Source organism: Tetrao urogallus (assembly GCF_951394365.1).
Source record: "Tetrao urogallus genome assembly, chromosome: 1".
Taxonomy (NCBI): domain Eukaryota; kingdom Metazoa; phylum Chordata; class Aves; order Galliformes; family Phasianidae; genus Tetrao; species Tetrao urogallus.
In genome coordinates this window covers 62,514,365-63,013,324 of record NC_136813.1, presented here as the reverse complement: position 1 = coordinate 63,013,324, position 498,960 = coordinate 62,514,365, and the positions used below count along the sequence as shown (strand labels likewise).

Here is a 498,960-nt window from a genome sequence, read left to right as displayed (position 1 = left end):
TTGTTTGTTAGACTTTTATCTTGCCCTGGAAAAGGACATTTTCATCTTGTTAGAGTGAGGCTAGACTCGCATCACTGCATATGGCTGTGGCTTAGAACAGAACAAGTTCCGGTGTCTCAGAGAGGAGACTGCAATTAATTAGTTGTTACAATTTTCTTTTGCAAACTATGCAATCACAAATGCTACACTAATAAAAGATGTTAAGATCATGGATGTCAATTAATGTGGTCTTGATGTGTTCTTAATTTGTTTCTTCACATCCAGAAGGGGAAAGAGTTGCTATTTTTGCAGGATGCTGTTGCATTCATTAAATGGTGTAAGGGGAGCAGAAAACTTGAATAAAATACTTAGGGGTTTGAAGCAGGGCTCAGTAAGGGAGAATGAAAATATCAGTTAAAAGTAATCCTCTTCTTGAAGATGAAAGCTTCAAGTATATCTTGAGCAGCACTCAAAGGATCAGAGCTGTGTACCTGAAATGCAGCGAGCTAAATACTTGCTTGAACTGCAGCACATACATTCTTCTCTGTAACAGCAGAATAGAGAAATGGAATAGAAGTGCTTGTGATTACGTACATCCAGTTGGGTTTTGAGTACTCCTCTACTGCTCAGGACTCCAGGAGCCCTCTGAACAATCTCCAGGGTTTAGTTACAGGGCTGTGTGGGGAGGTGTTAAAAGGAATTTGTTGTACTTTGTCAATTAAGAGTGGAGAAGGGACTGTTTTCCTTACTCCTCTCGGTGTCTGTATACAGGGATGAGATTCCCCACCCTTATCAGAGCTTTCCAAGCCTTCCCTTGGATGAGATGCTTCATTCCCTTGATCACCTGGACTAGGTTCACAGTCTGTCCATGCCTGTTTGCCCTCCCTCAGCCTGCTGCTGCTGATTCTTCCTCATGCAGCCCAGGAAGCTGTGGACCACCCCTACTGCGAAAGAGCCCTGCTGGTTCCTGTCTAGCTTGAGCAATTGTATTCCATCTTTCAATTCTACAGTCAAATTCACATGGGTGATTTTGACCCACCCACCCCCAGATTTTTTCATTAAAAATTTGGGTTTTCTTCAAGTGCATTCGGGTTTTCTTTTCAGGCAGCTTCCTTCAAGATACTGAGCTAAATGTTACCACATGAGACTGATACACATCTAGAAAAGCAAACTTGTCCAAAACACCCACCAACAGAGTTGTAAGCATATAAACCCCTTATCTGGGACAAATTTTTGGGGTTATTTCACAGAATATCCCAAGTTGGAAGGGACCTGTAAAGACCATCAAGTCCAAGTCCTGGCTTTGTGCAGGACCACCCAAAAAAAAAATCAGACCAAGTGTCAGAGAGCAGTGCCCCAGCACTTGAACTCTGGCAGCTGGGGGCAGTGACCACAGCCCTGGGGTGCCTGTTCCAGACCCTGCCCACGCTCTGGTCAGAACCTTTTCCTGATCCCAGGTACAGACCCCTTCTTGACAGACTTCTGCTACTCACACACCCTGTGTTGTTGCACAGAGGAAGCGCACGTTAACTGGTGGGATGTGAAGAGTGGAACGTGGCTCTATTCCAAGTACAAGCAATTCAGAGGACTGATAAGAGACTTATTGCTCCACTCTGGCTTACTCTCTGGCATACAGGGCTTATTTTGAGTAACTTTAAGGGTCTCTATTTGTTCTCCTTCATAAGCACATAGCTCAAGGACAACTCTACACCTGAATATGCAGGCCTCAGAGAGCACATGTACCTCAGCTACCACCTGTGCTGGGAATGCCTGAGCAATGCTGGCTTCTTTTACTGAAGGATGAAGTAGAAATGACGTAATACTCTTTCTTCCCTCGGTCTGAAATCTGTGGAGTCAGAGTGCAGCAGATGGACATACAGCAACCTCCTGCGTATGCTGAGGCAGCACCAATGTGTAGGACTTCATGAAATGAATCAAAGCTGCAGTGTTAATCGAAAGGGTTAGCGATATTCAAACTGAAGCATGACAAAATAGAATCAGTACAAAAATATACATACAGTTCTTTATTAAACAACTGTAAACACTTCACTGTAAAAATCCATAAAACTTTATAAACAAACATTTTGTAAATAGATTCTATACTACAATAAAAGAATTTTAACACAATTATTTACATGCAATACTGACAAATTTGGCACTTTCTGAAAAGAAATGTACAAAACACTTTGTTGTTTAAAAAGAAATTTGAAATTATAAAAACTCAGGGCATTACTATCATGCACTTTGCAAATACCTCACAAGCACTTATGGCACAGCTAGCAGAGAGCTCCAGGCTCTCAAGTTCCTCACTACAAGTTCAGATAACTTTTAATGTGCTTCCGTAAGTTTGCTGTAAAACTACCTGAACATTGTCAAGAATGAAGTCAAATGCCATATTCCAAACTGATTCCACAGACGACTGCATTAACCTGAAAGGAAGACAGAAAAAAAAAAAAAAAAAAAAAAAAGGTGAAAATGACCATTACAGAACTAGCTTTTCTTACTTTTGGTCTTCAAACTGAAGAACAAGTTATCACAGAAATGATAAAAGGGAACTTCCAACAACTTTACACAAAAGAACCCAAAATGGCAAGTTTTACAGAATCACAGAAGTTTCTGCATCTCCATCTTTCCATTCTTAAATGAAGACACAGGCACTACACCTCTCTCTCAACAAATGCAGTGATAATTATGGCATTTTAGTCATAATTTGGGGGACTCTATACTGTCTGTGCACCTACAAGTGGAACAAATCATGAACACACAGATAAGTGCGAGTTAGCTCCATCGTTCAGTTTCTACTAAAAGAAAAGCAAAGTGAAGTAAAAAATACCCAAGGAAGACAGAGCCACTGTGTTCTCTCTCTCTCCCCTTATCAGTCACCTCCTGGATGACTGCTGCAGGAGAGCAGAGGGCTCCTACATGTACAGCTTTGGAGGATCTAATGTCAGTGCCACATGGACAGCTGCGTATCTTTCACTTCCATGTCCTTTGTCCTGTGCTTGCTGAGACACTGCCATCAGAGCACATCTCACATTGGGGACCAGCAATGATATCTGATGCTTTCTGATAAGTTTTATAAACAATTCACAGTATTCAACAAAACAGTTCACTGCAGATTTCTTGTTTTCTGAGGCCTAAAGACATCCCATAATACAAAAGTTGTAGTCTTTTGGACATGACTCGATCTGTGAAATAAATGTTTTCACGATCTACGGAACAGAAAGCTGAGCTACATGGTGAAGTGTCAGTTGGTAAGCAGGCCACAAATGGAAACCGGGCCTCCCGACTCACAGGGGGAGTAATAGCACAGCAACTAAGCAACAGGAACGGGTTTAATGGGGTTGGAGAGGTGAGACAGAATCCGGATACAGAACTGTAATCAGGTGAGATTTAAGGTAGGGTGATAAATGAATGAAAACAGAGTGAAGAAAAGGGATAGTGACACAAAACTCTCTGCAGCAAACACTTTCTAAATGCTATTATTAATTTTTCAGATCATCTGTTCTATCAGCCCAACTCTCTCCCTCTCCTCACTTTGTTAATGTTTAATAAAATTTAAGCTCAAAATATTTACTCATTAATTCAATGTCTCACAGGCTTGTGAACTCACAAGTACCTAATGCAAAAGTGCTAACAATTTAAATATCACAAATATTAGCAACTAAGCTACCTTTTCATGTACTTAACAACCAGATCCAATTTTTCCAAATCTTTTTCTTCTATTAGATCAGTACAATACTTCACAACCTGCAGAATGTCTTCTTCCATAGGATCTGTAAAAAAACAATGAAAAGAATGGAGAGAACTTTTCTCAAAGTACACTCTCAATATAACCAAAGAATTAGAACGCACTAGAAGAAAACAAGGCAGTGTTAGCACTTCAGGTGCCAATCTGACAACTGCTGTATTCCCATACCTCCCCCAGCATCAGAAGCTCTGTACATAAATGGATTGCAACACCCTGAAGCATCAATTCTTTTTTATCCTCTCCTCCTGTAAGGACAAACGGCAACCGAAGGGCGAAGGAAAAGAAAAAGGGACTTAGATTGGAATGATTCTTCCAGAACTCTTGAGGAAAATGGCGCTGTCTGGGATACGAGGGCTCCTGCAGGTCAGATTTCTCAAGATATGAAGGTATTGCTAATTGTGTGACACGATGATGAAATTCAAATCACAATTTAACAACATTGTCATACTTTCGCGTTTTATTCTACAATTCATTCTGGCAGTTTTTTTATGTGAAAAAATATGCATTCCTTTTCCTCTAAAACAGTAACTTTGTGAGTGGAATTTCCTTTTAAAAGCTTTTAAATCCATAGAGATATACCATACTGGACAAAGCAGGAAAAACCTTTCATACAAGTAACATCAAGGCATGACACAAGAACCTGACCCACGGGCTGAAGAGAAGAGCAGGCAGATTGTCATGATGCTAAACACAGAACAGGAGCTGGCAAAAACAAAGAACAACTGAGTAGGAAGAATCAAGTTACTGCAGGACTGCAAAGCATTAAGAAGTTAAGATCGCTGTGAAAAGTAACCATCAAAAGGAACACTGATGAAAGAAGGAAGAAAATACGAAGAGCTTGCTAAAAAAAATAGAAAGTTTTCCCTGTGATGCAAGTAACATCATCACTAGCATGGAATCCATTACCTGAAATAGTTGTTATCCATTCTTTCAGCAGCGTTTTTACATCATTGAATTCAACAGCTCCAGCCAGGTTGGGTGCCTGTGGCCTGAAGGAACCACACTGTTCAGTCTGCAGAGCTGATGGGTCTGAAGCATCTGAAGTTGATGGAACTGCTTCTAGCTGTTTGAAACATAAGTTGGTAATGCTCAGTCTGACAAGTATGGTAACACCAAAGACACACATGCATTGTAATGATCCAGTAAAGAATCCAGCAGAGAAAACAAGCTATATTTGTGAACACGGACCAAATCTAAAGCAATGGATGTGGCTTTACTGAAAGCTGTCGTTAGGGCTCCAATTACCTGAGCAGCTGCTCCTTCCTGTTTCAAGAAACCATCCATTAGCTTCTGTGGGCTTCCAGATGTAGCTGGCATGTTTTTCACAGGGCTACCCAGGAGTTTGTTTTTCAGAGGACTCTGAATCTTTTTTACAGGACTGGCTGGATTTTTTTTCCTGATTTTTTTCTTATTTTTTGTTGTTGCATGCTTCAGTTGTAGGCAAGGATTCTTTGATACTGAAAAACACATGAATAGTCAATGATTGATGCATTTAAAGTCAGATGCTTTTCCACTAAAAAGGACACTATCTTCTGTTAAAACTATGAATCAATTAGGTAAACATAGCCCAAATAAAGGGACTTAATGTGCACCTGTCACTGCAGATATTGGCAATATTTTAGGTATCTGAAAAGCACTTGCCTAAACATTTGTATACTCAGGATACTCAACCATCCATAAGCCTTTCAATATCCAGCATTTCAGTGCTTGAATATGCGCAGCTATTGAAATCTGAAGCCTACTGGACAAGGTGGCTCATCCTAGAGCCCTCTCCAACCCAGACACCTGCTAAGACTTCTCTCCTGTGGGTACCAGCAGAACCAGCAGCAAAGAGGACCTCAAAGTGCTCTAATGTGCAGTGGCCTGCTACCCATGAAATCAAAGCTTCACTGTAGTAATGCAGCACTCAACAAACAATGAACTCGGTGGCGTTTCAAACCCATTTAATAATAAGCAAATTCACAGGGAATTAATCTTCTACCTTTCTACTGATTACATAAAGGAGACCCAGATGACCAGGCAGGAGTAAAATCATCTCTCAGATATGGTGACATGTATCAATTATTACCCTGAAGCACATACTATTGCTATATAAACCAAGAGGATGCTAGTCCAAAGGTACTTGTTCAGCTACCTAAGTATTGAAGATGCAGTGCTTTAAATCAGAAGACATACCAAGTTGACATTCCATTCTGCAAACATATGGACACGGGTGGGTTTAGTGCCACAGTCCCAGTGAATTGAATTAATTACCCGTTTAAGTAAAGCCAGGCATCTGTTTGCAAAATGAGGCCACAGCTGGTTGTAACTCACTATCAAAAATAGAGAAATTTGATTTAACACATCTTCCCAGAAGCTTTATTTACATTTACATAGCATTGAGGGTTGCAGAAATCTCTTCAGGTATTAAACAACTCCTACACAAAAGCACTGTACAACTATATATACTCACCAAAAGCGTTAGCAGGTTGCTGCTCTGGTTGCTTTTGCCTTTGATCATATGCATCTTTCAGCTCTGCTTGCAACTCAGCAGGCAGTGCAGCAAAAACCTCAGGGTCCACCTGAACAGTGACAGAAGGAAGATTCATTTGATTATTTTGCCAGTCATCAGCAATGTCTGCTTTCCTCTACACTACCCACATGAGAAAGGTATTTACATTTTATGCCAAGCAAAAACGGATGAGACACACTGTAAAACCAAAACACTGTAAAATACACTGCATGTATAAGAAGTGTAAAATACACTTTTTGTACTTTAGCTTGTAGAATGACAATATTTTCCTTTTAACATTACATTTATTATTTTGCAAAGTTACTATTTATAGATGTGTAACACACTAACCATCAGAAATGATCAGAGATGCTAATAACTCCTTTCCCCAAGATGCTCCACCGTTATTCAGCCGCTATTAACAGCACAGCTAAGCCTAACTCAGAGAACAATGCCTTCTAACTGACAAACTGAAACCTCTGCAAGCAAACATTTGTTCCTCTCTTTGTTTTGATACTGCTACACAAACCTCAGGTAAAACATCCTTGGGAACGGTCTCACTTCTTTAAGTGAAGCAAAAGTCCAACTACTTTATATCTTGAACTAACACAAAAGGTTTACAGAAGTCCATCCCTTCATTTACTGATAAGAACACAGCCCCTTGCCAATTAACTCCTAAGGTCTCAGTTCGTTTTTAAATATAAATTTTATTCAATAAAACTATATTAGAAAGGTTAACGTTCACTGGTTAAACATGCAAGAGTCAGGAAAATGGGAGGCCCAGTATCCAGTACTTCTTTTTTTTGGTGCAATACATTGCAACTGTTCCATTCCAAGATTTAACAATAATAATACAATACAGGGAGATGAACAGAGTTTTGTTCTTCCCCCCCATCCCTGCCTTCTGAAAGTACAGCAGTTGCTGTACCAATGTTGCTCTAACCCATCATTCATGCAGCTGTATCACACTTGCACGTTACAGAAAGCGTCACTTCTTAATCATTTCAGCAGATACCAGCACTTTTCATGTGCTGTACAAGTTCTAAACAGAACCTGTACCACATTAAGGCAATGTAAGGAGGAGATGCAGAGCTGCCACCAGCAGTTCGCCCTGCTTCTACAAATGTCATTCACTTTTAAGTGTAGGCTTTGCTTTCTTGGAAGAGGCTGAACATCTGTCTGCTAACACGAAGTCGTGGATTAACTTCTTGTTCTCACAGAATGGCCTGGGTTGAAAAGGACCACAATGATCATCTGGTTTCAACCCCCTGCTATGTGCAGGGTCGCCAACCACCAGACCAGACTGCCCAGAGCCACATCCAGCCTGGCCTTGAATGCCTCCAGGGATGGGGCATCCACAGCCTCCTTGGGCAACCTTGTTTTGCTTTGCTCATGTGTATAGCTTTTGTTTTACCTACTAAGCTGCCTTCATCTCAGCCCACAAGTTTTCTCCCTTGAGCAGGCAGGCAGCTGTGTGATGCTGACCTGCCCACACGATATATCCCATAAATTCATTTTACACAGCACAGCATAATTCAGCCCTCAAGTCCAAGATGTGTTCATTAACAGGTGAGAATTTAATTACGTAATTTAAGAAAGCTGAGGGATGGAGAAATCACTTCCTATTCTCACAGTATCCCCATATAGAAAAGCCAAATTTGCCATTTAGGGATAAAAAAAAAAAAAAAAAAAAAAAAAACGATCCAGCTGTTTTTAAACCAATCAACTTGAATTAAAGAAATTTTAGTAGCAGAATGGTCTGTGCATTAAAAAAATATATATATATTTTAACTATCGTTTCCTGAAAGCAGATGAGGAATTCCATGTAATTTTCTATACATTCTTTGACAGCATCAGTACGCCTCAGAAACAGCAACAAATATCCCTTTACAAATCTGATTTGTTGCCAGCACATTGAGGACAACAATGTAGCAACAGCAAATAGAAAAATAAAATTGAGCAGCATCACCAATAATTTTGAATTATGCATACGCAAGATAGTGTGTATCTGTGTATTCCAATCTGTGATTATTTTTTTTTGCCCTATATTTGTTCAACATCATTCCAGATTGAAAGGTGGAGCATCACCAGAAGCATCGCTATTGCTGCCTCCTCCCCCCTCCAGGCCACTATTCTGAGGAACCTCACACTTCCCTTGCCCTGGACCAGCTATATAGGAGCCTTTTTAGGCATTAGGGAGAAATGCACAATCTTCACCCAGGCCTGCCTTTCTCAGAGGAATGTGATATTGAAAAAAATCACATCTACAGAAGCTAAAGGATTGGCTTTACACCATCAGAGCATCCACACTTAAACACAGTGAGTCTCCTGTGAAAAGCTAAGCTGATTTTAGGATGGCTTTAGACTGACGGTGCAGTGTAGCTCAGCCGCAATGCAGAAAAACAATTATTTACACACTAGATCACAAAGCAAAGTGTAAACAAGGTTTTGCATTAAGAGGACAAACAGGCATATTGACGACTATAAATCTTTAATAAATAAATGCTATCATTATACTCTGTGATAGAGCAAGTTATGTTTAAAAGCACAGAGATCTTAAAGGACCGTCATTCATTTTGAGTCAGTAACAGATTCTAGCAATTCTGTCTCAAGAAAAAGCTGCTAGCTCTTCTTGTAGGTGGAAAGTTGATGTTTATTGATGTCTTGCAAACATCCTACCTGTGAGAAAGCTGGCAAGGCTATTACATTGATTCCCATATTGGCATTTGGTTCTTGGAGCTCTGGTACTTGTAAAAGCACTGTTCCAACTGGCTGTGAGAGAAGTGCAGTGTTACATCCATTTATTGGCTCTCTTTTGCTGTCTCCATAGGTCTCTCCTTGCTGTATGGTGTAGATTTGCTCTATTTGCTCCCGGAGATCGGGTGGCAGAGCTTCTAACACAGACTTATCTAGCTACAAATACAAAAAAAAAAAAAAAGAAAGCTTTAAGATGTCCCTGAGGAACAGATCACAAAGTCAATTTCAGTAAAAGAAGACAGAAAAGAAAATAGTTTTATAGCCTTTGAGTTTGAGGGGGAAAAAAATTCATCTTAATCTGTGGATGTGCAAACATTAGAGGACCTGGCAGTTACGCTCTGCAGCAACAAAATGTAAAAAGCATAAAACAGAAATAATCATTTAACACTAAGTAGGCAGCAAATACGACTGCTCACTTTTCTCTTTTTACAGTATCTAGTGTTCTCATCTCAGATCGTATGCAAGCTTTCCTCAAAGTCCTTTCATTCCAAGTTTGCTATGTGTAACATCACTATACAGATCCTCTGGAAATCCTGGGTTTAAAATATCATGCTGTTCCTTTCCTAGCACACAGTATATATAACTAGCAGTATAGAACTGTCACCACTCCTTCCTCATAACAAATTCCATATTATGATGCAGTTATGAAACAAAAGGGAAGAGGAGCACACTGTGCCATAAGGCCACCAAGGTTTTAAGAACTACACTGCACAGTTAGTGCATGTTTCTCCTGTTCTTACATTTTGCTTCTATAACAGAGCAAGCGGTGGAACTCGCTACTTTTCAGCCAGGTTGCTTTTAAATCATGAGCTGACTTCAGCATTATGTTACAGAAAAATAAGCAGAAAAATAAGTTTTCTGCCAAAAGTATACTCGGCTTCTACAAACGTATAACTAGGGAAAGCTGCTAACAATATGTCAGCAATTGCTTTTGCAGCTTTAAATTACAGAAATAAAAATCAGAAATTTTTACAGTAAAGCATGTAAGTCTGCTTACACCTAAGGTATTGACAGGATTCAACTTGCTCATAACTGACCTTTAAAGCAGATACCAGCTCAGAAAGATAATGTGGGGGCAAGAAATAAGGAGGTTCTTCCTGCGTTAGAGAATCAACAGCTAGAGAATCAACAGCCAATCAACCAACCAACAAACCCCAGACTGTCCTCCTCTCATCTAAAAGGTGACATTCCTCACTTCAGTGTCAATTGAAAAAAGTATCAGAAAAAAAACCCAATGTTAAAAACTACATTTAAAAAATTAATTAGTAATAAACTTAACAGATGCAACTCTAAGAGCTAACGTAAGAATAAGGAATTCACAAATCATATCAAAAGCACTCTAAACATTGATTACAGAATGTGCCTCATTTCTCTGATGGAAACTTTTCTGAAGTTTATTCATGTTTTTCACAGCTAGAATTCATAACTTTTGTTGAAATGAGAAAAAAGTGTCAGCAGAGTTGCCACACTGGATTTGAAGAGATTAAATTTTAAGCTACCAGGGGAGCAAGTTAGCAGTTCCACTGGGAATCAAGGGGTCCAAGAAAGCTGGTCACATTTTAAGAACCACTTGCACAGGAACAAGCAGTCCCATTGTGCCGTAAGTTTAATAAGCAGGGCAGAAAATGGGCTCAGTTAAATATGAAACTCTTCTTGGAACTTGAGCAGGAAAAGATAATACGCAATCTCCAGAAATTCTGCAGGTTGATTACAGAGTTGCAGTTTGCATTTGGAGGAAGAAAACAAGAAACACTAAAGCTTAAGTTGACACTGGCCACTGTGGATAAGATAACAAGAAAGGCCCTTTTTAAGTATGTCAACAGCAAGCTGAGGTCTAAAGAAAACAATGGAAAGACATTTGATGCAGATGGCCATCTAACTATTGAGAATTGAGGAGATGGCAGAGACATTTAGTGCCTTTTCTGCCTCTGTTTTTAACATTAACAACAGATCTTGGGCTGCCAAGTCCTCGGAGTTGAAGGACCATGAAGCAGCAATGTTACATTTGTGGTCACCAAAACCATAAGGGACTATTTGGATCAACTCAAATCTTCCTAAGTCCACGCAGCCTGGATTCACCCCTGAGTGCAGGAGTTAATAGATTCATGGCTGAACAATCTCAACAATTTACCAAAGCTTCTGGGTTCCGTGGAGGCACTTGATGACTGGAACCTAGATAACACTATTTCAATTGACATGAAGGCTACGAGAGAAGACTTGGGGAACTACAATCTGTTGCTCTAACCCCAATAACTGGAAAAGTTATAGAGAAGATTACCCTGGGTGCTATCAGAAGATATTTGAAGAATAAAGCTATCGTCAGACAGCTAACATGCTTATCAGGAAGAAGTCCTCTTCTATGATAAGGTCACCTGCTTAGCAGGTGAAGGGAAGGTGGTAGAAGTACTCTCTCTGGATTTTAGTCAGGCATTTGATACTGTCCCTCCAAGTATTCTTCTGGACAAGCTGTTCAGCTGAGAGATGGTACATACTATGTTAGGTGATGAATTGCTGAACAGTAGAGCTGAAAAGTTTGTAGACATTAGGGCTATACCTGACTGGCAGCCAATCATTATCAGTGTTCCCCCTGATTCTTGGGCCAGTCCTGTTCAACATTTCTATCACTGGTCCAGAGGTGGGAGTTCAATGTACTCTTATAAAGTTCACTGATGATACTCAGCTGAGAGGTACTGTTGACTCTCTGGAGGGATGAGAGGCCTGGCAAAGAGATCTAGATAGACTGGAGTATTGGGCAATCATCACCAGCATCAAGGTCAACAAAGGAAAATGCCAGGTGCTGTATCTGGACACTGGTACAGATGGGAGACAAGTGGCTGGAAAGCAGCTCAGCAGGAAGGAACACCTGGGTGTGCTGGTGACAGCAGCTCAGCATGTGCCAACAGGGTGTTCTAGTAGCCAGGGGGCAAACCACATCTTGGGGTACATTAAAGACAACATGGCTGCCAGCTAAAAAAAAAGTTGATTCTTTCACAATATTTAGCATAGTGCGGCCTCTGTATGGAGTTCTGTGCTCAACAGTATAAAAAGGATGTTGTAAGCTACTGCTCCCTGCAGTGCCCTTAGGACAGGAAACAGGGAGGTGCTGGGTTCTGCTCCTGACAACTGATGGCAGGATGGGAATGGCACAGAGCTGCAACAGAGGAGAGTCAGGCTGGGCAGTAGGAACAATTTCTTTACTAGGAGAATTGTAACTGTAACAGGCTTCCTAGAGAGGGAGTTGATGCCCCACACCTACATACGAGAGGTATTTTGAGAATACTATCAATAAAATGCTTCAACTTTTAGTTATTTCTGAAGTGGCGAGGCAGTTGGAATTGGTGGCCTAAGTATTTTAATTCCAGTTCTAAATCCACGACAAAGCATGCTCAAGCTTTAGGCCACGGTAATAGAGACAGACCTTTATAATTAGGCTTTAGGCTCCTTTAAAGAGCTGTGGCTGTGTAAAGTGAAAGGTAATGCTTTTTAATTTTTCAGGCTTGGCATCTTCCTCATTCCTGTTCCATTTCAATCCTTTGGTAAATGATGACGGGAAGCAAAACAGACAGGAACACTAAGCTTCTATCCTTTGAATAAAAATAACTTTTATTTTTTGAGTCAGTCTATAAGACTGCTTTTTAAAAATCAGTTTACTAAGGCAAAATAGTTTTGCATTAATAACCACCTCTTTCTGTGCATTCTATCCAACTGCAGTTTTAAAAAAAAGAACTGATGCAACATTTTTTTGTTTATTTGTTCTGCCCACATAAGACCAGCAATTCCAAATTACTATAATATATTGCAGATATTTAGTATTACTGGGTTTTACCTGGGAAGCAGATGGAACCTCAATACTCAAATTAAGCCTGGATTTTACGCTGATAGGAGAATGCAAGCCATTCAATTTGACAGCAGAATCAGCCTTGCTAACATTAGAATTGAGACCAGCTGTGAGATGGGTGCCGCGAGATGGAAGAACAGTGCAAGTTCTTGAATCAGAAGATATTTCAAGGTCCATAGCAGCAACAAATACTAAACACATTAAGAAAAGACACACATGAAAACAAAACAGATCTAACAGTTAAAAACTCTGAAGTGCCAACATACAGCAGAGCTAATTTTTCTAAGGTAAGTTTTCATTACTCAGCAGTTTACACAACATATGTCACAATAATAAAACTTTATATTATGAAGTATCCTCTGTTAATACCTTTTTTAAAGATTAGAATAATGCTAAAAAAATTATGCAGTATTTTCATTTGTAGCAGCAAAACATGCTCTCAAAAACTTTATGTTACACTTGTGTAAAATTAAGTATTCAAAAAGATAAATGAAGTTCCAGTCCATAAGAACTAATCATTATGATACACGTGAAGTACAAAACTTACTGACCTTCTTTATGTTCTTCTTCTGAGCACTTTTTTGCTTTCTGAACATGAAGAAGATCAATAACTGAATGTGATCCACCAGGTAAGCGTCCCGACTGCACTGCTGATTGAGCTGAAGTGGTTTTACTGATGGGGACTAGCTGCTGTACCTGAATTCCAACCTAAATCCAAAACATTAAGACACTCATTTAATAAAGTTTTCAATAATAACAATAAAAACATTAATCTACAATTCAGTCATAATAGCATTCCCTTCTCCTTCTCAAACTGGCTTCCTGTTGGGCATGGCAAAGAGAATATAGCCACGTAAAAACATGCTATAAAAATCCCAGGATTATCCACCACAATCCAACAAGTAATGAATTACAACGATAATACCGGCTTAACTTCTCTGATAGAGAAAAGTGCTGTCAACAGGCCCATGAAACAACCTGTTCATTATGAAATTTCTTAGATATTGAAAAATACAGCAGCACTGACCAAGGAAAGTGGTTAGCATTAAATACGGCTACACGAACGAGAAGGGAATGGTCTTCCTCAATCTCACTAGGTCACCACTTTCAAGTCTAAAACCGAGGAAGAAAATATTGTTTCACTTCTAGAAATGGTTCTCACAAATTCTCGAAGGATGAAAGTATTTCTGTGAAAGCAGTCTTGATCAGATGAGGTGCTCCTCATTCTGAAAAAACACCTTCACTTTTTATTTAAATACCAAATCTACAGAGCTTCAAAAAATGTATCCGACTATGAATACACTGGTACATTGTGGGATTTTACTGTCAATGTTCTGTTCTTCTTAAGGAAAAAAAAAACACTAAAAGAAATTGCATATAGAGCTCAAAAAGCAGGAAGGAGCTCGTAAACACATTTTCATCAGGTAATTACATAGCAGGGATTCTAATTTAATAATATTAACTAGTTTGTTAGTTGTATTTAAAAGCCTACTAAAACACACTGGGACAAGCCAGCAGATTCATGAGCACAGATGTGGGCATTGACAGTTAAGGATGCAACTTTAGGACACTACAGGACAGACTGAAAAAGGGCACACATCTCACTTTATGCATAAGTTGTGAAGCTAAAGAGGACTAGGTCCAATATAGACACTGGGTACTTAAGTCAGTTGAGATGAATACCACTCAGTGAACTTTATCCTATCATCCAGGACTGAACATCCCCCTCCAGAAGTGAAAAAAGCCACCTGGTCAGAGAAGTACATTGTTTTGCAAAATAAAGCACACGATCCCCTCTAAGCTAGAAAAATAAGCTAGAAAAAAAGACAGGGAGAGGATGATCATTATTTGATGCACTCCAAGAAGAAAAACCAAGCTATGGGGCTGAATGCGCAACACAATACTGTGAATCAACAATCTGCTTTACATCTAGATGACTAATCAATGCACGTTTATTCTAGAAAGCCTCTGCTCTGCCACAGCCAATGCCAAAATAGTCTTTGAAACTACTGGTTTACACTGCTATGACATAATCATTGAAGTAATCAAGAACACTATGAAGTAAGTCATTACTCAAGACAGCCCTCGATTTCACCTTCAAACAAAGGCCAAACCACGACCTGGCAACTTTTCTGGATCTAAAACTTGCAATGTAGAGCAAAAACTCCAATCTCTGATTGCAGTTATAAACAGTATCCTTACTAGCTACTTAATGAGTGGATAGCTTACTTTACAAAAGCTTTGTATGATGTACGCTTGCTTTAGCTTGGTTGTTGCCACCACGGAGAACTGAAAATCTATGAAGGATGAGGAAGAAGTTGACAAGGATAACCAATTTCCATTAACTCACCCCTCGCATATCAGATATGTTCAGTTTCATTGTGTGGAACATGTTTAGAGTTTCTTTTCCAATTACTTTTGCACTGTCTGTTGCGTGGTCTAGAGTCACAGTCCTGAAAAGAATTTTTAAAGGTACTGTTAACAAGAAAATTGTTCCACAAATTCTAAAGACAACAGTTCTGCATTTGTTACAGAGAGGACCTTAAAGACAGACACATCATGACTTCTTGCATACAGAAACTGAATGCTAGTTTTAGTTTTTAGAAGCAACAGAACTAAGCATATTCTACAGAGAAAAAAAAAAAACAAAACAAAAACAAAACACACATTTACTAATCAGACATTTCCAGTTCAAAAATTAATTTACAATTTGTGAGATATATTCATGTGTTACCTTTTGAAGCTAGACAAATATATTCCACGTTGCTGTACTCACAGAAGCACACCTATGAACTACCCTTTGTTCAGTCTTAATTCATGAAGAGTTTACCCAGTATGATTTCAGTTGTCAAATGTCTAAAGCAAGTGATTCAGGGGAACACTGAAGGAGAAGCAGATGCACAAACGTGCTTGTGGACTACAGATAATGATGAGCTCTGATTGCTGCTAAGTAACTTAAAGCAAACTTTTGGCAAGAACTCCCACACAAAATTACCTGGTTGTGAATTTTCAAAATTGCCATCTAGGAGCTTTGTAGGGCACTACTAGCACCTTGTAGTTCTAGATTCCCAAATGGCATAGCATTTGAGACAAATACGAACAGAATTTCAGGGGGCTAATCAAACAAATGAGAGGAATGTAGGTTTTTTTTCACAGAGGTAATCTATGCAGTTTTAATTTGGATGGAGCAAGCAATTTTAAAGATGCTACGTGTGTCCTCATAAAAAAAAGCAGGACAGGACCATCTCTTTACTAAGGAATAAATGCTTTGATACAGAAGTGTCTGCCTGAAGAATAAAGGTGTATTTGGAAGGTTCTGAGACAATCCTGTATGAAATGAAATGCTCTCACAAGATGCCATTTGTCTGCATTTCATTCTTGTGTTTTGATGTGTTTGCAAGCATATAAATAAGAGGTAAAAAAAAAATAAAAATAATTAGTCAAAATCATCCAGTTAAACAATATAAAACAATCCCACAAATCAGAAAAAAATAATTGTTAAGTGTAATAGGGCTGCTTGTGGAAACTGAAGGTCCTCTTCCTCTGTTGACAGCAACCTATCAACTAACTTACTGGGGTACACTTTTGCACCAGGGATGAGCAGCTACCACAGGCAGCATCTCAATGAGATCAAAACCGCTGCAATGAGACCAAGCAAAAGCTGCTTTAGTATATTGGCAATGATCAAATAAAAAAACTAAGGCACTTCTTAACTATATGTAAAAGCTTAACTGTAAATGCCGAGAGAATGGGACTAGTTGCCTTCTTGAATAGCTGAAATACAGGCACAGAATGTTGACAGTAACATCTGATGTTAATGCAGCCTTGCTACATAGACAAATAGGTATTGAGCACTTCAAAATTTTTGTCCCATCTTACTCAGATTCAGTGCTCAGCATTCTGCAGAAGTGTGCTCAGGCCTACTACTGACCACTCTTTTTTCCATGCATAGTTACCTGGCAATGTTATCGCAGATTCCATGACCTCCGTACTTCGCAGGCTCCACTGGTGCCCCAGCCTTTCTGACCATTATCTTGAGGGTCAATCGTTTACCCTTCATACCAGCAGCTTCAAGTCTACGTTGGATTTCTTCTGAAAGACTCAGAAGGAAGGCTTCTGCTTCCTTAGGCTAAATGAGAAAAGACAATATTGAGACAATCTGTTCAGACTATTACTGGTTTTCAAATGTGTAAGGTAAATCATTAAGCTTCATTATAGCCCACTTCACAACACGCTCAAGTGTGCGCTGTAAAGAATAAAAAATAAGAAAGATTTTGCAAACTTAAAGACCAAGTTGACTCACTGGCAACTATCTTAATTAGCTCTGAGTATTCTGTTTATACTGTAGGCTGCTGAAGTTAGGCAGACATAGTAGACTCCTACTGATGAAATATGTAGTCCTTTTGGAAGTAAATCTTTTTAAAAAACATTTAAGAAAAAAAATTATGTCTTAAGAATTTTAAGTCTAATTTTAAACACAAGTGTAGAATATGAAGCATATACAGCTTGTAAGAAAGAAAAATAAGTGTTTTCAACATGAGAACAGTTGAACAGTAGAAGAGGTCAGTGAGAGAATCTGTGCAGTGTTTGTTCTTGGAGGTTTCCAATACCAGACTGGAAAAAGCCCTAAGCAAACGTTCTGATCCATCTCCCCCTCCTTTCTTTGAGCGAAAGTCTGAACTACAAAACATTTCTCTGAAGCTCATTTTTTTCTATAATTTCTATAAATGCTTAAATTTCCAACAACAACAAAAGTTATTTTCTAATATGTTTTCGTTTCAATGACAAGGAAAAACTCAAAACATTTGTAAAACATCTAGTAAAAAATGAACTGGAGCAATCTGTTCATTGTTTCAGACACTGGCATATCTGAACAATCAGCACTTAAATGAATGAGAATGCTAGGTGCTAACAAATCTACTGCAGTTCTCTTTTTCTGTACCAGACTTGTGTAACAAATGCAGAATAGCCAACTAATTTTGTGCAGGCTTCTTTTCAGTCCAATAATTTTCCAGTCTCTCCTCCCACTTTATCATTTGGTCTCCCACTTCTTCATTTTCCTCACTTCTAGTTGATGGCTAAGATGCTGCTCTGACAGATTGAAGTGTAAGTGAGAATAATCAGAATATGAGAAATTCTTCCTACAGTTGAAAGAAATGGCTGCAAAAAAGAAAGTTTGGATTTACCTGTGTAAACCTTATTCCATAGTTGATTTCTGCTGAAACAGACTTTCTTTCTTTTTCTGTGCGGACAGGTCGATCATCTAAACCACGACAAAACCTGTAGAGCATTTGTCCTGTTTTTGGACCAAATTCTTTTTGTAGCTTTGACATCGAAGCACACTGCAGATCTCCACAAGTTCTAATTCCCAAAGAAGCCAGCTTAGATTCCATCGACCTGCCAACTCCTAACAACAAAGCAATTAGTTCTGTTAACACTACACGACTCAGCCAGACATGTTTTTAACAAATAAAATTTGTCCTTTTAAACTTAGGCTATATATATATCAATATAATATATTGATATATATATAATATATATATATCAAATAAACAAAGACAAGAAATTCCACTCAATGAAACATGATTTCAGTGGAAACTTCTGCTGTCTGCATCTCAATTTTTTTAGTTTGTATTACATATAGGATGCAGCACGTTTTTACATTTCTGTAAAGAGTGAATGATTCCTGCTTGTAAATCTTCCTGACAGGGTACTGCCTGTTGCAGTGGATATAGCTCTGAATATCACAGTGCACCATCCAAAAAGAGTGTAAAACATGTAATGTGTTTATATACAACTGATTTAGTATAGAAAAAAAAAAAAAAGAAAAATAACAAATATTTTGACTACTGTCCCACTGCTTCCCAGGCAAAAAAAAAAAACAAAACACAACTATTTCAAGCAGAAGTGACAGCACATACGTATCACTTGTGCCTCGAATTACCAGGCACTAGTAACTGTAGGTATCCATGGCAACTGCACATACGCAAGTGTGATAAACTTCAGTATATTTCTGGGATTGGGAGAATGGGCTGTTACTTCAGAAAAATATTGATCTTGTGAGTTTACATTACTAGACTCAGCAAAAGTTATAAATCAGCTTTTATCTTTCATAACCGCTTTCTTTACCTAATGATATTATTGACACAAATACTAACGAGTTTTTACTATGAATGTGTGAGTTCATTGAAAGCATGTCAAAAATAAATGGGACTGGGCTGCCATGTTTGTCCAGGAAATGGAGTATAAAAAGAATTTCCAGTAAACCTGCATCTGTGTACACATACTATTCCTACTCTCCGTTTCAGTGACAGTCAGTGTGTGTATATACATATATGCGTGTCATTATTACGTATAATTCTCCCTTCACAGTAAGTACAGATCCCTGCCATCATTCTGTTGACTTCCATTATGCCTTGAAGAGCCTCCCTAATTCATTCCTTCCTTCCTCACAGCATTTTCTTTTGGTCTCAGCTATGTCTGTCGTTCCAGTCCTACTCAATCGTTCCAGTTCTCTTCCTGAAATATTCTTCTCTTTCCTCACAATCAGGGAATGCAGGACAAAAGTCATGCACTCTGGCTAAACACAGAACAACTAAGCAACTACTATCAACATGTATAACAATTGAATTTTACTGTCTCTCAAAGGATCTTTAAGGTCTTTTCCAATGTGAGCAATTCTATCCTATTCTATATACTAATACGGATCATTTTCCTCTGTCAAGCTGTCATTTTCATAACATTTGTGTGAAACTGTGTCTGCAAAACTTGTATCTCTCAGAAAGACTTGGCTGAAACTACCAAACAGTTCACAGATCAGTACTGTCACATACACATGCACATTTATAAAACATAATCATCACATAATCATCATCACAATTGTTCCCTCAGACATCTAGGCAAAAACCTCTTGGAATTCAACAAAATTTTGCTCTTTCTAAAAAGAAGCAACACATTCTGTCACAATTTACAGTATACAGTATTTAACTTAAGATCCTTGCAAAAAAAAAAAAAAATTCCTCACATAACATATGCCTAATTTGTATTCTAAATCTACTAGAATAAAAAAAACTATCTGTAAGTAGACAAAACCCAACAGAAGATGTACTCTCACAACAGCCTTATTTTTCATGGTCATCTGCGTCTCTGAGAGTTTCTTAAAAGCAGCAGATTAAACTCTTCTCCCTTTTTTTTTTTTTTTTTTGTCATACTTCTGTCTTATTATGATATCTGTGCTACCTTTTCTAACTCTTGACCTCATACACTTCTCCAGAAAGAGCATTCTCTTGGGTTGGTTCTAATTTCTAAGCATATCATGTTTCTCTCGGTAATAAAATGAATAACATCAGGTACTTATTATGTTCATTATAATGTAGCAAGCTAGGACTCATTTAGGTGATTAATCTGAATAGTTTTGTCAAAGAAAATAAGAATCAGAATGGCCAGGGTTGGAAGGGACCTCAAGGATCACGAATCTCCAACCCCCTGCCACATGCAGGGTCACCAACCTCCCCATTTAGTGCTACACCAGGCTGCCCAGGGCCCCATCCAACCTTGCCTTGAACACCTCCAGGGATGGGGCATCCACAACCTCTCCGGGCAGCCTGTTCCAGCACCTCACCACTCTCTCTGTAAAGAACTTCCCCCTGACATCCAAACTAAATCTTCCCTCCCTCAACTTAAAACCATTTCCCTTTGTCCTGCAGTTTTCTACCCTTTCAAAGAGTTGATTCTCCTCCTGTTTGTAGGCTCCCTTTAGGTACTGAAAGGCTGCAATGAGGTCACCCCACAGCCTTCTTTTCTCCAGGCTGAACAAGCCCAGCTCCCTCAGCCTGTCTTTGTAGGGGAGGTGCTCCAGCCCTCTGATCATCTTTGTGGTTCTCCTCTGGACCCTCTCCACCATTTCTCTCTCATACTGGCGGCTCCAGACCTGGATGCAGTACTCCAGGTGGGGCCTCACAAGAGCAGAGTAGAGGGGGACAATCACCTCCCTGTCCCTGCTGGTCACCCCTCTTCTGATGGAGCCCAGGATACCATTTGCTTTCCAAGCTGCAAGGGCACACTGCTAGCTCACGTTAAGTTTTTCATCTATCAGGATCCCCAGGTCCTTCTCTGCAGGGCTGATTAAGGTTGCATAACATATTAAACTTTAAGCTTCTTGCACAGATATATGTGGCTGCATGGCTCTGTCTCTAAGATTCCTTTCAGGAATATGATTTTTGAAAATTTTGGATATCTTCTTTTTTTTGGATCATAACCAAGGAACAACATCTAATCCTGCTTGATTCGTAACTGGAACAACACAAATTTGTAGCTTTTTAAAAACTTTTAAAATCAGGTGGCAAAATGTCTTGTAAAATAGAACTGAGTACCTGGAAGATTTGTAACAAGCTGACCCCTGATAAAATCATCTACTTCTTCAGGTTTTAGGTGATACTGTCCGTCAGGTTTTGCTTTACGAGTTGCCATTCTGGCCAGCAGAATATTGGAACCTGTAAAAACGACAAATTAAATTGTGTCTGTGGTAACTTCTGTCTTCTCACGTAGAATTCTGCAGCTCAACAGTCAAGGGAAAAGAAGTGCAGAAATCACAGTCAAATCTTTATCTTTTAACAAAAAAAAGACAAACAAAAAAAACCCAAATCAAAGCAACCAACAAGTACGTGCAGGTTACTTCACGAAGAACACTCAATCTATTTTGTCTTGATGGTGTTCTACATATGCAGAGGTATAGGTAAACAGTTAACTAACTGAGAACAGCTAAATGCATAGAAGAATAATACTTCAACACTGTATAACATCTAAACGCCCATTATATTCAGGGCAAATAATACTTAAGATGACAATTCTGCCAGGCATATTGTATATGAAATACTAGAATTAATCTATTGTTTAGGTTCTGGATAATCACTAAAAAAATCCAGTGACTTCATTAAATTATTATGTGTGCTCATTAAGTGCGAACAAAGCTTATTTCAGCATTTCTTCTTCCCCATTTATAGGTTTACTCATGCCCAGGCCAACACAACATCTCTGAAATGATACCAGAATAGCTTCATTATTGCCAAATGTCCCATTCTAAGATTAAAAAAAAACCTCACAAAATGTCAGAAGAATCCAGTACTCTCAGCACTATGTGTTACTACTGCTATTTTCCTCCCATCTGTGTTCATATTCTTTTAATCTATTTGAAATTTTAGCGAGTAAGAACCAACTTCTGCGTCCACTGTTTCACTTGAAAAGTTTAAATGAACGAAACAAATATTGACAGAGTCTTCATTCAATTTTCTGTTTAACTTTAGAGATCCACATTTTGTCTACAGAGTAATGCATATCAAACATATCAAAACAGCCACCGATACCATGAGGTAACAGTTACCTTCTGTAACACATCATTCTCAAAACACTAAAATAAAGCAGAAAAAACCTAATAGCTCACTTAACAAATGAAAAATCAGGATAATGGATGTTTACAGAGTAAGGTTTTATCTTTCACTAGCATTGCTTAAATCAGTTCAGTTAGCCACTACAATCTCTAGGGCAGAAATTAAATTTATTCAACTGGTGTATCTTCTTTAATTTATCGCTTAGCAGAAATAATAGTCTTGAGAGATCCTTACAGTATAATAATATATACTTAAATTGACATTGTTTTATATTGGTAACTCTTTCCCATTGGATAACATACAAATCACTTACACAAGATTTCTGTTTCTGGTAGGCCAAGTATTTGACATCAGGTATCTACATTAATGTAACAGTGCAAATGAAATTGTTTCCTCTGATTCATATACTTCATAATAAATTATGAGTGAAAAGACAGTCTTTTTAGTTTACCTACGGTACGAAGGGACACCAAAAATATTTTTCAAACATTTCATACAAAAGATCAGAAAAAAAAAAAAAATATTTCCTCATTGGTATTTGTCTCTTCCAAAACAGAACTGAAAGGCCGGGCTGGATGTGGCTCTGGGCAGCCTGGTCTGGTGGTTGGCAACCCTGCCCATAGCAGGGGGGTTGAAACCAAATGATAATTGTGGTCCTTTTCAACCCAGGACATTTGGTGATTCTATGAACTATTACATCTGATTAGAAAATCATGCTTTAGAAAGTAACAGAAAAAGGAAACACACTAAATATGCATATGAAAGAAATTGCAAGTGTGTTCCAACTCAAAACAAGACACAAATATGAATCCAAGGAATTAGAGTCTCTGTACTACTATCCTGTCAAGTGATAAAGAAGAATTCTGCCTATATCACAAGTGGATTTTTTTGACTTATATAAGCTTAGCACATATATTTACAGATATTTAAGTCTAATGTTACTAGGAACAAAAACAAAGGAGAAAGGAAGGAGCCAAGTGAAAAGGAAATCAAGTCTTTTCAGAGGTATAATTTTATATATGAAACCCACTACAAATCACCCAAATCTTTGCTTTCAATGACTCAATTATATTAGATCATCAAACTCCTACTGCCTTCTATACTAAATGCAATCTGTGATCAGCTTTCTATTTACTACAAAAATACAGTAGCATTTCATTAAAATGAACAGAAGAATATTACACAGATGGAGTTTTAGCCTACTGTTGAGATAGCAGAGGAGGGCTGATAGCAACTGTATACATTTTTGCTTAAATCTTTCCACTTAGGAAAATTTTCTTGTATTTTATTTTATACTAATATAATGTAAATGGCAATATATTCTCTATTTCAGAAACACTTCAGAGTTATGGCAATATAGCATAGTTCTGATACACCGAAAGAAAGCAGGAAGTGGTGACAGAAATGAAGTAAGGCTCTTACCCATCCCAACAGAAGCAGTGCATTTAGTCTGGGCTTTGATTTCATCACGGATAGCATTTGCAAGTTCATCAGGAGTCAGTCTGGTCTCTGTAAGGATTTCAGTGATATCTACTAGCGCTTCATCACAACTGACAGCTTCGATGTTATGAGTATAGCTATCAACACAAAGTAAAGGAGGTGAAACAGCAGCAACAGCTCACCATCTGTTAAAACAAATATGTAGCAAATAAAGTCTTCCTTTTGAGGTAGCATTTCCCTGCTTATTTTGCATCACACAACTTACATGTAAAAAAAAAGGCACAACAGCACATTTCGGTAACATTGCTAACATAGGATGAGTTTCAACATGCATCATGCTTTAAAAGGAACAGGAAAAAGATTTGAACACTTTTTTTCCAGTCATTCTAACAAATATCCAGTTTTGCTCAAGTGCATCTTAAATCAGAAAGTAGTTCCTACTATTAGTTTACTGCTCCAATCATGCATTCTTAAGGTACTCACAACAACAAAAAAAAGCAAACAACCACAACATGAAGAAAAGGAACCAAACAAAAGCAACACCTTGGAAGAACCTCACTACTACAGAGAATCCACTTCTCCTCATAAAGGTAAGCAATAAAAAATTTAACAATGAGTCCTTTGGAAGTTAGATAATGACTGGCTTCAAGATAGAAGGGTGCTCAAAGGAAAGTAAGTAAAATAGTACAAAAGGAAGATCTGAACAAATGTTTTGAAGAAGTTGAAGACTAATATGAAATGAGAATACTAGATCAAGAAATGCCATTAAGCAGTGGCATATTAAAATAAGCTTGATAATCTTACCATGGAAGATCATGTAAACACACAGCACATCTTACCTTGCCAGTATTTCATATACTGTCTGCGCAACTTCTTTATATGCATTAAAATCATACGAAACTGCTTGAAGGTTTGGACACAACTTTTTTGCTTGTCCAAAAAACATTCCATTCTTTATGCCAGCTTGTCTAAAATTAAAGAATAATTTAAAAAAAAACAACAATTAAATACAGTATCAACTTTCCCTGTCATGGGCTTTTCCAAATGAATTATTAGAGTTTTCTAACAAAAATAACTTACAAATTAAAAGTAATCCAACCGCTACCAAAATGAAAAATAGAAAAAATAACTGCAAACAGAACACTTGAATTAGCTGTGTAACATTCAGGCATACAGCCTGTCCTCAGGAAGTTGCTTAGGACAAAAAGTCTCCAGAAAGCCCTATGTTACAGAATTGCAGTTGCCACCCTCTTTTTCAAATTAAACCCAAGCATGTACTACATTGACTAAGGTATCTGGTTTTCATTTTCCACTGTGCAAACTTACAAAAGTATGCTCACGTGATAAATAAACTTTTTGAAGCAGACACAGAACTGCTTACCCTAGAGTACTTGAAAAAGGTGCCAATGAATGTGCAATTTCTGGACTATTATCCTTATAAAAGAAAAAAATATTTTCAATACTGTGGTTATAAATATAAGTTATTTCATATTCTGAATGTTTATAAGCTGTTATCAGGGATGCTCAACATAATCTGGGCAAGGAGGAGTTTTAAGCTCAGTAATCAGACGTATCAGTGTCTCACTGAAGTGATCCTAATTCCATGAAGACAAAGAAATGAAGATAACATGAAATCAACAGTATCACTGCGAATTATGGAAGGTTTTCCTTAACAGAGTTTGTTTCAGATAACTCCTAGGTTAGGCTGAAAACCTTTGAAAAGCAGCAACATGTAGAGAGAAGATTTATGCTTAATTTTAGCAGCCTACACAACTACTGTTTTTAAAATATATTTTAAAAGTTTCTTATCTGGATAAACTTACAGAAATATGACCTAACAAATGCTATTTTTGGACACTTTATACAATCAGAGAATCACAGAATTGCTTGGTTTGGAAAGGACCCTAAAGACCTTAAAGTTCCAACTCCTCTGGCATTGAATATCTCCAAGGACAGGGCATCTACAGCTTCTGTGGGCAGACTGTGCAAGTGCCTCACCATCCTCTGAGTAAGGGTGAGATTCTCAAGTAATCTGGTAGGTTAAATTTCACCTACCTGGCTTCATAACTACAAGAAGCAATTTCAGCCATGGACAGAACAGTCAGATCACAGTCCACTCCATTCATGTGTGCAGAATCCGAATGCTCCCAGACCGAGGAGTCCAGCTTATCAGGTTTTCTAATTTCTGCTCGGAAAACAATATTTATATTTGTTTGTAAAGTGTTCTTCTTAAGAATTCAATAGAATCAATGTGAACGAAGTAAGCATAATAAATTATATCTGACACAATTTCTATGCTACTACTTGTTAATGGTGAGGTTTTTTTTTTTAGTACTATATTGATTTACATCATAGTCTATGGCAAAAAAAAAAAAACACAACAACCAATAACAAAAAACAGAACCCCCACATTGTAATCTCTCTCTACAGATAGTTCTGCACATATTACTGAGAAAAATACTGTGCTACAGAAAAATTTTGTTTTTATTTTCCCCCAAGATACTAGATAGCAACTTGCTGGTGACAACATACACCATCTGTAAAACAGGATTTATCTCAGTTAGCTTTAAGGACAATAAAAATGATCAAACACTTGAAACTGCTACAACCATATCAACCTTAAGACAGTCAAAAATTTACCATCTGCTTGCCAGAACAAAAAGATGCTTAGCTATATTTCTTGTTATAGGATGCACAACTACCACCAGAACAAAGAAGTTACATCCAAAATACAATTCCACCAGATACCACACTTATAACCTCTTATTTAAAACTACACTCCATTAATTATTTAATCTAGATAATGTGAAGTTATTTTTAAGGAGTGAAATGAAATGACCAAAAAGCTAATCATCTCAAATTATAAAAAACACTAGCTAAAAGTTTATATTTCCTTTAACGTTCTTTTAGGGAAATTAATTGACAAGACTTCTGTTGTTATTTCCTAGTATTTATTAGATTATGTCAAATATGTCAACTTCTGTCAAGCACCACCATCAATTTCTCTTGGATCAAGATGACAAAATTATAAATACTACAACATCAGACTTTCAAAACACAGACCTTCCCTATTTCTATAAATGTCCACCTTACGCTCTTAGGTAAGTTTTAAGGAGCCTTTCTGGCCCACTAGATACTAAACAGAATTTCATAACACAATACTGGAATCCAGTAAAGCATTCTCTGTTCCCTTCCATGCGGCTTTTCACAGAATGCATACCTTGAAAGATACCAGCCTGTACTCTCAGTAACTCACCAGCCTGAAAAATGGCCAGATGCAAAAAATGTTATGCCCTCCCAAAGTCCCCATCAGAATCAAAACAAGGTATCGCACAGACAAAAAGGGTCTATTCACTTAAAATATTGTATGTACGTTATAGCTCTTTTTCATTCTGCAGCCTATTTATTATAATAAACAGGCAGTTTTCTTCAGTGCCACAACACCTAATTGTATTTCATGATACTAACAACTTACACGCTGACAATTTGAAAGGAAATGTGGTGCTACGTGCACATATGAGACTAGAGAAAAGTGCTGTAATGAGTGGAGACAGCAGGGGCAGAACCTGACTCACGTGAAAAGTTGCTTTTATTCAGAATTTCTGCTAAGTTCATGTACCTTTTTATGTCTTAAATATTTTAATGTATGATGAGCTCAGTAAGTTACCTAAGGTGTCTGCAGCAGAAAATTAGAGCAAAATTATGCCCCAACTAAAGGTAAGGATGACAAGAAAAGTTTCTTTAGTCCATGCCTTCCTGTGCCCTGGCCTGAGATGATGCTGTCATCTTGTCTATCTTCACTGGACTCGTCGACTTTTTCCACATCGCAGCAGAGCGGATCCCCCCATGAGCTGATGGAGTCACTTCATGTGAAATTCAGGGCAATGCAGAACACATTGTCCTCAATGGAAGGCAAGGTAGAGAACCTCTCATCAAAAGCTGGGAAACTAGACAGGCACATGGTGAATGTGGAGCAACGGATGGAGAAATCAGAGGCCAGGACCCAAGTCTGTGAAAAAGAAATCGCTGAGAATAAATCTGTGACTAATATGATGGTTAAAAACTGCTGCTCTTTAGAATGAAAAACTGGAGACACTAGGGTTGGGGGAAAGGAAGCCTAAAAAACATTCACAGCTTGGGCATCCTGGCCATGGAAAAAAGACCCCAAACTATGAATTTTGATTAACGTATGTTAATCCTCTAACTTTTGGACACGAATGTTAAAGATGACACATACGTGGAAAAGTAATTTTGACTACCCAGAAAGTCCATCTCCAATTTGATGATTTAGAGAATGACAGCATTTTTTTTTTTTTTTTTTTTTTTCAAATTCAAAGTTATACATTTTTGGATGAATTCAAACAAGAAAAAGAAAGTATTCTGTAAAGACTCAAGATTCTATTGACACTAGATATTTGTCTAGCAAGGCAGATCAAAGGCAGGAACCAGTATCAGTAAAGAAGTCATCTGCAAAAAAAAGAAGTAGCTGAAGCTGCAGAATTCAATATTTGGTGAAAGGGAGCAACTCGTCAGGGTTTTTTGTTTGTTCTGCTTTTTTTTTATTTTTATTTTTTAATTTGAAACATTTTCTCTAGTGAGCAAGACCAGAAGGCAAAAATCAGACAACGGTCTGGAAAGCATGAAGCACCAAAAAATGAAGCGGGTTCCATGTTAAAGCACGGATATAAAAATCTGTTCATGTTCAAAGTTGGTCGCAACTACCTTTCTATTTCATTTATATAACAGTCCCCCAAACAGAATTACGTACATTTAACACATTACAACTTAGCATTTGCTATTTTTGATATTGCAGAAAAAGCACTTTTCCATTTAATATGTGCGTTTGCTGGACCATATTTACCTGTGGCAAGGCACAATTAAGCACACACTGCTAAAGTGTTTCACATACACTTTCTAAGATACTGTGAAGTTAGAAAAACCTAACCCACACACCTTTTCACCTAAGACTATTACTAATTTCTCCTCAAAAGTAAGAGAATTCATGTTCTCGTGAAAATGCAAGCAAAACAGCTAGCTGCATTTTTTGTTGATAAAAACAATGTATGTGGAGATAAAAACTAATAGAGAGACCAAAATACATTATGAACCTGCAGCTAATAAGATAGAGACTGTAAAAAGAGAGTTAAGAAAAAATAGTTTCACCAAAACAACTGGTTGTATAATCAGATTAGGTATCAAGAAAAGAGATAGCTGCCTGCCTGTGTGCAAGCCACTGAGACTGGATGGTGAAGTTAAGGAAATGAATGTGTGGATATTCAGAAAAAGCTGCTGCAGTAAGAGTTTAACTGAGTTTATTACACGAGGCTGAAACTTTCTTAAGTAAAAAATATAGCAGAAAAGATACCACTGAATTTGTGAATCACAACAAATGTGCTGGTTATCAGCTAAATGTCCTTAATTCTAACTGCCTCAATCTCCAAATATTGCTTGATTACATGAAGTCTCATCCTTATCCAGTGTAAGGACCTAGTAAAAGTTCCCACATCACTGTATAAAACAGCCACCAATAAATATTCATACACAAGCTGTTCTTACAGGAAATCCAACTCCATTCAAAACACAGCTATCTTTGTAACACACTTATATATGGCACTGCCAACACAGCAGAAGCTAAGACTAGAGCATACTGAGAAGTCTTTGAAAAGTTCAAGGCCAATACATTTCACAAACATATATTCTAACTCAGTTTTGAAGTACTGAACTACACAAAAAAGACAAATAAAATGGCATCACTCCCTATACTTTGGAAAGCTCTAATCATCTATAGCTTTTTTTTTTTAATTAAGAGTACTAAAACTTCACAAACAACCATGGAATAACAAACTGCCTTGTATCTTGTACCAATGAAAACTAACTGAAGCATAAACCTTAGATCAACAGTATTTCCTACTGCAAGTTAGGTAAAAAAAAAAAAAAAGTGCATCTACAAGGGACGAAGGAGAAATTTAACTTCCAAAGCTAAACTGAAATAGTGGCAGTAAGACACCTGGCTACTTCAACATCCACCTGATTATGCAGACTTGTCGGAGGAAAAAAAAAAACAAAACAAACCCAATCACTATTTATGGTTAGCAACCTACTTCCTCATTCTAAATGCAGTTCAGGCACTACAGTAACAACAACACTTTTTAAAAATAGTATGTTTACACTTGTATGCTACTACTCGAGGACACAAAGTAAGAGATCTCAAAGTTACTGCAGGCATGTAAGGAATTCTCATGCTGGAAGAGATGCTCTGGTTTTGCACAAATAAAATATTGCAAGACAGAACTCAGGAAGCTGCCACAGACCTTCATGGCACCCAAAAACGCTCTAAGGACCACCCAAATGGAACCACTGCATACAGATACTATAATCATTGTACACATATACAATTCAAAAGCCAACTTCAACCGATCAATTTCTCCCTGGCCACGTACTGACATTTCTACTTTAATAATTTAAAAAATAATTATTGTTCTTCTTTACAGAAGGCTTACTCAGAACCAAGTGATCCCATGTGGTCTCTATCTCTTACTTAAAAGAAGTACTTAATATACCTTACACTCAATGAAATCTAAAATTAGTCTAAAAGAATTCACCCACCCTGAACTGAAAAGAAAACTGAAAGAAAACTGACAAAAGAGTCACAGTGGCCTATCATTACTGAAGCCACAGCGCTTTAAGTTGTCCAAAGACATTTCTTTAACTGAAATTCCACATATGAAAACAGTTTATCCACTCTGCACTTGTTAATAACTTTAAGGAAAAAATCTTCAATTACAAAACAATTTAAACAAATAGACTTATCTGTACCTGCTTTGCCATTCAATAGCTTATTCTGGTAATATTGCCATTCAAGCTGGGGGTTTGCACCAGGGCGCAGCGGTGCCTTTCCTGCACCTCTGTTGCTAGTAACAGCTACTGGTTTTCCTGTGGAGAAAAAATGCATGTACTTAGAAGAGTTATAATACCTTATAATTTTAATAGTAGTGTACATAGGGTAAGATTATAAAGATGTCTGCTTTACATTTTGCAATTTCTTTCAAGATCATACACTCTTTCAGCATTAAGGGGGAAGCAGCTACGAAAGTGACTTTGCACTGTGACTCTGAACTTCTGTTGACTGCAATTAGACAGCAAAGAGAAGTTTTGAACAGGTGAATTGCAGTCATTCTTGTTTCTCTTTATGATTACTATAAACCACGTTGTGAAACTTCACCAATGCCCTATTAATTTGTTAGTTCAAAGCACAGCAAACAACATACCAGTTTTAAATATTTGTTTAAACATATTTATTAGCTTAAATAAAAGAGTGTACACATACCAACACACTTCATTTGCTAAATTACCTGCACAATATCAAATCTGTAGCTAAACTTTTGACTCTTCAGTAACATCAACACCTCATAATTTTTCTTAGCAAACTAATATATGCACTGAAAGTTCTGGCAGACTTCTGCGGAACAGGCAGAAAAATATCTGCAGGAAGTCCTAGGTTCTTTTTATTTGAGCATAGGAATTTTAAACTTGGCAGGATATTCAGTTTAAAAAAAAAAAAAAGTAGCAAAAAGCACACATACTAGTATTATCTTTAACATTATTGCTCTTGCTTTTGGAGGGAAAAGTTATCATAGAGCTTACTCTTCTTACCCAAGCTTTATAATGGATACTAGATGTCCACCACAGCACCAAGTCTTCAGATTTGTGCATCAATGATGTTCAGCAATTACACAGAACAGCCTGTATTTCCACTTCTCAATGTTATATTTGAAATAGAACAAAACAAACCCAAAACAAAACCCAACCCCTCCAAAATAAACAAACAAAAAAAGCCAACACAATCAAAACCCAAATTGCTAAGTCTTATGTGTGATCACACACTCCAACTTCTAAATGTTAAGCTGTTCATCCTCCAATAATAATTCAAGTATAAAACCTTAGATAGGAAAAGGAAGGAGCGGCGAATTCCTCATGAAAAAATCATTCAGGCAAAGAGACAATACTCAGTCTTGATGATTCCACCATTCTAATTAAACAAAGCTCCTTAGACAGCTTTAGGAAAAGCACCGAATAGTCCACTTTTTTTTTTTTCTTCCCCCCCCAGTTTCTGATATGGCAGATCTAATTGGATAGGTGCAAAAGTAATGGGAATAGTTACTCCAGATTTTATTTTTTTAGATACTGAAAGCAAACGGCCAAGGGAATTCCAGTTCTCTCTTCCACTTGCGTTTGTATTGTGAGGAAACACGAATATGAAAAGTTGCATGGTCTGAATATCAGACAAAGATGCCCCAAAACAGATTAACATGTAAAAGTCATATTTTAAGTGTACAACCCTTTTTGTTTGTTTAAGAAGTCTCAACTTAATAAGCTGTAATATTGAGAACGGAATACTGACCTTTGAGATCGGGTCTATTTCGGATCGCCACAGACACAAAGAAGCAATCCATATCCACGTGCATTATACAGCTCTGTGGCTTGGCTGAGCTCGCAACAGACACAATACCTAATATGAAGATACACCAATAGAAAACTTGAACCCTAATTGACATACTTTGGTACTAATTACAGCAGTCAGCAAGGACTAAGCAATTTTTTACTACCTCCAGTTATAAAGACTTGTTTCTTCTCACTAGAGCGCACATACATTTCCTAAACTGTCGAAGAAATGTAAAGATAAACAGCAGCCAAACAACCTAAGCAATGCATCAATTTGAGAGTTTCAATTTTATTTTCATCTAATTAAGATTTTTTACCTTGCTATAACAAGTTCCCTCAACACAAAGTTAGCGTATGTTGTGGAAACAAAGTCATAAACTGCAGTACGATAGTATTCAATCTGCAGCAGAGAACTTTACCCATTTTCCTTCATCAATCAGAAGACTGTTCTAAGGTTTAAAAAATTTCAGCTGCACTTAGAATTCCCTTTGACTCTTCTTGAAATACATCACAACGTGTTAAACCTTCCACGCAACTGGATTTTGTTGTTGCTGTACTGCACTCACACGCAAACACGTGAAGGTAAGCAAGACAGCAGTGTAAGTTTTTCAGTCAGTAGCTAACATACGAGTAATACTTGTGTCAGATAATCTAGATGTCCATGTCTGCATGTCCATGGTGATGACCAACTGGAGGAGACTAGAGCTAACAGAAAATCTTAATTTGAACAATGCATAACAGTGAAAAAACACTTCACATATAAACTGATTTGTTTTGCTTGACAACCGTGGTAACTGCTGAATAATAATTAAAAAAAAAAAAGTGCTTCCTCATTCTTAATAATTTACCATTTGGACTCCTTACTAAAAAAAACCCAAACAACTGTTTTATGAAAGACATATTTACAAACCAAGTGCTTAAATTAGCCCTTAAGATGCTGCTTTCTGTGAATTAGACGAACTCTCTAGGCCAAATCAAAGTAAATATATATTAGCTCATATCATACTTTGTCAGAAAATAGCATGCATTAAGGTATTCTTATAAAACAGCATGTTTTATAATTGGAGTGTGCTATGATAAACATATAATTAGTTAATTTACCTAACAAGAAATTTTTAGAATGTGAAAATTTATCATCTGAAGCAAATTTTCATGCGATTACAAATGAGTATTTTTTACAACATAGCAGAATCAGAATCTTGTCAATAGAACAGAACTAACCTTTTAATAGGATAAGACTATAAATTAGAGCTTCTCAAGATGCAAAATACTTAATCTCTATGTGCAACACTTTGCCTCATAAATTACACACATTTTAATTTTGGCTCTTGGTGTGCAATATAATGACAGAACATTTCTCTTCCACAAGCCAGGCCCAGAACTACCATATGACACAACTACTCTTCAAACAGACACAGAGGTACACAGAAAACTTACTACCAGAAAATTTAGATTTTAACTCATTTCCAAATGTTGCTGCTTATATGTAGTTCAGTGTGAAAAATTAAAAGAAGAGTAACGTTTTTGGTTGTTTTTTTTTCCTTTTTCTTTTTTTTTCTTTTTTTTTTTTTTAAAAGATTTTTCACATGGCAACTACAGACTTGTGCATTTAGATAGATGTATGCTTCCCCTCGATCAATCTATATGTCTTGGTATTATTTCTACAAGAAAGAAATGAACATAGATCAGTGCATCACAGTAGATTACAATTTAACAAATAAATACAGAAGTAGCAGAGCCTTTAGTTTTCACTGCATCAAAGTCACCACGCTTTTCCAGATAGCCTGACTGCAATGTGAATACTGAATATTACCCTGCTTAGTCTCTGGTAGACATTTAGTACGTGAACAAAGATAAGGCACCTTCTCAAAATAAACCTTCTTAAACAAGTATCTACCTGTGTCAGTTTTAAGTGCAGACCTGCCTGCTTTCCATTTTTTTAATTTTTCCCTTCCTGGAAAGACACCGCTGTTTTTTCTCTGTAGGCTGTTGACAAACTCAGTCAATTCACACTTCCATGTTGATATATGATGTAATCTTGAATGTGAATAAAAGTCAGAAATAAAACTACAATCTGAAGGTTTGGACACGGATAAGGAAGCTGTCTTGCTTGGAGCAGGTACAGAAGTGCTTTTTGTGCTTGAAGGCCCCTGAACAGTGGAGTGGTGAGCACCATTTATTTTAGTATTACTGTGCAAAGATGAAGATGAGGATGAATTACTCATAGTCCTATGTGGATTCCACGAAAAGTCTGTATTTTTGTTGCTTTGCTGCAACTGCTGCATTGTGCAGTCTCTAAAGTCAACGATGCCTTTTTCAGGTTTCTCCTCCTCCTGCACAGAGCCTGGAGAGAACCTACTTGCAACACTGTTGCTGGAGGGCACCAAGCAATCCTGTGTCTTTAAGGCACTGGTACAAATGTTAGGCGTGTGTCCATTAAAAATGGCAGTGCTGTCTTTGTGAGATTGAATCCCATTTTGTTTTCTTCCAGGAAGGATCTGGTCCAGCTCTGCAAATCCCAACCCATCACTGTCTTCTTCCAGTTCTTCATTCCAGCTACTTATTCCATTGGGTGTGACCTCACTTTCCATCTCACACTGTTTAATGTGATTTCTGAAACAGATAGGCAACAGATAATTTAATATCAATTCTTTTATTAAACAGGGGCATTTACAGGTCATTTCAAGTATTTATCTTACCAATTGTTATCAGTATATAACTGGTAAGTTTTTACAGTCAGTCTCGAGACAAGAATCTCAAATTCTGAGCTACGCCTTCTCAATATGACAAAATACCATGCAGCAGACTGAGCACATTCATTGTGTTATTGCTGCAGTGTTTCCAGAAGTTTACACAGCTTTTCTAATACGAGCGTGATTCTGGGCACTTCTATTTCCAAAGCATTAAGTTTGATTATCAGTTTCCAGTGTAACTACAATAATTATTTATTAACAGAACTGTTACGCTGCCATGGATAGCATAGTAGTGCAGAAATACACAACTATCAGGAGGAGTTATCTTTCTATAAAGAGATGCTATTTTTGTCATCTAGTTACCAAAAAAGTACACACAGAAAACTTCTGTTTTTAAAAAATGATTTAAATTAGTGCGTTGGATTCATTTTCTCTTTTCTCAAGAAAAAGATTGTTCAAGCTCTGTAAATCAAACATGCTCTTGGCTTTAGACAAAAACCCGAACAGATTATTTTTCATCATCTAAGTGTGTAAAACAAAACAGCCTCCCACAAGTGCACCAGCAATTTACATTCACTCAGATGATGTAAAAACTAAAACTTAAGAAATTAATGGTGTAACAATCTTACGTAGAATTAAAAACAGAGCCTTCAAAAGCTGTACATACTCTTAAGACTGCTAGAAAAAAAACAACCACCGCTCCCCATTCCCCAAGCTACCAATTTAAGTACAGTCACAAAAAAACACGGGTAATAATTAATTATCCAGGACACCAGTAAAATCAGAAACCCAATTAACTGTGATAATTTGGATAAGACTATCACAATTATAAATTACATTCAACATAACAGTTTTGAAGAGTTGCATGCTTGAAAGTGGCATACCCAGTGGTACAAACTACGTACCAGGCTTTTAAATACCCAACTTGAGTCTAAATTCATATTTTTGGAAGTATGAATATTCCCCTCATTTAAAAATCATTAACAATGCAATAGTAAGAGATGACGGTGATCTTATCACTCACTGTTTAAAATATTCATAATAAATACTGCTTAGGATATTCATTTTGTGGCACCAACTTAATTTACCCCTGAAACTATAAAATCTCTCTCATGGTAAGTCTCCTCAGCAATACAAACAGGTCACTGTTACAAATAAATAATATTATCTTGTTCAGTATCTTTGACCAATGGCAATGATCGATGACCTCCAGAGGTCCCTTTCAATCTCAACTATTCCACGATTCTTGTCTCTGAACAACAAATATGTAATATCTGTTTTTGAAAAAGATGCAACGATCAACTTAATTACAAAACACATCGTTCAAAGTAAAAGGCTTTTCACCTTCTGATTCTTCTACAAGAGTTTTGCTGAAGCCTTTGATTCTGTTCCCTTCTTGCAGTCTTTTAAGGTAATTCCTTCTGTTATAATTGGATTTTTTTTATCCATTTTCATACCAGCTTTTTGTTTTTGAAATAAAGACCTACTTTTCAGTGTTATCAGTCATAATCCTTTAAATTATGCCTGTTGCTTTCACACATACACACACTGTATCCTATTGAACTCTCAGGTCACACTAGTGAGGAAAGTATCACTCAAAGACTAGAGACAAGACTTGGAGTCAAGGTGATGGCAGTTCCATCCTCCACTCCTCATAGGATCATAGAATTATCAGATATCCCAAGTTGGAAGGGACTCACAAGAATGACTATGTCCAACTCCTGCCTCCATAGAAGAGCACCCAAAATTCCAACCCAATGTCTGAGAGCAGTGTCCAAATGCTTCTTACACTCCATCAACTTGAGGCCATGATCACTGCCCTGGGGAGCTTGCTCCAATGCCTGCTCTTTCCTTAACACTCCTGACCCTCCCCTGACACAGCTCCATGCCTTTCTTTCAGGTCCTGTCATCATCACCAGAGAGAAGAGATCAGTGTCTGCCCCTCCCTTGACTGCCTCATAAGAAAGCTCTAGATCTCCACAGTTTCATCTTATCCAAGCTGAAGAATACTACAACCATAGAGTTATACCTTACTTTTAAATTTCAGTATCTGAAAGTTTCCCTCCTACAGAGGGAAAACAAAAATAATGCTATCTTGTTATAAATGCAAGTCCATTATGAGTGAATGATTTGCATCAGCATATAAGGTTAGAAACACTTACACCCTGTTGAGATCTTTAGCTATATTGCTTGGACCTGGCACGGCATCTTCAGGTTTGCATATGCTATTAAAATTGAGACCTTTTTGAACACTTGACTGCTTGGTGTAAAGCTGATATGGAATGTGTGAGAGGAGACGCCCAGCTTTAATGCTGAAACAAAAGAAAAGGAATAGGTTACTACTAAAAATACTTAAAAGACAACGTACAGTAAGTGGTTACTTTCATCATAACCATTAATGTTCCAGTATGAATACTTACCGCCCCTTCCAAAACCTTCTTCCCTCTACAAACTGGATTGAAGAAAGAAGTTATTTGTAATGCAGTGATTGTTACTAAAAAAGACATTCACACAGTTGTACAGTCAGTTGCCTCCAACTACCTCTCTAGGTAATACACAGAAATCCCAAATATTTCATTTCAAGAACAACACTCAGTCAAAAATATAATCTCATGTATGGTCCAGGTTATTCCAAACGAACAACAGGGACTGAATTCTTTAACTTGGCACAACACAAGTAACACACATCCCCAGCAAATTTGGAAGAGGCCAGCTTCTACGTTTTCCATTCCAAATGATAAATTTCCCCTTCTTGTAAAAAAGTGCACTGACAAAAAGCTACAGACCTTCCACAAATACCTACCACACTCATTTCAGTTCTGTCCTATGTTCCACTCTCCCTTTTTTTTTTCCCCTTTGAAACAGCAATTATACTTCAGTAACTGCTAAATTGCTTATCAAAGTCATGGACTTTGAAGTGGAATCCTCTCAAAAATACATCATCTCGTGATTTCAGCTCTCCATACCAATGCCTGTTGCTAGTGGAGAAAGATAACACCCTTGCCAGCCTATACTCCACCTCTCCTTCATGTACAGCTTGTCATACTGCACACTGTCACAGACGCAAAAGCTTCTTACAAAGAGGAACCTCTTTTATATCAAAGAAGCTTAATATTAGTGTTCAGTTTTGATGATACAATTGGATTTAAATTTTTAAAGAGAATTTAGCTCAGTGACATATGAACTTCTTTGCTGCTCTTCAACACCTGAACATTTTCTTCCAGAGGTGTGCTTTTTAACTAGCTCAACTGTAACACTATTAAGGGAATTTGACAGTGGAATAGAATCCCTTATGTGGAGCTGTCTTGTGGCAATTAGAGAAGAATGTAATGGGAGACTGCATTACCTAATTAGATAAATTAAAGCTAGCTAGCATATACATAGAGACATGGTAAGGTTTCTACGGGATGGTAAAAACAGCCCTCAAATGTATCACTTCAGTATTGTTTGATATGGTAGGCATATTGCATTTAGAAAGGAACATGATTTACATTATGTATCGCCGGAGCTGAAACTAACATGGTAGAATTCCAAAGTTTTATGTACAGAAAAAGATGATACAGCAAATAAGCTAATACAAGTGCTTATAACATTCCTTGTAACACTCTGAATTTGCATAACCATCCACACAGTATCTCAAAGTCATTACAGTAATTTCAAGGTCATCAGAAAAATCAAAAAGCATTTAACATTTTTTTAATGCTAAGATATTAGCTACTGGAGTAACTCGTCCACTAGATCAATATACAGTCTGCTGTTTGTTTTTTTCTCTCTCCATGCTGTATTAAGATGCAGCAATCTTATTGTAGACTCATTGCTCAACACCCCTCCCCTTTCCACACTCCCTAGAACACAGACTCTAGAATCACTGAAAAAAATTAAGTTGGAAAGGATTCTTCAGGTCTCCAGTCCAAATCATACTAAAACCAAAGCTAACTCTTTGAGGCCACACAGGGTTGACACAGCTGCTCCTCAATGTAGACTCTTCTAGACCTTTCAGTCCTTTTACAAAGCTGCCTCCTAGCCAGCACCTCTAGCTGCACGGAGTAAATTCTGTTCCAGATGCACTGCATTTGATTTTGTTGAAATTAATGAACTTTCTTAAGAACCGCAAGATAACTTCAGTTATGCATTTCAGTGAGTGAAGGAACCAAAAGATGTGTTATTTGGATTAAAAACCTTGGGTTTAGTTTCATTTTTAGAAGTCAAATTATGATAGATCTTAAGGTAGAATAATTTCAATTTTATGAAAATGCTTAGATCTCAAGGTAGAATAATTTCAATTTTATGAAAATGCTTTTAAATTGACATTACTCTTTATTTACAGATCAGATGAAACTCATGTGAAACACAAGGCAAGAGGTTAATTAAGAAACATCGCCTAGTATTTATTTAAAATATTGAGCACTAATCCAGTCAGTGGATGTGAAATGGGAATGAACAGGATAACGTTCAGTTTTGTGCTAGGCCTGACATTTTCTGAATGTTCTCAGTAAAGTTTATTAAGGAGCAATCACTGAGATAGAAATCTTCAATACAACAGCTATAATTTTACTCAGCTGTTGCAAGCAATTTGCTAAAATCTTTTATAAAGCTATTTTTCCAGATTTCAAGTCTGCCCCAAAATCCTTTCCCTTCAAGGAATTCAAAAGCAACAGACCTAAACTTACCTTTCCATTATCCACTCTGGTCGAACTACTTTTTCTCCTTTCAGTTCTTTTATTTTGGCATTTGGCAGATTTGTGGCAATGATGTGCGTTGTTTTTGATCTGGAATAATACACATGGTATTGACCTCCATGCAACATCATAAGCCGTCTTAACTCATCAGCTGAGGGATCTATAAAATTTAAAAACAAATATTCCTGCTTTGTGTCAGCAAATACATTAAGAAAAATGGTAGCTGAGAAATACAATGCCATGATCAGAAGGAGTGCAAAGGGCTGTTTTTGCGCGTTCTTCAAAGAACGAACCAGAAATGCATCTCTGAAGAAAAGTAGAAGACTACATTTCTAAAAAGACTGATTCAAAATGCAAGCATTGTGCTTGTTATTGAGGATATTTCCACAGTATGTATGAAGGAAGCATGAAAAAAAACACTCGAGAATTTGATGCTTCACTACTTCCAAAAAAAACATTTCAATGCAAAAAAACACAAAGAACAAGTATTACATTAACTGGTATGTTGATCAAAGTTTGGAAGAGCAGTTTACATCCAGAAAAAAATAGAAAAGAATTAATATCAAAAAGGTTTAACAAAGCAAAGAACTCCTGCGCTACAATTACTGACTCACTGAAGTAGCTAACCCGCTTTTCTTTACCAGACTATTCCTTATTTCCTCTGGGGAACTGAGACTACCTTACAAACAAACATCTCTTCTTACTCCCTCTAACGTTTCTCATCCCCTCTGATTACTGCAGTAGCTATTCCTTCTTACATGATTGGGAAAAAAAAAAAAAAAAAAGAAGCAACTTAATGTGTGAATAATTATTTTGCAAGCAGCAGAGAAAAAAAGAAAAAAGCTTTTCAAAAACCTTTGCAGTGGTGTCACCTTGGCACTAAAAGTTTTGGGTGAGCTCTAACAAGTGCAGATGTTTTGAATGGTACATTAGGCACAAGATACCAAGAGTCCATCAACACAAGAAGGAAGAATAAATTTATTTTTGCAATAATTAAGCTACAATTCTCTCCAGAGGCTTACTCTCAACTCTCAAAACAGTTCAACCACCCAACTTAACTAAAGATATTGCACATGGTCTTCAAAGCATTGTCTCCTTCTCCAGTCTTGCGAACATCCATCTTGTGGATCCCTATTTGGAAACTACTGCCCTGAACACTAAAAGTACATGCTGGAGTTTCAACAAAGAAATTGTTTGTATTAAATATCTGATCCAGCTGTATTAATACTTTAATCTTTTCCAGATTGTGTGAATCACAGCTCTTCCCCATGCTCAAACTAGCTGTGCTCCATATCACAGATGCTGCACACATCAGTTATGTAACAGTAACAACATTCTTGGCACAGGTCCCTGAATAAGGCTTCTGGGAAGTTTCAAAAAGGTTATTAAGCTGCTTTAGGGAACCCAAGAGAAATATGAATATACGTATGGTAGATTAAAAGTCTTACTCCAGTTAGCATGCGTTGCACTTGTCAGTCCACCAGATACAGGAAAGCATATCTACGCCTTAGCTCTTTCAATATTGATGGGTTCACTGTCTCAAGTATTACACCACTCTGAGCAAGAAAATCCCTACACATCCATCCAAACATAAATTTAACGAATATGCTGTGTGTCCAATGCAACTGTTACCAGTTTGAAAGAGTAACATATGACTTCGTAGGAGTATAGTGGTACTTACAGGGATTTAAAAACATTAACTGCTGAACAAATGTATTGTCCACTCAGACTCCTAGAATTCACTTTCAGTAAGTGGAATAGTAAGTGAGGACTTGTAAAAGGCAGAAAAATTAGTTCCTATTTCTATCAGTGACCATTCATGTAAATGACCTAGTAAAGTAATATTTATATTCAGAAAGTAAATGCGATTTCATATGGAAAACCTTTATTGTGAAATACAAAGGAAAGTTAAACACAAAACTTCAGACACACAGTAACTGCTACACAGTTAGCTGCAAACAATCGTATTTCACATTTCTTTACTCCAGTTAGGATAGTGAGCAGACACTGCAGCGAGACAGAACAGATCCTGAAAAAACAAAAGCTTCACCTGTAAAGCCATTGACATAGATGGCGACGCCACTAAAGATACTTGATGAATTCCCATCCCTCTGGTGTTGTATGGCAGAATCTGACCGGAACTGATCCTCCAGTTTCTTGACCTTTGCTGACATGTACCCTCCCTAGTTTTTAAATTAAAAACAAGCAAACAAAGAAAACCAAATTCATTATGCCAGTCCTATTTTATGTTTACAGGCTAAAACAAGCAAGTTACAGAAAGCTGGAAAAGTATGCAACATTCCCTCAAATTGATTCTTGCTGACATACAAAAGACACATTCATCTTGCAAACAGAAAATGCCAAATCCTCAACTTAAAATTCTTATCTGCAAGATAAACTGCATCTTTCTGCCAGTATGCCAGGACTTATTTCATACTTCTTTATTCTTATTCTCTAAGAAAAAAAATTGTATCTCTAAAAATGTTCTTACAGAAGAAAGAAAACAGAAATCAGGGAGTGATACAAGTTTAGATGCTAAGCCAAAGCTCTCACAATGTTTGTTCAGCAATAAAGAATGTAGTGATAACAACTAAAAATATTCTTACAATTACTTGGTTTAGATTTTAAGTGGTGGTTAAAGCTACTTGAGGTTCTATATATCCCGATGAGTCACTTTAGCTGATGACTATAAATTAAGACTTCAACACATGACTGATGTTCAAAAGAAATTTTAAGAATTAAGTTTTACAAGTGAAGCAAAAGAGTTCAATTTACAGCGTACCTTCTGCATATTTAACAAAATTCTAAACCCTTCTCAGCCATAATGCCATTTGTTGTTTTTTTTTTTGTTTGTTTGTTTTGTTTTTTTTTTTAAAGCAAATAATACATAAAAATCACTTGGTTTTAAACATACCCATCCTCCCCAGCCATCGCCTTCACCAGCCCGTTTCCTCCATCCACCTCGCCTCATACTGAAGCTTCTGCATAAAAGAAAAATGCACAGTAAGATGCTCAGTAATATTGTCGGTGACATTTCAGCGATGCCTTCTGCAGAACATCACAAAGATTACGATGGCCAGGCATTGAAGTATATGAGTTGACTTCAATGCAAACTAAAAAATTGCACGCAATTCCAGTTAGTCAATTTTGTAGTAACTTATAGAAAAAAGTCCTTACAAAGTTCAGTACTTTGCTCATCAGACCTCTGCTATAAACAGTGAAAACCAGAAGGTTCTTAAATACCACTGCTACCATTCATGAAAAATGCTGCCCAAAACAAGAAGAGTCTCTTTCATTTTGAATATTACCTATGTGGTGGGATGCAAGCAGACATGTCCTGGCATGAAAGTGGATTATTTTACCAGTGAATTCAGATCTAATCATAACAGGTCCAAACATTTGTCGTTTCAGTGCAACAGAATTACATAAAAGAAAAAAAAAAGTTTTTTTTTTCCAATGAAAAGTCAGTTATTTAAATGATATAGTACAATCTACAGCTAGGTTTCTTTAAAAAATAAACCTAGCCAGCCAAATTACAGCTTTCAGTTATGTAATACGCTTATCCCCAGACCATGAGCTGTACACAGCAGTGTCCCCAGATGAGCCATTAGTGAGCTATAACAGTACTGGTGGAGAGAAAGAAATGTTTTGGACTGTGGCCAACTGCTCACTGTACCCAAGTGATCCACACTGACTGTAGCTGCTGTAACACCAATTTTAAAATACTGATCAACGGTGCAGTCTGATCAGGAGGTCACTGCTGCTACATTATCTCTCTCACTTTCTATTCTAACTAGCCCCCAAACTACAAACACTCTTTTGCCTTTTAGGGCTACAAGCTCTTAGCACGATGACAGGAATAGGACCTGGTATACTCTGAAACTAAGATCAGTCACTTTTATTTTATTAAATATTTCTTTATAGCCCATACAAATGCATGAAAATGCAGTTTATAATATAAAAGGAAGTCAACTGATTTTTCCTCTTCCTCCTCTGCTTTTGAGTCGATATCTTTGGACTACACACAGAATCACAAAGTAGTGGAACACAGAATCTTCCCTCGCTCTTCAGCCTACCAGAATGTATATGCAGGTGTACATGGAGATAATTACCCACTTTGGTCATTTACCTATCCAGACACCAGCATGCACTGTTCTGGAGACTGCCTGATTTACCACATTGAAATACTACTTTCTCTGCAAAACTTGGCTAAAAATCGAATTGCAGCCTTCTCTCAAGTCCCTTTTGTTCTCGAGTTACCAAGCAGGCATACTCTGAAATCCAGCTAAATCCCCCTGGACTGCAGGCATGTCTCACTGCAGAAAAAAAACAAAGAGTCAGCTGCAGGCAGGTTTTCAGAAATATGATCATTTTCATGTAATACTGTGAACGTGCCAAATTAGGTACCAACAGAATTGAAGCAAAGCAAGTATAACACACTTCAGCAGTTTCAGGATCTCTGCAAACACAGGAAGATCACGATGCACCTGGTTCTATTCTTCTCATGCTTGCTGTAATTTGATACATAACCTACACACATGTATATAATTATCAAGATTAATCATTTGTCAAGGAGATTAGCTCTACATCAACAACCAAAACAATGCCATCTCTCCCCATTATGTGACATTTTCTCTCGAGATACTCATGTTTCTTGTGGATTTTCCATCAACTCATGTAAACTGTAATTCAAATGTATCTGGATGAGAGTGTATAAGACCCACATAAGTCACCAGTAGTCTTACAGATCTGTTTTTTATTTCAATCACAAAGTTCTTGACCAGAACATTAGCTATTCCGAGCTCTGTATTTCAATAAGCAAGAGGTTGTCCGTAAGTCCTTCCACTATCAGTAAAATGAAAACAAAAATATCCAATGCCTGCTAAACCAAAGAACTTTTCCATGAGAGGAAACTTTCCTGAAACCTTGAAAAATGAAATTCCTATTTAGGACACAGGGAGGTGAGGAAGAAAGATCTCTAGTTCAAAAGCCAATAGAACAGATCATCACAACCAGTGGAGCAAACAAAAATCATAAACTAGGACATAGCTGTGATTAACTAAAAATTAGATAAACGCAACTCCTTCAGGTCAGCGTGTTAAAAAGCACAACGTATGAATTGCTCAGAAGTTGTCTTCCCACAGTCCTCAAAACTAGAGAAACCAGGCTGCAATGCCTACTTTCAGCATCTGATAATGATCTACAATTTCCTTGGCAGATGATGATTTTTGACCCAGCCCCTCCAATTCTAAATACAAGCTAAAAACACAGTATTCCAATGACTACTAGATGTCTCTCTCTGGGCTACTTCCTAAAGACTGGGGATTATTTACTTAATTTCTCCCTATGTAGTTTCACAAACTGAGTGATAAACCAAGTTTTCTGGAATACAGAGAATCTCCACTACTCTCTCTTCACAAGGAGCCACATGGAAAAGACAAGAGACCACAGGTACAAGCTGTTTCAGGACTGGCTTTGTCTTGATATACGACATTTTTTTTACAGGGGGAATAACTGGTCACTCGAACAGCCTCCCCAGTGATGTTGTGCAGTTCCCATCACTGGAGGTTCTCAGTATGTGACCATACAGAGTGCCAGACAATCTCAGCCAAGTTCCCTTTTCTCCTGAAAGGCTGCACCTGATTTTCTTTCAAGGTCTCTTCCAACCTGGGCTGTTCAACGATCCTGATAAAACCTTGAGCTTCCAGTGCAACTTTTCTTTGAAAATGAAGATAACCTCCAGAGCTGCTTTTCTGAAACCTAAGGAACAAATGAATGTAAAAAACATCTTGCACAAGACACATTAAATCAGAGAAAAAAGTTAAGCAAGACTTGAAGCACGTTCACTGCTTCACAAAACAAGAACTGAAAAGATGATACAAAACTCTCTCTACAGGAATCAGGACGAAGGGATGAGTAAGAGAAATGCTTTGTGAAGAGCCCTCAAAGTGGTGGTGTGGAGAATCAATAGAGGGTAATGCGAACCACCACGATACATCATTTTCAGGGCATCTCCAGAGCAAAGACAATCTACAAAACGACCCTTTGCACAAGAAAAAAGTTTTTAAATAAAACTGAAATGCCTATGCTGTGGACCTGGGAACATAAACAAATCCCCAACAAACTCTGTAACTGCACAGTAGTCTGTAATGATTGAAGCAGTATTCCTAAGAACAGAATCCAAGTTTTTCTGTGCAAGAGGAAGAAGTTTTCAAGGTAAAAAAAAAAAAAAAAAAAATATATATATATATATATATATTTTATATATATATATAGAATAGTCATATTAAGAATTCCTGTCCTCATAATTACTACAGTTTGGCCCTGTGACTTTCAGGAGTACACATAGTATAAATCTCAGTGGTTTGGTAAAGCAGGATTCTTTAACTAAAGTTCACATTTCTACTGGGAGATGTTTTCCAAAAACTGAAGCTAGAAGACCACCTAAGAGTTCTGATGTACTTTGTGATGTGCTTTGTGCATGACTAGTAGCTCAGATACAGTCAATATCACACACTTGGAAATGATACGTAATGTCCCACTGCACAATGGTTTATAGGCCTCACGTTATACTTCTCAATCCACAACCACTCAATTTTATTATTAAAGACTGTTAATCAAACTTCACAGATCATTTAACGGAGTAAAAGGTTGTATCTGTTTTATGAATTCTATAAACCCGTTCACGTATACATAAGATCTGCATGGCAACTGTGTTATTTTTTACTGTAAAACAAGGGATGTAGACGTGAATGCTGACATTAAATATCTGACTCAGGAAAGTTATTTCTTTGAAATACTTTAAAATCAGGATGATGTGGTTGTAAGAAGGCTTTCAGTTATTTGGGATAGTTCGGATGACAGGCAAACCCAGACCAAAACCACAGGTATTATGGGGAAAATGCATAAGAGCACAGAACATTGTCTTCAGTGGCTCTATAAGAAGTGAACATAGATTCCCATATGCTTTTTAATTCCAGGTCAGTACCAGTCCTGCCCAAATTTGAGTTGGCACTGCCATACTCTTCAGCATTCCCTTTTCCACTATGCAGAGACATTTCCACTGCCTCTTCAAGTCATCAACTCCAGTCTGGCAGAATTTACACTTTGCAGTATGTGAAAGCACAAACTATTAGTAAAGACAACCAGAGGCTGCACCATGACTCAACAGCCAGCCCTGCCAGACTGTGTCTAAATGCAAAGCACAGCTTCTAATGCAGGTAACCCCATCTCTAACCACTGAAAGTTGAATGGAAGTGTAACACAGTAACATACATTGTTTTTCTGAGCAGAATGAACACTATCAACACCCTTTAATGCAAAATAAACTGATTTAATTAATTTATTCAACCACAAGCAGTATTTTTAAAGGTGCAACTCTAGTGCTACCAGAAGTACAGCTATCTCAGGCCATTGCTAATGAATATCAGAATCTTCTGCCTGAATGATAGATTGAATCCCTCCCAGCTCAGCAGGACTTAAAAGTTGTTTCCATCAAACGGGTACTTTGTGGCCTGTTTGAGTTTCATGCCTTTAGGTTCCAGCTCCCACATCAAACTCACCACTCTGCTTGGCACTAGGCTGCAAGTTTGTTGAGGAAAGAACTGTCTTACATGTTTACACATTTCTCAGCACATGAGACCTATTCTTGGCTGAGACTTCTGGAAAAAAGCTGCTGCCACAGAGTCTTTATCTATTTTATTTTATTTTTTTTACTACATACTAAAAATCTCAGAATCCAATAAAGGAATTTCAAAATAAAGATAGTTCGAGTTGCCTTTTTTGTTTTGTTTCAAAGAGACCTATGATTTGAGGCACTTGAGTTAACAACACTGTTGTATGTTAAACTAAGTAGGAAGCTGCAAAGCGACTGAATTTTATTCTAGATTGGGAATAAACACTCAGGGTGAAGTTTCCCAAGATGGGTGAGTCAACTCAATGTCTGCAAGCCACTGAAAGGAATGAAGCTGCTCTTCAACCTCTGGTAGCCTAACAGGCTTTATCCCTTATTCCCAACTTCTACTCTAACTCTGCATTCATATGACCCTTATGACTGCTGCTATGTGCCAATATGGCTTGCTGAATCAGAAAAAAATCCTATGATTGTATAGGTTACTTTCTCACCTGTTCAGTGTTCTGAGCTGAGTCTCAATAGGATCGCACAAAGCCAAAGCAGAGGAGTCAGAAAAAGGAGTGACTAGGACTGGTCCATTCACTGCTGATACAACTTGAAGACTATTTCAGCCACTTCTGGAAAACAACTTTTAAGTCACTGCTATAATCAACCAATTGTGCCGTAAATGGGGACACAGATTTGCAGGGACCAAGTTACTATTTACTAACCAGCTCTGCTTACATCCTCCCCCAGTGAATGAGAGTAGACCATCCTGGTTTTTTTCCACAACAAAGTTTTCCACAAGAGTTACAATCAAACAGCACAAGAGCGAAGTCAGCTTCCCATCTTAATTCCCACGTGCCCATATTATAACCACTTCCAACTTAAGCACCTGTGTTACTGCGTTCACCAGCACGATCTTTTCTGCAATTCAACCTCTGATGGTATTTTAAAGCAACAGAAATGAAAACAAAAATCTATCTCCAAAACCACCCAGCAGTACTCCCTTCTGTAAGTAACCTGAGGAGCTCATGTTAGCAAAGAACAATCACGTTGAGTCAAGTAATGGACACAAAACTGCTAGTGGGAATGAGAAATGTAGAAATAGTATTTTTCAAAAAGATGAGTACCCACGGCATTGCCTAGAAAGGTGACACGGCATACAACTCACATAATGAATGGAAAATCAGTTCTTCAGAACCAACTCCTTAAGAAGTTGAAGATGACTATTCCAAAAGCGTGCTCCCTGCATTCTTTCATTTGAGCCTGGCAGCAAAAATATACAATCATAGAATCCCCAAGGTTGGAAAAGACCTACAACATCATCCAGTCCAAACACCCACCTATCACCAATAGCTCTCACTAAACCATGTCCTTCAGCACAAAATCCAAACGTTCCTTCAACACCTCCAGGGTCGGTGACTCCACCACCTCCCTGGGCAGCCCATTCCAGTGCCTGACCACTCTTTCAGAAAAGCAGTATTTCCTAACGTCCAGCCTGAATCTCCCCTGGTGCAGCTTGAAGCCATTTCCTCTACTCCTATCACCAGTTACACGAGAGCAGAGGCCGACCCCCAGCTCACTACAACCTCCCTTCAGGTAGTCATAAAAGCAATGAGGTCTCCCCTGAGCCTCCTCTTCTCCAGGCTGAACATTCCCAGCTCCCTCAGCCGCTCCCCATAAGCCCTGTGCTCCAGACCCCTCACCAGCTTTGTTGCCCTCCTTTGAACCCGCTCCAGGGCCTCAATGTCTTTCTTGCAGCGAGGGGCCCAAAACTGCGCACAGTACTCGAGGTGCGGCCTCACCAGAGCTGAGTACAGGGGGACAATCACTGCCCTGCTCCTAGAGCAAACAGTACTCTGACCTTCAGTGCTCTCCCAGAAAAAGACACAGGACCTCCTTGCTAAATAAATTAGTTCAGTTTCCAAAACGACAATTTCTGCAAAAATGATCTTTATTTCAGATCGGTTTACTTGCACGTCAACTACTAAATGCTTTCAATACAAGCACTAAGATGCACTTATTTTGTTAACTCATCATCACAACTGCCTAAAGCAGTTGTTCAGCACTTAACCATTTCCACAAAGAGCTGCACAGAACAAAAATGTTAACACCTTTTTCAAAACGACTTGGAGTCTGGGACAGATGACTATTTTTTTTTAAACTGTCACAGCTTAAGGAACCATGAACACAGGGTACAGAACGCAGCAGAGGACTTGCTGTCCTAGTGTAAGACAGTACATCACTGCACAGTCTGCACTAGCTTTGAGCAATCTGTTTTCAACAAGACAGTCTTTTTGCTTTTATACATGGCATTTGAGATGGTTAGTTCTCTGAAAAATAGCAAGCCAGATTCAATTTGAGACCAACTGTCAATGTTTCATCCCCCTCTAGGAATAACACTCAGTAGCAGCTACAGTCCATTTAGGGCTTGTCACAGTACAGGTTTAACTTGGTTGAATTTTTCTTCTGCTCGGAGAAGACTCCAGCCTCCGTTTCAATATTTCTGCATTATTTGGTAATATTTCCCCCATCCCACCCCTAGAGTTCCTCAGTAACAAGTGGCTCCTCCTCATAAATTGTCAATGATAAGTTCAGCCATGTAGTTCAAGTCGCTGCTTAGTTCAAATAGTCTTATTGCTGCAATACACTGGCAAATTTCAGATGTCAGCAACCAGCTTCATTATTTCTTTTAGTACTCATACTCTTTTGGGGCACAGGAGTGTCCCCAAGAGGACAGAGCACACTCACAATCTTTATGCTGGCTTCTAAGTGCCCAGATTCTAGAATAAAATCATTAAGTCAAATCAGGACAAGAAACCACTTGGAATTATAATTCTCAATAGCAATACACTGACCAGACTGTAAATCAAACCAAAAAGAAATTTTCTTGAACTTCAGTATCTGAAAGAATAAGTGAGATGAATATGTAAGTTGGGTATTCTTCCTCCAAGCCTATGTATGTCTAGCAGCTCATAGTATTTAAGAATAGAGAACTATACTCTTCTTTTCTTTGAAAAGAAAGGGTGAGCTGTTGGTTTTTGTTTGTTAAACTGAAAAAAAAAAATAATCAATAAAACTTGCTTAGGAAATGAAAATCTGGGCATACCTCAGCCTGACAACATCCAGTCTCATAACTTGTGTCTCACCCACGAAGCCTGCAATGAAATGCAGGTAAAGCAGCAAGCAGGCAGCACATGTAAACAAAGATCTCTTACTCCAAGTCATGAATTACTGCTACTGAATCATTTAAGGCTTCCTAAGCACAACTAGAAGGAGTGTCTAAAAAGCTGAAGAAAAATTTAACAAGGCAGGCAAAATGGGTAAGTGGAGGTAAAAGTGTTCTTGAATAGATCAAAAAACAGGTAGAAATTTTAAGAGGTGTCCAAAACGAGGAACCTGAGGATGCTCTGAAATTTTTAGCAGTGAATTCAGAGGAACTGTTCTGGAGAAAACTTCTGACATACACCATCTTCCATCTTTCCCAGGTCCCCTGGGCATGAAATAAGCATACTGGTGGAATCACATTGAAAGAGATAAGGGTATTGATTGATTTTATGTAGTTGCTTGGATATACATGCGTACATACAGATGTATTTTTCCATGCATGCAGGTGTGAGTGCACAGAGGCATGTTAAACTTTTTGCTGATCTCTTGATTTATCCAGCATCCCAATTAACCACTTCAGTAATAGCAGTAGCATAAAAACAAATCTGCACTCTGGACCAATGCTCTAACTAAGGTAATGAGAAGGCTCCATTTCTTCTCTGCAAATTATTTTCTTGTAGAAACACCCAAGGCAGTTGTGCTTTCTGCTGAACTCAGTGTTATCAGTGTACACTGAGCAGATGCTGAGCAGGCCAGGCTCTTCAGGGAAAGGGAGATAAGACATCCACTTTGTCAGGCTCAAGTGGCATGTGATGTCAAATACTAAGAAGGACCATCTCTCTACACCCATATGGGTGCCACTAAACATGTAAATCACAGAATCACAGAATGGCCTGGGTTGAAAAGGACTGAAATGATCATCTGGTTTCAACCTCCCTGCTATGCGCAGGGTCACCAACCACCAGACCAGGCTGCCCAGAGCCACATGCAGCCTGGCCTTGAATGCCTCCAGGGATGGGGCATCCACAGCCTCTGTGGTGACAGAACAAGGGAAAATGGCTTTAAGCTCAAAAAAGGTAGATTTACGTTAGATATAAAGAAAAAATCTTTTACAGTGAAGGTGGTGAAGCACTGGAACAGGTTGCCTAGGGATGTGATTGATGCCCTGTCCCTGGAGACCTTCATGACGAGGCTGGATCAGGCCATGGGCAACCCGATCTAGCTGTGGTGTCCCAGTTCATGGCAGGGGAGTTGGACTAGATGGCCCTTAAAGGCCTCTTCCAACACTAAGGATTTTAAGATTCTATGAATCTATATCATTCCTTTTTTTTTTTTTAAGGTAACAAATTACAGGAGCTCAGAGAACAAAGAGAAAGCATCTCAGTATGGTTGTCTCTTTACTCTTACCTTGGTATTCACTATTTGCAACTTCTAGAGACAGTATAGGTTAAGGCAAACTTTTCATACGACCCAACACATTTTCAAGTTTCTACTTAGATTCAGCTGAAAGAGATATTCAGTATTTTCTTGGAAAAACACAGATGCAAGTTCATTGGAGGAAACAAAAAAGCTCTAATTCATTAGATCCCTGCATAAAACTCAAATCTGAACTGCATTCTTGACCCAAAGTGGTTATAAATTGTATTTTCAGTACAGCTGACACTGAAACAACATTACCACCCTACTTAGTAAAAACATATCAATACAAGAAGGCCACAGAGCAAACATGGCCTTCCTCAGGCAAACGTGAGGTTTTGTAGAACTTAGCAGGTTAAAAATCAACATAGGATTTATTATGGAGAGGAAACACATTATTTTAAGATCCTTATCAACAAGAAATTAAAATGATAATTCTTTACCTCCTGATCCCTCTGACTGCTTAATCAAAGGATTGCTTTATCAGCTTACCAAAAAAACCAGCACTTTCAGAAATCTAGGAAATAGAGACTGAAAAGCCCTTTTCCCCTGTTCCCCAATGATCTCACGTTTCCTTAAAACAAAAGGCAGACTCAGAAACCAGCACAGTATCCTTTTACTGCAAGCCACTATCTATTTCTTTAGCAGAATTAAGAGTTGCATTGAAAAGAAAAAAAAAAACACAAAGCAGTAAAATACATTTACTCTGCTTGGTTAATTGCACTCATTGTTACACACAGGAGTGTGGGCTTTCCTACCTGTAAGAATCACTTATTTCATGACTTCCTTTAAGCTTAGGTTTCCAAATTGATCTCAGTGGAGAACAACCATTTGTCTGAGATGCTTACTCATCATGCCCTGGCCTAACAGCTGATCAGAATCGCCTCAGAGAGATGAAGTCACGAACACAGCAGACAGAACTTTATTTTACTTTGAAGATTCACTGACAACTGGCAGCTGACCAGAAATGTTTGTAACAAGTCCCAACTCTGCCAAAACCTACCGCATGTATTGCCCTGCCAGAAGATGGCCAGTCTCTAAGTAAAGAAAACTCTGAGCAGATCTCAGCCCTGCTCTGCACAGCATCAGCATTGACTTCAGGTTTCGTCAATCAAACCAGTCCACCTGCATTTATGGGAACAGCTCTGCAGGGTACCTGAGCCACACAATTTATCCTGAGCTAAATTATCTGTTTCTCAGGACTACTTTCTTTTATAAAATCAAGAAACTGAAAAGGTCTTTACAAGTTCAAGCAAACCAAATAAGGAAGTAACAAATGTTAATTTCCTTATGTTGGAATTTGGTAAAAATAGCAAGTTAAACAAATGCAGAAGAGTCACCCACAATATGTCTGAACTTTGTTTATGCCAGCAAATAAGTTTTAAACCATGAAGTTCGGCTCTATTAAATAGGAGGAATACCAACAAGTAACCCTACTTACAGAAGCTTTAAGATAGGAAATGAATTAGGAAAAAAAAAAGAAAAAAGTGATAGCATTTTATGTTTTCCAAAAGCTAATACTGAAATTCAAGAGGTAGGGTCTGCTTCAGCAGTTGCTACAAAGAATATGAAAGACAAAGCAGTCAATTCTATGAGTACTCCAAATTAAAAATCTCTCTTAGATGAACTTAATGGTCACAGATTCCTTAACTACAACAGTTTCAGTTAGTCTGGACAAGACACGCAAGAGGAAGTTACCATCACTGCTCTGATTTTAAAGCTGTTCTGCATACTCAGCTCCACTGAAGATGAAGAAGGGTTTCCTAATTCTCATGAGCACCAGTTACTCCACAAGAGACAGAGAGGCAGGGGGGCCACAGACACCAGAAGTCCTTCTCCCTAAAAACATGTCTCTCCAATTAAACAGTTGTCTGGTTTCCACAACAAAGCAGAAGGCTGCTATCGGGGAGAAGCATTACAAAAATTTGTCTCTTAAAAAAAAAAAAGAAAAAAAAGACATTTCCACATTTCATTGTACTACATGAACTACATTTGAGAATCCCTCGCCTGTTCCTCACGCTCTTCTGCATCCACTTAGATTTGCTTCTTACTTTCACCATTCTTTATAACTACATGGCCACTCTCATTTCTATTTGCTTCCAATTCTTCTTAATTTTGCTACGCTTAGGTAAACACATGCCACCATCATCAAATTAATCTACACTGTATTCCTGGAGGAGGGTTTCAACATTTGGTTATTTAGGTCCCTCGTTACAGCTACACCAGGCAAACAAACTGCTAAGAGCTGACAGAGATCTCAGAGATAATAATATACACCTTTAATTAAAACGGAGAATGTTTAATATAAAAATCATTCTTCATAAAATAAACAATAGCTAACAGATTAAATGGGGAAAGCACATGGGTAGGGTCAGATAAGTTATTCTTTCTCTACTTGTCCTAAACAACTGATTTATTAAAAAGTCTGTGTAATCATATTATTTTTCCTGCATACTCAAAGCCAGTCTTTGTATCTGACTCCACTGATTTCTTTTTTAATCTCTCCAATAGCTGCAAGGGATGGCAGCAAGGCCAAAAATTTTTCACGAGGCTTTTTTAGAGCAGACATCCCAGTCAAGGGATGAGAAAAGGCTCATCTGGCTCAGCAGCCAGCAACGAGACACTGCATCACACCAAGCTGTGACTCACTGAGAGTACACACATGCTCTCCAGAGGAATGGCCTGGAGACACCTCTGCAGTACCAATTAGTGTGAAGACACTTACACTGTCTGTACACAAATACGGAGTTTACTACAGATGCCTGAAATACAGTTTGGCGTTTCTTTGCTATTATCATTTTAGTTTTAAAATAACCTATCTTCAAGTAGTCAGACACTGGTAAGTCACAAGGCAGATGTCTGCACTGAGCCTCTTCTGTCCTACCAATGACCTCCAGTATGACAGTTTGGGATTATTTACTAACAGGGATTTGGTGCACTGTCCAGTGGGAAAACTGGATTGACTGAAAGACAATTAAGGTGGAAATGAGTAGCACACGCTTGAGGCAAGATGGCAAAGAACGAATCTGCCAGAGATTTGGATTCCTGTGTTAAATGTCACAAACCTTAATAATACCAAACTAGTGTAGAAATAAAATTTAAAGTGTAATCCCTTACACCTAATAGCAATTAGGCTTAAAGTATGCTATCAGAGCAACAACAGCACATAAATGAAATAAGAATTCAGCTCATGCAGTTACAATCCACCGGTTTTGCTCTTCGGTTTATGAGAGATTGGATCTGGACTTTAAATCACGATGCACAATCAAGATCAACTCTTCTTCTCATGAAGGAAATCTCCCATTACCGTAAGCGGCGTATTCACAGGCCTGACATTTTGAAGGCCGACATCGATTTGAAAGCACCAGAAATAATGGAATATCGCAGCAAGCAACGCAGATTTTCCACCCAAAACAATCACGTGCCGGCGATATTATCTGTCTGTTCCCTGGCTTTTCGTGCCGTTACGGTGCATCTCACACGGCGGAGAGGGATGGGGGGATGTGGTGGGGGGGGGGGGGGGGGGGGGAGGGCTGCCCGCTCATAGCCGCAGGTCAAGCCGACGCCAACCGGCCAGCAAAACACAGCAGCACGAGATGGGGAAGGAAGAAGCGGCGGCACGGCTCACGCTCGCCCTCGCGGTCGGCAGGCACGAGCCCGTGCCCAGCACTATTGCTCAGCAAATACAACTCACAGCCCACGCGGCGGATAACCGCAGGCAACGCTGCGTGAGGGATCACAGAGCTGCGACACGGCTCGGGCCAAGCCCCCCCCCTCCCCCCTAAACCCACCCCACCTCCTCCTCCTCCTCCCCGCCACCACCTATTTCCCTGCAATGACCCCTGCGCCGCTTCGGCGCCGGCGGCGTCCCCGCAGCCCCGTGTTGTGTCTGCGGCCGTACCCCATGTGACAGCCGGGCACGGGCACACAGGTGCGGCTCGGGCCGCGCCACAGGAGCGGGCGCAACCCGGCCCAACTTGCGACCCGCGCGCGCTCCCGGGGGGCTCCGTGCCCCCTCCCCCCGCACGACGCCCGCCTCCCCGCGCGCGCCGGGCCCCCGCCGGCGGTTACATAACCCCCCTCCTCTCCCTCTCCTCCTCCTCCTCCTCCTCCTCCTTTTCCCGCCGTTGAGGAGCGGGGTCGGGCCCAGGCCGCGGGCCCGGGGAGGGGCTGAAGCTGCGGGCCCCGCCGCGCCGGGCCGCCCGCACGCAGCACCGCGAGGGGAAAGGGAGGCGGCCGCCGCCGCTCGCTCACCTTCCGCCGCTGCGTCCCAGACGAGCATTCCCGTGCGCCGCCGCCTCCGCCTGCCCCGCCGGGGCTTCACATCGCGGCTCCCCCCCGGCACGGGCGCAAGCAACCGCCTCCTCCCCGCCTCACTCAGCCCGGCCGCGTTCTCCCTTCCTTCCTTCTTTCCCCCTCCTCCCCCTCTCGGTGTCCCCGGCAGCGGCCCCTCCTCCCCCCCGCCCTTCCTGCGAGCGCGTCACGAGAGAGTCTCGCGCCACCAACCGCCGCTCGGTCAACAAGCGGCGCGCGCCGGGCGGGCCGGCTCGCCCCCACCCCGCCCAGCCCGCGGACGAGGCGCCCCCTGCCGGCCGGCACCGGGCGCAGTGCCACCGCCGAGAAAGGCGCGGGAGCGCCGGCAGCCGAACACGTGACGGCGGGGCGGGGCGGGGCGGGGTGCGCCGCTCCCGCGCTTCTCCGCCTCCCTCCGCACGGATGGACTGCGGGAGCCGCGGGGTTGTGGCGTCCCCTCGCGGTGCTGTGCGGAGAGGACGGGAGGGCAGTCCGTGTGGCGGCCCCGCGCTGTGGCGCAGCGGGAGGGGCGTGGGTTGGGCCGAGCCGGCGGCGTTCCGCCAAACCGACCTCTGCCGGCGCTGGCGGGGATCCGGGCTCAGGCCTGTTTCTGCTGCGTCCTGGTGGCAGAAGTCCCAGAATCACTTAGGTCGGAGAGGCCCCAAGGTCATCGAGTTCGGCCGTTAATCCAGCACAGCCGAGTCTATCACTACACCATTTCCCTAAGCAGCACAGCTACACGTCTTTTAAATAGCTCCAGGGTCAGGATTCCACCACTTCCCTGGACATCCCATCCCAGTGCTTCACCACCTTCTCTGTAAATCAATTTTTCCTCATATCCAGCCTGTATCTCCCATGGCACAACTTGAGGCGATTCCCTCTCAACACCATTACTTAGGAGAAGAGGCCTACCCCCGCATTGCCACAGCCTCCTTTCAGGTCATTGTAGAGAGCAGTAGAGAGGTCTTCCCTGAGCCCCCCCCATACTAAATAACCCCCAAAACAAGGCGATTTCCTTGCTGGGCTTTCTATGACTAGCTGGCATATACTTGTGCCACTCCTGTCAAGCCATGTGGGCCCTTCTCCAAGCTCTCCCCATGTTACACCTCAGGAGAGAGTGCTGGAGATACTGTGATATATGCTGAAGAGAAGCTGGAAGGAAGGAAAGTTCAGTTCTGGGGGAAGACACAGGAAAGCAGGCATTACTGTGGTGCGGGAACATGGACTCAGCCTCAGGGATGAGGGCATACACAGAATCGTAGAATCATAGCCCTTAAGGAAAAGACCTTAAAGATCATCGAGTCCAACCATGACCTAACCGTACTACCCTGATTCTAACAACCCTCCACTAAATCATGTCCCTGAGCACCACATCCAAACGGATTTTAAACACATCCAGGGATGGTGACTCAACCACCTTCCTGGGGAGCCTATTCCAGTGCTTAACAACCCTTTCCATAAAGAAATGTTTCCTGATGTCTCTCTCTGTAACAGAAGTCCCTACGTGTAACCTTCCTTCTTCCATCTGCATTGTCTGACCAGAGAAACAGTTGTCCTGTGTTGTGGAAAAAAAAGTATTTTCATGCTCTGCTCTGTGTGAGGGAATGCAGACTTTCATGACTGCATTTTCTCCATAGCTGCTTCATACTGATCAGGGTACCCAGGTTGATGAAGAAAAGTCACATTCAGGTCTACTGAAGTCTGTTGACTATCAGGTATTTTAGCCAGGATGTGGATTCTTCATTTTACTTAGACTTTTTTTTTTTTTTTTTTTTTTTTTTTTTTTAATGAAAAAGAAAACCAAAACATTTGGGTTTTCAATGAAATTTCAGTGAATTTCAATGAAATTCATAGTCAAAATCTGCCAAGTAGAAGTGCTAACTAGACTTTTGACCAGCTTTAACCTCTCAAATTTTAGAGGCATTTTGGCTGGCTGTTTTCTTTACAGTTCTGATCAGAAGTTATATTATCTACCCAAAACAACATTTTTGAAAGATACTTTGCTCAGAAGGGATATATCATTTAAAGTGAATCCGTTTCACTGGGCCGGCATTTTCCATTTTTGCTGAGAAAACGCCTCTACCAACATCAGCCCGTGCCAGTCCAGAGCAAACTGTTACAAGTGCCGTGTGATTGGAGGCATGCATTACTTTTTCCTTCCAGAGCTGTTTCTCCAGGGGGCAGTTGAGGAGCAGAAAGGCAGAAAGACAAGTAGAACAGGGATTAATTTAGGTTATTAAGAACAGCTTTAAAATGGTTAGTCAATGATTATATTTTATTTTTAAATAGATGCTGGCATATAAGCAAATTGTAAGAGGAACCAACAATTATTTAGAGGGGCTTATGGGGACAACAATTTTGTTGAGTAAAGTAAAGCTACGATAGGAGTTAACAGTAAGAAAGACTGAAGGAACCATACAGTACTTTCAACAAAGATGCATACGATTAGTTAAAATAAGAAGAAAAAGGAATTAAGAAGATAAAAGTATGAAAGCTTAGGTAAAGGGATGAGTATCAGTGGTAGTGATTTTCTTCTGTGTCTGAGGAAGTTCTCGCTTTGCAGTGCATCTCCACCAGCAGGCTCCTAATCTGACATACAAACACATGAAGTTATGGTAGCCGGATTTGGAATGGGGTCATATGCTTATTCACTGTGTAAATATTTACAAGTGCAGACTGGCTCACAGTGTGCTCACTTCAGTAAAATAATTCTTGCCGTCTTCACCAAGTTTGGAATCAAATCTGGATTTGGGGAGAGAGGCAGTGTATGTGCAAGCCTCTGTTCAGTGAGACTGTGCTCCTAGTTGGAGCATCTCAATGAGGTAAGCATTACTGGTAAGCAGTTTTTACATATAAATCTTGCTTTCTGAGTCAAAATCTGCACTGTGGTACCAAGAAAAGTAATTCTGATGTAATTTCAGTCACCTCACCTTCACAAAGGGATTTCAGGTGAAATACAGGAGGCTCTACGTCATGCTACTTTGTGGCCTAACAAGGGAGGCATGACCAGCAATGACTGCAGGTGCTGCGGCCTCTGAAGGCTGTTGTCATAAATACAGAGAACTCTGGGCCTCCTCTTGTCAGGGAAGGCTGTAAAGCACCACCTGAAAGCTTGTCCTTGTCTTGATACTTCTGCGTGTTCCTTGTGCTCTCATGTATTTCCCAGAGTTACTTGACTGGTTTTGAGCACTCATCATACATATAAATAAAAGAGCCAACAGGAACTCCGTACCTTGCTGTGTCTCAGAAAGAGGAATGGGTAAAACACAACACTGGCCATTACATTGCTTGCTGTTGTGCTGCTCTGTAAGTTAAGTTTGAACAGGAAAGAACTTCCACTTCCTTGACTCTGCTAGAGCCATGTTGGTCACCCAGTAAAAAGGCAGCCTACCACCCTCACACCACCTGCAGAGACAGAGGCTAAGCAGCATGAAGCTGATAACCAGATGCTGCTCTCCGATTACTCATAGCAGGATGGCTGAAATAGAAGGGGAGGGACGCCTCAACTCAGGTTCAGCTTTCAGCAGCAAGTGAAGAGGTGAGAACGCGGAGGATGCTGAATTCACCACCTGGGCTGGGAAAGAGTTCCCTTTCAATGCCAACACGCAGAGCCACGCCATTCACAGCTCTGACGGACACAGCGCACTCCGCAGCCCGGCTTGCAGTAGCTCTGTCACACAGCTGCGCGCCCGCCAGCGGCACGCAGCCGGAGGGACGCAGCCGCCTTTCCCAGCCACAACACCCAGCGCCGTGCGAGGCGGCCTGACGCAGCAACACCTAACGGGGAGGCGGGGGCACTGCGGAGCGAGCGAGAACCGCCAGCAACCCTGCCACACCGCGGCCAGGCCGTACTGCACTGCGGGCCGCGCCCCGAGGCCGGGCACCGCGGGGCGGGCACAGCCCCGGCGACGGCACCGCCTCGGGACGAGGCCGCGGCTCCGCAAGGCCAGGCGAGGGGGGGCGGCTCGGCGGCGCGCTGCCCGCTGCTGACACCGTGTGGAGCCGCGCCGGGGCTGCAGCGCGCTGCGTCGTCCCGGGTTGTTCCGCGGGTGGTCCCGCTGGAAACGCTGCCGAAAGCCGAAAGCCCCCGGTCCCGCTCCGTGGGTGGTTAGTAGAAGAGCTGCCTACGTGCTCGGCGGCGGTTTCCTACCGTCGAGGTAATTATGAATGACGGAGACACGTTTCACAACGCCCGCAGTGCTGTAGTAACGCGCCCTGCAGTAGTGTTGCCCTAAATACTGACTTGTAAAAGCTGCAGGGTTATTGCAGCCGTTATCCCTTTTGTTTCACGGTAAGCAGTGCGAAGTGCTGTTGTAAAATCTGATCTGCAGCGTTTGGTTGCGGCATTAATATGTTACATAAGGCATACTGCTCCTAAAGCACAATGCAGTTGGATATTTTTAGCAGGAAGATATGTTTTGTAGCAATCGTAATTAATCAGCTCTGCTCAGCAGAGCTCCTCTTGCTCTTTCAAGAGTGAAAGAAGCTAGGAAAGGTTTCTAGCCAGGGATGGAGGTCCCTGTGTCTCCTGCATGGTTTTAAAACATCACAGAAAAAAAAAAAAAAAAAAAAAAACAAACCCAAACCTCTGCAGGATAACCTACAGTGGCAAACGATCTGTTTTTGTTATTGTTTTCAGAGCAAGTTTCTAAGATCAGTTCTGAAAGGCTAACATCCCATAAGATCAAAACTTCCGGAGATAGCAGCGGTCTGCACGTGGGCCTGAATTAGGGGAAATGGCTGTTGGGCTTGGGACAGAAGGCACTCATACAATAGTAACAAAGGTTTTGCTGAAAAGTGATGGGAAGCAAAACATGGAAAAACAAACCTGGAAAGGCTATTGGAAAGAACCAGACCAAAGATCTCTGGGGCTTAAGAGGGTGGTGGTTATGGCACTGAGCGTGCCAGAGTCCAAGAGGTGTCTGGACAGTGCTCTCAGATAGACAGTCTGATTTTTGGGTGGTGCTGTATGGAGCCAGGAGTTGGACACGACGATCCTTATGAGTCTATTCCAACTCAGGATATTCTATGATTCTATGATTTTGTTAATGGTGAGGAAACGTGGTTCTTAGGTTACTACTGCTGTCCACAGAACCAGTGGTTGAAGGGAAATATGTCACCGATGGGTATTTCTCCTATGTCCTCATCTTGCCCAACTAACAAGAACAAAAATGTTGGCACGTGAGCCTATTCTGGTGGTTTTATTTTTCCAATTTAGAATTACAGAATTGCATGGGTTGGAGGAGACCTCTGGAGATCATCAAATCCAAACCCCTGCTAAAGCAGGTACCCTACAGCAGATCACACAGGTAGGCATCCAGTCAGGTCTTGAATATCTCCAGAAGAGACTCCACAACCTCTCTGGGCAGCCTGTTCTAGTGCTCCATCACTCTCACAGTGAAGAGGTTCTTCCTCATGTTCATTTGGAAATTACTGCGTTCTAGTTTGTGCCTGTTACTCTGTTGTTCTGTTGCTGCACGCCATTGAAAAGAGCCTGACCCCATGGACTTGACTCCCACACTTCAGATATTTATGAACGGTGATGGGATTTCTTCTCAGCCTTCTCTTCTCCATGCTGAACAGCCTTCTCTCATAAAGGAGTACTCCAGGCCCCTCATCATCTCTGTAGCCTTCTGCTGGACTCTTTCTATAAGTGCCCTGTCTTTTTTGAACTGAGCAGCTCGGAACTGGACATAGTACTCTGGATGTGGCCTCACCAGAGCAGAGTTGAGGGGGAAGATCACCTCCCTTGACCTGCTGGCCACACTCTTTTCAATGCACTCTAGGATACCATTGGCCTACTTGGCCACCAGGGCACACTGCTGGCTCATGGACAACCTGTTGTCCACCAGGACTATTAAGTCCTCCTCAGAGCTCCTCTCCAGCAGGTCAGCCCCTAACCTATATTGATGCATGTGGTTATTCCTCCCAAGGTGCAGGGCACTACACCTGCACTTGTTGAACCTCAGCAGTCTGCTCAGGTCTTGTTGAATTGCAGCACAGCCTTCTGGTGTGTCAGCTATTCATCCCACCTTTGTATGATCAGCAAACTTGCTGAGGGTGGAATCTCCTCATCACTCCTCAGAGTGGTCCCTAGCAGTTATTCTAACGTGGTGCTAAAGTGGCCAGAGTGGACCAGTACATCAGATCCACAAAGTGTGGATTTATTCAGAAGTCTAAGGATCTCTCAATGCCCTCTTCCCCATTACCACTGGCTTGTGCAGTGCTGAACCGGTGCCAGTCATGTGGTTGCAGCTGAATGGTTGAGTCTTCCTCCACTCATACAGCAGGGATGCATCTGCTCTATAAACAGGGAAGACTACATCAAAATACTTTTTGGCTAATTTTGTTCTGAAGTACTCTAGGACACTGCAGTAGGAGAACTTATTTTAGATGAAAATTGCATATCTGCAAAGATTTCTGTATCATCCCAATAGTGTTCTGGCATCTCCATTTCAGCAGTTCCCTCAATGCAAAGTGGATTTCGTGAAAAAAATTGCCACCTGCAGCCTAGTTTTCCATGAATCTGAAACTGTGGCTCAGTACTCAAACATATTGTTAGATAATAATATACCACTTATATGTAGATATATATATGGATGCCTTTATGCTGTTGATGTTTTTTTCATGGCCTCTCCAGGTTAATATTCCCTTATCAGTTTCAAGTTCTGCATCTCTACTCCAGATAAGATGAGACGGAGTCCTTGATTTCAGTTGTTACATGCTTCTTCTCTTCATCCTTCCCAAATAAACCTGGAGCTTTGTTGGATACAAACCCTCTTCTGGAATTTTGCCAAAAGCAGGTGCTTGCTACGAGATGGCCTGTTGAAAATAACAAATTCTGTAAGGCAAAAATGGAGAGGAAAGAAAAACTGGGTGGGCATTTTGGACCACAGTAATATAAGGAAGCCTAAAGCTGTGTCTCTCGCCTAACTCCTTGGTGTCTCCGTATTCAGAGAGGTGGATGGATCTCTCCTTGCAGTGGCCAAGAAGGCAGACTCCCTGCTGCACTGGATTGTTCTCAGGTTAGGTATGAGGAGGGTGCTTACTCTCTGAAATGATGGTTCTCTTCTTTAAGCTCATCTGTGTTGAGGTAGGGAAAGAATGATTCTGTTACCAGGTCAATCACCCCCAATTCTCTTTTTGTTTCTTTTTCTACTTAGGCTCAATTTCTTCCTTCTCCTCAGAGTTGTTTGACATGTCAGTCATGAGGAAATCCGTAAACTTTACTTCCTTTTAGAGCTGCCAAGGTTTTGTATGGTTTGCTTTTTTCATGGTGATCAGGGTGCTGTTGAGAGCATTTGAACAGGCTTACATACTCTCTTTTCTCTGCACAGATACCAAGGCTTTATTCTGAAGCCTCTATAAAGCCACAGAAAAGCTCAGTTTTTCAGTGATGGAAATTAGTAAATATCTTTGTTCTCTCAGTGAGTGCCATATCCAAAAAATCAAGTTGCAGAGATTCTATTGCAAATTCTCATTAACAGTCAGGAAGAATTCTGAATTAGGTGGGAAACAGGAATATATTCTGGAGTATTTTTGCATGATATGCCCTGTGGTAGCTCAGGATTGTGCATTTTTCAAAGCCTTTGACACTGTCTCCCACAGCATTCTCCTGCAGAAGCTGGCAGTCAGAGGCTTGGATGGGTACACTCTTGGCTGGGTAAGGAGCTGGCTGGAGGGCCGGGCGCAGAGAGTGGTGGTGAATGGAGTCAAATCCAGCTGGCGACCGGTCGTGAGTGGTGTTCCGCAGGGGTCGGTGCTGGGGCCTGTCCTCTTCAATATCGTTATAGATGACCTCGATGAGGGCATCGAGTGCACCCTCAGTAAATTCGCAGATGACACCAAATTGGCTGGAAGCGTGGATCTGCCTGGGGGTAGCGACGCCCTACAGAGGGATCTGGACAGGCTGGAGAGCTGGGCTGGAGCCAATGGGATGAGTTTCAACAAGGCCAAATGCCGGGTCCTGCACTTCGGCCACAACAACCCCAGGCGACGCTACAGGCTTGGGGCGGTGTGGCTGGAGGACTGCGTAGAGGAAATGGACCTGGGGGTATTGATTGATGCTCGGCTGAACATGAGCCGACAGTGTGCCCAGGTGGCCAAGAAGGCCAATGGCATCCTGGCTTGCATCAGAAACAGTGTTGCAAGCAGGAGCAGAGAGGTGATTGTTCCCCTATATTCAGCACTCGTCAGGCCGCACCTCGAGTACTGTGTCCAGTTTTGGGCCCCTCACTGCAAGAAAGATATTGAGGCCCTGGAGCGTGTTCAAAGAAGGGCAACGAAGCTGGTGAGGGGTCTGGAGCACAGGCCATATGAGGAGAGGCTGAAGGAGCTGGGAATGTTCAGCCTGGAGAAGAGGAGGCTCAGGGGAGACCTTATTGCTCTCTATAACTTCCTGAAGGGAGGTTGTAGTGAGCTGGGGGTCGGCCTCTTCTCTCGTGTCATTAGTGATAGGACCAGGGGGAATGGTTTCAAGCTACGCCAGGGGAAATTCAGGCTGGACATGAGGAAGTATTACTTTTCAGAAAGGGTGGTCAGGCACTGGAATGGACTGCCCAGGGAGGTGGTGGAATCACCGACCCTGGGGGTGTTCAAGGAAAGACTGGATGTTGCGTTGAGGGACATGGTTTAGTAGGAGCTATTGGGAATAGGTGAACGGTTGGACTGGGTGATCTTCTAGGTCTTTTCCAACCTTAGTGATTCTATGATTCTATGATTCTATGATTTTGAAAAATGCCATTGACATCAGTGAAGAGGATGCAGTGAATTCAGTGAACGCTGACACAGACAATGCAACTGGAACCAGAAATAAAGGACTGAATTGATTTCTCCTAATTTAGATACCTTCAGCTGAGCCAGCCTTGAATGTACCCATCTCCACTGAGTATAAAGTCACCTAGGGTGACTTGCTTATATGTAAAAGTCTATACTCTGGAATGTTTAATATTAACAAAAATTAGTCTTACTCATAAAAGTCGGTTTCTTATTCAACTTTCTGCCATGTATCAGTTTTCTTACATGGGGTCATATTATGGACTGACTGCAGGATCAGAACCTGTCTGTCTTATTCGCAGAAGCTGTGGGAAAAGAAAGGAATAGGGAGAAAGAAAAGGAAGAAAACAACTGGATAAGGCAGATCTCTGCTCCTAATCTGAGTATCATATGTAATAGCTGCCTGGGAAATGTGTGGTAGGTGAAATTCATGATTCTGAAAAGAGAAAAACTTGGTAAGACAATGTCTTCAAACCCAACTCTGGATGCTCCTGTAAATCCTACAAATCCCAGAGCATCAAAGGTGCAGTAAAGGGGCCACTTTATCCTCGAGTTTGCTGGTCTACTGCGAAACACTGCTAGCTCGTGAGAAGGCAGCACCTTGGGTTGTTCTACCTTACTCTGGCTCTCAGCCCAGTGTGGAGGCCTAGGGAGACACAGAATTACCACAACGCTTCAGGAAAGGATAAACAAGTAGAAAGTGAATGTTAATGTTAACATGGGCAAAGAGAACAGTGTGTCAGCAGAATAAAATGGTGTGAAAAATGGACCTAGTGGTTACTCCTACGAGAAAAGAAAAATCTTGTGCAAAGGCACAATGTGGGAAATCCAGAGAATGCTTGTGAGCTGGAGGAAGAGATAGATCACTATCTTTTTTTCTTGTTTGTTTTGTTTTGCACGTAGGCAGAGGCCTCACAGTATCTTTTGGAGGGAATTTTACTTGCTTCAGATGATGAGATAAATAGGGAAGATGGTACTGCATTGGGGGAACACTGGAGTCCTTCCCTTTTTGTAAAATTTCTTACTTTCTCTGGATACAAATTTAGCAGAAGGGAAAGCAAAATAGAAGTGCCAGGCTGTGTCTAAATGTCATAATAGAGGAGGTTTTCAAAAGTTCCGGTGAATCAAATAAGATCACAGGTGCATGCTCAAATAGTGCTCATGAATTCCAGGCAGTTTAATGAGGCTGCATGCTGCACAAATCAACTGCTATGATGTATAAGAACAGGTCTAGACCAGATTGCTGAATTTTTATTGTTAAAAAAGGCTGAATTTTGGCTATCGCTTTTCTCTCTCACTCTTCAGACATGAAGCTAAATTTAATACATCTGGAAGCTTCATTCTCTTCTTGGAGACATGAGACCAAGGGAAGGATTATGAAAAGTCTTTCCACCCATACATGCGATGTACTCCTCTGACTTAGTATTAATAATATATCAGAATGCTACCATGAATTAGCAAAACTCTTCTTTCCTACCACTCTGCCCTAGCAGGAAAGAGTGTGTGAGTAGTGTGGAGTGAATGCTGATTTTCTTTGCTCAAATAAAGGTGAAAATTGTTCTTCAGAAATGTTGAGCATCTGGAATCCCAGCTGGTTTTAAGTGTGTGGAAAGCATGGTATAAAATGCAGTATCTCCAATCATTATTATAACCAAGGTCAAGCTGGTTAGGCTGGGTTTGCTGCTTTCCGGTCTAAGAAAGGCACAGCACAAGTTCTCTTATATGTTCTGATATTTGTAATTTATTAAAGATTTATTCATGTTTTGTGCTCCTAATTTAAATCAGTGGGTAAAGGTTGTCCAGTTCTTCTCTTACTTGAGTGAATCTTGGATAGGCAACTGATAAATGCCTCGAGTGCAGACATGCTTTTAGAGAAAGCCCAGAAAAGATCATCCAAAAGGTTGCTCAGTCTGGGCAATCTCAGGCAATTTTTTTCCTGAAACAACAAACAAAATGACGTGAAGGCAATAGACAAGCAAGCCAGGCTGGCTGTTACTAAGACAGAAAAGAGTTTCCAGCAGAATGCCATGTGGCACACACATCAGCTCAGCATAAGGCTTGCCCATAAAACCTGCTTTAAGATGCTTTAAGAGCATCCGCACTTATCCCACACTACTCAGCCGCAACTGGTGCTCAGAGCTGGGAAGGCAGTGTGTGTCCCCAGCTGACCCCTGCTTCTTCCATGCATGGAGCATTGCATAAAGGGATTCAGAACAATTTCTTAGTGCTGGAATATTAGAAATCAGCCTCTTGAGGTGAGAGGAATCGTATTGTTTTACCCATGGCTCCAGAGGCACTGATTTCCCAAGGTGAAGCCTTGTTTTGTCCCCGTTTCTTATTTCTTTCGTGCACGTGTGTGAACACACAAGGAAATAGCAGGAAGAAGACATAGCGTGTGCCTGTGCTTCCAATGTGGGTAGTGAGAGCAGTGAAGAAGGGAGCAGATCACAAGCATGCTGGTGTGGGCACACCAGTGGGGTTCTCAGAAAGAGGCAGCAGTCCATTTACAACCCTTGGGATCCGTGTTGTAAGACACTGCTTTGTGCCATCCCCCAGTGCAGCACCTGGGCTTAAAGCCACACTTTATCTCAAACCTCCCGCAGCATATGTGAGCCTGATTTTTGCCAAGGCCAACCCTTCCTTTCTGTCTGAATGCAGCAAGCGGCAAATCCAGGAGCGATGCTCTGCCCAAGGTGTGAGAAGATCCAGCAGATTTGCATGCCTCTGCTCCTGTGCCTCAGCTGCTGAACGCCGCAATCTCCGCTGGTTGGACAGTAAGACTGGAAGCACAGAGAAGCGATAAAGAACAATGCAAGCGGATTCAAAGGGGATTTGGATCATTTAGTTGATGAGCCAGCAGATGGCAAATGCTGCTTAGTATAGAAAATGAAAAGTAATTAGTCTGGGAACAAAGAGCAAATGTAAGGAATGGGTGTTATATTCAGCACGCTGATCAGAGAGAGAAAGGGGTTACCGTGGAAAAAAATCATAGAAACAGTCACTTCAGTGCACAGCTGCAATAAAAAAGGCAAACAAGACACTAAGCTGATGGAACAATGAGCTATAATGCACCAGGAAAGAGGCAATACAGTCCTCTGGAAGATGGTTATTAGGCCTCGCTAGAATACTGCAAGAAGCATGGGTCACTGTCTCAGGAAGGTTATGTTTGGAGAAAGGTGTATTATAAAGCAACTCAACTCTAATGGTTTCAGCAATCTCAGTTCTGAGGCAAAGTTAAGAGGCTCATTTGAAGGGGTCGAAGAGTCCTTAAAGGGATTTTAAAATTATAGTAACAATCAGTGCAGTTACCAGACAACATTTAGAGTGCTGTGAGATTATGAAAATTAAGGCAGTGATGCTGAACAAAGAGCAGAAACTTCACAAACTGCTGCAGAAAGAGACCATTTCCTTCTGATGGCACTGTTAGCTGAGTGTCTTTTCAGCTTTAGGAACACTTGGGCCAGTGAGTGGTGCACAATTACAGTATATGAAATTGTCATGCGGAACAAGCAGAAAGGCAGGAAAGGCCTGGAAAAATTTTCAGGGTTTGTTTTTATTTGGTTTCAGCATGTATATTTTCCTAAACTGTACCTGTCTACCAGTAAAACGTGCATCCTTTGCTCACAAGTCATAACAAATATGCACTGGGGCAAAGAAGAAGAAAGAACATGGAAAAGGTAAATGTTGCCCCTTACAAAGCTTGGGATCATACCATGTACAAATAAGCAAGTTTCAGGTTTAGTTGAGACAAAGAATTGTTGCTGGGTTGCTGCTTGAGAGAGCATAGAATCACAGAATGTTTTGGGTTGGAAGGGATCTCAATACCCACCCAGCCCCAACCCCTGCCATAGGCAGGGCTGCTCCTCACCAGCTCAGGCTACCCAGGGCCCCATCCAACCTGGCCTTGAGTGCCTCCAGGGATGGACCACAGGAGCATGAGAAGCTGAGCTGAAGGTATATCCACCTATATTAACAAAAAGTTAACTTTTAGGGATATATCATCAGGAAATAGAAGGCAAGCCTCCTAAAAGAGAGCTATTTTCTATGGCTCAAGCTTAGATCATGATTAGGCTTTGCCCTTGTTGATGCTGGCAGCTCTATGAAAGGGAAAGCAAGGCAGGAGCAGGCAAGATTGAGCTTGACTCTTTTGTGCAGTGAGGAAGGTATCAAATTCTCACACTCCACATCTGCATGGTTGTAGCTCCCCAGTCTTAACTCCACTCTATTTTTATAAAGAAATTGGTTTTGTGCTGAAAATGCCTTGTGTGGATTTACTACAGATGGTGCCGTATCGCTAGTGGAAAAACACAGGTCTGAATCTGCTGACTTTGTTGCATCTACGCAAAGCTTCCCAGTGCCTCTGAAGTTGATGTACAGGTGGGAAAATGTATAGGCTGATGATCTGTCCTTAAAAGGACCAGCATCAACTGCTTGTATTAACCTCAGAGACAGATGTGGGATAATCTACCCCTCTAGAAACCTGATTTTTATTCTCCCATAGTCAGATACTGACTTAAACTCTGAAACCCTGCCTTTATACTTCCAAAGTTTAGCATAATTGTTCTGACTGAATGTTCTTGTGATCCATATAGCCATCCAGTCTTTCTTTGAACCCTACAAAATTCTTGACCTCTCCTGTGGTGATATCTTCCATTGTCCAATTATACATTATGTGGAAGAGATTTCCTTTGATACCTTTGAATGCATCAAGTCTTCATTTCATTGAACATTTCTTTACTCTTGTGTTATATGGCAAGATAAAGTGAAGTGTCCGATACGTCTTCTCATGGTGTATTTGGTAATTTATTTTACCACGTCTCTTCTTATACATCTTCTTTCAGAGATAAACAAGCCTAAGTCTTTTCAGTGTTCTCCTGCCATGGTCCTGCCTCTGCCTCCACCCCTTGCCTTCTTACTCTCACTCTTACTCTCTGACCTCCGCTTGTTCCCGCAGGGTCTTTTAGAGCTTGGAAGGGATAAGAACAGATGAGAATTAAGCACTGATTGGTACAGAGGGAGAATACTGTCTGCTTTATTCACTGTCTCATTCATTGAGTAGCTGAACATTTTGCTAGCTGTTTGGATTGCAGCTGTACTCTGAGTAGATGTCTTCCCTGAGCTGTCTGTATTGTTGTTTAGACAGTTGGTGATGAGCTCTTCACTTCAGACATTAACTTCCGTAACCACCTCCTCTCTGGCATCTCTAACAGTCATGCTGTCTCACTTCATCTGGCAGATATTTTGCTACCCAGGCAGTCTGCATTATCCAGCAACGCGACCTTATCTCACCTTCCTTATTCCTTTTTTCTTATCACGTCAAGAAGAAAGGCCTTACCCTCATTTCAAAAAGGCCTTTTTAATGCTTCTTTTTGCTGTCTGCTTGCTTTTATGCCCTCCTTAAACTATTCATGACTTTCCTTTCATGTTTTTGTAGTTCTCATGTGCTTTTCTGACACTGCCCATGCAGACTTTATGACGGGAGCTTTTCTGTGCTGATCTGTAAGGTTACTTACTACTACTTTGTAGTCATTCAGACCATCCTTAAGTCTAGCTTTCTGGTAGTACCTCCAAGATACAGCAAAGAGCAACGATGCAGGGTAATCTGGAATTGCACGGTATGTCCATTAGAAGTGCCCAGACGTGAAGATGTGCAGAGGGTGGAGCTCCCACGATGTTTACCAGAAGCTGTGCTTCCCCACTCATGTAGAAAACTCCTTGGAGATTAAAAAATAATTCATGTGTGGTCAGACAGCGACCTCCAGAGCAGCTGGGAACCAGACACGCAAGTGCATCTCAGTCACATAGACGATCCCACTCCCCATCCCATTAGGACAGTGCAGGAAGCTTTCTCACAGTTTTAGAGCTGAAGATGTTTCTCACATGCTGTTGTTGTAGATTGTAGACTGTGCGTTTTTTTTATTTTATTTTTATTTTTATTTTATTTTGTTTTGTTTTGTTTTATTTTATTTTTCATACAGGAGCCTTGTTTGCAAAGTATTGCCTCCTTGAACTAAAGCTCAAAACATTCCTGAGGCTGAAAAAGGAATTTACTTCTGAGTGTTTCTTGTTTTTTTGAGCCTATGCCATACCACAGTGCTGTTCTGGATAAAACGGTTTCTTTCATATCAGTATATAGTATTGGAAATGAATAAATTATTGAAGGTAGGAAGATGGGAGTGAATTAGAAGTGGACCGAGTGAAGTTCAGGTGGTACCTGAAGAATTTCACCTCGGAAAGTACCACTGAGAGGAATTAGCACCGAGGTTGTAATGTGTTGGGCTGAAATCCACAAAGCATTTGTTTCTGCTGCCTTACTCAGAGAAGAGATGTTGGGAGGCACCTGGCCACTTAATTTTGCAGAGAGTGAAGGGGATGGTGAACAATTCCCAACGTTCTTTAAAATAGGGAAGATAGTGGTGTATGGAATCTCTTTTGTAGTTTAATAAAGGCAATATAATCTGAATTTCATCTTTTCATTATGTGATGGTTGTGACTGACACCTGATTTAAATTGGCACTTATAAGGCAAATGGAAAAGAGAAGAGAATGGCTGAACAGTAGAAGCAAAACCAGTTGGGTCACTTCTCTTTCTTTAGTGTAAAATTCTCAGAACATGCACACCGAGAAAAGGTATAATCAAAAGTGAATTTTGGGTTACTTTCAGGGTTTCAACTGCCTTCCATCTTCTCATGGCCCTTTCAGTGCTTTGATAGAGGCTTTGCAAGATGGTTATCATATCTCTTTCTTAGGTTTGGAAACTGACAGTACAGCTTCATCCTCTTCTTGTGGCTTTGTCTGGATGAGGATGGGGAATTCGATGAGACTGTGACCTAAAGCAGCAAGACAAGACAAAGTACAGTTTTTGTGTACACCTTGTTAAATTTAAGCTTAAATTCTCCACTCTTGCTGTGTTTTAACTCAATACACAGGGAAGTCTACTGTATTTCATTTTGATTAGAAAATAAAAGCTCAAGCTAGATAACAGGATCTTAGCCTCAGCCCTTAAATTCCATCCTAGTCAATAAATATGTTCTGATGAAGCAAGAACAAATTATTTCTGCTCCATCTGAACCTTTTTGAAGCTTTTACTCCATGCAACATCTTTGAAGTTTAGGTAACTTTTAAGGCCTAAACCCTTAACTGACCACAGCTGCAAAAGCTTGTTTTTGATACCTTTAGAAAAGCAGGGTAGCAATGAGAGATATGTCCCAAGGCAGTTTTTCAATGATATGCACCCTTTCCCCCGCTGCTTTTCCAGTAAGGTATAGTCTTTGTGCTTGGTGTTCTCTGCTTTACGTGGTGGGACTTGTAAATCATAAGCTGTATGCAGCATTGTGGGTCTAAGAAATACCTTTCTGAGTAGTTGTATGGGGAAGGGAAGGGAAGGGAAGGGAAGGGAAGGGAAGGGAAGGGAAGGGAAGGGAAGGGAAGGGAAGGGAAGGGAAGGGAAGGGAAGGGAAGGGAAGGGAAGGGAAGGGAAGGGAAGGGAAGGGAAGGGAAGGGAAGGGAAGGGAAGGGAAGGAGGAAAGGGGAGGGAAGGAGGAAAGGGGAGGGAAGAAGGAGATGGAAGGAGGTAGGAAAGGAGGGAGGGAAGGATGGAGGGAAGAATATCTGTGTCTGTAGGACTACACTGTCAACTGTTTTACACCACATGCATTGTCAAGTCAAAGTTCGTGACATATGCAACCTTAGCTTCTGATTTGTAATGCTGGTGTTTGAAAAACAACAACGTAAAATCAAATTAGTAGGAGCTCACACTGTCAGGAGGTGCATAAATGATCCTAGGAAGCACTGTAACAATACATTTTTGATAAAGCCTTATAGGACAGGAGATTTCAAACTAATAATTCACACAGTTGGGCAGCCTGGGTTTCATTTTAAGAAACATCCACACCTGTAGCTGGTTTCTGCTTGTTTATATTCTGACTTTAAAGAAGAGTCACATTGTTGTGAATGTGAGTTTGGCATAAATATGAAAAGACCACAACAGCGCCTGTGTTTCAGCAGCACTTGTTGCAATATTCCCATTTGTGTTTTGTCTGTGGGCTTGCCTAACAAACAAGACCACAGCCTATTCTGAGTAGCAAATGCTACTGCTATACACACTTTCCTCAAATTAAGTCCAGAAACCCCTAGAATACCAAGTTTCCCTTTCATTTGTTCTTTCTTTTTTTCTTTTTTCCCTTCCAATGCATGTATTCCATCCTCAGGTTTTGAGTTTTCCTTTTTTTTTTTTTTCTTTCTTTTTTTTTTTTAATGGTTTGGCTTTGCAATTAGCTTTAATAGCATTCAAGCGGAAGCCCTGGGGCAGTATTTTTAGCAAATAGCGGTCCAGGAGATGTGGAAAATTCTTCATTACTTTGCATCTTTAAATCAAGATAGGGTGCCTTAATAAAAGGTTAGGCTTCTCTTCATCAAGTTATTAGCCTTTGATTAAGGAATCCCTTGATGAAATGTTACGGCCCATGTTTTGCTGGGAAGTATGACTAGATCATCATAACGAGCCCTCCAGGTCTCCAGCTCACTGGTGCCTGACTTCTTTCCTGACCTTGAATTACACTGAGAAGAAGAGGTTTTTCTAGAACAAGTCAGAAGTAAAATCCTGCAGGAATGTTTTGCAGGATTGCCAGCAAACTGCTGAGGTGTGTAGAGGAAGAGGTAACACTGGACCTGCTGTCTGCTCTGGCAGGAGTGACTCCACAACCTCTCTAGGCAGCTTGTTCTATTGCACTGGGCGGCTTGTTCTGTGGCATTTCATAAGCCAGAGATTGTGTCTAAAACATGCTCCCTGTCCTCCCTAGCAAAGGCTCTCAGTTTGTGTCCTTTGGTGTGTGATAGTTAGAGGGCACTGGAAGCACACGTTGCTGGATGGTGGTGACTCACCAAAGCAGCAGGCCATTCTAGGGAAGATCATTCCTTCTGGCCTGCCCCTGAGGCATCCAGCCCACGCCTGCTCTGCTGTGGCTGTGATTTCTCCAGAAAGAAAAACATCCAGCTTCCTTCCCACCTCCCCCAGGAATCAACTAAGCGGGGAGAACTGCTGGGAGGTATCATTGTGCAAAATAGTTGTGTTAAAACTACAGCATTTTGGCTTTGTCCAAGCATGCTGGAATAAGTAATTCTGAGAGAGAAAGGTAATATATGGGACAAAGCTGTAGGCATTAGGAATCATCAATGAATATGTGAGTGGACAGGGGAAAGCAGGGTGGAGGGTGACTTGGCACTTGTATTTCTCGTGGTTATTATCATAATGTTGGCCAGAAAGAGGTCAACTGCTGCTCTGCAACTGTGTGGGTCATGGCTCTCCTAGCACTGCTCACAGCCATCAGTCATCTCAAGGTACAGGAGAATGTCTCCTAAATAGCAGTGAAAGGTTGGTTGGTTTGGGGTTGGTTATTTGCTCATCCCGTGCCTCACTAAAAAACAGCAGTGAGTCTCTTCTTTCCCCAGAGAGCCCTTCGTCTTTATGTATTTGGTTCTGTCTGACACCCCAGCTAAATCTGCTGCCTTGTTAATAAAGTCTATTGGATGTGCTTTTCCTTTTCCTCTGAAAACCATGTTTTCCAATGCCTTCTTCCATGAATGGAGTGGAGCTTGGGGCAGGAGCACAGGTAACTGCAACAGGACCCTAAAGCCACACCACAAAAACAAGCAAGTCTTTCAATCAGAAAAAGCTGTAAGAAAGAGACAGATGAGACATACTTGAGACAGAAGGATGTTGATTTCATGGTTTATTGTCACATTAAAAAAGTAATCTTACTGATGAATTAATATTTGCTTTTTAATATAAAAGTGCTTATTCTTACAAATCCTTAAGGCTCATTCTGATACATTACAGTAGGATTTTTCACCATCCCAGAAACTGTGCTACATGAGTTTTGTATGAACTGCGGACATAGCAAAATCTCCAAACAGTAAAACAAGTCATCAATAATTTCATTGCCTTTGTACGCCTGAACCTGTTTGGTGGTGTAACAAAATTTAACGTGAAGACAAGCAAAAGTAAAATTTTCTTGTATTTTCTAGTTTGGCTTGGAACTGATCCCCGTAAGATTTCCATTTTGCTTGAGTGAATGGAACAAATACATTGTTCTTGAATCTTAATTTTAACTTCTACAGCAGAACGGAAGGAGTGAGACAAGAGTGTTGCAGATGTAGTATTTATCCTATGTTTCTTGCTGAGGAAAGAGAAGGAAGGGCTACCGAGTACCAGTGCTGCTCACAGGTGATGTATTTGTTTTGTAATGTCCTTACGTTGTACTTTCACCTATGTAATGCTCCCACCAAAGCCGATGTGAATTTTGCCTGAGGGAGGAATAAGACTGGAGCTCTCATGGGGAACATTTTAGATTAAATGACTTATTGTGTTTTTGTCTCAGAATGGAAGAATGAAAGAGGTGAAAGTTACTAAAGCTCTTGTTTGTATTGATCGTAAGTGGGCTATGATTTGTGGCACGTAGTATAATACACAGTTAAGAATATATGATATTTATTTTTAATCATAATCAGAGCTATGTTAGTTGGATGGGCAGCGAATCTGCTATTTCTACTTAAATTTTAGGGACCTATTTACTGTAAATACTTTCTTTTTTCAATAATAGGGTCAAAAATGCAGTAACTGAAACATTACCGAATGCGAAAGATAAAAATAATTTAAAGTATTCTGGAGCAAAGGGGGAAATGCTAACTGATCTAATAAATAAGGCAGTTTAAAAGCATTTGTGACTGCTACAGTGATGTATATACATATCTTACAGCATAAATTACTGTACAGAATGCTCTGCTTATTAACCGGTGTAAACACTATTGCCTGCTATGTAGGGATGTTGCAGGATTTCCCTCATTGGAAATATAAACCGCTGTAGCTTTGGCTGGGTTGGTGAAGCCTCAGACAAAGCACCCTCGGAGAGAAATGTAAGCAATGTTTTTTTGAGGTGCAAATAAACCATGCTGACTGGAATGATTTTACAAAAAAAAACCTGCCAACGTTTGTGGCTATAAAGAAAATATGAAATATGATAAAATACAAACCCAATTCTGGTCATTGTCTCACTCTTGAGTACCTCAGCTGGACAGGTGCTCACAGTTGGCTGTGTGAAAAGGGGAAGTGGGAAAGGCTCCAGTATCCCCTGTATGCTGGGTGCACTTTCAGCACGCTGACCAAGAGGACAGTCAGCAGCTGGTCCTCACACTGGGACTGCTGTGTTGCCTTGTCAACCATTGGTGCTACACTCAGCATAGGAAATGGGAACCCTGATTACTGTGATTAAAGCTACTGATTGGGTAAGTAGTGACAAATTTAAACATCCTGTTATTTCAGAGGCCTGCACTCTTTTCCCCACCTATTTGTTTTTCCTTGCCCACTTGCAGTGTGGTTTGGTTTTGGCTTCTGCATGATAGCAGCTCTTTGGAAGAAGGTCTGTGGGTCACTCTGTGTAGAGTGCTTGCTGCAACAGGGCCTTGGTCAGCAAGCATTGCTACAGTGCAGGTTTTGGTTAATAATGCGCACAGGAAGGCAGGGAGCTGTTGTTAGCAAAGTGTCAAAGTTTGTGCAGCCACATTTTGTTGTACTTGTTTTTATCTTCATCCACCGAGGCCCTGCACAGGAAGATCTGGTTTTGTCAATACCAAGCGTTGGCCTTGGCCTCTCCATGGAGAAGGTTTTTGGCACCTCTCAACTCTCCTGCTTTGTCTCCAGCAGGAGCTGCTACAAGTCTGGCAGTGTGTGGACAGGCCACAAGCCTTAGGTGGCCTTGTGTTGCCTTCATGCTGTTTATTGTAGATAGAACTGCAATGCTGAGTTCTTTTGCAGAATTTGTTGAATTTCCATTAAACGAGTAACACTGGCATTTTGTGGGGTCACAGCTGGTCTGATCTTGTTGTCCATCTACAGAAACACCTTCTTCTGTTTAAAGAAAGACAACTACGCTCTCAGGCAACATACAAAAAAAAAGTATCTTTAAGTGTTTACTGAACTGTAAAATACATTTTCTAGGTACTTCAGCAGTCTTAATAAAAGAAAGATGCACATTCAGTTCTTGAGGAGCTACTTGCTTCTTTGGGTTTGGGCCTAATGAATGAGAGAATGGGCTAGGGATGGTCCAAGTCCAAAACATGCTTTAAACATTTCAGAGATAACTCTTTAGCTCCTACATGTTTTCTGCACCTCTGCTCCCTCCCAAAGCAATGTCAGCCATATCCTGCCTCAGTGCACCTCGTGGTATTTTAGCAATTTCAGGAGGCGCTCTCAGTAGCAACAAGTGCAATCATGAGCCTGGGGTGGGGTTTGTATTTTTGCTGTATGGGAACTCATCAGTGGAACCAGATGACAGAAACAAGTTATCTATGGTGTGATTCATCTTGCTTAGACTTTTCAGTATAGGGTGAGGGGAATCTCAACTTCTGTGTTAAAATCAGGCCTTTTTTACTCTTCTGTCCCACCTTCTCTTGGTACCTAACCCAATGAATCACTACAAAGCTCATTGTATGGCCTCAGTGATACAGTGAAACTCCTCACACAGGTGTGAGGCTGCCAGTTCCTCTTGGTTCTAGGGCAGGGCCACCAAGTGGCAATGCTAATTCAAGCAAATCAGTAACACTTGAACCAAAGGCTGCAGGCTGTGTTGGCACTGCTTTAACTCCCTCCAGCTGTGCTGCTCACTCGTCATCCGCAGTAAGGGCTTTGAGCTCCATGATTGGTGGTCTTTCTCATCCACCTTCACATCCAGAGAAGAAAAGCAGGTCAGAAGTTGTGCATGGAGTTACCATCTTTTCCTTAGGGGAAAACTGGTTTCTTCCTAGGGCTAACAGGGAAAAGGAGGTGGTGGGCACTAGTCCCACTGGAGGGGTAGCAACAGGAAAGCAGAAAGGTGCTGAGCTGCTTGGAGCAGCTCTGAGCTGTCCTCCATGTATTGTGTGAGATATTCCTGTAAGTAATGCTCAGTTAGGGGAAGAAAATAATAAGTTGGGAAAGCTGTAAGAAGAGCAGACTGTGACCAGGGAGGCTGAAAAAAAGGCATAAGATGATGGCTACTTTGCTATGTGTGGTTTCCTGAGGAAAAGATGGAAGCCCCTGTGCTCCCAGACAGCGTTTTCCATGAGCAAATGGAAGATGAACTTGTGCGTCACGGGTGAGGGCAGGGCACAAAGTATGAAGTGCAGATGAAAACATCCTTTTAGAATTCCAGTATTTTCAGACATAGAAAAAAGACTTAAGATGAGCCTCTACTTTGGTACTTATCTATGTTGAACATGTCCCCACAGTAAATGCATCTTTCTCTGTGGATAGAGTGAAGGTTTCTTCTATAAGAATGCTAAAGGGAGAACAAGAGCGTGAGTAGTGCTAAGTGAGGAAGGTTTTTTTGGCACTGCCAGAATAATGTGAAGAGCAACAGAAACAGTTTGTTCTGACTTGCATTCAGTCCTTGGTGAAGTGCTCTGCAGTTCTTCCAGAGGTAACGTTTCAGAAGAGAGCAGGGAATTTCACCCTGTGATGCCAGCTAATCATGGCATGATTTGGGAAAGTAGTTCCCTGAACACTATGCTCCTAATGTATCTGACTTCCCAGATCAGTAACTGGTATTGCAAATGGACACAGAGATTTTGTTGTTGTTAAGTTACTAGTCCTCTGCAGTGTGCTATTCTAAAAGAAGATATCCACCTGGATTCATTTGAAGATGGACTTGGAATAACAAATAAGTTGGACGTTTCTGAGGCTGTTAGGAGAAACACTTTTGGTGAGACTGGGGAGGCAATCTTCTTTCACAGAAAGACAAAGTGGCTTGCTAACATTAAAATAAAATAAAGTGTATATATATATGGAATTCTTAGGATGCCTCCCACCTCTTTGTTAGCCTTTGCAGTTTGTCCCAGAATCACTCCTGTGATTCTTGCTTGCTGCCAGACTCAAAGTTACAGATACCCCGGGAACAGCGATTTCACCTAGGCTCTGACTCCCCTTGGTGCTAAGCACAAGTTTTATGTACTTATGGCACTTACATTGAGAGCTTAAATGATGTTTAAGGTGTTTGAGGGTCTTGTGGCTCTGGGCTAGGGGGTGAAATTCATCCACTGTGCCTATCAGATCTTTTCCACAGCTACAACACCACTTTTCTGCTGAGAACGCATTGTGACTTGCACATGTGAATTAATTCTCATAAACTCCTTCTAGACAGATGAGTGTTAAAGTTTTCCTGTGTTAGTACACATAAGAAAGAGGAGACCTAACTGTCTTGTATGATCTATGCTGTTCTCTATATTCACTCCTCAAAAGTGCCTTGGGACAGAGGAAATCCCCATTCTTTTCTCTTTTTTGGCATTCCCTTGGACTCACTAGAGTTCTTTGTGGTTAGCTTGGATGAGGCTGGGATTCAAGCTACACAGATCAAAAAAGAGAGGAAGCCTTGCTGTATTACTGCTGGTTTTGTGGAGAAAAGCAAGCCCCTTTGTGCATCCCATGGGTTACTTGCTTCGTGCTCCAGCATCCAGGTGGAAAGGGAGCTTGGGCTGCCAAAGAAGACGACAACCCTGAAAGGGAATTCATACTTGAAGACTTCCAAAAGCCAAGGAGCCAGACAGCAAGCAGAGGCAAAGAATTACTTCAGAAACATCCAGCTACATCTCAGTGAGGAAGCCCATAGTCTTCTGAAACTGATAGAGCCTTGGATGGTCCACATCTCAGTGTTTTTTCCTCTCTGTGGCTTTAGTGAGCTGAGGGCAAACGGAGCCTGCAGTACAACTTGCCCAGTTTGTTGATTAACCTTAAGAACAATTTACAGCATGGCAACTGGTAGTGCTAGATATGGAATCTTGGCGTTATGGAGGGCAAATGGCAGTTTTATGGGAGACATTAAAGTAGGCAATTTTTCATGCAACAATATTGGGTGAGAAATATTGCTCTCTGTTTTTCTAGACAGAATAGACATAAGATCATCCAAATGCTTTTCTAAATGAGTTCTGGCAAATTTATCTACAGTAACATGCCTTCCCAGCCTTTGGTGCACAGCGCACAAGCTAATGTAACAATTACAATTATGATACCAATCAGACCTATCGGGCCTTTTTAAGACATGAAAATCAGACTGCTTCTCTAGTTTCAAACACAATGAGTTCAAATATGTGATGTAAATGCTAACAGAAAGATATCGAAATGAGAGGCATGTTAGGTCTGTGCCAGCCAAGCCTCTACATTTATCTTAACAAGTTCATATTCTTCAGGCATTGTTTATATTTCCATTGTGGCAAGAGATTTTATTCTTTAGTTTGAGGATTCTCCCTGGAGGGAGGAAGGGAAACACTGCTCTTGTTGTGAAAAAGAAACACTTCTTTTTGACATACTAAGCATTAAGCGGATTATGTAAAGGCAAAGCATATTGCAGAAGGAGATGTTCTTAATATAGTTTTGACCATGAACTCATGACCCTCCACAAAATTTAGGACAGTTAGGGGGGAAAAAAAAAACCAAACAAACCCACAACATATTGCTTTGACAATCCTTTCATTTGAAAAAAATCTTATAAAAATTCCCGGAATTCATCCACTGCAATTTACATAAAATTCAACCTTTCCTGCTTAAAATCATGAATCATTTAATGTCACATCTGCAGGGTATCCGAGACAGATGCCATTAATCCAAGTCATTTTGCAAATTCCAATTTCATTTGGATTAAAACCTACAACGAAGTCAGTGAATAGTATATACTATACATGCATTAAGGCTGGTGACTACTGAAGTCTCTTGGGTAGATAAACTAAGCACAGATTAGCCAGGTCTAAGTGCATGTCTTCATCTAGGGAAAAAAAGATATCCTGACATTTCAGTGATGTCGATTTGAATCAGTAGCCATGAAAAATGGTTGAACGTTTGTATTACAAAAGAGATACGATGACACAGTCCCAAAGGTGCATTGCTTATAAATTAATTAGCTGCACAAATTATTTTGATAACAGTTACTGCAGTTCTGAGGTGATATGGCTGCTCAGTGATGAGTAGTTGATGATCAATGGTAGGCACTAGTAATATCCTTCATGCTGAGTGACTTTAATTACTATTTAGATTTACAGTATATACATATGTGTTTGTATCTACACTTAGAGCTTGATCTTCTTAACCTTCTTTACCTAAGGTCTTCTCTTCACTGAAGCATCTTCTTTGCCCTGTGATATTTGGCTAAAAGAAATAGGCAAATGAGCTGGGGAATCCTGCCATGTGATGGCAGGGCTGTGCTTGGCTTTTAGCCACACCCGGACTTCTGCACGCGTCCTTCATTCATGTCACTATGGAATACTATAAACGATTAAGGTCAAGGATTTGTATTATCTTGCTGTCTTTCAGGATCCTGTATGGTGCTTTGCACTTCTTGTATCCACCTTCACTATGTGGGTCACTTAAATGTATTCCTGTTGCTTTATCAGCCTTTACTTATTCAGAAGCCTCGGTCTGTAAGCAAACCTCTCCCTCCATGTGTAATTCTTCTGGATTTGTACAGGCTGATGTCTTGCTTGCACCAAATGAAGCTGCACACTGCTGTAGTGCTAAGAAACCTGCATGTTAATGGGCTTTTATGGCTGTCTAAAGCGCGTAAGCATCTTTCACCGAACCCCAAAGGATGGTATCTACTGGTCTCATCTAGAACAAAGAAAGTACCTTTGAGTCATGGTGGAATATCTGCAACTGCTCTGGTTCTTAATGTGGAGCATATGCTTCATTGGACCAGACCTAAAGGCCACACGCACCTCTCTCCAGTTCAGGCCCTAAGAAGATGAAATGAAGTATTTGTTGTCACCACGTCACATTCAGCTCCAGCCATCTAAACTGCTGCAACTATTACGCAGCAAAAAGTCTGCACAGAGAGTATTGCAAATCTCTTCACCAAAAAAAGCTGTATAGCTGTGAGAAACCCCTCAGAAAAAGGCCAAAAACTCTAATCCATGTATATGACCAATTGGTTTAAATGGCTGCTATTTCTTCCCTTTTTGCCACCCGAGGTTAAGGCTCAGTGTGCCCATCAGGCCACACAGATGATGCCAGCACACAACCTAAAAACCAGTGTGTTTTTCCAAAGAAGCAATGGGTATTTTGGCTGGAATAATCAAATGTGAGAACAATGTACAAGAAATGACAGTCATCTGCAAGAAATCCTTAGTGCTTGGAAACGTTACAACAGGACAGCATAATTCTTGCATTTCTTTGAAGTTGCTTGACATATTACATCCATACAAAGAGTTCATTGTGATTAAGAAATATACCCCTAGTAAAATAAACATGCTTCAAAGTTCCATACTCGAAACTCAAATGCCACATGAGCAATAAAACTAAACTCCATTTAAGGCAAGTAATTTATGTCACGTCTAAAATTTCTCAACATTAAATAGCAATAAGGGCTCCCAAACCCCCAAATTATCTGAAGATAAACATCATAGGCACCATCAAAGAAAACAGAAGCAAATCTAATTGGAATTTCACTAATTGGAAATCCAATTAGTGAATCCAATCCTAATTGGAAATTCCACAGTACCTTCGTATGATGTTGAAGCAGCTGACAGAATCCACTGCTGCCGGTCTGGTACATCATAGTAGACGCCCACCGCTGGAAATCAGGCAAGTAATAAACAGAAAGGCACTAACCATGTTCTCCGTGATACTTGGGACCAAACAACTTGTGTTCCTGCTGAGGTGGGGAACAGCTGGAACTAAGAGTGACGAAGGACTTGGAGGATGTGCACTTTATCATTTAAAGGCAGGCCCACATTCACTCTTAAAGCCAGCCACGCTGTAATATTCAAATCCGTGTTAAGAGGTTACCACAGCCTGATTTTAGGAGTTCTCCTGGGGAGGAAGGATCCAAGCACCAATCGGCACATAAGATTGGCTTGGAGATGAGCAGTCCTTATGTAGTTACCCTGGTGAGCTGCATCAAAGAACAGGGTGATGCTCTGAGCAATAGCCAGCCCTATTGTAAGCAGCCTAGATAAAAAAAAAATATGCCGGTATTGGAGCTCTGCATGCTCTTCAGCCTGCTCTTGAACACAGGGTAATACAGCCTTTCCTTCCAGAGATGTTTTACTGAGAAAACATGCTACTTCGTTTGGTATCTTTTCCTTTTTTAAATGCATCTTTTCAAAATCAGAGAGGAAAAAAAAGGCAGTGAGAACCAATCAATCAACCCTCCATGTCAGTGGCTACTTCTACTTGCATCATCTACTGAAAGAGATTTTTGTACTCACATTTCCTTAACATACTTGTGAATTAAATTAGGAAACAACAATCAAAGGGTCAGTCAGTGACTTGGACAAGAACAGTCTATTGAAGTCACCAGAGCTGCTGACTTGAGTAAGGGCTACAAATCTAATTGCAAAGCAAGCAAAAAATTATATTTCCATTACAGAAGAAGAAAAATAAATGTGTCAAAACCATTGAAAATGAACACAAATGCGCTAAGGGCAAACACAGTTGGTATGAACTGGCCTTGACCTCAGCTGACCCAAATTAAACTCCAATCACTGTGGGATTAATTCTTCTGGCATGAAAAACACAGCCTGTCAACAGGAATGGAAAATATCCCACAAATCAAGAAACATTAAAGCCTAGCTGAGGATTATGCATGAAGAGTGAGAGGATTATGATAGGAAACAGTTCTTAGCCTGATGAGCAGAAAACTCTGCTTCCCAGAGAAAGGAAATTGCATGTAGTGTTCCAGTGCAGCCTAGAAGAATGTGCTGCAAGCTTCTGCTAGGTGAAAAAGATATGAAAATCAGAATCTATAAGATGAAGCCTTCCCATGCAAAGCCAACAATTGTTATGGATATCTGTCTGTCTGTATGTAGCTGAAATTAACACATTTTCTTTAGTGAGTGGATTGCAGTTTGCCTTTTTTTTTTTTCATTTATCTATTTACTGCTGGTAACAGAATGCAGTTTCCCACCATCTCCTTTAAAGTTCATGCAATCAGCATATCTGTTTTCAGGCTTTTTGCCTGTTATTGTTGGTTATATTGTTGGTGTGGAGCCGGACAAGAGGTCAAGTGATTTAAAAAGACAGGAGATAAAGAAATGCAAGCAATCTGTCAAAACTTATCTCACATTGAAGGAATGCTGTCTTTCTCCATCTTAATGCAGACTACGCATCTCCTCTGTGTGCCCCAGCAGGGCAGCTACAGGGAGATAGAATATAAATATTGGAACTTCTGTGAAGTGTCCACGCTTGCAGTAAGTTCTCTGTTGCTGAGACTTGCCCTCATTCATTCAGTTCAGGAAAACCCTTGTATATGTGCTTAAGCTCTACTGAAGTAAATGGGATTTCAGCACAAGCTTAAAAGGTAAGAGTCTATTGAGAGCTTTCCTGAATAGGGATTTGTGCTTATTGCACTTGGTTCAATCACCCCATGAGATTTTGGTTTCTGAATTTTTCAGCACACGAATGGAAAGGGTATGTTTTGTGCATTCAGATCAGTTCTTTCTAGTATTTCTAGTGTATGAAAATTTTCTGGAGAGTGGTACAGAACAATTTATTCTGAAGAGAAATCATTGTATATTGTACATATGCACAGATACATATCTACTCTCAGAAAACATCTTCTCAACATTGAAGAAATATTCACCTTTGTTTGGATCAATGCTGTGGTTGACTATTTCTGTAGCACAGTGTCCAGAATAACTGAATTATCCATGAAAGGTTATATAGTCCAAATGAATGGCACACAGTCATTATGACAAGTGAGTGCTATTCCGCACCCAGTGAAGTCCTTGTTGAGTGTACTGAACTAAATGCTCCATACTGCTGTGCAAGGTGATAGGTCCCATCAATGCATCCAAGTCGTTAAAAAATTCTACAGGGAGGGAAAAAAAAAAAAAAAAGATTTCAGCATCAGAAGAGTGAAGCTGTATTTGCTATTTGTCACCCTTTAATAGGTTTTATTCTTTTGCAAATTGAGTCAAGCTGAACATTTCATGGGAATGAAAGTTTAGTGTTAGTGAGATTAATTTTAAAGCCCCACGGTTCATGATGTTACAGGCTGATACATAACAATTTTCTTTTGAAAGAACAAAACAGTGAGTTCTTCAGCTTTGCCTTTCGTTAATTTCCATTGAGTCTTGATAAAACAAACAGATGCTGGGAAAGATTTATATTAAGGACAAGTGAATCTAAAAGCCTATGCATAAGTGTCTATCTCTACATATGCCAGATATCTAAACTACCTTGATAGACAAATAGAGGCATATATACGACGTGATCATCCCAATCTGAAGAGTGATCCGCCTAAATAGTCAATAGCTACTTAATTCAGTTACATCTTAGAGGCATATAATGTCCATTTGAGATGTCCTCAGGCAGTTGATACATACATAGCTGACCTAACACAGGACATACAGGAGACTTCTGGAGCAGCAGTACAGGAAAGGACACCTCAAAGGGCATTGGGTAGCTACAGTTAGGCAACTGAACTGGATCCCGGTGTCATCTTCAAGGTGAACTGAGCAGCCCTCTGAACTCTGCTGTTTGTTTTGAACAAAGTTCCATCCACTGCAATGAGAGATTAACCCAACAGCTCACATACAAACACCTACATTTAAGTGTCCTAATTTTGATTTGAATCCTGATCACATCCCTGCCTTAAATACAGTGAAACCGGTTTAACTGGGAAAATCTTACCCCGAATAGGGAGTGAGGGTGCCTTGTTCCTATCTGTCTCTCCTTGGGAGTGGAGGTTGGACGGGTTCTCATTTCTTTTGCAGAAATGAAGTGTACTCCTGATTTGTGACATGGTCTGGATGGAAGCATCCCATCCAGCTCCGTGACTCTGGGAGCAGAAGTCTGCCTTGCCCCTTCTCAAACCTCTCTCTCCAGAATGACACAAATGGCAGTGAATACTGCCCGCAGATACATCTGTGACCTGTGATCTGTCTGTCACCAGCAATGTACAGAAAAAATTAGTGATATAAAGATGCTTCCAAATGAGACAGCTGTCAAAAATTGTGTTTTTTGGGTAATTTTGGGACAGACTAGAAAAAGACTGAAGAAAAAAAGAACCTCTGCAGCCCTACTCTGCTGACAGGATTCCTGTCAAAGCATTTTTTTGCTGATCAAAACATGTGATGTTCTTACAGAGTGGCCCATATCCTTGAATCACCCACCTCTATTTTCCTTGGCCAGGTTGTCAGCCATCTCCCAGTAGTCATAGCTGTGCAGGATGCTGTTGGTGATGCTGACGTGGTTGGCGGCCATCTGATGGATGCGCTGGGGGATGCTGATTATAGGAGATGAGGAAGGGGGCCCTGTGCTCCCCTGGGATCCGACAGAACTGACTGGAGAAGGGCTAGGGGACATGGGCGATGGAGTTCCTGTGCTCCTGAAATCAGATGTTGACACCATGGCTTGAAAGAGTGTTTGGTTTAAAAACATGGAAGTATCAGAACATACAGCAGGTAAGAAAATGTAACACCTGACAGTCAATATGTTCTAAGTTTCTGTGCAACAGGTGAACTTACTTTCCACTGTTACCCCAAGAAGATGGGTTCTGGGCGGCTTTTGATGAATTCTGTAAAGGAAAAATAATTAACAATGCACATAATTAATGTAAAAATACGAAATGAGGAGCAGCAGACAATATAAAAGTAAAGGAATATAAAGAAAAAATTGTGCAGACAGAGGTATTCGAATCTCTTGATGCAATTAACCCAGAGAGCCTGGTTTGGAATTGTGATGAAGTGGTGCTGTAGCACAGACTCAAATCACATTCCATTACACATCCTGAGATGGGGGCTGGCTAGGAAAACACGCTCGCTGATGCTCAACCTTCTCACAAAAACCCTGGGCGTTCAGAAGGAAGTGCTAGGACTCTTTGTCAGGTTTAGGCTGGAATTTCTTGTGATAGAGAAAACCAGAACACAAGAAGGCCGTGAGCAATCCTACAGAACATTCAATCATGTAATGTCTGATTTCCACCAATCATGGAACTTCAACCTGAATTTTTTTTTCCTTTTAATAAAAGATAGCTAGGCATACAGAAGTCCTAAGTCACTATCATCCTTGCTCTCTTTTGTCCTACTCTACTGTTCAGCAGGCCTCTAAGTTAGGAAAATAGGTCCTATTTCAAGATTTCAAGACTCAACTTTCTTAACTTCAGTGTTTCAGAGTTTTGTTGGTCCTGTGCCAGCAAAACTGCACGTCATCTGGCATTATCAGTAATGTTTCCATACACAGTGTATCACACTAACTTAATGGTTTTCCATAAGATGGGCACACTGCTTGAGCCTCTCCTAAAAAAAAAAAACTTGTTTTCCCACCTTTGATGCATCCTCTGCGTTCCTTCAAGTGTTTCCACACTCCAGAACTGCATTTTGACACCTGGCCTTCTGTATTATTGCTATGAAAAAGTAGCTCAGGAGTGTCCCACACTGGGCTTTTCCTTCAGTGGGGCTTTTTTTTCTTTTTTTTTTTTTGGGTGTGTGTGTCTTCAGAACTACTGGCCTTCCTCTTTCTAGTGCAACAGAAACTGAGCACGTGTTATTTACTTACAGAGCTGGAGGCAGGAAATTGAGAAAACTGAAATGGAATCAAGGATACTTCCACTGTAAATTTAAGTAGCCTCTGCCTTACTGTACAGCTTCCCACACCTTTTTTCTCATGTTGGCTTTTTTTTTTTTAAATTCTCTGCTACATTACTTTTTTTTTTTTAATATAATGGAAATAAAATACTTAAAAGGAGATTTAATAAGTTTTCTTTTCTTGTTTAAAATAAAAGTACGTCCGATTTTCCCTGAAAATATGTGTGAAATAGTTTAAAGCCATTCTCTGATTGATAATATATGTGGAAGCTCTTAATGCACTCAGTATTTCATGTCACTTGGTTTTGAAAGCTTTTAGATACCAAATATGAAATGAGTGGAGAATTGGCTTGTTTTCCACTGAAAATCATGGCAGATGGATTTTTTTTCCTATTTTTACTTTCAAAGGTGAGAATACTTACTAATGTGAAACTACGCTATCATTCTATCAGCAGGAGCTTTGCAGAAAACAAGCTCATCTTGTCTGTAACAGTGTAAGTCCATTTTATGTTTGCTGTGAAACAGTTTCTGTCTGCGAGTAAGAGACATTTTACATGGTTGAGAGCCTGACCATGCTGTTCTTAATGCAGGCATTCTCTGAATTGGTGAAGAAAAAGAAAGTGTTATAATTGGCACATATTTCTTTACCCTGAAATCAAGTCATTGTTAGAGAAACATAAGATGTTGAATTATATATTGCTAAATTTTTAGAAGCAATTACAGTGACTTCAATTTCAGTTTGACAATAACAGATCTGTCAATTTCCTTCAATGTGTTCATGTGTTTAAAATCTGGTCATGAATGCTCGTGGTTGTATTTGAAATTTTTTATTAACAAAATGTCAAAGGATGGATGTTTTTCATTTCAAGGTACGTTCCTCTGTTAAAAAGAAGAAGAAAAAAAGAAAGAGAAAAAAAAAAAAGGAGCCTCATGTTTAAAGACAAATGGCTGTTCCAGTTCCCAAAACAGTTTGTCTTGGAACAGTTTGTGTTAAAGCATTTATATGTACATATTTATTTAATTAGAAAGATAGAGGCTATTTTTCTTTCCATGTAGATTAAATGCTGGATGGACTGACTGCTAGGAGGGCTCCACCATAAAGATTCTGTCCTTGAGATACTTTCAGAAAAAGGCTGCCTGTCAAATAAAATAGATTAAAATGCTTTGAATGACTTCCTGTTTTATTCAAAACAACCAGGCTGTAGACCAGGCAGGAACTGGAGATAGGAAACAGTAGCACACAAAGTAAAGCAGGAAGGGGAAGCCAGTGGTGCTCTGTCAACTACATGGCAGGTGGCTTGGTTGCCCTCTGGTGCTTTTGTACAACTCCCATTGAAGTCAGTGTGGGCTCTTTGCTAGTTCCTCGGGTGAGAACATGTCCCACTGCACTGCCTTACCTACCCATGCTTCTAAGGGGAAGTCCTGCAGCTGAGGACTGGTAGAGATCAAAGTCTTCAACTCACAGGAAATCTAGTGGGAAGTGGGAAGTGTGGGAGGTGATTCTTGGAGCAAAATCTCCAAAATCTACCTACAACAGAGCAGGTTAGCACTAGATAATTGATTAAGAGTAACCTGAAAATGCCTGTTAGTACAACAAATTTCTTAGCCTTCCTGAAGGGATATAACTTGTATATTGCAAAGAGGGTCCCTTATGAAGGCAAAATAAGTAACCAGTGATTAAGTGTTGCTATGGCAGTCTATAACAATGTTCCTACCGACTTAGTGGGACAAGAACTAACCCCAGCACAGCTATTGTTTTTATTAAAATGTATTTACTGTAACAACACACTGATTTTAGAACATGTGAAAAAAAGAGTACCTTGAAATACTCAATAAGCGCTTTAGAATACTTCACAGCATGGTCTCTCTTGAGTCGGAACATCCTCCAGTACAGAAGGGCCAGGCAGCGGTAACTGCAATAAAAGGGAGAGCAGAAGGTGAAGTGTGCCTCCAAACAGTATTCTCTATGAATTATCTTAAATTCTTCAACTAACGTGCAGTGGAAGACTGGCGGCACTTTGCTTACTACTAAGTTCACTTGTTCTGTTCATTTTACTTGTCACAGAATCTTATCATACAATGGCTGAGGTTGGAAGGGACCTTAAAGATCATCAAGCTCCAATCCCTGCCCTGAGGGGTATAGCTTCCCCTCACCAGCTCAGGCTGCCCAGAGCCCCATCCAACCTGGCCTTGAGCGCTTCCAGGGATGGGGCACCACAGGTTCTCTGGGCAGCTGTGCCACCGCCTCACCGCCCTCTGAGTGACGAATTTCATCCTGATATCTAATCTAAATCTTCCCTCTTTTGGTTTAAACCATTCCTCCTTGCTCAATCACTATTAGATCATGTAAAAAGTTGGTCTCCCTCCTGTTTGTAAGCTCCCTTCAAGGTTCCCCCAGAGCCTTCTCCTCTCCAGGCTGGACAAGCCCAGCTTGCTGAGCCTGTCTTCATAGGAGAAGTGCTCCAGCACTCTGATCATTTCTGTGGCCCTCCTCTGGACTCGCTCCAACAGCTCTGTATCCAAACATGGTTAGATGCCACAAAGTAGGTGACAGTGCCCTAACTGTATGCGTGCTGTACTGGGCCACTTCCATCCTTATGAAGAAGACTGCTAATGATCTTTCACACTTTGCAGTAGATTCATGAGCAAGGCTAGGCTAGGTGCTGTGGCCATGGCAGTCCGTGAAGAGAGCCACAGAGCAGACTGTGATCGGAAGGGTTTGTGCACCTTGGTTCCCAGGTTTTAGCCCTGAATTTGATGCACTCATGCTTCGACAAAGGAGAAGTCATTATTAGCCTGGAACCCCCAAAAGATTTAATCTTTAAATTCATTTCTCGTTGCAAATGCAACAGCAGCCTTTCGGGGTGCCTCATCCCGCTACTACACTCCAGCAACCTGCAGCCTATATAACAAACTAGCCATTCCGGCTCTATCTCCCGTGTGCCTTTCCGAGCAGACTTAGGCAGCCACGCGTAGCCTCCTGCCCGCCCAGGCCCCACGCAGCTCCCGAGGCTGCAAGCTGTCCGTGGGGAAGCGCTACGCCGGCCCCCTCAGCCCGCAGCCGGCGAGTTGCGGCCGCCCGCCGCTGGAGGACAGCCTCGGCTCGGCAGACGGGCAGCGGCTGGCAGGCAGCGGGCGGGAGGGAGCGGCCCGCCGCCCCTCACCGCTCCCCCCTCCTCACCCCCCCTCGTTTCTCTTTTAGCCGCTTTTCAGTAATTCCCCACCTAAGCATTTTTAAAGCAATTCCCGTGCCCCGTGCTCCTCCCGACCGCGCCAGCAGACTGGCGACAAAGGAAGGGCGTTTAAAAGGAGCGCGCACCTCTGAACACTTGGTTCTTTTTACACAAATGATTAATTAGGACTCTTTTATTTATGGAGGATGAAGATGCATTCAGTTTGGGTTTTTAACAGATGGTTAATAGATGTTAAAAACACACTTGCTGATTGTAAATGTCCACTTACTGAGAATCAGTAACCATGTAATAGGTATTTGATGTATTAACTACATAGATATTAAACTAAAATTTGATTTTAACAGCGTTTAAGCATTTTGCTAGCCATCAGCAGCCACCCTACAGAATGTAAGGTGCGTGTGTATATCCTGAAATCTCTGTTTGGGAGGGAATCCAAGAGGCTTAATTATCGCCATCACCGTATCTCTCTTCACGTAATGTAAATGTAATTTACGATTATAGAGCCTAAATGTCAGCCACAAAGAAATTGCCAAACTATTGGTACAAAAGTACATTGCTCATAAAAACAACAAACCATTGGGCATTTAAAAATTAATTATGCTGATGTACGATAGCTGACCTGTCACAGTCAATAAGTATGAATTGCTTATTTACAGAGACAGAACGCAGACCTGTTGCAGTGATATGAGGGCTGGACCTTCCCAGAGCTGAAAGTATGCTCTTTCTTTCAACAGACAACATAATCCTATCTGGCCGCGTCCAGTGTCTGATTTTCAAGAACTGTCTCCCTGCAGAAAAGGAGCCTTTTGAGGAAATGGTGATCTACTAACCATAGTGCTGCCAACTGCTTGTCTTCTGGCGTGGCATTGGGGCCTGAGTGGGTTTTTAGTCTCACTGCGTACCTTAAGCAAAAGGAAAGAAGCCCATGTGAGTAAACCGACACAGCTTTATTTTACTGATCAGCTCCTACAAGAGCTATGCTGACCAATGTAATTTGAGCTGGCCCGTTATACGCATTTGCTCAAGTTACCAAACATACATGTCCTTTTCTGGTTGTGTTTTGGAACTATTTTGCCATTAACGGTGCCTCCCTGCACTCCTTATACAGCAGTAACTCCCCCGACCATAGATCAGTGCAGAGGGAAGCCCAGCTGGCAAGGTGCTGCTTCCTGGCTTGCTGTGCTGCCCTACTGAAATAACCTCCGCCGTCGGGGAGGCCCAGTTACACAGAGTTCACGCAGGGAGGTTTTTGCAGTGCTTGAAGGCAGGTGACAGCCTGTCTTGAAGCTGGTGCTGCCCTCACCCTGCCAATTCCGAGCGTGTCTACCCGGATTTGTGCCTCCAAGCAGAGCACGGCACAGGGGGAACTTGTAGCTCAGAGCTATTTTTGCACATATGACATTACGCTCAAATCCTATAAATATTAAACATCCACAGTGGTAACACTGCTGTTTCAAGAGTGTATGTGCTGTGCAATCATAAATTAGTTTCTGGAAATCTCGGCTTCCAGCTGAATACCTGAACAATGGACAAGGTTAGGACAACACAGCACTTCTGGGCTCGCTTCCAGAAAAATACCTGCTCCCCATAATTAGCTGCCTGTGGTTTTTCTTATCTTTGTTTTCAAACTTTAATCCTGATACCTGTGCAAAGATTCAGTATGAACATTTTGTTTTAACAGGTGTACCTAGTAAACCTAGCATATTTTTCTAAGCTGCAGCAAGTGAGATCAACAGTAATTCACACTACTACACAACCACAGCTACATACATTATTGAAAGCTATGAATCTGCAAGCAAAATTCATTTCCAGAGTTAGGACCATATATTTGCTATCATGATAAAAGACAGGGCAAACAAAGGAAGAGCTCTCTGCCAGTGATGGTGCAAGTATTGAAAAAAAGAAGGAAGAGATGCAGAGATGCAGTATTCTACTCTCCTACTGAAAAAAAATATTTTACTTTGTTTAATAATCTTCCAGTTAGAAAGCTGGCCTCAATCCACTGAAATGCATGAGAAGACAGCCCTAAGTGGAATAAAATGCCAATGGAATTGTTAATGCTGGTGAGAAAATGATTGCATCAACACTCCAAAAAAGAGCTCCAAGAGAACACAATTGTTTGAGGAGCTTTGCTTCATTATGAATATGATTAAAAATGAAATGTTTTAATTACTATGACCTTAGTGCTGATGAGACCTGCATGGTTGACTGTCCTAAGGAATTATGCCATCGTCACTGACAGTGCAGCTTTCTCTGCTAGTTTGCTGGACTTTCTCTTGCAGAGAGTCACTCAGATGCTGGGATGAGTTTGACCTATTTTTCTCGTCCAGCACTCAATATTAACTATCAGTACAAATTACAATAGAGGAAAGGTCTTAGAAGAAAGAAACTCTCCTTGTAGGAATTGTGGGTAGGACTGTATCTGGATTATCTTGTTTGGATAGCCATGTAGCTGGGTAAATGTAGGGATCTGTTTAAGTGTGAGCTGGACTGTTTTCAGGAGTCCACTAGCGTCCGTAGGAGAACACACACTAATGGGCCTCAAATGCCCATTTTTCTATGGCTTTTCACATCTTTCAGGTAACAATTATACTGTAGACTTAAACATGTTACAGCATTTGCAAATGATCACTCCATGAGTGCGTTCTGGTATTAGGTAGCAGTTTTTTTCCCTTTTGAGGAGCACTTGACTTATACCTTGAACTCTTTAAGTAATTTGCAACTCTGGTAATACTAAAAGCTTTGTTTATTTTGCATTCTACACCATTTCCTAATTCAATTTCCACTGAAACCACAGATAATCCATTTGTGTTACATATGACTGACGAGGCACCTGGCAAGTCCTCACTTCTCTAGAAAATAATGCGATAAAGTAGATGAGCATATTTGCATGAACAGAGTAACCCCTGTGGTTATCTCCTCCCTTCCTACCTGATGAGTTCAACTGTTTCTGAATACATTGTATAGGGGGATTTAGATTCCATTGGGCCTTGTTCCATTGCATTTCCACACTCAATAAACGATAGTGCTGCTTCTGCATAATTCAGTGCCTTTCCAAACTTTTCCACCTAGAGGGAAAAAATAAGGACACATAGAAATAATGTAGTCATCAAGATATGGTTACATTTGATGGGATTTTCTCAATGTGAGATTTTCTCAGTGTGACTTATAAACTTGACGCAAGTCAGTATATCTTCAGATTCATAAATTTTCCTATGAGAAAGCTAAAGCTCATCAAACCTTGTGCATCAGTGAAAATCGTAAAACAGAAAGCAGAGCTGAAAAAGGCTAAGAGATGTTATTTGGTCCACGCTCTTGTGTCAAAAGAAGGATCAACTCTGCCTAACGTTCCTGACAGATGTCTGTCAAAGCTCTTCAGTGCTGGAAATCCCATGAACTCAACATCAGGCCTTTTGCCTCAGCTATCAAGTGTCCTTACCATTAAAAGTGGTTTCACACATTGCAGATGCAGTCTTTCACCAGTCAACAAAGGAAGGCAATGATTGTCTTGAACTAAGAGAATAGGAGTTAAATATTTTGACTACTCTTATTCAAAGGCTCATCTCCATTCTCACTTCTTTTTCATTCCTACCATTTTCAGCACTGCGTGGCCTCTTGTCAGGATTTTGCCTTCTATATCCTCCTCCTCCTTTACAGACTACTGTACTCTCCCAGCTTTTCATGCCATCCTTCTTCCTCACCCAGTTTGTTCTCTTACTTTCTGAACTTCTTTGACTCCACGTGTTTGTGTGCTTAAACATATACATATGCACATATATGTCCTCAGTGTATATGCACATGTGCACATTATGTTCATATGTGTACGCTTAGATACCACTTATCTGGTCTCAGAATTTCATTTTTGATGTGGGTAGAGATGAATCATACTATTATCTCTCCGTCCTGACTTGTCTTTCCTTCAATCAGAACTCCTGCGGTACATAAAGCCCATTAATGGACTGGATGCATTTGGTTGAAATCTGATGCACGCAGTGAAAGGTTAATGGACCTTATTCTTTTCTAAGGGATAAAGATTTTAAATAGTAACTTTGGAATGGCACACTGGCTTCAATCTATTTTAGGTTCTTATATGACTCCCATTGCGATCATACCGGAGAATTTCACAAACTTTTTATTATATTTCTCTCCCTGACGCTCTTCTGCAGGTGGAAGTGCTATTATCCCAATTTCACAGATGGGGAACTAAGGAGCAGAGAGACTTAGAAGTCATTTTCAGGCTGCTCACTCTAAGTGCTTATATTAGGTATTGCAGTGCCAAAATAGGAGGTATCGAGCCCAGCAAGGTGATGCAAAGTGCTCCCATTTCCCTCCAGGATCCCTACACACTCAAGGAAGGGGGAAGTACTTGTGATGAGTGATTCAGTATCAGTAAGGAGCTGGTCCACTGCGAAGGAAGACTGAATGTGAAGGATATTTCTATCACCTAGTGCTGATGGGAGGCTATTTAAGCCATGCCTAAGTGACTTTCGTGTAGGAAATTTGTGTCAGAGCGGAGTATAACACTTGCACCTCCTATTTCTGGGAGTCTACCATAAAAACATTTTTCCTCAGGCTAAGACAGAATTTCCTTTGCATATTAAGTGATTTTTTTTTTCATTTTGTTTAAAGCAACACACTAAAATGCACCATTTGTACTTTTCCACAATATTTTCTGATTTAAGACTCTCTTTAATATGGAACTGAATAAACCATGGAAATCTGTGCTAATAAACACAGCTGGAATGTAAAACTGTGTGTTAGTGTCCTAAATTAAGGGCCTGCTACGGCTTTCTTGGCCATTTTACACTCGGCACAGCTAAGAAAAAGAGGTCAAGAAAGAGAGACTGTGAGATACCTGTCTTCTTTTCTTCTTTCCTGCTCTTGTGACCACAATGTGTCTATCAAGCAGGGCAAGGCAGGGACTGCAGCTACTTCTACTTGCAAGACAGCCATGCTGAGTCCCACTCCATAGATTGCCCCTACCGTACCAGAGGCTGGCATTTTAAAGCTGTGCTGGCTTATTCACTGTGCTGGACTAAAACAGGCTAGGAGAAAGGTAAGAGATGGCTAAGTGGAGCTTTCCTGGAGCACCATGTGCTTCATTGCACCCTTCTGTTTGGGAAGATGGGGATCCCTTCAGCACTCCATAAGGCCCCAGGTTCCCCTTTCTCAAGAATTTCTTACTGGCTATTTTTCTAGGCACGTCAGAGCTGGAGACAAGAACGTGTTTGTTGCAACACCCCTCTGTGTGAAACATGTTCCTGCAGGGTTATGTGCTGCTGGTTGTCTTACAAAGGGATTGTCATGAAGGGAAGATTCTTTTGGTACTGGAGAGCCAAAATTTCTCAAAAAAAAGGTAGATTCCCTGAACACCAGACCAACCTGGACTATTATTACAGGGCCCAGCCAGCTTGTTAAACTGAGAAGAAAGATATGTGGATGCACATAGTATAGCATGTAACCACACAGTCTCTATTACTACAGTTGCTAATTAAAGCATAGGGATAAATGGAAATTTTTATTTATCCAGGCCTTTATCTCAGTAAGTCATTATTTGTTAAGTCATAGTTTATTGGGCTATGAACATTTGATTATATAAACATTTCTTAATTTAACAAGCCTAGCCATCCTTATAATAGATTTTATAATTACCCCAGCAATACCGCACTGATGAAGAAACTGCATTACAAAAATAATTTGGAGCAACATAACTGGAAAGAAAATATTCTCACCATCGCATCTGCTTTATGTTTCTTCCGTTTAGCTTCCTGCATAAAGTAATCTGCATTGCGTGGCCTACCAGGGGAAAATAAGAAGACACTTTATTATTTTCTGAAGCAGAATATTTTCAGGTTATTTTTCCCCTATTCTAAACCTGATTTGCAAACATTTTTTATGAAGAAAATACACTTATCATGTAACCATGCATCTTATATTTTCAAATTGCTGCCTGTGGAGACAATAGCATTTATGGCTGTTCTCATTCTTTAGAAGTCAGTGATTCAAAGCAAAAAAAGCTAATAAAATGCATTTTTATGGATTGTATAAACTGCTTCCCAAATTAGTGCAGTTTTGATCTACCAAATGGATGCAAGCATTAAGCGGAACAAGTTATTCCATTTTCTCCTCTCCCTTGTGTTTGCTTACCTCATTTTCTACTCCTCCCTGTTCACTGTCATTTGCCTTGGCTTCTCCTTCCTTACAAAACAAGTGTGTTTAATCTCTCCACTTCAAAAATGCACACTGAATCTGCTTGCCTCCACCTCATCCCCCTTCGCCTTATCTGTAAGCACACTGAGAGTGCTGTTTGCTTTTGCTGCCAGGAGTTCATTTGTGACACGGTGCTAGGCTGCCAGCTGCATGCCACTGGCATTACTTGTGTCAAATTCTCCATTGATTTCTCCTCAAATAGATCTCAGAGACTCCATTCCATCCTTAACCTACCTGACCTAATGACTGCAAGGCACAAATTCAGTTGCTGTCTCTGTGCTGAAATTCACAAGACCATTTCTGATCCACACTAATCCACTTCTATTCAAACTGAAAACATGAAGTGCTGTCCCCCTGGCAGTGCTTGGCGACCAGTTCACTGAGCCCTCATGGCTGAAACAGATTTCTTCATCTTCTCCCTACTGCACTTTTCTCAATGGAGAGAAGCCATCTGCCATGTCATTTTAGTGCGTAACACAGTATCTTCAATTCTCAAAAAAGTCTTCGTATGTCCTGACCATGGAGATTCCCCCAGTCTCATATGTGTGAGACATGGCCTTCCTCCTTCTACTCAGCTAAAACTGAGTCCCGGCTCATCTCAGCACATACTGAAGTTACCGCTGTATCCTTGTCACTCTCAGAAGTTTCTCCTTGAAAAATTGTTCTCTTAGAATTCCTTCAAGTCATCCTTTAGACGTTTTCTAATGAAAAAGGGATATTGCTGAGTATTCAGAAAATGAATAACAATATTCTTGCCATTCTTGATTTTAAATGCATGGCTTTGTGGAAAATAGGGTATTATGGTATTACTGCAGCCTAGCAATCCTAATATATAAATATATTTTAATTTGGATTTCTCAGAATGTTTGTTAAAAAAATGTATGAGTCAGAGAAGATATAGATCTAAAAACTGAAGTCAATGTATGAGACAAAAACTCTTGCTGACAGCGGTAAGAACACTTTCAGGTCCACAACAGATTAGTGGGAACAAGGTGGAGCCTCTTGATCAAGCCTCTTGATATGGACAACCATATCTACTTCCTTGAATCAGTAAGGCCGTTTGCCACCGCATCTGCGTAATCTGTTTCCTTCTTCTTTCATGCACACAGTTTCAAGGAAATTTAATTATATCACAGAAGGTTAGTCATAACTCTTATTTTGAAGGCTAAATATCATCAGAGAGAAATAAAATTTGCAGCCTGAGTAATTTTGAATGACATCTGTCCTAAAAAGTTTGATGATATGCTGAAAAATAGTTCATTTGTTCCATCTTTAAAATGTTCTTCTCCCTCAGAGTGGGATTTTTCCCCAACTCCCCAGAAGAAAGAGGACTAAAGACAGATTTATGTCCCAGCATCACATAATCTACTGCAGCTGCCAATACTTTCTGTAGCCAGCAAGATGCTAACATTTTCTTAACAACACAAACCATCTGGATTGGTTTTGGTCAGTTATAGAATTGTAGAATTGTAGAATCACAAGATTGGAAAGGAGCTACAAGATCATTTAGTCCAACCATCCTCCCATTACCACTGCTACCACAAGCTACTAAACCATATCTGGTAGCTCCTCATCCAGATGCCAGTTCAACACTGCCAGGGATGGTGACTCCACCACCTCTCTGCGCAGCCATTGCAGTGCCTGACCACTCTCTGAGAGAAAAAGTTTTTCCTCATGTCTAATCTAAATCTCCCCTGGCACAACTTGTGGCCAATTCCTTGGGTCCAGTTTGCTTCCTGGGAGAAGAGGCCAAACCCCTCCTCCTTCCAACCTCTCTTCAGGAGGATGAAGAGTGCAATGAGGTCTCCCCTGAGCCTCCTCTTCTCCAGACTGAACAATCCCAGCTCCCTCAGCAGCTCCTCATAAGACTTGTGCTCCAGACCCCTCACCAGTTTTGTTGCCCTTCTCTGGACACGTTCCAGGGCCTCAATGTGTTTCTTGCAGTGAGGGGCCCAAAACTAAACACAGTACTCAAGCACTTATGAAGTATTGGACACTGAGAGAGTGTTAGCTGGATGGGGAAAGCTATGTTTTCAGAACCATTGAAAGACCTTTTAAAATCTCTATGATCTGTCTATCTTATTCTTGTGCAATAACCTAGATAAGACTGTTTACTCTGAAGTGACAAAAAAACAAAACAAAGCAGAGCATATCAGCAATGCAGTGGTCTCAGCTCTCTGAAATGATCGAAGTGATGAACCTTTACATGATCCTTTCAAACTCTGGTCATTAAAATATGTTCTTTGCAATATACCCTTCCATGTGACACCCAAAACCATCTGTATAATTTGCTTGTTTGAAGCACGGAAAGAAGCTGTAAAAACCAAGCGAGATAACACAATGTAATTATGGTCTACTCATAAATAAGACAATTGTAGAATGTTTTTCAACTTGTAGCAAGATTTATTCTCCAGAGTTATGCTCAGCAGCTGAGAGCATCAGCGGGAGGCATGTTCATGACTGAACCAAGAGGGCCCTGCTATGGGGTAGCTAACCAGAATGCAGTGTGTGAAAATCAAAGTCATCAGTGTCTATTGAAGCCAGCTGTTTCGGAGGAAAAAGCCTAGTATAAAGATGAAACTATTAAAATATAATTGTTAAGCACAGTATATATAGCCACAATGTGGATGTCTAGGTACTTTCATAGGAAAAATACAAGATTGATATACAGATCTGAGGGTGCCTAACAGAAATCAAGACTTGTTAGGGAAAAAATACATTAATTGTGTTTTTTTCCAATATTTGTTCAAAAACAATACACATGCCACGTCAAATTCTGATCTGTTAATGCTATCTATGCAATACTGTTCTCCCATGGATCACTACATGTTAATAATCTTTCAATTCAGATTACAAATGTACATGCTAATGAAATTGAAAGTTGAGAAGTTCTATAGATCTAATGTATGTTTGTGTACGTGGTACAGATTGTTTACATCACTTTAGAAACAAAATAATGATGTACTTGAATTTATTTTTGGGGTTTTTTTTTGTTTTTTAATGAGAAAGAAAAGATGCAAATTCAGTTTTGTTTAGGTTTCCTAGATTCCACTGTTGTACATGGAAAGCTTTTAAATCCTTTTAAATCCAGTATACTAATTTAAATTATTATGCCATGAAGTGAAAAAACAGACAATGGGTTGGTGAAGAAGAAAAGAAGACAGTAGGCTACCTCAGCTCATGAACATATGAAGACACACGAGAAAGCTGAAGCATAAATTAATTACTCAGAACTGTGTATTTCACATCTACGACGTTCATAAAATATTCTATTAATCACAGTCTGATCTTACAGACCCGTAAGTTACAGTGACTGAGAACATGTATCTCTTACTAACTTCATGGTTCATCCAAATATCATCTGGAACTTGGCCCCTTTAATGAAACTGGTGAAAACCTCAGATTGGAGAATTTGCAGGTAATCTCACTGCATCGTAATTTCAAATACTGTATGTTCTTGTTGAGAGGTATCTCGAAGAGAAAAAAGTCTGTTTCCTCACATAAGAAATTCAGAAAGATCTGTAGATGAACTCCTTTTCAAGTCATAGGTGTAAGGTTTGTGATCCTTTTGCAGATTGCAGCCTTGCTACAGCCTGAAAAGCCTGGAAATAAGGAAAATCTCTACAAATCGGTACCAGGCTACTGGTGGAACTGGATAGGATGCAAGTGGTATAAGAAACAGCAGAGTCTCTTTGTTCGGCTACAAATGTCACGATCATGAGTGTAAACTGAAGTCGCATGGAAAGATATTCCCTGATTTCAAGTTTTCAGACAATTGAGTCAGATTCTCCTATGTCATTTGCAAGTGTCTGTATCGAGTGCCGTCAGCACTGTCACTCCAGATTTACAGACAGGATTCAGGACTCTTTTTTTTGTAAAAAAATATATAAAAAGAAGTTTGACTTCAAATTAACAGGTACAAACAAGTGTTTTATCTCTATTAATAATCTTGACTGCACAAGGAACTCTTTTGTTTCTGAATATCTGATTGTTGGTACTTGTAGAAATATGGTCCGCTTCAACAAAGCCAAAAAAGAGTTCTAATACACTGCTCTAATGCCTCTCATATATCTCTCTGAAAGGCAAGAGAAAGAGTGTAAAGCATCAGTGCCAACTAAGTCAGGCTGCCGGTGAATTCTCCCCGGGATCGAGTGTCATTATGTGAAACTGGCTGCTCTCGAGGAGAATTTACCCTACTCTGTTGATTGGGGAAGGCAATCAAGTACTGCTGGAACCAGTTCAACGCATTCTCAGTCAACACTAGGCAGTCACCTAGGCAGTGCAACAGAATCCAGCCTTTTACAGAATAAACCCCCATGGCTAGATCTGATAGTACAAACAAGGCCAGGCTTCCTTTTGAACAGTGGTATTCAAACCATTTATGACTTTGACAAGGGCAGCCTCAGTAGCATGTCTGTGGCTGAAGCCAGGACGAGATTTATCAAACAATCTGCTACTGTCCAGAATTCCTCTCACTGGCACTGCCACCACTTTCTCTGGGAGCTTGTCGAAAACCAGCAGGAAATACAGCATTTCCATAGCTAGTTGTGTTGCACAGGATCCCAGCGTGAGGTGAGATGGCTGCGGGCATGGTAATTACTCCCCTTCCAAAAGCAGCCTTTTAGAATTTCCAGGCTGTTGAGCTCCTAAGAGTGGTGTTTACCCAGGTAAAATGCTTGAGTGTGTTTCTCCCTCTGCATCCTATTTAGCTGTATTGCCATTACAGTGCATCTCTGCCACCTTTGTCTTTTGATACTTTCTCTGAATTCAATTTACTCCAGTTTAGCAGATAATTGCAAAAATGTAAAGTCATGCAGTAAAAAAAAAGGGAAGAGAATCAAACAAAGTGAATCAATAGAAGCCTTACTTCGTGCAGTAATTTATCAGCATCTTCTGCAACATAATCTCCTCGAAACTCAGTGCAACTGCTGGTATTTACAGAGTATAGCATAGCTTAGACTCCAGTATACAATTTTAATTATAACTGCATTCAAAAGCACATTTTTCATCTAATTTTTGTATTTTATATGAACTAAATACTAAACTACAGCATTTTCTGCTTCATTTACATAATCCTCCACTTGAACATTATTTCTTACTGTGGTATAGTGCTTTATGAGGATACATTAAAAAAAACTAATAAAAGTTCAATTAAACATCATAAATGCAGCCAAGTGCATATTTTAATACTCTTCTGAGATAATGCTGCTGAAGTGTTATAAAAAACCGAACTAGGGCTTCCTTAGTGTACAACAATTGCACATAATAAAAGCAGCTTAAATCATAATTCTAAATATAGTTTCACCACTTTAGTAATCCAGATCCTAAAAGGTGGGTGTGCTGGAAGGGAGCAGAAGAGCAGAATGAACCACTTCAGAATCTGATCAGAGCTAGAGGCAAACCAGAAGAAATGGGCATAGCCATGGTCAGCCCATGCCTAGTTTTGAACTTGTGCCAGTAGGCCACAATCCTTAAATACAAGAAGAGAAGGAAATCCTGTAAGGACAAGATAACAACATAAAGTAAAATGTCGGTGTATATAGTCCTGCCTACTTGTTGTTTCAGACAAAGATGCACTGGGAAATATACCAAGATCACTTCTGACATATTGTATCACAGATAAAGATGGTCATCCTGGTAAATTATGGGGCTGAAGCTGGGAAGCAGGTATTACTGTACAAGATAGTGTCCCACCCTGATGCTTTGTGGCCTCCTGGCCATTCCACAGCTCAAAATAAATTATGGTTAACTGCTGTGCCTGGAATGGCACATGGGGTGGAGGACAGCCTATGGCACTGTATGAGACAGGTATCTGGTTATGGGAGTCTCTTGCTCACTACGGCAGACCCAGCATGTTTGGAAAGTTCAGCAGAGGAGCGTAATTGTAGAGAAGGCAGGGAAGGTATTGGTGACCCATTTAAATGCCTGTGCTATAGGCATTTCAGAAGGACAAGAACAAAGGATCTGATTGGAGTCAGGCCAAATGTAAGAAAAATTTACTAAATCACACAGGTACACAACTGCTATCTTGATGGGCTTAGCATAACGACATCAATAGCTTAGATTAGATAAATAGATGAATAGCTCAGATACAGAGAGAGCGAGTTACTGCTGCAAAAAAAAAAAAAACCTGCCAAAATTAAAGAATGGCTCCTAATTTAAATGAAATGAAGAAACGTGCAATAAGTAAGGGTTTTTATTTTTGCAAAAATGCGAAATTACCCAGACTAATAATGTCAATGTAGTGAAATACTAGAGATGAAGAGAGTCAAAATCCACTACAAATTCCTGGGCACGACCTGGATTCATGACTTACAGATACTCATGTGAAATCAATACCTAGACTAAAACATACAAGGGCAAAGTGTGTATGCAAAGAGGGAGGAAGGAAAAAGGTATTAACAATAGGCACTTAAGCTCCTGTGTTAAAAACACAGGAAGAAATCTCTACAGCCTTGCAGTTATAAACTACAGCTGTACCTCTTTTCTTGTATGTTAGATAAATATTCTGAAATCAGCTAATTTCAGTAGAAGCTGAGGGAAACACAGTCAAACCCTGGGAGAGAGGGTAGGACCACAGCTACCCAGGCTTACTTTGTTTTAATATGCCAGGCTACACACCCTGAATTCCCAACAGGCAACTGCAAAGCAAAGGCAGAAAGATACTGCTGTGAGAGGAAGTACCTGGCAGCCAGCTCTGATGATCCCAGCACTGATGTGTGAGGTGTGGGTGAAATTGATGAGTGACAGTACGTGTGAAACCTTGGCTCCATCTGTGCTACTGAAATAAGCAGAGCAAGGATACCAGCTCTATCATTGGATCATTCATGCTGTTTGATGGCTAATACTCTCCTTGGCATAGTTTTGAGCTTTCTCCCAGACAATGCCTGGGCACAGCTGGAGGACAGCACATGCCAAGGGCAGTTCTCAGGAGGCAGCGAGTGTTCTTTGTTTTGGGGAGTGAAGACAGTTCAGTCATATAAACACAGTGCTGGACCACTTGCCTACAGGGGGAGGAGGGGCATGGATGTAGCCTGTAAGCTCAAGAGAAGTCTGCAGTCCTGGGTTTTCTTTGGGACCAGGGTTTAATGGCTATAAATCCTTTATCTCATGAGAATCACCTGCTGGAGTTGTTTAAACATCTACTTTCCACCAAAACAGGCTCTTAGAGAGTGTCTCTATAAAGAAAGGGGGGAAGGTGGTCGTACAGAGAATAGGAAACTCAATTATTTAATCACAGAAACAGTGTATGCAATGTAGGAGCTTAATGTTATTTTCTCATGGGCTGCATATGCTGAAAATAAAGTGCTACAAGTTAAAAGGGAAATAGGGATAAAATGGAACTGTCAGATGAAGTCTTGAAATTGCCCAAAGCCAAGAAATTGAGGACATTTCAAAGTAAGCATATGAATTTGTGACGAACTTGGTACAGCAGACATTGGTTTATCTGACAGGTCATAGTTTAGGTGGCTGATGAGAAGGAGGAGCGTATGTCTTTTCCTTAAACGTGCTCCTGAGGGGGTGCTCAGAACTCTAGAAGTCTTTCCAAATACTTCAGAAGAGCCAGAGTCTTTGAGGAACTTCGATCAAGGTGAAACAAGCTGGCTTCCACTGGTTTTATGAGTCACAACCCAAGAGCACCTTGTTCTTTCCACACTGAGAAAGGAGAACAGGGAAAAAGAGACTGAAAATGAGAGACTTCGGGTCCAAGCCAAAGCTAAGAAATATGGTAAGAAGTTATCACTTCCACTTTTTATGAGCTTTATGCATGACACCTTTACAGCCAGAATATTTTTGGACGTGTGATTTATCTATAGATGGGAATGCAGTCTCACTGTAGGATATGTTCCTAAAGCTGCGACAATATCAATCGATTGGGTGTATGTACCACCTGAATCCATGGAAAGAAAATTCAACAAAAGATAATAATAAAGAAAAAAATCTTGAAAAAGATGGAAGGTGTATTACTTTGATCTCAAAAGGCCAGAAAAAAAGAGAAGATAAAGAGAAGAGAAAAAACCAAACAAACCAGACACGAAGTTTGAAAGGGTGAGCTACAATGCAAGTAAGAAAATAATCCCAAGGAACAAATTCTGATGTAGCCATAAGGAGAATTGAGAAGCTGAGCATGCTCTGCTCTTTTTGTACCACGCATGCAGCGTTTGGAGGAGGTGTGAGACTGTGCCCTCGGGCAGCTACAGCATGTCAGTGCTTATCACTTCAAGGACAACAGACTTCGTTCCTAAATGCAGTTATTGGGAATTCTATCATTCAGCTAAATTACAGCAGGGCTGAATTTGGCTTGAAGCATTATGATGTAGCTTTTAAAATGTTCTCTTCATAGAGTCAGAAATGGCCAAAAATCCAGGAAATCTTGTTAAGAATTAATACTGGGAGTAACATGGATGTCGCATATACGTGTGCCATGCTGGATATGCTTGAAGCACATTCAGGGCTTTCACATTCAGGCAGTAAACAATGGCAGTTCAGGAAAAGCAATATTTTGGCTGCCTTTTGAAGACTCTTAGCTATATTTACTTTTATATTTTGATGCATGTGTGTACAGCACTCTGCCAAGCAAGATATACTTTTTATTGACCTACTTGTGTTCCAATTTATTGCTAGTGACAGCTGTTGTCAATGATCTGGAGAAAATAAATTGAGACTAAAGCAGAGATGCTGATTGGTCAAAAAAATTATTGTTTTAAATTGAATAAAAGAGATTTAGTCTCTTCAAACTACAGAGTCTGATTAAAATGAAGACTTTAAAGCCATGGCTAGATTACAGTAATTCCAAACTTCATGGATTATGAGATGAAATACTTCATAGGCATCATTTTGAACAAAATGCTGCCATTAGGATTACTACGTGACTTTAGATATACAGTACTGCATTTCTTCAAATCCTCTGCTATGGTACTATAAGGATTTGAAAGACATTGGCTGCCTTGTTTAGTTTGATCCTTCTAACATGAGTGAAATTTGTTGACACTTAACATTTGCAGCCAGTCCAATCTGCTACATTTCAGTGACTTCTTTTTGTGGTAAATTCAGGATCAAGAATATCCACAATAGCTGGCATTTGGTGGTGTTTCCTGGATACAGCTTGTGGATGACAGTTGTAGTACAAGAAAGTCTCCCTCCTCTAGTTAGCACAACAGGCATTTAGACATTTGCGTTTTTTAAGGGCAAATTAAGACATATTTAACTTCTGTGTTTTATCTTATTTGGCGTTTTAGATTTTTTTTTCATGGGTTGCAAATTGCTGGGGGACATTCTACATGTAAGGCACTACACAGCAACGGCTTTATTGTATCTCTCCCTGAAAAGGTGAAACAGTTGTACTGAAGATTCCTGCCAGAGAAATCACATGTATCACTAATGGAGAAAGCAAGTGATAAAAGCCTCCTAGATGATAGAGATGGTGAGAAAAAGCAGGTTTCTTATGACAAAATTGTGGAGGGAGAAAACACAAAATGGTCCCCCATTTTTTTTGTCAGCATCTTGATGGAGAATCAGATGAAGACACAATAGTTCTATTGTAGGTGTTTCTGACTGTATTTTCTCTAATCCAAACAGATGAGCACATCCTACATTTTGACTTTTATCAGGTATACTGATACATTTTTGCCATGTATGTACATGTTTAAGGTGCAGAAAAATTGAACAGTGGCAAGTAAATTATAGATGATTCAAGTATTTCAAGAGATGTGAAGACTTAGGTAGTGCTTCTAAGCAGATTCAAATTTCCTCAGTGGAAATCACTGAATAAATGTGTTGAAAAATTTGAAAAATAGCATGGAGGGAAGTGGAGAAGGAACAAAAATGAGGATACATACACAGGGGAGAGTTTTCTCCAAAAGGAGCAGAAAGAATGATTACGTTTATTGAATTTACATCTCCTCATGACTTCCAGAAATGTACCCAGAAATTAATCTCACCAGCCTTCTCTTCTTGACAGACAACAATATAGTTACATCATTTTAAAGTCTGTGGGAATTATTTATATGTTATAGTAGGAAACCTGGATTCTCCCGATGAGATATTGTCATCCCTCTGGCTGTCTCTGAGAATAGGTTTATGTAAATGACCATTACAATTACTACAATTATTATGAGTAATATTTATTAAAATCCCCATTCTGGTAGAAAACAGGGCTGTTTTCTTAGGGTTTCCCTAGGTAAAAAAAAAGTGCAAGTGATGTTACTGGTGAAATTCTGGGAATGCAAAAGGTGTGTCAAGGTTACACAGCTTATGAAGCTCTATATGCTCCAGGCAGTCTGAGGCATAGCTTGAACAGAATTTCTTCTGCACAGGCCAGAAAAGTCAGTATTTTAATTCCAGAATATTATTAGGCAAAAATAAAATAATAAAAAAAAATCTGAGTTTTCTTGATATTAAGGTTCCAATCTTCAGTTTTACCTTTAAGTGATACCATATCCTATACAATTGTGGGAAATGAACCAGCAGTTTTAATTTACCAAAAAGAAAATGAAGACAATTACAAGCTTAAATTATTTTCAGAAGAAGAAAGCAGGGATGTTTGAGAGATGCAATGGAAGCGGGGAGGGGCAGGTATCCCTTCAGATATTCATGCCAGCCACTGCTGCTTGCTTCTCCCTCTGCCTTTGTGACACCTTTTTCTGAGCAGCAGTAGCAACAAGTGAAGCAGCTGTCAAGGTCTGTGGATACAAGGCTCCCATCTGTCCTCTCCCCTTGTTCCAAAGGACATACAAGAAGGGAGTTCCTCTCACCCTGCCTCGATATGAATATGTATATGTCTGTAGTCAGAGGTGTGCAGAATTAATGCTGAAGCACTAACAGGGCCTCCTCTTTATGGTCCTGACGTGTCTCACACAGGTGTTCCTATTCAGCCCATGGGCCAAAAAAGCTCAGGTCTGAATCTTCACTCCCTATCCAAGCTTGCTGTAGGTGTGCCTGTGTCTTCAGCCCTGTCACAACACTAGGGCTTTCTTTCTGGTTTGACCTCAGATCCACCTCATCACTATGCACACCTGGCAGTCACTGGTCTATGTCTGACTCTGTTTATCCTCACCAGACCTGATCCTGATCTGACTTCCTGGCTTGACCTTGGACCTGCCTCATCACCTTGTTTACTGTCTCTGTGACTGGACCACCCCTGCTGGCATAGCCCCCACCCCACCAGCCATCTTCTGTACTTTTGCTCCTGGCTCACCATCCCTTAGGGAACAGCCGGTCCTCACTGCTTCCTGATGATCAGAGGCTTAATTTATGATGATAAATAGAATACTTTATAAACGATGTCTCAATCATTTTTCAGTGTACAGTATTACTATAATAATACTGGCCATATCTCAGCTCCTGATGAACAAATTGTCACTCCCTTTTGAAATGCAGAAAGCTACATTGTTTGCTATATTTTAAAGTTATCTGTACTTACATATCATCAAAGATAAGTTTTGTCCTTCTGCAGTCCCTGGGTGCGCTGGACAGAGGTGACCAAGGCTCTGTTTGGGTCTGTGGCTTATTGCAGAGAAGAACATTTTCTGAATTGGTGTGAACTGCTTTCTAGACAACAAACAGCATAGAAGACATTGAGCTTCTAACTTCAAAAAAGCAACTAATAAACCACAGATAGTCTTTGCATTGTGCTGTAAATTGTCAGTTAGTTTTTCTACTGTTTCAGCAGGCAAGATGTGTTAACTGTCCTGTGACTAACAGCCACAAATTAACAGATACTGCTCACAGCACTTTGTAAAGGGCCTGAGTTTTGATGTGATACACAGATGAAATGAAGCTGAACTATTAGTAATCATCGAAACACTCTGTAACAAAGTCAGTGAAATTATGGAAGAACAGATCAGTTTGGCTGTTGAGAAGATCAAGTTACATCTCCAGCCTTTAGCTTCCAAACCAACATTTTACTTTGCCCTGAGAGAGCAAGGTGAGCCCGTTTGCACTTCATTTATAACCACTGCCAGAAAACATTACCACTTCTTCTGGTAGAGGATGGAAATGTAATGGGGAAATGCACAAAAAAATTAAAATGGATAAAGACTACATCCCAGCTTAGGATCCCTGACAGAAATTCAAGAGACCACCTGGGCACACCACCTAGATACCTCATGAAGGGAAGAGATAAAAGGAAGCTATGTTTAACATTTATAGTTCACGAGCTTTCATATTCTGTATGGCACATCCGGATCGGTTCAGACAGCTAAAGTTTTCAGATGAATAATCAAATACATAAGAATTTTATTGCAAAGCTTTTTAAAATGTTGACCAAATGGTGCATTGCTAGGCTGTGCAGAAAATCTCAGTGAAATTCATTTGCTGAGGGTGTGGATCATAAAGCAATCACCTTCTACTTTTGATTTCCAGCACATGCGCCTGTGAAGAAATTTACATTGTTTTCAGGATATCCAGTGAAGACTCGTATCATTATGAGTCTGAATGGGCTATAAATCTCTAAACTTATGCTTTAAAAGTTAAAAAGTTAACTTTGAAACCTCTTATTTATCAAGTAACATACTGTTTAAAAACAAATACATGCTGGATAAAATCTTCTGTAGCAAAGAAAGGAGCATGGGCCTTTATAGCAACAGAAGAGTGCCTCAGCAACTCTACTAGATGCTACAGCAGTGAATATCAATATGACAGTGTCCAAGTTACTTCTTCTAGGCATTTCACACAAAGCTGCAAGGGGCAACGTTCTGTCCTTAGTCTTCTAACCACAGTGCCGTGCAGGCTGGATGACAGGATACTATTTGGAGAGGTGAGAGAAATATAAATCTCCTTAACCAGAAGCGCTAACAGACTTTTTATTCCAGTGTTCTAATCACAGAGCTCACGGATAAATGGAGGGGAACATCCATTTCCACTCTCACTGTACTCTGAAGACAGTGGCTAACCCCCAAGTTACTAGTAAGTCCTTACCAGGAAGGGTACTCTGGAAACCTTTAGTGTCATTAAGATTCTCTGACAGGATAAACATCTAAATGCTGGGGTGTGGTGGAGCTGAGTTGCAAGACTCATGCTAAGCTTTTCAGTGGTGTCAACAGCAAGCAGTAGTTATGAGAAAGCTGGTTGGAAGCCATGGAGAATTACTTATATCCAGGTACACTCACAGGTAGGCAGTGGCTGAGCAGAGGTCTTATACACTGCACCACACTTCCGGATGTGGGGGCCTTGCATTATGCCCTCCAAATACTCTGCAGACCTAAATCCATTAATTCCAGGCCACTAGCTTTTACCTTTTGCTTATGCAGCCTTTGTTATTTGTCCAATTTACAGCCTTCTTGCTGTTCTTCTGTGCCTTGCTAAACCCCAAAACAGAAAAACCAAACGTACAGTACCACATTCATTACTACAACTTTTTAGCATAAGATTCTGCAAAGTTATCTTAGATTCAATACAAAATGAAAAATATCAAGATAGGGTTTCATATTGTGAACAACAGTACAACTTACATTGAAGTCTCCGAGATGTGGCTGTGACTGGATTTCACCCTTATGCTTTTTGCTGGAGGAGATGGAAGGTAATAGACTGCTGCCATTAGGTCTGCTGGAGGAAGTTAAATCATCGTTGGAGTATTTGTGTTTTGATGCATCAGAGAGGGGAGAGACGGGTGACCGAAGCACTTTCTCATTTTTATTTATTGGTAGTGCCAAACTGGAAATGGAAATTACAGTAATGGAGTGTCACAAAGCTGGGTTTGAGAAAGGTAAATGTTTTATATATTACCAAAACTTTGAATTTAAAACCTGCTGGCAGTATAAAGTCTATTGGTATCTGGTAACAAGCTTACAGTATTGGGACCAAGAGTTCATTTACAAATTTGTATCATGTTTATCCTCTCTTCCTTCAAGGCAAATTGTAATTCTGGAGTTAATATCAAGTCTGTATCAGAGTGCTTGAAAAAAAACACAGAGATAAATGGCCACTTGCTCACCATCTCTTAAGGGATAGCCGGAGACGAAGATTAGACTCTGAAGTGTAAGTTTAGGTTATGGAGCCCTATTTCACTATTAGAGGTGACAATTTATAAGCCACAGCAATAAAGCCATTCGTGAACTAAAAGAGGAAATGTGTTTAAAGATGACTGGGTTGTCTTTGTGCTCAATGGGCAGCCCTTGGTAGCACTGTTTATTCTGATCTAATGCCGATTTTAAAGACAAAGAAAAATAGGCTGGTACTGCAGACAAAAGGAGACACAGAGAAATGCGAGCTGGCCTATACTGTAAAGAAGAAAGCCATGTAATATTTTCAATTTTCATTTATATTAGAGAAGCTTTGGGTGAGAAGTCTAGCAAGCTATAAAAATATCACCTAAATAAGTTCTAGACACACTAATTTAAAGAAAATACGTGTCTGGTAATTTTAAAGCCATACACACAAAATAAGCATTCTTAAGGAGATAGTTTGCATTTAAGACAAAAACTGTGATTAAGGTCAGACAGACTATTTTAAAGCAATACCTTCCCTTGTCATATTCCCCTTTATTCAGCCTATTACTTTTTATGTACACTTCTCACTTCTTTATAGTTACTGTATCAGACAGTGTACACTTAATGGAATCGCACAATGGAATACGGTACAAAATATACTTTATTTCTGCACATCATTTCAGGGAACAGAGCTAATTAAATGTGCTCTTATCATACATTTGTCCATTTATCCGGCACGTCTTTAAAAACTAGCTGTGAGAGAAGCCATGAATCATAATTCAGAACTCTTCCTGTTTCCTACAGTGTAGTACTTTTAAAATACAACACAAACTGTTTTGCTTTAATGACCAAGAGCTGTTCATGAATGAAGGAGCTGGGGTGTGTAAGTGGACAGCTGCGTTGCTCTGTTCCCTCCAAGAAAAATAAGAACTTCAGCACTATTTTGAATGTGCAGACTGATGCTGTTATTTCTTTTTCCTTTTTCAAACATAAAATCATGCCTTGGCTAGCCATGTTTATACATCACTGTCAAAGTGCAGGACTGCAGCATCCAAGAGAAGCCATGGCTCTTTGGAAGTGTACCCAAGCCTCAAAAGTTTGGATCAGAGCTTGAGGACTAGCTGCTATTTCTATTTGTGTGGCAGGTCTTTCGCATGGCCCCTGGCACTTGGACCCACCTACACGTACTGTGAGTGGTCAAACTACAGCATCCCAACCTTGTCATCCTGAGAAGCTGTGCGAAACAACACACAGCACATTCCAGCCTGCTGGCACTTCATAGATAGTGGACCTGATGTAGATGTAAAATATTTAGGGTTACTTTGCCTGCTGCGGTGGCCTCTTGTATCAAACAAGGCCTTGCTCATTCTGTACATAGGAGGAAAGGTTGTTGTATGTTGCTAACGGCTGTAAGTTGTGCCAGGAGAAGTTCAGGTTGGAGATTATGAAAAAAAAACTATTCTCAGAAAGAGTGATGAGGCATCGGCACTGGCTGCCCAGTTCATGAACTGCGTGGATGTGGCACTGAGGGATGTGGTTAGTGGGCATGTTGTGGGTGGGCTGGTGTTTGGACTACATGATCTCAGAGGTCTTTTCCAACCTTAATCATTCTATGATTCTACACCAGACTCTACAATATCAAATTCTCATGTCTGAAGGTGTTTTTGCTCCTCTTTTTGCTACCAGCTATCAGCTGTGCTGACATAACTGTGCATGACCTACTGTAGCATAAACCACACAAACTTCTGGGAAGCGGGGCAGATGAGGGAAGAATTAAGAAGCAAACATTCAAGACTTTCTTTTTTTTATATTTCTTTCTTTAATGCACAGTTACTACCAGAAGTACTGAACACAATGTTAAGCAAAATGCAAATTACTGCCCTGCTTCCAGGAAGCTCGGAATTAACCTTGTGACAGAGAGAGTGGTAACAGGAATGGTGTGTCTGTGTGCATTCATGCACAGTAAAATAAACTGTTCCATGATTTTTTTCAGTTTAAGAAATGTGACTTATTCTAGGTTAAAGAAATTGAATGCATACTTTTGAATAAGCAGCATATGTGTTTGTTTTCATCATGATTCTTTGCCAGTGCTAATGATAAGAATTGTTCAGACTCATCAGTGATCTGAACAATAGAAAGACTTACTGCAATAAATCAAAATATTCTTTAATTTTAGCAGTCTTGCCCTAATATATATCCTGACATTGACAGAAAACGATATGTATTCTGGAACTGAGTATTTCGGGCAATTTCAATCTAAGTACTGCTGACTACCTTAAACCCAGGCATAAAGTCAGACTTAAAGTCTGAAACTTATAATGCTGTAAGGAAACATAAGATGGCTGCCCAAGTGAACCAGTGCCTACAAGGCAACGTCTGAGAATACATCTCAGATGACTGCACTGCTCTAGCTATACTTACTCATTCCACGAACCTCACACTTGAACTAACAACTCTGCACAATACGACAAAAATGTGAGTATATAAATGTGTCAGGAGCTGCTAAGTTGTTCATTAAACCAGAAGAAAGCAGAATGCACTGGGCAATTTTTCAACATGAAATGTGATAATTAAAAAATAACTCGTATTACAGGCAAAAATAACACAGGACATTAAACTGCAACTAGTTGTATGACTCAGTGGTAAATAAGAAGGAAAATGCTTACCTATTTTCATTTACATTGCAGTGATTTGCTGTTGCGATGCTGTGGGCAGAGGCAGCTAATCGTGAAGAATTCTCTCGCTCTAAATGAGTCTTCTTGATGTCTCTGTACTCTTCCTCATTCTCACACTGAGTAAAGAGAAAAATTGTATCTTGTAGGTGTTGCGTTTACTGAACATCTCAAAGTACTTTGACAAATCAGATGATGGTTTTCTGACACTGATGCTTTCTTTAAGCATATACCTAACAAAGATGAGAGAAGACTGGTTCACGTCTTGAAAAACCATCATCTAAAGAGGCAGTGCAAGACAAAGGAGTACAATATAAAACTTGAATTGTTTCAACCACATTCCCACCTGCACCTTCAGATATTTTTTTCTTTATATTGCCCTCTTTGCCCATCTTCTGTGAGCTTTTCTCTTGCCTAGTGCTTAACCACATTCCTCTTGCCTCTCCCTCTCTTTCCTTTGCAGCAGTGACGTTCCCTGCATTACTAAATACAACAGATCATCAACTGGCCCATCAGCATCCAAGGCCAATTGGAAAGGAACAGCTTGCATACATGTGCTCAGCTTGCTTCTCCTTCAAACCATGATATGCCACATTCAGGCTGCGTTTTGGGAAGGGCCCTTAGGCGATGTGGTCCCTAAGTGGGGCCACAAAGTGTCTGGAAGAAGTTGGCCCACATCATTAGCAAGCATGTTAACAATCAAGCAAAGCGGATGACTGCGTGCCACTGCTTGATGCTACATCCTGGCCACATCTGGCCTACTCATATGAATGTAGCCCATGTTTCCTGCCACTATCTGACTTTGTCTTGCTTTCCTTACATCTAACTATTGGTGGCTCCGTTTTCCCATCTTCCTACAATATCCACATCCCTTACCATTTCTAACGCTTATCTCATTTCCAGTGATGACCAAGTTTTACTTGTGACCTCTTGATCATGCTGTATTCAGTGCTTTGCTGTGTGACAATAACATTTTCTGGTATTTCCTGCCACTGTGGCTGTTGCTGAGGGATTAACATAGTTCACTCTCCACAGGAATGAAGATCTTACACCTCAAGTGCTTAACTATCCTTTCCTTTCTTTGCTTTCCTCATCTTCTTTAGATCATAACAGAGATATAAATGATAAAGACCTCCCTCTAATTTTGCAATTATGCCTGATGATCTGTTCTTATCAGTCCTATTCCTTAAGTCTTCTGGGAAGGTAGATTAAGTACTGTGTATTTACATGGTAGTTATCACAGGGGCGGTCCTATTCCAAGCTGAGGGGCAATTTGGTACTCCAGCAATGCCTTGTATTTATTGTAACAATAAAACTTCCAACAACAGCAATGCTTTAAGACAGAAGACAAAAACATAATTTGTGCCAGAGAAAATCAAATTAAGCTTTTCTAGAATGACTACATTTATTCTGCTCTTCTATCATATCCTTGTTTCCTTCTGGGTGTATGGGCTGGCAATATGACAAAGAAATTTCCTATAGCACAGAATGTAAATCTTTTGTTTCTGCCCTGCTTTGACCCGGTCTCCATCACTTTGTATTCTGCAATTACTTCCATGCCACTTCCTGAAGAAAATGCAGATAAATGCATCTCAGAGCTTAGCAGTAGCTCCACCAGTGGTAGATAGTAAAAAAATACTTTCAAGTACTTAAAAAAAAAACCAACAACAAACACAAGAACAAAAAATGAAGAGAGAGAGAGAAAAAAAAGGAAGACTGCTTTAGATAAATGGTCCCAAGAAACGTGCAGATCAGTCTGCACGTGTAGGGTAGCGCACATAGTGATAGATGACTACACAGTAAAACTGTTCAGAAAGTGAGCAGATGGTGATTCCAGTTCAAAGTGACTTCTAGGGTCAGATTGTCATAAATGGAGTGGAAAGCATCCTCACTGGACAGCTGCAGCCTTTGGGTGAAGGGAGCTCCTTGTCAAGAGAAAGCAGGCTCACCGGGTGGCTCCTGAAATGTTCAGGAGAGGCATGGCAGAGGGGTGGATGTGACCAGGAGGCTGTGTCCACACAAGTGCTGCCTGGGAATGGGACAGCTCATTAAGTACCCTCATGGTTCTTACGCTGGTGTAGGAGCCCTGAGGTAAGAGCAGACCAAGCTGCAGAGCGAGGCAAGTCCCTGCTGAGCTCGGTTGCCTGCAGGGACTGAGGGACTCGCCCCTTGCTGTCAATATGAGGGGAAAAGGGTTGCTCCCTTTTTGCAAATATGCAGCGATATTGTGCAGACTGGGTCAAGACAGCCACTTACATTTGCTATGCCAAACTAAGCAGATCCTCTAAGAGCTTTTTTTTTTTTTTTTTTTTTTTTAATTTATTTATTTTTTTTTTTTTCAAGAAGCCTCAGGAGAGAAAGCTACCTGACTTCTCTGTGACAAAAAGCAACGTGCTGGTAGCCAACACCATCTCCAAGGCCCAGGGGTTTAATCGCCCCAGAGGCTTTGCCTGTTGCTCTGCGGTGAGCAGAGGCGAGGCCTGGCGAGGACTTGCTGCTGAGCAGCAACGCGGGCACGAGCGATGCTGGGGCTGTGCCCCAATTCCCTGCTCCGAGCGGCCACCCCCACTCCCCCAGAGCTCACCTTGCGTTTCCTTCTAGATTTCGGTAAGCCCTTCTCTGCAGGGAGCTCAGCACTACTACCCTGCGGGATGCTGGCTGCCTGGTTTGTTCCGGCGCTCATTGCCAGCGGCTCTTCAGGCAAACGCTCTGGAATCCTGGACAAAAGAGCCAAGTCAATGTTGACCCACAGCGACTTTACCTCATCACTGTCTTTCAGAGGAGACAGGAGCTCATTCCTACCGAAAGGAACCAGGGTGTAAAACTGTTCCTCCAGCTCCTTTGCTATTTCACTATTAGTCCTGGCATTAATGGAGCCAAAGGCACTGCAGCCGCCGTGGGCTTTGCTGGCGGCTCCCGTCCCCAAGTCCTTGGCATGCGGCTCGGCCCCGGCCGCCGCCTGCGCCTTGGGCAGCGGGCGCTCCTCCCGCTCCGACTCGGAGCCCGACTCGGAGGAGGACGACGAGGACGAGGACTCGGTCTCTATGAACTCCTTGGATTTGGGCGCCGTTTTGCTCGGCCCCCGGGCCCGCCGCTTCTCACCGACCGCGGCCGAGCGGGGCTCCCGGCGATGCCCCGCTCTGCAGCCCGCACCGCCGACGCTCGCACCGGGCCGGGCCCTGGGCGCCTCGCTGCCGGCGCTTTCCAGAAAGCCGTGGCTCCCGGCGGGCTCCTCTGCTCCACGGCAGTGGGAGCCGTCTCCGGCGGCGGTCCTCTCGGCTCGCCGCGGTGCCTTCTTCCCCGCTGCCCTCCTGGGCGGCCCGCCGTCAGCGGCGGGGGGTGACTTCTGGCGTCCTCCCTTGCTGCCCGGTGCTTTGTTGGCGGTCCTGGGCCGCGGCCCGTCCCCGACGGTGGCGGCGGTGGAGACGGCGGCGGTGCGGCTCTCCCCTCCGCGGTGCTCAGTTGGGCCTGGGGCTGGGGTCTTCTCGTCCTCCTGCCGCTCCGCCTTCACGTGGCCGTAGTAGGGGTGGGCTTCAAGGGCCGAACCGTCATGGGGGGTCAGGATGGGTGCTTTGTGTGGGGTGACTTTATTCAGCCACTTGTCCAGCTGCCACTTGTTAGATGAGGGTGGCTCAGGCTGAAAGGAAAGCAGATGGCAATACGCTTAGTGCCGAATCCTGCCGCCCTCACCTGCAGAGCCTCAGGAACACCAAAACACCCGTGCCACCAAACACCTGTAGTACAAGTTTTACCCTTAGCAAGAGGTCACCCCAGTCCCCATGGAACCCCATGGCACCCCATGGCTCAGGCTGTGGGTGGGAAAGGTAAGGCTACCAGGTCAGCAGGCAAGGAGGATGTGCCGTACTGCCCAATGGCAGCCTTGGTTCAGCTGCAGGACTGGGAAATGGGAGGCATGCCCCAGGAGGTGGGATGTTTTTGGTTTCTGGAGGAGGCTGGGAAGGAAAATGGATTCCGTGAGTCAGAATTTCTTGGCATGATTCATACTGGCCTCAGCTTTACTGGGAAAGACTCCTGAGATTCCAAACAGAGGAAAATATAATGGGGATAGGAAAGGTGGAAAACAGGGCAGGGATATGGCTGAGGCTGACCTAGCAGGAAAGCTAGGTTTGTGTATTTTGTGTCCTGCACCACCGCATTAAATAAAGTATTTAAACAACATACAGAGGCATATAGTGGTAGGAGGGAGTGCTAACCAGGCTATGCATATAGTCTGTTTGGTATTGATGTTGTAATCCTGTGAGATCATGCAAACATTTGCTCTGTGGTGGTATTGTCAAGTGCTCATTTGGTAAGTATTGTGTAGCTGTTAGTTCTCCTCTTTGTTCCTGTCACAACATGATCAAGTTATAAGAGAGCATCTAAAATATAGTGGTGTTTGGACAGTGAAGTGGTGGGATAATTATGATTTCAAATGTAACCCACAGCTCAGAAAATGTTATTACAGAACAACGTGCAAATGTTTTGTAGTGCTTCTTACACTCAGTAATTTGAATGGAAGAAGATGAATAGGAAAGGAGAAAAAAAAAAAAAAAGGTGGAGTGGATGGCCAACCATATTCTAAACCACATTCTAACCCAATGTGAAAAGCGCCCTAATTTCCTGAACTGGAACCAAAATTTGGTCAGCTAGACTATTGCTCATGAGAACTATCGATGCTCTGGAAGAAAGTTTGCTCAGGAGAGAATATCCAGTCCTTAATTTAAGACAGTCTCCAACTTAAAGGCACTGCCGTTAAAAAGAGTTGCTTGAAGGCAGCACAGGCTTCCTTCATAGCTAAGGGTGCCTTCAGAGTCACCCTGGAGGGGCTTTATTCACTCTACAGGAAACAAAGGCTCCTAAAATGAGCAGAACAGTGAGACATTGGAACTCATATGATACAAATACTCCTCCCTCTGAAGTGTCTAATTTGCTCATTATCCAGCTAGCCAATACCTATGGGAAGCTTGCTGGATGGCCTTGAGTTTGTTTTTTCTTAATGTTACTCCCTAATATCTTACATGATGAATTTCTTTCCAGAGTTGTAAATCTTGAAAATGGTTGGGATGCATTTCTCTTGGACGAAGATGTATTTTTAAGACTCTTTACGTGAAAGAAACTGTTTTGTTTTGTTTTTACTGCTGCTGAGAGTAGAGATGGATGCCATTCATTATGCATATACTGGACTTATTACACATAATGAAAGGTTCACTATATATGGAGGTCTTTGCTGTGTTCAGGAGATACATTTAACAAAAGCACATACATCAAAAGCACGTGTAAAAAAATATATCTCTACCTATAATTATAGGCCAGAGTGAGGGCAGCTTGAAAGTTCAAAAAGATCTTCCAGGTTTTCTGTTACATCCCATCCTCTTTAAGTAACTTGTCATTCTCAAAAGCAGCAGTTCAAGGGATAACAGTAAACCAGCAGAAAACAATGATTAACTGCTATAGTGTCATAACTTGTCAATATGGCACTTTCCTACAGTGATGTGTCTGCTGTTTAGATGGAATAGCTGCACTCCCACCAAGCTGTAAGCCAACTATGAAGTCTAATAAAATGTATCAACAATATTGCCAACTTTGCTAATTTTTTCAGGAGTTTGAGGACACTTGTTTTCTTAAAGCCACAACTCCTGAAACCATGGGCTTAGATGTATATCCTTGGTTTATTTAAATAAAAATTCAAGTCCATATGGTGGCTGAAACAAATTTTAAGATGTGTCTGCTAAAAAAAAAACCCTTTAAGATGCGTCTGCTAAAAGTAAAAAATCTGCAGCCAATAATGTAAATTTAAAGAATACAAATTCTGAAAAATCAAAATTCATATATTTTTTCTCAGTAATTTGGGGACCTTGATAGAGTTTAGTCAATGTACATGAGTGATGCCAATTCACTTTTGGAAGCAGTTTATTCAATTGATTGCTCTAACTGAAAACTACTGTACTTTGAAATCACTGCAAGAGAACAGGGAAGAACAGACCCAGTGAGAAAAAGCATTGAGAAGATTCACTTGCAAGGTTTTACCAGTGCACATTACATGCAACAAGTAATTATATGTGGTAGGAAATAAAAATCCCTAATTCTTCAATCTGTATCTCTTTCCTGTACAGGTCACACACATTTCTGTGGAAGAAAAGTTGGTTTGCTTGAAGTGAGATAGCTTCAGCAGCATGTAAGGATGGAAAGGTGTTGAGGGATATGGTGGAAAGAGTCTTGTGCAAGAGAAACTGCCCTCAAGGCCTTGACAAGTGCTGGGCAGTTTTAATTGGGGTAAAGCTGGTAATAGCCAGATGATTGGCAGCAGTAGGAACAATGGTCAGTGGTGAAGCTGACTTGCCATGAACTGTTTTTGTACCAAAATCCATTTGTGGTTTTGGCATGAAAACCCAAACCAGGAAAACTGTATCAGCAGGATCGTTCCAAGAACTAATGCAACACAAATGCAGATGTGCTGGGCTTCAGTGAGAAACAGAAGGACGTGATCCACTTATTTAATAACTGTGGATGGATTAATCTGTACAGTATAGACAACAAAATCTGAGCTAGTCAACAAATTCCTTCTCCAGTCAGTGGCCTACTCTTGCAGGATGTGAAACATTTCATCTTGAAATAGGTATTTGAAATAGGTCAGATGAGCTGGGCCCTAGAAAATGTTTGTTCCTCTCCACTATCTGTAAAGAAGAAGCTGAAGTGATGAACAGATGTAGGTATCCACAGTACAAGTGTCCAAATTTGGGTGGGCTGACTCTCACACAGTATGTCTATATATCTCAGATGTCTTCTGGGCTACAAATGCAATCAGAGCCATACATCCAAAAGAAACCTCTGTCATTATCCAGAAGGTGAAGGGCTGTTAAACAATATGAGCATAATGGGATAACTCTATGCTTGTTATTACAAAGAGGGAACTAAGGTGTAGCTAGTATTATCACAAAGTTGAAGCATGACACTCCCTTCATTGAGAGATTGGATTGTCTGTAATGTGCATCTATTTAACCCACTGTGGACTAGGAGTGAGCAATCCCTGCAGTATATTTAGTCAATTGCAAATCAGCATATTATTTTACCCCCTATGATAACCTACTTGTGCTGTCTACTATCAAATATTTACCTAGTTGTGCTGTCCTACTATCAAATATTTCATCCAGGGCAATCCCTTATGACACATGTGGTATTTTCATTGTAGTTAAGACAGGTGATGAAGGTGATGAAGATGTTGATGTTGATGATGTCAACATCAGATGCTGCCACTACTGTTAGTGCTGCTGCTAGCACTTCATCAAACTAGAACTGGAGATTCCTATAGGTGCACACATAAAGTGAGAGGTTACTCCTGTCTCAAAGTATTCTCAGGAGGAAAGGGAGAAATTTGCAGCAAAAAATGGTGCAATGGTGATCTTGAATCCTATAAGCCAAAGTAAAAATAGTTTCCATAGTTGGTCTAGTGAAAAAAATCCCCTTTTCTTCTGAATGTACCACTCAGGAAGTCAAATTGTGATACTTAAAAGTGGGAAGCAAGAACATTTTAGAAAACAAGACTGATACAGAAAATGTAACATTGTTCCTAAACCCAATCCTAAAACTACAGCACTTTGGATTCACTGAGGAAGGCTATCGGCGAAGGAAGGAAGAGGTGACTGGGGCATGCTCACCAGTTAGGTGATTAGTTAGGTGCACACAACTTTCCTCTTTTCTGGGCTAAGGAGAGGAGAGCCAATGCGGTACAACACCTGAGGGAACAATAGGCATCTGCAGGTGGTGGCTGCTCAGACACTTGTACTGATGCCCATGCACTTGAAAGACTGGATGGACAGTGCTGATGAGGAAGGAAGATGGGGAAAAGCATAACCAATCAATTCAGCTTGACCAGGTCAGTCACGTGTGGACTTGAGATTGAAGAGAATATTGGGGGATGATGGAATAAGCACAGAAAAAAATTCTTTGATGGTTATGAACCGGTCACTACAGCAAAGACTATAAGGGACACCACAACTCTTGTGTAGGGTTGGTAGCACCCAGGACAGCACACCTCTCCTGGCCTTGTTACCGTTGATGCTCTCTCCTATGCAGTGTCTTCTCTGCTCCCTTCCTGCCATTCCTTCTCTAGGCCTTCCTGCACAGTGGGACTTCCTCAGCTGTCTAATGAGGCTCGGTCTTACTAAAGGTCTGGAAGATAATGGGAACAAAGAACAAACAAACCAAACCCTTAGCTTTTGAAATGTGGTTCTTCCGTGGACTTGAGATCTACACTCTTTTTTTTTTAACCATCTGAAATAATTGGAAGGAAGTTTCTGTTTTCCAGAGTCTTCATTTATGACATTAATTAAGGTCATGCAAAGAATTCATGGCCTCAGCAAAGAAACAGGAGATAGAAGTCTCAGTCCCTTGTTCATAATTTCAGGTTTGGCAGTTCACAAAACTGTAACTACTTGCATTACTGTCTGAGGCACCTTAATTTGTCCACATCACTGAAACCAGTCTGAATGTTGTCTCCTGTTCTAGCTCAGCCATTATTCTTAGTTTACTGCAGACATAAAGTGTAGACAGCTGAGCTAGTCACTACAGGCTCTAAATAGTCACTGGAAAGAAACAGACACTTTTAGGGTGCAATTCATCTAATCTATTTTATATGTATACTTTACAATGAGCTGCTTTTACACTCTAGGCAACTGCATTTAGACACGGAAAAACAACTCAAAGATTTCAACACGAGATGAGGAAAAAACACAGAAGAATTGTAACAGCAGCTGAATTTCTATATAAACTAAAATACAGAAGATAACCTGTCCTAGAAATAAAAGTCTTGTAAGTATACACAGATGATATTTCTGTTTACAGAAAAGAAGGGAGAACTCATAATATCCTGCAGATTTCCAGAAATTCCTTCCAACCTGCAGATACGGATTTTCTGCCCAACACTGTGCTGGAGCACTCAAGTTCATTGTACTTGAATTCATTATTTTATGCGTATGCAATGACAAAGATGTATTTGCTTCCTGTCTTATCCAGTAGATGAAATTAATCATAAGACCATGGGATAGAGACCACTAATTAAATTTAGATGGACAGGACCTCCTTAAAAGAGCTCCCAAGGACCTGTATTTCTCAATTTATAGGTTAAGAACATGGCATGTACTTTAGGAAGGTAGCTTCACTGGGTTCCTAATTGTAAGTTAAAGCATTAATGCAAATCAGACAGGGCTTCTACTCAGAAATGTCACATGAAGAAGTTTTGAATTGGTGCCATCAGTCATGTAATGGGCTTGGGAAAACACGGGGCCTTGGGAAAAGCACGGATATCCTACTGCCCTGGTGCACGGTGATCCTATGCTGGTGAAAGTCATGACTTCTCCTGTATTCAAAAGAACGCGCTACAGAAACCACTGCAGCCATCACATTTTTGTGATGGCACACATACAAGTGTGTTTTGTACAGCATGCCTTAGAATGCAAACCACTCAAATACAATGCAAAGAGACAAACACAGTGTTGGAGCCACACAGCTGTTTTGTGACAGTAATCACTGATAACTCAGACTCTATAAAACAGTAGTTCCACTATTTCAAGAGGATACCTATAAAATGCTTTAAGAGGAAGCACTTCCTTCACATTTCCATGGCTCTCTGTCCCTTGCTTGACTTTACAAAGCCCATGACCTGCCTCTGTTAATTCACTTTCCATATTCCCTGAGGAATTGCTACTCTCAGGTCCAAGCATCACAGCTATCTGCCTAGATGCTCTTTTATCTTATCTGGGTACTACGCTTCCTCCCCTTTTATCTTGTAGTTCCTTCTCTCCTACTATGGTTCCTACTAGGGTTCTCTTCACTCCTTTTCTTCTACCTTCTCAGATTCCTGCTGGGAGAGGAGAGTGTGAGACCTCTACGCCGAACCCAGCAGGGAATAGACAGAGCAAGGTCATGATGGGTCAGATGAGTGGACTCAGGATGGGAAATGAGAAATGGACAGTGCAGAGAGGGAAGAGAGGCCGGAAGGAAGAAAACAGGAAAACTGAAGAGAGAGCCTTAGGAAAGGGATAAAGAGAGGAAAATTAACTTGAAATGAATCTGAAAGCACTTTGGAGGAAATAGAGGAAGAGAAGTGGTAAATAAGGAACAAAACCTGAGAAAAATATAGAGTGTATAGAATATAGAAAAATACAGGACATTTCTGTGAGTAGTACATTTTCCTTGGTAGGAAACATGGCCCTAAATACTGAGCAAACATGAGGAAAGGCTAGCTGGTTATTCAGGATAATGTTTCAGGGTGAGAGAATCTGTGAGGCTTAGTTGTCAGGGGAGGAGTCCAGTGAGGGGATGCTTTATGTGGAACAGGAAAATACACTGTCTGTATTTTATGTGTATTTACAATCTTGTCACTAGATTTTGAATATTTTTACATATATTAATGCATGTGATAAGGCTGTGGAGTTCACGGTTTTATACTAAAGGTGTGCATTGACCAAAACACATAAAAATGTCATGTGGTAGATGAACAGAGTATGGAAAGCAGCCTGTAGTTTCTGCTTAGCACAGTGTAGAAGTGAAAGCAGAAGGTGGCACAGCACTGGCAGCTTAACTGTACTTTGGCCAGGGCTTGTCTGCATGTGGAAATTTTCAGTGCTAACTTTCCAGATGGCAAGTTTTGGGCTTTATGTTTTGCATCATGAGTAATTCAGTTTAGTCCATGCTGGAGGTGGATTAAAATAAATCACACAAAGGCAGCAGCAGTGGAGAATAATTCACATGGGGAGTGAGGTGAGGGACGTGCGTGAGTGAAAAACAACTATTTTGATTTAAAAATCCACCCTCAAAATGATTTCATAATAGCTTCCCTGTGTGGAGAAGCCTTTAGTTCCCTTGCAGTGCTGAGAGCCCGCACCAGGACTTACGCAGTCAGAAAGCCATTGCTATGGAGGCAGAGATGCACAAAACCTCCAGCAAGCTGTGAGCCTTGTGAAGGGCTCCATTTCGAGGGAAATATCACACGGTCATTTCCTTCTTCATTTTTGTTTCTTTTGCTTTAATCTGTCCCAGCATCCCCCACCACTTTCGTTTCGTAAGGTGCCAGGAGGAGGACCCCTGTACTTTTTGCATCCATTTTGGTTCCGTACATCTCCTCCCAGGCTCCTGATCTGGAAAAAAGGTCTGAATGGGTGTAATAGCGATTGCCATCCCAAATCACAAAGAGTGGGAGCCCTTACCTCTGGGCTGGAGTAATGCGAGGGCTTGCTGCCGTCACTCTCGCTGGAGCTGCTCTCGCTCTCTGAGTCAGACTCCGAGCTGCTCTCGGACTCACTGGAGCTGCTGCTGCTGGACCCCTTGCTGGAGAGTCCTGGGGCTCGGGTGCTGGACTGCGGCCCCACCAGGCTGCTGGGCCCATGGGAATGGGAGGCGAGAAGAGAAAACACACAGAGAGAAACACTTAAAAACCATGGTGTATTGGAGCAGACTTATTTGCGAGCTTGCCTCTGCTTCTATTGAAGGGTGAAGGGAATTCAACGTTATGCTATTATGTACGATTGGGGTCAGCTGCATGTGCATTTACATCTAGAGCCTTTGATGTCCCTTCTTCACACAAGGGAGGGCAAAGCTTTCAATTCAGCTCATCTCTTTTCTCATTCAACAAACTGTGTAGGATATTTTAAAAGTACCAAACGTGGTAAAAATAGCACAGAGGAAGCAGTCTTAATGGTGCCTAATGAACCCTGTGCAGAGGTGAAAGCTGGAAAAGGTGAACAGTCAACAGAGCTGTAGTGTGCAGTACCAGCCATTTACAGCAGTAATAGAATAACAATAATATTGTGTTCTCACTGGAGCTTCCTACTCTCATTTTGTTCCTGCACACTGCTTTGCCTACCCACTGGAGATGTGGTTGCCTTGATATTGACAACTGCATGATCTAAGGCTCTGATCCTGCAGAAGCATGAAGAGATCAGGCTCGTGTTTTTGCACATCAGCAGAGTAGTGCTGTCAGCAGAGCTGCTTGACTTCTTAAAAGTTATGTTTGCGTGCAAGTGTTGGTATTATCAGGCCTGACAGCAAAAGAAAAGTATACTTTCCCCAAATAGTTGACCATGCATATTGAAATACTACAGTCATAAAGACTTGAGTGTGGAATGTCCTATTAAGTCATCCAGCTTATTCCCTAGGCAATGCAAGATTGTTCCCTGTAGCAGGATGCATTTTCTAGTGAGTTGTCCAATTGGATTTTAAATGACTTGAATGCAGCTTTTGCTTTTACCTCTGGGAAACTTCTCTGCAAACTAACCCAAATTCCACTGTCAGAGATTTCTCCCTATGTTCAACCTGAAGTTGCCCTTTTAGAATTTATTGTTGTTCCTTATTATTTCATCCTATTACTAATAGTTTCAGTGATGAATTATCCTCCTCCCTTTTTCCTTTCACATATTTGCAGACTGTTTTCCTGCCCTACTTCAGTCATCTTCCAGACAAGGCCATACACATATACTTCTTGTGATCTTTCTTCATAAGTCATTATCTCCAGGGATACAGGATCATTTTTATGGCTCTTTTCTGAACTCATTCCAATTTGTCTATATCTCTCTGATAACAGGATGCCCAAAACAGAGTGCTACATTATAGATGGTTCTCACTAGAGCCCTACAATGAAGGGCTATTACATCCCTGCTCCTTGATGCTGTTGCTTTTGTAAACATATACCAGACCTGTGATGGAATATATCGTCCATTAACACTCCTACATCTCTTTCAACACTTCTTTCTCCAGAGTTCTTCCACTGATAGCTTTTAGTTTACTTGCTTCCAGAGAGATTAGCTTGCTTTGTTTTTTTCTTCCTTCCATGCCAGATCTCATTTTCTTCTTTGTTGTACATGCTTCTAACGCTTCTGGCTCTTTTTGATTTACTTCTCTGCCCTCGGAGATGTCTGCAGCAACTTCTAATTTAGTATCAAATGCAAATTTAATTAAATGGTTATTCACTTCTTTTTCCAGATCATTAATAAGACTGTTAAATAAACTCTGCATGAAACACACCGGTACCCTAATAACCAACCCTTCCCAACTCCGCTCACCAATGTTTATCATTACCCTTGTTTATGCTCCATCAGTCCAATATTGTGGCTAATGCAATGGGAACTTTGGAGATGCATTTTGTGAGAAATAATATCTGATAATTAATTACAGTTCAGCTATGTTGCACCTAATGAATTGTCTTTACCTACTAATGGTGCATTTCATTCCGGAGAACTGGGATCTGATACCTGACATGAGCATACAACAGACATGCTCTGGTGCTAGAGAAGAGGCCAACACATAAGAGATGTGGGTTCAGGTCTGTGATTCCCCTCAGTGCACACTTTCCAGCCTCATCCCTGTCTCCCTTAACACATGCCAACCTTTCCCCACTGGAGCACTGGTCGCATACAACACAGTGCTCCAACCACATCACCTTCAAGAAATGCCTGCATGCATGCAGCTCTAGGAGGCAGGAGGTCTGTCAGCATACACAGACACTAATGTAATAGATATACTTGTGCCTTTAAAAACTTGCCTTCTGCTGGTTTGATGTTATTCATTGTGTCCCTTTGTCTGACCAGGTAGGTGTGGAAAACAAGATTTTCAGGCAGGCATTTGTATAACAGCATTAAGGTGTCTGAAACAGTAACAGCTAAGAAGCTTGTAAAAATTTTCCTCACTGGAGAAGGAGAATTGACGTTTTGTGCACTACTTTGAGATAACGTTGTTTTCCACTTGCACAGGTTGCCTGGTAAACTCCAGATCTATACTGCTTATTTAACAGATTATAGTCAATCCCTTACTAATATAATAGTGAGAGCTATATAGAAGCCACTATCATTTTTCTGGTTTAGATTTTTTTTTTCTTAAGGGAATATGAAAAGGTAAGTGCCTTTCCTGGCAGTGTAACTTAGGGAATGTTTTTGACAGCGTCCAGCTCTGATGGATTCCCCATCCTCTCCACAACATCATTGTGACTGCTGCCTGAAAAGTATTTCAACATCACAGAACATCTGCACATTTATGTCCTGCCCCCAGTGATTGTGATTTTAATTTTTTAACCATAATTTTTGTTTGGCTTTGACTGAAGTATTCAGAATTGCTATATAGGGGATGAGGGAGAAAAAAACCCCACAGTAATATTTCTTTCCTGTTGTGACATGAAATGTTTTTCTAGGCTGCTGAATAGAAATTGTTACTACAGCCATAGATATAAAATATAACTGTTGGACTCTTCACAAACATCTGGAGATCCATGTTTGCTGCTCTAATGATAGCCAATATACTGAAGAAATTGAACAACATTACAATATTTTCCCACTTACGCTGTTACTGTTGCAGTCCCCTGTCCCCTTTCTACCCTTTCCGTTCTTAAATATGGTGAATTTTTACAAGGCTCCTTATTACATTATAGTAATCAGGATGAAAATATATACACATTTTTTCATGCTTTCTTCAAAAAAGTGACCACTATTTCAAATCTGTGACTTCCATTTTGGATTGTTCTCTCTGAAGTGTGTAAGCAAGATCATTCAGTCAAAATAAAATACTGATTTGCATTTTAGTGATGTGGCACATAACATTCACGCACGTTTTGCTGTTGACTTATTCTCTAGAATTAATTACTACATTGTAGAAATGATACTTTTATTTTAAGCAATTGAACAACAGTTTGGGTTAGAATCACATCCACCCTCTGGCTTAGGAGAGCAAATACACTGAAAAGGTGCTAGAAACCCTGTAAAGCACTTCATAACCAACAAAACACTTGAAGCTTCTGACCACAGTCAGAAACTATAGACGGCTATCCTGACCACATGGAGCTTACTCAACGTTTCTTAGATGTGGAGGCTGAGAAATACCCTGATTTCAGGAGATTAATACTTCTCTGCTCAAACCAATCTGAGATCCAGCTGGAGATGGGGAGTCACCTCACACTTTGTAAGAGCCTGAGGTGTTAGGTGTGGTGGGACTGGTTGTTAGAGTCATCAGACTGCATGGCCATGACCAGAAAATAAACAGCACCAAGGTGGTTTAACACTTGCATAGGAAGGTGCAGGTGTTTGCTACTCAGTCAGTGAAGATTCCTAAATCAGTTTGCCTCAGCTGCCCTCAGGAGACCTCCTGAGGTTAGTTAGACCAGATCTGGGCCCTGCTTCACGCTTCCTATTAAGCTACTGCTTACAGCCATGCCGCTTGTCATAACAATAAATCATGGTGTTGAGCAGTGGGCACCAGAAATTCCTGGGTAAGTAAGTGTACACTGCGTTGCAGGAATTCAGCCTCAATATTTCAAAGGCAGAAAATATGGATGCCTGATCAAGGTAGATGTAAAACAGATGCAGTTCTTTGCCAAGCTGCAAGTGTTTGATAGCAATATTAAACTAATTCAAAATGTAATAACCACAGAAGATTTTGTTATTCCAGTTCTTCATTGCATTGCAAAATGATACCCACTTTACACACATACAAATGATTATCAGGAATGCAAGGCAAAGGAGAATCAGGTCTATACAAAGAAAACATTTCAGAGCGACTCCCTGAAAATACTTCTCTGGCCGCGACAAAGGCTTTGAACATGCCCCTGCTTCATATTTTGGGATCCAGGCAGTCTTTGCAGCAATTGTATCCACAGGCTTCTTAGTGAAAAATCCTTTAACACAACTAGACACTATCTATCTGCTATATTTTTCCTTGTCTGGAGATGGGACAATATTTACTCAGTGTAATTGGTATTGCTGTAATCACCTAAACTATTTTTCTTTTACCTCTCACCCTGCAGTGAGACCATCCACCAAGCACTGTCCCACTACTAAGTGACCCAGGTTACCATTATGAAAGAGCAATGCTACCATTAGAATAAAGAGATGACTTGAATAAACCAGTGATGCCTTTAAGGATCATGTCAAGGTTGAGAGGTAAACATGGAAAAGGAGATCTAAATTTGCAGATATTACAACTGTAGGAGAAAATCCTAAAAAAGACTTCATGAATGCTTCAAATATTTGAAATGTCCAGAAGATCTATCACTGTCTTGAGGAACAACGACAACTGTGGGAAAACAATACTCCGAAACAGACAGCCAGTCCCTTGGCTGGCATAAGCTGTCACAGCTCCATTGGCTTCAATTAGGCCACACTGTTTTAAATCAAACCATAAATCTGATATCTGAAATGATATATCAAACTCAGTGATGAAAACATATTCCATGGTTTAGAGATCTGTTGGCAGAGTCTCTATTTTAATTCTGGATTAAAGTATCTGAAATACCACTTCCTTCTTCCCTTTTGCAGTCAACCTAAAGCCTAGTGAAGATCTTTTATGGAAAACACTTTACCCTTTGTTGTGAGAAGCAAATTCCACGTGGTACTTCCTCAAAGCAAAAACTGAGAGCACGGTGCCAAGATCTGTGTAATTATCTCTGCTGCCTGGCACCAAAGATGCTGCAAGCCTCCCATGCACACAGTAGGGAATTCCTGTGTTGGTAATTGTGAATGAATCACAGACGCAATGGAAATGCCCACTTCTTGCTGCTGCCCCTGAGTATTTTTCAAATTTTCTTTCAGCAAAAGCATTTGATGAATGCTTACCATGTGGGGGCTACCCTGGGCTTACCTATCAGGGCATCCCAGTGTAGAAACAGAACACATGGGAATATTTTCTGAGGTAAATAACTGTGGAATGCCAAGGAATAGCTCAGTAAGGATAGCTGACAAAAATGAATCTGGAAGTCAGCCTTTCATTTCAGGCCAAAGTCATGCTGAGAAAAGGGAGGTGATCCCACAAACTCTAAAATTTGCATCTGCTTGAGGACGGTCAGATATCCTCAGGGTTAAAATATGAAAGCTGGTTCTGCATTTAACATGTTCTGCATACAACATGAGTATAAGCAACCTCTGCTCCAGGTTTAGGCCTGCCACGTCATGTCTGCATGACCAAATCATTCCAAACTTCCAGGGCTCTGCCTTCCTCTCCTGGTCCCCATCACAGTCATAAATGGGGATGACTGAACTTGCTTACCCTCAAGTTTCTTAAGAGATGTCCTTTATAACTGCTTAAAAAGCACTTGGACATCCTCGCTGCGAACACAGTATGGAAGAGATACAAATTTATGCCTTTGTACCTTTGCTAACTGAGAGCATGAAACCAATTAGCTGTCTGAGTTCTTTACAGTTGCCCGTTGCGGAAACCTATTGTTCACTAACAAAAAAAGCAGCTGGCCCTGCCACGGTCGGCAAAAAAAAAATAAAATAAAATGAGGCTGGGCATTTCCTTTCTCCAGGTAAACGATTTCCCAGGAGTCTGTTAATACCTTTCGGAAACAGAGAAATGTTTTCGTACCTCATTCCTATAACAGATGAGGTATGAAACGGGAGTCATGATGAGTGAGAGTCCTGGAGGCTGTTTGGCTTGTCACAATATATAAAGCTCCTGTGGAAGCGCCGCATTACCTTAGCCGCACCACCTTTGCAGAGCACAACTAATAAAGCACAGCTGCCAAGGAGAGAGTTCATAGGCCCCACCTATATTTTAACACTGTCCTTGGGAGTTGCTTAAAGAGTTTGTGCTGACAAGACTGCAAGTATCATCTCATAATGCAAACCTAAGGTAAATCTGGTCTTTGCAGAGAGTAAGGTGTGCCCGGTGTGACTGCAGTTTAATTGCCTGAATAGCCGCCAAAGAAAAACAAATTGTTAAGAAGAGACATTTAGAAAAACAAGTTATGAAGCTCATGCATGCAGACGGCCCTCAAGAGAATTGAGTCTGGCTGGGGGGTATCTATTTAAGGCCCGGTTGATGCCAGTAGTAGAATCACAGCTCCCACCTTGGATGACTGCTGCAGGAAAGAGAAAAATCACTGAAAAAACCTTGGCTAAAATCACCTCCTAAAATAAAATGCAACATTGCAATTAATAGTGACATCTTTGTATAAATAGCTCTATCAGAAGGAGCGTGTGCCGGCGTATCTGAGATGAAAGGGTCCAATAGACCTGGAGCAGCATTAGCGTGGGGATGAAGTGATTAGTCAGCGGGCTGACAGCTGTGCTAGGAGCCTGCTGCCAGATCCCAGTGTATGCTTTCCACCACTGCCAAGTGTTTGCTTGTCTCTCCAGATAAATGGAGCATCAGCAGTGTTTTATTTGACCTGCTCACAAGAAAAATAAAGCAACTCTGACTTCCTCGGTGTGTTTGTCGTTGACCTTGCATCAGCTGAATATGAGTCGAGAAATTCTCTGGTTCAGGAAAATTAACTCTTCAGTAGAAGGGGGCCCTCGCAGTCTTTTTAAGTTGGTAGTATAATTTGACTCTTCGTGTCTCAACATACAGTAACTGAAAGAGTGGGAAGTGCTGCCTACATACCCTGTGGTGTCCTTGGAACATGCCCTTAGACCAATGACCCGGAGAATGATGAACAGCTTTGAGAATAACCTATAAACAGCCACCCTCCCATCCCCAGAGGGAAATTGGGAAACCATTTCCATGGAGAACTTTCAGGACAGGAATAAGTTGCAAGCGGTAGAAGTTGTGGAGCAGAATCACTCAAGACTGTGCTTTTCATTTCCCCCTGAGACCAAGGGCAACAGCTTTTATGTGCTTTCTTTCATTCGTACCCCAGAAGTTTCATTTTTTCTTTTTCCTTCATCGGTTTGATAATAATAAAATCATAGAATCGTTAAGGTTGGAAAAGACCTCTAAGATCATTTTGTCCAACTGCCAGCCCATCCCCACCATGCCCACTAACCATGTCCCTCAGTGCCATGTCCATACAGTTCCTGAGAGATGGTGACTCCACCACTGCCCTTGGGCAGCCAGTTCAGAATGGCAACAAATACTGTACAGAAGACAAATACTGAAAGTACAGCACTTTACAGAATCACAGAATCACAAGGTTGGAAACGACCTGCAAGATCATCTAGTCCAACCACCCTCCCATTCCTATTAGTACCACAAGCTACTAAACCATATCTCGTAGCTCCTTATCCAGGCGCCTCTTGAAAGTATTTACAATACTTTCTAGAACATTTCAATTATGTATTTTTTCATTTTTGAAATCTGTCCCTCAGATAGACTTTGCAAGAAGGAAAAAGGACTCTTTTGAGCACTGGCATATATATGGTACTAATGTCTGAGCCTGTGGTCAGCCAGAGTTTTTCCACATCTGAAAAACCAGAAGTTTTGGATATCTTTCTGGCACTCAATGATTCCTCATAATAACCAAGTGCATTCTTCTGGAAACTCTAACTTTCCATTTTTCTCTCTTTCCCACCTGTCTCCCCTTCCTTTCATGCTTTGACAGAGTTCCTTTCCTGGCAGCATCAGGAGTTACTGTATGCAGTTGCCAGCTGTCTCCAGAGAGCATGAGCTCATTGGTCCAGGTGAGATCAGATTACTGAGTTCAGGGCTCAGCTGTTAGAATGTCTCATTAGAGTGGGCTAATGTAAAAGCCACAAGTCTCAGCAGAAGTTCTTTTGATCATGGGGAAACACCTGAGCATCCAAACCCTATCACCTGAAGAATGATTCTGAAGTAAAGGCCCTTCAAGAGGAAGGGAGGGAGGGAGAGTCCCATAAGAGTTGCTTGTTCACAAAATGTTAAGGTCACATACAACAGTAGGAGAAGATGTTCTTGTACTTCAGCAAAATAAGCAATTGGTGAGTGCTAGGTGAGGTCAGTGAAAATAAGGTCTCATTTTGCTAAGGGTTGAATGGGACTTTTTATAAGTAATCTGGCAGGACATTACCTGCAGATCTCAACTAAGGTGATTTGCTGACTGTGGAGAAATAAGGTATGTGACTTGCACAATCAGAGCTTCATCTGTTTTGTAAGGCTTCAAAAATTGACTGAATAAGAATGTAGCTGAGTTAAGGTGGAACTGGACCCTCTCAGTTGGATCTTGATAAAGCTTGCCAGGGAGGTATAGGATACTGGGATTTCATGCATTCACTTTTTCTGTCTTTGACTTACAAGAAGACCTAACTGTGATTATTCAGAAATGCCCCATAGAGATTCTGACCTCTTATGATTGGCTAGAGGGAATCTGGGTTTCTAAGGGTAAACAGTATGCCTGGTACGCCCAATGCCATATTCATTGTGACTTGGAATGGAAGCCCAGAAGGTTTATTTCAGATTCTTCTGCATAAATACTCTTTCATGGTTCAGTCAGCTTCCTTCCACTTGTCTAAAGATTAGAGGTGATACACAGTGTGTATATCCCCTCCTAACCCAGTACTGCACCACGGCATTAAAGCTGAATTCCTTTCAAATTTAATGATAGGAATACATTCTCCATTTTGGAGGTGGCCCTAGCAGCTTAGAATTTTGTGCAATAGGCTCCAGTGCCTTGGGAGAAACGTAAAATAAACATAATTAAGCACTAGAACAGATCATCAGTAAAAGTATAGACCATCTACAGTGAAGGTGTCAGAAACGAAGTTAGGCAAGGACCTGTTTCAGAAGGTTTATGCAGGATTTATCTTGTCAAGTTATGAGAAAAAGGATTAAATGAGCATGAATTTCTGTGGGTAAATATCCAGATGAGGTTGTTAAGGAGCATGCATTCTGTGCTTACAGGTCAAATGACAGCGAGAAAGTGTAGAAAGGGATATAAAATCGGTAGGTGTCAGAATAGTCACAGCAAGGAGCAATACAAAACATTTTGTGGAAAATGTAGAGTGGCGTTAATCCACCATCTTCAAAATATCTCATCAGAAGAATTTTATACCATTCCTCTGGAGATCAGCCCAGTCATTGCTTTGCTTGTCTCATTTATTCCCTAAACCATGAAACAGATGCACTTCTATCCCAAAAAACAGCAATTCTTGCTTCTGAATGACAGCTTCATTAAGCGGCCACAGCAGACTGAACTTTGCAGTAGGAGAATCCTTGTCTGCTTTGGCCTGCCTTTGCCTTATTTCAGAATTACTGTTAACATAACGCCAGTCATCACTGCCCAGCAAAGCAGGCAGCCTTTGCTAATTTCCAGAAACAGTCGTGCCTTGCCTCAACACGGCAGCCCTTTGCCTCAGTGTGCAGGGCCCTGTACACAGCTCTGTCTTGCAAGACCTCTTGCTAAGCTCTGAGAGTCCAAATACAGATGAACTTGTGCAGATAAAATTACTAACTACCGTAATGGCCGTCCAAATGGGTGCAATAAATTTCAGTGTGAGACAAACTCTCTCAGGTTTTACTGACTCTTAATGCTGCTGCTGCCAGCTTTAGTGTTACTCTTTGACTCAAGCCATATTCTGTTGTTTCCCAAAGGTCTTTTCGGCCCGTCAGCTCTAATCAATATGCTGCCTTGAGAAGGAGCTTGTTTTAAGTAGGCTTGCTCACCATAAAGAACCATATAAAGAAAATTTGACTTCTACTCCTTGTCAGCATATATCACTTCCTATGCAGAGCAGCATTTAGATGGTCTGTTAGTGGAATCCAAGTGCTCTCTTTTATGTGTTTCAAGAAATGACAAATGCTTGAGAAAAATGCATAGTTGTTCTACAGAAGACATTAGGCAGACTCAGGAATGGCAAGCAGAACAGCTAATAAAGCTCAGAATTGTAGCAGAGAGGATGTTAAAAGCTAATTACTTCGAGATTATTTGAAGGCTTATAAAAGGTTCTTCTATGCTCGGTTCTGATGTAAGTACAGCCTGTTTTCCAGCAACACGCACAACTGTTTTAATGTGTTTTTAGAAAGCGCTACCCAGGAAATTCTGTTTACCTGCTATTGACATGCTAGCTCAAAATAAAGGATGTTTAAAACCAATTTTCAGCTATTGAATATTTGCCTGTAGTTCAGCCTTAGGTTTTTGAAGGTCTGAGCTGCTGGGAAAAAATTTCTCCCATTCTGATAGGCTCAGATTCTTGGCCCCGTACTCCAGCTAGGTAAGGTCACCCTTTAAAGCTTGATGGGAGTGCACAGAGGTGCTCATGCAGCCCAGGAATGGTCCTCCTATTTAGGGTGTCTGGATCTAACTCACTGAAACACGGCATAACAATGTGCAGGTACTTGATGAAGGTTTTTAAAACAGAGAGCAGCCCCTACTAGTAAACTTTGCTGTACTTTCCTCAGCTATATTGCATAAAGTTGTCCCATGAAACACAATGACAAGGTGTGATAAGCACAAATATACAAAACTATGTTGAGAGTTATGCAAATTGTCCTTTACAATTCAAAGGAAAATCAAATGTGAATTGCATCCTGTTGTTAGACATCACCCTTGGAAAGTAAATGTAAGGTTTGTTTATGCACACACAGAATGCGAGGGGAGGCAGAAATAAATTACAAAGCAAATATAATTTTATTTGCTTTATTCATCTAGAATGTGGTATTGATGTGTCTGGACTCAGTGGCTCCCTAGCTGCACCCTCCTCCAGGATGTTATCAATCCTTTATTTCTGCAAAATGCACTACCATCTAGTAGGAAAAGCACCAGAATGGTATGTCATTTTAATAAAAAAAGCCAGTCTTACACCATGCTGTGACCTGATGTAGTTGCTGTCATATCTTCCAATATATTTTTCAATCTGTATTTCGTATGTTTTGCTGTTTTTTTTTAACTGCCATGCATCTTTTTAGATTTCTTACGATATTACAGTATCTCTGAGGCATGCATATATGCCTTTGCCTATTCCTCAATGTAGCTTTTGTTCTCCCTGCCTCTCCTGAAGCAGCAGAAAGGAAATGCAAACACAGGGCAATCGAGCAGGGGGAAGCATTGCTCAGCACTGTTCCCTCATGCCACAGCAAGATGCTGCTGTTCCTCCTCGCTCTCCCCTAGGCTAACTGGCCCTGCTGCTGCTCCTCTTTTGTCCAGAGAAGCTGTGGTTCCCCATCTCTGGAGGTGCTCAAGGCCAGGTTGGATGAGGCCTTGGGCAGCCTGCCCACGGTAGGGGTTGGGGCTGGATTATCTTTAAGGTTCCTTCCAAGTTAAGTCATTCTATGATTCTTCTCTCCCCACCTGCCTGAGGTCCTGCATACCCCAGGATATGCTCTGTAAAGTGTGGGCCTCTTCAGCATACATTTAGCAGTGCTATCCAGCAGGAGGCTGGTAAAGGTATAGCTCTTGGCATGTGCTGAGGCTGGAAGTTCAGCATCCAGCTGTGAGGATATACATTCTGCATTTCTTTAGAAGCGTATCGGGTCATCTGCCTCAGCTGGGAAGCAGCGGGGAAGAGCAGGAGATTCTGCACAAGGGCTTTGCAGAGAAGATGAGACAGACAGATAGGTTTCCAGGAGAGTATGGGTTTCCACAGTCTGTGCAGCAAGGAAATCACTCCTTGGGATTTTTTACCATCTCGACATGAATCTAACCCTTGCTAGACAAGCTGCAGCTTGGGGAGAAAGATCAAATGCTGGGTCTTTGCCATTAGCTTAGACATTAGGGGAAAGGGCTAGATGACTTCTTTTGATAACTAGCATGAAGACCCCAGCAGGGTTTCAGACAGTTTTATTAATCATAAAAGTCAATAAAAATAGACGTTCCTCAGGGGCAAAGGAAAAGCAAAACCTCGGAAGAACAAATCAGGGCAGGCATCTTCTATTCCTGAGAGCATTCTGTTTGCATTCTGCACTTGAAACGGAAAGGGAATACTTAAGAGTGAAACTCCCAATTGATATAACCAAATACTTTCTCAGGAAAGTAGACAGCACTTTCTTATGGACTTGTATTGCAACAGGGAAAGATTTTGATAGGCTTTATGTACAGCTTGGAGATACTGAACTATTGGGCAGTTTATCCTGAGACTTGCATGGCACACCCACAGTCAGTAAGTTTCCTCCCATGCCTTTGTATTCATCTTTCCCCTTTTACGTGTTTTTTTTTTTTTCTTTCCTCTTGCCTGTCTCTTTTCTCTTTGCCCCCCACTTTTTTCCATTTGATAGAGATTACTTTTAGTTACCTCTATGCCATTATCCATTTCATAGACTCAGCAGTCTTTAGCTGCCTTTGCAATATGAATGTCAGGCCCATAAGGATGTCTTTACCTATATTAGGGCTTCTCAAGTGACTTTAGATACCCGTGTACCTCATTTTCATTTTAACTTTCCCATCCCACAGTTGTGAATAAATCCCTCCAAACAAGCCCAAGTGTAAGACAAAGCACTCCTGTCTTTCTGGGCCTTGCAGACAACCTGCATCAAACAAGGTATAAACTTTCTCATCAAAACCAGCTTTATAGGGTTGTTGACTGCAAAACGCAATAGCAGTTTAAATGTAAGCATTCATTTCTCTTATTTTAACTGGAAGGGTTTCGGTGGTGAAATAACTGGATTAAGAATGGGGATATGATGCAAGCAAAAATAAGTCTGAAGGAGAACTACAGGCAGTAAGAGGGAGAGGAAGCCTGCAGAGCCATTTTATCCAGGGGGCTGGTGACTGAAACACGTACAGTAGGGGAATGATGTAGATTATCTGCCCAGCAAGAATAATAGAATGGCTTAGGTTAGGGGACCTTAAAAATCCGTACAGCTGGAACCATGAGCAATCCAGACATTGCATGGTGGCGGTTTCACCCACTACTCCATGATTGTCAAAGTAAAATAGGCTCTGGGGGTGTTAAGAGATGCTGTGTTTGGGGCATTTTGCAGCAGGTAGGAGGTGTGGCAGCAGCAGGCTGGAAAACTTTTCTCCTTCATACGTTTCTGGGTCTGTTTCTGAATGTGGTCTGAGGCAGCCCATCAGGTCATGCTTTATTCATTTAACTGCTTTATAGCACTCCTTCTATAAAACCTTGCTGTTAGGAGACTGCTTTCAATTTTTTTCTGGAGTCTCTCTCAAGTGTAGTTGTCTGGCATCACTGCCCAGAGCAGCTGCTGACAATGCCAATGTGCTGTGCTGCAAAATCCTTCCTCTCTGAAATCAAGGGTAGAAAAAAAATCATCATGAAATAATGGACTAATGTGGCCATTCTATCTATACTGCTCATAAATTAGATTTTGAACCTGGCAATTGCAGGGTAATTAGGATGAGAGTAGCTCTCCTGCAGGAACATATATTTCCTATTCTGCCTGCCTGCTACATTCCAGTTTAATTTTTTCTTTGTTCACTCAGCACAGAGAACTGCAATTACCAAAGGCGAGAGCCTAGTGGCAATTTTTGAATCAGGAGGACACTTAGCACAGAAAGGAAAAAAAAAAATAAAGAAAAAGAACAGGTATCACTAGTAATTAAAATAATTTTGAATTAGAGAGACTATTCCAATAATTGCTTTTGTATGATAATTGTTGCCCCATAACGTCTCCTTATGAATTACTAGTATGATGAAATTACATTTCTGTGGAGACTGAGCTGAAACAGACAGCTTTCCTAAGCGTAGCCTCCTGAATCACAGGCAATGTGTGGACAGCCATTTCCGAATGGCAGGCAATGCTGTGGTGCTGATCAGTAACAGCCACGTGGGTTTTAAGCCCTTCTTCCCCCTTCGGCCCTCTCAGAGGCACAGGAAACAGAACAGGAATTCCCATCTCGGGCAGCCAGAAGAAGGTTTCACATTATTAAAATAGATGATTTCCTTCATCCCCGAGCCTCTGAGGAGCATAAATTGTGAACAACATCAAAGCAGTGAGAAGTTTTAGAGCAGACTGTCAAAGAGACTGCTGGGGTTTCCTTGGTAGATTTCCATTTTTAAGGGGTCTCAGCAATTGACTTTCTTCTGCAAAACAATTCCATATGTCTGTGGATTATTTAAGGTTGTTTTGATTTCGTTGTTGTTGTGGGTTTTAAAGACACAATATCACAATTATTTAACACAGGGAAATAAAGTTAGACAGACAGCGCCTGCAGTTACAAATTACTGGGATGATCTCATGGACTGAGACTTCGCACACTTCTTCTCTGCTCTCCGGGGTTAGGCAGCATGATTCTAGATGAAATGAAAAGCAGCATGGCTATCTGGAAATAAGTACTGATCCGATGCTGTGCAAATACAGCCACTGGCTGTTCACAAATCACACTGATTTTAGGGGATGAAACACACCAGCATGTGTGACACGAGTAAGGGCTGTGACATTGGCCCAGATTTGAAGTGGACCCCAGGCAACTTTGTTTAATGACTATTGGAATTCATCTGCTAAAAAGCACAATGGCCAGCTGTGGTCTTAGAACAGAAGTCATCAGGGCAAGCTGCAAATGGATTCCCATTAGCTTCCTAACTGAAGGCAAAGGAAAGACTGTTATTAGGCACAGCATGGAGAGTTATTAGTGGGCCCCACGGAGGTGGCTCTGGCTGAGCCTGGGTTTTCAATGCTTTCCCTGCACAGGAACATTGACGTTAGTCACTGAGTCACAGACCACACAGGAGAGAAGTAGTCTCAGCCCAACCAGTCATTTCCATTTGCAAGATCATGGGTACATTCAGCAGTGATCTACGAACTAGATACCAGGCTGTACTGACCATATGTGGGAAACCAGCCTCCAGCTATATAAGTGGGAAAAAGGAAGGGGCTATGAGATGCATTGCCATTTCTCTGGCTTTTATTTTCATTTAAGACTGGGGGGAAGCTGTGCCTCTCAGCTGCATCCTACTTGTCTCCCCATGGAGCCCCTGCCAGAGGGAGACTGTCCAACCGAGCCTAATGCCTGCAGTGTGCAACCAAGCAGGAGAAGCCAGTGGGTGCTCTGTCATTATGCTTGCCCAAACTTCTTCTGGGTTATGTTGGCAGCCAGCAAACACTCAAAATAAAGATTCTTCAGAAGAAAGCACAAGTCTGAATGCTTTCTTTTCCTTTAAGAGAAGGATCTTATTTCACATGTGCATGAGTACATAGGTGGCCAAGAAAAGAAAAAAGAAAAAAGGTCTCTATTAATTGTTTCCTTGCCTAGCAGCAAATGCCAGACTCTTAAATCTGTCATTTATTGCTAGTGAATTATTCCAAAAGTTATTCATAGTTCTTACCTAATAATCCTTCAAAAAGCATTTTTCATAAATGTTGAATCTAATTTAAAAGCTGCAACTGTGCATCATTTTCAGAATGATCTCTGATTCGAGTTTGATGATCAGGAGAGGATAAGAGCAGAAGACTTAACATTCATAATAATCAGGTGATGTAAGAAGGAAATGCTAAACTGTCTATCACTAATGAGTTCATTCTGATGAGTGTACTTCCCTCAGCTGAACCATACTAGCACTAGTCCTCCATGCACCACTGGCAAGGAGCAATGAGTGCAGTCCTTGATTGCCTCAGTCAGTGCCTTCCACCAACTGGAACCTGGAACCTGGTCAAAATGTGAGCCAGCTTCTCTTCAGTTTTTCCTCATACAAGACTAACTGGAAGTAGTTCCATCTCATGGCAAGCTTACAATTTAAAGCTCATTACCCTCTGCATTAAATGTGATCGGGCATTGTGGTTTATTTTATTTTTATTTTGATAACTTAAAGCTCTGATTCATTGGATCAGGTCTTGATTGTGGCCTTGATTTGATGACTATGTTGCCCATCGTTAATTAGTTAACTGTGGTTCTACTAATGCAGCGATGTGTTTTACATTTGTTTGCTTAGTTTAAGTGTACAGAGCTGGCTTGTTTGGTTCAGCTGTAACATGAGTCATGTCAACCAAAGATGTACGTAACTCGAATCAGATACTTCCCAGCCATGCAGCTCTGCAACCAAATAAATAACTCTGCCTCCCCCAAGATGGTAGCAAGATTAAAACAAAGTTATTAAAATGCTGTCTTAGTTAGCAATTAAACTAGGAACCCCTCAAGGTTGCAATAGGACCTTTAACAAGCTCTTTACCAGATGCAAGACAAACCTAAGGCAACTGCTTTCTAAGCAAGCAAACCCGTCTCACATTTTGGCTTCAGAAACATATGTTGTTAATTTTAGAACTGCAGTTGCTATTTGAGTTGGGTGTCACTTCCAAAAAAAAAAAAAAAGTGTGACTTTTGGGGGGTAATTATTTTTCAGCACAGGTGTGGAGAGTACATTTAAGCACCTTAAGTGTTCACACAGGCTAAGCTTTGACTCAATCAAACTGCAGCTTACCACAACCTGAAAACTGACATAAAATCTCTTCTCTCAGGCACGGTATGGCCTTAATAAAATCCACTGTGGAATTTCTTAGTTTAACAGAGGCTCATCTTTTCTCCTTCCAGATTTTACTTTCCCCCATGATCTCCCTTGTTACACCATCCAGACCAACCACATTTCACCCCTGCTTCATCTTTGTAGCTGTTGGATTTACTAAAGAAGTGACTGGTGGGTCCAGGCAATTATGGGTTCTGCAGTTCCCAGTCCTCTCCAGCTAACCTCCCATTTCAACAGCCGAACACTGCCGCAGGATATCCCTGTGCAGCTCAACTCCGAAGAAACTAAGAGTGCTTTGTCTAGTACATGTAGATGTACTGTAGTACATCTTCTCCACGTAGGGCAGTGACAATTCATTTTCTGGATGTTCCTTCATTTAATCAGAAACGATATTCACAAAGATTGATGCAATGTGATGTGGTAAATGACCGGCATATGAATAATTCAAAACAGATCCCCAATTTACTACTGCTCCACGGTGGTACCAGACTTCTGGCCATAAAAACAACCCTAATAATTTGAGTAGGGCATGTTTGTTCTAATTGTCTGCTCTGACCAACCTGGGAGACCTTATGCAGGTAGAGGAGGACAGCAATGTACGGTGACCAGTGGAAGAAAGTTGTCACAGCTCTTGTAATGCCAATAAATGGTTAATACTGCATTTTGTCCAAATGTAAGAAAACGATGAAATGCATTTCACCGAAAATTATGTGGTGTTGGCTCAGTTTAGCTTCCTACACTGAATGCCAAGGCTCTCGCCGGCTTTAACACTGCTCTTTGTCTGCATGGGTAAAGAATATGCATGGGAATTGAGCAAGGCTCCGGCAGCCAGGCAGATATCCTTGAGACACAGCTGAGACATTCCTGGATAATCAGGTAGCAACCTCACACTTTTCACCAGCGTTAAATCACTCGTAATTGTTTAGGAAAATACGTACATTTTTTCCACAATGCTTAGAAAATACTGACAGTCTGAGATTCAAATTCAGTGGCAGCTGACGAGCAGGCAACATGCTAACACAGAAAATGGTATAAAAAGACAAGTTGAACCTGAGGTCGCAGTATGTCTCTGTATCAGTTACAGAGGGATAATCTCAGAGGAGTGTTTGGGTTTTTCTGTTTTCTCAAACTGTTCTCTGGGCTTGCACAGCAGGCTCTGCAGTTTTTCTCCCCTTCAGTTCAAGCAGAGAGAGGTGCTGTGCTGCGAACCCCTCTAAGAGGAGAAGAAAGGTAATCCAACAGCTGGAAGAGCCCCAAATGAGGTTCTTGTGAGGGCTCCACCTTTCAACCTCCTTATTTCAAAACTGTGGGCTATGGCCTTTGTGTCAGAAGCCTGACAGTCTTCTTTTCTATGCTCTGCCCCCCCTCCAGCAGTTCTTGGGGGGTGTTCACATGATGCACCAAGAAGTTTCGAACTAGAAAAATGAGCGTGCTGCTCGTCATTAGTTTCAGCACACTGGGAATCTGCCAGGCTTTTACAAAACTGCTCATTTTCTGAGTCTTGGCTTTTTTCTTTTTTCCTTTTTTATCGAGCAGAAGACAAGCTCTGTCTTATTAGGTGAAAACAATAGAGTGAGAAGTTGGAAATTGCCAGGAAGCCTGGGAAAGACTGACACTCAGCCGAGATTTCATCCCATGTTTTCCTGTTGACCTCACAGGCTCTCAACACAAGAGCACTGAGTACATTAAAGAAAGGCCACAGTCTCATTTGGTCCTGTGAACATTGGCAATATGTTATGAGGACAATATACAAGCTTGAAAGGGAAAAAAACGGAGCAATGTCCTCATGCCCTGGAGGTTTTGTCTGGTGCGATGCTGTTTAACCAGAGCTATGTGAGGTTTTAAATGGCCATAGGAGATTTATAGTAGGTCATGACCAGATCTCTTTTCAGGGCAAAGTTTGAAAAGTCCATTTGTCTGAAAATTAAAAAAAAAAAGAGCCTGGTAATTCTCCAAGGTTTTTCCTCTTCCTTCAGGCAACTATTTTAGCCTGGCCAGAGTTCCTAAGCCCTCCCCAAGAGCCCTTTTAATGTGGGAAATATTGTCCTAGTGTCTGCTATCAAAGGAATAATGTTGTTGATACAAATATTTATAAACTCTTTCTAGCTCCACACGGTCAGCATCAAGATATTCAGTTTCAGAAGAAGGGACATGATGACCTTAAAAGAAGCAGCTTTAGGAGATCAGTATTTGTGGGCATTATTAGCAGGGATGAGTGATGGATGTTGTAGGAAACTGTAGGGAGAGGACCCAAGAGGCAGGCAGAAACCTGACATGGATTTTGGGGGCAGGTGACCACGGGGTGATTGTGTTGGTGGCAGTGCTGTTCCCTCACTGCCACCTGGCCAGTCTGTGTCCCACCACATGCTGGCAAGAGGCTTACACTGATGTCTGTGATGCCACAAAACCAGACAACTTGTTCTGACCTTTGCTGCGGCCTTTTTTTCCCATGTGGTTGGAAGGCAGGCCAACCCCTCCAGCAATGGGAGCTGTGTCAGCCTTTTGGCAGTAGGTGGTGACCTGGGAAAGGGTCCAGGTGTCCTGGTGGGGTTTGAGTAGTTTTGAGGAGCAGGGAAAGGGCAGATTTGGTGGGAAAGGTGCCACGAGTGATGGCCAGAGAGCCAGCAAGGGAGGCTCAGGAAACCGGCAGAGGGGATTTGGAAGGCCCAGTTGGTGACATCCTGAAAAGAAGGGGGGCAAGAGGGGTTGATGAGGTGATGACTGTGATAGAGGGTCTGTGTCTGTTTTATCTCATTCCACTCTAAACAGGTTGTGGAAAGGAAGATAAAGGAAGATGTGACCTCCCACAGGGCTGCTGGGAGCCAGGCACTGCCATGAGCACCATCAGCAGTCACCACCTACCTGGATATGAACCAGCACAGACCTCCCCAGGCACCTACAGCAAGAGCTAAAGCCAGCGCCAGTGCAGATACTCACAAAAGCAAATTAAAGTGTCTTAAAGGATCATTATGAAGCAAGAGATTTACTTGGCAGGTCTCTGTGACTTCTGGGGTGATTTTTATCTGTTGTGTAAATCAGAATCATGGGATTCTTTAACCCTGTTCCCCTGGTACGGTTTTTTTGTTTTTTGTTTTTTGTTTTTAATTTTTTGACTGTTTGTTCATTTAGAGCAGTTATGCTTGATTGTGCCAGTAAATAATAAGTGAGTGCTATTTGTGAATCATTTGGGTGCTGGATTTGCACAGAGAAAGACCTCTCTTCTGTGCAAATGTGTGTGAGGAGGAGACATGCAAGCATGAAGAGTTAAGGGTGGAAAAGACCTTTAAAATCTTTATAGCAGAAGGTACACTGGTATGAAAAGTAAATTTCATTAGGCATAAAATACCTACCCTTAAAATAAATAATTTTCCATTTTTGCTAAAATGCCAGAAGATTGCAGGCTATGTTAGAGAATAGAATGTGTCTCATTTAATCATACCCTTTGGAAAAAATATCTGATTTAATTTAAGTAATTTCTATTTATTTCTGCCTTTTAAAATTATATCATTTTCAGGTTATAAAATGTAATACCTGAACATGGACTCTTTACACCTAGTTTCAAGCCAGACCTAATTTTTCATCTAAGTTAAAAACACAGGAGAGCACAAAGTCATCATACTATCTGGCTCTTCTCTGACTGCAGAAAGGGCAGCCTACTATAAATAGTGTCCTTGAGAGAAGGAAGGTCTTCCATTCTGAGGAGGATTTTGAAACTTCACGCTGTTCCAGGATGGAACCAAGCCCTCCAGTTCTGAATTTTCCCATGAAACAGAGCCCCAGAGAAAGCAGTAGTAATGAAAAATAAAGCAGAAAGTGCTCTGATCATTTACGAAGAAAATGTCGCCGAGCAGACCACCTGGAAATGCTGACTGAGAGAGAAACCTTGCAAATTTGGAGTCATTTCAGCTTTCTGGGTTTTGGTTTCTATCAAAAGAGCTCCAGTGGCTGAGGAGCCCACATGCCTTCCCTGCAATCCTGCTGGTTTGGCTGCCTGATGGACAGTCAGGATGAGTTGAACTGCAGTTGTAACCAGATCCTGAAGCCTGCACATATGTGAGGTCTGTGATAGAACCCACTTGGGCACTTTTGGAAGTGCCCATACACAACTACGTGCTTTTTAAAAGCTGGTGTCAGGTCCTCAGTGAGTGAAAACTGAGGTAACGGTCCTGAAATCAGTGGAGCTATTTTGATTTGAACCAGTGAAAATCTGGTCACTGAAGCCTAAAACAGAGAAGTGTGGAGTTTTGTGTAACGTAAGAATCGTGGCTAGTGTGCTCCTAACTGAGTCATTGATGAGCCACAAAGACAATTATTATGGGATTCAAAATGTTAAAAACAGTTATGTGATTTAAGCTTTCATTTCATGCAGAACAATCTCTCAATCAAACCAAACCAGGAACTTGTCATTTTTCTCTTTACTTTTCTCATCAACCATGAAAAAAAAATGCTCCCTGCTGCCTCAAACTACTTGAGTAAACCCAAGTCTGCATCCAAACCCAATTTGTCAGTGTTGGCTGAAAAGCATATAAACATACCTCCTCCTCCTCTGATGACTGCATGAAAGACTTTTCACATGCACAGAAGAAGTATTCCTCTATAACCAGCTCAAGCTGGTTCTACAGCTTCTTGCGACATTCCTTACCCACCAAAAGATCCTAACAATTTGAATTTGGCTGTGTCAGAAATGTGGGATCAAGTCCCTCCTTTGGAAGCTCTGCTGGGCATAGAGCTTGAAAGTGGCTGTGCACAGAAAGAGAAATGTTTTTAGAAGGAATGAATTCCTTGGATGGGAAGAGACTTTTGCATGATATTGGGATTAAGAGCTATGGGTGTCTATAAGTGGCAGACATTGCAAGGGGAATCTGGTGGTCCTCGAGACATATATTTTTTTTTTTTTTTTTTGACAAAAGTCCTGGGTGTCCATGAGATCACCCAGTTTGTACTTATTCTGATAAGGTAGACACACCCTAGAAGACTTGTGCTCCAGACCACTCACCAGCATGCTTGCCTTTACGGGTATGCTCCGGGGTCCTTCTTGTAGTGAGGAGTCCAAAACTGAACACAGTACTCACCAAGGCTGAGTACAGAGAGATGACCACTTCCCTGCTCCTGCTGGCTGCCCTATTTTTGATACAAGCCAGGATGCCATTGGCCTTCTTGGCCACCTGGGCACACTGCTGGTTTATGTTTAGCCTAGCATCGATCAACACCCTCAGGTCCATTTCTTCATACAATCTTCCAGCCACTCTGCCCCAAGACTGTAGCATTGCCTGGGATTGTTGTGGCCAAAATACAGGACTTGGTCCAGTTGAACTTCATCCCATTGACCTTAGCCCTGCGGTACAGCCTGTCCAAATCATTTTGTAGAGCCTTCCTAACCCGAGGCAGATCAACACTTCCTCCCAACTTGGTGTCATCTGCAAACTTAGTGAGAGTGCACTCAATGCCCTCAATGCCCTCATCCAGGTCATTAATAAAGAACAGGACAGACCCAAATACCAAACTCTGGGGAACACCATTCATGACAGGTGACCAGCTGGATTTAACTCCATTCACCACCACTCTCTGGGCCTGGACATCCAACCAGTTCTTTACCCAGCAAAGAGTGTACCTGTCTAAGCTATGGGCTGCCAGCTTCTCCAGAATACTGTGGGAGACAGTGTTGATGGCTTTGCTGAAGTCTAAGTAGACTATATCAACAGCCTTTCCCTCATCCACCAGGCAGATCACTTGATCACGGAAGGAGATCAGGTAGGTCTAGCAGGACCTGCCTGCTGACTGGGCCTGATCCCCAGCCATCAAGGCAGCATCAAGGCAATCCCAAATCTTCAGCTGTGATTTCTAAACTGCCTTCGCAAGACATAGGAAAAAACAACCAGAGTGAGCATGTCATCTACAGAGCTAGTGGGGCTGATGCCAGAAAGCCCTGTTGGGCCAGGCTGATCGCTGAGCAATTAGGGCTTGAAGGGGCCATCTCCTTCTGTCTGCTGCAGGAATAGTTGGCTCACTGGCAGGAAACTCATTGTTCTCATTGCTGCAGTCACTCTGGAGAATTTCTGAGTTCTGGATAGAACATGATCCACAGACACAAAAAGGTAAAAGCCCCAAGCTAACACCATGTAACTGGGCCAGGCTGAGGTGCTGCCGCTCGCTATGAATTTTCAGCATTTCTTAAAATAAGGTGGTAATGGAAGTGTGGTGATCTGTGGGAACAGCATGATCCCCGGTTTCCTGCTATTAGTGCTATGTAAACTTGAGCTCTTTTTCTTCAGACTGCCAGGAAATAGATACAGAAGTATTTATAAGATTTCACTTTTGCAGCACTAAAAATAGAGCAATGCATCATTCATAGTACAGGTCTCTCTATTCTCTTATCCCACTGCTGAAGAAAGAAAGGCATAATGTTATCAACTAACCGCCCTCCTTAAGTCTTCCAATAAAGCAAGTCTGAGCTACTGGTGTTACTATCAAGGTTAAAATCCCCCTTGTTTTACAACATGTTCCTCGCCTACAGGCACTGTCATCGCCCAAAGGGAGCATAATGTTCAAGTCTCATTGAAATATCAGTAAGTAATATCAATAACAAAGAAAACACAGAATACATTAACAAATTCACTGCCCATAGCTATGTACCCATGATATATGGGAATGGTGTTCAGAGCATCGGTTCAACAATAATTTAAGACAGTGCTCCTTTGACCCATGCTGATGAAGATGGACAGATGGGTTACAGAAGATTATGCCTCCAAGGGTCATAAAAATGTACAAGGTTCCCAACTGCAGACTGATTTTTCAAAGACAATTACCTGCATGATTTAACCAGCCGACCATTTATGCCTTCCAGGTTTCATATCATTACTGTTTGTTTCCTCTTGGATTTTTGCTATTTCTCCTTTACTCACCTTTTTTTTTTTTTTTTTTTTTTTTTTTTTCCTTCCCTTGGATGCACACATTAAAGGAAAAAACAAAAACAAAAACAAAACAAACAAAAAAAAAACCAGCAAAAAAAAAAAAAATAAACACTCTCACACTTCTTGCCCTATGTGATTTATTCCCAAGAAATTAAATTACATTTTTATAAGCCTGTGTTACCGCAAATGATAGCTGAAGATTTGCTGAAAAAATTAATTCCTGATCCATTGCTGTGAAGAGTCCTTGCTAGCACTGCACTGACTCTGTCTTTCAAAACCAGATGGAAGCAGTCCAACGGTATGATTAACTTCTTAGTCCCTGCAATTTCCTATTGCTCTGCTTGCCCTAGATTTCAGGATTGACCTCCTGCTTCACTGCAAAATGCACAGTTGCTCAGCTTGATAAATCACATGAATACTTTTTTGATCACAGTTATCTACTATTTACTACATACCCAGTGAGGTTAATCATATGCTGAGGCACTTCATATGCTGCACACATATACACTCTTCTTCCCAATAGCACTTTGCATATTTTTCATGCTGCCAGCCAGCAGTGGGACCTGTTTTCCCCTTTCCAATATGCAAAAGGCCCCAGACATGCACCTTGTCTCTTTTTTACTTCGTGTTAATTCTGTAATTATTCACACGTGGATTCTAGTAAGCCAAGGAAAATACATGAGAAACTACTGGTCAGAACTTTCTTTTAGCAGACAGATATTTTCCAAAATGCTGATGTTTCTCCCTCAGATATCTTTGAGAGCTATTGGGAGTGCATGGGGCTGCTCACAGGGAACCAGGAAATGTTGATTGTCATGGCAACAAACTGCTGCCACTTCCTTGAAGAAAAAAACCACATCTCAACTTTTCTTTTTCTTTCTCTAAATGCCAAAAGAATCACAGTATTTAATATAGCTAGCTAGGGCTCAATGTTGATAAAATTCCCTGGGACAGCTCTGCTGTACCTTCTCACACAGCTTTGCAATGCATCCAAATTGCACCTCCATAGCCATTGTAGAACAAATCCAAAGAAACACCAGCAATAATCGACGTATGAGAAAGCATCCAATAGCAAACATGATGAGTACTACAGGGGGATAGAATCCAGTTCTACAGGTATTCTTTTTCATTCCAAGCCTTCCACAGGCTCTTTTTTGAAAGCCCCTTCTCACCAATTCACAGCAGCCTCCAGTAGTGAAAAGAACATCTTATATGCAATACATAGCACTGCTCTTACTCATTCAAGCTCTATACCTAGGAGGGCTGAGAAACTCCAGATCTTTTTTGCCACAAGCTGCTGCAGCCATCACCCTTTGCTATGCTGTACTGAATGGGAGGGCTACACCTGTGGGACACCAGCATTTTCAATCAGACGAGCTTTCACGTAAGGGATTAGTGGTTAATCCATATCCCTTGTCAGAGGCACTCTCTTTTTTCCTTGCAAAGATAATCCTGAAGGTATAAGCAGTGTACTAGCTTTGCTGGAGCTATGTATTTGTTCCTATGGCAAAGAGCATTGAGTGTACACGCTCCCCTCCAGACAGTCTTTGCTTCCTGTAGAGTCCATTTTCTCAGTTTCTTCATTCTCTGCTGGGACCCAGAGCAGCTGTCCTGAACCAGAACTTCCCTGTGGCTGTCACTGATCAGACAGCACTGTCACATCAAAGCTTGCAGGCCATCCAGCAAGCTGAGTCACTTTCTGATAAGCTAACCACATTGCCCCTTGTGTGGAGGGCTAGCTCAGCAAGAAAAGCGATGCTATCACAGAATCAGAGAATCAGAGTGGCTTGAATTGGAAGGGACCTCAAGGATCATCAAGTTCTAACCCCCTGCCCCTGCAAACCTCTAGATCAAAGACTAGATCAGATTGCCCAGGGTCTCATCCCACCTGGCCTTGATCACCTCCAGGGATGGGGCATCCATACCTCTCCAAGCAACCTACTCCAGCACTGCACCACACTCTGTGAAAAACTTCTCCTAGTCATCTACCCTAAATCTTTCCTCCTTTAGTTTAAAACCATTCTCCCTTGTCCTATTACTATCTGCTCTTGTAAAAAGTTTATTTCCCTCCTATTTATAATCTCTCTTTAAATACTAGAGGGCCATAATGAGGTCTCCTCGCAGCCTTATCTTCTCTTAACAAGACCAGCTCCTTCAACCTGTCTTCATAGGAGAGGTGCTCCAGTCCTTGAATCATATTTGAGGCCCTCCTCTAGATCCCCTCCAAACAATCCATTTCTCTCCAGTGTTGAGGACCCCAGTCTTCGGTGCAGTCCTCAAGATGGGGCCTCATGAGGGCAGAGTAGAAAAGGACAATAACCTCCCTCACTCTGCTGGCCACCCCTCTTCTGATGCATCCCAAGATACAGCTGACTTTCTGGGCTGCAAGTGCACACTGCTGGCTCACGCTCAGTTTTTCATCTACCAGGATGCCTAAGTCCTTCTCTGCAGGGCTACTCTCAAGGAATTCTCCCAGTCTGTATACATGTCTGGAATAACCCCAATCCAAGTGCAAAACCTTGAATTTTGTTTTGCTGAACCTCATTAGGTTCACAGGAGCCCTCCTTTCAAGTTTATCAAGGTCCCTCCCATGGCATCCCTTCCTTCTGCTGTATCAACTGCACCGCTCAGCTTGGTGTCATCAGCAAACTGTGGAGGGTGCACTTGATCCCATCATCTGTATCACTGATAAAGGTGCTAAAGAGTACCAGTCCCAAGACAGACCCCTGGGGGACACTGCTTGTTACCAGCCTTCATCTGGACATAAAGCCATTGACCACAACACCTGAAAGTCAGTTCAGCATCACTTCTGCTCCCAGATCATCTCTCTGCCTGCAGATGTATGGCTCCACTGCTTCTCATGACCGGCTGCTCATTTCCCCACACCCATCCTTGAACTCATAGGTCAGGCCAGTGGTTGGACTTGGTGTTAGGGGAGGTTCAGGCTGGATATTAGGAGAAATGGCTTCTCAGAAAGAGTGGAGAGGCACTGGCACAGGCTGCCCATGGATGTGGTGGAGTCACCGTCCCTGGACAAGTTAAGGAAAGGGCAGATGTAGTACTTAGGGACATGGTTTAGTGGGCAGTACTGGTGATAGATGGATGGTTTGACTAAATGATCTTAGGGATCTTTTCTAGCCTTTATGATTCTATGATTCTATGAGCTTGGAGGTTTTTTTCAACCCAGATGATTCTATGAGGACCTTGAGTACAGCTGGTCATAATAGTAATCCATAACAGCAAACCAGCACATACTGTACATCATGCATCCTAACTGTGACCAAATATGGATAGAGAAGGCATGGCTACCTGGAAATGTGAAGTATTATCCCTTCCACCAAACACAAAAGCAGACCAAAGATCAGTGGAGCTCACCAAACTCCCTGAATGGAGCTTGTTTGCTCTGCAGAACTGATGTTAGTGCTGAGATGCCTTGTCTATCAGCAGCCCAAGGTGGTAAGTCAAAAAGATTTATTAGCAGCCTGTACTTAGCAGTTCAGGCGTGGATGAAACAAATATATTAACCAGGTGCTGAGCATAAGCCAGTGAGCTTACAGTGGGCTCCTTGCAGGCTTTATCAGTGGGACAGGGAGCTGGCTACCAAGGCCACACGGCTCAGTGCCCTCTTTGCCAGACCAGCTCTGTCTAGCAGAGCTAGTGGGGTCTGTCTGATCCTCCACAGTAAGGAAACAAAGAGGATAATAGGTTGGGACTGTGAATTAGGCATCTCTCGTAAGTACCACCCAAGCACTGCAGGGAATGAGACAGCTTTTCCCTATTAAAGCCAGAGAGGAAATTCAGCGGTGGCATGAGGCTTTCCTCTAAGCATTCAAAACCCTCAGGCAGACCCACTTGGCCCGAACTGCAGCACGGAGAAATAAAAGCAGCTAGGGGAATAGGAGTGCCCTAGGACCACTGTAAATCTTTACTTCATGGAAAATTTTATCTTGAGTATGAATATGAGCTGCAAGTAAATTTAATGTGTGGATTAAGTGCGGTCTCCCTCATGGTGGGCTTTTCAGCCGAAAAAGAACAAAAGAACAATAATGAGTGTTGTGCTTGAGTATGATTACAAACATCTGTAATTTACAGCTGGACATTCCCCACTGCAAATGTGTCCAGTGAGCAAGTGCTTCTGGGTTAGTGGAACAGACTGCACGAAATTAGCTTTTAACTTCAGTCCTGAGGTCAGAGTTCCGGGACCATAGGAGTCAATAATAAAATCTATTTAGCTCAGTGGGATTAAGCAGGTTTAAGACCTGGCTTAACCACACCGCTCACTGTTAAATAATAACAGATCACAACAAATACTTCAGGTACAGACATTTTTCTTAATTTAAAAGCTACTTGGGCAACGGATATGAGAGTCAAACAGCTGAAGACTGGCACTGTATCATTAAAGTATATGAGTTAAATTTTTGTTCTTCTCTGCCCCAGAAAAGGAGCAATTTCTGTAGTTAGAACACTATACCAAAGAGCATAATAAAATTAAAACCAAGCTGTGCTGTATAAACACTGAGGGTTTTTCACAAGAGAATGCAAAGCTAATGGGGCCTGTGCATCTTTCCTGACAAAACAGTCAGTGCATGTGCAGAGCAACCTGTCTTCTGGAGGCAGAAAAGCTGTTTCAGTCAGGCTTCTGGGTCACTAATCTTTGTGTTTGCACATAAATCTGCTGGGGGTTACTGTGGCAGGCTGAAAACAAGACCGAGTGCAACACACTGAAGAAATCAATGGCCACAGGTTTAAAAACTCTTTTTTTTTTTTTTTTTTTTTTTTTTGTGTGCCTCTTTCAGTTTAGCTAGCTGTTACCTTTTTAACAGAAGTCAAAAGCAAAAGCTCAAGTAAGAGCAACGGAGAATAGTGTTTATGAAAAGAATGATGGCTGAAATTGCGGAGAGCTTGGATTTACCCACCACCTCCCCTGGTGCTGGGATGTGCTGGTGCTCCTTGGCACCAGGCTCGTGTCCCTGCTGCTGGGACACGAGTGCTGAGCAGCCATATAGCAGGTGCCCTTGCTTCAGCCAAGGCCAAAGGACTACTTTTGGGCCACTGCTCACACCTCAGAGAGGCAACACCATCACTGCTCTTCCTGGGGGACACGGTGCAAGACCTGGGGAACGCTAACTGCTCCCAGGGGCAGCTCTGTAGAAATGTTCCTCATTCAGCACAGGGGAAGGGTGCTTAGAAGCCCCCCATTATCACAGAGAGGTCCCCACCACGTCAAAAGCTCTTTGCCTGGTGGCCAAGCTTCCACTCCACCATTGCCCTTCATGCTGCCCTGACTCTTCTTTCCCTTCGAGTTTGTCCCTTCTACAGCCTATTCTCATATGCCCTACAACCAACCCACCGTTTCAACCACATCCCATACATTTCACCCTGGCATCTTTTTCCTTAAGGGGGGGGGGCACAAAAACGCCCTAAACAAAACGGTGTTTGTAAACTGTGCGGGTGGTGGTGGGGTGTCGATAATTTTGGCAGTCTTAGCCTCAGAGCAGAGAGAAATGTTATTCATCCATGCACAAGATATAATTCAGCCTAAGTGACAGGCTCTGCTCTGGAGAAATCCCGGCCCGGGCTGGCTTCAAGAGTCAATTACTGCTTATTCCCAGGGAGGCGGGGGCAGGGGGCCAGGCGGGTGGAGGGGGATGCCAGCGAGGCAGGGGGAAATTTACTCTGTGTCAGCCCGCGTGACACAGTGCCTCATTTGTGGATAAATGTAAATCTGCTGGTTCTTTTTCACAGGCACTAAAACGTACGGTCTCTCTCTCCCTCCCCCCCCGTTCCCAAAACTGGAAAAGAAATTAGGACCGTCTTAGAAAGCTACCTTATATTTCAATCAATCCTCTTTCATAAAAGTCATTTAAGGTAAATACCTGTGCAGACTTACGGCCCAACTATAACATTTACTGTGGCCCAAATCCCGAATTCCTCGCTCGGGCCACTTTCTCATTGAAGTTGATGGAAATTCACTTGAAAAAGAGCTGAGTAAAACCCGAATGCTGGCTGAGGATTTGGTCCCTTGCCTATCTGCCCGAAGCACTGCTGCAGCTCCAGAAGTGAAAAAAAAAAAGAATTAAATTCCTCTAAAATACCCATCCCTCAAAACTTAAGGGGTAAAAAAAAGGCATTGTTTTTGTGCATGAAATGTATGGAGAATCTCATCGCAGGAAGAGCAATTCCCAGGGAAAGAATTTGGAAAAAGTCAAAAGAGAACATCTCAAAATAAATGAAGTACTTATTGCTGAAAAATGAGCTTAGATATATCTCAGGAAACTCTAAAGCTGAGAATTTACTGCATCATTCATGCCTTCCACAGTAAGTTCCTTATCTCTCGTTTGGTATCACAACAAGGGATTCTGCATACTCTGTATGAAATACAACAAGACTGCGATTTTTGCAGTAATAAACTCTACACATGCATGACAAATCCAAGCATGCAAAATGTTTAACATCCCAGTTCGCAGATACTTTGGGGACAAAATCCGATTATGAGTTATATGCCACAATAAATAGGGCTCAACGTTTCATAAAGCAATTTATAGTTCATAAAAATGACAAAATGTACCTGTCAGACAGAACGCGGAGAGCAGATCTCTGTGCTGCCTGCTGGAAGAAAGGGCAGAGATGTTTATTTTATATTCTGACTTTAAAATTACGAGCACAATCAACACTTTAAAAAATGCGTTACACACATTTTTGTCACGTGTCCAAATTTTAAAGTACTACCAAAGTAGCAGAGACTCTACGGCAAAATGGACATTCCAGCCTGGTCAATGTAAGAGCACTTTGTTAAGCGCGCCATAAACCAGGGGGCTGTCAGAGCACGGTGCAGTATTTGAGGTCTGAACTGCTCTATTTAGATGTTTTCTGCAGGTCTCTGAGAGAGAGCTCTGCAGGGCTCAGCTCTCCTCCTTCCCCTCTCCCCGCTCTGCGCTCCCACTCCCTCTCCTTTACCATCGGTCTCCTCCCATTCTTCCACAGAAACAAACATCACATATTTGGTTCCTTGTGCGACGAAGCCCGTAGCTATAATTACAGATTTAGCGAAGCCTGCCAGGGCTGCTGCAGACTTTTCCAGAGCGCTGCCATGTCAATCTGCTGGCAACCCTTGGCTATGCAGCGCAGGATTGACCTGTTGCTGGTTTGCTCCTCGGCTTTTGCCTAGCACAACTCTTTGGATGGGGTGGGGAAGCATGGTGCTTGTTCTTGTGTTAGCCAGCAGTCCTGGGAATAGAATCATAGCCTCTCAAGTTTAATAGGACTCCCAAGCCTATCCCCGAGCTGGTTTGCCACTTTATTATTATTATTCTTTCCCCTCCTTGAATCACTTCAAGCAGGGTGATTCATGGCTTCGGTACAGTAATTAGCTGCTAAGCAAAGATGAAATCCATAATGTTCTGAAAATCTGCTTTAAAGCCCCAATTCTGCTTGCGGCTGCCCTCCCCTCTTGTCCTCATCTGAGCTGTGCCTGGCAAAGAAAGGACACAAAGCCACATGGCACGGATAAGGGAGGGAATTGAACATACATTTTCGCTTTGCAGCCACCAGCAAGTATGTTTTGCAACCAATCCCTCTGGCTTCTTTAGATAGGGGAGGCTGCATCCCCAGCCCTGAATGCACAAACTGGAATTCTGGTCAGAACTGGAAAGCATGAATGTAGGTAGGTTAGATGTCAGGAGGGATTTCTACACTCAGAGAGTGGTGAGGTGCTGGCACAGCTGTGGTGCCCCTTGGAGGTGCTCAAGGCTGGATGGGGACCTGGGCAGCCTGAGCTGGTGGCTATCAGGAGATAAAGACTATGCCAGCAGAATGGCTCACAAGTGGGTTCTCCTTTAACTTCACCATTCAGCAGAGAGCCCATGGGAAGGGCTGCATAGGTACCACCAGCTCAGTGGGAAGGTGCTCATGGCACACACCTGCTGACTTCAGTGTTAGGAAAACAGTAATGGGAACCCAATTGTATTATTATCTCTAGTAGCTCAACATAGTTGCATGCTCTTTAGGCACAACCCTTTTCAACTGCCCTCCATTTCAGCACTCTGGCACTGTGTCTGTTCTTGCTTCTGATAGGGGCTCACTATAACAATCTCACCCCACTACTGGTGCAAAGACACAGGAAAGACCCAAGCCTTAGGTTTAAGAATGTCCTGTGACTTCATGCTGACCCCTGCAGTGTGCTATGATTTTGCAAAGCCCAGGAGCCTCCTCTCACTATCAGATCCCTTCCCCAGAGCCAAGTAATGCAGATACTGCTCAAGTCACCATCACTTCTCCTCTCTCACCCTTTCCTTGCAGGCAGCCACTATGTGGCAGTGCTCTTTAAGACACTTTTAATTATTTCCCACTCTTGGCTTAGACCACCACAGATGGTGTGCTGAAGCGGGTAAGAAAACTGATCCATCTGAAAAATAGCACTTTTCCTATATTTATTTATTTACTTTTCCTTTTTGTCAGCTCATTTGTAACCTGGATGGTGAGTCTATTTTTACCTCTTCTACACCTTTCTGGGGAGATGCAGAGCTCAACTGGAGCAAGGTATGTGGTGGCCAGAGGAGCCAGAAGGCACTGAAGGAGATGATTGTTCGGTAGCCAGAGTCCTCGGAGACCTTACAGAGACCCCATGGAGGCACATGTAGGCTTTCATGATCCTAAAAGTTCCCTAACATGGGGATGTGGGATACATGCCACTCTCTTTTTTTCCCCAAAACTCCCAATTTTGAAAGAGGAAGAAGAGCTGGGTGCTTTGTCTCCCAGTCCAGGTGGAAGCAACCCTAAGGAGAGAAGAGGAGAGGACTCTTGTCATGATCTACAGGGAATGTTAAACTGAGCTGGGCCATGTGGAGCTAGGCTGCAGCCTCAAGTGCCAGTCTCTAGTTTCCATTTTGGTTTACCCAGCTGCTGACTGCATTGAAAAGGTGATCCTTTCTGGGCAAGCAAGTGCGTTCAGATGACAGGCAGGACAGCAGAAAGAAATGTAAAAGTACTTCTCAGTGAGATCATTCTACTTTTTCAATTGGCTTCTCATATTAAGTCCTTTAATAGGCGTCCTTCTTTACCAGGATGCAATGCAGGTTGCAGGGGGCACCTTGCTCCTTGCCTGGTGGTGGCACATTCTATAAATGAGGGTATTGATTTCTTTCTCATGGGTTTGAAATGCAGCCATGTTTGACTGCATATTTGTGTGACCCCTTGAGTTGGTAATGGCCCCATTTCTGAATGAATGGGGAATAAGATCCAGTTGCAAGCTTACTCTTCCTCCCTGGAGGAGCAGATCTATTGCCTGCAATGAAAGGCAGTTAGCAACTATCTGGCAATTTTAATTCTGGCCTATATTGCTCCCATCTCCTGGAGAAAGTTAGCTGTTGTAATTAAAGGTAGTTAGCAGTTCCCTAGCAAGAATAAATACTTGCAATTACAGTCTGTTCTCTCGTTCCCTTGCTACTCGGCTTGGCTGCTCAACTTGTGGGGAAATATCTGCCCCGGTTCTTGCTAACAGTTTATTGTGACCCCATTCAAGGTTATTCACGGATCCCCATGGAGGGTCATGACCCATAGCTTGAGAAACTCTTGCTACAGAAACAGCTTTCTTTGATTTATTATGTTTCTAATATGCTGGCATTATCTATGTAGCAATGTAAGCAAACGGGTGGTACTTAGTATCATAAACTTCCCTCACCACTGTTTTTGAATACCTTGCTTTTGATTGTGCTGCTTAATTTGCATTTTATCTTACATCATTAACAACATTATTGAGACCAACTCGCTATCCATCAAGAAAGAAGATGAGAATATGTTATACATTCTTTATTATTCCTGGAAGTAAGTGTTTGTGCTGCTTATACAAATAAGAAATAATTTTGATGTCGACAGAATTTAAAGATCTCCAAGACTGATCACTAAAAGGTATTTTGTGGGAAGCTTAATATTCTCTTGATAAGTGATTATGTTGTACTCTGATTTGTTCAGCACTACTGAGTGTAACCCTAACATTTCTGTTCCTGGAACTAATGGGGTTACTCATCGAGGGAGGGTTTCCCCAGAAAGAACAAGGATATTGAAGGCCAGCCCATCACATAATAACTTTAATGCTAAGTAGGAAGCAGGGTGAAAAAAAAATATATCCCTTAGGTGACTCAGGTACTTAGGCTTGAGAAACTAGCCACAGTAAGTGTGATGGATTACTCCATTTCACTACATCAAGAGTTGTAAATTACAGGATACTGGCTGGTTAGACTTCTTCGTCCCTCACCTGAATTGGTTCTAGATACATTTAGGGCAGAGTTTCATTGATCTGCCTACAGTTCATTAATCATTCATGAAAGATCCTAGCTGTACCCCAACACTACCAAGACAAAACAAGTTTTCAGACAGTAGTAATCACGTTCAGGTTCTCAATCTCCAGAGCCTGCATCTACTTTCTCCATCCTTTATTGCAGTGAGCCAGAGCTTGGGAGCATAAACAACAGATATTCATGTTTCAGTGTGCGTTAAATGAGCTACCAAAATTACCTGAAGTGTCACAAACTGCAATCTGTTGTTGAAGGGAAATCAGAGAGGAAATTAAATACTTTCATAGTAATTGGGACTGAGCAGTGAAGAGGATGGACTGAATATAGCTCCTAAGCATGAGATCTAGCAGTGCTGAGTGGTCCCCAGATTTATTTTTTTTTTTAAATCTAGTTGGAAAAAGATTGCTTCATAAACTGCTGGGCTTCAGGCATTTTTGGAAAAGAAGCAAATGAGAACTACTGAAGAATATTTTATGGAGTTTGGAGTGTCTTGGAGGCACTGCAGACAGACGATGAATGCATTTTCCTTTACATCACTCAAGGCATGCTTTGGCAAATAAAAGCCAATAAACTGACCATTGGTGACTCAGATAGTTTGTTTTCCATTTTTCTTCTAATCACTGTTACTACAAGAGAGCTCAGTCACGGCAGTTGTGTGGAGTTATACCAGGTACAGCAGAGATTTCACTGAGGCAGTGCAGGTGTACATAAGGTGAGAATCTGAACTGTTTCTTTGGTCGTGGTGTAACAATTCTTACTGCCTGTGCATAAGAAAATTGTGTTGCTTCCAGAGTATCCTGGTTGCTTTCTTTGAGTAGTAGGCTTTGCCCTGGAATGATGCAGCAAGCCATTTGTGCTCTTAAGTGATCACCTCCCTTATTAGCAGCCATCCAAACTGCTGGACGCTACCATGCACCTACTGAAGATGAACCTACTGTAGATGAACTTCTACAAGCTAAGGCTGATGCAAGATGTCTTTGCTGCATGCTACTCTTTGGCAATCAGACTTTTATACGTCTTCTTTCCTGTTTCATTTGTCATTATTTTCCACACTGATTCTGTTTTAATGTCTTAAGGTTTTGGTTGGTTTTAGTTTAAGTGCATTTCATCCCTAAGCTAGTGAAGTCACGGAAAAGTTTTCTGAATGGCACTACCTGACTGCTTGCCATAATTTGGGCTAAAGGACTCTCCATAGCCTTTTTTCTGCTTCAGATCTGGGACTTATGGCAAAATTCTGGATGATCCTCCTATTGCAGATCCACCTCTGTCCAATCACTCATAGGGTTCTTCACTCTTGTGTTAAGATACGAGTTTAGCCCAGCTTTATTTGTATGTATCTTACTGAACTGGATGTTACACCTTTGTCTGTGAGATGGAGCTGCCTCCTAGCCTCAACACCGTCCATGCACTGATGTTTATGGACTGTGATCATGTTTTAGAGAAGCTCAGTTAAGACATGGAACAAGGGCACATGTCCAGAGGAAGGCTATGAAGATGATCAGAGAGTTGGCACAGCTCTCATATGAAGAGAACCTGAGAGAGCTGGAATTGTTCAGCTGGAGAAGGGAAGGCTCTGGGGAGACCTTATAGCAATCTTCCAGCACTTAAAGTGAGACTACAGGAAATATGGGAGGGACATCCCTGGAAGTGTTCAAGAAATATCTGGATGTTGCACTAAGGGGCATGGTTTAGTGGAAAAATATTGGTGGTAGATGGGCATTTGGATGATCTTGGAGGTCTTTCTCAAGCTTGGTAATTCCACAGTTCTATGACTCTGTGACTCTTTATCAGGGATTACAGCGATAGGACAACGGGTAACAATTATGAACTAAAAGAGGGGAGATTTAGGTTAGATATTAGGCAGAAATTCTTCACGCAGAGGGCGGTAAGGTGCTGGCACAGCTGCCCAGAGAAGCCGTGGTGCCCCATCCCTGCAGGTGCTCAAGGCCAAGTTGGATGGGGCCTTGGGCAGCCTGAGCTGGTGGGAGGCAGCCCTGCCCATGGCAGGGGTTGGGTGGGCTTTGAGGTCCCTTCCGAAGCAAACTATTCTGTGATTCTTTGAATTCGTTGTGCTTCACTCCAAGCTTTCATTCCAAGGCATGTTTTCCAAACATGTTCTCTCTCTCCTAAAACTCTTGCCAGCTTTCAGCATTCTCTATGAGGAGTGCAGAGCTGCACTGTGTCACAATGGTATTCTCATCAGGTTTCAACACAGAGTGAAAACCCTTCACACCGATAGACATGTCCTGCTTAATGCCCTGAGCCCTCCTGGCCACAGGAGCTGTATGAGAAGTCCAGTTCAGGCCACTGATCCTAAGTGATTTTTAACGTGTCTTATCTCAGTGCAATGCTCTGCTCTATGCTACTCCTAGAGGTTTTGTTTGAGGATCACTTTTCAGTGTGGATTTTGGAGGGATTTAAAATCACTTGTAAACTGCAGCTTGAGTGTTTCTCTGTAAATTTGCAATGTACATGTGTGAATGTGAGTTTCACTGTCTGGTTGATATTTATTTAGGATTTACAGGCTGTAAGACTTAGAAGGGTCTCCCCTCCTTCCCCTTTTGGAGTTGGTTATCATCAGAACCACATCTTTAAAGAAACCATAAAACCCTTTCTGGATTTCATGATTTCTCCAGGCCTTTCAACACCTCAGTATTCATTTTTCACTCCAGGGTTTTATTATTATATTTTTTGGCGTACATTGTTCTTTCTTCTCTGCTTTGCTCATTAATCCTTATTAATCTTCAGGGGCAGCACAATCTAGCAACTTGAACATGGCACCTGGGATTGAAAGACCTAAGCGCTAATCCTGGCTTTGCAACTGACTTCCATGTGGCTTCAAATGGGCCACGTCTCCATCTCTGTCTCCCCATCAATCCTACAGAGATAATAATTCTTACTTAACTGTACCTAAATACCTCTCAAGGGCATTGCATTAGGTAGTTAATACTTGTTAAGTGATTTGGCTCTCCGAATTACTGTATAAGCAGCATGGGTATTAATCATTCAGAATTTTATGTAACTGTGAATGTTGAGTCTTCTGCTCTGCATCTGCTCAGGTTTCTCCTGAGTTCTGGCCCTGACCAGCATGCAGCTTTTCAAGGCAGATGGGTTCACTTTTCCAGATGACTTAATCTTTTTTGGTGGAGACAAGCAGAAGGACCTTGGTACTTTACATTGGTGCCTGGAAGGTCCTTGATACTTTACATTAAAAAAATAGTTGTTAACAATGCTAGAGGAAGGTCTCAGTCATCACAAGCAAAGCAACGGCAATCTTGGAAAACATTCTTTGTTTCCAAAGAAGTAGACTTCTTATCCAGGGAAAGACTTGTCGAAGTACTGCTTACGCTCAGGATATCTCAGGCAGAACGTCAGTGTTATGCCAAAGGCTTTCTGAGATTTGGTGAGAAATCTGAGAGCTCAGGATTAAAGCAGGATTTATCTGAAATTCCATGTATGTGAAAATGAGGGTAATGCAAGCGTTAGTTCCCTATATACTGGTAAATCTGCCCAGTAAGGTGCTATGTCAACCGTCTGTGAAGCATTTCTTACTACCCAAGTGGTAGTGCTTGGATTGTGCTAGCAGTAAAAAAGAAAACAGTGGATAACTTCCTAAGCTGACTGAAACCAGTGGGTCACCTCCTGTGGACTTCAAAGGAGCATGATTTTGTGCAGGAGAAGTTGTAGCAATGTTTCCTCAGTCCATTTTATTTAAATCTCAGTTTTGATGAATTAGCAACTGTCTGTTTTCCTTGTTTTTCTTCAAGTCTAACATAACCACTGCCCCTTTTACAATGACGTTTTCTTACAATTTCTTTTCTCCATTAATTTCTTATTTCTTTAACCTCTTCCTTTTTCCATGTTTCTTTTCTTTTCTTGCATCCACAGAGGCCAGTGCAGCAGGTGGGCAGGAGGTGCTCCAGGCACGCAGAAGAAGCCCATGGAGGAACAGGCCATCCTCTGCAGTCCACATGCACTGTACAGTGCAGATGTCCATGTGTAGCCATGAAAGACGAACCTGGTAGCCTTCTATGATGTCATTACCACTGGTGCAGAGTCTGGTTGGAGGCCTGTAACTAGCAGTGTGGGGAGAGCAGTGGCCATTATGTACCTTCACTTCAGCAAGGCACCTGACAGCATCTCCCACAGCATCCTTGTTATGAAACAGAAAATGTAGGATAGATGAATGCATGGTGAGGTGGTCTGAGAACTGGCTGACTGGCAGAGCTCAGAGGATGGTCATCAGTGGTGCAGGGTGTGGTTGGAGGCCTCTAACTAGTGGTGATCCCCAGGGATTCGTTCTGGGTCCAGTCTTGACTAGCATATTCATCAGTGGTCTGGATGAAGGGATAGAGTCCACCCTCAGCAAGATTGCTGATGATACAAAGCTGGGAGGATTGGCTGACGCACCAGAAGGCTGTGATGTCATTCAACAAGAGCTCAGCTGACTGGAGAGTTAGGCAGGAAGGAACCTGATGAGGTTTAACATGAGCAAGTGTAGAGCCTTGCACCTTGGGAGGAATAATCACATGCATCAATACAGGTTAGGGGCTGACCTGCTGGAGAGGAGCTCTGCAGAGAGGGACCCAGTGGTCCTGGTGGCAGTAGGCTGGCCATGAGCCAGCAGTGTGCCCTGGTGGTCAAGAAGGCCAATGGCATCATGGGGTGCATTAAAGAGAGTGTGGTCAGAAGGTTGAGGGAGGTGATCTTATCCCTCTTCTCTGCCCTGGTGAGGCCACATTTAGACTACTGTGTCCAATTATGGGCTTCTCAGCTCAAAAAAGACAGGGATCTCCTAGAAGGAGTCCAGTGGAGTGCCACAAAGATGATGAAGGGCCTGGAGCATCTCCCAGATAGGAAAGGCTGAGTAACCTGGGTCTGTTCTGCTTAGGGAAATGAAGACTGAGAAGGGATCTGATAAATATTTATAAATATCTGAAGGGAGCTGGGAGGCAAATGGATGAGACCAGGCTCTTCTTGGTGGCATGTAATGACAGGACAAGGAGTAGTGGCCTAAAACTTGAGCATAGGAAGTTTTGTATTAACATGTGGAAGAACTCTATGGTAAGGGTGACAGAGCACTGGAACAGGTTGCCCAGAGGGGTTGTGGAGTCTCCTTCTATGGAGATATTCAAGACACATCTGGATGCCTACGTGCATGATCTGTTGTAGAGTATCTGCTTTGGCAGGGCGGTTGGACTTGATGATATTTTGAGGTCCCTTCCAACCCCTGCAATTCTGTGCTTATGTGAGGAGCCCATGGGGCAGCAGTGAATGAGGCCTGGAGATGCACAGTCCATGGATACCCCCACAGGAACGTCCTGGGCCGGAGCTGCAGCCTGTGCAGAGGGGGCCCACAATGGGGCAGGAGAGCTGGAAGAGCTGTGCCACCTGTGAGGACCCTTAGGGAGCAGGGGCAGAGAGTAGAGATGGAGGAGTGACAGAGATAAAGCATTATGAACTGATCACAGCCTTCATTTCCTTATGCCAAGTCTGTTTTGCCTGTGACTGTAACTAGCTGGTGATCATTCTGTCCTATCTCAACCCTTTAGCCCTTTTCCATGCTATTTCGCATCCTGTTCCATTGAGGAGGGGCAATGAGTGTGGTGTGTGGAGTTCAGCTGTTCGTCAGGGTGAAGCCACCACAGCTGTCAGCACCTCCCCAGCCAGGGCTGTGTGCCCAGGGGGAGCGCAGCTGGTGGAGCTGTGGCTCTGCCTTCTGCTTCACTTGTGCAGGGCTGGTGCCAGTGGCTTCCCAAAGCTTGGCTGGTGCTAAAAGCTCACAGGCTGAAAGGGGCAGACAGGTACAGCAACGGAGAAACCATGCAGTGGAGTAAGCAAGCACGTGCCCTTTGGGCTCCCGAACGTGTCAAGGGTATGCTCTCCTATTACAGCCCGTAATAGCTGTGGTATTGCAAACAACCTTAATTTGTGCTCTAAATTATCTGTGGCTGTGGGTTATTTAACAGTCCTCCTGCAGGCAAGCTGCAATGAATTTCCCTGAAGGCAAACAGAGGTTTATGGCCACCCCTGTGTGGGGCACAGGCCCAGAGGCAGTGGCTGACTGCAGCAAGGGCTCTCCCTGTGGCAGCATGAGCTGCTAAATGGTGAAACTAATTCAGTGAGGTTTTACAAACATTTGTGCAAGGACGAGGGAAAGCAACTCTGGAGATATAGGGGATAATCCCTCCTTATGCTTCAAATCAGCAGGCATTGCTGAATCAATTGCATCATATGTTCCCATGGCCATCACAACAGGTGTTCATAGAGGAATTCCATTTCACCAGGGAAAAATCTAACCAAAGACAGCAAGAAGGTGGTTGAGGAAGTTACAGGATGTAGTTAAAAAAGCATAAGGTTGACAAGGGTAATACCAGAAGGAAGGGACAGGCCTAGAAGTTGTTCTTGAACTATAACTTAGTTTAGTTGCAGTATCAACATGTAGAAATAAAGAAAAGCACCTGTATTTTATTTTCCAGTCTATTTTTAGAGATTCACACAGAGATCAGAGTGCTGTGTTTGAATTTGCCTGGATTTTGTGCATGTCCAAGAGTCAGGCTGATCCCCAACTGTCATCCACAGTGGCAGCATTCATATTTAGAGCTAGATCCTGCCTGCCAGTGCATGACAGACAGTGACTCTGATTTTGTAAGATAGGCAGTGATGTGAGCCAAGTTTGGCAGGACAAGACCGAGCACTTATTTTGTTCTATCCGACAGTTTCAGTGAAGCAGTCTTGGTCTTCTTGTCATGCCTGGTAGAAGTGCAAATTTAGATGTCACAGAGATTATAAAATCAGAGCTGGCAAACCAAAGAAAGGCTTGGCTCAGTTGGCTTAAACCTTGCTCTGGATTTTAGCTGTGTTGGATACCAAAGGATTGGTTCTCTAATACACAGGAAATAATGGACTTAGCCGAGTTAAGAAAGGCTGTTACAAAGGCAGTTCCTCTGGTCTGAAAATTCACTTGTGTTGCAGTGACAGATGGCAGTGCAGGCCATTTGGATTAAGAACAAAAGCACCTGAGGGTCCAGCTACTCCTTAACCCTAAACTTACATTTTCCTGTTTTTGCTTATCTCTGCTTTGCACAGTTTTGTTTTGCAATTAGACTCGCATTGGGCAGGGTTCATGAAGTAAGCTTCCCTGACTCAGTGCAGTGAGAAACTTCTCATCAGAAGGATTTTTCTTCAAGTTTATCTGGGCATTTTTTGAAAGTTAAGCATATTTGCAGCAAAGATGCAGGTTCAATCCTTTCTTTTGCTTTTCCTTTTGCTTTCTTCAGGACTGTGTTCTCATCTTCAATCTTCTGCTCATTTTCACTTCTGATCAAGCATTGAATATTGCACTGATGAAGAGGTGAATAAGGGAGCACAACACTAAAATGACTTAATGTGGTTAATATAGTTGGATGCAGCATATGTGCACACAATTAGTGCTGCCTAAAAATAGTCTTCGTTATGAACAGGGCCATGCTATAATTTGCCTGATCTGGCTGCTCTTTCTGGATGTACCTGGCTCTGCTCTTCACTTGGCTGATCTTCGACATCAGAAAGCTCAGAAAGTGCCATTGTACCAGAGGAGGTTTGATGGAAAGAAAGCTTATAGCCACTTTGTCCCTTCTGCAATTTCTTTCAAAATCCTTTGCAGGTTAATTCAAATTAGCTACAATATTAGATTCCATATGAAGAAATAGTGCTTATCTAGACTCTGCTAAAAATTACCCTTTCTGGAAGAAAGTGTATGTATAATTGCTCATTTCAATGTAATTTGTAAGTTTTTGAAGACTGTTGGTCCATATCCAGATAGGAGAGGAAAAAGTCCTGCACCTTATTATAAAGATAAATGCATTCAGTCTCACTTGTTTCTGGCTACCACTGAAGTGCAGTTTTTGGACCTGATAAATAAATCATTTCTCAGTGCTACTTATGTGGCCACACTGACTGCCACTGTCCATGGGGATGGACTTTTATCCTGTTGCGTCAACAGGGTGGATTTGTCTGGCAGACAGTTCTGCCAGAAACAAGCAGTTTTTGCTCTGAGACCTTAAGCAGACGTGTGATGAGGGGAAGCATGGGCACAGATGTTCCCACTAGAGCTGTGGGAACAACCTGAATCAGCACTAAGCTCTCCATCTTGGCTATGGCCAACAAGCATGGTGTACCCCTGGACTAGAAGCATTCTCTGGCTGTCCCCAGGCTGTGATGGGTAGGGCCAGCCCCCAGCAGCTCTGGGTCAAATCATGCTCCTAAGAGTTTATTTCTCTGCACTGAAGTTGTTTCTCATAACCTTCCTTGAGGCTACTCTTCCCTTGAGGTCTCCCATGGAGGGATATGGGCTCAGTTGGTTTTGGCCACCCTGCAGAAGGGCTGGGTGGTCTCAGGCTGCCTGAGATCCTGTAGGGATGCCTGTCCTCTCCCTTCAGTGGGAAGGCAGCGACTCCCTGGCAGGCATTGCCTTCACTCTTTTTTACACGCAGGGAGAAAACCAGCATGAAAATACCCAAGAGCATCATAGCTCACTGCCTCCCTGCACTCCATGTGCCACGGGTGCCCTCACCCCCCACCTTCTTTTGCTGTGGCCATGAGATGTTTAAAAAGAAAAAAAAAAAAAGAAAAAAAAAAAAAGGACTAAGACTCCGTTTTTCCTTTCAAGATACAGCAGGGGATTGAGTTTGGAGCTGCGTCCCTGGGAGGGTGTTCTGATTGCTTCTTCAACTTCTGTTTATACAATTTTACAAAATTTTGGCAGGAATCAAGAGCACATACCAGGGTGTTGGCTTTTATGAATCTCATGGGATGTGAAAGTCAAGCTGACTGGATGAACTTTGGTTACATATTCCAGACAAGCACAATGACTCTATTTATTCAGACTTGGCAGCCAGAACGCAGATTGACTCTGTGGGTAATAAATTTTCACAGCCACAAAACTTCAGCGGCAACCAACCTGATCCCGCACAGAAAAAATGCATGCAAGGAAGCAGACTGGGGCTGCAAAAATATGTTAGATTATTATTCCATGTATGTGTACCAGTCAGTTAATTTATTTGGCTATTGATTGACAAGAATTGCACAAATGAATCCAGGGATCTTTTTCCCCTTAAAGGAACTACTTGCTATTACAAAATTCTCATATTGTAAAAGGACGAGTAGAGGGAAAAGAATTGTTCGTGTTACAATTGACAATCTCCTTTTAATATTTCACCCAAGACTGATTTAAGTTATCCAGTGACCTCTACAGAGAAGAGCAGGGTATTATAATGGGGACTGCTTCATGTGCTGTGCCACACTTCAAGGAACCTGAAGGCAATAACCACTACAATTCAGCATTCTGAACAATCTTAAGTACAATTTTGACATCTTCATGCTACAAAGCTTCAGATGCTTTCTGGGAGAGATGATGGTGAAATTATTACACTGTGTTATAAATCAAAATGAATTGGCTCTTTAACTTGCAGATTTATGTTAACCACCTCGGTATCTGTTAATTGCTTGCTCTTCAGATATTGATTGGGGATTAAAAAGTATATTTTCTTCAATCTGTGTGATGTAAAATATGCCAACAGGAAATTTTCCCTCTGCATATTAGATTCTATGATCACTGCCTGTAAAATTAAAATGATCAGTTTAAATGGATAAACTACGCTCATTAAAGAGGAAAAATACATTTATGTAATTAAAATTAAGAGACTAATATGTGTGGATAATGTCATTACTGTGGGCATACACATACTCGGCTGAAACCCAGCCTCCTTCACCTCTCCTGGGTCTATGAATCTTGCTACCTTAATTGCTGGCATGGAGGGAACATTTGGGATCCTGAGGCTCTTCATCATGCCCCTGTCTTGCATTTGGCCTCTCTTGCCCATTGCTCACATTCTCTGGGTCGTGCACAACCCTCCAAATACCAGCCGTAGGACTGCGGTAGCACCTGTCCCTGTCTGCACTCCTGCAGAGACATTCCATTTGCTGCCTGGCAATTTCAAATGCATGCACAAAATTGCCTTCTAGGTTTTCAATTTTTTTTTTTTTTACCCCAAACTTCCTCATCTAGGAATTAACAAAAAGAAAAGCTTCCCAGCTCTTGCACAGTTCATCTTCAGCTATTTAAGAAATTGGACTACTTAAACGAGTATGATTGCTGAAAGGTCAATTAATTCAGTAAGGAATATCTGAGAATTACTCATGTATGGTTCCTATCCCTTCATCTTTGATTTCCTTCTTTCCTGCTCCTGAGCTCAGGAGGAGATTTGAGATTAAAGAGCTTCGGAATTAAAAAGTGAAAGAAAATGGGTTCTTCCTCTGACATTTAGATGTGGATCCATGTTATTTATTTGAAAGAGTGGGTCTGTGTTATTCTTTTTTGGGCCCATTTCCTGCTCAGTAGATGAAAACTTTGTCTTTTGTTTATCCAACAGACATAATCATTTAGGGTTGTTCATTAAGCAAACCTGCAGGTCTCAAGTGAGGTTCTGCAAAGCATTTTGTATAGCCAGAGGCAACCTGTGCCCTCAGGAGCTTTTTGTCTATACAGCCAAGTTAGAAAAAAAATGCAGCTATTCCATTTTAGAGAGAGGGAACCACGCCAGTGTAGCTGCTAAAGGCTGCTCATGTAATGACTGACACTTAGCAATGGGACTTTGGCTCTGCTCCTTGCTGTGCTGATGACAAATGCTGCTTGGCTCTGGGTGCTGGTAAGATAGATATAGTACAGAAGTATAGAGGAGAAAGTCTTGGGCTGGAGCAAACGCTCTGTGAAGCTCTCATTGCTGAGTGAAGATCTGGTGTGGCACAAAGAGAGCAACCTGAGCACAGGCTATCCCTGCTGCAGGATGCTCAGTATTAGGGGGGATCCCTCCTTGTGCCCTACTCCTGGGATGATCTGTGCCTCCCATCTCTGCATCCCCCCTTCCACACACATCATCCCCCTGCCAGCCCCATGGTGTAACCATGTGCTTGTTACTCGTCAGACAACCCTTCTTGTCCCTCACTGGATGTCTCCCTACGCTGTCTGTGTGCTGTACTTTAAACTATCTAGACAAGCAGAAAGAATAATTAAATGTGAAGTGTTTTGAGATGAAATGTATTAAACAAAAGGAAATTGCATAAATATGTAAATAATTGATTCCATGTGCTGAATCTTCTTAATACGATAAAGCTTTGCTCAAAATAGATGAAATAATGGTTTAATATAAATATGAAAAGGCTTTGACTTACTTGTTGCTTGGAATATATTGTAAAATACAAACTTCTAATAACAACAGTTAAAATAAAACCTGGAAGAGCTTCAGGCCTACATACCTAGAGTTATTTGCCTAAGGTCCCGAATTTCAGAAGTCTAGATAGCTCCAGTTATCCTCAATTGAAAAAAAATCACATTTGAAAGCTGCGTTGTATCTCAGCCTGGAGCCACTTGTGAGGTGCAACCAGGGCAATGTCTCCTCCTCCTCATACTTTGGTGGAGTCATGGGATGTGCATTTTAGGGCAAGGAGAAAGGAAAGTCGCTCTTGCTCTCCCATTCCTCACCAAATCCATACCAGTATATTGGGAGAGAGCTTGTGATAGTAAAATCTGGCAACTAGGAATTCGGTTGGCCACACAAAAATCAAGATCCAGCTCTACTCTGGTGAGCACAGACCCCCAACCTGAAAAAAAATCCAGCTCTCCTGACCCATAGAAAACATTTGGAGAAGTATGTGCTCCCAGGCAGGCATTTTGGGGTCCTTAAAGCTCAGGAAAGTGTCCTAGTGACTGTTCCATGGATGACCAGCCAGGGTTCTAGGCAGGTAGGCTGCCCAGGGGCTGGCCGCTATGGCCCAGCTTGTGCTCAAAGAGTTTGGCCTCAATCCCTAATCCAAATTCCTGTTTCTTCCCTCCTTGGCTGCTCTTTAAAACAAAACAAAATCCAATCAGGAGGAGACTGATACGAAAACCTTCTGGGTTGCATCAAGGTAATAAATCAAGACCCCCGCAGAACATTCCCCACAAATACAGCAGTTAGCACATGCAGTTTGGTGCAGAGCAAGAACATCTGTTACTCCATTTACAGTACTTTCATGTATTTTGATAACCTTGATGTATATTTTGAAAAAGCATTAGCAAAATATTTGCAGTATCTCTGTCTCGACAAGAAACATGCTGCAAGTTACACGGTTCTTGTCTGGTTCTTACCTGGTCATTCTCCTCTTCATCGCTGCTTAACTTCAGATCATCTTCTAGCATTCTGGAAAGCAAACAGTAAAATCAGTTATAGTTATGATTTACCAAAATGTTTCAGATCTCTGAGCTACTGTAAAAAAAAAGTAATTGAAATAGAAAATATATTTTATGCCAGTAATATTGTAGAAGTGACACTGTCTTTGTAATTTTTTCTTAGACAATTCCTATCAACTTCTTAATTCATTTCCTACAGTTGGTGCCTAAGGGAAAATGTTTACTAGAGTAATAATGGATTTTGCAAAGATTATTTTTATTACAATCACCGACAAACAATTTTCATGTGCTAAGAATAATATTTTTGATGCTGACAGGTCAGTAGTCTCTCTGAAAGGAAAATTTTGCTCCGGTTGGCTTTGAGCTCACAAAACACAAGTAGGTATTTACACTGGCAGTACTGCAGCACAAAGTAAGATTCACTGATGCTTCCCAAAGGCCATTTTTACTTTATTGCCTGGTTGATGTAAGATTGACATTGACTGAAACGATTAAAACTGAAATGTATTATCTCAGTGCACAGGAGTATGCACAAGGAGTTCACAGTCATATTAATATAGAAAATAATGCATCTTTTCTAAAGGGGATTTCATCCTCCTTTCCCATAACCTTTCCTCAATTTGCTTCAACTGGCTCTCAAAAAAGAGGAGTTTGTCTTTACTTGCATGCATTTTTTTACTAGCTAAGGTTAAGTAACCAGCAGTTAAAAGAGCTGAGGAGGTGCAAATCTTTCCCCCAGCGCTTGAAAGGTTTTCAAGAATGGGATCTATTTAAAAAAATCCACCCCTGTAATAATAATAATCATTCAGAAAGTTGCTAATTTTTCTTGCGTCCTGGGAAAAGGGAATCTGTAATTTAGCCTCAATTCCAGAAGAAAGCTTGGGGAACAATTTAAACACATTCTGTGACGTGGGTGGTCCCTGGAGTGTAAATATATCAAGAAGACATATGTAGTAATTTCAAACCACCTCCTCGTTCCTGCGCCTGGATCTTCCAAGAGTGTGCCTGAAAAGCGGGTCTCTTAAATGGGCTGCATGGTGTGCCAGGTCTGAAAAGAGTTCTGAGCCTCTCCCTGCTTCTTGAGACTGGCCACTGTTGGCACTGTGCACAGCTGTGTGCACAGCCGCTGCTCTCGAAGTTGTGTCCCTGTTTCCCTGCAGCACCTTTGGGAGGATGTAGGTGTACCAGAACAAGAACAGGGGTGGAACAAGAACTCTTGTTCTCTCACCTCTTACAGATTCATGCCTTCTTTCCCCTTCTCCTCCCCTTCCCCCCCCCCGTTCAATTATACTTATGTTGAGATTTTTCCCCGGAAAACCCACACAGAAAATTAAAAAAAAAATCTTGTAGTGATGCAGACACCTCAAGACACCCATTATGCTGACAACCTTACAGCAAGTCTCTGGTGTTTCATCAGGAATTATGCCCACAGCCAGGAAAACACTCAGCAAGTGGGACAGATATCTAAAAATACCTTTCAGTATCTAAAGAGAGTCTGTAAGAAAGAAGAGGACAGACTCTTTAGTAGGATAGGACAAGGGGATATGTTGTGATAGGACAAGGGGAAATGGTTCCAAACTAAAAGCGGGGAGATCCAGATCAGATATAGGAAAGAAGTTTTCTAAATAAGGGTGCTGAGGCACTGGCACATGTTGCTCAGAGAGGTGGTAGGTGCCCCATCCCTGGAGATGCTCATGATGAGTCTGGACAGGGCTCTGAGCAAGCTGATGTAGCTGTAGGTGTCCCTGTTCATTGCAGGAGAGTTGAACTAGATGACCCTTAAGGATCCCATCCAACTCAAACAATTCTGTCATTCTATGAGATAGATGGGATTCATCTTCCAGGTGCTGAAATATGGGAGGGAATGCTTCCTGTAAATGTTGTAAGATCTGTGTTGGTTTTGGGTCCCAAAGTTCACAGGGGGTCCTTAGGAACAAACAACATTATAGTTGCTCTTTTGTTGTTGTTGTTGTTAGATTTGTTTGGGCATTCCTGAGAAACTAGTGTTGAGAAATTTGTAAAAAGCTCCAGTTTGGAATTGAGCATTATGTAATTATACGAGATGAAATCTGCAGGGATCGTTATTTGAGCACAGAGAGATCTGCTTATTGTGTGAAAAGTAGAGCACTTCTGATGTTGTTGCCCATAATTCCTTTGTTTTAGGTTCTTGAATCCCTGCTAGAAAGATGGTAGTTTAGTACATTATTTAAGATTCAACTTGTTAGCTCTTCTCCTAAATAGAAGCTAAAAAACAAAGCTTATAATAAAAAGTAGCTCTATGCTTACTAGTGCCCCATCTTTTTGTGTCAATCTGAAAAAGCACGCAGGGTGAGCCTGTGGTTAGATGTTACTTCAAAGCTTTGAAGGCTCCAGGTTGTGTGGAAATAGGAGTGGGCTTTAGGCAAGACAAAAGATGTGTGTGCAAGGATCATCCACACAAAAGGAACAAGAAACCACAGTGCTGGCCCATTAGGCTTCCCCTGCTTGTATATCTTAGCCTGTCTTTATTTTTCTTGTCTGTTTCTCATTTTAGAAGTGCTGCTTTCCAAGAAAAGCAGTGCCTGTCCAGGGCTCGTGGCCCCTCTTGGAACTACTGTAAGAGCACAAACAATCCCCAAATACTGGTGATAGGAAAAAGCAAGTCACCATAAAATGATTTCTTGCTTGCTTGCTTTTTCGTTTTTCCCCAGAGTGGGATCAGGCCTGCTTGATCCATATATTTGTCACAAGGATGTATCAGGTTAAGAAAGCTTGCCAGACGTAGAGTTCTACCTTGCAAAGGCAGGATCTGATTTCCTACTGCGCAGGAATGACTTCAGTGCCTGAATGTCCTGGTGGACTCCCAGGCTGCTTTCACTGCCAAGTCAGACCCAGAGCCCTGATCTACAGAGCACTACTTGGAACTGAACAAACAGTCACCAGCAACTTCACCTCTATCTGTACCACAGAGCAGAAATCTGGGCAGCTCTCAAAGCTCAGGCTGAAGTCAACCCGGAGGGAGGAGGAGGCATTGGAGTTTGAGGGATGCCTGTCTGCAGGAAATGTCCTAAAGAAACCAGATCAATTTTGAGTCTGAATGCTTTTGAGAAACAATTTTGCAAATCACTTATCCCACAACAATGATGATGGTTGAAACAAGAAGTCCACAACTGGACCAGCAGAACCTATTTGAAGAAAGGAGGGGAACAACAGAGAAGGAAAATACTTAAAGCTTGCAAGACGTCATGCTAATTTTTAATTTATCTGAAAAGCACTTCGGCACAGATTCAGTAAAGAGTGAAGTTTGTTAGCAGAGCACTTCAGATCATGTTTAAATCAACCCCTGCTCAGGATGGAAATTCTTCATGCATGCTGCAATCCAGTACAATGACAGACAAACATAAACAAGTCAACCTGCAAACACAGCTTCTTCAACACTGCCTCTCCACAGTTAATACCTCTTTCAGATTATGCAAAACCCACGGCAGCAAATGGCTTAGAATCATAGAATCAAAGAATCATAATGGTGGGAAAAGACAACTAAAATAATATAGTCCAGCCATCAAACCATCACCACCCTGCTCATTAAGCTTCGGCAAGATTTTCGGATATGCACCTGACTTTAGCATGGTGAAGCACAGGTAAAACGATGAGTAAATACTGCTTTGTAAACAAAAGCTGGAAAAATCACGTGGTACTGGATGCATCTTTGAAAAGCACACATCACTTAGGGCTTCTGCACTTGAAGAGAGAGTGCATGGATCCGGGTAGTCAGGAAGTTACTTTACAGAACCTAATTATATATATTTTAGTGAAATCTCCATGAGGTCACAGAGGCTGTGAGGGGAGGGAGGCTTGGGCAGGAGCTCTCTCTGCTCTCTAATTAATGCATCTGCTCCTTTATCTGCCAAGAATGTAACAGGTAGAGTAGTAATGAAAGGAAATGAGGATGAGTTCGGGATATTGCAAAATGCCACAGCAAGGCAGCTGGTTTCTTTCTCAAGGAACCAATTATGAGGTTTCAGCCATGGGTGCTGTGCCACTCAATGGGAAAGGAGGGGGGTGAAGATCTACATATCTATTGTGGAAAATAGGCAGAAAGCAGTCTAGAGGATACTGATACCCAATTTGTGCCAATTTCAATATGACTCAGCATCCAAATCTCTTACATGGCTTCTCAGAAAGCCTAATCTCTTTTATCTGGGACTAATTACTATGATGGTTCCACAAGTTGACTGGGAGGCATCTAATTCTACTGCTCATCCCATCATGTTAAGCAGGAGATGGTCAAAAGCACCCAGGGTTTGGTATGGTGGAAGTTATGTTCAAAACTTATGGTTAAGCTGAGACTTGTGGCTTCATTATTTTGCTTTTTTTTTAAATCCTGATTTGTTGCTGTTGGAAAGCAGAGTCCTAAGCAAGAACTGTCTGGGAGACAGCAGGAAGGCATCCAGTTTTCCCTCTGGGAAGTCACATTGAAGTAACATCTAAGTAGGAGGATAGAGCCAGGACTCAAGTCAGAGACTTCTGGATTTGAAAGAGCTAGAGAAGGAATTGCTTGGGAAGAAGTTAATGGTGTGATGTCTGGCAGAGGAGGTCATCATCAGGCAGTTTGGGAATCAGCTGTGACTTTTAAAGTCTGGAGCCAGGCTACGACACTTATGACACAACCCTACCTTGGAGAGTATCTGCTTTCAGCCAGAAGAGGCTGACTCCCACTTCACCACAACCTCCCTTCAGGTCATTGTAGAGGGCAGTAAGGTCTCCCCTGAACCTCCTCTTCTCCATCCTGAACAACCCCAGTTCCCTCATTCACTCCCCATAAGGTTTGTGCTCCAGCCCTTCTACAGCTTCATTCCTTTCTCTGGACATGCTCCAGGGCCTTAATGTCTTTCTTTGTAGTGAGAAGTCCAAAACTGAACACAGGTGCGGCCTCACCAGGGCTAAATACAGAGGGATGATCACTTCCCTGCTCCTGCTGGCTGCACTATTTCTGATACAAGCCGTGAAGTCCTTCCTTCCTCTGCAAATTACTTATTGAAATGTAAAACTCTCAAAAAATCAGTGGCTCAGCCTCTGTGGTTTTGTTTTGTGATTAGAGAGCTTGCCTTTTGGCTTGCAAATCAAAGGGCAAGAGAAGTGGCTTCAAAAGAGGTTACAAAAAGGAGGGTGGAAAGTAAAGTACAATGCTGGATAGGTTTTTTCCATGATAATTCTAGTAATTAGAGCAAAAAGAATGAAATGTAAAAGGACAAATATCAATAGTAAATAAATCATTATCACTACTGCTTTAGGAGAGAACATGCCAATGGTTTGCAAGCCTAGGGCACAAACGTGTACATGTTGCAATTGTCACTTAAAAAAATGCAAAAGTCACCATCTTTGCAATTTGTGAAGGATCTCATGAATGTGCTAATCTGATCAGATGTACTGTTCCATTTTAATGCTATGTAGCACCTCAATCAGAATACCGTGTTTATTAAGGACTTTTGTGATGTCTGCTCATTATGTAGGAAATGGATCTCAGTAGTGGAAAAATATGTTGATTTTAGCTGAAGAGGAACCCTACAAAGAAAAAAGCTGTGATGAAATATGAAAATCGGATACCTAAGTGCTCATTTGAGTTTATACTGCAACATCTCATCTGAATGAGATGGCTTTGGGGCAAATTATCTGTTTTTTAACACATAATATTGACATTTTGTTTTCTTTCCTATAAATGTGCAGTGACCTTTGAAGAACCGGACATTAATTTCAATATCACCAGAAACCCAGCAAGAAGACAGGTACTTTTCTAAGTAGTGGTATGCAAGGAGGCTTTCAGACCGACTCCAGCTGTTTAAAGTCACAGCTGATGCACCTATAAAGAGAGAAGAAAAAGCACTGGGAAAAAAACCCGGTCCTTTCTGAAAGCACCACATTGTGCAAGATCTTTACCTCTTGTTCCCAGCAAAATGAAAGAGAATGCCAGCTGGGAATCTGCCTTTCATATCCAAACTGTCCTCTTATGTGAGTGGGATTATTTCAGCTAGGGGTGCTCAGAGACGTCATTTGACTTATGCACTAATAAGACAAAGGTACCTTCACTTTCTGTCTCTTTTTAGTAGCTTTCTAAAACACAAACAGTAGAAAAAATATGCCTGGTAAGAACGATGGAGTTTTCTAACAAGCAAATTAACAGGTTTTCATTTAAAAAAAAAAAGAAAAAAAAAAAAAAAAAGAAAAGAAAGAAGAAGAAAGAGGGGAACAAACATTGTTGTGATTACCTTGGTTACCTGCACATAACAGATGGCCAGTTATATTTGCTACTCATCTACAGCCAGAGAGGTATTTCAGACAGCTTTGTTTGCTAATCCTAAATACAGGAGTAGTTGTTTTTATACAGCATTAATTTTTAATTAATTGGTTTCTGATTACAAAATTATTTTTCGTATTAGTGTCATAACTGATGCAAATCTTTCACTTTAAAATAATTTCATGCATTTATATTTCCTGAAAAGTGTAGTACTTATTCCTGTTTTATAGAAAACAAATCAGAAGTGTATGGATTGAGGTAAACAAGTAGATCAAGAGGGTATTTTATAAATGCTGTAACTGAGCTTTCAGTCGGCTTGTAAGACCTCTGCAAGAATTGCTTGCAGCATCTGAAATTCAGTTTGAATATATGATGTTTAAGTTGTAAAAACCCATCAACAAATAGTTTGTGTAAGTTCTACTACACAGAAATATGTAGGAAAACATGATTATATAGGATACTGTCAAATCTAATTAAAAACAGAGGAAGAAGGCCAGTAAAATCAGGCTGCTGAAATATTAACGTTCTTAATGCTGGAATGAAGTATATATATCAACGTGAGATTTAATTCTAGAGCATACAATTTAAATGCCTGAAAAACTGACTCAGTCCATAGAAATAGAATTAGCAATTTCAATAAAAAATAGATGCTATGAAGAAGTTCTCTGTGCTTGGCTTAAATCCATCTAAGCTGGTCTATGCCATTCTCCAAAACCATTTAAACTGGCTAAATGCTCTGCTAAATTCCTATTACGCTGACGACCTCATTAGAAATGCAAGGTAGTCCTCTTCGGGTAATGCAGCCATTACTCTCTTTGTGAGAAGAAGCTGAAAAAAGGCTTCCACCATTTGCATGAGGCTAGGTTCATTTCTCCTTCCCCAGGGATCTCCCCAAGAAGGAGGGGATGGGAGAAAATATTTTACTGTGTGCACATGAAATATGGGGCTGGATGTGTTGTGTTAGTCAGACACATCCATATGAAAGCACAAGTAGAAGAGAAAACCTATCAGCCTCTACGGAGAGGCTGAAAACCCTGCCAAGTAGAGTTGCACCTTAGAGATTAGACCTGCTCCTTCCTAAACTTCATACAAACTGAGGGTGTATGCCGTTAGCGTAGGTGGTTCTCAAGGGCTGGCATGGTAGGGGAACCAGAAATCAAACTGAGGGAAAAAATGGGAAAATAGAACCAGTTGAATCAAATGGAGAAATTTCAAACTACTCGATAGAGTGGGAAGAATCCAGCTGTAGTCATCCTTGTACACTGCAGGGGTGTTGGACTAGATAACCTTTAAGGGTCCCATCCAACTCAAACAATTTTATGATCCTATAAGAAAACCTCTCAGCACCACTGAGTCCATAGTGGCTCTGTCAGCACGGTGTTTGGGCAGGGGAACACGTAATACCTCCTTAGAAACGAGAAAAAGTCTTCTAAAAGAGGAAATAAAATAGTGTGAGCTGACTTTCCGAGCAAGGAATCCACGTAAAAATGCACATGTACTCAGGGAGAGGGAAGAGTGATGAGCTACTTAGTGGCTTGCGCCTAAACACCAGCCTAAGTAGTCCAATCACTCAGAGGACTTGCCAAAGTTTTATGGCTAATCACACTCTGTGTGACAGGAGGAAACACATTTGGGGCATAAAAGTTCTGAATGAGCTACTTGCAATTTTCCAATCCATTTCTTGCCTCCTTGCCCCTGTTCCTTCCAGGCTCTCTGTGTGTGATTAGCAATTATTTACTAACTCTCTCTCTCTGATTTCCTAGCAATTTCTGATCCCACCGTCTACAAAATATTAATTTCAAATGTGAAATGAAATAAGAGTGCATGAACTGCTCTGCTGGCATGTGTGTCAGCTGTCATGGCAGAAATCTTGGGGAATTTATGCGTTTGAGATAAAATTGCCACTGCTAAGTCTCCCCACTGAAGGTGCAGTATCTGATTTTGTACTTGGTGATTATTTTCTTATGAATAGCCTCTTTCTGCCTAATCCCCAGCATTATAAGCATCTGTCCTCATATTGGAGTCATCATCCCACACATTTTTATTCTCTTGCTCCCTCGCGAATGACTGCAATCATCTGTAAAATGCTGACCGTTCATTTAGCAGTGTTCATAACTGTGGCTGCAGAGGTGTTTATTCATACTGTGCTGGTTGGGAAAGGGAAAGGAGACTGTGTAGGCTAGAGGTTCTCAAACTTTGCTCCGGTATCACTGCATCAAAATGAGAAGAGCCTTATATCATCAAAGCGATGGGCAAAGTGGCAGCTCCTCATCCTTGTGTCATCCCCTGCACACCAGAAGCTCGTGCCATCACTCTGCACCATGGCATCCTGCCGGGCACTGACTTCTGCTGCTGCTCACCTCCATCTCTAAAGCATTCTCAGAGTTGCAACTGCCCACGACAGTCTCCACTGAGAATGAGGGAGACCGACGACCATTCCTTGTTCCAGGATATAAAACATCATGTCACTTTCCTCCAAGCCTCATCTCTTGAAGTGAGACTGAATTACAAAATATTTCAGACTGCTTGATAACCCGTTCCAGCTTCACTGCTTCTTGCTAAGTTCTACCATTGTTGAATACAATTTCCTTCCATGTCATAGCTATCAACACTGGATCTCCTCCCTGTTCAGCTGCTCCTTGAGCCAAGATCCCTTGCTGCTATGACCTTCAGAAATGGTTAAGAGCCAGGGATCTTTTAATTTGCATTTAATTGATATTGCATGCCACACATTTTAAAGTCTTAAAGGTCTATTACTATTCATTAGTAACTTTATCAGTCAAAGTTGACAGCTCCTCATAGAACTAAATCAGCTTTGGTTGATAGGAACATGAATTTATTTCCTTGAAAGTAAAAAACTGAACTGCAGTAATTGTAATATTACTCCTCAGTTCCTTAAAGAAACCCTGTTTGGGCTCCCCAGAAACTTTATTTGGGATAGATGCCTTGTGAGCTCTCCAAACCCTTCAACTCTCCTACTTCTCTTTAGGAACTCTGCACTGTGTTCACTGTCTGCTGGGGTTCTCCTGCATTTCAAGGTGCATCACAAGTCCTTAGACATTACTAGCTGGTGCTCTTGATGGCTTGAGGCAGCTTGGAAGCTCTCAGATTTATGGATATTTGTATCTGGTGTGATTTAAAACAATGTATTCACTCTGGACACTATCCAGATTCTCTGCTCTTTCTTGTACAAAAACATTTATTTAATCTAGTATTATTAAGTGAATTAATATTTCCAGCTAGTAAGAGGCTATTGCTAGAATTTCTTCATTGCTGTTGTATTTATATACTTTAAGAATACCATTGTCTTTCAACTTTCCTTTGGTATCTTCCACTTTCCTTATCACTATTCAGTGTTTTATAATTCCTCTTTTAGATTGATTGCTATTTCCCACTTTCATGTTACATGTATTTTATATTTTTTCTCTGTCATATAGACTGCTCTTTCAGTACTAATATCTACATTTCTTTCACCACTGAAGCTCAGTAGCTTACAGAAAAGCTCTTTTTCAACTTGAATATGAAAATTCATCCTTTCGCTAGCCTAATAAGCTCTATTAAAAAAAATAAATTATATATATCAAACTTCTATATATGCCCTTGTTTCTATTTTTTTCTACCTCATCAATTTCTGGTCAATATGTTCTTTCACTCTGGGACACCAGCTCTTCCTTGTGGGATGGTTCTTTATTGGTAAGGATTGGATAAAATAAAACCAAGATCTAGTTCCCAGGCAATCATGTCCTCCCTATCCAGTGACTGAATTACCTTTCTTTGAAACAGAGATGAGTCTATCTGGTGAAATTTCCTCAGTGCCAGAAAAGTGCCACAAAGATCATGCATAATCCTTATTTCATTTTTAGTAATCAGCTACAATGGACAGCATCTTCAAAACAAAGTCTTTGGGAATGCATTCATGGCATCTGCCTGTGCTTTGCATGCCATCCCCTCTGATGGCTAGAAGTGGGGACACGGTGGCATGTGCATGATGGTGGGCACAGAGAGGTCATCACTGAGCTGCCACAGAGGCACAGAGTGGTGGGATGGGAAAATCTGGAAGCTCTTGCCTCCTCCTCACCCTGGTGAACTCCAACCAGCAGCAGCACACCCATGAAAGACAAACAGGACTCACAAAGTTTTTAGCGTTTCCTTTCAAATACTTTTCCTAGACATTTCCTGGAAAGCCACTGTATTTTTCTCAGTCCCGTCTCCAATACTTATAGCTTCATTTAGTTTTAATATAGTTATAAATGGGCTGCAGCGGCCTGCTTCTTTTAATAACTAAGTAAATGAAACTCTGTCTGTAATAATAAATGAACCATCCATCTGGGAGGCCTCCAGTAAAAATTTCAACAGGTATTTATTGCTCCTTTATGTAAACAGTACTCTGGACAATACAAGTGATTATACTCTCTGTCAGCCCTGTCAGGAAGGAGACAGTATAGATTTGGACACAGTCCCACAGAGCGCACACTGAATTTACAGGTTCATCTGACTAGATGAAGACAAAATGATTAAAACAAGCAAACAAACAGACAAGAACCTGGTTGGCTACTGTGAAAGTGAGCAGGCTGTTTCATTTAATGATAAGCTCCATGAGGAGAAAATATGGGAAATAGATGGGTCTGCAGTGCAATGGGTTTCTCACAACATAAGATGCTTCACAGTCTCTCCCCGCTCCCTAAAAAATCCCAACAACATCAAAACCAAAGTGAAACTCAGAAGTGGAAACAGTTCCACTTTGAAATCATCACTTTGTGAGGACTTCAAGGTATGTTTTGCCCTTGTAGGCTCTAGTGTTCCAGGACGAGTAGTGCCCCACCACCACTCCCCATCCCCAGGGATCTTCCCTTTCTTTCATGAACAGTGGTGCTTATGAACCACTGGAAAGGGCAACGGCACGACACATTTGCCATGATGAAATTTTAATTAAAAAAACATCTCATCGCCAAAACCATCTTCATAGTGCTATTATACTCTGGTTCCTAATTACATACCATTACATTCCACTACTGTCGAAATAATGCAGTGTCTGAATGTATTGTCAAATAACTAATTCCGTGTGTGGTGTGAGGGAAAGAGAAAGAAAAATAAGGGGCACTAAAACGTCTTAGCTCATGCATGGCCAAAGTGATGGAACCATTTGATACTGAGGAGTGGGCTGCAGAGGGCTAATTAAATATGCAGAATGTGAGAACCTGCTGTGATTTTTGTCAAGATTTCCAGCCTCCTAATTTCTTCTGGAACAGGTTGATCACTCTTCCATCAGTACGTCTCTGAATGCCTTTCATTTGCAGCCAAGCAAGGCATAGGGAAAAAGCGGGTTTTCCCTTACAATAGCTAACTTGTTAGGAGAGGGTGCGTTGCTTTGTTATTCTCTTTTCACAGAATCACAGAATTGTTGGAGTTGGAAGAGACCTCCAGGGCTCACATTCTTATCGCAAGATGCTGAGACAAGAGAGGGTAACCCAGTAGGGCTGAACCCTCCATTTCCATAGCACTCCCACCCAAATCCAGTAGGAGCAGTGCCAGATTTTCCATTGGCCTTCCATTTTGCCTGCACCATGCTTTTTTAGCTTTGAGATATCCCATTCCATCAACTCCTTCAGACACCACAACAGTAGAAACAACCCACTGAGGACAGCTCCTCCAGGGAGAGGAAGGGCTTTGTTCCCTGCATTTGGATCCTGCACATACACTGAAGAAATACACCACCAGCAACTGCAATATATGTAACAAAGTAAAACATATTTTTTCTTTGAAAACACTTTTTGGACAAAATTATGAAGTTAGCTCTCAAATAGTAAACCACACTACATCTCCTTTCTAATGTCTCTTTTAAAATATACACTATAGAGCAGCTCTCATAACTCGCTCGACACACGCTATCTGATGAGTTATAGGGAGGTCTTCTATGTGCAGAGTGTGTGTTTTCCTTCCACACACCGTTATGAATTTTCCATCCCTCATCATTCATACTGTGTCAGAATATCTATTACAAAATCCCGTTTGCAAGAAGGGCTTCTTTTTTTCCCCCCTTTATTTTATCACTGCTCTTAAATCTTCTTCTGGACACCAGCCTGGCATGCTGGCAATACCATGCTGGCATTTTCTGAGAAAAAGCTGTATTCAAAAATAATACACCAGGGCCAGAACATCACTTCAAAAGAAATGTCCTTTTCTAGCTAATAGAAATACTTTGCAAAAACAAATGAGACACAACTGCATTCTGATTGCCAAATCCTACCGCCCAGCTGCTAACTACTGCAACCATCTTGTGAAACCTGGAAGTCTAAATGATGTCTGATAATGCTTTCTGCTGTCCTGAACCTTTGGAAATGTTGAGTCATCCTGAGAAAATGTCAGCAATCGTCTTTCACAAATGCCTGAGTGTGGACGAGGCTCTAACTAAAGCCTGGTGTGAAGGACTTAGAGTTGAGTGGAATTTTCTGACAAATAGCTCACACATCAAGAACAGCTTGAGGACTGGCCAAGATGCTCGACAATTGCCAGGCGTGAGAAATATTTTTCCCTAAGTAACTAAAAAAAGTTTCATTTCTATCTAAAATCATTCGTTCCAACATTTCTGAGATGTGATGCTTTTATTTTCTTTTTTACAAAACCAGAATCTCAAAGATATGCTCATATCTAGGGCTGCAGTATCATCTTCCAAGCACTTTCTGGAGTGAGGTAAGCTAAATAAAATGACTGGTCCCAATCAAACTTTTTTTCCCCCTTATTTTGCTGAAAAAAATGACAACTTTTTTTTTTCTTTTTCTGCTAACCTATATATATGATTCTATGATTCTATATGATTTTTAAACCTTATTGAACAAAACATGAATTACCTATGCTGATTCGGAGGTTAAATTAACTCTCTGGCAAAGTGCTGGGACTGGCCTTGGTTAGGGTTTGATCTGCATCCACAAAACATACTGCTGCTTTCACTTTTTTTCCCATGCATTAGCTGTTAATTGAAGCTTTCTGTGAAATATTTTTTCTGTCATCACCTGTCAGACTGCCATCCATAGGAGTAAACTTCTATATCATGGCAGTGTTGCAAAAGATACAAGCAAGAAATATGTTCTCATGTTACGTGACTGAAATCCAAGAATTTGATGTACTTTTTTACACAAAATTAGAATGGAATTAAGAACACTTGCTCAAATCTGCTGTGTTATATGACTAGTTGGTTGGTTTTTTTTTACGCTTGAAACTGACGGTTGCCTAACACTAGAGTTCCCAGGATATTAATTCTATGCAGACCTTTTAGGATGTACCTATGCCCTCCATATTTGAACAGAAACAATTTTAAGTATTATTTAACGATAAATTGAAACCAATTGAAACACTCATTATTATTTTAGAAGAACTTCTGGGTGTGGAAATAAAAATGCATTATGTTATATCTTCCCATGGCAAGTATAAAGTGCTTAATATTGACAGCTATGGATAATTATCTTTTTGATACTTACAGAAAAATAAATACTAAAGATAATAACATGCTAACTTGGTATATGTGCAAATAATTTATATGCGAATACTGTATCTATATCATGCAATGTGTATTTAAAAAGTCATATATGTAAGTGGTGATGCTTGACTTTTAAATAATTCGATTTAGCACTAATAGCGTTAATAGTCAAAAGAGGGTTTCCAAAACTGAATATATTGAGTTAGTTTCATCATTGGTGTCACCCTAGTAAAACCAATGGAGTTTCATCGGCAATTAATTTAGCTCATTATATTACCTTCAACTCAAATTATTTTTTACTGATAAGAGAAAGGACTTCAGCTGTACATGGTTTATCAGGCACTGAAATATTTTTACTGCACTGAAGATGGAAGAGATAGCTGATAAAAGTACTGAATAAAATAGGCACAAATTTAGGATACTAACAATACAGGCCTTTTAAATATATAAATAACTTTCCAGAAGTTGTATAAATGTTTAGAGTATCTCCAACAGTCTTTATTAGTCTAAAGAAGTCATTCTGTATTTTTTCAGTGACATGACTATCCTAACAGCAGAAATGTTCTTACTGTTCAAAAGATGCAACAAACAGCCCTCTAAATATTTTTATAAATGGTTCTTCAAGCTTAAATTCAATTTAAAGCAGTACTGTGGAACAATCAGGAATGAATGAAAGGTCTGTCGGGATTTTCTTATTGATACTCTCTTCCACGCTTCCATACAGTTGAACATCGAAGCATAAGGATTTACTCTCCTTATGACTAGAATCATTGACTAGTAAGAAACAGGACCCACCATATCAATTTGTGAGTGGTCTGTGCCCTATCATACTATTTGGTAATGAGAGATCTCTAGCTTGCTAAATTTCCCAACATCCTATGAGGTCAAAAATGAACAAACTCACAACTATTCTCCTTCAGTGGGAAAGAAGAAATGGAGGCAAAGATATTACTGTTTTTTTGTTTTGTTTTGTTTTCAAAATCCCACTGTTCAATCAGATCCAGAATTGTGGAAGGCAACTCCAAGTCCTGGCAGAAATCCTATCTGTATGGGTTCAGACACTCCCAGGAACTGACCTGCCTCATGATGCTCTTCAGGCTCTAATTCATGTCTAGAGCCTATGCTAGGAGGTAATTTAAGTGAAAGAACTTCTAACCAGAACAGTTATATTGATTAAATAAACTTTCATGAAGCTTGGGCTGTTACCTCTTGATATTCTTCCTTCACTACACATTTTTAGCAACTCCCAGCAGTCTTTGGTTTGAGCTACAGGTACACCTCAGTAAGATCCCAAAATGCTGTCAGAAGAACCTTTTGAACATCTGATTTTTGTTGATTTTTAACCCATCCTTGTAAAAGTCACGACAATTTGCTACTAGTTATTTTCCTGAAATAATGAAAAATACATGTTGGCGTGTATACAAAGCAGTGGCAGATCCCTACAGTCCTGCCTGGAGGGGCGGAACTGCTGAGGCTGCTCCTTGGTGTTCAGTGCCCCATGGATTGTAAGGGGGGGAAAGGGTCTGTGGGGTCTTTGAAGCATGCTTGAAGACAGTGATGCTGTGGTAGCTCCCTGTATAGTTAATGAGTGGGAGCTATGTACTCTGAGCATTAAAACAGCAGTCTCAAAGAGATTTTTAGGGGGAGAAAAAATGCATAATACTCACTGAAAAATAAATACATACAGACCGAGATACTCAAGTATACTTCTTCTTCAAAATGCTGATAAATGTCATAGGAAATCACAATAAAAATAGCTCCAAAGGCTCATTTTCTTATTTTTAAGAGAATAATAATGATTAGTACTGCCAGTGTTTATTGCAAGCTTTAAGAACAGGAAGGTTCAAAATGCCAGTGATCCAAGGAGATTGTCAGTTTGGTGATATTCTGCTGGCCCAGCACCAAACATCCTGTGACATTTTCTGCCAAAAAAAATCATGCAGCAGAGAGTGGACTTTCATCCGTGCGAGCTTCAGGCATATCTGAAATTATTTAAATGAACATAGCTGCAAACTAATTTTATTCTGCTGTTTTATAGGAGTTCCCATGCTCTGCTGAAGGCAAGATCAGGGAAGCCCTGGGAGCCCTTGAAGTGCACTTCAGAGGCTGCTGAGAGCAGAAGGCTTTGCCAGGTCTTCTCTGCCTTACAAGAGGCCACTGCTGGAGGATTTGCACCACAGCATCCACCACACAGCACAGGGCTACCACCACAAGGGTCTTATGGTGGGCCAGCACCGTGAGCACCATCAGCCTGGGTGTCACCACCAGGCCATGCAGCCCTAATTCATACCACAGGCACTTGGTCTCAACACAGCATATATACTGCGACACGACTGGAGTCCTAGAGGTAATTTCCTACACCTTATTACCACATAATAATGGCCTCTTAACAACCGGGCTAATCAAGAATTAATGAGGCACTAAAACATTTTAAGGAACAATGAAGGATTTAAAAATTTCTCTTATGTGTTTTATTTAAAAAGCAATTCATTTAACAGTTACTGCCCTTCGTTCAGAGTCATATAAAAAGTCTTGGTACTCATCAAACACATCAGCTGAAAGGTTTTATTCATTTATCAGTTATTTACTTAAGCAGGGCTGCACATAACTGCAGAGACCAAGACATCCCAAGCCAGGCCTGGGCTCCTGTGCCTCCAAACCTCCCTCTCTCTGCACAGCTTTATGTGTATAAAGCTAGTTTGTTCTCCTGGCAGTGAAATGTGGAGCCCAACATAGGACAGGCCCAGCCCAAATTAACACGACCGCCGAAAGGGGACTTTGCATTATCTCTGGAAGACTCCAACTGTCTTTTTGTTTCTTTGTGACAAGGAGGGAGCGTGCACTTTGTGGGGGCATCCATCCTCCTTGGTGCTTGAAAAGCTCAGAGTGAATTTAAAGAACAACAAAAAAAATAAAATAGAGATAAGCTAGTAAAGAATTTTGTATCAATGACTCAACGCTGAATTCATTCCTGAATATATTTTATCTCTACCATCAGCCTAGAAGGGATAATCAAAATAAAAACACATTAAAATGTCGTTTATTTAAAAAAAAAAAAACAACTTTCTCCTCTAGTGAAAGGATGGGGAATATAAACTGGTTTGCTGAAAAAAAAATCCCCAAATAGATCATTTTGTGACAGATAACTGTTATGATTATTAATTCCTCCACTGACATTGAAATTAAACTGATTCCCAACATAATGGATGAATAAATAGCACATTGGAGTTTCTCAAATGCTTCTACATTTCCTATGCAATCAAAAAAAAGAACTCTCTCATTAAATAATATGCTGACAGAAAAGGCAATTTGATTAAATAAACCTAACTGCCAATCATGCTGAAAGTTATAAAAGGAAAGCATTGGTAGCTAACTCTAAAACTTTGTTCCATATTCATCTCTCTTCTCTTCGTTTTTTTTTTTTTGTTGTTGTTGTTGTTGTTTTTTATGATTCTTACTAGAGAATAACAGAAAACTATGTGATCCAGAGGAAGACTTGGGCATACCTGGGCACCTGACAGAGGAGTTAGAAGCTAGTCTTCATCCCCATGATCTACCACTAAGCAAGGATGGTATGAGGGAGAAATCAAGAGAAAAAGGCAGAGAGAAGCAGGCAAAGAAGAACATGCACTTAATCCACAAACCTGAGCTGCTGTGGGTCTTTGTGTATCACTTGGCACACATATCTTTTTGTTTTGGGGGGGAGACATGTTTTCTGGGGCAAAAGTGGAGAAGGCAGTGGTGAGATGGGTAAGGGCCAGCAGAAGTGAAAAGTAAGGAGAGATGAATCTGCAGGTGATGAACTTGACAAATACAGGGATGGGGTGGTAGGAGAAAGAATGGAACAAGAAAGAGGAAACAGAAAAAGAAAAGCAGAAGTGGTGGCTGGTGTGGCAGATAATGATGGCAGACGATGAGGGAAAGAGAAATTGTCCTGCGTGAGGCCCTGAGGCACCTGAGCACACACAGAAATGTGGTCCTGCAGAGGTGCTCCCCAAGGCTTACAGAACTAGGCTCCCCACCATCCTGTCCCCAGAACCCCCAGAGATGAATAAGCAAATGCATGCTCTCTCACAGCAGCAAACAAAGCCATGTATTGCCCAGCTGCATTCCAATAACGGTGGGGTTAATTTTTTGTGCTATTTAATTTCATCAGCTCTGTGGGGTGGGGAGAGGGGAAGAGCTGTGTAGCACGGTGTGATGTGTGGAAAGTCTCTGAACATCACAGTGTCTGGTGGCCAGAGATGGGAACGGGGCCTCGCAGCTCCCTCTCCTTAGCTTTGGCAGGCAGCAGCATCTTAGGACATCAAATACTTAATTAACTGAGCTGCAGGATTGTGGGATAGGACTTGTGCAGTTACCTCTCTGCTGGAAACCAAGAGTGTCAGCCTGGACCGCTCTGTTCTTGGTGAGTCTTTAAAGCTAATGCAACTCATGCTGAAGATGTTCTTTGAAAAGGACCAGAGATCTATTTGGATAAAACTCTGAGTGGGTGACAAGTGCACGCGAAGAAATAAGATGAGATTTTAATGTTTTCTCAAGTACAAGAACGTAAGCAGTTTGAGCAAAATGCCTTGCTTTTCAGCTAGGCATTGAAGTTTTTAGGTTCTTAGGACACAGAATGAGTTGATCTTTTCATAAAGAAGTCATAGCTGTGCAGTGTCACTGAGCCAAATGGGATCATGCTAAAGATGTACATAGCCACATCTGCTAGATAAAAATAAATCAAAATCATGTTAAAAGGAGGGCTGTTACTTTTTATGATCTTTCCATAATGCCTGTGGATGATGGTTGTCATCCACCTACTGCAGTCATAATGAAATACATGCAAGTTGGGAAAACATCAGTATTTTAGGTCCTGCTACCAATCTAACAACCACCATCCAACTCTGCAATCACCTCTCACTGTTTGTGCATTATATATCTTCTAATATTTGTTTAGTGATGTGTGCTAGACGTAGTAACAAAACTCCTAAGATCCTTCAGCTGATCCTTTAGCTGATAAGTCTTCTGTGAACATTTCTCCAGCCTTATCCCTTCTCTCTCAGAGCTCAGTTCCTGACTCCCAACTGCTCACCAGCAGTCACACGAGGCTGCTGTGAGTGCTGCAGGTCTGGAGAGGGCCACCAGCCAACCAGACTGCAACGAAACCTATGGGACAGCCTCAAGGAGAGGTTCCTTCCTCTTGAATGTGATGCTTGACAATGCAAAGCTCTTCAGCAGTGGAAAGGAAGCTCCTCCAGAGTGATCATGCAGCCACCTCCAGCCCTGGTGCAGGAGCACTTGCTTACCGAGCTGTGCAAGGTTTGCTGCACCACGGGATGTGGAGGTTGGTGTGTCGGTGGCTGCTGTCAGAAGAAGCAGGTCTGGGCATATGCAGGTTCTGTGTTTGTGCCCCTTGGTCTCTATGTGAAGGCATTCTGTAATATGGGCCGCATTTTCAACAGACATAACTCATTCTGCTTTACTGACAGCGCTCACAGGAAAGCATGCAGCTGCTGGGGAAATGGTTTTTAACTGAACTGGAGATGAGCAATAAAGCTTAAACACGGCTCCAGTTACCCACAGGAACATTTGGTCTTTCAGACAATAGTGCTGAAGCAAGTCCTGCTGGAAAGCATCATGTTTGTCTGCAATTATTTGCAAGATCAAACCTCACTTTGTGACAGAGGCTTTTTTAACAGTTTCTGGCAAAAGACTTCATCCTTTCTTCCATGGAAGTCTACAGAAACCGCTGTTGCTGACAGTGACTGCAAATATTGAGCAGTTTGTGTCTCATATTACACTTACTGCAAACATTGTACTGATGGGGAAAGCATGTGGATTTTACATGAGCAGCCACATGAATTTTTGTCTTAATGCTGACAGTTAAAAAAAATACAAACCAGAGCAATGACAAATTATTTTTGAAGTTATGTTCTGGGACATTCCAGGCCTCTGTCTGAACCACGTTAAGGCAGGTTGCATGTCTGCACTGCATGTCTGCATCATCTGCCTCAGCTCCCTAGGGGACCTCTGGATGGAGCCCCCCCCTTCCAAATCAGCCATTTAAAATGGCACAAAAATCAGCCATCAAACAAGGTAATTTGCTCGTACTTTGTATCATGCTATTAAATACTATTAAGAGATTATTTGTCTTAATTTGTCCTCTTTGTTTTGGCAGCAGGAAAGCTTGTGGTGAATTTATGGGATTTTCCCCTATAATTACACTAAATTCTAAGGCAAATGAATGAATGGTAAGTCTACATACTCATCAGGTAACAGATCACTTCTGTTTTAATTTATTACACCCACACCTCTTGGAGCATCTCTCTGAGGAAAAATGTAAAGAGATTCTTCCTCTCTACCTAAAACTGCTTACAGTTTATAATGTGAAAGAGGGAAACAGAAAAAAATGAATCCTGACAAAACAGCTTACAAAACTAATAAACATCAGCATGCAGAAATGTCAGCTGTAATTCTGCTATAAAAGGTCTGTGGGCCAATCAAGCCATGTTTTTTTTCTCATAAAAACTCAGAAAAGCTCTTCTCTTTGTAAGTCGGTGGTACAGTTGCCTTGATTTTGGAATGATCTGTAAGTAAAACCCTTTTGAATCCCAGAACAATACGCCTCATCCAAACCTTTGTCCCGATTCATCACCAGCTTTGATAGCGTCAGTGCATCACTTTGCTTGCTTGTCAAATCTATCATCAATTTTAAATTGCCAATAAATGTATTCCACATCTCTCTGGGGAGATGTAGCTTGTCTGCATGCTAAACAAAGAGCAGGATGCACAAAGCCAAGATACACACAAAGATATAATGCCACAGGTGAAATGATAATGTGGAAATATTCTTACCCTGAGGAAGGCAGGCTCCAGTTGTAGCTTAGCAAATCAAAGACCACAAAACTTGCTTGCAATAACATCCTAACAGATCCAAGGAGTTCTATTTTTCCACAGTTAAAAAATATCCACACTCTGGCATTAAATGCAAACCCAGAGACTAAGGCAGAGGAGTTTCAACAATTTGTTTAGTTAGGTACAAAAAATAAACTGTCATGAAGTTGTCAGTTTGCTACTACAAAGGCTTAAAAAAATTGTAGGTACAAATGGCTGAACAGCAGAACTTTTCCACAGAGGAAAATCCATTGCCATTTCTGGTTTCAGTATCTTTTTGTGTTTTGCATGGAAGATAAAAAGTTGTCCACCAAGCTTGAAAAATTTCTTTTTTTTTTTTTTGGTGAGTTCGTTAGTCTCTGGAAGAAAAAAGCACTTCTTTACATACCCTTAATTTGATCTTCATAGTGGTAAAATAATTCAAAAGTAAAATGAGACAGCTTCCCATTCAAAGCCTTGCTTTCTCGTAATTAAAAGTATATATGTGTACCAACAAAGCAGAAAACTAAGGCACAGCAAATTCCAAAATCTTTCCATTCCTGGACGAGCTTTACTTTTCAAATGTTAATAGGATGCCTGCATTGAAAAAAAAAAAAACATTAAAAAAAAAAAAAAAAAAGTAAAAAAAAACTTGGCCCGCGTTCAGGCTAAAGAGTCTGTGAAACAGACTTTTTCCATACTATGACCTCAGTCTTAGGATTTCTCTTTTGCAAAATGTTGGTTATTTGCCTTGGCAGGGGGCCAGGACCCTCTATCTCCCTTTCTCCCTGCCTGTCCCTCCTCCTCCGTCTCCCCACCTCTGCACCTCACCTCGCACACCGGCCATGGGCTCAGACCAGCACCGCGTCACCCCTCACCCTGCAACTGATGGCATAAAGCCCCACTAAATCAGGCTATGTGAGCATTCCCGATGGCACTTCTCTCCTTTTGGACATGCTGTGTGGTGTTCCATTCCCCCTTCCCTGCCCTCGCACCAGCAGCAAAGCCTCCCTTCCAGGTGTGGGATTTCCAGAACAGCAACTGGGAGCTTTAACACAGCAAAACCAGCAACATGAACCATTCAGCTACAACGTGCCTAACACCCAGCTCCAGTTTATCCTTTTACTTCAGGGAGAAAATACACAGCAAGTAGATGGTTTCTGATGGCATGTCTGATGAAATCAAGTTCCTCCCAGGTATTCGCATCTGATTTTCCTGGCAACCTTTCCTTAACCACCATGCTTGGAGTGAAGACCGCATTCAAAATTCCCAATTAGTCTCTTACAAATGACAAAGTCCAAGGAAAACAGTGCCTAAGAGAAAAATAATATGCGTTTGGTGCAACACGGAAAAACATTTCCTCAATCTTAACTATATTTTAGTGGGCTAAATTGGTTGGTTTTATTTTAAATGATGTAAATGAACACAAGTGTTAGGGAAATATTTGTCACTTGGTACAAAATTAGAAATAATGGCCAGCATTGTAGCAAGTTTTCAAACTGGAGAAAAGGTGCTGAGTGCTTCTTATTTGAAGCAAGAGTATCTTGTGCCACTCTCTTTGAGTCCAAGGAGGCATCAAAATGAGAGCTCTGGTGTGCACAGTATAGGTAGAGAGTGCAGGGGAACAAGAGGGCCTGGATTAATGGGGACTTAATAAATAAAACTCTGTGCTGAGTCTTGCAGCAATAAGAGTGGTCATTTCTGGCTATCGGTTATATCTATTAAAAGAAAAGACTAACATTAAAAAACAGGACAGTGAAAACCCTATCTCTTCCTTTGGAAGTCAATAACAAACTTCCCCAGACCTCAGAGGTGCTGCTATTTAGACTTCACCTATCCCTGTACCTATTGACATCTCAGATAAGGCCTTTCTTGTCTGACTGAGACACAACAGAAGATAAATTTTATCCTAAGGTAACCATAGCTGCAATTATGGCCAGATCGGGCTTCCAAGCATTTTCTTTCTAAATCCAGCAAATAAAACCATCTCACCTTCTTTAAAAGATACTATTCTTTATGTTTATTTTAATACAATTTATGTGTTTTTGAAGATTTTATCATCTTTGAGAGCCATGCATCTACATTTTTTATGTGGCCAAAAAAACAACCACCCAAGCCACCAAACTACTCTTCCTCATTAACTTAGCTAAACCTCAAAAACAGATTCAGTCAAGACCCATGTGGGAAAATGTCTTCCAAGAAAATGTCTTTATAGGATTTGAAGAAAATAGATTTGTTGGTATTAACTTACAGTATTTTTCTGTGGACTGTCAGCAACATCATATACCACAAATCCAAAGATTTATGTTAAGGGAAGGATAGGAACTGACAGTTCCTTACACGTCAGTATTGTGACAATACAGCTGGGGTTGATGCATCTCACAGGTGAAACCTTCTGTCTCTTGGTACAGAAAGTTACAGGGGAGTTTTATTTTTTAATGGTATTTAATACACAGAGAAATACCCTGTATTTATACGTGTTTTGAAGGCAATGCTTCAGAGGAAAGAGTGGAAAAAAGAATTTTTTAATGGGAATTTGAGAGCTGAGGAGTGCATTTTAAGATTGTAGCTGCTCCTGCTGGACTGGCTGAGCACTGACAGCCTGGCAGTGTTATGAGTTAGCTCCCCAAGTCCAGGTTCAAGTAAACAGGCGGGATAGCGTTATGAAGCCAGCCTTCTTCTTCTGCCAGCTACCTGGCTCATGGATAAACACCAGACATTCACTTCTACAGTTTTCAAGACCTCAATCACTCCAAAGAACACTGATTTCATTCATTATGGTAAGGTTTTTTGTTTTTTTTTTTAAAGTATGGACTACAAGATGTCTCAGAAATATCACAGACAGGTATTAAAAGCCATTGATGATAGAATGTGTATTTGGTGCCTTCAGTTGCAAGACATCTAAAAAAATAACAGTTTTTTTCTAAATAGCCTATCATCCCTTGAAATCTGTGTTTTTGGTAGAGGAGGCCCAACTGTGGCTCACCACCAAGTTAATACTCTTACGATAGCCCATGGATTTACTGAAAGAGGAGTCACCAAATCACTGATCAGTGCCTACTGCAGATGTCCTTGTTCTTGAAAATGCCCCAAACTTCCAGAGTTTTGGATTTCTCTTTGGAAAGTTGCCCTATTATCTTATCTGGAAACTAAAAATGGATTATATCCCAGAAATATTTGGGTAATTTTTTTTTTTTTTTTTTGTGCCACCTTCCACAGTTGCATGAATTTCACTCTTTCCATTGTTCTTCACGCCCCTCAACTATTTTCTGATTCTACTGAGCCATTACAGTCCTTGTGGCAAACAAACAGAAGGATGTCTAAGATGTGCCACTGAAAGAATCTTTCCAGATTTGCCCCTTCCCAATTCACCATTTCCTCCCTCAGGTGCTCTGAGATGAAAGCAAGATCCTAATTTAAGTTGGATGGTGACTGCTCCAAGAAACTGTGGCTGAAACTCTGGGGGAAGGTGAGGCAGTATTGATGGGGCATGGCTTCCTGCACCCAACCCCTCCCTGTCACTGGCACTGCTCAAGACATCCACACTTACTGTTTGAGTCTGTCTTTAAAAACTTAATCTATCTCTCATTTCCTTTATTGTTCTGGGTGAGTAATCCATAGCCATTTTTTACAGAACATTGCATTTTTCAACACTTTGTACAGATATTAATGAGCTGGTCTTCATGGCAGCCTAATTATTATTTTAGATGGGGGAAAGCCAAGGCTAACTTTAAATAACTTGCACCAGGTGTTTTGGCGAAGTGAGGTGTGATTAGGATTCATCTTCCAACTCTGGTGCTCAGTGGATGCCTGAGAGACTTAAGGCTTTGGCTCATGATCAGACAGCAGCCAGATGTGGAAGGAAAAGCTCCTCAGGGGCTCGGCGCACAATGGTGCATTGGTAGCACTTAGGCTGATCGCCTGTATTTGAGAATGATACTTTGCTGCCTGGAAGTGGCTTGTAAATCCCCTGCTTCAGTTTTCCCATCTGCAAAATGGGAAATTAGCAGGAGTTTTTGGCTGTAATATCTGTGAGTCACTCTGTAGATTTAAGGAGTAAGACTCAAGGGAGGAAGAAAAGGTAAGAAACAAACAGATGATGCTGATGCTGATGGAACAGGTTGCCCAAAGAGGTTGTAGATGCCCCATCCCTGCAGGCACTCAAGGCCAGGTTGGATAGAGCCCTGGACAGCCTGAGTCGGTGAGGGGTTGGGGCTGGGTGGGCTTTGAGGTCCCTTCCAACCCAAGCCATTCTGTGATTTTATGATTCTATGCCAATACAGACGTAGGTTGCACCATGAAAGAACAAGAGTGACACTGCTCCAATTACCTGTTTCTTATTTTCTTCCCCTGGGGGAATCAGGGTGATGAGAATGATGTTAGCAACTGGATGGACAAGAGACTGTAGCACTAATCTCTGCAAATAGGCAGCTTGGAAACAGCTGAAGTTAGTACAGTTAATGAAGTTCCCATGAGCAAATTATTCTCCAAGTGATGCTAGTAACCGATGCCAACATCTATTTCTGCCTGGCAAAGGCAAACAAGTGAACACATACCAGGATCTCTGTGATTTTCAGAGAATATTAGAAAGGGCAAAACTTGCATAACTGCCATAAATTATAAAAGCCTCCTTCAATCCTGGTTAATTCTCTTGTAAAAAGGGAGGGAAAAAACTGAAGCAGATCGGCATGAAAACAATAGTGGGAGGGATAATAAAGAGACAGCAGCAAGGTATCTCATTGCTACCACTGGTATCATTAAGTGCACTAGAAACGTTGAGGTAAATGCATGGCAGTGAATCACAGTCAGGCATGATTAACCTTGGATAGTCTGAACTGGAGATCATTTATAAACACAAAGGTACTACGAACATTACAACAGATGGTACATCAAAAGTCATCCCATGAGCAGGAGTTTTTTGGGGGTGCTTTGTGTATATGTGCCATTTTCAGATTGTTGTCACAGTTTGTGTGTGGGAAGGTGGGTGATCTCAGACTTCCAGTGCAGTGGGGACTTGCTGTGGCACCACTGGACTCTCTGAAACACAGGAGCTTGTTGGAATAATTTTTCCTTGCATGGATATGTTATACAACTAAAAGTTGCAAGTGCAGTGTTCTAAGGTTTAGTGAAAAGATCCTCAAAAAAACAAAAAGAGCACTCGGTCTCCATTCTTCTCCTCTTTAACATCCTCCTTCATCCTACAAGTGGTAAGGCTGGGGTAGAGGGGAGTATTTTCATAAAAATTAGGTGTTTCTAACAACATTTGGTAGGTTTTCTAGCCACTGAAAACTGAAACTTCCATCACAAAGCCAAAAGAATGAAACTCTGCTGGATATTTCTGAACAGTCCTAAAAGTTTAGAAACATGCAGGGAAGCTGTAATCAGATGACCCATAGAGAGCTGTACATACTGAGTACAACAAAAAACACTTCAAATCCAGAACTCTGATGGCTTTAAAAACATTCTGTTACATGGACCATGAATCAGCTGGAGAAGACTCAAGACAGCTTAACACCTTTGTATTGTTTGCACCTTTTATTGCCATCATGTAGTGCCAGTTCAGATGATTTCTGCGCATGCTGATGCAAAGAGGGCCATAGCAGCACTGTGCAAAAGGAGCAAATACTCTGCCCAGATTCTGCTCTTCCTCTATGATTTTGCATAATTCTCACTCTCTTACATTAATCTCAGTTATCTCTAGCATTGTAATGGCTGTCCTTATTTATCTAACTAATTAGGATGTTGCATCAACTAATGTGAATCATCTGAAGTATACTGATTTCATAATGTATAAAATTGTTACCAGTGGAGAGGCAGGTCCCACCAGAGTCCATCCAGAGAGTTAATGCATACCTGAAAAAAGCTACACATTATGCTCTTTGGAACGATGCATTTCCTGTACCCAAACCCATTTGAACAGCACTGCACACATCTGTGCCCCAGATTTCCATGCCCTCAGAGGACACAAGCAGCACCTTCATCCTTTTTGCTCCAGAGCAACACCTGGTTTTGAGCCCCAGGAGCCCAGTGGGTCAGGTAGGAGGAATCCTTCAGGGGAGACCTGATGTAAATGCTCGGTTCACAAGCACCTCACTGCCTGATTCAGGAGGGCAATCAACCTGTCTTCTGAAGCTGCATAAATAATCTTTGGATGGTGGCAGTAAATCTACACCAAGGATGAATTAACTGCCACTGAGTCATATAAGCTTGGTTTGACTGTGTGGCTTGTAACATGCCTGAGGGAAATAAAAAAGACATTTGCAAGAAAGAAACATTAATTTGCTCCTCCCGATCTTTTCTGTTATTTTTATCTGGGCCAACATGCCTTGCTTTGTGTTTTTGCTTTTTATTTTTGGTTGCTGTTTGTTTCATTTTCACATGGAAACAATGATTCATGGTGAAATGAATCCACAGAGCATTCCTTCTGGCTCCCTGGAGTTTCTTCCAGCCAGCCCTGAAGGTGCCACCTCTCACTGTGGCTTCTCTCAGCATCCCTCCTCCAGGACCCAGGGCATGGCCATGTGACAGAAAGACAGAGTCCTGCTGGTATGGCCTCTCAGTGTGCACTTTGTGCACAGCTGTGTGCACTGCAGTAGTAAAAGTCATTGCTGCTTCTTAGAATTGTCCAAGGAACCAGTATCTACTGCGAGGTGGCCCTGGCATTAGCAACAAGGCAAAGATAAGCATTCTAAGTATTCTGCATGCAGTAGACAAGTGGATAGTTTCAGAAGGTCACATTAATATATCTTACTGAGCAAGAACTTCCCACACTTAAACAGATTTTGAAGTCTGCTGCATTTAAATTGGCACTCTGTGTGTCACAGTGGACAGTCTCAAGCTGACACTGAGACAGATTTTGGGGCACATCTCTGAACCCTGCTCACTGGCACCACAGCTGCCCAGAGAAGCTGTGGTGCCCCATCCCTGGAGATTCTTAAGGCCAGTTTGGATGGGGCTCTGGGCAGCCTGAGCTGGTGGGGGGCAGCCCTGCCCATGGCAGAGGTTGGGGCTGGGTGGGCTGTGAGGTCCCTTCCAACCCAAACCATTCTGTGATTCTATGATTCCATGCTCCTCTCTCTATTCTGGGCCCAGAGATGCTAGGGGGTTTCAAGTTGATAAAGGAAAAGAAAGGAAAGTTAAGAACATTCGTCATAAATAAAATACCACCAGACTAGCAAAACCACTGTGGAGGGTGGCTTATGGTTTACATATTGCTAAATATCAGCAAAATAAATGTGTTCATTTCTCCAAAATACCTCCAGATGGCATTAAAACCCTTCTTCTTTTGGTCTTTATTGCAATACTATTTTTAAAAATGATAATAATTGGAATCATTCTATTAACCATTCCCAGCAATCATACTATCAGAAGGCATAAGGCTGCTAATGCTTAATTCATTTAATAAGTTTGGCTAAATAAGCTCACAGGCTGTAATTACATTCCACAACACAATCCACAGGACAAGCCATTTCTTACACTATGTCAAATCTTTTTCTAGATTCATTTCCAGTAGGTTTTTAATGCGTATTTGCAGCAGAAATGAAAACATCCCACAATAAATCACTGTTATTGTACCTCCTTCTGTGACTACTTTTGACCATGTGACAAATGGTGACACCTTGTGAGATTTACATGATGTAACGCTCTGAATTTAAATAACAGGAATCAGGAAACATAAATTACAGACAAGATGCACTCTAAAATTCACATGACTGACTTGCAGGAACTTGGCTCTCACAAATGGGATTAAAAAGGTGACCGGTTTAGTGAAAATTCATATTGCTACTGCGTGGTAAATAATAGAGGAATTAACTTATCTAGCTCAGTTTGTAAGACTGTTGTTATTTATATATATATTTTAACTTGCAGCCCATCTGTTTTATAGACTGGTTTATGTTGGCAAAACAATTCTGTTCTTTGCATACTGGAGTTAAAAATGGTAAAAGCTTCTATTGTTGCACCAGAGTGAAGGTGAACACTGATATATTACAAGTGCCTGTTCCTATCTATTTCTCGACTTCTTTTGTTAATTCAAAAACATCAACAAAATCGTGAGAGACCAGAGATAACTGTAATTGGATTTCAAGTAATTCAGAGGTGAAGCTGCAGACTGCAGTCTTTTAAAATTACATCAGTACATCAAAGGCATATGTGACATGACGTTTTTTTGCAAGCGTGACAAACTCCGGTAGCATTAAGGTAATGCTGAAGTCAGGTTGTAAAGGGCAGCCTCTCACACCCACAGAAATCATTTCATATCTACTCAGCATGATAGGGAGCCATTTCACTCGTGAGGATCTTTGACTTGCCAGCATGCAAAAGTTCTAGGAATAATTAATGCTTAGTCATTATCTAAAAAGCCTTTCTAAGAACAGCATCAGTGAAAGAGCTTTATCTTAATGAAAACAAATGGACAAATTCAATATTGCCCAACCAGTCTGATAAAACATAGATGCCTTTTTTGGATCATAAAGGCAGAAGTGACTTACGATGTATGAGTTGTGCCTTTCTCTGGACTCTTTGGCTCTACATCACTTTTTCCTTTAAAAGAGAAGAAGAAAATGACATCAGAAATGGTAAATATGGAAACTGTTCAGATGCGACATGTCAAAGACTTACTTATTGCTACTCATTTACACCAATTGCTCTCATCATAAGCACAGAATGCTGCTGTGCCAACCATAATGCTGGGGCACTGCTGGAGTATTTACAAGCTGGAAGTTCTCCCCTACTTGACTTTTCTCTCCACTGGCACATGTACTCTGGCAATATTAGGCAAAGAAACTTTAAAGGAGAGACTGCTTAGAGGACAGAAAGATTCAAGCAATTCAAATTTTACTAGGGACAGGAGACCTTGGAGCCATGGAAAGATTTTCTCCAGGGCCCTACAGCTCTGCTATTGATATGCATTCCAGCCAACACACACATGCTCCCATGCCCTGCTCCAGGAACGTTATATTACATAGAACAGCATTAGAAGGAGCTGCAAAGACAGTGATTAGAACATGCATCTACAAATGAGAGGTGCTGTTTTGTGCAAGAAGGGGCTAACTTGGCTTACACACCCAACTTGAGGAGAAGTCAGGTGCTTGAATATTTGAGAAGTATCAGAAGCTTACGGGCTCCCTCTTTATGTTTCCTTATGACTCATACAGCTTGTGATAATCATCTTCCTGGGTCCAGGAACAACGACACCAGGAAAGCTGCTAGCTGATGGAATAATACTGTTCTGGTAGGTCAAGCCAAGACCTTTTTCCTCTTTCATCTCCTTTAAAAAGGAAGGTGGTTGTACTTTGCTACACTCATCAATCTGAGAAACCAGAGGGAGTTAACACCTCAGTGTAAGATTTTTCTTTAGGTCTAACTTGGGTAAACAGGGTAGACTGATCCATTTCAATCACCTTGGACTTGAATTCTAGACCTCAGAACTGCAGCTGCTGTTTCCCTTGTGTATTGTCTACATACAGGTTTATGCATCCTAGCAGGCAAAGAGGCGCAGAGGTTGAGTGTGACTGGCTTACTGATGGATGTGTTTTCCTCCACTACCTTTTAACGAGATTCATTAAACCAAAATCCACCTGTGTCTTCTGAAAAAAATGTGGGTTATAGACCAGCCCCTAACCCATTCTATTTGAGCACTATGTATCACCCACTCATTGCTGCCAAAGTCTTCACGCAGTTTTTGTATATAATTGAAGTGTCAGCAATAGCTAGAAGGGGTGCCTCTTGAAAACTCACTGTTGCCCTCAGAAGTGGCAGAGTTTTGCCACCAATGTCCTTCCACTGCTGTGCATAAATCATCTAAATCACTTAATCTAGATGGTGACCTTCTGAAAGTAGGGGTCTAATAAAAGGAAGTTCTGGGTAATGGAAACACTTTGCTGTTGGGCTTGCATCTCATCCCCTCCCGTGGAAGAGTTCATCTGTACCTTTTTTGTTCTTAAACTTTACTGAAAAGGCTGTGGAAAGATCTGGTTGTCTTTAGAAACACCATTGTCTCTCTGAGCCCTAGCTTAAGGCACCTAAAATATAGACGTAAACTAGGCAGCCACACAAGATATAATACATCCAGTTCATAATCTCTAGGACACTTTTCACTTTTAACAGACTTCAGAAAACATATCCAGTTGATGAACCTGCTGGCTAGAAAGCTGTTGCTACAGTGTACATTTGTCAGCCTGGAGTCCTGGAGCTCATCTGTGTTATGGTAATTTGGAACAAGAAACCAACAGTAACAGTTGGTATGTATTCAAAGATTTTCTATTTGTAACTTGGATTTTTTTTTTAATAAATGATGAATTCTTACCATGAACACACTGGTTTGTTTAAGTGTGAGGGGGCATATGGATTCCTGAGTGCTTTGCCAGCAGAGTTCAAATAAGTTCTACTTTCAGCAATGTGTGTTAATGTAGAGAGGGAAACAGCACAAGTACTGTGAGGACTGAGTGAAAAGGGAATCTCTGTGATTAGGCAAACTGGATATTAATGAATTACCCTACAGTAAGCATTTGCAGCTGCTTTAATGCTAATTGTCACTTAACATACTTCTTTGCGGAGGGGGAGGATGAAGCTTTTGAGGATGCTAGAAATGCATCACTCCAGCCTATCGGAGTAGAAAATCTGGTCATTAATGCTTTATCAGTTAGTACCAACTTTGTTCACACTTGACTGAGTAACAGAAATATGGGAAATGTGTATAGACTAAGCGTAGCTGAATGTCATAGATATGGTACTGAAAATGAAACTGGAAAAGCCTATGTAAAAGGGAATTATCTGTCAGAGCAACTTGGTTTTTTTTCACACTCACTCTTGGCTAGACCAAGAATTGTATCTCCATTTTTCATGTAACCTGACAAATGCATGCAAGCACCACTATGTGAGCACCACTGAGCATTTGCTGAACTAAATCCACTCTAGCTCTGGTTTGTTATAATGGGCAAATTTGTGGGGTCTTCAGTTTTTCTTAGTCCAGTGGAATTAACAAAAGGATATGCTACCTACCTCACCTCTTTTACAGGGCTGTTTTTAGCACACTTCACTTCAGCTGCTATGCCCTGTATATGTTTTCTGAAATGAGTGTGGAAACGTGCATGTGTCCACATGCTGGAGTGTATGTATGTGCATGCTTCCCGAAGCACACTGTGGAAACCATCAGCCCACAGATCCTTAGCCACAGACCTGAGAATTCTTTGCTAATTTCTACTACATCTTATCATTGAATTTCTACTACATCTTATCCTAGAATCATAGAATCAGTAAGGTTGGAAAAGATCACTAAGATCATACAGTCTAACCATCAACCCATGACCACCATGCCCACTAACCATGTCCATCAGTATCACATCTACATGATTCTTGAATACCTCCACTACCTCCCTGGGCAGACTGTTCCTAACATTTAAGAAAATCAGGATGAGATAGGCTCACACAACTCATTTCCTAATTGTTTTAAATACAACCAGATGGGATACGTGCAATTCTCTCCCATTTCAAAATAAAATTCAAGTGGAATTTTGTAGGATTTCCCTGCTGAATAGTGGAAGGAATTGGGGTGAATCACTCAACCTAACCATTATAAATTATCCTCTCTGGATAACAGGGATAAATAATACTTATTTTAACAGAGCAGAATAACTTCATCCATTAGGGGTTTTAAAATGATTTCATTTCTTTGTGGGGGAAGGATGAGAGAAATGCAAATGAGAAAGACAATCTTAACAGTTGAAGTAAAAACATTGCAAATGCCAGATTCAAGAGCCACTCCACAGAAGACATGGTGCAACGGGGAATACCAACTAACTGAGACTTTGAAGATGTGCTTTTGGATAATGCAGTATATAGACCATTAGATTTCTTTCCCATACGGAGCCATTTGTTAGCATTGCCTCACATCCAGATCCTTTTTACCTGAATTTCCTTTGGGTTTGTTGTACATGACCGATCAGTTCTGTCTCTTATTCTACCTAACTGTGCTTTTTTATTTTCATATCCTGACAGGAATCCTCATGGATACATATCTCAGAGGTAGTTAAATTCCTCCAAAATCTTAGGAGTTGTGACTTGATGTCAGACAGCAACCCTAACATTCAATACCAATGGAGGAAGTGTTTCTGCATGGGCTCAGCCATTCTTTGGCGTAGTTGCCACTACAGCCAACCAGGACCAAGTGCAGTTACAACCCAGTGGCAGACATACACTGATTTTGCTGAGCAAGATCAATGAGGAGATAAGAAGAAACTGGAGATGCGAAGGTGTGGGATTGCTGATGGGGGAACTGGCAGTGAAATGAGGTGAAATGAGCAGAGGAAAGACGTAAAGAGGCAGAACTGCTTTTTTAATTCATAGGAGAGCAGGTTTCATTAGATCTGCAGAACAACTTATTTTATCAAAGTGCTGCAAGAAGGGAATAAATGAAATGGAACTAGGATCGAAGCTATCCAAACGCCGCAGCCTCTGATGTCATGGTGAAGCCCACAGCTCAGCTTGTGTGTTTGTCATGCCCACAACTCTTTGCATGTTTGCATAGCCCTCTCTATTATGGCCCCTTTGTGCTTCCTTCTCTCATTACTGTATTCATTATTTTCTGACAGAACCTCATCCCCTTTGCCTGTTATTATTTCCTTATTGCTGGTCCTCACAGCAATATCAAACTGATGCTGGCAATTAAGTGACACCACTGCATGTTTCTTCACAACATCAACTTCTGCCTGCCGACCTTTCCCTGGCAAAGAGCTGCACAGTTTTAATAGCCTACATCTCCCAGGCTTGTCTTGCTGGATGTATTCTCCCTCACGCAGTGGGTGACCAGACACTTTCAAAGCCCTTCCTACCAGCTCAGGGCATTTTTCATCTTCAGTCACAGCCTTGTAATTTGCAAACAGGGCTCTGTGCTGGCTGTCAGGTCAGGAAACTAACAAAATAGTTCTTCTGGTTGAGATGATTTTACGTTGAGAGCAGGGTAGGATCATGTATTTTTAATATGCAAGACAACATTAACAACAGTCAGAGGTGTCAGGGGAGAGGATTAATACTTTGCTTTATGGAACAATTCAATCTTTCTTTTCAATCCAGCTGCTCAGTTGTTTGTTTGTTGTTTTTTATTTGTTTTTGTTTTTCTAGCTAGAAAAGACCTACTGCCATATGGTCTTTGAGGCATCATTTGGTGTCACATTGGCACGATTTGTGTATCTTTTCACAGTGCAGTAGTCACAAAATATACCATTGCCTATAAAAGATAAGTGATCATTTTTTCTGCAGTCTGGATTTGGCTTTCCCAAACAACTGGTTCAGCTCTTTTCTGGCATTTTAGAAAAGCCATTCTTTTGCTATTCAGTCATTCTCAATTATTTTGCTATTTCAGTCTTTTCCATCAACATAATGAAATAGCCATGGGTTAGTGGTCATGGTGGTGATGGGTTGATGATTGGACTAGATGATCTTAGTGGTCTCTTCCAACCTTAATGATTCTATGATTCTATAAGTGAATCTTTTTTCTTTTTCTCTTTTTTTCTTTTTCTTTTCTTTTTTCTTCCCAGTCCGCCAAAGATCTGGTGTTTGAATAATTGCTCTTGAATTCAGATCCTAATATTTGGCTAAAAATGAGTACTGGTTGCTCAGGCTCTGCACTGTACCAGTCTACTACTGTTTTCTTATCAGTCCCCTGGTTTTCACAGTCATTGTCATTCCCTCTACCCAGTGCAATCATAAATGAGTTGGTACTTACTTGTATTGCTGTGTCCTGTAGATCCCTGTTGTGACTCCTGCAATAATAATAGAAAAAAAAGTGTATTATTTTTATGGCAATCTTTAGCTGCAATACTTGCTTGAACATTACCTTAACAATACAAACAGCACTGTTAATTGATCATTCTGTTTAAAAGTCATTTTCAATTACAAGAATAAATCCAATATTGTTTTGAAAATGCTTTAATCAGAGGGCTTGAAAACTTATTTCACAACAATCCTCTAATGGCACAATTCCTTGTACAGCTATTGCCAGTCTCCTGCTTACTGTTCATTTATTGATCAACCCAAACTCATCTATTATTTTCTACAAGTTTAGATGAGAAGACAGAGAGAAGACCAATACTGTTTCATGGGCCATTGGATTCCTGAAGTAGTAGCACAGCTGATCTTTGCTTCTTACATGCTGATATTGGCAGCACTGGAGAATGGAAATACACACTTTACTTCTGGATCCCTGAGATTCCAAGGTCAACCTTGTATCACAACTGTAATATTTATGAATACGGTACAATAAATTAGACTGTTTCTTTGTCACATGTAAATGTTCAAATATTTTAATCACAGAATTTGTTTAAATTCATAAAAGTGCGACAGAAACATATAGGTACAATGACAATAGTAATAGAATCTACAATGAAAATATATTTAAATTGAGGAAAAATTAAGAATACAAGGAGAAGAAGCAAAGAAATCTATTTATTCATCTGAATCTGAAAAAAAAAAAAAAAAGAACAGTTTTGTAGGTAATGGTATATGAGAATGACATAAAAATTCAAAAATTCTATGAAGCAAACACCTGGCCTTCAACTATATCTGATGTCTCTCAATTTGATCCCTGCTGACCAACACAATTTTCATTATATTCTATTTTTACTTCAGCAGATACTTTGAGTGCTCTGCTAAGTTCTTTGAATACTTTTTGAGAACATGTTGCTGGTAAGCAGCCTTTCATTAAAACTTCTGAGTCAGTTGTTTAAATTTGCTTCATTTTAAATAGTTCTCTACCAGGAGAGGCAACTCTTACATATGAAAACCTTGGGCCCCTAGCCTTGTGTTGGTGGTCACATTACTGTTTATTATTTTATATTTTTGTAAGCTGCTCCCCACTCTGCCACTAATTGAGACCTTAGTTACCACAAAATCAGCCCAGAATAAGCTGTTTGAAAACAACCTCATGTGCATGCCGCAATTACAACAGTAAAGACTGTTTTGACAGGCATCTGCAGCATTCATTCTTGGTGAGGAATGGAACCCTCAACAAGATCTGTCATCCACAGCAGGCAAGTGATGGGCCAGACACACAGCCAGAAAACAGGAGGCTCTCAACTATCCATTAGACAAAGCTGGTATCCGTTTGTCTCTGCTACGCTTTGAAGAAGCAAAGCAGTTGAGAAACCTGTAGGTTTGCTACAGCTTGGAACCCGGACTTCAGACCTTAGGGTGTTCTTAAATTTTAGAAAATAAATAAATAAATGAATGAATCCAAACTCGTGTGCATCCTTAAAATATATCACTTCTTCACTCTTTATCCAACTTCTGTCTGTGCCACCTCCTCTCTTGTTCACTACGCATCAGATAGATACCTCCCATAGAAAACTCCCTGGTAGAGATCTGAGAAAAGGAACTGCAAGTGTCCAGAGAAATTAAGAATAAGCTGACTTCATTAAGCTAAAATTTTGCTGTAGATCCTGTAGAAATGTGGTTTAGGGGCTGCGGGACCCGAGTGTTCGGCACCTCCAAATGAAGGTTGGCTGAACAGAGGACTGTGAAGTCTTCAGGGCTTGGCTGGTCAAATACCCTCCAGCTGCACTGTTTGCTTTGGAATGAAGACTCTCTGGATTAAATGGCCTTAATATGTACAGATTCTATGGTGTAACACACATCTGCAGTTCAGTGACACCATATGCACCTGACATGGGAGAAATCAGATTTTGAGACAAGTATTAGGAGTTCCTTCACTCATCTACAGTTAAAAAAATATCTGTACCAGGTTTCATATGCTAACAATAGTTTTTCAGTAATTTGAAATTTCCAACTTTTGACAAATTACCTCCTCCTCCTATTCCTTCTGATGAAGGAATATTAAAGCCTTTTTTTTTTTTTTTCCCAAGTGGCTGAATATAATCGTAAGATGTCAGAGGCAGTTCACAGTGATAATGTGATGATACACATACTTGAATTTAAATGTTGTTCTAGCAGCCAACCAGGCTGCCAATAAAAGTAGGCTCTTGGAGCACATTCAGTTTCTAGAGTAGTGAAGTTTTGTAACTACACATTGGGAAATTGTTTTCTGTTTTGGGGAAGAGTTATTTGATGGAGATATCCTTGAGTCTGTAAGATTATTTGAAACTGCTAAGCAAGGAAATTGTTCACTTTTACATTTTCATCAACTTCAAAAAGAATGCACTCTCCCCTTTTAATTATCTAGCATGGTATCTTTCCTCTGCCATTGACTCTGCTTTGTATCAAATTTCACATCAGCAAAACATAGGAGTTACAACATTTTCACATCTCCTTTTAACTGATTCTTTAAAAGAAGTGCCTTCATTTTCAGCAAATTATTCTATATAAAAAGGCTAATAAAAATACTGCTGTGATATAAAGAATATTCTTACCGACGTAGGAAAAATAATGCTTTGTGTAACTTAAAAAGAAGAGGTTAAGTCCCCACTTCTGGAGTTTTTTCATTTTTTTTTTCCAATGCATTTACTTCATCTTGTTAAAATCAACAAGAAAGGAAACAGTAAATGAGTTGGGCACTGAAAAGACAACATTATTATTATAATTTAGCTTCTGAGAATAATCAATCCGTAGTTTTGTGACAAGATAGCAATTTTCCTGGAGTGGATAAATTTAATTCTCAAGTAACAAAGTGATGGCTGATCCTATAATATCACACACACATAAATAGAAATCAAACACCTGATCGAACTTTCAAGACATGAAATCACAGTAAAAATGAAAAAAGAGAGCAAAGGCGGCAGCAGAATTAATGGCATTTTTTCCCTCATGCTGGAATAGAGAACTAATGTTTGAACATGAAAGCTCATTCACACAAGCATCAAGTGAGCTCTTATTTACCAAATTTAATTATTCATTTAAAGTTTATTTATTAAGATGTTTTAATAAAATTACAATCAAATAATGCCTAGTCATTTGTTCATAACAAAGTGTGACAGAGATAGGAGAGAGGAAAGCACATGCAGGCTGTCACATCACACACTGATCCAATTATCCTTAAGCTTTGAAAAACAAGGAGTAAAGAGACAATCACTGCTCCTTCCTACTAAATTCAAGAACGCAAATTAATTCCACAGAGAAACAAAATTCCAAGTTAGCAACGAAATGCAACTTCATGCCCTCTATTACATAAAGAACAGTTCCCTACATGCGCTCACCCAGCAGCACTGTGCTGAAAAACTTACTGGGCAGTAGCCAACGCTTCAAACTTGACACTGGCTTTCCTTTCATTCCTGTGGATTAATGCAGACCTCCAGCATTAGTGAGGTCTGATTTTGCATACACGTATAGCATATGCACATACACCCTCCCATCTGCAGAGCATATAGAGTTGTATGGCTTCATATCCACATGCACAGTTTCAAAAATGCAATCCTATTGTATTTGTGACATAGAAAACTCAGTTATTAGTTTTTATTTACTAGACAGATTTCAAAATGAGTCCAGCTATAGTTCTTGTGGCCTTTGCAATTTTAATAGCCTAATTAATAAATTTCAAGTTTCAAGCTGTCAGATCACTGATTACTTGAGTCGTAGGTGAAAAGTAATTTGGTAGATACAGAGACTAATGATGCTGGCACTCATTTCTTATAGACAGAAAAGTAAGAATGATTTGCATTCTTGCAGAAAGGAAGGAGTCTTACAAGATTCTCATTCCCAAGACAGTAAATATCTTTATATCTGGAAACATTTTCTATTAAAGGATTGTAGTCTATTTATTCCTACAGAATAAATCTGGAAGATGCTTTGCAAATGATCTGAATTGATGTCTCAACACTTCCATAAAGTCTGGAAATGTATTCACAGTACCATTCACTCCATGGAGACGGAGAGATGGAGAGAAGGAGCCAATGCCCTGAATTTAGCTTTTTAGCCTCTTTGCTGTCCTTGGCCACCTTGGCTTGACTGACAGGACTATCTTTCTGAGTAATGTGCCATCCACACAGCGTAGTGTGCGGTCATAGTGTAGTTCTTAGGTTTCAACTTGGAACAGCTATGTAGCTCATCTGTAGGAAAGCTTCCTAGGAGTTATGGAGTTATCTTGTATGAGATCCAAGAAAGATTTTTCACTACATTTTGTGAAAAGTGGTTATTAGCTTATGAGTATTTTGAAAACATGACTGAAAGATTAGGAAATCGTTATTTGCATTTTGGAGCCTGAAAAGCAGATGCCTTCTTGAGCATGCAACCATTTGGGTCCAAAGGAGGTGAAAGAAACACATTTTAATTATTTTAAAATATTAAAAAGAGACAGTGTCTAAATTTATCACGTTTTATGGCCAGTAATGCAGGGTTTTTCCAAGAGGAAAATGTACTTCTAGGTATTTCTTCACTATGTTATGTAAAGTACTCTATTTTCTGACAATGTAGGCCACCAAGGACAGAATAGAGTGTTGGTATCATTACATTACTAAAGTATGCACACATACTGTTAGATGAAATCTTGTCGATCCTAGGCTTAAATAAAATGGGAATTCTACTTTGGTAGGAGAAAAGGCAACCAACTAGAAAAGGCTTTTTAAAAATGAATGGTAGATCTCTGAAACAGCTCCACAGTTCAAGCTATCAGATTGTTTCCCACAGAGATGAATGAACAGGCAGAGAGAAGATGAGAAAGTCAATATCAGCCATTATTCACATATCTTAGCCCTATAGACCATGGTTCTGCTACTCCTATATTTATCACAATACATTTAGTAGTGAGGAATTGCATTCGTGATGGTCACATATGCTGATAGGGGCATACCTTGCCCATATGCACCTGCACACGTGCTATATGAACACACTGAATGGTAATAATTGTGGAAGAATCACAGAATCACAGAACTGTAGGGGTTGGAAGGGACCTCCAGAGATCATCGAGTCCAACCCCCCTGCCATAGCAGGTTCCCTACACCAGGTCGCACAGGTAGGCATCCAGGCAGGTCTTGAACATCTCCAGAGAAGGAGATTCCACAACCTCCCTGGGCAGCCTGTTCCAGTGCTCCGTCACCCTCACTGTAAAGAAGTTCTTACGCACATTTGTGTGGAACTTCCTGTGCTGCAGTTTCCGGCCGTTTCCCCTTGTCCTGTCTGCACTCACCACTGAAAAGAGTCCAGCCTCGCCATTCTGCCCCCCACACCTTAGATATTTATAGACCTGGATCAGGTCCCCTCTCAGTCTTCTTTTCTCAAGGCTGAACAGACCCAGTTCACTCAGCCTTTCCTCATAGGAGAGATGCTCCAGGCCCTTCACCATCTTTGTGGCCCTCCGCTGGACTCTTTCCAAGAGACCCCTGTCTTTTTTGTACTGGAAACTAGTACTTTTTTATGCTAAGAAACTGCTGAGTTTTTGTCATTCACTCTGAACATTTTACTGGCTGGTAAATTGCTGATCCATCTCCTGCTGGACTTACTTTCACTTAAGAAGCCTGTAGTCCGCCTCTCACCTTCAATCAACTGTCCGTTTTCATCAAGCAAAAATAGTGAGTTATTTCCTTCTGTTTTTCTTTCATAACATGCCAGAGATGTTTTGGTTTACACCCCGGTACTTCAAAACTATGACACTATCATCCACGGCAAAGCTGTTTTACTGTAGGCAAACCTTGATGTTTTCTTGGCTTTGTGGTTATAATCATTCTGCTCACTAAATTCTGAAGAATGGACTAACAGTTACCAAAGGAAGTTGCTTTGACAGTAAAAAGGCTATAAACGGCATCAGCATTATATTTCAAGCTTGAATACTTCATGACAAATGCTTGTGGCATATAAACTGTATATGATGATACAATGAGAAATTTTTATTGGCATTTGCATAGGAAAGCTGACCTCCTTCCCTCCTGATTTACCAAGTACAAATAATGTGGTTTCCCCAAGCTTGTGCCCATAAGCTTCACTGTGCTACACTGTATGCTTCCTGTGATACACATAAATAATGGATGGTGCTGGTTTCAAAGGACCATTAACAGAACCAGAGGCACTGGTCCTCTGGGACAAGGACACTGGTTCCCTGCTTCTGGACTTGAACAGGCAAATACTTCACTGGCAAATGCTTCTGTGGCTCCTCTGGAGCCATACTGGCACATGCATGGCCAAGGTTATCAGCACTGCATCAGCTTCAGTCCAGAGCCCTCACATGCTTAACCAGAACTCACGTAAGTCATATCTCAAGATGCAGGCTGCACCTCTTACATCTCTTACCTTGCTTGGAAAGGGAAACTTGCTTTGCTCTGCCTTCCCTGGTGTGTGAATAGCTGACAGTGGTGGAGGCCATGAATGGGTCATCTCCTGAAAAACAATATTGTACAGCAAACTGTATTTAGGAAGTCAGTGGAATAGGAAAAAAAAATAGTATATCACTAGCATGGATAGCTGGGTGGAGGAATATATAAGTTACTGTAACTTTGAGGAAATGCCCAGTTCACATATAATCTAGGCAATAGGTGAGCTACATTGATTTTTATCGCAGACTCTTGAGAGCAGTTCTTAAGCACCATTTCATTTTCCTGAATAGTTAATGCATCTTAAGTGCAAGAAGTTTGATTTTTCTGACAATCAGCATCCACGTTTTAATCATAAGATGTATCCTGCCTGTTGAGAATAATAGAGGAATCTTGTTTTTGCAGTATGGGAACAGAAATCTCAGTTTGTGACCAAATAATGAGGTACATCCTATGGATTAATCACAAAATAGATTCCACAGACAAGGTCAGAATGATAAATGTTTAACACTTTGAACTTGCCCAGTGGTTAATTCCTACAATTTTCTTTTTTATATTAAAGGAATTGAATAAGCTCATAACTGTCACTTGTTTGTGTTCTGCAGGTCGTGGCCATGCAACAAGCCCTAAATGAAGTGTGCTGCTCTCCACCTTTGCCTTCTTCCTGTGCATTTTCAAAAGACATCTTTTAATAGCTAAGAGATGCATGGACTTTAGACTTGTATGCAGTCATTCCTGATCCAGACACAGGTAGCTGGCAGACACACCTTCAATGCTATTACCAGTCAGGGATGGATGAGTTAGTCTCTAAAGCAAGTCTGAATTTGGGAAGGAGGGGGCTAAAGTGTGAATTAAACACTTCAGATAAGAGATGATTTGTTAAGAGAGGAGCTTCATATTCCTGCCTAGTGTAGGCTGTTGTTTCTTTTTTGACATGTTTTTTTGACATGTTCAACAGCAACAGCCATAATATTTGGTACACAGCAACTTAACAGAGTTAATATGAGAGGCTATGTGAAGCACGACAACTCTGAAGAGTCAACCAACAAGTTTCAAGAGCTGAAGAGGAAACCACATCCTCCCTAAGCTGCGGGCTCACTGACACTATCAAGAGTTTGCCCAGAAGATGCTCTCCTTTTTTTTTCTACCACTATTGAACTTCTCAGCAATATTCCAAGGGCATGTGCTGAGATCTATGACTGCTCCCAGAATAATACCAGAGTTGTATTTCCATGACTCATTTCTAGTTTGAGGAATGTTCTTGTTTGAAGAAAGATGTGGGTGAATCTATCGCCCACCCTTCGGTAGTGCTGATGGAAGTGCTTCCTGACCGTCCAAGCACTGAGATGGGGCATTTTTCACACAGAAGGAAGTCTCTGCCTCTTCTGCCAGTGAGTGGTTCAGCCCTTTCAAAACAGTTTATTAGTAATAAATGTCACCTTTAAAGCATTCTTGATAAACAGTTTATTTTCTAATAAAAAACTGTATTTTTTTCTTTTATTTGCGGCAAAAAAGTGACATGATTTATTAGATTTCAGTAATCTACGTGGATACCTCTAATCAGAGCATCATCTGTTTTGCAGTTTCAGTATCAGAACCGCTTTGCTTTTCAGTTATTTGAGGTAGACTGTTCATCTTACGACTTGCTTATCTGGTAAGTGGCAGTAGAGTACATTTTAATGTACAGTAAGTTCTTTTAACACAAGCAAGCTGAAACACCGGCAAGCAGTTTGCCATTTGGAAGGGAGCAGACCTATTGCTACAAGTACCTGGCATAAGTGCTATTATTTTCAAAAGATGAATTACATACTGAGAAATATTCTAACTGTAAGAGTTTATGACAGTAAATTGGCAGAAAGCAGAGTTGCAATAGTGACATTTAATCCTAGAGCTGTGATCTAAAAAAGGAGTTGTTTCTCATCCGTTTTTCTCTGTTTCTCTTTCACACAACCATTTGCTTACTTTCTAGAAAATGAAGTGCTGTGTGCACAGACGAAAGGCATTTTCACCTGCAAAGCTCCATTCCCAAAGTGTTTTTCCCAAGAAGCTGAAGTGCTGAGCCCCAAAGCATGTCTAAGAAATAACCACGTGTCCCTTTCTTTTGAAGGGCAATACCTTATGTTACCTCCGTCAAGAAATGGGCCAGCCAGACTGGGATGGGAGCATCTAGTGGTTTTGACCTAAAGCCATCCTGCTTGTGAAATACACTGCTCAGTGCTTATGATTTCCATTTGCCCAGGCAGCAGTTCCTGTAGGTTATACTGTGGCTGACCCCCACTGTCACCTTCACGGAAACATCTTCTGAGAGGTCTGCTACGTGCTGTGCAGAAACCAATCTGTTAGCAGAGCTCTTCCCTCCCACCTTGCCTGCCCAAGTCTGACAATGATACCTTCATCCAAGGAAAGCATGAGAAGGCTGATTAAAAATAAGGGTGACCTTTCTTTTTGACATGTCAAAATCTTTCATTTCTTCTTTTCTCCAAGATTATTTCTCATCCACACTTCAATGAAAAATGGCCCTAATAGTCTTTTTTTTTTTCTTTTTCTTTTTTTTTTTTTTTCCAGCTAGCTTCTCTTTCCCTCCCTTTATACTTGCAGTTGTGGTATGTAATAAAGTTTTCTACATAATTTAAATTTAACGTAACCATTTCTGACACAAAGTTGTACTAATATCGCTGATATTTGCCATGGTTAATAATTGCTATTATCACGAATATCTGAATATGATTTTATCAGAGTAATATGACAAATTCTGTTCATGTGATGTATATATTGCCACCATTTGGAATTCAGTCAGTTTAGAAATGAAATCAGATTAGAAATATATATAAATATAAAATCAGAAAGCACTATGTGAAAAATATCCACAAATCGCAAACTGTCTCCATTGAGCAATGGTAAGTTTTAAATCTAGTAAAATATTTTTTGAAAAGAGAAATATTGAACTATGGGCTCAGACTGTTTCTGACTGCCAAGAACAGAATCGCAAAAAATAGGAGAAAAGATTGAGGTTTCCAGCAACTTCAATGGCAGGCAGAAACAAGTGAAGAACACGTCTTTGTGCACCAACTCTTGTGATTTTAGTCTTTATCTGCAATATCTGACACAGATTAAAAGCATGGTAGTATGTGACTGTAACAAGATCTTTTTTCAGTACATAGTGTGAAATGCTTGAAAAGGTAAGACCAAGAGGCAACTGTCTAACTAAACAAAAAGGACTCAACTTTTAGTGTTAAAATAAAACTTCATGCACAGCTTCTCTTTTGAGGTCAGCTACCCTATCTGCCTCTGGTGCTTGGGATTGGCATAGAGCAGCCACTGGACTGAACATAAGTTTTCAAATGCACTGATGAATGCCACCAAAAATTTAGCCCTGCATCAAAAGCGGCTTTTGTTTTTTTTAATCATAAACTGAACAAAAAATAATTCTGAATTATCTTGCACTGGATAATGTTTCAGCCATTATAAGATAATGGGCTAATTTTAAACAGATTTAGATATTTCTACCAACTTGATTACGTTAACCTTTGAATCCTGGACAAGGTTAACTAAAGGAACAACTGAAAAGCCATTTGGGGGCCAGAAGTGTGGAAAACAGATTTCTAGATCAAAGAATGAAGTCCTAGTTGGACTGCTTAGATATAAACAGAATCATAGAATCATAGAATAGCTCAGGTTGCAAAAAAACTCAAAGATCATCGAGTCCAACCACAGCCTCACCATCCTACCCTGACTCTAACAACCCTCTGCTAAATCATGTCCCTGAGCACCACATCCAAACAGTTTTTAAACACATCCAGGGATGGTGACTCAACCACCTCCCTGGGGAGCCTATTCCAGTGCTTAACAACCCTTTCTGTACAGAAGTGTTTCCTGATATCCAACCTAAACTTACCCTGGTGCAACTTGAGGCCATTTCCCCTCATCCTGACACCTGTCACCAGTGAGAAGAGACCAGCCCCGTCAGAAGAGAAGTGGATAAATGTGGATAAGCACAGGTGCTCAGTTTCAGGATGGCCTATCTGAGACAGCGGCAGTCACCCTCCTCCTCCTGCTAGCAGATATACCACAACGACAGGTGGCTCAGATAGGCTGGAATGGTGGAGACCAGCAGAGGTTGCAACTGCAGGGACATGGTGAGCAAGGGGACAGCAGAGGAGGCACCGAGTGGGAGGGACATGCAGATAGCAACAGGCCACAAATCCCAGGAGACCTCTGACTGACCCTTTTTATTAACGTGTGCTTCTCCCTGTGAGGGTTACATAGATGTCCCATCTTTGTGGTGGTGGTGTTGGCATGTTTCACTTACACATTGGAATTCTGTGACTGCACTTGCCTCTGCCCATCGTAAATCAGCTTTCAGCAGCTATATGTAAATGTCCAGCTCTGTGAGTTATGAAGGTCTGAGCCCAGTTAATCTCAACCAACACACAAACTTGGCTTTTCTTCTCATGGAAAGGAAAGCCCTCAGATAAAGAAATCTATAGTACTGTGTATCCTTGCTCCACATGTATTTTCTGCAGCGACAATTAAGTAATGAGACATTTCTTGTGGATTAATCACTGCTTGGTAGTGTTTTGTTTGGGGCTTCTAGCCCTAGCTTGTAGGTAATTTTTCAGGAAATGTTCTATTCAGAGGTAAATAATAGTATTTACTCCAGACTGAAGTCAATGCTGTTTTTCTAGTGCTATCAGTCTTGCTGTGTGTTGTATGATTCTAGGAACAGTCGAAGTGATTGAAAAAAATTGTAATTAAAAACAAGTAGTGAATTCAGTCTCATCTAAATTTAAATTCCTGCCACATGTATTACTCTGTTCATTTGCTGCCACAACCAGAACTTATCATTGGTCCATTAAGAAAATTGACTGTTTAATCCTCCGGTAGTGTGTGTGTTCACCTACCCAATTTTTGATTCATAATATTTTGTCGCTCACTGAGGATGATTTAAGAATTTTTTTTGTAGCATCTCATAAAGGACCCTGTCAAATCCTTTTTGAAAATTATCTTAGCTGGCTCAGACTCATCCGCAGCTCTACTGACATGTCACAGGAATTATAGGGGATTGGTGATACGCAATTTTCATTTGCAAATACTCTGCTGGATAGTGCACAGGGACTGCAGAAGTGCTCTCTTTATAGTCACCTACACTATAAAGCAGCTTTTAGGGAGGCAGTGGATATATCCTGTCATCTGGAAAGGGAGGCAATGCAAAGCTAACACAGAGCTTTCCGATACCTCTTAGTAAATGACCACAGGACACAGCCAGAAAACTTACCTGCTTGCTCTCCTCTTTTTCTACAGTAATTTATTATTTATTTTTTTTTGCACAGGAGACTCTCTCTTAAGTCCTGTCAGTTGGCATGAATCCCTTTCAATTCAGTGAAGCTACACTGCCACTGGCTGACAATGTGGCTATGATTTTAGTGTCTAATATCCAAAGCAAAGAGTCTGACAATGAAACTTTTGCAGACTACATTGAAGCTGACAGCATTTCATTGTGATAAGGTTTTCATGATGTGAAAGATCAAATTTTCACTTTTTAAAAGTGATTCCTCTTATATCTGCTATTGTTGTGACTTTTATAACCTGAGCCTCAATGCACATTTTTAAAAGCTGTTTCCTCTCGTCTCTTTAAGATGTCACCTATACAAACTACATCAACTTATCCCTTTTTCTTCCTTGTAAATTCTTTATTTTCCTTTGAGCATTTGATAATTTTCTTCATTCCACTAGAACATCTTTTATTTTGTCATTATCCTTCTGGCAACAGCTATTCAGAACTACTGTAACCCAACAAAATACCTTGCTATTTTTCAGCTTCTGTTGTTTACTGTTTTACTTCCTTCCCATACACTTACTTAGGCAAGTTTTGATTTATATTTAATATTTCTGTCACATATGGTGTCAAATGCTTTCTAATCTTTAGGTAAGTGACAAACATGGCTTCAGCTACGCTCTGACTGGAGGACGGTATAAGGGAACCACTGGAAGCCCCCTGAGAAAGAATAGAAAATAGTCTTAAGGACAGCAGTTGCATAGAGCTGAGTGCTGGTACAGCATTGAGTCCCAGTCAGCAGTTTTTTGTCTTCCCTATTCCTGCTCCAATGATTTCTAGAAGAAAAGGGGAAGAAATGGAAAGGAAGAAAAAGGATTAAAAAGGGAAGGGGAAGGGAAACAGGAAGGGGAAAGAGAAGGGGAAGAGGAAAAGGAAGGAGAAGGGGAAGGAGAAGAAGAAGGGAAGAGGAATGGAAGGGGAAGGGGAAGGAGTAGGGGAAGGGAAAAGGAAAGGAGAAGAGGAGGGAAGGGAAGAGAAGGAAAGGAAGGGGAAGAAAGGAAAAGAAAGGAAAGGGAAAGAAAGGAAAAGAAAGGAAAAGTAGGACCTTGTAAAGAGAGAAGGTCAGGTTTTGCAGACTGCAGTATTAAAGAATGTGTTCAGCATTATATCTCCAGATGTTTGGTATCTACAAAACTAAAGCACTCCAAATCATGAACATTTGTAATGTGATCTATGGATCAGGTTACTCTATAGCAGATCACAAATGCCAGTGCAATAAGTTTCTGTTTGGAATTTGTTATCACTGCTTTAGTGGAACCATCCTGCAAATAACCTGCAACATTTAGTCAAGGCTTGACAATATAGGAAAGATAAATATTAAAAAAGTGCTTCAGTCATTCAATGAACTGATTTATTTAGGTCCTTCACTGTATGATTATAATTCTTTAATAGAGAGTCTTGTGAATTGTTCTTTGTTTATGTGATACAAATGAGCTGCTAAGGCCAGGGGAAGATAAGGATATCCAAGAGAATGGTGGCTTGGGTCTAAGAGCAAATGTTAACTAGACTATAAACTGTGCCATGATCTATCGTATCTGAGTTAAAGCCAGAAAGATTTCTTACCTCTAACTATCAGGAAAGAAACAACATGTAGCCCTACAGGTATGCTATAGAACAGAAAGCAGGAGGTTTCCTTAAAAACTTAAAAATATTCTTCACTGAAAAAAAAAAAAAGAACAAAATTGCTTCTCTGGTTCCAGAGATGAATCTGTGATCTATCTGTGATCTTAGTTAGGAAGCTATGTTTTTAAATGAATGCACTGGGCCATATGATATGACAAACTGAGAACCAGCCTTGCCTGGGCAAGCTGAGATGATGTGGTTAATCAAGGTGCAATCTTTATTAGTGCATTAACCTCCTGCACCCAAGGACTGTGGATTCTAATTCTTGAATTGCCATGCAAGACTGATGCAGCTAGTTTTCTGGTTTCAGTTGGCAGCAAGCTAACAGAAGTGGCTAATGAAGATGAATTGCTGCCTCTTGGGAGTGGGGGGAGGAGAAAGAGGAAGGTAAGAGACCTAGGATACTTCAAGGTCCAGAACTCTGCATGATTTCAAATAATAATGAAAAAGTGCACATAGTTGACATTTTCAGAGATGGTAACAAGCATGTTAATTCTGCAGTCTGCTAACAAAGCAACAGCAGCAGCCTCAGGACTGCTCTGGAAACACTTCAAGAAATTAAAATGTAGGCTATTGGCAATAAAGACCAAGACATTGGTTAGGGATTTACGCTGTATTTGACGGATGGTTGCATTAATGTGGACAAAGGAACAGAAGAGAGCTATGAAACAGACATATTTACTACGAAAAACATCTGTGGTTTGGAGAAGACAAAAATACTGCCATGGTAAATATTTAGCAACACTGAAATATATTTGCCGCAAATGCATGTAATTTTCAAATACGAACATTCTTTTATCCAGATAAAAATATGCTGATGAATGCAAGGAGGTGATGGAAGCAAGAAAAAAAATCCACTTTTATGAAACTATACTTTTTCTAATTTTTTTTTAATTTTAATTTTTATTTTTTTCAGGATTCTTGTGCTGTATGAGGCTGAAAGCTTTCAGATAGCCACATTGGTGGTCCTTATTCATCCCCTGGACAGAAGGTCAAATAAGAGGTCATCAGATTGGCCTGAGTTGATCTTAGTACCATTGATTCCATGCCATGTCCATTAGTACCATTCATTCTAGTACCATGTCATGTGAAACCAACTTAAGAGGGCTGGGGTGCCAGAAAGATTCACATAGTCCCTGGGAGCCCAAGGGCTCGTATAAAGAGTGCTTTTAAGCATCTATAGTGGAGACTCACCAGTAGGTGTGAATCTATAATTTTAGCTCTGCTTGCTCAGCCAACTGATCAAATATTTTAAGCTTCACAAACATGTGAGTAGTACAGCAGTGACCGTGTGCTATGTTATGGAAAGACATTGCGTGAAATACATTGTTCTGAACAACATTAGAAGAAATGTGCTAAATTTACAGGAAAAATATTGCATCAGGCTGGGACATCAAGCTGTGAATCTGAGCACCAAGGCAGTTGCTCTTCTTTTCTTTTCCCTTCTGTAGCATACACAGGTTCTGCAAGGCAAAGCAGCCTGTAAATCCTGCCTGGACAACCTTGCACGGATGTGGCTGACTGTAATTAGCAAACAATTTTGTTTATGATGCTCTGACAACTTGCAGAATCTGTTCATATACAAGGCATTTATTCTGAATGAGATTAAGAAATCAGTGTAGCACTGCGTGCTTCAGTGTATGTGAATTCAACCATCTGTTCTCAAGGCTGCTCATGTACCTCCTAGATCTGAATTGACAGGAAGATATTAAATCTTGATGATTCTTACCCTAGAAGGAGCACAGCTGCACAAAGCAGTGGCTGAAGCTGAAAGAGACCAGTTCAGCTAAGAATACAGACATGTACAGAGCTGAACATGGCAAACTCATATCTATGAATGGAGAACACCAGATACTTCTGGCAAAATGGAACTCTAGGCCGAGAAAGGAGTTAGAGATCACCAGTGCATAGGTGACTGAAAATATCCTTCCAGTATCTTGCATTCTCACACACAAAAAAATTTTCAATCATTATGTGTTTGTAAAAGGGAGGAGCAGCACAGTTGAGCTTGTGAGCCTGATGCTGGAACAGTCTGTTTCCTCTGTACACATTTCTTCAAAAATGCTAGAAACAGATAGAAGTTGTAAAAAGATGACAGATTTACAGAGATCAGTGCTGTTACAGTAAGAGGAACTATGCTTGAACTACATGAGCATCTTCAAAGTGAGGGAAGAAGCCTCAAACCCTGATTTCTAACACCCTTAGAAAACTTCTAGTCAGCTACTAACTTCTTGTATTACAAACCAATGGCTAGAAACAGACAAATCATAATAAGATAAAGAAGAATAATGTCTCATGAGCTGGTGTTTCACTGCTGGGATGTGGTGTTAAGTCTTCATCCTTTAAAGTTTGCAGATCAAGAAAAGCTGTTTTTCAGAATGATGTGCTCTAGCCAAAATCAAGATAATGGGCTTGAAACAGGGGAGAATGGCTGTAGTTACCTGGATTATTATGCTGGCAAGAATGCCAGTCAGAATGGGTGATAAAACACATTGTTCAGACTCACACCTAAAATATACCTAATATAATTCTTGTTCTTTATTTTGGAGGGGTTGGTTTTTTTTTTCCAGTTTATCAAAATCTCATAGGTAATGGCTCTATCTGCAAACCGGAAAGTGCTACCATATTTCTGTATCTTGGCTGTCTTCCTAACAAGGTGAGGCTGAAGTGTGCATGAGGCCCCTCTTCCCTACTCTCCCTAAGTTTCCACATGACCTTTTAATGCTTTCACATTAAAAAGACATTGATGTTTTAGAAAGGTCATCTGTGATCATTTGAAATGCTTTCCTTAATTGTATAGATAATCCAATTTTAGGTTTTCCATTTTAATGTTGTGGGTAGCAAGCTGGTTTGTTGACTGGCGACATTTACGTCACAATTTTCTTCTGAAGAGTGGCATTTGGATTCAGTCCCAGCCTGGAAGAGTGCTGGGAGTGTGGCAGGCAGAGGAAAGCCTGGGTGCTGGTAGAAATGCCAGTGCAGGTGAGCAGAGATTTGGAGAACCAGGACTGCCCCGCTTAGACAAATTACTAGACAACTTTGGGACCTAATCCACAGTAAAAATGAATTCACAAAGCTTTCACAGTACAGTGGTGGAGGTTCTCTTGGAAATGACAGTTCAGCCTTCTCAAAACTACTATGGAACTGCACTTTCAACCGGTGAATTTAGGTATCTGTGAATTGACAGAAACTTCCGAGGACAAGAATATCTGTCAGTATTTTAGAGAGGTGATTTCCTTTTCTTTTTGACATCTTGCAGTGCTAACGTTTGAATAATTTGATCCAAAATTTGCCACTGCCCCCCATCGTGCCCTCAGGAGCACAAAGTGGCACTTGCCATTTCTCTGTGCTACACAGGGTGGCCCTTAAGAATTGAATGCAGGTAAGCAGGGCCCCTTTGTTTGCCCCAGTTATTCCTAAGCAGTCTGGCATTTCTTGATTGTGAACTGAGTCTTGCTTGAACTGAAAGCATGCCTGTAGAACAGTAAAGGAGACCTTTCTTTAACTGTGCAATTCACTGTTATCTAGTGTTTACATTAAGTGGGCTCCTCAAAGCTACCATTGTCTTTAGCTCTGCCTGCTTTAAGCCCTGAAACAATAACACTTAGTGCTTATTGTACACACTGTCTTTCATTTGCAAAGTAGTCTACAAACTTGAATTAAGTATCACAGCACCCTTGTAATCTCTGTAAGTACTATACTACCATTATGAGGTAAAACACGTAAAAATAGAATTAAGGTTGAAAGACTCTTCAGTTGGAAAATCACCTAAGAGAAACTCATCATTTTCCTGTCGCAAAAAGTATTGAGGGTGAAAACACCACTCTCAGAAAAAGTAAGAGAATATATGAAAACAGACACTGAAGCCTTAACTCTGTTTCTAAATCACACGGTCTGACTCCATCCATTACTTCCTTCCTTTCATTAAGAAGAAGTGTAACACCAGAGTCTTATATGTTATTGTAGACACTGTCTGCATAAGCAATTCACAACTATTTTAAAAAAATGCAACAGCTTAAAAGCACTTTAATGTAATGTAAAGTTAGAGACTGCACGACTGCTTTGGTGTTAGCTGAAATTAAATGCCTTTAGGTTTATCTGATTTGTTTAAAACCAAGTTAAATGAATTATTTTAAATGAGGAAAAAAAAAAAAAAGAAAGAAAGAAAAAGAAAAAGAAAGGATCCCTGAAACAGTTTGTAAGTAAGGTTGGTAATGAAACAACTCAGCTTGAACAGATGAATGATGAGCACCCACAGAAAGAATTCATGACCTACTGCATCGTTCTGCCTTGCCATTTCTAGGTATTCGCCAGTGATGTTCTATGAGAATCTCGGTATGAAGACAGCTTGGTTTTAGAGCTAGAATGCTATGAAAAATGACACTAAGAAAAGTTTTTACAACTCTCTAAAGTATTCCTAAAGACATTTGCCAGAAAACAGTAGGTAATTACGAAATTATGGGCTATGTCATGACAGAGTTATGCAAGGAAGTAAGCTGGCTACATACGCTTGTTTATTTTTGAGCTCTTAACTGCACATGATTTACTTTTTCACTTTACAGCAAAATTAACATTCTTTTGCTGCCATGTAAAAAAATGAGAATGTATGTATTTTCTTTTTTACCTCATAGAAATCATGAGGAAAAATTAAAGTAATACATAAAGAAAAGGGAAACAGGTCACACTGTTATCGCTTTTTAATTATGTTACTGAGTTTCTAGAGAGCAGGGAATCAGGAAGAGAAGTCTTAGTCTTGGAAATTTAAAATTTTAGAAGTAACAGAATATTGTTTTCTGGCAAAAAATGTTAATTTATTTTGATTACTTTTCAGTAGAACCATCAAATTGCATTTCGTTGCAAAAAGATCTACATCATGTCTAAGTATTAATTAATTTCCACTTAACCCTTAAATGAATCTCCTACCAAGGGAAGGATTTCACCTCTGATGATTAAAGGCAGTCCCTTAGATCACTTCTTTTATTTTCACTTTGGACTATTTTCTTAGTAAAACACACCAGTGTTTTACCAGATTACCAGATATATCTTTCAGAGCTTTACCATACGTAGAAACGCTTTAGAAGAAAGATCACAACACAGAGCTTTTCTCCTTCAAGCCATGAAAGCATAAACAAGGAACATCCTCAACATCTTGCATTCAGAATCTTAGACATGAAAAACAGCCGTGGTACAAACCCAGTCCTCCCAGTGCTGAATCATGCTTACCAGGAGAACAGGTCAAGCATGGCAAAGCAGACTGCCTTGCCAGGGGTTTTGCAGAGATTAGCCAGCAAACAGAAACATGGATATTACCTGTGCACAAGACAGGCTGAGGTTTTAAGCCAGAGCATGTTATAAAGTGAGATGAGAAAATATAAAAACTGTACTTTCAAATTAAACCTTTAATGCCAACTAGCAGTAAAGCTTTTAGTAGAGTCTGTTTTACTGATAGGTTCAATGTTTTGAATCCCTATCCATATTTTAGCCCCAGTGCCTAGATTCACATTGCCATTGGTTTCTGACGCTTAATCTCATTAGTACAGCTATTTGTATTGATGCACCCAATATGGTTGCTAATACTATCTTAGCTGAGTGTTATTTATTGTATCTGTATATACAACAATATTAACACAGTCAAGCATCAGCATTGGCACTTCAGGGCACCATTAAATTCAGCCAGTGTTCAGTGAGAGATTTAATGATGGATTTAATGGTATTAAATAGGAAAAAACGCCCTTGGCCTTTACATTCTCATTTAAAAACATATAAAAGAGTAGTAATTCAGACAGTTATACTTCTTACAAAGATTTCCCTTTAAATCACACTCAGCAATATGAGATCAGCTGTACTCAGCTGCGATCTGTTACTGCATCTTGACCAAAGACAGCAGCTCCCAGCCTATCAGAATTACCAAACTGCTGGTAAATTCAGCTCAAGTTCCTATGCCAAATATGAGTGAGTTTACTGCTGAAGAGATGCAGGCAAAGATTGGTGGAATGGCTACAGAGATGGGGGAAGGGCTTTAAATGAAAAGGGAAGAAATTGATATTTGATGTTAGGAAGAAATTTTTCACTCAGAGGGCGGTGAGGCGCTGGCACAGCTGCCCAGAGAAGCTGTGGTGCCCCATCCCTGGAGGCACTCAAGTCCAGATTGGATGGGGCTCTGGGCAGCCTGAGCTGGTGGGGGGCAGCCCTGCCCATGGCAGGGGTTGGGGCTGAGTGGGCTGTGCGGTCCCTTCCAACCCAAACCATTCTGTTATTCTCTATGAAAAAGAGCAGCGTGGTGTTCCCTGTGAGCTACATAACAGCAACAAAGCTTAGCAGAGTTGTAAAGTACCTGGGCAGTAGATTTTTATGCTGCGTTATTTCACAGAATATTTAGATATATAACGATATTTATTTATTTAATTTGCTTGCAAGTACAAGCAGCGGTGTGCTTGCTGAGTTTTTCTGTAGCTCGTGGCTGTGTTTGTCATGATTTCGTCTGCTAATGTCTGATACCAGGAGAACCAAGTGAATTTCACCTAAGAAAGGCAGGTGAATGGCCTTTTTCTGTCTACGAAGCAATCACACCTTTTAGATATCACCAAAGGTGTGGAAGAAAAATGGCTGAAGACAAAGATGCTCTCTATGTGACCCTTGGCTGTGATCAGGGGGTCACCTAAGCACCTGTAAGTTCTTCTAAAGCTTGGAAATTGTGGGACAGATGTGCAAGCCCTCTTTGACTTCTGTAGACAGAAATGAATTTATACCAACATGAACAAGCAACTGTTCAGTTGTATGCTTTTTTTACACATTTGCAGTCTGTATCATGAAAAAGAAGATTATGGCTGACAACACACTTATACTAGCAATATGAATACTGACAATTAAAAGATAACTGTAAAACCATCACGTTTGAATTTGAAACCAAATTGAAAAAGGTTTTTTTTCAACAGTTTCAGCATTAAAGAGAATATGGATCAAATCAAAATTATACTTCTGCACATATGGGTAATAACACTTAAAGCTAGATCCTTAGTAGCAAATCATGCAAAACAACAACACCAACACCAACAACAAACAAACAAAAAAAAAACAACAAAAAAACAAAAACAAAAAAAGAACAAACCCACAAAAACAACAACAGGAAAAGCCCAAGTGACTGCTTATCAGGGAACGTTCACATTTTCCTCTGGAATTTCTGTTTGTGAGTAGTTTTACCAACACAGCTACACAGCATTTCTAACAAACTTGCCATATAGTGTCTCACAGGATAATGTACCTGGTTTAAAGCATGAGTTATGCAACAGAGATAAAGAAAGGGACAGGGCATTCTCATTTTATCATGCATCCAGACTCACTGGATTAAATATAGAGCATTATACAAATGTGCATGAGTTTGATTCCACAGCGCTTTCCAAAACAAGGCTAAGATATCAATGATGCTCAGCCAAATCACAGGTGGGAAAAGCCATAAAGGATAAACAGTTCACAGCACAGCAGTAAGGAGATGGAGACTGTGTTAACAGAAATTTTATCCAAGGATGAGAAGAAATCCCATTTCTTATCAACCAAGCCCCCAAGTCTCTGATGTCATTTCAGAACATGGGTCTTTGCCTGTTACAGATACAGCTAACATCCTTATACAACGAAACACAGGCCTCTCAGTCTGTCTGCTTCAGGAAAAAAATAAGCCAATACAGGAAAATAGGTTCCTGTTCCTGCCCCATCCCTGGAGATGCTAAATACCAGGTTGGATGGAGCCCTGGACAGCCTGAGCTAGTGGGGGGCAGCCCTGTCCACGGAAGAGGGTAGTAGCTGGGTGTTCTTTAAGGTCTTCTCCAACCTAAGCCATTCTATGATTCTACAATTCCACGATTAGAGTGAGGACTCCTGCATCCATGCCATGTGTGTGTTTGATGATTTTGGTGCATGAGACCTTGGATGTATGCAGAGCTCAAGCCTCATTTATGCACGCATAAGCATGGTGCATATGTGTGGAGCTCATTTTGCACAGTTATTTAGAATAATAAAGAAGTAATTTTTGTTTACTTTTTACAAAAGATCTTAAATGGTAAAGTTTGTTGACAATGTAGTTGACAGTGAGAATTCTTTTTTTATAATCTCTAATAGTATGCAGTCCAGTATTAGGCATTCCTGAAATTGCTTTGAAGCAAGCTGTTATCTTTGGATGAGATACTTATGGTGAGGCTTTCAGAGGCTTTACTCGTGTCTACGGTTGCTCAGAGGCAGCTCCTGTTGAAGTCAATGAAAGTGGGTTACTCAGGAATAGTAAAATAGGATATTACTGGTGGCAGTAAAGATTTAAAAATGCCTGAGTAGGCCAAATTTGTCCCTTGAGCTGTCTGCTAAAATGATATACTTTTAAGAGATTGAAAAGGTTCATCTAGAATTTCCTCTGTTGGCTAAATAATACTTATGCAGGTTTTTTGCATGTTGATTATGTATCAATTATTGTATAATTGCATAATTACTTTAATTAGATTAAACTACATAATTGTGAAGTCTAATTACAGAATGAGGGGGAAAAAGGGTAGCCTACCCAACGTAAAATGTAGTTCCTGAAGAGAGCCTGTCCACTCAGATTTTGCTCAGGGGCAAGTTTATTGTGCATGATACACTGATTTCCTCTACAGCAGCCACATTTGAAGTAGCCCTGGGTGCATCTTCTGCACGGAGACCCTTTCAGGAGCTCTGGTGGTAAGGTTGGAGTGGGAATGCCACTTATAACTTGGCACCTTCAGCAGTAGGGTGTCTCAGGGCACTGGATTTTGAGTTGGTGGGGAAGAGAGGTTGGTTGTGGGATCTGTGTGGAAAACATTTTGTTATGAACCACAGTTACCTCTCAGGAAACTGCTCTGCTCCTCCAAGTGCTGACCCATAGGGACCTCTTTTCTGGTAGGAAGCAAGCGGCATTTTAAATCTAGATGTGATAGGAGAAATCTCACCCAAAGAGCAATGGAGGACAACTTTACCAGTGTCAGTTTTTGTTTTCAGCAACTGGAATTGAGGTCTTGGAGAAGTAAATCAGTAAACAACATTAAAAAGCAGGTCTCTGTATACCTTGGTAAACAAAGAACAGGCTCTCCTCTCAGCTGGGAATACATACTGTCTGCAAATAGACTCAATTTGGGATGTGATAATCATGAACAGAAGCACTGGTTAGTTACGTATTGATTATTTATGTTCTGGACACACTCAGCAAAGTGCTCCACACACATGCTGTGCTCCTGTCCCAAGCAGCTGGCAGCCTAGACATGTGAGATGAAACTCAAGATGGATGCAGAGATAGGAAACAATACATGGAAGCAAGGCTACATACCACTATTTTGGCAGCCCAACTGCTATTGGACATATTTGCAATTTTTTAATTTATTTTTCTTAAAAATATCACGGTGCATTTAACAAGAGGGCTAATCAGAGGCACCAGCTACCTCTATATCGTATCCAACTGTTGATAAGTTGGGTCAAGAAAAGAAGGGGCCATGAAATGCTATGTTTGACAATATAGAAAAACAGATGCAAGCAAGTGGCCACATGGTTGAAGCTGCAGATCGACTCAGTGTTCCTTTTATTTTGTTTCCCAGCAGAACTGACTGCAGTGAAAGTGTCAAGGCCAAAACCATCACAACATGAGCGGATGTGACCCTGCTGTTGGGCTGCAACAAAAAAGCTGATAGATGTGCTTTCACTGAGCTGATCAGAGGGCAAACAACTGGGAAGCAATCCAGATCATACACTTCTTGCATTTAGCTTTGTAGAGGGTTCTTCACTAGGCACTAAGATATCTTGAAGAGCGTTTTCAAAAAAAACCTTGGACTATCAGATGCTGGCTGGCACCAAGTGTCAGATTTGGCTCTGGTTCTCAGAGATGAAGATTCGCAGAATGGCAACAGACAGGGCTGGCAGATTCATCACACTGGAGAAACAAAATCGCCCTGATCCAGCCTACTACTAGAGTTTTCTAAGAATTATGGGCATCAAGAGATCCAGTGGGGAAGCAGATAATTTTATGGAGTAAAACATCCTGTATTTTTATTGAAGTGCATAGCAAACAGAAGTTGGCAATATGTCTCTTCCTGATCACAAAGATTTTCTTCATCCACAAATCTCTGTAGAGCCCTGAAAAGCTAAATTGATGGATTTTACAGACCTTATCAGGGCCACAAAAATGACCCAAAGGATGGAACACCTCTCCTATGAGGACAGGCTGAGAGAGCTGAGGCTGCTGAACTTGGAGAAGAGAAAGCTCCAGGGAGAGTGGCCTTTCAGTATCTAAAGGGGAGCTGTAAGAAAGAAGGGGACAGACTCTTCAGCAGAGCAAGTGGAAATAGTTTCAAACTAAACTAGGGGAGATTGATACAATAAGGGTGGTGAGGCACTGGAACAGGTTGCCCAGAGATGTGGTGGATGCCCCATCCCTGAAGACACTCGAGGTCAGGACCTGATCTAGCTGTAGGCATCCCTGTTCACTGCAGGAGAATTGGACCTTCAGAAGTTCCTTCCAGCTCAAATGATTCTATGATTGTATGATTGGCAGGTGGCAGCAAGAAATATGCATTGTCTTGAAAGACATGTCTCCTTGACAAAATGGAAAAAAAACCTTGTTCCTCAGGACTCGGATAAATTGTCTTGGTTAATTCTTTAATGTGAACGTGGGTTAAGAGAGACTTCTCTCTGCCTTTTGCATAGAGAAACAACATGGGATTAACTGAGCCAACTTATTTATGGTGGAAATTTCCATGAATTAAACAATCAACCGTTAAGCATAAAAATGACCTCATTGGCCATGAAGTGATACTATCAACTTTGTAGAGGTTTTCATGTAGACACAAGCAACTAAAAAAAGGCAAAGTGGCAAAACTTCCCAAATAAAAAAAAGAATTCACGGAAAAACAGACACTGAAATGTAAAGAAGGCTCTTTTCTCTGTCAGCACACCTTGCACTATAGTGAGTTGCATCTGTTTTAACAGTTTTGCCTCACAGACATCAAAGATGGGGGAAAAAGGAATTAGTCCAAGCTGTTCAGGTTGGATATTCATCACTCACTACTATCAGGGTTAGCTGGAGATTATCTTCTCGTGTGCATTCTGAGGAAGAAAAAGATTTTCAGACAAGCAATCAAAGAAAGAGAATTTAGAGATAGTCTGGCCAGACTTCTCAGATGTACCAAAACACTTGTTTTCACGTCAAAGCCCAGAGATGTAGCGCAGAGGGAAAAAATGTAGAGTTTTCACTAGTTATTGCCTCACAAATGTTGGAGAAACTGTTTTAGCAGTGTTGTATGATCCTAAGGCCCAAATGTTACAAGCATATTTTGTAGTTAGAAGAAAAAGAAGGCTGCTGTGAGGCCGCCCTGACCATTCCCTTCTGAGTACAGGGAAACAAGTTGGGGAAACAAGTCTGAGAGAGCTGGGACTGATCAGGCTGGAGAAGACTGAAGGGGGTCCTATCAGTGCTTATAAATATCTAAAAAGTAGGTGTCAAAAGGATGAGGCCAAGCTCGTTTTGGTCGTGCCCAGCAACGTGACAAGGGGCAATGGGTACAAACTGGAACATAGGAAGTTCCATCTGAGCATGATGAAGAACTTTACTTGGAAGGTGACGGAGCACTGGAACAGGCTGCCCAGAGAGGTTGTGGAGTTTCCTTCTCTGGAGATATTTCAGATCTGCCTGGACACTTTTCTGTGTAACTTATTGCAGGGAACTGCTTTAGCAGCAGAGTGGACTCAATGATCTCCAGAGGTCCTTTCCAACTCCCACAATGCTGTGATTCTGGAATTTGAACCTTGCTGCTGTTGAGAGACTGCCCAGAGTGCTCCAGGTGTGAAATTCAACAGTGAACACATAGCCATCAGTTTTAAAACACTGCCAGAATTATTTGCAGATTTTTTTAAAAGGAAGTAGGTTGACTGACTGTGAAGTAATGAGCTTCTTTCATGTTTCCTTCACACCCCCCTCCTCTGGAGCACATGCCTTTAGAAATAACTGCCCCAACAGCACATGTCATATTACATCTTCCAAGAGAGAGGCTAGATGAAACCTCATTGATTTACAGGTTGTTGTGTGGGTGTGTACCACGGAACAGCATTTTTAGAGGCTTTTAGCACACCAGCTTTTATCCCAAACGGCTTAATTAAAGCCTGATATTATAACAGTACTATTTGCCCCAAAATGAACAGTAGCTACACCAACCGCTGCTGCATTAAGCCTGGTTAATGAAAGTAATTACAATATGCTAGTAACAAAGGCATGAGGGATGAGGATAATAAAGAGCCATTTGCTGCACACGGAGGTCTGCGGAAGCCCCCAGCTCCCCCCGTGCTGGAGCAGAGCGTGGAGCTGGCAGCCTCACCACGTGCCCTCGCTCCACATGAGGCACTGGGGAGACACGTGCCAGTGCCACCCCTGCCTCTGGGGAGCACATATGGCCCTGGCAGACAGCTCTCTCCAACTGAAGGAAGCTTGGGAAGTGTGATGATGAATGGGAGAAATGCTGGAACAGAAGGGTGCTGAAAGCAGGAACTGCACATTATCTTGGACAGAGGAAACAGTGAGTTTTAAAGGGAGTTTTCAGACCTTCCCCTGCACACCTGGGGTAGCCTCTGCTTTTATTGCTGTGGATTATTTAAGCTTGGCTGTCAGAGATCATAAATACGCCACCATCCAAATTACTTCTCTGATTTTGAATCTCAACTGAACACAAACACAGAGTTCCCTGCATGAAAACAAATCGTGACAAACGGGGAAACTACAGATTAGCACTAATGCATATGCTTGAGGTTCTGACCCCAAATTCAGTTAATAGAAAAATGTTCTATTTCTCCAAAACCTAATGGATGAACTCTCAATCAATGGATATCTGAGGAAGCAGGATGAGATCAATAACAGAGCTAATTTTGCAGAATTAAGGAGCAACATGAAGATTTTTAACGAGGAAGCAGACACCTTTGCAATAACTGCACTATGATATGTTGCCTAGCAACAAGATATAAAAATGATGTATAACACCAGTAACTTCTTTCACATATGAAAACAGCACCCTACCAAGACAGCTTCATAATGTACTCTTACAAACTAAAAATCCATAGAGACCATTAAAGCCTCCATCTTCTGTAATATACTCTGTTAAACAATCATGTGTTTTTGTTAATGCAGTAAAACACCGAATTTATTTAATGATTACCCAATGATACATCAGCAATAGCAAGCAGGAATGTTTCTATTTTAAGCCTGCAGAATCCATCCCAAGGTATTGCGCCGCCGCAGAGAGCAGACGTAATGAGCCAGACCTATGCAATGCCAGTGCGGGGGGGTTGGGGGGAAAACACGCTGTGGATGGCTAAGAAGGGTGAATTAAAACCACCCACTGTCTGATAAAAAATGGCATTATTGGAATGCATGGGAATGCATCTGCTCCTTTTACTCACATTTTTCTCTTCCTTGTAGCTTAATGCACCTGAACTGAAAAGTGAAGAGGATGACAGACGAAAGAAACGGCTGTTGGTAGGGCCATCTGCAGCCCGGGCAGTGGGGGGAGCAGCTGGCACCAGCCCCCAGCGGCAGCAGGGCAGCGCTCGCCAGCTCAATTACAGGAGATGGTCTGCAGCCAAAATGCGACCCTGCAGCCGGGTAGCTGTGCCAGGATGTCAGGTCCTGGTCTCCAGGAGAGGTGAGGGGGAAAGAGCATCCCTCACCCTGGGAATGCACCAGTGTGCTCCTAGCACCTAGAAAAGCAGAGGCAAGAGCAGCCTTAGCAGAGCCAGAAATGAGACACTGTTTCTCCAAAGGAAGAAACGTGTGTTTAGGACTGGTAATGCTTTGGGAATCATGTCAGGCATGGCTGGGAGTACCCAGGATTTGGCATATGGGGAGTGGGCATGTGGCTGAGGGTCTGACCCTACCTTGGTACCCAGCATACATGGTCACAGGTGAGCTGTGAAACAGCCCTGCAGCCCAGCTGCCATGGCAGGAGCAGTCCCTCCCCCTCCCAGCTCCTGGTCCACCTCAGTGAGGGCCCTGTGGGTCTCCTCCTTATCCCCATAGAGTGTCCCTGCCTCTCCTTGCTGAGAGCCATGAGCCATGAATATTTCCACACAGAGATACCTGCAGATTTTCTGAGGTACATGTGATACATGTCTGGAAATGAAGCAGATGAATGTGGCCCTTAATCCTCTGTTGATCTCATGCTTTGAATTTTAATCTCTCTGCCACTGACTTGCTTTTTTACCTTGAGCAAACCGTGGCAGCTCTCTGTTCCTCCATCCACCCATCTGTTCAAACATATCTGGCCATGCTGCCCTCTTGGGCTGACCCATATTTTATTGGATCACGGAGAGATTACATTAACATGGGATTAGATGCCAGGACACCTTTGGATGAAAATAAAAACCGTGTTGTTGCACATAATAAGCATAAATCATCCTGGCTTTGAGCTGCTGAAAGAATTAAATATATATGGAGGCTAAATATTCCACAAACATGGCAACTTCAACCAGAACAGAAATCCTCATCTTTGGATGAAGGGGATTGGTAGGTTATTGGATCCCAGGTTTTGTTAGGAGCAGACCACAGAGACTGAGCACTGCACTGGGGTCCCCAGTAAGTGGGTAATCCAGGCAAAGGCAGCAGGAGTGGCCTAGCCCAGCCTGATGGCAGCCATCACCTCTGTCAATGGCCTTTGAAGGTGAAGTGCTGCTAGAAATTAAAAAATGCCATTCTTCATGTTGTACCAGGGACCTGCAAAAGTTCATCGTCAGGAGACAAATGTGATCAAAGAGGAACTGGTGCAATTTCCTCTAATCTAAGTGAAGGCCAACTTTGGAGTCCAGCAGAGAATTTCTCTCCAGAAGGTATTATCCCAGCAGTTCTTTGGATTAAAAGTAACCAGGAAGTTGGAAACAGTGAGATATAGAAAAATATATAAATATGTAAATGCATGAAGGGAAGTCAAGTGTGACTCCCTTTCCTAATTGCCTAACATGATTCCCACAAGATGCATAAATTACAGCTCCTATTAACAGCACTATGAATAATAATCAGTTTACTTTCTGGCTTGTATCTAAATATACTTTCTATATGATTTCATCTTTTATTCAGCTGTTTAAAAGCAGAACATCTAATTACAGTTCCTATTAGTCTACATTAATTTTTTTTTTTGCCACAAAGCATGTGTGATGACTGATTTTCTAAAAACAGGCAGAATTTTTTAGCATATGGAAAAATCATGTTATTATTAATACGTTCCCACATGACTCTACATTTCAATTCCCTTAATTATTTAGTCATTGCTGATTATGTCTTTTCACAATTCATTATCCCATTTCCTGCAACGTGGGCATTTTATTCATTAAGTGTCAAAATGAAGGGCCTGACCTCCAGAAAGATAATCAGGAAATAAGTGGCAGATATAAAAGGTCTGGGTTTCCCTTAAGTGCTCACTTATTTCAGTAGCTGTGCCATGTTTTTAGTAAGCACTGACAGAAACTAACTGTTGTTGATAATTCCAGAAATGCGCACAACTGCCAATCTGCATGAGAGCTGTTTCTTCAAACGCGTGCTGCCTGGCATCAGCTGATTGCTTCTGCTGTGAAGTGACAAGAATAGGACAGCGTGACAGCAAAGTGATATCGCTTATTATGTAATGATACCAGGAGGCTTAGATGGGATATGAGGAGGAACTTCTTCATTGCAAAATCTGGTCAGGCATTGGAACAGACTGCCCAGGGAGGTGCCGGAGTCACCATCCCTGGAGGTACTGGAAAGACATATGGATGTGGCACTGAGGGACATGGTTTAGTGATGGGACTCCATAGTGCTAGGATGATGGTTGGACCTGATGATCTTTTTCAACCACCTAAATGATTCCATAATTCTATGAATAAGTTGACCAAAAAGCTGATGGGTTCTTAGCCTTCACATTTGCCCCTCCTGGACACCATGAGCTCACAGGTAACCTATAAACTGTTGGGGCTCACCTTGAACTTCTCTGTCCCCTAAATGAGTGTTGCACCCTTTAAGCAAGGCTGCTTTTTCCACACTGTGAATGATCTGATGCATGGAAAAGGGAGTTCCAGAAATACTTGTGAAGATAGGAATGATTCTGCCTTCCAGAGGAGGCCAGAAAGCAGCCCGGTGATGAGCACCTGGGCCTACAGGTGGAGCAGTGCTGATGAAGAAAGACTCTGAATAGTCCCCAGCCCATGAGAAGGGACTTTGCAGGTGCTCATCAACATAGCGTGGCTCCTGCTTTCCAAGAGACCTTCAGACTACGCTGAATTTTGGGAGGGCATGTTGCCCACTGTCTCCTGTTGAAGCTGGACCTCTGGCAAGGCAAAAAAACCCAAGCTGGTGGCCAAGAAGGTATAACAAGTCACATTTCCAACTTGATGTTTAGACCATAGGCCTGGAGAGGGGCAGCCTTAGGATTTTGGGCTAGGTGTTGTATTTCAGGCTATCAATAGATCAAAAATAGGTCCTTGCTGCACCCAAATGCCCAAACGCATGCCTCTGGACTTCCCCATGACCTGAACCTCAGCCACAGCTGTCTTAAAAACTGAATGATGATGGAAAAGCATGAGGTATAAGCATTGCTGCCTGGCTTCCCATGTTCATTGCTGAGCTGGTCCATTCAAATGGCAGCAAAAGCTTGGTAGACAGCTTTCAGATGTTAAGCCAGCAATGTATCAGGGGTGTTGCATCAGTGCACTTCTCCCTCCCCTCTGCTATAGATATTTGCCAAATCCCATAATAGCAAAACTATTACTATATCAAAACCAAGTAATGATTATTCAGAATACTATCACACAGAGTAACAATTAAAATTGAAGTTTGAAGATTAATTAACCTGAGCAATTGCTAATAACATATGGTAATTGTGCAAAGATGCAAGTGAAAGTACTATTTATAATGTATAATATGTATATATGTGTATCATTATATGTGTGAAGGCATCTGTATAGAATACATACATCCTGTTTTATTTATGGGGTTCCTATCAGCAAAAATTAATTTGAAATGCTTTAATAGACATTACATTAATATACAGTAGTTTCCTAAATAGCCTCATAGCTAGACAAATACTTTGCCTAATGCCATTTCATTTCTGCCAGCTGCACGTGAGTTGCTTTTCATCTGGCACACACTTCGTTATACATTATTAAACAGCCAATCCGCTTGGCCCCAGAGTTAGCATCGTGCCCCCTGCTTATTTTTTTAACAAATTTCCTCTTTTCTTTTGTACCAGAGTGATTAATCATTGCAGCTAACAGCGCACTGTTTATGATCTGAGTCAGTGACTTCAGACCATCTTAATCTCCTGTTAGGCAGGTTTTAATACGCTGGGAATTTACTTGCAAGCTTTTATTTATAGCACAGTATGCTCTCAATTTCATGTAATAACCAAAACAAAACCTGCAAATAGCACTTGATTTCTGCCTTTAATGCTTCTGACGAACTTCTATGGAAGAGAAAAGCACAACCAAAACATGAAACAGAAACTAAAAAAGCAGCATGATAAATACTTATTTTTCAAAACCGTCTAGGTTTTTATCCAGTTGTCTAGAGAGAACCTGTTGCCTTCCAATTTCTCTCTGCAGTCAGATCATTTCTGGTCTCGGTTATTTTGTACCCTCTGGTTGTCTGCAACAGTGCTTTAGATGACTGGCTTATTAAAGTGTGGCCCTCTGGGGCTTCTAACGTCCTTATTTGCAGCATCCTTATTTGCAGCATGGTTGGCAGAGAATCAGCTTTGATTTCTCTGTTAATAATACAAATATTTCCAGCTAACTGTAAGATCTATGCTGAAATGGCTGACCTCTTTTTTCCGTTATAACAGCAGTTCAAAAGACTCTTTTATTAAGCCAAGTGCCTGACCATTATTGTTTTTTATTGTGCTGCAGTTTTGTATAATATTAAGGGAAATGATTTGAGGGAAAAGATAAAACACCAAATGGATTTAGTTATCAAAAACTTTATGGTGTTTCATCTTGCTTCAGGAGCATCCTGAAAGAATATTTTGGGAGGATTTTTATTCTTTTCTTAGCAAAAATTGCATACTTGTTACAGTGCCCTCCATCACTTGGGCAGTGTCAAGGACTACAGGCTGGAGATCTAAGTCTGCTTAAGCAAATGCTGAGCAGGGCAGAGACTGGGTAGCTCCAGAGGCTGGTTAGGGTGAAACAGGAATGAGGTTACAGAGACAGGGCTGCTGTGCTGCTTTCTCAGGGCTGAGAGGTATGAGGAGGACACAGAAGAAAAAGCAGCACACAGTGTTTCAGATTGGTGGTCAACGAAGTTAGGGAACCAGCTCTGTGGGGCTTTGGACAGTGACTCAACACTGTTCCATCACTGAGGTCCTTTTGGTTTTCTGGGATGTAGAAGAAACAAGTAGGATCCAAGATCTTTCTCCCATGGTCACTTGCACAGTAGTGCATCTGCTTTTGCCTTTGTTGCATGTATTTTAACCTGACATTTTTTCATCCTCACATTTGTTCCTTTATCCTAAAGCCACAATGAGCATCTTAGCACAACTCCAAGGCTTGTCTATCGTGTTCTGCATTTGGGATATCGGTGGTTCACTCTAATTTATGCTTTCTCATGTTCTTGAGCTGTTTCCAAAGGCAGAAGATCATTATAGACTCTAAGCTTATGTATGTTCTCCAATTTTCTTCTTCTAAGCGTTGTCAACCAAATGGTTTGGGTGCAATTGTGATCTTTTGATACTACTACTTGTTTCTTTCTGTTGCTGTTGTAGAAAAATTTCCCATTTACAAACAAACAAGCTTTCATCCCTCCTAGCTTTAGTGTTCATGGCCCATTTCAGTCAGTTGACTGGAATCCCTCTGTAGTCAGTAGGGAGAGAGACATCTCCGGAGTACAATTTTTCCCATCCCTTCTCATGTGACACCGGGAGATTAAATTAATAATGTTGATTAGAAATCTATCATCAAATAACTACAACAAGGTGAGATAAATTCCATCTCCACTCATCACTTAACACTCATGTAGTAAAAAACATCTTAGTTTAAATGCTCTCATTTGCTTTACATTTTGGTGAACTCGTATAATTTTACATGTTGCACTTAGAACAAGGAACTTGTTAGTGACTTCACTTTTAGAAATTTAATAGAAATATATCAACTAGTGTAGAGATAGCAAGATGAGTAATAAATGTTACAAGAACAGCTTTAGGCATTGCATACTAATAGCTGTGGCAGGATTGACTTGCTGCGGCTTGGTTCTATGATCAGCAACAAGATAATTAGTAAAATTATCCTGCAAATTCATTATCTTGATTTCTTCCACTTGTGCATTTTATTCATTACACACTAAAATGAGGAGCTTTGCCTCGAGACAGACAATCAGAATATAAGTGGCAGACACAAACGGTCTGAACATTCTTTAAATATGCCTTGGTAACTGTGACCTTAAATAGTCTCCGTGATACTGAGGAATTCACAATTATTATTGCAAACAGAAAAAACTCTAATTTTGAAGCTGTGCATTTTATATATTTTGTCAAACCTTACCTCTGTGTTGGGATAAATTACTTAAACATTTGATAGCTCTATAGCAGGTTGTATTGTTCCTGGCTTAGTCCAAATTCCCTGAAGTGCTGTGCATCACTCTCCACTTTCCTTGTCCTCCCACCATCCAGATCTGAGAGGCAGCTAAACTATATCATGACTCCCTTCAACACATGCATCTAGAGTTTTGGTTTTTTTTAGCTGAAACTATGGTGCAGGAAATTTTCATGTGCTGATGCACTCGGGGCTGCTATCCTGCTATACAGGTAGGACACAGTCTGACATGAGATGAGAGGTTCCAACCGTTTCACTAGAATCAGATGGTCCAGCTATGCTCTGTTGAACAAAATATTTAATTCTACAGATCCTTATAAAATGTTTCACTTTTTAGAACTGCCAGAAGGTTCATGCATCCCTTCTGCTCAGAAAGAACATAGAGTTCAGCGTCAGTAAGAGTTTCACCAGCCCTTTCTGTGCCTGTTTTGCAAGGAGTGCTGAAGCTGGCTGCCTGAATATTGAACTCTGGAGTCAGTGAGCTAGAGCAGGCGGCACCATGAAGGTGATTCACTGCTGGAGCCAGACTTGTTGCACACAAGAGACATAGCGCAGTGCTTGGCTGGAATGACCCTGCAGCCATCTGGATTCAGAAACAGCCACAGAGAAGATGTGAGATGGATAGGAATGGCTGGGGTGGATAGGTGTACGACCAGCTACACTTTTCCTTTTACCTCTCCTGGCTTCAGCATTTAATTGCCCTTATCTTTGCCTCGCAGATTTTTCCATTTTCATGTAGTTTAACACACTTTTAGTTGTAGGATTCTTAAAATGCTTTTTTCTTGAGACATGAGCTCCATAAAAATGTGTTTTCCAAGACAGCAGTGCTTTAAAATCCTTGCTTTGTTTTTCAAAGAATCCTGAGTTTTTACTTGGAAGAGCCGATTTTATCATTACAGTAGGAAAACTCACACTCAGGATGACATACAGCCTTAACGTTTAGCAAGAGAGGGTTTTGTGGAAAAATTGAGGACATTCACCTGGTTATGGAACATATAATTATGGTTATTGTTGGGTACTTCTTACTGGCCCCAAACCCTGCAAGGCTCCTACGATGTCTACAATTATAACCAATCCTTTGGCTCTTGGCCAGAATACAGGTTCTACTGGCCCCTGAAGAGACAGAACAAGATGAGTCATGCACCAGCCCGTTTTTGTATGTGTTAAGCTTGCCAGTACTTGCATACACTATTTAGCTGGCATGGCTTTTACTGTGCCATATGACTTCTGAATTAGCTTTTGCCAAGTGAAGCGTGTTAAGAAGGGACATTCTCAAGCTCGGCTCGCAGCCGTGCCTGTCTGCAAAGCTGCTGCAGTGAGAAACAGTGCCAGGGGCTATGTGACAGTGCTTAAGGCACAGGCAGCTCAGGGTGGGCTTGCCTCTTCCCCAGCATCACTGGTGCAAGAGATAGTACACCAGGACCAAAGACTATGGGTCTGTGTTTTAGCTCAGAACTCCCTCTCCCTGTCCATCCAATCTGCGTGCATTCTGCTGGCAAAGAGACACAGAGAGAGGGGTAGAAATGGACATTCCTTCTGAATTGTTTTAAATCAAAGCTCACTGAAATGACAGCAAAAAGAAAAAAAAAAAGAAGAAAAAAGAAAAAAAAAAAGTCAAGGAAAGCTTAAATGACAAAATACAGAAAGGTATACACATCACTGAAACAATAACTGATAATGAGCATCCTTTACAGAAGGGTCCATTTGATGACTTGGGGAATCTGCCTATGTATAATTAATGAATTCCTTATGGCTGTTTTTTACTGTGGAATGCTTTATACTATGGGTACTAGGAAGGCAAGAAAAATAATTTAGCACCTGCCCATGAACAGGTTAATAGCTAAATACTACCAGCACCTGTACAGATCTTACCCAAGGAAAAGAAAACGTTAAGGGCCTTTTCATTTTTTTTCTTGTCCCTCCACAGGGGGCTAGATTTAGACAGTGGAAAATCCCAGACAAGAGAAGAAAAATATCAGGTACTAATCCCAAGTCTTAAAAAAATCACAGAGCCTAAGTGACTCTGGTTAGCCCCGAGGGACCCAGAGACAAAGGCAGCTTGTTTGGGAGGAGACAGCCTGAGGGCAACTCTCTTAGGGGGTAGACACCATGCAGGATGAAAGAGGCTGCTATCCAAAAAGGCAGGAGTGGGAGAGCTAGCTCAGCCTGGAAGATTGGGTGGAAATGTCATGTATGGAGCAAGGGAGTTGAGGAGTGGCAGCAAAAATCAATGAGAAAATTTAGGCAAGGCAAAGTGTGCATATCTTCTGTTGCTTTGCTTGGAGATGTACACTATTTCTCTAGCTTAAAGGGGAAAAAAATACAGAACCCACTTATGAACTATTGTTTTGGAACAACTGCAGAACTTGCATGCCTGCCTGAAACAATGGTCACATATTACAGAAAATCATGGAATCATAGAATCATTAAGGTTGGAAAATACCTCTAAGACTATTGAGTCCAACCATCAGCCCATCACTACCATGCGCACTAACTGTGTCAGAAATGTGAGGTATACAACAAATGTTGGTGGATTCCTCCAGCTAAGGGAAGCTTGCCCGTGAGTTGGCACTAGCGCTAGCACAACAAGCTGAAGACTGTCCATCCACTTAGGAAAGGTCTAAAGAGCCTAGAAATAGAGCTTGTGTCTCTTTTCCCAGAAAAAAATTCTTCATCTCCTCTTTTTTGCACTGTGAGGCTGCTGCAGCTTTCAGCTTCCGCATCAGATGAACAAGAGAAGGAACTAGCTGCCACGGCAGCAACTATATTTAGCAGTCTATTCTGCTACTGATGCATATATACCTGGCTCCTGTTGACTATAATGAGAATTATTCTGCCAAACCAAAAGGAGAATAGGCCTTTTAGGATTCAGTTTGTACTAACAAACTGTCTATGGAAAATTACCCTCTTTTGGTCCATGCTAAATTATTCCAGCTTTTCATTAATACTCATTAAGTTTCTAAGAGCTGGCATTTTTAGGGAAAAAAAAAAAAAAATAGTTTTCACTGACAGAAAAAAGCCATTCAGATAAATGAAGAAAATGTTTACTCAGTTTAATAGGAGTAATTTTCTTTTTGGTTCTCAATTCAGCATCAGGATCTGAAGTCAACAAAGGTTGGATTAGGGTCTACAATTTTTTTAATAAGGTTCTTCTCATTTACACTGGAATATGTTGAAAACTCAGGGTTATAATGAACCATTGCGTATGCGTACGTGCAATGCCAGAAAAATTAATAATGTCTTGAATTTGTTTGATATTTGTTCAGCATTCATGAGTAAATAACAAATAACTTGATAAGTTTCATCAGAAAAAGCATGTGTAAAACCCACGTAGCTGGAAGTAAACTTTTTTACTGCATGAAGGCCACTTTCTCTCCCACCAAGTTATTGTCATTGCTGTAAACAACTTCTTTTCCCCAAGGGCAGAGTGACAGGCTTAGAAATTCTATATAAAATTGCATGTTTTTCAACTGAAGTTTGTATGTAAGCCTTTTTATTTCCAGGTTATTTTAAGCATAGTCAAAAGTAAGCAAAAATGAATCTTTTAGAAAATTTCTGAAATGTAATGGTTCATCACCATCTCCATTATAACCCAAACAACGGTACTGTCTGAAGAATGGAGTTCAGAATGCCATTATTTAAGGCTATATCAATGATTTGTTGGTTAAAATAATCGCATCTTTTCCAAGTATCTCGGTTTTTAAGCACACCCGGTAGAATTTTACTTCATAACCCACCAAGTCCAAAGTAACTCTATAAATGACAAATCTCATCCAAACACAGTAAATTGCATTTAGCACTAACTGTAAAGGACACATACTATGGTATTTTGTTTGGTCAAAATGGGATTAGTAATCAATCCCTCTTAAGATACTCTATTAACTTGGAGCACTTTGAATCACACAGGCTAATGATTATGTACATTCTTCTCTTTCCTTCAAAAGCAGTTTTTACTTTTCACATTTTCAAACACAAAGCAACAACTAAATGCAGTAAGCTGCATTGGCAAAAAGATGTCAAAACATACGGAATTAAAAAATTTCCAATCACAACTGCAGTGCGTTAGCACTGTATTCTCCAAAGCCTTTGAAATTTTCTACAAGGCTGAAGGAAACCCAGCACATTGCACAGAAAAGCTAGACCACAGCTACCCTAATGTACCAAGGGACCACATACCCAAACACTGGCCCACAATTGCCCGTATCATTAAATTATTCACATCAGAATGGTTTAGACCTTGGCCAAGTCTTACAGACAAAATCCATGCATGCCCAGGGGCCATTCCCCACAGGCAACACTCTGCTTTGTGGCTGTAAGAGAGTTCAGCACTTTGGATATGAGCCACGCTACGTTGACTGGCCTCAGGGCAAGAGAACAGTTATTAGTCCATTTTATTTATTAGTACCGACATCGCTATGGAATATTCTTGAAAGTGATTTAATTTCCTTTTAGCAGGCTCCTATTTTCTCCCACAATTTCCTTAATTGGTCTTTCTGCCAAGTGAAGCTAACTTTTAACTCATGTGTTGCTTCTAAATATGATTAAACAAGATTAATAAGAGAATATTTGTCTCAGCTCCCAAACGAGGAAAGCTGCCTCTCTCAGACATAAACAGAGAGCTCACACTTCCTGGGTCAAACCAAAATGGGACGTGTAGTGGGAGAGCTCCCACTGATCAGTCGTTCTATGATGTAACAGCTGTCCGTAGGGCTGTCAGCCTGTGGGCTCAATGACTACCAGCCAAATTGGGGCTGAGTGGAAAGTGTACTATATAACAGCATCTTCTGGCATTGCTCTGGTGATTCAGCTTTCTTAATACCCAGTTTAGTCGAGGAAAAAAAACCCACAAAAAACAGCAAACAAAACAACTTTTTTTCAAACGATTTATAAATTGTATAGAGGACAATATACATTGCAGAAGAAAGCCTCTGCAACCACAAGTTTTACTGGAGGATGCCTTAATCTCAAGTCACATCTCTTTTGTGGTCTCACTTCATCTGAGTGAATCTTACCAAAGGGATGTAAAGAAGGCTGCTTTCTAAAGCTGACAGATGAAGGCATGAAGCCCCCAGCTCACAGCAGTGTGGGTATGTATGATTATCCAAATTTTATTCTTCTTTCATTAGGACAGATAGTGCACATCCTTTCTGGTATTAATATGCATAATTCTGTTGGCCTCCAAGGAACTGTGGCATGGATAGACAAAATGAGGATCTGTCTGGCCCTTTGCCATTAATAACAAGGAGTCATTTATCTATATTGGAACAAGATGGTGATGGTGCCTCTTTTCCAGCTTTGTGAAGCACTCTAAACAGAGGGAAAAATTAGTAAGTATTTTACTATATTATTTTGGTATAGCAGAGAGGCTGGATAATTCATTCTGGATTCTCTCTTGCCTTGTCAAATAACAGGGTGTACACACTCACTACAAAACAGCAATTTGGAAAATTAATTCCACCACATTAGCATGGTAGTGTTTCACCAACTCTTTTATAACAGCCTGCCTCTTACTAATACAAATCCATTGCACATTTGGTACTTATGCTCTAAAACGAACACGAGCCTCTTTCCCCCTGTTCAGTTCAAAACAGGACATATTTTGCTGTACTTGAGCATGTCAGTACCTCAGTACATGAATGGCTCATGTCACTGAAAGTGCCTTGCGCCCCATCAGGTCCTGGGAGACTGAAGCAGAGGTTACCTCTGAATGGCGTTTACTGTAAGTCTTATTTTCACTGTAAGGTTTTCTAGTTTGATCCCCTATTTCCACTAAACTGTTTATAATTTTTGCCTCTTTAAAGCAGTATTTTTCATTGACATTGAAATTCATTATGTTCAAGGTTTCAGTGAGCAGCATACAGCAGACTACGCATAACAGCATGTACTACAGACCTCAAATTGCTTTGACATACCATTTCGAGCAACAGCAGTGAGAGCAGCAAAAATCCAAGTGTGGCAATTCAGGAGGTCTGCTGATGTACAACCAATTAACAGCTGGCTGATGTCATCACTGTTAGCATTGCACTTCAGAGCCATTTTACACAGTATTTTGTATCTGAAACTACATGCTAATGACCAGTGAATAGACGTTAACACATCTGGATTTGATTAGTGGACTACAAATGTTCACTGACAACTGAAACACACAAAATGGGTTGTGGCACTGTGGGACATGGTTAGCAGGCATGGTGGTGGGTCAAGAATTGCACTAGATGATCTCTGTGGTCTTTTCCAACCTTAATGATTCTATGATTCTGTGAACATAGGCAAAAATGGGATGTGCTATGCACGGTGCCTAAATGAAGAGCACTTCCAACTCAGGCTGACGGCAACTAACAGATCACTTGGAGAAATACTCTGATGACCTCAGAAAACCGGCCTGGTGCCACCTAAAAGGGGCAAAAGTTATGAAAAGTGTGGAGTAGCTCCACAGCCTTTTGGATGGACAAGGAGGTAATAAAGAGACTGGCAGTAGAGCACAGGCAAAGAAAGGCCAAAGCACCACAAGCAGATGGTGTACCCTGAAAACTGCCAAGATATGATGAGTCAAGTGATTACAGTGTACGAAGGTACACTGCCTATTCTGCAGTCATTGCAGTTTATGTGAACAAAGCGAAAATATCTCTATGTAGCCCTGGTGTGGTTGTTAATTTTGCTATAGCAAGACAAGGTACTGCATGAACTGCAAATTCTCACTGAAAAGCTGGATAAGATCCAAGCAGAGAGCCTGATGAAGTTCCACTGTGCTGTCATCCACATCGCCAATGGTACCTATCTGGCTGGCTGGGGGAAAACTGACATAGGGAAATCACACAGAATCACAGAACTGCAGGGGATGGAAGTGACCTCAAGAGATCATCGAGTCCAACTCCCCTGCTAAAACAAGTTTCCTACAATAGGTTGTACACGTAGGCGTCCAGATGGGTCTTTAATATCTCCACAGAAGGAGACTCTACAACCTTTCTCGGCAATCTGTTCCAGTGCTCTGTCAACCTTACCATAAAGAAGTTCTGCATGTTAGTATGGAACTTCCTATTTTCAAGTTTTAGGCCATTGCTTCTTGTCCTATTGCTACACACCTCCTCCACTTGAGAGAATGGAGGAGCCACTGGCCTCATCCACTTGTCCCCCACCTCCCTTTACATATTTATTAACATTTTTCAGATCCCCGGCTGCTGTAGAAAAGAATCATAGAATTGTTTTATTTGGAAGGGGCTTTTAAAGGCCATCTAATACAAATCTCCTGCAAAGAACAGGGATGTCTACAGCTAGATCAAGTTGAACAGCACCCAGCCCAGCATGACCTTGAATGCCTCCAGTGATGGGACAGCCACCACCACTCTGGCCAAAAGGTAATGTACAACAAAGGTGGATGCTATAGTGTCCTAAGAAGAGCAGTGTTAAGAAGCAAGTATTGGATATTGAATTAGTTGACTTGAACTATAATTAAATGTTTCTGAGTTGTAGTGTTTTGGGTGAAATGATACAATATAAAAATGCACCCAATGCTTTTTCTTTTTACTTTTTTTTTTTTTTTTTTTTTTTTTTTTTAGCAAAAAATACAAAAAGGATGATGGTGAAGAGATGCAATTAATGGTATATTTCAGTCAAAACAGTGCCTGAGATGCTCTGAAATTAAGGTTACTAAAAGTAAAGCAGTGTTATGAAAGTTCTTCTGGAAGATTACAATGAAAATAAATGATACTTTATTCCTCTGATATATTTTTAATACAATTCTATTACTTCAAAGTACTTTTGCACTCCATGAGACTGAACAAGAAAGATTGTGCACACTGGGCTCCTTCTTGGTTTTCTAACCTCCCCTCTCCCCCATCTGCAGTTGCTGCATTCCCCCCTGCAAGTTCCTCAGGGGTTTCCCCTGGGCTTAGTCACAAAAGCCAATCTGAATTTCCCCATTAAGGTGCTGAGCTGTGGGCAACCTCTTCATCCTCCTCCCAGACTGCCACAAACCACTCTGCTCACAAAGGTGGCTCTTGATCTGCACACCTATACTCGTGCAGAGCAGCAAAGTGGGTCTCATTCCACCTGTAGGCTTTTCCCTCCGCTTTGGAAAGCAAGATGAGTGGTTAGAAATATACAGCTGATTACCATATTTGTGTTCTGTAATTCTTCACATGTCTGACTCCACCAGGAGCTTAACTGAAGCCAGTGGGATCTTACAGTCATTAACATTTACAAGGCAGCAGTTCACAGTTGTTGAACTAACAACCTACCCCTAAGAAACTGATTTTTCTCCCCTCTAAGTATTGACACGTGCTCTGCTGGCTGTGATGCTTATTCACAGTGACAGTGTGTTTGGTAGGATTTTGTGTTTTCACAGGATTTGTCTTGCGCAGACAGTTTCTAATTTACCTCTGCTCTTGTTTTAATTCAATCAGCTGATGGAGTGCAGCTGATCTCACAGCACATATGGCTGTTCAGGTTGGAAAAAGCCCTGAATATTTGATGGGTTGATCTTTAATGCTTTCTGCTAAAGAATTAGCAGGCCTGCTAATGAGCCAAGGGATCCCAAGTGGGGAAGGGGAAAAATACAGAATTAGATGCTGTTTTCATTCTTCTTCTTTTTTTCTTTTTTTTCTTTTTCTTTTTTTTTTTTTTTTTAACATGGCTCAAATAAGGACTGCTGCGTTTTACACAGTCTGACTGGTTTTACAATGTAGAGAAATTCAAGTGCATCCATCACACTTAAAAGGACCTGTTTTCATAAGTGGATGTGTGGATGTTCTGTGGCCACAGGGAGTCACAACCTATTTGCAAGGGCACCCGAGGCACTCACCCTGTGCAGGAGGCTTGGGCACCAAGCAGTTATCCCTCACTGGCGTGTTTGCAGCTGTAGCCTCAGTCCTTTCACTGCCTCCGCCACTTATTTTTCTGTCTTTCCTGAGAAAACCTTACCTGTCCTTCATCCCATACCCCATCTTGCCTCCCCACTCCCCAAAGGAGGTCACTTCTGTGCTGACTGGCTGAGTCTGGATTCCCTCCAGCCCTTTGCTCAGTGCTTCTGTTGCTCTCTTTCATCAGTTTCCCTCCATTGCTGCATCCTGCAGCCAAATGGTGTTTGCAGATCAAGTGCTTGACACTATGTCCATCTCTCTCCAATTCAGTGACATGTCTCACATCAACCCAAAAAACAAAGGGAATGCACAAGGACCATCCTTAATAATTAAGAGTTCAGATTGCCTGTTGGTTTCTTTTCAACAAAGCCACTGCAGCTCTAGGAAATCACAGCTAAGGCTGTAAGAGCAGCCAGATCAATCTCAAACCACTTATCTTACAAATCCCGAATTGCCTACATCCAGCACTCAACCTTTCTCCTTAAATCCATTGCAAATATACTCAGAGTGTATCAGATATTGGTTGCAACAGTTGTTAGTGGAGTGGCAGAACTTCTGCTCCCATTTTTTGCATGTACTACAGCAAAATAAATATTTACTCCAAACCCCACCAGTAATAACAGCATATACAGTTAAACACATACAAGCAAATAGAAATCAGCTAAAATTATGAAGCTCAGTTAGCAAGACTGTGTTTCAGGAGACGCAGGGAATAGATTAGCTTTGGAGATATCACAGCGATTGAGGCAGCAACTGCTCATGGCAGCATGGAATTAAGGATTTTTGAATAGTATAACTCCTTTTTTCTGCTTCAAACTTTTTTAGCATGTCCTCCATCTACAATGTGAAAGCTTACAAGGAATTACCTTTTATAGCTACAGTGAAATAATGCATCTTTTCTCTCTCTATTTGACATAACATCTGCAAACTGGTCTTACTGCATAGAATCATAGAATGATTACAGTTGGAAGAGACTTCTCAGATCCTCTAGTCCAACCACCAACCCACCCCCACCATGCCCACTGACCACGTCCCTCAGTGCAACATCCACGCGGTTCTTGAACACCTCCAGGGAAGGTGACTGCACCACCTCCCTGGGCAGCCTATGCCTCACTGCCTCACTGCTCTAAGAAATGTTTCCTAATAGCCAATCTGAACTTCAGGCCTTTCCCTCTCATCCTATCATTGTTACGTGGAAGAAGAAGCCAGTCCCACCTTGCCATATCTTCCTTTCAGGTCACTGAAGAGAGTGATAAGGTCTCCCCTGAGCCTCCTTTTTTCCAGACAGAACAATTTCAGTTATTTTTATCGAAGGCTTTACTTATAATTTTCTCTGACCTTGACATGTGTGCCTGCAGCTGGACAGAGAAGTCACTATGCTTTGAAGAAGTTGCTATGAATTAGTGCACAGCATTAGATTAGGTACAGGATTCCTGCAGTGATTATAAACTCAGCAGGAGTCCTTACAGCAGCTCCAATCTCGACAGGGTTACTGTCTTGTTAATCAACCTCCTTCAGGACTCGAAGCAGTTCTGTGCTTCAGTTCTTGGGGGCTTTGCTTGGAAGCTGCAGTTCTGTGCAGAATGATCTGTCAATTTACAAAGTCTACAGAGCTTTGATACACTCAGTAAAACACAACAAAAAAGGCTTGACTTAAGCTGTGGAACCCTGTGTTACATACAGACCACACAAAACCTATACAATATTCTTGACATGATCAGTGCAAAATAAGATTTGGAGATTTTTAAGCAATGCCTAAACTGGTCTGGAAGCCCAGGCACAGATGTTAGCTCTGGTCAGGTTCTGAAACCTGCAGGTGATAGGATGCACACCCTCACCTCCTCCCACACAGTAGGGGGAAGGGAACAAAGGGAAGAAGCCAGAGAAGGTGCTGGGCAAATTTTCTATCACCCTTCATGTTGACAGGGAAATGAGGACACATGGCCCACCATGAAGTGCCTATCCCATGCTAGAGCAGTCTGGGCAGGGAACACACTGTCTAGGAAGGGAGGCTAGCTACTGTCTGCTTTGTCTTGTGGAAGAGACAATTATAATGGAGTGCAAGGTTTCCTAAAATTTAAATTTGTAAACAACTTCTTCCTTTTGCTGATGTTCTGTTAATTACAAAAGGAAGAGTGACCCTTCCTGTTACAAACATGCTTAGGTGTGATGTTGAAGAGCTATCTTTTCTGAGGAGAACGCAAAGATTGCAACTCCCTTGGATTTTCATTGTTCTGCCCTGAAAACCTGTATGGAAACTGCCTAGCAAATTCTGGCTTTACTATGGAAACAGCATCTCCAACAACAACATGGAAATGGTGTTCCTTGTTTCTGAAGAGCAATAAAAATAAATCTGCGTTAGAAGTGAATTGACCCATTCAGCACAAAAAGAGGCTATGGAGGATGACATCTGGAAAAGTGTGGATGCCAAGTTTACAAAACGAGTAGCTATTACTGTTGCTGTTTAGACCAATGTCAGTAACAATGACCACTCTGATACTGATTTGCACTGCAAGAGTACCTATGAACAGCTTTTGTACTACGCTAGTCCTTGACTCAGAGAGTTAATCTTTCAAGAAAATGAGAACAGGTGGGCCTAACTGGGTTGTACAAGGGACCTGTGAACAATACTCTCCAACTTATGGTCTGATTTTTGGCTGGTCCTGTATGGAGCCAGGAGTTGGACTCAGTGATTCTTATGGGTCCCTTCCAACTCTGGATATTCTATGATTCTGTGAGGGACAGCAACGTTTAAGCATGAGAAACAGGTATACACCCAACATCACCAGTGTTTTCCCACAGTCCTTGTGAAAAAGGAGACTCTTAAGAGGGGATCTGAAGGTAGGTATGGAGGTAATTGGGAAAGTGTTTAATGCTCTTCCCAGATCTGATGGGAAATATGGGATAAATTAATTCATGTAAAATTTAGCACACTGTTGTGTGCTGGAATCTGGCATCACTGTGATAGCTAACTGGTAGCTAATTTGTCAGCACTTGAGTAGACGAGGCCTTAGAATTGAAGACAAGTAACTCTGCTGGACATAATAGAGAAGGAGATGACAGTGGTGAGATGCAAAGACAAAGGTAATACAGGCCAGATATCAAGTTAAGATTATGATCCAGCACATGAATGGATGTGGACAAGACTGCACCAAGAAAAGGATGCTGCAGTAATTAAGGAGTGTAATGAGAAATCAGACCAGAATTAGACCTTTGTGAGCAAAGAGCTTCAGTTAGAAATGTTACAGAGTACTAGTTTGCAGGATTTGCATGTAGTCTTGGACACAGAGATGTGGGGGAATGTTAGTGTGAAGTGATACTCAGGTTACAGACGTAGAGGATGGGCAGACTGGAGAGGTTATCCATGAAAACTGAGTGAGAGGACACGACTGAGGGTGAAAGTAGTGTGCTCTCTATTTTTGCTGTGTTAACCCTCAGCAGATAGTGAAATACTGATGTTAAGAGTGGCTTTCGACTCTAAGCATACTTAAACTGCCCCCTACCTCCTGCCCTGTAATGAGGCGGTCTCAGCTTTGAAAGCCTTACATGTCTCTTGCCATCCTTTAAAGTCTTCTGAACATGATTTTGCAGAATCAAGGAAATCAGAAAGAAGTTGGTAAAGGTAAAAGAAGCTGAGGGAAGTAGTAGGACATGGGACAAAGTGCTCTGCAGTCCTTGGCAGGAGGAGATGTGCCGTGCAGATCCTCAGCCAGGTATTTTTGGTAGGTACTTTTGTTCTTGGGCTGCCTTCTCCAGGGAGAGACAGGATTGCAGCCAGCACAATGACATGTGAGAAGTGAACAAGGGGTCTTGGGAAAGCTGCTTGTAGTTAATTGATTCATTCAACTTTTAAGCAAAGTGAAAGAATTTTTGAATAAATCCCAATGAACAAAAGGGTCCTATCCATCCAAGGATGTGCTGCACATTTCATCATGAAGCTTCACAAAAATATTTCTTGAGGAATGTGCCCAAGAGACAAAGAAGAGAGAAACTGTGTTTACCAGTTTGAAGATGTACCTTACAACTGAAGGTCATATGGTGCATTCTGCACTACACGGGACTGTATGAGATTAGAGTCTTTTACACATCCATGTTCCTACACATGAAAGGAACCGTGTCTTCTCCATTTTTGGCCACTTGAACAATTTGTATTTAAGGAGGAAAACTAACTTCCTTAGCTGTTCTTTTAAAAAATCCTATATTAAAACAAAAACAGGTGAATGAGTCCCACGTCATAATCTCAGTGCATCGTGAAAAAGCTCTCATGAATTACAATATCCACTACTAACTTGTAACAAAAGAATAGAGATTAAGTCTAAGACTTGTTGGATATGCAATTAAGTCCTACCACAGCCCACTTTGTAAATGTTAGCTAAGTAAAAGCTCTGCCAGTGAAGTCATAAGCAATCCGTCATAATCAACCTTCAATAAACTCTTTGTCCAGTTCAAGAATTAAAAGCTGTATTTAATATATTCATGGAGAATGGAGAAATGCCTTTAGAAACAACAGTCTTAATGCACTGCTAATCTCTAAACCAAATATTTATAGCCCTGTAGTTTATAAACAATCTGGAATATTTGGGTAGTGGATATCCAAGAGGTGGATACACACACAGTAATAGAGAGGTTTTGCCATTCCATCCACCTGGCTTGGTGTTTTACTATTATATGAATTGTAAATACAAAAAAATATTGTATTGTCAGTGTAGAAAGAGAACTGAAAAGAGCAGGAATTAAAATACATGAAAATGGTTCACTGTTTATTAGTTTGTCTGCTTCAAAAAATAATCAATATTAAAGTTGATTCAACCCAAGATGTGTCTGGATATGTATTAATTTGGTCCATGAAAATAAACTAGAAATTACTAGGATAAAAGAAATAATAATGAAATATGGAAATAACTGCAGATTTTGCACATTGTCATTATATAATGGACATAATGGAGATAATGACATTACATAATGGATTCTAATTAAATCCAGGTGGAAAATGACCTTCCTAGACCTCCCTTCAAAATTAAGATTTTTGACAGTCGTGATTAATGGAAACACGCACTTTGCATGGTTTGTAAACCTGAAACATCGTTGTACATTTCAGTTTATAATTTATCCCATTATCTGCTTCTGCATGCATGAAGGTCAGCTGTACTGGCACAAAGTAGCAGTGAAAGCCAGAGGCGCTGGAAGGTTGCTTACACACATTTTCAATTCTTTTATTTGGTAAATAATTTTGCCTATTTGTTCCTTAGAAAGATGACAATCTTAAAGTGTGATATATTTAACAGCAGTAATTGCAAAATTCTTGTTGTTCTCTTCCCTTTTTAGAGTAAACAAAATGGCACTAAAAGAAAGGTCTTTTTTTTTTAAGAATTCCTACCCGCAATATTTCTTCAATGCAGCTGTTATCTCCTGTTCCACTGTCCTGTAAACAAAATGAAAATTCAGTTTGTTTGTGTTTTAAAAAGAAATAACGAATAGCAGGTTGAGGACATGGTTGTCACATGAAATACATTCAAAATTCTATTAGAGTTTCAAAATGAGGCCAAGCCTTTCCAGCCTCTGAAAGTTGCACAGCTGAAAATTCTCAAATTATTCCCTGTCACCACCACAGGAAGATGTAATATTTGCAGTGTTTACATGTGATTGGCACATATTTGTATAAATTCATATGATTTTGTTTATGCCACTTTTGGGTGTGCTCCATGCTGTTTCAGATATACTGCTTATAAATAAGCATAAGCAAAATGGTTATTGTCTGTACACATATCCAATATGTGCAGTTATTTATATCAAATAAATAACATCTGTCTGTATCCTTTGTGCAGGAAAGTTTCTGCAGTGACACTGCCTGAGTAAAGTCTGACAGTACATAGGGTAGCTGTGATACTGAGGGGAGAGCTGCAGGGACAGCCACACTGAGCACTGGCTGGGCAGCACAGTAGTTGTGAGAAGGTGATTACTTCTTAAAAAATGCTGACCCCTAAACCCACCCTGCATGTTGTGAGTTTGAGGATGCATAGGAATTCAGCTCTCCTGAATGGCACAGCTTACTCTAGAGTCACTAGGAAACATCTCTTCTCACAAAGAGCAGTGATGCAGTGGCACAGGCTGCCCAGGGAGGTGGTGCAGTCACCATCCCTGGAGGTGTTCAAGAACCATGTGGATGTGGCATTGAGGGATGTGGCCAGTGGGCATGGTGGGGGTGGGCTGATGGTTGGGCTAGATGATCTCAGCGGTTTTTTTCCAACCAACCGATGCTGAGGGCCTGCCCTTCTCCAGCAGTTCTCCAGAAGACAGAGGTGGCTACTGCATGTTGTAAATTTTCTAGGGATTTATTTCACCACACAAAATTTTCCAGTGGATACCAAATTGAATATCAGCCAGTAATAAGCCTTTGCCTCAGAGATAGCTAATAGTATCTCAAGAGGAGAGTTGTTGAGGGATGTGATCCCTCCCCTCTAGTCAACACTGGTAAGGCCTCAGCTAAAGCACTGTGTCCAGTTCTGGGTCCCCCAATACATGAGAAGCATGGACATACTGGAGAGAATCAAACAAAGGGCCACCAAGATGAAGAAGGAACGTAAAAGAATATCAAAAGAACTTGGTTTTCCAATATGCTGAGCTCTTGTCACCTGAAAACCATACTTCTCTGAAGCATCTGCATTTGTTGCCCACGTGCCCAACAGACAAAAAAAATACCATCAGCCAGTTTTGCATAGCCCTGGACACCCTGAGTGCTGCTCCCCAGCCTGAGCTGTGGCACAGAGGAGGCCTGGATTCACATTCTCCCATAGCCTAACAGCTATAACCAAGGTCAGCAGTACCACAGCGTAAGGGAACAATCTGTTGCGTAATTTTTTTGTGGCTTTTATTTCATATCAATTCATAAAATGTCACAAGGGCATTGTCAGCACTCCTGCCAGATCTTTACTGAAGATGGCCCTTGATTGTTAGACAAATGATCTGTGCTAACTCTTCCTAGTGCAACACATTCTTTTAGCTTTACAGACCCAGGAAACTATAAACCACTGATATCAAAGAGAAAGGAACTAAGCATTCCATGAAGTCAGCCTGTGGAAAATTACTTGTATCTGACATACTAATACTAAAGAGCAGCTGCAGTCCCACACAGACAGCCCAGTTCTCATTGCACCCCTGTCCCCACGAGGCACACAATGCTCCCCACCTTCCCTGCTGCTGGGCTGCAAGAAAATAGTTCCTGGCGCCAATGAAATTAACAAGACAGACAGAAACATGCACACAGAAACAGCACAACTGTCTCTGGATAATGAAGAATTCTAAAATTTGTATTAGCAATTTTTGCTTGCTTCTTCTCTGTGTCTTTCCCTCTATTTTATAATTTTATTTCCCTAAAGCCTGGTCTGTGATCTTCTGGAAGTCATTGGTGAGTGGTATCTGTCAGTGGTCTGTACTGGGAACAGTACTGTTTCATATCTTTATTAATTACATATACAGTGGGATCAATTACATTCTCATCATTACATTCTCATACATCCCTCATTAGGACCAGAGGGAATGGTTTCAAGCTACGGCAGGGGAGATTCAGGCTGGACATTAGGAAGTATTACTTTTCAGAAAGGGTGGTCAGGCACTGGAATGCACTGCCCAGGGAGGTGGTGGAGTCACTGACCCTGGGGGTGTTCAAGGAAAGACTGGATGTTGTGTTGAGGGACATGGTTTAGTGGGAGCTATTGGGAATAGGTGAACGGTTGGACTGGATGATCTTTTAGGTCTTTTTCAACCTTGGTGATTCTATGATTCTATGATTCTCGATGAGTTTTTAGATTATGCCAGACTGAGAGGAACAGTTGATATGACAGAAGGAAGGGACTATAGTGACAGAACAAGAATAAATTGTTTTAAATGAAAAGTGGGGAGATTTAGATTAGATATACAGAACAAATTCTTAGAGCTTGGTGAGGCTTTGGCACAGCTGCCCAGAGAAGCTGTGGTGCCCCATCCTTGGAGGTGCACAAGACTGGGTTGGATGGGGCCCTGGGCAGCCTGAGCTGGTGGGGGGCAGCCCTGCTCACAGCAGGGGCTGGGACTGGGTGGGCTTTGAGATCCCTTCCAACCTGAAGCATTTTATATCATCTATTTTATAATCCCACTAACAACAGTGGAGAGAGTAAAGCCACCACCCTGTATGCCTTTTTTACAAAACAAAGAATGTGCTGCTTGACTTCAAGTTCACTGCTCTCCACTGTCATCCTAGACAAGGAGGCATGAGTTGACTTATCACTATATGCCTTATCTATACAATGCACTGATGGCAAAATAGTGCTCGTTACTTTCTTGTCAAGGGCAAAATGACTGAGGGTAAATTTGGCAGTAGGCTATTTCAGAGGAGGTTCAAAAACAAGCTTCTATTTCAAAACGAAATATCCCTCCTAGAAGTGTAATAAAATAAGTCTGCAAATACTCATCAGCAAAAAATTATCCTTTCCATTACTACAGAACTAAAGCCATAGCTGTTCTCCACAGTACATATCTCTGGGCAGAAAGTAAAAATATTTCCACATCTCTCTCTTAGTATTATCACAATGACTTCCAAAAGGCAAAAATAAAGAAAGAAGCACAAGACCAAATAAATGCTATGCAAAAAATGATAGTAATATTTGGAAAAGAATTCCATTTCTATACTATCCTCTTTGTTCTTCATCTTTTTAATACCAAAGATAAATTTTTGAATGTATTTTTTGCTTTGAATTCTGACTTGCTGGTATGTATCTTTTGTTACTGTTGATATCAAAGTTCCCAGAGTAAGGTTAGAGAGGTTAGGAGTTAATGTCCTGCACACAGCAAGCAAATTCAATTTCATGTGGCTTGGGGCCATATATTTTTCTTTATGATATCACAGAATCATAAAATCAAAAAAGCACAGAATGGCTTTGGTTGGAAGGAACCTAAAAGATAATCCATCCCAACTCCTGCCATGTGCAGGGCTGCCCCCCACCAGCTAAGCTGCCCAGGGCCCCATCCAACCTGGCCTTGAGCACCTCCAGGGATGGGGCACCACAGCTTCTCTGGGGAGCTGTGCCAGTGCCTCACTGCCCTCTGAGTGAAGAATTTCTCCCTAATATCTAATCTAGACCTCCCCACTTTTCATTTAAAGTTATTCTTGCTATTAGACCATGTAAAAAAATTGTTTTCCCTTCTGCTTGTAAGCTCCTTAACACAAGGAGTGTGTTAAGTCCTACAAGTACTGGAAGGTGCCAGTGAGGTTTGCCTGCAACTTTCTCTTATGCAGACAAGCACAACACCCTCAACCTTTCTTCATAGAAGAGGTATTTCAGCCTTCTGATAATCTCCACGCCCTTCTTGTGCTGGAGGCCCCAGACCTGGACACTCCAGATGGGGTCTCACAAAGGCAGAACAGAGGCAGACAATCCCCTCCTTCGCCATGCTGGTCACCCCTCTTCTGATGCAGCCCAGGACACGGTTAGCCTTCTGGGCTGCATACAATGCAGAGTGCTGATGCAGTACCTGAGGCAGGTCTGAAAGGGGTCTGTAGGCCTTGATCTGGAAATGTTTCCCCCCCTCTCACTCTCTTTTTTCTCTTCTCCATTACAAGCTTACTCACATCACAGAGGAAACCTGACAACCTACATTTATCATATTTTAATAACTATAAAAGATAAAAATAAAATCTAGTCAATGTTTCTTGAAACCTGAATTAACAAAAGAGAATGCACCGAATAGCCCCATGCTATTTGTAGGAGTGGGCTTCCCTGGTTCATTCATCGTTGTGTCAGTTCTGGCTTCATGATGCAGCACCTGCTTAAGAATACATCAAAGTGGGCTACAGCCTCCACAGCTCTGCTGTACCCATTGCCTTCACATCACAGTGAACGCCAGGAATTGGCATACTCATGCGGCTGGCATGGCACCTGGTGGGAGGAGGCGCGGGGCTGCTGCTGAGGAGCAGCGGCTGCTGCAGAAACAGCCGGGAGCATCGCGCTGCTGATAACGCATGGAGCTAATTACAATGCAAAGCACAGAGAAAGAAGACTGACGAAAGGCTACAGCGAATCCTTGGGAACTGGGATGTCATTTCAAAAATGGCTACATCTGTGCAAATTTTTTTTTTAGAACATTACTTTTTCTTCCATTAGCAACAGCTTTCAGAAAGAGATACATAGAAAAACTCCTTGGAAAGGAATTGCTTATCTCCGATTCCCTTGTTTCAAAGCTTCGCATGAAGAAAAGAAACAAAAATTACCAGGAACTGTTTTCATTTCAGCCTAAGAGATTTTTACAGTGTGAGCCTGAGGCGTTGTTACTATTTGTGCTAATCACTCTTACAGAGCCTCTAGGAGTTACCAGATTTTACCTCCAACAAACATTAGGGTGATTAAGATCTCTGGAAGGCTGAGGTGCACACTCAGCAGCCCTGCTGGCCTCTCTAGGAGCTAGGTTTGCTGTGTTAGTGCTGGGATGCCACCATTGGCCACTGCATGTCCAGCCCCTTGTACCACTTCTGCCCCAGAACTACCCAGCCACCACCCACCAGGAGCACAGGTAAGGGAAAGATAAGTATGGGAGGATCCAGCAGGTGTCAATAGAAGGAAACAGCTGTGTGCTTAAAAAAGAAAGGCATTCATTTCCATTACAAAATAAGAGTCTACAATCGTAAGTTCCACTAGCAGTTATTTCTCTGGTAGTGCTGCATCCTCTGAATGAGGCACACACATCAGGAAGATGCGCTTTTCATAATCCTTATTTTGGTTAGAGTGTTTTGTAGGGCAAGGCAAGACTGACAGGTGTGCTTCTACTTCTTATTCTTGCTCATATGTCTGGCCTTCTACATGTTGGGTTGTGGAGAACTTGCTCTCTTGAATTTAAAGTGGCCTTTCTCTGACTAACGAGATGGGCATTTCCATCTTGGTGGGCAGCTTGTCACCTACCAGTGGTACATCCCTCTAAATGGGCTGGATGTCAAGAAGCTGGGGCACACAGCAGTGCACCCCCAACCCACCAGCACTGGGAATACTGCCTGCTCCCCTGCTGCTCAATGGCCTTGTTGTTCCCCAGAGGAACAGAACTGAGCTGGGCGCAGTTATCAGAAGGAGAAAGGAGGAGACTGCTGAGGAAGCTGGATTTTCTGTTCATGATTTTTGAAAGCTTTGTTTTGCAACTGTACTGTTCCTTACTAGTTATTTGGAATGCCAGTGGCCATGATCTGTAGATAGATCAGTTTTCTCCTGTGCTCACACTGCTGTGATAGGAGCTGTTTCACTTTTACTACAAAGAACTACTGTTGCTGTTGCCTTAGATGCTGAGATGTGAAGATGGGAACTGGGATTAATGACTGAATTCTCCTCAAGTTCTGTGTCAGAAAATGCTGCACTAATTAAAGTTATTAAAGCTATCTAATTTACAGTGACTGTTAATAAACTGTTGCCCTTAATATGCTCATTTTCTTTTTGAAACTGTCTTCATATTTATTATGGGGATTATTTTTCGTACCATGGGATCTTGCAACATGGTCTGCTTCAAAAGGGAAGAGAAGAAAGGTTAACAGAGGTTTTATTTCAAGAAAAAAAGAAGAAAAAGCAAGTGATGAAAGTTGTCTCACTTTGGTTTAATGGAAGCATCTGGGTATAGTAACTGTGGGTTTTGTAAGTGCAATGTCATCATGCCCCAGTCCTGTGCCAGGAACTGGTAGATAATGTACCTAATCGAAGAAGATGAATCAAAATGTTCTTAGACAGAAATGCCAAATGACTGTGTAGACTTGCTGTGCACACTAGAAAGGAGAAGCTAATCGGGCAAGAGTGCGTTTTGATCACAATCCTTGCTTTGAACTCAGCTCACCTACAACTGGGGCAGGACAGCAGCTTTTGGAGACCTCTGAGAAGGGAGACTGCAGAGGGGCTAATGAAGCCACAATCCAGAGTGTCATCAGCCCTGGATGTGCTGGAGCTATGTGCAAACCCAAGGAGCCAGGGGACGAGAAAGGATCCAATCTTGCATCTAGATAAGGTTGGATCTGGAAGTAGAGGCACTCACTGCAATTTTATTTTTTTAAGTAGAAGGGTGATGAGGTTAGAGCATAACTCCACCAGTGCACACAGGGCCTGCCACAGAGCTCAGAGGTTCTCTTGCATGAATAGTGCCTGGCTTGAACAAAGTATGGAAATCGCTAAGTCAGAAAGCAAAGTGTTGCTGAAGGGCTGTGGACTGGATTGCTGCTGGGAGCTTCTCTTTAATTGAGGCACCTACAGCCCGGTTTGGAAGTGGCGGGTCTAGCCATGAGTGGAGGGGATAGTGTAGGGCTCTTTGCACTGATGAGATATTCTGATCCAAGTCCACTTCACAAAAAAAATCAAGAGAATGAAAAGACAAGAACCCTTCAGAAATTTCTTCATCCTCCCCACCCCTATGGGCCATCAAACAATCAGTTACTGGAGCCGCACTGGTAACATTTCATCTACTGAAAGATGCTTGGGACCCCCAGATGGGGCCTACTGACAGATGAGTGGAATAATTTTACAGGCTTTTATGTTATATTCATAAAAATGAGAAAACCTGAGCACATCAGAATTACACTGTGACCCAGCAACAGTAAAAGAGAGCTGTAATGGGGAAGAACTGCAATGTTCTATTAATAAAATATAAAGGTTTTACTGTTATTGGGAAAGATGGATTGTGCCAAATCAATACCATGTCAAAGTATATTAATGTTTTCTTTCGCTAATGAAACAATAGGGGCTGATGTGATTACACTGACTTGTTACCCATCTGAAGAATACAATGGGATGATAGTAATGAAGACTGCAGTTTTACTTCTTGCTACTTGCTCAGTCCTGAGTGGCACCAGGTAAGCAACTTGAAACCAGTAGGCATTTACCAAAATGCTATCGACAACCCCTGCATAGATTCCACAGCATCCTTTCCCATCTTAAAACCAAAAAAGGGTCAGCAGGAAACTCTGGAAATGACTTCAATTTATTTCATTTTCTACAGCACTGTATGTGAGCTTTGATTGTATGAACTGACCGGTGGTTCCCAACTATTTGTTGCAAAGTTTCTATAACGAACACCGGAATGTTTGGGCTTTGAAGCAGATAAGGCACTCTGGTGAACATAGGGGCTTCTCTCCTTAGCCCTTGTGCCTCCAAAGCTAGCCAAGGAGCCTGTGCTGAATGTGATAGAGATCAGCTTGGCTCCCCCCCATTAGATGCTCTCCTTTCTGCTACATGGATGGCCAATTAGTGTCAACTGGAATGCTCTATTTTTAGTGATGTGGCCGCTTGTCTGCTGGGACCTGGACTGAGACCAACTGATTGCATCTATTATATTGTTTGTGTTTGTTTGGGGAGAATACATAACATCTGTAAAGCAGCAACAGTTGGAAAAACACGCATTGTGGAACTGTTAATCTTTTTGTGACATTTTAATATGAATATACCATAAGCTAGTATAATATTCAATAAATTAAATGGATTATTTTGCCAAGAGATTCTTTAAAAATGTTAATTAACAATAAATCAATAAAAACTATTCAACATGAAAATCAATTACATCCCTGTTTACATTATTTAACTCCAAGCATTTGTTTGTGTGCTTGTAATTAGCAAGCTATAAAAGACGCCATAAATAGGTGCATAATGAGAAGAACTGTTTATAAATGATAATTGGTATTCATTCCCACTGAGCCAAAGGTGATGTGATTACAAACTATCATGCAGAAAGGGTTAATCCTCTTACAGATATACAAGTTTAGAGTACAGAGCTCTACAGAAATCCCTCCTGCAAAAAGACCCTGATTGAAGAAAGCCCCAAAGGAGGATTTGAGGGAAAGAGTAATGGCTCATGGGCACTCCTTAAAGCCTATCTACATCCAAATAGAATTGGTCATGGGGAAAAGCCTACCTTTTGGGTGGTGGGGCATGATAAGCAGAATCTGGCACGCAGAATTCAATGTTTGTACAGCATCATCATGTAAACAATATCTAAGTCAAAATGATGGAGGTGCGACTAAAAATCTGGGTGAACACCCTGGTAGGAAACAAGACCACTTTACCACTACCTCAGTCAAAGATTAGGGCCAGGAAGGGTCTGACTTTTACTGAGGACTAAAATAGGATCACAGGATGTTCAAATTGCAGCCCAGAGCTCAAAACACTGAGCAGCAGTAGCAGCTTGTGTCTGCAGAAGGTAACACCTGAGTTTTTCTCACTGAGGTGAAAAAGTTTGTTTCCTAGGGCAAAATAACCTCCCATTAATGCCTATTGCTGAAAACCACATTCTCAATTTTAGAGACTGTGTCTTAGTCCACAGCCTGGAAACATTTGGCTTTCTATCAAAGCTTTTTGCTTTTCAAGGAAGTCACCAACAAGTGAGAATTTTGGCTTTAGCAGTGTCTCCTCCTCAGCAAAACAAAAAGCTCATGCTTTCATAGCAAGTGCTTTGGTGAGGGCAGCAGCCATCAAGAACCTTTGGAAGAGCAGGTCTGAAGTATGGGCAAAGCAGGGACATCTGGCCATGAAGCCAGCCCAGTTAAACAACCTCTTTGCAAATCCCGAGATAAACTACTTTTTCTACCTTGTCAGGGCAAAATCTATGTTTATTTCCTTTCTTTTCTGGATTCTGAACTGAAGTTAATTAATGTTGTTCTGAAACACTTACACTGTATTACTTTCCTTGATCTGCACAGAATATCATTTCAAACATGGAAAACATGGATCAGGATTTTTTTTAGAAAAAGGAAAGTCTGTTATCTGTAAGGAATAGGGAGTGATACACAGTGGTTTGAGAATCACAGCTTGGTCTCATGGCTAAAACATGTCCTGGTCATGGCAGTTACGACCTGGACATCTATTTGCCCAAGAGGGATGCAATTTGCTACTGGATACCCAAAGATTTATCAATGAAGACGATCGTATATGCATCTGCATCTCTAAAGCAGTACCTTGACACTTCTGGTCAGCTCAGGTGATTCTCTGCACAGAGGCTGACAAATAGTACAATTCTCAAAGCTGCAGGGAAAATCTCAGCAGAGCTTTATTGTGCTCTCAGCATTCCTGAAAGTCAAAAGAAAAATCAAGCCGTGCTACGGTCCCTGACAGACTGATGGAAACACACTCTCTGCACAGCTACCAAAAATTGTACTCTCCAAAGGTTTTGCAGAGCTAATAGAACATGTGAAATTTCAAATAAAATGTCAGTGCTCTAATGTCTTAGGACTCTTACTTTTCTCTTGTTTTCATGTACTCTCAGGTTAGCATTCCTTTCAAAGGGGATACTGCATTCAAAAATCACAGTGCTTTCTGGTTTCGTAACAGCGAAATACAGACAGAGGAAGAAAAATCAGCCTCCTCTTTTCCAGATTTTGTGTCTTTGAAAGAGTTTACTTACCCTTCTGGTAGACACTTGTCAGCTTCCAGCTGTTTGCACAGAGCTCACAGCTAAAAGCTAATGGAGAACCATTTATAAATACCAGAAACACAAAACTGTATAAACCACAACTTTTGGCCTTGTTACTCAGGGGCAGTAACCACATATCACTGTCACATTAACAGTTTTAATACAAAAAAACCCTAGTCATAAATCCCTTTATAGCAGTGCAGTGCCATGGAGCAGGACTGGGTACGAACTTCAGTGCCCTGGATATGCCTACATAAAACTACTCTCAGCAGTATTACTGCTAAAAATGGTTTTAAATCCTGTATGCACCAGCATTTGTACATATGCAATACACAACAACACAGTGCCAGGAAATGAAAAGAAGAAAACAGCAGTAATGGTAGAGGTTAGTTTGTATTGGTTCTACACAACGACCAGTGCTGCACTGCACTAGAGAGATAGCCCTTAGATTTGGTTGGTTTGCATTTCCAAAACTTTCATGGTCTGCATTCAAAAAAGTGCTGGCTTTTGGATTTTAATTTTCTATTTCTATTTCTATTTCTATTTCTATTTCTATTATTTTTAAAATTTTTTAGGTGACGTTTCACAGGCTATATTTTCTCTAGAGGAAGAGCAGTTCACTGCAGCCCCATTTCATTTTAAATGGAAGCTGAACAGAGAGAAAATCTGCAATGCTATTCCTGCTCATAGGAATTTCCATTTAGTCGAGTACAACAAATATGCATTGTTTTAAGGAGCAGAGGCAGATCTCTGTCTCTCTAGAAGACCAGAAGGTCTCATCGCACCCCACATTATAACTGCATGTGCAAAAACCATGAGTACAGTAGGAAAGCTTTTGAGCCAAGAAGCCACAAGCTTTGCTTTTGTTACACGATCTTGATGAATTTATTTCAGTGCTTTTATTCAGGTTTCAGGATGTTGAATCCTTTAAACTTGTTAGTATTTTCCTTTTTATTGTTCTCTACTGCCTTTCAGTGTTTTATTTTATTCCTTTGTTCCTCAGCGCAACTGAAGGTAATACAGTCCTGGGCCTATTACCCTGAATCCCTTTGATCTTGCGATGGGTATCAACAAAGAAGTTATTTGTTCTCAACACATTAAACCCTTCTGCACAGCTTTTTACAAATTCTGTTATGCAACTTTGATAGGGCCGGGAATGAGTTGTCAGCTACCAGAAGGCAGGGGACCACAAAGACCTCTCAAAAAGCCAACATATGAATGGTGTCATCTTTCTGTTTCACTTTCAAACGTGGCTCATACAGGTTTGCTGAATAGGAATCATTTGACAGCAGACATCTGAATTTGTATTGCAGACTCCAGCACACCTTTATAAGAACTTTAAATATCTTAGTTGAGTCCTGAGGATCAAAGCTTCCTATGTAATAAACCTATCGTGAGTTACCCAGGGAGATTTTCTGTATCAGTAACAATGGCAGCTGATTTGCCTCGCATAACAAGCGGCCAATGGAATAGAAGGGTTGGCATCAGTACTCTAACTAACAAGAAAAGGAACCTATCTGAAACTCAAGAATTATGGTAGGGTCTATAATTTACTTTATAAACCACCTGCTACAATGTTAAGATGTACATGCATGAAGAGCTGTTTCAAACACATCAAATCTTGATTTTTTTTTCAAATCAGAGAAGCAGAATAATAAATAGAATTGGCAGCATAAATGAATATAATGCATGAAACAGAGAAAGCTCTTGGCTGTTTTTTTTAAATTTTTTTGTATACAGCATTAGAAACAGAGAAACATTGTTTCACAGCAATCTGCATTAAATACATTTGTTGTGGGTTTGAAATACTGCTAACTGTTTGTTTTGGATGAGAGAGGATGCTGTGCATTTATGATATATGATACCACATTGTCATCAATTGTCATGCTTTGTTTATGGGACTGAGTAATTTGTAATCATCGGATTACTATGTTTAGTCTGCACTCTGCTTTTTAGAGATGCGCATTAAACAGATCAAGCCCTTGCATGTTTACTGTATTTGTTTGTTTATTGGAGAAATGACAAGTGGCTCATTTCCCCAGGAATTAACTATGAGGGTTGCTCTGAAAGTACTGCCTCCTATTTTATGTTGTTGGCCCATGACATCAGAAGCAGATGTTGATGGGATGGCAGTAGAGGTTGAACCTTCCCACAAATATCCCATTACGTGCTGTTGCCATGTGACAGAATGGCATCTGACATGAAAGTGAGGATGAAGCAAAGGTCTGTCATTGAATTTCTCCATGTGGAAACAATGGCAATCATTGAGATTGATCAATACATGCTGAACGTTTATGGAGCCCAAACACTGGATGTAAGCACAGTGACAGTTGAACTGCAAGGCCAACACTTTCCCAGCAATGAGACTGTCATGGTAGCTGTGAAACAGAATCATAGAATCATAGAATCACAAGGTTGGAAATGACCTGCAAGATCATCTAGTCCAACCATCCTCCCACTACCATTGCTACTACAAGTTACTAAACCATATCTTGTAGCTCCTCACCCAGCCTCTTGAACACTGCCAGGGATGGTGACTCCACCACCAGGAGGTCACCTCTGCTGGTGCAGATTTTTACAAGTGCAACAGCAGGCTTTTGTTCTTCACTAATGGCTAATAGCTAATGCTGATGGCTCTGCTGAAAAATACTGTTTTTCAGTTGAGAATTTGCTCTATCAGAAAGTGTTATTGCACTCTTTGTATCCGTTGTAGATTCCACAGAAATAAACAGGAGGCATTACTTCCACCAGCATTTCCTGCCCATTTTATCTGCAGGCATAGCTCTGAATCCCCAACAGCCCAGAAAAATTGTGGTGTGGTAGAGAGTGCAGCAGTTCCCACAAAACCAAGGATGCATCACTTGCAGCAATGGATACTTAGGGTAGAAGAGAGTGAGATGGTTTTAACAAACCAGCTCTTGTTTGTAATCCTATTTCTGCCACAGAAACACAGCAGTAAACCCGATAATGTAGCAAGTATTGCATACAAGGAGTTCAGCTGATTCTGCGCATGGGATAGCACGGCTCTTGCAGTCAGGAGCTGGTCCATCTGCATTAACTCTGCGGTAGGGCTGCAGGAAAAATCCACATTAAGGAGCAGTCCCTACTTAATTTAAAGTTTATGTATGTGCATGCTATAAACATAACAGGATTCTAAACATCCACAGAAGAAGAAAATTCAGTCAAAAACCTTTGGCTGAATGCTTGCAACAACAGCTCATCTGCACAAATCACCAATGCAGGATACAGACTAAAGCACAGGAGAATAAGTCACCACTCACTCACTGCTCAAGTCATCTTCTTGGTGGCACTGCACTGAAACTGAAGGCACAAGTGAATAACAGAATTTGTCTTTCATAGAAAATAATTACAGAATCAAACCACTGAGCAAAAGTGCATTATTTGTTGACTTGCCCCCCAAAATGTCTGTACCTCTGAGGTAAAACAGAAAAACCCGCAAGAATGAGGCAAGAGCCAAGATTACATTTCCATCCTTATCTCTCTTTACCGATACTCTCTTGGAGGTCCCTGCTTGCATAGCAGCTGCTGAATTGCTACAGTTTACAGTCTGGCATATTAAAATAAACTAGCACTGATTTTGGCAATTTGCAGTTGTGCAATTGCTGCTGCTGCTGCATAAATACTCACCGGATCCCTACAGCAAAGGCAGGAGCTCCTCATCTGTTCCCACGTGTGAGTCAGACTTTCCCACAGGCATAAGCATAACTGCGGTAATGACTGCACTGTTAACATACCCAAAGTAACCTGTTATCTGTGTCTGATTGCAGTACAGAGCATGATCCAAGGCTACCAACACCAAAGACGTGATTTCTGAGAGGAGCATGTCCTGCCATTTGATGAATGGAAAGGATTAACTGAGGATGCTTTGGCCTGAGATAGTCTGCAAAAATCTGCATTTTGCAAGCATGCACATCACCGTGAAGATCTGTATAGCAGTCTACAAGCACACAAACAGAAACATTTGCAATCATATGCAAATGTAGTATAGTACATGTAGATGTACTGTGGCATGTATAACTTTAAATATGGAATATGGCTACTATTCTATATGGGCAATGCTGTCTATTTTTAGGAAAGATAACAATGTGTACGTTTGGTAATCTAAAGAGCTGAAACTAATTTTGGTGGGCAGAATGTAATTCTACCAAAATAACACAGCATCAACTAAAAAGGAGAAAAGCCCTAAAAAACCCTTAAAAAGATCCAAAAACTTGCAATGGTTATTCTGAAAACAGCCTGTCTGCGTGAGCCTTCCTTTTCGAAATCAAGTCAGCAGACTTTAAGCTGGTTTCTCGGGCACAGCCCAACAAAGAATCATAGAATAGTTTGGGTTGCAATGGACCTCAAAACCCACCCAGCTGCAACCCCTGCCATGTGCAGGGCTGCCCCCCACCAGCTAAGCTGCCCAGGGCCCCATCCAACCTGGCCTTGAGTGCCTCCAGGGATGGGACCACAGCTTCTCTGGGCAGCTGTGCCAGCGCCTCACTGCCCTCTGAGTGAAGAATTTCTGCCTAACATCTAACCTAAATCTTCCCTCTTTCAGTTTAAAGCCATTGCCCCTTGTCCTACCTGCCCATGCAAAAAGCTGGACTCCTTTCTATTTATAAGTTTCCCTCAAGTACTGCAAGGCTGCCATGAGGCTTCCCCAGACCCTCCTCTTCTGAACAAGCCAAGCTGTCTCAGCCTTTCTTCACAGAAGAGGTGCTTCAGCACTCTGACCATTTTCATGGCCCTCATCTGGACCCTGTCCAACAGCTCCTCATCTCTCTTGTGCTGGGGGTCCCAAACCTGGGCACGCTGCTCCAGATGGGGCCCCACAAGGGCAGAGCAGAAGGGGACTGTCACGTGCCTCTCCCTACCGGCTACCTTTCTTTTGATGCAGCCCAGGACACAGCTGGCCCTGTGGGCTGCGGAATGAGATGGGGATGATGTACATTGCACAATGGACCAACTCTGAGTGCTATGGGTCTGGCCTTTGGTCCCAGCCAGATATGGCCTACAAGGACTCAGGAGCAGCTTTCCTAAGAGCAGTCTGCAGTTTGTGCCATTAAACACCTCTTGCACACTTTTGTCCAGAATCAGATCAAAACCTTTGTGTCTGCTCACTGACTATCTGAACAGATGCCACAGGGATACAAAATGTTCCTCTGATAATTTTCCTCCCATATATGTTCAGTTACAAAATATGAAGTGGCAAAAATCTAAGGAAAGTAGTGCTGCCACAGACTGGAAATTCCTTTAGAAAACAAAATGATCATTAAATTGGAATCCTGCATTCCAAATGATTGGCACCACCTTGTGCATGGAAAAATCAATATGAGAATCTGCAGAACTAGATGTAAGGAAATAATTTTTCCTGCCTATAGAAACTTGTTTTATTGTCGGTGGGACTTCCTGCAATGAGATGAGAATGGCTTTGGGAAAAGAAATGAGCACAAGATCAAACATTCCCACTTCATATCACAACGAACAAAGCAAAGCTGTGTGTCATCTTGTTTTACATGCACTCATGAAAAGCTACCAGAGCAACTGGAGCACTCTCTCAGCAAAGCAAATGAAGTCCTTGACTTATTCTATCCTTAAAGATAGTCAGATATCAGTACCACTGAGCAGATCTACTGCAGGAAATGTGAGCAAGGGAATAGCGGTGAAATTACGGTTTGCATACAATGAAGTTCTTATCCCTAATGTTTGGTACAAAAGCAGTGCATTTTCTAAGACAAACTATAGAAATGCAATTATTGTAATAGTGTATAATTTACCCAAATATTTTGACATTTTTCCACAGATAGTCTGTTTTCCACCATTTGCATACCTTTGACTCTAGAGTATAGGCATGCATGAGCACTGAAGAAGGCAAGACAGCAAGTAATTATTTACTGATTAAGGAGTGGATGGGCTTGAAGTTTGAAGCATTAGCATTCTTATTTCATCTTCATCTTTCCAGAGGAGGACGGAAGAGAAATGAATGTTTTCAACTTGCCGAGATTCCTAATTCATGATGCTAATGCCATAAATTCCTCCTCTTTGCTCCTTTACTCGCTGCTGTCTCCTGATACGTCCAGGTCAGCCACGCTCAATTCGCATTTACTTTGCTGGGGTGGTAAAGGTTACACAACTCAAATTTTTTCCATCTCTAAGAGAGGTGAATCCAAACGGAGCTAATTTGTATACAGCTGCAGGCAATATAAACATGGCTGGTTAGAATTCTTTATATAGTATAAGCCTTTGTACTCCATACTTCATGGAAGTTAATAAGTAGGTGTCAAACTCTGAATTAAAATTCCCAGAAGAGGACACAGCACAAAGGACAATAAAAATGATTTTTAAATAATCATAGGGATAAATAGCATCCACTTCTGACAAATGTAAGTGCTGGCATAAAATGTTATTAGGCTACAGAGATTTTCTTTTGTTCAGGAAGTATGTTTTATTCTCCAGCAGTGTCATTCATCATCCTAATGAGCCCTCAAAATGTAAATTAAATAGCAAAGACTGATTCATTGAAAAACATCTTTGTGCTGTGTGTTAAACCATTTTTCTACTTTTATCCTTATATATTGGTTCACTCTTTCATTGCAAAATAACCCCTCAGCCATTGTAGACTTTAATGACCGAGTTCAAGCAAAGCATATTTTCAGTAAACAGTGTTTATTCATTGGTGCTTTTGGTATTATAATTAAAAACAAAAAAACAAAAAGCAACTCATTTAAAAATGTTGTGCCCCTTAAATTATATTTGATCCGGAAAATCTCAGAAACCTGTGCATGCATGTGCTTTTTGTTTTACTCAGCATCACTCAGTCCAGGGAAACCCTCAATGGAAAAGGATTAGGAGAAATTTCAGGCAGCTTTAATTTACTAAACTGAATACATTAACAACTAAGCAAACACCATATATACTTTTTTTTTTTTTTTTGGTAATGGCAGGAAAAAAAAAGAACGTGGGGTCATGAGCTGAATTAGTTCAGATTTCTTGTTATCTGTTGATAAGAACATTACACATTCTTACCAGGAATGCAGCAAAGAGGTTTCAAACTTGACCTGAATTTATGCATGAGCATACACACAACAACAAGAGCGACAAGGAAGAGGGCTTTTCTGGAGCTGATCCAAACAAAAACATAACAGGAATGGAGAAAAACAGTAAAAGCATGTCTGGTTTTGGTATGATTAGTCTTCAGTTATCTTGTTCTCTGCCTCTTTCCTCCTCTTTCCCTTTATCTAATGCTTCTATAAATCATCTCCAGCTTATTTGGTATATATATGTTTGTGTGTATGTAAAATGAAGATGAAAATATTAATAGAGAAAGTAAAGTTTGCTTGATGACAAGGGTGCTGTTATTAAACTGCATGTGGAAGATTTAAAAGCCACAATCTTCAGAATAAATTACCATAAAATCTCAACATTCAGTGACATTATGCTTTTATGAGGTCAAAATATTGGAGAGAGACACTAGGGGTTACAATGAAACCATCCAGCTGTGAAAAAGGTAAGTACATGCATGGTGCCTTGCTGCCAGGGATCCAAAAAATGCCCCTAGACCCAAACTTATTTTATTGCCAACCCAGAGAGAGATGAGCGATGCCTTAGTGAAATTGAGTTAGGAGAACCTGAGGATGGGGTTAACTGTTGCAACTTTTAGCTAGAATATCTCCGATGACAAGTGGCCTTCTGAAGGGTTTCTCCTAAAAAAAAATAAATCAAAATCGTGATTTATGGAAGCTCAGTGATGGCTCCACACTGCAACTGTTAGAGGGACCATATATGTAATTAGGTAAAACTCCACTAAGCAGATAGAAGAAAAGAAAAAAAAAAATCAGGTTTATAGCATGAAATATTATCACTTAAGAAAATTAAGCGTCATGAACCCTAGATGAGAGAACTTAATAAACCATCTATCATTTATCTCTGAGTGCTGATTCAGAAATCAGACTGGCATTCACAACTGCAGTGACTGATTGAAATAAATGTGTGTAGTATAGTAGTTTATAAATGAAGACAGTAATTTACGAATTAAGGACAGACTTTATGCCCACAGAATAAGTTGCTACTGCTGAAAATACATTTGAAGACACTTCAAATACACTCGACTCATAGGAAAGAGTCAACTGAAGCAGAAGCTCTGTGAGTTTATACTTTGCTTGACTAGACTTCAAACACAGAGGATTTGCTAGACGAAGGGCCTGCCTTTCACATCTCTGTGCCCATAGAACATGCCCAGATACGCCATCTGTATTTTCACTAAATTCCCTTTTCGTGAGCCTACATGTATTTCAGTAATCGGTATTAAATCATCTTTTACACTACATTAAAACACAGATCCATGGATCCTGCTAATGCTGTAAATGAGTCTCTTGAGTTGGCTGGTCAAAAAATAAAGTGCAAAGAAAGAATTGTGACTCCAGAAAATCTTCCTGTTACATCTCAGGCCACACAAGAAGTTGGAAAAGAGAAAGTAAGCAATGGAAACTCTTTATTCGGACTCCTTTTTTCAATCCGAAAAACAGTGAGGTTATGCATTCCATCTTAGTGTTTAAAGAATAGTAAAAATCTGCTATCTAAATGCTCATCCACAAACCCAAGATTATATTTTCATTCGTATAAATGAACAGGGCAAGGCTTTTCTTTTCTTTTCTTTTCTTTTCTTTTCTTTTCTTTTCTTTTCTTTTCTTTTCTTTTCTTTTCTTTTCTTTTCTTTTCTTTTCTTTTCTTTTCTTTTCTTTTCTTTTCTTTTCTTTTCTTTTCTTTTCTTTTCTTTTCTTTTCTTTTCTTTTCTTCTCTTTTCTTCTCTTTTCTTCTCTTTTCTTCTCTTTTCTTTTCACAGTTTCAATTTGATTTTTAAAGTACAACAGAAATAGCAATAAAGGAGAAGTTAATGGGACTGATCTGCCCTGGGGTCTTTCTGTCTTTTCTCAGCATGACTGAAGACTCAGTGCTTCCTGCCCGAAGGTTTGCCTTTGGTGCTGCACAGAAATTGCAACCTCTGCTCCTCCTGGGCACTTGCAACCAATGAAAACCTACCCCAAAATAAACCCTGTCATCTGGGCCCCAAGTAAGGGGATGAGAAACACCTTACTCTTCCCCAAGCGATCTACAATGCAGGTAGCTGGCTGCTCAGTTTGAAATAACGTTTGCTTTTGCTAGTTCAGGTACTAAGAGAACTGCAGTCCACAGCAATGAAGGAGCCATCAGCTGCTGGCTGCATGCTGAGGTTGCCCAGAGAGTTGGTGGATGACCTTTAAGTATTCCTTCCAACCCAAACAATTCTATGACTATGATTCTACGATTACATGCTGTAGTGCAGTGCCTTCATCAGTTGCTCCAAACTGATCAGGAGTGATTTTGTCAGACCAGTCAGCTGATTGCTGACATTATACCTACAACCTTTGCCAGCCCAAGTTCAGCTCTAGCTGCATCCCCAGTGTTTGGACTATCAATGTCTAACGCAAGACACTGACATGGACACCACCACAAAGGGGCTGGCAGTCCTCAAATCACCCCAGGCTCCAGCTGTGCCCCAGGCTGGGCACTGACATGCAAGAGAGACCTTGCTAAGGAAATGACATGATGGGCGGCTGCTGGCATTTGGTTGGCAAGGGGCCTTACCCTTGTGGGGTTCATCTTGCTGACAGTATTGACAATGATGGGCGTGAAAAAGACCAAAACATGAAGGAATTAAGAGAATTAAGCTCATTCTGTGTAAAATATTCTCCCTGGAGTGTGTGCACACTGTCCCTTGTCTGGTTTCATTTTCTGCTGCTTGCTACATGGGAGCTGTTAGGGAGTCTGAATCTGGTAGGATTAGCTACGGCTCCTCCAGCCACTTGAAAGGTTTTTAGATCATACAGGCTCAGAAATGACTGGTCCTGAAGGAACTGGGGGAAAAAGTAAGGGTGAGAGAAGAAAAAAAGTCTTAATATAGTGCAATTTAGTGGTTTTTGCTATGCTGGATGTTACAAACCTTCTCCAAATATTCTTACAGTGCACAAGTGGTGACTTAGAAGCAAAATTCAGCATAAATGCGTAAAGCATGAGTACTGATGGAGAAGAATACTTCTGAGGGTGCAGCAGGATGCAAATGGGTATCAGAGATACCAGAATCATTTTTTCTCAATTATTTTTGTCCCGGACTTAAAATGTTAGAAATAAAATGAGCACTCGCAGGATAAAATCAGAAGTTGTGTTTTAAATAATGTGCGTGCAGTTAAAAATAACATGTGTGCAGTTAATTCCATGATAAATGATATCTCATAACACGTAGGTTGCTCCAAAAGTAATGCCTCCTATTTATTTCCACAGAAAATACAACGGGTACAAAGAGCACTGTTTGATTGAGCAAATTCTCAGCTACAGAACAGTATTTTTTTCTGTATAGCCATGGCCATTAGCTATGCATTTTTGTCAGTGATGAAGAAGAGCCTATATGCCACGCTTGTAAACATCTGCGCCAGTGGAAGTGGCCCACTGTCACTGAAGCACACTACCCATGGCCTCACTGTACTCACATCCACTGTTTGGTCTAAAAACATTCACAAGCATTGATGAATGTTAATGAGTACAATTTTTTTTTCTGCATGAAGGAATGCAGTGACACACCTTTACCTCATCTGCACTTTTGTGTCAGATGCCATTGTGTCAGAGTGCCCCTCTGCTGCCATCTCTTACACAACAACAAAACATAACAGAATAGTGTTGGGAAGGTTCAACCTCTACTGCCATCCCACTAACATACTAACTACTTCTGACTTTGTGGACCAACACAATAAAATAGAATGCATTAATTTCAGAGCAGCCTTTGTACATTCCTTGAAATAATTTTACTATGTTATCTATCCTTGCTTGCCATTTTTACTGTACCTACTGTGTGTCTATCAAAGATAGTTAGATAAGTTGACCACTGGATGATCATATATCTGCACGGCAAATGATACAGCAAATGAGTATTGAATGGTTCTAAGTTTAGTAAAAAAAAAAAAAAAGCATTATTTCAGAAATAGCACATTATTGTACAATGAAACATCAAATTACACTGCATAAATCTAATAAGAAATGAAGATTGTCATCCAGACTACCACTGCCAAAACTGAGCCACTTTCTTACTTCTGAGAGCTTCATTCTCAAGTAATTTTTCTCTGTAAGCAAACAGAAGGGACTACTCCCAAACATGGTGTCATTAAGTAAGACACAGAGGACACCATGTATGGAGAAGAAGACAGCATACCAGAACACTGACTAGGCTGGTGACTGGCTCAGATTTATCAGCCCTTTTTGACTTCACTGTAAATGTAAGTAAGCAAACAAAGGAGACAGCTGCCACATCTTCAGTGGATGCTGTTGCACAGGTAATTCATTGGAGATACTGAAATAAGGCGAGAGTGGTGATCTTGAGGGTCAACTGCAGCAGAGATGCCCCACAGTGCGTGATGGCAAGGACAAAGGCAAGAGATGCAGTGTCCCTGTCAGAGCAGAGCATCCAGCCCACTGGGGACAAGGCTGGAGGGGAGGGTGGGAACAGAGTTATCAGTGACTTTGAAGGGGAAAAGAATAAATGTAAATGTGACCTGGTAGACAAGAAATGGAATGACAAAGCCAGCAGGGAAGGTGATCTTTGTAGGAGGGTTTTGTAGGGGCAAACTGAGAAGACCTTGTCAAGAGGATGGTGATGAGACACACCATGCCAAGAAGCAGGCAGGGCTAGACGTGCTCTGCAGAGGCAGGATCACTGAAAAGCATAGATGAAAGAGAAGCAGTGACTGGGCTTGCTCCCAGGTGCACAGGATGAGAGGAAGGGAAGGGTCCGGTCAGTGCTGCAATACCTCCAGCTGAAGTGCATTGGCAGCCTCAGACTCCTGGCTGGCTTCCACTCACTGACTGACAGATTGCCCAGGTTTTTGCAAACTAGCTACAGGATTTAATAAAAAGCATTGCTTTGCCATAGAGTCATTAGCACACTGAGTCATTAATATCTCCGCTCCTGTCGAGCCACAGGTCATTCATTGAGCAATTCCATTTTCTCCCAAGTGTAACAGCGCACGTGGCAGAATCTGGCCCTCTTTAACATAATGCTGATAAAAGCAGAGGCACTTCTAATGCTGGCTTACAGTCGTGCTCATATGTTCGTGCATTTCATTAGAGGTGATACATCAAATTACTTGGGGTACTTAACTCCTTTAAATACTTTGACAGAGAGTTACGTAAATTATGGCTCATTTTCTGCATAAGGAAGAGTCATAGGGTTATTGTAATAGACACATTCACATGTATTAAATGTACATGCATGCAATTAAAAGTAATTGTTTTTACAAATTTAATTAATGTCTCCCGTACCAAATATTTTGTATTAAAAAACAGGCAAGAGAATAAACACAATGGCTTCAAATAGCCTGTTGTCAGAAGACTGGGAAAAACAATCTGTGTGGGGGCTTTTAGCATCACTGTCTGTATTCCTAGCAGAACGATGTGCTAGTTCGAGGGCCACTTTCTTCGTCAGCAGACGTAGCCAAGTCTTCTGGAATTCATGACCACTCACAGCCTTTAATGAAAGCTGAACACATTAGTCAGAATAACCTAATCGCTCTGTCTTTGAAGATAAACTCAGCTTCTCTTGCTCATGCCCACATACACTGAAATGCAGAGTCTCTAGGAGTGTCATCATCATGTAAGACACTTGCTATTAAATCTATTCTCAATACAAGGCTGACCTGAGGTACGTTTCAGAAATCTTTCTCTTTGTCTGCTCTAATCCATCAGAATCCTTTCAGCTAAAACTGGCGCATTTATACATCAAAACTGTATTTTTTAAGTAAAGCTGTCACTTTTAAGGCATGCATCTTTTCAGGAAAATGTCAGAGATGTTATACTTGGGTGTCCTTCTGCCCAAGAGGCCAGCGGAGCCTGAACAATGAAGCAAACAAGACAGCTAATCAATAGCAGTCACAGCACTATTTTTTATCCTCCAACATCTTCATTTTCAACTCGGTACACATCATTACAATAGGAAAACAGGACAGTCAATCTCCATTAGGTTCAAACGCTGCATGAAAGAATTAATTTGGCTGCCATAAAAATGATGATACGACCGCATGCCCTTAAACCCTTAAAATTTATTCTAAATTTACAAAAACTACTTGGATAGGCAGATTGCCTAGATATGAAGGCAGGGACATATTGACTTTTTTTTTTCCTGTTGGCACAATGTATTTCTTGCTGTGATGATTTCTCTAAGCACTGGAATACATCCCGTAAATTTTTTTAAGGTTTTGGTATAAAGCAATTTCACAAGTACCTGTGTAACTAATCAGATTGAAGGTTCACAACGCCAATTTCTCAGAAGTATGTCCTGTACGCTGACTCTCACTGCTAGCTCAAAAAATATCCTTTAAATTTGGGATTTTCAAAGGGATTTAGTTGTCCATAAGCCATTCAAATATGAATGATGAACACCAAACTCCCTTTGGCTATTTTGACAAATCCATTTCAAGTAACTACTCATTTTCACATTTAATTTGAGTTCAAAGGAGTCAAAGTTACAATCCTCCCCCCCTCCACACTGACTGCTTTCAGCATCTGGCACTGAACACTGACCTTATGTCATTCGCACATGTATGCATATATGCATATGAATATGCACATACAGTCAAAACCACTGAAATGGGCTGGCATATGGCAAGAAGCATTTCTGGCACTTCAAACACATACACTGGCACTTTCCACAGAGGGAAGATGGTAAAAATGAAAAATATGCAGGGACTTCTAAGCCTCCCTTCTTGCATGCCTATTGCTGTCCTCATATTTCCTGTATTTAACAGAGAATGCATACACACCAACTCAGTTCAGTACAGCTTTTCAGTACCTGACACATTAAATTCCATGGGGAACAAAGTTCATACAGCCAGCATCAAAATAATACTGAGATAATACTTCACCTAGGACTATTTTGAAGTAAAAGTGGCCAGTATTCTAGTTTTTAATTATAATGTGATTCTGCTGGATCAGATACGCTGATTATTTTGACTAAAACTGGAGAAATCATTTCATCTATAAATAACACCATGTTTCAAAACTTCAGCTAATTTTAGACCTATAAGTAAACATTTTGTTTGTTTGTTTTAGTTTTTAATTAGAATAGTAAGCAATCACTACTGAGTCTACAGGCACAAACCTGAAACAGGCCTTAGGTAGAAATGAAAATGAAGGGAATGCTCCTTTCAGAAAAGTTATTCCAGATCTGCTGTATGTTTGGTACTTCCTGTTGGGGCTTTATGTAAAAACTCCAATGTATGCTTGATTTTGCATTTGATTTCGCCCTGCTAGGCAGGGGGGTTGGAACTACATGATCCTTGAGGTCCCTTCCAACCCGGGTGATTCTGTGATTCTGTGATTCTGTGATTCTGTGATTTTCAGCACATTTATGACTATAGGTATGAAACTAAAGACATAAGAGAAGCAAATAATACACAACATTGCATTGCTTTCGAAGGGCAGAACATCAATAAAGACCTGAAAATGTATTTTAATTATACTGTCTTTGAAAAGGAAGTGATTTTCTGGTCTTTGTAGAAACAATGAAGCTATGGAATTCCATTTCTCCGGAGAAGATTAATCTTTTGGTAGGTCTTAAGAACAAGAAATATCCTTTGAGATAATTCTGTCTGAATGATGTTAATGATCACGAAGGGATGAAGTTAGAAATGAATAGGGGGAGAGAAAAGTTTTTACGTTAGATGGGCTTGTTGAATGCCTCAGCACCAGGAAACAGGAATGACTAAAAAGCTTTTGGAGGGGATTATATTCACAGAAGAGCTATACCTTGCTGAAGAGCTATACCTTCAGTACCTACCTGTTGACAGTTAGGGCTTCTGGTGGCTTTTCATATGTTTTGGTCTACTTCTTAAATATGCACAGGGCTGCTCAGCCTTTTTTACTCCACATATGAGCCTCAGTAAGAGGTACAATTTCATCAGACACCAATAAACAGATATCATCAACTCTTGCTGATAGCAGACTGTATTTCTGTAAGAGCAGTGCCAGTGGAGGCCAGAAGAATGAAGTGATGGTTGAAGGCGTGACAACCAAGTCAGATATATGCATTTCCAATTTATACTTCATTTCATTATTTTTCATCTGGGCGCATCTCCTCAGAAGGGATAGCAGAGACATTCAGAGATCTTCTGAGCCCTTTTGACAAACACTGGGACAACCAGCCACAGTATGGCCAGGTGGGAAGGGACTCTGACAGCCCTGTTCTATGCCCTCTGCTCATCTGGGATGAACCCATGCCTCCTGGTGCAAGCTGAACCTAGGCTTTCAGACCATCTCTGTCCCAAACACTGATTTGCTTTGGTATCATATACTATCCAAATTTCAGTATGATGGGCTCCTCTCAGTTTAGTACAACAAGAAAATTGTTCTGTATGCTATACCCCATCAAAATACTGCTTCAGTGAGATCCCTCAACCTGGAAACTCCACATTGCCCTCAGGAACTCCCTTGAATCTTATCTTTCTTGTGCAGTTTCTATATGTTCAGTGCTTTGAGGGATAAGAGTTGAGATGACTTCCTTATGTCTATGTGCATATTGCAGGAAGTAGGTCTGTTTATCAGCTGAAGTATGTAACCTATTTAGTACTTTTTCATAATCTTTCAGGTCCCTCATCTCTTCCATTCTTGTATCAAAATAATTGGTAGCAATGCAAGACTCAGAAATATCTTAGCTGTCACACGAAGTGGATATCAACAAAGTCAGTATAAAAAAATTGCATGTTATGCTGATCTAAATGCAGAGATAGTATGAAAAAGAATACACAGTGGTGTGCTATGCATCATTTAAAATCAGACATATTCTTCTGCCCAAATCCTTGTCACTGTCAGTGTTAGATGTGCAGTTCTTCCCCCCTTTACTCTGTACAGGTTCTAAACATATGGATTTTTGGTTTTGCTTTGCGATTGTTTTTTTGTCTGTATGTTTTTATGAAACAAAGGTCACTTATGTAGCTACAGATAAATAAAAATTCACAAGCATCCCCAGAAAAATCAATAAAGGTACTAAAAATCTAAGTTGATAATAAATTTTTGTTTCCCCTTCACATAGCTCAGGAATGTCAGTATTTACTGGAACCACTGTAATATCAGATATTTCAGAAGAGTATAGATTTTGCCACTGAAGTGTGACTAAAGGGATAAACAAACTGCTCTTGGGGTCAATCGATCCATTTATCTTTGCTGTTATTTTATAAAAAGTCAAAGCAGCATAAACTTTGATAAATAAATGTTATCATGAAAGAAATACTATTGATAGAAAGATTTTGAGTGAAAATATCTAGTCTGCCACTACTAACTGCAACATTGGCACTATATTTATGCTGCACTGAGTACTAACAGTGAGGACAACGTATGTCTTTTCACCAGTGGTGCACAATTGAGAATTTACAAATTAGCATGAGGCTCAGCAAATTAGAATGAATGCTACATATGCAAAGTAGAATGTTTCACAAGATGGGAAATACTCAAAAGATGCAAAAGAAAAGCAAGAAGAGCCTCTATTTTTGTATTTGCAATGAATCTGAATCACAGTAGCACTGGTGTATTCTGGCATTTTAAAAATATAGCATTCGTTAACAGCTGATGTATTCAAGTTGATAAGCAATGAGAATAGTCTGAAGTGACTTGATGTTGCTTTAATTATAAGCAGTATAATAGCTACTCCAAGAAGTTACAAAGCTATTATAAAGATTACAGTGCAAAAGTCATGCAGCGCCTGCCACAGTGTGATTTTCATGTGGATTTAAGGTAGTGAGAGAATGTTAGGACATATGCAAGGCTTGTGAAAGACATAGGAAAGTGGTGTCATTGTGAGAAAATGAGAGTTTACTTTGTAAAGACAAACATGTAAATCAACAGAAAAAATACAATGACAAACATAAAATGACATGGAGAAGGTTTATAAACCTTTTTTATATGATACATAGGTAATAGGAGAATTTAAGAGTCTGAATTAAAGTATTTACAAACTAGACATCATTTCAGCCCATAGCTGCTTAATACCTGCTCTGCTCACAGCCAGTGGAGAGAAGCAGCATCTGAGAGCAGCTCTTCTTCCAAGTTCTGAGGGTAAGAGACAGGATCAGCCTCCCTCTGGAGGAACCCACTTTAGTCTTTTGACTCCAAATGGAGTCTGGGCTAGACATAAACACCCAAATTTAAAATATGGCGAGGGAAGGAATATGCACCTTGTGTAACATGACAGTGTTGTAAAGGTATCTAAAATTCACAGGATTGAAAAATTGGGAAGTTGCTGTTTAAAAAGCAAAGCTGCGTTTCCTGTAGTCATAAAAATTAAAAAAAGAAACAAACAAAAACTTAAAGATGACTTTAAACAGTTTGAAATGGTTGCACGGGTTTGAATGAAGATATAACTGACAAACCTGGAACATCTTTGTTCCTAAAATCTGGATTAATGACTCCTCAACAGACTGCTGGGAAATCCAGGGAAGAGATCCTGAAGAGACTACCAACTTTTCACTACTGGAAAACCATAGGGTTGCTAAAGCAATAAAGGTCTTAATTTGATCTTGAGCACAAAACTAAAACTTGAAATGCAGAGGCCTGCTCTCCCACAAGCGCAGTAATTCAGAGGAGTGCTCCCTTCCTGAGGTACTGCATTTATGGGAGAAATGGTGACAGGGACAGGAAGACACAAGGAAAGACAACTTTATGAAAACTTCACCATGAACAGCCCATGGAAGCCTACAGCCAGAGGTAGTAGTTTTCTTCATAAACAAATAGGTAATATGCAGAGGTTTACATGGAATCAAAGAATCATAGAATGATTTCACAGCCCACCTCCCCACCCCCTGCCATGGGCAGGGCTGCTCCCCACCAGCTCAGGCTGTCCAGAGCCCCATCCAACCTGGCCTTGAGCGCCTGCAGGGATGGGGCACCACAGCTTCACTGGCAGCTGTGCCAGCATCTCACTGCCCTCTGAGTGAAGAATTTCTGCCTAACATCTAACCTAAATCTCCCTTCTTTTAGTTTAAAGCCACTCCACAGGAAACAAACTCTGATTAGACATCTCACAGCTGATAACTAAGAAGTTATCCCTGACTGTGGGAACAGTCCCTTTGTCCCAGTATCCCTCCCAGCCCTGCTGACTAAGATCAAAGTGAGGTGGCCCCTACATACACTTCAGCCTTATATAGCTGTGACACAGACACATCAGGCTAATGAAAGCTATGGCATTTGAGCTTTTTCTGATGACTTTAGAGCTCTACATTTCTAACCAGCTCTTAAGACGATCATCCAGAGCAACAGCCTTGTTTGTCTCAGAGACCTACAGGTGAAGATCCTGGAAGCAGTTCCTAAGGAGCTCTGTATTTTACTTATGGATTTGAAAAGTGAGGTTAGAAATCCAAAATTACTGTGCAAGCTTTAACAATAGCACAGCCTTGATGAAAGCCTGTGAGGAAGCACTGTGATTCTGTGAAAGCCAACAAAAGCAGCTATTGCTTTTTTGCTACTGAATGAGAAATCTCTAAGGAATGCATGCAACTTCCCTTCATGAAGCTGTGATGACCAGCAGGTGACTGTCATGTGTAGGTTTCCTGAAATGTCACAGCTCCACACGGGTACATGAACTCAGCTAGAGAGCTCGGGGGAGCATGATACTCTGCTTTTCAGTAACGAGCCTCAGACAGCTTTAGGGTACATCCAAGCACTCATCTTCATCCTTCTGAGTGACATATCCTTTAGAAAACTGCTCACATCTGCATCTGGCCATGTGCCATCTGAATCCCTTCTGAATCAACTAGGGCTGAGAGCTAAAGAAAAGCTACATACAGCCACTCTACACATACTCACCTTGGTTAGAAATTAACACCATCTGGAAACATACAGCAATACTTTATTTTCAGTCAGAAGAAAGAAAAGGAGACAAATATTGTGCGCAGTATATATGTTTTACTGTCTGTCCTGCCAGTAACAGCTGCCAAATAGCGATCTATTTGCTTCAGCAAACTACTAATTTTCTGTCAGGAACTAGAAACAAACAGCAGAGACATAACATTTCCCACGTTCCAGCAACAATGTTTATGTACGCTACACAAACATGTTTCAGTGTATTGTGGTTATATGTTCAGTATAAATATATGTATGATTTAAATTGATTTATTTCCCCATCTTTTTTGCTGACCATTGGTTCATGTGGTGACATGATGCATGCTTCTCATGCATCCCCCATGGCCTGGGATTCTGTTTTGGCTCACAAAATGGACAAGTATAGAACTATTCCCTTTCTGTAACACTGTTTTTCATGAAGATCGTATGTATGTTTGGGAAAGATGGCAAATCTGCCACACCTCTGAAAGAAAAAATCATTCCCATACCATTTGATGAGATACGACTTCAATACTGTGCTTTGATATAAACCTGGCTTAACACCAACAGATTGTCAAACACTTCTGGTTGAAAAGCTTTGAAGAAGCAGCGTGTTTCTGAGCAAAACCATAAAGGACAGGGAAGGCAACTGACTCAGAGGAAGACAGAGATTCTGATACCGGGGGGGGAGGGGGGTAGAAAGAGCTTCAGCTCTGAAGAGCTCTGCCGATGTGCACTGGGACCATGACAGAGATTTTACAGGCTGGGGCAAGGGTGCAGGAAGGCTCAAGTGCAACCATCCTCTCCAAGCAATGAGCAGTAGCCTTCCTCCCCAGTAAGGCAGATAGCAAATCTCTGCTGACTGCTGTGGATGAAGAAGCAGGGGCAGCAAAGCTGCTGCTTCTCAGTTGTTTTGACATATGCTATATCCATCAGTTATTTTTAAATCATGTCGTTTGACAAAGCTGCTGAATTCATTCACAATTCCTGACTTGCAAGCTGAGCTGCTCTGTTACTTCTAGGAATCTATGCAAATGGTGAAATGATGCTTTCTGTTTTACTCTGTATTTCTAAATCTCTACAGGTTGTGACTCTTCTTACTCATCTGTTCTGTTTGCTGGCAACTGTCTTAAAGACTGCAATAAACAAACTAAATAATTAAGTTATCCACTTTCTTAGGCTTTAAGCAATATATTATTTAAGAGCCCAGGCAGAAAAATCTCCATCCTGAAAACGTGCTCTTGGGATTGTCTGGGGACTGGTTATTTTGAAACCATTTGTAAAGTTTGGCAGATGTACAAACGTTTCAAGGATCAGATCCTAAAAAAGGTTATCTTTGTTGTAATTGTGAGCGAAAATCATAATTATTCTGTTTGGTACTCTATCATAGATTAAAATATAGCACCTATTCAACTGCCACCAGAAAAGTAATCATATTTCAGTCATTGTATTCTTTTCATTTGATAAATGAGTTTGCTTTATATATTTGCTTTAAACAGTGAAAGAATATTAATGCAGGTCTGGTTAACATCATGTTTGAAAGTGCAAGAGAATGGTTATACGAGAGGTTTAATTCCTGTCAGTATTAAGTATTACAAAAAGCAAAATGAGCACATGGTTAAGCCAATTTAAATGCACTTCTAATGAACAAGTGGACCCACTTAAATGCTTCAGTTAAAGAACAAATGTTCCTGACTCTTTCCTATTAGTGCTGTCCATCCATGCTACCATCATGATCACCATCTGTTTTACTAGAAAAGCAATTCATAGGCACACCTGCTGATTAATACATATTGTTTGACCAAATAATAAAAAATAGGTCATCAGGGATCCAGCCTCAGTTACCATTAGAGCAACACAAAACAGAATTTTGCTCCTGCACACATGGCCTGCAAAACCCATTGCAAGGATCTGCGCTATTTAGGAAGGACAAACTCTCATCATCCACTCAATTGACCATGTGGAGGTAGGGTTTATTTAAGCACTTTTTTTCTTTGATACAGCTAGTGCTGGTTTTCCTTTAGCTGCAACATAAAAGTTACTTAACATTTTTCATAACACCTATGGAAACTGAAGAGCCCTCCATTGCTCCTGGCCAGGCAGAGAAATAATCCCCTTCCAAAGAATCATGATATCAGCACAAATTTCAGATAAAACTTAACTGTTACTGATTCAGCTTCCTAGATAACACAGCACATTAAAATAGCAGCAGATTTTGCTCCATTGAATGACAATTGTGTAAAAACGTAAATATTCAGAACACTATTTCCTTTTGGTCCCAAGCTGACTCTAGGAATCTACTAAAGGACCTATAAACAGCAGTGGTAATTCAGTGCCATGACTTCAAGGATTACTGTGCTTTGCACAGGAACATTTGGGCAACATACACACAACAAAGTATAGATGACCAAACTACAGGTAAGAATTTCAAGGGAAGAATAAAAAGGAACAAATAGCAAAACAACTCCCTCCTCAAACCCTAAACAGTTTGTTGGAAGTGCAGTATGTAAAAATGAAACATATGCCTCCTCTGGAGCCAAGTGGTATAGAAGAAATATAGCAGGAAATCAATCATCAAGAACAGGTTTTGTTTAGTAAAGGTTGCAGCCTCTTGTACCTGCACTTCATCCCTCCCTACTTGCTAAAGGGGAACTATCTCCCTCCTGCAGAGCTCTACTTGCAGGTTGGAAAGACTTGCTTTGGGGCATCCACACATGCATCACCTTGATTCATATAAGAAAAACTCGAGGGAAATATGCACTGAGAACATGTCACTCATCTGGCCTGTGCTAGATAAGTAAGCAAGCTCAAGGAGTTTCCTTCTCTGACAGTAAGGAGAGTCTGAGCAATTAGCTCAGATACTGACATTGAAGATACACATCTGATCAGATGAATCCCATCTTTGCAGCCATGCTGGAATAGGGGGAATGGGTTGGTTCTTCATGTGAAGAGATTCGAATGAGAAATCTCACAAGTTAAGAAAATAAAACTCAGGACAAAGTGACTTACTGGCACTGGTCACACACAGTACTCCTCATCTAAAAACTATTAAATCTGTATAAAGTTGTGAAAAATTGTTGTTTAAAAATGGCTATAAGTACACAAACCAGCATTAAAATACAGATTTTAAATGTCTTTGTTAAGACTGTGATGGGAAAATAAGGTTTGCTGGGGTCACTCGTGACTTAGCTCTGCATGCGGAAACCTAAGCAGAATTTCACTTAGGCCAACAAATGAAAAGCTCCTCTATGTAAAATGAGGTCCCAGAGGACCCTGGAGCATCATGGTATCATTATGTGCCCTTTCTGGAGCATATGTTCCTGATTGTCCTGATATGTTCCTGTTTGCAAACTGCCTGCTGTCCCTCTCTCCAGTAGCACAAGTTCCTGACTTGATGTTGGGTCTTGAGTTCCCACTAGCACCTCAAGCAGCCTCCTAGCAGCATCAGCTTGAAGGTGCTGATATGCAACCTAAATTACCCAAACTATTGTCATGAAGTTGAGAAACAACCTCTTTTCTAAGCCTTCTGGCCTCTTCAGAAGGTGAGTGAAGAAGATGGGAAATGAAATTAACCATAATGATGGACTGGTAGTATCCGAAGTCATTTACATCAGTTAAACAGATGCCACTGAAATTATAGCATTCTGCTCATGCATTTAGACTGTTCAAAACACACCCAGTTCTCCTTTCCATGATAGCAAGAGTTACAGTTCATGAACCATTCATTAACCAGGTCAGCTCCCCAGCCCTATGCAAGTCAGTCTGTGTTAACTGGATAATAACGATACCTTAACTTTGCTTGTTGGCCCCAGATTTTATTCAGTTTGGTATCTGCTTACACACCTCACAAATAACAAACAAGGGAGATTAAAAAAAGCGAAGTCTTAAGAACTATCTAGAATTCTAACATAACCTTGTAAGTCTGAGATGTTTTAGCTTAGCATATTTTATAAATAATGTTTGAACTTTCAAAATGAATTGCAGTTGAGTAGCACCATTAAAATAGTTATGTTATTAAGAGAAGTCATACCCAAAGTGGATAAGAAGAGCCAAAATTATTTAATTCCATCATCATAAATTTTAAATGCAATTAATTTTTGCTGCCTGAAGTTGGTCTTTTTCCTTCCTTCTTAACAATTTGATAGATTGACCTAATTAACCTGGAGTGATTTGTAAGTTTGCAAATCAAGTATCCTTTTTATTCTGAATGACATGTCCTTTGTCCATCACCTCTCCAAGATCTCTGGTCTCTTTTCCTGTCTCCCTCTTCTCTTTCTTGCTATCTTTTGCCTTTCTTATTTCACCTTTCAAATTCTCCCCAAACAGGCATTCAGTTCAGTCTGACCTTTACTTATTGTTAAAACCGCTGAATCAGAAGTTGTCAGGAAATTTTGATTTATCTTTTCCATGTTCTGTGGAACAAGTCAGACTACTCAGTGACACAGTAGCTGAAATGCCAAAAAGATAGTATTTATGCCACTAGAAGCCACGATTCCCTAATTTGGATAATGTTATACTGTATTTTTATAATACAGTTTATTTTCAGCAATGACAGTTATACAGTTTTGAATAATAATAGACATTTTTTAAAGACTATACTAATCTCTTATCTTCCCATTTGTTATTTCCTTGTCCTGTCTGTTACTGTAATATAATAGTCATGCATTACGGACATAAAAGGCTCTATTCCATCATGAGATGTGCACTTCAGACAGATTATCTCCACCAACTATTGCCAAACAAATTAAACAGCACAAACATGTCTAAGGCCATAAATCTCCTGTGCCCTCAATTCAAATACTTCTAAATATACGACTTTCATTCTGAATCATATGGAAGCAGTCACCCCAGGCAGTATATTGCCCGCTGGTGCTTGCAGAGACAGACTCCACCCAGACCAAGGAGGGCTGAGAGCCTGAGGGCAATGCTCTGGGAATTCAACATGAAACAGAAACAACACTGATGCAGTTTGCTTTTTTTCCTTCACGTACAACCAAGATACAGTCTGATCTGAGGCACATTTTATTTCCAAGGGAAATGGCATAGCCCCACAGTGTCAACTGTGATCTAAGCAAATAGTATAGGGAGGGCAATCCCAAACTCCCCGACTTCTCAATAAGTGGCTGCATAATTCCAATTGAGACTGTCCGTTTCGGAGAAAGTTTTGAATGCTATCCAAATCCTATGAGAAATCTCTTCTCTGTGGAAAGATTCTAATGGTGTTCATGATCAGGCAATTGGAAGTCATGGGCTTGGTGCAGATCTCCTCTATTACAAATATTTGTTTATTCTCTGTCAGTTCAATTTTCAGTCTTGATATCTAAGTCTTCTTGGAGTCTTTGAACTTCATTACAACCTTCTGTGCTTATTCCAAATATTGAGACTTTGTTCACATCATATACAACATACAGTGAGACCTGGAGGTGAAACAACAGCTAGTGAGGGCATGGGACTCTCCACTAAGAACAACTGTATGACCCATCCTACCACAAGCCCCAAGCAGAGCCATGACATCTTTCATGCAAGAGCCCTCTCTCTGCCTTGTATTTGTACTTCATCACCTCCATGCCATGGACATTTCCCTGAATGCCTCCTTCCTGCCTCACGGAAATGCCTGAATAATTGAATTGTGGGATGCATAGAATCACAGAATCATAGAATCACCAAGGTTGCAAAAGATCTACAACATCATCCAGTCCAAACATCTGCCTGTCACCAATAGTTAAACTATATCCCCCAACATAAAGTCTAAATGTTCTTTGAACATATCCAGGGTTGGTGACCCTGTCAATCCTAACTCTGTAGCTGTTTCCAGTCCTTCTTATTTCTCTACTGTATCATGACTAATTAATTTTGTACTACAAACAAGGAACTGAAAGATCTGTTTAGATCTGGTTTAAATGAAAAATTCCAGCATGTGTCCTTGCTAAAAATGATTTTATAGTTCCAGTGTCAGATGTTTCAGGCACTAATTATGCTTCTATTTCATTCAGGTAAGTGAATTTGCACTTAATTTTTCTTTATTATTATTTTACATTTTTCCACCTGTAAAATAACAAATACCAAATGCCTGGATTTTGTTTTCTCTCTCACTTTCACAGGACTATATTAGACACAAACAGACTCATTATTGCAAGGTGCACTAACCAGAAAAATAGTTCTAAGTTCAAATCCAATTATATGATGATTTTCTAAGCATACTATTAAGTCTATTAGCAGTAGGATGAAAAAAAAAAAAAAAAAAAAAACAACCAAAAAAAACCAACAAAAAAAAACAAAAAACAAACAAAAAAACACCAACTTATAAATGCCTAAGTTAGCAAAGTGTAATAGATCAAAGCAAAATGCAATAACAGGATGTATTAGAATATACAAATACAGTTGATACAAGTAAGGGATCTGAGAAGATCCCTGTACTAAAAAAAAAGAGAGAGCTTAGTCCACTGTTCTGGGGTACTAGAGGCAAGTGTCAGTGGGCCGCAGCTCGGAATCTGCAGTGCCTGCATGGCTACTGGGCTCTTTGCTCAGCAATCTCACTTAAGTGTTTTCATTTGCAGGCAGAGGACACTGATCTGCCCACTCTTCCATGCATGTTCATTCAGTGCAGCTATCTGTATTGCTGTAATACACCTGTCCCTTCATACTTGAGCACAGACATACCAGGTAAATGCAGGTAGATGCAGTCACTGGTAGAGAAAATGTTTTTTCTTCCATTGTGGCTGATGCAGGGATAGCAGCCCCATCTCAATATTATCCTGAGGTCATCAGACAAGATGTGAAGAAGACTGCCAAAAGCACAGCTCATCTCTAAGCCATTGCAGTTCAGTACTAGACTTGTCCAAGCTGAGCACAACTGATTATTGTATCCAACAAAGCAATGATAGGACTAGAGGGAATGGCTTCAAGTTGCATCAGGGGAGGTTGAGGTTGGATATTAGGAAGAATTTCTTCTCAGAAAAAGTGGTGAGGCATTGGAACAGGACGCCCAGGGAGGTAGTGGAGTCATCATCCTGGGAGGTGTTAAAGGACAAGGTAAATGTAGTACTCAGGGACATGGTTTAGTGGGCAATATTGGTGGTAGGTGGATGATTGGACTAGATGATCTTAGAGGTCTTTTCCAACCTTAATCATTCCATGATTCTAGGATAAATAACCCACTAGGGTAAGCCTGCCACTCATCACGCCCTCTCCTGTTGGATGCTAGATCACTGATGTTTCACATCACGCAAGGAGTGGTGGGTGGTTGTATGGCAAGTCAGTATATTCCTGGCCCGATGCTTTCTTTGGGAGCAAAGTTTTTTTAGGAATCCCAGTAGCAAACACAGATTGCTTACACTCAGTCCTTACAGTCAAAGGCACCTTGGTCTCCCCACTACATGGGAATCTGGGGCCTTTAGAAGGCTGTTGTTACACATGAGGGTGCAGAAAGCACCCATCTCCTGCACACACTATATCGCTTTTACTCCTGGATGCTCCAGAAGGGTGAAAATTGCGTTGCTGTGCTTTTCCCTTCTTCCCACCACCATTGCAAGCACATCTGTAATTCCTGCCTTGGGGAAAAAGTATGTTTCATAACTGGGAAAAAGCTGGCTTGGTATACAATGGGATTTAGGTATCACTCAGTGTGAGCATCACAGTTGAAGGCTCAGATGCCTTCCTATTCAGGCTCTGGAACTGTCTCATAACCCTCACCTCAAGCCACAGCCCTGCCACAGGTCCCTGACCCTCTGTTTTCCATCTGCTGGTCTTGACATGAGGACCTCTTCATAACAAACCTGAAGAGTTGGCATTGCAAGACATATTGCCACTCTTCAGAGGAGTGATGGCTTCCTTTAGCCAGCACCCACCTGGTGAGGGTAGTCTGCTAAGGTTGGGGAACATAATGCCAGCAGGCTGAAGAGCCACTCCTAAAAATATAAAAAAAAGCCCTTGGTTGTATTCAGAGCCATCTGCCCTCAGGGAAAGAGTAGCAGCGGACACTGCACATGTTTAGCAGATGGATAACATGGGCTTGAAACCTGCCAGACCAAGGACAGTCTGGAAAAAGTGCTTTCCCCTTTCCAGATGAGCGCTCTCAGCATTGAGCTGATGCTGGAGAGGCAATGAGTGATGGGGAAAGAAGATAACAGGGAACACTTCAGGCAGACTTGCCATGGGAGAAAGAGCCCACTGGAGTCAGAAGCACCTCAAGGGTAGTCATGAGGTAATCATGAGCCTATTCTCAGCCCACCATTAGAGGCACAGGCCTTGGGTTGGAGAGCGGCCCTAAACCTTGGCTCTCTTTGCAGCACTTCCAGCTGGCTAGCTGTGGTAGGACATTCAGATCCTGCTTTCAGACACATGGGTTTCTCTAAGCATCGTGCTATCTAGGTGTAATAGATTGCTACTGCCACGAAAAGCCATGCTGCTAGAAATGAAAGGCTCAATGTATAAAAAATGCCATGTTCTCCTTATTACGAAGGAGTAAACTTTGATTAGTGGAAGTGATTAGTCTATAAAATTTAACTTGCCATTTATTAACTTAACAACCTAACAACCTGGCATTATAAAATACTCAGGGTGGAAACCACTGCGACCTATGGAAAAGTATTTGTCTGCACGAGTGCAGATCAATAGTTCTACATTTAGTTAAAGTTTTATGTATTATGCCAAATACAGTTCATAAATGTCACTTCATAATTTGCATTAGCACAAATTATTAGTTAGGAGTCACACCCTGGCTTTCGAGACCAAAATACATTAGTTGTTTCGGCAGGTCTCTGATTTATAGTTATGCTTAATGATCCTGTAAAAAATACAATAAATAACTTTTTTGTTCTAACAATTTTCTTTTATTTTTTCTTCTTCAAGTACTGTCTAGTGAGGCAAAGGCTGATATTTTAAACTGTCAGAATCAAGGCTGTATACAGGAATATCTAACAATCAAGATCTATCAAGAAACCAACTTCCTTCCCATATATCTATATGGGACTACAGAATAAATTTAGAAGTGTGACAGATTGAGAATAGAAATTTAATTGATCTCTAGAAATGGAAAGGTCATTTTCCATAATTTCTTTATACAATGTGTTGCTTGAAACAATGCTTTCTAAGAAAAAAAAGCTCACATTTGTATTTTAATATGCATCCATGGGTCCTTTTCTAACTTCTTTCCTTAATTACACTGAGGTTACAGAGGTTTCCATCTCTTATTCAGACAGGGCTTTTGAGACAGTAACATTTGCAAGTCATATATTGGAGATAGGTCTGAACTTCAGTCTCCATATAGCACAGTGAGCACACCTTAACAATTTTAATTGGCCACGTATCTGAGAGAGGTCAACAGTGAAATCTCTATCCAAAGGTTTATGGCTGTCATTTTATAGATTTCGGTTTAGGACTAGCACTTGCACAACAATTAATGATCAAACTGTGATATTTAAACTACTGGTCTCAGACGCAGGTGCTTTCCCTGAGCGATTGGAAACCGTGACAAAACCAAAGAGAATGTCACAGCCTGCTCCTCAGCGCAGACACCGTTTTCTCCCTACAGCTGGAGGCTGTAATCCTCACGGTGTTTGCACTGAGTGTGTGCAAACACAGATCCCTCCTGTCCTCTGTCTGCCTGCGGTGGTAAGGACCAGCTGCATCATGGCCTAAGCTAATTGTCAGAACGGGAGAAAGAGAGGAGGTGACAAGGGAAACCTTCAAAAGGTTATGTTCTGGATGACAAATGCAGCGCAAAGGGTCATAAATGCACTCTCACGGAAACCTGCAGATAGAAGGGACGTTAGCCAGAGTTTCTTGGGATAGTGCACTCCCATCATTTAACAACCCTAATGGAACAGTGTCCTCATATTTCTCATGACACTGCTACTCTTCTTAACGGGGATTAACAACCTTTCTTGTTATTTTCTGTCTAGATTTCTCATGAAATAACATCCCACATCAGATACTATATTAGACAATAATAAGAACAAATGACAGACTGCATACTTACTTGCTTGACAAGGGTGCTGCATTATCCCACCACACAAAGAGTACAAAGAAATTTCAGGGTTTTATTTATTGTTTTGGCTATTACATAAAAATATAACAGAAATAAAAACTCTGAAGAACTAGTATGGTGTAGTATTGCTCCAGTCATAATGTGCTAGTACACAATCAATTCTTATAAAAGCTTTTCTCTTTCAGAGTAGTTTAGATGTCCAAAGGGAATAAATAATTTACTGCTTCTTCAATCCGGCACTTCTCTCGTATTATTATTTTTAAAAATTTATTCTGCTTTGCATTTGCCACATAAAGTGTTCTTTGTTTACGTTCCATCCCTTTTAAATCTTTTTTCTCTTTAAGCACACAGAGAATACTCCTGCTCAAGTGAGCTCATGAACATGAGATTGATGGATTGAGGAGAGTTCAGGAGGACATCTTATTTTTGAAGTCAGCGTAGGCTACCTGGGTACATTTTGACGCTGACATTTGAGATTTCCTCATTTCCAAATAAGAACCTTACATGGCTTATAGACACAGAATGGTTGACAGCTGGCTGGAAAGCACCCCACGTTCGATACAGCTATCAGGGACCTCTGCAGAGAAAGGCTGGAACAGCTTTCCTACACTAGAGGTGGCAATGTCTAAAAGAGAACCATTCAACCTACATGTGGTTGAATGGAGGAGCCTTCTCATCCTGGGGATGGGGCATCCCCAGCACCTTCCACTACCCAACATTTCTGTGATATGATCAACTGTGAATACTCAAGTGCCTCCACTTTCAGACAATTAGATTATACACTAGACATTTAGTTAATGCTTCCATCTAACAGGTTTTAGAGTTTACAGATACATATTTTTTTTCCATTTTGAATTCTTTAGACTTCTTTGTAGTTCCCCTAAAAAAACCAAGGTCTTGCAGTTAGTGACCAGCCTTAGCTTGCCACTGGGACAGAAAAACAAAACCAACCCTATATGTTTTCTACACCTTCTGTCTAAATGTTTGAGTTTAAAGTATTGTAGGAATAATCATAAAAAGGCACAAATGAAAATGAATGCATGAAATAGCACAACACATGACAGCATTAGCAGTATCCTCTGCTGAGAAACTCACAACTAAGCCTTTATTTTTAAATTGCCTATTTCAAACTGTTTTTACTGGTGAGGAAGTTGGTATTTACTGGGGAAATGAGCAGTGTTTAGTGGATCAAATTTCCAATTACAATTTTCAGTTTCAAGCCTGTCCAAAAAGACATGTAAAAAATCTTGAGACATTGTATGACCTGTAATGTCTTCCAACAAAATCTATCTAATAAGGAAGTCAAAATATCTCATTTACTTTCCTTGATATCATAAGAACTCTGAATTACACTGACGTCTCAGGTGTCACATTGTCTTAAAGTAGCATCTAAGCAAGTGCATCATTTCAAATCAGGCAAAAGATGTATTAAACTCATTTCTAAATATGTTACGCATGTTGGCTTTGCTGTTAGTGTGATCCCTTCCCAGTTTTTGCTCCAGTGATCACTGGTGACTCTCATGACCATGGTAAGCAGTCTGTAGATACATTTTCAGCGATCCCACTGCTGTATTTTTCAGCTAAAAAGTGCAATGAATACACAGTGACCTGTGAATGATTTTGAAGGCTTGTGTTCCTCTGTTGACCCTTAAAACTTTGAAATCACTACAGTAAAATGTTTAATGAAAGGAATGAAAGATGCTTTCGCTCTAAAATACAATTAAATGACTAGTGAGTCACTAAAAAGCAACATGTGCAGTCATCCTAAAATGCAGTGTCATTACTGCAGCTCTGGACGATATGCAGTAAAACCGCACTGCCAGTATTGTAATGCATACAATACTGGATTTAGTTAATGATTTTCCCATTACACTGCAAAAGTAGCGTAATCTAAAATCAGTAGCTGAAATTTCTGATCAGTTTTGCAGCCTGCCTTTGAAACCACAAGTCCAGGTCATACAGCCAACTGAATCTTTGCACTACTCCCTGGTTTGGACTTGGAGGTTAGGGAAGAGCAATAGAAATGAAGACTGAATATATTTCATTGCCTTAAGAAGCACACTTTTGCTTTCTAAATGTAAAATACATGCTATTTTCCACAGTTTATTGGCAGGAACATCATACTTGGATTATGCACTGTGAGGGTGTACAGCTATCTGTGCTGCCTCTGCATAGAAATTCAGCAATTAATCTGTGGATTCCAAAACAGCCTGGGAAACATGCTCGAGATTTGAGATTGAAAATTTTAAGGTATAAATATTTGTTTGCAATAAAAAATTTAATCTTGGTCTTCACAGACCTATTTCTAAACTCACTAAATTGTTTCAGGTGAAAAGAAATCAGCTCTAGATTTACGAGACTGTTGATAACTGATTTGTGTACCGTTAGCCCCAATTTTATCACAGTATCTATGAGAGTCAGGCTCAAATCCACTCAATAAACCAAATGACTGCAAGCAGGGATTTGAGCCTGGGTAACCACACTTCTTCTTTCTAGTTCACTGCAGGTTTAAGTCAGATGCAAAAATGGAATACCTCCCACAGAACTAATTGGGTGAACCTGGACTTGTTGCGCGTGTCATGTGCTGAGTAGAAAACCATTAGGAAGAAAAGGCAGCTCAATTTAGATCCATCCTGGTCCAAGCTGAACTCCCACTCAGCAATGGCGATATGGAACAAATGCAATTTCTTCTGTTAGAGGTGTTCTGCTCTTTTTTCACTGAATACTTAGTATTCAACAGGAGAAGGACCAAGTAAATCACTCCCCTGCTTGATGGGGAATTCATTCTGGTTTGATTTGCATTCTCTGAGTTCTGTTCTCTATGCCAGGGACCAGTCTGCAATTAGAAAGTGGAGCAGGTATCAGAAGTAGAAACCCTTTCCCTGTCCTCTCTGGACTATCCTATGGGTTTTGCAGTCAGGACAGTCTTTTGAATGCTGTGGTTTACACTGCCCCACACAGAAGCAGAGATGAAAATGTGTCTCTCATATCTATATCTACATCATGGAGCTTAGGTGCAAGTACCTCTGTCCCCTCCCTCTAATCCCATTTTATCTATCTAATTAGACACTGCCTTTGCTTTTAGTACAATTTAATTCCACAGTGGCATTTTATGTTTTGTCTCATTAAAAAAATTCCTCTAACTGTTCATTCTGATGACGAAAAAATCTTTTCAGTTTCAGATAAATCTTAAACAAGTTTTAATAAGTTCCTTATCTGGCTACAGAACTGAAGCAAAGCACACACAGCTCAGTCAAAGATTTTTCCTTTCTTGAATTTTTCTACCACTGCTGACTGTGACAATAGTGGAGCTGCACCTTCTGAGTTTAAAGCAAAACAGATCAGTCACTGGCTATTTCCTGAATGGATTTTCTTTAATTCACTACAGTGATTGGCAAAAGTATCCTGGAAGCGTGAAAGCTTGTTTGGGGTGAGAGGAGGGAAGGCAGTGAAACACTACAAAGAGGACCGTTCATCAACAGCAGGGGTTAACACTGGCTCCTCTGACAATCAAAAAGTATTTATAAGTTGTTATGCATATTCAGAAATGCCCGAGATCATGCTTGTGGGCACCCACATGCATAGAATCCTTTCATCTCCAGGAAAAGCATGACTTTCTGGAGGTTGGTGCCATCCCACTCATCCTCCCTGGATTTGACATTTATGTGCCCAGTTCTGGTTAAATTCCAACAATGACAGTGATGCTTGACCTCCCCTAAAGAAACTGGCTGGCAGTGACACTTCCACTGCAGCAATCTGGGTGCTGGGCTTCTGCTTCTGCTTTTTCCTTTTTCTTATTTTTTTAGTGTGCATTAGAATCTTCAAAAAAATGATCTACCCGACTTTTGTCAAATACCAAATTCATCTCTGTGAATTGATGCTATGGGTATGGTAGAAGGAGAACATATGTGTTTGAGACTGAAGAGAACCTTTGAAAAATACAGTGAGTAGACTTAGTAGAGATGCTGATGTCAGTTGTGACCTCATTAATATTAAATCACTTTTGTAGGCAATGGAAATTTCTTGCTGTTGTCACACAGTGGCCAGGTGCAAAGGTAGACGCTTACACTGCAAACTTCCCATGACAAGACATCCAGTGAGACAGAGTGTTTAATGACAAGAAAATAATTGTTTTGTGTTTGTGGTGTTCATCCAGATGTGAAGACCTCTGGTTTCTGATTTTCCTACAAATGAACAGTTAATAAATGAAGGGTGGAAATGGATCAAAAGAAGAGGCTGCAACACCTTTTCTTGCTTTCTCTAGGGTATCCTACATATATGTATACACACAAATATATATCTTTATACACAAATATACACATATACAGGCATATTACATATTTGTTATACATATATGCATTTATACACCAACATACATGAATATTTGGAGTGACATGTGGTGCATCCGTTTTCCAATTAGTCCTGGACATAGAACATCTCACAGTATTTGCTGTCTTCCAATGAAAATCAAATAGCTTTCATCAATTCTGCTATTTCTGAAGCACATAAGGAATTTCCCAACACTTCTCCCACAGATTTCTCTCCTACTACAGATCATGGATTCAACTGGGGAGAATCACATATAGGCATGTGACAATCTTGAAGCCGCTGCCTGATTCCTTTTTAACAGCATCCATACGGAATGATTCACTGGGTCAACACTAGGAGGATGATGGCTCACTGGAGTTTCCAGTGTACCGGTGCACAGATAATACCTTATGAACATAATGCTACACTCTTCAGAGAGGTCCCTGCCATCTTTTTTTGTCATTAGATGCTTGCTGTAGCTTACTGGATGTCCTTTCTGCTATCCAATAAGCATTTTTATGCTTCTATTACTGTCTTGCTGTTGCAGATCTTTAATTCATCCTGTCACTTTCACTGCTATTATGGCTTTGAGAGTTTATTTGCTGCAGGCAACAGTGAGCTTGCACAACAGTGTGACATGAAATGTAGTGCTAGGCTGCTCGTATCTACTGTTGGTGCACTGCTCCAGTCCAGCAGCATGGTCTGCGTGTGTTTATCTCTTCGGTTTGTCTTTTCAATATATTTTCCTGGCAATCCTGACAGCTGTTTCTGCTTCGCCGTTAGACTGGGGGAGATGCTGAGGAGGCAGGATATGGCCAGAGCTTGCTGACGCTGTACACTTCTGACATGCAAACCAAGGTCCATTATCCATAATAACAATTTCTGCAGCTCTCTCCCAGGCAAACTCAGCCTTATGGCCATCAGTGATAGAAATTGCTGCTTTTTTTAATGTTAGGGATCCATTTCCCAGCCGTCAACAAAAGCACTCTGCATTCATTAAGGCAGGAGGGGAAAAATGAAGACAAGACAAGCTACAGGATTTTGTTTAACCTTGGTCCCCAGGGACACTGGCCTTCTCACAGCCGCCATCCAGTAGACCAAGCGCTAAGTAGCTCAAAGCAAGATGGCTCCCTGAGGGAGCTAGTGGAGTATTTACACAATGAGGCTGCTGACAGCCTGTCTGTATTAATACTGGTTAAAACCAAACTTGAGACACTCACAGATCACAGGTTGGCAGTTTATAGGAGTAAGCTGACTGTCTTGAAAAAAAAATAGGGAGAAAATAGAGGAAAAAGGAGATGTAATTTTGAAAAAGTTCTTTTTGCTGTGATGCTGCTAAATACTGATGAATTTCAAGGCTCACGAGAGAGTATGGAAATGCACTTCTGAAATATTACACTTGGTCAGAACCCATGCCAGGACTGTTCCTTGTGTGAGACCTACACTCCTAACGGTCTAATGCTTCAGCTATGGCTGTTATTGGAGAAAGAGTCCTTTGTTCCTGTCAGGTGGCATTAGCCACAATCACCCTGAATGCCTTCAGCTTTGCTGTGAGTGCAGGTGCACATCCCTTCCAGGCAGCTGGAGGCTGAAGAGCTGGGAGGGAGGCTGTGGGGTTTGCTCCATCTGTGTTTCCCAGATATCAATGACCTTGCTGATGCCAAATCACCAACAACCACTCTGCCTTATGCAAAAGAGGGAGAGAACCTCACCATGTCTTTCCACCAAGACACACCAACATGCACAGTTGAGCAAACAGGTTTTCTTCAGACTTCAGTTTGGTTACTAAGACTAAAAGAGGGATCAGCTTCAGATGAGCATTTTTATCTTTTGAGCTCCAAAAAAGTTGAACTTACATTAAACTCAGACGAGGCAGAGGTTAAAGAAGCTTTTGTTTCAATTAAATGAACAAGCTATGAGAAATACGAAGTATGGCACTGTAAAGTGTGATATTACACTTCAGTTCCCTTGTCAGTCAGGGATTCTTCACAATGAAAAGTTGTTTACAAATTTAAGGTAACACTAATATATTGTTCTCTTTTATCAGAATGCAAGAGGTATTTACATTTATTCTCTTTTACACGATTACCTCTAAAAACAGCACATATAAATACTGTGTGGGCTAAAGGGCTACAATTCTGCCATGCATTTATCTTTTTATTTTGCATGGTGATTTTGCTTTTTTCCTCCCAACTGCTGCAAGACATTTTATGGATTTTAGGTAGCCGAAATAATCTTAACGGTTTCAAACTTCTCATTTTCCGTTCTGCTATAACACTGATCTCACTGCAACAGTATTTTTTTAGTTTTGCATCTGGGTCATATGTGTCATACGGCATGTGTCATATCATTAGCTTGTTCACTCCAATCTCTGATTGCTTGCTAAATATACCTGAGAGAAAGTCACCATGAAGATGACAAGACAACAATCGAAATCTAAATTCAGTTTTGCTCAATTTCAAGTACAAGGCTATATCTCACCAGGTGCAAGTAAAAGATTGCATCTAGTGAGATCCTTCATCTCATGACCCCCCCATGCTGCCAGCCAGGGGAGATCAGTCTGACATGAGAACTTTGCACTAGTCCTGCTCCCCTCCGTGACACATGCTCATATCAAGAATAAACCAACATCAATTTAGTTGAAATTGGAAGTGCATTTCCTTACAACCTTATTGATAATTTAGAACAAAATGCCACTTTAAAAAAATCAGTGTCAAAAAAGTCTAAATGTCACTGTGTCTTGGAAAGTGTAATTAAGGACTTCAACTTTGTAATGCCGTACTGGCAGGCAAGCAAAATGTGTCTTGTGAAGTGTCAGCAAAACAACTTTGACATATGTCAGTGACATGCCCTTCTCTGAAATACTGTGTTCAGTTCTTGCTGTCTAACTCAGGGCTGTGTGAGAACCTGTCAGCTCTGAGGCCCTGACAGTCATCTCCTGACTGAAGAAGACCTGTTAATGCCTGGTCGTGCAATGTCCTTTGCTTAGATTCTAAGCACTTTCCAATGCTTGGAATTCTAGTGGAAATTTAGGTATGTAGGCAGAAAGAAAACAACAAAGATGCCCAGAAATATCTTCTAAAATGGGAGATCAGATTTGTGAAGTGCCCTGAGGCACACAACTGCCCTGCAGTTATGATAGAGGGTACGGAGAAAATAGGAGTTGAAATAGCTGATAAAAATGATAAGAGGCATGGATGGATTTCCAGATGGATGAAGACAGAGAGAGATGATTTGAATGGTTGAGCTGAAAGAAGAATAAGTCATGGATTACCGCAGTAAAAGTCAATTGGATGCTGCCATTTGCCTTTTCTTGCAATATCTAAAAAAGGGAACAGTTGATGACATGGAATGGCAACAGATTCAACTTTTTTGGGGGGCTGAAAAGTAATTAAAGTAACAAGGAAAGCCTGCCTCTTGCCAGGATTAAGGAAGAACTGGCCCTTTATGAGAACACGTTCTGTTACATTAATTCGTACACAGTGTTAATGAGAAGCACCAAGTCTCGGGGATCTGCATAAACCAGTAAGAAATGTGGAGACTGGAGAGACAGTACTTCTTCAGGCAGATTGTTCTGTACTTTAGTTTCCAGCCTTGTGCTGAGAGCTCAGGCCAGAGTCAGCATGCTTGAGTAGATGGACAACTGGTCCTACTCAGAATGGCACTTCCTACCTTTCAGTAAAAAGTAATTGCTCAGTTCTAACCAAAAGAACTTTGAGTGAGATCAGTTGATAAAGCAAATACAACCATAAAGAAGAGGGAAAGTATTATGTGTAAGCAGTAAATTCTTGTATGGGAAGAAAATAAATAAAACTAGTTAAAGTAAATACAGCCCAGTAAAACTGAGTAATGCCCAAAGTGCTCAGATATAATTCTCACAAATGAAGGTGTCTTTCTGTTTCAGCAGTTTGTGCTGAGGTACATGGAGTATGATATTTTCTCCAGCAGTAACAAGCAATTGTCACAAGAGCAGAGGGTATTTTATCTGCTCTTCCTAAAATTCTTAAGGCAGTGCATCAAAACGGGGGAAAAACACTCCTAGCCACAGAAGACTGCTTCCCCAGTTAGTGCAGATTGCTGCAGCTCTTCTGACGTCAGTAGAACTGTACTGGCTTGTATTAACTAAGGATATTTCTGCTCAGTGAACACCTTCTGTAAGATGCTGTGTTCCTCAAATATTCATATTAATTCTTATAACTACTTTTATTCTTAAGGCTGGTTTTAGTACTTGACTGTGAAAAGGAATCACTGAAATTCAATGTACAGGTCTGAAATAAACATTTGTTCAAATTCTGTGACTTGAGAGGTTTTACAGTGCTCCCTAGTCAATTAAAAAAAAAATCTGGAAAAGAGCAGCACAATGTGTTGTTGTATAAATTTGCTACCTAAGCTTGCTTTTTATTCATTTATAACTCAAAAAATAGCTTTATCTAGCTACCCTGTTTTAATTGCAAATTTGTAAGTTACTCATATAATACATAAGCTTGTCCTTTGGGGTTTCTCCTTACATTTTGTTGATCTCTGTGATTATTTATCTTTCTAGTTATTCTTTACTCAATAGATTTTAATTAATTTAAATCAGTGGATTATTTTTACTGTCCAATTATTCTTCTTGAGGCAACAGAAGTCGTGGCTGCAGAAAAACTTGGTACATTACTGCACAAAAAAACTCTGTGCGTGCCTGGGTAAAATGATGTCATATAAACCATTACATCTTAGAAACAACCCTAGAACAAGATGGTGAAATGTTCTCTCAGCCTCTCCTTAACTGTGAAAGGCCTTTTCAAGTGGAATCTCCACCCTGTTCCCTGATGGTTCCCTTCTAATCACTCTCTCACGTAACGCTGGCTGAGTGAAATAAAGTGGCTTTGTAAAAAGCATATTCAAAATACTGATCTGTCTTCTGATGGCAGCCTGCATCTCCTGCTTCTCAGCTCTCACTTGATTAAGTGTAACGTTAACTGTGAACAAATTGCACTGCAGATTTGTAAATCCTGAAATAAATGGCTGTATACAGATGAAAGCAAGCAGTTTCAAAATTAAAAAGAAACGCATTACAGTGGTTTAAATGCACAGCGCAACACCACCAACAACGTAGCCCCATAAACTCTATTTAAATAGAGCAATCAATAACAAAAACAAATCCAAGCAGTGAAAGACAGCTCAAGCCCAGCAGATACCCCTCTCAGAATGGCAGATCTGGGGCTTGCGAGACGCCTACACTTACTATCTGTCCAAACAGCCGAGGGTGGGAGAGCAACTCTTTGGCTGCTTCCTTGTCTTTCAAAATCGATAAAGGTTACATTGACTGACAACCTTCCTGGAGTTTGAAAAGAGAAGAAAATACCTTCGATTTTCTTCTACCTCAAAGAAGATACTGTGAAAAGAAAGTACTTGAGCAATTACTTTCCCAAGGAGTATACCGTGGCCTTACATCAGCAGTCAGCCACATGAGGGTGACTCACTTCACGTCATGCAAGCTATTTCCTTTCACAGTGATGCAACTCAAGTTCCCCATATCACTGTAGGTACAACGCACAAGAGTGTTACAGCCACTATCATAGAATTACAGATTCACAGAACCATAGAATAGCTTGGGTTGAAAGGGACCTTAAAAATCATCTAATTCCAACCTCTCTCCCATGGGCATGGTCACCATGCACTACCAGGTTCTCCAATGGTGGTTCTCTAAATGCTGTGTGATATGTTCAGTGACTAGCTGGAAAACATTTGGTTCCTCAAGCATGTCTGAGGCAGGAGCTCTGATGGATACTCTTTGCTCTACTGAGCCAGTCAAATGGCAGTATGTTACCCACTTGGCACCCTGTACTTCATATGGACCATCAGGGTGGGAAGAAAACCTCCCCTAATGATCCTGTTTCTCTGCATCTCAGTGAAAAAAAGAGGCCAGGAAAGGATTTCTTCTCTTCTCCCCTACATCTCTGTGCTCTGTTGTGAGAAGAGAGACACAAGGAGGAAAAGGACATCCCTGCACTCTCAGTAGCTGCAAATGCTCTTCCCCAGCCTCAATGGACAGCAGGAGATCTTGTTCTAGGTCAGGAGGAGGCTTGGACAAAGCCTGTGTAGAAGTAGTGGGAAGAACACGAGAAAGCGAAGGAAGAAGTTTGGAAAGGAAGGCCCAGTGCTGAGGTTCTTTGCTCACTGCAAAATGGAGAAGGAGATGCTGAGGACAGAGAGTGAGATGGGGCTTCCGTGGGGCTTCCATAAGTAACCTCATTGGAGCAGATGAGCATAGACATCCATGTTTACAAAACACTGCTGCTCATCCTACTGAGTATGTTTCCTTTATGTGGAGAAGAAAGCTATTTTAGAAAGGATCCCAGTCACTTTCAGGAAGGGGCAATTACCCAAACCTTGGTCTAGGCTCAGTTACAGATGATCAAGGACAATCAGTTACTTCAGAAGTTCAAAAGCTTTGATTAATATTTGCAGCCACTATGCAGCTACAATGCAATACAAGTCTACCCTCAGGGCTTTTGTGTTTCTTTAAAGCATTAGCCATTAATAGACTAAGTTTACCACTGGGATACAGAGCACTGGCCCAGCAACGCAGCAACGCTGCTCGAATGTATTTATTTTTCGATCTATGGTTTTCAAGTACAGTGTATCATTTATACAAGGCTTTAATGAGAGCCAAGAGGTGTACATCATATGCAACCAACTTCTATTTCTAATGGAGCTCAGTTCAGATCAGAGGATGATTTATTAGCTTTCCTCAGCTTTCACTTGTATTTCACTACAGAGATCAGAAATTTAGATTTCGATCTAAAATTCACAGGATAGCATCAAGAGCTTTATTTTCAAAGTCAAGATTTTTTTAATCTTAAATTTACGAATGTTCTATTCTGCTTAAGGTCAATCATTCTGAGGAACAGAATATCTGTTGGAATATCTGCCAACTGCTTTAGACTGTCTCATTAAAATGAAAGCACAGTACATCTAAGAGAAAAGAAAAAAAAAAGTATTTTGAAAGCACAGAATGTGTAGCAAAAAAGCAGAAGGAAAGACATTTGTCTAAATAAGTAACTCTTAGCAAGATGCTCATTACCACAGTTATTGTCAGTGGTAACAGAAGTAACAATACTTTCCATGACTGGCCAGAGGAACAGGGGCTGTCCTCTGAAGCAAAAGATAAAGGCAGTGCCACCTCCCTATAGACCTTAAGATAGGCATGAAGTATGACCCCGTACAAGGCTCCTGAAGCTTGAAAAGTGAGTCAGCATGTTGGGTCCCCCCACAGACAGCTGGCAGCTGGCCGAAGTCCAGAAAAGGATTGCTGTTTGGGTTATAAACAACATAATGTGATCACTGGCCTAACGTGACTCAGAGGCTAGCTCTTGTGTTGAATGGTATAAGACCTAAAGGCAAGAGGAAAATCAGAGCAAACAAGAGAGAACTTTGAAAGAACTGTTTACTATTTGAACAATTCGCAAAGCAGGTGTTTTCTGAAGGTGCAATAGAAAAAAGCTTGCCACAGATGACAAGAAAGCAATTTCTGATACCTTAAAGCATTGTCTGTAAGAAAAGTTCCTGCTGGAATCAATTTATCTATAAAATTTAAAACACCCTAAGATTGAAGTTTACATATTAGAAATACAGTGCCACAAAATGTTCCAAATACCAATTAAACCTGTGTTAAAACCCAGAAAACCTCCTGTCCTATCATCTAACTGAACTGCATATGGAAGAAAAATATTAAATCAAATAGAATACTAGCAAATAGTGTGTGTTGGTTCTGATAGAAATATTAGCCTAGTATTTAGCGGTGTCAATTACTTTATCCTTCCCTAATCCATCTCACTTCTGTATATTTGTGGTTATTAAATCAGTAAGCTTAGACTTTAATATGGAAGAAATAATTTAAAAGTAAAGAACAGAGGGGAGTTGTGAGCTTATGCATCTCTCTACAACATCTCCTTGAGACAAGAGTCCATTTCTGCTTATTCATGACTCTCTTCTGTCACACAGACGTATTTGTTCTCGCTACAAGATCTGAGCACAGTAAGAACAGCGACTGACGATTACATGATTGGATGATTTTTTTTCTTCTACTAATGGAAAAGACAGACATTAACTCATCCTTCTCTTTACATGGATTTATTATGTTCAATAATTGTCTGTTATTATTACTGTACATTGTAATCTATTTCTAATGAATCCCTCTTGGTTATGGTGAATCAAGTCTTGCATAATAAATTCTAATCTGTTAGTCATTATCTTTGTTAATGTTTTACAGTCTACATTTATTACTAAGATTAAGAAATAGTTTGTATAGTCCTTGGTATTTTCACTATTTTTAAGTACTATCTCTTGCAATTAGCAATCTCTTTGAATTTCCTTTGCCTTCTTATGCTAGTACCAGCCACACTGGAAACATCCCCTGTACTCAGCTCTGTTGAGGCCGCACCTTGAGTACTGTGTCCAGTTTTGGGCCCCTCACTGCAAGAAAGACATTGAGGCCCTGGAACGTGTTCAAAGGAGGGCAACAAAGCTGGTGAGGGGTCTGGAGCACAGGCCATATGAGGAGAGGCTGAAGGAGCTGGGAATGTTCAGCCTGGAGAAGAGAAGGCTCAGGGGAGACCTCATTGCTTCTATAACTACCTGAAGGGAGGTTATAGTGAGCTGGGGGTCGGCCTCTTCTCTCGTGTCATTAGTGATAGGACCAGAGGGAATGGCTTCAAGCTACGGCAGGGGAGATTCAGGCTGGATATTAGGAAGTATTACTTTTCAGAAAGGGTGGTCAGGCGCTGGAATGGGCTGCCCAGGGAGGTGGTGGAGTCACCGAGCCTGGGGGTGTTCAAGGAAAGACTGGATGTTGTGTTGAGGGACATGGTTTAGTGGGAGCTATTGGTAATAGGCGAACGGTTGGACGTTCTTCATCTCTTTCTTAGGTGATCTTTTAGGTCTTTTCCAACCTTGGTGATTCTATGATTCTATGATCAATGTTTTCAGTCTTTTTTCCAAATCTGCTGCTGGGAAACACAACTTACAATGTGCATTCCCACATGTGTTTTAGAATGAGTGCTTCTTCATGTGTGATATCGGCTCATCTGATCGATGCTGCTTGGGTTCAAGTCTATAAGCACATGCATGGGACTGGAGTTGACAGGAGCAGAAGTGGCTGCACACAACCACATCTGGGCATTCTCCAGTGATTTCTCTTTTTCAGCTCTGGAAGGGAGAGATTTCTCTGGGAGAAGTAGTAAATCCGCTCAAGCTGTAAAACTGCTTCCCATCTACGAATCAGAGGGTTTTGGAGTGTGTTCTCCAGACTCCTATCTGTAATACCTTTCACAGCTACAAATGTCTTGGCATACATCTAACAACTGGGGAGCTGTTATCACATCTTGAAATCTCATTGCAAAACAGTCCTTGCTGACTTGACGTGAATTAGCCATGGAAAATTCCACGCCCTGCATTAAAACATGGAGGAGAACAGTGCTCCGGTCCCACTTAATTAAATGCATGGCAAGAGTTTGTTTAATGTCACGCCCGTGAACATTATTGCAGCAAAGAGAGGGAAGGGACTATTTTAATCAGCTGAATAACTCCTGAACAGCGTTATGTGCCTGAAGAACCTCTGGAGTCCTTCACTGCATGTCCTTATACGGTGGTGAACACCTTTGAGCAGGAGGCCATCATAGTTGCTTTTGGAGCAGCAATGCCTTTTCCAAGGTTGTCTGTGCCATTTGCTGTCTTCATTATGGCAAAAGTTTAAGGGCGGATAAATGAAACACATTTTTAGACTCTCTACAAATGCTTACTGGCATGTGGCAGTTAGATTTGGCAATTAGAGCCGGTTGGTAAACTTTGGATGATAAGCAGTGTAAAATGCTGATTTGTTCACACTTTTAATGGGAGCATATTGGGTTCGATTAAGAGTTTTTGGAAGGGTTCCTCGGGGCACGAAATACTTGTGGCAAAAAATGTAAGCTTTGCAGCAGACAAATAATTAGGTAGTCACTCAAAACTCCATTCAATTTTATTGGGTAAGAACCTGAACTTTTGTATACTAGGCAAATATCTGGTCAGATATATGTACTAGTAAAGGCATTCTGCCTAGAGGGAAGCAAGGATCTATCTATAACAGAAAGCTTCAAAAAGTGTCTAAGTGAACTTGTACCATCATCCTGACAACATTGTCTGTAGGATGGCAGAACTGTTCTCTGTACGCCCCTATGAGCAATTCAGTAAGCCCTGTAGGTTCATCCATCAATCCTCCTGCATGTCTTTCTGAGACATGATCTGCTCTTAAGAGCTATATCTTTTTTTTGCTATATTCTTGAGGTGTTTTCTTTTTTACTGTTGGAAATAATGTTATATTTATCCTTTCCTAACATCTCAGAGGAGACCATCTTCTTCCATTTCCATTTGTTTGTCTAATATACTGTAATATACTAATATACTCTATAGATCGGCTTTCACTTCAACAGTTCTAAAATGTTATTTAATATGCGATCAGTATATAATCCTTTATAACATTCCCAGTGCCTTCCAAGTGCCCAATAAGCACTATTAAAACAATCTGAGAAGTATTATATTGAATACTGAATAAGCTGATTCCTAGGCAGCATCTTCCTTGCTAGAGCACAAAGTCTTGGTCTAAGCTTAAACATGTTGCAAGCAGAGATAGCTGGGAAACATGGGCTGCCTTAAAACGTAATATCTAACACCAAATCTGAATTGGGGTTTACCGTGGTTTACCATCGGTACATCAGTATAGAGGAATTAAAGAGTGGGACAACTGAAGCTCCACCCCCCAGTTCACAGGCGACTCTGACGGTTGGTTTATATGCAGAATTCATTGTGGTGAGTTTAATCATCATGGAATGGAACAGAAAACACCTGGCAATGGAATGACAGCCTGAAGAAGTTGTGTGCAGCTACCTTTAGCTGCACTGTGATATAGGCAAATGTTCTTGAAAGGTTAGCTCTGAGGGCAGCGTATGGCCAAACTTGCATTACTGCTGTTCAGCAGCACTCCCTCCAGCTGATGAACTTTTCCTTTCTACAAGCATACAGCATGAAGGTTAGGAAGTTCCAAGACTAATTAAGGTGTTTGGAGACTTCCATAACACAAATATTTACTCCTAATAAACCTTGTCAAAGTTGCTGTACTGAAGGAAAATGGTGTACTATGGGAACTGTGGAAAACTGAAGGAGAGCAGATTTGATGTGCATGTAGCCAAAGATTTTCCATAACTGTAGTGTCATTTCTGGCACTCAAGAATCTCTAATAAGGCCACATGTTTCCCATGTTTTCACATGTGCTGGGAAATTGTGCTTGGTAACTACACTGCAATGGTGATATCTTCTTTCTTCTTTTAAGAACAGGAAATTCCAATTGATTTCTACATATAGTTGTTACCGGTTACTCTGAGACAGGACATACACCCAGTGGAGGGTGAGAGTGGAAGAGCTGCTTTGGAGGAAGACAGAAGTTTCATATTCATTTGAAACTGAGGAAGAAAGACAGAAAAGGAAAAGAAGAAACCATTTGAATATTAGACAAAAAGGAAGAAAACTAGAGAAAGAGGTATCAGAAATTAAGAAGAGAATAAGTAGCAATATTCTCAGGGAATGGAGAAAAGAAAGGTGAAGAAAACAAAAAAAAAAACAACAAAGAAAAGAAGGTAAAAATAGAGGCAGAAGAATCACTCATATGTAGCTACTGAAAACTATTGAAAATACAATTCTGTGATCATGAGAAATATCTGGCCGCAGGCATCAAATACATGTCTGTACAGAATAAAACTGAGATCGGATTGCAGTTGTGAGATGAGCATGAGGGATCACATTGATAGCCATGAGAAAGAGGACAGCTCGTCAGGTCTTCTGAGAAGAGCCTCATGTTTCCCACTCTATGAGAATACTGCACTCGCTGGTTGCATATATGGACACATGAAGGGTATGCAGATGTGTGCACACATGCACACACAAAGTATAGCATTTAGAAATGCTTGGATCGTTTCCAAGGTAGTTCAGCAAAATGAGGCTAATAAAATATAATTAAACATTAATTATTGTAACTATCAAAAATAATTGACTTGTACAAAGCACAGCACTCCTATTAAAGAGGGACCTAGGGGTAATAAAAACATACAGTATTCTGTAATGCAGACATAATAATTGCTATGAAGCAATCAAATTTATAGGCAACTGTTAAAATTCTTTTGTGACTATTTAAAAGTGCGAGCACAGGACAGATTTGGTTCAAAATTGTCTACTATAAAGCAATCCTGGTATTAATAACGAGTAAACATTTCCATTTAAAAATCAAACTGAAGGTGCGCTGCTGCTTGAAGTAAATTTGAAGCAAAATTGTCTGGAGCTGTCACAAAAATGCTGCAGTATGTATCCCATCAAGTCATTCTTCTGTTAGCTTTTCTTTCTGAAAATCTTCTGAGTATGAGAGAAACAGAGGTGGCAGATGAAAGCACGGGAGCTGAGATCTTCAGCTGGTGCGAAGCTACATGACTTCACTCACCTTCTATGCTTTACTGACTTTTAACAGCAAAGGAAAGGTGCAGCCTCGACGCTGTGGAAGAGACATAGACTGACTGAACCAAGGTCACATGAACTAAAGAAAGCTTAAGTAAAGTTTTTCTTTGACAAGTGGAGCCAAAGAGGAGCTGTAGATAGGAACAGTTCACGCTGAGGACCCCCCACTACTTGCATTTCAGGGTGTTTGACTGCAAACTGGCACTGATCTGCTTCTACTGATTGAGCGCCCATTAATGTCTGGGAGTACATCGGGTTTGTGGCTGGAATGAATTTTTGGTCGACTTTCTTCTAAAAGCAATCCAGTTTGTACACCAACACTACTCTGAGAGGTGAGCCAAATTCTGGTGAATGGTGCTTGACCAAAAAGGGACTGACTTCAGGAGAGATCCTGAACTAACCTAAAGCTCTAAAGTAGATGAACCTGGAAAACAGCATAATGCTTTTTAATTTTATCTTCTGTGTTTAAGTTGGACAATAGGTATTTCATCCCCTTGCAAAGCACGTGTTTTCCTAGTTTGCCTTGAAAAAAACAGAAGATGAGTGTTTACATGGAACATAGCCTTGAGTAGGATGTTAGTGGGCAGAGCACATTCAAAAGGACCACCGATAACAGTGAAGATTGCACAATTCTATCGTGCAAGATGTTTGCTCTGCAGACATGACAACAAACTGCACAAAGCACTTCTGTGTGCTCTTTCTCACTATCAGAGCCTTTACTCACTCTCTGCATTGCCTCATCTCCCGTATCTTGTTTACAGCTGAAATTCACTATTTATTTTGCAGTTCATCTCTCTTCTTTCTAATTTTATCTCAGATATTCTATTTACATGGAAAAGTTTTGTTCTAGCCCACATGGAATAAAAGAGTTGAAATGGAAGCAGGCAAACTGCAAAAAACAAAAGTTTATTTTCCTGATCCTGTTCCTAATCAGGGAAATGAGATATGTAGAAAATTTTAGGAAAAGAGAAAATAGTGCATTTCAGATAATTCTTAGGCTCTTTTCACTCTCTGCTGCCAGTGTGATGGCAACATCTTGATGAGTTAATGACATTAAACTCGTTTTAAGAAAATGCTGGCTTACTTCAATAAGACAACTACTAAAAAGAAGTCACATTTTTAGAGCAATTGTAACGTAGCGTTGTGAGTCAATGGAAGTGCCATGACATGAAATAGATTTGGCATATGCTTCCTTCACTTGTTCTGCAAGAAAAATATTAAAAGAAGCAAGGTGAAGTCAGTTGAAATAGTGAGGAAATGACACTGCTGCCTGAGACATTATCATTACTGCGTTCAATTTACTGTAATCCACAAATCAAATTTCATTCTACATCTAGTTCTTCATCTAATTCTAGAAAAATGAACAAGCCCAAGGACCAACTAAGGGGCTACTAAGGTTCAGTTTTTGGTTACCATCTCTTGTACCCAGTGCTAAATCATATCATACACCATATCATGTCATACTATATCCTTGCATTGCATTGCACTAGAATAACAAGAAAGTGAAGAAAAGTCTTTTTCATTTGAGCTGTTCTCCAAAAATTTTCCGTGTCATGCTATGCTTTCTGGGCATGCAGCAGGTTGAGCTGCTTCTAAGCTATAAATATTTCTCTTACATAACCAATTAATCAGCTAAAAAGTCAAAGAAAGCAACTATTTTTAGTTTAATATTGCTAGTCATGCTTCTAGAGTGTTATTTTTCGCTGTTAAATAAAAGGACTTCTTCATTCTGCAGTTCTTTCCCATCAATGTGTGGGACTGTGCCAATTCAAGCAACATTTCTGTATAAAGAGCACTGATTAATGATCCAGAATTCCAGGCAAGCCTTATTGTCTCATTTTTGCTACTACAGAACTGCTTGCAAAGTTTCTGTAAAAAGATATAAGCCATTCATATACAACAGCCAAAGTACTTTTCAGGCTTTGGCACTTTCAGCCCAAAAAGAATGAACCAATCAAAGATTTTTGAAGAAGCATGTTATTTTTAGGAAAAAATTTGATTTTTCATTGAAAAATGTTTTAGATACAAATATTTTTCTAGCTTTCATTCCTACCAAATATAGCCTTGGATTTTAAAATGCCTTCTGCCAACTACTCAGAGACAAAAACAATTACAAACTAGCCTAAGGAGATAATCTTCAAGTACTTCAGTCTGAAATGGTATAGATTTAATCTGAATTGAAGCTTTAAGTCATCATTTTTTAAATAATTTTTCATCATTACAAATATAAATTTTATCTCCAAGTCCTTTATTGAAAGAACATCAAGGTTGTGATACAAATTAAAGCTATCTCCTTGGTGCAGGGAAACCAGAGTGATAAAGCAAAATGGGTCTGAAAAATCTGAAACTCAGAATGAAAAATTTAATGTCAGATGACATAAGTACACCTATTTTCCACAATTTCAAAGCAGAACATTGCTCTTGAATATATTGCACTTCTACTTTAAGGCAAGATCCAGTGGTGGCTGCAGTTCCTACATGAGTTAGATTTGGATCTGGTAGACAACAGCAGGGTTCTGTGCCATCCGAGGACTCTGAGGCTCTTCCGTCTTTCAGTTACCGTTACAGATGAGCCTGGGTCCCATAGCTTCTGCTTCATATCTGCCTGCCCCATGAGGCACCTCACTGTCTTACATTTCAAATGACTTTGGGAACACAAGTCAGCTCCATTGGATATGAACTACTAGATGTTCACAGCACAGGGCTGGGGATGGAGAGAAGAGCTAAGCTCTGCACAGTGTGGCTGGCCCACTTCAGTCCCCAAAACCTGGGACTCTGAATCCAGAATCTTTTGGTTTCACACTACTACTATATGGGTGCTTAGTGCCTCTGTTGGGCAGACATGGATGTGAGGGAGTGAGGAAATTGCTCTCTCTCCCTCCAAAAGTGCACCGAGGTTGGAGGACAGACTCCATTCCCAGCTATGGGCAACATCTACTCAAACTACTTAATAACTAAATCTACCAGGAAACCTTAAAATAAAGATATATTTTTTTTTAATTTCTCCTCTAAGACACAGATAATTTTTGAGTGAAGTTCTTCTGCTATACAGTGTTGCAGTGAGGAAGCTATTGCAGACTTTCTTCATTTGAGAAATTAGTCTCACATCAAACGTACATCTGTGTCATTCTTCAGTGTTTATTTATAACATGAATTTTGATTTTGTTAAACATTATCATACAAAATCAAATGAGCAGAATTTTCCTGTATTTGTTTACATTGGATTTAGATATGGCAGATTAAATAAGCTGGGGACAAAAAACAACAACAAGGGATGAGGAGGAAGACAGACGGTAAAATAATTGTTTCAGTCACAGTGCAGTATTTGAAAAGCAGGGCCTCACCACAAATAGCTTGCAGTTTTAGGAGGATCATACGGCTTATGTTAGGTTAAGGGTAACTTTCATACAAAGCAAGATGTGAATGGCACCGGATTGTGTTGTCTGGCTGCCAAGATATATTGAAGATAAAGGCAGCAAGTTAAATCACTTTCCGGGGAAATCCAACTTGGGATCTGGGAACTTCTTGCTGTATCTGATGCATTTTCTATGCCAGATGCAGAGGAGATGAGCCGATCTTTGAAGAAAGCAGTCTGTACAGTACCAAGGAAGGTGAGCAGTGGGGCACTGTGATAGTCCTGTCCAAACCAGAATTTTCCTGCAAATGCAAATTCCATCAGGCAGCTGGACATGTATGCCCTCTCATCCTGTCACAACCAAATGAAGCTGCAGCTCCAAGACGATCAGGCGAGGCAATATGCAATTTTGTACTTAGTTTTATGGGAAAACCCAACAATCAGAAATTCTGTCTTCTCTGTAGCAGTTGTTATTCTTTTGCCAGAGAAATTGTAGACAAATATCACTTTCAGCTCTGCTAAATTCTTAACACAAGAAGTGAGGAAACTCCACAGAGTGCAATGAAAATGTTTTAAAAATGCAAATAAGGAATGACATACAACAGAGAAGAAAGGGAAAGCTTTTTCCCAGGGAACATCAACTCCATTATTTGAACGCAATCCCAATACATTTATAATAAACCCATTTCCTTGAACAATTCCTCTTCTCTTTGAATGACCCTTTAAAAAGAGCTATAGATCATGGTGCTACTGTTTTAACAGCTGACTTCTCACTGTGACTAACCTGATTGTATTACTGAAATACGTTTAAAATGTATATACTTCCCACAAAACAGGACGGGAATAAATACCTGGTAATGTGAGAAAAGCCTTGCATATCTATCTTAATCTCACCAAATTTAAACCTGCTTAACCCAAGTCCTTCTCTACAGAATGCGCCCAGTGAAGAAGGGAGTTTTTTAACTCCGTGATTAAAAAGAAAATTATTTCTTCAAAGCTAATGTGTATGACATTGCTGCTTCAGTGAAACTGAACTGAGCCAAGATGACTGCGTGTTAAATTTCGCCAGCGTAGTAAAACTGATGTCAAGAAATAAGAAGAAATACATCGTCATGTTCATTTAATGGATAAAACATGAAGTGAGCAGCAGTGGAGATAAGCGCCCTGGAGGCTGTTTGGTCTGTCACGATGTTCACACACAGTAATCCCTGACAGTCCTTTTTAGGAAAGAAGGTTTTGTTTCCCTCTGCTTTTTGCTAATGCGAAGCAAAGCTGTGGTGATTGCTGCCTACCAATGCATTAGACTTTTAACAGTGTAAACATGAAGGCAGTAATTCATAGAACACTAAACTTGAAAAGACATAACAGACATGTAAAGTTAATTTGATTTACAGCATAATCAGGAGCAGAGGGTTGTGGGTTTTTTTTTTTTTTTTTTTTTTGGCTTTTCCCTTCCAATCTAAATATGAGTCCAGAAAAACAAATTTGTGCTTCCCCACAAACCAAAGCAGCAACTCATTTGTCTTATGTGAATGAAAGAACAGACAAATTTGTCCCAGACCTCCATACTCTGCGTGGGGGGTCAGTAATTCTGCTTTGCAACTTGTATACTTTACACTGCTGTTATTATCATCTTCATTTGTTTACTGCCAGAACATTTTCAGTACACCAGGTGCTCCCCAGACAAGAAGCAGATGCTACCTGTATTTGAGACCCTTAAAGACTTTGAACGGGAAGACAAATAAGGAGTAAGGTAACAGGTAACAGAATATAAGCAAGCACTTAAAAATAATTTGCTTATGCTATGGTCACAATCGTTTGGCTACTTTTCACATGTCAAAAGATGCTGTTGAAATAAACATCTCTGATTCTGCTTGTCTTACGACTGCTGGCCAGTTTCAAGCTTGATAGCTCAGGCTTCATCCTCCTTGGATACAAGAGGTCATCTCCATTTGCCAGCTCAAGCATTTCTTTATCTAGCCACCACATCCAACTGCATCACAACAGACTTTGCACCCCTGCAGAGGCCAAACACAAGTCAGTCTCCCTCTTGTATTGGAAGATTCCAATCTGAAAAAGCCCAGCTCTCTCAGCCTGTCTTCATAGGAGAGGTTCTCCAGCCCTTTGTGGTTCTCCTCTGGAACTTCTCCAAAGCTCCATATCCTGCTTGTGCTGCGAGCCCCTGACCTGGACACAATACTACTTCAGATGGGACTTAAATGGGCAGAGCAGAGAGGGATAACCACAGAGTCAGAGAATGACTTGGATTGGAAGAGACCTCGAGGATCATCAGGTTCCAACCCCCCTGCTGCAGGCAGGATTGTCAACCACTAGATCAAGTACAACTCCCTTCTTCCTCCTGCTGGCCACCTCTCTTTTGATGCAGCCTAGGATACAGTTGATTTTCAGGGCTGCAAGCATACACTGCTGGCTCATGTGAAGTTTTTTGTCCCCAAGTTCTTCTCTGCAGGGCTGCTCTCAATGAGCTCTTCTCCCAGTCTGTATACATATCTGGGATTGCCTCAACAAAAGTGCAACAACCTTCACTTGGCCATGTTGAACCTCAGTAGATTCCCATGGACCGACTTCTCAAGCTTGTCCAGGTCCCTCTGGATGGCATCCTTTCCTGTTATTCTATTAACTGAAGCACTCAGCTTGGTGTCACCTGCGAACTTGCTGAGAGTACACTTGATCCTACTATCTATGTCATTGGCAAAGATGTTGAAGAGCACTGGCCCTGAGATAGACCCCTGGGGGACACCAATTGTCACCAGCCTCCACATGGACATAGAGACATTGAACAAAATCCTCTGGTTGTAACATCCAAACATTTTTTTTATCTACTGAATATTCTGTTCTTCAAATCCATATCACTCCAATTTAGAGATAAGAATGTGATGTGGGATTGTGACAAAGGCCTTTTCACTGGCCTGGCGTGCTTTTGCTGCAAGTAAACAATCTGCCTGCATGACTTTTGGCTTCTGTGAAGCAGGTGATACAGGCATAGTCAGTATATCCAAACACATCCTCTTAGATATTATTGAGATGGTTTACAGGGTCATTCCCCGAAAATTCTATGGGAAACACTTAATGATCATTCCAGGGATAAAAGCTCACCTATCTCCTGCTGCACCTGATGCAAGAGGTATGCACAACAGAAAGAAAGAAAAAATTAAATTTGCACATGTGCCTGATGATCATTAAGCAGGTTTCAGAAGAAAATAGAGCTAGGCTTGGAGGATTTTACCGCAACCAGAAGCGTACAGTACAGCACAGACCTCCAAAGAACAAGCAGTGAAGATGTTAGAACAGAAGGTTGCAAAACGGATAACACAAATAGCTTTGCCTAATTCAGAAGTGTCATCATGGAGGACAGTGGCTGCTCCAAGGGGACTGTGAGGAGGCCAGAGCTGGCACCAGTGCCCCAGAGAAGCACAAAGCCTTTGTGGAGAGACAAGGAACCCTCTAGAGATGCATAAACAAAAAACGTTATGCACACGCGCTCTCCAACCTCTCTATGTATCAGAAATGTGGACCTTTGAGAAGGCCTCACGGCAATGACTCCTAGCCTGTGAAAAGAATTGTTTATGGGCAGCTGAGAAGATAGCAGAAGTGAGATAATCATAGAAAGGATAGGCCTCGGCATGGTAATCAGGAGGCATGAGCTGTTGGGTAAACCTGCCAGGCATAGGACAAGCACTGGTAGAACAGACTGCATCCTTTGGCCCCAAAGAATTGGTCTGTCAAGCGGCAGGATGACATGCCGAATGTTTTGGCAGTGCATGAGTCCAGGGAAGCACCATCCACGTGGCTCCATTGCAAGGTGTTGGCGAGCAGTGCTGGCCAAAGTTCCAGCAGCATTTTCTGAGCCCAGCACCCAGGTGTGTGCAGCCTGCCCATGCGGCAGCCCCCTGTTTAAACACAAAACAACACGCCTGCAATTACGTGATTTCAGCACAATAAGCATTTTCCAGCCTGGAGAGAAATGAGATCTCCTGCACCGCTGTACATGTGGCATTTCATTCATCAGTTTTTCCAAATGGAAGACTTGTCATTTAAACAAAATGAGTGTATGTGTCGTTTTACTGCTTCTGAATGCCCTGCGAGAGAAACACAGCAGAACGCACGCAATTCATCAAATTCATGATAGGGGAGGAACGTACTTTTGTTGCATCCCCTAAATATCCTGCTTCTGCTACTTTCTCTGCTCTTAGTGACAGCAAATGTCATTTGACAGAGCCCAGAACACACTTGCTGTTTTCCCATCTCCAATCTTGCCTTTTTCTTAATTAAAAAAAAAAAAACCCACAAAAAAAAACATGCACACAAAACCCAACAATGCTGATATTTTCAAGAGCACTCTTGCTGAATTCAACCTACTTCTGCCCACATTTGGGCTGATGGGAATTAAGGTGATTGCTGAACCTTTCAAAATTCTTACCATGTATTTACAATTATTCTTTTATGGGTTTACTTTAAGTAATGGCTGTGTATAAAATACTCTGTATGTATGCAAGGCACACTTTCACCTTTCCTGGCATTGGACTTTACTTGTAATGATCCTTCAAAACCCTTCCCTCCGTAAGACAAGCAAATGTAAGTCCTGTGCTGTTTATCTACGTTTCATTTGTGCAGAAACCGCAGCATGCCTTGGGAAGGGCGATCAAGAAAGGAAACAGACAGTCTCAAGGATATTGATGCATCTGTGGCTCCTTGATAAATGCAACATTTTGAGAAAACACCATTTGAAATAATGTGCATTAGAACTTTCAGTAAAATTATCCCTTTTGACCACAGGTACCTGACACAGACACAAATATGTTTCAGATGACATTAATTCACTTAAGAGGAAGATGTTAGAAGTACATTTCATATTTGATAATAACTATGGAGCCAGTTTTATGCCTACCAGCTGGAATAAGGCAACTTGAATTAATAATGTACTTTTTGAGCTTTGTTTCCAGCAATGGGACTGTCTGAATTGGGACCATACTTTCAGAGTGCAGCAGCCAGTCTCGTGGTAGTACATTACTTCTCAAAAACACTGTGAGACTTAGATACAAATCTCTCATTTACAGGTTCCCAGACTTGCCAGGTTTCTGCCAGATAGTGTGGATCCATGGATGCTACCGGGACAGAGAATGATGCTGCTGGGCAGGAGAGCTGGGAGCAATCACCACTGGCCTCCAGGGGAGCTAGGAGCTGCCCATATCCACATTGAAGGAGTTGATACTTGGCATGTCCCAGGATGCCACTGCTGTCCAGCCCAGAGTGCCTGGAACCACATGTCTGGATGGTCAGAGAGGCACAAGGAGCACCTTGCATCTTGCAAATGACAGGTGTCAGTGTTTTTGCCATAAGAATTCCAAGGAATATCTTTGTTACTGGGATTTTAAGTAATCTGTTCTTACCAGGAACAAAACAAATTTTGTAAACGTCAAAACGAGAAAAATGAGAAGTCATGGTTTTATCCAGTCTTGCCCTCAACAACTGTCTGGCCTGAGGGGAGGATTTCTGATAGGCTCCTGTGCAGTGATTTGACATACCCAGACCTTCTGCCAATGGAATTAAGACATTGCTCTCTCAAAGGCCAACCTAATCTCATCAGTTACAAGGGGCAGAACCAGGACTGTCACACAAGATGTGAATGAACCACCTGCAGTTGCTTTGTAGCAACATTATCAGTATATAGGCACCATCACTCAGAAGTGGTAATGACTGTCATACCTGGCCTTAATATCAGTTCCAAAATGCAGTCGTACACGTGCTGTGAAAAAAGCATAGCAATAACAAGTCCACCCAGAAAATGATCCAAAGACAGATTTGCAAACGTCCTCAAGTTTCTTCCCACATACCTTACATATTTTTCAAATGCTCTGGAGTTCCTTTCACCTTCAGATGCTGTGTATTGATTGCTCAGTGAAGTCAGACCTGCTCCTCTTAGCATCCTTCACCAGCGCTCAGCCCTGCAGAGTTTCTATCATCCCTTGTCATCAGCTGCATGAGCAACACTCAGAAGTCAGCCCTCTTCTCTCTTTTGTAGCTTATCTTTACATTAGTATCAACAGAATGCAAACATAGATAAAAGAAGGATTTTTATAGATGCCTTATTAACAGAAGCTACTTACTCACTGAGTGCAAGCTTACTTAAAACAAGCTTTGAAAGGATTGTTCTCCCCCTCCCACTCTACTGAAGTGCTGCTAGTACTACTAATTCAGACTGGATGAATTTACTCTTGCTTGAATCCAGTGCAAGTCACATGTACTTTGGGGAAGAGGGGGATTAAACAGCTTTTAAATTATGTTTGGAAGTGCTTCTCACAACTCTGTTCAGGGAAGGGTTTTTTTCCACTACTACTTTTTTTTTTCTTCATTATTTATGTGTATATTTGTGGGTCTGGATCATGTCAAGGCTCCTAGATAGTCTTTAATCATTTTGTAGCATTTAACATTTTTGCAAAACATTGTCTGGGTTAACACATATTCCAGAAAATGAGCATTCAGTCTTTTTCTCTCTGTCTTAATTTAAATGCAGTTTTGATTGAGGTTGAACTTGTGTATTTTTAATTACAAATAAATATTTTGTTCCCTCCTTTGCTTTTTTTCTTTGTCTTTTCTTTGAAACTAGGTGCTTCCTTTGTTTTCTGTTTATGAAACCTTTTCCAGAAAATGATTACTTCACGTATGAGTCTTCGGTGGCACATAGAGATTCTGTAGATATTATTTTAATTAGGTTGCTTGGTTCCATTTCATGTTTAAATGGCTGTGGCTTGGACCTTGTGTTGTGATCTGCTGAATGGGAGGGAATGTCTGCTGAGGATTCTTTCCTTATAGAGGTAGTGTATTAATGAGACATTTTCTTAATAAGAGCCTTGTGTCAAGTCCTGTAATCAGAACACGAGAGACACCCAAAACAGCAGAAACGTTCATTAATTCCAGAATGCCACTACTTCTGCATCGCATTTGAGGATTATCCCAAATGGAATTTAACCTTAGCAGAGAGTTGGGATGAGAGGATGTTTATGTACTACCGTGAGAGATATAATTAGTCAAATTTATTGTGTCATATACCAATTGTGCTTCCTATCTCTAAGGCCAGTCTTTCTTTAAGAAACATGAATTAAAACAGCAACAACAACAAAACCTGCTAGATTTAAGGCTGCAGTACCTTGGAAGCAATTTAATACAGGACTTTAAAATTGTTACCTGATTATTCTTCAGTTTTCACTAACCAAGACTGTGAAATTAATTGGTGTCTGACTTCATACAATAGACTGAAATCATTCTAATTTAACACCTGTGAACTCATTATTGAGTCTTTCCATGCAGAGAAATAAGTGTGTTATTCAACATTTCTGACACACTGGTGCAATACGATCCTACCATCTTCATCCAAGCTCTCTGGGAAGGGAAGCCTAAAACATTAATTAAAACAAAATCCAGTCATATATCTCATCATTCTGCTGCAGCTTGAAGATAAAATCCTCCAGGGAGATAGAAAGACTGATCTACAGACTATTAACCCAAGTTCTCCTTTCTGTATTCGCCAACTGATTGTATTAACACCCCTTAAGGAATTAAAAGCAGGCAAGGAATAAATGGCTTAGAAAGATATACCTATTTTTTTGATCTGCATGTCATTATTTGCAAAGCAAGAAGAACACAATAACAGAAATACTTTACGCTAGTGTTATAATAACCACTGGATTGGATTGTTGTATATAAATATGACTATAATATAAATAAGCACTATTGTACGTACAATAGCAGAAGTAAAAGTACCATTAACTTTCCCCAGAATGTCATGAATGGGAGTACAAAATTAAATTTTTATCACCAGATTTCATAAGGGTCATTTACTTGCATCTAATCCAGAATAGCCACTGTAATCATTTATTGCTTTCATGAACTCCCTGCTTTTCAAAATATTTACCATTTTGGCTAAAATAGTTAACATTTGGCCTCATCTGATAAGTTACCTCAGTTAAATCTCCTAAGACATCTTTAAGCCATGAACAAAAGTGAGTAAATAGAGTGCACTGCTGTTTTCTGAATAGGGAGAAAGGCCTTCAAACACCACTAAACATGGTGAGCACTTTTATCAATGACATAAGTGCTCCTGGCTTGGGGAAGCTAGACTCAAAGTGTTTTAGAACAGCACAATAAGGAAGAAAGTGCTATATTTTCCCGAGTGTATGTTTATTCACATACAAATACTGGCTGTCAAATGCATTCAGTAAAAAAGAAGCTTACTTGAGAACAGAGGTAGCTGTGTGCAAACCCACTGATAAAAATACACTTATCAGATCTACAGGCTAAGGTGAGCAAGTCAATCAGCTGCAGAGCAAAGACTTATTTTCTGCAAACCAAGTACTACCTGTCAGTCTCTCTTACACTTCTCTGCAGCGATCAAGGTTCATTTGAACAATCTGATTGTGCATGAGGCATTACAGATCAAATTTGCCAGTGGTACAGAGTCTCCTCTATTTATTCTTTACAGAATAAAATAACTACTGAAATGACCTAGAAGTTCCCCTTCTCTCACTCAAACAAAATGAATTTCTTGGGAATAATGGGCCTGATTCTCATTATCACTAAACTATGCCTCTCCTCCTTCATCCTGACAGTGAATCTCTTTACAGTGAATGTAATGGAATTTAAATTGCAATTTCTACACTAATTTTAGGGCTGCTTTATAATGCCAAAGCCAGATAAAGGGACCTTACCATAAATAAGAATAAGGCCATATATAGTTCATATTGATCCACCTACTTCCCACTTCGTCTTTTTCCAGTGCCACACGCTTAGGAAAATGAGTTCACAAATTCTTTTTTATATCCCAAACGAAGACTTTCAAAATTAGTCCCTCAAATGATATGGGATATAGTGGGCTTGGGTCTCAAGTCTGGACACCCAACAAACCCTGAAGTCCTCGCCACTCTACCAGTGGCCACAGCTCTTATGTTCCTTCCTCCACACACTTGGCACATAAAATAAAAACTCTATGATTCAAACGACCTTTTCCAGCTGTTCCAGTGCTGAGAGAAGAAACAACCATCTGAGCAGGAACACAGCTGGTTAGCAGTTTAGCAGTTAGCTCTTTTGTTTATTTCATTCTCCTTTAGTAATTTGTCCCATTCTCCTTCCTCCCTTCCATCACTTTTTTAACAATACCTGAAGTGCACTGATGGCAGTAATTCACAAGGCCAAAATGCCAGGACTTGTCTTGTTAAGCATATTCCAGAGGACACTGCTGATTGAAACAGAACTTGTGCTTTTACAATTAAACACTGATTTTCCCTAAAACTTAACATAAGAACCTACTGAAGTGTGACCAAAGGCATGCACTTCTCTTACACATCTTGTATGCCTGTTGTCTTCAGTATATATAGAATAGAACAGAATCACAGAATCACAGAATCACTCAGGTTGGAAAAGACCTTAAAGATCATCGAGTTCAACCTACCCACACTATCCTAACTCTAACAATCCTCCGCTAAATCATGTCCCTGAGCACCACATCCAAACGGTTTTTAAATAAATACAGCTTTGCATTCCCTGTTCCTGATGTGGCGCTAAAGAGCAGTGGCCCTGAAAAGCATGCCATCTTGATAGCAGAAGGCCACAACACTAATTGAGATGGAGAACTGGGTCCCCAAGCACAAGACAGTCCTGAACTTAATGTAGAGAGTCTAAGAGAGGGCCACCAAGATGATAAAGGAGCTGGAGAACCTCTGGTATGAGGAGGGGCTGAGAGACTGGCAAAGAGGAGATTCAACAAATATCCAAAGGATGGGTGCACAGAGGATGCAGCTCCTGTGAGTGGTGCCCCAGTGCCAGAGCAAGAGGCCATGGGCACAAATTGGAGCACAGTAGTTTCCCTCTCAACACCAGGAGCACTCACTCCTGTACTGTGTGGGTGACAGAGCACTGGCACAGGCTGCCCAAAGGCTGTGGGGTCCCCTTCATGGGGATCTCCAGCAGCTGCCCTGGGCACCCTGCTCTGGGTGGCCCTTCTGGAGAGGGATTGAGCCTGAGGGATGCAGAAGGCCCTGCCAGCCTCAGCCATCCTGTGATTCTGTAGCCCTTAAATCCATATTAAAGAAAATGGCAGTGACATCTGCCCTGTGTAATGCAAATGCTGTCCTGATGCTCCTGGAAATGTGCCAGCAGGTTCCCTTGGGGCAACAGAGGGGCTTTTGTATTCTCTTGTTCAGTACACCAAACAACTGTATTCTGGGTTTACTGTAACACTATCGCAGCAAAAGCTCAAGAAATTAATCACTTCCCAACTTCTCTGTTCATTATTTATTTACATTGTCACCTTTTCTTTAGGGAAAAAATGGATGCATTAAATAAGGGAATGTCTCATCAAATACACACAATGCAAAATTCAAACACAGAAACTTGTAACTTGTGGGAGAACACAGATGAGAAATATTCAAGTAAGAGTTTAGCAGTGATACAGAATTTAATTCTGTAAGATACCCTAGATTTCTGATGGGAATACTTCACAAATGAAAAACACTTTTCAATTTAAATTAAATTAAATTTCCAATTAAGTCACAGAGAGCTGTACTCCAGCAGGAAAACCTACTAAAAATCACATATTTCTTGGCCATGAATTAAACATTTAGTACAGTTCAGTCCACAGTAGCCCAGCATAGGAAGGACAAAAAAATGCCGTCTGAGTCCCCCTCCCTCTTTAATTTTAAACCTTGTGTTTTTAGAATGAAATGCTTTCTTATATTCTGACATTAGTTTAAGCAAGACTTTCTTCATTATAAGGACTTCCAGCTGTAAAGTTTACTTCGGAAAACAAATCTGATAGGCAAGCTACTTGTGTCATCGAGTTTGATACGTTCATAAATATTTAAGATATTTTATGCAATATGCCCATCAAGTGACAGGCCAAAATATCTCCTAAGACTTTACCATGAATTAAAAATGTGAAAAAAAATGGATTTTCTGGGTTACTAGCTGAAGTGAAAATTGTAAGGAAAACTGCTCGTGTTTGAGGTGAACATTTTTGTTTTGTTATTTCTTCAAAAAGGAAAACAGGAATGGTAAATTAATCATACTACATCAATCAAAACATTGTATTTGATTTGAAACGAGATGTTCTGATTTTATGATATTTTTGTTCCCTAAAAAAGTAAGAAATGAAGAGGGGAATTTTGAAATGAAGGAATTCTTTCACATTAAAAAAATGCGCTGAGAAAAATTTACCTTTGCCTCCAATGGAGCCAAGTTCTCCTACAGTTTTTATCTATTTATCAAAGATAATCTTCTCTTGTTGAAATGACTGAGAGAAAAATCGTAGAACATCCCAAGTTGGCAGGAACCCGCAAGGAATCCAACTCCTGGCTCCACTCAGGATCACCCCAAAATTAAAACCAATACATGGGGTGGGATGCTGGAGATGAGTGCTGGGATAAGTGTGTTGCACCTCCCTTGGGTGCTGTCTCCTTTCTCCGTTTGGATGTGCTATGGTGGGAATGTGAGGCAGTGGGGTGGAGAAGCAGGAGTGCAGCAAATGTCCCATTTCTTCATCAGTAGCCCTGAGGGTCTGCTCCAAACTGCTGCTTTGATCACCAGGGACCAGGCGTGGTTTCCTCTACAAATTCCTGAGTGAAGACGTTTCTAACCACTGGGTTCTGGGGTGTTGAATACAGGGCATCTTTTTTCCTTATCTTGGCTGACAGCCAGTAAGTTACCAGACAGCAGGGGGGTGACATCTCTAGTATGTCTTTAAATCTTTTCTCTGCCTAAATGAGAAGAAGCTATCTCCCTTATTCTCACACTAACTCATCCAGGGGATCAAAGATTTTGCTGCCTCAAGTGCTTTACACCCACATGCATTGATCCGAATGCAGCATTGGACCTTTGTTTTTATACAGAATATATTTGAAGACATTTGCCAACACAAAAGTAAATGGTTTTCTGTTGTCGTTGTTTGGGTGGTTTTTTTTGTTTTGTTTTGTTTTGTTTTTTTTTGTAATAAGAAAGAGACATAAAAAGTTAGACCAGCCAGCACCCCTGTGAAGATGTCTCTTAAGAAAATGTTGTCACTTTGAAGCGTGATTATTTGAAGCATTACTACAGTGTGATTTCACAGAGCAATTAGTATAATATGCACCTCTTCTCCGAAAGTACCCTCTGTAACATATGCTGAAGTCATAAGTCATAATTCACTGTATCTCATTTTCAATTTACAGTGTCAGCAAATTTCAGTGATATAATGCTATGGAGCAACATTTCTGTGTATTTATTACTGTAATCACGATACTGAAGTGTGAAGACACCTTGCTAAAATCTATAACGCCTTCTAAATGGTGCTTTTTTGAGGGGGGAAAATCCACTAAGTGACTAATATTCAATTTACAACTACAGCTTCAGTGATTGCTGTTCAAACAGAGAGTAATTATTTAGGCATGCAACAGGCTTGGCATAGAAGCAATACAAAACAGACACAAAAAGCCAGGGATTTATTTGACTAATTGTAGACATCAACACATAAGCTAAATGCTCTATTTTCCCTCGCTGGTCAATGGAAAGGATCATATGCTTTTAAACATTTCTCTTATCCTAAGTGGACATTTGGGAAGGTCAGATTAACTGCACTCAAAAAATAGTTTATTTATTTTGATGGAGTACAATGGGAGCCTTGAGTCACTTGTTCACATGACCATGTAGAAACATCTATCGGAAACATCTAATGCATTGAGAAGACAGGACATAATAAAGAAAAAAATGCTTTTATGTTCCAGTAGTTTTGCAACTTGGCAATACAGAGCAATAGTGCTCTGTAAGTAAATGGGCAGCAGTAGCCCAAGATATGCCCTGACACATTATGTTTTACCATCTGCTGGATAAAGTACTGTCTTCATGCCTACCTTCTATGTGTTTGCACTATTTGAGGGACATGGTTGCTGAGTACGATGGTAATGAGTTTTGATGGTTGGACTAGATGATCTGAGAGGTCTCTTCCAACTTCAATGATTCTGATGATTCCATCCTAGATCCTTATCATAATCTACTGTGTAATCCTCTTTGTCTTCTATCTCTCTCTTTTTCTTTTTTTTTGTAAGAAAACAAGTACTCATTGACAAAGTTCATTGACTGTTATATCTATGCCCACACATCAGTTTTCACTGTGCCCATCCTTATGATAATTAAGCATATTCTTCTACTTTGAAACAATCCAGAAGTCAACTCATTTTATATTTACAGACTGACTATGTCAGATACCTTAAATTTGAGATATCCTTCAGTTATGAGTAAAGTTTATCTGCTCCCTCTCATATTCGCACAATCTTGAATTTTTTTAATTTAAATTTAAGGTATAAAGGTCAATCGAGAAACAGGAAGAGCTGAACTGCAGAAAATAAATGGAGAAAATTGCAGAAAATAAACTCAAGAGAATCCTTCTCTTGAGCTACAGTCCACTGAAATCTTACCGTTTGTGGAAGCCAAAGCAAATTGCTTCTCTCAATAAAGAATGCCAAATTTTGCATATTTTCAGTGTCTTTTTCTGGTCTTAGTATAGTCCATGTCCAGATTTGCATAGGTTTCAGTCATGCAGGATAAGGTTAAGTTCACCAAGAAAGGAGCAGGGCTGAAACCTGTTTAAATTTAGTCTTGCTTTGATCAAAACAACAAGGCTTAAAATACTGGTGTGGAAACAATCCAGTGTGAAACAGACTATTAGTCTACGACTGTAGAGAGACCATAAATGTTTCATTCAGTAGGCTCTTAGCACAGAAGTTTTAGTATCAATAACTTATGTCTTCTTTTTATTCTGTTTTCATTTCCACAGCAATTTTTGGCCAATTTTTCATTACACTGTGAAGCATTCTTGCTCGATTTCTGTGTTGATTTGCAACAGGATTGCCTCATTAAAAAATTACTGTATGAGATGGTTCATTCAGAAAGGAGGGTTTTTTTTTTTTTTTTTTTTTTTTTTATATCACCCTTTTATAATCTTCCCACTCTTTCTCTTCCTTCCTGTCATCAAAATATTGAAGAAACAAGCAATAAACTCTCTGACGTTTGCAAACTTCGGTAATCTACTGGGCTTGTATATGAGAATGAAATAATTGAGGAAGGAAAAATAAGCTTCCAAACTATTTATCAACGCATTATACTAATTCCATCTTTCTGACCTCTATGACGTCAGGCAGTTTTTTCCTTCTTCATTAAGGCATAGTTAGTTTACATGAACTGCTGCTTAAGATACTTGCTGGAACACTTAACAGCTCACTCATTTGTTCGGTACTTTCATAGGCCTCTTGTGCTGGAGCAGAGGTACAACAGCTTGCAATGCAGAAAAAGAAAAGATAAAACTACCCTGCTGTGCAGATTTAGTCAATTTTCACTGGCTCTCGCACAGAAAACAAATTGCAACCCCTTACAAAGAGTTCTCTCTCTGCACTGGCAGCCCTGACAAATGCAGACAAAAATGAGTAAATCAGGCAACTTCACATCAGGAGGAAAAAAATGGCTACTGCTTCAACAGCTGCTATCATAATTAAGAACAGATTTCATCACTAAACTCTTGCTGGTTGTGTCTGCAGCAAAACAAATACACAGATGTGGCACATTTGCATACTGAAAAATCTGTGCCGTGTAACTGAAATAAATTTGCATTTTCAGCTCTTAAATATTCACTTTTTAATATGAGACAATGAAGGTAGTTTGCATGCTAATCCTCTGTCTTCTCTCATCAAACTCATTCAGTCAGCTTATGAAATACAATGCAACGCCACTACCTAATGTGTCCACCTTTTGGTCATGCAGTGCAATGCCACAATTTATTATCATGTCCAATAAAATACAATTTCAAATCACTTTCAGAACTGTCCTCTACCACCACTATTTGTAAATGTTTAAAAAAGAAGAAAAGAGGGAGATGTGAGAGAAGCTCCTTTTAATCATGAGATGCACTAAATTTATTGCTCCTTCATTTATCCACACATTTTAAAAGGTCACCTACATGATCTAGTAGAGAAGAAATGTGACCCTTTTTGAGTAAAAAGGGTGTGTAGCATCGTGCCCTGTAAAGTAGGGTGGAATTACTAATGTAACAGTGATTGAACCCTCACAGCTGACACATGTTCATTGGAAGTTGTACATGGTATTTTGAGAGTTGCTCTGGCAACACAGAAAGACCCTTCGGCTTCTCAATCCAAAGATCCATCTTTGGGAGCTAAACAACCTAACTATTTTCATGCAAACTCTCACAGTGCTGTTCTGCAATTGATGCTTTCTCCCTGTACATTCACAATATTTGAAGGAAGAGAATGTGATTACTGAAGTCCACATCTACCAAACTGCACAGAGCGTATCTGTGGATGCGCTGATCTTTTTGAAGAACAGTTTCAACTTAGAGTACTTTACAGTCATGCCACTATGCTTTTCCAAGTGAATACATTTGCTCAATTTAAACCCCTCTGCAGAACTAATTTAAGTATTGTGTAGAACTAGATGATTACGTTTGAGCACAGTTATTTCCCAGACAGATGCAACCTCGATCAAAGAAGCCTGAATACAGCCTCTTATTGTAGGTACACAAAGCCCCACGTGCTCAGTCTTCTTCTGGCACTCATTTCAGAAACTGACGGGCTGCGTATTACAGATAACAGGGCTTAAAATCTGCACATTTCAGTGATGTGAACCTTTACACAGTGCAGTTGAGCCTTGTAAAGCATTACTGTCGATATTTGCACACACATCTTTGCATGCTTACAAAAGGAGGTGATTGCTTGAGAACCACTTTCTAGACAGTGGACACCTTTATAACACAAATAATTAATGCTGCCGCATCATCAGTGCTCTTTCACAGAAGTATGTAACTACCTGCACATGGTAAATGTCAGAATTTTAACAGCAAACCAGCGTGCAAAGAATTCAAATGAATTCTCCATTAATAACGAGGGGGCTGCACAGCCAGGGAAGCAGAGTGGTGCCGGGAAGAGGTACACTTTGCTTCTACGTACGTTCGTGCTTTGTAGGAAGAGTGTCCCGAGCTACTGCCTTTAATCTTCCAGATGCCACCTAATTGTGGCAGTGAGACTATTTGTGAAGCCTCAAGGACAGCAGCTGACTGCTTTGTATCACTATTTTCCAGAAATACAGAGAGCTGACCATGTCCTCCAAAGGCAGCAGGAAATATAAGAAGGTGGCAGAAATAAGCCCAGGTCTCCTGAATCTAACCAGAGCTGCAGCTCAGTGTCCTCTCCCACTGATTCTGCATCAGCCAAGGCTTTTCTGTCTAATCTACTTGTCTATTCAGCAAGGTGTGTGAGAGGTGTCACACTGTCTGGCAACGTTATGTTTGAAGACTTCCATAATGCCAATGCTGGTGCGCAGGGCACTAGACTTTGTGCATTGATAATCTGTCAATTGGAAAACAAGCAGGAGTCAGACCATGCAGTTCTGAGAGCTTGAAAAGTTCACAAGGAAGGATTCTGTAGCTGTAACTTCAAATGTATAGAAAAGGGATGCCAAATTAGGACTTCTGCCATCAGAGCTGAATATGTTCCAAAAGCAAAATTCTTCAGCATTTTACAATGAGCCCAGAGTTTGATGAACCATGAAATACCTTTGCAATGAAATTTTTTGGCCTAATGTCTTGAAAAATACAGTTTTCCAGATCTATGCATAGCTTTATTGTTTGTTCTTTCATGGCTATTTCATCTTTCATTCTTGAAGAATGGCTGTTTCTTTAAAGGAAAATGATACAGAAAAATTCAGATATAGCAATGAGCTCTTCCCATCATATCAGTGCATAGCTATAAACAAGTAACTCCAGAATTTGGGGTAGCAAACACTATCAGAAGGATTTGCCGGATGAATTAACTGCATTTTTGTGTGTCTCTTATCTGCAGATACACAGCGCAAGTGACATAGGCAAAAGAGCAAGAAGACCAACTTTGTGCACATCTGGATTCTGCTTTCGTTGTCAAGCTCTTACTTCTGTCTGTCTGGAAGATGCTCTGTGTACCTTTTTAATATGAGTTTACAGAGGTTTCCAAGGGAACACAGGGTCACTGTTTCATTTTTTTTTTTCACTTAGTCTGTGGTCCACTTTATCATGAAGGTAGTATCAGTCAACTCTCAAAGACTTTGCAGTTAACCTTTTCTTTATTGTTTCCTTTTTTTTAAAATGGTAAAATAAAATAAAGTCATTAAAGATCAAGAAAGTGTAGCAAAGGCTGTATAATCATTGAATTTGCTTTCCTTGATGTACTTAAAATTATTAATTTCTTAGCAATCAGCAATCTCTGCAAAACTATCTCCCAACTGCACTTAAGTATAATATTTCCATTACATTAGAGCAAATAGGAGAAACAGGTGGATTGTTTTTAATAAAAGAAATCAGATAACTGAACTCAGCTCCAGGACATTTGTACGAATATTCCCTGGTGCATACTTCAGCAACAGCACTCAGGGGGATGGCTTTGCTTTTGAAGGACACGAGCTTTGTGAGTTCAATTATGTGCAGTCTAGCTGTAGCATTCCAATGCTGTGTGCAGGAAAGCTAATAAGAGTTTAGTTCAAAAGTAGTTTTACTCAACTTCCAATCTAAAATCCTCATGCTTTAGAATTATTAATAACTTTTATCAGTTCATGAGGGCCAAATTTGTTTTGTCTTCATGCTTAGAACTTAAGCCAAGAGTGAAGATGCAGGCTTGTGAAATCTCATCATTTTTGTCAAAGACCAATAATTTATGTTTTGAAATCTGAGGCAAATATTTGATTGCAATTTATTGGGCTGGAAGTAGCCTTCAATCGCCAGGTACTGTTGTTATAATGCAAAAATGGTGGCATTAGTTTAATGTATTGTAATAGTACAGGGTAATGGTCCTTAGCTCAGTAGTACTGAAATACCTTGACAACAGCAGTTGAAGTCAACGGGAGCATTGAAAGTGCATATAAAAGTCCAGTCTGCAGACCATTAGGCATAATTTCATCAGATCTTTATTGGAATAAAGATTGCACTTAAGCTTCTGCTGTTGTGTTGGCAATTTAGAAATATTGTATCCGTGTACAAGAATTTTACAGAGTCCCTCTGTTAAACCTGAAATTAAAGTACTGTTAGGATACGCAGACACTGGAAATTCTTGGGGTTAATTCTCTGCATATTATAAGAGATCAGCAAGATAAAAGGTAAATTTTGGGTGCTGGTGGCATGAGTCCAGTTTATACCTGTAGAAGCTATAGTCCATACTTATGCACAAATGCAATGTATATCTATTTTACGGAAGTCAAAACACTGCTTCACCAACTTTAGCATTGCCCTGTTGACAGAGGGAAAGCATTCATGCACCCCTAAGTCCCACTGAATAATTGCAGAATTTTTACTAGAGAGAAATAAGGTTCACATTCAAACAGCACTGTTGCCAGCCATGCATTTAAGGCTATGCTACGTATCTACCCACATTCTCTGTGTTTTTGCACAGGGCTTAAAAACAGATCAAGAAAAGTCCCGAGTCTCCAGGCTGGTCGCATAACAGTTTACCACACTGTCAGCTGCATGGGGCTGAGAAGCTGGCTTACTGACAGAGGAGTCTACAGACATCTCCAAGAATTCCTACTGGGCACCAGAAGGCATCCTAGCTTGTCTTTGAGGACAGACTGTGGCTTCCACCAGAGCGTCCCACCAGCATTCTTTGCCACAGAAACCAGAGTATGTGCTTGTGGGTGAATGGAGATGTTGCCCCTGGTACAGCAGTTGGCTTCCATACACAACAGAAGCTCTGGAGCTTGTTATCTCTTTCCTGGTGTTTTATCGGAAATGCTTGTTTTACTGGAAATAAAACAAGTCAGAGAAAAATTCTAAATAATTTACACTTTCCTTGTAACCCAAGGCGAAATAATGACTACTAATTCACTAGCTGACTTCTGTGACAAGCACAAAGGGAAAATGAGCCTAAAAAGTCTTAACAAAAGAAATGGCTTAAGAGAAAAAAAATTAACAAAATGCTTACATTACCAAAAACCAAGCAAGTAAAGGAACTTATTCTAAAAAGTAGCCTCATATCAATGTCAGAAGTCATGACAAGCCAGGAATACATGAAAAAGAGAAAATGAAAAAAGGTAAAGGAAAAAAAAAAAGAAAAAAATGACCGAAAAAAAAAAAAAGGAAAATGCTTACATTTGTGTGGTCTCTGGAGGCTGGAGAAGATAATTGTCAACAGATAATTGTCAACATCTTTATCATCTGGACACAGCCATTCCAACTATGCAAAAAAGAGGGCCCAGTGACCCCAGACTGAAATTAGCACAAGGCCACTATGCATGTCCCCATTACACTCTGCAGCCGCTTTCCATTTTTATCTTTCAGCAACACACGTGGGATTTTCTAACACCTTGTGCCTTGAACTTCAGCCAAGAGATGCCAGCGGCTGGGAGTCACCGTAGCAGTGCAGCAATGGCACCTGTAGCCCTGCCAGCCTTCTCCGGCTCGCTGCGGGGAGCCAGCTCCCTTTGGTGAGCAATTACAAACTCAAAGTCTGACATTAGCTTTGGAACAATTACATGCTTTGTGAAATGGGTAAACTTTATTTAGTACGGGAAAAAAGCACCATGTTGCACCTCTTCCAGTTTGATCTTGCCAAAGGCAGAATAACTCCTTTGCACCAGCAATGGGTTGTCCAAGTTCCTCAGCAGGCTGCAGAGCATCAGTGCAATTTTCTCTTCCCATATAGGAGGAAAAAACCAACAAAACACTCTCAGGCAGCAGCCAGCTCCATGCCCAGAAAGTCAAATGTAGGCTTGATTACATAGGGAGGAATCAGTTTGTTCTCACATTCACAATATGTCATACCAGTGGGGAAAAAAAAATGGCAATTAGCGTGAGCTCAACATCATTTGGTTCAGCACAGCTTACTCAACACAAATGTATTCATTTATTTCCTCCCCCTGAAATGCCTCCGGCTCACACTGGTGGTTCCCATCTCTCCCTGAGCAGTTGCTCTATTTGTTTCCACTGATGTCACAAGTGTGCCTGAGCCATCCAGACAGACTTCCAATGCTCTGCCCTTTTCTGGACAGAGTGTCCTTGCAGCTCCAGAGGATGCCTTTCACTATCAGTAAAGGAAGCACAGTGAGTCACAGCTATCTTCTGCCCCACTGCACACACTCCTTGTTCCCTCTCTCATCTTGGTATTGCTCTTCTCCCAAATGTTGTCTTTGCTCACCCTATTAACTCATCCTCCTCTTGAACATCATCTATGTTTTCCATTTGGGTTCTTCTCTCTGCATCAGCCCTATCTCCTTCCTCCAGGTGCAATAGGTTAATTCAGTTTCCAGGCTTCTCTTAACCTTCCCTGTGCCTTTCCACTGCTGATATGCTCCATCAGAAGATGCTCCTCAATTGTTGTACAGCACCCTGCATAATGAATCCTGACCTCCAGTTTTGCAAAAACATCATAAGGAATTTAAGCTTCTTGCCGAATCCAATGGAAAACCATCCCACTGCGTGCTTGCTGGAGAATCCTTGAGAAGGGAAAGAGACAGTGCTGACCTGGTCTCACCATGCTTAGCACCCTTGCACTGTTTCCCTCCGCTCTTTGCATTTAACCCCTAATTGCAGTCAAAAGCCTACCTACTTCAACACAGTTGAATTTTTAACCTAAGTGTATCATGCTTTAATCAACAATTTTTTGTGCTCACCTTCTACTTGTTACCTAATCTGTGAAATACAGTTCAGAAAAAAAATCCAGCCTATAAAACCTGTTGGTGTAAAGATAAGCACTTTATTTAATATCCAATTAAATGTGGTCACCGGAGAAATCACAGCTTATGCAACTTTATCAGAAAAAGATTAATCTATTTCAGGCTTAACCCAAAATGTCATAAAAGAACTCATGAATTTAGATAGGAATCCACTTATTATCCAAAGACATTTTCCTATTGAGTAAGAACAGCCTAAATTGCTGACTATATTTATACTCAGTTCAATCAAATTTCTGTACTCAGTAGCTGTCATTGATTTTAGGACAATTATCAAACAAAAATGATGAACAAACTGAAGGAACATTATAGAGTCTTTTTCAGCTCCACAGTAATCATTAGAAAAGGCACAGCCTGCTCATTGATAATGGTTTAACAGCTCACAGGGTGACATCATCACATTTAAAAGATAGTCACACCCGGAAGGCAGAAGACTTTTTTTTTTTTTTTTTAAATAGCATTACAATTTGCCATTTTGAAGTTAATTGTATTTTGTTTGGTGTTTCAAACCGCATAGGCTGCACTCAAGTTACTTTGTTCATATTATGGGATCATGCCCAAAACCATGATTTTAAAATAAGGAGGCAAATAGCTGAATGTATTTATTTAAATTAAGCAGACTTCCTCGCCTGTCTAGGAACAGATTCTTTTCAGTTCATTAGTTGAATTTCCCACAGGGCCTGAGAAAGCGCATTTCATTTCTATACTGTTTGATTTGTCTAGATGATTTATTTTTAAAAAAGTACTCTACTTTAAAATCATTGAATAATAACTATTTGGCTTCATCTTTCCACATTAATTATTACATTTAGAAGGACATGTATCTTACTGATAGAACGGGAAACTTGTATAAGAACAATACAGAATCACCAGGCAGCCGCCAGCTACTGGGGTATGGTTTTTCTAATTTCTCTCTGCTACATCAACCCATGTGGTGGATGCCACGTCCCTGAAGACATTCAAGGCCAAGCTGGACTGGGCTCTAAACACCACAGAATCACAGAATCACAGAAACACCAAGGTTGGAAAAGACCTAAAAGATCATCCAGTCCAAATACCCACCTATCACCAATAGCTCTCACTAAACCATGTCCTTCAACACAAAATCCAGACGTTCCTTGAACACCTCCAGGGTTGGTGACTCCACCACCTCCCTGGGCAGCCCATTCCAGTGCCTGACCACTCTTTCAGAAAAGTAATACTTCCTAATATCCAGCCTGAATCTCCCCTGCCGTAGCTTGAAGCCATTCCCTCTGGTCCTATCACTAATGACACGAGAGAAGAGGCCGACCCCCAGCTCACTATAACCTCCCTTCAGGTAGTTATAGAAGCAATGAGGTCTCCCCTGAGCCTCCTCTTCTCCAGGCTGAACATTCCCAGCTCCTTCAGCCACTCCTCATAAGCCCTGTACTCCAGACCCCTCACCAGCTTTGTTGCCCTCCTTTGAACCCGCTCCAGAGCCCCAATGTCTTTCTTGCAGTAAGGGGCCAAAACTGGACACAGTACTCGAGGTGCGGCCTCACCAGAGCTGAGTACAGGGGGACAATCACTGCCCTATTCCTGCTGGCAACGCCATTTCTGATGCAAGCCAGGATGCCATTGGCCTTCTTGGCCACCCAGGCACACTGCTGGCTCATGTTCAGCTGAGCATCAATCAATTCTCCCAGGTCCATTTCCTCTGCACAGTCTTCCACACCGCCCAAAGCCTGTAGCGTCGCCTGGGGTTGTTGTGGCCAAAGTGCAGGACCCGGCATTTGGTTTTGTTGAACCTCATCCCATTGGCTTCAGCCCAGCTATCCAGCCTGTCCAGATCCCTCTGTAGGGCCTTACTACCCCCAGGCAGATCGACACTTCCAGTCAACTTGGTATCACCTACAAACTTACTGAGGGCGCACTCAATGTCCTCATCCAGGTCATCAATAAAGATATTGAAGAGGACAGGCCCCAGCACTGACCCTTGGGGAACACCACTCGTGATCAGTTGCCAGATCTAGCTGTAGGTGTCATTGCTCACTGCAGGGGACTTGGGCTAGATGACCTTTAAGGATCCCTTCTGACCCAAATAATTCTTTGATTCTAAGGAAAGGGTTCAAGTGCAGTGGCTAAAAATCAGTATTAAGCAGTAGTGGCATAGTTAAAATGAATTCCTTGATCCAGCCTCACTCCACTGAGTGCAAAATTGCCAGGGCATACATGGTACCATTATAAGAAGCTACACCAGTTCAACTCAAGCCTGATGGCAGCACGTTTGCTGAAGTGCATGTCTGCCTCTACACTGTAAATTCTCTTTGTAGCCACTTACAAATCTGGAGCTTACTTTGGCAAGTTGGCATATTATATCTATCCATATATCGGTTGCCTATTTAGTGCAAATTTGGCAAAACAAAAACAAAAACAAAAACAAAAAAAAAAGAAGGATCACTGGTGTGGACAGCACTTTCCTGTCACTGAACTACAAACCTAAGCTTCACAGAAGAGGTAGTAGAAATAGCTAGGCAAGCTCATTCTCTGAATACACAAAACCCAGCCTATTGGAAGTGGCAATGAGCCAAACTCATAGACGAGAAGGTGGGAATGGTAAGTGTGATCCAATTTGCTTCAAGAAAAAACAGATTAAGAATAAATTTGGGTGTGCCTGGGGATAGGCAAGAACTCATTGGGGCACTGCACCCAGGAAGCAAACAAGCAGGTGGGAACTGCTGCCATGAGGGGTACTGGTGAAGCCCCAGAGGGGGCAGAGCTGTGTTCCAGCCCCATCCACATGAAGTCATCACTAGGCAGAGCTCAGATGGGAAGAGCAGCAGCAGAATTCTCTCCTCCATGAACCTTTAAAGATTTGTGACAGGGGCTTTCTAGCTGAACTTCCTCTGTGTCAGTTCTTCATCCCATGCTCTTTATATAGCAGCAATTAGCATATCTGAGAAATCCCCATTCGGCATGTTTTATGGTCTCTTCCCTGTGTACTGAGATAGTTCTGTAAGTTATGTGCAGGGATATGCCATAACTCCTAATGTGCAACTGTCATGAAATCACTCACATAGATTTATTCACTTAAGAGCCAGTGAGGAAACTGATTCTGAATAGGATGCTCGGGACTTTAATTACCAGGAGGAAAAATGAGCCCTGCACCTTGGACTGGCGAAGAAGCTCCTTTGATGCTCTAAAGGTATGTCCTGAAGTTAATAGATTATATAGCATTTCTAAATTCAAAAACCATCTTGGGCCACCAATCGCTATTCTGTATTGCCATTGCTGACTTTCTTCAAAGCAATAACAATGTCAAAAACAACCACAAGTATTACATCTCAGTTTCTGGTACAAAACAAAGAGAAACTGAAGAAAAAAGGACTGTCTTCCCCCAGGCAATATCTTCTTGACCAAAGGAAGTTCATACAATGTAGAAAAGAAATATTCATTGCTGTCAAACCCTGATCTTGCTACTGTTGAAGACAATGGCAAAACTCTTAATTTCAAGCAGAGGGTGATCAGTGAGTAATTCGAATGGAAGTGGTAAACCTAAGTGACATAATCACTCAGGAACTGTCTTTGCTTCAAGGGACCTAAATGGTAGGAAGAAATGCAGCAAGAAACATTAACTTGGAATTCAGCAATAAGCCTTTGCTGATCCTTTCACTTAATTTTTGTTTCCAGTGCAGAGGTTGTGAAAGAGTTTTATAGACTACGCTGTTGCACAGCAAGCTGTGTCACAGATACCTGAGGATGGAGCTGGCTTTGCTTTCATGCTGACTTGGGGGGCACAGATGCCATTTAGAAAGGTGTCTCTGCCCGCCTGCACCTCATCTGATCCCCCCACAGCTGTGCTTCGTGTAATCTTGGCAGAGCTGCCTTTACTGCTTAGGAAGAGCTTTGAAGCTCTGAAATGAGATTGCAGTAGTAAAAGATGAATCATTTTTGGTTTATTGATGAGAATGTAACTGGATATTATCCGGAGATATAAACTCTCTGAGTTGGGAAAAAAAAGAAAATAGCTGGTATGGTTTCAGAGGCTGAGACAGTGCATGCTCCTCATAGTAACAAATAAAAATATACTGCAGCAAATGCTACTGGTTTTAGGATTGCCCAGTCATCTCTAAGCTACTGAAAGATCTTGTACACAGCCTTGGTCATAAATTGGAGCTGCAATGCCAGCAGTTCCAGTTTGGTTCCTCAAAGCATAACTTCATCCTTTCCTCTTCAGGTTCTGACATTATTCTTCTTTTTTTTCAGACTCCCCCACAAGGCTCACAACATTTTTATGTCCTTTCCTTCTTCGTATGTTTTACTTTTCTGCCTGCTAAATATTTCTGATTAGGTCTGAGAAAGAAATTCTTTATTGGCTTACAGTCTTCTTCAAACTGTCCACTGCATGTTGCCCTTGGTGATTCCTTCTGTGCCCTTTGCCCAGACTGCATATTTTAGCTACAGACTGGTAGTTCCACTTGATCAGCACTTAACTAGCTAATAAATTTTCTTGTATCATATGTCACTCAGAGTGTAATTAAAACTGGAGAAGATCTCTTAGAAAATAATGGGTAACCGCTAAGTCACAGCCGCTCCATATGATATTGGTTTTGACTGTGTTATTAATGAAAAATCTTGTAGCTGCCTTCTACTTCATAGGATAAAGGCTGGAAAAGACATATCAGATCATGTAGTCCAACCAGCAGCCCATCCCCACCATGCCCACTGCCCACGTCCCTCAGTGCCACATCCACACGGTTCTTCAACACCTCCAGGGACGGCGACTGCACCACTTCCCTGGGCAGCCTGTGCCACTGCATCACTGCTCCTTCTGAGATGTTTCCTAATACCCAACCTGAACCTCCCCTGGCACATCTCAGAGTCATTAGAAGCTGCAGTACTTACATAGTTCCCGCCTGTGTTTTGCAATGCACTTGTACAGCCAGTTTTAAATAAATGCCAGCTTTGATTAACAATGGATTACACTGTTGATGGATGCTAATAATCTCTAGTACGTGCAAGAAAAAAACGCCATCATCTTCATTATCTCATTTCAAGAGAGTTACAAAACAGAGAACATTTTAAATCCTTTAAACGAATATTAGGAAAAAGAGATAAGAGTTAACAAGGAATACTCCAATTTTTCCTCTCTTTTTAGCTACATAAGCTTCCATCACAGCCACTTGCAGTAAACACAGAGGAATATGAATATCAATTTTTGGTTCTGAGAGAAAATGCTTGGTCTCTATTAATATTTCCAACCCCATGGCTCATTGGTGCAAATGTTTCAGTGTATTTATGTTCTGAATAGAAGCGGTGTGAAGCCACCTCACATTGGGCCTCCATCTCTCAGAGAAACATGTTGGTGGGGAGGGAAGAGTAGGGCATGCACAAGGGAATTCAGGAAAGGAAATGCTTATCCTGAACTCTGTACGAAGCAAGCTCAGCTTCTCTGGCATGCTGCTTTTAACTCACAAAATAATAAGGGTACCGTATTTCACTGCATGAGATTGTTATATATAAAATACAATTAAGAGATTTGGAGCTGCATGAATATGTAATGTACACATTTCTTTACAGATGCATTTTTCTCCAGACAGGCCGGTGCCTGTTTCAATTTGGAAGCTATCCATTTTCATACAAAGTTAACCAAGAGTGACAGGAAATCAGACGCCTACGTTATTTATCTTTTCTGAACTTGGAAAAAGATACAAAAAAAAAAAAAAAAAAAAAACCAACAAAAACAAAACGGTCTTCTGTTAATTACTTTTCTAGGAAGCTATTTTGTGGTACCATAGGGATAGATCTTCTCTATTCAGAAGTGCTACAGAAATGACAACTTTACGATGTGCAGGGCGAATAAAGTATGTTACATGCAGATATTTAAGGGTATATTTGTCTTCATTTATTGAAAAAGAATATGTGACCAACAATAAAGAATTGAACTGCCTCTGGCCTGGCTGGGTGCATTTACAACAATTACTGGAGGTCTGACCTTTTTAACCTTACACATCAAGCAACACATATACGTTATTTATTTAGCTGGAATTAACAGTGATCTGTGAAGCTCTTTGTATTTGCCTTTGGTTCTCCTGCTCATCAGTCATAACTGACCCCAGTGAGCATGTACAGTGGTGGCAGTTTCATGTCACTCTAATTTATGAAAGACTGGGGAAACTACAGAACAGAGCCATAAAATCTTTCCCGTGGATACTTCAAAAAAAAATCCTAATCCACCTTTATGTTCAGCATGATCCCGCATAGACTGCTCTGAAGACAAAGAGAAGGCAGAAAAACTCTACCTCATTATAATTACTGGAAGGGGGAATGTGAGTCCCTGCAGCAGCAACGGGGGCTTGGACTTCACACCTGACTGCACACCAACACAGTGCTCCAGTGTGGTACAACAGGAGCTGTGAGAAGCTCCCTGTCTGAGCACTATGTTGGTAATCAGAAATCCTCAGCAAGCCACCACTGCTCTCTGCTCTTCCCAAGCACTCCTTTGTTCAGGAGACATCAAGCAGATGGGGAGGAGATGCTCGGATGAAACTCAATGCTGAGGACAGCCTGGCGCTTGCAGCAACCTCCAGGAAAGGATAGGTTTCTCCAACACCTCAATACCCTCACAGAACTTCGGAGCAATCCATGGTAATGGGGTCAAAGGTGGGAAAGTGGGAGCAGTGCCACTGCACATTACGCTGCTTTGTTTCTGGCAGGGAGGATTTTTATTACATCCAGTTACCATCATCATGAGCATTACTGATGGATTCAAAGAAAAAATGCAAATCAGAGAAAACATGCCATTGAAATCTGGTTTTGTAGTTCTAGAAATCTCATTTCCTTCATCAATATCTTTATTGCTTTCCAAAAGGAACTACAGAAGCAATTATACAGGGTTGTGGCCATGTTTATGCATGCACTCTTATATCAACTCCAGATCTAATTCATAAACTGAACCATACTGTCTGATGAAAAAAATAAAAGAAGCAAAAGAAACATGCTTTGATCGCAATAAACCACTGAGCTCTAAAAGGTGGTTACTTGATCATCTTTTGAAAAGGTTGGAAGACCAGTTCTATTGAAGGGAGGATTTCACTTCAGAGAGACCCCAATGAAGTGCCCAGAATATTTACTCAATAACTAGGAAAAACAAAACAAAACAAAAAACCTTGGGAAAAACTCACAAAAAGGCAGGTGCATACATTAAGGATTTCTCTTGACAATCATAAGTTTGCATCCAGTTCCAAGAGATTTTTCTCTGATGATAGCCATCCCACTGGTTAAAACGATGGGAAACAACAAGAGATTCACCATAGCAACAAATGCATAGCATAGCACGTACCATATGGAAAATAATGCATGAAGGAAATTTTAGGCTCTAAATAAATCAATTCTGTGTTTTCAAAATGTATAGGTAAGTTTAGCTAGTGCTTTCCTATAAAAAAAATACAAAAATAAAAGTAAAAAGGGATTATGTTATTTAATTCAGAAGGGAAATGAAATTGAGGGAAACCAGGCAGCTCTAGAACTAAAGTAAAGGTATTCAAACAGCATTTCCCTTCTACAAGAACTACTATGGAAGAATAATTAGAAAAATTAGGCCCACTGTGTTCAATGAACTGCCTGCACACAGGCTTACTCTGTGCCTTTGTGACTGCAGATTGCTGGAAGGAGAGAGGCTTGTACCACAGTTTAAGAGCTATATGGAAAATCCATCTTTGTACATTGTGGTCTCCACTGTTTTTGTTGAGACTGTTTCAAACACCACTCTGTCTATTTAATACATTCTATGCATAGCCCTCCCACGGACTCACTCGAAGGTCCTGAATAACCTACGGCTAGCAGGGATCTTTGCACCACACTGCTCTTGTTGTCCAGTTCTTCCTGTCTAACGTGGGAAAACATTCTTTATTTGTGGGGAAGGTCACTGCTAACATTACAGGGATGAATTGAGCTGTGTCTTCTGGTAAATGTGGCTTGCTAACTCTTTCCCATGAACATCTTGGAAAGAAAACATCAACAACTGGCTCATACTTAGAGTACTTAAGTGCTGTGATTGCTAACTGGCTTCCCAAGCACTGCAATTCTTCAATAAAGCTGATAAATAGTAGAAAAGTATCAACACCCTTAATTCTGTGCCCATGTCTCCAGCCTCTATAGTTAAGTCCACAGTGTCAGAAAAATTCTGGAATTATTTTTTTAATGCATTCAATTCATCTTTCTTTTCTATTTTTATCTAAAAGCATCTTCAGCTGACCCTCTGCTTTCACTTCTGCCTTCCTGGGTCAGAACCCAACACCCTGGGAATCAGAGAAAAAAGGCCAGAATTCAGCTCCTGCCCAAATTGTCATCCTGCAGCAGTCCAACAGGCTCTGTCACAGCAGGGGGTGGACAGTGCTGTGCAGATCTCTCCTAAACCCTCTTCCTTCCTTCCTTGAGGGATGCTCTCTCCCATTATAGGCTGGGATATGTGGTATTTCCAAAGGAGGCCTGCACTCATCAGTACCATCTTCTCTATTTAGTCTATGCTGGAGTTTATATTGCCAAATGAGATGGAACTGCACTTATTTTTTAACACACGAACTTCCAATTTTAAGCATGGACCTGCTTGTTACACATGCTATGCACCGAAGTTCTCCCTAAAACGATTTGATTTTGAACAAATTGTTGACACTAAGCTCATATTTAGGTGTTCTTGTTTTTTTTTCCTCAGAATGGGAAGAAAGGGAGAAAAGAGTTAGGGCGGTTTTTGCTTTCCATTAATGCACAGGGATAGAACTGATAAGAAAAAAAATTGCAGATTTAAAGAACGTTTGCCAGTGTATGTGGCAGATGCTGATAGCTATATATAGACACTCCAATGAGAACGAATGCAGAGCATCTACGCAGGCAAGCAGGAATTTGCCTGTGTAAGGCTAGGGCAAAAATGAAAAAAAAGATTCAACATTTAATCTATCGTGCATTACTTCTCCTGCAGAAGAAGTTGTGTAAGTACTCCATGAAGTGGAATACGAATGTGTCCTCATGATGACCTTATCTACATTTCGTATAAACGTGCTCCCAAATTTAACAGAACATAATCTTTCCTTTTTACTGTTAGGCTGCTACTCATTCCTGAACACAGCCTCAATATCCTTCCTTCATAACCCTGATGCAGCTCGCAAGATGAAATTCAAAAACAGCTCAGATATAAAGAACATGATTTGCCATCTTAGACTTTTCTTATTGTCTCATTTGTAAGAAAATTTTAGAAATGAGAGGCACTTGCTTGCTTTTCCTGCTTCTTGTTCTCTATACATTTCTCTTCCCTTCTATTCTGTGCAGTGGATTTTTACCTACAGCAATATAATCCTAAGTAGTTCAAAATGTGAAATAGCAGTACTTGAGATGACGAGCTATCATTTATACAGAGCAATATGATAATTTTGGAAGGACAGGGAGGTTGGGTATGGATTCTAATTAACACTGATGAACCTGGTTCCTAAAGATTAAATTCCCAAATGAGTAACCACTACCTTTCTACACACAGGTCTATCCAAGTTATTCTCATTAAAACAATTTAAAAAAAAATTATAAGCTTCAGTCTGTGTCAAGATACTCAAGGCTTTCCAAAACTGATTAAAAATATCAAATGAGGTATTGAACTACATTAAAAATCAACCTTTTTAATGTATTGAAAATGGTCTATAATTTGTATTCAATTGCTCTTATTTCCAGTGAATAATAATTGTATTGCAGCCAACTCTGTGCCCTGCTTCTCTGTAAATCTCAAGGGATGTAGAGAAAAGGATTTTGCATCCTGCTGAAGACTCACGTGCTCTGCATGGCATTGCTTCTCACTCCTCAATTCCTACATGGGGCTAACTTTGCTGTATTATATGTTTATTTTTCCACTGATGTCTCCTTCAAACTGGTAAACTCAAATAATGTGTAAATCTATGAGATATACCAGTGGGCTCTGTTAAGTACTGTAAGCTAAATGTACTTTCATGGAAGCAGAGAACTCAGTCTACATGTGGTAGAAAAGTAGACTTGCAAATGAGGAGATTTATGGCAATATATTCCTGTTTTCTTGTTTTCCCTGTCTGTGGAACTTGAAGCTGCCTGTAGCCACATGATGTTCAAAATAAAACTGAAATGTCACACAGAAGTGCATATCACTACAATTTGCCCCTTAAAAGAACAGAGAATATAGTTTGCAGGAATTGGGAAAACAGTTATTTCTTACCACTCACCTCTCTACTTGGACAGGCTTGGAAGCCTCTCCCCTGTCTCCTGCCCCATAATTTTCCCTCCATTGTATCTCACCTTTTATTTCACACCTATGCTCTGCACTCACATCTTGCTTCCTCAACTTGCAGGAAAGCTCTTGCAGCCCAGCTTTCAGGTCAGTTAAGTAGCCACTGAATTTGTTTAGACCAAGTTATAAAGAATAGGTTTTGGAGCATGGTATCTTTATGTACATGTTTTTGAGAACTGGAAGTGTAAAACAAAAAGTTCTACGACAAAACTAGGCTGGAAAACAGAGAGCTAGGGCTATGAAAATGGCACAGAGGGTTGTGATCATTGGCACAAAGTCTTGTTGGAGATAAGTTCCTAATGGTTTACCCCCTCCGGTCAATACTGAAGCCAACACCATTTAGCATCTTCATTAAGAACCAGAATGATGGGCCACAGGGTAGTCTCAGCAAGTTTGTAGATGATGTAAAACTGGGAAAACTGGTTGATAAACCAAAGGGTCGTGCTGCCATCCAGAGGAACGTTGGCAGGCTGGAGAAATGGGCTGATGGGATTTGTTTGAAGTTCATCAAGGAAAAATATAAAATCTTGACTCTGCAAAGGAATCCCATGCACCAATATAGGCTGTCATCTAACCAAATGAAAATTTTCTCTACAGAGGAAGAGAACCTCACAGTGGAAGATTGAGATACAGAGGAAGATCCTCACAGCCATCATGCTGACCATGAGCCACAGATGCACCCATTCACCTGCCCCCCAAAAAAGGCCAACAATACCCAGAGCTGCATTAGGAAAATTGTGGCCTGCAAGGTATGGGAGGTGATGCTTCCTCCCTGCTGAACACTGAGGCCATATCTGAAGTGCTGGAGCCAATACATGAAAGATATGTATGGACTTCCTGGAATTTAGTGAATTTAGTGCAGGGCCACAATTATGGTAATGGGAGAGGATTATCTCTCATACAAGGAGTGGCTGAGAAAGCTGGAACTGTTCAGTGAGGAGAAGAGAAGGTTCAAGAGGGCTAGGAGCAGGGAAAAATCATCAGTATAAATACGTAGGTTGCTCTGAAAATAATGCCTCCCATTTATTTCCAACAGATACAAACAGCATAATAACATTATTTGATAGAGCAAATTCTCAGCTATAAAATACTATTTTTCAACATAGTCACCACTGTTAGCTATGCATTTTCATCAGCAATGAACAAGAGCCTGCATGCTGTGCTCACAAAGATCTAAACCAGCAGAGGTGACCCGCTGATTCACAGCTTCTATGGCAGAGCTGTTGCCAGGAAAAGGTTGTCTATGCAGCCCCTTTTTCATTGGCCCAAACAGCTGGAAGTTAGAAATTGTCAACTCCAAACTATACGCTGCATGTGGTAGGACAGTTTGGTCAAGACTGGCAATGTGCTCCATGGTCTTCAAACTAATATGGGACCTGGTATTACTGAGTTGCAAGAAAAAGGCTGTCTTCTTCTCTGGCCTGACTCCGTAAGTTTGAGCCTTCAGCTTAGCACTGCAATGTAACTGTCAGAGTTGATGGCTTGTCTGGGTTCCAGAAAATCCAGAAGAATCACCCCTTTCCTATCCCAAAAGTTAGTGCATATCACTTTACCCACTGAAGGCTGCACATTGAGCTTTTTCATCGATGGGGAATTCACGTGTCACCACTTCATGGACTACTGTTTTAACTCCAGCTCTCAGAAGTGACACTATGTCTCATCACTGCTAATGGTGTGATCCAGGAAATTGTCATCTTCAGCTATCTATTGGTTCAGTAAGTCCTTATAAACTTGTATATGGTGTTCTTTCAGTTCCTGTGTCAGTATACATGGGACCCACCTGGCACAAACTCTGTGGTAAGTTTCCAATGCATTTAAGATGATGTTCATCTCTACACAGGGTTTCCCAGTCATAGTCCATCCATTCACATGGATGAGCTGATCAGGAAGCTCTTCGTTTTGTGGTGTGAAATGCTGTACATGGCCATGTGGAACACGGCTTGTCTTTCATGTCACTGCCACCACTGCTGAATGGCCCCACCCACTGCCTCACTGTGTTCACGTGCACTGTTTGGTTTCCATAAACATTCAGCAAGAGTCAATGAATATCAGAGGGTGCCATTTTTTCCACATGGAAGAATTCAGTTCCACATCTTTGCTTTATCTGAGCTCCGTGTCAGACACAATTGTGTCAGACTGCCCCTCTGCTGCCATCTAGTACATGGCAACAAAATGCAACAATATTGTCAGGAAGGTTCAGCCTCTACTGTCATCCCACCAACATCTGCCTCAGGCATTGTGCATCAACATAATATAATAGAAGGCATTACTTTTAGAGCAGCCCTCATATGTACCTGATTTCAGGCAACAGAGAATAAGGAGCAAGATTCTTCTCATTAGTAGTTGGTGACAGGACAAGATGGAGAGTATGAACTAAAAGACATGAAATCCCATTTGAGCACAAGAATACATTTTCTTATTGTGAGAGTGATTAATCCTGGGCACAGGTTGTAGAGAACTAGTGGAGTCTCCAGCTGTAGAGACTGACATGGTCATCGGCAGCTTGTTCTAGTTGACCCCTCTTGAGCAAGGAGATTGGACTAGACAATTTCAAGAGGTCACTTACAACATCAGCCATTTGATTATTCTGTGACTCTATTAAAGATCTCATGGTAATGCCTACATTAAGCTCACAGAGCACACTAACTGCCCTACTTATCCCATTTCAGTCATATGCTTTTTATTTTAGCATACAGCAAGCTTCATTCAACCACATGCACTCCAGATACCCTATTCCCATATTCTCAGTCTCTCTCCTTTTCCCCCTATTTTTCTGACTTCTCTCAGGAAACTTTCTGGCATCCATTTCTGTGTCCACATAGTTTCCCAGACACTGTCCTTGCCTATTTGTCAGTCTGTTTTCCCTCATGATCAACCTGTATTTCATCTCTACTCGTCTGGCCGTTCCATGTCCACTAGGGATACCTGATTTCTTCTGGCCATCACCTTTAGTCCCATCCTGTGCAAGGGAAACCTCATTTTGTCTGCAAAGTTTAGAAGACTATGCTAGCTTATGTGGTGAAAGTGGCTTAAAATTTATATCCCTAATAAAGGACAGTGACCTTTTGATGCCAACGAGGAGTTCTATGAGTTTGAAAGCAGAAATTCAAAGAATGCATGGAAATTTTTACAGAACCTTATCAGAAGATGTATGATAAAAATGAGAAGAATGGAAAGGCATTTTGAAGAAAAAAAATAAGTACTACTGAAAATTAAAGGGAGAATAGATTAGGCAACCACAACAAAAATATCCAGTCTTAGTCAATACTTCTCGCTGTAGCAATATCAGTGTGTTACCATTTTCATCCTGTGCCACTTGGAATGGAAAATGTTAGAACAAAGGAAACATCAAGATAAAGGAAAAAATGTTGGGTACTTTTATCGTCAGTACTCTCAGCCCTCAAATATGAGATCTAAGCATTGTCTTTTATTAGCTCAAATTACAAATCCCAACACCACCCGTAACATCTACCATTTCTTCTGAGCAATATGTCTATCATTTTTATAATCACTTAATCTCTTTTTCTTCACCTACCAGACAATGCTTTTTTGTCTACATCCTTTAACTTCAGCTAAATGTTTATGTTATCAAATACTATTTCAAGAATACTGTGTCCCACAAAACTTGTGAGAAGCTGGTGAACACTGTAGCGGTTACCTTGCGGTCCGTGCTCTCCTACCATTGCCTACATTGCTATCAGTATCTAAGCAAGTTAGTTTAAGCAATCTCAAATACATCTATATGTCTACAAACTGCAGTATAAATTTACCCTTATGCATCATCATGGATTACGTACAACAAGTGAAAGCTTTCTTTCCTACTGAGGTAGGCAAATCTGGAATGCAAATGGAAAAGTCTGAATTTCAGACAAACAAATGATTGCCTATCAAAATCCCTTTCCAAACTAGTCACTAGGGTATTGCATATATGTGAAGGGGGAAATTTGTAAGATTCAGACAATTGCCACAGGCATCTTTAATTCTAACAATACTTCTTACTTGCAGATAGTGGCAAGTGAGAAGTCTGAAGGAGGTAATAATAGCTAAATGGATATTAGCATATGCCATTACCTGATCTATCTGCACAATTACAGCAATCTGTGAATGCTAAATTTGCTTATCACATCTGACTTAAGTGCCTAAAACAACCCCTTTTCAGTAACAACATATCTCTTCAGAATGGTTTGGAACTGATGGAACTTAAACTTAGAGAAAAACCACATGGGCATAATGTCTACAGGAACTGAGAAAAGTAATTGCTTCCAGAGAGACTTCTTTCCTCAACCAAACGGAAGAGGGAATACAGCAGTCAACTCCATTTCTGAAAAACAGGCATTAAGAGGCCAGAGAGCTTTACCAAAAATTAGAGTTTTCTTCTCCTTTAGCAGTGCCAGGAAAATTTAAAAAAAAAAAGACTACAAACATTTCAAGGCACACCACAGTCATCAAATAAGAGTAAACAATCAGTATATCTCTGCTCTGAGACGCTATCAGTGATTCAGTCAAATAAAATCATTCAGTCCTATAAATACTATAAATTGTTTAAGCCATGGGAGCTCTGCCGGTTTGCACAAGAAGATGTGACCATCTTTGTATAAATGTGAACGGTCTCTCAATACACCCATGAAATAAAAAAAAAAAAAACATTCTTCATTCTGCCAAAAACAACCATTCCCTTCCCTCCCCACCCAAAAAACTCAAAACAGAAAATCACATAATACACAAGTGACAAAATAAGGTGTCCTAATGTAGCCAATGGAATGTGAAATAAACAAACATAAAATAAGCCCAAACAGATACCTTTCACATCTACTGCTAATAACAGAAAAGTTGCCTAGAAGTTTTTTTGGATATGTTCTCACCTTTATAGCAAGACTGATTTTTATAGACTGTGTTTATTTAGGAAGAAAACCTTGGTCTGTTTGAAAATTGATTTGAAAGAGAAGATTTTATGAATGACAGTCTCATTGCTACATTTTTATCTATTCCACAGATCTCACATTGCTAACTATAATTTATCTAGATTGTAAAGCTACTTTGACATCATTGAGGATGGCAGAACTACTTCTGATGCCAAGCACTTCATTTAATCACTGAGAAAAAGAAGAAAGTCAACTGAGTATGAACACTGTGACATAACACACAAGCCTAGCTAAAAGATGAATTTAAAATATCCCGACATTACATATGGACATTCAGGAAAAAAAAAAAAAAAGTAATATATACTATTAGAAAACGTGGCACTGAGGAGGTGTTATGGACCTGATGACATTTTGATGTTGAGATCTCTTTATATTACCGTGTGGTTGCTATTTGCATGTCAATGTTTGCAAAGTAAAAAATAAATATAAAAACTAAGACATTAAAAATATGTAAAGAGACAGATGCAGTTTGCAGTTCTAAGCTGCAAGTTCTAAGATCTATTCATCTATTCAGGACAGGATGTCATAAAAAGCATCAAAACACATACCTCTTCTTGCTTAGGAATGTTGAACTTCGTCATCTTTGACTTGGTCCTGGCCGAATCAGGTTTGTTCGAAGGCACTCCCCTGTACAACTTGGTCGTCTCAGTCAATAACTTCAGCTTTGGAGACTCATCAGGGGCCTGGTCTTGACCGTCCATTGGCCTTACATAAGCCGTTGGTTTCTGCTGAACCAGACTGGGCTTCGAAGCAAGAGATGGTGGGAAGTTCTGGACACAGTGCCCACTGCTGTGCTTTGAGGGTCTCTCTTGCACTTGAGCTCCTCCTTCTGAGCCACAATTTAACTTTGCTGGCTGCTGCACTCTGCTGACACTGTCACCTAATGTGGCTCTCAGTGAGCTTTGCTGGGCAGCATTGGAGGAGGAGGAGGTGGGACTAGATGCATAGCGTTTCAGTTTCTCCAGACTTGATTTTTGGTTTGCCAGTTTGAAGTCACCCTTATGGGACTCCAGTGAGCGGTGTCCATGCTTGCTGGCTCTCTGCTGACCTTCTGAAGCAGCATTGTGCCCAGCCTTCTGCCAACCCATTGTGGTACTTTTGCTCTGCTGCGCAGGTAGGGCTGCTGGTGCGGAAGAAGTGTTGGAAATGGAAGGAAGAGGTGGCGGTCTTGAGTCGGCGATAAGAAGTTCATCGGGCTTGGGGAGAGGTGTCTGAGGAACCCCAGGTTTTGGAACCCCAACAAGGTGGCTCTGGTTTGATCGGTCAGTTAACAAATCTTTCATTTCATCATAGTTGCCCAGTGTATTCTGGATGCGATTAGAGAGCTCGTCCCCCTTGTTAGTCTGCAAAACAAAAATTGAGTGTTCTACAACAGTCAACCTAAGATAAACAAAATTCCCTGCACGCTTCTGCTGAAATCTTTACTGAAGTTGCACTCTCTTATTCAGCAGCCGTGTTGAGGGATGAAATCGAAAATCCTTATTGTCTCTGAAGATACTTGTCAACATCTTAAATCTACCCTGAACTGGAAAAGCTATAAAGGGCCTTAGAGTATATAAAAAAAGAAATCTATCACTGGTATCATGCTGTAGTTAAAATATATTACCTGGAAACTAGAAAATTTATTATTGCAACTACACAGAACAGTTTGGATTAAATCTGACCATGATAAAACTTTTCCTATAGCCCAGTGCAAGCTCTCCGTCAGCCATGAATGAAAATATTGCATTCCTGATTATCTTCTCTGCCTCTTTAAGTTTTCACATTGCATCTGGGAAGCCATGCAAGACCCAGTGTAAGCACTGAATGAACTCTCTGGTCTAAGCCAGCCAAATACTGCAAGATGACCTGAAGGCAGCTCATGGGAGAGTGGGAAAACTACAGATTGTTACATCCTTCTGATGAAAGTGCTCTGTTGGGATGTTCACTCCAGAACACTCTTCCCTTTGGGAAAAATGAGTAAGTAGAACTCCCCAAATTCTTGAAAATACTCAGTATTTAATTGTACAGCAGTGGAGACACAGTCAGCATTTCCACCCTTGAAGATTAATCATTGTTTTTGAAATCATCCATTTAATTCCTTGTTTAAAAGGAAGAAGCTCCACAAAGAAATAAAACAAGTGGAAAAAAAAAATACTGAAGAAAGTTGAAAATTATTTCTTTAAAAAGTCACTGTAAGAAAAGGAGTATATCATTAGCATCTCTGTAGCACAGATTTTTCTGAACCCTATCAAGAATCAGGTGTGTGATGTGCTTTGTTTTGTGTTTTCAGAGGAAGATAGTAATGAGATAGTGGTGTTGTCCTTTCTCTCTTCCAGATATGGAGTCTCAATGGGGAAACATTCATATGCTTCAGAAGGCCAAGCTATCATCTCTGGATCCTCTGTTTAGAGGGGAAACAGTAGCTTAGAGATGAAGGAAGTAAAAGGATTGGAAAATAACCTCTTATATACAGAAATGTGAAGGATGTAGTAGGAATATCAATCACTCTGGAAATGTGGGGATTTTTTTTCAAGAATTCCAATAAAATTGAAGCACTGATTCACAGTCAACATAGCTTAAGAAGGGAATGTTCCTTCACTTCACAAGAATCACACAGATGTCCTAGAGAAGAGGAAATTACTTAAGAGGCTTCAAAAGTGGGAACCATCAGGCGTATCTAAAAAGAAAGTGTTGCAGATGAGTTGCCTAGCTCACAGCTTTAACTGGGGTAGGAAGCATGTTCAACTCAGGCAGAGTAAGAGGCACAGAAAGAGTCTACATGAGGATGCTTGGTTGGTACAGTGGTAAAAACTGAACAGCTGACAATGAAGATCTGGATGATCAGATTTATGGCTATCTGCAGTTGGGCTTATTGATCTTCAAGATGGTTGGAGATATATTCATATGTCTTCTGGGGTCTGTGGCTACTACACTTAGGTATCTTCTTGACCAGAATTATTTTCTGAAGGCATAGAGAAGTTTGCTTTTACCCAGTGGATCTCTTCTGTCCCTCCAGTGGACATTCAATTTGTGTAGCTATCTTGAAGAAAGATGCATTTCAAGCTTCCCTTAGGGAAGGAGATATACGCTTGGGTCTGTGCCCAGCCTGTCTCAGCCAGCCTGTGCCTCAGGTTTCCTTCCCTCCCAGGAGCACAGCAACAAGGACCTCAGAATGGAACAGGGCCCCTAATACCCATAAGTCTCCTCCAGCACAGACCATTTGTGGGGCAGCTCTCTATCCAGTTAGATCAATGGATGCAAAAGAATTTATCTTTAAGTTTTATCCCAAAAAATCCAACTTGCCTAACAGATAGTCAGTTCTATCTCATGACTGCTAATTGGATGAGAGGTAAATAAAAGCCTAGTTGCAGATTATCTATAGACTGTCACTAGCCCAGACAAGCCAGTAGACTATAGGTATGATACGAAGGTGATACAGAGATGCCTGTTATTGAGAAATGCCAGATAACCACAAAAATAATTGCAACAAAAAGATCTAATGCTTTTACAATGGAACATGCTGTGACTGGTGGGTATTGTTTGTTCCTTCTGGATACACTGGGGCATCTTGAGGGAAGAAGATTTTGTGCTGGGCTGAGCTCAGCTGGAATAGTTCTCCTGGGAAACAGCTGGGACCTGATGTAACTTGCTGGGAGCTTTAGATGTTAAAGCTTTTCCTATTATTTGCTCTGAAATATTGCTGGCTTTATTTAATCACTCACATAGGGAAAACATAATCACAAAATGATTAAGTAGGAAAAGCATTCTGTGCAAACATTTATAACTTACAGTGCTCTGACATTCTTCAGTGTAGGATGTATTCCTGCATTTGAAGACTTGCAAGATCCAGCACTTTGAAAAATAAGCCAGATGGTTGCATGGAAGTCCATCAGATTTTTTTCTCCATGAAAAACACCTATGTGGTTAATGGGTCAAAATATTCTGTCCATGAAATATCCAGAATGAAATTCTGTTTTTTTATCTCCCGCAAAATACATCTCTAGTAAAAGACAGTGGATTTCCTGGAATCCTTCCTAGAGGGTTGCTATGGATACTTTGAAATTAACTGGATAAGGCGCAACCGAAAGAGTCAAGATTTTTCAGGAAATCTGATGTTTGAGAAAGAGTACATGCCATTTAAGAGATTTCCAGTCTGTCTTTGATTTTCAGATATGGCCTTCTGAATGGCAAATCCTTTGCCAACACCTTTTCTAAAGGATAGTCCAAATATGGACATGATGTTTACAGGTGATAAGCAGGGGTGGAGTCCCTATTCTGATTTTCTCGTGGGATACCTGCTAAGCACCTTCACTGCTTCTACAGGCTGCATCCACTAGTTTTCATCCATTCCTGCTGTAGATGGAATTATTCTGAGGTTGTGCAAAGATCCCTTCAGATGTCATAAATAAATCAGAAGCTACTGGTGAGTCCATGATACATGAAGTCTGTAGCATGACAGTAAGTACATTGAGACAGAGGTAATAATCCAAGTGTGTACAGTTTTCCAGCTATGCCACTTTTGTAAGTAATTTAAGCCTCAGTATACCCACTTTCAATACCGCAGACAAAACAGTATCAGAGACCAAGCAAAAAAAACAGGTCCTTTTTTTCTTAGGAATATATCCGATTGGATCCACCAAATGGAAAATTATTAGTCCCTATTGCAGTGGAGTCTTCAGTAAATGCCAAGACACGGCTAACATGTTTCAGGCTTTTTTCCGTGCATTAGCCCTTGATTGGTCTCACAGTAGACTTTTTCAAATGGAGCCTTAAGGAAGATTTCAAGACATTTCCCATGGTTTCTAAATGCCTTTGTAATGAATCTGAAATTCAGGCAGCTGGAGGTCAGCTTCAAGGCAGGCAGAGCTGTCTTCTATCAAGGGACATGGTTTGAAGGTGGTAGATCTTCCTTTTTTATTAGGAACTAGAAACAACAACAGTCTGGAAGGATTAGCAAGTTAAAAGGTGACCCTGGGACACGAGCAAATGCTCAGAAGTACTGAAGTCAGGTGCAGTAGCCAAATGCCAGGTCCCTCATAGGACTCTGGAAAGAGGCACTGAGTATCCAAAGCATCAAGGACAAGTGAAGCAGCATGGAGGGGAAAGGCTTCACAGTACGGTGGATTTAATAGCAACTTGGGCATAACTGGAAGGTCACAGGAGGAGATACATGATGTTGTTCTAATGCACACAGGCAAAGTCACTGATTAGCTAGAGGAGAGAGGCACCCTCTGTGGGATACTACTCTCTGGTCCTATCCATAAAGGCTTGGTTTGCAGGCTTCTGGAGACAGTGGTTATGTGCAGAGCATCCTGCTGGATCCTTCCAACAGGAGGCAGGCATGGTTGTGTCTCACCTTGCTGTTTCCATGAGGATTAAAATAAGGAGTTGAATTACTTCTGCCTTTGCTGAGGGCAAAACATGCCTAGCAGACAAATACTGTTGGTACTGCTTACAGGAAAAAAAAAAATAAAAACAAGATATTTCATCACATTAACCTTGGCCAGAGCATGATGTTTACTGTATAGCTTGACCTTCACACATAACTCTAACACAATTACTTTCTCCTATGTGTTGCAGAAACAGGGCACCATCACCTTCACCTCCTAGTTTTAATGCCATCTCAAATATTGTTAGGACATTTCTCATTTATTTCATTCTCATGTGCTGCTGAACATTATAGGAAGCTAATGTAAGAAAAATCCAATTCTCAATGAACCATAAATGTTCTATGCAAATTTTGAGGGGCTGGCACTTGTGGGAGGTTGTTGAGACCTGGACAATACCTTCTGCAGGCTGCGATTTAATACTGTGAAATAAAATAATAATAATAATTAAAATAAAAAAGTCTCCCGGACGGGAAGCATCTACCTTGTACGGTTCACTGAAGAGGGAGTAACTGGTGTTAAATGTGCCATCCTCCTGCTGGGCCTCCTGATTTCTCCTTTCCCATTCTTTCCTGCGCAGCACGTTTCTATCCGGCTCGTAGACACTACAGCAAAAAAGAGGAATAGATTTTTAGAGTTAAAAATTAGCAAGCAGCATATAAACCAGTGTGAATTTGAAAGTGAAGAACTCTGGTTTGCAGACAGATGGCAAAAAATAAGCAGGAACATGAATCAGTTGAATGCCAGTCCAAGCAGACCGGGGAGGCTCTGGTCTCTGGGAATGCTGATGCTTTCTTCACACAGGGAATAGATAATTAAATTCTTGCAGAAGAATAGAAAAGGAATCGCAGAGCAGGATCTAGTCTGTACAGAACCTCACTGCTTGAAATGTGACAAAGGAAATATCTAAGCAACTTTGACAAAGATTGAAAGTACTCTTCAGGCAGATGGTAATTACAGCTATGAGTAAATAGAAATTATGAACATATTTCCACTTATGACATATCCTCTGAGTGTTGTGTGAGAATGCTCCTTTTTTTTACATGGATGTGTTTCTGTAGTGATTCTTTCATTAACTAGCTCCCTAAAGAGCTGTTAAAACTACATGCTGTAGTGGTTTCCACAGTTAGGCTGCTTCTTCTGATCTCTGTTAATCAGCCAAGTCATGAAACTACTGCTGAAACAATTCCTCTTTCTGATGGATTTGACACTATCACAACTATAGAGCACGAACACATGAATACTAGCATGACAGTGTATATACGGCTGGTGGAGTGTAGCTTGAGAGGGAATAAAATCACTGTACTACACAACAGTATTAATTTTTAGAAATGAATTAGACACCAATATAGACATACAAAATAAAAAATAACTTTTTTTTTTTTTTTTTCAGAACTCAACTACAATGTGTGACATCATAAAACAGAGAGTCCTTTCCCCGAATTTCCTCAAAACAACACAGGTTTAGGCATTTCCTCCTGTACATTTTATTCTCATCAAAAGAAATCCAGTGCATCCAATCAGCTCTCCTTGTTATTTCAGGACGAGTTGCCTATTTTGCCTAGCTCAGCTAATGCCTTTCTTCTGGCACTGTAAATCTGTAAACCAGAAATATATATTAATGTCATGTAAGTGCACCATGTGTTAATGAAAAAAAAATGTTGCCTCGCTAACCACTTCCTGGTTAGCAAAACATATGTTGCATTGGCTTCCCACGTGATATTACCTAGTGTGCCTCGGGCAAGCCTGCAAAAAGGCCACCAGCTATCTGATTCTAATTCTAGACTTGAGAGAGCTGAAAATATATAGGATATGTTAGATGCTGGCAGATTTAAAAACAATGCTTTAGCAGTCACCAAATGAACACAAAGCCTTACGTTTGCTTGCTAATGCTGCTAACTTTTCCCAGACAGATCTGCTCTCTCAGCGAGGTCTCACTCGAGAGGCTGCATCAGACCAGATCCTGGTGGGCTATCAGGCAGCCCTTCTGGAAGCCATCTATGGGCAGATGCCAAAGATGGAGCTGGAGTTTATGGAGAACATAGGATTCCTCCTCCAGGAAGAAAGGTGTAGCAAAACAACCCCAAGGGCTCACATAGTGTGCACTGCTGATGCCAGGAGGCCAGGTAGTTGCCATTCACTGCTCCTTGACCAGTAGTCCCCAGTTAGTACTGCATGCCACCTCAGCACACTCCCCTCCTATAAGCTGGGGTAAGAGTCCTTTTAACAACTTCTGTGTCTGCTGTAGGCTTTCTGCCACCAGGAATAACCATTGCTGTGTGGATTTTCCTGAACTTACAGGGATCCAGTTATAACTTCATCCTCGGCTGCCTTTCCCCATCCCCTGTTGACTCTTCCAGATGTTTTGCATTTGGACTGCAGCCTGCAGTCAAATAGAGATGGGCAGATTCTCTGAGATTAATTATAATACTGATCTCTACCCAGTTTCTTGAAAGTAAACAAGTGTAACATTCTTCACTACGCCTCACAAATTTGAAAATGCTGTGGTGCAATACTCCTGAAGTGGAGAGGCTTTTTATTATTTTATTTGATGGAGACATACAAGTCTCCAGTATTCCTTTTATTTGATGAAGGCCTATTTGATGTAAGACACAAGTTCTCAGATTTCTGAACCGTTTTCCCAAAGGAGATGTTCACTCTTGGCCACAACTCACAGCCTGCAATAATTCATAATGATTATGCAAATAGCAAAACAGTGTGACAATGCCTAATATGCCACCTCTAAGCAGTAAGTTAGGAAGAGCAGCAAGTCAAGAGCTGCATTCTTTCAGTAATGCTAGGTGGCAAAATCTCCAGCATTTGCAAGGCTGCTCCTTATTTGCATGAAAGCTGTAAGATTCACATGTCCTTGAACGCATGTCACCAAATGTATTTATTTTGATTCAAGGAGAATACTGCCAACTGCTACAATTGTCTTCACTGCAAACACTTCACTTAATGGAAAACGATCCTTTTTAATAGTTTTCTTTCGAGCTTCCTTTCGTTTTTTAATTTGTAGTTTAAAACATTCCCAAGTGCCCATGTACCTTTTAAATCATTTACATTGTGTTCATCTTTTCCGTAGAGTTCACAAAGAATCTCGAGATTTTTTTCTCACTGGAACATCTGTGCATATGTGTGTGGTGTATGTAGATATGCATATGCTATGTGCACACTCAGACATCAACTTACAAATTAAGAATTTTGATATGGTAAACCAAAATATGGAAGCAGTTTTGCAAGACTGGGTAACCAAAGAACATACAAGCAGTCATCTCTTATAAGTCAGCGTCATTTATATTTGTTTTATAGAGGTCAAACTCCAAAAGGATGAATTTAAATAGATTTTAAATGGTATATTGTTATTTTTAAAATGCTGTGCATCTTACAAATTAATGCTCAAAGGACGTGAACTGAAGCATGAGTGATGGTTCAAATACCTTCAGAAGTTACATATGAATAAATGTTGTATTATAAAAATCACACTACCCTGCATTTGGCACACTGCTTTAAAAACACACTTTGATTTATCTGAGCCCTATGATCTGCCAAGAGATGCACTGAGAAGGAAACATCTACTAGCTAATTGCGTCCAAACACCAGAGTCTGAGGCTTGAAGCACTTTCAGCGCACCTTTATCCCAGTAACAGTAGGTCTACCTCCCCTGCTTCTCCTAGGATACTCTGAATAAATGCCATTCTCAGGTGTTCTACAGATCAGAATGTCAATGGGTTGCTGAACTCCTCAGAGGAGGCACAAATAACAAATGTCAAACTGCTGCGATGTCATTGGGAAGGCCACCTTTATGGTTACCCCCTCTGTGGCTGTGGCTCCTACTTGATGGACAGGGAGGGTGGCTGCTGCCTCCCCCAGCACTGACCTCTTCTCAGCACTGCCAGAAATGCTCGCAGCCTCATCACGCTATTCCTGACATCAGAAGGAACCGCTTCCTTCAGTCCTTAATTAGAAATAGACACAGCTGGCTCAGGGGACAGCCTGGGAGCAAAGCAATAACCTTACCTGAAATACCTGGGACTGGATTTTAATCTCTTACAAAGTCCAAGGAGTTATGTAGTCTCAGGTTAGGCTGAAAGCAATCATATAAAAAGCCTAAAGTTTTAGGCTCTCTCTTTTCTTTTTTCTTTTTTCTTTTTTTAAAGCACACTATTTTTGACACAATTTTTACCCCCTCAGACATCACTACTTGGAACAAATGGAATAAAAACACCTAATCTCCATGGAGACAATGCACCAGCTTTGTCAATAGTGGTGTCTCCATCCCTGGAGGTGTTCAAGAACCATGTGCATGTGGCACTGAGGGACATGGTTAGTGGGCATGGTGGGGGTGGGTTGACAGTTGGACTGGGTGATCTGAGAGATCTTTTCCAACTTAATAATTCTATGATTTTTTTTTTAGGAAATGTCCTCAAACTTTGAACTCCAAGGAAGACGCCAGCTCCCAGCAGCAAAAGCACTGCACCTTTGCTGGTATGTCACATCCTTTCACAGCCATTTGGTGACATTAACAATACTGCCCGATGTTTTCAGAAACCACAGAATTGCTACATCACCATGGGGAGACTCAAGGAATATGCAGTTATTTAAATAACAGATCACCATTTTCTGACAGCCCAATTGATACCACTTGCAAGGACTGAGCTGCTTTCTCAGACGCTGTCAGCTTACACCCAGACATCCTCATGAAAGCCCAAACTGATCCTTCTTTTCTCACAGCCAACCAAGAGCCTCCATATGAAATATGGTCAGACTGCAACAGTAACTCCCAGCACTGTGGAAATGAAACCAGCTCCAAGCCCCCAGGTACAGGGACTAACTATCCCTGGGGAGTGTGCAGAGATGATCATTTTCCAAATGAGAAAGAAAGAAAATAGCAACAACAACAGAAACCAAAACCCCAAATCCGTACTGCAAATGAATGAAAGATACGGGAGATTCCAGGATAAAACAAGAAATGGGAACAAGCTTTCTGTGAGGAAACATTTATCTTTAAATAAAAAATTAGCACACAGTCATTTCTGAATTATGAGCAAGATGTGAACTGTTTCAAAGCTATGGAAAACAAACATATAAACAAATAAAAAAGGGTGATATTAAAAATAATAAACTTTTAAATGTTTTTTTCTGATAATTCTCAGTATTTCCCTACAAATTGCAACCTGACACTTGATTCAAATTACTAAATTTCAGGTTGAAGTGAGGACATTTTCTGAAATATTTAATAGTCTATTTCTCCCCTGAATTACCAATTTTATTCCAAAGTAGGTAAAAAGAGTAACTCCAAGGAAAAGCTTAAACAGTGCAATAAAGAACACAGCCCAATCCTGATGCAGGATACTGATTATAAATGATTATGGATTCAGAATGGAAACTGGATTCTGAATTTAAGAGAGCTGTCATTCTCATATCTCTGTGATATCTTAAAACACAAAGGGATGAGCCAACTTGAGACCTTGTAAGGGCAATAGCCTCAAAAGAAAAAGGTTGAATTTTGACAAATTAATTACAACGATTCAGGTTATGTTTCTTGCTGAATTGCCAGGCAACATTGGAGCACCATCATTTAATGTCTGTTTTCTGTTTCACTGCTCACGTCCATGCTTTTTGCTGGCCAGCTTCTCAGGGCCAGTTCCTTTTCAGCTAAGTATAAATAATGTCTATTTGGGAACTAATTGCTAGTGGTTACGGTCAGCTCTTAGAGATGGCAGCCTCATATTTTTGAGCCTTAAATGTTTTCCCTAATGACATTTGAAGTACCGGTTCGATTATAACAAAGGGGGTGACTTTGATGACCAAGTGACACAATCAATAAAATGCCTTCCTTGGTTGCAACTGACATTTTTTTAGACTTTTTATCTCTCTTAAACAGCAGAAGTTAATTTGAGGATTTTTACAGTATTTTTTCCCATTTACAAACAGAAATGCCTTGGGGTAAAGCAATTACTCTGATTTACTGTTTTCTCTTTGATTGAACATAAAGATGTAGCAGGGTCTCAAAAAAGCAGTAACTTAACAAACTGTGCTCCTACCCACAGACAGATAAAGTACCTACTTTGCTATTTCAAAGAGTTTACCTCCAGGCAGCAGCACAGAGCAAACATCAATCAATGACATGTGTCTAAGATGAGATTGATGTTTACTCTCACAGCTTTTCATCTTACATCCAATAAATTATTTTTCCTTCACCAAAATGCCTGGTTAAATTTCATTTTTCACTTTGCAGTATCAGTTTTAAAACTTCTAGCTTCCAGCAATTTTAAAGCTAGGATTCATTGACGCTTCATCTTTTACAGCCTGTTTATGATTTATATTAACCATGAAACAGTGCCGCACAAACATGAATACGCTCGTGCAGAGCTGAGCAGGGCCAGCCACATGCTAGGTGGCAGGTGCGGGCAGAAAGGTGCAAGATTGCTTTAATTATGTGCCTGGAAACACTGAGATGGAAACCAGGGGTTTCATTTGCAGGGGTAGGTATATAACATTCTTGAAATTAACGCACGTAGAAATATATATCCATAGCTCATGTCTGCAAAATCAACATCTGAGTGTTCAAAGTAGGTCTTCGAGGACCCATGCTGGGCAACTGGAAAGAGCCAAAGAAGGCTAATTGTGGGTGCAGTTGGTATCGTGGAGGCACTCGCACCTGGCATTCACAAAATGTGAGGTCTTTTCATGCAACCTGACTGAATTTTAAATACGTGCTGAAATACTGACAAAACCTATGATGACTGCAATTGAGACTGGAATCTAGGCTGTTGAATCACAGCAGTAAACATCACAACAGAGGACCATTAAAAAAGAATCCAATTTAGTTCAACATCTGCTGGTGCAAGAGCACCTCTTCCAGCTCTGCTACAGATAACATACACATACAGATAAACATGCACATTTTCTTCCCTTAGCAGAGTTCTACCCAATGAGAAAAATAAAAACCTTACCAGTGGTATACATAGATATGAAAAATATCACCATTCACAAGTAATAGATAATCCTACACTCAATACCTTACTGTTTTCTTTTGGGCTATAAAGTGCTGGTGTTCTTTCTTATAACCTTATAACCCTAAAACTGCTAACAAAAATACCTACAATGGATGGAGATCTAATAATGACAAGGAAGCAACATTTCTATTACCTTTAATTTTACATATTAAGAACTAAGCTTCATGGGAAGATTTGCTGTGCTTCTCTAACAATGTGTTATCTGAAAGAATATTCATATATTATAAATTCATCACTGTTAATAAGCTTACACTTTGAATGAGTTTTTATTTTTTTTCCCCCCCATAATTCAAAACTATGGAGAACTATTAAAAATTCCTGAAGTAAATGGAGAGCTTAGTTGTCGAGTAACAGATATGGTAAGATGAGATAGAGGAAACAATTCCTCTTGTTCTCTAATCCATATGTTCCAGGAGGAGAGAAATAAAACTCAAGACTGAATAGCACAGAACAGACTGAGCACAGTAAAGCCCTTTTGTTTGATTTTGTTAATGTTACTTTTACCTTGTAATTCAAAAATACAGCTGAAGGGATCAATAAAGAATTCTTTTTTCTGCCCAACCTAACACGGCTAAACTCCCTGGGCTGTGACACAAGGCCCTACCTAATTTTGCCTTGCCTGCATCTGATCCAGTCTCGTGTTACATCTACCCGCCAGGGATGTCAGACACAACACCCCACTTGTCTGATTTTTTTTTTTCTTTAATGATTTCTCTTTTCAATGGCCTCCTTATTCATGGGAAATTGCTCCAGTTATTTTGTGCCAAATACAGAATTTGTTTTTTCCTTGAAACTTCTTTGTTAGGCTCTCTACAGTCATAAGTAGTCAAAATTTCTACATATATATGAAACATATTTATAGACATAATTTATATGTATTAATCAGTCGCCTTGCTTATCTATGCAGATGACGTGCACACTGAGGCAAATTATTTCTGTAGTTTGGTGTCCACTTATCTTACCTAAGTGGTGTCCACTTACATTGCTTATTGTTGGGACAGAACATTTTAAATGGATTGAAAAAATCCAGTCTTTTAGAATCTATCTGATATTTTGCAGCAATTGTTTAATTTTCCATTAAACAATTAAAATAATTTAATTTTAAATTAAACAATTAAAAAGAAATAAAACGTTACTCAAGATTTTGTTATCCACATATTTGCTGCAAACTGGATTTAATGAAAGTCTTCAGTGATAGTTTCAATAATTAAACAATAAAACAGATTTCCTGAAAAATTTTCAAAATGATCACAGAATCACAGAATGGTTTGGGTTGGAAGGAACCTCAGAGCCCACCCAGCCCCAACCCCTGCTGTGGGCAGGGCTGCCCCCCACCAGCTCAGGCTGCCCAGGGCCCCATCCAACCTGGCCTTGAGTGCCTGCAGGGATGGGGCACCACAGCTTCTCTGGGCAGCTGTGCCAGCACCTCACCTCTCCCTGAGTGAAGAATTTCCTTCTAACAGCCAACCTAACTTCCCCTCTTTCAGTTTAAAAGTTTAAACCCATTCCCCTTTGTCCTATCACTATCCACCTGTGCAAAAATTAATTCTCCTCATGCTTATAAGCTCTTTTCATGTACTGGAAGATCACAGTATCTCCCTTCTCTTCTCCAAGCTAAACAATCCCAGCTCCCTCAACCTTTCCTCACAGGAGAGGTGCAAATGACTTGTTCCATCTATTGTTGTTTTTTTTTTAAGAATTTTTTAGACAAAAATAAACCTCCTTGCTCCTGATTTTCTTTAGAAATTCAAAGAGGATATTCTTTCAGTGGGGCTCTGAACAGTGATGCACCTATCCATAGCTAATTGCAGGCCTGAGAAGTACACTGAGCTACACTTCACATAGCACAGAAAATGTCAGAGCTCTGTAACCAGCAGAAAAATATTATCACAATGTTTACCCTGGTGCAACTTGACTTGAAGCAGCAAAAGCAAAAGACTGTCATGAAACATTAAGGCCAGATCTTTACCACTAAATAGATAATAAAATAATGTTTCTGGCACAGTAGCAAAAGAAGCAAAATTTCACAGGGTTCCACAGCTGACGAAGACTCCTTTCATAGCTTTAATTTGTTTAGCTCCATTCCTTCTGGCGCTATTAAGAACCCCAGTGAAACATCAGCAAAGGTCATTCAGAGACTCAGTATCTGACTGTAAAGGGTGCCAAATTTGGTCTGTTTTTATATTCTGCCCCCTTTAGTTTAGATCTACATTCAGAATTATCTGATGTCCAAAAGGCACCAAAACACAGCACTGGCTGCCTCCTGTGTGCAGTGCAGCGCTTAGGATTGCAGAGCTGTACTGTACTACAGTTTCTTGGAAAGATCGAGCTCAGTATTTCATTACAAATGTGTCATCTGTTAGTAGCCATCAAATCTATGACTCATGAAAATGTCTATACATGTTTTATTAACAAAGCAACATTTCCAATTTACTCTTACAGTAATGTGCAATGACTGAAGGTTCATCAGGGTTAATCAAGCAAATGATGTAAATTTTATATTGTATTATGTTACGTTTGGTTTAAAATAGATCTTGAGTGACAATCTTTTTTATGTGTTAAATCATGATTTACAGAGTTATGGAAACCACACAACAGCCCCAGTGTGAAACAAGTAATGAAGAAGTTGGTGTATAAATCATCAGACTTTATGTATTTCCAGAAAATCACTTCTTCTTGGATACTTCAGAGGACAGTGACTGAGTTCAGTTTCTGTAGAAGCAGGATCAGTGTTTTGAGATGCTTTAGTTTATTCTTCTTTTGTATGTTAGAAATGGAAACCTAACCATAGCATTTTATAGACTAGATAGTACTACAGAGGAATCATTGCAATACACAGGTGAGGCTGAGATGAGGCTGAGGTGAGTTTTAAACAGATGTATTCTAGCTTGTCTACATGCTAAAAATAAACAAGGATTATGTTAACAACTTCACAGAATCACACACAGCATCAAAGAATGGTCCCTTGGAAGGGACCTCAAGGATCATGAATCTCTAACCCCCCTGCCTCTGGCAGGGCCACCAACCTCCCCATTTAATGCTAGACCAGGCTGCCCAGGGCCCCATCCAATCTGGCCTTCACATGCAGGCAAAGCAACAACCAAAACAGTTAAACCCTATGCCAGCTGTAGAGATTTAAATAAATAAATAAATAAATAAATAAATAAACATCGGTTATAGCAAACATTCAAAATAATAAATCCATTAAAACCACTCTGCAAAGAAACTGTGATTTTTTTTTTTTTTTTTTGCATTTTTAAAAAAATAATTATTATCAGTTTGTAAGCATAAAATCTTAATAGGGGAACTACAGGTTTCTGTCTTCATTCCACTCAATCAGGATATAATGACAAAAAATTGAATCATGCATAAACACCTAAACCTAAACCCAAATCCAAATCAATATCTTAACATAAATCTGATTCTGGTTATAAGATCATGCCCAGAGAGTGGTGGTCATTGGCTCAATGGATGTCTGGATGGAGATCACTGACAAGTGTTGTCCCTCAGGGGTCAGTGCTGGGACTGGAGCTCTTTAACATCTTCATCAATGACATCGACAGTGCAATCAAGTGCACTCTCAGCAAGTCTGCAGATGACACCAAGCTGTGTGTTATGGTTGGCACACTCAAGGGACAGGATGACATTCAGAAAGACCCGGACAGGCTGAGCAGTGGGCCCAGGTGAACCTCATGAAGTTCAATAAATCCAAGTGCAAGGTCTTGCACCTGAATGAAGGCAACCACTGTACAATAGCTGGGGGACGTAATGATGGAACACAGCCCTGCCAAAAAAGACCTGAGGGTACAGGTGGATGGCAAACTGGTCATGAGCTAGTGTGCCCTCACAGCCCAGAAAGCCAACTGTATCCTGGGCTACATCAAAAGAAGTGTGGCCAGCAGAGCAAGGGAGGTGATCCTGTGCCTCTACTCTGTGGTGATGAGACCTCACCAGGAGTACTGTGTCCAGATGTGGAGTCCTCAGCACAGGAGAGACACAGACCTGTTGGAACGTGTCCAGAGAAAGGCCACAAAAACGATCCAAGGAATGGAACACCTCTCCTACAAGGGCAGGCTGACAGAGCTGGGGCTGTGCAGCCTGGAGAACAGATGATTTTGAGGTGACCTTGTAGTGGCCTTCCAGTATTTAAAGGGGGGCTATAAGAAGGAAGGAGACAGACTCTTTAGTGGGGTCTGTTGTGATAGGACAAGGGGAAATGGTTTCAAATTAAAGGAGGGGGGATTTAGACTAGACATAAGAAAGAAGTGTTTTTATGATACAGGTGGTAAGACACTGGTACAAATTGCCCAGAGAAGTGGTGGCTGCCACATCCCTGAAGACATCCAAGGTCAGGCTAGATGAGACTATGAGCAACCTGATGTAGCTGTAGGTGTCCCTGTTCATTACAGGGAAGTTGGACTAGATGGCCTTTAAGGGTCCCTTAAAACTCAAATGAGTCTATGATTCTGTGATCTGGTGATCTATCTATCTAATGCTATGCAGACAGCTTGCTTTAATAGAACTAAAAAGACCACTGTAAGAAGTCTGGGTTCAAGAAACTGTGATAGCTCTGGTTTACATACAAGTTCAGTCTACAGTGAAAAAGTGCTTATATGAGACATGTTGCATTCCCCTTTCACAAACAACTAGTACCAGCTAAACAAACTGCATGTCACTAGCTAGTTTCTGTAAAATACATTGAACATATCTAAACTGCAGCAAAATGAAAATTTCTTCCCAGTTTTTTCTTCTGAATGTGTAAATGTAAACGAGACTGAGGCTGATGCTTAACCAGTTGTCAAGACTGCATTAGAAAGATGCACAGCACAGAGAAATCAACAGCCTTTAAGTTTTTTGTTCATTACATTCTGCTCACTCTGTGCAGCTCTGCCATAGTTTGATATGTGTTCTCAAGGGATGTGCCATCAAAATTAGGAAGCAAGGTTAGCCAAAACCAGCATACCCATGCATAAATGTACAACTGAACTCCATACTTAAATAAAAATGCATACATGTTAAAATGATGAAAAAGTTAAAACTTTCATACTGTGTGATTGGTGTAATTCATGTGTGCCCCTTACACATGCTATCCACAATTCATTTTGCCTCTGAAGACAACTATATCGTAATTTGTGCTGCCCATCTTCAGAGCTGCACAGAGAAGCACCCAAGCACTCCATTTCCTAAGTGACATGCAACAGTCACTTAAAAGACAATTCATGTCTTTTCTCTCTCACCGTGTCCTAAAAACATTTGAAACAAATTTAATGTTTGTGCCTCTCTTGGCACTCTGTTTCCGTCTAAGGAGAGTAGTGGTGACAAGGCCAGGCCACAAATCCAGACCAAAATGTAACGTGCCAGGAAAACAAAACCCTAAATATAACAAAGCACAACAGTGTGTTTTAACTCACAGAAACAGCATGACTGTTCTCATGTCTCAGTTTCAAGCAGGTCAAAACGTCTTTATATTGATCTGAATTGGAAGGCAATAACACAGAAATAACAAAAGATACCCAGATGCTTTAATGGCGGGGATAGATGGAGAAGCCACTCCAGAAACATCCATACAGCAACCATGCCAAAGAAGCAGATGCTGTGTGCGGAATGGCATCAGCCTGGTTCCAGTCCAAGGTAGGGAAGCAGTGACATGATGAAGTAAGATGCAGCACCGTGCCCCCGCTCCTGCAGCTGCCTTGCCCTGGCCGTTGTTTTCTCAGACAATTTTAGTTTTACCAACCACAAGGAAAGCTTAAGAGAGATGCATTTTATTTTTATTCTACACTTTATTTGAAGTCTGGATTCATAATTTGCATCACAGTAAATTGTAAGGGTATCATTTACCTGCATGGTATAAAGTGTAAAATAATTCAATGTTTCAGTCTGACAGTACTGAGAAGTGTCTAAATTCTATATATTACTATAAAAGCATAAGGAGGAATCTAAATTGTATTTATTATTTTAAAAACACAACTTTAGGGAACACCTACAACATTTCCATTTCAATCTTTTGTGGCAAAGATCTCCTTTTATTACGGTAGGAAGCTTAGAAATCTGTGGATTGTTTTTTTCTGCAATTTTTTTAAATGTCTTAAAACTTCAGTTTGACTTTTTCTCACTCCGGCATTTGAGAACATAACATTTGTATGTCCTCCCAGAAAGCCCGGTGAAGCTGGTTTCATGGAAACAACACAGGAGGACAAAAACCCTCCTCTGACAGGTTGTGCATTGAATTCACCAAAATTAGAATCATAGAATCACAGAATGGCCTGGGTTGAAAAGGACCACAATGATCATCTAGTTTCAACCCCCCTGCTATGTGCAGGATCCCCAACCACCAGACCAGGCTGCTTAGAGCCACATCCAGCCTGGCCTCCAGGGATGGGGCATCCTCCTTGGGCAACCTGTTCCAGTGTGTCACCACCCTCTGTGTGAAAAACTTCCTCCTAATGTCTAGTCTAAACCTCCCCTGTCTCAGTTTAAAACCTTTCCTCATTGTCCTAATTAAATTTCCTCTTTCTCACTAGGGAAACACAGTACAGACAAGAGGAGTCAAAATACGCATTTGCTCACTAGCGAGCAAAAGGAAAAAGGGAAAACAAGGCTGAAGGAAATTCCTCTCATGTTCCAGTTCGGAAAAGCCATGCTTAAGATGCTTAAATAGGAAATCTTCTGCAACAGAAAAGAGTGGTAGAGGACGAACCCATCCTGCATTGTTATCAGCCCATGATCCCACAGTTCTCCAACCTTCATTTGGTTAAGAATGGACAGGATTTTGGTGACAAGGCCAGCTCTATCTTGACCACTATCCAAGCACTTCACTGAAACTCATGTTCACAGTGCTAAAAATTGAGCACTTATAAGGGTGCAAATCACAGTTTGGATTTAGCTGCTCCCAGGCTCTCAGGCTCTGTAATCTTAGAAATCATAACAGTAAAAACCCCCACAATGGATAACTGATTTCTTGTTACAAAGTTACATGTGAACCTTATGGAAAATGCTTAAGATTTTAAAGACATGGGACAACTCCACTAGCTTTAATACTGCTTTTTTTTTTTTTTTTTTTTTTTTTCTTTCCCCACCAAAATCCTGCATGTGAGAGGGGAGGTGCTCCTGGATGGGTTGCAATACGAATGAAGAGCAACGATTCTGCAAGCGTTGCTTGCTGGCAGAAACCTGGAACATCACTGAACAGAAACCTAACAGAGCTGCTTGCTGTCCCCTGCCATCGTCTGGATGGGCCCCAATCACTCAGGTGTGGGGAGAGAGCACAAAACCAGATCACTGCGGGTGAATGTGATTTTTATTTGATTCCAAACAAAGCACAGTATAATTCACACTTGGTAACTGGAACATCCCAGTGCAAAAAATAAACAGAAGCTGCTATCAGCAAGAGAATATCTTGTTGCTAGCATGCAGCATTAAACAGAAAACTGCTACTACAATCGGCCCTCCTTCAAACTTTCTGATATGGCAATGTCAACATGGCTGCTCAGTAACAAAGGAAATGGCAGGGAGTTATTTCCTTCTAGGTAATGGAAAAGCAAATGACTTACATAAAGATATTCTTTATTTTATTATTTTATTTTAAAATACAACTAAAAGAAAAGCCCAGAGAATTGTTTCAGTTTTGAATTTGGGACTGTCTCTTGGAAAACTGTGACACAAGTGTGAGAATATCCATGTTCCATTTTGCTGTGAATGAAGATAATATCTCAGCAAATAAATGACAAAGGTTTGTCAAAGGTTCCCGAGTTTTTAAATAATCCTAAAGAACATTTTGCTGCTTCTGATGCGTGAATGTCAAGGCTACCTAATTTGATTCCACGATAAAGAAAAAGCAAACTTTATCAGAAAGTCAGAAAACAAATTATGAAAGGGCCAAGACACTAAATGAAGAGGAACAGACAAGCTGGGTACACATGAATATCTAGCCGAAGATAATATTATTTAAACTTATTCATTTCAAATTAATCTGTTCTCTAACAATTTAAAAGCCCAGCCTTAACATATTATGACATATTTCATTTTATATACACAAAATAGAAAAAAACATACTGCACTGTATATCTCCCTGGGGCCAAATTAAACAAAACAGAAATTCCAGAACTTCATTTCCCTTAATGAATCTACTTGCTCAAATGCTGGAGAAAATGTATAACTCTAAAACATTAGCTGATTCCCTGAAACCAAAGAGAAAAGCACTCCACAGAGTTAACAGCCTCCCACTTCCAGTGTGGGAACTATCATATGATATTGCAGTCTATTTAATGCCCCTTATCATGAAAGCTTACAAGGAGGAGCAATCTCTGGTACACAACTTTAGCATCTCAAAGAATTTACATGTACAACACAACAGGAATGTAAAAAGAACGTTGGTTTTAGGGTGCAAGCTATAAAGCCATAGGTTCCCTGAACCTGATATGACCCAGACAGTATCCTGCAGCAGAAGAATCAGCTGAATGATTCATGGTCCCATTTGGGTCCCATTTTAGCAACCCAAGCACACAATACATCTCATATCCTTTCACTGTTTCCTATTGCCCATGTCTTTTTGATAACAGCCTTCACCCCAAACTGACCTGCAGCTGAGCTTTGCAGTCTTCAGCCTCAGCTGCCAGGCGCACTGGAACTCAGGAAACACAAGCACCTCTTCTGTTTTACCTACACTTTGCTTTGCAGGGCTGACAAAGCAGTGCCTTAGCTATGCTGCATCTAAGAAGTCAGTAAGGGCAGGAGAGCAACCCCGTGCTCCTCTCAGTATGTGAGTTGCTGTCAGCAAGAGAGGGTTTATCAAGAAGCGAGTGTCTGGCCTAGGGACCTCTGCTGTAGGGAAGACATGGCGTAGGCCAGAAGTGAACAAACAGGTTCATAAAGGAGTGAAGTATGAAAAAGGACAAATTGGGTTTGTCTAGTTTAGAAAGGAGAAGACTGGGAGATGCATGATAATGATCTTCCCACCTACAAAAACTGGTTGGAGAGCAGACAATGATGAATTGTGTTCTCTTTCTGCTAGGTCACTCAACTTAATTTGCAGCAGAAGAGATTTGGGTTATATGTTTAGAAATGCTCCTAACTAAAAAAGGAAGTGCTACAAGAAACAGGCTATGTACTCCACAGCTTCTTCTCTTATTTCAGAAAAGGTTGCTTGGTTTTTCTCCCACACTGGTCCCCACCAGCCACACTGCAAAGTTCCTCTTTCTGAGACAGGTTTAATCCACAAAATAAAAAACAAGAAAAGGAAAAGCCCATCCAATGAACAATGCAGCCCCCTGCCCCCTGTCCAGACAAGCAACAGTGTCCTCCATTGATGAAATACTATTCACAGCCAGCATCCGGAATAATTTTTGGCCATGATTTTGTAACTGTATGAGTTAAATGACAGAGAAACTATCTGTACTTCAGAATTCAGAAACTGATCTGTAACCAAGTGAAAGCAGGAATATCTTCTCCATCATCACCCAATGAACCAAGTTTAGCTTCTAGAGGGACGTGCAGAGCATGCAAAAGGAGTTAGGAGAAAAATAAATAGAGCTTTACTAAAATATCTTGCGTTCATGATCAGGAACTTAATTGCTGCTGCTAGAAATTCCAGAAGGTTGCTACCCAGAGCAGATAATAGTTCCTATTAGAAATTTAATTTTGATCCCTCAGACTCTGTGCTGCCCAAAAGTTCTGAATTCTCTCTGACAACAACAGAAAAGGCAAGTAAAAAGCCACGAAAAAAGAATTCAGTGACCAAATGTCACAAATGGTCCCTCAGTCCCCAGATTTAAACGCATAACATCTTCAGGGGATATAAATGGTATAACCTTAATCATATCGAGCATGCTATTTTAATTTATTCTGGATAAGATTGGAATAAGATCCTACTTATGCCTAACCATATACATAAAGCAATATACAAACTGTATACAAAGTACAAGTCATTGAGAACCAGCTCAGGAAAACAGTCATCAGTGTGGACTTTGGGAATGTCCAGGATGTTGTTGAAACCACAGCTGGGAAGAAGCCAACTGCCTGAAAAGCTAAGTCCTGGAGCACAAGTTTACTAAAATAACTACTACTTGGCTTTCTCTCAGAATTTGCAACTGTAAGATGAATACAGTATAACATGTTCACCTTTGGAAACATGAAGTTGTCACATTCGAATTCTCCTATGATGTGTTGCAGTTGATTGTAGAATTAAAGATTCATGGAATTATTTAGGTTGGAAAAGAGCTTCAAGTCTAACCATGAGCCTGACCAACCGAGACCTGTCACCAAACCATGTCCCTTAGTGCCATGTCTCTTAAACACCTCCAGGCATGGGAACTCCACCATTTCCCTGGGCAGCCCATTCCAATGCCTAATCACCCTCTCTGCAAATAAATTCTTCCTAGTATTTAACCTGAACCTCCCCAAGTCAACCTACTTGTGGCTGTTTCCTCACAATCCTATCACTTGTCAGCTTGAGAAAAGTGACCAACACCCCTGTCCCTGCAGCCTCCTTTCAGGCAATGACACATTAGAAGACATTGTACAGCAACGACATGAAACAATGCTGATTTCCTTTTCATAAGTAAGCTGAAAAAGAAAAAAAAAAAATTTACAAATCTCCCTGTACCCAGCAAATTGTACATACAGTGCAGATATACCACATTGCCTTCTGTTGGGGGGCAGAAGGTATCTGGTGAGACATCTTCTGTAATGTGGAAATGATAACATCTTTTGTCACAAATTAGGGTAAGCAATTTTTTTTTCTCTTTTGGATATTTTTGCTGTACCTGTTCATGGCATTCTATTAGCTGCCACCATAAAATGAAAATACTGTTGGTAATATTTATTTGTAGAGAGAAACATCAATGCTAAGCACTTAGCAGTACATTATGATTTTTTGAGGATGCACTTGGGGGAATCAAAGAATTTTATTGCACAATAGATATTACTCTGTTTGCACTTGTATTCCTCCAAACTTCAACTATTCACAATGTTTTATTTCTGAGAATACATTGTCAAGAACACCGATTCTGACGATATCGTTAAGTATTCAAACAATTCCTGCACACCACTAACAAAAAAAAAGAATGCCTTTGGGTAAATATCTTTGCTTTCTCTTTTTCCTTGCCTCTCCTTTGTCAGTTCCCTTATATGACATATTCTTGGAGAAATTAACTACATTCACTCCATTTACTGTTTAATAAAAATAAAGCTTGAAAAACAATATAAGCTATAAATAAAATCATCTAGTATTTGTGTTGCGCTAATTTGTCAGGGGTTGAATAAATGTTAATTATACAGCTTTTAAAAAATCAGACTTGTTAATGTCATTTTTAATTTAGAATGTTACACTGTAAATGTTTTCCATTGTGTTAATTTACACCTGTTATTACAGCCTCCGTTATTAGGTTTACACTGGAACAGCTACTTTGTGCCACTGAAATTTGCTTAAAACAGCAGAAACAATTACTAATTAGAAGGGCATGTTTACTTTAATTATATTTATTTTCTAGTCTAGTTTTATATGTAGCACACTATGAAAGTGTATGATTCAATTAGGCAAACCCATTTATCTTAGGCAATTCCTCAAATGAGCATTGCTTACAAAGACAGCAAACTCTTTCAGCACTACTTTGCTTCATAAATTTTGTAGGTGACACTAATAAATACATATGGTGACTGGGTATCACTCTCTCTGTGACCTCAGTGCTTTTTCCCATTTCTGCTAATGCTTATGCAGTAATTGCAGATTACCAGAATTACATTTCATTCAAACAACGAGTCGTGCTGCTTTAATCAAAGATTTTAAACCAGTGACATGGAGAACCGTCTTTAGCATTCATAAACTCAGAATCAACACAAGATAAGCATTCAGCTCATTCAGTTATCCACACAGTATCAAACTACCACAGACATCCATTCACGGTATCTTGAGCCTGCCTGATGTATTACACAGCACTTTGCAAATTTGCAAACCTAGTGCAATTTAAACTTCCTGGGAACAAAAAGTTAATGTCTTTATCCTTTATAAATACATATCTGGGAGCAGTTTTCCAGTGAAAGCTGAATTATCTACTCACTCTCGTACAGATAAAAAAGGAGCAGAGATGTAAAAATTCATTGCAAATTACTTCCCTGAAGCTCATGTTTTTAACCTGAAGTTAGGACTAGAAAAGGAAAAAAAAAAAAAAACCAAAAACGAGAGTTAAATTTTTAATTGGTTGTTGCCTTCCTAATATATGTAGATGATATTGGCAGGTAGTGCTACGTACTGTTGCTTTTGAATAGCATTATTTCATCACTTATAATAAAATTCAACACTAATAAAACTGAAGATAGAATTGTACAAGCCAAAAGGACTCTCAATGGGTTCTACACTGTTAAGGTGCTCTGCCTTACTCAGCATTCAGCCGTCAAAGCTGATGCATTTATGTTGCATTTACTGTTACTGCACAGGCATAGTGGTTGTATGGCACACAGTCATTTAGAATGTGCAGCTGATGCTGTCCAAATGGCATTGAAGGCTGTAGGTCTGCAGTTTCCCAAACTCTGAGGCAACCTTTGCCTGTGGAATGACATACAACAGCTCTACATATCAGCAGTGCTATGTACTATGAATGATTATGTTGTCCAAAGAAGTGGTGGTGCCCCATCCCTGGAGGCGCTCAAGGGCAGGTTGGATGGGGCCCTGGGCAGCCTGAGCTGGTGGGGGGCAGCCCTGCCCATGGCAAGGGTTGGGGCTGAGTGGGCTGTGAGGTCCCTTCCAACCCAAACCATTCTGTAATTCTATGATTCTATGATCAAATACCTGGATGTAGATCACCGCACACTGGACTGTTTGAGTTACACTTTATAACTTGCACTACAAAGGGAGTTCAGTCCTAGCTACATTTCTCCTTAGGAAACAGAGAGTAACAAGAACAATGAAAATCTAAACTTCTAATAAGAACTGAGCCAGTATCTTGTGTGGCCCAAGATCACAGACCTACCTACCGTACCTTAATGCACCGTCAAGTCAGAAAAGGAAACAGTGTATAAATAGAAAGCCTGATGTAATTCAGAAAAAAAACCCCTATCTATTAATAAGTCAGCATTTTTAAAAAAGCTAACAGAGACATATCTCAGCTGAGGCAATTATTCTGTAGGTTAAGAGGAGAGAAATACTGCTGCAATTGAAGATTTGTCTTCACAGGGGCTCTCAGGAAACTCAAGGCAAATCAACCAAGGGAATGAAGTCAGCTCCCTGCCAGATGAACATACATACAGCTTACCCCTTCTCCTAAAGATAAAGGGATTGACTACAATGATGAAAGATCACTTGAGACCGGACCAAGCTGGCTCACGTCGGGTTTCAACATACTTCAAGGCATGCAGCTTGACTTTGTGCATTTGGTGATTCTAGAGGGGTGAATGAGTCCGTCCTTTCCCTGGTGCTGCTCTTCCCCACACCATAAAGCAACTAGTCCAAGATCTGGCCCCATGGACACCAACTCTGACCTCTCTCTAGCAGCACCTCCTCATGTATTTGTATGCGAATTGAGGGTGCGGAGAGGTTATGTGGAGTGCACTGGCAATTTCCAATAGCTAACTATCTTTAATAATGAAGCATAAGATAACAAATCAAGTCTGAGTCATAACTAATTAAAAGAAATGGGAATTGAAAATGAATGCAATTAGTCAAAATTCCTGAACAGTGCCTTTATTATAAAGTCAATAATTAAAATGGAGAAATCAGTGTTTTGTAACACACATGAGCCTATGCACAAGCAAGTTTTGGCTTTTCAAGAGCCTTGTTTTATAATATCTCTGTTTTCTGCAGGATTTATTGGATTCCTGTTTTTGTTTGGTTGTTTGCTGGGTTTTTGCTTCTTCTTCTTTTTTTTTTTTTTTTTTTTTTTTTCAAAGAAAGGGATGAGCTGGACTTGTTATCTGTGCTGATACACTGACATGAAAAGTTGACCATGGAATGCTGTTACTGCCTCTGTAATTAGGCGCTCTCTCTGCAACAGCAGGGAAGAGGCATGATCAGTTAAAATTGAAATAATGCCAGTTGCATTATTTTGTTTAACTCAGTCATACATTTCCATGCATTTGTGTGGAACATACAGCTGTAACGAACCGGAGCTTTTAAGTGCTAAGACATATACATGCAAAGCAGGTTTGTACCCTTTTTAAAGGGGCCTGTAGGTGTTAAATTGCAAGGAGACTTCAAAAGGATCTTAAATTATAAGAGAAATATATTGATGCACTTTAATATTCTTCCTCTGACATACGCCTTCTTTTAAATGTAGACTGGCTCTTCTTTGACTTGTTTAGTAGGGATCCTCTGAAGACTTTTTTTATCTGCAACGATTAACTAAACAGTAACAATACTGCTCTTCTGACCAAAAATTCTCTGTGATCTAATTCTTTTGGCTCCACTAGAATGCATTTTTACACAAAAACAACCCAAAAATTGCAAAGGGCTTCCAAATCCCCCATCCCATGGAAGCCCAGAGTCACAAACAGCATGTGCTCTTTATCACTCCCAGAAGAAAGCAGCAATATTTTAGCCCGGTGTCCCAGGTTCACAGGTCTGTGGGTAAAGGGCTGCCTCCATCATGCTGCACCTGCGATCTGGCACTGCGAGGTGAGGCAGCTGCCTGGGGAGCTGCCTGGCGCTCGCTCCTGCTGCTGGGGTGTGAAAGGCTGCAATTAGTGCCGGCCTCAGTGCTGCAATAGTTCTCCTTGGGAGGGAAAGGTAATATCACAGGTTTCAAGTCCTCCCTTCCCCAGGGTTTCGGCAAAGGGTGCACATCAGGGAGCAGTGTGGTAGTAAGGATGCAAGCTAAAACACAGGCAGTGATTTCTTGAATATTGTGATGCAGGGGAACTGCGCTGTGCTGTCAGTAGCAGCATGTAGATGAGTGCACTGATATGCTCCCCTCCATGGGCTTGCAAGCTGCCTTCAGGCAATGCTGCTCCATACGCACATGCTGGTACGCAGGCACAAACTCACACATACACAGCTGCTCATTATGCACAACATGGAAAAAAAAAAAAATACAGAAAACTGGGAGCTACAAGAGACTGGAGGATGTACGGTGGGGTCCACAGGGCGGCAAGTTTAGATCAGGAAAGACAGAGAAGTGACAAAAAAGAAAAAAGAAAAAAGGAAATATCTGAAAAGCAGCAGTACTCAAATATTCCCAAAACAAATTATGATTTTTTTTTAACTAAATCTATTACATCATCTTCCAAAGAGCTAACATTGAAAACACAAATCTGAGTGCTACTGCAGTGATAAGGAAACTACTGAAACAACAACAAAAACCCCACATTCAGGCTATTCCAGTCCAATGCAGTTGAGATTCCTTTTATTCTGATTCACTCGGAAAAAAAAAAAATAGAGTCTTGTACACAGTCGGAGACCACTTTAAAACAGATATATGTGCCTATCTTTAAACCATTAACAAGCTCTTTTTACCAGAGAACTCTGGCTAGCACAGAAAACTGGGCAAGCACCATGGACTCAGATGATTAATAATGCATGAATTCCTCTGAATCAAAGGTAAACCAAGCAAAAATGACAAGCAGAAGGGGAAAGCATCTTAAAAAAATTACCAGAGAGCTAGTTTTGGATCTAAAGGCAACACCAAGCCTGCCAACTCCTCGAACAGGCTGCCAAGAAGCCAGATGCCATAACTGGAAGGATATTATCCAGAGTTTTACATCTGAGTCTCATGAGTGCCTTTGAAAAAGGACAAAAAAATGGATCCTGGCAGGAACTCAACTGTTTAATTTCTATCCCCACCCTAAATATTTATTTAAAAGTTAAATTGAAACCATTGCAAAAATTAAAGACAGGATGTGTAAATACAATGTTAAGTATTTACAACGACCCACAAGGGTGAGCAAGCCCAACCAAAGCACTGGAAAACTGTGGGAACAAGAGTTTGAGTCCTGAGGTCAGCCCAAGCCCCCTGTTTCAGTGGGGCTTCAGAGAACATACTGAGCCACTGAGGAAGGACTCGGGATGCCGCATTTTGAAGCAGTGGTGCCTGCCCTGAAGCTGGGGCGGGCTTTGCAGCACTCTGTGCTGCTCACAACACAGCAGCCGTGAGGTCCATCCCCATTTCAGGATGGGATACACCTGCCACATTGCAGGTATTAAATGTGCCCCAGTGCAGGAGAGCTCAGCTCATCACAGGAGCTGGCACAGGGCTGAAATACAAGAGTGATGTTTTCGTTTTGGCTATGCTGTAGGCATGTTCGATTGTATCATGAGGGATGTGCTGACCACCCTTGAGATACAAACCAGCTGTAAACCATCAGAACAGTTTAGATGGTCTGCAGCTTTCCTCATGCCCACACCTGAAGAAGCTGCCATAACAAAAGAAGTTAACCACCTGCAAGCAACAGACTGCAAAAAAAAGGAGTGGAAGAGTCTTCACTCTGCAGACAGTCCAAAGGTTGGCTACCCCCACTTTGCAGCCACATCCTGTAAACTGCAATGTGGCACTGACAAATTGGATCCAGACCCTCTAATCAGAAAGTGACCATAATATTTGGATTTTTTTAGATTGAACTTGCAAGCCTGAAGTCTGGTTTTACTTCATTTTACTGGACACACACATTTAAAATTCTTGAATAATTTCATTAATTTCATTTTAATCACTGGCACCGTTCTTATGAATCAAGTTAAGCACTTTCATGGGGTCCTCTTAGGTCATAGTCCTGCATGGTTTATGTAAAGAATTTTTTGTAACTAGATTGATTTGTATATCATGCCATCACTTGGCACTGTATCCTTTGACATTAACTGGCATTTCTCAAACACTTTCCTATAAAAAAAGTTACTCAGTTGAACAGGTTTGTAATATGCATCTGCATATATTTCTTGGGTAGAGAAAAGCAGTTATTTTGATTTCTGCCATGAAATATGGCATAAATGTAAACTATGAACTGCAGAACACAAAAAAATGTGGTAACTTTTTCTGGCCAAGCAAGCATTATTTTACATGACAAGAAACAAATGTTCAAGTAAAAATTACAAATGGAAGCAACCAAACCAGCGTCGGACTTGAAGAGACACAAGATTCCCCAAAAGGCAATGACAGGCTAACCTGTCATGTTATTAGAGCCACCTGCTTTGTCTCCCCTTCTGTACTTCCTGCAGGTTCAGTATCATTTGTTAAGGCTTTTGAGGATTATTCTTTTCAGAAAAAAAAAACCCAACTAGTATTCAAAGTAAGAACTGAAATACAGAACTAATGTAGATCCCCCCTTTTAGCTACTGCAGGACATTGTTTATAATGCACCATTTCGCATTTACCACGAGGCTCCTCAATTAGTTCATAGGCAAGTTAACCTTCTATCTCCCAACAAAGATAATTCATGCTCATTTTATACAACACAGCATTCTGCCGGCTATTATCCATCATTTACAAGTGTTATTTGTCTATAAAAATGACACTAAAAAGTTGAAAAATGATTCTGCTCTGCCTGCTTCTGAATGTGCTTTAACAAATGGTACCAATGCAAAAGGCTCTAAGTCATGTAAAAAGCAATTAGTCAAAGAAGTCATAAATATTTTTTAAAAAGGATATAAATGATTGCTTGCCAGATAGTAAAAGCTCTAAAGGTTGCTACATAATAAAAGACTGAACCTACATATACATATGTGAGTAACATTACCCCCGTGTGCAATCCCATTAGGATGAAGAAGGCAACTCAAGCAAGCAATATTAGCCAGGTGAGTAGGTGTTTGTTCTAAAACAGTTAAAATAGTATTCTTCATTATTTATCATTAATGAAGTTAATCAAATTCAGCGCTACTTACTCATGCATGCATTTAAATAGAAACCTGAACATGACATGCATATTTATGGAACAGAGATTGAAAGATCATTATCTGTAGGGAAGAAAATTCAGCACAGAAAAGGATGTGTAAAATGTGTCTGTTATCTTACTAGAACATAAACTGTTTTGCTTAAAACATAAATATTTATTTTAATTAATTCAATTAACCTGAATAATAGCTTCCACACATGACAACTATAGCTAATGTATGAATTTTGTGATTTCTGATCAAGATGTGGGCCACAGGCATAGCTACCATCAACCAACTGGTCTCATTCAAAAGAACTTAATGGAACTCTACCAATTCGTAACAGCTTGAAGCTGGTCCGTAGCTCTCTACTAACTGCATCTCTTACATTGAACTGAAATACACTATACTGCAAGACAGAAACTCAAAAGAATAGAAAATAGATTGCTCTATTTACTTTTTAGTTAACAAATAAGGTGAAAGTTTCACAGCTTCAAATTTCTGAAATTGCATGCACTTCTTTCTTTCTATCTTTTTTTTTTTTTCTTTCTTTTGAAATTTAAATACCTGTACAGAAGTTTACAGACCAGACAAATGTGGCTGGCAATCCCATGGAGAGATTGAAAGATTAAAAACCTTATAAATACAGCTATTAAATATTCGTGCCATGGGCATTCTGTATCTTCAGTGAAGTTCTTGCTTTTTTAGGAAGTGAAACATATAGTTAAACATTTGATTGCAGTAGCTATCAGTTTTGAAAGAGTTCATCAGAATGTGAGGTGGAAAAAAAATCACTTGGTTGCTAAATATGTAGTAAAATATGTAGAGAAAGCAAGGAAAGAAGGCATCCTTCTGCATGTTCTTTGGCCTTCAAAGAGTGTCAGATCAATATTCTTTTAAAAACTATCTTATTGTCCAAATATCTGAAGAAAAAACAGTTACCTTCAATTGTATTTTCAAGTCCTAACGTGCTTTTATTAACTCCTTTTTATTGCCCAGCTTAAATATTCTAATTGGCACACGGTACGCTTGCAGTCACCAGATATCCATTAGACTTTAATGGGGTTGAAATGCTCTACAGTATTACTAGGCTGGCAGACCTACTGCAGTTTCATTTATAATGATGCAAGGTGAGTGGGACATAAAAACACAATGGTCACTGCCACTGCGAGGATAAAAGAAACTATCTCCAGAGTGAATCCATAAAGATGGTTTTGCACAGACAAGGGCCAGCCTCCACAAGCACAGCTGACAAAAGTGAGGTCTACCAGAGAGGTACCAGAACAAGAAGGTCTGTAGAGCAACACTGCTGGTGTCGAGCATCTTGCGGCTGCCCAGCATGTGTGCTGGAGTCTAATTCTACCCAATACACGGTATGCCCACCATGTGCTTCTCATACAGAGCACTTACCCAACACATTACTCTCTGTGGTAAGCACGAGCCTTTACACAATCACCACTGACATAATCTGTTGTTTCTGCATTCTGAGTCACAAGAGTCCATGCAGGAAAAGAAAAGAAAATGATGTGTTCTTCGCAAGAAGCGTCCGTCTTCCCTCTCTCTGCATCCTCCCAGAATCACATATATAAAGCATTTATGCGCCTGATACAAAAAAACACATTTGTGCTTAATATGTTTGGGGAGGTGCATGTTTTTCTCTAAAAACTGGCTCTGCAAAGCCACCAAGGCCATATTCCCAGAGACCCAAATTATGGCCATTTTGGTAGAAGGAGAAGTTAATGACTCTAAGAAACATGAAGGAAGACTGAGGTAGTCTAACACACATCTTGAAGGAAGAAGTGAGGACTGGGAAGCTGTATTTCTGCAAATGAGAAAGCCTTTCCCACTGACACACTGCAGCCCTGTAAATGTCATCCTGAAAGAAAAAAAACCACAACCATCCCAGTTTAATTTAGTTCATTTCCATGTAAGAGATTTTAAATGTCCCACGTTTTATGATACTTAGGAAATATTAACAAAAATCTGCAGAAATCTGGAGATCTTTCTGCCGCTACATAAATAATTCCTTTGTCTCCACTCCCAGGGAAGTGCAAAGGGCACACAAAGATTCGTACCTTCTCCTTCCCTCTCCCTCTGTCCTTTCAGAATATTTTACCCAATTCAATGTGCAGGAATAATCTTGTTCTCAAGCAGAAACTTTTATGAAGTCTAAATAACTGATTCCACACATTTAATCACAGAAACCTCCTTTTATCCTTTAATTAAGAAGCACTGGCTGTAGAAATTGAAGTGGCATGCGTACAAATATTTTCAGACACAAAGGAAGAAGCAAAGCTAACCGAGCGATTTGGTAAGAAAGGAGAACAATGTCTCCCAGACCTTCTGTATTCTTTAGTTACAAGTGATGAGACCATTTCTATTTGGGTGGTTTTACACAATAAATTTTAAAGAGTAGTTGCTTAAGTACATCTAAAGGTTAAAACCTCAAGCAGCTAATCTGTATGTAAGAACAAGTAACTGTCAAATACTTAACCTTTTACAGATTAAAACTGTCTGCCTAACAGATGTGAAATCATCATTGTTGTAATTGTTATAAGTAGATATCTGAGCATTTTGTGGAGATAGATCTTTTTTTTCTGAGCAGTAATTTTATGCCCCAGGTCACTTGCGTGTTCATGGCTGTGATAAAACCACTGCCTTCCATGAAAAGTTATATGCCAGGGCTTTACAGCTGCTGTACTGGTTTTCAGCACTGAAGTTATTGGTGGTAACGGGCAGTTTTAAATTATTATAAAATGAACTTGTAGGGGGACTGGAAATGTTTTATTGTTCGGCTGCTGGAAGTGGTTATATAAGTGAATTTTCACAATAGCATGGCCAAAGTATAGGAGGAGAAAGCGTTCCAACTTCTCATAAGCCATAAAGGTTACTGTAAAATACTGCTCTTTGTCCGCTTTGGATGGAAATACGCACAGCTAATTGCAATATATCTAAACTGCCATTTCTTTATCAGTTGAAAGTATCAAAGATACAAGAAACAAAGATATTCTACTGCAGTAAGCGAGCATGGAAACAGTATTTTCCACCCCTCCTAGGAATTAGACTGTTGCTCATCAGGTGGTTCCTGCACAGGTCTACTGTTACGGCTGTGTCCTGCAACCACATCAGGCATCTCCTCTTCAGTCACAGTGAAATGTAATCATAAGAGTATCGAGTGATCAAGTCAGTTTGTAAGTCCAGTACGTCGCATGCAGGTGTTAATTCTGGCACGTGAAGAGAGCAGAGGAGAGGCACAGTTAAGGCTCGGCATTTCTAGGACTGCTGAGCATGCACTGGGGAAGTGGAGCTGCCTCAGGCTGAGCTCCAGGCCTCAGCCTCCTCTCCCCAACCACCTTTTTATAGTTTTACACCATTTTAACTGCGAGTACCAGGGGTGGGAATTCTCCATGTGCCAGAGGCTGCCTGCCTGGCCCAGGCACCTTCACTACCCCTCACTGCCACCTCTGCATCCCCTCTCCTGAAAGGTCTGATTTTCTTCAGCTGGAAACTTCCAGCAAACATTTATTTTGGGCTCCAAGCCAGATACAAAAACCCTCACCTTTTTGTTTGTTTTTTTTTTTTTTTTCCCCTGCACCTTTTTGTTTCTTTTTCCATCTTCCACACAAATATGGTTTTGAAACGAGAAACACTACTTTTAAACACAAGTCTACTCCACAGATTGATAGGTTTTTCTCCATCAACCTGGTTTCCTAAGGAAACACAGAGTAAGACCACAGTGTCTACCCATGAGCTGCTCCTTTCCTCCTGGCAGCAACTCTGAACCTGCTGATTGATTTCAGCTAGATCTGACAGAGTTTTCAAAAAAGTCCTACAGAAAACGCAACTGTTTTCCACCCGCGTCCACAAAGGGAGGCAGCTGCAATCAGTAGCACAGAGTTGGTGGCATGGGGCTGCTGGCTTATAGCACACAGACAAAGCAGGGTCTAGCTTTTGTTAAGTCCAGTGCTCAGAAAAGCTTTTTTTCCCCTTCTACCTAAATGACTGATGATTAAAGATTATTGCAAAGCCTATAAAGATTGTCAGTAAAGGTTACTGTAGAGCCTATGAGTATTCAAAGCCCAATCACTAAAGACTGAAAACTGAGGTTTTCAAGAGCAACAAAATTCCACAAGATTTAATACGTGCTTTCTTGCCAAGTACTCTGCAAATGACCCCTCACATCTTGACTCGTCTGAAAGGGAGATGCAAAAGTTGGTGCATCACTACCGCCAGTAGGAGGGGTCATTCCCAGGACACGATGAAGCAATAGGCACTGACCCGAACTCTGCATCGATGCTGTTTCCATACAAGTTTATTTGAGAGCTGAACTTGAGCAGAGAATGCCAGCTGTGCCATACTGTAAAGTGGATTTGTCATGTGGATTTATCCATACTTTGTCCATTAAGTCACCCTTGGGAATGAGCTCTAGTTAGAACTCTCTGATAGATGTGAAGGGTTTTTATACAGGAGGAAAAAAAAAGAAAAAAAAAAGAAAAAAAAAAGGAATGCAGTGATTCCAGGAGACTGGGGGAAAAAAGAAGAGGTATTATTAGCACATCGAAAGGCATCTGAAATATAAATTATTTGAAAGCACATCACTTTATATATCCTGTTAATTACATGGTTAATATTATGGAATCTGACAACTCCCAATAGACACCAGAACTATTGATGAGTTCCATTTTATGTTAGAAATTTCTCTCTTCTTGTGCAGAATTACCTCTTTAACCTCTTTCAGTTCAATAAATTCACATTAAAATGTGACCAGGAGTGACAACCTTGGAAGAGCACTAACCTCTCTATCATGTCATTTTAGCCTCAGTCTCAAATTGGTGCAGCACTCCCATAGCTATTAGCTTAGCTCTTCTCCTGCCTCCTGAGTAGATGAAACAGTATGTCTAATTAATTTACAATCCTTAAGTACAAAGGTAGCTATCAGCAAAACTACATTAAAATCAAACTACCAATAAGGTAATTGTAAAATCATAATTTTCTGGGATGTTTTCACTAAATATCACCTTAGCTTTGTAGCTGAATGTTTTCCAAAGTCTAGCCTTAGAGCTATGTGCGAGTCAAATATTTCATCCATTACAGTATATACAGCTCTACAGGAAAAAAAAAAAAAAAAAAAAAGGCAGATACTCTTTAATACAATGAAATGCAATTTAAAGCCAAGTCAATAAGATACTAACCTCTTATCCTCAAATGAGGGCTACGTTATACATCATAGGTTAGAAGTTAAAAATGAAGAGAATGGTTCTTGCCACTCATAATTCAAAGACTGTTGTCAAAAGCTTTCTGTTCATAGAAATTCTATCGTTTTTATTCAGCTGGCAAAAACTGTGCAGTATTCTAAGTAGCTCAGACAGATAGCTTTTTTAGCTATACAGCTCAGAGCCAATTTTTCCTGAACAGCATAAGGACTTGATTTTACTAATGTATATATGTTGCACTCTACCCGGTTCCAGAAATAACCGGCATCCGTGAATGCAAGCTGGGATCTAGGGAGGATACATGCTAACAGCCAGATTCTCTATTCTGCTGTGTGCTCCCAGAGACAATTCTGGCCGGCAAAAAAGTTTTCCTGCCCTAATAAGCCCTCCAACAGCACAAGGGTGAACGAGGAAGCTTTGCTGCTGTCCATCTCCCTTCCTCCCTCTCACCGATGAGAAAATACTCGATATTGATGGTATACAGTGAATCCTGTACACTGCATATTCCTTTCCCCTATGGCACAGCATTCTCTTAGGCTTGGTCTTAGACTTTTCTTGTCAGTGGAGCTTATGTAAAAGGCTGGGAGAGGGGCAGAAAGCTGGACAAGTCAAAGACTTCCTTGCTATGGTCCAGAGGTGGTTACAGGCAAGATGATGAAGCTTTAAATGTGAAATCTCAAACTGTTTGCTAAATGCTGTTTGGTGTGACTGGCCCTGAGGAACAAGCAATTGCAGCAGGAACAGAGAGAGACGTTCTTCCTGAAAGGAACAGAACAGGATGATTGTTTGTCCCCATCTTCTTTCTAGAAAGAAATCATCTGCTACTGCTAGCGCTGAAATCTGTGCATCATGCTCATGTCTGCACCAGGTTCAGAAGGATGACAGGAATTGCTAATTAGAGATAAAGGCTATCTTCAGAATCTGGATAGGAGCCACTAATTTTGACTGCTGTATAGTGGCACTTCTCATTCTTACAAGAAATGCCTATAATTTGGTACAGGCATTATGTTAGCTATATTTTACATCTATATAAGTAAATTTAGTTAAATAATGGCACATATGTGTGCAATTTTCCACATACCAATGCCAGCACCCTGCAGACTGTACAGCAGGCTACTCAGTTTACATCCTCATGTATTTTGCCTTTTCACATATAGGCAGGCCTATAGTTATTATATTCTTTTAGAAATCTGACCTGTTGTCTGCTGGGAATTATTATATGTCTCACCAGAAAAATGCGTAGAGGGGATAGCTCCTGCATGAGAGCATGAGGACACGCATGCCTTTACCCTTATGAGCTGCACATGCCTTTTCCCCAGACACATACCTAGCAGGTGCAATCCAGACCTTCATTTGTCACTCAGACACCAGTAATGGGCTCTCTTGAAATACTCTAAATAGATTAGATTAGGTGAGAATTATCTTCTCCTTTTAGAACATCTCAGCATTAACAACGAAACTGGGTACATTTTCTGGACAAACGTTCTTTCTCTGAAAATCCAAAAGATGAGACAAACATCCTTGTCTCCTCTGGAAAAAAAACATTTACCAGTTCTCACTAGAGAGAAGCAGCTGGCTTCAATTAATCTGGTGTGGAAACATTAAACTTAATAAATATAATGACATTAAGATCTAAAACTTCTTCTAAAAGACTCAGGTACTGGGATGAGCTGCACAGCTTGGGGCTGAGTTAGGCACCCCACTCCCAGAATGTAATTCACAGCACTGGCTGCCAAAATTCCCACACTGAAGATGGGGAGAAGCCAGCACCCAAAAACGAGGTTCTCAGTATCCATGGGAGGCAGACCCTGTGCCTGCCAAAGGCAGGAGTCAAAAAGAACTTCGTTTTTGCTGTGATTAGACTCTGTCATGAAAGCAATAGACATAGCTTGAGTTGTGCACACTCCTGGGCATTTCAGTTAGACAATGGGAGGAGACTGGAGATAAGTGCATTTCTCCCAGGAAACTATGGCAACTCGGTACTTAGTTGGGTTGTGTAGGGTTTCTGCACTGTAGATTTATGAGGAGCTATGAAAAAGAAGGGGACAGACTATTTAGCAGGGTCTGTTCTGATAGAACAAGGGGAAAGGGTTTCAAACTGGAAGAGGGGAGACTGGGTATGAAGTTGGTTCTTTATAGTAAGAGTAGTGAAGCACTGGCACAGGTTGCCCAGAGAAGTGGTGGATGCCATGTCTCTGGAGACATCCAAGGTCAGATTGGACAGGGCGCTGAGCAACCTGATCCATCTGTAGGTGTCCCTGCTCATTGCAGAGGAGTTGGACTAGATGACCTTTCACGGTTTTTTCCAACTCATACCATTCTATGATTCTATGATTTCAGTAAGTTAATTCTGGCCACACTGTGCCCATAAACCATTATGTTATACCATCCTTACAAGCTGTAAAAGCTGAAGCAAGGATCTGCTTTGGTGGTACACGACCAGCTAAATTAACCTCCTGGCATAAGCCTGCAGTACTTCGTTATGCAAATAAAATCAAATTCTAGTCTCTAAACAACTGAGAGTTGTTTTTGGCTGATGTTGTGATCGTTAGGCATATTAAATGACAGGTAAAATCAAAGTGATTTTTAGTGGTTCAGGTAGATAGCTAGTATGTTAGTAACCCATTCAGCTTCCAACCTAGGTATGTCTCCAAGCTGCTAACAGTCGTCCTTTGTGGATTATGTGCTGCACTTTGACCTCCCAGAGCTGCTTGCTTTTTCTGTAGACTTCAGACCTAAGATTCTTCTGTGCTCCCTTAATGTGTGCTCCTCATAAGCAATAAAACTGTGCCTCCTGCCTTAACTGCCTGCCTTTCTCAGCAGCCACACATATCAGATCGCAGACTTCAGGTTTAGATGCCTTACTGTCTGAAGTACTTTACAATGAATGATCTACTGACTCTCTATCATCCTTAGAAAATGAAGTCTCAGAGAGAAGCCTGGTTCAAACCCTTTCCTTGTCAGCCTGTCAGGTGTCCCAGCTGGCAAGAAAAAGGTTGAAAATGCATATAGCAGTTTCCCAAAGAAGTACATCATTTGATACACTGGCAGCATAAAACACACAGAGCACATGCCTGCTGGAAAGGTTCTCCTGGCCCACATCCTTCTGGGGAGCTTTGCGCATGTAGACACAGCCAATGGGGCAGAGACTGAAAGGGGCCTTCACGTACAGCACTGTGGGCCTAGGTCTAGTAGAAGCATGGCTGTATTCATGTGATGTTGAGCACAGAAGACAAAATACGTCTAGCCTCTGGACAAAAATATGGGACAAAGCTGGTGGACTCGGGTGTTGTTCCCTATGAACACAGCCAAACTCTTTACAGACCTACTGACGCGATGCTCAGTGAAAATGGTGCCAAAAAATCTCAGAGCATCACTTGAGATAAATACAGCCCCAGTGTTAATAATAATACCATTTGTTTTTATCATCACGCTGTGTATTTTTGCAATATCTTTCACTGCATCTGGTCTGTATCAACTGTCTAGTAATTGAGTGTTGACAGTAAAATTATGTAAAATTAATTTTGACACTCTTTCTCTGAAGTGTCTGTTCTGTTCTTCTGTGTCCCTGGAATGAAATGTTTTGATACCAGTGATTTTCTTCAGAGAAAACAGCTCCCAAAGCTCCTGTTGCTACAATTCTATCCGCAATTCTGCTGAATGTGTCATTTCCTGGCTCTACCTCATCATCTGATTTCAGCTTGACAAGTTCATTGTGTTTTTTGAAGATCTTCTTCTATATTTTACCATTATTAAGAGGTCAGTTTTTGCTCACTTTAAAAATTTGACCAATGGTAATTTTCTGGTATTCAAACCATGTAGCACGCACTAAGGAAAGCATCAAGAGTGCTCTTTGCCTATTGGAAAAAAAGCTGATAACGTATCTACTGAAGACATTACCAGATCATGTCCCACGAGCGGTTGCTTTACTTTTGCTTGATTGCCGAGAGCTAAATATTTTCAAGCAGATCATATTCATGAATGCATCATGCCTCACTATTTCATCTTGCCAAAGATTCATTAAAAATCTACTTAAAGCTTCCTTCCTAATTTATATCGCTTCTACGAGTTGCTTTGATTTGAGAAATCTCTTTTGCAAAAGGAAAGTCATCCATTGTTTGGACTTCAAACAGAAATGTAGGTGTTTAATTGGTGGATGTGGTTTTCATTATACTTTCCATCTCCACCACAAACTCTTTTCATAAATTGTGACAAGTCTGTTGGCAGCCTGCTGCATCAGACTGGAGGTAGCTGTCTTGATAAGCATGTCGCCCAGCTGAAGAAAAACATGAATTCCCTCCAACTTTGCTCAGAATTGCTAATTAGCTTAAAGGCAATGTCCTGAATTGGCACAGAAAACCACTGAGAGAAAGTCCTGGGGAGAAATGTGACTATAACTCAGTAGGGTATGGTAATATCTTAAAGGCTTTCTGGTTTATTGAAATCACACTAGCATCTCTGCTCTGTGTGTACTCCTTATTTACACACAAATGTAGTGATTTACAATCCAACGTAGTCTCTGGTTTCATTTCAATGCAGCCCATATCATGATGGTAAAGAAGGCTTATTTGCCAGAGAAAGCAAAAACAGTAATGTTTTCATTTTTGTAAAATCAGTCGCCCCGTCTTGCAGGTGTGAGATCATCTTTTCCTCTCAAATGAATGCAGAGGTGGGGGTAAAGCAAGCACTCATCTGGGCAGAGTTGCAATTCTGAGTCGAAATGGAGCTCATTCCTGCTCACATTCAGATTAAAGATAAATAAATCAATAAAAACAAAAAGCTTCCATTAGCAGAAGAAAACTCTGAGGATAGGAACAAATAGAAGAAACAGAACAGAAAGGGGAGGTGTAGCTTTAACCATTCTTGGATAACTTTGCATTCTTTCTGATATTTTCTTAACTTTTTAGCAATAGGATAGCTTGGGTAACAAGCAATTCTCTCATTGCTCAAAAATAATTTACATAGGAAAATATTTAAATCTGCAAGAACTGACCTGACTCTGGGCCACATGAATCATGATAAAATAACTCACATAGAATTATAGAATCATAGAATCACTGAGGTTAGAAAAGACCACTAAGGTTGTCCAGTCCAACTATCAGCTCATCCCCACCATGCTCACTAACCATGTCCCTAAGTCTCACATATGCATTTCTTCAAAACCTCAAGACGGCACTGGGGAGAACAGTTGGCTTAACTGCCAAACTTGAAAATATTAAGTGGAAATGAAACAATCCCAGTTTTTCCAAAACAAAGACTTGGGAAAAGTCATTCACTGTTGACCTGAAACACTCTATCCAGCCCCTGCACCCACCAGAGCCTCAGAGTCTGAAGCGTAAGAAAATCAGAAGAGAAGAGGAAAGCATCTGCAAAACCACTGCTACATCACCTTTCATTCAGGGCAGAGAGAAATCCTTGGTCCTCTGTAGTATCTCCACTTTTGAACATCCTCAGATATGGGGGAAGAATCGCAGTGTGGGTCTACCAGGCTCCAATCCCTGACCTCCTAGGGAGACCCTGACCACCACCACCCTTGGGATGGTCCTCACACATTCACAGATCTTAAGCTAAAGCTCTCCCGAAAGACAGTGATGTACTCATGATGCCGATGCTCTGAGTTGATAAGAGCATTCACCTGACACCTACAAAACTTCCATGCAAAGAAATCAAATGCAAAATTAGATTTAAACTTGTAGGGTTTTGAGGTATAATTTGCAAAACTGCCTACGCTGTCAGGAAGAGCACCTTTATGGGTGCACAGTTGTTTATATTCTCAGGATAATAGTCTAGTTTGAATGAGTATGGGCACAGTGAGAAACAATGCTCATGGTTTTAGTCTCCCACATGTGCCAATCCTCCAGGACGTGCCCTGGAAATTCTGATGTGAAGAGCCGAAGTCAGCAATTCTGCTGGGAATCCCAGGCAAGCCCATCGCAGAGGAAGCCTGACATCCAGAAGACCTGGAAACCAGCCAGTTTGTGCACAGCATGTCCATCCTGCATGCCTGCATTCAGGTGCATCAGATTTATTATGCATGTGCAGATCACCTGATTTATTACCACGGTTTATTACCAGGTGCAGCAAGGACAGCACATTCAGAATTTGTTGGATTTACTGCACATACATGGGACATCTGTGAGCACACAGACTTTTCTCCTGAGACTTCCGAGGAGGAAATACAGGATCCGTACTCAAACTTCTGGATTCACTTTGGTTCTGTACTTCTCTGAGTGCAGACAATGACTTCTGGGATAAGGCAAATGCAGCTACTTTAGCATACTCTTACAGCTATTGTGAGAAAACTTATTTGTACTTTCAATCCTCAGGAGGCAACTGTGAGAACATAAAGGTGAACTAGCAGCATTTCAATAGAGCTAGCCTGTTCCTGTTCCACGGTGCAGATCCATTAGCACCTAATGAGTTACAATGACATGAGCTTTAACAGATGACTTTTCTTCCGCCAACCAAATTACAGTAAAAGCAGCACTGAAATTTTATTAGCTGATTTTGCATTTGAATATGAGTTGAGGAAAAGAGAGCACCTGAGTTACATATTTGCTCAGAAATTAGATTTCCATCTTCTTTTGAACAGAAAAGAATGTATGAGAGGTGTGTTTCCAATTCATTTCTAAAACTGGGAATTTGTGTGCATTGTACTGCTATCCAGGTGCAGCTACAGGACTCTGATCTGAAGCAGCAGTACTGCAGTGGTACTCCATAGCACTACTGCAAGAAGTATGTTTAATTAGTTCCCACTGGTGCCACGTGTATTCTGATGATGCCCTGAATAATACCCAATAGTTATTACTGTTTCAGTAAGCTCAGCCCTAAGGAGTTACCTTCAACACCAGTCCACAGAGGCTGTCCTATGATATTTTGCAGGTTGCAGCATCGTGTACACAGAGGTGCCATTTATTTATGTAATTTGATAGAGTAAGGGATGGCTCACATGCTCTCATTGCCTTTGATCTCATATGACCTCAAGCTCCAATCTTCCCACAGATAACTCCACGGCACAGAGATACACAATACCGCACCAGGAAATCCTGAAGAAACCACGGCAGGCAGGTTGGAACTAGATAACCTTTAAGGTCCCTTCCAACTCAAATCAAAGCTGTAACTTTTACCTGTTTGGATCACTGCAGCCCTGAACTACAGTGAGTAACTGACTGCCACTTAACAAACCCATCTACTGGAAGCTTTGCTAAGGACCATTTTGCTGCTGCTATGTGAATGTCAACTTGCACGCTTGGACTTCATAACAGAGGACCAGCTCTAGCTGGAACGCTGCAGCAAACAGCATTTCCTAGGCAGGATACTCTGACTATGCCCCTTTTTCTTTACAGCTCTTCACCAGCTCCCACGCGACCTCATGACCAAGGACCTACAATTAGGAAACATTATTACAAAAATGCATTACAGAAAATCTGTCCCTGTTCTTCAGTTGGCCCATTCGGGCAATTCACTCTCCAAATTCCCAGCTAACACCTTCAGGCTATCCTTATGGTGTCACTCATGCTTAGGAGAAAAACCTCGTAAACATGCACAAAATCACATCGTTGTTCCTTTTGAGGTTGTTGCTTAGAAAGTCCTGTTTCTTCCCATTATGCCCACTATCCAGCATCTGGCAGCACTGTCAGGACGGTGGCTTGCTGTGACCACTGTTTTTTTGGCTGATTATAACGCTCCCAATCTTTCTTTCCTGACCAGTTTTGCCTATATTCATAATGGTCTTTTAATCTTCCAATTTGTCTGTAAAGTTTTTGATCCCACAACCAGCTTTTTGCTCTGCACAGCTACAAGCACAGGAAATCATAGAGTCATAGAATCATAGAATCATAGAACCATAGAATCATAGAATCATGGAATCATAGAATGGCCTGGGTTGAAAAGAATTATAACGATCATCTAGTTTCAACCCTCCTGCTATGTGCAGGGTCACAATGGTGATGCAGTAACAGCAACGGGCAGAAGGGTAAAATATCACTTACTGCCCTCTCCTGCAGAGCACAGACCATTTCAGGTCTATTGAAATGCAGGTTACAACAAGGATGTGAGCAGTTTCAGTATTGTTTCTGCTGGAGCGAAGATTTAAGCTGTTTGTTTTTTCTTCTGGAAACCTTCAGTGCAGTTTAAATTCAAATTATCCATGTTCCGCTATTAACCACAACTTTTTATTATTTTACCATTTTCCTTTTATCCTTCTTCTCTTTAACCCAAGTGATTATATATATATATATATATTTAGCTGTAGGTTACTTTGCTGTGAGTGTGTCAGAGAACTCATTTTTCTAGTTCCTTTGACAAACCTGACATCTTGCAGCTGTTACACATCTTGTTTCAATTACATCTCCAGATAAAAAGAATTCTTAAAGCCCTAGGGCTACAGATGGCTTCCTGGTGAGGGGTTAATTCCAACTTTGGTTTAAAGCCTTTTTGGTGGTCACTATTCTTCAGCAGTTCTCTTCAGTCTTCTCTTATGCCCTTCCCTCCCCGCTTCCAATCTGGCTGCCTCTCACAGTCTAACCCCCACTCCTCCCAGGTCATTGGGATAAGAAGATTCAGAGCACCAGCATCCATTCCTGCCTGTTCCCGCCCAGAGATGCCTGGAAGAGAGTGAGCTATCTGCCGCTTGAACCTTATCTCCACACATCATACAGGCAGCTTACAGCAGGGCACAGCTGAAAGAGCACAAATCAGCACAGTGACAACTCAGACCACCGCTAATCCCTCATAAATTCTGGGCTGCCCCACAGACTTGGGAAGCTCTTGACAACTGGTGATGCTCTCAGCATCTGGCAAACCACTTGTGTCTAATTGGGTACCCTGAGATATTTATACTGTGCTTAATGGTTACAGAAGAGATTGATCACCCTATTCTTGGTATCTATCCAAAAAGGGTATATAAAATCCTTTGATCTTGCTAAGGCAGCAAAACATGTCTAACCATCAGTTATGTAAAGGTGGTTGTTATTAATTTGAATACTGCACAGAGACGAAAGAACAGAAGTACCATATAATGAGATATATTAAGACTACAAAAGAATTAAGTGAAGCCGTTATGTTATGAATCATGATTTTATTGTTTAGCAGTCAGCTCTTGATGTAATTCAGATAATAATGAATGGGCTAATTCCTTCCACCTTTATTCAAGCAAAACTTCCATTGACTTCAAAGAGAAAGTTGTCCAAGTCAGGACTACAAATTGCAGCATCTATCCCATTATTTGTAAATGCTTTTTGGAATAGAAAGTGTTTCTTTATAATGGGCTATCGCCAATAACAGTAACATTTACATAATAGAAATCTCCTACCTAAGTGTCTTTCGTGTTCAAAAAAGTCTTTTAATTCCTATTGCAAACTGCCATATTAAAAGTTCCTCTGCAAACCCTAATGTTTATTAAGGCATAGGAATGTATGGAATTTCACAGTTCCATTTTGATCATCTTTCCTTCTGCTCAACACTTTTCATTTCATTTTACTGTACTTTTTATTTTTTTTCCCCCTCAGGAGAACATGTTATTTATTGATTATTAGCAGAGAGATGATTTATCATTGCAAATATTTCTCTTTTTCATAGAAAACAAGGTGCCAAAATGGAAAAATGTGCTAAGCCTTGTTACATTTTAACAGATGCCAGAAGTACTTGAGGAAACAAATGAATAAACACTCATGTATCACCCTTTCTCTCACTCTATAGTTCTATGTGTAAGTTAACATCCAACATAACATGTCAGATTGGTACCATTAAGTAATTCTTAAAATAGAAGCTCAAACCTTGAAAAATGTGCTTAAGTGTAATATTTTGTTTTGATCAGGGCAGGACTTCTCAGGTTTTTGAAAAGGTCTCTTCTTCTCCGATTATAAAGTATGCACCTCCATCTGGAACTTATTTTGATACTGTTGCTTCAGAAAAGCACACGGAACAATGGATGGGCATTACTTGACTGTTTTAAATTGAAATTAATTAATTATGAAACAGCTGCAATAGTCTAAATTACTAATTTCCCCTTTCAGTGAGAATGAATTTACAGGCATTGGCAAAGCATTCAAAAATAAAGGCAGAGACTAGAAAGTCTGTAAGAAGGGAAGTTATGTAGAATTGTCTATGATCTGTATTTCAAGAAAGTAAATAATTAATAGCTATGAGGAAGCATATTAGAGATTGCTCTTTCTATTATACAGTCATATCGAGCAGTAAAATAATGCTTTAAATCTCAACAACAAACGTAGCACAGGACTTGGTATAGTTTACCTTCCCAGATAATCATTTTTTCAGCTGAAAACAGCAATTTTTTTCACATTACAACCAGGCTGTGAGTTGAAAGAAGCTCCTCAGTCATTTAGTCAAGACAGATGAGCAATGAGTGTTAGAAAAGCTACTAAGGCATCAAAAGATCTACAGTCAAGGCCATTAAAGACTAGCTAATCTGCTCTAGTTCTAATTCTCCTCTAATGGGTTTCCTTAAATGTGCTTTATATCAGCTGTAATTAGTTCAAGATACTGCTACTTCTAAGAACAACAAAAAAAAGGTTGCATTTCTACCACTATAGTATGTAATCATGTTCACACAGCCATGCACCCGGGCGAGGAGGTTCTTGAAGAGTGTTGTAAAAGACACCTTGCTTGGATCTACAAAAGCCAACTTGCATCTGCAGAAACTGCATTTTTTTATACTTTCCTTTCAAGGGGTTATCTCATTGCCGTTTTACCTCAGATGCTGCAGAATCAACTGAAGTAAATAGGCAGAAATACATTAACACACACATATTGGAAATACGTACACTTTTCCTTCCAATGCTATGATACTGGAATATCATAATCAGATACTGGAATTTCATAATCAGAAATAATCAAGAAAAAATGTAAACTCCCGTGGCCCTTTTGGAGTGATCTATGCAGTGAAAAGGGGTAGAGAACTATAAGCTAGCTGCAAACATGTTGCTATATCCAAACACGCAAGGCAATGGGGTAATACTAATTCAGATCAGTTGGGATCATGGTGGCTTTCTTGCAGGGAGCCTAAATAAATGGAATAGCACACAATCTCCTTTTGTACTAAGAAATTCCTGTCAGCCTTCAAACCTAACCACAAACAAAGCACATTGTAACATTAATTTACTCTTTAAACTGGTGACATTTAGCTAACTCAAGGTCATCATCCTGGAGAAAATGTTATACTCTCCTTGCCAAACAAAAATGAAAAAAAGCACACTTAGCTTTTATTGTTACTTTGTCCTTTAAAAACAGTTGATGACATGACAGGTTCCCTTGCTGACTGCTTCAGAAACAAAAAAATGTAAAAATGTTTCTTCTATTAGATGCATACCAACAGCATTGTCTTCTCTAAAGCATCTCTGACAACACAATTCATTCATTTGTTCTGGATCGAGCTTCAAGCATCTACTGCACTTGCTGTGCTAAGACAGAACACAGATACATTGAAATTATGTCATTCCCTCCCATAATCCACAGACCCGAGAGCTGAACCCTTGCGGTCAGTCAGAAGAAGTTGATGACAAAGGAAGAATCTACCTTCTCTCGCTGCACTGCTAGCAGGTAGGCACTATCCAGCAATAGCAGAACAAAATTCAAACCCACGTTGAGGAGGATTAGGATATCTGCCAATGCCCATGCCTCAGAAGAGCCTCTCCAAAACCTTCACAGAGGCCAAAGCAAGTTTAGAAACAGGGAGATGGATGGTAGGAGGGCATGGCTGATAAGACTTCTAAATCAGATGCCTACATATACATACTTCACCAATGTTTCTCCCTCCTGTCCCGCTCATCTGTCATACATGCAGTAAGAATTGATCACCCCTCAAAGCAATCAAAACATACGCAGTGTAAGAGGATACTGCCTGCGTCCTCTATTTGTCCAGTCTTGCCATTCAGTCAAATGAGGCTGAGCCACAAAGGACCCTTTCTTTGGTCCCAAAGATGTGAAAACAACCACATGGAAAGACTGGGTTACATTAAGAAGTTGTGTGGCTTTGTCAAATACAACCCTCTTGTTTTCAGTTTTAAATACTTGCAGTTGTGGGTCATCTTTATTGAGAAACAAAGCACGGCAACAAAAAGCTTCTTAGCAGAGATTTCTGGTCTCCCCTGCACAATTTTAAGTGTTTCCTGACTGCTGAGGCCACCGCTGCTGCATTGGAACTAATTTATTTAAGAAAAAACGAACGTAAAGGATCTCTGAGGATAAGTTTAAATTGCATTCCAACTGTCACATTTCCCAAGATACACCATATCCTGGCACTTGGTACGTGCGTGCAGGTTAACATCTTCCTAAGAGAATAAAATGCAGTCAACTTAAGTCACTAACACATACTTTTTGTTTGTTTAAGGTACTGGAAAAGCTGAGATACCAAGCTGTAAGAGAGGAACACAAGTAGCTCTTTCATGCATTTTTACCTCTGCAAAGACAAGAAAATGTTTAGCACAGAATGTTAATAGGTGCCATTGTGTTCATTTAACCGCTGTTACACTTCATTCACTCTTTCTCCTAAGTATGAATTCACTGCTACCCACAAATTATTTGGAAATTATATAGGTTATTACCTGAGTATTCAACTACAAGTGTCCATTTTGGGTCTCCTGAGACCTTAGGCAGTGGCAGCAAGCGCAATCAGTGTCCTAACATTGATTTTAGCAGACAGAAGATCAGTTAGTGGCCCCACTGGTAATGTTGCAAACACTCTTCCATATATGGCTGATTTGCTCACTTTTTTCAGATGTTTAATGGAACAGTGCTTTTCAGCCACCCAACGGTATTTGCAGAGCATTCACTTTCTGAATAAACATGCAGCTTCCACTAGAAAACAGCAGAAAGTTTTGAAAGCCAGTGCAAGATGATCATCAGATAAACCACCCCAAACACACAGCAAAGTGGGAATCAACTCCTGACCCCACGGTCCCTTTGGGTTGGATTCCCAGCAGGAACACCTGGGCAGGAAGGTGGCATAGCAATAAAGTCAGCAAGGCTGGGATGGGCCCCTGTGGGCTCCCCAGCAGACGGCAGCCATGAAGGCAGCCTTGGGCATGGCAATTCCCACAAAGCAGCAGGGCAGAGCTGCCGCAGGGACGATCTTGTTCCAAACAAAGGAAGCTGACAGCTTTCCTCGCCTCTACTTTCAGTTTTTCACAAAGCAACTTGTAGTTTTCAGCTGGAATTAGCCTTACAGCTAACCAGCCCATGCACAAAGACGTTGTCTCTGGGGCTCTTGGAAATTACAATTTTTTTGATATCTCATTTTGTGAGGATGTCACTTCCAAGTTATTATTTGTTCACTGTTAGGTGAGATACGTACCACCTCAGACAGAATTTAACCTCCCTGCTTCCTAGCTGTAGTTAATGTAATTTTTTCTTCATTTCTATTGATTTTCTTTTATAACTGCTATTGTTAATAAAGTTATAACCAGTCTTTCAGATATCTCCGAACATATGTTGTGAATAATTGCTGGAATTCTTTTTATCCATGCTTTGTTGTTTCATAGTCATAAATATGACTAGGAAATGGATTAATTCATTACACGAGGTTAAAAACCTTGCAATTAAGCAGTTGCTTTTTAATGATGGTGTTACAGAGATGAGTATGATGTTGCTCCTAATATATGGATGACAGGAAAGATGTGCCCATAACCTGTATTGCTTCTGTGTCTTTTTTTTCCCCTTCATAGCTCATATATCTCCTCCACTAGTTTTAATAAACCTGGTATTTTCCTCAGAATTTTCACACTGAATGTGAAATGTGGTGGTGGTGATGGGTTGATGGTTGGACTGGGTGATCTAAGTGGTCATTCCAACCATAATGATTCTGTGATTCTAAATGCTGCACGCACTTCACATCTTCTCTGGAATTGCCTTCCAATAATCTCAGGAGGTTTCTGCCTCAGCTTTTCATGGGCAACACATCAAACACAAATCTGCAAGTCCATCAGGAAAGACCAAGAAGCTGTTAGCTTCATGCTTCAAATATGGGCACCTGTGGGCTTGAGTGTTCATGGTCCACAATGGAGAGATGCAAAAGCAGATTCACTGTAGCACTGATGTATCCACATCTCATTGATCAGGGGAAAAAAAAAAAAAAAAAAAAAAAAAAAAAGCATTAAGAAAAAATAATCCTAAAACAAGGTTACTGAGTATACTGTAAATCAGAGATAATAAGCCAGATCCTCATCTGATACAAAACATCAAAGCTTCTGGATGCAGCGGAGCTCTATGGGCTTATATCAGATGAGGATGCGGTACATCACATCCAGCAACTGAGAGCTCACATAGTCCTACAGGCGTATTTTTAAGATTATACAGCTGATGCTTATAAGTACTATGGCCATGAAAAAGCTTGCTGTTATTATTTATACTTATTATGTTTAGCACATACAATTTATTCAGTGCTGTACTGAAAAAAATAAAAAATAAAAAAAATCAAACAATAAAAGCAATTCCTGACCCAAAGGGCTTACAGCCTGAAATACAGGCATCAGGAGTAAGGAACATGCTGTGAAAACAAGAGAAGGGAACAGCCAATAGTTATTACGCTTGTTATTGTTTGCTCATGATGTACAATCATCACAGGAAGAGCAAATTTTTAGCTGGGATCTTGGCGAGGGGAAGGTGGTAACCATCAGTTGACCCTGGGAGGAAAGCAGAACAGAAAGCACCACGGAGATGGAGACAATAAGGAGACAAATGAGATTTCAGGGTTACAGGTAGAAAGGGGCCAAGAGGTAAAAGAAATAAGGGACAAAGTCCAGGACATAGGCTAGAATAGAGCTGTAAAAGAGATGGGACATAAAAGCAGGCATGTAAGTATTTTTTTGTGAGAGGGAGGTATCATGGCTGTGTGCTGTCTATACATGGGCGGCCTCTTACCCCACTGTGACAACGACTTGAGTGACACCTCCACCTCAAAAAGAAATCACTGCTTACTGTGATCCAAAAACAAACATCTGGATATTCTGCTTTGGCTGAAGAAGCATTTGTAGAACTTGCTTTCTAGAACTGTCTCTATTAGACACCGCAAAACACGAAATAAAAGTCTTGATTTAGACAAATACAAAATGTAGCGACTAAAAGCTAGACAACCCGGGATCAAGAAATTACAAAAGGTTCATTTATAAGAGCGCTGGATGTCTGGCCACTTTTTGTTAATAGCAACTTCCAAACAAAACTCTCATTGACTTCAAATGGAGCAGGAACAGACCCAAAGATAGCAAATGAGCCAGTAACTCAATACGTGGTCTGTACGACACACCGGGCCACCTTACGCTGTGGCATTTGATATTGATTGCAGCTTGGAAGCTCTACAGCTATACCTTTTTTTTTTTTTTTTTTTTTTTTTTTTTAAACACAACTATCCAACCTCTACAGAACTGATGCTCGCTCAGAATATCTAGAATTACCAGTGCCAAAAATACACTGATTACGTATGTGGCTTCTTCTACCTAAACATTGTTTTGTTAATGGCTAACATATCACGCTCAGAATTAGCTTCTTGTTTGACACGACACAGTCAGGAGTTAAATAAATCTGCAAATTGTTTTTAATGAATGGGAAAAACTTCATTCTATGCATCTGTCTGACACAGGCGTTGAGGAAGGGGACACATCACCCATGGGTCTTCACCAGGGCTGGCCATGCACTGAGCCCAAGCACACAGCTAAGGGCCTGGCTGAATTTTGGTGCAGGGTTGTTAAATAAAGCAAATAACGATGCGAATGCCTACAATACTGAACCACTCCTCATGTCCTTTGGTCTCCTCATTCGCTGTTTTCCAGCACATGCAATATGTTTTACTGCTAGTGGAGATTTTCCATCTCTTGTTTGGTGTAAACGAACACAAAATCATGACATTGGACAATACCCATCCTCCAGTCTGGACAAATCAGACTACACATATTGGATACAAATAAAAAGAGACAAACAGGAGGCGTGTGGGGCTGTGTGTTTGGGACAGACACGTTACTCAGAGGTCACGAAGCCCCAAGTGATGTTGGTTTGACCACCTCAAAAAAATAAAGAGCTTACCACATGGAAATGGGCTTTGTTTATGCCACAGATTTGTGTATTCTGATGAATTTTCTATTTGAGATGGTACTCATCCATCACTATTTGAATTACTGTAGTTTACTGGGAAGCGGAAGTGTTAATGGCACAAATAAAACCCAGGGAAAGTGCTCCTTAGCAGAGAAGAGCTTACAGTATTCTCCCATTTCACTTCACTGGTTAAAGGCTGTCTTACAGCCCTGACACAACACATTATTACATTTTCGATGTTACGGCAGAGTAAAAGACATAGCACGTATTAATTGGAGAGCGAATTCATTAACGGCATAAAAGTAACAATCAATGAGAATTGATCGGCGTGCTTCTGTTCATCTGGAAATCCCTTCCACACCCTTTTGATTTTCCAAGAATATACCAAATAATAATAATAATAATAATAATAATAATAAAAACACTTGAGAAGACCGCGTTAATATTTAATTACTGTACACTTAAGCAAAACATTCACCAAATACTGCAGAAAGTGGATTTTCAGTCATCAGTTAAGCGCACAGATTGTCATTATAGCTACATTCCAAAGAATAAAGGACAACATTCATTCTTGCTGCAGAGAAAATTAAGTCTCTTAAGTGCCTCTCTTTGCTGCGGAGCACTTGCTTGTTATCTTTGTGCTATATTTTGTTTTCCTTTTTGGTCACACGGCACCCACTCAGGTGCAGCTGCTCCTTGACACCATCTCTCTAAGTTTTCACTGCCTTTTGTTGGTTTCTCTTTCAATTCAATTGGTGCCACTTTCAAAGTGACTGTTTGGAAACATGCGCCAAAACAACTGCTTTGTGGCAGACCCTCCCTGTCTGTGATCTTGGATGTTCCAACCCAAGGCCACGGAGCACAAGCCTACAAATCCCGGGTTGAAGCCCCTGACCTCCTTGCTCACTATCTTGGGGCCCACCCTCTGTTACAGGGGTGAGAGCTCAGGAAGGAGCATGGGCCTGCTGCTGCGCAGCGGCTTTTAACTGCGATCTGAAGCCTTTCTGCTGAACCCAGCTTCTGAACAGCAACAACAGAAGGAAAGCAAACAGATAAAAAAATCTATCAAAACAGGATCACTCCTAACACCAATACTGACATTCCTAAGCGTGTCCCTTAGCTGGGAGATGGTTGATGTCTCTTTGGGCTCACACCTGATTTTTGTGGCTACTGTGGTCATTTCCGAGTGCTCCCACAACATCCAAAAAACATGCTCAAGGGGTCACAGAGGAGCAGACCCAAAGCCCTGGCTCTCCAGAGTCACACTGCTGGCTTTTCAAATTCAGTACTCACTTCAACAGCTAGCTCAGGGAATGGATGGTGAACGTCCTCATGCTTTGGCTGGGAAAAAGCAAATCGCTCCAAAGTTCATCTTCATTCAACAAGAAAGGGAAAAGCATTTGAATGCATAAAGGTATTATTTCCTCTGCTCTCATTTAGTAGAAACCCCACATAACTTAATTGTTAAACTGTGCATATGGACCGAAAGCTTAAAATCAGATCTGTGACAAACACTGTGCGTGGCATATAAACCGAACATTGGTATTTATAACTGAAACGAGGACATAACCTTAACTCGTGTCGCAGGCAGAAAGGCTGTAATTAAAAACTTTTATGGGGCAGTAACTAATTTTGCATGATAGGCGCTCTTTTCAAGTTCCCACCGCAATATAAAGTTTTATGGGCCGCCCGCTATCAGCGCGCAGCGGCGTTACTCAGCCCCAGCGGCTCTCCCACTCCCGAGGGCTTTGGCAGGGAGCAGCTCCACGCTGGGGTCTGTAACACCTGCCCCGCGGGGACAACGCGCCCGCCGACACATGGGGATCCCGCAACGCGTGGCAATACATCACAAGACGAATAAGAGAAACGCGCGGCCGTGATTTGGGGCAGAACTCCGCACCTCTACCCCCCCACTCTGCCTCCCCCCCAAACCCCTTTCCCTCACAGCGTGCACCCCGCCGGCACCCGGCAGCTGCTCCGGCAGTTGCGGGGGGGGGAACAGTGGGGGGTAGGCAGCGCTTCCCACCTCTGCCGCTAATGACATTTCTAGAAATGGGCTCCCCCCTCCCGCAGACGGGGGGGCGCGGGGGAGGTCAAGGGCACGCGGTGCAGGGGGCCAGGGACGCAGGGAGCGGAGCACTGAGAGCAGCCAAGCTGGGGGAAAGGGGAGTGCGGGAGGGACGGGGGTGTCTGCGACACTAGGAATGATTGGGGGGTGCAGCCGACGGGGAGGGGGCATCCTCCTGGAGGGGAGCAAGCGGCAGGGGGTCTCCCGGGGTGCTGCACCCCTCCTGCTGAAGACCCTCCGGTGATGCCTTCCCTCCCCCCCCCCCCACCGAGACGATGCACCCTAGTGGTGCAGCACCCCGCGTTTATCGCTGCCCTCCCGCTAAACGCACCGCCGCCCCCAAATGATCTCAGCCCCCGATGGCTGCACACCTCCGGTGAGCGCGCACCCCTCGCTCTGGTTCCATTCCCCTCCGCCCATCCCGTGTCCCCCCAGCCCGTACCCGCCGCTTACCACAGCGAGTCCAGGTCCCACTCCTGGAGCAGAGCTAAGTCGAAGCTGTCCATGGTGAGCTCAGCTCAGCTCAGCTCAGCTCAGCTCAGCTCAGCGCCGCTGCGCCGCAGCCGCCCGGCGTCCGGGACGCATCCCGACTGCACGGCGGGCGGGGACACCCCCCTCCTCGCCACCTGCCCCCGCTTTCCAAACAGAAAGGAACAAATTAAATAATAATAATAATTAAATAACAGTATTTATATTGGAAAAAAAAAAAAAAAAAAAAAAAAAAAAAGATCGTGACACCGCTCGTTTGGAAGCGGCGCGGCTCGGCTCGGCTCGGCTCGGCCGCCGTGCTCCGCTCCCGCCCCGCTCCGCTCCCCCCCGCACCTCCTTCCTCCCTCCCTCCCTTCTGCGCGCCGAGAGCGCGGCCGAGGCGGCGCCCGCCCCGCGCACGCTGCGCCCGCGCAGAGTCCGCGCAGCGCCCGCCCGGCGCGGGGGGGCGGGCCCAGGCTCGGCACTTGGTGACAACTTGCACTCGGGGCACGGTCGGGTTTTTTGGGGTTCTCACGCGTGCCCTCGTGCTGTGCCGTGGGTTGCACCTGTGCGAAGCGCAGCACCTACGGGTTGCGTCTACGTACAGTCCGCGCAAATGTGCGCGGTGGGTCGAGACCCGCGTTATGCACGGGTCCTTTAAACGCGGTGATGGGTGGTTGGGCATAGAGGTGCCGGTGGAGGGGGAGATGCGTTTCGAACGCTTCCCGTATCATCGGGCTTTTTGGTTGCCGGAGAAGTGCCGTGTCATCGCAGAAGAGAGAAACAATGTGCAGACGCGCTCCGAGGGAAAGGCTCGAAACCGGCACGGCTCTCCGAAAGCCCTCAGAACCCTGAGCCGCTCCGGAGCTGCCTCGATGCCTTCGCACAGCCAGGGCGCTGCTGCCTCCTACTGCCGGCACTGCCCGGCCCCGCTCCTGGCACGCGGCACGGGGAGGGCTGCGGCATCGGGGCAGCCGCCTGGCAGAGATGAGAAGGGAAAAAGCGGGGCAACGTCGATAGAGCCGCCTAGAAACAGCCTTTGCTGCCGGCTGAGGGAGGGCTTAGAGGGGCTGATGAAATTCCCCGTGCAATGTTTAAAAAGGCTGCTCTGAAAGTAATGCCTCCTGTTTGATTCTTTCGGCCCACGGTGACACAGGCAGATGTTGGTGGGGTGGCAGTAGAGGTTGAACGTTCCCGCCAACGTCCCGTTGTATGTTGTTGCCGTGCGACAGATGGCAGCAGAGGGGCGGTCTGACACAATGGTGTCTGACATGGAAGTGCGGATGGAGCAAAGGTGTGTCACTGAGTTCCTCCATCCGGAAAACAATGGGACCCATTGAGATTCATCAGTTCTGAACAGTTATTGAAATCAAACAAGGAAAAGTTGAACTGCATGGGTAACATTTTTCTAGCGACAACACTGTCGTAACAGCTACGAAACAGTAGGTCACCTCCAGTGGCACAGACACTTACAAGCATAGCTTGTAAGCTCTTATTGAGCACTGGTGAAAATGCATGGCTAATGGTGGTGACTATGTTGAAAAAGAACGCTTTGTTCCTGAGAATTTGCTCTATCGAACAGTGCTGTGGTACACTTTGTTTCTGTTGTAGTCTCCATTGAAATAAATAGGAGGCATTATTTTTGGAGCGACCTACACACTTATGTGTGAAGAAGCAAGGGCAGCCTACTGACACTGACCTTAAGCATGTCCCACCCTGTAACACCCTGGACATTCTAAGTGACATTTTCTAGCCCATGTTGCAGCATGAGTCCTTCCACAGAGCCCCAGCATGCATACTGATCTGTGGCTAAGCTGAAATCCCCCTTAAAGGGGAATTGAAAGTGGGAGGTTTGGGCTGCCATTGTGAAGCAAATCAATAGAGGGAGACGCCTCTGCATCAGTGGTGGAGTTGGTCCTGAGTCCTGTGATGGCACTTTACAGACCCAACAGAGACTTGGGAGGGACATTCTGTGAGCTAAATTCATCCTCCAAACCAAGATCAATATGAAAAGGAGACAAACAGCATCAGCAGCACTGAGTGAGTTAATTTTCAGACAGCAATACATAACAGTAGTGACATAGGCAGCATGTTTTATGTTTTTTAATATGTTTTAATACATGAGGTTTTTTATTTTTGTTTTGTTTTTTTGCACGTCTTGTATGTATATTGTTATTGTTGTGTTCTTTTCTTTCCCATCATGGCCATGTTTCTCTTCTCAGGCAGAACACAGTACATCAACACTAACTGCATTGAAATTAATATCATCTGAAGATCACTGTTTAGCTGCCCAGAGCTGATTGGGTTGGGTTGGGTTGGAAGGGACCATCCAATCCAGCCTTTAGCACCTCCAGGGATGGGACACCCACAGCTTCTTGGGGCAGCCTGTGCCAGAGCGTAACTACCCTCTAAATAAAGGATTTCTTCCTAACATCTAACCCAAACCTCCCCTCTTTTAGTCTGAAACCATCATCTCTATCTGCGGGACTTGGCAGTGTGATATTCAGCTCGTGCAGGGAGCAAGGCCTGCTTCCTCAGGAATGCATGGTACTGTATAAATAAAAATAAGCTATGTGCTATCTAACACTGCTCATTGTGCATATATTTTTAATGAATCATGTAGACATTACTTGGCCCCTCGTTGTGCTCTTTCCTATGTTAACAACTCTTCATTAAGAAAAAGCAAGCAACTGTGCCCAGTCGAGCTGACTTTCTATGAAGAGCTGAAGGCCTGAGAACTATATGTAATTCAAACCCATTACATAAAGAATGCAAGTTACAAGAAAGCTGAACATCATCTTAAAAGTTGACATTTCCCTCTTCTCAGATGTTCTGTCTTGAGTGTGGCATAGCAACTGCCTGAGGAAGAGCAGAGATAATTGTAATGCAACATAAAATAAGGGGGAGGTGAGAAATACTACATTTTTCACATCCTATGTGAAAAATATCCCCATAGTATCTGTTCAGCGTAACCTGCCTTTATAATATTTACCCAGTGCGAAATGAATTCCCAAAGAACTCTCAAGACCTCGGCTGAATGCTTTCACAGACCAGCAAAGGAGTTCTGGAGGTATTGTAAGATACAGAATGATTTACGTGTATTTACCAGCATAGGAAATTCCTCAGTATGGCGGAATCACAGAATGGCTTGGAATGGAAGGGACCTTGAAGCCCATCCAGTCCCAACCCCTGAGGGATGAAAAGCCAGGAAGCATTACTTAGCCTTGCTCCTGCAGCTCCTCACTGTGCTGAGTGAGGCTCCATGGGGGCAAGAGCTCGTAAAGCAGAGTGGGTGTTGCAGAATTGGTCCCTTGGAGCTTTAGGATGTGTCCTATTTGTCCAGTGAGCGCTTAAGAAGTCCACTGTCTGTCTTTTATAACAAAAGGGTTGTTGTTTAAATTTCAATACAACACTCCACTTCAGTTAGATACTTAGAGGCTTAAATACAGTGGAGTTTTAAATGTGCTTTTTTCTCAGCCTGGTAGAGTTCAAAGCAAGGCAGAGCTACTGGATTATCCAGTCCAGTGGGCCATATACCACTGCCCAACCATTTTGACAGTCTTCTACTGAACCTCGCTGTCTGAGCAGCTGCACAGCCCATAGTTTAGTTCTCCAACCGTAATAAAATGCACATTCATAAATAATTTTACTCACTGAACAGCGTTTCTTCCCTCCTGCATCTCTATGTCTTCACCCTGATGATATTTCATTACGGAACTGCTAAGTTCCATCACACATCCAGCAACTGTGGCTTCAGCAGAGAGCAAAATGACCTCTGAACAGAGCTTCGACTCGCAATCTGCACTGAAATTCCTTAGGATGAAAGTTGTGTTCATATCTAATAACCAATGTATGCCAAACCCTACCTCTGACTTCTTGTTAAGTGCTCCTCAATCCTGTGCTCTTACATGCCACTTACTGTGCTATTATCTGCTGTGTTCACTGGGTGGTTCTTTGCTAGTCACTACAGAAGATGCCAAAATTATTGTGAATGATTTCTCTCCTGCAAATATCATCACAGCCTATTTATACGCCGTGGCTTCTGAGATTTGATAAGACCAGAGTGTAATATGGCATGGATACAGATGCTGTCAAAGCTAAGCTAACACAACATATTTCATCGCCCTCCCACTTAACATGCACACTACACAAATGGTTACAAACTATCTCTCTTTCAAAGAAGCAAAATATACGGGTTTAATTTTTAATGATTTAGCTTGGTAATTAATCCGAATTATTAGTTAACAATTGCTAAAACGGAGAACGATAATGGATTCGGCGGATAATGAAAATATTTATTATTTTAATAAGTTGCCTGGCTGGAAGCCTCAGTCAGACCCCCGTCTGCTGGCCACATCCTGCTTTGGCTCATGTGCAGGACCCCCAGCAGGCGTGTCTGTGGCTGTGCCCCCGGACGGAGGAACAGAAATCGCCGCTCCCATCTATTGATGACGACATCTATCATGTCAGCCAGAGAATTGATCCGTCTTAAATTATGAGCCGGGCCTGAAGGAATTATGCCAATTAGAGACACGCATTTCTTTTCTCTCGTTTCTCTCTTTCCTGTCCTTTTTTTTCTTTTTCTTTTTTTTTTTTTTTCCTCCACACAAAAGGTTTGGAGTTCTATTTGTGTTATGAAAGTCCTCCTGTAGGCTGAGAAGGATTTAAAAAGAATATTTAACTGCAGGACAGAAGTGCTATCAGGGCCATCCGGGGCTCAGGGGAGGGGAAGGTCAAGTTTTTAACCTGCCAACAAAAGGACTGAACTCAACGCTACGCCTGGGCTTTCCCCGGGCTCAGGGAAGAACAAAGCCCTTTTACTGGATGAGGCTCTCTGGGTGACAGGGGCACGACCCACAGGGCTGGCAGCAAGTGAGACCAGCAGGTATGCAGGGCTTGGGGGGCCGCCCCAGGATCAGGCATGGGGTGGGGGCACAGGGAAGCAAAGCAAAGCTCCTCAGTGTCCCCACTGCCATGCTGGCTGAGGGCATGGGACAACCATAGCAGAGACCCTAACAAAGCCAGCGTTGGCACATCTGGGAAAGAGCACAGTGAAATATATGGTTTTGGGTGATTTACGAACCAAAATAAGGAGAGGCAGGTTGTCCTCAGTGAATTACCACATGGCTTTATTATGCTCTCCAGGGGTTTCAGTAGCTGCGTACCAGCAGCCTGGATATGCTGTGGAGTTCAGACTGGGAACATCCCCATTGCCACCCTTTGAATTGTCCTGGTTGCATCCAGTATGCAAAACAGCTGTTCTAGTCTGCCATTCAAACTGGGCTTGGACTGGTGCTTGCAGACAGGATTTAATAACATCCCTGATAGCTGCTCTTCTCCAGTGTGTGCCTGGGAGATGCATCTTGCTGAGGGTCTTCCTGCTCCTCAGCCATGTCTTTGGTAAGGGTTTACTGTTGAAACTGCCCATCCTCAATGGGTGGAAAGCAGGTGTAGACCTGGGCTTCCCAAATGGGATACTCTCTGAAAGGGAAATCTGGCAGCAAAGAACAAGAAAGAGGTGATGGTGGGAGTGCCACTTGGATGGCAAAGCAGCTCTTCAAATGGAACAGACACTTGGAAAAATGATCGAGAAGAATTTAGGGTGGGACATTTTCATGAGTTCTTTGTGCCTCAGGAGTCATCATGGGCCAACCCATCAATGCCGTATTGAAATGGCTCCTCTGCCTTCCTCAGGACTCTACCAGAGGGTTCTGGTCAGGCCCACAGAAAGGATCCCAGTCGGCAATGTTGCTGTTTGGCCTAGGTCAGCCCCACTGACTTTCCCTTGCAGTGGTGTTGCTCAAGGAACTGCACGTTCAGCAAAGCTACTGCAAACAAAACACCTCTCAATTTCTGAGCTAACAGGAGCGTCACATGGGGGGAAGTTTTGTTTCATGAGGGAAAGAGAGAGCCTTTTGGAAAGGCAGGAAGGCGTTTAATGCAGCATTTCTGGACCTCTTGGTGGGGTTTCATGTACAAAAGATTGTGTATCCAACTTAGAGGGCACAGACCTTAGAGAAATTCAAAGGATCTTTTGAAAAGAGGTTAAATATATTTAAAATTTATGAGTGTGCACCCATGCAAATTGGAAGAGGAAATTAAACTATATCTGCAGAAAAGGAAAAATAAATCTACTTACATATGATGTAATTTAGAAAGTCAACTGCACCTTTGAATGATGTCTGGACGAAAGGATAAGGTAATGCTGAGGAAGGCTTAATATCTGGGCTTAAAAAGCCACATGGGGCCATAAGGAAAGAGGGTTTGCAATATACATGTATACTCATTATGAATAGTTTCCAGTAGAATGAGAAGTATATCTAGCTTGCTTTCAGCTGAGAGGGAAAGATACCAACCAGGCAGAGTACGTTCATTTTTTTCCAAACTCGCTTGTGGTTTCTGTGCAAATATATCCATTCTCTGTGTAACTAATTTGAAAGCCTAAGCACTGATATTTTTTAGTATTTGCAGGTCTCTGTTTCCTGTGCTGTGCAAAATGAACCTTCAGTCAAAGTAACCAGACTGAGAACAAAGTGAAAAAAAATGATGGAAGAGAGGTGTAAAGCAGAAGGAAACGATTTGTGTGGGCATTTTGGAGAAAAGCCAAGCATTGTCTGACCCAAAGAAAACAGCCAGCACACTGGGTAGCATTTTCCCTTTAGCTCAGACTGGGAAAAGCTGCAGGGCTCTCTGCAGCTCTTAATGGTGGGGATAGAGGTCCCTGCCACCATGAGCTAGCACAAGGAAGCTGTAGGATGAGGGGTGCCTACCTGTAGCTGTTATTGGAAGGAGCAGAGGGACACCTTTTCCTGGGCACACACCAAATAAAGAAGTGATGCTTGCACATAGGCTGACCAATAAGGGCTCTGTGTATTATGCCACTACTAACGATATACTAATAAGTCATTACAGAGCAAAACCCACAGAGTTAAACCAGTGTTTGAAGCCCAGTTGGGCACTGCAATCCACACGCTGCAGTGAAGGAGCAGACGGTCTCAGCTGAGCTCCTGGTGAGCAGGTAACAGCGGGCAGTGCCGAGCAATGGGGTCCCTGGGTGATAATTTCATTGGAGAGGCCAAGAAGAGGACAGACAAGGAATTAATCTTGCTGTGCGGTGCTGTTAGCAATGTGAGGGTGAGAGAGGACTTGGCTGGGTAATGCTGACACCGCAAATCCCTTAATGAGCACTAAATTCACTTAACCAAACTCCAACTCCCTCAGAGTTCTGATGGAGATCAGCCTGTCAGTTTTACCTTGGAGTTTTCTACCCTTTGCAGGTCCGTGCCATGAACCTGAGCATCAATAAATCCAGTCTCTCCTTTTATTCACTGTACCTATTTATTCCTTGGTATATTTACCCTTTTATTAAGAGCTTCCACTTGGTTAAGACTTGTTCAAGTATAAGCTCAACAGGAAGCATTTTCCTTTATACTGCAATAACTCTATATTGTTGCCTAGAGGGTGACAGAAAGTAACGTAAGATTCATAAAAATATAACTGTCTGAGCCAAGTAGATAGAATTATGGTAAGCATTATCCAAAGCGTATTTCTCTGTCCTATAGGGTGAAATCAGAACATCTTAATGTTTTCCTTCTTGGGTCACATAATTCTGCAAAAGAACACCAAGAGGAATGAGAGACTGCTTCTGCCTGATTGTTACAGTCTGTACCAGGCTTTTGAACAGGTTTGCAAATATAATTACTTTATTTCATTATGTGTCATTTTACACTTTGCCCATGAACCACCCCACAGAGCCCATTTGGTTTCAGACACTTTTTTTTTTTTTCTTTTTAAGCTATAAGCAACTGGAATTTTAAACTCGTTTAAGCTGTATTCAGGCTACTTTTTGTAGCTCCTTTTCAAGTTTAACCATTAAATGAATACCTCCTTAGAATAAAAGAGAAATTCGTGTCTTACACTCATCCATTTTTTTATCCAATTAATATTTAAAAAAATCCACACCTTCCAAAGGCACTCCGGTGGGTACATTTTAACCCTATTGGAACCACTGTAGTGGTTTTTGAGCACAACTTATTTTTCCTTGCTTGGGCGGAAGGGACTTTTAAAGACCATCTAGTTCCAACTCCCTGCCCTGTCCGCACTGGCCTTGAGCATCTCCAGGGATGGATGAGGCATCTGCCTCCTCTCTGGGCAACCTGTGCCAGTGCCTCACCATTCTTATTGTAACAAACTTTTTCCTTATATCCAGTCTAAATCTCTCCACTTTCAGTTTGATACTGTTATCTTCTTATCCTATCGCAACAGACTCTGAAAATAGAAATAGGCCTGACATAGACCATGTATATCTCCCTGTCCTGTATACAATGGTGGCACAATCTGGCTGGCATGGTTTGACAGCAGCATGGCACACTATGTTCCCCCTCGCCAGCAGTGAGACAGCATCCCTTCTTGAAACAAGCCACAGAGAATACTGGGGTCTACAAGAGAGGAGCTAAGTGAGCCCCATCCTGCAGAATGCCACAAGGCCAATTGTATGAGCTTTAACAAGACCAAGTGCTGGGTCCTGCACTTTGGCCACAACAACCCCAGGCAACACTACAGGCTTGGGACAGAGTGACTGGAAGACTGAGTAGAAGGAATGGATCTGGGGATGCTGGCAGATGGTGCAACACAAGCCAGCAGTGTGCCTAGGTGGCCAAGAAGGCCAAAGGCACCCTGACTTGTATCAGAAATAACGTTGCCAGCAGGAGCAGGGAAGTGACTGTCCCTCTGTACTCAGCTCTGGTGAAGGCTGTACCTCTCCTGCTGTGTTCAGTTTTGGGCCCCTCATTACAAGGAAGACACAGAGGCTCAGGAGTGTGTCCACAGAAAGGCAATGGAGTCATGAAGTTTCTAGAGGACAAGTCTGATGAGAAGCAGCTGGGGGAACTAGGAACATTCAGTCTGGAGAAGAGGAGGCTCAGGGGAGACCTTATTGCTCTCTACAACGATCTGAAAGGAGGTTGTAGTGAGTGGAGGTCAGCCTCTTCTCCCAGGTAACAGTGACAGGACAAGAGGGAATGGCTTCAAGTTGTACCAGTGAAGGTTCAGTGTGGATATCAGGAAAAATTTCTTCTCAGAAAGTATTCAAGCATTGGAACAAGCTGCCCAAGAGAGGTGGTGGAGGTGTTCCAGAACTGTGTGGATGTGGCACTGAGGGACATGGTCAGTAGGCAAGGTGGGGAAGGGTTGACTATTGGACTAGACTATCTTAGAGGTCTTTTCTAGCCTTTATGATTCTATGGTTCTATGATTCCATGCTCTGTTCTCCTGACTTTCGGGGACAACATTTGGAGTCTGAAAGCCAGTAAAGCCATATGCTCTGTGCGAGCAGCTCAACTAGCTCTATCAGCACTAGCAACAAGCTTTAATGTCTCACCACATTGGTGAAGAGCTACCCACGTAGAGCAGCTGTTTCCAGTGAAGAGGAAGCAAAATTGCAAGAGTAGCATCGGGATCCATGCCACAGGCAAAGTCTGTGAGAAAGAAACCTTGCACTTGACAGATTACAAGAATAAAGGATGAGGTCGTCTACTACAGCATGGCAATCATTTCATTTCATTATTTAGTTTTAGTTTCATTTTCATTATTTAGTTCTTATCTTAAATAAGATGGAGCTGGCTATAGTGGTGTTGAGCAGACAAGATGGGGCTGAAAACTTTTGGCCATTTTTCACATGTATAGACTTCAGGATTCTGCTGTTTCCTTTGTTCTGGTTGTCTGGCAATAATTTAATATTTTTATTTCGGTATTTACTTTAATTCTTAGAAAGCCAAGAGGTGGAGATATGTTGACAGACTGGAAAAGGAAGCTATTATTAATTAAAATTACTTTAAGTCTAAGATTAAAATAGTGCTCCTGCATATAAATTTGCTTCAATGAGCTGGACCCACTGCAATGTTAAATCACTGCATAAATTAGGAAGTGTAGCAGATGTACTGGCTGGAGTCTAGATGTGTCACCATTTCAGATGGCACAGATCCTGTTTTCCCTATGTCCTTCCTATAGGCACATACAGCTTAGATGCCAGTGGGTAATTAGTCATCTCTGGTATAATTTTTTTTTTCTCTTAGGAGAGACTAGCCCCAAATCCATGAAAAATGGTGGAAATTATCTAGCCATCTTGAATGCCTATTGGACCGTGCCCAGAAAGAAGCAGAGTACTGAAATTCAGAAGGCAGCAGTTATCTCTGTTGTTTGCTGGTAGAGCAGGAAGACAAACCTTGCAAAATGAGCCTGCTGCTCATTTTGTCTAACTAATGCATGCATTTGCTATCAGTGAGTCTCCAAATAAACCTAGCTCTATCTGAGAAATCAAGGATGAAAAAAGGTACTATATAAGAAAGCAAAGCATTGAAGTTTTGTTGGTTTGATGTTAGCTGTAGAGACTGAAGCCACAAAGGACAACTGCAGTGTCACCTTCTCCATGGAAATGGAGAAGAGGAAGATGTCCTTCTGCCTGGTGTGACATCCCTTATGGCTGACTCCAGCAGGAGTTTATCTGCATTCCCACACGATCTACAGGGCAACCTATGAAATAAGCTTGAAAAAATCCGAACGAGGAGGCTGGAGAAGCTCTGATAAATGCACCATAGTGGAGCAGTTGGCATAGGCTCTGCCTGATTCTGCAGGAGTGATTTTTCTCCAGCATCACACACAGATGGACAAGCAAGACTGAAAAGAAACACAGGCAAAAACGCTGTGTGCTGACGATGCTGATGCAAGAGGTTTACTGAATTGCAGAGGGACTAACTCTTACTTCATGGAATCACATAATCGCAGAATTGTTTGAGTTGGAAGGGACTTTTAAAGGTCCAACTCATTTTACTTTTAAATTACTCCAACTCCCCTGCAATGAGCAAGGACACCTACAGCTAGAATATGGAATGTGGGGGAAGCATTTCAACTACATTCAGCTGAGTTACACCTGAATATGCCTGTACAGGGGATGAAGACCACACAGCCATGCTGGAAGACATTACAGACACACAGATCTGATTTCATAAACACAACCATTCTACCAGTTTTCTGATATCAGGGGAAGCCTGCTCCATCCATCCTGCATTTTGCTATCTCGTGAAGCCAGCACAGCATGGCATCCGTTGATAGAAAGAAGCAGTATGGCATGGTATTTCCTCACCTTTGCATGAAGTCACGACAAAGGGGGAGACCAAAGGTTTTGCTGCCTCCTTCCCTTCTTTTTGGGCAGGAGAGCTGGGAGGAGAGGTTCACTGGGATCTCTAAAGCCCTCTGCAGGCCTGGCTGTTGCGTTGTGAGCAAGGACACGGTATCCCTAGAGCTGTTTGTTTGCGAGACTGCAGAGGAAGGAGAGGATTTGCCCCAGATGCCTTCTTATTTATGTTCTCTCCTAACTGTTTTATTATGCCTAATTTGTCATCCTTAGAGGATGCCTCTTATCATGTGCAAATTCTTTGCAAGTTATTACACTGACACAGAAATAATAGATGCCTGATTTACATTGTAATATTCAAAAAGAGGGATATTTGTACTTTTCGAGAGTGTTACGATTGCAGTTGCTTCTCAGTGGGGTTTTTTGGCTTATGATTTTGTACTGCAATGTGAAAACGGAAGAGGAGTTCAGTCATTCATTAGAGACACCTCACAATGAGATTCCAAATTCCAGTCCCTTCCCAGGACACCACAGTACTCAGTGCAGACAGCAGAGCATTAAAAAGCTCTTAAGTAAATAATGACTGCGATGATCATATAGTGGGAAAAGGAATTTTCAATTCACTAGGGTTAATAGCGATATGCTCAATTTTCTAAACAAAGATTACTGCCCATTCTCTGAAGCACACATACACTTAATACACAACCACAACATTAAAGCTGAGATAAGGAGACAGATAAAACTCACAGCGGGAAGCTCCTCACAACGCATCATTCTGAGACATGCCTCCACTGTGCAACCGAGTGCTGTGCTTCATCCAGAGCCCCAACCAGTCCTGTGCTCTGCTGGGGGCCTCAACCCACATGGGGCCACACAGGCTCCGAGGAAGGCATCGACTCTCTGGGAGCAAAGCGAGTCCAAGGATGCTCAGGAAGGCATCTGTACCTCAGCTCTTGCAGTCCTGGAAGATGTGGGAATGAGAGATGGTGTGCTGCTTTGACAGCATTTGGCGTGGGGACCCGCGCTCCTCTCTGGTATTTTGGTGAAGAGGAAAAGAACCTGAGGAGGTGTGGCTGACATGTAAACACCTCCACTGTTTGGTGGGATCCAGCCCTTTCCCTGGCAGTAAATGTATCCTTTCCCTGCCAATGGAAATAACAAAACCAAAGAGCAAGGGCCGAAATCTAGCCAAAGTGTAATCTGAGATCAAATGAAAGGGCAAATGGGGAAGTTTCATTAATGCTCTTCTCACTGAGCCCTTACCCTGCTTTGCAGCACTTCCTGCATGTGTGAGGAGAGCAGGGGATACCAAGGGCAGGGATTCTGTCTCTATCTGCCAACAGCACAAGCAAAACTGGCATCCTTTTCATTTTCAGATCTTTTAATCTTTCATGTAGATATTTAATGTCCCTCCTTTATAGGCCAGCCTCAGAATCACGGCACAACTGATGTTACTGGCTATCTGACTGTCATTCTCTTTCACACAGTCTGTGGTTTGCTAGCTGATGATAGCTTAAGCGGAATTTAATTGGTAACATATTGCTGGTTGAATTAGGAGCCATATGATGCAGATTTAAACCCTGGTAATTTTTGCATAAAGAACAGTCTGTCAACAAATCACAGGAAGAAAAACAGCCATCAATCAGCTTGTCAGGTTTATTAGTAATAGAGGAAGTTTTGTTGCCTTGTTTGGTTGGAGCCTCTCTTTAGTAGCTGTTAGTTGTTTTTCTAGATACAGGTATCTTCATAGGAATGCAGATTTGTACACATGCATGAGCATAAACTCATACAAGGATGGATTTGGCTCTTGAAGCTGTAGAGCATTGGGGCTGATAAACTAGACAGTTCCTCCTGCCCTATATTCCCACACAGATCAAACCACAGCACATGTGGATGCATTACAGTCACATCTGATTTAACCATCTGATCTGAGTCCATGTTCAGACTAAAACATTGTATTTTCTCTGTGCCTTTATATTTCTACCAGCTGATTCTGCGTTATTACTCTTCTCCTTATATACTCACATTTTTTTCCTCCAAAGGTTCATGCTGAAAGTTTTCTGACTGGATGTTGGGACTTTTACACCATCCTTTCCATTTTTCTTTTTTTCTGAAATCTGCACTTCTGAATTACTTTCCCAATTCTGACAACATTTTCTCCTGTACTGTGTTTCCCTTAAGATGTGTTGTCCTATGAGGTGTGAAGCCAACTTCAGCTTTCTATTGCTAGCCAGAACAGGTTGTCCAGAGATGTGGTGGTTGCCCTGTCCTTGGAGATATTCAAGGTCAGGCTGGACAGGGGTCTGAGCAACCTGATGTAGCTGTAGGTGTCCCTGTTCATTGCAGGGGAGTTGAACTAGATGGCCTCTAAGTGTTCCAACTCAAACAGTTCTATGGTTCTCTGAAGAAACATATTAAAGAAAAGTGAGCCTCAGGGAAGGGATCTGTCTGCCCCATTCCAGACACTGAAGAATCACCATGAGTGGCCTCATCTGCTGCCAAGGACTTCCCAGTTTGAGAGGGGACCTTCACATCACCTAGCAGACTTCCCAGATTTTAGGGTGTACACCCTCTGTGAGTTGTACATCCACAGGAAAGGAGCACCTACAGTGATAAATGCTGCTGTGGGAGAGATGGTCCCACACACATCTATGGACTCTGGTCAGCCTTTGATGCAAAAGTTGTCCTCCGTGGTAAAGGTGCACGTGGTCTCCACTTTGGTTCATGTCTAACAGGATTCATTTTCCTTAATGGTCAAGAATATGCAAAGTAAGTCCAGATGAGGCACTGATTGAACAGGTATCCAGTGGGCATCATTATGAAAAAGATGGGCAATCATAAAAAAGTGCCCCATGAATATTTTATTTAAAAGGATGCCTTATGTACTGCGATTACCCTTGGGTGACAGCAGCTGACAGAGCACGTCTATCACTCACGATAAAAATTGCAGGATGGTCTGCACCGCTGTTCATAAGCATGATATAAGGTACAGCAGTTGTTACAGCAGCATAATGTTCATATGCAGCAACAAATATGCTACGCAGAGACATGCACATAATTAAAAAGACGCTCGCTGGCTTGCTAGCACCGTTTGCCAAAGAATAAGATGCATGCAAGTGGATTTGCATACAAATGAGATACTGTCAGAACAATAATGGGACTTTGATAAGACCACATACTCATGTCATTAAGTCACTTCAGTAGCTAAGGAATATTTAGTTAGCATTAAACGAGGATAAAAGTTGATCGTTTCCCCTCCCCCCAGTATTAAAACAACAGCCAACAATGCACATCCAGTTAAAAATACAAAGGCATTTTTGAATTAGAAAGATACTGCAGTTAATGCCATCTTTTGAAAGTTTTATGATGCATTGTGGGATTAAAATTGCACTTTTTGACTCAGAAACTAAATTTATTGTTACGGGCTATTGTCACCAAGTCTCCATGTCACCATCCTGCATGGTAAGTGCAGCCATGGTACAGTGTGTGATATTTTTACATAAATATACCTTATAAGGAAAGAAATTTAAATTTATGCTTATATTTACCTGTGTACTTAAATGTAATTCAATCAGATTATACTAAATATGTACTGAAACCTTCCAGTGAATCAAGAGCTTCTGAATCCCTCTATTTTTTTGCTGTACTTGGAGACCTCTTGGAAATGTCTGAATTTTGGACTTGATCCAGCTATGCTGAAATCAATGGGAACTTTTCCATCGACTTCAGTGAAAACAGGTCCCTTGGGAAGAGTCTGAACTGAGATATATTGCTTAACTCAGCTGGTGAAAACATTCTGGAAAACCATCTCATGGCAATCTCAAGGTCTGCACCTCAGGTAAATGGGCTTACTGTAATTTTGGTGGGTTTGCCTGTAAATAATCAGAGGAAAAGTGAAACACTGAAAAAAAGACTTCTCAAAAGAGGAGCCAGGAGTTAAAATAGCCTTTTGCTGGTGGTGGGAGACCTGCACACCCTGCATTATAGGAAATGGCCTTGCAAATTCATTAACTTCTTTTCTAACTTGAAAAATGGTGCAGGAGTCACTCAGAGGAGGGTAAAAATTAATATTAATGATTTCATTTTGACAGAAATGAATTCATTACCATGCACATTTCCAACGTTTTTCAACAGTTAATTTTAGCTGCTGAAAAAGACCTCGCTCGCTAACTGAAAATATGGTAATTTCACATTAAAAACTGTGTATTAATAAGTCTTTCTTTGCCAAAGTTACAAGCACTTGACAGGGTTTTATAAACCACACTGAGTACTTCACAAACTTTCAATCACACGTTACGAGAGGACGAAAAAATCCAAATTTAAAACCAGCTTCCTGATTTGGTTTTTATAGTGTGCAATTTTTTAAGCTGCTGCTGTTATGACAAAACAACTAAGACATATGGAAGAAATACATCAGCCCTAAGATTCTCTAGGTTTTCTTGAGAAAGAAAATACGACAGTTTGTTATAATAGCTGCCGCTTCTATTGATAAAAGATATCCTGTTGTGCTAATAGATAGGTGAATTAGCAGTTATAAAAAAATAAAAAAGCAGCTGATATGAGGCAGATTCACATTAAGATGAGTATGCTTGTTTAATCTCTGGCACATTGAGCTCGGGGCATTATTTGTACCTTTTGCCAGCAAAATCTCTGTTGCACTGCTGGTGGACTCAAGGGGGTCCTGAGAAGCTCGAGGTGATGCTGAAATGAGTTTCTCCTTTCTTTGTTCAAGATAGCTGCACAAATTCAACCAAAGAGTTTGAAGGTTTTGGAAGAGTGCCACTAATAAATTGCCCATTTTAATCCAACAAAACCTTCCAAGGGAGTTTTCAGTGCTTTCTAAATGAACAGCATGAAGCCTTCCTGGTTTGCTGCAGTCCCTTGAGGGCAGTGGGAAGGGCAGTGCAGGGTGGGATTCGCCCCCGCCCTGCCCCAAGCCTTCTGCACCCCCAGCTTCCCAAAAGCTTACAGAGGCTGGGGCAAGTCATGCACGAGCCCCCTCAGTGCAGCTTGTGAGGCAGGCACGGATAAAACAAGGAAATAACTCCCTCCAAATGCTGTCAAACTCACAAAGCGCACAGCCTGAAAAACAAAGGAGATTGCCTTCATTTCCTTTCCATTCTAATCATCTTCAGGGCTATTTGTAACAATAGTAAGCATAACACTGCCAAGCGCAAATGTGATTTCCAAGTTGGAGTTCCTTTCATAAAATGGATTAGTTCAATTTTCCAGATGTCAGACAGGTGTGCAGTTAAGTATACTCTGGAATTCAGTTTTGGTGATTAACACTCATAATGACTATTTGGCTGTGACAATCAGATCTTATTTTCAAACCCTACCATATATCGTTCTACTACATTTACTTCACTTATAGCCACCAGCCAAATTCAAGATCAGCTAGAAGGAAATTAAGAACCAATTTATTATGCTTGTGCTGTTTGTACTACATTCATCATAACTAGAAGAAAGTGACTACAAAAAGGAAGGGTAAAGAGGTATTATGCCAATACACAGAAAGAAATGAAGACATGTCGCTCTATTCCATGCATTGGCTTTGCATAAAAGATGAAAGAAAATACATTCTCAATGTCATACAATCATTGAATCATAGAATGACATGAGTTGGAAGCAACCCCCTAAGACCATCAAGTTCCAACCCCCCTGGCACAGGCAGGGCCACCAACCTCCAGATGTTTCCCTCTGCCACTTGCATCTCTTGGCCCTTTGCCTTGCAGAAGTTACTCAGTCCCAGACCAACCCTACACACCCTGTCCAAAACAGAAAGCATTTTCTCAGGATCCTGAGCTATGTGTGTGGTGGACACATCAGACTCACAAAACATGCCACGAGACATTTCCACGAGGTAGGATCCAGCCCATCAAATTCTTATTTAAGCACGTGTATTTTAAAGGGACTGAAACCAGGAAGAGGAACTGTGAGTTAGGAACACACCTAAAGAGAGCTGATTGCACCATTAGAAGTTCTGTTTCCATACCTGGATTCAATTCTGTATTTCCCTTCTAGGCATCTCTGCATGCCTTCATAATAATAATAGAGTTACTGCAAACCTATAACATTTCACAAAATTAATTAAACTATTTGAGCTAGAAGTAGATCACTTGAAAAACAATTTTTGGTGGTCTTGACGTTGCAAAAGATTTGGTTTCAAAGGAGCAGCCTGAGTGCTTGAAGTCGTGTAACTGCTCTGTCCTGGGTGGGAGAGCCTAGTGTTGTGGTTGTTGTATTGTTCATATTGATCCTCTAAGTATTGTTCACTGATTGCTCATTATTTAGGTCTTGTTAATAAATCAAAAAACTGCTTTGATTCTGATTTAATTGAAGCGACATACACAGAGCATTTATTTCCTGCAGCAACCATAATCCAGGAGTACTGGTAGGCAGTGATATTGTGACCACTCAATACAGCCAGACAGAAGAAACATAGTAGTCAGTGATGAGGATTTTCAGGTTCCTATCCTAGCAATGAGGTGAGGGTGTAAAGCTTCGGTCTTACAGATGGACACAGGAAGGAACCAGGAGATGAGAAGAAAATGTGACTCAATAAGCAAGGCAAATGCTTTTCCAGGCTTATGAAGAGTGCAATTTGGATCCTGATCAGTCTGTCAGCCCCACACAGTTTCAAATCTGCTTTCAGTTCCAGGCAAGGAAGCCTTCCTTGGGCACTTCTTGCATACTTTTCTCTTTCACAAACACACCTACACAACATCTTGCTGGTTGTCAAGCTTCAGCAGCCTTTTCTGAGCCTTCCTAGTACTGTTCTATTTTGTGGATGCCAAAATACCTTAACTTGACCCAATCTCTCAGTGGGTTCTTTTAAAATGGCCTTATTGACATTTTAACAAAGACTTTTGTGTAAAGACCAAGTAAAGATTACTGAATGTGTTTGTTCTGCCTTACAATTTGTGTACCCAGATATTACAGTACTATGCTTTTTTGTCAAAGAGCAGAATTAAAACTTACATCTGGAAAAGTACCAGGCAGAGTTATACGAAAAAAAAAATTAAATGCCTTTTCCGAGTGAAGGCACACACTAGTAAATAGGCTGTTTGGCTATTCTTCTCTCATTTTTACTGATTTTGAGGATGGTGTCAGATGAAACTTGGGCTAGTTCTTTTCTGGGTCAGGCTCCATGAAAGTGAATTAGTGTAGGTGGAGACAATAATAACTCCAAGGAACACTGTGAGAGAAACATCATTTTAAGGTCTCTTGTCACCTTTGAAGAATCTCCTTCATTATCATTGCTTGTTTGAATAACACGAGCAGAAATGGGCCTAGAGAGGTCTCTCCAGTGACAGTGTTGGTGTATCCTAACCAGGGCTCTATGCATGGCTCTTTTGCACCAAAATAGTACTTCAAAAACTTGCTGGCCCAAATACATGGAATTCACAGAATCACAGAATCACAGAATTGTAGGGGTTGGAAGGGACCTCCAGGGATCATCGAGTCCAACCCCCCTGCCAAAGCAGGTTCCCTACACCAGGTTGCACAGGTAGGCATCCAGGCAGGTCTTGAACATCTCCAGAGAAGGAGACTCCACCACCTCCCTGGGCAGCCTGTTCCAGTGCTCCATCACCCTCACTGTAAAGAAGTTCTTGCGCATGTTTGTGTGGAACTTCCTATGCTGCAGTTTCCAGCCGTTTCCCCTTGTCCTGTCTCCACTCACCACTGAAAACAGTCTGGCCGCGCCATTCTGCCCCCCACACCTTAGATATTTATAGACCTGGATCAGGTCCCCTCTCAGTCTTCTCTTCTCAAGGCTGAACAGACCCAGTTCACTCAGCCTTTCTCAAACATTGACTCAAACATACCAGAATGACCCAAACCAAAACAAAACCAAGGCTGATGGGGAAACGGGGTTCTCTGTCCTGAACACCCGCCCACAGAAAAGTGGACAACGGGCTTGAGAATCTTGAGAGAGCCTGACAACTTGCCCTCTTTTTTCCTGTGTTGTTGAGCAGCATGGTTACGGGCAGCAGCTCTTGCTATGACTGTTGGTTGTGTGGTAACCCTGGAGCACTGTGCCCACAGCCCCACCAGTCAGGTTACCTTAGAAATTCAGAGGATTTCCGAACAAAATACTTTCCTTGGTTGAGTTGGTCACTAGGAAAATATAGCAAGACTTAATGTGTATGAAGGGAAGAAAGTGTTTGGGAAAGACAGAAAAAGGAAAACTATGAAATAAATTTGTTCCGTAGTTAAACATCACAGCAATGAATATAGCCTAAGTGGTTGAAGTCCATTGGGCTTTTTGTGCATTTTGGGCTGTGAATCCATCAAAATGGAGCAAGTCTCCAGAATTTACCTACCTCTTCAGCAAAGAAAAGCGATGCTCAATGCTGAGTTTCTTAATGAAGTCAAGGAATTAAGAGAATAATATATTCTTAAGCTCTGTGTGCAAGTTGAGCCATTACAATCCTAAAGCACATTTGGGAATCCAGTGTTAATTAGCCAGAGAAGGGAGTCATCAGGTCAAATTTATATCTCAAAGACCTACAGTAAAACTACTTGAGCAACAACAGCAAAATACTAATATTGTAAGTTTTCTTGATCTTAAATAACCAGGATTTGACAGTTTGTAGTGGTGGCTATAAGAAAACTACTTTTTCCCTTTAAATGAAAACTTTTATTAACTTCCCTGGGTGTATAATTTTGGAAGTTGTGGATTCTTATGAAAATTAAGTCTTGGAAGATAATTAATCTATGAGGTAGCTGTACACAGAGACAAACTATGAAAATGTAACTGTTCTACTCTATGCTTCTCTACCATTCGGTATGGGAAATGTATTACAGCTTCTGGTTGAAATACTAAGCAATTAAATGAGGCAGTGAAAACATATTTTTATTTATGCTGGCTTATAATACTTAAAATGAGTTGAATAGTAATATATAGGACAAATTGAAACATGTGTATATGTAAGAATCCCCTCCTAAAGTAAAAGAACAAGACTCTATTTTGAAGACCAATAACTTGATTTTTTTTTGTTGTTTGAAATAGATGTCTTCTTTAGAACTACATCTGATTTTCCAAATATTGTTCCACACTCATTTGCACTGCAGCATCATCACTGCCCCCCAGCGCACAGACAGACAATTTTCCAGCGTGGAAGCTGTAAGATCAGACATTCATTCAAAAACATAGCTCAAACAAACTGGATGGCTGACCTGAAACCCCATCCACTGTTTTATTTCAAAGTGTTTTCGTACTTGTTTCTGTAGCTTGGATCTAGTTCTTTATCACTTTGCTCCCTTCATCCTCATGGCTTATTCAATCTGACAAAGCTTCAGGGTTGGGTTGTGTTTTTTTTTGCTTTTATTCAGTGCAATTGAGAAAACCCTCTTACAATGTGTCAATTTTAATATTTGCTCACTCCACCAGTACACAAACGGGTATTTCAAGGTCTCCCTCTGGGGAAGCAGCAAGCACACTTGATGTGCCAGTAACACAGTGCCAGTAACCACGTCTGGGCACCCGGAGTCAGGGCTGACAAGCCTGCATGCTTCCTACTCATTTTTCCTTCTCTCTCTCCCTCATCCTCCCCAGTCATTCAGGTTGAGGATACTCTAAGTAGCTTCTCTTTTGGAACTGTTCTTTCTCCTGTGATGGCTTGAAGATTTTATTAAAAAGAATCCTTATGGACTAATGAAGTAATCAGATGACAGTTTAGTAATTAGCCTTAACTTTTCTTGCTCTATATTGCTGATCTTTTCCACAAGGATGAAAAGTAAGTTACTAAAGGTTTTACTTTTTAGGATTTTTTTTCTTTATCTCATCAAGTCAAAATTTGTTGGTAAAAGCTACTTCCATCAGATCAACAAAAAATATTTACAAAAATAAAGGCAAAAACAAGTGATGTGAGAGCCTGCAAACCATCTCTGGCTACTACCATCATCTAATGTGGAAACAGCTCCTAGAAAACAGGGGTACAACTGACTCTGTAGGACAAATGGGTTACAAAGGACACTGCAGTCAGTGAGAAAGCAGTCGCACACGCCCTTGTGTGCTGTACATGTGCATCTATATGCACTTATGTACTTTGGGAATACAGAAAAGCATCCATGTAACTACAAGTGCCTTGTGTGTAAGCCCCTCTTTTTGAAGAGTTCAATATGAACATGTTGTAAGACAAAGGTTACTCTTTGCCATCAGAAATTATCTGACATGCACTAAATTAGCATTTACAAGATTTTAGGCTCGTTGCAAAATTTTCTGCTGTTGAATCCTGGCTTGTGTAGAATTTATTGATTTTGCTCAACTGGATTTCATAAAAATTCTTCTTTTGACTGCAACCGTATGGGACATTTGATATAATTTAACTGTGAGTCCCTAAGAGGAGTTTTTCTGTCTGAGTTAGAGTTGCCTATTTGTGTGCAAGCAAACTACTATACAACATTATGTTTTGTGCTATGGGTAATGAAATGCTATAATTGATATAGGTCTTTACCACTCTGACTAGCATGTAGTACGATATAAAATAAATTACTAAAAAGGAACAGCATTTTTCTAATCGTAGATGCTTATATAAAGCATTTGGGATTGTTGCATCTTAGGGAAATGACAATTATTCTCTCCATATTCACTTGATTCATGAACAGTGTGATTTTCCAGCATTTGTATGTTGTTAACAGCGCTCAGGGAAAAAGCACCATAACAAACAGTCAAGTGGCTATAAACCAGACCCCTCCATGCTGACAGACTAATTAATCTGATTGTTCCTAAACACCAGTGCTTGTCATGTGAGCAATGGCATTGTGGAGGGCAATCAGCACCCAGTGGCAGCCAGCTACAGTCCTAGAATCATAGAGTCATCAGGATTGGAAAAGATCTCTCAGATCTAGTCCAAATACCAGCCCACCCCCACCATGCCCACCGTCCACGTCCCTCCGTGCCACGTCCACAGAGTTCTTGAACACCTCCAGGGTCAATGACTCTGCCTATCAACTCTTCCCCATTTTTCTGAGGGCATAAGGCTTCTCTCAACAAAGCCAAAGGCTAAATCTTCACTGGTGCCATTGGTTTTTCAGAAAATTGAGTACCATTGGTTCAGTAGCTGCCGATTTCCCACAAAAAATAATGATAATAATAATAATAATACAAAATAACAAGCTGAAAATGTGTTCCTTGGAAACCCAATCACCAAGTGCGGTTTTGTCTGACAAGAACCTCCCAGCCCACAAAGCACTCAGGAGGGATGTGGTCTCCTCTTGGTTCCCTTGGAGTACAAGGAGCAAGCTGTACAGAGCCTTGCAGCCTCCTGTGGTGATACCTAGCTCAGTTACATGCACAAATAGGTAGATATGAGTCAGACTCTCATGGCGTTAAGCAATCAAGATTGAAACGTTGTGCCATAGTTTGTTAAAATGCTCAGGTTGTTAAGCAAATCTATAAGAAAAGTACTTTCAAACCAATAAACAAACTGAAAAGCTGCAACCAAAATGCCGCTCACGAAACAGCAAATACTGTAAATATAGAGGGTACTTTTTTTTTTTTTAAGTTGTTTTCAAATTTCTCCAATTCATGGGCAATCATTCTCAAAGCTTGTGCTGCAGGTCACAACAGCAGGCTGGTGATTTTTTTGCCATTTGAACAAAGCATTATGTACTAAGGCAAAACAAGCTTGTATTAAATTCCTAACATCCTGAGAACACAGCAAATTTCTAGCAACACACTGCCAGGAATAACGTGAAAAATATAAAATCAGGTTATAATTTTTGCATTTATTTATTTATTTTTACAAAATTCTCATTAAATTTCCCATCACATTAAGAGCAGCAATTGCTGCTATAGAAAAGCAACAACCTAGAGCATCAGATATTCTCTGGTGGATCTTTCAGACCCAAACCTGCTTAGCTTTTAAGATTAGACAAGATCAAGCCTACTTAGACAAGGAAGGCCATCTGTTTTCAAGAATCCAGCTGCTATCCCTTCAAACACAACTCACTGCGGACTCCCATAATTTATTAATCCCAGGATAAACCCGTAAGTCTGCAATATCATTATTTGACTTCTTTATACCATTAGCTTGAACATTTTATCAACTGCTGTGCAGGTAACAGTCAAAAAGCTAAGGAGATTTGTCAACCCTCATAATTAATATCTCCCTTCTTTTAAGTTACCAGGACTCCATTTTTGCACAGACTTAAGCTTGTGCCTGACTTTCTGTGTGTGGGCAGTTCTGGTGAGCAGATTAAAACCTGGCACGTGTCTGTGATCCTTTCCATAATTGGGACCCATGTTTAGGATTTGCCTGTGCAAATTTGTTACTAAAACTGGTCCATATATACACACACACAAGCATGTGAGCACTCACATGCAATTTTCTTATTCCTAAATTTACTATTTCTTCAGAGAAGGTTTGGGTTGGATATTAGTAAACATTTCTTCTCAGAAAGAGCAGCGCTGCAGTGGCACAGGCTGCCCAAAGAGGTGGTGCAGTCACCGTCCCTGGAGGTGTTCAAGGATTAAAGTGGATGTGGCACTGAGGGATGCGGTCAGTGGGCATGGTGGGGGTGGGCTGATGGTTGGACTGGACGATTTCTTCCAACCTGAGTGTTCTCTGATTCTCTGATTCTTCAGAAAGTAGGAAGCTAAAGACCGTGCTTGACCCATGTGGAACAGGAATTTTCTTTGAAACAAAACGAGTCAGGAGCTGTCTCTCAGTCCTCAGAATTTATGTGATGGATTTAAAAGTAAAAATGGCTTTTTCTCAGTCAGACAACTCTGAATTGGCTAAATGACTGGATGGATGTTAATAAAACTTCCCTTTCTTCTGTAAAATGATCATGTCTGGTCCCAGGTGGAGCATGATAAATCAGTGCAAAAGCTTTTTTTTTTCCAGAAAGTTAAAAGTGACTGAAAATAAGCATTTAGAACATAAGTGCCATGTTAGTTGCCTTTCAGAACGTTACTATCGTAATGGTGTAATCTGTTTGCTAAAAGTGTATTTAATAAGATAAGATAAATATACCTTTCTGTATATGTACAAGTATATACTTGGCAAACTCTAAACTCTGTTGTTCTTCCCTGGGAAGGTGTGAGGAGCTTCTCATTCCAGTTGAGCATCTTCGGTCTGAGGAAGCCAGAGCATTCTGTCCACAAATGTGGTAACATGGCTGGATCTTTGATTGGAAGTGGGAGGTAGCTCCACCCTTGCAGGAGGCTGAACAAAATTCTTTTGAGATTCCTTAAGCTGCTGCCAGCAAGTGCTCAGTTCTCCAACATAATGGTCTATCACAAAGCACTGCAAACTAGTAGAGTTAATCAAATTTTGTTTTCAATGGAATCCATTAAGAGATCTGTTTAATTTTTTGGGAACATTTTAGACTACATGTTCCATGTATTATACACATTCAAAACAATAAATGGTAGTATTCTTTCCTCCTTTTTCTCTCTCTTCTTTTCTTCCATTTTTTCTCTCATTCTTTCTTTGAGCAGAACAGTGGATTTTACAATGGTACTCACTCATGGAAGATAATGTTTGGAGTGAGTAGTTCAAAATAATGAAAATGTGACTTAAAAAAGTTTAAGAAGTATTGATTGCTAGGAATCCATTCCAACTAATTATTTCCAGCATCCCAATATTTTGTTTTTACAATAAGAGTTCTTTGCCATAAGAGTGATGAGGCACTGGCACAGGTTGCCCAGCAAGGTGTTGGATGTCCTGTCCTTGGAGACACCCAAGGTCAGGCTGGACAGGGCTCTGAGCAATCTGATCAGTGGGTGTCCCTGTTTATAGCAGGGGAATTGGACTTGATGACCTTTAAAGGACCCTTCCAAGTCAAACAATTATACAATTATAAGATTCTATGAGTATTAAAATCATTTGATTTGTGGTTAGGGAACATTGCTTCCATCTCCAGTGCAACACAGGGCAACATGCAGGAACTGCCACTGGTTATGTTGTTAACCTCTGCTGGCAACAGGAAAGCAGCCTCCTCACTTTAATATGTCATTTCCTGACACCAAATACCTTCTGAAAGGTTTTATGACAAACACTGTGCAGCTCAACAGGTGTACTTCTATTGTGAAAGTGCATCTTAAAAATCATTTTATATAGTCCTTATTTTATTATATAATATTATATAATCCCTCCTGTAATTGTGGACATCGATATTCATCTGTTTAATAGGTAATAAAATTTACCTCTGTCTCTTAATGTGTTATAGCTCATAGCTTGAGAGACAATCTGCAAAGCCTAAGACTGCAGCAGAATAGACAAGGATTGAAATGCCTTGCTCACAGATCATAAGAAGTTGCTCACATGGTACTCATGGTTCTTCAGTGACTGAATGCCTAACCCCAGTGCTGACATTTCCTGGCTTTTCACTGCTTGACTTCACCACCTTCCTGTACATTTAATACCACAACTTCCCTTTAAAACCCTCTGAAAAGCATACGGTGCTGGAGTAGGGAGAAAAGGTGGTCTCTCTAAGAGACATCTTCCAGAGATAATCTCCAGGGCTGAAGTATAGAGGATAGGTTTTGCAGAGTATAACAGAGACTTGAGGGCTAACAACACTATCTCAGGTCCTTTTTCCAAAAATTACTGGACGATGTCACTGTGAGAAGATGGGTTGCAATCGATCAATAATTGCATCTAAACTTTCTCCCCAGTATGGGTCTAATGGGCGCAGTCTTCTAGCAATGATCTTCACAGGGTGCAAAGCAGGACTTTATCTGGCACCAGAGGCAGCTTAATAATACTTACTAGTACTATTATATTTCCCATATCTTATACATGCATGTTAGTAGGTGTGGGTTAACATAGGCCCTCTGAATTGTCAAAACAGTATTGATTTACTCCAGGTAAGATCAGACTTGGAAGTCAAAAGAGCAGATGTGCAATCAAACAATCTTGTTCCTAGGGAGATAATTCTGCAATCACTTAAAAAAAAATACTAAAAAAGCACTGGAAAAGCTTATTTGTTTTATCTCTCAGTGATTATTTTGCTTGGTAATCACAAACATCCTGTGTTAAGTCTGACAAGAATTAACTTAGACTTTGGCAAATACTGGTGATTTCCTTCACATTCTCCTCTGATAAAGGTAGTCTGACTTTGATATTGCTTAAAGCAGTCACAGCCTTTGTTCTTCAGAAATGATAAAGCATTTCTAATTCTGAGTTTTATAATACTACAATATGGAGAGACAGATTTTATCTTAATAACATCTATATTATGATAAAGAACCAGCTACATGACAGGAAAGTGAACATTTCAGTTCATCTACAATTCTCCATCACATCAAAAGACACTACATGTGAGAATGATATGCTAAAACTTTCCATTATGCAGTTTGGAAACACATATATTTATTCCAAAGGCATATTGTTAACAGTAACCTCAATGGTTGATCTAGATAATGTTTCACAGCTAAAATTGATACTTTAATTACAGTGTAATAAGATACTAATCTTATTTCTGTGCATCTTCTGAGATATTTCTGAGAGCAACACACTGAACATAAGGAGCTGTTCCTGATACAATAATTGCAAATAATAGCACGAACGCTATCCCTCCCAGCTATGTTGTGACACCTGAAGTGTTGTTAGTATTTAATGCAACCAGCGATGAAATAGGATAAACTCAACAAGAATTCTATTTCTAGGAAAAGGTAATAATTTCTGTGAAGGAACAATGTATCAGACTGAACCATTCCACATCCAAAGAAAGAATTAGCCATTTATTCTATCTAGAACAAAATAACCACTGGGTCCACCACATCTTCCAGTAACAGAGGATATGAAAATACACACAATGATCCATATGCATGTGTGCTTTCTCTTAATACACACATTAATAACGGCATGTTTTTATTTTAAATAGACCTTTCTCACACATATGCACTTTAATTCATATAGATGAGGTTTATACTCATGATGGGCCCAATTCTGCCTACCTTGGTCATACGGAGAAGCAGCTCATCCTGCAGTAGTCCCACTGAAATTAAGCACAGATAGTGCTCTTCCATCCGAGTATGGTGGCAGGTTCCACCTATATATAGCACAACTATATTTATCTCCCTCTTAAGTGGTTAATTTAGCTCTGTATCACTGAATTAAATATAAATTATCTGCCAGCACAAAAGCAGCTTGGGAACAATTACAGCCCCCTATCTCCCCCCACCCCAAATATGCTAAATTTCAATGTGTAATATGCAAATCCTAGGGGTTTTTTACACCAACCAAGTTGAATACTTAATACGAGACAAGAAGAAAATCATAGTTTAACATACACCAGTAGATGTAATAAATAATGAACAGCACTAACAGCTTAACATCATAAGGAAACAGATGGAAAACTTCCCTCCAGAGATCATTGCATCTAGTATTAGAGAATGAGTTTCTGGACGTGCACAGGGTGAACAGTTCAAGTCTGAATTACAATGAGGTTTGTAACACTTTTTTATTATAAGTGTAGGAATTTCATGTCTTCCTTTTAGAAAGTACTGCTATTATAACATTCATCTGTTTCACTGAAGACGTGAAAAGCAAAAGGCAAAATCTTAAGCTGCTAAAGCGTGCATAGCACAATCAAATCAAGATCTCGCTCTGGGAGTACCTTCACGGGGTTTGCAGAATATAGCAGGGCTACAATGCCATCATCTGTCCGGGAGAAGAAACAGAGCCCAGCTGGGGAGCTAAATCTTTGCTGACAGCATTCGGACACGCTACTCAAAAACACCAGCAAGTCAATAGCTATTCTATTAGTAGGTGAATGACTATTATGCCTTTAGAGAACTATAACAAAGCAATGCCCAGTCTGATTCTGTGTTAACATTTCCTTTCTCACATAACGTGGCTTGGTGGTATGCTTCAAGTGCCTTACAAGCTGTGAATACAAAAAGCAGATTTCTCTAGAAAGAGAAGCATATTTGTTTAGTTTGAATAAACAATGCTGGAAAAGTGAACCAATTGTCAGATTCTGAAAGCATTTGTTTCCTTTTCGTTTTGGTATGTGGTGCCCAAATAGCTTACACCCACAACATGTAACTTCCACAATGTACGCTTCCACTGGAAGCTGCCCAGCAATAAAGGATATCATGCTTGAATCCTTCACTTACTCTCCTCTCAGTAAGCACTTGAACCCATGGCACAGCTCCTTTCACTCCCAAATAAGAATGTGTGCACATGTACATACAGCATGAATTACACTGGATCCTCTCTTTCTCACTTCCCATCACAGCAGTTTCAAAGTGCAAAACTCCCCCTCTAAACAGACTCTTTCCAATGTCTACTATAACAGTAGCTACGTGCCATGTACACAGCCACATTGTGTATAGAGTTCCATGCCAGCACTAATAAGCACAGCTTCTCAAGAAGGTGGAATTTTTGTCCTTACTTCCTTCCTCCATCCTCTTCACACTCACCTCATCCATGCTGCAGACTGCAAAAAATGCACAACAACTGAATGTGCTCCCAGAGTCTCAAAAGCCCATTGCAGTAGAGCTTGCCCAAGCCAGCTGAGCTCCTGTCTGCTCTGTCAGCTGTTCGATAACATTGCCTCCAACATTAGACGGATGTGGAGACCACTCTTTCTATTACTGCTTAGGATATATCAGCATAACTGGAGCTTGTATTGATTTTGAAGCCAAAACTTCGAGATGACTAAAACTCTAGGGCAACCGTAGGGTCAGCCAGAACACCTTTGGTAATAACACGAGGAGCGGAAGTTGATATTCTCCTGACAAACCCGCTAAGCTTAGAAATGTCTAGCACTCATTACATTACAGGCAATGTTGGCCAATAATTTCAGGTTGCTGTTCCAAGACACAAATTACTTCCAAATGCAGGACTACACAGAAATGAATGGAAGAGGTCCAATAGCAGAACGTAAGAGACACCAAAGAGTTATTTCAACAAGAAGACTACTCAATAATTTTATATCACACGGTTTGATACTGAATCCAATAACTCTCCATTGCAGCACCGTAATGCACAGGCACACAGTTACAGCCCATTGCAAAGAGAGGGCTAGTGATATATTCACAGGGAGCATAAAAAAATTTGTAATAAAAAGTGGAACAACTTTCCTAAAAAAACACAACCACCCTACGTCCTCCATCTCATGTTTCCCCATCTCTCCCTGCTAAAGAAGTGGCCTGGCCATATGTACACCTCAATGGGGCTAACATGGAGTCCTTGGTGGCTGAGGAGCTTGGAGCCACCTCCACAGTTTATTTCTGAGGAAATTCAAGGTTTATACCAGGAGTTTCTCCTAAAACTTAATGGAGTCAGTGAGTTTTATGTCAGACCCTGGCACAAGCTCCAGGATCAGGCTCAAGACTGTAATGAGGGCATTAGTTGTCATTTTCTTAAGGCCCTGACTTGTCTTGTACCTTAATGAGGTTAAAACCAGCATTCTTTCTATGCTCATCACCTAAGGCCCTAAAGGCACTCCCAGTCACCATCTTCACAGCATGACAGGGTTTCTGATGCATCACATACTTTCAGATCACACAAAATTTCTTTCCAGTTTTCCCTCTTAAAACCAGCTTTGACAAACAAATCCCATGTGGCATTGCTGGTGGCATCTAGCATGATAACCAAATGAGCTGATACAAGAGAAAGGTCTTATGGAATATGGTGAGTTGTAGCATGTCAGACTGATGCCAGAAGCAAAGATTTCCTTCTTCCTTGCTCTTCCTTGCTATCTCTTTGAAGCTTTGAATAAGAATAAAAAGGTTCCTTCGCTTTTGTTCTTCCTTTGGATTCAGAGGACAAGTTACATTTTTTAAGTGAGATTTGGGTACTTTGCAACCAATCTAGATGAAACTGGTACTCAGGAGCTTGTCCAGAAACCCTGCTTGGCACAAGGAGAAAAATTTTCCCCATTACATTTGAGGCTTTTCAAGGAAACCACATATTTTGTGTCTGAGGTTTGCTTTTGACCTTTCTCTTTTCCTTAGGCTATGACACATTACCCCACAATAGCTGGATTTATTGTTTATTAACTTAAAACCCTTTAGAAGTGAAGTATTTTTTTATATAGTTTTGGGAAACCCTGGAAGATGAGGAAAAGGAATGACCAGAAAGAACACTAGGGAAATAAATCTTTGAAGGCTGAAACAAAATACCGCATCTGTTAGGGGAGGGAGCTTGATACTAAGCAGAGCCTTGCTTCACCTGACTGGCTAAGAAAGTGGTGTTTAAACCACTAACCAGGTGGATTTACACCCTCCAGCATACACTGCACAGCCAAACACGTGTTAGCCTGTGGCTACAGGGACTGACAAAAACAGGGCAAGGGCAGAAGCCAAAGGTTGTGCTTATGCGAGCTGTTTCTCTGTGTACAAACACTGTGACCAGATCCTTCATTCTTTTGCAAAGAGATGCCAAGAAAGGCGAAAGGCTGAAAAAAGAAGAGAAGCCAGCAGCAGTAATCCCAAATTCAAAGACATTAAGTGAGACACTAAGGTGCTAGACTTCACTGGGAAGGAGGAAGGGGAAGAGTTCAGGTCGTGCAGCATCACTGACTCATCTCTCTTTGGGCATAGCTGGGTATCTGCTACTCACAGCAGGGATTTAACACTAGCAGAAGGAACACTCACCCTAACTGCCTTTTCCCATTAAAATGAATAAGGTCATCTTCCCATTGACTTTTGTGTTTCACTTATTTAAATAGTGACAAATTAAGTACAGTTTTGCACAAGTTCAGATCCGAACCACGCTGAGCTGTTGGATAAGGTCTGACCTACTTAATGCAGAGCGAAGGGTGTTTATCCAAGAACAGGATCCTGACCCACTTTCATGCTGGAACAGCACAGATACAACTTATTGAATATGTGTTCATGTTGGCTTTGTAGTCTTAAATCATCAAAAAGCATTTTGTAGCCATTAGATCACAAATATTCCATGTTCCTATTATAAAAATATCAGCGTGAACCACTTTCAAAGTCCTCCATTTTCAAACCTCTTTACTATTATTATTATTAATTATTTATGGTACTACTGGGTCCAGAGAGAACAGTCAGGATTAACTCCCTATAGTGCGAGGTTCTCAGAAAACACAGAAAATGTAAATATTAGTTAATTTATGTATTTACTAGTCGTGTCTCTTCCCAGCTACCCTCAGCATGCCGGAGTGATGCACTGTCTTACAGAGCCATACATGCAATCTGGAATTCAAGTTTTACAAATTGTGCTCTGAAGGAAAATATTTCTCCCAACCCAATCCTGATGACTGCATGGGGAGCCACGGAGCCTATATGATGTCTACTTGACACCCAGCTGAGGAGGGCCATCTCCTGATGAGAAAGAGATGAAAGGGGGTCAAGCAGCAGGCAGGGCACCAGACTGCATTCCAGCACTGCGGGTCTCCTTCCACCTTCTCCAGCATCTTTGCCCTGTGCACCCTGAGCATCACCACTCTCCCATCACACATTGCAATCTGTTGACTGCTTTACCAATCCATCCTCCATGTGCTGCTAAGGGCTCAGAAACCATACCTCAAGACAAGTTCATTGGTTCAAATTTCCCCAGGGAGCTCGCTTGCCCGTATGACATCCCATCCTTCCATGTCTTGCATGCAAGGCTCTGAGTCAAAGGTAGCAGGGCAACTTGTGAGAAAAATAATCGCATCTTCTGCAGGCGAAGTGCTTCCCACTGAACGTGCAGCATAAGTTGCTCATGTGCACCACTTATCCCGCTATGTCTATAGAATAAATTATGCTCAAGAAATTTGCTTTCAATGGCCTCTTTCAGATATAAGCAATGAGTAAGATAAAACCTGCCACTTTATGTCAAGTCACACTCGTCAAGTACAGATTTAATAATAGTAATACTTATCTTTTATGTAGCACTTTACATCTTCCAGTTGCTGCACAGAGATTAATTAATCTGTTCAACATATATAAGCCAGGCCTAAAGAACACACTGAAGGACTGACAGATGCCTCCGCTGCTACAACAGCACAAAGGCAACCGTCTGGCCAGCAAATGAACAGGTACGTTAAATTGAATAGGAACACGGCACTGGCAATCTGTTGAAATTTAAGTGTCACCATATTAGCTCAGAGGTCTTGCTCTTTTCCAACAGAAAAAGAGGCATGTAGTGAGCACCTCCCTCTCTCGTGACTGGCAGAGTTACTAATTCTTAAGCTGGGAATTAAGAAATAAAGATAGGCGGATCTTCTTCCAGCTTTGTGGCACCCTGTTTTAAAGTCATAAAATCACAGAATGGTTTGGGTAGGAAGGAACCTCACAGCCCATCCAGCCTCAAACCCTGCCATGGGCATGGCTGCCCCCCACCAGTTCAGGCTGCCCAGGGCCCCATCCAACCTGGCCTCGAGCCTCCAGGGATGGGGCACCACAGCTTCTGTGGGCAGCTGTGCCAGCGCCTGTCTGCACTCTGAGTGAAGAATTTCCTCCTCACATCTGACCTAAATCTGCCCTTTTAGTTTAAATCCATTCCCCCTTGTCCTAACAGACTGTGTAAAATTTGCCCTCCCTCCTGCTTGTAAGATCCCTTCAAGTACTGGAAGGCTGCAATGAAGTCTTCCCAGAGCCTTCCAAGCTAAACAATCCCAGTTCCCTCAAGCTTTCCTCATAGGAGAGGTGCTTCAGCCCTCTGATTATCTTTGTGGCCCTCCTCTGGACCTGCTCCAACAGCTCCACATTCTTATACTGGGGGCCCCCCAGGTCTGAACACTGTACAACAGACGGGTGCTCAAGAGGGCAGAATGCAGGTTAAATATTCTCCCTGCTGTGCTACTCCAGCCTGTTTGGGACTTGCTCTACAACCTCCCTGTGTACTGAGGGATCTGTTCCTATTGATGATGTGGGGAGAGGCCTTCCTTGCTGTTGTCCCTGTTGCTACTAGAGTGCTTCAGACATGCACCTTGAATTAAACCAAGCCTGGATAATCAGCTGGAATGAGCTCAAACATGAGCTGGCAGATGAGCACATTGTTTGCTGGATGTGTTGTTGACAGTGAAGAAAAGCATTTGTAGTTCAGAGCTCCTGCCCTCCAGACAGGCATGTTGGGCAGCAAAAAAACTCAAAACTGAGAAAGATAGTGAGGTAGTGGCACAGGCTGCCCAGGGAGGTGGTGCAGTCACCATCCCTGGAGGTGTTCCAGAACCGTGTGGATGTGGCACTGAGGGACGTGGTCAGTGGCCATGGTGGGGGTGGGCTATGATTGGACTGAGCGATCTGAGAAGTCTTTCCAACCTATATGATTCTATGAAGCTTCATGAGTGCAATGATTTTCATCTCAAACTTCTTCCCTTTCCCGGGAGTGCTTGTGCACCTCTTCTTTCCCCAGTCCATGCTGTAAGCTGCACAAAGACAACTTGAGGGCTTAAGCTAAGGACATGCCCTGTGCTTTGCCCCAGCTTGTCTAAAGCAGAAACAAACGAACAAACAAAAACACCATGAAACAACCAACCTCTACAAGAAATCGCTGACATTTTTATTCTTAGGGACTTTCTTTTTTTGTCATCTGCCTTCCCAGTATCTTCAGAAATTGTAGAAAGGCATTAATATGCGCATGTGTGATTATTCCTACCCATACACCTGTCATATGTTTGCTATGTGAAGAAAAGCCTTACACTGAGCATGTGTAATGGGCTCAGATGTGCTAAAACTGAACAATTCATGAAAGTGCAATGCCAGTCTTGAAAGCATCACTTGAATGAAGAGTCAAAAGAGTTATGAAACTAATAAATGTGAGGCTCCTTTTATTTGTCTCTCAGTTTCTGAGTCCTGCAGTCTTCACTTCGGGACACTTAAACTCAGCCAATGAGAAGAGCAGCCCAACTGCTATTTGAAGTGAAAGATGATATTCTCCCATAATCAAAAGACTCCAGAAAGAGAGATTGTTTGAAAAAGTATCAATTAGCCTGAAACTCATAAAAAGAGCTGCCAAAAACTCTCAATTTTCCAATTTTTGACACTGTGCTTGTTTACATTTTTATTCACATAAGCTCACTTGCACTTGATTACCAAGGCACTTCTGTTGGCTGCAGGCATTTTCTCTTCTTCTTGCATTTACTGTTACCAAAATCTCTCCTGAGATGGGAACCATAGAGCTGCCTACAACTCTTAGCGGTGCCCAGTTCATGGAAACTGGTGACATTGCCCTGACATCAATGCTCAGGCACTTGGAACTGTGCTGTTAGGAGACCCTTTGATGCTTCAAATCAAAATGCCTTAGGTTATGGAGGTGTTCAAGGCCAGGTTGGTTGGGGCCCTGGGCAGCCTGAGCTGGTGGGGGGCAGCCCTGCCCATTGCAGGGGGTTGGGGCCAGGTGGGTTTTGAGGTCCCCTCCAACCCAAACATTGTAGGATTCTGTGATTCTATGATTCTATGATTCTATATCTAGAAAGGACCATCAATTTTGTGGCTGTTTCATATATGAAAAAATATGAAATGCAACAAAAAAAAACCATAGATTCACTTTTAAAAATCTGTGATTCCCCTATGTACAGCTGAAACAAATGTTCCTCCCATCTTTTTCCCACTCATGAAAGATGCCCCCCCAGGCCTGTCAGTTAAATTCAGTAAAGTCCTTATTATCACACTTCACTACATCTCAGGATGAATGAGGAGAGCTGTGCAAACACTGCAGCTATCTTTTTTTTTATTACAGCTGCAGCCACTCCCCAGAGACGTTATTAATGTCCATGGCTCTTGCACAGAGCCGGCGTACGCTGGCATCTGATTGCTATTCAGATCAGCAGCCTCACACAGCCTGTCTGTGAACCAACACATCAGTAGGCACATAAAGGGCTCTTGCTGCGGGCTGAACAAGTTCCTAGGGCTGCCATCATCAAAAGCTAATAGCAGCATGATTGCCAAAATTTTGTGAAAATTGTGCTAAGTCGAAGCAAAACAAAACCCAAGGTAGGGGATGTGCTTTCCCTGGCCAATTTATTATGTATTGCTGCTCAGCAATACCCTTTGTTCTTGCATGTGGTAGTTACTCTCCATTTATAGCTCGCCTGGGTGTATCATTCGAAAAGAAGATATATGTTGTTCCTTAAGAACATGGGAGCACATTAAGAACATGGGAGAACGTTGTTTCCTGAGGAAGGCCCTAGTTTGATGAGGGGCAGCTATGTGAGGTAATTCGGGTGTAAAGCAAAACCCTTGGGGTTTGTGCAGGGAGAAATCTGATGTGTGGAGTTACCACTCAGCTCACCTTCCCCTTGGGTCGGGGAAGGTGCTTGTCCTGCCAAAACAGAGCTGCTCACCAGTAGCTTGGAATTACATACTGCCTTGTGTCAGCAGCTTCAACCTGGAAACCCCATTCTCTGTAATCTATACCCTTGGCACAGGTATGTATGTGGTGCATAGATAAATATCCCGAGTTGGAAGGGCCCCTTAAGTATCAAGTAGAACTCCTGGCTCCAAACAGGACAACCCAGGGAAAGACAGTAAATGACCTCAAAGTCACCAGCTCAAACCTCTTCCATGCCCTGTTCTGCTCTTTCCAGCAGTGCCATGGGTAGCTACAGATGCCTCGTAAGTGCAAACCTCAAAAAGAAGCTATTTTACTGCAAAGAGAAATGCAGGACTTGGCTGGCTGTGTGCATGAGATGTACAAAAAAGTGTGAGTGTGCAACTGTGATCCTCATGGAATGCAGGAGAAGTCCACATACATATGAGAATGCACTTCAGGACTAAGGAGGCCTGTCACTGGAACTGGAGCAGATGGGAGGAAATATACCATTCTCTGTAGTGATGGATACCATGCATTCATCACTGATTATTTCTTTATAACAGACTCACAGACTGTATGTAGATCGAGAATGAGATAAAAAGTCACACCTTCTCTTTTTTAGTCTCCACAATAAGTACTAACCACAACTCTCAGCCTGAACCTGTTTTGCATCATTGATGTACATAGGAGGAAGCTGATCTCTGACACTCTCCTGAGTAGGGCTTTGCACAGCATAAAACACTCCTGGCCTATCACAAACTCTTCCTTCCCCATAGCTGCCTACTTTAACAGCCCTGGAAGGACTGGAGTCACCCAAGATGCCATGAATCCTCCCTTGCCCTGTTCTGAACCAATATTTCACTGCCTCTTTTCCCCCTTTCTGTATGTAAATACATTCCCCATGAGAGTTCTGTGAAGGCTTTCAGGAAATCTGAGCAAACAGTTTTGTCTGCCTTGTGACAAGGATGTGCTGCATCTAGATGCTATGAAAAAGTGGCTGGAAGTATCAGACAGAGAATATTTCCATTTGCATATCCACATCACAAAACCACTTACATTTGCTTTTAAAGGCCTTGTGAGTCTTCTTCCCTTCTGGTAAGAAGCACAGAGACATAAAAATGACCTCAAAGTGGAGGATGAAAGGTTTCGATAGAATTCTTCCGTTACGAATAGAGAGCTAGCTATGTTTCCAAACAGCAATAAGCAACATACAGATTGAGGTATTATTTATTTATAATATCAATTGCAAAAAAATCACCAAGCCCTCTTTGGAAAGGGTTTTGCTCAGAGAACAATGTGTTTTCTTGGAAAAGTTTTACTTGTTAGGCACTTTGGTACAATTACTTAATCATGCACAGTGTGGCTGAGTTGCACCTAAAATTGATACTTTCCATAATAGTGTCTCATTATCAGTGATTCATGGGAGAGGTGATGCTGTGATAATTAGTGCTTTATGGGCAAATGGGCCACACATTCTTTAAGCAGACCACTTCCCTAACAGTGATTTATTTAAGTGGTTGGTTTCTGATAGCCATGTAAATAAATACATGCTAATGGAACACAGCGACTGTGCTTCTGTTGACAGGTTTCTGTGTCTTACCATAAAGCAGCTGAAGAACTAAATCTGCATATACAAATGCATAATGGTTCGAGGCTTTTATGTGTTTTTGCAGGAGCAGAATTGACTGAATGTACAGAAAGATGCAAATTTCCCATCTCCTTCAATTTTCACCTCCAGGGCTGGCTTCAAAGTTTACTTTTTAGCTTAGATATTTGGAGAGGATGATGTTGGATGACTGAGCGCCATGGTGCATCTGCTGATGGCCTACTGTTGGTATGGAGGCTGGCTTCCCCTCCCACTCCATTAGTACACTTTGTTGGCTAAGTATGCTCTACTCTTTGAGCAACACCCTACCCAACCGATTCCACATGGTCAACAAAAGCAGGGATTTTGTCACTGACCGCCATCACAGGGCTTGTAGGAAGGGGTGAAGCGAGTGAGGCTGGCTCAGTTTTTCCACTTCGTCATCCCCTGATCACTGTGAGACAGCCAAAATGAGGGCTCACGTGCACTCCTTGTTCTATCAACTCAAGTAAAAACCGCAAATAAGCTCACCAGCAACAGCAACAACACTCCAGAATTTTTCTGTTGCAATTATGGTGCCATGTAAACACAGCTTCAGCTTCAGCTTCGCAGTTTATACCGCTTACGGAAACTCCCGAGACATGCATAATCTCATTGAGCAAAATCCTAGACCCACACAAGTAATTAGCAAAACTCCTACCGGTTTCTACAAGCAGAATTTTGCCCACCGCGAGTAGTTTCTATTTAAATTCAGAATCCAAGCATGAATATAGAAAATTAAAGAATATTATTATAGCTATAATAAAAAATGCATAAGTACATTCATGTGCTCAGAAAAAGGAAATAAAGGAAGGATATTTACTAATAGAATGCATAACAGTTTACATCTGCTATTATAGTTACAGGGAATTAGACCAGATGTTGGAAGTCTGCCATCTTTTATTTTGTAAGATGTATGTAATCTGGCATGTCAATTAAAATATGTTCAAAATATGTAAATTTCTTCTTCAGCATTGTAAACTTTCTTTGACACGGTGGCTGAGTCATGCTTGTCTGAATCACTCCGAATTTTTTGCATGACTTTAGTCAGCCTTCATTCCCTGCGGCTATAAAGAAGAGCGGTTCCTTGGCTGTGCCAGCCCGGAGGGCACGAACTGACATTCAGAGGCTGACAGGCAGAGTGCGATGCCCTTCCCCTGTGCTTGTCATTAACCTGTGTTCTCCCCGGGGGTAGAAAGCAGTTTCTTCTCAAAGTGAAAACAGCAGCAGGCTCTTTTTACTCCTATAAAAGCATTTGATGAACATGTCCTCTGACTAGACAGAGGAACAGGGAGCAATGTGAGAAATGGCTATTATCAGGTAGGCCCTGTACCTTAAGCCCCACCGAAACATCTTTCAGAATTTGAAAGTACCTAAATATAATCAAGAATATCAAGCTGCAGGACTCGGAATTCTTTGAACACTCAACAATTTAATTTATGATCTAGACAGGGCCAGAAGACCCTCATGATAAACTAAAACCAACTGCAAGGTATTGCACCTGGGCCACAGTAACCCCTACTACCAGTACAAGGATGGAGCACAGCCCTGAAAAGAAGACCTGAGGGTACAGGTGGATGGCAAACTGGTCATGAGCCAGCAATGTGCCCTCACAGCCCAGAAAGCCAACTGTATCCTGGTCTGCATCAAAAGAAGAGTGGCCAGCAGAACAAGGGAGGTGATCCTGTCCCTCTACTCTGCGCTGGTGAGACCTCACTTGGAGTACTGCATCCTGATGTGGAGTTCTCAGCACAGGAGGGACACAGACCTGTTGGAACGTGTCCAGAGAATGGCCACAAAAACGATCCAGGGAATGGAACACCTCTCCTACAAGGGCAGGCTGACAGAGCTGGGGCTGTGCAGCCTGGAGAACAGAAGACTCTGAGGTGACTTGATAGCGACCTTCCAGTATCTAAAGGGGGGCTATAAGAAGGAAGGAGACAGACTCTTTAGAGGGGTCTGTTGTGATAGGACAAGGGGAAATGGTTTCAAATTAAAGGAGGGGGGGATTTTTACTGGATATAAGGGAGTTGAGGCTCTGGAACAGGTTGCCCAGAGATTTGGAAGATGCCCTGTCCCTGGAGTCATCCAAGTCAAGCTGGTCAGGGTCCCTTCTAACCCAAATGATTCTATTATCCTATTACAAAAGGCTTGTGCTGTGTCTAATCTACAGCACCTTTGCTGAGTGGTCTCCAGTTGGATTGCATTTTTCTTCAGATACAGTGCCCTGAAACTGACATTGCCTTCCAGCTGAGCCCATGACAGTGCTGAAAAGAGCTGAAATATTACTTTGGCTATTTCTACATACATGCATGAGCATTAGGTTTATTTTTTTCACTATAGCATGACATAGTAATTTCACATTCAGTCTCTAATCCATGACAATTTCTAGATTTTTTGATTTATAGTTCTATTTGCAGAGCTGGTCTCTCTCCGGCATCAGCGGTTTGTGCTTAAGACATTTCCTTGTTGAATGCATTTTTTTTCCTTTTTTCTTTCTTCTTCTTTTTTTTTTTTTAAGGTCGTATCTCAAAGACATGAAGCAATTTGAAGCCTACCCCAGCACCACAGAGGGTCCTCACCCCTTGCTGTTGTCTGTAAATGCGGCTGGGCTCATTCCCGAGTCCATCATCAGCACCATTGCTTTGGCTGCCAAAGACAGCAAGCAATCACAGAGCTAAGGCAGTCTCCTGCCGAGCCCTTCTTGATCAAAACTTCCATTTTGATAATGAGCTAATCACCAGCACTCCCTGCGTAACGTTTTCCAACCCATTTTGTGCCCACCATGCCATAGATCTGTCTAGACCACACACTTGCCTGTGAGCGCTCCGTGTGAGATGCTGTGACCAGACATGCATTTGCTTCTGTCAGCGAGATCTGTCACCCTGTCACTTAAGAAAATAAGAGCAGTTCGACAAATCCAGGTTGGCATTTTCTCTTTCCAGGTGTTTGATTATGTGCTTCAGCATTTTTACTGGAGTTGGCGTTGCACTGATTGGCACATGTGTCCCCAGATGCTCACTGCCAATAGCCGGGGGTAGAACGAGATGATCTTTAAAATCCCTTCCAACCCAAACCATTCTATGATTCCCCCTGTCCTCAAATACAGGCACCCTATTGCCCCTTTCTAGTCCTTCAGGAGCTCAGCATCTGCAAATACTTACAGGAAATCCCCAAGGACTCTGAAATCTCAGCCCCCCAATTCTTTGAGTATCTTAAGATTTAGACCATAAGGTCTAGACAAATTTGAAAGCATCATATTTATTTAGAAAGTATGTGTTAACCTGGTGCTGTGAACTTGCTTGGAGGGCTTGTTTATTTTCAGTGCTATATTAGTTACATAAATCTCTGGTTTATGCTCCTGCATGAAAACTTAGCTGCTGTATGAGACTGTATACAAAGACTGAGTCACTTCCTTTGAGACACACTGTGTTAAAACATGGGATGAGTGTCTGAGATCTCCATTTTGTTGTGGAGAGCTCAAATAAAGAAATCTTCCAAGAACAGCTGGCAGAAAATATTTGTAATGAGAGCTGCCAACTACTAGAGGAAAGTGGCTTTTTTATTCAGGGGCACCACTGAGACAGACTGAGGAGACAGACTGCACTGGATTTAGAAAATGAAAATCACCCAAGTGGACAAGGCTGTAAAAACTAAGTAATATGAAAAATGAGTCCTGTAACCCAGCAGCACCTGCATCTGGCAATCTCATTCATGACTTCTGCAGGAGATAAACCTTCTTGCTCTATCAAATAAACCCCGTAATTACATTGCTTAAGTAGGATATTAAGTGGCATCATATTAAGCCATTACATGACCCTTGTCATCATCAGCCCTGCCAGGCAGTGAGGAGAGATGTTGCTCCCTGCTGATTTCTCTGGGTATCTATTTAAACATACTGTGGTAATTAGAAACATCTAAATAAATGCCTGCCCAGGATTACAAGGGCTGAATGGAATAAGCCTTTCTTTCTTGTGGCTACAATGCCTGTACCTGCTGCTGTTGTGTGCACACATCCTCTCCGACGTCCCTCGTCTGATATGGTCTGAAGCTCTGTGAGGTAAAAAAGCAGAGAGGTTCAAAGGAGGCATCCTTTTCCTGCTCCCTATTGATACTGCTTCTGCCACTGGCGAACAGGATCTTTCTACATGGCTTAAAAGACAAATCTGCTAATTCCCTCTGCTTCACTCCTTCATGCTTTTCTCTAAAGGGAAACCTGCAGGTTTCAGAAGCCAGCTTCATTCTAGGCATCCTTCCTAATTACCTGAACCACCACCATTAAATGCAGCACAGATATTGATCACTATCATGAATGTTGCTTTTCTAATACTCAGCGGCTCTGAATCAAACTGTGCCACAGATGTTGATTTCAATGGCAAAGCATATCAGAGTGCACACCACAAATCCTCCTGCCTTACAGTAACTAGCTGAACAAAAAAATGTCACTTCTAAATCCTGTCCTCCAGCTCTATCTAAGCAATTATTATTAGGGCAGGGGCAATACTGGGCACCTAGTCCTGGGAAAAGTTCCCTCCTTAGGAAGGAGAAATGCCTTGCTGACCGGGAAAGGTGATTGGGAACACAGTGCCAGACTGGATTGACTCCCAGATTCAGGAAACTAATGGCCTAGAAAGGTGCGTGCTCAATTTTCAAACCAACACATCTTTCACTCAATTGTTAAAAGCAGAATATTTCCTCACTTTGCACAGGAAAATCACCACAAAAGGGACTGCGTCTCTGCTCCCTGCTGCCATCCTTGCTATTCTCCCACTCACAATATTTACAATTTCAATGCCCTAGTTTGGGTTCTGCTGTGTTTTCAGCTGCTGTAAAAAGCATTCAAGAGCAAGCTCACAACAAGCTGTGGCTAATGCCACTGTCAAATAATTGTAGTGGTGGACACAGAGCTTGCAATAAAACTTTTTTTTATTTTCAATATGAAAAAGTCATAGGCATCAAGGATCTTTGTCAAAAGGAGTGTTTGAAGATTTCAAGACATAAGAATAGATGTCTGTGTTGAAGGCCTGGTTCTACCTAGAAGAGCTACAAGATGTTTCAATAACTTTGTACTCCATAGCCAGAGGCCAGCCCAAGGTGGGCTACGGCATGCAAATAATACAAATGATTTTGCTTGAGCTATTGGAGAATGTCATATTGTAAGCATTTGCTTGACAGCAATTTTGACATTCATGTACTGTCTGCCCATTTCCTGACCGGTTTCTATTCCAGGTCATTGGACTGAGTTCTATCCATGAAATGGTCCAAACCAGACATGGAGCACTACAAAATTTGGCCAGTGTTCTGCCTTGGCATCTTTCTCTAGCACCAACAGAAGGCAAGATAGGACAAGTGGTAATGGTTTCAAATGAGAAGGGATTTATATTGGATATGAGTTTTTTACAATAAGGACAGTGGTGCACTAGAATATGTCACCCAGAGGTGGTGAATGCCCTATCCCTGGAGACACCCAAGGCCAGGCTGGATGGGGCTCTGAGCGACCTGATTTACCTGTAGGTGTCCCTGTTCATTGCAGCGGGGTTGGACTAGATGGCCTTCAAGCATTCCTTCCAACTCAAATGATTCTGTGATTCTATGACACATCACCTCTAATGCTTTACAGCGCAAGAGCTGCTCTGGAATAGCTCATCTGTTGGCCTTGCTTTCCTGAGGAAGTTTATTTCTTCTGAATAATCACAATCTTCTGGATGTACAGTGGCTTTTCTTCAAATAGTGTATCTCAGTGGGACATATTCCCCAGCAGCTACTGGGAGAGGATGTAGTCTGCAGTAATTATTATAGCCAGTTTGCTCACGTGGATAAGGTTGGTAGAGGTGTCGAATAGAAATGCTTTTGGACCAACTTACCTAGAGGTTAAGGAGCAATTTTGCTTGGTATGGAGTGGAAGATATTACCTAAGTGCTTTCCATACACACACAATTGACACTGAAAAAAAAAAGCAGTCTATTTTTGTCTCCCATAGCCAGCCCCTCAATCACAGTATAGAATTACTTTGGTCCAGCTATTGCCTGCCCAGAGAAGGGCCTATATTCATTCCACCTCCAGGGTTTCCATTAACACAGCAGTTACACTGTCATTTGGGCAGAAAGCCCAAGTCAAAGCACTGCTTCATTTGATCTGCATCTGTCCTAAAGAAATACCCCTCTTCTCTTTCCATCCTGCTTCCCTCTGAGAAAGCTGGCTGCTGTTTCTGTGAGGAATGACTGCCTCCATTTGACAGCAGAGCACTTTGAAGCACTCATGCTAAGCAGGTAGCACTGCTGCTGCCACGAATTACTGTCTACAGCACATTACAGTGACATCCTTGCTTTTCTTTTCCATTTCATATGAGGATCTAAAAAGGAAAGGAGCCCTTGTGCGCATGGCAGGGTTCAAACATGCTGCCTTTCTGTGCCACTTTCAAGATAACAGAAAGCAATTTTGTTGAAAGAGAGGAATGCTCAAATAGCTCAGATCCCACTCTCCCCCAGCATCCAGTGTTATGGAATTTACAGTCAGCACCTCTACTTCAGGAGGACTGAACATCTGACGTTCCTGACGTCTCGGTTCAAAACTTTCCCTTTTTTTTTACACCAAATTTCACTGTTGGGATACCAGGTTATTATCTCATAGAACCTGTCTTGAGGGGAATTTGTGGCCTGACACCCTAACGGGTGCTGTTACTTCTGGCAAGTCTCACAAATTGTCCCCAGTCCATGTATCTTTTTAAGTGACAAAAAAGCCCCTGCTAGGACAAGGAATCCGTAACACAGTGAGGTTGCTGTTCTCTGCCAACCCAAGTAAATGCTAATGAAAATCTCAATGCTTATTTATGTATGGTGTCTGCTGTGGTGTCCCGAGAAATGATAAGCAGAACCTTGAGCATATTCTTGTAAATCCTTCTAATTAAAACATCTTAATTTGCAAAAGTCGTTCTTTGGCAAGCACGACATGGGATAGTCTCTGAATCTTTAAAATATAGGATTCCTGCAGCGAATTTAGGAAGGAAGAATTTCTTCTCTCAAAGCAGATAGGAGAGATGTTATGTGAGAAAAATTTATTCCAAATGACCTTACTTTTTCTCTAAGGGAGAATTTATGCCTGGCTCCCAGTACCTGAAATAAGATCTATTTCTCTATTGCTAATGATAACAGTGACCTCTTGTGGAAATTTCCTAAATCGAACTCAAACTGCTTCAACCCGGCTGTAGTTTCTGGGTCTGTCTGGATGTCATGTCATTTTACGCTTGGTTTTAGCTCTCCTCGAATCATAGGCACTCAAATTCATAGGCAGATGTCTGATCAACAGTCAACATCCATCAGTGTTTTAAGCTACGAACCAAGCTTTATTATTACCAAAGCAGCTGAACCTTTTCTTACACTCTACTAAAGGAGCCGGTAGGTTTTGCAGAAAGACACAGTGAATAAACACAGCAGCAGCATCTAATTACTGCTGGAAGATTTACCAGACCTCTGTTGTTAAAAACTTGATGCTTTGCAAAGAGTGTGCCAACAGCTAGGAGGAAATTCTTTAAACTCATAAAGAAAATAAATCGAAGAAAAAGGAACCAGCAGCTAAGGATGGTATTGAAATGGCCTCGGTGAGAGTGTAAATTACAGTAAGGGCATTGATTTTCACTGGAGGTTAAGTGTGAAGTGGATAAGAAGATGGGAATCATGGAGGTGGAAACCAATGCTGAAAAAAAAGGCTCATGGATCTTTATTCACCTAACTACAAGTGACCTCAGTCCTGACGGAGTTGATGCACATATTTTTACTTTGCAGTTTTTACAGTGGATGGGTTTTTATGCATCTGCCCAGTTAGGAATGCTGCCTTTTTAAAACAATGCAATACCAATATGTAAGAAGAAGGATAACCATGTAGGTACCTACAAACCCACCAAGCTGATGTCAACAGTATATAGGACTTCAAAGCATCTCTGGAATGATGAGACCTGGAGACCTGGAGTTAAATGAAAAATGGGGTAAAAACAACAGAGGTTAATCAGATATCTGCATTTCCTTGTTCTAAGAAATTAATTAGTCTCAGTTGGTTTTGGCACAGTCCAGCGTGGGATTCTTCCAATAAAGTTCAAGGAAATGGCGATGAATAGACAAATCATAAGGCTTATGGGATGCAGTCATGGCAAGTTGAAAAGATGTTATGAAGCTGCAGATGGTGTCACAAAACAAAGAATGTTTTTTGAATACTGAATGACAAAGTGACTTCTGAGGCAAAAACTGGTTTCCAATAATTTGTTGCAGAAACAAAAGGCTATTTTCATCAGTGATAAGAAGAGGTCATAATTGAATATCAAAGATGGAAAGTTTACATGGGTTGATAGTGATAAGATAAGGGGGAATGGTTTTAAACTGAGACAGGGGAGGTTTAGGTTAGATATTAGGAGGAAGTTTTTCACACAGAGGGTGGTGACACACTGGAACAGGTTGCCCAAGGAGGCTGTGGATGCCCCATCCCTGGAGGCATTCAAGGCCAGGCTGGATGTGGCTCTGGGCAGCTGGTCTGCTGGTTGGTGACCCAGCACATAGCAGGGGGGGTTGAAACCGGATGATCATTGTGGTCTTTTTCAACACAGGCCATTCTATGATTCTATGAAAGTAAAGCATTAAGCAATTGCTAAAGTCCCAAAGAGATCAACAGATGGATCTGTGCTGCACGCTGGACTTGCATTTCCCTGTGTTGGACATCTCTTTCCTTGGGCAGCCCCTCTGGTGCAATGTCAGAGAACAACAAATAGCAGTATCATAAACTGTATGCTTACCATACATCAAGGCTGGAAGACCTTTTTCACGCATTGGTGAATTTTGTCACCTGATTATTTTTGGCTCTGAAAACTAGATATGTTGCTTTTGGGAATGTGCTGTATTTCAGGTCACTGGGAACATGTATTGTTTCAGGTCATTGTGCCTGATTTGAGTGGGACAGTGCAAACCTGTCCCATCAAGAGGAACAGGGCAGCACATGCTCTGAGCAGGTACACCTGGTATATTCTGTATTCTTTTTTTATGGATTGAATCACTTAACCATGCCAGCAAAGTGTCCTGCCACAGCTGGAAAAAGATATGTAGTGCTTTTTCTCAAGGATCAGTCTTGGGAGATGTCCTTTCTTCTTAATAACTTTTGAGGTGTACATAAACAGTAGATCTGTTTTATAAAGATGAATGACATAAGTACAAACAAACTGACACTTGGAAATCATGAAAGGAGGGAAAGAAAGAGAAGCTTACCATGACCTACTCATGGCACTGGGATCCACTAAGGGGAAGATTCAGTCTTCAGGGAGACACATCCAATAAAGGTAAGAAAATAACAGAGTATAATACAGTTTAAATTTCTGGGCGCACATAATAAAGACACAGGAACTCAAAAGAGGATCAAGTGCAAAGACGGGCTCCTTTGTCCACTAGAGAAGAGGAGGGAGCTAGCATGAGCAAACTGGAGGTTGAAGAATGTTATGGTTACTCTGCGCAGTTACATTGAGCTGAAGGACACAAAAGGAAAAATCTGTAAATCATACCCCACTTTCTGAGCCTAGAAGCTTTTCACCACCTTTGCTTTGACCAGTCACTGTCTGTGGTCAGTAAGGAACTGAAGTCCGCTGATAATGTGAGTAGCCTGAAGTGACTGCAAACATAGTGCCATGAGGAAAAAGAGAGACTAAATACCCCTTCCATATACATCATGGTGTACACATAAGATGCGATTTACATCTATGAAAAAAATAATCTTCTTCATGAACAGCAAGAAAAAAGATACACATGCATGGCTGAAATGAGAAGTCATTTGAAATATGAATCGCTATTTGTTAATGGAGTGTCAGCATGTGCCAACAACTTCCATTGTTAGCACTGGCTGAGTTCTGCCAGTACATACAATAATCATATAATTAGAGGGTTTATAGCAGGGGACAGGAGACACAGCAAGCTTTGCAAAATGTTTCTGGTGCTACTTTCTTTATCCAGGGGATACTTATTAACAGTAATAACATCACCAAATAAAAGCAATGAGATAGTTTAGCATCCTGACATTAACCACCATCTGTAGCTTTTTTGCAGGACACTGTGAAATTTAATTGAGTGGTAGTGGGTTTTTCATTTGCTTTATTTTACACTTGATTCACAGGAAAAATAGCACACATACTCAAATATATATTCAGCAAAGCAGATAGCTGATAAAACAGCCTAACCACAATATACTCATATTTGTTTTTGTACACATTGTACTGAGCATTGTGAAACGGGGACACATAGTACTTAAAGCATTATACTACACCAGACCATATTCCATTACTGTTTCACTTGGTGGAGGAGGGGAAAAAACACTGCTCATTTTACTTGTTTTTCTTTTTCTGTAATTACCTCTTAACATCCAGCACTTAATATAATTTCAAAATCTCAACATCTCAAAACCTCTCTCGAGTTTCAGAAACATCAGCACAGCACCAAGCCAGCTTTCTGTGCTCCCTTAGCAGCAGCCAGAGGATCAGCATTTCATCTAGCTGGTGCCACCATCCCCACAGCTTCTGATTGGGCCCTCTTGTCATTAATCCCAGTCTGTGGCCTTCAGATGTTTAATTACCTTTCTTGAAAGCAAGACATGGCCATTTGCAGCCATATAATCATTCTCGTTTTGCTCAGTAATGTGGTGCCTGTACAGCAAGACAGTGGTCAGGGCAAATGAAGTCTGTGCTGCAGCTCATACAGGTGTTCCTTGGAGACCCTATGCAACTCTGAGAAGGAGCTCAGGAAATGAGTCTGCTCCTTCAGGCCAAGGCAGGGGGTGTGGGTGAGAAATCCCAAACAGAGCTGTATTTATTCAGCTATTATTCTGAATCAGAGACTCAAGTTCTCAAGACAGAGGCTGAGATGCAGTGTCCCTGTGACTCCTGTGCAGCACAGAAGTACTGCACCTCCAGGCAATGCTCATTTATTACAGGAGCATAACCACGTCTCACTGCTTGGCAGAAAGGGAAAGAGAAACTGTCTTAGCTGGAGCCAGGCAGCAGGAGGGATGCAATGCCAGGACAGCCAGGCCCCTGTCTGGGAGGTACAAAGATTAAAAACAGTGCTGAGTCACTCACATGCCCAGTGGCTGAACACAGCTCTGCTCACACCACTCCCTCCCCCAAAGGACACGTGTCTGCAGGGGGAAAACAGTGGTACAACATGTAATTTCTGCTCTCACATATGGAACACCCGCTGGTGCTCAGAGAGTCAGTCCAGACTGTCAGAGGCTGCTGTGGGAGTGAAAAAGAAGAAAAAAACAGCAGAATTAGGGCAGAGGGAGACAAGAAGGGTCTGTTGGGCTGTAAGAGAGACAAACTGAAGGGCTGTTCACAGGTGCTGAGGCAAAATAGGTGATGCCGCCAGCTATGCATTGCTCTTAGTTTAGCTTTAAAATGGGGATTTTTGAAATCCCACTGTGAGACATCTTTCTGCCTCTGCTGGCAGAGATAGCCAGAGCCCTCAAGAAGGACAGGAGGGATTATTTCACGGTTTATACACTTTGGGTATGCTTTAACCATGACAGTGATTAGCACCAATTACACTGCCCAGCTTGGGGGTATAAGGTCATGCACAGGCCCAGTGAGACATGGTGCTGAGCAAAGAACTGGTGCCACCCATGGCTGGGAGAGGCTCAGGGATAAGCCCAGGGTTAGGCTTTGGCTTGGGTCAGGGATGTGCAGACAGCAGAATTTTGGGGGTGCATGAGCTCAGAGAAGTGAGGGTTCAAATTGACCTGGTTTTCCTAGCACCTGGGCTTTGGGTCAATGAAGAACACCTTAAGTTTGGAGCTTGTACTGATGCAGTTTTCTTCTCAGCTCCCAGTGCATGGCTGCACTGAGGAGGGAGCAGAGCGGCTGGCCCAGCTGCAGGAGCTAGGTGTTGTCACCTAGGTCTGTGCCACCAGCCAGCCCATCCAGCTGGGACTGCATCCAGTCTGCAGCAGCACTACCTGCAGAAACCATGCCAGGAATTCCCTAGCATTAGTTTTCTTCTTTTCCTATGGATACCTCTCTCACCAGCATGCTTTGGGTAGGCCAGCAACTTCAGGGTAAGTGTGGTGCCAGCAGGAGGCGGCAATGGTCATAGAATCACAGGATCGTTAAGGTAGGAAAAGATCACTAAGATCATCCAGCCATTGATGGAGGTCAAGCAGAAGAAGAAGCCAGCAATCAAGCTGGGCCCAGATCTTAGCCAGAAAAAATCCAGGCCGTGTACAAAACAAATCCAAGACCTGGGATCTCTGACTCTCCTAAACATCCAAACTCTCCCAAATACCAGGTAACAACTATTCCTTCAGTGTCTAACTGAAAGCACTAGCACAACCTACTGTCATCTGATGCTTCTAAAGCTCAGAAGGGGCCTCTCTGATGCCACCTTCCAATGGTGGCTTAAAGGGCATTGAAATTCATGGCTTCAGTCTGTTCAGCATCTATATATTTTGTGTCCACCTCCCTCACAGATAGTAGAAACATCTTCTAGTTAGTTAGGGTGCTACAGGCAGATTTGTGTCTCCCATCTGTTTCACTTTGCTTGCTGTCTGGCTTTCAAAAGCTGTGGGCAGAAGAAATGGTAAAGTTGCCTGTTGAATAGGAAAAAAAATGGCTACAAATATGTTTCGATCACATAACACAAGCTCCACTGCCAGCAGAAACATCTGATTTATTGTGACAAAGACCAGCAGTAAGGGAAACAGTGGCATCTATCCCACCACCTCTGGGCTGCCTACTGCATGCCTCACTTTTGCCTGACCTTGTGTGTCTGTTAATGGACATGTCTCTTTTTTTTCTTGATGTTACCAAGACATGGATGGAGGCTGCACTGTGCCAGGCAGGCCTTTATTCAGTCCGGACTGGTGTCTTTCTGCTCCTTTTTAATGCAGCATTCTGCAGGCTTTTTGGTCATCAGCAGCCCTGTATGCACAAGCCTGGGCTCATGTCCTGTCCTCATGTGACAAACCAGTGCACATCCCTTAGGACACTTGCATGTGATTTCATCCTAAATTCATCACCACTTTTCCAGTCTTCCACTTCTTCCCTTTCCCGCACACTTAGGAAACCAAGACCTTATATTTCATTTAGGGAGATCAAGCTAACGCACTGTAAAGCCTTGTATATGTGCTTGGGTAGGAGATGCATGCTAGGGCTCCCTATACCACCATTGCACCTGAAGCCTGTCAGAGCCTCACAGCTACAGTGCCAGCTGTGCTCACCCACTGTTGCACCTGAGGTCCCTCATCATGGAACTTCTCATTACTAAAAGCAGCCACCAAGGCTCAGAAACAACCATCTGTGTCCAAGCAAACTGAGAAGAGCTGAGGAAGGCTTTTGGCTCTTGCAACATAATATTCCCCTCCACTCCCCTTGGATTTGCAGACTGTTACAGATGGAGTTATACAACACAAATGCTTCGGCAAGACAGCAGCCAGCGAGAAGCACACCATCACGTAAACACAGCTCAGGGCCCAACCTGGGACCGTTCCCAGCAGGTACTTTGTGCACAGCTTCACAGCATGTCTGGGAAAGAGGGCTTAACACTATGGGCAGCGTCTGTGCCAGAGAACAATCTTACACGCAGTTTAAAAGCAAAGGTACAGCCAAAAACTTCACGTCTTTCCTTGGATTCTTTCTTGCAGTTAAAATGTAAGGATGCAAAGCTACAGCATGTCCCTTGCTAATCCTCCCTGCGTCCTCCGTGTCCCCTTCTGCTCTCAGTGTATTTGCACGTACAGTAGCTGTTCCCTGGCCTCTGCCTGTGTGGGTGCATGTTGGACGTGAGCCGCGTGCTCCTGTTCCAGGATGGACTCCAATCCCATACGTGCTAGCAAGCAAACTGACTCCTGAAGCTGGGACAGATGATTCAAGTGAGAACTCAGAAATATTTAACTCCTCAGTGCCAACAGATTTTCCAGCTCTAAGCGCAGCAGTAACAGAGCACTGAGCTAAAGGCAAACTGGAACTAGCAGCTATTGGATTTCTCTGAAAAAAAAAAAAAAAAAGAAGAAGAAAAAACAAGGTAAATCTGGCTGCTTTATAAATGGGAGAACAGTTAGTACACATCCTTGAGAAGGAACTGGCTGTTATTACCCATAAATATAAAATAAAGAAGCCTCTGCACTGTAGAATTAGCACATAAGGACAATATTTGAAAAACTCTAGCCAAAGCTGACACTTACGCAAAATCAGTGCTGCAAAGTAAACAGGAAAATTACTTGCTTGAAAGCACCATCTGGTAAGGAGGCACCTCTGCAAAACAAGGAGCCCAAAATTTGGACAAAAGGTTGCTGGATGCAGTCCTGCAACTACCTACACAGCAAACAAAGCATTCAAATGTGTGAAAAGAGGGAGGTTCATTTTGTTACAAAACCTCTTCAGGAAAGTGTGATTCAGGCCTTTCTAGCAATGGAAAACTTGCCAAAAATAATAGAGATGCTGAAACTGAACAAAAATAGAGAGAGTGTAGAGTAGAAAAGTCCTCAGTGCACAATTAATGTGAGGAATTTGTTAATACACCATGGCACCAAGATCAGAATATTGCAGAATTGAAGAGACAATGGACAACTTTTAGGAATACCATGACTATCCAGCCTTACTTATTAAAGGTTACAGCCTCTTTCTTATTCTGTGTGCTAGGAGTTTGCCAGAGAAAAAGCTTTTCAAGATATATCTAATCCTCTAATTGAAGAATTTGGGGGAAAAAATGCCAGATTCCTTTCATTTTTTTCCCATCCAAGCATTTCTTGTACTTTTCAAGTGTCTGGTACTCGTAAACATTCAGAAAGAACATTTGAATATCATCCAGTTCTTATGCAGGATTTACAGTCACAACTCTGCTGCTGGGACTGAGTGTGCTCAATTTTGAGCCTCGTAGTTACTCCTGGTGTGGGAACAGAGCAGGAAGAGAGCTGATCCATAACAGCAGTGACAAAGAGAATGAAAACTGTGATTCTGAAGTAGAATCACAGAATTGTTAAGTTTGGAAAAGACCATGACCACTGACCATTCAGTGTTTCTTTCTCTGTTAGATCTGCTGTGGCAGGATACAACGGGTCCTGCTGCCTGCACCTGCAGCGTGAACCAAAACCCTGGCAACCGCTGAGCCTACAGAATTTTCACAAAGTTTGGTTTATTTCTTACCTTTCACACCTTCTCAGAATAGGAAAAAAAAAAAAAGAAAGACAAGGAATGAACAAGAGCTACTGGCAAGCAAGGAATGGGAATCATAGCAGAGAACATAACCATGATGAGTGGTGGGTCTCTCAGGCAGTTGATGGGTTGAACATAGGACTTCATACCACCGTTACTGTGAATGGGTCGAACAGGCTGTGTGGAAGTGTTTTCCTTAGGTGGCTGCTATGATTATTGAAAAAAAAATAAATGCTCTTGCGTGCTGGCAGTATGCCGCTCATGAGTCTGATTGGATGTTGAGAGTATTGTTTGAGAAGAATTTTTGACATAATGCTTCCATCAAGCACGTTATCTGCCCCTTTTAATTGCCCTTATCTTCAGCTCTTCTGGCTGAGACTAGGGCATGTTCTCCTGGGACTCTTGGTGACTGCAGCAATGTGCCTACCTCTCTTTAACTGTTGAGGAGCTCTGCAGAGACAGGTTCGTGCTTAATACCAGAGTGCCTGAGAGGAATTTGGTTGGATGCCACCCCTGTTTAATCATTGAAAACTGGAGGGCAGAAATTTCCTCTCTTCCTCTGGAATATACTGGAAAGGGGAACAGGGACCAGAACAACTTCCCTGAGTTCAGTGTATAAATCTGTGTCTAGTCTGTGTTTACTGGCCTGACCCTCAGAACCAGCTTCTGGTCCAGCCTCTGTCTTCAAACTCCAGGTCCTTCCAGGAGAAGGTCTCAGTGCTGATTTTTTCTTTTCAGAAAAGTAGCAATGAAGACATTTCTATGGATTCATGATTTCCCAAATGTAGCCAATAAAGCCAAATCCCACATATGGCAGAACTGAGCTACAGAAGTTGTCAGCAAGCAGTACTCGTCTCCATTTACAAACAACACATCCCCACCACATAATGTATATGTGATTAAAAACATGCCTTTCAGCTGTGAGTGTACCACATGCATTCATGCAATGAACTCAGGAAAGTTCTGGCATGGATTCACGTATCTTCCCCACCCTCCAAGACACTTGGCCTCATACTTTTTTGGTCCAGATTACTCATTTTTCTAATTCTATGGCTGAATACTCAACAGCTTCCAGCAAGTATTTGGCTTTCCAAATGTAAGTGAAGAACTGAGTCTGCTTGACAGAACCAGTTATTTTGGGTTCGTGATTTGATGAAATAGAAAGCAGTGCTAACAGTGTAACACAGTACTAAGGTTTACGTGCTCCGAGGGAGATATCACTGTAGGGCTCAGGGGAAATTAGCATCATTTGATACAAGGCCTTTCTGCATCTCAGTTATCTCTTAACTAAGAATACGCACAAGAAAATAAAAATCTAACAAGTTACATTCAGGTCTAAATATCCATTTCTCATCTGAGCAGCTACAAAACCAAAAGGCACCTTGTGACTTCTCCCCTTCCTTGTCATTTCCCACTCCTGAAATGGTCTTCTCCTCCATCCCACCTTACGAGAGCTCCTTCATCACCCTCTTACCCCCCGGCTGCCCCACAAATCTCTGTATTGTTTTGTGCTTACATATTTGGGACACATCTCTTGCCTTGCCAGACACTGAGGATCCATCTCCACAAGTGCACATAACACACGAGAGCAGGTATGCTCCTTGGCCCTGAGGCCAGCTGCTGTGGCAATGCAAGCAACTGTGTCAGGCGGGCCTGGTCCTGAGGCAAGGCAGGAGTCCACGTGAGGACTACCATACCTTTGGGGGTCAAGGCCAGCAGAGCTGCTGCTTATCAGCACCTCCTCTCAATTGGTTACAGCCTATGGCACCTCTGCAGTGTAACTCATTCGCTCTTTCGGCATGGTCGATTTTATAATCCTCAGCAACATCTTGCTTGCTGTGCTTCCTATAAGCCTCCAGTCAGTCCCATTCAGGTAGATCAAGAGATCACCGAGGCATGCTGGTGCCAAGGGCCAGAGGTCTTTGTGTAGCTGTACAGGTTTGGTGGGCTCATCACCATTCCCAAGCTCTTTGGAGACCTGTTCCCTCTGACACCCACCTCTTGCTTGCACACCCCCAGGCTCAAAGCCTCATCAAACTCCACTGGGGTCCCCTACAGACTCCTCCATTACACTCACAATGGGTCTAAAGCCCTTAAAATGCAATCACCTATGAACTGCAACATCTCATCACTGCTTCTCAGGTGCTGTTTGCTTCTTAAAACTGTGAGGACGTCTCCTTCCCCAGACACTTGTCAGGGAATCAGACTATCAGTTTCTTTCTGATACCAGCACTCGGTGACTTCTTTCTGTTCAGTGACGTTAAATGCATTAAATGTGGCAGTGATAACAGACAGCAAATGTTGCTGACTGAAGCATCACGTCTTGGGGATTCAAATAGCGTTGAACACTGAATAGCAACTCCGGGAACCTTGCAGCTGAGAAAAAAAGTTCCTCACCAGTGGATAGGAAGGGAGGTGCATAGCCATGCCAGCAAACACCAAAAAGGCTCATATTTGAGTGTACATCTGCACTGCAGACATGAGAAGTGTAGCCCTAAAGCCTTTTGACTCTTCACAGTTCCTCTCGCTTCTTTGCTGCCAGCTTTTCAGAAGCCAGGGGGACTAGTGTCATTTTCCTGAACTCCAGACCATATACTTCTGACCTTCTTGCAGCTGAAAGCCAGGAGCACTACAGAGCCAGTGGCACATTGTGAAAATGAGAAGCACTTCATATCCACTTGTCCACACATCTACAACTGCATGAAATGAAATCTGCAGTACAACTTTTGTGCAGGTAGCCATAGCCCCCCACATTTCTCCCTTCAAAGACACTGACAAAGGGATAAAGCTTTCCCATAAACTCACATGCTTATAAAGTCATTCTGTTTTATTCCAAATATCACATAAATTAAATACATTTCCCATGAATATTGCAAATATACATGAAATGAACATTGCAATTTTTAAAAAAAGTTTTGGCTTTGCTTATGCAACAAGAAGTGTCAAATGTGGTTAGAACATGAACTTCTCCGGTATTTACTAGATACAAAAAGGTGAAGATTAATAATTTATATTTATACATATGTACACATTCCACTTTGTAACTAGCTTTAAAACAGTAAAAAAATGGTTTCAAGTTTATCTACATTAAACATACTCGTTTAAATCTGGTCAGAAGCCCCAGATAAGAGTTGATACAATCATTTCACAACTGCAAAATTAAGGCGCTACCAAAATACCAGTTCCACTAGTGTAAAATGTAATAGGAATAGAGAATGTACAGGTTTCTATTATCAATTTAAAAGTGGACTGGAGAACAAGGAAAGAGGAGCAGTAAGAAACATGACAAGATCTACAGGTTAGAAGTACAAAGAGATCTCGATGACTATCAAATTAACATATTAAAATACAGTAGATAAAAGGCCTCAGTGGCAAACAATTAGTATGCTTCTAAAAGACAAAAAAAGGTTAAAATATATATTTTTTTGTAGCTTGAAGCTTTACAGGTGAACAACAGGTGTAGAGGTAGAGGGATTTTTTTTTTGTTGTTGGCCTCTTTATGATGTATAAAGAAGGGCCACATTCACCACAGTGAAAAGACTCATCATATACCCCAGCATCCTTGCTTGGACAGCAAGCAAGAAAAGTGTAATGAGCTAGAAAGGCAACAAATCCTGTCTACTTTTTCCAGGAGCTCAGCTCCATGCTTCCATAGGTACCTTGGTGACGAGTTACACAAAAGCGCAGAACGGCTGTAACGCAGACACTTCCTCCAGCCAAGAGAGGAACGAGATAGCTAGCTGTTCCAATGAGGTACTACTGGATGCTGTAGAGACTATATGGCAGAGAGAATTTGGTAACAATGACACTGGTACTCACCCGTAGGAAGCAAGTACCAAAGGGTAGTGGTGACTTTTTTGTTTTCTTAAAGCTTTGCTATTTGATCAGCATTCAGTGTTTTGGAAGAAATGTCAGCTTTGGGCTGCTAATATGATTATCTGCATCCATACACAGACAATTCCGAAGTTGTATCAGTTATCCAAAACATACTGTTACTGATGTACTCAAAAACCTTGACTAAAAAAAAATCCCCCTACAATTCAGCTTTCTCGTTGATAACGATCGTTTCATTAATTATGCAGGCCTTCATGAACACAGTAATGTCACTTTCCATGTAAAATGTCTCTTTACACGTTACAGAACAGCAGTAAACAACCTCTGTTGTTCTGTAGGGTTTCCTGTTAGAAGTACCTCGACAGTAGATATCTTGAAAAATCACTTTTGCAATGAAGAATATTCACATTAGATACTGAGGCAAAGCCAAAAAGACACTAACTAGCACCTTGATTTTTTTTCTTTTTTTCTTAAACACACTCCTAAAAGCAAAATTAAGCACATGGAAGATCAGGGACCAGCAATACACAATACCATCAGCGTCCCTTGCAGCCAAACTACTAATACTCAAAACTAGGCCACGCACATGAAGGAGCGAGATGACTGAATCTAGGAGAAATACACAGCATGGACAGGGATGGGAAGAACAGGAAGTTGAACAGAAAGGATTGCAAGATCAAACACAGTCCATCTTCCGGTCTAAGAATTAGTTTGCAAAACCACCCTTCGGTAGGTGAGCTGACAGTGGGCTGAAGACCTACTGACTTCTGGCATTTCCTCTCCAATACACAGAACAGTTCTCTGGAAATGACTTTATATTTCAATGCTTTTTCTTCGGCACCTTCAAATCGTGGAGGAAATGCATTCTACTCGAATTTTTAGTATTTTGGTGATGGTAGCAGAACTTGTAGAAGGCTACTGTAGAGGTTATTACATCATTGGTTGTCACTTCACAATTCAGAGAATATACTTACAAATTATTTAAATAGAAAAGGCGTGTTCAAGGTAGAGGCAGTTACAGTACATTCAGGGTATGTTACAGAAACCATTTGTGGTAGCCATTTGCTGAAAGGAAAAAAAAAACTCAGTACTTTTGTTTCCCAGACCACACAGGTTATGACTACAATACCCAAAGAGAGCAGGTAATATATGTTAATTACTGCAGTTCAATGCAGTCTTCTTCCAGAACTCATGTGCAAATTGAAACAAAAAAGGTTTAAATACATCTTCATTGACAAGTAAGGAAAAAGAACTAAAAAAGAAACCAGGCACTTTGACCATTTAGGTAAACAGCCATTTCATCTTACCAGACTTCTGCACACGAGTAAGTCTTCAAATCGAACTTGCTATACTTGCAGCACGTTAGGATTCAAGTCAACTTTTTTCCTGTTGGTACTATCAATTCTAGGAAATGCTTACAAGAAATTATGCCAATTGAATTGGTAACACTGTTATTTCATTGGCAATTGAGCAAATGTTGATCATTTGACTGAGAAGCAATTTCAGAGCTATCAAAGTTAGATATTAACAAAACAGTCTATAAAAACCAATAACACAAATGAAGGTTAACACCTGACTTGAGCTTGCATTGAGACTTGCCTTTATAGTGTTCAGTTCGTGCCTCTGTTCATGGTGTTATCATGGACTGATTTCCAACACACACAGCAACGGGTACTAAGCTACAATACTTTCGGTTTGAAACACGTTCAATAGAGATCATTCCAATGTACCATGAGGTTGGCATGACACTGCAGGTAAATGGGATATGGTATTCTATCCTTGCCAGTCCCACTTGCAGAGCAAACGTTAAAAAAAACCTGCAGTCTGCCTTCCTAGTACTTGGAGTGAAATCATTTCACAGCAGCGTTCCTCATAGTTTAGAAAGCTGGTATGATCTCAATTTAGTGATAAGACCAGCTAGGTCTACTTTGATTTTTCTTTTCAAATAATCCAAAGTACACCCGTCCAAGCATTTTGTACATACTCAATCTGCTACAACACATATATCACAACACAAGGGATTACCTAAGGCTACTAAATAGTGTATATATTCAGTAGCTATTATTCTTTCAGATGAACATCCTCAGATGCCTTGACCACAAACTGCTTAGGTGTTTTTTTTTTCCTCGCAGACTTATATTTCCTGAAAAAGAGAGATGTGGGTGTATGATGGACTGTCTACCAGTTCACTAACAGAGCATACTGCTCGTTACAGTCTTCATGTATACTTTGGCCGGGAAGCGCAGCTCCTCTTCTGTTCACTACCTTCAAGAAAGTCTAGGAAACACCTCTTTAATTCACTGTCCAGTTTCCTTTTCATACTAAGCGGAAATCCAAATCACATATAGGCCAGCGGTGCTACTCTAGTATTTAACTCTCTTGCAGGCTAGAAACATTAACTCTATCATAGTATTTTGAAGTAATTTATCCACACTTATCAACTACATTCTAATTGTAGCACAGCTTCGTAGAGGCTCAGATTTCACCGGGACAACAGGAGAAGAGTGCAAGGTTGGTGAATACCCAGGATAACAAACTGATGCAATCGATGGATGCTGGACACAGTCAGAAAGGGCTGTTCATTTTTGACAGAATCTTTAAAAACAAACAAACAACCCCTCCCCTCTCACTCCCCGCAAACAACCAGTCATGAGATGCTTTCAGTGCGCATTTACAACTGAAGATCATGTTATCTAGGTCTTTTGCGAGTCACAAATATCAAGACACGTCTGATGGCAATAAGACGATCTTTAAGGGAGGTCATAGCCAATATAGCCAGCTGAGCTCTGTTCTCCAGAGGCAACACTGCCAAGAGCCACCAGTACCAGGCAGGACCACTGGGGTTGCTCTGTAAGAGGATGGAAACATAATCATGTATTAACCAACACTGCCTGATTAAGACCAGTACTTTCTTCCCACCTTCCTTTTGTTCAGAAATGCATCTTACAACTAAAAGCAGCTACTAAGCATTTGATTTCAGCCATTCTCTTTGTCTTTTTGCTCCATTAAGGCTGATCTCTTCATATACCAACTTACATTGATGTATGATCATTGCTTTCTATGTTTTATGCAAATAGAACAAAATTGGGTAAACGAGCGGAGCTTAGAATGCACAAAAATACAGCAAAAACCTCTTTTAGAAAATAGCTTTGTGTAAAAAAATACATAAAGAATAATTATGAATGAATAGTAAAGATTTATTACCTGCGGCTCTGGTTCTTTTCCTGGCATGGACCCAAAATGATTGAGAATTTGCACCTTCATATTGTCTTTAAGAGAAGTAAACCAGGCAACAGCTTGATCATAAACTGAATCATGAAGGCGGACAAGTTCTTCGTACTCTGGTCCTTCAACCTTATTGTTCAAAGAAGATGGAACAAAACAAGTTTGGTATTATGGAGTTCATATGCTCTGCCAGAAGCAAGTGAAGCACAATAATGCAGTGACTGCAGCTGTTCAACTGTCCACATCTAGGCAAACTGTACCCAACTCTCATATTTCAAACCTGGATGATGGAACCCTCCCCTGCATGTTCTGAAATGACACTTCCTAGAGAAGTTACTCATTAATAACCTAAATATTGGCACAACAGAAGAATCTGCTTTCTAATCTCAGAACATTGTATCAATCATTTCAAACCCACGACCTTAAGTCCCTGTCACTAGGAGACCTCTGAATTCTTATACAGTCTGGTAGAACTCCAGAACTTCTACTGCCACTCAGCACAAGCATAGGGTTTCTACAGCATTTAGAAATTAGCAATACTTCCTAAAAGTGTTAAGGTCATGGTAGAACAGCCATGGAGAAAGTGGAGGGCAGAAATGTGCAGGCAGGAAGCAGAGAAAGTGAATGACTTCCCAGTACCAGGAATAGCCATTAAAAAAAAAAGACCCTTGCAAAGAGCTGCATAGGGCTGGCTATTAGCCACTAGGGAAAAGGAAAAAAGCATAAGCAAAAGAACAACACTGCAAATTATTTTTGTTTGTTCTCTTTTAGATCTGCACAGACCAATGGTGTACTTCCTCTGGGCTACTCAGACACATACCTGAGCCACCTACTCTGGTTGCCCTTTCTAGGTGAGAAGGAACAGCTCTAGCGGGCAATTAATCTCATCGTAAGGTAGATATCCACAATAGAGCAGATAAATAGGCAGCTTTGGACTGAGACTTCTCATCACTGACTGTAACAGGAATGTATAGCACTGAACTCAGACATCAGCCTCTGAAGTGAGACAAGGTAAATCTCACTCTAATAATAAAGAGGTGAGTCTCTGGCACCATCTAGAAAACAATGCCTTGACGTGTAACCTCCACCACCCTTCTCTGGGGATCTAAACACTGTGAACAGATTACATACTTAGAGCTTCCACGACGGGGAAGCACTCCACAACATCTCTCCCCTGCCTGGTGAACAACGCTGCATCATCCTGTACAAGTTGCAAGAGCCCTACCTGGATTTTACAGACTCACACTTCAACCATGAAAGCGTGCTGAAGATTTGCAAGATCAGAATGGATTTCATCAATTGGCATAAGATTACTAAGTTCAATGTTAAGAGGGATCAAGATTTTACAGATGTGCTCCGAAGACGATCCAGGTGCCATAATTAAGTATGGCCAAAAATTCACACTTTGGCCAACACCCATCGCAAGCACTTCACTTGTTGCAGATATTGTAAGAGGACTTGTTTGTAAAACTACTCCCCTCCTGGCAATTCTGAGGTCTCAGTCAACTTTGATGGATGTTTGTACAGGCACAGTAACAGTATCTCACAAAGATCTCATTTTAATAACGGACTCCCACATTTGTTTGAGGAGCTGTTCTGCAAACCAGAGCTGGGAAGTCATAGGAAGTCTGCCAAACTGATCTCCTGTGTTCAGTGGACAAAGAGAACAGCCAATTCTCTACTAACAGAGGTGTTCTTAGATGGCTGATAAGCCCTTACCGGTCTTAAAACACTACTCTGAGCTCACCTAACTGTCATGACAGACCTTGTTATCAGAAGCTACGTAAGAGATTCATGAAGGCAGTGCAACACTTCAAGTGGAGATAATTGTAAGGATAGAAAGGAAGAAAGGGAAGTGTGTAAGAGACAAGCTAAGTTTGTTCCACGGTTGTCAAAATAGAGCTATGGTATTTATAATGATATTGATTAAAAAATAATGCACAGCTAACTTGAAATGCAATAAGGAAAGGCTATTTAAGTGAATCCAGCAATACATGGGTATGAATAACTTTGCACCATAGATCACCTTTTTATCTTCAAGATATTCGATGTTTGCTGTGTTATATCCATCTCGTTGGCCATGGCTTAAGACCCTAAAACGACGGACACCAACTGTATCAACAACTGAGCGTCCATCAGGAAAAAACTTTACGTCCCTGATCTCTAATATACAGCCATGATCTGCAAATCTGAAATGACAGAAGGGTATAAAAGTGGAAATCATCAACAAGCATTTATATACATCAGGACAAATACTGGGCCTAATTCACCACTTTCAATTTGAAAGAGGTCCTTGCTTTGGTGACAATACATTTCTGCTTATGTACATAAGCCACACAACCCCCACCCTTTTTGCCTTCCCTGGAAGTCCAAGGCAGCAGCACCTTCAGAGCCTAGGTATTTAAGGGAGGTAGAGAAGGGACAGGAAAGCTAAATGGAGCTGTGAGTTGCCAGCGCTTGTGGCAAATTCACTTGCTTTGCAAAGAAAACAAGATGGGTAAAGATACCATAAGGAAGCCAAGGAACTGAGACACAAATGCAGGGCTAGCAGGGTGATCCCCTCTACTGTGAGGTATAAACAGAGGATTACAGGCTTTAGGAGAAAAAGGTTTCTACAGAGCAAGATTCTTCTTGCCCCTGTATCCTTTAAGTTAACCAAAATAAAATACCCCCCTTATAAAAGTGCAATTGCATTTGTTATATTTGAAGCACAAATTTTAATTGCATTCTGGAAAGTAGCATGCAACAAAATTTTATTTAAATTAATTAGGCTTATCTACTCTGCACCTGTGCTTTAGTTAGTTCATTACGGAAGCTGATCACACAACAATTCCTCACTGTGATACTCTGATCTGCCAGTGTTTGCAGCCTTGTACCTCAGCTTACTGCTAACCAAGAGAATGCACTGTACCTACCCTGATCTCAAGATAACAAATCCTTATAGGATCCAAAAAATGTTTCATTAGGGAAACGCTTGTTATACCAGGGCTTGGCCATTTGCTCAATCAGAGTAATGAAGAAACAGCAATGCTGCTGGGAAATGACTCTTGTTTCTAGTCCACTGGAATTCAAGGTCTGGGGAGGAAAAAAGCTGACTGCTGTGAAACAGCCAGTCTCTTCTGGCCGTTGTACTGTGCAGACTGAGGAAGAGCAAGAAGCATACAGCTGCACACCAGTAAGTTCTGTGTGCTTGACCATTGAGATTACAACTGAATTTATTATTGAAAGATCAGACTAAGCACCATTTAAACAATAACAAACCCTTTCTCTTTCTTTTTTTTTTTTTTTAAGGATTCTAATGGCACTCATATCAAGTTCAAAAATTCATCTGCAAGTGATGTTTTTTTGTCATTCTTTGAGAAGTTACTTTTGGATGGAAAGTGACTTTGATCAAAGAGAGACAAGAAACCACCTGGCCATGAGTATAAAATGTACTGACATGTCTTAAAAGCTTATAAACAATTCTTCTCTAAGTTTTAATTTTAAGTGGACAAGCAAAGCAGAGGAAGGTAATTAACTTAATATGACTTGTCACCATGTCTTTCAAGGGAACTAAGAATCTCAGCCTTCTATACTCTTGTCTCAATAGATGAAGCAAAACAAGTTTCCCTACTTTCTTATTCTCATTAGATTTCACAATTTTGAACAAACACAAATTATTTCTTTACTTGTGTAAGACACCACAACAGCCTGCTAGGTGACTACAAATAAAGGCTTCCTGCACTTCAGTGTTTTTGATTTAACTGGAAGGCACCATGCTTAAAATGTTTAATTATTTCAGTAGCTCTAAACAGAGAGAGCATACTAACAGTATCTAACCATATTAGTTGCATTTTAAAACACCCTTTTTGGCACTATCAAATAAATGTGCGTTTTTAGGACTGTAGCCCCTTATCCCTCTGTACTAAGCCTTTCCACGTGTGCAGGGATCAATTATCACTGATGCCACAGGGTCCTTTTCTCCTCACTCTTAAACATATTTCCTTCCAGAAAATTGATAATAAGACTGTAATGGATCACAGCGTGACAGCTGTTGTAGGGACCTAAACTCCACTGGGAGTGCACCATTGACAGCATGTCAAATGGCACGGAGCGCAGCCAGAGCCAGCTGAAGCAACTCCTGCATTCTTACTGCCTCCTTTGTCCTCTCATCCGAGAGAAAAAACATCCCTGAACTGGAGAAGGAAAGGCTGCCAAACCTGGGTATGACTGCCCTCCTCTCAGCTCCAGCCATGATCACCTGCGAAAGGGCTGCTCCTGAGGATGCTTAATGCATTCTTAAGACTTCCCACACTGGCAATTCTGCATCATTCTTCCAAAGTAAACAACTTCCTATCATATCTCATAAGACAAATGTCTCTTCAGACCACCTCATTTTTTTTTTTCTTCCAAGATTATCTGCTTATCCCTTTTCCCTTTCATCTAGACTTCTATTTAATCATTAGTATTCATCTCCACACAGGGAAGTGGAAACACATAGTGTCAAAATTAAAAAAAAAAAAAAAAAATTAAAGGCAGGATCATATACAAAGACAATGTAACCCACTCACTGCAGAGCTTAGACATTGCAACACGGCAGTGAAGACAAACATCAACATTCAGTGTTCAGCAGCAGTACAGGCTTCTCAGCCAAATGCACAGTTCATCTCATTCAAATGATTCTGCCCATGCAAAAAAGCTATGCAAGGTTTGGGTTTAGTTTTTTGTGTATGTTTTTGTTTTAAATGAGCAGATAGAAGAGCAACTGTCATCCACACTGTCAGCTTTCACTAGAACAAACAGGCTAGAAAGCTTTCCAACCACACACACATTTCAGTGCTATTTCTGGAGCCTGTAGTAGCAAGATGAGTTGTTTTTGCTATCCATCCAACACGGGAGTAATAAAAATAACATCTCTGCATCCAAAGGAACGTTTGATATACTAAAGTAAAAAGTCATCAACTGCTGTATTGGTTCATACAGGACTGGAAGGAACCACAGGAGGGGACAAGTATGCTGTGCTGCAGTACCCCATCAGCATGCCAACACTGTAACGAAGGACATTCTAGCTCATCTCCTTACCCTTTCAATTCATCAGCTAAGCACATGCCAAACTGTTTGGTACCAGTCTCCATGCATCTTCTTATCATCAGGCGATAACGAGGTTCAAAAACATGAAGTGGGCAAGGGATGGTAGGGAAGGCCATAGTACATACGAAGATGGGAACATCTTTATTCAAACTGTAAGGTAATTGTTAAAAAAAAGTTCAGTTTTTTCTGGACACAGCTATATTTAGCATAAACCCATAAAAAGAACACTGCTTCCAGTGGTCTCCTTAGACTCATTTTTGTTAAATGCCTCTCTGGTTGTGGTTTGTCATTTTCAAAGGAAAAGTACATTTCAGGTCTCATTTTGTTAATGTATTAAGGAAAAAATTAATCTAATCTAGTTTTTAAAGGAAAGGTCAGGAAATAATAGCCAATTTCCCAAAAAGTGTGCATACAGATGCATCTAGCTTAAATACAAATTGAAAATTTTTGGTCATGACTTTTTATAATAACATAGTAACTAAGTACTAACTACATTCAAAGCAAAGCGTGGAGAATTCCAGAGCTCAGTGAAGTCCTTAAAGTTTGAAGGCCACCAATCCTTGTGTTATTTTTCCAGGTTTCATTCCATGTTTTATTTTTCTTTTTAGTTGAGTTGTAGAGTAAGCTTCACATCACTGACACAGCAATGAATCCTTGAACTTCTACTGACCTGAAGTATAACACATCCATAATAGGGTTTCTGTTTCCAAAGAAATCCCATTAAAACTTTTAAAGCTGATATTATAGTGATTCAGAGGAATAAAGCTATTATCTCTATTTTAAGAATATTGTTATGCCTCTCTACCATCCACGCATGTTGTTTATCTGCACCAACCATGTAAAAATTATGAAACGTGAGAGGCTTGTTTTGGAAATTCATTCATTTTGTGCATTTTCATAAACAAGTGTAAAGCTTTTCAGTAATTCAGACTAAAAACATATTTTTCTAACAGTTACCAGAAGTAAAAAAGAGAGCCTACTTTGACAATTCCTTCATTTCGTCCTCATAGACTTTCTTCCTTTCAGATAATTCCTCTGGCAAGTAACGGACTATCAGTTCTTCTGTCAGGACGGTCTTTTTGTAAGTTCTGCTCGCCAAGAACTGCAAGGAAGAGTCAACTCTGAAGCCTGATAACAAGAAGTCAGGTAACAACTCTTTCTCCCAGCCCATTGCCTTTCCTAAGGCACATTAGCTCCAGCCTTTGGGCATAAAAACTACTTCAAGATAATGAAGTAAGCTCACTCTAGCTCACTCTAATGCCCATTAGCTTCACTTCTGATGGCATCTGTACTACCACAAGAACAGGTAGTTCCTCCCTGCTTCTGCAGAAGATACATATGTTATTTTCACCTACAGCTGTCAGGTTACTGCTCCCCAAGATGTACTCCAAATATGAGACACATTATGACTACTGGAGCACAAGGTTTGACCAAGGAGTGCCCATTCCTACTTCACTGCTAGTAGAAATACAGACTGATGGTAGGAACACATTTGGACTCCATAAGCATGAGCCTGACGTGATACTGGAAGTATCTCTTCCTTTAAGCACCAACAAATATTTTTTTTTTTCCCCAAGGAACAACAAAATATATTCTGAAGCAAATAAGGTCTGTGCACAGCTTGACGCTGAGTACTATCACACTGTTCTGCAAGTACAGCACAGAATCCTATACATGTTATCAGAAGAACACAGCTTTGAATATTTTTATTAACCAAGGCAAGGATATACTTACTTCTGACAGCTTTTCTTTGCAGAGTGGGCAATGTGGATTATGGTCAAGGCAACGCTCAAGGCATTTGAGGCAAAATGTGTGTCCACAGGGAGTGGTAACAGGTTCATAGAACAACCTGAACATGCAAACACAGAACAAAAAAACCTAAGCTGACAATATAGAACAATACAGATTCCTAAACTGTGGAAACGAGGGAGTAGACCTCACTATCTCACCCCTTCCTGCTTTTGTATAAATTAGTGACAATTTTATCTAAAGACATAAAAAAGGGTTTTTAGTTTTGAAGTGGTAGGTAGTGCGTAATGAAGACTGTGTCTGTACAGATTTATCAAATCCAAATTTCAGGAAAAAGAAATGAAGCAATGGTTTCGGCATTCTTTGGCTGCTTTCCCTTCTGACACCACAAAAACATTTTTCAGAAGCTAGAAAGGCTTTCAGATCTCAATCACAGGTCAACACAGCCATACCTCATGCAGAGGGAACACTCGAAATCCGACGCATCAACAAGAGTTGTTGGTATCTCACTTGAAGTGATGACAGTGTTTTCAGGTAAAACATCTGCATCTAGAAGTTAAGGTGATGATTACAGTAAATATTTTAGCATTACTGCAATTCCAAATAGTAAGCTGTTTTCCATAACTATATTATCTCCTTTCTTTTTTGAAGCTTTGTTTCAAATAAACATATTTTCCATTTAAGTTTTAAACTGTCTGGCAGGAAGTTTTTTGGAGAGCAGAGAATGATGGCCAGAGAAAGCATTTTAGAGCTGAATACCCACAAATTGCTTCTCCAAAAATGGTTGTTTTTTTCAAAGTCTAGTTTTGAAAATATTCTGCTGTTGCTTTCCCATCACCATCACTACCTCCCACATCAGCCAGGCCAGATGTTTTTCAGTATGTTAAGTCCAGAATTTAATTTGTTTACACGCAGTTAAACTATTTCATCAGTGTTTATTATAGATGTCTCAGCAGGAATAATTTTTCTTAACAGTATAAAAAGGCTTGCACGCTTCCAGACTACCCTGCTGTGGAAATCCTATGTTTCACACAGCTTCACTTTGAAGGACTACTAGAGTTATATGAACTAATGCAGCTGGCAAACACAGTGACAGAATACAAAAATTTATGTCCATCTTGTTTCTTGAAGGTGGTGCGTATTGCTGTACTGAACACATCCAAAGATCACAGGCCTCAAACACCATAGCAATATTTAAGCTCAAGAGCTACCAGCTTAGGCTTCTGATGACATTAACACAAGCAGATTAATCATAGAATCATAAAGGTTGGAAAGATCACTGTGATCATCTCAGTCCAGCTGTCAACCCATGCTTGTGACTGCTCTAAACCATGCCACTCACTGTGATATCTACCCCTTTCCTGAAAACTTCCAGGAATAGTGCCTCCAGCACCTCTCTGGGCAGCCTGTTCCAATGCCTCACCAGATTCTGCAACTTCTTTTACAGTCCACACCTTTGTTGCTCAGCAAGAATTGCAACAGAGCCTTCACGACCTTTTTATGAACCAAACTCTTGACAGTGGAAAAAAAAAAAGAAAAGAAAAAGCTCAGCTTTTTGATGTTAAGTCGAAACATTTGGATATTTTGTTAAAAGATAACTTGCGCTGAGCATCTGGTTTATCTCCAGTACAGACAGGAAAGGGGAGAGGGCACTGATGTGGCCTACAAAGAAAAACAGTGTTATCTTTAACCTACATCTTGCATGTTAGCCTTTAGTAACAGCAAGAACCTAACTGCCTTATTCTGCAAATAGCAGTGTGGCATCAGGATCTAGCACAGACCAGAAATTAATGGTTCTGGGTAAAATGCGATCTCTGCCCTTTGCTGTGGAGATAGAAGAGTGTTAGATTTCACAATCTATTTACTGAGTCTGCAGTTCAGAGACAAATATGGGATTTTTCCCTTCACAACACCACGACCAGAAACTGGCTGTAAATTGGTAATTTGCTGAGGTGGCAGACAAGCAGCAGCACTTGGAGACTTGTGATATTTCAAGACAGAAGTCAGATTGGTCAAGGAGGTGTGCACTTTTATTTCTTTTTAAAAATGCACGCTAATGCAGCAGCATTTTAAAAGCCTCTTTTCCCAGTTATTTCATTACTCAGTGCAATATAGTGCCTTCAGCATTTTTTCCCAGAGTACTAGAAACATTTCAGAGCTCTCTGTTGAAAGCCTGAGAAGCACACCAACTGTAAGCATGGCTATCAAGCAACAGAAAACTGGGTGAGCTTATTACCCCTTCAAAGGGCTCCTTTGTTTGTTTGGCAAATTTCATGTAAAGTTGCATATGACTCTTTCTGATGCCAGTTAAAGATCAGTTTCCAGGCTCACTGTATCTTTACTTCATATAGAAAAACAATGACATTCCACTGTACTTCTGAGACTTAGAAACTGTGAACGCCAGCAATACAAAGACTAAACTGTTAGTGGATTACAAGTTATGAGAAGAAAAATGCAGCGTTCATTGAATGAACTGAAACTGCATTGCAATAACATAAATAGTACTTGAGCTTTAGTGCCTTTAACATCTTCAAACTCTACATGTTCCAATACGAGAGGAATATCAGAGCAACGCTGTTAAGAGCAGAAAGACATTTCCTGGACTACAAATCCATACAGGAAATGTTTCATTTACACCTAAAAAGGGAGGAGGAAAAAGGTAGTTTTTGAACATGAGCAAAAGAAAATCTGAAGCCAGAGCACAAACCTTTCTTAGGGATTTTACTGGGGATGTCCAAGCTTTGTATATCCCTCATATCACTGGACAGCTTTCTTTTTAAGCCAGTCCCAGGTAAATTGGAGAGAACAGCTCCCAGAGACTTCTTGCTGTCTTCAAAATAGCGATCCAGTACATTATGGGAAGCGGGAGAATCAGTGCTTCTAAATACATCAGATTCTTGGGACGGGTTTTTTGTTAACCTGAACACAGTATCCTAAAGAAGGTAAGAACAGTTATACACAGCAGAAGACAAGTTTTGTTTTTCTTTTTTATTATTATTATTAGTTATATATGTCAGTAATAGATCAGTGTAACTACACTGAGCTTAGAAAGGAACAAAGGTCCACATGAAACAGGGTTACAGTCAAGTTGCATTAAACAGATTTCTCTCCCTACGCCTTCTGTCTAGCAGCTGTGTTTCTATCATACTAAAATCCCATAAATGACATAAAGGAGGAAAAAAAGAAAGATACAAAATAAAGACAAAACATGACAGATCTCCACAAGAAGGCATCACACTGTTTTCTGAACAAAGAGTTTTGACCTGTTTTTCTGAAAAAACATGTCCCAACAAGAGATACAACAGTAACTGGAGAAAACAGGCTTACCATGAAATAAGTGCCTGCACGAGTGCTGACAAAGACAACATCACACACGATCAGACAGATCCTTGTATTATTTTTGGTATTTATATGTTGAATACTTTTTACTATACCTTTGAGGACCCAGCAATGGAACTATCTTCAGCAGCTGACTGTGTGTTTATGCTACTTAAAAATGCAGGTTTCAATCTTGTATGGGATGTTCGACTAGAGAAAGGTGCTGTTAGACTATCATGCACATTTTCAAAGGCTGGGAAAAACATCTCACACATTATCTAGTCAATTAGAGAGAGAAAGAAAGGGAGAAGAACAACAATTACAACATGGATCTTTACGTTTGTACAAACACAGATGAACAAAACTGTGTAGCTTCTGAATGCCAAGAGGCTTGCAACAACGGTGGGATCCTACATTCCCCAACATCCACAGGAAACTCATGTGGCAGGGCCCACCACAACCATAGGCACATCCCAAGGCCCTCCTCTCTGTGGGAACTTGGGGCCCATCTCCCTTCTCAAAGGCCTCTGTTCCCCGCAATCACTGAGGCCTGGCAATCTGCCCTCTTCTTCCTCTGCTGATGTCCCTCTGCACTACGATCCTCAGATCTCTGCTTTCAGAAGGTTTCAGATCACGCTCTTTTACTGAATCAAATTAATACAGATGTGTCTGAGTTCTCCTCTGCATCCAAGCAGGCCACTGCTCTACACTCAAGCTGATTTCAACCCAGGCTAAAAGCTGTTTCCCTTCTCACCAATCTCCACCAAGCACCTTGCTGAACTCCCAACTTCTTTTCTGAAACTGCTGCATGTATAGACTGAAAGAGAATGTGACTAGGGTCATACAGCCATGTACACTTACGGGAAGTTATACATAGATTACAGGGTTGTTTTTCCCCACCCCCCGTCATTTCCCACATGAAGAGGTTTTCTGTTGGGCACTAAAATTAGTAGCTTTGAGCTTATGGAATCCAGGTGTATTCAAGTCCTGCTGACACACTGCAAGCATCATCAATAAACAGCAGTGGTCCAACCTACAGATTTGTGGTGTAATCTACAAATACACTATCTCTGTGACGGAGGCACCTCTACAGAGCAGTGCAATGGCCAAGAAGCAAACAGTAAACACATCTGATACCTTCTGGGCTTCTTTCTTCATTGAGCTCCATTCAGGATTTAAGGCAACACAATAGAGAAACTCCTTCAATGCTTCCTCGGTCCTTTCCAATCCAGAAAGAGCTTTTGCTTTCACATAATGACCCTGTTCACACAAAGAAAACGTACAAATCTAGAGACTGTTTCTGAAGAGGCAGTAAGACACCAGCACACAAACTTGGCCATTCCTCTATTTTGCAGAAGAATGAGAAAGCCATTCCCTCCTGCTGAACAAAACGTTCCCAGTACTGCAGTGCAGCACCCCCAGCCAGACGCTGCTCCTTTCCTCTTCAAGGAGGACTTAACACAGAGTAAGGAGGGCTGTTTGTCTTCCTGGGGACTCCCACCACAACATATCCTACAGGGCTCCCTGTGGCCCAGAGAGGGGTTCCCTGTACCAGGACAGTCTGAACAGCAATGGAGTTATGTGGAAAACATGGGGCAGGCTGGCAGCGGCCCTGGATGAAGCAAAAGATTTCAGGTTTAGGATACTCACTTTTGCTGAGTGTCTTGTCCTATTTTATTTGGGTAGAACATATCAGTATATTATGAATGTAGGGCAACTTGACAGTGTTTAACCTGAAACCTTTTAGCTCATCCTACCTCTCCACATCCTGGAGTGACACACCCGTGGCTGAGGTAAAAGAAATCAGCTTGGAGACAAGTCCTAATTTGCTTATTAGTGGTGAGAGAGGAACGCCTCACCTTTGAATTTCCCTGTGGATGTCAATTTGCAGTTCAAATCTGACTCTGGAAATTATTTCCTTAAAGATGGAGAGAAACTAAATGTGTTTGTAAACATCTGCTCTTGAAAACGAACACTAGTCCACCTCCGATTCACACAATTATCTTCAGGCTGTGCTGAAGGCTGAGAGACTGGTCAGATAAGCAGATGTCTTTTTCTGTTCCTCATGCTCTTGCAAAAACATCAGGTAATCTTATCCAGCAGGTAAACTTCCCTCACCCTTTCAGTGCAGCCCTTCAAGTTGAAGCCTGTTACGATCTCTACCTTTCCACTGTCTGGGAGAAAAGGAGGAGGCTTATAGCAACAGACACTGTAGGGAAAACTAGTCACTGTATGCCATAAACTAGAAGTCTTAGTATGCTGCCATCTCCCGAGATGAGGACTGAGCAGGTAAATTTCACTACTTCCCAAAACACAGAAAAGAGCAGCCTGTTTATTCCAGCAAGAAGAAAGCATATTTCCCAATAGGAGGCTGAGTCCAAGAAGCATGCAAGAGGCCGAGTTCAAGGAGCATGCAAGAGCTTGACTTGGTTCCCAAGCAATGTCTCTTTGCTTCTGAGAACCGGGACGCAGCTAGCATGCTGGAGACATTTCACATCAAGATCTGCATGTTTTTTTTTCTGAATATGATAAGAGGAAAGGTACTACAGAGGCCTGACCCTGATCTTTTTATTCTGATGCTTCCACAGCCTCTCTAAACATTTTTTTCCAGAGCTACTAATCATCCTGACACTACAGACAAGTTTATTCTACTGCCCTGGTAGTTTGGTGTCTTCTGGGCTGTGTGTGGAAGAAGCATCTAAAGATCCAACACCAAGAATTATGCCCAGGAATAACAGACCTTACAAGACTAGCACTGCCACCTTCCCTTTTCTATTTTCACAGTGTCAAGTAAAGCATCAGATCTGAGGGGTAAAATCTAGCCAGAACCCCAAGCAGCTTCAGAGAGGGCATCAAATTCTCTCTGCCACTTGCAAAGTACAACTGGAAATTTCTTCCTCACAGACTCCAGGGACGTGGTTTCAGCAACTGAAAATAAATAAACTGGTGGACCCAAGAACTTTAGGAACTCAGACATTGTAAGACATTGAATTTCAGTTAGCGATAAGCCAAAAGTTTCTGGTAGGTGAATGCTCATCTCCCAGGAGCTACTCCCAGAACAGCTCTATTTTATGGTGGATTTTTGCACTACACATTTGCTCTAATCTCTGCCACTGGATGAAACAGGGCAAGATACAAAACAAAGCAGAATTCCTGAATAATGCTAATTCAGGATCGCCAAAGCTTCTGTGGAAATTCTGACATACACAAGCAAAATGTATCTGTGATACTGCTGGTATGCCATGATGACAACTTTCATTTTCAATTAGCATTCTTCAGAGATGCGATTAACAAAATCTTTATCCGCCTACGACAGACACACATCACATTTCCATGGATGCGAGGCAAACAGACAAGACACTCCAAGAAAACATTTGAATGTGCTTAATTCATTTGTCTCCCTTTGCACAAAAACACAATTGACACTGCTCAAGATGAATTCCTGCCTTGAGTAGAAAACTATCCTAAATAGAGAGTAAAACTTCAAAGAGTAGAGGAGATGGGGGTAAGATTACCATTTTCCTTCAAACAGAAAAGGTTTTAATGGGTGACAAGACAGGTATCTTCAGGAGACGAGTATCTAACTTGTCAGAAGCTAGATGCATCAGATGGCACCTCATTGCTCATCCTACCTAGCTCAAACAGAGACCAAGCTGCAGCTTCTGTGCTGAGGCTTGCCACACCAGTGAGTTTATGCAACACCTCAGTCTTCTTCATAAGGCTAAAGAAAATCCAAGGTCTTCTTACAACCCTGCCTACAACCCATGTCACCCTATCTCTCAGTCTGGAGGCTTCATTTGGTCAAAGCTGTGCTGCAGTTCTGCTAGTGACAGGTGAGGGACTGACTAAAGGTGTAATCCTAGGCAGGGTGAGCTGTTGGGACACCCAGCCTGCCTTCAGGCATCAACTATGGGCACCATGTGCTTCCTTCTCTTTCTACCTTAACTACCTTTCCTACCTTTCTGACACCTGCTTCAGGCTGCCCACAACTAGTGCTCCCAAGAATCTCATTTGTTAGGGAAAAAAACCCACACCAATATGAATCACTATGTCACACAGGCAGGAATGTGATGTATGAACTCAGTATTGAAAGAAGAAAAAATGAGTAAATCCTGAAATACTATCTGGGATACTCCTCAGAAAGACACTGTTGCCAGGAAGCTGGCAAAGCCACTCACTGCCAAAAGGGAAAAGTGATCCCATGCCACTGATGACTTCTGAATGCGATTCTGCTTCAAGCTACAGCACAAGCTCTAGCAGATCAATGGGCACTAGCACAAACAAAATCACATCACTGGATGCCCACCAGACAAATCCCATGCTAAGGACCTTCCAGACTCATCCTGTGAAAGAAGGACCTTCCAGTCTGTGTTTCCAGTCCTGATAACACCACAATGTTCACCCAACAATGACCTCACCAGTGCCATCTGCCCCCCAAAGAGAAGTCCTGAGAACAAGCAGTCTGATTTGTTTTCCTTGTAGCATGCAAGCACCATACCGCAGGCCAGTGGGGTTTGCTTCGGCAGAGGATGTCTGCATCATGGAGGGCTTGCTGGTAGTTTTTCATTGACGTACAGAGCTCTGCTCGCTGTGCTATCAGTGAACACTTGCAAGAAGCTGGAAGACAAAAAGGTTACAAGAAAGTTAAAAGAAGCAGTAGTGTGTGTTAAACGCAGTAACCTAATTTCAAATAGAGTAACCTAAAAAGCACAGCTGCATGATCATTACGTTCTCACTTTTATGTAATGGAAAAAAAGGTAATTCTTCTCTTCCTTCCTGAAATATATTCCTCAGTCTGTAAGCAATCTCTGCATTCTCTCTCACAAGAGTGATTCCATATTCACATACGGGTCGTCACTTGCTCTTTCTGTCACATAGCTTACATGACTCTTCAGCAAGGAAAAAAAAAAGCACCAAGCTTTTTCTCCCTCTACTCTAGTTCTACGCACTACGTGCAGAAAACACCACAAAGAACTTCAGTTACAGAACATCCCAGAAGCCAATCATTAAACAAAATGCATGCAGTCTTCAAATTATGTCCACTTGCCATCCTCATAGCAGGCAAACTTCCAGTGAGAACACATCACTGCCTTAGCAGCCATACGTTCATGAATTGTTTTTAGACTGCATGGACTATAAACATCTCAAATCCTATCTTATGGTCTAATATGTTTTAAGATGGAAATCTAGCTTGAGCATAAAACTTCAGGGAATTGCGGAAAAGCTAAAGTGGCTCCACATTCAGCCTGTCTACCAGGATGGCCGTGTCTTTCCTGCAGTGCTGCAGTCTAACCAGCTTGTCCTGCTGCACAGGGTTATTTTGTCCCAGATGTATTTGCCTTAGCTAAAGCACACAAGACTTGCCAGCCGGAGCCTCAGGGTGGCAGCCCTGCAAACATTCCTTCCCCCTCCAAGCTTGATGACACACAAACCTGCGAACAGCACACTCCATTCGCTCATCAAGATTGTTAGTAAGATATTAAACAGCACCAAACCCATTACCAGCACCTCAGCAATGCTACTGGCATTCATCCACCCCACAGCCTGGAGTGAGGAACTGGCACCTAGTACCCAGCAGCCCAGCCAGCTTCCACCCATCCCTAACAGCCTGGGTGCTCTCAACCTTTGCATGCCAGGAAAGCCTCAGGAGAGCTGGAATATGGCTGCCAGGTGGTAGAATTCTCATGACCAGGTTAAAGCTTTCATAACTGGGATTAAAGTTTAAAAATGCTCCAAGGTGCACTGACAGGCAATACTTCCTCATTTCTACAGGTCTGAAACTCTGCCTCCTAACTAACTTCAGGGACATTTCCAACTAGCATCTCCTTCTGTATGGCTGTATGTTGGGTTCTCATCTCCATACCCTTCCTATTCTGCGCAAACATCCCAACATACCCTCAAACATATCCTCAGTAAGAACAAATTTGCCATGTGAAGCTGTATACAAGTGAGTATGGACAGAGAGTAAGCATGCAACTGGTACAGGTGCTACAGCTGACAAAGTTCAAGCATCGTGCAGAGGGATGGCCCAACTGCATCCCCTCCCTGCCCTGGAGCTGACACCAGCTCTAATGCAGCAAAGCAGGTCCGTGTGGTTGCACAGCAAACCAGAGCAAGAAATTAATTGACTGAAAGCTAACGCAGTGAAAACAAATAAAGTTTTAAGAGGATCACTTTCCCCTCAACTGGTTCACTGTAAAGCTTCAGAAATGTGAACGCCAGGATGAGGGATGAGAAAGAAAGCAGCAGTGAGGACTGATGCTTTCTTTAGCTCAAGCATGGACTGATGCCAGATTTACTAACTGCAGAATGATACACCACAGCTGATGCTGCCTCAATGGGCCCAGACAGCAAAGGCTGCAGACTACATCTAAAACATGGGAGCTCTACAAAAGCTTGTTCACACATTTGTTGGTTTTCTCCTTTCAGTATTACACATGCAGACTGCTGCAGTGATCCATACTAGTAGAGAATGACTCTTAAGAAGTAAATTAACAAAATTAAATTGAAAACAATTAACCTCATGCCCTCGGAAGCAAGCTATTTTCTTCTTTTCCAAAGATGCTCAAATACAAGATTATTCAGTTTTGTTGTCTTTTATTAATCTTCTGACTGTATTAAACCCACTCTGCCTATATTTCCATCAATGTATCTGCTGCATGTTTTTTCTGCAAATATTGACAGGGGTAGGCAGAGCGTTGGGTGGGGTACTTTTTAGCATCAAGGAGGGAAAGGAAGCAGTGCAAGCTTATTGGGCAGGCAAGCCAGCTTCCTGCTTCTGTTCACCAGTGCACCACTGACATTTCAGCCATGCTGACGTTTCCTCGTGTTTTTCAGCAGGCAATTCCGAGTGGCTCATACATTCAGTAGACACAGAGAACAGCTTCATCATTTCATTTTTGGGAACATCTCAACTGCAGAAGTCTTTGTTTTCATTGAAAACGAGAGGCAGAACACAACTGTGTTGCAAGGGCTGCAAATCTTCCCAAAGCAAAGTTCACAGGCTCATATAACATGAAGAGAAAATAAGATACTGAAAAAAAACTTAAGCCACACCAGAAAAAGCTACATCTACTCAGGACTTCACCAAGTTCCTCTGTTCACCAAGTCTCAATTAGAAAGCAAAAGGTGTGGTTCATTTTAACTAAACATTCCTAGCCAGTTATTCATTAACTGAGGAAGAGAAAGGGAGCAGGGGGAACAAGCTTCCAGCTTTGCTCAAGAGAACAGTATTTATGAGAATACAGAATAACAGGTTTCCTATAGTGAGATTAGGCGGTCAGACAGGGCTCAGTAGCTGGAGCGCTGCCCAGCCTCCTTCATTCAAGTTCACCTCCATTTGGTGGTGAGGCCACTGGCACGTCCCATCATCAGCACGGAGCTGGTGCCAGCCTGCAGGCAGCTGCACCTGGGCAGCGTGGAGAGGGAGCAGGGCTGGTGGCAGGGCTGCACGTCTTAGAACCCATGAGCTAGCAGATACCAGCACCACATGAAGGGCACTGTGGGCCAGAACAAACAACAACACAAAGCCACCCAAAAAACAATCCTAGGCTACGTGACTTCCCAAGGTTAGATCCTACAGCTGATCAGCGAAACCAGCACCAGGAAGAACTGCCTCTGGCAGATGGCCGATGCCAACGTAGCTGCATGTAGCTATGGAAGGAAAAAAAAGGTATAGCTTTATTAAAGACAGAGATTCTGTATGCACTGTTGAGTTGTTCCACTCCCTCATATATCATGTGGGGAAAAAAAAATAATAATCACATGAGGTGAATGGAGAGGGCTTGAGGATGTACAGATTTCAGGAACACTGCTAGGTGCTGACAAACTACAAGAAGCATCAAGATTATTTAAAACAAACCACAAAGTCACACAATAACCAGTGGTTTGCTTTAACATAACGCACCCATTCTTTCTCACTGACGCTAAGAATAAAAGATTTCTTTTAAGAAATGACTTGGTATCTCAGTCCAAATTAAAGCAGAAAAGCATAGACAATGTTACTGTTTCCACAATACCAACAGATGGCACTTCCTGGATCAAAATCTTCTGGGAGCCTGCAGCTGCACAGCAAAATTTATGTTCTTGTCAGCATCATGGATCCACCATTGAGTCTCCCAGGATCTGCGGCTCCGGGCAGCCGGGACACAGATTTCCTGGGAGCCACAGGTCATGGGAACCTTTGCACGTGGCGTCCTCCCTCCCAGCCCTCACCCCACAGCGCAAGACGATGCCTGAGTGTTGCACAACATCAAAGGGGCTCGGCAGCTCTGTGCATCCTGGATCCTCTCTGGGACAGCCAAGTATCACCAACACAGAGTGCTTGCCAGCTTGTTGAAACTGATGCAATAGCTGGCTGAGATTTTCCAGAAATGTTAGCTTACTATCCCTCCTAGTAAATTTAACCTCAACTTTGCTCACTTCACCTTTGCGCTCATGTGCAGACATTCATTAGATCACACTCTCACTTATGCAGAAGCTAACACCCAAAATTACTTTTCCAGACAGTCCCAAGCCTTCACATTTTAAAAATACCGTATGGTTGAATGCAGGAGGCTGACAGAAAAGAACATGGCTCCCTCAAACCTCCCTGTGCTAGGAGGAAAATGAGTGCAATTAGAGAATTTTCTAAACAGGACATGGATGACGCTAAGAGTTTTTCTGCAATAAACTACTCCAGAGATTTCTTCCAGGAATTCAGCACAGAAAGAACTAACTGAAAGTTGCTAGAACTCCCTAATCCTTCTTATCTGACATTTATTTCTTCCTAGAAGAGCATGTTTTATTCAAGTCTACCCCAGCTCTAAGCGCATTTTCTAAACGCCTATTAGAAACAGCATCATGACAAAAACACCTTTGAGTGCTCCTAGCAAGAGTCAATCTAGGATTCTAGGGAAAAAGCTTTCCCACATTTTAATGTAACTTCCACCACTGGACAGAGCTAGAAATTTGGCTTCTTTGCTGTGCTCTGCACTCAGCTTTGGTGATCTGGTTGAGGAGCAGGGGCAGAAGCGTGCTTGATGAAATAATTAGCAAAAGCAGTAAAGACAGACAGGAATGCAAATAAAACTTCTATCTATAGCAAAGACGAAAAACAAGTTCAGCTCCCCAGAACTGAAGAATGGCATCAGTCACAATGTACACTTACAATCAGCAAGTCCCCAGTTTCTCATTTATCATTCCACAATAATTGGATTATTTTTAAAAAGTATGTTTTCTGAGCCTCACCATGATTTCTCCTTGCATTTGTATCCCTATCAGTTTTCCAGTATGTGAAAACAAATCAAAACCCCAGACGAAGCACACAGGAAGTTTCATCGCAAAAAGACTCCAGAGGTGGGAAATTCTCTCTCTGCCAGCCCATTCTTGCAGCCCAGCAGACTCCAGCTGATCTGGAATGGATGCTTACAAACAGTTCTGAGCAGGGAAGCAACACTTAAGTCCTGGACAGGTATGATGACTTCAGCAGTGCCCTTCTCTACAGAATTTGTGTGCACTTCTGAGCACCAGAATTTATGAAGAACATCGGACCATTAGAGAGCGTCCTGATGGAAGGCTACAAAGACGATTAAGGGTATGGAGGGGAAGATGTGTGAAAAGCAGCTGAGGCCCCTCGTTGTGCTCAGCACAGAGCAGAGGAGCTGAGGGGAGGCCTGATGGCGGCTGCAGCTCCTCACAGGGAGCGGAGGGGCAGCGCTGAGCTCTGCTCTGTGTGACAGCGACAGGGCCCGAGGGAACGGCATGGAGCTGTCAGGGGAGGGCAGCTGGGGGTCAGGGAAAGGGGCTGCACCACAGGGCAGCGGGCATGGAACGGGATGCACAGGGCTGTGGGCACGGCCCCGAGCTGCTGAAATTCAAGGAGTGTTTGGACACTGCTCTCAGACATTGGTTTCGGATGGTACTGTGTGGAACCAGGAGTTGGACTTGATGGTCCTCGTGGATCCCTCCCAACTTCCTTACGTTCTGTGGTACTTGGTTCTATGGTTTTTTTAATCATCATTAAAGAAAACCATAAGTCCATAATAGAAGAATTATTCAAAGCTCCCATGCAGCCAGAACACATCTCTGTAGCATCAGATGAAGCAACCCCAAGAGCTTCCCAGCCCTGAACTCATCCATCCAAGATTATACAACTCAGCAAAGTAAAACTAATCCCTTTCATAAGCTTACTGCCGTGCAGAAGCAGTACACTGTTTTACAGTACAACCATTACACAAGCACCTAGTTCCACTAGACAAGAAACACTGCCAGACATTACAGCAAATGCTGTTACAAGCTGCAGGAAGAGCCTGCCCCAAGAAGCAAGGGCACGGGTACCACTGCACTCCTGCATTCACCATCTGTGCAATATGGCTGCCACACCGCTGCCTAAAAGACCTGTCCAAAGCCACTTCCTTCTTGCTCACACTACCCACAGCAGTCATTATGAAAATACAGAACCTCCTACTAAAAGGTCTGTCTACAATACAGCTTTTTTTCTTTTTAATTCTTCATACAGATATGACGTATTTGACTTCACAGGGGTAAGGCAAATGACTGACCCTATCAGAGAAGGTAACCACGTGCAGAGAACAAAGGTGTGCACTGCACATTTCTTAAAGGTACCCCAAACCAAAATCTCTCTTTACCCACAAAGGAGACTAGAAAACAACATATGAGGATTGTCTTTGGGAGCTGGGGCTGTTTGGTCTGGAGAAAAGGAGGCTGAGGGGAGGCCACACCACTCTCTATAAGCACCTGGAAGGAGACTGTAATGAGGAGGGTGTGGTCTCCATTCAACAGACAGCATGTAGGAGGTGGCCCCAAGTTGTGCCAAGTGAGGTTTAGATTGGATATCAGGAAGAAGTAGTTCTTGAAAAAGTGCTTAGACATTGGACATGATCCTTGGTCTGCCCAGGGAGATGGCGGAGTCCCCATCCCTGCACTGTATTGAAAAGACATGCGGATGTGGCACGAAGGGACAGGGTTTAGTGAAGGGACTCGGAGCTCAGGGTGATGGTTGGACTTGGCAATCTTGAAGGCCTCAGAACCATCTGAAGATTGGAAGAAACTATTCTACAACTGGAGCGTCCAAGTTATAGCCACTATTTCACAAGCGGCACTGAATCAACAGCTCTGTCCCCTTGTCTTTCCTCCCAAAAGTACAAGGATGTGGAACCATTCACTTCCTTGTCCTTGAGCATACTTACCTAGATAACTTTCCGGTCCACGGCAGATAACAAGACAGTGCCTTGTTTTCTTCAGCTGAGGTGATAAATACAACACAGCTGACACATCAGCAGGGCAATTGAGAACATATGATATCTAGACAAGTTAAGTCTCTCTGGGCTTTGGTTCTTTGCCTCTTGCTGTTGTGAACAACCTCTGGAAAGGGTTCAGACTTAAAAACATAGATTTTTCTGTACGTTTGATGAAACACTTTGGATTTCCAGTGGTTTTATTTTGGGCTCAGTGAGTAATTCCTCAGCTAGGAAGCCCTGCATAATATTTAAAGCTGGACTGTCATCATCACTCTGCACAGTTAATCACTCCTCCCTTGATTACTCAAGGGAAACACTGTAAGAGAAGCTGTATTCTGCCTAGAAGAGCTGCCATAAAGAGAGTACAGTTAACTTAGTGCCCTGTCTTCCAAACTGTACCTCCAACCTAATGAGGCAGAGGCAAGCCAGACCAATTACATTACCCTACGGCTTAGTTTGCATTCCCACAATTGTAAGCCAATGAGAACCTTCTGTACAAACCAACTAAGTGGTGAATTTCACGGTACAGCACAAGTCGTTAATTCAAGATTGTTCAGAGTACAGCTCAATGTAATGGATTAGATTATCCACGCCTCCTAACAAAATCCTGTCTTTCCACATTATTATGATGAAGCCCACTCTTTCCAGATCTGACTGCATGAACCAACACCTCTCCCCCACATCGTCAGTTTTCACTCTGCCCCTTGGATATCTGGGCACCGTCTTGGGTGACATACCCCAACTCCATCTGTGGCTGCTTGGTACTGGTGTAATAAAACTATTGAGCACACAAACGTGACTCATTTTCAATGTTTACTGGTTCTCACAGCATTTAGTTAGGGCTTCAGGTAAGGTTTTCTAACAAAAAACCTTTCTTAGAGAGAACAGTAGACTCAGTTAGAACCAAGGTACCCGCTTCAAGAGCAGGTAATACTTTAATCTGTTAGCATTTTGTTTTTTAAAACATAACAAGCAAAGCCAACACAAACTAAAACCCCACAGGTCAAACTTGTGATTAATCTTTAGAAGACTCAAGTAGATGTCTAGATGCCCCATACAAACAGGCAGCTGAGATGCACGCAAGTTGGTGATTGCAAAGAGATTCTAAGATCACAGAAACCAAGATCAATTTACAGCAAGATATGCTATCATAATACAACCTCACAGGTGATTATCTAGCTGCCTTTTTTTTTGTTGTTGTTACTATCAGTATATAAACTGCATTTCTAGTAGTTCCTTTTGAAATTTCTATAGCCTTCTTCTTTTTCCAGTTAAAGTTTATTTTAGCCTAGGATTTCTGACTGCATACTGCAAAAAGGACTTTCTCGTTTCTTATTTACTTCCCCACTGTGCTTTCGTCCTGAAAACACAGCAGATCACATAACACACTTGTGTAAGAGAAGGGGAGTGGTAAAGTAACCCACTCATCTTCAGATTAAGAACTTCAAGTCAGTTCCATAAATGCCTTCTTCCTTTGTTACGTTTTTTTTTATCACAGTAACAATGAATATGCTTTTCTTTTAAGAGCTGTTTGAATAATCCTAGAGAACTATGCCTACATGCAAGAAAATCTGAAGCATTTTAGAAGTAGTTCAACTGCTTATAGGAAATCACATCTCGATGATAACAAGGAGCAGGAGGGGAGTAACCATCCTGAACAGTGCAATACGTAAGTTACAAGAGCATTCTTAACCGTTTTAAAAAACACCTAAAGATCATCCTCTGGTGATAACCACAGATACACTCCTGCCCACCATGCACAGGACTCACGTGGTCCCTGGTCTTGCAATCCTGCAAAGCCCATGCCTTCAGCAGGCCCTCACAAATTGACGAAACCATCAGATTCAGCAACGGGATTTGAGCTTTAAGCAGTCAGCTCTTCAAAAAATCAAGAGCAATACGGGTTCCTTCTTCAAAGTACTTCACACATTTGCAGGAGCAGTAAATTCTTCATGTATGACACAATTTTTTCAAGCACTACCTCAGTATTAAAGAAGCGTGTGTGGGGTAGTCTGCAAAATATTTTAAGTTTAAAATAACATTCAGCGTACACAGTTTGTAGGTAATCTCTGTTTCTATTTTTGCACCAATGAAAAACAGAAGAAAACAGGTTTGGGAGACATGTTTAATTTAGGCGGATTTCAAGAGGTGCTTTTACAGAAAGATGGGAAAGCTCCTTTTTTAGCACTTCTCTAAGAAGAAAGCATCTGCTATTTTTTGCAGCATACTATTTCAGAAAGATTACCTCTCATTCTTCATTTAGAAATCATACTTCTCTAGCTACAAAATTAAATACTTTTTTGATGAATTATTAAAATGACTGAATCATTTGCCATTCCAAGAGTCATGACAGTCACCTACCAGCTTTTTTCCTCCCTTTGTTTTTGTGTCTTTTCTTTAATAGTTGGTACAAAGTCAAGAGACATTTCTTTACTACTGGAAATCAGAAGCATTCCCAAGACACACTGTGAGGAAGAAGATTCGGTCAATCTCTTTTTTTAACCACATGAGAAAGACAGATGACCTTATCTTTGATAGCAGTCTTCTAGAAATAGCGCACCAACAAGAAAAGACCATTAAAGTGCACTAATGCACATAATTCACACGCAGGGATTGTGGATGATCTCTTTGAACAATGCCTCTTCGATGCAAGCACACCACTAAGAAGCGCAAGTCTTAAGAAAACAGCAACAATAAAACCTATGTCCTGTATCATCAGTCACCTTTATAGAACACTTAAGCACAGCTTCCTAAACAGATTAAGCACAGCCTCCTCATGCAGACACAGAGGGGACTCTGCAGCTCTCTGCTTCTTCTGACCTTGATCGAAGTGGCCAATCTCTCACCCACCGCTCCTATGGTGTGGCAGCAACAGGAAGCTGACCAAGAATTGTCATCAGCTTTCTCCATCAAATTTAAAAAACAAATTTGGATGCAGGCTTGGAAAGCAAACACCTTAGGAAATCAGTTTTGGGATCACTTGCCCATAGCCTTTTTTACTCAGGACTACAAGCATTCAACCAAACAGCAGGAATGTTCCAGTGGAAGTTCATTCACACTGCACTCCTCGGGAAGCAACAGTCCCCCACAACTTAGATTTTAGTGGCAGGAACATCCATGGCAGCTGTTTTGGAATCAACTTCTACTGAAGCATCACTTAAGTCTGTATGGAAGGTCAAAGAACACGGCAAGACACTTTCTATTCACAATTTATTTTTTTCTCCTCCTATTTAACAGCAATGTAAAGTCATACTCAGACTATAAAATCAGACACAAGCTGTTAGCAGCTCCCTCACAGCTGGGAAATGGGCAACTCACACTTGCCCCACACTCTAGAACAGATGAGCTGTTCTTCAGCAAGCCAAATTTGGGCTCCAAAATCTGCATACTGTTAACAGATTTAAGCCTGAAAGCCAGTGTCAGTGAAAATGCAGATGTTCATCCTCAGTACTGATGTAAAACTACGGGGAGGGGGAAGGGTACAGAGTGTAACACAACTGAATTCAGATGCAAAAACACTCACGTGAAGAAACATAATTATACATAAGAGGGGTGATGCAACGGGACAAGAGGAGGTTGATGGGAGGCCTGATGGCGGCTGCAGCTCCTCACAGGGAGCGGAGGGGCAGCGCTGAGCTCTGCTCTGTGTGACAGCGACAGGGCCCGAGGGAACGGCATGGAGCTGTCAGGGGAGGGCAGCTGGGGGTCAGGGAAAGGGGCTGCACCACAGGGCAGTGGGCGTGGAATGGGATGCACAGGGCTGTGGGCACGGCACCCAGTGCTGGAATTCAAGGAGCGTTTGGTCACAGCTCTCAGACATAGGGTTTGGATTTTGGGTGGTGCCACGTGGAGTCAAGAACTGGACTCAGTTGCCCATGTGGGTCCTCTCCAAATTGGGATATCCTATCATTGTGATTCCAAGAAGGCCAAGACGGCTTGCACCTTTGATGCTCTGTGCAGGCAGAGAGAACACAGTGCAGCACGCGAACTACAGTCTACTACTTAAGCAGTGCACAAGGTAGAGGTGCAGGGCCTAGCACTCAATAGCTGTCCTAAAAGGCTATGGCTGCTGGAGAACAGGCACAGCTTGCCTGAGATATTATCCGCATGAGCCTGAGTCTCCCTTTAAGCCACTCTTCCACTGCCTCCCAGCTTGCTTCTCCCCCTGTAATTGAATTAAGGGAGAATTCATTGGGCGTCAAATAAGTTTCCATGAATGGCTTTACCACAAAACAAATTACTGCTGAGTGGCTGCATTAAGTCTTCTTTTGGATTGGGCCAATTTCTGGTGAACCTCCACTGAGAGGAAAAGAAGGGAGAAGAAACCTCTCTCCCCGAAGTTCACTCAAGAGAGGCTGAGCCTCTTCCCACCACCAAAGCCCAGGAGAGCACCTAGTTTTGTTTATAACCATGCTCCAAATGCCACCCCATCTCTCAGGGCCAGCATGCTAGTTTCCACCCCAGAGTTGGAAGTGGCAACACAAGGCACCCACAGCAGCACTCCTCCCAGCACTACCTTCAACACTATTGGCAGACTCCATCTGAACTTACCTCCTCCTCTCTTTTGGCCCTTTATCCACTGGAAATGGAGATGTGTGGGCAAGGTGGCCCTCTATATATGCTTGGGAAGAAAAAACCCCCTTCTACCCACACTAACCCATCCTTAACTCCACCATGGTCTTCAGCCTCAGCAATCTCCTATAGTCTTATTCTGAGCCCCTTGAGGTGGATAAAAACAAAGAAGCTGGGTAATCTGAATGGATGTGCATCAGCAATCCCCCAGAAGAAACCTAGTTTTGCTGAAGCTGATGCAGGAGGCAGCACACACTCTGAGCAGAAATGTGTAGGCTTATTTACAGGAAAGGCATGAGATACTAATAGGCTGCCTCAATAGAAAGAAAGGCACAGAGGATCGGCAGCTGAAGGAATGAGTCACCAGTACCCAAATCCCCTTACGGTCTCTGTGTTTATTTGCTTACTAGCATGCTCTCACCCTGAGAAGAGCACAGTCTCCTTCAGATCCATGCTGAATCTAATTTTAATGCCAGCAGACTACAGCACTAAATGTGCAATGAGCTCCTGTGCCTGGTCTGCACGAGACAGACTATTTTTTGATAAATACTGCTCTCCAAGAATAAACAGCGTTGCCAAGTCCCTTCCCCACTATGATGCAGTCTTTGGCCCTGCAGAGTTAGGCACCCTACCTGGGTAAAGCCTTACTTGTTATCTTTAGTCTTAAGAGACAGCCACCTGCTACCTCTGTAATTACAATTTGTTCTCTGGAAGGACAAAAATAAAACCGATACATTCAAAAGAACATCTGCAAAATACCTGCTCGTTTGTCACTGAAATCCAGCCACCCTCAGTCTCTGAGTGCACGCACACACACATACACACACCTGTACTGCTCCCAGACAGTTTTGTGCATGTCCACAAGACCAGCAAGAGCAGAGAAAAAAACTGAGGGGTGGCAGGGAGGAAACCCACCTCTGGTACCCCCACCTAGTGTGCCTGAGGAGCAGCCAGAGTGCTGGGTTTTGCCCAAATGGCAATGCTGAATGTTGTGATGGCTGAGCGGCACAAAGCTTGGCACTGAGCGTGATCCAGCTGGAAACAAATGCTTCCTTTCAAGTGGCCAGACACGTGCTTGCTTTGAAGAAACTGTAATTAGATACCTTGCAACAACAGAGACCTATTCCAATGTCTGCGGCAGTGAAAGCAGCAGCCGCTTTGTGTAAGCACTGGAGATGACCAAACTGTGGCCTTCTCAAGAGGGCCAGGAGGTTCAAAGCATAAAGCCAGTTTCCTCAAAAATGTTAATAGAACTGCCAACAGAATCCTTCAGAACAAAGACAGAAGCAGTGGGGGCACTGCAAACCTGATAGGTAAGGACAGAAGGACAAAAATATCTGAGGTGAGGACTAAGATTCAGCAAGACTGACTAGTTCCACTGGAAACAGCCACCATCTTAAAGGTGTGCAGGTTATCTTCTCCTATCTGAAATGAGGAGCAGGCACTCCAGATCCTGCTGGGAAGAAGACAACTACAGCACACTTGAAGCACCCCAAGGATCAAAGTGCAGATCAGATGACAAGAAGCCACAGGAAGACCCAACTGCTAAAGGAAGACCTGCTTTAATGTTACAAATGTCACACCCAGCCACGTGTTGCAGGGAAACAGGAGTAAAATCAGTGAGCAATGAGCTGCAGACCAAGAGGCCTGGAGTCTTCCTCATCAAAGGACACATATAATCCACGTGCCCTTCTGCCTCCACTCCTGTTTCTGAAAAGCCATGCAGATCCCCGCTGCCATGACTCCCAGCAGCAATGGAGGTAGAAGAGGTGGCACCAGTCATGGAAGCTTAGGACCCCCAGGGCTCTGATGGCAACTTGGCCTAGGCCCAACCACAGCCTGAGGGGACACAAGGGGAGGCTGCAGCTTTGCGGGCTAAGGGGGCTGCCCTTCTTCAGGAGGGATCTGGATCTGCAAATGGGCAGTTACCCCTGGTGTTAGGATTCTGAAAGCCAGCAAGGTGCCTGCTGCTATTCTCACAGGGATAAGTCACGGTGATGGCATTACCTCAGGACCCTGAGGCACGCAGCCAGGGCTGGAGGACGTGCTGCAGGGACAGGCACGCTGCGTCCCCCTGGGCCACCACGCACAGAGCAGCACGAAGCACGCTGTTGCCACACCTCCCTCTCCTGCATCCGCAGCTATTTTTTGGGAATTTTTTTTTTTTTTTTGAGGCTGCCTTGCTAAAAACTCCCTGTGACCTACATTGAGCCTCTCCCCTCCCTCTGCTTCACCTTCCTTCCCAAGCTCTCCGTCCTGCCCTACTTTACCAGAGATTACTTCAGCTAAACCATGTAATAGTTTTACTGAGAATGCAGGCTGTGGAGGAGCCACGAGCAGCCAGACCAGTCGTGCTGCACGCAGCCCTCGGTTTCCCACTGTCAACCAAGAGCTGTGGCGAGGAAGAAGCCCGCATCCAGGCATAGCAACAGTGCAGAACAAAGCCAAGTGCCTCAGCCCCTCACTGAGACAACGGAAGGTGGGGGTGAGGGACGTGGTTCTGTTCAAAGGAGGGAAGGAGCTCCTCTGCTGAGGAGGAATGCCGCTTTCTTCATGTTTCATTCGTCTCAGTCAGATTTGCCCGCAGGATTTCGCCCCCGTAACGCCACGGCGGTGGCTGGCTCTCCTTCCTCCCCCACCAAAGCAAGACGTCTATGGCGGGGGGGCTGTGCAGGGATCCCAGCTCCCAGCCCCATGCCTACGCCCATACACCGTGCTACTACGAGGCAATGCAGAGGACCCACCTCCCACAGGCAACCAGGGCTGCCCCCCGTCCGCGGGGCCCTTCATTTAAACCCCCGCTCCTCCGAGAACGCCACGCACAAACAAACCTAAGGAGGTGAAATTGTCTAAAGAGGTTACATTCAAAACACGGGCTGATGCTCTCCACAAGTCACAACGCTGATTTATCCTGACACGGCGTTGAGACAAAAACAATCCGAGCCTTCCCACCTATTTATACGTTGCTGAGCGCTTTCGATGGCCGCGTCTGGCTGGAAGCGCAGCGGCACGCACAGAACGCCCGCGGATAGCAGCCACCAGCCACGGGGCCACGCCGCAGCCGGACGCCGACGCGGCCGCGCACGCTGCCGTGGAATACGGTTCCCCCACAAACACGAGAGGGGATTTTCTAGAAATGGTGCATAATGAGTCATCGACTGCAGGCGGCTCAACGCGAGACACCTTCCGAGCGGGGACGAAAATAACCGCGGGACAAAAATAGCAGCTCCCCGCCGGGCGACAGCGGGGAGGGCTCGTTCTCCAAACTTGCGGCCGGAACTCCTTCCCGCTCCCGGCCCCCCGAGCGGCCCCTCCCGGCACTCCCATCCCGCCGGGCTCCCCCGTCCCCGGCCGCGCCCCCCCGAGCCGCCGCTCACCCATCTCCAGCGCCTGGTCGTACTTCTCCAACGCGGCGGGCAGCTCCTGCCGCTCCCGCAGCTCGTCCCCCTCGGCGCGCAGCCGCCGCGCCCGGCTCTCGGCGCCGAACCACTTCTGCAGCAGGTTGCCCAGCACCACGTTGACCCGCGGCCGGGCTGCGGGCGGCTGAGGCTGGGCGGCGGAGGGCTCGGCGGGGCGGCGCGCCCGGTGGCAGCGGCCGCAGTCCCCGGGCTCGGCGCAGCGGCGGCAGTGGGTGTGCCCGCAGTGCAGGGTGACGGGCTCGCACAGCAGCCGCCGGCACAGCGGGCAGGCAAAGAGCTCCGGCGGACGGCAGCAGGCCGGGTCGCCCAGCGCCTCGCCCTCGGCTCCGCCGCCCGAGGAGCCGAGCGGCGGGGGCGGCAGGCGCAGCTCCTTGTCGCGGATGCTGAGAGCCAAGCTCTCGGCCAGCTCCCGCAGCTCCTCGGGCCGCAGCCGCGCCAGCCGCGCCGCCGCGCCGTAGGCGTCCAGCGCCTCGGCCATGCGGCCGGCCCGCGCCAGCGCGTCGGCGCGCCGGAGGCACAGGCCCCGCTCGGGCTGCGGCAGCTCGGCCAGCTCCGAGCCGTAGATCTCGGCCGCCAGCTCGAAGTTGCCGCCGCGGAAGGCCTCCTCGGCCACCTGCAGCATCTCGGCGCACGGGCCGCCCGAACCGCTCCCGGCGCCGGCCCCGGCGGGCAGCGCGCAGGGCCCCGGGCCCAGCTCCATGCCGCGCGGCGCCGCACGGCCCCGGGCCGCCCTACTCCATGCCGGGCCCGCGGCGCCGCCGACTCCGGCTCCTTCCTGGGAGGGGACGGCGACGGGAAGGGAGGGCGGGCCGGGGGCGGGCCGCGCCGCGGCGGCGGGGGGCGGCTCCCGGGCGGCGGACGGCCGGAGGCGGGGGAGGCCCGCGGCGATGGCCCGCGAGGGGCGGCCCGGCCGGGCGGCGCCCGGGTGCCCGTCCGTTGCCGCGCGGCTCCCGGTGGGCTCGGCCTCTTCCTTCCCTTTCCTGCTTCCCGGTGCCGGGCCCTGGGGCTGCTTCGGCCTTAACCGCCGGCCCTCAGGCCCGAGTCCCGGGGCTGGGCTGCCCGCCGCGGGGAGCCGCGCTCTGCACGGGCTGGGCTCGGTGTAACGCCCGGCGTGGGGCGGCTGCGCAGGGGAAGAGTGCGCTCCGCTTCCCGAGAGAGCCGAGCACGTGTGTTGGCCTGAAGAAAAAAATAATGAAAAAGAAAAAAAAATAAAATAATAACAATAAATCGCCGAGCCCCGGCTCTCAGAAAAAATCCTTTTCTGTAAGCGGCAGCCCTGCCAACGCAGCTTGGGGTCTACGCTTCGTGCTGAGTGCTGGCTGGCGCATCGGCAGCAACAATAAAGATAATGCAGCTGGAAGTTAGTTAATCATGCGTGAGTCAGAAAGGAATCCAACTTGCTCCGCAGGAATAACAGGAGTAAAAAAAAAAAAAAAAGAAGAAGAAGAAGAAAATGTAGGCAACGTTTATTTTAGACACGGCTGTAAACAAACCATTCTGAGGAACGGGAGCCTGGCAGCACGAGGAGCAGCACCGTTTCCAGTTGAGCTGCAGCTGCAGCAGGGAGGTTGCTGTGGTTTCTGCCTTCTGTGAGGCCACAAGGCCCGGGTGGGGACCTGTCACCGCCTCTCCACACATGGCTTTGGTCTGCAGCCCCACTGCCTATTGGCCTTGCCCTCTCTGAATACTTAATGTTGCTGGTGATGGTTTTCTGAGCAATGATGATTGGCCTGGTGCTTACCTCCTGGGCTCAAGGTTACCATCCGAAAAATGACCTCCACGCTGTGCTACTAATTCATCATTCTGGGGGGCATTAGTTAATAGCTGGCTAAACATGAGCCAGCAGTGTGGTCAGGTGGCCAAGAAGGCCAATGGCATCCTGGCTTGTGTCAGAAATAGTACAGTCAGCAGGAGCAGGGAAGTGATTGTCCATCTGTACTCAGCACTGGCCTTACCTTGAGTACTATGTTCAATTTTGGGCCCCTTAATACAAGAAAGACATCAAGACCCTGAAACGTGTTCAGGGAAGGGCAGTGAAGCTGTGAGGGGTCTGGAGTATAAGTCTTGTGGGGAGTGGCTGAGGGAACTGGGATTGTTCAGTCTGGAAAAGAGGAGGCTCAGGGGAGACCTTATTGCTCTCTATAACTACCACTACCTGAAAGGAGGTTTTGGTGTGGTGGGGTCAGCCTCTTCTTCCATTTAACCAGTGATAGGATGACAGATGACAGCCTTAAGTTGTGTCAGGGGAGGTCCAGTCTGGATGTTAGAAAAATCATCTTCTCAGAGCGGTAAGGCAGTGGCACAGGCTGCCCAGGGAGATGGTGCAGTCACCATCCTTGGAGGTGTTCAAGAACTGTGTGGATGTGGCACCGACGGATGTGAGAGGGCATGGTGGGGGTGGACTGATGGTTGGAGTACATGACGTGTTTTCCAACCTCAGTGATTCTATGATTTCATTTCTTGGCATCGTCACTTGGAGATAAGATGGCATCAGTCCCATTGCTATGTTATCAAAGTATGCTGAGGCCATTATTCATAAAAGACAGAACAAATATGCCTGGTTCTGCCCCTCTACATCAAAGCCAGGTCTCAGGAACACGGAAGGATAAGTAAATTTGGGCTCGCCCCTTGAGCCACCCCACCTCTGCTTCCTGGGACCCTGATGAAAAGCAGCAGCATTTTTGCCGATTGCCCCATCCAGTTCATGCTGGGAACCTCCCTGCAGCCCTCCTGTCAAAGCAGGCAGCAGGTGAGCACGTCCGGCCACGTTGTTTCACCCCACGTGTCCCAGCTGCTGCGTGACAGTCTTTTCTTCACTGCATGACAGTGCAGCATGGTGGCACCAGCTCAGCCAGCAATATCAAGTGGGGCCAGATGGGCAGCCAGCATGCTGCTGTGCATGCTGCAGCCTGCTGGGTGGCCGCTGTCCTCTGCTCATGAGCAATCAGCAGGCACTGCAGCAGCACCTTTCCTCAAAGGAGGGAACTGCTTTATTTAGCAGCATTACTGATATGGTACTGGTATGCAGCCTCTGGTTTTCCAAAGGCAGCTATTTGCAAGGGGACAAAGTTACCTCATGGTCAGTGGGCACGGTGGGGGTGGGCTGAAGGTCGGACTAGATGATCTGAGGGGTCTTTTCCAGCCCTAATGATTCCATGATTGCATGAAAAATGACAGCAAAATGAGCTGCTGCTTGCAGGACGGCAACAGAGGATGCACAGTGGGAGTGGAGGTGAAGCACTCATCTAGGTGCCTGTTATTGCTTAGCAGGTAGGACTGATATCCTGTGAAACAAGAAGGAACGGAGCGTGAAAAACTACAGCAAAACTAACAATAGTCTATAATTAAAAAACTCATGCTTCTCATTGGGATAGTTGGTAGTTCCCAGGTTGTTTAACAGAGGTCAGGGTACATGATGTAGGAAAGACCTGCCAAGAGTTCCCTTGGAATGGGTGCCCTGTGACACGGCCATGCAGTTTATGGCTTCTTCTTTGTGGTTTATGAGCCGAGAGTGACAGATTGCAACAGCCACAGAGCTGAGTGGACTTCTCACAAACCCTCTGTAAACTGATCAAAACACCACTACTAAATTACAGTTTTCATCAGCAGAAAAGCTGTAGCTTAGAAGCGTTGCCTCCTGCAGGAGATGAAGAATCTGCACTTGTATTCAGGGCAAAATTTTTCCCAGCTTCCTCAACTTAAAAAAACGCTCCTCACCCCACACTGTGTGGCATTTTGTTAGAGATGCCCCTGGACAGCAGCGTTATTGTTCCCGTGATTGGTGTATTTCCACCCAGGGTAGCCTGATGCCACTAAATCAAGTCACAGAAGTCCATCTGTTTTCCCAAGGGAGAATTCTGGGTGCTCACTCCTCTGAGTCACTGATAAACACTTCACGGTTGACATTGGGTTTCCTTTAAGTTTGCAGCCTAATTCTCAGCTTCTTCCTGAGGCCCAAGATTTCCCTCCAGGGTAGAATTATACTTGAAGGGGAAAGGAGGGGAGGAAGCAGCTTGGAAATGAGAGCATTTACATATCGGGAGGGCATATTCAATTCCTCTAGCACATTTCTATTCCAAGATAGTTTGAAGTGTTAAACTCCAGTTTGTTTTGATGTTCCTGTGGAGGAGATCTGTCTGTAACTGTTTTGGAATAGCTTAATTAGAAAGGCGTGTGAGGATATAATCAGTGCACAGATATTGCCACCGTGCTAAAATGTTACTGAAGTTGTAAAGTCAAACATACTAAAATTAGCATACAGCGTAATTAAGGCTATGTTTGCTTATTTAATTTGTCACTTTTACATCTCCTTTACCTTACCTTTTACCTCCTTTACCTTTACGTTACATTTTTTTTTAATTTATCCCCTATTGTTTTCTCTATAAGACACGGGGAAGAAGATGCTCCATTGATAGGCTTCCCAGTGAGGTCCCAGTCCCTCACACCTATTGATTTGTAATAGTCATACTGTGCTGCAGTAACACATTTTCCTATGTGTTTTACTATAAAATTTAGGGCTACTATGTTGGAGTACTATGTTGGAGTACTTCACAGATACTCTCACATCTACATTTTCAGTCACAGGAGTCATAAGGGATTCATACTGCCCCCTGTAATGTGGAAAGGTGAGGTACCAAGTTCAGAGCAGGCACTAACTCAGGGCACTCGATCCTGTGTACTTAGTGCTTGAGATTTCCAAAGATCATTTGTCAGATACACAGACTGACAGAAGCACAGCTTTGCTTGAGCTGCAATTGAATGTGAACACCAGGAGTTTAGAGTTTAGGCCTTAGCATGAGCACTCTGAATAAGAGCCGTACAATTAGCAATCCCTCTCCCAAGGCATGCTTTAAATGACTTATACTTTGGCACACATAAAACCCACAGCAGAGTACAGAACCCAATTCTTCTAGCCAGTGCTGCACTGCTTTTCTTTCCCTAATCACTGCCTCATTTATCAAAAACTTTCCAGCTTTCAAAAGAAAAGGTCACCGTATGATGATTATTATTACCAGATTCTTTGTTGGTTTAGTGAATTTACCCTAGATGAGATAGAAATAGTACTGTTTTACTTTTTAAAAAGAAAGCCTTTTTTGCAGAAGCCTCATTCTTGTAGCAAAAGTATAGGGTACTGCAGTCATGAAAAAGGTGCTAGCTAAAATCTATTAATATTAACATAATTAAGATTTTACCCTTGCCCCCAGCAGAAGTTTAACACCTTTAACCCAGATGCTGTGAGTCATAGGAGCTAAGACTGTTTTTGGAGGCTTTCCTCCTTCCTTGCAACATCCCAGTGGGGAGATGGATCCTGTCCTTGCAGTGTGACACACATGGATAGTGTACAAAATATATTATTCCTAACTACATCCTGCATGGGCTGAAGATTAAACAGCTCGATAACTGTCCAACAAATCATTAGCACATCTGATGATGCAGAAGGAGTCAATTAGTTGAAGTATACTACTGGATTCCCTTCACGTTGCTCCTGTGCAGAGCAAGCAACTCTTAAAGGGTGTGAGGGCTCTTCAATCAGTGCCCACCTTCTAATGGGTGGTGAAGGATGATGCCTGTGGCAGTACAATCTACAGTCCTGTGGTTGCAATCTCCACCACTGGATAAATAGGACACATTTCCTCACTGAACTTGAGGGGGTCCTGCAAGAAAACTTGAGGCAAAAATGTTTACATCTGTGTTACAGTCCCTGTTGAAACAGGGCTTCACGCAGCCCAACACTCACTGCTATGGTCTGCTACACATGCTTCAAGGCAGCAGCACCTGGATCCTGCTAATGGCCCACACCATTGGGGTGGAAAGTGCTGCCACCAGTCTTGCAGCACGCCAACACACCCTGAAGCAAAGTGAGATAGCGCACCATGGCAAGGGACCCTTTTGGCACCCAGCATCCAACTTGTTTGAAAAAGCAGGCTAGCACATCACATTCGGTGCCACCTCGAGTCCCTTTGTGTGCCAAGATCTCAGCGTGGGTGTTCTTACGTGAGTGTTCCCAGAAGATGTCACAGTGTGGCTCCCCATGCACACAGGGGATATCTGATGCCTTCTGGGATTTCTCCCATCCCTGCTGCACAAACAGCTCTCAGGCAGCAGAGCTGCCCCGGAACCACAGACAGGATCAGCATATTACTCCCTCTCCTGATTTTTCCGTAATTCTCTTCTCAGATGATCTCACACAACTTTTGAATGTGAATATTTTTACCTCCCTCTTTTCACGTGGTATTTTTTCGCTGAGAGACACCTTGATTCCTGGAGGACATTAGCAGAAAAAGTACCCTTGAAACATAGCATTTTGCCCCCATTTCATAAAGAATTCCCCTGTTGTTTGACAGTGTTGGTGTGATGCTGCACACCAGAAAGCCTTCTTTGAGACCATTTGGCACAAATTTTCTAGGAGTCTGGAGAAAGATGCCATGGTGCTATGCTCGAACATCCCATGGCCATGGTTTCCTGCAGTTTGTATTCTGAGACCCAGGATCTATCCTCATTAATTAGCAGTACAGTGGCTTCCATGTGAGGTCCCCAGGCACAGTCAATCTCAAACATGAATTTCTTTCCCCAGCTTTTGGTTGTTTGCAATCCAGCATGAGGAAGGTGGATAACATCAGTTAGGTACATGCTTGGGACACCACTGCTTTGCCTAACAGAAAATTTCTTGTCCTTTTTTGATCACTTCTTTACTGTGAGTCAGCATATGACACATTTTCCCGAAACACCCAGACACCGTGCTTACAAAAATAAATGTGGGTCAGATGGAAAAACCATTATGAAGATCTGGTGGTGCTGAGGCAGAAAACCAATTGCATTCCTGCAATTGGAGAGGAGCACAAGGTCTTCTTCCCCCTTGGAAACTTCTGATCTCCTTCTTCATGTCTCTACTCCAGGAACAGCGGAGTCTATGCTACGATTCTGCTGTGATTCCTTATAGGCCATTCAGGATGAGCACTGGTCAACTTGATCTTCAGCGCTACAATCAGCTCAAACATTAGAGAGCTCCAAATGTCATACCTGGTCATCAAAGTTTTGTGGGCTACAAAACACACAGCAGGTTGAGAGATACAAACTGGAGAGAACATAGTGAAATAATGTCTGTTATTCTTTGCCAGTTAAGAGCGGACGGGGCAAGGCAAGTTTCCACCTCCTGAACAATGAGTGTTTGTCCTTTTTTTTGTTTTTCTTCTTCTTTGGCCGAGGCAACATTGGAAGGAGACCATAGTGGCTTTTCATATTTTGACTAAATATCGCTTTTGGGTCACTGTAGCAGAGCAGCTGCTCCAGCAAAGGTCAGCCATTCTGTTCCATGGGGTGCGGCCATCAACCTTTCCAAATCAGGGCATTTCTGAGTCAGAGCCTTCTGTTTTTCCACTCAGCAGGCCATGCTGTGGAAATGCATGTTCAAGACAGATTACAGTATGGTCGCTGGGGAACTGGAACAGGGACCTGGCTCCAAAGGCCTCAGCTGAGAAGGTGTGCTTGCTGCCCAGAGATGAAAAGCAATGTGCTGAATTTTTCCAGAAGAAAGTGCTGAGATGAAGAGCAAGCTCATGCGGTTAGGGGTTCCTCCATCAGGGAAATGGCCTGCCTGCCCTGGCTTCTGCTAGAGAAAGCTCAGCATCTCAGAAACCAAAAAGCCTGAGTAGAGTTGATTGAAGTGATGGAGGAGATCAAGGGAGGTTTCTGTTTGCAGAGAAGAGAGTAGAAGGACCTGAAGGAGGCATTACAGAATAATTGACAGGACAGGCAGCTTGAACAAGTGCTTAGTGAACATACAGTGCAAGGAGAGCAGAGCCAGTCCTATGAAACTAGGAAAATAGCACAGGAGACTGAACAGACGTGAGAACTTGTCTGGAAAGCACAGGGCAGGAGGGAATGGAAAAATTTGTACAAAGCCTGGACATTAGGGCCAAATTATAGGAAACGAAGATTACTGGTCTGTGTAACAAGAAGTACAGCTGGAGGAAGTGTGAAAAGATACGGCCTTTTGGCCATGACCAGGTATTCACCAAGGGATGTCTGGAGGACACATCATGTTTTCTTTTAGCTGTGGGAAGAAATAAGATAAAAGTCAAAGCTGTGTTTGGGGCTGACATTGTCCAGAGGGGCAGCAGATAGGAAAGCCAAGAGAAGCCCTGAGGGACAGCATCCTTCTGCAAAAAGAATGGAAGGGACAAAGACCTGAAAGGAAGGGAACCAGAAGTCCTTCTAGATGAACAAACCTTCTAGAGATGATAGGGTGTAACAGCATGTAACATATTGTGGAGTGGACAAAAACAGAGTGGAAGAGACCTAAAGTAGATCTGGGGGAAAGCAAAAGTCGGTGGCTCTAGGAAGTACACTGAACATGCTGCTTGGAGGCAAATGGGGAGAAGGCAGAAAGGGCAGTGCTCTGCAGAGAGGGGGTGACCAGTCTGTTGGTAAGATGCAAGATTTTCCACTTAGGCTAGTTAGAAACTGAAGGAGATGAATGAGAATAAGAGAAGGAAGAAGGCTGCAGAAGGCAAAGGAGAGGCTGGAGAAAACAAGCACTTGCACACTTCCATGGCAAGAGTACTGTGGGGGGTGAACCACAACGCACTCTTCCAAATGGCTGGGAGGTCTCCTTGAATGTCCATTTGTTTTGAAGAAGTTAGCAAGAGTCTGAGCAGAGAGGATTTTGAATAAGAAATACTGAATGCAGCTTCAGAACCAAGAAGATGAAAGAATGGAAGAGGTAAAATGCTTGCTTTGTTTGATTTTTTTTTTTTATAACCTACCTCCGGTGGAGTCATGCATTCCTTACTAAACAAAAGAAAATCATGTTAGGGAACTGGCAGCCAAATATAAGGTTACGTGTGCACACCTTGGCTCAAATGCAAGAAAGACGATCCTTTATGCTGCTTTACTCAGCATCTTCATCCAGATGAATAGGGTGTTATCCAGCCAAGAACTGATCAGGTCTAAGATTGATGCAGATTTTAAGGAAGCCAAGAGTAAAACTTCAAAAGGTTAGGTCAGTCCCTTTGTATGAAATCATGGAAAGCAGCTCTGTCTACCAGGACCGTGCAAGTAAAATGTAGGTTTCAACTCAGTCACAAACAAAGGAGTATTGTGTGAATCACGCTATATGAAAAGTAAATGCCAGTGTAATAATCACCATCTCCTCAATTAAAAGTAATGGTTTGGAAAGAAAAAATACATAAATAAAATAAAACAAGGAGAGAAAAACACTTCTATGATTATTTTCAACTGCAGTGAATTATCTAG

The 498,960-nt window shown here is 41.4% G+C and overlaps 3 protein-coding genes across 3 annotated transcripts; all 3 read right to left on the bottom strand.

The window, feature by feature from the left end:
* Positions 1-2,296: 2,296 nt before the first annotated feature.
* REV1 (REV1 DNA directed polymerase) lies at positions 2,297-42,427 on the bottom strand (the record flags this gene model as incomplete). The annotated part of the gene is made up of 22 exons (XM_079543965.1): positions 2,297-2,408; positions 3,653-3,755; positions 4,637-4,793; positions 4,976-5,187; positions 6,183-6,291; positions 8,901-9,134; positions 12,805-13,007; positions 13,368-13,524; positions 15,167-15,269; positions 16,773-16,945; positions 18,003-18,223; positions 21,189-21,308; positions 23,625-23,779; positions 24,482-24,610; positions 25,698-25,827; positions 30,459-30,575; positions 32,044-32,151; positions 33,982-34,697; positions 36,940-37,089; positions 39,448-39,616; positions 41,507-41,639; positions 42,371-42,427. The coding sequence occupies 22 exons, from the start codon at positions 42,425-42,427 to the stop codon at positions 2,297-2,299; spliced, it is 3,768 nt and encodes a 1,255-aa protein (XP_079400091.1).
* A 41,939-nt stretch (positions 42,428-84,366) lies between these two features.
* AFF3 (ALF transcription elongation factor 3) lies at positions 84,367-401,216 on the bottom strand (the record flags this gene model as incomplete). Its single annotated transcript, XM_079544079.1, has 21 exons — positions 84,367-84,488; positions 85,795-86,009; positions 86,149-86,198; positions 89,027-89,120; positions 91,232-91,303; positions 93,333-93,469; positions 96,134-96,197; positions 108,034-108,161; positions 110,063-110,264; positions 113,206-113,330; positions 115,796-116,848; positions 124,416-124,584; positions 154,713-154,753; positions 170,603-170,654; positions 199,740-199,791; positions 204,974-205,010; positions 211,417-211,503; positions 252,208-252,252; positions 347,761-348,555; positions 353,066-353,186; positions 401,164-401,216. 21 exons carry the CDS (start codon positions 401,214-401,216, stop codon positions 84,367-84,369), a joined length of 3,714 nt encoding a protein of 1,237 aa, XP_079400205.1.
* Positions 401,217-459,801: 58,585 nt separating this feature from the next.
* On the bottom strand, positions 459,802-490,405 carry LONRF2 (LON peptidase N-terminal domain and ring finger 2; the record flags this gene model as incomplete). Its single annotated transcript, XM_079549575.1, has 12 exons — positions 459,802-459,960; positions 460,317-460,466; positions 462,364-462,526; positions 465,399-465,557; positions 466,388-466,509; positions 467,142-467,256; positions 467,609-467,705; positions 469,864-470,089; positions 470,591-470,752; positions 471,612-471,734; positions 474,973-475,091; positions 489,664-490,405. 12 exons carry the CDS (start codon positions 490,403-490,405, stop codon positions 459,802-459,804), a joined length of 2,337 nt encoding a protein of 778 aa, XP_079405701.1.
* Between the last annotated feature and the right edge of the window lie 8,555 nt (positions 490,406-498,960).